A 554723-nucleotide genomic window follows, 5' to 3' on the forward strand; every position below is an offset into this window, starting at 1 on the left:
GAATATAAAACAGCCACTCTGAAAATCAGTTTTATATCATCTAATAAAGTTAAACAAGCTAGTACTCTATGGCTAGCATTTCCACTCCTAGGTATTTACTCAAGTGAAATAAAGATTATGTCCAAGAATCCCTGTACAATAATGTCCATAGTTCCTTTATTTGTAAAAAACCAAGAATACCCCCACAATGTACAAAAAAATTGTGACTCAATGATACAACGCAATACTACCAGCATTAAAAATGAACGAATTACTGATACATGCAACAAACTGGGTAGACCATATAGATATTACACCAAGTGCAAAAAGCCAGGCACAAGGGAGGCCATATGGGATGAATGGATATGTATGAAGTTTTGAAACAGGAAGAGCTATTCTATCATGATAGTCATCAGATCAATGGCTGCTGGGGAAAGGGGGCTAATTTGAACGCAGAAAAATAGAGAACTTTGTGTATCTTCATAGTGGCATGGGTGCTATGGCTGTATTTGTCAAAATTCATTGACGAATTTGATACAGATCTGATCATTTCAGTATATGTAAATTTTACAAGTTTAAAATGCTTACAATAAAAATTTAAATGTTAGTAATAAAAAATAGTAATTGAAAATATTAGCAACAAAATCCAACAACAGATCAAAACAATACACCATAATTATGTGAGTTTTATACCCGGGATGCAAGGATTGTTTGACATATGTGAATCAAAATATGTCATATACCACATCAACAGAATGAAGGACATAAACCATATTATCATCTCAATAGATGCAGAGAAAGCATTTGGTGAAACTAAACATGGCTTCTTAATAAGAACTCTCAAAGGAGTTCCTTTGACAAAGGAACCAAGAATATACACTGGGGAAAGAACAGTCTCTTAAATAAATGGTGCTGAGAAAATGCTACCAGATGCAGAAGAATGTAACTAGACCCCTGTCTCTCACCATATATAAAAAATCAACTCAAAAGGGATTGTAGACTTAAATGTAAGACCCAATACTATAAAACTACTAGAAGAAAACTTATGGGAAACATTACAGGACATGAGTCTGGGCAAAGATTTTATGGCTAAGACCTCAAAAGCACAGGCAAAAAAAGTAAAAATAGACAAATGAGACTATATTAAGCTAAAAAGCTTCTGCACAGCAAAGGAAACATCCAACAGAATGAAGTGATAACCTGTTGAACAGTGAAAATATTTACTAAGTATTCATCCAACTAGTATATTCGTCCAATTAGTATATTCTAGACTAATATCTAGAATATACAAGGAACTCAAAAACTTAGCAGTAAAAAATACAAATGATCCAATTAAAAAGTGGACAAAGGATCTGAATAGACATTCCCCAAGAGGAGGCATACAAGTGGCCAGCAGGTGTGTGAAAAACACCCAACATCACTAAATGCCAGGAAAATGAAAATCAAACTACAAGGAGATATATCTTACCCTAACCCTAGTTAGGATGGCTATTATTAAAAAATAAAAAATAATAGATGTTGGTGAACATGTGGAGAAAGGGGAACTGTTATACACTGTTGGTGGTCATGTAAATTAGTGCAGCCATTATGGGAAACAGTAGAGTGATTTCTCAAAAAAACTGAAACTATTAATAGAACTACTATCCAATGCAACAATTCTACTTCTGGGTATTTATCCAAAGGAAATGAAGTCAATATATCAAAAGAGTACCTGCACGCCCGTGTTTATTGAAGCACTATTCACAATAGCAAAGATGTGAAATCAATGGGTGAATTTATCAATGGGTGAATGAATAAAGTAACTGTAGTATATATACAGTGGAATGCAATTCAGCCATAGAAAAAGAAGGAAATCCTGTCAGTTGCAGCAACATGGATGGAACCAGAGGTCATGTTAGGTGAAATGAGCCAGGCAAGGAAACACAAATATCACATGTTGTCACTCATATGTGTGAGCTAAAGAGGTTAATCTCATGGAGGTAGAGAGTAGAATGAAAATTACCAGAGGTTGGGAAGAATGTAGGGGTGGGAAGATGTAGAGAGGTAGATTAATGGGTACAAATGTACTGTTATATAAAAACAAAAGTTCTAATGTTCTATAGCACAGCAGGCCAACTAAAGCTAACAATTATGTATATTTAAAACAGCTAGAAGAGTGGATTTTAAATGTTCCCAACACAAGGAAATGATACATGCTTGAGGTGATGGATTCCCTAAACACCCTGATTTGATTATTCCACACTCTGTGCATGTATCAAATGATCACATGTGCCCCATAAACATATACAAATGTTATGTATTACCTTTAAAAATATTTTTAAAATAAACTCAACACAATATGAGACATTTTAAAAAGTACAAAAATATGACCATGATAAAAATTGACAAATATTTCCTTTTTATCAAGATCCACTTAGTAATTTCAAGCAGAATGAAGCCCATACAGCATCAGAAGAGGTGGCTCTCTTGAGAGAATCTTCTCCCCAGTTAGAAAGGTAGAAACAGAATTCCTGGAGAAAGTAAGACTTTGGAGAACTGCACAGCACCTCTTCTTGGTGTCTTGGGTTACCCAGACTTAGGGAGGGTTCACCTTCTGGGGAAAACTAAACGTTGATTCTTGTTCTTTTTTTTTCTTATTGCAAGACCAAAAATTCAGAAAACCAAGAGAAAGCATCAAGCCAAAGGGATATACTCTCTTTTATTTTTTAGAATATCCACTACCAAGGATGATCCACGCTGTTATGAGATGAATTGTGTCCCTCCCCAACCGAAATTCATATGTTGAAGCCCTGTGTTGAGAAGACAGAAGTGACCATCTACAAGCCAAGGAGAGGGCCTCAGAACAAAGCAACCCTGCAGCACCTTGACCTGCACCTGTAGCCTCCAGAACTGTGAGACAATAGGTATTTATTATTTTACTCACCCAGCCTGTGGTACTTAGTTATGGCAGCCCTAGCAAATTAAAACAGAAATATTACCTTTTCTACCCTATCCTATGTATCAACATGTGATTTTTTTGTTGTTTGTTTTGTTTTGTTTTGTTTTGTTTTCAGATGGAGTCTCGCTCTGTCACCCAGGCTGGAGTGCAGTGGCACAATCTCAGCTCACTGCAAGCTCTGCCTCCCGGGTTCACGCCATTCTCCTGCCTCAGCTTCCCGAGAAGTTGGGACTACAGGCGCCTGCCACCATACCCGGCTAATTTTGTATTTTTAGTAGAGACGGTGTTTCACCGTGTTAGCCAGGATGGTCTCGATCTTCTGACCTCGTGATCCACCCGCCTCGGCCTCCCAAAGTGCTGGGATTACAGGCGTGAGCCACCGCACCCGGCCAACATGTGATTTTTTTAAGAATATGAATTGCCTGGGATTCCAAAACATAGAGTGAGTCAATGGAAAATGGATGATATAGGGTCATTTCCAAGCCTTGGTGGGTTTCTTGGCCACCACACAAACATGGATGTGTCCCCATTTCTTTTCAGTTTCACACACAGCAAAAGTTGTGGACACAGAATCACAAACTGTGTTTAATTTATTTGAGATACTGAGTGAGCTAGTTTTGCCCTAATTTTATAGAAAGATGATGAACAATCATAATTGCTAGACCAAAGAGGCTTTTTGGCAGGGGATCGCAGGTATACCATGTTTTCTCCTACTTTTAAGGTACTTTTCCTAAAGAGTCTTGTCTAGGAGTAAATGTCATCACTTTGCTTTTTTCCTCTACATTGATCACTTGGTCCTCCCTGCATTTCAGTAAGGTTGCTAGAATGGAGGCATTTGTCCATGATTCACAGATGAATCAGAGGCCCTATGAGTAGGGAGTTTCTCCTGAAGTCACACAGCACATGAGTGGTGGAGCAATGACAGGCAAATGACTCTCCAGGTCCCTAGTCCAGTTTTCTGGGTGCCATGAAAATTACAGCCTTTGGTTTCTCTTACAATGTGGTTCATTTCTGAACCTGAGAAGGAGAATGCACCTCAGGTGACATTTTTTGTTGTTCTGCACTTGTCTGAGGATGACCCCAAAAGATTTTTAAAGACCAATTCTTTGGCTACCAACCCTATTTGGCCAAGTTATGGACATGGAGCAGGTGAAAACTGCCTTTATCTATTACATGCCTGAAGATTCTGAGACCTATGTGAATCAGGTAAGCTCCACATGCAGAGGGACACCCACTCTCCCACCCGCTTATTTTCTGTATCTTTTCACACTTCACATCCTCATCCCTCCCTCTGGCTGTCTTCCCTCTTTGGGGTCTTCTAGTCCTACCCTCTGTCTCCTTCCAGGTGACTAGAGCAGGCTGGTTTGGAATAGGGCTTGGCCATCACGCTTGTGTTGGATGTGAATGATGCCAGGATCCTCAGAGATGGGCAGCATCGCTTTAAGTTCAGTGTTAGTGAGCTGACTGATGAGACAGATGTCTCCTCCACAGTGAGTGCTGATTTCATGAAACCCTTAGTTCCTCCCTATTCCTTACTGTGTCTTCAGTCCCATCATGTGGGTCATGGGCACTTAACACATAATGAACAATTGAATGGTTCATGCCCCCTGGCCTTTGATGCTGTGTTGGGATGTTTTGCTGGCCTCTGTGTGGCATCTCTATCTTCTCTCATCATATTACATCTCTTCCCCCACCCCCAAGTCCGTCCTCTGAACCCAGGCAGTACACCAGCATCCACATGTGTGCTGTGTGCTCCTGCCTCGCTTTGTCCTTTTCATGCCTTATTCTCACTGTGTCATGTTTCCTCCTCAGTTGAACAGACACAGTAGGAGACTTGCTCATTCTGGAATGTGACCATCTGCCCTTCAGGAGAGGACAGCAGGGTGGGGGTGAAGGAGACCCTGCTGCCCCCACCCCTGACAGCCACCACCACCACCCCCTGGCTTTCCTCTTCTGCATCAGCACCACTCCTGAACCCCATTCCTGATTGTCAGAATTTTTAATGTAACTAAAAATGAAACACAAATGCATCTGCATTATGTGTGGGTGCTCTCTCGTTTTATTGTATTTGGGGTGAGGTTATTTTAGGGCATGGTCCAGGATAAATTCCTGTAAGGCCTGAGTGTCCTGCTGCGAGGTCAAAGGGGGATGGGACTAAGACTGCAGAGCCCTGGCTCCCCCACTACCTGCCAATTGCCAGTCCTTTGTTGGGGTCTCTTCTGCTTTATATGGCCCGAAAGAGACTGGGATGTTTCTGATCCCGGGGTTTCTGGGGGTGGCACACAGTATTTCCAGGGATAGAGGGTGCTGTGGGCACTGGTGGGAAGCTTGGGTGTCTCCACCCAGGCTCTCTTGGTGCCTCCTCATCTGTTCCTTCAGCTTCTGGATCTTGAGCCCCAGGGCTTCAGCCCTAACCCCCTCCTGCCCTCCCAGCAGGGCCTCATCCAGCTCCACCTGCTGCTCCAGCAACTCCTCAGCTTGGGCCAGCTCAGCTGTGTGGGGGGCTCACGGCCCTGTTGAGGGGCAGTGGTGGAGGGAGCATCAGCCAGGGTAGGGGGCTGAGGCCCTTGGAACCTGTGTTGCAGGGTCTGGCTATAAATGAGGAATTCGACCTCTTTTTCTCTTTTTCTAGTCCATTAGCTTAAGGCCCCCTGTACTGCGAAGCCCAGGAGCTCCTTGTCTTGGGCATAGGTGTCTGGGGGGCAGATAGAGATCCCTGGCTCAGGGAGTATAACTGGATGCCTTGAACAAAGATATGGGGTCACTGGAAAGAAGGGACCGGCTGTCCCTCCCCACTAAGAAATGATTAACTTTTAGATGAGGGGGAATTCCTGTTCAAGGACTCCGTGGACTGTGCTGCTCTGGAGGGGGTGGGAAGAGGGAGCCATGAGGTCTGGGCTGGGATGTGCTTGGGAAGGAGCTGAGAGCTGAGAGCTGTAACTACGCAAGGAGCTGCAGGGGTGAGGTTGGTGCAGCGCGGGATTTAGAGGCTTTCCCCCACACTCCTGTGCTGATCCCCTTCATCTCCTCCACCCCCACCCTTGGTGTCCGTCAACATACGGGGGTGCCCTCATCTTCCCACTGCCCCTGGAGCTGTTCTGCTCTTCCATGCTTGCCTTGGGGTTTTCAGAGCAGCATCTTTGTGAGTCCTGGAGTGCTAGGGACCAGGAGGGCAGGAGGAGGTGAAGACAACAGCACCGAGAGATCCTGGAAGAGAAAGGACCATGGTGGGTGAGGCAGGGAGCAGTCTGAGTTGCCCAGAAGACACCAGGAGCCAGCTCTCTGCAGGCCTTGGCTTTGCTTCAGTGCCTGGCCCTGCATAGGCCCCCGCCCCTGTCCCGCTCTGCTGCCCCCATCTCCCTCTCAGACTGGCCTCAGACAGAATCCAAACCAACTGTTTCTGATGTGAAAAATGTTCCTGCCAATTTAGGCAGAGCTTGCTTTAGAGCACTGGTGCCCAGCCTTCCACAGGTCTTGTGTCTGTTTTTCTTGGCACTGTGTTTCTTCTCACTTATTTTTCTGAATTGGCAAGGCAGGAATTCCATCACTGGTTTGCAGAGGAGGAAACTGACTCATATGGGTTCATTCAGCACTCACTCACTGTAAAAGTGTCTGTCAGGGACAACTGTGGGCCAGATGTGCCCAGGGCTCTACAGCTAGCTGGTAGAAGGGCCTGGAGGGTTCATATTCAGGTCCATCTGACTTGAAAACTGATATTGACCTTACTTAAGTACAGATTCCCGCTTTACAATCCATGCCACGAACTTTATTGTCATATCTAAAGAAGTTACCACAGCAGCCTTTAGCAACCACCCTCCTGATCAGCCAATAGTCAACACTGAGGCAAGACCCTCCCCCAGCAAAAAGATGAGCAAAACCTCCCCACCCTCTCTCAGGATGCTCCTGCATCTCACAGCTGCAGCAACAACCTGGTCTCCCTGAGGACATGACCCCCTCCGAAGTCATCCCACATGGAGGAGTTTCCCCAGGAACTTGTACCCCTGGGTTCAGAGGTGAGGTGGGGTCCTTGCTCCTCACTGTGGTTCTCACACCTTTCTCCCTCCCTCCTCCCTAAACCCCTAAGCTGTCAGCAGATTGGGGACCCATTCCCCATATTGTAGCCATTCCCTGTGGGCCCCAAGCCATTCCTCTTGATCCTGACCCTTGTAGCTCCTGGTTCACTGTCACCCTCTCCAGCAGTGCTGTCTCCTCGACTCGGTGACTTCAACATACACAGATGTGGTGGGCTGAGTAACAGTCCCCAAAGATGTCCAGTCTTAATCCTTGGAAAGTGTGAATAGGTTGCATTGCATGGCAAAAGGGATATTACTCATGTAATGAAGATTAAGGACCTTAAAATAGGGAGAGTATCCTGGACTCTCTGTGTGGGCCCAGTCAAAACACATGGGCCATTAAAAGCAGAGAAACAGCCCGGCTGGAGTCAGATTCTGCAGAGGAGGAAGGCAGAGGAGACACAAAAGAGGGGAGGTCAGAAGTTCCAAGCAGGAGGATTGGATGTGCCTTAGGCGCTATGTGTGAGTGCCTGAGAGAAGTCTCTGGGAGCTAAGGGTGGCTCTTAACAAGCAAGTGGAAACTTCTATTCTATCGGCAAGAAAGTGAATTCAGACAAGAATCTGAATGAGCTTGGAAGTGGATTCTTCCCCAGAGTCTCCAGGAAGGAATGCAGGCCTTCCCGTACGTTGATCTTAGCCCCATGAGACTGGCTGGACTTGCAACCCACATGACTGTGACATGATAATTAGGTGCTGTTTAAAGCCATTTGGATTGTGGTAATTTTATGGCAGCAATAGATACCCATACAGCAGAGAAGATGCCCTCACTCCTTGGCCTCTCAGATCCTGGAACTCCTCTCCTCCATGATCTTCTCTCTCTGCCTGAATCTCATGCCCTTGTTATCCTCTAGGCCTCATCATGGCTAAGAACCCCAGTCCTTCCATACTGTCAATCTCACACTTCCCACTCTCTGACCGTCTTTCCACTGATCCCCTTGCACGGAGGCCACAGGCTCTGAGGACACTGATACTATCATTTTATCATATGTTGTGACATAATATCAGTGAACCACTCGTCGCCTATGTACCTGCTTTCCAGGCTTGGAGTCCACCCTGTAGTACATCAATTCCAACAATCCTTCCACCCCACTGGGATTCCCAGTCAAGTGATCCTGCCATCTACTCCCTGTCCCTCACTCTTGGTGTCTTCTCCTCCCTCCTCTCCCATTTTTAACTCTACAGTAAAAAATTTCAAGCCCTCCCTTGCCTCTCCCTTGCATTGTCATACTCACCTGGCAAAACTACACAACTGGTGGATTCCACCTCTGCCTACACTACACCTGCTCCATGAGCGGCAGGAGGCTGGAGAGCAGCACACAGCACACTGACTGGTCTCTTTAAATTTAAGATTCCAAACCTCATGGGGAGCCCCTAGCATTGATGTGGGCAGCAATCACCCTCTCCAGGCATGGTTCAGCCTCAGCCTCCTCTTGAGGAGACTCTTACACAGCTTCTCTTTGTGATCACACAACCAAACCTTATTCCTCATTCTTACTTCAGCTGATGACCTTGCTTCCTACTTCACTGAGAAAACTGAACACATTAGAAGACAACTTCACAGATTCCACCACCATCTACTCATGCATTTGCAACTGCACTGCATGTCAGGCATTTTACCACATGAGGGACTGTTGTGGGTTAATCATTCTGCTCCCAGCCAGAGCCAGTCCTTCTTCTGGTGCCCCAAATGTCAACCCTTATCATCTAGTTAAAGGTGTCAGTTCATCAATTAGTGTACCTTTTTTCTTTTTATCATCAACCTTTTTCCTCTCTCCCCACTGGATCATTGTGGCAGTCACGAGAATGCACATCCCAGCCCCTCAGCTAGAGGAAGCAGAACTGATGATGGCCCCAGCTCTTGAAGCCTGAAATCTATTGCCACATTTGCTCTGAGACCATACCTGCCCCTGATCTTTTCCAGCCAATGATTGAGGAAGCAGGGCAGAAACTAAAGCAGGAACATTTCTTCTCTGAAGGCTGACTGAAGTTCCAGGACTCCCTGTCTCCCTTACTGAACTTCCCTCAGCCTGCACAGGGTCTAAGATGCTTCCAGCTGACCTTCCTGCACTCTCTCCTTCACTAGGGCTCAGAGTTGCAGTGTGGTCTGATGGCTTTCCCAGTGTTTTCTGTCTCTCTCCTGAATTTCTCTCACAAGTATTTCCCCTAATAAATCCTTGCACGCTTAATACTGTATTGGGGTCTGCTCCTCAGGGGACCATAACTAACACAAGTGGTATGAAGGGTGACCCATGAAAACAGGCAAAAATGGGAATTTGAAATAATCTTGCCCACTGCCTGGCAGGCCAAGCGGATGCCACCCGGGTTGGTGGGGGACACAGAAAGTCCATGGAACAAGGTGCAGCTGAGCTGCTGTGGGTCTCACCAGTGCTGAGATGAGAAGATGCCCTGCTTAGGGGATGCTATGGCAGGTGCAGTGATAGAATGCCCTCCACAATAATGACGGGATTGGAGGGAAACTTACAAAGACAGTGGAGTTGGCTGGTTACTGCTCGGCTGTGTTGATGCCCTATAAAACGATCATGAGAATCTGCGGATTGTTAACAGTTGTCACTGGCTATATGTGACAGCCTCTGCATTGTCTCATGGAGAGGACTTTATCTCCAGCAGCGAAAGGGCAGATAGCATGGAATGGTAGCTGAAGACATCATTACGAGGGCCACAGTGCTCCAGAGATGTCTGACACTCAGCCAAAGCAGGCCTGTTACAGGAACGTCAGGGTCCTGGTGGGGAAACCTGAGATTCTGGAAACTGGAACAGGGTTATCCGATGGGTGCCCTCCAGGACCCTCTGGGAATGCAGAGGAGGCTCGCCATTTCCTAGTAATGGTTCCTACTTCCTATGCTGGAATATGCTGCAAAAGCCTCACCCCTATGATTCTGCGGGAATCCCACTCAGGAGGCTAGCAGGAATTAGCTGCCATTTCCCCATAGGAGCCCGAGGAGCACTTCTGGGATTGCAATTTGAGGGTGTTTGATCAAGAAACCAGTATTTTAGGCTGGATGAATAAAAACCCTTTGGCTTGGAGGCACTTTCTCAAGGCATGGGTTTATCAAATATCCCAGGACTTTGATAAGTGGGGGTAAACCCACTGCCGGGGTGAATCCATATAGACTAGAAAAAATGATGCCCAACTCTCAACAAGGTAGACATGTCTTAGTTTCCCTGGAACATGTAGAGGATGGAATAAGGAGGCTGAGGGAAGTGGGCGTGGTGAAGGCCCACCAGGACCATGCTCCACAAGAGGGCCCAGAAGGCACACCTTCCACCAGAGCCTCAGGAACTTGATGGTGAGAGGGACCTGCATCACTAAGAAGTGTCAGGGTGTTGTCCTCAGCAGGCTGGGGGTGATAGTAGTAAAGATGGTCCCAGAGTTGCATTTATCCATATCCCTGGGGAGAGTGTAGCCCTGAAGAGGCAGAGAACAAGTGACCTGCAAAAGCCAGAGGGCACGGTTACTATGGCAACCTTAGAGTAGCAACCAGGAGGACACAAGCTGCAGGGGATGTGGGGAAGGTTAATAGAGGGTGGTGTCCCAGTGTTAGGACAGGTAGCCAACAAGGGCGCTGCTTGATATCTATGATAAGAAAGCAAGAATTGAGGAGCAGGAGGGTAAAGGTTTTTGACCCAATACAAAGTCATGATCCCATCCTCAATGCCAAGATCTCAGCCAAGATTCAGATTCAGATCTTAGTGACAGAGGAGTCCATATCCCTAGGAGGAAGACCCTGCAACCCCGTGGAAGTATATGCTGGCATAATTCCCTCAGTCCTTCAGCACAGGAACCTGTAGACATTTACTCAGGAGACTGTACATTGGGGAAAGGAAACAGGTAGAACTGGAGGGATTATTGACACTGGGTTTGAGCTGACATTGATGCCCAGATGCCCATAGCACTATCATGTCTCCCATCACAGTGGGGCTTATGGAGGCCAGGGAGTAAACCTGAACAAATTATGGCCCACAATGGGACCACTAGGCCAACAGACCCAACTCTGGTTATCTTTCAATTCCCTTAGTGCATAATTGACACTGATGCACCGCTAAGTGGAGCCACTCCCACACTCAGTCCCTAGTCTGTGGAGTAAGGACTCTCATTGTGCTGAAAGCCAAAGGGAAACCTCTGATACTGCCCACATCCTGGCAAAATAAAAAATCATAGTGTGTTCCAGGGTAGGTCTTGTGGAAGACACTGAAAGTATTGTGGGGGTCGCACCACCATTAGAAAGCTAAAGGATGCTGGGTGGTATTGATGCTATTGTCTCTAGGTAATCCAGCAACCTGTCCCTGAGGGAACCTGGTAAGGCCTAAAGAATGAATGAGATTACTCTAGATCTGGCCAAGTAGGAATTACAATTGCAGCTTTCATGTTGTCTGGTTATCACTGGTACAGTAGGTTAATAAAGCCTTGGGCACACAGTGTGCAGGTGTGGATTTGGTGAGTGCATTCCTTTCCACTCCAATTAGAAAGTGGATATGGGCTGGGGGCGGTGGCTCACGCCTGTAATCCCAGCTTTGGGAGGCCGAGGCAGGTGGATCACCTGAGGTCAGGAGTTCTAGACCATTGTGGCCAACATGGTAAAACCTCGTCTCTACTAAAAACACAAAAATTAGCCAGGCATGGTGTCAGGCCCCTGTAATCCCAGCTACTCGGGGGGCTGAGGCAGGAGAATCACTTGAACCAGGGAGGTGGAGGTTGCAGTGAGCCAAGATTGCGCCATCGCACTCCAGCCTGGGGGACAAGAGAAAGACTTTGTCAAACAAAAAAAGAAAGGAAGGAAGGAAGGAAGGAAGGAAGGAAGGAAGGAAGGAGGAAAAAGAAAGAAAGAAAGAAAGAAAGAAAGAGAAAGAAAGAGAAAAAAGAAAGAGAAAAAAAGAGAGAAAGAAAGAGGATATGGAGTGATTCACATTCATGTGGAATCAACAACATATTTATTTATCGTTTGCCTCAGGGCTATTGTAACTCCCCTGCCCTCTATAGTATAGGCTTGAGACTATACTAGACATACTGTGTATCTTTTGGGATATTAAATCAGCACATTTAATTGACAACTTTATGTTGACTGGGGTAGATAAGCAGCAGGTAGAAAGTGCACTGGAGTCCTTTGCAAAACACATGCAACCCACAAGGTGAAGATAAACCTTACACAACTACAAAAGTGGGCACTGAAGTGAAGTTTTATGGGTGAACAAGTGCCAAGTGTTTAGGGGAATGCAGGTGTGTCCCCTCCAAGGTAAAAGACAAACTGTTTCATCTTGCATCCTCACCAGAAGCAAGGAAGCACACTGCCTGACAAGCCTCTTAGAGTTCTGACGACACCACATTCCACATCTAGACATATTGCTTTGGCCCACAGTCTAGGTGACATAGGAGGATGCCAGCTTCAAGTGGAGCCTACACAGGAAAGGACCCTGCAGCAGATCCAGCCATGGTACAAGCAGTCACCATCCCTCAGACCCCCTGGAGCTGGTGGTGCCAGTGGTGGGGAAAAATGCAGGATGGAACTGAACCAAGCACCAGTGGGAGAGTCACAATGGAGGGCCTGGGATTCTGGAGTAAGATCATGTCATCCACAGCAGAGACGTATGCCTCCTGTTATAAGCAACATTTAGTTCCTTGTCCTGATTTGATAGAATGCTTGACCATGGGACACCAAGCAACTATGTGGTTCCAAGTGCCTGTGTGACCCACGAAGTCATAGATGGTACAAACCTAACAGCATCCATCATGAGGTGAAAATGGTCCACCTGGGTTGAGCTTGAATCCCAAGTTGACACCCACAGAAAACACCCAAGTCTGAAGTGACAGTGAACAACCAAACAGACAAATGGAAGTTAGCCAGCCTTCACCATGGGTCAGCCCAGGCCTGGTAGGAAGGGTGCATGAATGGAGCAACCACAGAGGCAGGCATGAGGCTATGTATGGGGCCAACAGCACTGACTCCCCCCTACCAAGGCAGATCCACCTGCTGCCACCTCTGAATGTCCAACTCATTAGCATTTGAGGCCCATGATGTGCCCTAGTGGGGCACTGTTTCTTTAGGTAACTACCTAGCTACTAAGTGACAAGTTGACTACATTTAGCTACCTCCATCCTGGAAGGGCCACAGGTTCATCTTCACAGGATTAGGCACCTATTCTGTGGGTGGGTTTTTCTGTCCTGCTCTCAGACACTCAGCCAGCACCACTCTCTGTGGGCTGTTCACATTCCTGATCCGCAGGCTAGGCGGTGCTCCTAGCCCATTATCTGCCTGAAGGACCCACTTGGCAGGGAAAGTTTCAGTGTTTCCATGGCTGTTCCTATCACCATCTGCACCACCCAGGGGCTGCCAGCCACAAATAATGCTGGACAGCTCTTCTACAGGCACAGCTCAGTGCCAGCATGGAGGAAGCACTCTGAGGGGTGGGTGCCATCCTTCAGGACATGATGCATTGCTTGAATCAGAGACATCTCTACAGTGCTGTGTTCTCAATAGGAAGAACATGTGTGTCCAGAAATCAAAAGGTGGAAGCAGGTTTGGCTCCATGTCCAATGTCTTAGATTCACTCAATGGGGTATTTTGCATATTTTATCTCCCAACACTGGGCTGTGCAGGATACGAGGTTCTGGTTTCCAGAGGGTACCCTTAAAAGGAGACAAAAGACAGCCCACTGAACTACACATTACGGTTGTCACCAGAGAAGTTTGGACAGTATGTGCCCAGAAACCACTTGGTGAGAAGAAGGGTCTCCTCCTCTCCAGGCCCAGGTAATAGATCCTCATCCCCAGGAGAAGGCATGGCTACTTTCACACAATGAGGGTAGAAGTGTGTGTGGAAACCAGACATCCACCTGAGAGCCTTCTGGTTTCCCTTGCCCCATTGTAAGTGTGAGCAGAATCATCTAGCAATTCAGCCTAAGAGGATTTGATTTCCAAGGGCCAAGACCCGGCAGGGCAGCAGGTTTGAGTCACACTCCTGGGTAATCTCCCAAGGCCCTGCTACTGTGCTCTGACATCCTCAGTACACTGGTGCTGAGGCCCTGCTTCCCATGGGCTGTTCCCAACCACTGATGGGTCACACCAGTGACACTAAGGCAGGACATTCCTGGGAGACAGAGGATTCCTCTGATTACCAACTGTAGCTCGAGGACTCCTCCATGGCCTTGCTCAACTCTCCTTAGATTGCCTGTGGTCTAGGACACATCCAGTAAACCTTCTCTCCTTCTGTCCATCACTGGGGGTCACTGACACTTGGATCTTGGTCTGTTGCCTTTCCCAGGGTAACCTACCTCCCTCGCCACATCATCTGTCAGGTGTGTCCCGTAATAAAATGCTGTAACTTTAATCTCATGATGGCACTTGCTTTTCGGAGTATTTGTACTACAAAATCGTTTTCATCTGCACACCAGTGACCTCTTACTTATTCCAATTTGTAAAATCCTTTTGTTTATTCAACTTCTTCTACCTGCATTGGCTCCGTTTGGCTGGTATTTGTATTATGCTTTTGATATTTCGATGTTTGTTGCTGTAAGTTACTAAATTTGGGGGTAGTTTGTTATGCAGCAATGGATAACTAATGAAGCCCTCTTACGTTTCCGTTATTCTATAGAGATTAACTACACCTGTTTTATTTCCTCCCATTTTGACAATATTAACCATACATAGGGTTTCTCGTTTCTCAATGCCTGTTCTTTTATTTTAGTTTATTTTCTCCTTCATTCCTTCCCTTTCTCCTTCCTTCTGTCTCTCCCTCCCTGTCTTTCTTCTCTATTTCTATTCAAGCTCTCACTCTCTCTCGTTCTCACTCCCCTTTCCTTCCCTTTTCTTTCCCTTCCTTTTCCTTCTTCTTTCATTCCTTCCTTTGTTCCTCCTTCTTTCTTTCCCTTCCTCCATTTTTTTCCATTTTATTATGAAATTTTCCTAGCATATAAAATAACCCTATGTGATTGGGCTAGAAGTAAGCATTTTCTGAATCTATATGTCAAAAGTATAATGCCATGGTATATGAGAAACAAGTAACCAACAGGAAGTTATTAACAGAGTCTGAATAAAAATCCCTGCTATAATTCTGCAGCCAAGACAGTGGCTTTTAACTCAATTCCTTCAACTCTGTTTTCAGAACATATCATCAACATCAAGTATTACACATTTATTGTAAAAGTTTAGGCCAGGCATGGTGGCTTACACCTGTAATCACAGCACTTTGGGAGGCTGAAGTGGGTGGATCACCTGAGTTCAGGAGTTTGAGACCAGCCTGGCCAACATGGTGAAACCCCCGTCTCTACTAAAAATACAAAAATTAGCCGGGCGTGGTGGCGGGTGCCAGTAATCCCAGCTACTGGGGAGGCTGAGGCAGAAGAATCACTTGAAACGGGAAGCAGAAGTTGTAGTGAGATGAGATTGCACCACTGCACTCCAGCCTGAGCAACAAACAAGACTCTGTCTCAAAAAAAAAAAAAAGTTTAAGTTGGCACAATCACTTTGGAAATCATATTACCATTATCTAGTATGGTTAAAGTCCATACAACATATCATCCACCCGTCCCACCCCTAATCATACACTTCTTGCCAATGTGCCCAGGAGACATGTACACTAATGTTTATGGCAAAACCTGGAATCAGCCACTTATACACCAATAGGAAATGAGTGAAATTGTGGTATAACCATAAAATGTAAACTTTCATCAGTGATAATAAATTAATGACAGCCTTCCACGCCACAGATAACTCCTATACGTAATGTGCATCGTGGGAAATAGATGCAGTAGGAATTTGTAGTACAGGAAGCTTAAAAACCAGCAAAAAAAACCCTAATATTTGGTTTGGGGATATAATTACTGCACAAATTGATAAAAAAAAAATACAAAGGAATAATAATCACAAGACTCAGGGCAGAGTCTCCTTCTGGGTGATGTGAATGGGCAGCAGACCAGCGGAGCTTTACAGGTTCATGTTTTACACCAGTGTTGGGCACCCTGGTAGTTACATGATTATAATTTGTCAAACAGAGTTTTTCCAATTAAAATATAGCTGGTTTTTATAAAAATGAAAGAGAAAAGAATTCCAAAGTTCATTGCAAGGATCCTTAACAAGAACTACTTACGTTGGAAGGAAACCACTGAGAATTATAAGGAGCCATGTGACAGAGAGGACCAGGATGCCATGAAAGTGGCCTTGGCTAATAATAGATCATTTGATCCTTGGCTTACTGACATCTCTCTAGATTTTCAAGTATATAATGTTTAATCTGATTAGCAAGGTAATTCCATCTTGCAAAGGATTTATGACGTTACATTTTATCACATGTACAACTGAATTAAACTTTTACAGAATTGGAAATGCACATCATTGATCAAAATGAAGGAAACAAGAAGAGTAGAAAGTAATAACCAGTGATGGAATAGCAAATATGAATGGAAAACACAATAGGCCTGCAAAAAATAAAACAAAAACAAAACTTCAGAAGCACATAATAGCAATGCTATATAGAATCATAGCAGTGTCCAAATCACTTCTACCACATATCATTCAATACCACAACAAAAGATGTTAAGTTTGTTATAGAATGCCTACCGAATAGCCAGTTTTTCGATAAACTTGTTTCCCAATTCTAATTAACGATTTCGGGCTACTACATCAAACCAAAGTTATTGGCATTATGCTAAGCTAGACATGTTGACTGCAGTATGAGATTTTGTAGAGATGAGGGTTTCACCATGTTGCCCAGGCTGATATTGAACTTCCGGAGTCAACAAATCTGCCTTTCTCTGCCTTCTACAGTGCTAGGATGGCAGGTATGAGCCACCACACCTGACCTAAATTAATTATAAGACATTAAACATGTAACTTAGTTTTAAAAGGTAAGGAGAATTTCCATGGCTGAAGAGGATAAATTTTATTACCGTTCACAATGATCGCTTTAGTTGAACTTCAATTTCCAACTGTGTCCCAATTAAACACAAAAGGAAGATCCAACCCTTGCTAGACTGATTCTATGATGGCCCCAACAACCACCTCCTGGTCATTCACCTTCCCCCAATTATTCAACCAACTCTAATGTAGGTGCTGCTGTGAAGGAATTTAGCAGATATAATTAAGGGCCTCAATTAGTCGACTTCAGGCTGGATTTATCCTGCTTGGACTGTCCTAATCAGGAGAGTCCTTGAAAGGACTGTGTTCTTCCTGATCATAGAGATTCGCAGTGTGAGAGGGATTCAGCATGAGGGGTTTCCTCCACTGCGGGCTTTGAAAATGAAGAGGCTGTGTAGGAAAGAATGCTGGTGGGCACCAGGAATTGAGCGCAGCCCTTCCTGTTCTCTACATTGACAGCCAGCAAGGAACAGGGACCTAGTCTTACAACTGCTAGAAACTGCATTCTGCCACCTCTGTATGAGACTAAAGGAGGATTCAAAATGAAGACTCAGGTTTGGGAAGCCCAGAACAGAGATTCCATCTACATCATGCCCAGATTTCTGACTAAGGTACTATAAACAGATAAATGGGTGTTGTTTGACCAGGCGTGGTACCGCACACCTGTAATCCTAACATTTGAGGAGCTGACACAGGAGGATCACTTGCAGCCAGGAGTTTGAGAACAGCCCAGGTAATATAGTGAGACACTCATCTCTACAATTTTTTTTTTTTAATTAGTTAGGCATGGTGGCACTTGTCTGCAGTCCTAGCTACTCTGAAGACTGAGGCAGGCGGATTCCTTGAGCCCGGGAGTTTGAGGCTGCAGCGAGTCATGATCATGTGAGTGCACTTCACCCTGGATGACAGTGGGAGACTCTGTCTCTAAAAACAAATAAATGAATACAACAAACGGGTGTTGTTTAAAGCCAATGTTTGTGATAATTTGTTACACAGTCTTATAAAATTCATACACAGGCTCAACAGACTCATGGAATTAACTGATGAATTTATATACACACTAGTTACATAAAAAAACTTTCTTAACTTTTTCAGTGTTTTACATTTTATAATTTTCTGTGATACAATTTAATACACTCATATTTCATTCAGTCAGTCAACAAAAATTAATTTAGTCCCTACAATGAACCAGGTATGCCCTTATATGCTCACGTGCCTGACATTCTAGAAGCTTCACAAGACCGAGGTGGAGCCACTGGAGTGTTTTAGGTGGAGAAATGACACACTTTGACTCACAGGAGCAAGACCACTGTGGAGAGAACAGTCACGTAGCAGGTAATGGGAGAGTGCCAGTGTCACAATTCAGGAGTGACAGGGTGGTGGGGACTAAAGGGAGAGGAGGGCCTGAGGGATGAGAGGGATGGTGGGAAGGGCTGGAGAAGCAGGAGGTGAGGAAAAGGAGCAGAGGGACAGAATTCAAAAGCAGCAGAATTCTTAGGTTTGAACACATTGTTTTATAGTATTTCAACACGTCCATCTACAGAGCCTCGCGGGGTGTTACTTGCAGTTGGCCTTAATACCTTAAGTGGGTCTGCTTAAAAACTAATTGTTTTTTTATGTTAATCAGGTTTTAAAAATACTAAGTGTTCCTATAAAATATACACACCACTTAGATGTGGATACTTCCTAAAAACAGGCAGTGCATGAGCACTGGTGATGGGCATTGTGACTGCATCGAGCGCTTGCAACTTTGAGGTGAATAAAGTCTGTAATGACTCCTGGTTGCAACATATAGGAACACAGTGGCTACTTTGTATTGAGGAGACACCCTGGACTCACACAGAAACTCAGGGCTATGGAATGAAGGTAAATTTAAGACACCACAAGCGGGAGTCACAGATACCTTGTTTGTGAAAGTGAAACTTAGGAGCTTTGTGAGTCCTGTTGTAATGCTTTTAGACACATTTATACATCAAGGGGCCAAAGTCACATTTTTTTACCGATTAGATTCCTGATCATTCAGGGGTTACCAAGATTCTGTTACCCACTGTAGTTAATGCACAAAAAGCAAACTGGTCTCTATTCTATCTCATACACTCAGGCACAACTTTTCCAGATTTAAAGAAAAAGAAAAAAGAAAGAAAAGAAAAAAAGCTCTGTCTCTACACCTCCATTCCCAGGGCGAGCTCCCTCTCTGGCAACCAGCTCCCTGGGGTGAGTTTTCTTCTAGTAGAGTCCAGGGGAACAGGTAAGGAGTGGGGAGGCAGGGAGTCCATTTCAGGGACAGGAATTCCGGGATGAAAAGTGAAGGCAGAGGGACCGGGCCCAAGCCGAGGGTTTCTTCCTGGTTTCTCAGACAGCTCCTGGGCCAAGACTCGGGGAAACATTGAGACAGAGCGCTTGGCACAGGAGGAGCTGGGTCAGGGCGAAGTCCCAGGGCCCCAGGCGTGGCTCTCAGGGTCTCAGGCCCCGAAGGCGGTGCATGGGCTGGGGAGGTGCAGCGTTGGGGATTCCTAATCTCTGCAGTTTCTCTTCTCCCTCTCCCAACCTGCGACGGGTCCTTCTTCCTGGACACTCACGACGCGGATCCAGTTCTCACTCCCACTGAGAGTCGGGTTTCTAGAGAAGCCAATCAGCGTCGCGCGGCCCCGTTCTAAAGTCCCCACGCAACCACCGGGACTCGGAGTCTCCCCAGACGCCAAGGATGGGGTCATGTCGCCCCGAACCCTCCTCCTGCTGCTCTCGGGGACCCTGGCCCTGGCCGAGACCTGGGCAGGTGAGTGCGGGGTCAAGAGGGAAACGGCCTCTGCTGGGAGGAGCGAAAGGCCCGCCCGGCCAGGGCGCAGGACCCGCGGAGCCGCGCGGGGAGGAGGGTCGGGCGGGTCTCAGCCTCTCCTCGCCCCCAGGCTCCCACTCCTTGAGGTATTTCAGCACCGCCGTTTCCCGGCCGGGCCGCGGGGAGCCCCGCTTCATCGCCGTGGGCTACGTGGACGACACGCAGTTCGTGCGGTTCGACAGTGACGCCGCAAGTCCGAGGATGAAGACGCGGGCGCGGTGGGTGGAGCAGGAGGGGCCGGAGTATTGGGACCTACAGACACTGGGCGCCAAGGCCCAGGCACAGACTGACCGAGTGAACCTGCGGACCCTGCTCCGCTACTACAACCAGAGCGAGGCCGGTGAGTGACCCCTGCCCGGGGTGCAGATCACTTACTCCCCGCTGCATGCCTCACGGACGGCCCTGGTCCCCTGAGTCTTCGGGTCCAAGATCGACCCCGAGGCTGCGGGACCTTCAGAGATCCTCGACCCGGGAGAGCCCCAGGCGTCTTTACCCGGTTTCATCTTCAGTTGAGGCCAAAATCTCCGCAGGTTGCTAAGGGCCGGGCCGGGGCTCGGTGGGCGGGGCTGACCGCGGGAACTGGGCCAGGGTCTCACATCCTCCAGGGAATGTTTGGCTGCGACGTGGGGCCCGACGGGCGTCTCCTCCGCGGGTATGAGCAGTATGCCTACGACGGCAACGATTACATCGCCCTGAACGAGGACATGCGCTCCTGGACCGCCGCGGACACCGCGGCTCAGATCACCCAGCGCAAGTGGGAGGCGGCTAATGTGGCTGAGCAAAGGAGAGCCTACCTGGAGGGCACCTGCGTGGAGTGGCTCCGCAGACACCTGGAGAATGGGAAGGAGACGCTGCAGCGCGCGGGTACCAGGGGCCATGGGGAGCCTCCTCGATCTCCCGGGCTGGCCTCACACAAGGAGGGGAAGAAAATGGGACTACCACCAGAATATCGCCCTCCCTCCTGTCCTGAGGGAGAGGAATCCTCCTGGGTTTCCAGATCCTGTACCAGAGATTGACTCTGAGGGCCCACCCTGCTCTTCCTGGGACAATTAAGGGATGAAGTCTCTGAGGGAAGGGAGGGGAAGACAATCCCTGGAATACTGATCCGCGGTCCCCTTTGACCCCACAGCAGCCTTGGGCACCGAGACTTTTCCTCTCGGGCCTTGTTGTCTGCCTCACACTCAATGTTTGTCGGAGTCTGACTCCAGCTCCTCTGAGTCCCTTGGCCTCCACTCAGATCAGGACCAGAAGTCCCTGCTACCCCGCTCAGAGACTAGAACTTTCCAAGGAATAGGAGATTATCCCAGGTGCCTGTGTCCAGGCTGGTGTCTGGGTTCTGTGCTCCCTTCCCCACCCCAGGTGTCCTGTTCATTCTCAGGATGGTCACATGCGCGCTACTGGGGTGTCCCATGAGAGATGCAAAGTGCCTGAGTTTTCTGACTCTTCCTTTCAGACCCCCCCAAGACACACGTGACCCACCACTCTGTCTCTGAACATGAGGCCACCCTGAGGTGCTGGGCTCTGGGCTTCCACCCTGCGGAGATCACACTGACCTGGCAGCGGGATGGGGAGGACCAAACCCAGGACACGGAGCTGGTGGAGACCAGGCCCGCAGGAGATGGAAACTTCCAGAAGTGGGCGGCTGTGGTGGTGCCTTCTGGAGAGGAACAGAGATACATGTGCCATGTGCAGCACGAGGGGCTGCCTGAGCCCCTCACCCTGAGATGGGATAAGGAGAGAGATGGGGGGTCATGTCTCTTAGGGAAAGCAGGAACCCCTCTGGAGACCTTTAGCAGGGTCAGGGCTGGGTCCTGGAGGTCAGAACCCTCACATTCCCCTCCTTTCCCAGAGCTGTCTCCCCAGCCCACCATCCCCATTGTGGGTATCATTGCTGGCCTGGTTCTCCTTGGAGCTGTGGTCACTGGTGCTGTGGTCACTGCTGTGATGTGGAGGAAGAAGAGCTCAGGTGGGGAAGGGGGGAGGAGTGGGGTCTGAGTTTTCTTGTCCCACTGGGGGTTTCAAGCCCCAGGTAGTAGTGTGTCCTGCCTGGTTACTGGGAAGCACCATCCACACTCATGGGCCTACCCAGCCTGGGCCCTGTGTGCCAGCACTTACTCTTTTGTAAGCACCTGTGACAATGAAGGACAGATTTATCACCTTGATGATTGTAGTGATGGGGACCTGACCCCAGCAGTCACAGGTCAGGGGAAGGTCCCTGCTGAGGACAGACCTTAGGAGGGCAGTTGGTCCAGGACCCACATCTGCTTTCCTTGTTTTTCCTGATCCTGCCCTTGGTTTGCAGTCACACATTTCTGGAAACTTCTCGAGGGTCCAAGACTAGGAAGTTCTTCTAGGACCTCATGGCCCTGCAACCTTTCTGGCCTCTCACAGGACGTTTTCTTCCCATAGATAGAGAAGGAGGGAGCTACTCTCAGGCTGCAAGTAAGTATGAAGGAGGCTGATCCCTGAGATCCTTGGGAAACTGTGTTTGGGAGCCCATAGGGGAACTCACCCAGCCCACAATTCCTCCTCTAGCCACATCTCCTGTGGGATCTGACCAGGTCCTGTTTTTGTTCTACCTCAGGTAGCCAAAGTGCCCAGGGCTCTGATGTGTCTCTCACAGCTTGTAAAGGTGAGACCCTGGGGAGGCTGATGTGTGTGGGTTGTTGGGGGTAACAGTGGATATAGCTGTGCTATGGGGTTTCTTTGACTTGGATGTATTGAGCACATGATGGGCTGTTTAAGGTGTGACCCCTCACTGTGAGTGATATGAATGAATTTGTTCATGAATATTTTTTCTACAGTGTGAGACAGCTGCCTTGTGTGGGACTGAGAGGCAAGATTTGTTCATGCCTTCCCTTTGTGACTTCAAGAACCCTGACTTCTCTTTCTGCAAAGGCATCTGAATGTGTCTGTGTCCCTATAGGCATAATGTGAGGAGGTGGGGAGACCAGCCCACACCCGTGTCCACCATGACCCCCATTCCCCACACTGACCTACATTCCTTCCCCGATCACCTTTCCTGTTCCAGAGAAGTGGTGCTGGGATGTCTCCATCTCTGTCTCAACTTCATGGTGCACTGAGCTGTAACTTCTTACTTCCCTATTAAAATTAGAATCTGAGTATAAATTTACTTTTTTCAAATTATTGCCATGACAGGTTGATGGGTTAATTAAAGGAGAAGATTCCTAAAATTTGAGAGACAAAATAAATGGAAGACATAAGAACCTTCCAGAGTCCACGTGTTTCTTGTGCTGATTTGTTGCAGGGGAGGAGAGTAGATGGGGCTGTGCCCAGTGGGTGCTCAGGCCACCATGGGCTTTATGTGGTCACAGCTCAGCTGGGTCATCTTTGCTGCTCCATTGTCCTTGGCCCTTCAGTAGAACCTTGTCCCACCAGGACCTGTGATCACAGGGACTTGGATGTCACCTAGGGTGTTCCCTACACATAGAAGTCCTTCCAGTATCAAGAGACAAATTTTCAGACCCCTGTATCTCTTGCCCTCCTTCCAGGTCTCTTTCCTGAATTGTATTTTCCATCTTTTTCCCCAACCTTCTTAAAGGAAGCAGATTCTGAAATTTGCAGAGAGGAGGGGTCCTGTAGTTTCTCATCATAGGTAACTTTCTGTTGGAACTCCTCTTCTGCTCTCCTACTCTTCTTCCTGCCTGAGTTGTAGTAATCCCAGTGCTGGGTCCAATCCAAACTCATGCATTTATAAAGCAGAGTCTAATTTAGATTTATATGGGGTTGGAAAATTGGACCCACAAGCCTAGGATGATCTCTCCTGAACAGAAAAATATGGCTGTGTGCTGCAGTGTGCAGGAGGGTTGGTGTGGGAGGAGGTGGGGAGGACACACAAGCAGCCCTGGTGAGAAAAGCACTGGCAGCACTGATGTTGGTGTGAGACGATGTTGTTCTTTAGCTACGTTAATAAAGATATTGCCTTTCGGATAGGGAGGTGCTCTACAGTGATCATTCATTCAACTGACATTTGTTGTCTGCTAGGTATATGACTGTTTTTGCACTTAGAAAACATCATTAAAGTAAAAACAGAAAAATTTCTGGCCTCGTGGTGTATACGTTCTAGATGCAAGCTTGTCCAACCCACAGCTCTCGGGCTGCATGTGGCCCAGGACAGCTTTGAAGGTGAGAAGATTTTTGCTTATCTGTGGTGGCAAATATCATGAAAATTATGCACGCATATTTTTTTCTTTTTTCTATTCTTTCTGCTCATCAGCGGTCATTAGTGTATTTTATGTGTGGCTCAAGACAATGCTTATTCTTCCCATGTGGCCCAGGGAAGCCAAAAAATTGGACACCTCTGTAGGCAGATGATAGATACAGTATAAGCAGAGTAGGAACAGAAAATGCTTGAGTTAGAAGGTGGCAAGTGCTGTGTGGCAGGTGATCCAGAGGGTGGGCTGTGGGGACAGGGAGGTGGCTGTTGTGCTGGGTGGTCAGCATGGGCCTTATTGCAAATGTGACCTTGGAGTAAAGATTTGAGGGATGTGAGGAGTTGTCTGCAAGGATGTCTGGGAAAGTTCTTTTCAGGCAGGGGAACCTTCAGTGCAGATGCACTAGGGCAGGAAATTGTCTGTGTTCCTGGAAAAAGGAAGAGGCCAGAAGGGCTGGACACAGAGAAACTGAAGTGAGGTCAAAGATGTGGCTAGAGCAGGTAGCCCTGGAGGGTGTGGGAAGGGTGTTGACCTTTGCTCTGAATGACATGGGGAGGACAGTTTTGAAAAGTGGGACATAGTAGGGCTCATCCTTTGAAAGCTTCTTTCTGGCTGCTGTGCTGAGAACAGAATTGAGAGGTGGGGAACCAGTGATGCAGTGGGGAAAATGGTGGGAAAGGAGTACAGTATTCTAGGATGGACACGTTGCTTACCTTGACTAGGGTGTGAGCAGGGGAAATAGTGAAAAGTGAAGGGATTCTGGATGAATTTGAAGATGGACTCACAGCACTTGCTAATGGATTTATCTGTGGTGTGAGAAGAAGAATCAAGGACACCCACAGTATTGGACTGAGTGAGCAGAAGGGTGGAGCTGCTGTCAGTGGAGATGGGGAGACTCTGGCAGGAGCATAGAGAGGAGACGGCATCGCAGGCATTCAGTGGAGGAGACATCTATGAGGAATGCAGGTGAGGGGCCCAGATGCCTCTACAGCTACAGATTCATCATCCAATCACTGTCCTACTCCCACCACCCCTGTGTCTCAGAGCCAGAGCACTGATTCTCCCCTGGGCTGTCTGCACAGGTAGGTGAAAGTCAGGGAAGTTATGGTCTGCTGTTGGTTATAATAAGTCACAGATTATTATGCTTTCTCAGATAATTAAAGAAATAATAAGAGAATGTGTAATTAGGACACTTAAAAGACTACAATAATGCAAAGTTTTTTATTCATCTAAAGAAGGTAACATAAGAAAAATAGTTGAGCAAGAAAGAGATATTAGACGGCAGCAAATGACAATGTACAGACTTAAACCCAGTGAGGTCAATAATTACATTAAACATAATGGACTCAGACACTCTAATTACAAGACAAATAGTGCAGGGGGGTAAAAATAAATAAGTAAATAAATAATCATAGGCTGTTTACAAAAGCCATAATTTCAGTAGAAGGTACAGAAAAGTTGAAAGTAAAAGGATAGAGAAGAAATACCAGACAAACATTCATGAAAGACCACATGGAGATGCCATTTAGAAAAATTACAGGACACGAGTCTCCTGAGACATAGAGTACATGGAGACAGCTCACAAGGTCTTTTTCCCTTTTTTCAGAGACAGGGTCTGTTGCCCAGGCTGAAATGCAATGGTGGTATCATACCTCACTGTAACCTCAAACTCCTGGGCTGAAGCAATTCTCCTGCCTCAGCCTTCTGAGTAGCTAGGACGACAAGCCTGTGCCGCCACACCTGGCTATAATGTCTCATTTTCTCATTTGCTGTGGTGTGATCAAGGAAACAATACCATGCCATGTATTTGACTTGCAGCAGGTACACAACAAATGTCAGGTGAATGAAGAAATAAAACCACTTAGTAATCCAAGCCACATACACATTTACATCTTACAGATGAGGAGCAACATCCCAGACAAGTAAAGCAAAATAAATTGATTTACATCATCCAGAGCAGAATCGAGAACACATTCCCTGTGCTAAAGGAATCAGAGCTCTACTAGGGGTCATAGCTGATATCATGCAAGTCAGACACGCTAATTACTAGAACTGGAATTGATACATTTCAAGATATACTAAAGAAAGGGTTTGGAAGGATTAACTGAATGCAGAAATAGAGGAAGAAAATGGATTTGTTTAAAAGATGGTTGGAGTCTTTAAAGAAACAACATTTTTTTAAAGTGGCCTTATGTGGACCAAAGCAGAGATGAGCTCAAGTGTCAGGTGGGAAAATGCCTAAGTGCAGCTTCCAGACCCAAGGGAGACCTAAAAATCCTGGGACATTTTCGGTTGTCACATGGGGATTGGTGGAAGGGGGTGAGTGGGGCGCTGCTGGCAAACCTCCCACAATGCACAGGACAGAACACTCCACAAGATTCTCTGTCCCAAATTGTTAATAGTGCTGCTGTTGAGAAACCCGCCCCAGAGGTAAATGCTGTAATGTCCTCACCATTTCACAGATTAAGAAACTGAGGCACCAGGGGGAGAAGTGTCGGTAGGACCAGAGCTGCAGGTTGAATCCAGGCCACTTGGCTGCAAGGTCTTGGCTCCCCTGGTTAAGTCAGGGACCCAGTAGCCGACCACAAACAATCCCAGCTGCACGGTGCCTTCATGGTCTGTGGGCGCCTTCATGGTCTGTGGCGCCCCCTGGTGTTCACACTGGGCCTGTGGCCAAATGAGGCTTGAGGGAAAAGGAAAAAACAGGTTTGGGTAGGGGGATACTCTTTCAGGCTTTCCAGATTTCCAGCCACGACTTACGCTCAAAAAAAATAATGTCCGCCTTAATTATCTCTCCAACCCTGTTTTTCCCTGTCCAGGCCAGTTCCCTCCCTCGACTCCATCAACATCGGCACCTGCCAGACGCCCACCACCCACCATGTGAGGAGTGAAAAGGCCCCAGGATTAAAGGACAAGACGAGGTTCCACCCCAGCCACCCCTCCCCTCCTAGAGCTCTAGCTCTGTGCCTTTAGTGCTTAGGCTCTTAACCTGGGGTCCAGGAACCCACTTTCCTATGACACTGCATGCAGAAGTGATGTTACATGCACACACGACTTCATTACAGGACATTGGATATTAATATTCATCAGATCAGCTAGAGGCCCAAGATATCACTCTTCCCCCAACAGCTTGTGATCCTCTGAATTAAAGAAAGGGTAGAGATTGAGGGAGGCCCTAACTCCAAATCTTCTACCACTTCTAGTGAAGTGCTGAGAAGTGCAAGGTACTCAACCTGCTCTGGGGATACAGCAGGAAAGCAGAGTGTTTGCGGATTTCACATTCCATCAAAGAAATACCATTTTGACAAAATATCCAAGTCACTTTTCTTAGCCCCAGGCAGCAGTTCAAACAAACAACATCAAAAAAAACCAAAATCTTGGCCCAGGTGAAAGGTTTGAAGCTATAAAACTTTGTGAGACCTGTAGCTAGAGAGAAGGACAATTCAGTTTAGGGCTGCAGCAGAAAATTCCTACATCATATTGTGTTCTTCTTCATCATGAAGGTCCCCTGAAGGGACCTTCTCCCTTCAGCAGTGCATAGTGAGGCCATTTCCATGTGAAAAGATAGAATCTCCTGGGATTCCTGATGTTTACACTTACTACTCACTCCTTCACTTTGTAGATGCCAACTTCACATTAGACATCTTTCAGTTAATTTCCTTACTCTGTCTAAGCAGAGAATTTAAACTTCTTTCTGAAGCAGAAAACCAGGGACTGATTATGTGAGCTATCACCCCACTCTGTGGCTCTCTTAAGCAATAAGCATAAGAGATTGTGGGCCAACAAAATTTGTAGCAAAGTAAACATAAATCCTTCATTTCAGCCTATGTTTCAGCTTGTCTAGTGATGTTCCAGTCTTGCTCCAGTCTTAACATTTTAAAATTTATAATTTTACTTGAATATGATTTTATAAGAAGTCATATATATTCATTTCTGTTGAGTTTGTCAGTGAAAGCCTTCTCAAAACAACTGTGGAGGAAAGACAGGTAAATAAATGCATGGTGTTCCCATGTATTAGTGCTCACTGCGTCTTACAAATGTGTCAGCCCCACTGCAACAATGGTGCATCAACAAATGGTGCTAGAAACCTGGATATCAACACGCAAAAGAATCATGCTGGACAAAACTCATGTCCTTCCATTACACCCTTTTCAAAAATTAAGTCAGAATGACTCAAAGAACTAACCTTAAGAATTGAACCTGTAAAACCCTCAAGAAAATACTGAGGAAAATCTTATGGACATTAGAATTGGTAGTGGTTTCTTGGCTCGTGACCAATAGTACAAGTAATATAAGAAAAATGACAAATTAGAATGCATCAAAATTTAAAAACTTTTTTGCATCAAAGGACACTATTAAGAGAGTCAAAAGAAAATGCACAGACTAGGAGGAAATATTTGCCAATCACATATCTGATAAAGTATTAATATCCAGAATATGTAAAGAACTACAGTTCAACAATAGCAAAACAATCTCATTCAAAAATGGGTAAAAAATATGAACAGACAATTCTCTAAAGAAGATATACAATAAGGACATAAAAATAAGGAATGCTGGTCAGGCATGGTGGCTCATGCCTATAATCCCAGTACTTTGGGAGGCCGAGGAGGGCGGATCACGAGGTCAAGAGATCAAGACCATCCTGGCGAACATGGTGAAACCCCGTCTCTACTAAAAAAATACAAATATTAGTTGGGCATGGTGGCATGTACCTGTAGTCTCAGCTACTCGGGAGGCTGAGGCAGGAGAATCACTTGAACCTGGGAGGCGGGGGTTACAGCGAGCCGAGATTGTGCCACTGCACTCCAGCCTGGCAACAGAGCAAGACTCTGTCTCAAAAAAAAAAAAAAAAAAAAAAGGAATGCCAATAAGGACATAAAAATATGGTAAACTTCACTAGGCCAAGTGTTGGTGAAGATATGGAGAAATTGGAACACTTGTACACTGCTGGTGAGAGTATACAGTGGTGCAGCCACCATGGAAAACAGTATAGTGATTCCTCAAGAAAGTAAAAATAGAATTACTATATGAGCCAACAATTCCACTTTTGGGCATACCCAAAAGAACTGAAAGCAGGAACTCACCCAGATATGTGTACACTCAGGCCCATAGCAGCACTATACCCAATATCCAAAAGGTAGAAGCAACCGAGTGTCCACCAGAGGATGACTGGATAAACAACCCACGGTGCACATAAGCATGGAATATTATTCAGCCTTAAAAGTGAATGAAATTCTAATTGGATGAGCCTTGAAAACACTATAAGTGAAATAAGCCAGAAATAAAAACAAATATGATATTTTACTTATATAAAGTAGCTAGAATAAGCAAATTCATAGAAACAGAAAATAGAATAGAGATTACCAGGGGCTGGGGGTAGGGAGAATGGGCAGTTATGGTTTAATGGGTACAGTTTCTGTTTGGGATGATGAAAATGTTCTGGAAATGGATATTGGTGGTGGTTACACAACACTGTAAATGTGCTTAATGCCACCAAATTGTACACTGAAAAAGTGGTTAGAAGGTAAATTATATAGTATGTATGTTTTACCACAATTTACAAAAAATATATCAACACTAAATCCAATCACAGCTCTCATCGAGTTTTTTTATACTGGTGTTTCAACAAGCACATTGCCGCTGTGGAGGGGAGGGGGTCCTTGGAGTTCTTATGCCACCATGTTCTTTGGTGTCACTTCTCAGCACAACTTTGGTGGTCAGAGCACAACTTGGTTTTATACATTTTAAGGGGACATGAGACAGTGATCAACATATGTAAGCTGAAGATTGATTCCGTCTGGAAAGGCGGGACAACTCGAAGCAAGGAGGGGGCTTCCAGGTCACAGGTAGATGAGAGACAAATGGTTGCATTCTTTTGAGTTTCTGATTAGCCTTTCCAAATGAGGCAATCAGACATGTGTTTATCTCAGTGAGCAGAGGGGCGACTTTGAATAGATGGGAGGCAGGTTTGCCCTAAGCAGTTTCCAGCTTGACTTTTCCTTTTAGCTTAGTAATTTTGGGGCCCCAAGATTTTATTTTCCTTTTACAGAACCATCAATACTTACAGGAAAAAAAAAAACCCTGAATATACACAAACCTCTATACCAAACTACCAATTTATAGAAAATACAGGTAATAGAAATACATTAAACCACACCTTGGCATGCAATCCACAAAATGCAAACAATAGGAAACCTTACCATACAATATAAATTTCGAGGAGAAACCTATGGAACAAATGAGAACAAAAAACATATTTTTAAAGGTAAAACTAAACTATAATTTTGGATGATGAAAATACAAAGTCCAGCATAGGGAAGCAGTTCCTTTAGAATTTTAGTCACAATTATAGAAGGGTACTGAAACCTGCTATTTCCCAGTTGAACAACAGGTCCTGGGGATATAGAAGGTCTTGCCACAAGTTGAATCCATAACTGCCGCTTTCCTGGTACCAGGGAGAACAGGTCTCCTATCAAGGACTGGGTAGGAGTGTTTGCCAGGCCTGTATCAGCTATTGCCCAAGTCTCCACTTTACAAAAGTGCCATGCATACATGCAACAACATAGTGCCTTCTCCATGTGTCCCTTAAGAGATGAACTGCATGCTATCTTAGGGCCAGTACATTATGAGTCCAGTGCTGCCCCTATTGTGGCGCCCTCACAGGAGATGTCTCCAATGGTACATGAAGGCATGGCCCTCATTCCTGATAATGCTTGGTACTTAGATGCATCGAGCCAAGGTAACCCCGTGTATAGACAGTAGTAGCTGCACAACCACAGACAGACAGTATCTGGTTTGAGATGGGAATGCAACAGAGCAGTCAATGGGCAGAACTCCAAGCTGCATGGTTGGTTTGTACCCGTGAGCCACCACCTATAGTTCTCTGTACAGACAATCTGGCAGTACTTAAGGGTCTTACAATTTGGCTTGCCCAAAGGGCCCAAGATGATTGGTATATAATTTAAAAATCCTTATGGGGAGCTGGTATGTGGAAAGACATTTGGAAAAGTCTACAGGAACCCATTGTGGACCGAATTGCTTCAGCACACTGGTCAGATTCACCTCCCAGAAACATGGAGGCAGAATTAGAATACTGAGCTAGTTGATTAGGTACATATCACAGTGGGGATTTCAGTGCATGAATGGGCTGCCAAATAGCAAAGGGAGCAGGATTGGCTCTCTGCTATGCAGATTTAGTGGTGGTGGTAGCAAACTGCTTAATTTGTTCCCGTCTGTACCTCTGCCACATCCCACATACACCTGGACATATACATAAGACAGCCACCCCTGTGACAGACTGGTAGATAGACTACATCAGACCCCTGCCAGTAATCTTGACAAAAGTATGCACTAACATGTGTATATACTGCCATGGGATTGTTGCAAGCCTTCCCTTGTAAGAGCAAACCAAACAGCCACCATCAGGGGCTTGGAGCAACTCAGTGTCATGTATGGGTACCCTCCACATATTGATAGCAATCGAGCCATGCATTTCACCAGACATGATGTCCAAGACTGGATGCATGAAAAGGACATAGATTGGGTATTTCACTTACTGTATACTCCCCTAAGCAACAGGGTTGATCGAAAGGAAAAATGGTATTTTGAAGGCACAGTTTTGAGCACTCTCAAAATCCAGTATCTTTCATAGTTAGACAAAGGTTTTGCCTCAAGCCATTAGAAACCTTGATTTGGTTGAGACAAATATGGTGCTGGCACCACACCAATGACTCAGGACCACCACAGAGAAGGATCCATTAACCATAGTAGTAAAGAAAGTCCAACCAGATTCATCTCTGACCTGAGCAGATAAAAGGCCAATGGCAAAGGTTATTTAGGATTCTTCAAGATCTTAAGCCAGGGAGGAGACACTTGAATGGGGGTTGGACTAGCAACTTCCCCTATGTTGGATAGAGCATTTCTTTCCAGACAGCAAGGAATTCCCTACCAACTAAAGTGGTTTCCATCGATCCTGTTGAAGTCTGGGCCAAAACACTCCACATACCAATAAACTGGAACACAGCCCCTTTTAAGAAGCACCCTGGCCGGCCATTTGACATGGTCCCTTGCTGCCCCTGTAACCTTACAGATAATACCAGCGCCTTTGCCCCTCAGGCAACATGTTTGGTATGTACTCCCAGCCCACAATCCTATGTCCTAACCAACAGAGATGGAGCTACCAGTCATTCTGTTTAACGACGAAGAACTGCCCCACCAAATACCTGCTAAACATTTTTAATTCCACTCATAGTCTTCTGTTCCTATTGCTGTTCTGCTCTATACCTCTTGGTTTGGTTCCTGAATAAATGTGGTAAAGGGCATTTTTAATTCTGTGTCTTACACATGGCATACATATCATTGCCTGTTGTTTGTTTGTTGCTGTGGCCCCTGCTTAACAAGTAGAAAACAAACTGATAAAATGCGTCACTCACACCATCAAAATGTCACCCACAGCCCCCTCTGAAGGCTCAGGGACTATGGGTAAAATGTGAGTCCATGAGATTGTAAGAGCTGGATTAGAGGGCTGGGACGTGGAGAGAAAAGTGACTCCCTCTTGGATGCTAATTGTCTATGCTGACTTCTGATTAGCCCCAGTCCCAGGACTGACTCCTGATTCCTACTTTATTTACCATCCCTATTGTAAGAACATGTCAACCTTGATGTTATACAAATTCTAGGCTATGACACATTAGCATTCTTGCCTGTTCTGGACAGTAGTAGCCTTTGTCTTGCACAGAGCATGTATACTCTTTCCCTGTGGTATATAAGCCCTGAGTGTGGGGGTAATAAGTGCAGAAACCTACCTGTCTTGCTGCCATCCAAGACCATACTTCTGTCTGTAAGTTCCCCAATAAAACACCCTTTACCGACAGACTAGATTTGTCTGTCTTGTTCCTTGGCTTATTGGCTCCTTTGGCATTTGGGGGGCACTTTGCATAGATGGCCCTTTCATGGAACAGAGGGTCTGTGTGGGGCTGGGAGCCCAAGTCAGCACTTGCAGTCAGAGCCTAGAACATTTGCTGAGGAGACAGAGCTATACCTGTTAGCAGAGACAGACCTGTTAGCGGAGTGGATAGCTGGGCCAGCAGGTCTGAAGTGACGCTGTGGAAGAGCAGGCCAGAAACAGCTGAAGAGCTTCAGAAACTCCCACTTCTAACAAGGTCACTTCCTCTAAGAGGGACGACTGTTGTATCATAGTACACAGCTGTCTCTGCCTGGCTGTCCTAGTAAATATGCAGCATTTGGGGGCATCCACACTACTGGAACAGTAGCCATGAGAAGAGTCCATTGTGCCAGCTTGATTGCACCCAACTGTACAATGAGAACGTGGGGATCAGTGTGTTCTGCTACTTCTCTGCTTAGCATTCCTGATATACTTGCTTTACATAGGCACCATGTGGCACCGTGGTGTGTGCCTGTGCCGCTTTGAATCACATTTGGGTATCTATTGGAAGGCTTCTTCGGGACTGTTGTGACACCAACTACACTATGGACTGATCCCTGTCAGAAGGTAACAAAGGAGCAAGGGACAGCATTTCCAGCCTAAGCCCTGGAATGTGTGCAGCATCAAACTGTTTTGCATTTGTGAGCAGGAACACAACTGCTGGAAAACAGATATTCCATCAGCCAACAGAAATTGTGACTGGCTTTAAAGAAAATGGGCTTCCCTTGGTCTTGGGAACACAAGACTCAGCAGTATAGAAACAGAAATGGTTGCAGGTGGAGGAAGCACTTTTACCGGAGTCAGGAAAGCATGACTAACACAAAATCTTCAGCTTTTCTTCCCTTCTCTCTCCTGAGCTCTCTGCACCTCTGCTCTAGCAGTGATGGCAGCAGTGTGGAGAACACAGCCTCAGGGAACAACCAAGGTCCAGGATCACTAGCAAAGGTTATGAGAAACTATGACTTCCTTTAGAAAAAAAAAACAAAGGGAAATGAGAGTGCCCAAGGTCTTAGGAGAGGGCTGGTGCAGGCTTGGGGTATAGTAAATTCTTTAGCTTGTCTAGATTCACCATGCCAAGTGGGGAGGTTGCTTGGGTCAGAATATATTAAAGGACAGCATCTCCACCCTCCCCTAGAGGTCTCAGAATGTCCACTGACTGTAGCTTTAGTGGTCCTTGAACAGAAATTTGGTAACATGAAGAGTAGCAGATGCTGGCATGGTAAGATTACAAATGTGTATCAGAAGAATTATTTTGTTGGTAACAGAAAATACAACATATAAAGAAACAAGTTAATACCATGAGAATGCATTAGCCAAACTCAGAATGTGGATCATTCTACAGGATAAGTAACCTGGCTTTTTGGGGGAAACAAAAGCATAGGAGAGCCAGGGTGACACCATTTTAAAGTCAACTCCATCTTTCAACTAACAAAGCATATTCCTTGCCAGTCACAACCCATGGTCATAAGAGGTTTACAGCTGAACAAACAACTTAATAATGCCTGCAAGAACAAACGTCTATGACAGACAACAGAATGTCCACATGTCCTGACATCACATTATAATATATGCTTTTAAGATTATTATAGTCATGCTTTGATATACTAACTAAAATGCTAAGGATAACTTTCTTTAAATCAACAAAGTACTAAATTTTGTCATGCTGTCAGAGCACCCACACATAGACATTTAACTTAGCTTTTATGTAGATTAAACCCCTATATTAGAAGAGTTTACAACAAAGATAGTGCATTCTTCCTTTTGCTTTCTGAGGACACCTACTCTGTATTGAGTAACTTTCAATGAACTATCTCCTTCTCACTGCACTCTGTGACTCACCTTTAATTCCTTCCTGTGCAAGATCCAAGAATACTCTTTTGAGGTCAGGATCGGGACCTGTTTTTCTGGTAACAGTTTCTCCAACAAATCAAAGGCTTGAGAAAAAAAAATAGGTAGGGTGGGTGGTATGTTATAGAAGAACAGAAAATAAAGAGACACAAGCAATTGCAATGTGTGGACCTTCTCTAGATTCTGTTTCAGACAGACCAATTGAAAAAGACAAGAGAGAGATTTGAATATGCATTGAGTATTTGGCAAAATTAGAGAACTGTTGTTAATATTGTTGGTGTGAGAATAGCATGGCTTTATGTTTTTTAAAAACTCTATTCTGTGAAAGATGCATGCTAAACTATTTAACTGTGAAATTGTATTAAAGGATTTGCTTTTACAATCCTCCAGAGATGAGTTTATAATGATATAAATGATGTGATAAATAAATCAATAGAGGAGAGGAGGCCAAATCTCCCCTGCAGAAGAACTCCAAATAAGGCAGGTAGATACTTTGTCCTTAAAGGGAGAGCATTAACTCCCTCTTCTGGAAGTGTGAATTCTTGATATGATGTAAGGAAAATGGTACTTCACTTGTGGCTTTCCTCCCCCAAATCCATAACCCCTACTTATTATGAAAAAAAAAAAAAACACTGAATTCCAATAGAGTAAAATTCTATAAAATACCTAACTAGTATTCCTCAATAAAGTCTAGGTCATCAAAAACAAGGAAAATCTGAGGAATTGCCACAGCCAAGAGGAGCCTAAGGAGGCCTGAAAACTCTATGTAATAGGGTATCTTGAATGGGACCTTGGAGTAAAAAAATATTATTAGGTAAAACCCAAGGACACCTGAGTAATGTATGACTTTTGGTTAAAAATAATGCATCAATATTGGTTCAATAATTGTAAGAAATTAACTATACTAATGTTAGATGTTAATAACAGCAGAAACAACTTCTCAATTTCTCTGTAGTTAAAACTGTTCTAGAACTGAAGTCTATTTTTAAAAATTCTTCTGGAAAAAAGTGGAAACATGAAACATGATGGACAAATGTTAATAATTATTTAATGTGATGATGGATAATGAGAATTCATTATATGATTCTGTTTTTGTGTATTTGAAGTTTTCTATAATGGAAAGTTTGAGGCTGGGCACAGTGGCTCAAACCTATAATCCCAGCACTTTGGTAGGCCAAGAGACCAGCCTGGGCAATGTAGTGAGACCCTGTCTCTACCAAAGAACAGAAAAATTAGCCAGGTGTGGTGGGCTTGCACCTGTAGTCCTAGCTACTCAGGAGGCTGAGGTGAGAGGATCACCTGAGCCCAGGAGGCCAAGGCTGCAGTGAGCCATGATCATGTCATTGTACTCCAGTCTAGGTGACAGAGTGAAACCTTGTCTAAAAAAAAAAAAAGTTTGAACAAGAAATAAAGAAATACGGAGATAAGGATAAGAAGAAGCCATTTATAGCATTAGAGTAGCTGCTTCTTTTTAAAAATATGGTTTAAAAATATAATAAAATTTACCATTTTGCCATGTTTAAGTGTATAGTTCTATGACATTAAGTATATTCATGCTGTGTAACCGTCACCACCCTCCATCTCCAGAACTTTTTCATCTTCCCAAAATAAATGCTAGGTCTATTGAGCAACATCTCCTCACTCTCTCCTCCTCCCAGCCCCTGATAACCTCCATTCTTCATTCTGTCTATGAATCTTACTAAACTAGGTGAATCACATAAGTGGATTGATACAATATTTTTCCTTTTCAGTCTGATTTATTTAATCTAGCTTCGTCTTCAAGGTTCACACATATTATAGGAAAATAATTTCCTTCCTTCTTCTGAAAAATATTCCCTTGTATGGATCTACCACATGTTGTTCATCCATTGATGGATGTATACTCTGTTGCTTCTATCTTTTGGCAGTTGTGAATAATGTTGTTATAAACATGATGTACAAATATCTGCTTGGTCTCTGCTTTAACTTCTTTTGGGTCTGTATCCCGAAGAGGAATTGCTGGATCATATGCCAATTCTATGTTTAATTTTTTGAAGAATAAAAAGTTGCCACTTCTACAAAACAGAAATTTTCAGGTTAGGAGATGTGGGACAAGGGAAAAATTCCTGTCTCTGAAAACTTAAGAGTTTTCACTATAAGTTTGTAGAAACATTTTTAAATAATATATGATAAAAATGAAGTATAGTATGCAGTAAAACTCATTTTGTGTTAGGTACTGGAGATACATGGAGGGAGCCCTCAGTCCTCTGGGGAAAGAAGCTGGTTATAGAACAGCGTGATCACAGGTGCAACACAGAGAAGACTCCGGGGCAAGCACAGAAAATAGCCATCAAGGGAGATGCTTTGCACGCCATGCAGAAGTGCCCTACAGGAGGTGACGTGGGAGTGAAGGAGGAAAAGATGACATTCTAAGTTGGAGAATTGGAAGATTAAACTTGGAATGATGTCAGCACTGAGATTCTGGGATCATATGGTACTATTGGCCCCATCTCAGTACTAATAGTGTGAAATCTTACCTTTCTTATGTCTTCAAATTGTGGCCCTATATTTAGCTTCTATATCTTTCTTTGACTGAATCTCAATACTAAAATTGGTCCTGATTCCAGAGGAGGTGTTTCTCTGACTCCTCTCTTTTGAATCTCATAGCCTGACATTTTCTCTTCATCTTGAAGACCACATTCAGGAGGCACCCTAGGAACTCTGTATCTCAGCATGTGAAGCTTCATGCCAAGGGGTGCTAATTTTATTCTGAAAGATCTTATCTGCCTCCAGCGCCGTAAGGTCCTGATGAAATGTCCAGCATCTTTGTGGAAATTCAAGTGTCTCCATACAGGATTATATGTCTTGGAGATTATGTATAAGAAAAGCTTTACAGACAGGTGTGTCTCAGTGATGCAGTGCAGAGTAACCTGTGACCAAAGTCAATTCAGAAAATGCTTTTGACTCTATAGTTCTCAAAAATATAAGTCTTAAAATTTGGATATTGATGGGAAAATATTACATAACTGAAGGGATAAATATAAGTATGCCCATCACCCAAAAACACTGCATATGCTTAATGCAGATTTAAGTTTTCCCTCAAAAACTGTTAATAAATTAATAGTGCAGCTTACAAATGATGAAAAGAGCTGGGATGTTTAAAAAAACTTTCCAAGTGTCAGGTCCTGGTACTTTACATTTATTCTACCTCCTAATCCTTATAATAGGTCAAAGCTCATTTTATGTCTTCAAGGTTCAGATGTAACACTGGGAATTAGAAAGGTTAATATAAGTGACATGTCCAAGGCTACACTTCTAGTAATTATAGTTCACTGATGGAGAGACATTAAAATCTGTTGGGCCTTCACTTAAAAACAAATAATATTTGTGTTATAGAAGCAAGACCTTTTTAGTCACAAGTTAATAATTTTAAAGAAAAGATTCAACATGTAAATTTATCTGGAAAGGCCAGGGGTGAGGCTGGCTAGAGACATGATTAGATTCAGAGACTCACATTTGTCATCAGATCTCTCTTTACTTCTAAAGAAGATAGCCAATATCAGCTTCTCAGCTCCAACTCCTCTCACGTTATCCTACCTTAACAGCTTCAGCAGACAAACAGACATCTTTCTGACAATGTTCATAAATAAAGAACCAGAGAAGATGACCTTTGGACCAATACCTGTTGTTACGGAGATGTGGTATAGTGTGGGGAACACTTACTGGTCAGGGCTGGGTCATGTTATTTCCTCATCCCCTGGTCCATTATATTATTTCTCAAGTTATTTAAAGCCATGGCTATTATTTTTATTTATTTTAATTGACATAATTATACATATTGATATAGTACAGTGTGATATTTTGATACATGTATACAATGTGTAATAAGCAAATCAGGGTATTTCACATATGCATCACATGAGAGTATTTAGCATATGCATCACATCAAACGTTTACCATTTCTTTGTGATGGAAACATTCAAAATCATATCAAAAAGATAATCCACCACAATCAAGTGGGCTTCATACCAGGGAAGAAGGGATGGTTGAACACACTCAAGTCAATAAACGTGACACACCACATAAACAGAATTAAAAACAAAAATCACATGATCATCTCAATAGATGCAAAAAAAAACATTCAACAAAATCTGGCATCTGTTTATGATTAAAGGTCTCAGCAAAATCGGCATACAAGGAACATACCTCAATGTAATAAAAGCCATCTATGACAAACCCACAGCCAACATAATACTGAATGGGGAAAAGTTGAAAGCATTCCCTCTGAAAATTGGAACAAGACAAGGATGCCCACTCTCACCACTTCAACACATTACTGGAAGCAATCAGACAAGAGAAAGAAATAAAGGGCATCCAAATCGGTAAAGAGGAAGCCAAACTGTCGCTGTTTGCTGATATGACTGTATACCTAGAAAACTCTACAGACTCCTCCAAAAAGCTCCTAAAATTGATACAAAAATTCTGCAACATTTTTGGATACAAAATTAATGTACACAAATCAGTAGCTCTCCTATACTCCAACAGTGACCAGTCTGAGAATCAAATCGAGAACTCAATCCCTTTTACAATAGCTGTAACAAAACAAAACAAAACAAGACAAAAAACTTAGAAATATACCTGGCCTAAGGAGGTGAAAGACCTCTACAAGGAAAACTACAAAACACTGCTGAAAGAAATCACAGATGACACAAGCAAATGGAAACACATCCCATGCTCACGGATGGGTAGAAGCAATATTGTGAAAATTACCATACTACCAAAAGAAATCTATAAATTCAATGCAATTCTCATCAAAATACCACCAACATTCTTCACAGAACTATAAAAAACAATCCTAAAATTCATATAAAACCCAAAAAAAGCCTGCATAGCCAAAGCAAGACTAAGCAAAAAGAACAAATCTGGAGGCATCACATTACCTGATTTCAAACTATACTATAAGGCCATAGTCACCAAAACAGCAAGGTACTGGTATGAAAATGGGCCCATAGACCAATGGAACAAAATAGAGAACCCAGAAATAAACACAAATACTTACAGCCAACTGATCTTCGACAAAGCAAACAAAAACATAAAGTGGGGAAAGACACTTTATTCAACAAATGGTGCTGGGATAATTGGCTAGCCACATGTAGGAGAATGAAACTGGATCCTCATCTCCTACCTTATACAAAAATCAACCAAGATGGATCAAGGAGTTAAAACTAAGAACTGAAACTATAAAAATTCTAGAAGATAACACTGAAAAAAACCTCCTAGACATTGGCTTAGGCAAGGATTTCATGACCAAGAACCCAAAGCAAAATACAATAAAAACAAAGATAAATAGCAGGGACCCAATGAAACAAAAGAGCTTTTGCACGGCAAAAGAACAGTCAGCAGAGTAAACAGACAACCCACAGACTGGGAGAAAATCTTCACCATCTATGCATCTGACAAAGGACTAATATCCAGAATCTACAACAAACTCATACAAATTAGCAAGAAAAAGAACAAACAATCTCATCAAAAAGTGGGCTAAGAACATGAATAGACAATTCTCAAAAGAAGATATACAGCTGGCCAACAAACATATGAAAAAATGCTCAACATCACTAATCATCAGGGAAATGCAAGTCAAAACCCCAATGTGATACCACCTTACACCTGCAAGAATGGCCATAATCAAAAAATAATAATAGATGTTGGCATGGATGCAGTGAACAGGGAACACTATTTTTTTTTTTTTTTTTTGAGATGGAGTCTGGCTCTGTAGCCCAGGATGGAGTGCAGTGGTGCAATCTCGGCTCACTGCAAGCTCCACCTCCCAGGTTCACCCCATTCTCCTACCTCAGCCTCCCGAGTAACTGAGACTACAGGCACCCGCCACCACGCCTGGCTAATTTTTTTGTATTTTTAGTAGAGACAGGGTTTCACCGTGTTAGCCAGGATGGTCTGGATCTCCTGACCTCGTGATCCACCTGCCTCAGCTTCCCAAAGTGCTAGGATTACAGGTGTGAGCCACCGCACCCAGCCTGAACAGGGAACACTTCTACACTGCTGATGGGAATGTAAACTAGTACAACCACTATGGAAAACAAGGTGGAGATTTTTTTAAAGAACTAAAAGTTGAACTACCATTTGATTCAGCAATCCCACATCCCATAATGGGTATCTGCCCAGAGGAAAAGAAGTCATTATATGAAAAAGATACTTGCACACACACGTTTATAGCAGCACAATTCACAGTTGCAAAAATGTAGAACCAACCCAAATGCCCATCAATCAATGAGTGGATAAAGAAACTGTCATATATATATATGTATGATGGAATACTACTCAGTCACAAAAAGGAATGAATTAATGGCATTCACAGCAACCTGGATGAGATTGAAGATTATTATTCCAAGTGAAGTAACTCAGGAATGGAAAACCAAATATCGTATGTTCTCACTCTCAAGTGGGAGCAAAACTATGAGGATACAAAGGCATAAGAATGACACAATGGACTCTGGGGACTCGGAGAAAGGGAGGGAAGAAGGTGAGGGACAAAAAACTACAAATTGGGTGCAGTGTATACTGCTTGGATGATGGGTGCACACTTGCTCCTTTTAAAATCATACTATTATTATTTTGCTGTTAAATTTCTTGTAAATTATAGCTATTAATCCTTTATCAGATGAATACTTTGCAAATACTTTCATTCTTTAAGTTGCTGTTTTATCTCTGTTGATTGTTTTCTTTGCTGTGCAGGAAATTTTTAGTTTGATGTAGTCCCATTCATATATTTTTGCTTCTCTTGCCTGTGCTTTCAAGGTCTTAATCATAAAATTTTTGCTGTGTCCAACACCCTAAAGTGTTTTCTGTATGTTTTCTTCCAGTAGTTTCATAGTTTTGGGTCTTGCATTTAAGTCCTTAATTCATTTTCAGTTGATTTTTGTGAATGATGAGAGATAGCGGTCTAGTTTCATACTTCCTAATATGGATATCCAGTTTCCCCAGCATCATTTATTGAAGACACTGCCCTTCCCCCAGTATATGTTCTTGGCGATTTTGTTGAAAATACATTGAACAGCTGGGCATGGTGGCTCAATTCCAGCACTTTGGGAGGCTGAGACAGGCGGATCATGAGGTCAGGAGTTTGAGACCAGCCTGACCAACATAGTGAAACCCCGTCTCTACTAAAAATACAAAAATTAAACCGGCGTGGTGGCACATGACCATCATTCCAGCTACTCAGGAGGCTGAGGCAGGAGAATCGCTTGAACCCAGTAGGTGGAGGTTGCAGTGAGCCAAGATCACACCACTGCACTCCAGCCTGGGCGACAGAGCGAGACTCCATCTCAAAAAAAAAAAAAAAAAAAAAAGAAAAGAAAAGAAAAGAGAAAAGAAAAAGGAAAAGAAATTGACTGTAAATACATGGATTTATTTCTGGGTTCTCTGTTCTGTCCCATTGTTTTATGTGTCCGTCTTTATGCCAATACCTTGCTTGCCATTTTGGTTACTATAGCTGTATATTTTGAAGTCAAAGTACTGTGATACTTTCAGCTTTGTTCTTTTCACTCAAGATTGTTTTGGCTATTCAGGATCTTTTGTGGTTCCATACAAATTTTAAGATTTCTTTTTCTATTTCTATAAAGAATGACATTGGTATTTTGATAGGGATTGCATTGAATCTGTAGATTGGTTTGGGTAGTATGGTCACTTTAACAATATTAATTCTCCCAATCCATGATAATGGAATATCTTTCCATTTTTTGTGCCCTTTTCAATTGGTTTCATTGGTATTTTATAGTTTTCATTACATACTTGGTTAAATTTATTCCTATGCTTTTTTATAGTTACTGTGAATGAGATTTCTTTCTTGATTTTTCATCATTTTGAGTTTGCCTCTATGGCCTTTATTGTGTTTAGGTACATTCCATCTATACCTAATTGGTTGGGAGTTTTTATCATGAAGTGATACTGAATTTTATCGAATGCTTTTTCTGCATCTATAGAGATGATAATATTATTTCTGTCTTTCATTCCACTAATATGCTCTATCATGTTTATTGATTTGTATGGAAAGTCTACAGTTTTTTTAGTTGATTTTATATTCTGTAAATTTACTAAATTTGTTTATCAGTTCTGACAGTTTTTTGATGGAATCTTTAGGTTTGTGTATAAGTAAGATTATGTCATCTGCAAACAGCAACAATTTCACTTCCTCTTTTCCAATTTGGATGCCTTTTATTTCCTTCTCTTGCCTAATTGCTCTGGGTTGGACTGCCAGTACTATGTGTTTTTGTCGTTGTTATTGTTGTAATTTTTTAAAATTTTCTATCCATTTCCATAGGAATCAGTCTAGTACTATGTTAAATTTGGTAAAAGCAGGCATCCTTATCTTGTTCCAATTCTTAGAGGGAAATCTTTCAACTTTTTTTCCATTATGTATGTTGTCAACTATCGAATTGTCATATGCAGCCTTTATTGTATTTAGGTACGTTTCATCTATACCTAGTTGGTTGAAAGTTTTTAATCAGGAAGTGATGTTGAATTTTATCAAATGCTTTTTCTGCATCTAGAGATGATCATTTTATTTTTGTCCTTCATTCTGTTGATATGATCTATCATGTTTATTGATTTGCAGATATGTAACCATTCTTGCATCCCTGGAACAAATCCCATTTGATCATGGCATATAATCTTTTTGATGTGTTGCGGATTTAGTTTGCTACTATTTTGTTAATTTTTGCATCTGTGTTTATCAGCATGTAGTTTTTTGTTGTTGTATCCTTCCCTGGTTTTGATAACAAGGTAATGCTTGCTTCCTAGAATAAATTTGAAAGAACTCCTTCCCCTTCAATTTTTTGGAATAGTTTCAGATGAATTGGTGTCAGTCCCTCTTTAAATGTTTGGTGGAATTGAACAATGAAGGCATCCAGTACTGGGCTTTTCTTTTTTGGGAGACTTTTTATTCCTGATTCAAGCTCATTAATCATTATTGGTATGTTCAGGTTTTTAATTACTTCTTGGTTCAATCTTGGTATATTTTATGTGTCCAGGTTAAACTTCATTTGCCTTTATAATCTAATGAGACCTATGGACCAAAATTTTGGGTAACGCACTTTCCATGGCAGTTAGATTTTTTTAAAAAACTTCTTTCATTGGCCCCACCTTTTTTGTTGTTGTTGTTTCAAGTAGTTATGGGTTTCTTTTTAACTGAATTGTATAAGCAAAAATCTCCAAGTAGCCTTGAATTAGTAACAAATCAATCTTTTGTTTATCAGTCTTGTTTGCTTAATTAGCAAATGTGGGCAGGGAAGAATTTTAGCTGTTTTTTTTTTCTTCACCTTTTTCTTTTTGGCTTTTGCATGGCACAAAAAACAAAATTTTTCTGTTGAACAGGGATACCTTATATTATTGCTCTGAGATCAAGATTTTGACCTATTTGGTCTGAGAGCCTAACTTTTATAAACATTTATTTTTTTTCTTTTATGTTACTAATTTTTCAATTAAGTGTTTCATTATTGTACATAGTTATTAGAAAAACCTAAATTTATATTTATAAAAGTTGTCAGCCGGGCACGGTGGCTCACGCCTGTAATCCCAGCACTTTGGGAGGCCGAGGCAGGCAGATCACAAGTTCAGGAGATTGAGACCATCCTGGCTAACACGGTGAAACCCCGTCTCTACCAAAAATACAAAAAATTAGCCGGGTGTGGTGGCGGGCGCCTGTAGTCCCAGCTACTCAGGAGGCTGAGGCAGGAGAATGGCGTGAACCCAGGAGGTGGAGCTTGCAGTGAGCCTAGATCAGGCCACCGTACTCCAGCCTGGGTGACAGAGCAAGACCCCGTCTCAAAAAAAAAAAAAAAACGGTGTCTAGGTGGTTGATTACCATGGAGCTATTGTTGTAATCTGTAAAGCCATTAATTTATTAATTTCAAAGCCTTTAAGGCTGCTTTCTTTCCTTGACTGAAATGCCATAAGCAGTGAGTTTTATCTCAACACCTGTAGAAATGTCATCATGTTCAAAGTAGGCAGAAAAGAAGAGAGAGAGAGAGAGAGAGAACTTCTACATGTTAACTCTATAATTGCTGATTTTTAAAAATAATGACCATTTCAGTTCTGAATTTTCCTTCGTTTTGCCCATCTACTTATAAATGTGCACAAGAATGGCCATAATGTATGAGCAGGACTCTTAGAAAACCTGTCATGCCTTAATTGTTAACAATGCCAATCTGTTTCTCATCAATCTCAAGAGCAAAGAAAATTATATAAATTCCGTCAAGGAATGTTAGGAGTCTTGACCCATAATCACTGGAAACTGTAGGAGATAATAAATATTTGTTGTTTTGAGCTACTGTCTTAGGTAATTTGTTATGCAAAAGTAAATAACTAATATAGCTTCAAAAGAGAGGATGAATTATTGCACTTTTTCTTGTGCTCTAAATTTATTGTTATTATTACCATTATATTATTATTGAGTCAGGGTCTTACTCTATCACTCAGGCTGGAGTGCAATGGCAAGCTCATGGCTCACTGCAGCCTTGACCTCCCAGGCTCAAGTGATCCTCCTACCTCAGCCTATCTATAGCTGGGCCTACAGGCATGTACCACCTAATTTTTCTATTTTTTGTAGAGATGAGGTTTCACCGTGTTGCCAAGGCTGGTTTTGAACTCCTGGACTCAAGTGATCCACCTGCCTGGACCTCCCAAAGTGCTGGGATTATAGGCACGAGCCACCACACTTGACCCTGAGTGGCTCTTAATTAGCCATCAGTGCCCATTTTGAATGTTTATTTTTGCTCCTGGAAGATTGTCAGGAATAGGCATCGAAAAGGAGTCAAACAAAAATAAACCAAGATAAGAATGCTCACAAATATTTTCACCAAGGCATGCAGACTGAACAAAATATTAAACCAGGTGTGTGACCAAAAGTGAATTCACCACAAAATAACTTGCCTCACAGACAGTATGTAAGTTCTGTAGAAACCAGAGTACTCAATCCAGAAAGGCCTTACTAGAAAAGACCAAAAGTCTTTTATCATCCAGGAGCTATGCATGGTTCTTTACTAAGGGGACTGTACCAAACCAGATTCCAAATAATATAAGAAAACCTCTACCAAAGGAGGGAGGCTCAGCCTGAGGGAAGACACCAGGGCAGGAAAGGCCAGCTGTGGAAGCACAGAGCTCAAAGGGCTCGAGTGAGTATGGCACACCAGTTCCAATGATCACCGATTCCTTCTGATAGAGACCTTTTAAAAAATGTCTTATTTTTAGAGATGGGGGTCTCCCTACCTTGCCCAGGCTGGCCTCGAACTCCTAGGCTCAGGCAATCCTTCTGCCTCGGCCTCTGAGTAGCTGGGACTACGGGTGTACACCACTGCACTAGGTTCTGATAGTGACCTTTTCCAAGTCCTGTTTTTGACACCATATACATCAACAAAAATAGGAACAGAGAAAGGCTCTCTAAAAGAAAAATATTTATTTGGAAATAGAGCATTGCAATGGGAATACACATGCCATAGTAAACTATGTGTGTGTTTGGGGAGGTAAAGGAAGACAAAGGTTTTTAAAGGGCTACAATGATCACTAAGGTTGACATCTGTCCAAGTTTGGACAGGCAGTTGCTGGGCTGATATCCTTATAGAAGTATTTTTGTGTAAAGCTGTGATTGCCCTTGTGCAAGATTGTGATTTTTGTAGTCTTTTGTGATAGTTTTTGTTATCAGGTATATAAGCATGGGAATACTCTATTCATGGCCTTCCCAGCTCTATTTGTCGAGGTTAAGAAAAATATTAGTGGCTCCATTTTTATTCTGCCAGCTTCCACACTAAACACAGCAGAATCACACCTCAAACTCTGGATGTAGGCGAGAACAAGCACAGACACAGTTAACAGTGGGATCCCATCTCAGCTTGCTCCTCTCCCAGCCTTCTCCACACATGGGCCCTTCACCCTCGCCCAGTCTCTAGGACATTAGGAAAACCCAGGCACAAATGGGGAGCAGTTGTGATACACAAACCCAAATCTCCACAATCTCCAGCAGGAAGTCTTTCCTGAAGTCTGCAGCCTCTGTGCTTCCTTCAGTAGAACCCCAAGATGTGCAGACTATGACCCTACAACACTCTTCCTCCCAATAACCACAGGGCTCACTTACCCAAGTCTTTTAGGACTTCATTCTCTCAGTAAAGGTTGTTCTCAGGGGAATATCTAAAAATTACCACCAGCTCCTTCATCTTCCTCTACTCCTTATTCTCCCTGCCACCTCAGCACTTGGGAGGTTCTGGCTCTGGAATAGGGGAACCCCTTCATCACCCCCGCCTCGTCATCTTCTCTTTTCCCTGTTTCTTCCATGCGTGTTTCTGAATTATACTATTCCTGTCAGTACATAAAACTGCCTAAAAGTTAAGTATAGCCGAGTTACAGAGCTAATACCTGTGCAATTACCACCCAGGTGAAAAACAGAGACCTCTGCCAGCCCCCTCAAGCGCCTTTGCCTCCCCTCAAAAAGAACCCATCCCTCTCACATAGCTGTCCTGTCCACTAAGCTGACCCCTCCCCACGCCCCCTCCTATCTGAACTCCTTCCCCTCTACTTCTGGCCACTTTTCCCTTCCTGTCGTGATTTCCTTCCTATTTTGGCTTCTCCAGGAGCCTCCCTCATGTTCCTAGGCCAAAGCTCCAGGGGCTCTCCTCCCTCACCCCATCCTGGAATTGGAGAATTCAGAGTTAATTCCTGGGATAAGGCCATTTCATCCTGAGAGCAGCAGAATCTCATCCAGGACACCACATTACATTTAGTCCCATTATGTCTCTCAAGGCTCCTCTGGCTGTGATGATTTCACAGATTTTCCTTGTTTTTGATGACCTTGACATTTTTTGAGGAGTATTGGTCAGGCATATTGTGGAATGTCCTTGACTTGAATGTGGTTGGGGCTATGGGTGTTGAGGAGGAACAGCACAGAGATGAAATGCCACTCTCAGCACATCAGGGGTACATGCCACCCACTTGATTTATCACTGATGATGTCAACCTTCATCACCTGCCTGAGGAAGGGTTTCCCAGTCCCCTGTCAAATTCCTTTTTTACTTTCTGCCTTTCCATACTGTTGTCTTTGGAAGGAAGTCACTATGTGCAGCCCACAAATAAGGGATGTTCTGCTACAAAGATTTCATGTAGATTTTTGTGCAAAGTAACTTTTCTAACTTGTTAGTTAAATACCTAGGAGTATGATCACTGTGCTGTATGGAGATCTTGGTGAGTCTATGCTTAGCCTTATAAGAAACTGCTCAGGGCTGGGTGTGGTGGCTCACACCTGTAATCCCAGCACTTTGGGAGGCCGAGGTGGGTGGATCACAAGGTCAGGAGATCGAGGCCATCCTGGCTAACATGGTGAAACCCTGTCTCTACTGAAAATACAAAAATTTAGCCAGGCATGGTGGTGGGTGCCTGTAGTCCCAGCTACTTGGGAGGCTGAGGCAAGAGAATGGCGTGAACCTGGGAGGTGGAGCTTGCAGCGAGCCGAGATCACACCACTGCACTCCCGCCTGGGCGACACAGCAAGACTCCGTCTCAAAAAAAAAAAAAAATTAGTTGATATATCCTATGGTGGTGAAAATGGATTCAACCAAGCTGTTGAGTTATCTACTGAAGTCCTCTCCAAATTGAAATTTATTCAAAAGAAGAAATTAATAGGGATACATTGATGAAATCAGCCAGGACACAGGCAGGTACTGTTTTGGTGTTGAAGATACACTAAAGGCTTTGGAAATGGGAGCTGTAGAAATTCTAATAGCCTATGAAAATCTGAATATAATGAGATATGTTCTTCATTGCCAAGGCACAGAAGAGGAGAAAATTCTCTATCTAACTCCAGAGCAAGAAAAGGATAAATCTCATTTCACAGACAAAGAGACCAGACAGGAACATGAGCTTATCGAGAGCATGCCCCTGTTGGAATGGTTTGCTAACAACTATAAAAAAGTTGGAGCTACATTGGAAATTGTCACATATAAATCACAAGAAGGGTTTCAGTTTGTGAAAGGATTTGGTAGAATTGGAGGTCTCTTACGGTACCAAGTGGATTTCCAAAGAATAGAATACCAAGGAGGAGACGATGAATTTTTTTACCTTGATGACTACTAGGTAGTCGACATGGGTCCAGCAAAACATGCCTCACCCTCCAGCATCTAACCCAAAGAGCATACTCATGGTGGAATCCAAACAGATCCCTGCCTTACAATTGGAATATTTCCAGAACGTAATCCATGAGCACTGGGTATTGAAAAGAAAACAGAAACAAAACCAGACCCAACCCTACACTTTGGTTTGTCATGGTGTCAGCATAGCAGCCTACAACTAAGTTCCTGAATGCCACTTTGGACTAATGTAAAAAAGAATCCAGTTTTTACTTTTACTCAATGGTGAAATTGGCTGCTCTTGTATTTTATTTAAAAAATGATTTTTTAAACCTTTATACAAATAAGCAAAAATACTTTAACTGCTGTAAACCTTCAAAAGTTAATAGAAGTGAGATCATACTGGTTTCTTATTTTGATTGGAGAGAAATTAAATTGCTACATTTTGCAGTGACCCATTTACATGGCATTCTCAGCTTAGACTGCATAAGAAGAAATATATGTGGTGAAATGTTAGAACCATTTCTCTCTTGGTCTCTGTTTAATGATGAAAGGGTGAGCTAATAGGAGGCAATTTCAACTTCACTCCCTCACACCACCCCTTCCCCCTCCAGACTGGCCGTTTCAAGGATGCAAATTGCATTGCAAAATCAAACTGACTCATGAAGCATTTGGGCCAGTGCACTGTTTACTTCCATCTGTTTGCAGACACAGTTGTGCCCGGTGTTTGGGAGCTCTTCGTATCAATGTTCCGACAAGGGTCCCTATAACCTTAACCTACCCGAAACCAGTTTGGCATAGACATGATGGGGCTTCTGTGCTATTGCTGGGATTGGGAGAAATAAAACATGCAATTTAAGTGGAAGCAAAAAAATTAAAAATAAAATAAATAAATCCATTGCCTGATTCCATGTCTCCCTCCAATTACTGCCCCATTTCTCTGACACTCCTTATAGAATAATTCCTTAGTCAATTGTCTCATAATGTTTTTAATATATCAAATGGATTTATGGACAGTGTTTCAAAAGTCAAATACTTCTACAAGGCTTGTTATGAACACAGATGTCCCCAATCTTTCATGTACACCATTTCCTGAATCCTAGAGGCAATCTATTTTATTTATTTTGCCTAATTTTTTGATAGTTACATCTGTGCCTCCAAATAGTGTGTTATAGTGCTGTTTTGTTTTTCACTCTTATGTATCATCCTTAGTGTATAGCTCCCTTTCATATACCCCTGTCCTCTCAAAATAGTTATTTTATAATTTTGGTTAGCTGGGTGTTCACTGTTTATATTATTATGACCAGAGAAATGCTATTCACAGCTAGACTAGGAAATGCTATTCACAATTAGATTAGGAAATGCTGTTCACAATTAGATTAGGAAATGCTGTTCACAAGGATTATTTTCCTTCCTTGAATTGAATTTTTAATTTCCCTGGAATTAATAAATGTTTTATCCCTTCATGTGCTCAATTTCTATTGTACTCATTATAAAATCTCTTCCAAATTTGCCTCCAGGGCCTCTGCTATAGTTTGAATGTGTTCCCCAAAGTTCACGTGTTGGAAAGTTGATCCCCAATGCAGTGATATTGGAAAGTAAGGCCTAACAGAAGCTGTCTGAGTCATGAGGGCAGAGCCCTCATGAATAAATTAGTATCGTTATTGTGGGAGTGAGCCCATGATAATAATATTGTCCTCTCTCTTGCCCTTGACCCACTTGCCATGTGAAGACACAGCAAGAAGGCTCTTGCCAAATGCTGATGGCTTGCTCTTGGATTCCTAGCCTTCACAACTGAGAAAACAAATTTCTGTTCTTCGTAACTGACTCAGACTATGGCCTTCTGTTATAGCAGCATAAATGAACTAAGACAGTCTCCATGAATATATTAAACCATGTCCCGTGTTCTACCAACCTCATCTTTGTGAAGACACTTCCCTTGGTCCTGCCACACGTGGACTGGTGCATGCACATCTGGGCTGATTTCCAAGATGGTCTTCACCTCATCCTGGGCGTCCCTCTGCCTCTCTCTTATGCTGGCTCTCCTATTGCCTGGATCCCATGTGTCCCCTTTCTTGGTTTTCTCCATCATTTTTGTTTCTCATTTCATCCGTGTTCCTCAGGGAACACGGAAAGTAAAATCTGAAAGCCTAAGCTTCTGAAAATGTCTTTAGGCTACCCTAGCACTTATTCCAACCTGGACTTGGTATGGAATTCTGTATTGAAAACATTTTTCCTAGGAATTTCCACAACATTCCATCAACATTTTTTAGCTTCCAATGTTGCTTTTCTTGCCTTTTGATGTTTTTGGGATTTCTTCTTTTCCACCCACCTTCTAAAATTTCATTGTGATGGGTCTTGGTGTGGGTCTGTTTTCATCTACTATAGTAAGAACTTGGTTGGGGCCATTACAAGTTAAATTTTTGTCTGCAAACTTGGAGAAATTTTTTTTATTTTAAATAATTTCTATCTTTCCATTCTTTTAGAATTTGTATTATTAAGTTGCTGGAAATCCTTGACTGATAGCCTAGTATTCGTATAGTTCTTCTGTCTTTCTTGACATTGCTTTTCCATTTTTAATATTTAGTGGTAATACAAATTTACTCTTCCAAGTCGTCTATTGAAATACTTATTTAAATGATCAATTTTTGATTTCCAAGAGTGCTTTTTGGTTCTCTGATTGTATATAATTTTATAAAATCCTATTCATCATTTATAAATGCCGTATCTTATTATTTCTTTTAGGTATTATTGAGAATAGTGGTAGTGATAGTGGTAGTAGACCTGTTAGACCTCCTGGTTATCTCCTTTCATGGTACCATGAACTTTTCTTCACCACACTTAGCTCAGCAGTAATTTTATATTTCTCTTTGTAAGTTCTGCTAAATGTGCATCTCCTTCATGACAGTGCAAACATCAAATTGCCAGCATCTTACTTTTGCTTTTCACTGTATCTTCAGGGTCTAGTAGATCACATGATTCATCAGAGGACTTGAAATACAGGCTGAATGAGGAAATATAAGTGTGGTTAGGCAGGGAAGTCAGACTTCCTTGATCAATTGCCCCTTGATGTTCTCCTGAGCACTGCATCTCATGACCTCCTGTCACAGAACATTCAGGGACACTGAAAGAGTTCACTGGCATGGGATACAGAGTCATATCCACCACCAGATGGACAGGGAATCAATGAAAGATGATTCCATTAAGAGAAAATTCCCTGGGTCCACTCCACTCCCACCACCTGCTTAACCTCTCTGAGTCTCCCTTTCCCTGTCTATACAAAGATATCACATATTGGGTTTCTCGTGGGTTTGCATTGAAGATCAAATTTGACTCTCTCAGTAAAACACATGGTATTATACTTTGAGGTATATTAAGTGTTCCGCTACTCATAGCTACTATCCCTATATTGATTACAGCATTTGGATTGTTCCTATCATTTTGCTTTTATAAACCAAAATTCAAGAAACATCCTTGAACATATATTTTTTAGAATGTGTGTGGTTATCTTCTTAGGAAAAATTTCTTGAAAGAGAAATATATGCATTGAAATATAAGTCCATTTATATTGTTAACATGTGTCGCAAAAGTCCCCTCTAGAAATTTATATCCCAGAATTTTTTTTTTTTTTTTTTTTTTTTTTTTTTTTTTTTGAGACAGAGTCTCGCTCTGTTTCCTAGGCTGGAGTGCAGTGGCGCGATCTCGGCTCACTGCAAGCTCTGCCTCCCAGGTTCACACCATTCTCCTGCCTCAGCGTCCCGAGTAGCTGGGACTACAGGCGCCCACCACCATGCCTGGCTAATTTTTTTTTTATATTTTTAGTAGAGACGGGTTTCACCGTGTTAGCCAGGATGGTCTTGATCTCCTGACCTTGTGATCCACCCGCCTTGGCCTCCCAAAGTATACCCCAGTTTTTCATCAGCCTTTATGACAGTGTATTTTCCCTACCTCTGGATAATATGCTCATCATTTACTTTCACATATGCCAAACTGACAGATTTTAATTTTCATTCCCATTTCTAATGTCATGTTCTCATTTTTCCTCATATTCATTAATCATAGTGTATATTGTCTGATATTTGATTTATTCTTTCGCATATTGCTTTCTAATATTATTATTTTCCTATTGGGATGTAGGTACTTAAAAATGTTGAATTTAAGAAAAAAAGCAGCTCTTGACATCTGACACTGACAGTAGGTTTCACTGCTGTTAGAAGCTGTCCTACTGCTCAACACTAGGCCATATTATTCTTTTCTTGGACATAAACCGTATTACAAAACATCAGACAAGGACACTCTGGGAACATGATAAAACAAGACAAAACAGGGGCACTACATAATTTTGTATAAGCACAGACAAAAACCAAGGCACTGTGCACCTCACAAAATACCAAACCTCTCCCCTTGCTGGCTAATATGAGTGACGGCTGTTTCTTTACCAACCACAACTTTATCCTTGCTCTGCTCTGCATTTATTATGGGTAAGATTTATTGAGACAGTCGTAGAAATGTTCCTGCTTCTTGACAACACCCAATCTAGAGTGAACCCCTACCTCCTTAGCTCTCCCCAAAAACATCCACTCAAAGACCAAATCCTATATTGCATTTTTTCTAATATCCTCACGCTAAGATGGTGTGCATTCTCTCTTGTGACAACGAGTAATAAACCCCAGTTGTTCGGCTATAGATGTTCCTGGTGGTCTTCTGCTGAAAGACACTGAAATACGCTACCTTTTGTCTTTCCGATTATTTATGTGTCTTTGAATTTGATCACAGGCATATGTTTGTATATTTGTGAGTTTGTGGTTGACATAGAGAAGTTTTTTTTTTATTTATGGCTTTTCATATTTGGGTCATGCTTAGAGAATCTTTTTGTACCTCACAATTGTAAAACTTAACATATATTTTCATCTAGGTACAGATGATATGAAGAGAGGGAAGTCCCAGAGTGAAGAGAAACACAGAGATATGTTTGATTTGGGGAGAAAGCTGGGGGGAATGAGCAAGAAGCAAAGAGTTCTAAGATGGAGTTTTAACATTTAAAACCTGGTCAGGTGTGGTGGCTCACACCTATAATCCTAGCACTTTTGGAGGGCAAGGTAGGCAGACCACTTGAGGTCAGGAGTTCAAGACCAGCCTGGCCAACACGGTATATTTACCAAAACATACAAAAACTAGCTGGGTGTGGTGGTACGTGCCTGTAGGCCCAGCTCCTTGGGAGGCTGAGGTGGAAGAATCGCCTGAACCTGGGAGGCGGAGGTTGCAGTGAGCCATGATTGCCCTACTGCAATCCAGCCTGCGCAGCAGAATAAGACACTGTCTCAAAAACGAAAAAGTTTAAATCGTTTGCTTATAATTTTAAAATATGTCTACAAAGCCTATAAGATATTTTATATGGCACCTTCAATAAATACTTTCTCTTGGGCTAAGTAATGACTTATATACCTCCTTGTGTTCACCAGGTTATAGAAAACAGTAACACTGAGAGTCTCAGAGAAATATTGACAAGGATTAGCTCTGGTGATAGGCATTTTTGAAAATGTATGACCTTGAGTTGATAAATCATGTTTTGGTAATCTATATGTACACTCTAATTGTTAAAATACATATTGAACTTTCTTGGGCCTGCTGTATTTTAGGGATATGTCTAAGACCCACATAGCCAAATCCATGGCTTCTATGTGAAGATGATTTTAATGTATTTCAATCTGGGAGTCACAAGGTATCTTTTTTGTGGGGGAGATTGAAAACTAAGAGCACTCTAAATAAGCACTATCAAAAATGGTAACTACTAGCTACACATGGCTATTTATATTTCAATTAATTGAATAAAACTTTTAAAAAATCAACTCTTTATCACACTAGCCACATTCCAAGTGCTCAATAACCACATGTAACTAGTGCTCCCATATTGGACAGTGCAGATATAGATCAACTTCATCATCACAGAATGTTCTATTGAACAGCACTACTGCTTAGACATTTTTATGCTCCTCCCAAAATAAAACCTAATCCCCAGTGAGATGATATTTGGAAGTGGGCTTGTTTTAGAGGAAGTGATTATGTAATGAGGTCAGAACTCCCATGAATTGAACTTGTACCCTTATAAAAGAGATTCTAGAAAGCTGTCTTGGTCCTTCTGCCACGGGAGGATGCAGTGAGAGGACAGCTGTGAAGAAGCAGGCCCTCACCAGACACGGAGTTAGCTAACACCTTGATATTGGACCTCCCAGCCTCCAGCACTGTGAGAAATACCTTTCTTTTGTTTATAAGCCACCTAATCTAGGGTATTTTTGTTATAGCAGCCTGATGGATTAAGATAACTGCTCTTGGTGCTATGTGGGCCTCAAGTCAAGTGCATTAGACACATTTAAAATGAAAGGGTGACTGGTTGTGGTGGCTCACGCCTATAATCCCAGCACTTTGGGGAGGCCAAAGCAGGAGGATCGCTTGAGCTCAGAACTTTGAAACCAGCCTGGGGAACATAGCAAGATCCCATCTCTACAAAATATTTTTTAAAATTAGCTCCACAAAATATATAATTTTTTAAATTAGCTGGACATGCTGGCAAGTGCCTGTAGTTCCACCAGCTTAAGAGTCTGAGGCAGGAGGATGGCTTGAGCCCCCCAAGAGTTCGCCACTACAGTGAGCCATTATCATGCCACTGCACTCTAGCTTGGGTAACAGTGTGAGACCCCATCTTGGAAAAAACAGAAATGAAAGGGCCAATATTATTTCTCATAGAGATTGCAAAATCAAAGTGGGTCAGGAGCGAATCTCTATTTTGTGCTTTTAGGCACAAACCATTCCCAGCTCCAAAATGGAAACACATCTGCCACCTCTGTTCCCAGACTAAGGACACTCTCTGCATCCAATCTACAGGTGATAGGTTCTCTTCTATAAGAGCCCAGGGCAAGGCAAACTCAGCGCTAGCTAAGTTTTGGGATGCAGGGAGTCCTACTCGGGGAGAAAAATTTGGGAATATGAAGAGGCAAAGGGGGCAGTCAAGAACTCTCCACAGCTTACCCAGAACAGGATTTCTCAAAGTGCAATCTGTGGAACCCTTGTGGGCTGGTGAAATCCCTTCATAGATCCACAAGGTTAAAAGTATTTTTATAATATAACGAAGACATTATTTGTACTAAAGTAAAACTTGACAAGAAGGGAGGCTATGGTACCAAACTGAAATAGTAGTTATTATATTCTTAACCACTTCTTAGTTATAGAAGAAAAAACAGGTTTCACTTAAATATGTCCTGGTTGAAGTATCAAAAAATTATTAACTTTATTAAATCTCTATCCCAGAATCCACATTTTAATATATCTTAAATGATTAAGTGGGAAGTACGCCTAACGTACTTCTACTACATTCCAAATTAGGATGTTTGAGGCCGGGCACAGTGGCTCACACCTGCAATTAATTCTAGCACTGTGGGAGGCCTAGATTTGAGGTCAGGAGTTCAAGACCCGCCTGGCCAACATGGTGAAACCCTGTCTCTATTAAAAATACAAAATTAGCCAGGCATGGTGGTGCGCACCTACAGTCCCAGCTACTAGGGAAGCTGAGTCACAAGAATCACTTGAACCCAGGAGGTGGAGGTTTCAGTGAGCCAAAATCGTGCCACTGCACTCCAGCCTGGGTAACAGAGTGAGACCCTGTCTTAAAACAAAAACAAAAACAAATTAAAATGTTTGTGTCCACAAAATCATTTTGTGAGTTGTACTAGTCTATTTTTTATGGAATATCCTTTTTACTTGAAAGAATGAATGACAGAAATGATTACCATTTAGACTTGAATATTTGGCTGACACTTTCTCAAAAATTAACATAAGCCTGTCCCTTCCACATAATCCACTGATGGTATTATTCCCAATGATAAAAGGCAAGCTCTCAAGAGAAAATTAGAATCCTGGGGAACTTGTATCCACCATCATAAGCCTGATGGCTTCCCAATACTTAACAACCTTTTCTGGTGATATCTGTGGTAATATTAAAAAATGTGATTTTTTGATAACTTGTAGTTAAATGTGTCAACACTGGAGGACATAACGTGGTGAAATTGTGTTTCTTTTTTTAAAAGTCATGTATTATACAAGAAGCATTCAATGTGGAAGACGGACCTACATATTTTAATGTAACAGCATGTGAAATAGTTATTGATAGTTTCATGTTCCACATTATGAATAACTTTTAAGAAGCTAACACTTCTATCATTTTAGTGTAGTATCAAGGATGAATATCCAGTTTTCTAAAAATGTTATTAAAAACATTCCTGGCCTAGCAAGGTGACTTATACCTGTAATCCCAGCATTTTGGGAGGCCAAGGCAGGAGAATCACTTGAGCCTAGGAGTTCCGCCCAGGAGTTCGAATGAGACCCCCATCTCTACAAAAAATAAACAAAATTAGCTGCGGTGGTGTTTCGTGCCTGTAGTCACAGCTGCTTATGAGGCTGAATTGGGAGGACCACTTGAGCCCAGGAATTCGAGGCTGCAGTGTGCTATGATCACACCACTACACTCAAGCCTGGGTGACAGCATGAGACCAAAACAAACAAACAAACAAACAAACAAAACCCAAAACAAGAACAGCAACAAAAATATGATCGTGTGAGGATGGATTTTTTTCATACACTTCAACCAAATATAACAGATTAACCAAAATAACAGATTAAATGAAGAAAAGGAGAAGAAAATTCATTAATCTTCTAATGAGACACATAAGAAAAGGATTTACAAACATACAAAATGTAAAAAGATGCACACTTCTCACTATACTGTTTACTTTGGGAAATACTGACTTTGCATAAAAATATTTCTAACATGCAATACATTTATTAATATTCTAAATGAATAAAATAATTTAAATGATTTTAGTTTCTAATATGGTAAATATTAACATATACAACTCACATAAAATTATCTTCAGAGTCCTCACTAATTCCTAAGAGCATGCAGAGATCCTGAAACCAAAACGTTTGAGAAACGATGACGTAACTCCTAGCTCTGGATTAAGGGAGAATGTGTGACAAAGAGCATTTGGTATAGAAGGAGAGGGGCCAGGCCTTATCCTGTCTCTAGGACTGTGGCAAGGGCTTTGTGTGACCAGGTCAGCCTAGGCTCAGGCTTGGGTCTGGCCCTCAGCCCCCATCTTTTTCATTGTTTTGTTTTGACAGAAGACTATGCCTGTTCTTGTTCTTGTATCTGAGTTCTGGTCTCCATGTCTCCAATCTCCTCTAGGACAGCTGTAGGAGTTCATTTTTCTGTCATTGTCCTCACAAGGCCTGGGGTGGCCCCTGCACACAGGAGTCTCTGCGGTATCAAGAGACCAATTTTTAGACCCATCCAGCTCTTGTCCTTCCACCAGGGCTGTTTCCTGGACTGTTCTTCCCATCTTTTCCCCAATCTTTTTCAGGAAATCAAATTCTGGAATTAGAGACCAGATCTCGGTTTCTCACCTTAGATAAACTCCTGTTAGGTTTCTAACAGGAATTTATTTTTGGCTCACCTACCCCCTCTCCCTGCCTTTGGCTGTAATAATCCTAGTGCTGGCTCACATCCAAACTCATGGATGTCTAGACTCTAATTTAATTCACAGTTGGTTGGAAAATAGGGTCCATAAGCCTAGGATCATTTTTTTTTTCTGAAAAAGGAACTATAATTGTCTGCTGTGGTATATGAGGGTTGGTGTGCGAGGGAGGCGAGAACAGCATTTGTGAGAAAAGTACATGCGGCATTGATGTCAACATGAGCGGTTGTTTCACTGTAGCTGCCACAAAACAGCATGTGGTCTGCAGCTACATTAATAAAGATACTGTTTCTAGAATAGGGAGGTGCTGTACACTGGTCATTCATTCCGCCAATATTTGTTGAGTGCTGGCTGTATGAAATGCTAGTTTTACATTTGGAAACTAAAAACAGGCAAAAATTGCTGGCCTTGAGGGGCACATGTTTTAGTGGGAAAACACAGACTATGTACTATAAGCAGAGTAAATAAGGAAAGTGTTTCTGTCAAAAGGTGCTGAAGGGTGTGGGGCAGGTGATCCAGATTGTGGGTGTGTGGGGACAGGGAAGATGGCTGTTTTACTAGGGTGGTCTGTGGTCTCATTGGGAATGTGACCTTAGAGAAAAGATGAATTATCTATGAGGACATCTGGGGCAGGTTCTTTCCAGGCAGGGGAGCCCCCAGTGTAAAGGCACTGGAACAGGAGCACATCTGTGTTGTGGGAGGAGTTAAGGGGGCTAAGATAGCTGCAGCAGAGTCATTGAGATAAGGTCAGAGATTTGGGGAGATCATGTAGGCTTGAGGACACTGGAAGGGTTCTGACTTTGCTCTGAGTGAGATGGGGGAGATACAAATAGCTGTCAGCAGAGTAGAGACTTGGTACATCTTTTAAAAGGATCACCCTGGCTGCTATGCTGAGAACAGAATTGAGAGATGAGGGGTGAGTGAGAAAGTGGGAAAACTGTAGGAAACTAGTGCAGTATTTCAGACTAGAGATGCTGGTTGCTTTGCCTGGGGTGTGAGCAGAGAAAAGAGTGGGAAGTGACTGGATTCCGGACATATTCTCAATATGAACTTCACAGTACTTCCTAACAGATTAAGTCTGGGGTATGAAAAAGAGGAGTCAAACAGGAACCTCTAAATTTCAGACTGTGCAAGTAGAAAAATGAAGTTGTTGTCAGCACAGATGGGGAAAATTCTGAAAGGGGCATATTTGAGGAGGGGGCACCACAGGCATTCAATTTAGGAAATGTTGAATCTCAGATGTCAGACATTCAAGTGAGGTTGTTGTGTTGGCAGATGGATATGCAAGTTGGAAATTTAGGAGAAATGTCTGGGCTGGGAAAATAGATTTAGGAGCTAATGCCATATTAATGATATTAAAGCATAGAGCATGCATGAGTCACCAAGGGAATGATGGCTATAGCAGAGAAAAAGGACATATACTGAACCCTGGACCTTCAGTGCTAAGGGATTCATCAGAACACACTCTGACAGCAGACTGCACAGTCCTAACATCACAACTAGAAAGTAAGTAAATCTGAGAATCTCAAATTTTAGTGTGCACAGGAATCACCTGGACAACTTTCTAAGATTCAGGTGGTCTGGAGTTGAGAATGAGATTCTGTGTTTATAAAAAAGTTGAGGCAGACACTGATGGTCTTCAGATCACACTGTTAGTAGCAAGAATGTAGACCAGGATTCCCACGTGGCTGTGCATCAGCCTCACCTGCGGCTTGTTATTCCTGGGATCCATGTTCCACTTCTGAGATGGTGGGTATGGGGAAAGGCCTGAGTATTTTGTAACAAATATACAAGGAATCCTGGTGATCAGCCAGATTGGGAACCACTGAGGTCAGTGATCAACAGTGCCTAGGGTGGGAAAGGGTCTTAAGTCCACATTTAAATGCTATTTTTTCTAATTTAAACATAAAGGACTTCATCTATCTGTCTGTCTGTCTGTCTGTCTATCTATCTATCTATCTATCTATCTATCTATCTATCTATCTATCTATCATCTATCTTCATTAGGTTGGTGTTTATTTTATTTTGGGAAGGTCTGTGAGAATAGGCTTAAAGCTACATAGCTAGAAGCAGCATCTATAATCCCATCCGAGGTGGAGTCTCACATAGGAATCACTGCCCCTGATGCCGGGCACAGATGTCACTGTTCATACCAATGACACTCTAAAGCTAGACACTGGACCTTGCAGATAGAACTGCTATGATGACTGCTCCTGGCAACTGGACATCGCTGCTGCAACTCACACCACACTTACTAAAATGTGTGCACAGTACCAGCTTGTGTCACCAGCCTGAGTCAGAATCCAGCAAGTGGTTATCTGCCTGGTGGAACCTAAGCCTCACCCCATATCCAGCTGCCAGAATATTTGGAAAAGTGAGTTTTTCTTTTGTGGAAGAAGTTGGTGTCCGCTTCCTACAATGACTCTTTAAGTATGAAATCATACTCTTTAAGTATGAAATTCTCCCTAACATGGAGAGGGTTCAGGTGCTGGGACACAGGAAGATAGAGTGGAAAAAGAATGAAAAAAAGTCAATTCCTAGAGCAGTAATCTGAGACTAGAACCTTATCTGGTACATCATAGACACTTGGGTTTGGTTGAATGAATGAGTGACTAATTAATTACATCTTTCAATTCCCTTGATAGTCTGTTATGAAGTACAGATTTTTCCTAATCAGTTTATACTCAGATAAGTAGAGTGGCATTGTGGGATGGTGAAATGATTGCTCAAAACTTATCTCTTGTTAGGATTTTTTTAAATCTAGATGTCTAAGACTTCAGAGGACCTGTGTATACACGAAGATTTTATACTAATATTTATATTTCTTTGTATATGCACATATTTTCTGGAAAGAATATCTGTGACATTTATGTTTTTGTAACCCTATTTTAGGAAGCCCTCTCTCAAACCACATTTTCCCTCTGCTGTCACACCACCACAACAATCATCAACACAGAAGACTTCTGTGACCAAAGATGTGGGGGTTTTTCCCCACACACCAAGCAGTGGACACCAGCTGGGTATCCTCCAGTTCAATGTCGACACTATCTACCTGGAGATAGCATCATATCCCACAGATTGGGGGCTTAGTCCCCAAGACCACTCCACATCAGACACCAGTTGCAGGAGTTCCCACCACCCGCTTTGGGCTTCACTAATTCGCCGGAGTAGCTCACAGAATTCAGGGAAACATTTATGTTTACTAGTTTATTATAAAGGATATTACAAAGGATACAGATGAAAATACATGTAGGGTGAGGTATCAGGCAAGGAGCACGGAGCTTCCATGCCCTTCCTGGGCACACCACCCTCCAAAAACCTCCACTTGTTCAATTACCTGGAAGCTCCCTGAACCCAGTTCTCCTGAGTTTTTATGGAAGCTTCATGACACCAGCATTCCTTCTCCCAATGTATAGTGTGGGATCCTCTCTGGAGAGGGTCTTAAGACCCATAATCAGAAAGGCAGAAGATTAGAGTCCTGCCTTGGGGCAGGTGAAATGAGGCCAGAAGAGAGATTCTGATTCCTGAGGCCTGCTGAGGCCTAACACACCCAGTATTATTACAAAAGACCAAAACAAGGGAATATAGGAGCTAGGAACCAGGAACTGTGGCCAAAAACCAATCTATAACACCACATACCCCCACAGTCTTATTCCACTCAGGCTGCTATAACAGAATACCTTAGACTGGGTGGCTTACAAACAACATAAATATGTTTCTCACGGTTCTGGAGGCTGGTAAGTCCAAGAGCAAGGTGTTGGTTAATTTCATGTCTGATGAAGGCCCCTTTCCTGTTCCATACACGTATATCTTCTCCAAATGGCCTCACATGGCAGAAAGGTGAGGAGAACTACCTGGGGTCTTTTTGATAAAGGCAGTGATCCCATTCATGGGGGCCCTGCATTCATAACCTAATCACCACCAAAAGGCCCCACCTCTAAGTATCTTCACATTGGGGATTAAGTTTTAAACATAGGAATTTGGGTGGGGGATTGGAGACACAAACATTCAGTCTAGAGCATCCATAAAAGTCTAAAAATTTATCCTAGGTTTGTCACCATGCTACTCAAACTCTGATCTATGAATAGCTGATATCAAACCATTTCTTCACAAACTCTCCCAAAAAGGAGAAAGGAACACTGCCCGACATATTCTATAAGGTATGTTCTATAAGGCTGGTACCAAAAGCACACAAAAAAAATCACAAAAAAACTACAGATCGCTATTCATGAATATAGATGTGAAAATCTTCAAGAAAATACTAGCAAACCACCCAGCAACATACAAAAATAATTATACACCATAACAAAGTGAGATTTATCCTAGGAATGCAAGATGGGTTTAACATCCAAAAATCAATTAATGTAATATATTATATCAATAGAATAAAAACCCACAATTATCTCAATAGATGAAGAAAAAGGTTTTGATCAAATTTGATACTCTTTCATAATAGAAACAGTCAACAGGTGGGCACATTGACATGTGTCTATAGCTCCAGCTACTCAAGGAGGCTGAGGCAAGAGAATCGCTTGAGGCCAGAAGTTTGAGGGCATCTTGGGCGATGTGTTGAGACCATGTTACTTAAAAAAAAAAAAAAAAAAAGTCAACAAACTGGGGATTGAAAGGAACTTTCTCAGCTGGATAAAGGGCATCTATAAAAAAGCTACAGCTAACATCATACTTGTATTAGTCCATTTATGCATTGCTTTAGAGAAATACATGAAACTGGATAATTTATAAAGAAAAGAGGTTTAATTGGCTCAAGGTTCTGCAGGCTATACAGGTTTCTGCTCCTGGGGAGGCCTCAGGAAACACAATAATGGTGGAAGGTAAAGGGGAAGCTAGTACATCTTACGTGGCTGAAGCAGGAAGAAGAGAGAAGGGGGAGGTGGCACACACGTTTAAAACACCAAATCTCACTACAAAATCTCAATGAAAATTCACTATCATGAGAACAGCAAGGGGGAAGTCCACCCCCATGACCCAATCACCTCCCACCACACCCTTCCTCCAACACTGGGGACTACAATTTGACATCAGATTTGGGCAGGTACACAAATCCAAACCATATCAATATTTAATGGTGAAAGACCGGTTGCTTTCCTCCTAAGATCAGCAATTAAAACAAGAATATCCACTCCCACTATGTCTATTCAACATTACTGAAGGTTCTGGCTAAGATAATTAGACAAGAAAAAAGCAATAAAGTATATTCAGATTGGAAAGAAAGAAGTAAAACTATATTCACAGATGACATGATCTTTTATATAAAAAATGCTAAATAATCCACTAAAGAGCTATTAGAACTACTAACTTCAGCAAAGATAAAGGATATAACACCAGTATACAAAAATCAATTGTATTTCTAAACCCTTGCAATGACAAATCCAGAAATGAAATTAAGAAAACAATTCCATTTGTAATAGCTTTAAAGGAACAAAATACTTACAAGCAAATTTAACAAAAGAAGCACAAATCAAACATCAGTGAAAGAAATTAAAAATCTAAATAAATGGGGTAAAGTTCATGGATTAGATTTAATATAACTCAATGATTATATTTCCAAACATAGATTCAGCACAATCCCTATCAGATTCCTAAATGACTTCTTTGTAGAAATTTGCAAACTAATTGTAAATTTGTAAAGAAATTAAAGGGACACAGACTATGCAAACAATCTTGAAAAAAGAACAAAGGGCCAGGCACAGTGGCTCATGCCTGTAATCAATCGCAGCACTTTGGGAGGCCGAGGCAGGAGGATTGCTTGAGGCCAGAAGTTCAAGACCAGCCTGGGCAACACAGCAAGATCCTGTCTCTACAAAAAATAAAAATTAGCGGGGCATGGTGGTACACACCTGTCATCCCAGCTATTTGGGAGGCTGAGGCAGGGGGATTGCTTTAGCCTAGAAGGTTGAGGCTGCAGTGAGCCATGATTATGCCACTGCACTACAGTGTGGGTTACAGGGTAAGAAACTGTCTCTAAAAAATAAAAAGAAGGAAGAAAAGAACAAAGTAGAACTCATTCTTTCCGGTTTCAAAACATCCCATAAAGTAATGGTAATCAAGACAGTGTGGTACTTGCATAAGATAGACATAGATCAATAGAATAGAATTGAAACTCAGAAATAAAACCATGTGTCTATTGTCAACTGATTTTCAGCAAGGGTGCTGAGCACATTCAACAGGGGAAAGCATAGTCTTTTCCACAAATGGTACTGGGGAAACTTGATAGCCACATACAAAATGATGGAGTGGACCTTATGGTGGTTGAAGTGTGTACTCCGTAAGGTTTGTCTAAGACCTGACCACCAGTACCTGTGAATGTGAACTTATTTAGAAATGGTGTCTTTGTCTATGAAATTAAGTTCAGGTTCCCAAGAAGAGATCATCCTGAATTTAGGGTGGGACCTAAATCCAATGACTGGTGTCTTAATAAAAGAGAAGGAGATGTGACATAAACAGAGAAGAGACACAGACAAGAATGCCACGTGAAGATGAAGGCAAAGACTTCAGTGATGTATCTCCAAGCCAATGGAGCAAAAACTACCAACAGCTACCAGAAGTTAGGAAAGTATCATGGAATGAACTTTCCCCCAGAGCCTCCAGAATAAACTAATCCTGCCAACACCTGGATTTCAAACTTCTGGCCTCCAGAACTGTGACAGAATACATGTTTGCTGTTTTAAGCCATCAAATCTTGGCAATGTGTTACACAAGGTCTAAGAAACTAATACAGGCCTTTACCTCACACTGTATACAAAAATAAGCTCAAAATGGAAGAAAGACCTAAATGTTAGTGGTGAAATTACAAAATTCTTGGAGGAAAACCTAGGCGATAAAGCTTTATGAACTGGCTGGGTGCGGTGGCTCACGCCTGTAATCCCAGCACTTTGGGAGGCTGAGGCAGGCGGATCACAAGGTCAGGAGTTTGAGACCAGCCTGACCAACATGGTGAAACTCCGTCTCTACTAAAAATACAAAAATTAGCCAGGTGTGGTGGTGCACACCTGTAATCCCAGCTACTCAGGAGGCTGAGGCAGGAGAATGGCTTGAACCCAGGAGGCAGAGGTTGCAGTGAGCCAAGATCACGCCACTCCACTCCAGCCTGGGCAACAGAGTGAGACTCCGTCTCAAATATATATATTTTTATGAACTCAGGTTGGCCAATGCATTCTTAGATATTATGCCAAAGCACAAACAAAAGATATTAGATAATATTGAGAAAAATTAGATCTCATCAAAATTAAAATGCTTCAAAGGGCACTATCAAGAAAGTGATCCACAATATATACATATATCAAAACATCATACTGTACCCCATATGTGTATTATTTACTAATTAACAGTAAACATTTACATCAAAAAATTAAAAATTTTAAAAATTAAGAATTTTTTTAAAAGTGAAAAAAACCCACAGGAAAGGAGAAAAGATTTGCAAATCATACATCTAACAAGAGATCTGTTTCTAGAATATATAACAATCTCCTACAACTTAATCGCAAAACACATACAATCCCAATTTTAAAATGAGCAAAGGAGGCCGAGCGCAGTGGCTCACGCCTGTGATCTCAGCACTTTGGGAGGCTGAAGTGGGTGGATCACTTGAGGTCAGGAGTTCGTGATCAGCCTCACCAACATGGTGAAACCCTGCCTCTACTAAAAATACAAAAATTAGCTGGGTGTGGTGGCACACACCTGTAGTCCCAGCTACTTGGGAGGCTGAGGCATGAGAATCGCTTGAACCCAAGAGATGGAGGTTGCAGTGAGCCAAGATCGCACCACTCCACTCCAGCCTGGATGACAGAGCAAGACTCCGTCTCTAAATAAATAAATAAAAATAGAATGAGCAAAGGATATGAACAGTCATTTCCCTAAAGAAGATATACAAATAGCCAATAAGTTCATAAAAAAGATCATTGACAATATTAGGGAAATGCAATTTAAAACCACAGTGAAGGCCGGGCATGGTGGCTCACACCTGTAATACCAGCACTTTGAGAGGCCAAGGTGGGTGGATCGCAAGGTCAGGAGTTCGGGACCAGCCTGGCCAACATGGTGAAACCCCATCTCTACTAAAAATAGAAAAAATTAGCTGGGCATGGTGGCAGGCACCTGTAATCCCAGCTACTTGGGAGGCTGAGGCAGGAGAATTGCTTGAACCTGGGAGGCAGAGGTTGCAATGAGCTGAGACCACGCCACTGCACTCCAGCCTGGGCAACAGAGCGAGACTCTGTCTAAAACACACAAACACACACACAGACACACACACACAGACACACACACACAAATGAGATACCACTTCCCAGCCACAGAATGGCTAGAATCAAAACATCAGATAATAAGTATTGTTAAGGATATGCAGGAATGAGAACCCTCAGACACTGCTGGCAGGAATGTGTAATTATGTTGTCACTTTGGAAGGAGTCAGGCTGTGGCTCAACTGATTAAAAATGGTGATACCACAGGAGTCACCCATTCTTAGGTATATGCCCAAGAGAAATAAAAACGTGTCACACAAAAATTTGCAAATAAACATTCATAGACGCACTATTTGTATTAGCCAAAAGACAAACAATCCAGATGTCTATAAACTGATAAATAAACAAATGTGATACATCTATGGAATGTAGTATTATTTGGCCATAAAAAGCAATGAAATACTGATACATGCTATAATATAAATGACACTTGGAAATATTAGGTGAAAGAAACTAGTCACAAAAGACCATATATGATTATATTTACATATGAATTTTCCAAAATAGGCAAATCCATACAGGTAGAACATAGATTAACTCTTGCTTAGGGTTTGGGGTGATGGAGAAGGGGGAATAAGAGAGTAATAGCTATAGGGTATGGGGTTTCTTTTTCAGGTGATGATAATATTCTAAAATTGAATGCAGTGATGGTTGCACATATTTGGGAATATACTTTAAAACTTTGATTGCATACATACTTTTTTTCCAGATTTATTGAAGTATAATTGACAAGTAAAAATTATACAGTGTGACTTTTTATTTGTACATATTTGCACATATTTATGGGGTACCTGTGATATTTTGATATACACATAGTATCTAATAATGAAGTTAGGGTACATAGGATATCCATCACCTCAAGCATTTATTTCTCATGTTGGGAACATTACAAGTCTTCTAGCTATTTTGAAATACACAATATATTGTTGTTAATGATAGTCACCCTACTGTGCTATCAAACACTAGAACTTATTCCTTCTATCTGACTGTACGTTTGTACCCATTAACCTACCTCTCATCATCCCCCTCACACATACACACACACACACACACACACACACACACACACACACACACACACACCCTTCCCAGCCTCTGGATACTATCTTTCTGCTGTTTACCTCGATTAGATCAACTTTTTAAAGCTCGCACATGAGAACATGCAATATTTGTTTTTCTGTGCCTGGCTTATTTCATTTAATATCAGAACCTCCAGTTCTGTCCATGTTAGTGGAAATGAAAAGATTCCGTTCTTTTTATAGCTAAATAGTATTCCATTGTGTATATATGCCACATCTTTTTAATCCATTCATCCATTGATGGACAGTTAGGTTGATTCCCTATCTTTGCTATTATAAATAGTACCACAGTAAACATGGGGGTTCCAGTATCCTTTTGATATATCGATTTCCTTACCTTTGGATAAATACCCAGTGGTGGTATTGCTGGATCACATAGATCTATTTTCAGTTTTCTAAGAAATCTCCATACTGTTCTCCATAGTGGCTGTACTAATTCACCTTCCCACCAACCGTGTGTAAGAGTTTGTCTTTATATCCTAGCTACCATTTTTGTCTTTTTAATAATAGCTATTCTAGCTAGGGTAAGATGATATCTTATTGTGGTTTTCTTTAAATTTCCCTGATAATTAGTGATGTTGAGCATCTTTTTCACATACATGTTGGCCATTCGTATTTCTTCTTTTAAGAAATTTCTATTCAGATCCCTTGACCATTTTTAAGGGTTTTTTTTGTTTTTTTTTTTTTTTTTACTGTTGAATTGTGTTCCTTGTACACTCTGGATATTAGCCCCCTGTTGGATAATTTGAAAATATTTTTCCCATCTACAGTTGGTCTCTTCACTCTGTTGCTTTCTTTGCTGTGCAGATTTTTAGTTTAATATAGTCCCACCTGCCTATTTTTTTTGTCGTTGCCTATGCTTTTGATGTCTTAACCATAAAATCTTTGCCTAGACCAATGTTCTCGAGCATTTCCCCTATATTCTCTTTTAGTAGTTCCAGTTTTGTATCTATCATTTAAGCCTTTAATCCATTTTTGGTTGATTTTTTAATATGGTAAGAGATACGAGCCTAGCTGCATTCTTCTGCATATGGATATCCAGTTTTCCCAGAACCATTTATTGAAAAGGGTGTCCTTTCTTGGTGCCTTTATTGAAAGTCAGTTGGCTGTAAGTACATGAAATTATTTCTGGGTTCTCTATTCTTTCCATTGGTCTATGTGTCTGTTTTAGGCCAGTACCATGATGATTTGGTTTCTACTATAATAGTTACAAAGCTATTACTATAGCTTTACTATAGGATGGAGCTTTTTTGTGGTTCCATATGAATTTTTTTTATTTTTGAGATAGGGTCTCACTTTGTCACCCAGGCTGGAACACAGTGGCGCAATACCAGCTCACTGCAGCCTTAACCTCCTGAGGTTCAAGCGATCCTCCTACCTCAGCCCCCTAAGTAGCTGGGACTACATGCACATGCCACCATACCCAGCTAATTTTTGTAATTTTTGTAGAGATTTTACCAGGAACAAATAGAAAATTTGAACAGATCAATAATGAGTAATAAGACTGAATCAGTAATTAAAAGTGTCTCAATAAAGAAAAGCCCAGGAGGAAATGGCTTTCCTGCCAAATTCTACCATACATACAAAGAAAAATTAATACCAATACTTCTCAAAATATTTTAAAAAAACTGAAGAGGAAGGAATTCTTCTTAACTCAATTTATGAAGCCTGCATTACCCTGATACCAAAAGCAGAGAATACAAAAAAAAAGAAAATTACAGGCCAATCTTCCTAGTGAAAATATACACAAAAATCCTGAACAAAATTTTAGCAAACTGAATCCAACAACATATCAAAAAGATAACATACCACAGTTAATTGGGATTTATCCCAGGGATACAAGGGTAGTTCAACACACACAAATCAACAGACATTAACATTTTTTAATCTTATTTGAAAAGCTGGATAAAACTGAATTTGGAATTGGGAGATTTGTTTTGGGTCCCCACTCTGCCATTTCCAAACTCAGTACTCTATCAGAACTAAGTCACAGGGTGCTTGAGGGCTCAGAAGCTTTTGTCCAGCAGAGAAGAAGGAACTGTTATTACACAGCCTTTGACCCTCTAGGGACTCCAGCAATGTCGTACTGAAAGGAGACACCTTGTCTCCTTCTCTGGGGACCCTTTTGTTCAGAAATAAAATTTTCGTGCTGCAGGTGCCTTGAGGAGAGGACATGTGGATGATCTTTTCTAGAAGACAGTGGAGTGAAAGTTTTGGGAAAAGTGACAGAAAGAGAAACAAATCCTGTACTGGAAGCTCATTGAAAACCAACTAAGTAAACAAACATTTTAGTACCTCAACTGAAATATAAGCATAAACAGAGGTTGACTATGATTGCACCTGGACAAGATGAGTAAAAAGGTAAAGTGGTCTGTTATCAGCTATTTCTGTATTTTGGTCCTGGCTCTGCCTGACACAGTTCTGTCTCCAGCAGTTAACAAATGTCCTTTCTTTCAACAAATATCTATTAAGAGGCTAACATGTGCCTGACTCTACAGAACAGGCTTACAGGCATAATTCCACAAAGGAACAGAAATCTAACAGGCTCCAAGATCAGGCCTGTCAAATAAATGTACCACAGTTTATATATCTTATATATATCTAGTACACAGGCACCAGAACATAAGATTAAACATGTCAAAGGAATGTTTATCTAAGTATCACTTTTAAAAGAAAAAGCAAAAACTGGAAACAACCAAATGACATCAACAGAATATATAATTAAGGTGTGGCATATTCATGTCATGGAAATGAACTACAGTGTCACATATCAACATGGATGAATCCAAAAATAATAATGAGCAAAAGTAGTCAGTCAGATACAGTATAATTCTATTTATATAAAGGCTATAAATAAGCAACTGTTAGGGATACACAGACAGTAAAATCTATAAAAGCTAGGTGACAGTTATACAAAATTCAGGATAGTGGTTGCCTCTGGCTGCGGGGGAGAGAGATATGAAAGAGAGCATACGAGGCTCCTGGGATGTAGTAATGTTCCATATCTCAGTCTGAGCAATGGACACCTGGACATTTATTATTGTTCTTCTAAATATACATTTTCATTTGTATATTATATTGTGTATTGTATATTCTATTTCACATTAAAAAGAAAAAAGACCAAAAAAATCATTAAGTGTGACTCAAGATTTAAGCAGACACAGTGCAAAGAAATGAAAAGGTGGATATAATTTGAGGTAGAGATGATGGATTCAGGTTTGGACAAACTGAGTTCCTGAAACATAGACTTTTATTCTTAGTCATATTAGGTGTGAAATTGCCCTGAGAGCACCAGTTGCTTTTATGCTAGATTTGGAGGGGAAAGAGGGCAGTTGAACTCAGCAATTTATTTGTCCAGCACTGAAAACCTTCATGGTAAACAATTACTAATAGGTTGTGTGTTAGGTTACTTTTCAGTCCCATTCAGCTCAAAGGGTTTGTCATTACCCTACTGATTTGCACTTCTAAGTCTTCTGCCTGTTGCGTTCTGATGATCCATTTCTATGCAAAACATAGAATCTAAAGCTGAGACATAGCAATAGAGGACCAGAGAACAGACACAGCAACAAAGTTTCCATGAGGCAAATCAGGAGGGTAGGAATGAGATTTTGATATGCATCCTGGCCAAATTCCAGAACTAGTGAAGAGAAGCCAGTTCCTAATTCCAATCAAAGCAAATTCAGCCATCTTATTTTCACACAGAAGTGGTCTACATTGATTTTTAAATCTCTTTAAGGGATTAGGGAGCCTCTGAAATACAAAGGAAACTAAACTGATAGTAATGTAAAATGAGCAGTGACCTATCATACCAGCAAACACTGTCAAAAACAGAAAGCTAATGGTGGGACTGGAGTCTAGAACACAGGAGTTATGTTTATCCAGTGCTGCACTGTACAACAGGGTAGTCACTTGCCACATGTGGCAATTTAAATTTAAATGAAATTCAATTAAACATTCCATTCCACAGCTGCACCAGCCACATTTTAAATGCCTCAATAGCCACATGTAGCAAGGGCTACTGTACTGAGGAGCACAGACATAGAACATTTCTATCAGTGGCTGACCTAGCAGTATCCAGGGTAAAGGGTGTTCTGCTAGTAAAGCAAGGTGGGCATCACAATTACCACAACTTAAGCATAATATTCCTGAGGGCATCTATTTCCATTTATTTGCTTCTCTGCTTACCAACTCTGAACCCCTGCTTTCCCAACTTTCTGATATCTGGGAAGAAAATCAACTGACTAGAAAACATAAATTTCATTCTGCTTGACAACTGTAATTCTCACTAAATTTATAAATTTGCTTTCTGATTTATCAATGAGTGCCAAAGGCATGAGTTTGAGAAAGGCTGAGTTTGAGAAAGGGTGAGTTTGATTTTCCCTGAGTGGATCCAAGCATTAGGAAGGTCTTGCTTAAGTGGGTGATAGAAAGTGACAAAAAGAGCTGGAAGAAACATGAGAGACTATAATACTCCCTTCCCTAACCTTCCTCCTTTTCACCCTGCTCACCTGGGCCAGGTTAGAATCCGTCCTTTGTAAAGCACCCTGTACCTTTCTATTGTAACCTTTACTACATTATCTGTTTATAGAGTGATCTATGCCATTAGTTGAAAACTATTCAAGGGCAGAGACTTCTCTTTATTCACCTTCAGTAACTAACATAATGCCTAGCGTGTAGGAGGCTCTCAAAATTAAGTTTCTCATACAAATAAATTGTACAGGGCAAGTTACACTTTTAGGGCCTAGCTAGTAGTTATCTGATGAGGGCATGATATTAAAGACCATATACTAAACTATAGCAATCTCATCAAAATAACCTTGGAGGGCTGGGAGCAGGGAGAATAAGAGAAGCATATTAGAATAATTCTTTTTTTTTTTTTTTTTTTTTTTTTACAGCCCAGAGGTCCTTTATTTTTTTTTAACACCTATTATACCACGAATTCATAGGGAATAGGTTCCAGCAGCTCGGGCTCCTTCCCATTGCTTCTCACAAAGTGTGCTTCTCTGGGTGGAGCAGGCTGGCGCTTTAGTTGAACCCAGGTACCTTTCTCTTTGGCTTCTTTCTTTTTCTGATCATTTTCTTTCACGTGTTTCAGGAAGCTATCTCGGCTCTTAGAGTGCTTAATGTGCTCAATATGCACATTAATTCTCTTGGCAAGAATCTTGCCCTTAACTTGTTTGTTTACAACAATGCCAACAGCATGCTGGGTAACATTGTAGACTCTCCCAGTTTTGCCATGGTAACACTTGTGGGGCATTCCTTTTTGAACAGTACCCATTCCCTTGATGTCTACAATATCACCTTTCTTATAGATTCGCATATACGTGGCCAAAGGAACAACTCCATGTTTTCTAAAAGGCCTACAGAACATATATCAGGTGCCTCTCCTCTTTCCCTTTGTGTTCGTCATTTTGGTGAATTACTGGAAGATGGCGGTTCCGGCCGAAAGGCTAGAATAATTCTTTATTTACCACCATTGCCCAACCCCAGTCTTCCCAAGTGGGGAAACTAACATTTATGAAACAACTAATACATACCTACACTTCACAAAAACAATAGTCCTTCCATAAATGCAATCAAATATCATTATTGCCATTTTAAAGATGAGGACACTGAACACTAGAAAGGATATGCAACTTGAACAAATGCAAGTCAACTAAAAATAGTTAAGCCAATTTTCAAGTCCAGAACTATCTATCTGTATCTGATACAAATGGGAATATTCACTGAACCCTGGAGAGAACGAGCATTTAAAAAAAAAAAGGGTTCACTTAAGAGATATGATTTTATCATAACAGCATTGAAACTTTAATCTCTTATTTTTCCTATTTGACTTCTTAAAAAGGGCGGCATGGCCAAGAATTTTCTTTGATATGGTTTCACAATTGTATTCACTTTCTCTCCATTCTGAGACTTTTCCATAAGAATATTCACTTTAATCCAACTTCTACTGCATGGTTGGAAAAGAGGATACGCAATAACTCTTTCAAACTCCTTTATCTCTTTCTTTACTCTCTCATGCTTCTCATATGTAAGTAGCTGGCTCTGGCTTCTTCTCAAGATTCTTTCCTTGAGTCTTTGCTCTGTAAGTTCTCTCCCTTGAATCATGCGTTCCTGGTGATCCTTAATCTGCATCTGTTCCCTCTCATTTACCTGCTTTCTTCTCTGTGTGTTCTGGATGCCATGCCCTTCTGGCATAAATTTTGGTAATTTTGTTTCATTGGGGGGTCGTAGTACTTGTCTAAATGATTTGTTCTTAAATTCTCCAGCCTTTCCTGTTTGATGTACGTGCCTTTCTATGTGTTTCATCTCTCTCTCAGGTACCAAATAGTACTGTTTTAGTCCTTCTACGCTTTGGGTTGTTTTCTCCTCCATTTTTTTCTTGATTTCATTGCCTGTCTCTTCTTCCATCATTTCCACTATTATTTTATTATAATAAGACTCTGCTTTGGCAAGCCAGTAGTCAAGAGAAACAGCTTGCTCCCTACAGAGTATTTCACACTCCTCCTGATATTTCTGAATTATCAACTGTCTTGCTGCTGTTGTATGTACACCACCTAGATTCCGTCAAAGTGAAGTCAGAAATTTACAATGTGATCATCTTTTTCCTTTGAACACATTTAAACAGGAGCCAAGCCCACCCTGCCTAATGACACCAGGAAAAGCTACATGCTCTTTACTTTAGCTTAGTTGTTATTTTATTCCCATCACTCCTAGGTGAGCCTGAGAGCTCTGAAAGTATGAAGTACTCACCACCACAAATCAATAACTAGTTTTAAAAATGTATGGTGTTGGAAGTTTTCAAAAATGATACTTTGTTTTGCAACTGTGGATATAGCTGGATAACATTTGCCAGTGTAGACATACTACCTGAATGTGTCACTTGGACAGAAGGATTTTAAACCTAAGATTCCTTCTCTGTGTAGTTCCAAACTGTATGATGTGAAGATAATTTACTTACCAATATCTTTTTTTCCAGTGGAGACTGCTGACCTGCAGCAATCCTAGGATCTTTAGATGATGTACTCCAGGCCAATCTGGAAGATAAAAAAGCAAAGATAGATTCAAATTTAGGAGGTGTCAGAACAAATCTGCTAATAGGCAGGACTACAGCCGGGCCATTTCCCCCATGGGAAACCACTGCATTCCTATGGTAGAAAATAATGAATGCTCTTTTAATAAGAGGATCTTTCCTTTCATATGAACAAGCATACTTTTCCTGTGGACCCAGTGTGAACCATTGTGAATCTCGTATTGGGGACTGTGAGTGGGAAGGGACACGCTCCTTGGTGAGGTGTTGTCCAAGTACATCTATGTCAGTCTGCTCAGTCCTCAAGCCTCCTCTGTGTTCTGAGACGATTCCAGGTTCTAGTTTTCTAGATGATTCTAGGTTTCTAGTTTTCTCTTCCTGCAGTTTCTTGATCCGGGCCCTCTCTGACTCTATCAGCACATATAGCATTTCTGCCCTGTAATCTTTCGTTCTGAAATTCTGTTCTTATTTGACTGCTCAGCCCTCTGCTTGCCTGCCTAACAATGCCAATCATCCTTCACTCTAAATCCATTATGAGACTATTCCCTGTTGAACCCCTCAGGATGGGAATTTGTGGTCACTCTGGGTTTATTTATAGAGGCGGCTGATGGCAACACAAATGAAAACTATCAACTTTTATGTGTCATCCCTGGTCTAGCCTGAGTTTACTGTGAGGTCGTATTTAAGCCACTGAGGATGCCTGACATTTCCTCTGTATGCCTTTTATACCATTTACAGTTCAAAGGATGGTCTTTACAGTCTGACAGGGCTAGATCTGAAATCTAATTCCACCACTTCCTAGGTGTGTGACTCAGGGCAAGTAACTTCTGTCAGCTTTCTCCTCTATAAAATGGAGATGTAAGACAAAAATCTGCCTCTGAGGGTTATAAAGAACAAATATGAATTAGACGTAAAGAGCTTGGTAAGTTCTCAATAAATTCTATCTATCTGTCCTTCACAGGTCAAGCTCCTGATTAGAAAGTCTTTCCGGTCTACTCTGTCACAGTGATTTTCCCTTCCTCTAAATACTTGACATATTTTAATTCTACAACGAATTTGAAAATTAATCATGGTTTACACTGCGATATCTGTATTCACATATCACTTTTTAACATTTTGATGCTGAAATTTAGGCTCATAATAAAAACTGTAATTTATATCTACAAATATGATGCCTCTATATTGTTGGAAAGGAACTGATATCAAATATTTGGTCTCACTGACCTCTTAGGAACATTCTTATTTGTCTATGTAAGTTTATTTTGAGATTTTAAACGTATGATCATCTTACTTTCATTTCTCTGTACATGGCTTCTAGCACAATACTTTTTTTTTTTATACTTTAGGTTTTAGGGTACATGTGCACAATGTGCAGGTTTGTTACATATGTATCCATGTGCCATGTTGATTTCCTCACCCATTAACTCGTCATTTAGCATTAGGTATATCTCCTAACGCTGTCCCTCCCCCCTCCCCCCACCCCACAACAGTCCCCGGAGTGTGATGTTCCCCTTCCTGTGTCCATGAGTTCTCATTGTTCAATTCCCACCTATGAGTGAGAACATGCGGTGTTTGGTTTTTTGTCCTTGCGATAGTTTACTGAGAATGATGTTTTCCGGTTTCATCCATGTCCCTACAAAGGACATGAACTCATCATTTTTTATGGCTGCATAGTATTCCATGGTGTATATGTCTAGCACAATACTTAACATTAGAGTCTGTGATCCCAAGTTCTCAAAATTAATGATTTGCTGATTGCTGATGATCCTTGACACATAATATCTGAGCATCTTTTTAAATATCTGCCATAACATTGTATCTATTTTTATTAAATCATTTCCCAGTCTTCCTTGAAGTTTACAGATATGTTTGCTTTATATGCATGTTCTGGGCTCTCACATTGTGTACCTACTAGCACACTTTTATTATATTCTAATTATTCATTCATGTTCCTTGAGGTCAGAGAACACAGATTTCAACTTTGCAGGCTCAGCCTCAGCTCAAAACCTGGCATAGTTGCTCAATAAACACTTTATTGAATAAACTGTGAGCTTTTGTTGGGAAAAGGATATGCCTTTTAATGCTTTGTTCCTTTACTGCAATTCACAGGGGATATTGGCTGTTTTTCAAATTAAAAAGAGAAAACTGAGAAGGGTAGAATTTCAAGTTCCATTTTCAAGGGAGACACACAGATAAGTGAGAATAAAAACTGTCTACGACAATCAGCTCAACAACACGTCTCCCTTTGCAAGACAGACAGAATAAGGAGCAATTTCACAGTTAGGTGATAGGGTTTGTCACTCTTCAGCAGTTTGCTGAGTTTCAACCCTTTCACTATGGTGTTCTCTCCATTATTAAAGAGAAAGGCAGATGGGAGCCTCTCCCAGTGAAAAGACTACAGCTTGTGTCCTTCACAGGAGAAAATAGTGATGGCTCCAGAACTTTTATATGAGGCTATCAGAGTGGGTGGTGGTGGGAGGGCTAGCAGGAAACTGGTAAACAACTACAAGCTGCCCCTTCAGGGAAAGTTTCTACTTCGAATATAAGTTACAGATTAATGAAAATAGAAAGATTTCCCAAAGATACTTATTCTCATGTTTTATAAAAGATCAGGGAAATGTCAGCTGTCCACTTAACGGATGACGATAATGAATTAAGAGTTCGACAGGCGGCAGGCACAACTAAAAGCCAAAGTCGACCTAAGTCTTATGAAATCCTGCTTAATGAGCTTTCTTGACTACTGCTAGCCTCACTTATCTGGCAGGAGTCGAAGGAGGGGAAGCCCCAAGCTCTTCTGTTCCACCACCTCCAAAGTCTTGAGCCCCTTCTCAAGTGTCCCACTTCATCACTGCTTCCTTTCGTCCCATGGGACTAAGCATTCCTCCTGCCTTCATTCTCACCACTTGCTGTCCCTCAAGAAGCCGACTCACCCCTTTCCAAGCGCGGCGAACCGTCCGCAAAAGCACACGAGGCCGGTTGCACCCTGCAGAAAGCCCACGCTCGCCAGCGGGACCCAAGGAACGCCAGAACTATACGTCCCAGAACATTTAGCTTTGTTTTTAACTACTGTGCAGCCGCAAAAGGGAAATACCAGCTCAGGACCCAGGGGAGTTGTTCTCTAATCCAAAAAAATCATTATTCGGCAAAGTAAGGTTTCTCAGGGGGATATACCCCGCGACTGCATTCCTGTAGGATGTGAGACAAAGAGAATAAAGATCCCAGGATTGGGTGCTGGTGGGAAAATTTGCTGGAAGCGCAGCATTGGTTACCAATTTTGCGCTCAACGTCTCAGTACCAGGGTGAAAGTGGAGCCGCGATCTCCCTTGGAAGACGTTAGTCTCCATCTCTAAGGCTCCCGAAACACGGTTCGCAATAATTATGACGTCACAGCCAATCGTCAGCCCGAAAGCCTGACGCTCTAGCCGGCTCGATCTCGCTGCCCCGCCGCGGGCGCAGAGCTGGCGCTCTAGCCCACGGAGTTGGTCAACTCCTCTCGCCGGCCCCAGGAAAGGGTTCCAAGTCCTTTAGTACCGGACGCTGTCTGGGAATTCCGGGCGTTTCGGCTCCTTGGTCGCAGAGACAGGAGGCGTGCGTGGGAGGAGGGCTCGGGTTATATGCTCCTAGGTCCTGGGACAGAATAGTTACGACCTCTGGGGCAGGAACTCTTCTCTCTTTTGTTAATAAACTTCCAACTCCCTCCTCAGACCAGACCGCATGTCTGTCATGGACCTCGCCAGTACTTGCTCCAGCTTTCAGTCGGACTTGGATTTCTGTTCAGATTGCGGCTCGGTCCTGCCTCTGCCCGGGGCTCAGGATACGGTCACCTGTACTCGCTGTGGCTTCAACATCAACGTTCGGGGTGAGAGGCTTGTACGCAGGGGTCCTGGCGGAGGGCCCAGGGTCGGAAGCTTGGGGAACTCAAGATCGGTTGGGTTGAGGAGGGGATCCTAGAGCAGGACATCAGGCAGTTGTACATTTGGTCTAGCGGTGAAAACTGAGGGAAAGGATATAGGGCCTCCTGGCCTAATCAGCCAGGGGAAAGGGGAGGTTTCTGGTGTCAGCTCTCTCTGGTTGTCTCCATAACCAGTTCTTACTTGCCTGTGCAGACTTTGAGGGGAAGGTTGTGAAGACTTCAGTTGTGTTCCACCAACTGGGGACAGCCATGCCTATGTCGGTGGAGGAAGGGCCTGAGTGCCAGGGACCTGTGGTAAGTTAATGAGATCAAGAACTGGCTCCATAAAGTGGGTAGGAAAGAAATGGAGGAGTGACTGCAAAGCTCTGGAGAGTTTTGTGCCCAATTCCAAGAGGGAAAAGAGATGTAAAGCATCGATGTTTGAGAGGCGTGATCGCCTGATTCCTGTGGGAAGTAAGGGGATATGACCAGGCCTCCTAACCCACCAGTTTCTTCCCAGGTTGACAGGCGCTGCCCTCGATGTGGTCATGAAGGAATGGCATACCACACCAGACAGATGCGTTCAGCCGATGAAGGGCAAACTGTCTTCTACACCTGTACCAACTGCAAGTGGGTATCCTTTCCCCTCCCTCTGCTCAGTCTGTTTGCTAACTAAACAAATCCAGTGATTTATTTTTTTGTACTAAATGGCCGTTTCCTTTGGTCCCATCCCTTATTTCTGTGCAGTTCTGGTAATAGGGAGATTTGTAGTTGTTTTTTATTTTTTTAAGTTACACTTTTTTAACCCTTTTTATAACCAGTGAAATAAACCTTTTAGGATTTTTTTTTTTTTTAACAGGGTGTCGCTCTGTCACCTAGCCTGGAGTGCAGTGAGGCAATCTTGGCTCACTGCAACCTCCACCTCCTGAGCTCAGGTAATCCTCCCACCTCAGCCTCCAAAGTAGCTGGGACCACAGACACATGCCACCACGCCTGGCTTTTTTTTTTTTTTTTTTTTTGTATTTTTAGTAGAGATGGGGTTTCTCTATGTTTCCCAGGCTGGTCTTGAACTTCTGAGCTCAAGTGATCCACCCACCTCAGCATCCCAAAGTGCTGGGATTACAGGCATGATCCACCCTGCCTGACCTACTTTTAGGATATTTAAAAGGAAATGAAGAAAAAAAAAAAACAACAACATAAGAAGCAGGTATTGTTTAGTGGTCAGCATCTTATACTGCAGTCTTCAACCACAGTCAAGGTAGCTTTCTTTGGAGAGAATTAGTCACACATGATTTAGAGAACATGGGCTTTCTGGATGCTTTTAAGACTTCATTTTTGTCTTTGGTGTTCTGCAGTCCCTGTAGTATATCAAAATATGATTTTCTTTTATTCTGTTTGGGATTTGTTAGACTTCAGTTTCTGAAACTGAGAGTGGATTTTTTTTTCATCAACCTTGGAAAATTATCAGCCATCAACTCTTTTAATATTCTCTTTCCCCCATGTTCTCAGTCCTCACATTCTGGACCTTGAATTAGTTACTAGAAAGAGGTGTCTCTCTTCTGTCCTCCATTTCTCTCACCCTCTTTTCATATTTTCAATCGCTTTTCTCTTTATGCCACCTTCTGAGTAATTTCTTCAGGTCCCTCTTCCATGTCACTAATTCTGTCTTCAGTTTATTTCAAGTATTATTATTTTTTACTATTATTATTTTGAGTTATATTTAATTACTTTTCAAATCTCCTCAATTTTTAAATAATTCTCAGTTCTTTAATCATATTTTAAATTGTTCCTTTTATTATTCTTTAAATATATATTTAAAATATTAAATATGGTTATTATATTCTATGTCTCATAATTCTGATATCCGTGGATTTTGTGTGTCTGATGCTGCTGTCTTTTGTTTCTGCTGTCTCTCTCATAGTGCTTTTTTTCTTTGTTTTGTGATTTTTTACTATAAATTCGAGTTTTTTAGAACTTGAACTGTAGGAATTCTTTGAGGCCTTGGGCGAGTGCTGTATTCTCAGAATTTGTGTTTCTTTTCTAGGTGCCTTGAAGCACTATCAAGCTGGAATTACTTTAAATAAATTCTTGGCTTCATGTTTTTTGGAGCAGACAGATAGTAGGAATTTGAGCTGCAAATCCATGTAAGGGCTAGCTTATGGTTAGAAATTCTCAGGAGAGAGTTTTCTCTCTTTCTACCTACTGAGACAGTCAAATTCCCCTTCTATAGAGTTGAATTTTTTCTTTTCTTGTTCACTTTTACAAGAAAGGGCAGCCTTTTGCAGCTCCCAAATTTATGCGCAAGGTCTCCTATCAGACCTTATACATTTTGTCCCTCATTTCCTATGCTTCCAGTGACTGTCACAACAGTATAAAGGGCACCGCAGTGTCACTGTCACGTTTCATAGGGACATTAGTTTTAACTTCACTGTCTGGATTTCTGGTTTTACAGAACTTTTAACCAGTGTGCAGATTGCCTTTACTTTCTTGCCATCTCATCAAAGGATTAAAAATATTCATAGTCAGATATACCTTTTAAAAGTATTTTTTTCCTATCACTAGTTGTCATTTTACCAAAAAAAAAAAAATTTAAAATAAAAAGAAGATTTTTTTTCCCAGCCTGTGGCTTGCCTATTTATTTTCTTAACCTTCTTTAAATGAGCAGAAGTTTTAAGTTTTTATAAGGTTCAGCTTATCCTTTTTTTTTTCTTTTACAGCTAGTGCTTTCTATGTCCTAAGAAATCTTTGCTTTGAGGTTATAATTCATTGGATATATTTTTAATCCCAGAATTTTTAGTTGTCTTGGAATTAGAATTGGAAGTTTGCTTAGGGGAGACAGTCCTCAATGATGTCATAAATAAAAGTCCTTCCTTGATTATTTGATTGCATATCTTATACTACTACTAGAAACTCATCTTTTGGTGAATATAACAAGTCCTTTCTTTCCTCATAGGTTCCAGGAGAAGGAAGACTCTTGACCCTTTTCCTGGGCAACTCAACAGTCCCTCCGTCCTTTCGGAAGGTGAAGGATACTGGGTTTTTAGATGCCTTGTCCATCCTGTCTGGTTGCAATGTTTTGCTCCCAGAAGAGAATCAGATAATCATGTGGGGATTACCATTGTTCCTGGAGTACTCCTACCCTTAGTTGAATTTCCTTATTAAAGTTATATTTTTCTGTAAGACCCTGACATATGTATGTTACCTGTCTTATTCCAAAAGGAATTTAAATGAGTTTACAGAGATATATTTATATGAAAAAGAAAAGGGGGAAAAATTAGGACAAAAAAGTAGAGTCAGGAATGAGGCTAATATAAACAAAAAGCAATTTTAAGTATTGCCATACTATTTAAATCTATTTGGTTCCTGAGTTTAGGTTAAGAAAAACTAGGAATTTGGATAGTGAGACATTTAACAGAAATTTTAACCAGATCTCTTTAGCATATAAATTTGGACAACAAAAAATCTGATACTAAGTAATACCACTAAGTGATCACTATAGGTGAGTATTTTATTAGTATTGAGATAAATACAATATACAGTTGACCCTTGAACAACACAGGTTTGAACTGCTTGAGTACCTATATGTGGATTTTCTTCGACTTCCAAGACCCATAAGATAGCAGCACATTTAAGCCCTCCTTTTCCTCCTCCTGAGCCTACTCAACATGAAAATGTGATCCACTTCTACTTAATGAATAGTAAATATATTTTCTTTTCCTTATGATTTTCTTAATAATGTTCTCTAGCTTACTTGATTCTAAGATTGCAGTATATAATACATATAACATACAAAATATGTGTTAATCAACGGTTTATGTTATTGGTAAGGCATCTGGTCAACAGTAGTTAAGTTTTGGGGGAGTCAAAAGTTATATATAGATTTTTTGGCTGTTCAGAGGGTCAGCACCCCTTACCCCCATGTTGTTCAAGGATGAACTGTGTATCTATTATAACAGATTCCTATATAGAAAGAAAGAAAAAAGTAAAGTCACAAGGAATCCTACTCCACAGAGATAACCAAATTATACTGTATATCTGTGCTTGTGTATATGTATGTGGCTCTGTATATGTGTATTGCTATATATGGGTTTGTTTTTTTTTAATGGACTATACTAGACATGCTGAACTATATCTTGCTTTTTTCTGTTTGAACCAAAAACTTTCAAGGGGAACAAATGCATACCCAGGTCCCGCATTCCTTGGCTTAAATAGTGATCAAGGGGTTACTGTAATAATTATCATATAATTGTGTGGCCCTTTATATATATTCAGAGCTCTCAAACATAGCTATCTTGTTTGACCCCCACAGCAACCTGGAGAATGGGCAGGGCAGTCTTCCCCACTGTACATTTGAACTGTTCTGGCAGTTGACTTTCCTGACCCACTCCTGAAATCTGAAACAAACCTGTTCATGTTTCTACCTGACTTTAAGCCTTTCTCTGGCCCATAACAGTGATTGGATTAAGCTCAATTTCTTAGCAAAGCATACAGGTCCTTCCATATAACCACTACTTACCTGTCAAGCTTCATCTGGCACTCCCTCAGATCCAAGCGGTACAAAACTCCATTTCCTGTAGTGCACACATCTACAACTTTTTAAGCTGCTCTTCTAAAAAAAACCTACTTGTCGGCCTTCCTGGTTCTTGTTTTACCACTTTCTTTTGCTCTCTAAGAAACGTGCGTATATTTTTATAAAATGGCCTATACTGTAATTTGCGACCATTTCTCTGCTTCATTCTACTTACCACCCCAGAGAGAATGAATATGTTGGCAGTATGTAACTACATTCAGATTTACAAATTAGACATGGCATTTGTTAATGCCCCAGTGTTTCATATTTTTGTTAGTTTTCAGCATGCCTGTCTTTCCTACTAGAGCTAAAAGGCAGGGTCTGAGCGTCTTACGCGCCTCCATCTTCAAGGCGTAGCACAGTGACTGAAAAAAACCCACGTTGAACGTGCACTAAACTGAACTGCTCAAACACCTACAGGCACAGGGCGAGGGGTAGAACCACATCGCTTGACTCTTAAGTGTGTTTCCAACTGCTCCCACGTCCCGTTTTCATTAGAGAAACCCAGACCAAACAAGGAAAGGGAAATAGGCCACGGTAGGGTCATTACTATTGCTCCTTAAGCTTCCTCGCCTGTCCAACCTACCCAGACAAGGTAAATGGAAATCTGCAGCAGGACTCAGTTTGGTGCACACAACTCCGCCGTCGCCACACCCACTCTGCAGCGTCTGGCCCGGCCCTACCCATCTGGGCGCCCCTCCTGCTTCCTCTAGGCTGTGAGTACGCGTGCTGCCCCTGACTCTCCCTCCTCCACCCACATCCGCAGTGACACCCCTTCCGCCAAGTTTGTTTCTCTTTCTTTCAGCGCCTGCGCGCTGTCACGTTACGGCGGAACTAATCCAGCGACGCCTGCGCTTTGACGCATTTGGTGCCGCGGAAGGGAAAAAGGGGGACTGCAGTATGCGTCACACCCGGAAGCGGCGAGCCGGAAGTGGGGTTGGCCAGGTTATCCCCAGGGGTGGAGAAGCGGAGGCCCAGGAGGAGGGGGAATAAAGAAGGTGGAGGATCCTGGCTCCCACTCTGAATCCGATACCGCTTCTCTTAGACCTCAGCGACAGAAAAAGGGAAGGGTGTCTCATCCCCCTTCCTCCTCTCCTCCCTCTCCTGAGCCTTAGCCATGGCCGAGGCAGGGGCTGGGCTGAGCGAGACCGTCACTGAGACAACGGTTACCGTGACAACCGAGCCCGTGAGAAAGGCGGGGGGGCGGTGATGTTTAAGGGGTCTGGGAGATACTGGGAGGGAGGGGACAGGAATTAGAAGAGTTGTTGGAGGAGCTGGGCCTGGGGATATGGGAGGTGTGGGGTTGAGTATCTAGGGCTGGGAGAATCGGAAGGTATTGGAGCTATTTGGAGTGGCAGAGATGGTGCAGGAGGCAGGTCAAGGAACTTGTAATAGGAAAGTACAGTTAGGATATAGGTGTTGCTGCTTGGGGTGGTTATGTGTGTAAGTAATAAACGAAAGGGAAATTGAGGATTAAAGAGCCAGGAAGATGTTGGGAGGAAATCAAAGGTAGTGTAAGAAAGCATGGTTGGAGGCCAACTTATCAATATTATCAATACTGATATTCGAATAAATATTTATTGAATAGATGAATGTAAAAGGAAGTGGCAGGAAAGAGGAAACAAGAAAAGGAGATGAAAAGAGGTATTTTGAGAAATCAGAGAGCAAAGATGTAAATGGAGAAACAAGAAGTATTTATCCAAAAACATGTTAAGTTGCCTTCAAAGGGAGAAGGTTGCACTGGGCTTAATACTCTTGGATTAAAGGGAGTTTAGTAATTAATAGATTAGTAATACTTGCTACTAGAGATGCCAGGATGCCAGAGAATAGGTGGATAAGAGGTAGAGAGGGCTGGAGCTTGAGAATGAGAAAGGTTTTGTTTGTTTTTTTAATGGGAAAAAGAATAGGGGATCTGGAAAAAGGAAGGGAGATCAAAGATTAGGTGCTGGGGACTGAAAAACAATTTTCATGTATTAATACTACCAAGGATGATTTGGGGAGGAAGCCAGAGAAACAGCAAGGATTATATTTTCCTTTGAAGAGTTGCTGGGACCTTCTCTAGGTTAGGAATTGTGTCTTCTCTTATACTGGTGGTATAAGAACAGGAAATAATACTTATTCCTCAAGGGACTATCTGAGGTCAAAGACCTGTTCTGTTTTATCTTCTGTCAGCTCCTCTGGTGCTATGTCTGTGGTACTGATTGAGCTGAAGAAGAAAAGAGAGGAGGTTCCCTGGGAGGGAGTGGGAAAGGTTAGTAGGAAGGGACTAGATAGGTATGCTCATCCTTAACCTTCTAGGAGAACCGGAGCCTTACCATCAAACTTCGGAAACGGAAGCCAGAGAAAAAGGTGGAATGGACAAGTGACACTGTGGACAATGAACACATGGGCCGCCGCTCATCAAAATGTGAGTAATTGTTGGCCCACAGTAGCCCTGGAGTTCTGGCTCCCTTCAGCATATCTTGTATCTACTCATGTCTACTGGCTTTCCAGGAGCCCCCAGATGCTCATAGTTCTGTCACTTTTTTGGTGGTTCTGTGGTATCAGGGAAAGAGGTAGGGAAGAGCTAGAACTGGAATTGCCTAGGTCTGACAGCAAGAAGTGTCAGAGGTGGGAGAAGTGGGGCTTTGAATTCGTGGCTCTCTAAGAGGACAAGAGGGGTGGGGCCTGAGTCCCAGAGGGCGGGCCTGGGGAAGCTGGATCCTGGAAGGTAGGAGAAAATAGGAATTTTCGCTGAGTTTGAGTGGGAATGGAACTGACTATATATCTTACCCTTCCTCCTCTTTGACTGGGCTCCTCCCTCTAAATCCAGGCTGCTGTATTTATGAGAAACCTCGGGCCTTTGGCGAGAGCTCCACGGAAAGTGATGAGGAGGAAGAAGAGGGCTGTGGTCATACACACTGTGTACGTGGCCACCGCAAAGGACGGCGTCGTGCAACCCTAGGACCGACCCCCACCACCCCTCCCCAGCCTCCTGACCCTTCCCAGCCCCCACCAGGGCCAATGCAGCACTAAATTCCTCTCTCCTCCACCATTCCTGTGTCTGTCTGGCCCTGAATGTATCCATGTGGCTACTTCTCCAGCCCCCTCCTTCCCTCTCTTCTGCCTGATAGAGGGAAGAGGAAGAGGAGGATGAACAGAGATCCTGGAATTCTGACTTGCTGCTATTCCAGAACCCAGCCTCCTGGGTTCTCCCAGTCCTCATTTTTCCTCCCAATACCCACCCTTCTCTCTTGAGGGATCTGGGCACCTTGGTCCCAGTCTCTTCCTTTTGTTCTCACTGCCAAACTGCCTGTCCTGGGATCTAGTTATCTTGGCCCTGCACTCTCAACATGAGTAGCGAACACTTAAATTGGGTTTTCAATAGTCCCAGCTTTCACTGCCAGGGTCCCAGTCAGATTCCAGGAATTTGCACCCTAGCTTTGCTTGCTAATCCTGGTTTAGAGCTATCCCACTAAAATATTTAATCCTAATTCTTAGTCCTTGCCTGTGAGATATGAGGTCTTACAGGAGACCTCAGAGCTCCCAGCCCTTCTTCTCCTGCTAAGCCTCCTCACGCCCTCAAGAGGAGTTAGAAAAGAGGTCCTCGTCATTCTCACCTCTTATGGAAAATGGAACAAGAAATAATCATATCCTTTCTTCCCACCCTTCTCCTGTGATTTAGGATTTCTGACAAAGCTGGCTTGAGATGGGTCACTTAGAGCCAATTATCTCCTCCACCTTTTGTTTTTCAGCTTCAGAGACAGATCCAATATAGTCCCAGGGACCTGGGTCTCTGGAAGAGGAAGGAAGAGGGAGGGAGCAAAGAGATTGGGGTATGTCCCCTGTAGTACATTCGTACCTCTTACTTCCTAGACTTTGATTTCTCTGCCAGCCCAGATGTTCAGTTCTCTTGGCCCTCTCTACCCCTTACTGGGATCTGGTTTTCATTTTCTGGTCCTTTTGCCATACACAGTTGCAGAGATCAGTCAAATCCATACCACCACTGAGATCTCATTTATTGCCACAGATGCACAAAATAAATAACCCAAAATCACAAAATGTGTTAAATATGGGCCCATTTATACTTATGGGGGAGGGTGTGAGACTATACACAAGGATGAGTTTGGAGATGTCTGAAGTATTCCCAGGTTGAGGAGGAGAGAGGGGAAATAGCACCATTGGTTCCTTTCTGTGACTATGTGCGGGGAGAAGTTTCAAGAAGGTTCTTATGGAAAAAAGGCTGTGAGCATAGAAAGCAGTCATAGGAGGCTGGGGAACTAGCTTGTCCCTCCCCACCCCCAGATCCCCCAAAAGAGGTATGAAGCTTCCCAGAGGGCCACAGGGCCCAGACCAGAGTCAAGCCTCTTGTTTTAGGAGAAACCTCAGTGGACAGGCAGGGTAGCCCAGTCCTTAGATCTGTGAGGAAGGCCCTGAGCCCTTCTGGAGCTAGGAGAGGCAAGAGTGGGAGTCAAGTATTTGACCAGCAGAGCCTCTATGTAGGAAACATGGTCACTTTACCAGTACTGATGGGGAGGGCCTGTTCCCCATTGCAGGCCTAGAATGGTTTGAATGGGAGAAGTCAGTTAGGAAGTACTGTAGTAGCTGTAGGGGAGAGAAGATTCTGAGAGCCAGAAGGCAGGAATGGATTTGGTTTTGAGCAGGGATGTGGAAACGTGGAGACCAGGTGAGGTCTCATTATTTTGGGGGGAAAATGTGGGTTGGTATTAATACTCCTGCAATGGGCCTGTGAATGTGTTCCCAGAAATGAGTGGGGAATTTCACGCCCAAAAAGCAGCTGCAGGGCCAGTGGCCGGGCCAAACTTCTAGTTGGAGACGAGACTCAGCTTTTCGCTGGTACAATGCGGAGCGGAGCACGAGGGTCGCAGGTGCAGAACAGCGGGAAGATGCGCTCCCCCAGGGGACCGGGCGCCTGGAACGCATAAAGCAGGTCCAGTGAGCGGCCGTCGTAGAAGGCCACGCGGCCCCGCTCCCAGTCCAGGTCCACGCGAATGCGCCGTGGCGGGGGCTCAACACCGCCCAGCAGGGTGGGCTCGGGTGCCGTAAGGGCCCACAGACGGCCGCCGCGGCCCTCCACGGCCCACACGGCACCCGCAGGGCACATCCTCACGCAGCCCTTGCGTTGCACTGATTCCCCGGCCGCGCCCACTGCATAGTGGCTCTCCTCGTCGTCCTCATCCTCCCCAGAAGAGTCTCTGCAGGAGGCGGCTTCCGCAGTCTCCACCTCCCAGCAGTGGCGGCCGGCCCCGAAGCCCTGCGCACCCAGCACAGCTGGGAGCTGATCGAAGCGCTTGGGGCCGTCAGGGGGCGCGGGCGTCCCTGGTGGGGCCAGTTGTACGCTGCGGCGGTCGGCGGAGATGAGCAGGCGGCGGTGTGCGGTCCCAGCGTCCAGGGTCAGGTCGGCTGGAGAGGAGGAGGCAGGGAGAGGACCTCATGAGAGAGTTTTCTAAATCACAGGAAGGGTAGGGTGGAGAATAGTCAACGAAGATCACGTAAAAGACTGAGAGCTAGTGACCCCACAACAGCTCAAAAGGCGGCTGCAGGACCAAAAAGGAAGAAGGCATATGAAGAGCAGGCCTGGGCAATATCGGACCTTGTACTGATGCACCACTTCTGTAGAATTGGACCTGGGGAAGGATCATACTGGCCCAGTGCAGGGAGCACAGCAGGAAGATCAAATGAGAGGTTGTCTGGTTTGTGGGGTTGGGGGAAGAAGAGTGAGGCTGATCTGACTTCGAGGGAGGAGTAAGGACTGATACCTCAATCTGCAGCATCTGGGGTGGGGCACCGGAGCTGGGTCAGCAAAATGGGGAAGGTTCATCTAAAGAGAAAGTCATACTGATACTGGAACCTCAAGTGATGGGAGGGGTACAGGGAGGAATCCAAGGTATCCTCAGAAACCAGCCCACCAACCCACAGGAATGGGGGGTGGGGTGGACAGGCCTATTTCTGTAGGGGTTGTGGGGCAGAGGAGGAGAGCAGGTGGTGATAACCAGAGACCAGAAAAAGAACCATTGGCCTTATATGTATGGGGTGCTTTGAAGAAAAATTTCTGGATTAGGGGTGCCAGAAGAAGTCTGGACTGGGCAAGATGGTGGATGACCAAGAGGGTGGACCATCTTCTCTAGGCAGTTTAAAGAAGGGTAGAGGCACCCTTCTTGGGAGTGAGTGAGGAAAGAAGGGTCAAGGAGATGCTGGGGTCCCCTTCCAGAGAGGAGTGACGAGAGGTGGTGGAAGCAGAGATTTTTGAGAGGCACCTAACCTTCAGGGATCTGTTGTTTGAATGTATGAAAAAGGAAGAGGGAACATGGCTGGAATATGCGGAATCAAGGATAGACATTGTTATAGGCTGAACTCTGCCCTCCCCCACTCCACACACACACACAAAGATAGGTTGAAGTCCTCCAAACCTCAGAATGTTACCTTATTTTGAAACAGGATCTTTACATAGGTAATCAAGTTAAAATGAAAGTCATTAGGGTGGGCTCTAATCCAGATTGCTGACTTATAAAAAGAGGAAATTTGGACACAGAGACAAATGCATACAAAAGAAAATGTGCAGACCTATCACCCAAAGAGCATGTGAGGCTACCAGAGGCTAGGAGACAGGCATGGAACAGATTCTGTCTCATGGCCCTCAGAAGGAACCAACACTGCTGACACCTTGATTTCAGACTTCTACCTCCTGAACTTTGAGATAAATGTCTGTTGTTTAAGCCACCTACTTTGTGGTGCTTCATTACAGCAGTACTAGGAAACTAATGCAGACATCAAAAAGGACCTGATCACTTCTTAGGGCTAAAAGGAAGAAAATCTAACACAGACTCTCATTCAATTCCCTTCCCTCCCTTCTTCTTTCCTTACCTGTCAGTCTATGAAGCATGTTTTTGACCACTGGATAATCTTCAGGGAGATCATCCTCTGAATTAGATGACTTGGATGTTGGGACTTCGAATCTAGACAGATGAGGGGAAGGGTTAGGAAATCAGCCCTCTGATCCTAATGTCCCCACGCATACCCCACTCACATCTCTAGAGGAAGAAGGGATGAGGCTATACCCCAGAAAACCTGCCTATTAATGGGAACAAAGGTGCGGGCCCAGTGAGAATGTGATGGCTATGGCAGCTGGTGAGAAAAGGAAGGAACAGAAAAGTGGAACTCACCGTCTCCATGTCTTCCTCATATCCTAGGATGGGCAGAAACAAACATGAATGTGAGCTCTGGGCTTCATTCCCTGGGGCATCCTTCCCTATCTCTCCCCTCCTCAGGTGAGCTCTGTCTGAGTTGGCAGTGTCCCTCCTCACCTCTCAGAGTGATCTCACCTCTTTACCCCCTGTGCTCCTTTTCCTCTCATTCTCCTCCTTCACCTTTCATGATCCCTCCTTCCTCTCACCCCATCACTTTTCCCTCATCCTCCTAACTCCATCCCCACTGTCCTCCCCCTTTCCACTCTCCAAGGGTTCTCCATTCTCTTTTCCCAGGCTCGTCCATGACTGTTTCTTGTCCTCAGAGCCCTTGCCTTCCTTGCTGCCTCCTCAGTCCCATTCTCTGTCTCTTTCAGCGGCCCCATTCTTATCCACCTTCCCCAATGCATCCCAGAAAAACATCTGTCCCTTCCTCCATCACACAGACCAAACACACACCCAGAGCCCTCGGGCTAAGAGTTGGTATATAAAAGCCTTACAATAAAGCTGCTTCCCCTCTTGCAATAAAAGCCCAGTGGCATTTATTGGGCCCTTTGCTTTGTGTCTCTGGACCCTGGCCTGGGAGGCAGCTAGACTTGAATGCGTCCCAAAAGGCCCAGCAGATCCACAGAGTACTATGGGAGCCAGGGGAGGGCACTGTGTGCTCCCCTCCGAACGCTGGGATCCCGACCCCTCCACTTCACTGTCTAGTGCTGATGGCTGGAGCAGGCCGATGTGGTGGAGAGGGGGAGAGAGAAACAATTTGCCTAATTGTGCCAATTACACTCAGACTAATTAGGTCTATGAAGACTTCAAAGGGCGGAAGCAAGACCCAAGACCAGCTTGGCTGCTGGGGAGAAGCCATTCAGGAGTCCCAGACGCCCGGGGGTCGGGCAAGGGAATGGGCTGGTTGGTGGCCAAGGAGCCGGGGCCCAGGAGAGGTGCGGGGGTAGATGGGTGGTAGGACTGGGATGTGGAGAGGAGCCAGAGGCCCCAGCGGCCGTTCTCCCTCACCTCGCCTCCACCCGTGGCCGCTCCTGCCTGGGGCCTTGGGAGGAGCCGAAATAACAATAACAAACAACACACAGCTTAGCTTGAGCCGAGTCCGGGACCAACCCCCACGACGCTAAGGGGGGATTTGGATCTGCCCCAACCCCTTGCTCCCTTCCTCCATCCTCTTGTCAGTCCCCTCCTCCCCAGCCTTTTCTCCGCCCCCAACCCACCAGCCCAGCCTCCTGCTCCCGCTCCTCTAAGCAGGTTCTGCCCTCGCCCACCCTCTTCCCAGGCCCCCTCCTCACCCTCACCTGGGTCGGCTCCCCTTTCCGCCCGCCGCTCCCTCCCCTCCGCCAGCTCTCCTCCTCCCAGGTGCCTGCGACTGCCCTGTCAAAACTTCTGCAGTTCCCGTGCCCTTCGCGGCGACTCCAGGGCTCTCCGCGTTCTATCCAGTACCCCTTCTCTGCCTCCCCAGTCTCTTCTCTCCAGCCCCTCTCACAAGGCTCAGGCATCCGTCCAGCCTCCCCCACTGTGGACCAAGTGTCAACTCCATCCATCGTCCTTCTGGGCGCCTCTCACCTTGAGGACCCAGGGTCCTCGTCCCCTCATCCTTTGCTTTTCTCTTCCCCACCCCATCCTTTGCCTAAACTTCCACGGGGCCTCCGGCTCCAGATGTGCCATTCCCGGCTTCCCCGGAAACCTCCCGCTTCCACCAACAACTCCGCGACGCGCGCCCAGCCTCACCTCTCCGGGCAGGTCCAGGCAGCCCATGGTGGGGATGCGCCCCCCTCGGCGTCTCCCCGCACGGGCCCCAGGCTCAGCCAGCTTCTCTCGCAGCTCGCGGCTGATTCGCACCTCCACCGCCAGCCGCACATTAGACCTCAGGCTGCGGCGGGGACACGGCAGGCCGCAGGAGGGACAGGCGGTGGGGGAAGCCTCGGTGCCGGTCGCCGGCGGAGTCCCCCAGCGGCGGGCCAGACACGCGCGGCAGAAGCTGTGCTCGCACGCCAGAAGCACCGGGTCCTCGAAGGAGCCCCCGCACAGAGGACACGTCGCCAGCTGCTCCAGACGCTCCACCAGCCCCGGGCCCAGCTCGGGCGCATCCATGGAAAGCCAGGATCTGGACGCCGCCCCTTCCGCGACCACCGTGACCGCCTTCGAGCGCGCAGATGGCGGGCCGCCCCTGCTGCTTGCTGTGTAGATGCCCTTCTCTCCGACTCCCGCATTAACTTTTGCCGCTTTCCGCCCCTCTCCTGGGATTGCCTCTCTCTTCAACCAGAGTCTCAGTCTCGGCAAATCTCTCCACCACGTCAGGCTTTATAGGGAGGGAGGAGGCTCCCACGGGAGGTAAACACCAGGCCTTGCGTAACGCCTCATCTAGTTCTCCTGCTTCCCGGGTAAGGTTTGGGGGAGCAGGGAGGGGGAAATAGCACACCTGGTTCCCAGAGCCTAGGAGGCGGTCACTAGAGGGCGCTCTGGGGCGGGGTAGCCCTGTGTGGGGAGGGTAGCCCCCTGTGACCCCCCGAAGAGCCCCAGTTTTACCTTCCCCTCCGCCTGTGGTACGCGCATGGGCCGGGTGCCCAGGCTCACTCTTGGCATGTGCGCCCACATTGCCAAGGTGTGAGTCATTCCAGGTGGCTGGCACACCTACATCTGGGGGCTGGGGGCCGGAAGCACAGATCCTGGTTTGTGTGGCTTTGGCAAGCCTCTGAGTGTTGATGTGTGGTTTTCATTCCCGGTGCCTCTCGCCTTTCCATCTTCCTTCCTTACCTGTTAAGGGCTTAAGGGCATTCTGCAGCTCTGGGGTAAGGGGTGGGGAGCAGCCGGGGCAGAGCTCTCTCAGCTCTACCTCTGGCCAGCTTCTCAGGGCCTCTCCTTACTTTCTTCCTAAGTCTCTCTTTCTGGTTCTTTCTTTCTGTTTTTCCCCGTGTGTGATTTTATTTCCAGTTTTCTCTTTCCTTCCTTCCTTGGAATGTAGCCGGTATTATCTATTTCAACTCTGGTAGTTCACAGAGGCCCAGAGAGCTGGAATAGCCAAGGTCACATAGCAAGGGAATGACCAGAAGTGGAGCCCTACCCTGGTCTTCTGACTTGTGTTCTTGCTGTGACTCAACCCTGCCTTTTTCAGCTGCAGATCCCTGGGACCCCCTCCTGCTTCTTGATTTTTTTCTGGTGTTCCTTTGTGCCTTCATTCGTCACCTCCATCTCTCTCTTTTTCTCTTTACCTGCTCCTCTCACCACCTCTCCTCTTCCTCCCTGCTCCCTCCTCTTCCTAGCTTCTCTGCCCTTCCAATGCCAGGCCTAGCTAACTGGATACTCATGGGAGTTTGTGCATAAGTAAACATCCAGATGTCTACAACTATGATCACCCACACTGTTACATAACATGTGTCTGCATCCATCAGTGTCCAAATGCCCAAATGTGCACAAACTTGCAGACAGAAGCATTCATGTAATACAAACATCACAGTTAAATATAATGTGTATGAATAGCCTCATACGCATTGAATATCACTGGGATAAATATCCAGTATTATTTAGGAACAGATGGACATGCTCAAAGAAAACAGGCAAAGAGACAGATACTCTATCATCAGTTTTATTATTAATAACAACAACTGTATAACAGCAGTAAGTCTTTATGTAGCAGCAGAACTTTATTAGGCACCCTCTCCAGGCACCCTTCTTCTGCCTCCCCCATACTTATCAGGGAGACACTCAAATATGACACCCTGATAAACAAACCTACACAAACAAACACCCATACATTCATCTTGGAACAACCCTCCCAGCTCAGTGCTCATAAAACACACAGATACCCAAACATAAGACTACGGTTGTGACTGAAATCTATTTTGTAAAAGATGCACTTCTACGCTCTGATAGGTAGCACAGAGAGATAGCAGCATGAGAAATGATCGGCCTGACATTGCTGGCTTTGGAGACTGAGGCAGGAAGCCACAAGCTAAAGAAGTGGGTAACCTCTGGAAGCTGCAAAAGACGAGGGAATGGATTCTCTAGCAGACCATTCAGAAGGAGCCTAGCACTGCTGACACCTTAATTTTTTTGCCCAGTAAGACCCATTTCAGACTCTGAACTACAGAATAATAAAGTAACAAATGTGTATTGTTTCAAGCCCCTAAGTTTGTGGTAATTTGTTACAGTATCAATAGGAAACTAATACACAAGATTGCCTTTTCTCCTCCAGTCTCTGGCTCTCTGAGTCTGTTTGCACTTCTGTGTTGTTGCACCTTCCAATTTGTCACATTTTCTGAATGTCTCTGCCTCACTTGACCTTCTTTTCAGTCTCCTGTTATCTCTTTTCCTTCATTGTCCTGGCTTATCCTCAACTCCAAGGCCTCTCAGGATCTTTTTGGATCTGGGCTTGAAGTACTGGAGAACTGTCTCTGAGACTCCTCAAGAACCTCAACTGTCACCAATCCAAGTGCCTTGCCATGGCCCTCATGGGCTTGTCAGCGGTTAACAGCTTCAGTTGCACATTAGAATTATCTGGGAAACTTTAAAACTCCTGATGCCCAAGTGACACCTCAGATCAATTAAACGGACACTCTCGGGATGGGTCCCAGGTGTCAGTACTTTTAAAAGCTTTCCAGATGGTTCCAGTGTTTAGCTAACAGGGGAACCATGGTCTTGAATGATGGGTGTTCATGTGGGCTGGTCACTCCATCTTGCTTCTTGTGCTCTGTCTGCAGTGCCTTCTATTTCTTGTTCCCTGAGCATGCCATTGCTGGTGCGGCTGTACCGCCTTTGCACTCGCTGTTCCCTCTGCCTGGGCCCCTGCTCCTCCAGAGCTTCACATGGCTTTCTCCATTTTCTCACTCATGTCTCAACCCAAAGGTAACATTCAGAGAGGACTTCTTTTACCACTTGTATCTCAAGTGGTCTTTCTCAAAGGTATTCACTATCTCTTTACCCATATTTATTATCTTCATGCTATTTATTACTGTCTGCAATGATCTATTTATAGACTTTTGATCTGTCTCTGTCCAGTAGAAGGTAAGTGAACAGGGACCTAACCTTCATGTTCGCTGCTGCTTTCCCTGCACCTAGAATAGCACCTGGCACACAGTGAGCCTTAATAAACTTAGGCCCAGTTGTTGAATTGCTCATCACACTACTTGGACAATCTGAGAGGGTCATTTGATTGACTCTGCTTAGACCTTCTTATCCTTCTCAACCAATAGTCATGCCTCACTGGCAGATGCCAGGTACAGTGCTGGGAAACGCTTATGTGATGTAAGACATATGGTGCTCAGTCTGGCGAGGAGGCTCATGACTAGTTGTCATTTGCCTTCCATAACCAGATGGTGAGGATTCCTGCTAACAAAGCATCAGCTCAGCCTTTACGTCCTGGTTACAATGAGTTCATACCTAATGGTTCCAGGACACCAGTAAGGGAAAAGGCATTTGGAGATAGACTCTGCCAGGAAACATCTCACTTCTCAAGACCTTCTCCATCCCTTTCCAGAATCCTTAACAACTCTACACTTGATCCTCTAATCACCCCTGAGTTCATTCTATTTCCAGAGAGCCAGAAGGGTGGATGTGATTTTATGTGTGTCAGCTTGGCTTGGCTTGTTCCAGTTGACCATGACAAGATCCTGTCTCTCTGCTAGGATCCACATCTTCCTTCCTTAATGTAGGTGCCTCCTAAATAACTGTTCCCACCCCTTTCCAACTCCTTCCAGGATTCCTACTGTGGTGTTGTGGAGTGTGACAGCTCGATACCCATGCATGGCACTAGGGAAAGACCCATCCCTTCTTTTCCTTCTCTTCATTTTTTTCTTCTATCCTTTCATTTATCCTTCAGTCTCTCTCCTCCATATTAGCAACATCCTTATGCTTTTAAAAGCCCCACAAGTCTTTAGAAGCTTTCCAGAGGGAGAGATAAGTATGAAGAGGAGTTTGGGAGACTGATCACAGGACAGTCATGGTCCCTGCCCTTAGGAAGTGTGATAAGGCAGGTAAAGTATCCATCATCAACAAAATTTAGCATTACTGAATTAGGGTGTGTAAGAAGGCAGATAAAGTGTATCCGTCATCAACCTAAATCTGTCATTACCAAATTTTAAAGGTGCAGTGAGGGGTGAAGAGTGAGGGAGGATTCTGTTGACAGATTGAAGGACAAGTGGGAATCATTTCAGGAAGTCTTCCAGGAGGAGGTGACCTGTAAAAGAAATGAAGGTTGTGTTGAGTGGAAGAGAAGTGAAAAGGCCTGAACAAAGAATGTGAAGCATCTCTAGGGAAAAAACTGGATTGGGAAAAGAAGGGCTAGCAGGTAAGAAATCCCAACGAAGGAGACCATAATTCTTTCTCAATTCCCACTCACTATGCCCTTCCCAAAGATTTTCTTCAATCTTGATTGTGTCTATAATGACTCATTTTTTTAAGGACTTGGATATTTACACTGTGCTTTAACATAACTGGAAATTCTATTAGACCAGAGCAGTTTTCCTATGCAACTACTCCAAGGACTCTGAGTAAAACTTGCCATGATGGGGGAGGCAGTTTTAGGAGGGGTGGCTTGAGGCAGGGATAGAGGAATAAGATCCAGCCAGATTAATCCAATCAATCTTGATACTCAAATACATGACTATGTTATAGAAATGTCACCTTCATAGTCCCTTCTCTCATTTAACCCTATAACAGCTGTGAGGCCAAGTCCAGCCACGTTACACTGAGGCCCCTGGGATTCTGGCATGGTGAGGGATTTGACTAGGCTCAAACAGCCAGCAGGAGGCAGAGCCAGGACTGAAATTCAAACCTGCTAGCTCCAAAGTCTGTATTCTTTTCCTTAAATACTAATTTCTTTCTTCTGAAACTTTACTTTCTCTTTTCTGTCCCTCCTGGAAGCCTCCTTCCTTTCTCTCCCTTTAAATCTCTGCTTAGGGCTAACAGTTTCTCTGAAATGTTGCCCATCCTTCAAGTTCATCCTAGTTGCTCACTTATTCTCTTTCCTTCCAACAACCCACCTATCAATGTCACTAATATTTCTATCCATTATTTAAATTCTCCCCTAAACGTTCACTATTTGTCTTCTCAATTTTCTCAAGGCCTTCTTGTTCACCAAGCCCTTAGCAGTTTCCGTTTTTGTTTGTTTGTTTGTTTGTTTGTTTGTGACAGAGTCTCGCTCTGTTGCCAGGCTGGAGTGCAGTGGCATGATCTCAGTTCACTGCAACCTCCACCTCCTGGGTTCAAGCGATTCTCCCGCCTCAGCCTCCCAAATAGCTGGGACTACAGGCGCATGCCACGATGCCCAGCTAATTTTTGTATTTTTAGCAGAGATGGAGTTTTGTCACGTTTGCCAGGCTGGTCTTGAACTCCTGACCTCAGGTGATCTGCCTGCCTCAGCCTCCCAAAGTGCTGGGATTACAGGTGTGAGCCACCGCACCTGGCCAGCAGTTTCCTTTTAAGAGTTGTGCATTCATTCATCCATTCATTTAATCATTCAACAACTATTTACTAAGCACCTACTATGTACCATGCATTGTTCTAGGAGTTAGGAACAGTGGAGAACAAGCCAGCCATAGTCCCTTGTCCTCTGGTAATTTAGATTCCATTGAAAAAGGCCAACAATAAGCAAGTAGACAAACAAACTAACAAGATAATTATAGATTGTGATCAGTGCTTTGAAGAATACAAAGTGGGTAATGTAAGAGGAATTAACTGGAGGACGTGTGCACTACTTTTAATAGGATGTTAGAAAAACCTCCTCTGAGAAGGTGATGAGAGAGAGCCAGCAGTGAGAAGAATTGGGGGAGAGCAACAACAGCAGATGCAAAGGCCCTGAAGTGGGAAAGATCTTGAACGTATGAAGTGTGATGACAATGGTTTGATGTGAGATTGGAGAGGTACTAAGAGCCAAGCTGTGTAGGACCTTAGGGACCAGGACAAGGAGTTGATCTTTGTTCTAAGAGCAGTGGAATGCCACTGAGGAGCTGTAAGTGTGATATTTACATGGTCTAATTGATTGATTGATTGATTGATTGATTGTAGAGATGGGATCTGGCTGTGTTGCCCAGGCTGGTCTCAAGCTCCTGGCTTCAATCAATCCTCCCACTTTGGCCTCAGCTCCCAAAGAGCTGAGATTATAGGCATAAGCTACCACACTCAGCATGATTTATGTATTTTGAAGCTCATTTTGTCCTAGTAGTCTTTTCTCTCAGTTTTCTTTTCTAATTCCTATTCCCCTTCACATTATTTACATTCAAGACGATCATCTCATTTCCATGTCCACGTCCCCATTGGGGAGAATAGGTCTTCCAAACAAGTTATTTATTAACTCGTACAAGGATCGCTAGTAAGTGCACCAAATATAGCTAATTTGATTCTGGCTCCCACCTCTAGTAAAGACTTCAAAGAATCATAGATTCGTAGAATGCTAGAGTTGAAGGGAACATTAACAATGTGTAGTCTAGCCCTTACAATATGGATAAGAAAATTGATTCCCAGAGAGATGATCTTAGCTGGTGTGTAAGTAGGGAAAACTTTCTGATCCTCATCTGTCAAGAATGCAGGAGCAGGTTCCTTCCTGTCTTTTAGGCACCTATTTCAATTAAGAAAAAAAAACATTGGCTGGGCACGGTGGCTTACGCCTGTAATCCCAACAATTTCGGAGGCTGAGGCGGGCAGATCACAAGGTCAAGAGATCGAGACCATCCTGGCCAACATGGTGAAACCCCGTCTCTACTGAAAATACAAAAGTTAGCTGGGCGTGGTGGCACATGATGTAGTCCCAGCTACTCAGGAGGCTGAGGCGGGAGAATTGCTTGAACTCAGGAGGCAGAGGTTGCAGTGAGCCAAGATCGCACCACTGCACTCCAGCCTGGCGATAGAGCGAGACTCCATCTCAAAAAAAAAAAAAAGAAAAAGAAAAAGAAAAAGAAAAAAGTCAGGATGTCCTAACTGGATTCTTGGCTTCAAGGTCAATCACCATAGGTCAGTAGTGCTGCAGCTACTGCTAGCATAGCGGCCACGGGCCCAGCTGCCCTACCCCCATGCACATTTCATGTTTATTGGGGCTCATCCATGCTCTTCTATAGGAAAATAGCCTCTACCTCACTTCTGCATTTCAAATCTCGTACAAATACATTTAGTTAGAAGGACTTAATTCATGTCCAGAATCCTAGTTCCAAAAATTCTGAGAAATAGAGTTTTTTACTATATTCAATCTCTTCAATAGAAAGGAAATGAGGTCATTCCACATATGTAGGGTTGGCAGATAAAATGCAGAACATCCAGTTAAATTTGAATTTTAGATAAACAATGATTTTTTAGTATAAGTATCTCCCAAATACTGCATGGGGCATACTTACACTTACAGCTTTGCAACAGCCTAGAGGCAAGAACAATTTGGGCTAATTTAAGCAAAGTTGACACATGATGAGTTGGAAGTAAAGATGGCACAAGATAAGAATGAAGACTTAGGCAGAGAGTAGAGCAAGTGAAATCTTAAGTTTTAGTAGTGGAATAAACAGGAGTGGAATGGGGGAGACCCAGGGTCACTACCTGCTAATGGCATTCCCAGAGCTGTACACAGCAGTCATCCCAAAGAGAGAAAACTGCCAGTAATTTAGGTGAGAAAGGATGATGGCTTGAGATAGTAGGATCCAGTGGAGCTGAAAATGAGCAGGCCAATTTGAAGTGTATTTTGTAGATAGAATTGACAAAAACATTGAAGTGGCCTTTGGGCGATGAGGGAAGGGAAAATCAAGAATGAATTTCTAATTTCTAGAATGGATGACTGTGTGATTGCAAGGCTGTTACAGAAATGGGCTACATTCTTAAGCATCCAAACAGCTTTGGATGTTGAGATGGGATCACGAGAGAGGGAGTAAGGACAAAGTGATGAGATATTTTGTTTCAGTTGGACAAGAGTCCACAATAACTGCTTCTCCTCTCTGCAGAATATTCCCTAACATGCACTGAGACCTGTTTGCTCTGTCCTTCTCTCCTTCCTCCCTGCCTTCTCCTTCATCATTTTCTCCTTTTCATCCTCTGTCCTTTCTTTCTGCTCTGTAGTCATCCTACTTCCTTGATAGAATCGAAGTCTCAGCCAGTGACATAGATGGAGCGTAGGCAGCTAGAAATGGAAAGGATTCCTGTGCTTCTGTGATTCACAGTCTCCCAGTGGGCCTTTAAACCACTTAACCTCTGTTGTCCAGGCCCCAGGAAGAGGTGAGGCTGGAAGAGGGAAAAGAACTTGGACTGGAGCAGCAAGGGATGCCCTGAAGGAAGGAGCAGGCATCATCCTCCAGCAAATGGGCAATCCCTTAGTCCAAACTCCTCATTTTAAAATTGAAAAAAACTGAAGCCTTTGCCCATTTTGACTAAACCAGATAAGAAATTATACAGTATGAAGGAACACTGACACCACTTAGAAACAGTAGGGTGTCAAGATTTGACTTGACTCTTGTTAGTTTTGTGACTATAAAGTGGAAACAATTATACTTATATCAAAAAAATTGTTTTAGGGATGATAAAAGTAATTTATATTTATTCATTCAAAAATACTTATTAAGGACCTACTATGTGCCAGATACAGTGTTGAAAGCTGGGGACTCAGTGGAGATCAACACAGACCGGAACCTGCCCTCATGGGAATTAAACTCTAGTGGGGAGAACAGCTCATTAACAAATAAATAAGTGGAATGTATGGTAGGTACCATGAAGCAACATAAAGCTGGGAAGAAAGATACAAATCCTAGCATAGTTTTCTCTCTTTGGGATGACCACCTTATACAACTCTGGGGAATGCCATTAGCAAGTAGTGGCCCTGGATCTTCCCCCATTGCACTCTTGCCTATTCCACTACTAAAACTTAAGTTTTTGCTTGCTCTAGTCTCTAAGTCTTCATTATTATCTTGTGCCATCTTTACTCCCAACTCATCACACGTCTACTTGGCTTAAATTAGCCCAAATTGTTCTTGCCTCTAGGTTGATGCAAAGCTGTTACCTGTGCCTGGAATGCCCTTCTCTCCTCTCTGAGCATGATGACCTCTTATTCATCTCTCAGGTCTCCCCTTAAATATCACCTAGGGAGACAGGCCTTCCTCAGTGCTGGATGGAGTGCTGGATGGAGTAGATAGAGTTACAAACTCAATAGATTCTATTTGAGCAAAGATTTGAAGGTGGTAAGAGAAGTCGTCAAGTGCTTATCTGAAGGAAGACTCATCCAGATGAAAGGAAAGGCAGAGGCAAAGATTGTGATGCTGAAGCTGCTGATGTGTTTGAGATTTAACATGAGGCCATGTGGCTGGAGCAGAGGGAGCAACGGGTGTGGAGTAGGAAGTCAGAGAGGTGACTGGCCGACTGTGCAGGGCCTTGTCATTGTCAGGACTTTCTTCAGTACTGGGTGAGTTGAGCCTGGCAGGGGTTGGAGGTAGTGGGAAGGGGCTGATTTCTGGACGTGAGTTTCTGCATTGGTTGTGGAGTGTGAGAGCAAAGGAGGAGGCAGGAAGCTCTAATGAATTTGGCCCCATCATGGGAAGGATGGAGCTGCCAGTGACTGCAGTGGGAAGAACGGTGAGGAGCTGGCCTGGGCAGGAAGACCAGGGGTGGCATGTTGGACATGTGAAGCCAGGAGGCCTGTGGGCCATCCAACAGCGCTGTGAACTGTGCAGCCCAATGTAAGCATATCTGACATTAGGAGTGGTGGAAAAACAAAAAGAACAAGGATAGTTCATATTAACACAGTAATAATTTTGTAATTTTATAATTTTCAAATCATTAAAGATTTTACTACTTTCTTAACTACTCCAGGAGCCTGTGTCACATTCCAGTCACAGGGAGGAAACTGGGGGCCATGCAGGATGAAGGTCAAAGCCTGCATGCTGGGACTCAAGTGCTTCTTCCCCAACAGTGTTAGAGCACCAACTCCCAGGAACACAGAGACTTGAAGAGTGTCCGGGTCATAGACTATGAGTCAGAGAAACCAAGCCAGGGGCATGCAAGGCAGCACGAGGCAGAGCAGGGGAACCCAGCAAGGGAGGTGGCAACACAGAGTGACCTAGAAAAGCCTGATGAGCTGAGAGCCAGCCGACAGCAGGCCCCATGTGCCTCTGTGTCTTGGTCCACATGACAGACTCTCCCTCCCTCCCTTCCTTCCTCTCCTCTGGTGACCAGTAGCTAAAACATCACCGGCACGCTACTGGCATCCAGCCTGCCAATTAGTTCAGGAGCCACTCCCTCTGACTGCCTCCTGAGCCTCAGATGTTACCTCCCCCGTCTCCCAAACACACCACTCCAGCTCTGTCCTGCCTGCCCTGAACCTCTGGAAGGAAAACTGGCCCCGAGACCTGCCTTGGACCCTCTGGTTCCCCTCATCCAGCCCCTCCCTGAGCAGAGCACGGCATCTCGCACCCTTTTATCTGCCATTTCTGGGCACCTTTGCAAGCGTCCTTGAAACCAGCGCTTGGTGGAGTTATCCACGCCCACATGAGGCTCCCCTGCCTCCTGGGTGGCGTGTGTGGCAGGAGGAGCAGGGAGGAGCTTCAAGGAAGCAGAGGGAAAGGAACCTGTAAGAGCTCTTGGGATGGCTTCCAGGAAGCTGTGAAGATAGAGCTATGCTGAAAGGAGAAAGGCAAAGGCTACAGAGAAGTGAACACTGAAGAGGAATTAGGCAAGAACAAAGCCTACTAAGTTAGAAGAAGGGAATGAAAGGGTGAAACAACAGCACCAGAAAGGAATGAGAGGGCCGGGCGCGGTGGCTCACGCCTGTAATCTCAGCACTTTGGGAGGCCGAGGCAGGTGAATCACCTGAGGTCGGGAGTTTGAGACCAGCCTGACCAACATGGAGAAACCCCATCTCTACTAAAAGTACAAAATTAGCTGGGCGTGGTGGCGCATGTCTGTAATCCCAGCTACTCAGTGAGGCTGAGGCAGGAGAATCGCTTGAACCCAGGAGGCGGAGGTTGTGGTGAGCCGATGTGCCATTGCACTCCAGCCTGGGCAACAAAAGAAAAACTGCATCTCAAAAAAGAAAAAAGAAAGGAAAAGAAAAATAAAAAAGAAAAAGAAAAAGAAAGGAATGAGGATCAGGAGTCGGGGGGAGAGACATGATCTTACAGAAGGGGCTGGACCTGGGGAGAGGTTTTTGTCAGAACTATGGAAAGTTTGAAATGAGGTTGAAGAAGGAGTGATAGTAATACTTTTTACATTTTTAGAACATCTTCATATATTTTATTTCATCATTCATTCATCATAGGTATCATTACCCCCATTTTACAGATCAAGAAACTGAGGCTCAGAGAGGTGATGTGAGTTGTCCAAGATCACACAGCTAGTAAGAAGGTACATTCTCCTCTATACCACAGAGCACCTCTTCTGTATGTGGCATATTAAATAGAAAAATGAGATTAGACATTTAGAAGTTGAGGATTCTCATCCAGCAAACACTTATGGGGCACTTTTTATGTGCCAGGCAATATGCTAAGCACTGAAGATACTAAGACACCCTGCTTTCAAAAGACTGACCTTCTGGTTAAGGAGTGATATGAGTGGTGCAAACCAGATGGGGGGCGGGGCTGCCCATAGGCTGAGGGCTCCTCTGGGAGAGGGCAGGTTAGGGAAGCTTTTACAGGGGATGTCTGGGAAGAAGAGAACCACTTCCCCAGTGGATGGCGGAAGGGGATAGCAGGGGGCATTTCAGGGAAAAGCAAGCAAGCAGAGCGTGTGGGAGAGCTCCAAGGAGTTGAGATCCACAAAAGAGGGATGTGTAGGGAGCTGGATGGAAAAGCTAAAGAAATAATGGGGAGAACAGTGATATTAATTAAATTCGTGATCTGTTTAAAACCATTGCATAGGGCAAGGCACAGTGGCTCATGCCTATAATCCCAGCACTTTGGGAGGCTGAGGCAGGAGGATCACTTAGCCCAGGAGTGAGAGACCAGCCTGGGCAACATAGCAAGATTTGTCTCAATGAAAAAAATACTAAATGTTTTTAAAAGGCACAATGCATAGCTGTAATAAGAGTTGAGGAGGAATCTTACAACTACAGTGTTACAGGAGACAAAGGGTGTTTCTACATTATGTTGCGGTGATGGGAAATTAAATGAGATAAGGATATATTTGAGTCTTCCTATATGCCAGATGGCATGCAAAATGTTTTTATATACATTATGTAATTGAATTCATGTAACAGTTAAAAATAGTGAAGATGACCTATTTGGGTTGACATGAGAAGACCTATAAGATCATGGTTAAAAGAAAAAGTCAGTGCAGAACATTATGTACTATAAATTATGACCCATAGTAAAGAAACACATACAGGGGAAGGGTTTTGCTCAGAGGGAGTACAGAGCCAGGGCAGCCAAGAGAAGGAAGTGTGTCTGAGCCTGGCACAGGCTGCGTGCCTGGGGATGGTGCTGAGAGGGACATGGAGCTTGTCATACTGAGGGCATAACTAAATCCTGTTACACTAGGCAAGTCTCAGAGAATTTTCAAGTGGAAGCGAAACACACTCTGATGACACAGGTTGTAGAGATTGTTCTGTCTGCAGGTGGATAGATTGGAGGCGGGAGGCGAGCAGTCAGGTAGGAGAGACCCCGAGGGGTGAACAAGGCTGGCCCCTGGAAACAGAGTCGGGGGAGAGGAAGCAAGGATGAGAAACTGGGCTGAGGAAATGAGTGGGTGACAGATCTTCACATGGCTGGTAGGGAAAAAAAAAGGAACACGGAACACAATTAGATTATTTTCAAGATTTTAATCGCAGTTATACATGCAAATAAAAAGTTAAACAAGTTGATGAGTTAATTTTTTAAAATGGCAGCCCTCACTCCCTTCTCTACTGCTTTCAACTCTTAGCTGTTTTGGTGTTCGCCTTCACAGCTGTAAATACAAGGATTATATTATTACTATTTGCTCTTCTAATTTTAGGCATTGTGTATTATCAATTTGCTGATCCCACAAACACATATCCTCACTATTCCCACTGTCCCTGGTTTATAGCTATTTCAAAAATACATACACACACACACATATATTTCTATGTGTATAAAACACAGATGTGTAAATACACAGAAACATGTCCTGAAGGATCAAATCAAACTAGGATTCAGTAGGATCATAACTAAAGAAGACTTTCAGCTTGCATGGTGGCTCACGCCTATAATCCCAGCATTTTGGGAGGCCAAGGTGGGCGGATCATCCAAGGTCAGGAGTTCGAGACCAGCCAGACCAACATGGCGAAACCCCATCTCTACTAAAAGTACAAAAAATTAGCCGGATGTGGTGATGGGCACCTGTAATCTCAGCTACTTAAGAGACTGAGGCAGGAGAAGCCCTTGAACCCGGGAGGCTGAGGTTGCAGTGAGCTGAGATGTGCCACTGCACTCCAGCCTGGGTGACAGGGCAAGACTTCATAAAAAAAAAGAAGAAGAAGAAGATTTGAACCAAAAGGTAGAGAAGCACGAGACAAGAGGCCGTGAAAAAGCAAGCCATGCACTGGTGAGTATGTGTGTGGAGGGCAGGGATAAAGAACATTTCAGAACAGAATCAATTCAGCCTTGTGCAGAAAGGAATAATGAAGGCAGGAGGCAGCAACTTCAGGGCTGTCTGAATTGAAGGAAATATTAAAGCCTTTATCAGGAAAGGGAAATCACTAACAGTCAGACAGAAGCACCAGACTGAAGGAAAAAAGATCACAGCCCCATATCCTTAGAGAGTGTCCTCAGAGACCTCAGGTGCCAGGCATCTGCCATGATGTTGATTTATTCTGCAGTGAGTCACTGGATCCCTGAAACTGGGGGCAAGGGTGAGATCATTACCCCAGAAGGCGGGGAGCAGAGACAACAAGGCCCTTGGGGTCCAGGGAGCTGAACCCGTCTGGTCAGAGGCCACTGTCACAAAACCAACAAAGAATTCATATCTAATAGGTTTTCCTCAGGGCTCAAATGAGTAGGTTTGGGAGTCACTGGGAGGCTGTGATCCCAGGCAGGATGACAAACAAAAACAGCCAGCCAAGAAAACAAGCTTCAGAGTGTTTGCCCTGGGAGAACAAGGGATGTCCAGGTAGAAGCCTGAGAGAGGTCCCAGCCAAAGCCACTGGCTCCTCCCTCCCCACAACTCAGAGCCACCAGGGACCTGGGCCATGTGTCCCCTACCATGACCATGGGGTCTGTGACTGCGGGAGGCTGAAAGTGTCAGCACTGTGACCTGGAAATATATGCCTGGATTGAGGAGGTGGACACCTTGGAAATAAACTCCAGACTTCCTCTATTTGAAAAATTTTGTGACCGGGAGCATTGGCTCAAGCCTGTAATCCCAGCACTTTGGGAGGCCAAGGCGGGCAGATCACGAGGTTAGGAGATCGAGACCATCCTGGCTAAGGTGAAACCCAGTCTCTACTAAACAAAATACAAAAAATTAGCCGGGCGTGGTGGCAGGCACCTGTAGTCCCAGCTACTGTGGAAGCTGAGGCAGGAAATGGCGTGAACCTGGGAGGCGGGGCTTGCAGTGAGCCTAGATCGCACCACTGCACTCTAGCCTGGGTGACAGAGCAAGATTCTGTCTCAGAAAAAAAAAAAAAAGAAAAGTTTTTTGCATTGAACTGGATTCTGCACACATCTATACACATGCCCCAACCCCACTAATTCATCTTTTTCCCAATTCCCCACCTAAACACTGAGAGAAAATAAAAAGAGCAGCCTCTGACATTCAGAAGTTGGCCTAACACAGCTAAACCATGCTATTCACCTATTAGGCATAAACTATATTACAGAATACCAATCTCAGACAAGTTTACTCTTAGATCTTGATAAAGTGAGACAATGCAAGTCTGCTTCATAAGTTTTTCTGAGCACAGACCCAAAAAAAGACACTGTGCCACCCACAAAATAGCAAACACCCCTTCTCTTGGTTAACAGAAATGTTTGCTACTTCTTTACCAATTATAGCTTTCCCCTCATTCTAGTCTCCCCTCCCTATAGAAAATATTTATTTGGGTATTCATTCACAGGATCTGCTCTGCTTTCTAACAGCATTAATCCAGAGCAAACCCCCACTTCCTTAGACCTTTCCCCAAATCACCTAACCAAAATCCAAATCCTATCATAGGTTTTTTCCTAACACTCTTATTGAGATGTCCCACACTCCCCATGGGGTGCATTCTCCATTGCTGCAAGGAGTAATAAACCCAGCGTGTTTAATGACAGTTATATTCCTGGGGGGTCTTTGGCTGGAAAACACGGGTAACACTCAGTGTTCTTTGCTTCCTTCTTAACTCTCTGGGATCTACATTGAAGACCTGGCCCCATGTTGTGTGGGAGAAGCTGGTACAAAGGCAGGAAGTGCTCTTAGAAAGGACAAAATCAGTAATGCATTCACTCAACAAATATTTATGGAGCACCCACACATGCCATAGACCGTTCTAGGTACCAAGGACAATAGACAAATAAAGCAGGATCCCTGTATTTTTAGGAAGCTCTCAGTTGGGGTAGAGGTGAGAAACACACATAAACAGATCATCTGGATTGTGGAGATTAGTGCAGTGATCAAGGTATGCCCTGGGGACTGCTATGTGCTTATAGAGGTGGCGCCTAAACTAGTGTGGGAGAGGAGTGGGGGATCAAGAAAGGCTTTCAGGGAAGGAGGCATTTGAGGCCCTGGAAGGCTGAGGGCAAGCTAAGAAGAAGGAACAATGAAAGCGGGTCAGGGAGATGTAAACAGTGTGGTGAGTGGGGAATTTTAGGCAATTTGGCCTTTCTAGAGTGAAAAATGGGAAGCAGGTGGGGGCAGGCGTTAGGCTGAAGGCATGCCAACGTGGAGTTCAGGCTTTATCCTTTAGAGAAGGGGGGTGTTATTGAAAGTCCATCAAGTTCTAACATGACCAGATTATATTTTTAGAAATCATTTGAATATCTGCAACTTACTTTAAAATGCATAAAATTATAAGATGGATAGAAGGATGAAGGAATGGATCAATGGAAACATATTTGATAAAGCAAGTACAGTAAAATGCTAATGATAAAATGTAGGTGGTGGTATTTGGATGGTAACTGTAAAATTCATTCAACTCTTCTGTCAGAAGATTTTCAAAATAAAATTTTAGAGAAGCATAGACTTTGGCCTGGGTAATGGAAGATGGATTGGGCAGAATAAGTCTGGAGGCAGGGAGATGAGAAAGGCAGCTGTCATAATCCAAGTGAGGGCTGATCTAGACAGTGCTAGGAGGAAGGTGGGTGGAGTCCTGTGGTGGGCGCTAACATCAAGGAGGTTGCGGCCTCAAGGACTGTAAGAATGAGGAAGAAGAAAGAGTTGAGGATAACACCTAGGTTGGGTGACTGGGTGGGGGTTGGTAGCAACAATGAGTAGAAAACAGGCAGCAGGATCAGGTCTGGGGCAGGGGACAAGATGATTTCATGACCCCAGAGTTTCTGTGGGAATAAGCTTGGGGAGCTTGCAGACCCCTGGCTCCTCAAGGGGGCCACTCTGGTAGGGGAAGGGGCTCAGTACTGTGGGTCTCCATCTCTTGACACTTGCCCCAGTTTTCACTGGATTTCCCCAGGAGTGGAGTGGCTCTTACTCTCCGTCCCTAGGGAGCAGCTCTTCCACCCTCCTAATGACTTCTCCACTCCCGCCATGCTTTTTCCTCTTTTAGCTTTTGAAAACCATCTTTCTCCTTTCTTTGGTTTTCCAGGCCACATACTCAAATTTGACCCTCCCTGGAGAGTACACCCTATATCCCCACTATCTCTTTTCCCTTCTCCTCATCTTAGCCTCAACCAAGTGTTGTCCTTGGCTCTCTTTTCCAATACCATTGTTTCTTTTTTATGTCCTCGCTTTCCTGTGGGTGACAGATTATGGAGTTGTGGGTTGAATTGTGTCTGCCAAAGACATATTGAAGTCCTAGCCCCAGGTATCTATGTATGTGGCTTTATTCAAAAATAGGGTCTTGGCCAGATGAGGTGGCTCACCCCTGTAATCCCAGCACTTTGGGAGACCAAGGTGGGCAGATTGCTTGAGCTCAAGAGTTGGAGACCAGACTGACCAACATAGCAAAACCCCGTCTCTACAAAAAATACAAAAATTAGCCAGGCATGGTGCTGTGTGCCTGTAGTCCCACCTACTCGGGAGGCTGTTGTGGGAAGATCACTTGAGCCAGTGAGGCGGAGGTTGCAGTAAGCCAAGATCATGCCACTGCACTGCAGCCTGGGTGATAGAGCCAGACCTTGTCTCAAAAAAGAAAGAAAGAAAGAAGGAAAGAAAGAAAGAAGTTAGGAAGGAAGGGAGGGAGGGAGGGAGGGGAGGGAGGGAGGGAGGGAGGGGAGGGAGGGAGGAAAGAGAGAGAGAAAAAGAAAATAGGGTCTTTTCATCAAGTTCAAATGAGGTCATATTGGATCAGTGTGGGCCATTATAAGAGGAGGGAAATTTTGACACAGACACATGGGAGACGGCCATGTGAAAATGCTGTCAGAGATCGGAGTGAGGCATCTACAAGCCAAAGAATGCCGTGGATTGCCAGCAAACACCAGGAGCTAGAAGAGGCAATGAAGCATTCTTTCCTAGAGCCTTTGGACAGAGCATGGCTCTGCTGACACCTTGATTTCAGACTTCTTGCTTCCAGAACTGTAAGAGAATGTGTCATTGTTTCAAGCCACACAGTCTGTGGTGATGTGTTATGGAAGCCCTAGGAAACTAATATAGCAGATAAGTGTGTGTGTGTGTGCGTGTATACGTGTGTGTGTGTCCATCTGTCTGTGTAGGGAAATACCATGGAAAGTTATTATTTGTTATGGCCATTTTATCATACATTTTATGAGATTTTATCTTTTCAAGACAACTTTGCATGTTCTTTGGGTTGAAAGACCCGAGTTTGAACATTCATACCGTATTTGGAATATGGGAATGTAATATACCTAATTTAAGCAGTTGTGAGAAGCAAATGGAATAATGTATCTGAATCCATTATTAAACTGTTCAACGTTGTAAACATGCTGTTAGTAGTATCATAATGGTGTGAAGAGGCAGAAAACACTTTGGACTGGGGAATGGAAATCTTGGCCAGGGTTCAGTATTCACTTGACCTCCCAGCCATAACATCGAATGAATGGCCAGGACTCTCTTTGAGTAAATGAGCTTCTGAGAGGCTCCTAAAGAGGGGACCCCTATCCCTCACGGCTGAGAAGACTGTGGTCATAGTTCAAGGTTAAGGTCCAGGTTGGAAGACCTCTCCAAATTTAAACCTTGCTACAAAGTATTCTTTCATTTACTTTGAACCCTTCCTTCATTTACATCCCTTTAGGAACCAGGCCCTGTAGTGCTCAAGGAGGGTGGGAGAGTGAAACGAAAATGAGTGAGATGCTGCTTCTGTTCTCGAAGACTTCACAGTCAACTTGCGGTAAGTGCTGCAGGGAGATGGCTGTAGTGGCTTTGGGAGTGTGCACACTTTTCCAACAGAAAGAACCAGGAACCCTGCCTGGGGAAGGCTTCCTGGAGGAGGTGAGGTGGAGCTGGTCCACGAAAATTGAGTGGGATTTCCAAGACATCAGTCTTTTGCGGGAAAAGAGAAATTAGGGCATGGTTTTAATTTAGTAAATATTTATTAATCAAGTACCCCATTCTAGGGTCTGTGCTAAGTGTCAGGGGTTGGTAGAGCCAGAAGTATAAAATCAACTTAAGACAGTTGGGAAAGATCTCCCTTTGTAGTAAGGAGGTTGAATCTGCCCACAATGAAAGGAAACAAGGTAAAAGGCGCGAAGTCCATGACCATGACGAGGGCTGTGAGAACTGTAAATAGGGAATTTGGGCAGTCCCGGCTGATTCTGAATAAAAGTCCGGAAGGGCGTTACTTTCGGGTCTCGGCCTGTGTGTCCCCAGCCCTTGGTTGTCCCCTCCGCAGGGAGGTGAAGGCTGTTTATGTAATCGGCGGCGCCTTGAGGACGACTGGGGGAACTGGATGGGGGAGCCTGGCCAGGGCTGACTGAGCGCCCCTGGAATCCGTGCTCCGGGCGTTGGCTCACTCCCGCCCCGACACCTGGGCCCGCCCTCCCGCTGCGCAGCCACGCGCCGGGAAGCAGGGTGGTCGGGTGGGCGACTCCCCACGCCTCCTGCAACACCGCCCTCTCCCTACCGGAGCGAGGCGGCAGGAAAAGCCTAGAGACGCCCGGTCCCATCCGCCTACCCAGTCCCCAGCCGGGCTGAAGGGAGGAAGAGGAAAGAACTCATAATCATCCCAAACCGGCTCAAATCGTGGGTTTTACTGTCCAGAGGTCATTTCGTCTCTGCGTTTCCAACCTCCTCGCCCTTTTACTTTTTTGGGCTCACTCAGGAAACTGGAGCAGTCCTTCTCTGGGTTTAACCTCAGTCCCTCACATGGCAACACTAGGAATGATCAAGACTTTTGTTGCGGGTAGTGGTGATGTGGGTTTGAGGGGAGGATGCATCTGGTCGTGGGATTAATTTTGGTTTCTGAGTATTATGAAGAACTAGAAAAGTTTTGCGTATGTCGGTTTTCAGGATGGGGTTCAGATGGGTCAAAGCCCTGTGCAGGGCCACAGGGGCTGCACGAGGTAAGATGGAGGAAGAGACAGAGGGACAAGCCGGGGTCAGCGGTCCAGTCCCCTGCGTCCGTCTTAAACAAGATGCAGCTGGATGCTTGCACGCGGCAGCTTTTTCAACCACCTGTTGATAGACGTTTGTTTTCCAGTCTTATCCTGTTACCAACTGTGCTGCAAAGAACAGCCTTGTGTATAGCCTTTTAGTGTATTTGAGCCTTTCTTTTCGACCCAGGCATATTGTAAGGAGAGAGGAACTGAGAGATAGAAGGAATATTTAAAGCAGGGCCAGAGAAATCAGGACTGGATCAGGAGGAAGCCCGAAGGGTGTAACCTTCCCATAGGGCTGCTGGAAGCCTAGCTTCAACCCTTCCAGCTGCAGCACATCCCAAAGTGGGGTTGTGGGGGCGAGAAGCGAGTGAGGAGGAGATGCAGAGGAAGGCGAAGAACAACTCTATGGACCCAAGGTGATCCGGGTGCCGGAAAACAGATGCTGGAAAAAGGAGATCTGCCCCGGAAAGGAGGCATGGAAAGTGTAGATGTGGGTGCTCGAGGTGGCGTCGTAGAAGACTACCTCTCCGCCCTAGTAATCCACGCGGACGCCCACTTTGTTCGGACAGACCGGGAGATCCTCCCGGGAACCGCTCTCTGTGAGCGCCTGGCACTGGGAGCCGGTGCTGTACAGCTCCTCGAAGCCGGTCAAGGGCTCCACCTCCAAGAAGCCCCGCCTAGGAACCAGCGCCAAGGCCACGCCCAGCACGCAGGCCCCGCCCCCGGGCCCTTGGAGCCCCGCCTCCCAGGAGCCGCTGCCGGAGCAAAGGCCCAGCGAGCCCGGCACTCAGCGGAACCGGTAGAAGAGTCGAGGGTCGCCCGGCTTCTGCGAACCGCCCTGGGATGCGAGGTCCAGCGTCACTATCTTATCCTGGGAAAGTATGAGATCCGGGTGGGCCGAGGCTGCGTCCAGTGTCACAGGGGCTGTATGAAGATGAGGAGAAAGAGGTGGCCAACCCCGGGTCAAGTTGTCCAAACCCCCTACCTTCCTCTGATACCCCCGTCCCACCCCCCGCCCCGCTCAATGCACCAGAGAGGCTTTCTCTTCCCAGTCACAGCCTTTGTGGTCCCCAGAGAAGTCTCAGGCCCGGCCCCGCCTCCTCCTCCTCAAAGTTAATCCCTAAATTTCACAATGTGTTGTTCTGTGGGCGCAGAGAGAAGTTCCTCATTGGTGGTGGTGGTGAGATCATTTCAACACCCGAAGATGAGACCATCTCTTCCTTGTCCATTTCCCGCGGCCCCTAATTCCCATGTCTAAGACAAGCATTGAGTCTAGTATAAGAGGTGTCGAGGCTCAGACTTTCTGAGGGCCAGTAATTTTCTAAAGCGGAGTTCCTCAAACACAGGGATGAGTGAAGTGTTGGAATACAAAAGGAGGAATAGTCATCCCCCGCCACACACACACACTTTTGCTAGGATTCCACGTTCAGTCACAGTTTATTAAAGTTAGAACTGTCTCCATCCACCCACTACAGAGGCTTGCGTGGTGGTTCCAGTCTGCTAAATATTTCAGAATGGGGACCTCATTCTATCTACTGATTTATCAAATCTCATTAATTAATTTCCCTTGCTGATATGAGGGGTTGGGAGAGAAGGGGGACGTGGGAATGTAAGGAAGAGCGAGAGTGGTCGGGCTCATGGGGTTTGATGGACTGTGACCCAGGCTGGCGTTGCTCATCTCTGGACTTCACTCCTGGCTGAACAGTTGCCCTCGGTAAACAGCTGTTTAAAGAGTGAGGGGACTGCTGCAGGGGCTTCCTTTTTCCACTAGGCGGCACCACAGCCAAAGTGATAAGAAGTCAAGCGTGAGGCGGATGGCTGGAAATTGTCTTTTCCCCTCCTTTTGCTCAAGAACTCGTCCATTCCTTCTCCAACTCTCTTCACCACCACCCCCGCCCCCATCTCCACTCTCAGTAGCCGGAACCCTCCCCTTCTCCACTCCTTCGACCCAATTCCACTAACTCAAGAACCGTGGTCGCTCTGAGCCACTCACTCAGCGCCACTCTATGCTCCGAAGTCAGTGTAGCACCACCGCTCCCCGTGTTCTCTGAGCTGGCTTGGCTTGAAGGAACCTCACAAAACCGAGCCCGGATCGCTGTCAGCCACTCACTCAGCGCCGCATGGAGCTCCTCGAACAGCGCAGCGCCAAATATCTTCGTGTCCTGAGAGCTGGCTCCTTGACCAGAAATCTCAGCATGAGAGGCCAGGAGACATACTGGAAAAGTGACTTTCCCAGCAGAGGAGGCCCGAAACAGGGAGTGGGATGGGGCTGAGGAGTGGTGATTTGGTGGCCCCGATGTAGTTGTTCTGCCGCCTTTGCGGGAGAAGGAAAGGAAAAAAGAGGTCGGCGGGAGCACCTCAGCAGCAATCCTGCCAGCCAGCACAGCTGAGCTCTACATACAGCAGGAGGGATAGAGGTGAAATTCAAGAAAGTACACCTGAACAAGTCGGAGCGCCCTCTGTTTCCTGGCGGAGGTGCAATTTGGGGAGGAAATGAGGAAATGGAATAAATGAATTCATTCATTTATTCATTTATTCCATTTGGTGGAATTGGGTGGATACAGCATTTTGACCACCTGTAGACTTAGAGGTCCCTTAGTATTCAGAGACAGGACTCTTACCTGGAGAAGATGACCTGGGCTCTGAGGTTTTGTTGATTTTATGATTATTTTTCTGTAACAAGTCCCCTAAGAATTGGGGAGAGAAAACCAACTTGGTCTTCATAACCAGAAGCTGCAAACTAAAAACAAAAACAACCACCCTGCCATCATCAATCAGAACAGCCAATTGTTCTCAGTGGGGACCATTCCCCACCCAGGGGGAAGTGTGGAAACCTTTCAGGTTGTCTCAGTGACAACAAGAGGGTGGTTCTCTACTGGCTTATAGGGCTTTCTGGGGCCTGGAATGCTAAGCATTTAACAGGGCAAAAGTCATGGAGCATAAAAAAGATGGCCTTTCTAAACACCGGTAGCTCCTTTCGTGGAGAAATGCTGGTGGAATAGGATCCCTAAATCCTGCTCTCTGGCTTTGGAATGCATTCTGTATCTGTAGTTTCTGGCTTTGGAGAAATGAGTTCTAATTCTCTCTCTTTCACTTAGTAATCATATGACCTGGCTAACTTACCTCCCCTCCCGGAAGCTATGTGGACCTCACTGTAAGTTGCAGATAATAACACCTACCTTGGAGGATAGTTGTGGGGTTTTGAAATATTAGATGTGTACATAGTGGTCCTTTAAGAAACGGTACTTCTACTGTTATTATCTTAGGTGGCAGAACCATAGCTAATGACTTTAGCACAGGCTGTTATTACAGTGGGTCTCCATCCCCTGAGCTGTCCTGACCTCACACCCAGAGGAGTTTGCCCCGAAACCTGGTGCCCTGTAGGGAAGCAAATACTACAGAGGTGGAGCTGCCTCCTTCTTGTCCCACTTTTTCCTCTTTGTCTCTAGGAGTGAAGAAATACATTTGTAATTTTCTATTACTTCTGAATACTTCAAAGTTTGGGATTAGTGACTGTTTTGTGAGTTACCCGAGTTTTAAAATAATAAAACAACCATGTGCCTGTTCTTTCAATTGGCTGAGGAATGGGCATTCACTTATATCTGGCCTTCATGTAATCATAGAGACACAATTCTTCCCCTTTTCTCATTTTCCCCAAATGGCAGGAGCAACCAACCATCATTTCTCACTTACAGCTCTTCATGTCATTTTTATTCATGCTTTTGAAGAATCTGTTTTCATCTTTTTTCCTATCAGCCTGGAGGTAGTCTGGGGAATAAAGAATGGGATGAAATGGTGAGAGTCCAGAGGGGTTGAGCAAAGAACTCAGTATCACACAGCAAGGCACTAATTTGAAAGGCCTGGGAGAAGTAGAAGCTGCATTTGTCTCTCATATTCTTATTGGACCAGGAAGGTATGAAATCCTTGAGAGATGCTGTTTCTGCTTTCCTGTGGTGGCTGCCTAGCCCAGCACTGTCCAGTATGAATGATGAATGTAATCTGAGTCACAAATGTGAGCCATTTACATATTTTTAAATTTTCTAGTAGTCACATTTAAAAAGTAGAAAGAAACTAGTAAAATTAACTTTAGTTATATATTTTATTTAACTCAATATTCTCAAAATAATGTTATTTCAACATGTATTATAAAAATTATTGCTATCTTTTACAGTCTCTTTTTACACTCAATCTTGTGAAATTAATGATTCTTCACATATAGCATGTTTGAATTTGGACTAGCTACATTTCAAGTGCCTGTCAGCACATGTGGCTAGCAGCTACTAAATTGGACAGTGCAGAGCTAGCCCCTTTCTCACTGCCTGACAAAGGTAGGTGCTCAGGACAAAGAGTGCCTTGAGGCCTCACCCTTTAGCTTCAGAAGGCCTACTGTGGGGCTAACCACCCAGGAGCCAGGTGGGGTAAGGGGGGGCCCACTCTCCTAAAGCCTGGATGGCAGTCCTGCCCTCTTTCCCATGAAAGAGGGCTTGAGAGGGGGAACGAAGACACAGCTCCTGCAAGGGGAGGCCGAGTGCCTTCATCTCCCAGTCCATCCCTGCCGGAAGAGACTCTTTTTGCAGGTAGAGGATGAGCCCAGAAGTTGGGGACAATGGCCCATTCCTGGCCTAGATTTCCTGTAGGGGTGCTGGACTGAGTGAAGAGCTATAGGGTGGAGCCCCGAGATGGGGAGCTACTTCTGGTCCCAGCACCCTTCTGCCAGTGTCCTGCTGCCCCAAGACAGCACAAGACAGCCTGGGGCTAGGTAGTGGGACAAGCGTGGGCAGCTTCCCTGAGAGCCACCAGCCCAGTCATGGGGACTGCTCAGGGGAGACTCGGGGGCCCTCTTAGGAGGGGTCTGCAAACCTAGAGCATAGGAAACACTGCCTGGGAGCACTTCACCTACAAGGGCCTTTAGCCGCTTCGGGGCCCAGCCACACCCTTTTCCATGTACGCGTTCCAGACCCAGTCACCCCGAGCAGGGAAAACCAACCCTCATAATAAGAACTGTGGAGATTGGACCTGTGGTATAAGTAGACTCCCTACCACCTCCTGTATTTCCTGGGCTTTAATAGGGCCAGGTGGCCATTATGCCTTCTTCTTTGGGGTAAAAAAAAATAAAAATAAGAGAAAAAAAAAAAGAAGGAAATAGGGCCAGGTGGGAGTTGGTGGACTGTGTATGTGTGAGTTTGTGTATGTGAAAGAGGGAGAGAAAAGGGGGATACAGAGCAGACCACACCGGTCTCCCCAACTCCAAACCTGATGAAGTGGAAAGGGCTGGGCTCCTTTATTGAAATTCCAAACTAGAACCAAACTATTCTTGATCTGAAGAGCCCATAAAGGTGCTGGATCAGGCCGGGCGTGGTGGCTCACGCCTGTAATCCCAGCACTTTGGGAGGCTGAGGCGGGTGGATCACAAGGTCAGCAGTTCGAGACCAGCCTGACCAACATGGTGAAACCCCGTCTCTACTAAAAATACAAAAAAACTAGCTGGGCGTGGTGGTGTGCGCCTGTAACCCCAGCGACTTTGGAAGCTGAGGCAGGAGAATCGCTTGAAACCAGAAGGCAGAGGTTGCAGTGAGCCGAGATTGCGCCACTGCACTCTATCCTGGGCAATAAGAGCAAAACTCCGTCAAAAATAAATAAATAAATAAATGAATAAATAAATAAAGTTGCTGGATGGGCTGAGATCATGCCCAGTGGGATGGAAGGAGCTGGACAAAGAAGAGCAGTTACTGGACAAAAGAAAAGCTCAGAAAACAAAATTAAGAACAAAACAAAACATGATTTCCTGTTTATGTCTGCCGAGTGGAGATTCCTGGCTGAATGGGTGGAGATCTTGGGGCATTGCCCTGGTCCTCCTTTTCCGTAGTCCCAAGGGGAAGTGTTTGTGTATGGGGGTCTGGGGGTTGGGGTGGGGGAGGTGGGTGTGGAACTCCAGGTGATAATTTCAGAAGATTCCATCTAGCTGTCTTTATGCCCACCTTAGACCAACACAGTCTTCACAGTAAGGGAAGTCCTTACAAATATCAACCCTTCTTCCTAGTTGCAAACACAGACAGGTTAATGAAAAATATCTGGGCGAACATCTAAAACCCAAGTCATCCACTACTGTTCTGCTGATTTCTGTTTCCCTGTAAGGCTGGAAGAGGTTTCTCCCCAGAATGTCACTGATTTTGAATTTATTTTCTCTTCTTCTATAGGCAGCAGGAGACACCAGTGTGCACCAGAGAAGGAGAAGCCAGAGATGACAGTCCCTGCCTGAGGCCATCTCTGGTCCACCAGACAACTCAGCACCAACTTCCCAACAGCCACTGCTCTAGGCCAGGTGTCCACATGGGGAATAGGTCCAGGCCCTCTATGGCTCTCGCAGGAGTCAGGGAGGCAGATAAATAACATATCACGAAGACAGAATGTAAGAAATGCCTGGGAGGAGGCATACTGATGCATGGAAAGTACTCAGCCAGGAGCCTCGCACTTGAAGGGCCCAGGGATTGTTGGCATGTATGAGTCACAGTTCCATTTCAGTGGAGTGAGCAGGGAGAGAATCTCCTAGAAGTAGGTGAATAGAGAAAATACAGCCTCTTCCTTACCTTTGAATTTTTTCAGGCTCCCTGTGATGGAGTCATGTCTTGACTTTGCTTCACTGAGTTTTTTCTCCAGTTCCAGAGGAATAGGGGTTGGGTTGAGAAACTGAAACTCTTCACTCCTAGGAAGATGTGGTTGAGCTGGTTGGTGAGATCAGGAGATGAGGTGTGGGAGAAGAAGGATCTGAGACATGGGACTGAGAAATGAGGGGATGAAGACCTAGGGTAGAACTGAGAGTGGTGTCTCACGCCTGTAATCCCAGCACTTTGGGAGGCCAACGTGGGTGGATCACCTGAGGTCAGGAGTTCGAGACTAGCCTGGCCAACATGGTAAAACCTGGTATCTACTAAAAATACGAAAATTAGCCAGGCTTGGTGGCAAGTGCCTGTAGTCTCAGCTACTTGGGAGGCTGAGGCAGGAGAATCACTTGAACCTGGGAGACAAAGGTTGCAGTGAGCTGAGATTTTGCCACTGCACTCCAGCCTGAGCAACAAGAGCAAAAGCGCCATCTCAAAAAAAAAAAAAAAAAAAAAGACCTGGGGGTTAAGGGATAGTGAGCTAGGAGTCAGAAAGCCAGGGCTAGGGATATGGGGCAGGAGTGAGGTAGGGCATAGGGAGATATGGAAATGAAGATGGGAGATGGAGACAGAGAGGAGAGAAAAAAACAGAGTCAGGGAAACAGAGTAGGGGACCCAGGAGCTATTCAGTTGAGCAAGGGGGCATTCAGGAAATAGTAGAATCTGTGCTGAAGAAGGAGGAAGCCTGAGAAAACAGTCGGTTTCTTTAACAACCAACCACATGCTAATAATATGGTTGGCATAGGCCTTCCCCGGCTGCAGCCTAAATGTGTGAATGCAAAGTTAGAGGTGGGTGGGTATTTCGGAGAGAGGAATGTTGACCGCATTTGGATATATGTTGAGAATTGTATGTGGATGAATCAGTAGGCAAAATGCATTTGGGGTGGCCCATCATACCTGCACAAGACGACTTTGATATCCTAGAAGAGAAAGAGAAACAGCACAGCCTCAGCACTTGGCTGATTCCCAGGGGCCAAGGAGGAGGTACAGAGCCTGCTGGGTGTGGGGCAGAGCCGGAGGAGTAAGAACCCCTCCAAGTCTCTCTTACCCCATCCTCCTCCCCTCTCCCCACCACGGAGGGCTTCTCCAAGAAGCACTGCTCTGCCAGTAAGCAGAAAAGTGTTTTGACCTCAAGAAGAACTGAGTGAAGAAGAGAAGGGTAAGATTTAGAAGATGAATTTGGCTCTGAGACTGAACAGGGGAGCCCTGCTAGCCAGGGCAGGAGAAAGGCTAGAATGGCTTTGCATGATCTTTCTTAAAATAAATAAATAGGTTTTTGAACCTGTGGGAGAATAGATGACTTGAGGAGGGATCATCTCAGCTTGTTTTAAGCACCAGCTAGACCTGCACTGTCCAATATGGTAGCCACCAACCACATGTGGCTACTGAACATTGGAAATTGTGGCTAGTGTGACAAAGGACTGAATTTTTAATTTGATTTTTACTAATTCAAATTTAAATTAAAAATAGAGGCCGGGCATGGTGGTTCACGCCTGTAATCCCAGCACTTTGGGAGGCTGAGATGGGCAGATCACCTGAGGTCAGGAGTTCGAGACCAGCCTGGCCAACATGGTAAAACCCCACGTCTGCTAAGAATACAAAAATTAGCCTGGGGTGGTGGTGGGGACCTGTAATCCCAGCTACTCAGGACTTGAGCCTAGGAGGCGGAAGTTGCAGAGAGCCAAAATCGCGCCACTGTACTCCAGCCTGGGCAACAGAGCAAGATTCCATTTCAAAAAATAAAATAAAATAAAATAAATAGAAGAAGGGTAAAGTACTTTTTCCATTAAACACAACTTTATTGATTTGGTAGGACTACATTTTACTTTAACAATCAACAATTTAGCATCCGAATTGAGATGTGCCAAAGTGAAAAATATACACACGATTTCAAAGACTCAGTGTAAAAAAAAAAAAAACCACCACCAAAAACCCAGAATGTGAAATATCTCATTAATACTTTTAAAATATTCATTACAGGCTGAAAGGATAATATTTCAGATATATTGAGTTAAAATATTTTATTAAAATTAATTTCACTTTTATCATTTTAATGTGACTAACTATAAAAATTTGTAATTCCATATGTGGCTGAAATTACATTTCTAAATCACACGTGGCCAGAATTATATTTATGAATTACATATGTGGCTCACATTTTCATTCTAATACATGCGGCTCACATATTGCTATTGGACAGCACTGGGCTAGAGGTAGGATGGTTGGGGCAATCTCAGGTATTCTGCCAGTGGTCCATGCTCTGACCTGAGACTAGGGATGGGCTGCTACCTCTCTGCAATTCTGCCCCCAAGGGACTCACCTCCAGCAGCTGCCTGGGTGGCATGTTCTGCTTGGTCTTCAGGGAATCAATGAGCTTCTTGAGACAGTTCAGCTGTGGCTCGGTGGAGGCAACATAGTGTTTCCCGGCTTCCGTTCCCTCGTGACCCAGCCAGTAAATCCGTGACAGCAGGAAATTCTTCTCCTCCTCTAGGACTTGATGCAGGAGTTCAAATTCTGTGAGGATCCTTTGCTTCTCATGTTCTACCTGGTCCTAAGAAACAGGGACAGGCAGAGGATGAGAGGATGGCCTTGAAGGTCCTTCTAACCCACTTTATTCAGCCATTAATTTTGTTAAGTTTATATGGAATTCCCAACCAGAGCAATGTGCCAGGGCAGACCCGGAAGAAAGGCAAGGAGAGGAGAACAAACTTTTAAAAGCACCTATTACGTGCTCAGCTTTAACAGAAATTATTAATTTATGGTTTACCACTTGCCTTCAAGGAACTGTCTAATACATTTCCAGAAGGCTTTTCAGTTTATAATCTTTCATATAGATTTTATTCCTTTCACACACGCAGGAAAATAGGTAAGTGGGGTCACAATGTCTTCATTTTCCTTCTGTCTCTTTTTTTTTTTTTTTTTTTTTTGAGACAGGCTCTCACTCTGTCACTCAGGCTGGAGTGCAGTGCACGATCACGGCTCACTGCAGCCTCATCCTCCCAGGCTCAAACAATACTTTCACCTCCCAGCCTCTCTAGTAGCTGGGACTACAGGCGTGTGCTACCACGCCCGGCTAGTTTTCTTTTTTTTTTTTTTATTAAGAGGAGAGTCTCGCTATGTCGCCCAGGCTGGTCTCAAACTCCTGGGCTCAAGTGATCCTCAGCCTCCCAGAGTGCTGTGATTACTGGCGTGAGGCACCGCGCCCGGCCAATGTCTTCATTTTCTAATTGGGGAATCCATTGAGGGCGCAGCTCGGCCTTAAAAACCTGTTCTTGCGATTCTAAGACCAGCGCGGGTTTTCCGTGCCCCACCTTGTCTGCAGGTGGAGACTGAGCAGTCAGCCCGCTGTAATAGCGAGGCCGACGCGGGAGGTGACGCCGCCTGGCGGGTCAGGTGCTGAGGCGCAGAGGAGAGGACACGGCCCAACCCGCCATGCCAAGCCCTCTGTCCCAGTCTGTTCCTCTGGCGCTCTGTTCCGATCTGCGCCACTCTTTCTTTATCACTGGATCTTTTTCCGAGGGGTCAGTGTAATAGGGGATTCCAGGAGCTTTGGCAGAGATGTTTCTGCTTCCAGAGATCGTGGGATGGAGTTTTTCTTACCGTGAAGACATCGACCCTGTGTACACCTTGTGCCTTCACTTGTACTGTCTCCTTCTCCTTTTGCTGCAAGACTTGGATCTGCTCTTGAATCTGCCCCTGCGGAAAGAGGGCCGTTTGGACAGGCTGTGCCTGGAGATTTCTGGCCTCATAAAATCCTCCTGGTCTCTTAGGAGAGCTGGTGACACTCTCCAGGTGAGTCCTTGTGTAATTATTAAGGACTCGCCTTTCTCAAGCTGGCGGGAAAGGGGTTGCTGGGAAGGGAGAAATCTGGAGCCTAAGTGACCTAAATGACCAGAACATAGTTATTTATGACTAACTAGGACTATGGATGGTGCTTTGGAATTATCAAAGAACTACAAACTTCCCTTCATCTGTCCTACCAACAACTTTAAGAGAGATGTTTTGTTTTTGCCATTTGAAAGGTGAGGTACCTGAGGCTCAGAGAGGTAAAGTGATTCCTTGCAGGGTGTACAGTAAACTCACAAGACTGGACTTGAGCCCAAACCTTCTGAGTCAAATTTTCACATCCTTTCCATTTTCCATTGCACCTTGATTTAGAGAGTCAGTAGTTCCCCAGATTCAGCCCTTTGAACCCACTGTGCCTGACTGCGAGCTGCCCACTCAAGCCCAAGGGGTGGGGGCAATGGGGTGCAAACCCTCAGTGGGAAGGTAGTAGTTTCCAGGGCCTCACTGAACTCCTGGGCTGATGGGGGAACAGGGAAGAAACCTCAAATCCCTACCTGATAATTCTGAGCAGCTTCTTCTATCAGGCTGACATTATGGGATTTGTGGTCCTTGGATTCACGACACACAAAACAGAGGAACTTCCCATCATCCTCGCAGAAATAATGGAGCATCTCCTGGTGCCTCGGGCATGTAGGCTCTTTCCTTTTGGACTGCACCTCAGAGGCTTGTAGAGCTTGGATTTTCTCCACCAGATTCCACAACAGTGAGTTGAACCTGATTGCATTCTTCCTTACGGAAGTTTTGCAGAGGGGACATTTGAAAAATCCACGTGATGTTTCCTCAATCTGAGTGATGCATTTGAGGCAGAAATTGTGCCCACAGTCGATGGTGACAGGTTTCTGCAGAATGTCCAGGCAGATGGGGCAGATCACTTCCTCTTGCAGTTTGTTCACAAACTGCCCACTGGCCATGACAGAACAACAGGGCTGTTTCAAGACTGTAGGAAGCTGTGCCAAGTCTGTAGGAGTCCCAGAGTCCACTGTGGATACTGTTTCTAGGAAAGGAGAAGGGAGTCAGACAAAGTGGAGGTCAGAGATTCTGCCAATTAGTTAGAAGAGCAGAGAGAGAGGAAAAGAAGAGGGAGAAAAAAGTGAAGAAATGATAGAAAAGGGTAAAATTTAGGATCTAAAAAATATTACAAAGAGAGGAAAACAGATGGGCAGTCCTACCTTGCTACCTCTTGAGAACAAATGGATACTTTGAATGTGTAATAGGCTGCTTATAAAGTGAAATAAGTTGTCCTGAACTTTGGACTGAAGGTATGTTTGTGTGGTGGCTGACTAAGATCAGAATGACCGGGGCACAAAACACCACTTATGGGGGATTTCCCAATCAGCTCTGAGTAGGGAGTGGAGGGGTAGGTGGTGATGCCTACTGAAAGGTCACAGCCAGTTCACTGCAATGCTTTGGGCATCTTGTAGGCAAAGTTCAAGCCTTGGTAGAGCATCTGGAAAGTAAGGGAAGGGCAATTCTCTACCTCAGGTGCTTTGGCTCCTCACAGAATTTTGTGAAAATGTGGAGGTTATCATCACCTACCTTGGGGAATTTCCAGTCACCGGGTCAACCAACCACTCCCTAGTTCAGTAGGATAGGCAAGGAACTTCCTTTCTAAAAAGTTGTTATTTGTTTTTGCACTTTGCTCTTGCCCCTGGTGATCTTCTGCCTCCCCACAGCACCTGTAGTAGTCTGTCCTCTGTTGATTTTTTCTCTGTATGTCTCCAGTACGCTGGTGTCTCCGTGCCCATTCTTTGCTTTGCCAATTCTGTCTATATGTGCTTCTTCTTCCTTCTTGGTGCTTCTCTGATCCCTGACTTGCCTTCTCCTATGGCTTTTGTTATGACTAGGAATATATCAACCAGTGTTACATACATTCCCTTCTGTACATTCATGTCCTAACCTTCCCTCCTTGCCTCTTGTCTTAAGGAAAAGGGTGCTTCCTCCCTACCCCTTCTCTTGGTATAGCTTCCACCCTCACCTCCTCACTCTCCATTATCAGCTGTCTGTCCCCAGCAAGAAGTACACCATTAATTTTTATCTGATCGTAATCTTAGGTCAAACAGGGCTTGTGGATGATTTTATAATAATAGCCAGAGTGATCATACACTCTGCTTTGCCTGGAACCATCCTGGGTTTCACTTTGTCCTGGTGTAATTATTAATAGCACCTCCTTTCACTTTCAGAAATGTCCAGTTTGGACTATAAATTACATCCCTTACAGCAACTGCTGTAAACCAAAGACTTTCAGAAATGTTATACCTCCAGACCTTTCTGTTTGTTTGCTTTAGGGTTAAATTAAAACAGCCTAACATCTGTAAATTGTTTTACTTATACTCCTAAACTGCTGGCCCCTAAAAGCAGAATTTAACTTTTGCCAGGTTTTGTTTGACTGGCATGATGATTTAGAAAATAATGATAATGCAGATGCCTTTAGAGAGGGTGGCTATGTTCCCCACCACTCTCTGCTACCTCACATCTCCTCAGCCCTTGAAGGCATGTGACATTATAACCCTGATTTATAAATTTATTTTGTTTATATTACCTCATTTAAATCTCACCTGTAAGAAATTATCTTTATCCTTTCTCAAACAAAGCAACTCAGTATTCTTCAGAATCACTTGGAAAACTTGTTAAAATTCAGATTTGCTGAACTCCAGCAGAGACTTTGTTTCAACAGGTCCTTGGTGGAGCCTGATGATTGACATCTTAAGCAAATTCTCTGGAGATGTCGATGCTCCTGATGGAGGCTCACACATTGATAACCCCTGGTTTAGAGACACTACTAATTGTTCCAGCTCATCCAGCTAATAAACGACAGATCTCAGACTTAATTCCAGGTTTCCTATTCCACATTAAGTCTTCTTTATTCTTTCTTGTTTCAGCATTAATGAAAACAAATAGTAATCTTTAAAAATGATAAACAAATATTTTAAAAGAACATTGGTATTTCAATGAAGCTGGGCAAGCCAGCAGAGAGAATGAAAATACTCATATGAACACCACTGGAGAGTTTCAAACAACTATCACCAAACAGGTACTGATGGCTTCATGAGGAAGGAAATTTAGACATAAAAAAGGAGAATCTATAGTGCTTCAAAGGTGCTTTACTCTCTCAGAATTATTATTGTTATCCTGGGTTATCCATCCACTGGACTGAGTGGAGATATATATACATATTTTTTTCTTTCTTCTTTTTTTTTTTTTTTTGAGACAGAGTTTCACTATTATTGCCTAGACCGGGGTGCAATGGCATGATCTCGGTTCATTACAACCTCTGACTCCTAGGTTCAAGCGATTCTCCTGCCTCAGCCTCCCAAGTAGCTGGGATTATAGGCACCCACCACCACACCCAGCTAATTTTTTTGTATTTTTAATAGAGACGGGGTTTCGCCATGTTGGCCAGGCTGGTCTTGAACTCCTGACCTCAGATGACCCACCTGCCTCAGCCTCCCAAAGTGCTGGGATTACAGTTGTGAGCCACTGTGCCCAGCCCTTGAATGGATATCTTAAACTCTTAGTAGGCTCAGTAGTCTGAAACCAAATGCCTCCAGTTTGCAAGGGCTAGGGTCTTGAGAGAGTTGATATTGTGTTAGTTCCAAAGGACTTCCAAGCCAATTCTGAGGCATAGAGTTTATAAAAATTAGCCATAGAACAGGAAATGATGCAGAGCTCTCATGCACATGAGACAGCTGTCACACACAAGGAAGCAGACACAGAGCCATGCAGCAGCCATGCACAGATCTGGAGGGGACCTGCCAAGACTAATGGGATGAGACACCTTATCAGAGGCCAGTGAAGGCAGCTCAACTGTCAGACTAGACAGCCCCACAATGTTACATAAGCCTCCCTGCATCAGGATTCCAGCTACAGAAGCTTCCCCTGCCCCAGGATTCCCATTTCTGGGCCAATGTGAATTGGTAGAATGTCTATGGAGGAAAATAATGTGATATGTTTCAAAACTACAAATGCTCATTCCCTTTATCCCAGAAATTCCATCTCTGGGAATTTAGTCTACAGATATACTCACACATATAAATTTATTTTGGACTTTGTGGTAATGTTTGCATTAGCAAAATATTAGAAAACAACCTAAATGTACATCAGTATGGAAATGTTTACATAAATTATAGCCCAGCTTTATAACGGAATAGAAATAAAAAAGAATCAGGGAGTTCCTTATTTACAAATGGAAAATATGGCCAAGATATGTTGTTATGTGAAGAAAGAAAAAAACAAATAATGCAGAAAAATGCATGTACTATGCTACCATTTGGGTAGAAAAAATGTACTTATTTTCTTGAATATCCAAATAAGTTCTTTCTGGAAGGATAAGAATCTAATAACTAACAATGGCTGTCTCTAAGGAGAGGGACTGACTAGCCAGGGAACAGGGGTGGAAGAGAGGCTTTTCTCTGCATGACATATTACATTTTGTGAATTTTTAATTGCATAAATACATTAAGTTTTTTTCTTTTTTAGTACTTTTTACATTATGATTTTACAACATTAAATAGTAAATCAAAAAATGGACAGAGAATGAAATGGGCATTTGCAGAGCAATAAAACCAATTAACCAATAAATACCTGAAAACAGTAATCTTGAAAATGCACGCTGAACTCATCGGCTCATGCCTGTAATTCCAGCACTCTGTGAGGCCAAGACAGGCAGACTTCTTGAGCGTAGGAGTTCAAGAGCAGCCTGGACAACATGGTGAAACCCTGTCTCTACAAAAAATACAAAAGTTAGCTGGGGATGGTGGCACGCACCTATAGTCCCAGCTTCTTGGAAGGCTGATGCAGGAGAATTGCATGAACCTGGGAGATCGAGGCTGCAGTGAGCCATGATCATGCCACTGCACTTTAGCTGCCCTACTGCACTCCAGCTTGGGTAAGAGAGTGAGACCTTTTCTAAAAAAAAAAAAAAAAAAGAAAAAGAAAGAAAGAGAGAGAGAGAAAGAAAGAAAGAAAGAAAGAGAAAAAAGAAAATGCCAATTAAAATAAAAGAAGATATCATTTTATATCTTAAGTTTAAGTCTGGAATATCAAATATAACCAAGGACATGGAGAAATAGGTACTCCTATACCCTACTGGTGAGAGTATAAATTACAGTAACTTAAAAATATTTAGTAGAATTTAAATGGTGTACTTTCATTTCAAGGTTGTGTAATGATAATGATGATGATGAAAATACTACTACGAGTAAATAAAAGCTAACATTTCTTGAATGCTTACCATGTGCCAGGCACAGTCCCAAGCATTTTGCATATTAACTCATTTATATAGGGAAGTATTATTATTCCCATTTTGAGGACAAGTCAATGGAGATCAAGAGAGATTAAGTAATTTGCCCCAAAGGTCATTCAGTAAGTAAATAGTGGAATGGGGGCTTGAACCCAGGTAGCCTCTAGAGCCTTCTTACACCCTGTATGATTCTGCCCCTCTAGAGAAAACCTTGCACATGTGCACTCAGAGATGCATGTAACAGTATTAATATTGGCCGGGCGCGGTGGTTCATGCCTGTAATCCCAGCACTTTGGAAGGCCGAGGCGGGCGGATCACGAGGCCAGGAGATCAAGACCGTCCTGGCTAACCCGGTGAAACCCCATCTCTACTAAAAATACAAAAAATTAGCCAGGAGTGTTGGCGGGCGCCTGTAGTCCCAGCTACCCGGGAGGCTGAGGCAGGAAAATGGCGGGAACCTGGGAGGCAGAGCTTGCAGTGAGCCAAGATTGCGCCACTGCACTCCAGCCTGGGCGACAGGGAGAGACTCCGTCACAAAAAAAAAAAAAAAAGCAAAATATTAAATAAATCCTGTATCAGGGTTTTTCAATGACAGCACTGTTGACATTTTAGGCTGGATAATTCTTTGGTGTGGGGTGCTCCTGTGCACTGTAGGATGTTTACCAGCATCCCTGGCCTCTACCACTAGATTCCAGTAGCACTCCTATCCCCCAGTTGTGACAAACAAAAATGTCTCCAAGCATGACCAAATATCCCTGGGGGACAAAACCTCTGGTGGAAAACCAGTGATCTGTATGCAGTCATATGGCTAGGTCTCAAAACAGTAATGAGTATGTGGTGATTTATATACACTTAGAAACACACAACACTTCATATAGTTTGCAGTTTCCATATATGTGATAGAAGTTTAAACACAAGGCCTGAAAGGATACATACTAAATTTATGGCAGTGTTTGCTTCCGGGAGGAGAGAGAAAGAGAGAGAGAGGAATGGAACTAAGAAGAGAACTAAATGGACAGAGGGAATCTCAAATTTATCTGTAATATTTAATTTTTAAAAATTTGAGGCAAACATAGCAAAATGTTTGTATTTGTTAATTCTAGGTTGTGGTTTTAAGGTGCTTGCTATATGATTTTCTATTATTTTCTATATTAAGTTTTTCCAGAATAAAATATTTTAGTTAAAATAGGAAAACTGTAGAAAATGAACAACGGATAGAAATAGAAATAGAGGCCGGGCGCGGTGGCTCACGCTTGTAATCCCAGCACTTTGGGAGGCCGAGGTGGGCGGATCACGAGGTCAGGAGATCAAGACCACGGTGAAACCCCGTCTCTACTGAAAAAAAAAAAAAAAAAAAAAAAAAAAAAAAAGAAATAGAAATTCAAAGGAATTCTAAAATAAATTCTAAAATTAAGAAAAAGTTCAACTCCTTCCCTACTACTCAGGAAAATACAAATAATGTGATACAAATACAAAAATGAGATAAACTTTGTACTTATCAGACTAGCAAACTTTTTCAAAAATGTCCAGAGCTGATGAGGATGTGGAAAAATGGGACTCTTCATATGTGGCAGGCTGGAGTGTGAATGGGCATTATCTTTTTCGAAAGCCTCAAGGCAAATGACTTAAAATGCATTTCAAGGGTCACTAGAAAGAATATTATAAGAAAAGTAAAATGCACACAGGATTTCAAAAGGGTTTTTAGGCTTCAAGATAAGTCAGGGACGGTGGGGTCAGAATGAAGTCAAGGGACAGCTTACACAGAGATACCCTATAACCAGTCTCCCAACAAGAGAGCTAGATTTTATTTAGTTAAAAATAGAAATTAGAAACAGGAGGTAGTAAAAACATGGTTTCTTTCTCTTTCTTTTTCTTTCTTCCTTCCTTCCTTCCTTCCTTCCTTCCTTCCTTCCTTCCTTTCTTTCTTTTTCTTTCTTTCTTCCTTCCTTCCTTCCTTTCTTTCTTTTTTTTCAAGACAGAGTTTTGCTTTGGTTGCCCAGGCTGGAGTGCAATCGTGCGATCTCAGCTCACTGCAACCTCCGCCTCCCAGGTGCAAGCGATTCTCCTGCCTCAGCCTCCCAAGTAGCTGGGATTACAGGGCTGTGCCACCATGCCTGGCTAATTTTTGTATTTTTAGTAGAGACAGGGTTTCACCATGTTGATCAGGCTGGTGTTGGAACTCCTGACCTCCAGTGATCAGCCTGCCTCGGCCTCCCAAAGTGCTGGGATTACAGGCATGAGTCACGGCACTTAGCCGTAAAAACAGTTCTGTTTAAAATACCAGAATGATTAAAATGTTTGCTTTCTGTTTGCATGTATATCATCCCATTAAAAATAAGTTTAAAGTTTTCTATAGAGATTATATACATGCAAACAGAAAGAAAAAAATAGGAGGGCCATCAAAATAAATGGAGCAACAAAGGTCAGTTTATATATAGCAGTCAATATAACATTGGGCTGAATTGCTCAACCAAAGGATCAGTCATGAGATTAAAAACCCCAACAAAATGTAAAGCTTCATTTCTTCCTTAGAGAAACCCATTAAAACATAGAAGCATAAATCCAGAGATAGTTTAAGGGCTGCTGTGCCAGTGCAAATGGAAGAACCTCATGACGGTCTCACTCCTCTCCCTCTGCCAGGAGAAACTGCAGTCCTCCTAACACTGCGACTCCAACTTAGGAGCAAGCGCAGAGGAAAGAAGCTGAAAAGGCCTGGCCTTCACTTGACTCAGTTATCTAGATTATTTAAATTATGGGATTGGCCTGTGGAATGGTTAATTTTATATGTCAACTTGGCTAGGCCGCGGTACCCAGTTATTTGCTATGGTTATGCTGCTTCTACAATAAATGACATCAGAGAAAAGTGGTTGAGAGAAAAGTGGCAAGAAGAAATAAAAATATGCTTGGGTTTGAGGATCTAAATGCCCCTATCAGAACACATCAGACTATGTAATATTCTTGTACCACAGAAGTACCCTGTCCAGAGCCTAACACAGAGCTCTTGGTAACTCACTCTGGGAACCACATTTTAATAAAGGTACCCGCAAACTGGGCTGCCTTGAGAGAGGGCACTTGGATGGCAAGCAGCTTTGAAATCTCATTTCAGGAGGCATGAGGAGGATCTGGTTGGCCCTGAGAGACTCAGGAGTACAGAGTGCTGCCTTCCAGATGCGGGGAGGTTTGTGGTGGATGTCTGTCTCTCCCACGGTCTCAACACTTCTATGCAGATTTCTGTGGGCTGAATTGTGTCCCTCTCACCCACTGCTCCAAACTTGTATGATGAAGCCCTAACTCCAAGAACCTCAAAATGTGACTATATTTGGAAATAAGGCCTTTGAAAGTTGATTAAATTGTTGACAAAGAGTCAAACTCTATAAAATATTCAAAGAGATGTATTTTGAGTCAAATATGGGTGACCATGGCCCATGACACAGCCCTCAGGAGATCCTGAGAACTTGTGCCTGAGGTTGTTAGGGCACAGCCTGGTTTCATACATACATTTTTGGGAGACATGAGACTTCAATCAAGTACATTTAAGATGTACATTGGTTAGGTTCAGAAAGGCAGGACGACTCAAAGTAGGGGGCTTCCAGGTTATAGGTAGATTTAAACATTTTCTGGTTGACAGTTGGTTGAGTTTATCTAAAGACCTGGGATCAATGGAAAGGAAATGTCTGGGCTGAGATAAAGAATTGTGGAGAGAAAAGTTCTTTTTTTTTTTTTTTTTTGAGACGAGGTCTCACTGTCACCCAGACTGGAGTGCAATGGCATGATCTCGACTCACTGCAACCTCTGCCTCCCAGGTTCCAGCCATTCTCCTGCCTCAGCCTCCCAAGTAGCTGGGATTACAGGCATGCGCCACCTTGCCTGGCTAATTTTCTGTATTTTTAGTGGAGATGGGATTGCTCCATGTTGGTCAGGCTGGTCTCGAACTCCCGACCTCAGGTGATCTGTCTGCCTTGGCCTCCCAAAGTGCTGGGATTACAGGCATGAGCCAAAGTTCTTAATGTGCAGAGGAAGCCTTCAGGTAGCAGGCTTCAGAAAGAATAGATTGTAAATGTTTTTTATTAGACTCAAAAAGGGCGCCAGACTCTTGATTATCTCCTGGACCTGAAAAAAAAGGGAAAAGGGGATTCTCTATAGAATGTAGATTTTTCCCCCACAAGAGACGACTTTGCAGGGCAATTTCAAGATATGGCAAGGAAATATATTTGGGGTTAAAATATTTTGATTTCTTTCCTTATTTGTTATGTAATGTTATGCCAGAGCCAGTGTGGAAAGTAGGCCACATTATATAGGGTCAAATAAAACCCCTCTGATGAGACTTTACGGTTTGTAGGGCGTAACTCCCCAGGCCCCTTAGGTAGAAATTTGGGCAAGAGAAGGAAAAAGGTCAGAGTTTAGTCCTCAGAGTTAAAATAAGCCCATAAGAGTGGACCTTTGTCTAATCTGACCGGCGTCTTCATAAGAAGAGGAGATTTGGACACACAGAGAGGCACCAGGGATGCTCCACGTGAGGAAAGACCTTGTGAGGACTCAGTGAGTAGACGGCCATCTGTAAGCCAAGGAGAGAGGCCTCACAAGCAACAACCTTGATCTTGGACTTTCAGCCTCCAGAACTTTGAGAAAATAAATTGCTGTTGCTAGAGCCACCCAGCCTGTGGTACTTTGTTATGGAGGTCCTGGCAAAAGAATACACAGATGAACTCCCATATCACCGCAGAGCCCACCTTCCATCCCCACAACCCCAGATCTGAGTTTCCAGCTCTTCACAAGGGGTCTCCCAACGCTTACACCTCCTACTGGATGGAGCAGGGCTCATCTCCTCTTCCCTCTATTGCAAACTTCAGTGCAGGCACTCCACAGTCCTGCAGCTGCAGTGTGAGCCAGTTTAGCCCCTCTGCACTGTATGTGGGCAATATACACCAAAATTATTTTAAAATGCACCTAAGACCTTTTGGCCCAGTAGTTTCATGTCTAAAAATTTTCCCTAAGTGAAGCCATCCTCACAGGGTCAACAATAATTCTGGACAGACATATAGTTATAATTAAGCCTTAATCAGGATGCACTTTGACTCACTTCCTTGAAACCAAAAGTCATGTAACACTAGATACTGACCATTCATATCCCCATTGTTGCTATAGGTAGGATTTCTGACATAAGAATCAGCCAAGGCAGGAGGATTGCTTGAAGCCAGGAGTTCGAGACCAGCCTGGATAACAAAGCAAGATCCCATCTCTACAAAAAAAAAATTATGAATTAAAAAAAATTTTTTTAAAGAATTGCTTAAGCAGATCCTGAATTTTAGCAGAAAAGCTGATGACAACTAGTTTAAGACCTCCACAAAGGGACTGTTTTCTCAGCTTGATAATACAGCTTCTTCATCTCCTTGTCCCATGACTTCACCCTGCACTCTTCAGCCAATCACTTTGGCCCACTCCAAAATCTTTAAAATCTCTAGCTCCAAATTCTTTGGGGAGATGGATTTGAAGTTCCCTTCTATGTCCTCATTTGGTGGCCCTACGATTAAACCTCTTTCTCTGCTGCAACCAGGTTTCAGCTTACTGACTCTCTGTGCCTGTTGGGCAACAAATCTATTATGGTTACATAAGGAAATAATCAAAAGCATACATAGTCAGAGAAAAGAAACCAGAAGGATAACTTATTTGTTCACTACAATGGATTCTTATTACCATGTGTCAGGCATAATTCTAGGCACTTGTATTACAGTGAATAAAGTAGACAGAAGCCCCACCCACTGAGAGCCAGGCAGTAAATCAGCTAACCAAATGAATCATACATTAGGAGGAAATATTTTTTTTCACATTAAGGTTCTAAGGAGGAAATAAATATTATGGAGGAAAAAATAAAGCAGAAAGGGGGTACGAAGAGCAGTCGATATGGTTCCAGTTTTCAATAGAGCTGTCAAAATGGGCCTGAGAAGGTGAAAACTGGCATCAACTTGCAGGCAGTTAACAGCAAGTTGCCAACAGTTGTTATTGCTTGTTGGTGAAACTATGGGTAATTATATTCTTTTATACTTTTCTGTACTTTCCAAATATAGTACAATTAACATACTTGCTTTTACAATGTAAAAAAATCCCACAATAAATGTTACTTAAAAAAAAGCCTGACACCTTCAATTGGTCCCCATTTTCTACATAATAAAGTCCAACTCCTACTCCATGGGCCTCTTCCCTTTCATCTAAACTTATCTGTCATTCCTTGACTGTCTTTTCCAGTCGGCCTGATACCCTGTGACCCAGATTTGCCAAATAGGGTTGTCAGATTTAGCAAATAAAAGTACAGGACACTCAGTTAAATATGAACTTCAGATAAACAATGAATAATGCAATATTTGAGACACACTAAAAAATTACTTGTTGTACATCTGAAATTCAAGTTCAACTGAGCATCATATGTTTTTCCTGGCAATGTGACAAGTGATCTTCCTTCCCCTGTGCTGGAATAATCTCTTTTCCATCTTTCCAAATTTTTCCAGCTGATCAGAGGATGGGGAGGAGGGATGGATGTGGGTGGGAATGAGAGATAAGCCTGCCTATCAACTCCTGTATTTAATATAAGATATTCCTAGAGGCCAGGTGCAGTGGCTCACGCCTGTAATCCCAGCACTTTGGGAGGCTGAGGTGGGAGGATCACCTGAGCTCAGGGGTTCAAGACCAGCTTGGCCAACATGGTGAAACTTTGTCTCTACTAAAATACAAAAATTAGCTGGACATGGTGGTGCATGCCTGTAGTCCCAGTTACTCAGGAAGCTGAGGCAGGAGAATCACTTGAACCCAGGAGGCAGAGGTTGCAGTGAGCCGAGATCGCGCCACTGCACTCCAGCCTGGTGACAGAGTGAGACTCCTCACCAAAAAAAAAAAAAAAAAAGATATTCCTGGGGAGAAGCTGGGTGGTGGAGGGTGGGGGAAAAAGGGTGGGGCATTTTAAAAACATCGTAAAATGGCTCATTTTTTGATCTTGAATTATGACTTTCCTATAGAAAAAAATTGCACCTTTAATTGGAGAACAATGGCCCAGGTGTCAGGTATAGGTGAAAGTCCAAAGTTCTCTTCAGAAAAGAAACTCTATTTTAGTTATACAGAACATTTATTCAAATCTTCCACTATTTATGTAAAATATCCTTAGTCAACGTTTTTAACCCAACAGTGTTTTTAAAAATTGCTTTTTAAAGAATAAAAAACTTTTAAAATATTGAACCATTTAAGGGGGCTTTAAAAACAGACAGCTTTTGTTCTAAATGAGGATGCCTCTCCTTCCATTTGTCTGAGCTACCCTTTGCCCCCATGACCCCCTACTCCGTTTATTAGCTCCACAGAGACCTGACAGCACCTTAAAGTTGATCCCTGAGTCAGACTGGTCCTGTCTCAAGGTCAGCTCACATCTGAAATCAAGCCTCTGCTGAGTCTGTGGAGTAGAACGCTGATGCTCCCTTCTCTCCTGCAAGACAGCAGTGTGCTCTGGCCCACAGTGGGTGCAGAACTGCTGGGCCCAGGCTGCCGGAAACTTCTGGGCTGGCATCCAGATGCTCCAATGCACAAAGCTGGCTAACGTGGGCCAACCATGCCAGTGAGTCCACATTACAGATGGACGGGAAGCAGTGGGATTCAGTACCCAGGGGTAGCAGTCTAATCCCTCCCAAAGCCAAATTCTAGAAAAATTTTCCACTTAAGATTGTGAAAATAAAAGCTCTTACCCATGACCACGGTTTTTCATCTTGACACCCTCAGCACTTACCATGGTTCCTGGCACAAAACAGCTAATTTTTCAGTTGCCATACTAAATAGCCATTTTATACAGGCTCTCTATATTCCAATGACAACAATCTTTAGGCAACATTGCTAAGTGACAGAACAGTGTTTGGTATGCAAAACTTTGCTTAATAAAAGGGATAAATACCAATATATATAGTTGTATTTAACTTCTATTTACATAAAGAAACATTGAAAGGATACACAGAAAACTAATAAAAGTGTGTACCGGTGGGCCAGGGACAGGGGGTAGTGGTAGATGGAATGAATGAAGAAGGGCAAGGTGGTCACAGTCTTACTTAATCTATACCTTTTAATATATTATTTTTTGAACCAAGTGAATGTATAACCCTTTAAGTTACATAGTTAAAATCATCTATTTTTGGTTATATAATTTTGTAGTAGCAAAAAGCTGAACTGAAAAATAGGAAGCTATTCTCTCTGTTTCTCTCTGTGGTCACATAGCCTCTCATGTTTAATTCTTTCTAGGCTCACAGATTAACCAACACAGCCACCATACTTGAGTTTCCATGACTTTATAACTCTAGTTCCCATCGCTGTCTCAATCTAGATTTCCTTTTCCCCAAAAAAATCTGCTATGTCACTTGCTATAATTTCTAGCTTTCTGCCAAATGTTTCACGCATGGCTTTTATCCTTTTGAAGATAGCATACACATTGTTATACAGTCTATGCCCAATAACCCCAGAGGCTGGAAGCCCCGTGGGTCTGATTCTGTTGTCTAGTTTTTTTGTTTGTTTGTTTTGTTTTTTTCTTTTCTTTTTGAGACAAGGTCTGGCTCTACAGCCCAGGCTGGAGTACAGTGGCGTGATCTCAGCTCATTGCAACCTCTGCTTCCCAGGCGCAAGCCGTCCATCCACTTCAGCCACTCTAGTAGCTGGGACTACAGGTGTGCACCACCACGCCCGGCTAACTTTTGCATTTTTTGTAGAGACGGAGTTTCACCATGTTGCGCAGGCTGGTCTCGAACTCATGAGCTCAAGTAATCCCCCAGCCTCAGCCTCCCAAAGTGCTGGGATGACAGGCATGAGCCACCGCACCCGGCCTGTTTCTGCTTTTCTTATGGCAATCTCGCCTTTCTGGGGCTTGATTATTTTTGCTTGTTTGTTAGATGCATTTGAGGCCTAGGATGCTGTTATCTTCTTCCCAGAATGATTGTTTTTGACACTAGCAGTTTAGAGTCACTTTGAACAAGTTCAATGGTTACTTGAGATTTTCTGGGCTTGGGACACCATTTCTACTCCCTTTGAGCCTTTAAAGGCTGCCAAAAATGCAGCTTGGATTCTTAAACTCTCTTCAGCAAATGCTCCCAGTACAGAAGCAACCCCAGTTGCAGACTCACCTCCATGTTCCTTTCCTTTCCCAAATTTTGGCCCAGCAATTCCTCACTAACCTTTGAATATTTAAGTAAGATACTTAAAAATATTTGACCCAGCATTTTTAGTTGTCTTCAAATGGAGGCTTGGTCTGAATTACTCAGTCCATTAATGGAAGCAGAAGCCCTTCTGATGCAGGCCTTAGTTTTTCAGTAGTTTGCTCTTCTCAGGGCCTTAGCTTTCAGAAAGATTCTCTTTTCTGTAGTAGTAAAGTCTGTATAAAGTCTGCATGGACTTTTCTTGCATACACACATTGCCGCATTACCTCTAGTCAGGGCTGGAAGAGAACCTTGCATGTTACACATCTACTATTTCAGAAGAGCTGGAGTCAGAGCAGTCCTCTTCACTGGGTTCAGAAACAAAAAGCCTGCTTGTGCATATATTCAGGCTGGGACCTCCAAAATGCAGACACCTAAGTGCTCCAGCTTTGAGAATTCTAGCTTTAGTGTGACAACGGCATAAGGAGTTGCCCTATGGCGTAAAGGCCCCTGTGAGGTCTCAGTTTGCAGACCAGGATGTGACAAGGAGATTGGAGCTGCAGTCAGCTCTAGAGGCCGAAAGAGGAGCCAAACAGCAAACAGAGGTGCCAAATGCTGCCTTAGAAATCTGTAAGCCAGCTAAGAGTTCTGCAGTCTCAACTAAACAAAACTTTTTTATTCCATTGGTTTGGGGTGTACTGTTCTTAGAGCTTTTGCCAACTGAATTGGTCTGTGGTGTCTTGAAAGATTGGGGGTCTGCACGGAAAAAGCTTGGAGGCCAGTTCTCTGAGGCTGCCTTTGTTGCAGGAAATAAAATGTAAATCTTTCCAGAGCCACAGTACTAGCATTTGGAGACCACTCTCAGGGGCCTTTGGGCTTACGACTTTCGGGGCTCTGATCCTCTCTTTCCCTATCGGTAGAATGGAGACGGCTACTCTGTGAGAAGCCCGAGGAGCGCAGGACCCAAGTGAGGAGCCGGCAACCTGAAGTCCGCAGGCTGAGGAGGGATCCGAAGGAGGCGGTGTGGAGACTCGAGAGGACCGCCTTGGGGTGGGAAGAGGACAGCCCGGCACTGGCTACGGACCCTGGTGCTGTGATGGGCTTGGTGTGCAGAGAGGCCTGACAGCCTCTGCATCAGTGACCCGGCGAAGAGTGGGGCAGCTCGGACGGCGGTTGGGGAACGTTAGGAAGGTTGGGGCGCGGACCACGGGGTGAGCGCCCAGGAACGCCGGACGCGCGCCCTCACGCCCGGATGACTGGCGGCGTTTTAGAAAAGCTGTATTTGAAAAGCAACCGATTGGGGTGAAGGTGAGGGGAGCGGAATCCTGATTATACTGTCCCAATTTCAGTTGAGGTGGGCTTTTAAAAGAAATCCCAACTCACACATTCGATCAGGTTAGTTACAAGAAAGGCTGGGAGGAGGTGGGGCTGGAAACACCCGAGGGCCCAGATGTCAGTTGGCAACGGTTTTCTGCAAACGACAGAGCGCAAGCCTTGCCCCTGGAATTCTGGAGCCGCCGCAAAGATAGAACTCAAAACGACCCGAGCCCCGGAGCCGCAGCCCCTCGGGACGGTTACGAGCAGAGCTTCCAAGGGGACCGCTGGGCACTGGGCGGGGGCTCTGCTTCTCACCTGTTCCTTCTCTATCCACTGAGCCCTGACACGTAGGACCAGCGCTACTAACAGACTTGTTTTCCGGTTCAGCTCCTCTTAGGGCTCCTGTGAGAAACCGACCCTATCTGGGGAGCCTGTCTGGACCACTCCCATTGCCGGAGAACTCTCCTGGGGCGGAGAAATGGCCCAGGTTTGTGGGGCTTGAAAGCTTACACAGTGTTGGGCCTTTTCAAGAAAAAGGATGCAGCCGGGCACGGTGGCTCACGCCTGTAATCCCGGTACTTTGGGTGGCCGAGGTGGGTGCATCACGAGGTCAGGAGATCGAGACCATCCTGGCCAACATGGTGAAACTCCGTCTCTACTAAAAATACAAAAAATTAGCTGGGCGTAGTGGCGTGTGCCTGTAATCCCAGCTACTCGGGCGGCTGAGCCGGGAGAATCCCTTGAACCAGGGAGGCGGAGGTTGCAGTGAGGCAGTGAGCCAAGATCGTGCCACTGCACTCAGGCCTGGCGACAGAGCAAGACTCCGTCTCAAAATAAAAAATAAAAAAAAACGAAAGAAAGAAAAGAAAAAGGATACAGAATTTGACAAAATTAAGAATAAAAGCAAATATGACTTACAATGAGGAAAAGCAATGACAGCAAATGATAAATGTTTAAAAACTGACATATCACAAACATCAAAAAATCCAAAAAAAGTTCTAATAACTGCTTGAACCACCCCTATATTTTCCCCTTTATATTTTTTGATTCCCTCTTCATTTGACAACACTTTGTAATGTATTTTCCTGGGTGAGAATGAATAATTTGGTATTTTGTCTAGCATAGTTAAGCAAAAAAAAAGTTTTATTGAAAGTTTAGAAAAGTTAATATCCATTTCACAATCGTTATTGGTAATAATATGCAAATTTTTAGTGCTATTAATTTTGGAGGAGCCTCTGTGAAGAGTTTCCTATGTAAGCCTGAGATTTCAGGGCATTTCAAGTTTTCTTGGGCAGTGACTAATCTTAAATACTCTTTTAAGTTGCTAAAAGTCATTGGCCTGTTTTTTGTTAAGTCCTTGTTGTAAAGGTGTAGTATGAAATTGTTTGTAGATGTCAATATTTTATACCAAAACAACAATTTTTTTAAGTTTTAATGTGTTTACGCGGTTCATTCTTCATCAAGTGATTGTCAAACAATCTAGGCATCTATTCTATTAAAAATGTATCCCCTCCCTTCAATAAATTGCTGGTTTTGGCTGGAACCAAACTTTTTTTCTTCTTCCAATTCTCTTTTTGATGTCAGAATAACTTCTATTAATTTCATGTGCAAATATTCAAGAGATCATTTTATTTCATGATGTATGTATAATTGTATATGTATAATTAATAAGTATATTCCTAAAGAAGAGAACTTCCATTTTGACTAGGCTTTGATGAGACTGAGCACTACGCTTATAATTTTCTACATCTAGGGGTTAAAAGGATTTATTGGCTTCACTGTCCACAGACTTCTGGTGCCTCATGTCACAGCACACATTCTTATTGTGACAGATGTCTGACCTTTCACTTTAGTCTCTGATGTCAGCTGAGTTATCTCAGTGGGTGGTGGTTCCTGTAAGCCACTTCTACACTGAGACGGGTAGCAATAACTTGACTGTACATGAAAGTGCTTATGAACCACATGTCCTAGTAAGCTCAAACAATGTAATCCCAACTTAATTTCCTCTTAGCTAGATCCCCCAAATGCCACCTGATACAAGAGAAACTGTGACAGAGGGAAGTTGACATGGAAGGAGACAGTAATCCTAACTGTAGTTAAAATATGTTACTTTTGCAAATTTTACAAAACACTTAGCATGACCATATTGAACACATTGCTTGGAATTCCAGGGTCTTGGAAAGGACCAGTGCAAGGGATGAACTTAATGGCAGAGCTTCCTCTGCACACTTCACGACTGCAACAGGATTGTCCCTGAAGTCTCTCCGCTGGGGTCCCACTTCAGGCTGACTCACACTGTCTGTCTCACCGAACATCACTCTCTGCATTTGCTTACCCTTTTTGATTCTTCCCTGTGCCTCAGTTTGGAGTTGGAAGCTCATAAATTCCCCTATTATAGGGAAGTGGCTGATTGTGTAACCCTATCCTTTTGTTGAAATAGGTGTGTCCGGTTAAGTATTTACTGTAAGCCAGCCCCTCATACACATTCCACTGGGGGTGGATTCATTGCTTTCTACAACGTCGCCATATGTAATGTCCACACTGGTCCATCTGGCTGTGCTTCTCAGGAGCAGCTGTTTTGTAGGACTTGAAATAAGGATTCCTTAACAACCTGGTGAATGCGTAATAGCCTCAATACATTTCAGGCTGTTTTAGTTTTGTTTATTTGGTTTTCGTGTTTTGTGGTGAGAACACTTAAAATCTACTCTCTTAGCAATGTTCAAGAACACAGTGTTTCATTACTAACAAATCACCAGAAGGTACAATAGATCTCTTGAAGTATTCCTCCTTGAAGTAACTGAAACTTTGTATCCTTTGACCAACCCATCCCCAGGCCCCCCATGCCCAGACTTTGGTAACCACCATTGTATTAATACTGTTTGCTTCTACGAGTTAACTTTTTTACACTCCAAGTATAAGTGAGGTCATGCTGTATTGGACGTTGTTTCCTCCATGCGATTGGGTGGAATTCAGAGGTTTCTACCAATAACTCTTTGCTTTCATCAGCAGCTCGCAAGGGCTCTGCTGAGTCCCCCATGCCTCCTGAATCTCAGATCTTGAACCCCTGCTCCTCCCCAACCCTGTTTTTCTGAGAACTGCATCATCAAACATAGAGCATAGCACCTTTCCTGTGATTTCTCTAAATTTCCTCTTACTCAAGTCACTGTGCATGATAGATTGCTTGATTCCTGGAAGTCTAGGGATAAAAAGTATTGAGTGCTGGGCTAGAGGACAGGTTTCAGCAGAGGACACAATCTCAGAGCAGACAACTTAACGTTCAATATTAGGCATTTCCGTTCTTAAACATTCCTTCACTATTTCTGCCCAAGACATTTCTCACTGGTAAATTTTCCTCCTTGGTCGCCTGCCTTCTGCAGCCTTGCAGGCTCTGTCTCCTGGGCCACCCCTCTTCCTCTTACACAGTTTTATGCTCCCCTTCCCTTCTCTCTCCTTCCATCTCCAATCTACATATTTCACGGCTAGCTTTCCACAGCCAGATGTTTCTTGCCCTGAGGAATTACGCTACCAGTTTTTAAGCCACCATTTAAAAAACGAAATATCCCAGTGCCCTAGGGTCTTGGCAACAATGCTCCAACTTCCGGAGGTGAAGAGAAGCGTCTTGAAAGACAGCGCCACCTACTGCCCACCAAGAGACAGCTGCCGAAAACAGCTGAATGACCCTGTTCATTGCCTGTTCTGGGGAGGGTGGCAGATAATCCAGGCAAGAATAATTAGAAGGTACATTGAACTTGAGGTGGTGATGGAACATTTAAGAATGCACAGAAGTTTAAACTCAATAGGGATATCAATACCAAGATGGCATCGGGCCTCAGGGAGGTTACAGGATCTGCATAGTGCTAACAACTGTGCATCGGTAGAACGGGAATCTGAATCCGGCCACTCCGCCTGTGAAGTCCACGTAGCTCCACCTCGCTGCACTAAGATAGAGTAGATCTCCTTTTATGGATGATCAAATAAGCGAGACGGAACCCAGGAGCCAGTGGAGAGGAGAATTTTAAGGAGGGGGCTGCTGATGATCTAACGTTCGAGTCATCAGTTTGGATGTGAACTGAGAAAATATCGCTGGGATTTGAGTTTAGGACTTAGCTGGAGACCCTTAGAGAGTGGTTTAAGGTGCCCAGCCCTGGGCTAGGCATAGGAGAGTATGGAAAGACAGAAAGACATAGTCCTATCCCTCATGGAGCTGAATATGAGCCAAAGCCAGGGAAGTTGGCAAAAATCAAATGGTAATAAATTAGACGGTGATTTAGGAAAGAGAGATCCATGTAGAACCTGCGGGCCCCTCTGACACCTTTGTGCAAATTAGGATGGATCAGTTCACTTTCTTGGGGCCACTGCTGCCCTGAGCCAGAGCCCACAGCTTGGCAAGCAACCTGTGGGCTAGGTCTCAGCCCCCATTCATCAGAATGAAGACTGACTTGTTAGGAAAGTTTCATTTAGGAAACTGGGACTTGAGCTGGGCTTCCACTGATGTGAAGGGTTTGGAGCAGCTGTGTGAAAGAGGTAGGCAGTGGGTCTTTTCTGCTGGGAAATGTCAAAACAGAGGCAATTAAGAGTCATAAAGGAGAGGGAGAAGACAAAAATCACCTGACTCTTGGCTCCAGTATTTTTAAAGCAGAAGAAATTAGATAAGATCCCTCCTTTAAAACAGTTATTGAGCACCTAATATATTGATGGAGCTATGCTAAATAGGCTGACTCAGGGAAATAAGGACCCTGACAATTGCGCAGTAGTTTGTAGTTTAAGAAGCACATCCATTTCCAGCTATGACATTCCGTCCACTTTCCTGTAAAGGAGGCTGAAGCTGTGGCTGCCCCTGAACATGAAGCTACAAATCTCCACAATTAGGACCATAATCCAGATTCTTTGACTAGTCCAGAATTCCTTTCATTCTGACCATCCTCTTCTTAAACATTTTAAAATTTGGATAATTGTTTAGATAGATGGCACATTTACTGGCTCAAAATTTTAAAAACACAGGGAAAAGTCTCCCTCTTGCCCCTGGTTTCCACACATCTAGTTTCTCTCTCCAGAAGTAACCTTTACTAGTTCATTGATATATTCTTCCAGAGATGTTCTTAGCATAAAAAGCAAATAAGAATGTATTTATTCTTCCCCGATTTATGCAAATAATAGCATATTATATACACTGTTCTGTACCTTGCTTTTAAATTTATTTTTATTTTTTAAAATCAGTAATCTATGTATCCAAAGCATAAACCAGGCATGGGCATAGACCAGAAGCCAAGCTGGGATAAACAGGGAGTCGCTTTGTTCCTGGCTGATATGAGATGGGCACCATCAAGCTTTTTTTTTTTTTTTTTTTTCGAGACAGAGTCTGGCTCTGTCATCCAGGCTGGGAGTATAGTGGTGCGATCTCGGCTCACTGCAAGCTCCACCTCCCAGGTTCACGCCATTCTCCTACTTCATCCTCCTGAGTAGCTGGGACTACAGGCACCCACCACCATGCTGGGCTAATGAGACGGGGTTTCACCATGTTAGCCAGGATGGTCTCGATCTCCTGACCTCGTGATCCACCTGTCTCAGCCTCCCAAAGTTTTGAGATTACAGGTGTGAGCCACCATGCCTGGCCAAGCTTTTTTTTTTTTTTTTTTTAATGTATCAATTTATGTTGGAGATTATTCCAATAGCAAAAGTTCCCTTCCACACCCCGCCCCCTACTAATGGCTGCACAGTGTTCTATTGCATGAATGTAGCTAGTTTATTTAGCTTAACTTCCATTGATGAACATTTGGTTTTTTTCTAAAATTTGAAGCAAATGTTTCTAAAACATTGATGCACTACGTATATGCATATATTATTTCACATATGCATGAGTATATATGTAAAATTTCTAACATCAGAATTGCTGGCTCAGAGAGAATGTACATTTGTAATCTTGGAGGAAATTCTCAAATCCCTCTAAAGGAGGAGTACTAATTGGCATTCCCATCAGCAGTGTATGGGAGTGCCTATTTCCTCACACTTACCAACATTGTGTTACCAAATGTTTGGATTTCTGTCAATCTGATAGGGAAAAATAGTATGTCAGTGTTATTTTAATTTGTATTTTCTTCATAAGAGTGAGACTGAGTATCTTTTAATATGCTTTAGAGACATTTGATATTTCTTTTTCGATGAAATGTCTACTGAGATACCTCTGCCCAATTTTCTTCTCGGTAGTTGATAAATTCTTATTTGTAAGAGCTCTATATAAACGGTAATTAGCCCTTTCATTTTGATGGTAGTTGTAAATGTTTTTCTTCTTCCATTGGTATTTGGTCATTTGTCTCTTGACATTGCACTTTTGGTTTTTTTCCCCCCTGCAGGTCTTTTTTAATGTGGTTGAATTAATCTTTCTTTCCTTTTATGGTTTCTACATTTGAAACATTCTCAAGCTACTGCTAGTTAAATACAGTGGATTTCTGCCTTCAAGTTGCTCAATAAGCCAGTAGGAAAGTCAAGAAAAGTACCTAAGTAACTAGTAGAAGTTACTATATAATCAATACTCTAAGTTGGTACAGAGTGCTGTTTCTTTATCTGTCTATCCATACATCTAATTATCATCTATCTGTCCATCTGTCCATTAACCCATCCATTTATCAAGCTTTTGCTGAATTCTTTCTAAGAGCAAGAAAAGGTATATAGAGAGAGATGACATTTTATGGTAATGAAGCCTGTGGGCTGGGATGAGAGACACCCAGATCTGAATCCCAGCTCTATGTTTACACCACAGTGGCCTTGGGCAGGTTACTTAATCTGTCCACATTTTTGTTTCTTATATTATTTCGTGAGATATGACAGGAACGTAGATTGTGGAGGGGTCAAGGATTGAAGGTTAAAAAACAGATGTTGTCGGAAATGGCTTAGGAAGAGAACTATAAGTGAGTACAATGCCTAGATTTGTAATTTCAGGTGGTGAAATCTGAATCCTGACAAGATCAAGAGAGTGGCCACTAGGGTGGGTGGCAAAAGCAAAGGTCATTGGATGTGAGCAGGACAAGGAACTGAAAGGCCTTGGTGTTAAATGATCATGTACACAGTCTTTGAAATCACCAGGATCATGGTGATTTCACAGCCAGATGAAGGACAAGGTCTGGGAGGATCCTGAGCACGGGAGCTCCTGTCCCCGGTGGAGTGTGGGATGTGCCACCCTCCCAGCGTGTGGATGCACTCACCAACCTGGAATCTCTCCAAACCTCTTTGTTTAGGATCTTACAGAGGTTCCATTATGTAGGTATGATTGATCAAATCACTGGCTGTTGGTGATTAACTCAGTCCCTGGGCTCCTCTGCCCTCCCCAGAGGTCAGAGGTGAGACTGAAAGTTCCAACCGGCTGGGCATGGTGGCTCACACCTATAATCCCAGCATTTTGGGAGGCCAAGGCAGGCAGGTAACCTGAGGTCAGGAGTTCGAGACCAGCCTGGCCAACATGGTGAAACCCTGTCTGTACTAAAAATACAAAATATTAGCTGGGCATGGTGGTGTGCACCTGTAATCCCAGCTACTCGGGATTACACCTTTAATCCCAGCTACTCCTGCTGAGTCAGGAGAATCGCTTGAACCTGGGAGGCAGAGGTTGCAGTGAGCTGAGATAGTGCCATTGCACTCCAGCTTGGGCAACAAGAGTGAAACTCTTGTCTCAAAAAAAAAAAAAAAAAAACGAAAGAAAGAAAGAAAGTTCCCACCCTCTAATCACATGGTTCTTCTGCCAACCAGCCTCCATTCTTCCTCCAAGAGTCACCTCATTAGCATAAACCCTGGTATGGTTGAAAAGGGCTTATTATGAATAATAAAAGATACACCCATCAGAACATAACTGTGCGGTAAGTTGAGGTGCATCTGGAATTAAGATGATTCAACTTAAAATTTTTGACTTTATGATGGGTTTAGTGGGGTATTGAGTACACTTTCACCTTACAATATTTCTGACTTCAGTGAATTCACTGGGACGTAACCCCATCATAAGTTAAGGATCATCTGTTCAAGGGTTTTCGGAGCTCTGTGCCAAGACTAATTTTATATATATACATATATATATATATATGTATATGTATATATCTCTCACAATATCACACAACCCACAGCAGTGGCAAAGTGAGATTGAGGGAGGAGGCTCTGAAACAAGGTTTTCAACAAGCATCTTGGACCCTTAAAAGTTTCAAGTGACAGCCCTTATTAGTGGCACCCCTTGGGGGCTCCCTCAAACTCAATGCCAAGACTAGCCTGACTGGAGGGAACTTAGACAATGGGGTGGGCAGTTGATATTCCAGCATCTTGAGTGGGTGCCATTGTTCTGTGACACCTGGATCCTGGGGTTCCATAAGCTGGGGTTCTAGGATGTCCATTCTTAGTTGAGTCTCATTTCCTGTCATATCGACGTCAAAGGCCCAAGACCTTCCTCCTCCCCATGAGCAAACAAGCCACGCCCTGCACCAGTCAAAGTCTATCTCACCTTCCAGCTACCCTAGGTAATTTTCCTGGTAATTCAGTGTTTCTAGGAAAGTGTGAGTCTTTCCACCCCCCGCCCTGAGATTTATATGAACACATATGATTGGCATGATTTAAGAACCACTCACCTGCTGGCCATCTCTCCAGGTCTGGAGCCAGAGAAAATGATCTGAAATTGTAGCAGAAGAAATTGAGGTAGGATACTAAGAAAGCTTTTCAGGAGTCGGGCTAGGCAAGAGGTGCAGCATGAGAGAATGAGAGTGAATCCTCAGTATCTAAGGGAAGTGGCAGGTGGCGGGGGACTTCTTTCTTTGGGTCATCTTTGGTGGTGATTTGACAGGAAGGAACAAAGTGGCTTCAAACATTTTACAAGTCTCTGGTCTGTTCTGTGTCCTGTTTTCTTTCTCATTCTTTCAGTGTGGAATCTATATGACCCTGGGAGGGATGTTGGTTGGGAGAATGACCAGCTGATGGAGATGCTGCTGTAATGATTGGTGGTAATAATGGGCAGCAGTGAGCCACCTGGTGTGACAGTGTAGGAGAAAACAGTCCAAACTCCTGCCAAACTCTCTCTGCTGATGGCAAATCAGAGGAGACTCAAATTGTAAGTTTATAGTTGTCTGGCTTTTGGCCATGACAATGACACCTTGCCCTTTTAATTTGGGGCCCATATAAATATTCACTGAAAGCTGTCAAGACAAAAACAGAATTGGTTATTGAATCACTTGCTTCCTCTAGGTGTATGAAAAAATAATTTCAAGTTTAACAAATACAAGGAAACCGCAGGGTCCATGTCAAAGCTGATGAGCTATTTCTGAAACTCGTGCAGAATTGCGGTTTGTGTGGTCTATGTCACGGCACCCTTGATGGAGAGTGGGCAATTGCCTGAACTTGGAGGCTGTGTCCTGTCCTCCAGGCTGCTCCAGGGCTGCCTCCTTCCGGCTGGGCCTTCTTATCTGGGACTGTTGAGGGCGACAGGCCTTCCGAAGACCAGTGAAGAAGGAGGCCCTGCAGACAGGAGGCTGACAGGGTAGGAACGAGGCCATGATCCCTTTGCAGAAGGACAACCAGGAGGAGGGTGTCTGCCCCATCTGCCAGGAGAGCCTGAAGGAGACCGTGAGCACCAACTGCGGACATCTCTTCTGTCGAGTGTGCCTGACACAGCACGTGGAGAAGGCCTCAGCCTCCGGGGTCTTCTGCTGCCCTCTCTGCCGGAAGCCCTGTTCCGAGGAGGTGCTAGGGACAGGCTATATCTGCCCCAACCACCAGAAGAGGGTGTGCAGGTTCTGTGAGGAGAGCAGACTTCTTCTATGTGTGGAATGCCTGGCGTCCCCTGAACACATGTCTCATCATGAACTGACCATTGAAAATGCCCTCAGCCACTATAAGGTAAGCCTGGGTCACCACAGCCAGGCCCTGCCCCACCTCGCTGAGGTGCTGCATCCTACATGTTCATCATGCCTGGCACCTCAGAGTAGCTCAACAATGGACACCTCTCTTTGTTTCTTCTGCTTCATCCTGTTTTGGACCCTTGTCTTTGCTTTTCTGTGTATATTTTGAGGCTGATGTTTCCATGCATTAATGTGAGTCTGTCTAAAAGAGGATATTGTCAGTGTGATGTCAGAGTCCCAGTCTGCTCATCTGTAGAATGGAGTAATTGGACTAACTAATGCAAAACCCTTTCAGGACTAAGATTGTGTGAATTCCTGGTTGATAGTACTAGAAACTTGGCTAGAAACGTAATCAGGTTTTATATACACTAGTAATTATCCTGCAAATATATTAAAACCTGAAAGTTACTACATAATTTTTTCTCTCTTTCTCCTCCTTCTGCATTTGTCTTTTCTTTCCTTTTCCTTTCTTTGCTATGGCAATTATTTTATCTTATTCTGTTAAATTTTCTATCATAAAAATTACATGCTGTAGGCAATAAATTCAGAAAGCACTGAAAGGTACAAAGTCAAGACTAAAAACTTGTCTTCCTTTCTCCCTCCATTCATAGTCCTCAGAGGTAACCACTGTTTGATTTTTGTACATCCTTCCAAAAAATGTGTGTGTTTATGAATGCACTCTTACACACACACACACACACACACACACACACACACCCTGAAAGGATTCTCTCTGTATTTTTTTCTGTAACTCATTTTTGTTATCTAAAAGTATGGCTTGGACATTTTCTCATCAGCATGTATAGATCTTCTGAATGATTTTCAACAACTGTGTGGTATTAAATTCTATGAATGTACCATAAATTGGCAGACATTGGGTTATTTCCAAGCTATTGTTTTGTTTTAAGATTACACAGAATGTTCTAATGAATATCCTTCAACATATGTATTGCAGGACCTAGAATATCCAAGATATATTTTGGTGAGAGCATAAGGTAGAAATCTAACTTCAGTTTTTCCAAGTTATAATCAATTTGTCCTATCACCATTTATTGAATGATTCATATAGTTTCCCCACTGATTTGAATGCCAATGTCATAATACACCATATATGCATATTTTCTTGCATATTTCCTTGATTCTCTGTTCTGTTCTACTCTGTCTATGCTTGCCTATAAGCCAAGGTATTTTAGAGATTTCATCCTTACCATATATTTTAGTGTCAGGTATTTTGATAGAATCCTCACAATACTCTTACTTTTCAGAATTTGTGCAGATATTTGTATATCTTTATTTTGCCAATTAGCTTTAGAATTATTTTTATCAAGCTTTTCCCTGACCGCAATCCAGTTAGTATTTGACTGGACAATTGACAATATTTTCACATGGCATCCTTCTATCCAATAGTGAAGGCTGAACTTCCAAAGCTGAGGTAGCTTTGAGATACTTGACTTTTGGAAAACATGTTATGATACAGAATGAGAAAGTGGGGAGTCCAGATTAAAAGTGACTACAGAAAGGTAAAGAAATAATTGAAAAAGCCAGAGGCAAAGTTCTATTTGGTTCTAACATCATTCCCTCTAGGTGCAGTGTCCACAGGAGAGTGGGGAGGGATTCCTCACCTGCCGATGAAGCAGCATAAGATGGAGAAATTTATTTCCTCACTAGATGATTTTTTCACGTCTGTCCTTTGTGTTAGATGTCATGCTAGGCATTGTAGAAAGTACAAAGATGATTCATAATTCTTGTTTCAAATCTGTCTTTAAATAATGACAAGAAAGCTAAAACAAATAAATAACGATGACACTTGTTATTAAGTAAAAACTTAGTAAGATCCTGCTGTGTGTAAGAAACTGCAGTATGTGCTAGGAATCTATGAAGACAGACGCCATTCCTTCTGCCAGGAGTTTGCAGTGTAGTAAGGGAGACACAAATAAGTAATCAAAGAATTGTAACTTTTTTTTTCTTTTTTTTGAGACGGAGTCTCACTCTGTCACCCAGGCTGGAGTGCAGTGGCATGATCTCGGCTCACTGCAACCTCGGCCTCCCAGGTTCAAGCAATTCTTTGCCTCAGCCTCCCGAGTAGCTGGGATTACAGGCACCCACCACCAGGCCCAGCTAATTTTTGTATTTTTAGTAGAAACGGAGTTTCACCATCTTGGCCAGGCTGGTCTTGAACTCCTGACCTCATGATCCATCTGCCTTGGCCTCCCAAAAGAACTGTAACTTTTTATTAGTTAGGAAGAAAATAAACAAGGGTCTGGGATGAACAGTAACGGGTGGCCCATGTCCATTTGGTCAGTGAGGGCCTCATAGAGGAAGTGACCTTGAAGCTGAGGGCTGGCAGAAGAGAAATCAACCTGCAAAGACAGGGGGTAGGGAGTGCATGCAGATGCCCACACCTGAGAAGTCTTGTTGTATTTGAAGAATTTATCATTACAGTTTGAATCGACAGGACTTACTGACAGATTAGAAGTGGGTTCTTTGTAAGAAAAAAACAACCCCATCGAAAAGTGGGCAAAGGATATGAACAGACACTTCTCAAAAGAAGACATTTATGCAACCAACAAACATATGAAAAAATGCTCATCATCACTGGTCTTTAGAGAAATGCAGATCAAAACCACAATGAGATACCATCTCATGCCAGTTAGAATGGCAATCATTAAAAAGTCAGTAAACAACAGATTCTGGAGATGAAGTGGAGAAATAGGAATGCTTTTACACTGTTGGTGGGAGTGTAAATTAGTTCAACCATTGTGGAAGACAGTGTGGCGATTCCTCAAGGATCTAAAACCAGAAATACCATTTGACCCAGCAATCCAATTACTGGGTATATATCCAAAGGATTATAAATCATCCTACTATAAAGACACATGCACACGTATGTTTACTGTGGCATGGTTCACAATAGCAAAGACTTGGAGCCAACCCAAATGCCGTCAATGATAGACTGGATAAAGAAAATATGGCACAAATACACCATGGAATACTATGCAGCCATAAAAACGGACGAGTTCACGTCCTTTGCAGGGACATGGATGAAGCTGGAAACCGTCATTCTCAGCAAACTAACATAAGAACAGAAAACCAAACACCACATGTTCTCACTCGTAAGTGGAAGTTGAACAATGAGAACACATGGACACAGGGAGGGGAACATCACACACCGGGGCCTGTGAGGGGATGGGGGGCTAGGGGAGGGATAGCATTAGGAGAAATACCTAACGTAGATGACGGGTTGATGGGTGCAGCAAACCACCATGGCAAGCGTATACCCATGTAACAAACCTGCATGTTCTGCACATGTGCCCCAGAACTTAAAGTATATATATAACAAAAAAGTAGGTTGAAGGAAGGAGGAAGGTCAAAGATGACTTCATGAGTTTCTGGTTTGAGAAACTGAATAGATGATGTGAAAGATAAGAACTTGGTAGAACAGGTTTGAATGCAACACCAAGAGTTTCATTTAGACAAGTTGAGTCCAAGTTGAGACACATCAAAACAGGATCTTACATACGCAGCTGGATCACAAATTTAGATCTCCAGAGTCGTATTCCTAGAACCTAGAACAAAGATCCATCAGGACAAAGACAATATTTAAATCCAAGAAAAGTGGGCATGGTGGCTCATACCTGTAGTCCCAGCACTTTGGGAGGCCAAAGTGGGAGGATCACTTGAGCCTAGGAGTTCAAGACCAGCTTAAGCAACACAATGAGATACTATCTCTAGAACAACAACAACAACAATAAAGTGAAATTAACGGGATTTTAGAAAAAAAACGTGACAATTTGGGGCTGGGTACAGTGGCTCACGCCTGTAGTCCCAGCTACTTGGAAGGTTGAGGTGGGAGGATTGCTTGAGCCCAAGAGAGTGAGACTGGAGTGAGCTGTGATTGTACCACTGCACTGCAGCCAGGAAGACAGAGCAAGACCCTGTCTCAAACAAAGAAACAAACAACCAAGAAACCAAGGAAATTGATGTAATTGCCTCAAAAGAGGCTAGACAGAAAAGAAGTTTTGGGGTAAGGTTCTGGGAAAGGCCGTCATTTAAATGTAGGCAGAGGAGGATCCAGCAAAGGAGACAGGATGAGTTGCCAGAAAGGCAGGAGAAAAACAAGGGGAATGGTGTCCCAGTTGCTAAGAGAGAAGGGAATTTTAAGAGATTATAATAGATTGCATTGAACGATGCTAACACTTCAGTAAGACGGTGGCAGAGGCATGACAGCTGGGTTGGGAGGAGGCACACTTCTTCCATAGTAATAACAGGGAACAAGAGAAGGTGTCTGCAAGCCTATGTAGTTTTGCAGTTTTGGAAATCCAGGTTTTGTTCTGGTTTTTATTTTCTCATAGTATGTGAGGAAGGAACATCAGCAGTATGGGTGGGATCAGGATGGATGTGAAAGGTTTGAAAAGAAACAAGATGGTGTGATGCAGTGTGGGAGAGCGCTTACAAGAGAAACTATGTAGGGTTGGAAGAGAGTATGTAGCACCAATTTGAGGTCTGAAATGTTTAACATGTTTCAGGAGGCTGCTTGAGGACAGACAGCAAACAAGAAGGTGATGGTACATTTTACCATGGATAAGGAGTTGCCTGAAAAGTAATACAGAGAGGGAGGGTAAGGGAGTTGAGTGTATTTCTGAAGAAGTGATTATAATGGTGGACCCTATGTGTACTCATGGATATTGATAGCATACTTTTGAAATTAAGGAGGTTTTTTTTGACTGATTTTTGCACCATGTCTCTATTTATTTGAATTAAACTTTGTAGGTTAAGTATTGTAAATTATGTTCTTTTAAAAGAATCATATAATCCCTGACTGTACTCTAAAAAGACCGAAAAATTTATAAAGTCTACAAATTCTTATTTGTATAGCTGTTTCCTCACTGACTAACCAATGTCAGTGTCAATCACTTTAATGTATTTTGCTGGTTTAGTAAGTGTGTGACAGTGATGTACGTTGTTTTACTTTGCTTGATTATGAATGCTAGTAGTGGTGAGGCTTTTACCCATGAAGACTCACTGTCTGCATTTTCCCCTAGAATCAGGGCATAAATTCTTCATGATTGCATCAAAGTAGTTTATCTTTTGGATAATGAGCTCCATTAGTTGTGTTTAACCTACATTCTTTTATTCTGTTATTTCTTCTTAATTATATTTTTGGACAAAATTTTAGAAATTTGTATTTAAATTGGCTCTAATCTTTTTCATAATATTATCTCCATGTCTTAAATATACAGACATTTGTTTAATATGAATGTGCTGCTATGTTTTATTTTTAAAGGTTTGTTAATTCCTGGCTTACTTGGAATTTCATATAGTATGTTGTGTGAAGGATGACTCCATGCTAATTTTTCTTTATTCTGGTATCCAGTTGTTCCCAAAATATTTATATAATAGTGAATCCTTTCCACATTTACGTGTTGTTTCTCACTTGACATCAGTTAAGTTCTCATGATGGGCTGTTTTTTTTTTTTTACTGTAGTCCATTGATTATGAGTTCTGTTATTATTATTATAGTTTTGATACATGTTACTTTATGGTTTATTTTTAAATCTAGCAGCATTTTTGCCATTTAATAATTTTATTACCTGTTATTTTTGCTAACTGTCATTTAAGATGAGTGCTTTTTTACAATGTTTCTAAATTTTATAGAGCATTCCATAAGATTTTAATGGTTATTGCATTAAATTTGTTGATTACTGTAAGAATCATGACTTTTGGGGGTTTAGTTAGTCTTCTCAACCAGTACCAAGATATATCACTAACGGCTTTCCACTATGTATCTGAATCAGATATTAAATTGTCTTTACTTAAACCTCATGTGCCCTGACTCTATCGAGGGTAGCTATGTATTTTGTAACATTTTTTTTGACAATTTTTACTTGTAGATTCAAATGAGGTTCTTTGCTGAGCTCATGTATTTACTCATACATTTTTTTAATTTTCTGACATTTTCTAGATCATAATCATGTGAGTGATGTTGTTTTTAATCCATATTTTTGGACACAGTTCTGTAAGGAGCATGCATTTTGAAAGCTATCAATTTTTCTTTCTTTTTTTTTCAGTGTCAGGGATACGTACTTTTTGTCTGTTAACCACTTTTCTTTTGTACACTGTATTAGCAAGTTGTTTGAGAACAAATTTAATGCCCTTCTTTTGTCAGATTTTAAAAATTTAATATGATTTAATCTGAATGTCTGACAGAATTTGAAATATTCGGCCTGGCGCGGTGGCTCACGCTTGTAATCCCAGCACTTTGGGAGGCCGAGGCGGGCGGATCACGAGGTCAGGAGATCGAGACCATCCTGGCTAACACAGTGAAACCCCGTCTCTACTAAAAATACAAAAAACTAGCCGGGCGCGGTGGCGGGCTCCTGTAGTCCAGCTACTCGGAGAGGCTGAGGCAGGAGAATGGCGTGAACCTGGGAGGCGGAGCTTGCAGTGAGCCGAGATTGCGCCACTGCACTCCAGCCTGGGCGACAGAGCGAGACTCCGTCTTCAAAAAAAAAAAAAAAAAAAAAAAAGAATTTAAAATATTCATTTAGACAAGACAGGTCTTCGACTATTTTCTAGATTTCAACTTGTCTTTTTTTCTCTAAGGAATATTTTGGTAGGTGAAAGTGTATAGAATTTGGCTTTTCAGTTCTAATGAGTGTCGTGTCTTATTTATATGATATGCACCCATTAAATATTTTAACGCAAAAATTGATGAAAAAGTATTTTTTAGAAACAGAGGACTTTACCTTACTCATTTTGAATATTGTAAGCGATATGCCTGTATTATCTTCAGTTGTTCTATGCCTTTATCTTTATTGCTGTAATCTTTGCCTTCTTTTTTTCATTTACACAATGCCTGTAGTTGGCTTTATTAAATTTTAAACTGCCAGATGATAGGACTGTGGCTTTTTGAACTGGACCTTAATAGGCCTGACTTTGACAGGCAGAAAAATAAAGCATTCCTGACAGACAGAAGTAAAAGATAGGCTATGAGGAGGTGTGGCTGCACAGGTGTGTTCGGGAAGCAGAGAGCAATGTTGTGTGCTGGTGAAGAGAGTTCAGAGCGAGCAGAGACAGAATCCCGGACAACGTCAATTGGGGCTGGGTCCTGGGGCACCTTGGATGCGGGGTGAAGGAGTTTGGGCTTATCTTTGTTGCTGAGAAGCCATTTTGAAGGGAGGAGTAACATCAACAAAGGTGAAATATGACAGATTTCAAGCTGAATGGCAGGCAGAATGGCAGTCCCAATGTCAGAAATATGAAGGTCAAAAGGAGTGGACTGCAGAAGAGGGTGGGGAACTGGGCAGCATGTTGGATTCTACCATATCGATTTTGAGCTGCCAACAGGGCAGTAGGCAGTACTTAGCTCTCACTTGGAAGCATGAGATAGATTGCTAGGAAAAAAGATTTGGTTTTGGAATTCCAAGATCTGAAGCCTCCCGAAAGGAAAGCTAAGGGCATAGTTTGAGATAAAAAAGGGTTGAGGAGCCAACTTCAAGGCTCCTTTTTACAGGAAAAATGAAGAGGCAAAGAAGCAGTGGCAGAAGGCACAGGTGTAGGAAGGATGGGGTGGAGAGGAGGTGCAGAAAGGCACCTGCGGATTTCATGGCTGGAGATCCCAGGTGATCTTGGAGAGAGAGGCTTCAAAGGAGTAATGAGAAACAAGGTGGCTGGCTGAGGAATGACGGCAATGAGGAGGTGAAGATAGCCACACCAAACAACTTGACTGTGAGGGCAGCAAGTGAGTAGATGCAAGGGGTGAAGGCTGTTTGTGCTTTTCAGGACCTGAACTCTTGTGCTCACACAAACAATTCCACACCAACCCAGCCTGCCACCTTCTTCAGCGAGACTCATGAGCAACATCCATGGTGCCCATTTATTACCTCCCACTCCTATGACCTTTTTATTTCCCCTCTGCTGGGAAATGCCTGCAGGAAACACCCAGTGACGTGACACATTTTTAGTAACTTCGTGGTGCCATCACTGTCTTCTCTCTTACTGCAGCTTTCTGTTCACCAAATGCCCTTGCTGACCCCTCACACACACAGTCCTTTGACCTTGATTTCACCCGCAAATTCTCAGGCTGGGAAGAACTTTCGGTTGTCTTCACCATCCCCTGACTTCTACCTGTATATCTCCAAAATCTCCTCAAAAAAGATATTTTAAAAAAATTCTGAAGTGGGAAAGATTTAGTGAAACACACTTTTCAGCTAATAGCGCATCCTGATCTTTAGTTCACAGATCTCTTCTCGTTTTGTTTTATTTTATTATTCACCCTCCAACCGCCCCCCTGAACCATGGGCAGCCATTTAAAGCATTTGTTCTTATTTTTGCTTCTCTTATAGGTCATCAAAAACCTGAAAGCAAAATATTTTTAGAAACTCAAATCATTCATTATCTCCATAGCTTCAAGGACAGTGATACATCCAGATACTAAGATCGAGAGAGAAGGCACTGCCTACCTGGGCTATGAGTTTGTACCTAGTAAAGGGCTCTATCTTGTCACTCATCCTAGTGAGGACCAGGGAGCAGTGGTAGCAGAGGGTTGCCATCTCCTCTTTAAGGCAATTCCCTCCAGACTGGCTTCACGTGTCAATGTAAAATAGTAAGAAGTGCTAGAAGACTGTCATATAACTTTTATATGTTGAGAGAAAGCACCCTGAAGTCAAGTAGAAATGGTTCTGTTGCTATTATTTTTTCTGTACTTCTAAGACTGTAAAAAAATTACCCATTACTATTTCCCCATTATCCAATAAATAAACTCTCAAGTCCCTTACTCCAACCATGATGCTCCAAAAGCATTTTTTTGTAGGCAGAATTTTACATTAGTTGCATCCTGGGATCAAGCCCCCTACCATGTTCCATTGACTCCTCCCAGTGGGTGCCCCCCTCACTCCCAGTCTGACAAGCAGGTGTGTCTGTCTCTTTAGGAACGACTCAATCGCCGGAGCAGGAAGCTCAGAAAGGACATTGCAGAACTTCAGCGGCTCAAGGCTCAGCAGGAGAAGAAACTGCAGGCTCTGCAGGTGGGTTTTTCAGGTTCCTGGGAAGGACTTCCTGGAGTGTTCTCAGGGGCCCTTAGCTGTTCTGGACATCTGTCTGTCCCTGGAGCAGCCTGCTGTGGGCAGATGGTCATGGAGGCTGAAAACCTGGGTGTTGGCCTTGGTGTCAAAGTTTGCTGGCTGAGTGACCTACGCAAGTTAAGCCCTCTGATCTTTATGTGACTTACATGTTAAATGAGAACCAGTCCTGCTCTACCTGGATCACCGTAAGGATCAAAGGAGATCAGTGTCTCGTCAATTGAAAATTACTGCACAAGCCATAGGCCTCTGTTTCTTCTTTTTTTTTTTTTGAGACGGAGTCTTACTCTGTCGCCCGGGCTGGAGTGCAGTGGCACGATCTTGGCTCACTGCAAGCTCTGCCTCCCGGGTTCACGCCATTCTCCTGCCTCAGCCTCCCAAGTAGCTGGGACTACAGGCACCCGCCACCATGCCCAGCTAATTTTTTCTATTTTTTAGTAGAGATGGGGTTTCACCATGTTAGCCAGGATGGTCTCCATCTCCTGACCTCGTGATCCGCCCACTTTTGCCTCCCAAAGTGCTGGGATTACAGGCGTCAGCCACCGTGCCCGGCCGCCATAGACCTCCGTTTCTGTCTCTGACAGTCTACCTTTCTATTCCTCTTGGTCACATGGCATCTGTAGATATTCAGACAGTGAGGTGGAAAGGTGAGGTGTCCCTGCCTTTATGAGAATCACAGCTGCTTCTGCAATACCTGTGACACACAGAGGCAACACCATGACGGCAAGAGGATTGAGGAATCAGCATTCCTGCTCAGACATTCAGAGACTGTGAGGGGCCAGGAGGGAGCCACCTGACACTAAGTCTTAGGGAGCCCCTTTCCTGTAGTTTCAGGTAGACCATGGGAACCACAGGCTGGAGGCTGGGCTGGAGAGCCAGCACCAAACCAGGGAACAGCTGGATGCCCTCCCTCAGCAGTGGCTGGGCCAGCTGGAGCACATGCCAGCAGAAGTGGCCAGAATCCTTGACATCTCCAGGACAGTAACACAGCTCAGCAGCCTGGTCATTGATCTGGAGAGGACGGCCAAGGAATTAGACACCAACACACTGAAGGTGCATACCCTGAGGCCTCCCCCAGGGGCTGGGATTCTCCCTGATAGTAGGCAGCCCGTCTGCATCACCCTTCTGGGAGGTGTAAGAGGGAGGGGCCCATGTGATATGTGGTGACTTGTGGTAGATATGGCTTGTTCCAGGCTACAGAGTGCTGCTGCAGCAGAATGGGCACAGAAGAGGGGTGTTGCTATGTTCCCCCAGTTCTCAAGGTGGCACCCCAGAGTGGCCTCCCAGAGTGAATTGGGAAAGGAATTTGGAGGTGATAGGAACCTGAGAACCAATTATGATTCTCACTTTTTCTCTCTCCTAGAATGCTGGTGACTTACTGAACAGGTATGAGCTGTCCCTTCTTCTTTCCCACATGTGCATATAAACCCACACAACACAGACATGCACAGAGGTCAAGGAGACCCACTGCTCCATTAGCTTTTGTATCTTCATGCTACATGGCCAATGGAAGAGCCAATGGAATATATGAATACATATTAATCTATGAAGGATTTCTTTGTTTCTAGGAGTGCTCCACAGAAATTAGAGGTTATTTATCCCCAGTTGGAGAAAGGAGTCAGTGAATTGCTTCTTCAGCCACCCTCAGAAGCTCTGACCTGTTCATCCCTGGGACACCTCACTTCAGGCTCACCTCAGCCTCCTCTCTCTCCTTCCTCCAACCTGTCCAGGCCCCCATTAGGTCTACCCAGTGCATCTTCGGGCCTGCCAGCTCCTGAACATGTCACCATTTCTTCATGTCTACAGTTGTCACCTGATGCCTGACCCTCTGACTCTTGGACAATAGCCAGCCTCCTTCCAGGACAGGCTCATGCTTGGGGCTGCCACTGTGGAGGTCGGGGCCCATGGTCTCCAGGAGCATTTGTGAAATCTCCATTTTGCCTGTGAACTGATGGTAGTGCCCATCTCTCACAATCTCATTAAAATAGGATTCTCCAGGCCTCTGAATGGCCTGAGCTTATTAGCAGTGACGCCACCTCACATGTGGAGCCCAGCTGAGCTCCTGCAGTACTTGTTGTCTGTTCCACTCACCTGGCACTTATTTATTATTGCTGTGGAAGACAAACTCAAAGCCAGCCTCCCTTCATGATCCTCACCTCTTGGAATTCATGCCCTTGTTTGGTCCCCTCCCCTTGAGTGTAAGTGGGATCTGTGACTTGCTTCTAATCAACAGAATAAGGCAAAGGTGATAGGGTGTCACTCTGGCAACTGTGTTGCATTGTATAGAGCTCCTCCTTGCGGCCGACCCATTTAGAGCCCCTCCTAGGAGCCAAGAGCAGCCTCCAGCCAACAATAAGCAGAGGCCCTCAGTCTTGTGGCTGCAAGCACCTGAATTCTGCCAACAACCTGAGTGAGCTTGGAAGCAGATTCTTCCCCAGCTGAGCCGGATGAGAACCTAGTCCAGCCAACACCTTGATTATAGTCTTGTGAGTACCTAAGCTGAGGACCCAGTGAAGCTGTGCCAAAATTTCTCACCCACAGAAACGGTGCAACAATAAATGTGTGTGTGCTTTTTTGTTTTTTGTTTTTGTTTTTGAGATAGAGCCTCACTCTGTCGCCCAGGCTGAAGTGCGGTGGTGCAATGTCGGCTCACTGCAACCTCTGTCTCCTAGGTTCAAGCAATTCTCCTGCCTCAGCCTCCCTAGTAGCTGGGATTATAGGCACCTGCCACCACACTGGCTAATTTTTTGTGTTTTTAGTAGAGACTGGGTTTCACCATGTTGACCAGGCTGGCCTTGAACTTCTGACCTCAGGTGATCCACCCACCTTGGCCTCCCAAAATGCTGGGATTACAGGCGTGAGCCACCGCGCCTGGCCATGTGTTGTTTTAAGGCAGTAAATTTGTGGTAATTTTTATAGAGTAATGGACAATGAATACAATTGTATATTAGTCATTTTTGTATAAGCCTCACTTCTTTGGGTGAGCAGGGATCATACTCTGTCTGTGTCCTCATGTCTAGAACAGTGTCCGGCTCATAGTTCGTGTCCAATACAATTTTAAATGTATGTATAAATGAATTAATAAGAAAGCATAAGGGCTCTTCTCAATCCTCTGATTAAAAGGAGCCATCAATTACCTTTTAATCAGTATTTATTGAGCTCTTGCCAAAGTAGTCAATACCACACTGAGGTATAAACATGGAATAAAACATGGCCACAAGAATAGAACAAGCCATGGCCGGGCGCGGTGGCTCACGCCTATAATCCCAGCACTTTGGGAGGCCGAGGCGGGCGGATCACGAGGTCAGGAGATCGAGACCATCCTGGCTAACATGGTGAAACCCCGTCTCTACTAAAAATACAAAAAATTAGCCGGCCGAGGTGGCAGGCGCCTGTAGTCCCAGCTACGCGGGAGGCTGAGGCAGGAGAATGGCGTGAACCCCGGGGGACGGAGCCTGCAGTGAGCCGAGATCGCGCCACTGCACTCCAGCCTGGGTGAAAGAGCGAGACTCCGTCTCAAAAAAAAAAAAAAAAAAAAAAAAAAAAGAATAGAACAAGCCACGTGGTGGTGCAAAGAATGAAAACTACAGGGTCAGACTTGAGTTTAGGTCTGGGTCCTGACACCTAATGCCTCTGTAACCTTGGGCAAATTACTTAGCCTGTCTGAACCTCTGTACTCCCCCCTCTAAAATAAGGTTATGGTACCTGTGGCCTGGGATTGTTGTCAGAATTAAATACATGCTGAGTGTCTGCTAAAGTGTCTAAAATGTAAACATTCAGATATGTTCATTTTATCTTTTTTTTTTGGTGCATTCTGGCTTTATTGTTTTTTTTTAATTATACTTTAAGTTCTAGGGTACATGTGCACAATGTACAGGTTTGTTACATATGTATACATGTGCCATGTTGGTGTGCTGCACCCATTAACTTGTCATTTACATTAGGTATTTCTCCTAATGCTGTCCCTCCCCGCTCCCCTTACCCCACAACAGGCCCTGGTGTGTGATGTTCCCCACCCTGTGTCCGAGTGTTCTTATTGTTCAATTCCCACCAATGAGTGAGAACACGCGGTGTTTGGTTTTCTGTCCTTGTGATAGTTTGCTGAGAATGATGGTTTCCACCTTCATCCATGTCCCTACAAAGGACATGAACTCATCCTTTTTCATTTCATCTTTTTTAAAAAAAACTACTTCCCCTTTTGAAATGAAATATGGAATGATAAAAAAATTTAAATAAATTCCACTTCACCATCCAGAAGTTTATAATTTAGCTGTGGAACTACGACTAAACAGATACAGAATAAGAAGAGAGTGTAACTGCACTGAATTAGGTATCACAGGGGCTAAGTGCTCTGGGAATTCAGAGGAAAGACACAGCGAGCCTGGGAAAGTTAGGGTAGGTTTTGTGGGGGAGGTGGGGATTGGACAAGTGGGAGAGGAAGGTGAGAACATTCTAGGTCATGATAACCACATGAATGAAAGCATAGAGGTAGGAAAAAGCCACAGCACCTTTGTAGGAGTGTGAGGAATCCGACCTGGTTAGGCTGGAATGTTCAGGAATGGGGAAGACCAGAAGTCAACAGGCTAAATGGATGACACCAAGACATAGTGAGGTTTCTGAGTCAGGAATGAAGGGAGAAGTGATGCTTAATGAAAGCCAGTCTGGATCGTTTGCACAAGAAGGACTGGGGCAGAGAGTTGGGGGTTGGAAGGAGAGGGGAGGAGAAAGAGCCTAGTGTGGATGTTCAGAAAAAAAGGTATAGTTATTTGGCAAGAAGCTGCAGATCTCAGAGAAACATAAGATCCCAAATCTAAGAGCAAGACATTAGCCAGGGAAAGAACACCCCTGAAGGTGACAGCTAGCAATTCCTGCATCCCAGAGGGAGTTAATGTCACCAAGAGAACTTGTACCAGGAGTGGGAGGAGACTGACAACCCCCAGGGTCTCTCTTCAGGAGAGAGGTCAGTTATACTGAAGATGCCTTCCAGGCCCCCCTTGGTCCCTTCTGACATGACTGCAGATGATCGGGCCAGGGGTGGGAGTCTGAACAGCAGATTATTGGCCAAACAAGTCTATGAGGTCAGCTGTCAAGGAAGATCTTATCAAAGAGGGACAATAGTAATTAACTGAAACTATCAGGTCCTCTCGGAGATTCAGAAGGGATCCATGATGAATGTGTCATTAGTTGGCAAGAAGAGCAGACACAGAGAGAATCAGAGATGCATGTGCAGCCTTGATGTATTGGAACAGGTGTCTACGACCCATGCTGCTGAGAGGCCGCAGGAAGATCCAGTCTTCACGCTTCTTTGGACTTTGAGCCCACTTCTTACCAGTAGGTCCTGGGCATACAACATACCACTGCATAATGGTCATGAGCACAGACTCGGGAGCCAAACCACAAGACTTCAAATGCTGGCTCTGCTACTTACTATCAGCTGATTTGAGACCAGCTGCTTGGCCTCCACATGTCTCAGTTCTCTTATGTACAAGATGGGCATATTAATAACAGCACCTACCTCCCGGGGTTGTTGTGAGGATTAAATGAGTTAATATATACAAATATTTATTATGGTGTTTGGCCAAAATAAGTTCTATGTGTGTGATTGTTATCAACATTTTTGGAATCTCTAGTTCTTCCTACAGGAACGAGTGGTGACCCCACCAACTCACTCACCCCGACATAGCTTCTCACGGGGCCTGGCTCATGGTGGAAAATCCCATTTTCCTTATTTCTGCTTTTATAATAAACTTACCTATCATTTGAACTAACTTGAGTGGGTCTCACTTCTTTGCAATAGAAAGGGTTACTACCATGTAAGCTGTGAAAAATGAGGTGTAAACTGTGGATGTTACAAATGTGCAACAGTCCTTCAGAGTCAGAAAGGGCAGCTGGGACTCTGGGGCCTCTAGACTTGAGCACTTCCTGGGGAGGGAACCCAGAGTCCCACTTCCGGCCAGCACAGCAAAGAGGTTCATTAAGCTGCCTTATCTTGAAGTTACCAGGTTTTAGGATCTATCCACTTCCCCTGTGCTGACTCCATACTCCGAAAGCAAGTAAACTTCAAGTAAAATTACCCTAGGGGAGAAGCAGGTACTGACAGACCAACATGAGTGTTTTCACTTATGAGCAGTTTTATTTCTCAGTGTAAGACATATAAATTGTTTTCACAGACATATAACTATTAAAATAAAAATTAAAATAATTTAAAAAGAAGAAATATAAATTGTATTTCTGAATCCCAGTCACCTGTGGGGGTGTAGCCCGCATTAAAATAATCGCCAGGACCCATGCAGGCATCTATCTCTGAATGAGGCAGTGCAGCATAGCAGTTAAGAGCTCTTGGGTCAGACACGGATGAACTGGTTGCATGATCTTGGCTAGTTACCAAGATAAAGTGACACAAGGTGTGTAAAGCTCCCGAGCATCAAGCCAGGATCTTCATACACATACATGTTAGAGGATAATAGTCCTTTCAAAAGACAGCTAAAGCCAATAAAAATAAACAGAAAAATAGGATATACTTTTTAGTGGAATCACAGGTTTGGGTGCTTTGGATATGTTTTATCATTATATAGGCACCTGTGTGTGTCTGTATTTTTTTGAATATAAAACATTTTAATGAGATACTGCGCACTCCCAGGGAAAGCAATTCAATCTCTAATCCCTGGCTTCTGATCTCCACCTCTTTTCTACCTGCTGAGCTAAGGATGAATAACAGAACTTCTTAACTGAATTCTAAGCTTCAGCCTAAGCACGCTGTGCCCTCTGCCTTTGAGTTTGCACCCTGGATGTCTCCCCTCCTCCCAGGAGACCCAGTAGGGAGATGACAGAGCATTGTAGTTTACATCTGAGCAGAGTAAACAGAGATGATGTTAAGGAGACTGTCAGTGAAGGGCATGATTATGCAAAATAAAATACAATATTGACAAGAACTAGAAAATAAAACATGGTCACTCTTCCATCCCATTTCTGGGATGTCACTACAGTAGTCTCAACTATGATAGTCTCAATTGTTTAGGCTAAAGGTCATAGGTCATCCAACTTATGCCCTGGCCCCCATCTGGAATTCTTTTACCTAGCAGTTTCTGAGCCCACAGCTGAGCTATTTGTGACCCATTTGCTTCCACTATCTCATTTCTTGACATCAGATAGTAATCAACTGATCAGGAAGACAATTTCCCCAGGATTGAGTGTGGTCCCTGGGTTATGATTTATGGCTATACCTTATGTCTTCCTGCCCCCAGGCCCTGCACCTTCATCTCAGCCAGAAGTGGCACCACCAGGAGGAAGGAGGCAGTGAGTGGTGTCGGCTGGGGATGGGCACACATCTGCCCATGAGGACGATGGAGATAACCCAGTGGTCCATGGGTCACAGGTCATCCAGCCAGTTCTCTGCTGTTTCCTCTTCTTAAGATGCTTCTTCCCCTCTTTTTCTTATGACCATAGGCATCCTTTAGACCATCCTTTTCAGAAAGCCATCCCCCACTCACCCTCTCCTTCCAGGCTGGGCCATGCACCTTCCCCTGAACTCCCATAATGCTGGGGTTGGACCTCCCATAGCACCCACCACACTGTGCTGTAATTTCCTCTTTATGTTTCTCTGTCTTCCCAAGAGCTCTTTCAGATATAGAATAGGTCTTTTTTTCTCTATATTTTCAAATCACCAGTGGCCACCACATTGCTTGGTTCATAGTTAACACAAAATAAATGGTTCTAGAGAATGTGATTACATGAACTCTAACATTATTGGAAGAAAACAAGATGAAAAGAGGTGAGATGTCTTGTTTAAAGTCATACAACTGGTTGCAAGGCTGGTTCAAGAACCCAGGGCTTCTGACTTCAAATCCAGTGCTCTTTCTATGCAGCTACTTCTGTGCCAAGCAAGGATGGTGGTGAGCAGAGCTGGCAGCAGCCTGAGTCCCCAGGTACCCTGGCCTTCCACTGGGCATTGGGGAAAGGACTTGATCAGTAGATTGAGTGTCCTCTCCTCTATCCCTTACCACCCGGCCCCATCCCATCTTCTAAAGCAGTCATTTCTATTCCAAGTCGTCCAGGTGATTCAGCCAGGGATCAAGTCCACATGGTACTTGGGTTGATTTGAGTCCTGTACTTAGAGGAGAGTAGGTAACTGCTCCTTCTCAGGAGCTCAGGGAGAAACTGGACCCTCGGCCCCAGAGCCCAAAGAAGGGAATGACCTTCCTAGTGAAGGAGGCAGTGAAGGTGTAGATGGGCTCTCGAGTGACAGCGTTGGTGAAGGTCACCCAGCCCACCTCATAGTCAAGAGACACCCGCACCTGCCGGGGCTGCTCCTTCAGGGTCAGCCGTGTGGGGAAGGAGCCCAGAGCCGAGACGAAGCCCCAGGCCAGCCTCACAGCCCAAACCCCCTCCTCTGGCCGCAGCCGAAGCTCCCCCTTCCGCTGCACATCCTCGCTTACCACGCCCACGGTGCAGCTGCCCCCATGGGCCAGGTCTATACTCACCACCCATGTGTATCTCCCCCCTGTGATGCCAGTGTGGGCCAGAACACAGGTGGCCCGGTCAAAACGCTGGGGGTTGTCTGGTGAGTTCTGCCATTTGTAGGAGAACTGAGCCCGCTGGCGGTCCTCGGACAAGAGGAGCTTGGGGTGGGAAGTCTGAGGGTCTAGAGAAATGTGAGCTGTGGGGATAACCAAAAGGGACAGACGTCAGCAGACATGCTATTACCTCCAAGGAAAGCATAGAAACTCCCCCTGGGCCCCTCCTGTTAGTGTTATTATTACCAAAAACATGTATAGTGCCTACGTGGACCAACAGTGTGGAATCACCTGGGAACCTGTTAGATATACACTCTCAGAATCTGCAGCTTAAAAAGACGCCCAGGTGATTCGCGCACAGGTAAAGCCTGAAAAGCCTGCCTCAGAGCATGAGAAAGCTCTCGTTTAGTTCAATGTGGTCCTTGGGAAAGCTCTTCTGCTCACCGCAAATTGGTTGGCTTCCAAAGCTGTGTGTGCCAGCTTGGATCTCCTGGGGCCGATACACCACAGTCTCCCCTCCTCCCATCTCTATCCCAGAGTGCAGCGACATTTCTCCCTTCAGTCCAAACTTCATGATTCCTCCCTGCTTCCCTCCCAGAGCACTGGTGACTCATTTACAGTCTTCCCTCCTGGCAGGCTCTCTGGCTCACCCCTGGGTTATTCACTCTGCCTCAGTAATTCTGAAACTGTCAGAGTCTGAGGACCACTTTTTAACACCAAAAACTGCTGCAGAGCCTTGCATTTTGTTACTTTTAGTATTCATAAATTAAGAAACTTCCATAAATTTAGATCCATCCATGGGTTAGAGAACCACCCCCGCACACCGCCCGCCAACAACTCCGTGACTCCCAGGGTCTTAGGCTGGTTGATTGAGAAATGACAGCCTTGAAGGGGTCCATTCTGTTGATTTCTTTCCCAGGCCGCCCTCCTTCTGTCTTCTGTGTAAATGACATCTGAGAGGAAGCAGGGGTTCCTCACAGTTCTAAAGAGGTGATTATAAACCCAGATCAAAGTCCCCTTTATCCAGAAAGCATTCCCAGATGTACCTTATCCCATTCTGTGTTAATCTTTCTATCTACTCAACATGTGCAGATCAGGATGCGAGCTTCATACCACGAATGTAGTGTATGTATGTGCTTGTCCTTTCTTCATGTTTCTCCTGAGAGCCTTACAAAGAATGTGACACACACACATACACACACATACGTATTATATACACACACATATGTGTGTGTATATAATATATATGATGTGTATATGTATGCATGGGTGTTTGTTATGACTATTGTAGTGCCCAGTATAGAATCCTGCAAAATTGTCTCTCCTTTCCAAGGACTTCTCCTTCTCTCCCATCCTGACATAGGCTGCTTACCTGGCTCGTAGTCCAACTCAAAGCATAGTTTTTCTGTAAAGAAGATAAACCAGGATGAGATTTTATTAGTCTTACAAAACCATCAGACACTTAATGATGAGAAAACTGAGGCCAAGAAGAGGGAAGGGACAAGAAGAAGAATGGAAGCTGGAATCCTCTAGACCAGTGGTTCCAAGCTTGCATCAAAATCCCCTGGAGCTCTTGCTACAACACATCTGTTTCAGATTCAGGTGCCCTGGGGTGGAGCTGAACATCTGTATTTCTAACAAGTTCCTGGGCAATGCTGCTGCTGCTGCTGGTGGGAGCCCCACTGCCCTAGCCCTGAGCAAACAGGGACCATGTCTGCCTTGCTCACCTCTGTACCCGCAGAGCCCAGGACATAGTAAATGCTCAAGAAATATCTGCTTAATGAATAGAGAAATGGGTTCATTTATTTATTATTCCACTTGGAAATAGTTTTGGGGAGAGTCAAAGGTCAGCCTTTGATTAGAGTGAAATTTCCTTCACTGCCAGGCCGCTGGAAGTATTTGCAGGAAATGGACTTATGGGAAAAGTCCTTCTAGGGTGACATCACTGTGGGTGGGTCATTTAGAAATTGGTGTCATCATTCATTCTGTCATGGTTAGTGAGGAGGTGGTTGGCAGAGAGCCATATCCCATTCCTGACTCTCATTCCAAACCCTCCCCTGCCCCCTACCACCACTCCCTGTTCCGGAAAAGGAAGTGGAGCATAGTCCCCGCAGGACCGTCTAACTCTGAGCCAGACTAACAGAAAGAAAGTGAGAAGGAAGGAGGGATGAGCCAGATACCACAGGGTCAAGATAAATACTGTTGTTGGCTATTAATTAACAATGTTCATCATCAAAAACTTATCACATATTACAAATGTTGCTGTGGGATTTTTAACTTATTAAGAATGATATATTGTTAATCATTATCTTTCATATTGCTTAATGACCACTGATCAGATTTGTTGAATTATTTTAAAATCAGTTTAACTTTTTCACCAGAAATATTCGCCTTTATTCTCTTTCTTCATTGTCATAATATCCTAATAGGCAGATTTTACAAAAATCTGCAAATAAGGAAATCAAGGCACAGGAAGGAATACGGCTTGCCAAAATCACACCTTTCAGCAGCGGAGCGTGGAGGACACTCCTAAACCTGGGCTTCATGGCCACCTGTGCTCTGTGGAGGCCTGGGGTTCTCTTACCCAGAAACATCTTCATCTCCCTCTGCAGCGGGAGGGCCTGCTGGGGAAAGTCCCGAATCCTCTGACCCAGCTCTGGCGACACAGCCACTGGTTTCCGGCACTTTCTGGTTTCACATCTAGGGGCACAGAAATGGCTGGGTCTGGGAATTATCATCCTTAATAATGTCTCCAGACTCAGCCAGTCATCTTCTAATAGGGCATGAAGGCGCTAGTTCCTGCAGGCAGACGTACTTCCTCTAGGATGAATCCCACTGCCCATTTTTGGGCATCTATGGATATACCTGAGAAGGCATTTGGGTATATAGAGGTTTATATGTAAATTTGTATCCTTAAGTGAGAACGTTATATACTTGTGTGGCAATAACTAGGCATGCGGTACATGTATGTATATTTATATGGAAAAAGAAAAGAGAGAAACTATATTGCTTACCTTATTAGAGTGCTTCTGATGTCCTAGGAGAAAGAGATACCAGGGATTCAGTTTCCAGCTTCTCCTTTCCATTTTTCTTTTCTTTCTTTTTTTACTTTTATTTTATTTATTTTTTGTTTGTTTGTTTGTTTGAGAAAGGGTCTCACTCTGGTGCCCAGGCTGGAATACAGTGGCGTGATCACGGCTCACTGCAGCCTCAACCTCCTGGGCTCAAGGGATCCTCCCACCTCAGCATCCTGAGTAGCTGGGACTACAGGTGTTTGTCACCATGCCTGGCTAATTTTCTTTTCTTTCTTTCTTTCTTTTTTTTTTTTTTTTTTTTTTTGTAGAGATGGGGTTTTGTTATGTTGCCCAGGCTCCTCCCACTTTTCTTATGACTGGAAAAGACAAAATATATTTCTAGTCCTGGACAGGAAAAGGATACCAGATGCATAGAGTCACAGAGAATTAGGACTCACCCACCTCTGTGGATCAGAGCCCAAAGCCTTTATTTTTTAGATAAAGGTGGTGAAGTGACTTTCCCCTGCTCATTAGAGGCAAAGTAAGTCTCATATCAAGGTCTCCTGTTTCGCAGTCCTAAGAGCATCATTCTAAGTCATGCTGCCTTTCCAATACCTTGTGGGGACCCCAATACCTCTCCTCCAGTGTGAGGAAGTGAAATAGACCAGGACAAACTTCCTGACTGGTGGTTGGTGACATTTAGGCTATAGAGAATAGTTTGCAACGTATTTTATACTTTTCAAAGTGCTACTTTCACTTCCATCTTACTGTTGGATCCTCACAAAAGCCCTGTGAAATATTTAAGGAAAGTATCCTCCCTATTTGGCAGACGGTGGGACCGAGAGGTGGAGACCAGAGAGCAAAAAGTGACCAGGGAACTCTTGGAAAAGCATGAACTAGAATTGAGACCTTCTGGTCCTCTGACCCACCTCCCATCTGGGATACAGAGATGTGTGAGTCAGGGAGACATGGCTTGGGCAAGACAAAGATGCAAGAGTCACAGGACAGCAGAGGTGGGGCAGGGTTCAGGTTCAAGCCTCACCGTCAGGAGCTCCCTTGCTGGCCTCTCATTCTTCTCCTCCAGTTCTTCAATAAGAGCACTAAACCGGCAGATCTCCCCAGCAACCAGCAAATCAAATTCATCCCGTTGCTTCAAGATGTCCCCATCCAGGCTCTCCAATTGCGCTAAGAGGATGCTCTGCTGTTCCTCTAGAAACTTCCTCAAGTGTGCGAACTCAGAAATCACCTGTTGTCTCTTGGTGGACACCTGAGTCTGAGGGGGCAGGAGGAGACCCCAAGAGAAAGGTTGCTTCCTCCTTCTCCCTCTGCTCCTCTTCCTCCTTCCCTGTCCCCAGGTATATCTGGAACTGTGTCAAGGTTTCCTTTTCACTTGTCATCCCATTTCAGGGAGCAAAACTCACAGTGCTATCTCAGCACCACCTACTGCAGCTTCTAAAAGGGGTAGGGCTTAGAAGAGGTGTAGGAGGATGTGGTGGGGACACCCTACCTCCTGTCTTGTATGAAAAGCACATTATGTGCATAGCCCTGAGCTACTTTACAGTCACAATCTCATTTAATGCTTACAGTAATTCAATGAGGTCATGATGATTTTTACTCTCCATTTTACAGATAAGTAAACTAAAGTTGGAGAGTTGCTTGAGGTCATAGAGTTAGTGTCAGAGTCAGGATTTAAACTCATAATAACTTCAAAGCCCTATAATCTATGTTGCCTCAGTTTCAGGACCCTGAGGAAGGGGAGGAACCTGGGGAAGGGGTGATGACTCACCAGGAGGACTTGCATCCTTTTATTTTCTCTTGACTGGATTTCTTGAATCTCCTCTCTCTCTTTTCTTAGACATTTAAGACACTTATGTATTTGTTCCTGGGGAGAAGGAACATAAAATACTCAAAATGGAAAATGATTTGTTCAGGTTTGTCTTGTCATCTGACCCTCTGCCTCCAGGAATGAAATGGCCCCAGGAGAGGAGTCTCTTCCTTAGCTGACAATCCCCGGGCCTTCACCGCCCTGACAGCTTACTCCCTTTGGGTCTTGTTCCTCCTGATTTGTCTCCAAGACTTTGGGTCAGGACTTTCCCCCTTTATCCTGTGCCATTAGAGGCTGTGACTTGGTTTTCCCACTTGAGTCTTTCTTCAGGTGAAACATTCTATTGTGTTTTGCTTCGGGTAAGTGGTATCTGGGGTCTGTCCTGAGTTTGATATACCCTGCACTGAAATCATTCTGAGTTTCCGATACATCCCAAAGGAACATGTGTAAATAACAACCCTCCCTTGTTACTGAAATCAATTATCTGTGTATGACTCCAGAGGGGAGAAGAAACTTGGGTAATGTAAAAATAATTGATAAATTGTTTTCAAAATTATTTGCTCCAGAACAGAGTTAGGAACAGGTACACACACATGATAAATATGTGTGTTCAAAGATATATTAGAATTCTCACTATCAATTGCTAATTAACTAAGACATCCACACACAGACTTGTACTAAAACACAATTCATAAACACAATGCATAAACAACTAAAACCAGCACACACTCACTTAACGACAGATAAAATGGCATGCCACATATATTTACCCAACCCGAGTATATGTAAACACGAATTTATTCAAAAACAGGAGCTCTCAGTTACACTTCCACACTCAAATACATACATACTCAGACTCCCACCCAAACACACCAGACACACTTCTAAACATGCAAGCATTAACACATATACACACTGTTTGTACAATCATTCCCTCAAATACAAACTTCAGACACACCTGATCCAGGGCACAGACACACACACTCATGTTTTGGTCACTCATTCATTCAACAAGCATTTGTTGAACTCCCATTATCTGTTGGCCACAAGTGAACACAGAACACACTCAAAAAAAACATAAAACATAAACACAATTTTCCATGCCTGGGTCTATTGCCTGGGTGATCACGTAAGTAAGGAGAAAGAATTTGGCCTCCGGGTGGCCTAAACAATCCACAACTCTGCTGTTTCTCTTAGTCCAGTCCAGTCCACCCTGGGATCCCCCAATTCCCCTTTCCTACCCTATAGGGAGCTGCCGCGTCCTCCAGGAAGCGCATGGTGTGGGCGGCGTGCTCCCCAGCCTCCCGGCACACCACGCACAACTGCATCTCATCATCCTCACAGAAGAAGTAAATCTTCTCTCCATGCTCTTGGCAGACATCCTCCTCTCCCAAACCCAGTGTGGACACCAGCTGGAGGCGCTCGATGTTCTCCACCACGTTAGCCAGCTGCCAGTTGGGCCGGAAGCTCCCAGGACGGAAGGGTTCTTTGCAGAGTGGGCAAGTAGGGGACTCCTCCAGGTCTGGGCCTGGGATCTCACAGTAGCGGGTAAGGCAGCCCCGGCAGAAGTTGTGGCCGCAGTCGATAGTGACCGGCTCCCTCAGGGTACCCTGGCAGATGGGGCAGTTGACTTCATCTGCCAGGCTGGTCACAGAGGCGGCAGAGGCCATGCTGGTACTGCTGCTATGGCTTCCTCAAGGCCACTCTCTCTGCTTGGCCACGGGGGAAGAGCTGGGCCACACACTCACACACCCACACGTGCACATGGCTGGACACAGGCACATACTAAATATGCACCAGCACCCATATCGTCACACACTTGCATCTCTGGCTGCCAGGGTTCTATTCTCCTGCCAACAGCAGAGATGGGAAATAGCAGAGGAGAGGAAGGAAGGGGGCTCACAGCATTTCAGAGGTGACTTTAGATGACCATAACCAGGGGCTGGCCATTCCTTTCTGCCCATCCAGAGACACTCACAGTAGAAGGAAAGTGGTGATATGTCAGCTGTCCACTGTCAAAAGAAATATTCTTTCGGGGGCAGGTGGGAGACTGGGTCGCAGAGTGGTGATGCCACTCCAGCCTTTCTACCATATGGCCAGCTGTCTCCAAAGAGATTGGAGGTATCAGCCAGCCCAGGGCTTGCCCATCAGCAAGCAGGAGAGTGTGGGGACTCAGATAAGGTCCTTGTGCCAGGGTGTACACTGCACCAGCAACTTCAATGGTGATGCCTCAACTGGCCTGCCGCAAGCCTCAAAAGAGGCTGGAATATTCCCTATGATGCGGAGGAGAAAGAAAACTAGTCATGGCCAGAATTTATTTACAATGATGGTACAACTTACATTGATACAAGCAATTTAAAAGTATGATCTTATTTCTATGTCTGCTCTGCAACATCAGTGCCATTAGGATCTCCATTTCATAAATGAGAAAGCTGAGGCCCAGCCAGGTTATCAGCTTGCCCAAGGCACACAAGTAAGAAGGCGAGTGACCATAAATAATTTGCTGTCAGATCTATGTCTGCCAAGCAATGCTATTCAACATAAACGCAACGTGAGCCACATATGCAATTTAAAATTTCCTAGTAGCTATATAAAAATAGTCTAAACAGGTGAAAGTAATTTTAATGATGTTATTTTATTTAGTCCTATATTTCCAAAATATTATCATTTCAATATGTGATCCATATAAAAAGTTATTAATAAGATATTTTACATTTTTTAATTTGTGAAAAGCCTTTGAAATCCAGTGTGTTGGCCGGGTGCGGTGGCTCATGCCTGTAATCCCAACACTTGTGGAGGCCAAGGCCGGTGGATCACAAGGTCAGGAGATCGAGACCATCCTGGTTAACAGGGTGAAACCCCGTCTCTACTAAAAATACAAAAAAATTAGCCGGGCGTGGTGGTGGGCGCCTGTACTCCCAGCTACTCGGGAGGCTGAGGCAGGAGAATGGTGTGAACCCGGGAGGCGGAGCTTGCTGTGAGCAGAGATCGCGCTACTCCACTCCATCCTGGGCGACAGAGCGAGACTCCGTCTCAAAAGAAAAAAAAAAGAAAAAAAAAGAAAAAAAGAAATCTGGTGTGTATTTTACATATACAGCATGCCGCCATTCAGACCAGCCACATTTCAGTGCTCAGTAGACACATGTGGCTGGTGGCTCCTGTATTGGACAAACTAGCTCCTGGGCTGCACTCATGGCAGGAAGAGCAGAGATTGGATGGGAAGGGGAGGTAATAAAGTGATTAGAGTAAAAAGGGAGCAACCACAAGGGGCTAGGCTGATCACCCAGTGGGAGAATGGGGGAAGGCCTGGTTTTATCCACAGATGTGTGCATGGGTAAAGGACGGTGGCTGCTGATCTTGGTCTTGGCGTGGGGTGTGGGAGGAGCGTAGGGCTTTAAGCCAGGAGACTGGGATCGTCCCTGACATGATACTTTCTAGCTCTGTGACCTTTGGAAAGTCACTTTACATTTGGAAAGTCAGTTTACATTTCTTTCTCTGTAAAATGAAGGTAATAATGTTTGCCTAGAGGGTTATTAAAATTGAATGTAGTAGTATAAAAATACTAAACCCTAGATACATGTGGTTGAAACTGTTTATCTTTCTGACTAATCGTTTTCTAATGTGTATCAACATAAGTCATTCGCATTATGGTTTCTTGCCTTCTCCCCGCTACAGTAAAAATAAATAAATAAATAAATAAATAAATAAAATAGTCTAGTGTTACTCGAACCCCAAAGGGGACTGTGGTGGGTGGTGGGGGATTTGGGACCGTAGGAGGGGCCACCATGGGCAGATGTGGTGAGGGAGGAAAGGGGAGCAGAAGAGGGGACCCGATGAGCAATCCTTACCCCCTACCTGCAGTGTTGAAACAGCGCCCCGCCCACACACTTCCCGCAGAATCTCCCGAAGTCCACACCTTTCACTCCAGCCTGGACTTTGATGCTGTGGGCACGCCTCAGAGCCAGAAGTTTATGGCTCCCACCGGCTCAACCTGACAGGAAGCGTCTGCTCCCCAGTTCTCCCCAGCCACTGTGGTCTACAGATTCCAGGAAACCCATCTCCCCGTGACCTCATGGTGTGCTCTGTTCTCCACCCTAGGGACCAGAAAGAGCCAGGAGTAAAGAACTGTCTTACTTGGCCACCACTGGGAAATTCTGGGTAATTCGAGACGCCCTGGAATTTGGACCCACTCCGCTGATAGGTGGTGGCCAGGGTTCTAGGGAACACAAGAGGCGGAGCCAGGTGGCTTCCCTGTGCTGGCATTCCTGCCTCTCTCTCTCTCTCTCTCTCTCTCTCTCTCCCTCTCTCAGCCTTGCAGCCCTTTCCCTCTGCGATTCATATAAGTGTGACTCGATTTCAGGGAAAGGGAATTCGCGTGGGCTGAGAAGGAGGCCGGAGTGGACGGGCTGGGGAAGGCACCGTGATGCCCGCAACCCCGTCCCTGAAGGTGGTCCATGAGCTGCCTGCCTGTACCCTCTGTGCGGGGCCGCTGGAGGATGCGGTGACCGTTCCCTGTGGACACACCTTCTGCCGGCTCTGCCTCCCCGCGCTCTCCCAGATGGGGGCCCAGCCCTCGGGCAAGATCCTGCTCTGCCCGCTCTGCCAAGAGGAGGAGCAGGCAGAGACTCCCATGGCCCCTGTGCCCCTGGGCCCGCTGGGAGAGACTTACTGCGAGGAGCACGGCGAGAAGATCTACTTCTTCTGCGAGAACGATGCCGAGTTCCTCTGTGTGTTCTGCAGGGAGGGTCCCACGCACCAGGCGCACACCGTGGGGTTCCTGGACGAGGCCATTCAGCCCTACCGGGTAAGAGGTGTGGCTTTACCTAGGGCCTGTTTGGGGCAGAATGATGTCCTGTTATGAGGGGAGGAAATCGGGTGGGGATCTGGATGAAAGGCTTCCACATCAGGGAACCCTGAGGTCACAGGGACTTTCGAGGCATTCCCAGACTGAAGGCAGATAGGGTTCCACTTGGATGTATGGTAGTTCCTGCTCTGGGGGGAACTTCAGCTCCAGCTCTCAGAGGACCCCACAGAGATGGAGTGCAAAGAACTGTAGCCTTGGCTTCACTCACTATGGAAAGAAAGCCCCAGTGCTGAGTGGGATCTTCTGCAGATTATGGGCAGGGTAAACTTGTTCTCCCAGGATCCAGACTGGAAATGGGATTTATAGGTCCCTGACTGCCAGGGCGCAGAGGGGAGGGAGGAGCAGGGAAGGGGAACCTGCTAGCACTGCTCTTCTTGAGAAAGGGAGGGTGGCAGTAGTCCAGGATTGTGAGAATTCCCCATCTGGCCTTGGGGCACTTTCCTGTCAGCCTCTCAGATCTCTCTCTTGTCATCCAGTCACCAGGTCTGGAAGTGGTTTCCTTAGAAACATCTCCCAAATCTTTAATTCTGCCTTATCCTCACAGCCAGGTTCTCCCTATCTCTTGCTCAGACTTTGCAGTCTCCATGGCATTCCTTGTCTCCATTCTCACCCTTTCCAGTCACCTTCCAATCTGCTGGGAGACAGATCCTCCTAAAACACAAAGTCACTCATCTGCTCAAAATCCTCCCATGTATCCCTAGTGCCCAAAGAAAGTCCAACGTCTTTAGCAAGACATTCAAGTTCCTTTGCAGTCAGGATCCTTCCTCCCTGTCCGGCCTCATCGCTCAGCCGCCCTCCTCAAGGCACCACGTGTCTGGCCAGACTGAGTTGCTCTTGCTGTTTTTTCCTGAGTTGTCTTATTCATTCCTGCTTCCAATACTTTTTGCGCATAGTCTCTTCCTCCTAGAATACTCTTCTCCCGTCCTCCCACCTCTCTTTCTTTTTAAGTATACAATTCAGGGGCATTAAGTCCTTTTCTTTTTTTTTTTTTTATTATACTTTGAGTTCTGGGATACATGCGCAGAATGTGCAGGTTACATAGGTATATACATGCCATGGGGGTTTGCTGCACCCATAAACCCGTCATCTACATTAGGTATTTCTCCTAATGCTATCCCTCCCCTAGCCCCCCATGCCCTGACAGGCCCTGATGTGTGATGTTCCCCTCCCTGTGTCCATGTGTTCTCATTGCTCAACTCCCACTTATGAGTAAGAACATGCGGTGTTTGGTTTTCTGTTCTTGTGTTAGTTTGCTGAGAATGATGGTTTCCAGCTTCATCCATATCCCTGCAAAGGACATGGACTCATCCTTTTTTATGCCTGCATAGTATTCCATGGTGTATATGTGCCACATTGTCTTTATCCAGTCTATCATTGATGGGCATTTGGGTTGGTTCCAAGTCTTTGCTATCGTGAACAGTGCTGCAATAAACATATGTGTGCATGTGTCTTTATAGTAGAATAATTTATAATCCTTTGGGTATACACCCAGTAATGGGATTGCCGGGTAAAATGGTATTTCTCGTTCTAGATTCTTGAGGAATCACCACACTGTATTCCACAATGGTTGAACTAATTTACACTCCCACCAACAGTGTAAAAGCATTCCTATTTCTCCACATCATCTCCAGCATCTGTTATTTCCTGACTTTTTAATGATCACCATTCTAACTGGCATGAGATGGTATCTCATTGTGGTTTTGATTTGCATTTCTCTAGTGACCAGTGACGATGAGCTTCTTTTCATATGTTTGTTGGCTGCATAAATGTCTTCTTTTGGGAAGTGTCTGTTCATATCCTTCACTACTTTTTGATGGGGTTGTTTGTTTTTTTCTTGTCAATTTGTTTAAGTTCTTTGTAGATTTTGGATATTAGCCCTTTGTCAGATGGATAGATTGCAAAATTTTTCTCTCATTCTGTAGGTTCCTGTTCACTCTGATGATGGTTTCTTTTGCTGTGCAGAAGCTCTTTCATTTAATTAGATCCCATTTGTCAATTTTGGCTTTTGTTGCCATTGCTTTTGGTGTTTTAGTCATGAAGTCTTTGCCCATGCCTATGTCCTGAATGGTATTGCCTAGGTTTTCTTCTAGGGTTTTTATGGTTTTAGGTCTTACATTTAAGTCTTTAATCCATCTTGAGTTAATTTTTATATCAGGTGTAAGGAAGGGGTCCAGTTTCAGTTTTTTGCATATGGCTAGCCAGTTTTCCCAGCACCATTTATTAAATATGGAATCCTTTCCCCATTGCTTGTTTTTGTCAGGTTTGTCAAAGATCAGATAGTTGTAGATGTGTGGCATTATTTCTGAGGCCCCTGTTCTGTTCTATATATCTGTTTTGGTACCAGTACCATGCTGTTTTGGTTACTGTAGCCTTGTAGTACAGTTTGAAGTCAGGTAGCATGATGCCTCCAGCTTTGTTCTTTTTGCTTAAGATTGTCTTGGCTATCTGGGCTCTTTTTTGGTTCCACATGAAATATAAAGTAGTTTTTTCTAATTCTGTGAAGAAAGTCAGTGGTAGCTTGATGGGGATAACATTGAATCTATAAATTACTTTGGGCAGTATGGCCATTTTCAAAATATTTGATTCTTCCTATCCATGAGCATGGAATGTTTTTCCATTTGTTTGTGTCCTCTCTGATTTCCTTGAGCAGTGGTTTGTAGTTCTCCTTGAAGAGGTCCTTCACATCTGTGGGCACTAAGTCCTTTTCTCTCCCTCTCTATTCAACTGGAAATTTACCTTTCAAGGCACATTGTAAATGTTTTATGCTTTCCAAACCTTCCCTTAGGCCTACAGGCAGAGCTGACGTCTGTGTTCCTATCTCACTGTGTGTACCCCTGGACTATTGCATTTATCTATCTGTATTTTAATCACTTAACGTTGACTTCTTCCTGAGATAGTGATCTCTTTAGGGACAAGGACTGGGCCTTTTCCACCTTTGAATCCCTCAGCACTCAACAGTGTGCCGAGGATGTGACAGTTAATAATTGTGAGTTGAATTATTAATTCAGTCACCTCTATCCACCCATTCTTCTCCCCACAGGATCGTCTCAGGAGTCGATTGGAAGCTCTGAGCATGGAGAGAGATGAGATTGAGGATGTAAAGTGTCGAGAAGACCAGAAGCTTCAAGTGCTGCTGGTACAGGCCACGTCACTGGCTACCTTTTCCTTTGAAGGTTTTCTGAAGAGACTCTAGGGAAACCTGTTGGCTGGTATCTGTTTTCTGGCTGAAAAAAGCTGACAAACTATTCTCATTCACCTTCCTGTGGCTGCACAAAGGCATTTGGGATCTCAGACCATGAGCACTAGAAGCGGTTCTGATGTCTTGCAATCCAAGATCCATCTTGTATATCACATTTTACAGAGCAGAAAACTTAGGTCCAGAAAAGCAATGCTCCCAGGGCCACATAGCAAAGCCCAAGTTCATGATGAACCTGGATCTCTTGACCCTTAATTCATTGTTCTTTCCATTCTAGTCTGTCTGCCTGAACACACCACCTTCAGATGGGAAGCTTGGGGTCAGAAAGTATATATTAGTGTCAGGATTCTAGTCCGGACCACAGGCTGACCTTGAGGACAGTAGGCTAATGGTGTGGCTACATCTGGTTCCCTCATGCCTCTTTTTTCATGCTATAAAGTTATGGAGGAATCGCAGTGTGGGGATTTCTGGTACCTTGACCAAGGAGACAGTGTGGGGACAAAACAACCTCTCGACCATTCCTCAGCTCTCATCAAAGTATGCCCTGTAGTTGGTGATTTCCATGGCTAAAACCAAAATTATACACTCTCCCACTAAGTGGTGTTGACTCCAATCACAACTTCCTTTTGCCTCTAAGAAATGACTACAGTCTTCCCCACCTAACTCTAAGAAGGCATAGTAGGGTTATGATGGTATTGCAGTTGTGGAAATATTTTTGAAAAGTTCAACATCATTCTGAGAGCATAATGTAGCATTAGTATTAGAATCTCTAGCTAAGACAATAGCACAGCCCTCATCATTGGTAAGTTCATCCTGAGACCTATCTACTTCTAGGCATATTAGTAAATGGAATAAGTTTTGGAACCAGTTACTCCCTATCCCTGTTAATCAATAATAAGTAAATAGATGATCATCCTGGAAGCTATCTCTGAGCCCCTTCCTAACCATGTCTGCCTTTTATCCCTTGCAGACTCAGATTGAAAGCAAGAAGCATCAGGTGGAAACAGCTTTTGAGAGGCTGCAGCAGGAGCTGGAGCAACAGCAGTGTCTCCTGCTGGCCAGGCTGAGGGAGCTGGAGCAGCAGATTTGGAAGGAGAGGGATGAATATATCACAAAGGTCTCTGAGGAAGTCACCCGGCTTGGAGCCCAGGTCAAGGAGCTGGAGGAGAAGTGTCAGCAGCCAGCAAGTGAACTTCTACAAGTGAGAGACACCTCACCACTTTGTGGGATAGGAGAGGGACTCCACGGGGAAAGGGGTGGGCACCATGCTGTGGGCTGGAGAGAGGCAGGAAAGGGAAGTGGAGAGAGGTTAAGGGGGTGCAGACCCAGAGGGGCTGGAGACTTGCCCAAGTCATACACTGTGGTCATGTTAAGGGCTTTAGGGTCAGAAAGTCTTGGATTTGAATGTTGGCTCTTCCAATTGTGTGACTTGAGTGAGTCTCTTAACCTCTCTAAACATGGGAACAACAATAGCACCTCCCTCATAAAGTTGTTGCAGAATTATAAGAAACAATCCATATAAAATGCTTGGCATGGTTCCTGGTATACAGAAAGAACTCAATAACTGGTGTCTGCTATGGTTATGAATATGTGATCCTGGCTCACATCAGGTCCAACTGATAACTGAAGGCAGGCCCCTGCTCTCTACCACCTCCTAATCCTTGCAGACACAACCCACCCCCAAGATAAGGCTGAAACAGGGAAACCAGCCAAATGAACTGACTACAGAAACCCAAATTAGTAAGAAAACATGATGTGAAAGAACAATCTAATGAGTAGGTAATTAAACAGGACAACTCTCTGCAGAAGGAGAGTTTTGAGCTCATATTTTAAGGGCAAAAGGATGTACACAATCCCTGACAGGAAGGACTCATGGAAACTAAATGTATGTTCTTGTCTTTCTTTTGTAGGACGTCAGAGTCAACCAGAGCAGGTAGGGCCCACTCCCCAGTCCTGCCTCCTTTTACTCAACATCAAGACTGAAGGGGAAGGGATAGGGGCACTTACTGCCACCTACTTTGCCAGGAAAGCAAAGGCACTCTGGCAGACACACTGTCTCATTCAACCGTGCATAAACAGTCCAAACTTACTAAAGACTTGCATTCTAAAGGTTCATTTTTAAATTGATTGGTTGGTATTGGGTACATATTTTTTCCCCTAGAAGTGAAGTTATAAATAATAATCATGTTTTTAGGTTGATCCAGGAACATTTATTTAATCTATGAAATTATTAGCACTTGAGTCTGTATCTAACACCATTTAAAATGTAATTTAAAGGGGGAATACTTTTTGTAGACTATGATAGCATGGAAACCGGGAATACCAGCCTGTTCTTTCATTCATTCATTTTTTACACACATCTCTGGTTTCCTTCAGAATTTTCTAATGCTACTGTAAAAGGACAGCCACCAGGAGCCAGAGGCATTGTAAATGCATGGCCCTTTCCTTTTCTGTCTGCTATAAGCATTAGCAGTCTGCACTAAGATGAGGAGAGGTGTAGTGACTAGGGAACACTTGTCACGTGCTTTGTGCCTATTCCCGTGCAGGGAGGAGAAACCCAGGGTCCATGAATCAGGAAGTGTCTCCAAACATGCTTTTCAAAGAGCATTAGAGGTTTAGATCTAGAAGGGCTTGGAGGTCTTCCAGTCTGAAGAAGAAACTGAGACCCGGGGGGTGAAGAGTATTCAAGGTAATGCAGCAAGTGTCTAATGAGGACTGAGCTGGGACCGGAATCAGGAGTTTTTTTCATTTCAATGTATATTTTCGTTTATCCTTTTTTTTCTTCCCTTCTAGCCTCTTTTCCTTTACAAATAGCAGCATACACAAGGGTAGTTTAAGGCTGTTTTCAAATGGTACCCTGTTGCCCTCTAGAGACCAAAAGGGGTAATGATCTCTGTCCCTCAGCCCCTACAGAACCAAACATTCTCCTAAAGGGGCTTACCTCCAATTCTTGAGAAGTAATTATCGTTAGTTCCTCTTAGGTTTAACTGAAATGCCTACTACTTTAGTAACTACACATTTCCAGCAAAAGTAAAGAAATGATACTCAATCTGATTATTCACCACAGACGCCAAGATCATTCTTTAGTCTGATTTTAGCCTCACTTGGTCTCACCTGCACATTTGTTTTTGGAATTTTGACCTAACTGGTTACCAAACCTGTCTGCAGGTGTGAGATGAAGACTTTTGTGAGTCCTGAGGCCATTTCTCCTGACCTTGTCAAGAAGATCCGTGATTTCCACAGGAAAATACTCACCCTCCCAGAGATGATGAGGGTGTTCTCAGGTAAAGGGGAAGGAGCTGCAGTTTTCCCCAGTCCCGTTAGCTGCCCTCCTGCCTTCCACCCATCTCTATCCTTCTCTGCCCTCGAAACCTGGCTTAAGACATCTTCCCTCCCCAGAGCCTTCCCTTAGTGATCTCAATTTATTCAGGGGCACCATTCCCAGAGCATCTCCTCCACTCCCTAAGGACAGGTGTGGGACTGAGTCCAGGAGGGTGAGGACCCTTCTCCTCCACTAGACCACAGCAGAAGCTGAGTCTTCTGTCCTCATCTTCACATTGTACTCAAGACACCTTGCCCCTGGGGGTGCCTATAAGAAGTAATAAGTCACAGATCTCTCTTTCTTTCCGCTTCCCCCAGAAAACTTGGCGCATCATCTGGAAATAGATTCAGGTAAACAGCTCGGGATTTGGGGAGTCATTCTTCCATTCACCTATTCAATCCATGGCAGCAAACAGAGCAATAAAATGCATGAATTCTGGAGCTTGATTGCTTGAGTTCTTGATTCCAGCTCTTGCTAACTCTGAGACACTGGGCAAGTTATTAAGCCTCTGTCCCACAATATTTTCTTCATCAGTAAAGTGAAAAAAAAAAGTACTGTACCTGTCCCATAAGTAGCTGTGAGGACAAAATAAATTAATACATGCAAAGAGCTTAGTATATTACCTGACTCATAGTAAGTGCTCAATTAATGTCATCTACTTGTATAGCTATTACTCGTTGAAAAATACTTATCAAGCCCTAGTTTTTTGGGCAGCATTGTGCTGGACTCTTGATTGATTTGAACAAATAATGTGCAATTTTTAAAAAATCACATTTATTTTTAAATTGGTGCTTAATTTAGAAGTTGTTTCCATAAGCATCATCTCACTCACTCTGGTATAGATAAGTGCTTTTCAAACTTAATATGCAGAAAGGTCTCCTAGGGATCCTGTTAAAGTGCAGTTTCTGATTTAGTAGTGTGGGATGGGGCCCAGTATTCTGCATTTCTAACAAACTCCCAGGCGGTGAGGATGCTGCTGGTCCCTCCTCCTGCACTTTGAGAAGCAAATCCTTAGAGCACCACTCGCTGATTAGGTAGAAGGGCGGTTCAGAGAAGTGGCCCAATGTCAGGCTGCCCAAGTCCGGTACTCCTTCTGCCTCCCACGCGCGTTGCCTGCTCTAGGAACATCTGTGGTTGCCGCCCGCTGTTGATGTCTGCGCTCTCCTCCCTCTAGGGGTCATCACTCTGGACCCTCAGACCGCCAGCCGGAGCCTGGTTCTCTCGGAAGACAGGAAGTCAGTGAGGTACACCCGGCAGAAGAAGAACCTGCCAGACAGCCCCCTGCGCTTCGACGGCCTCCCGGCGGTTCTGGGCTTCCCGGGCTTCTCCTCCGGGCGCCACCGCTGGCAGGTTGACCTGCAGCTGGGCGACGGCGGCGGCTGCACGGTGGGGGTGGCCGGGGAGGGGGTGAGGAGGAAGGGGGAGATGGGCCTCAGCGCCGAGGACGGCGTCTGGGCCGTGATCATCTCGCACCAGCAGTGCTGGGCCAGCACCTCCCCGGGCACCGACCTGCCGCTGAGCGAGATCCCGCGCGGCGTGAGCGTCGCCCTGGACTACGAGGCGGGGCGGGTGACCCTCCACAACGCCCAGACCCAGGAGCCCATCTTCACCTTCACTGCCTCTTTCTCCGGCAAAGTCTTCCCTTTCTTTGCCGTCTGGAAGAAAGGTTCCTCCCTTACGCTGAAAGGCTGAAGTGGGGCGCGCGAACGGCGGCGAAGCGGAGACGGCGGCTCCCTGGGATCCAGCTCCGCCCCTGGCCAGCGCGCGGCCCGGGGGCTCCCTGTGCCCGCGTGAGGCGAGAGGGCAGGGGACTTGAGTCTCGAACAGCGGTCGTTTCTACTTTATCTATCTTAGGCCCTCAGCTCCCTGACGTCCTGAGCCTCCCTGTGACGCTCCGGCCTTCTCTGCACCTCCGAGTGCAGAACCACAGGCGGCTTCGGCTGTGCCTAGGGCAACAGCCAACCTAGGAGCCAGCGGGCTTTCGGGGGGAAAAAAAAGAAAAAGACATCTAAAATAAAATGTTTAAACTGTTTCAAAATAATCATCGTGGGAAAAACCAGGGTTTGGCTGGACTTGCACTAATTTATACAGTTAACTTCGTACTTTGACACACACCTGAAGGTGCCTCCGCCTTTGTAGGGCTTAGGGCCTCTTCATCAGCCCTGGGTGGACCCCAGGGCCCCTTCCGTTCCCTTCCCTTCTGGTCATTTCTCTAGACTTGTAGAGAATGTCCTAAGAAAGTGTGACTCACAGACCTCTGGATTCCATGTGTCCAATTAGCGCTGATGGGACTGGAGGAAAGGCTTAAATCCAATGGAATCTGCCTGTGTTGGCAATTTAGGGCCGAGATGGCTCGAGGGAGTAGATGCAGAGAGGAAGGGTGCTGATCCGTCCGTGACCAAGACACAGTCCTGTCCCTTCTTTTAGTCAGGACACCCCTGATGACAGACAGTGGGACAATCACCAGGCCCCACTGTTTAATAAAATGAGGTTTTTGCTCAGGTCTAACTAACCTCTCAAATATTTGTTATTATTGCAGTTATTATTTGGACACAGAAACAGACCACAGATTAAAATAACTTTACAAAGCAAAGTATGAATCCCTATACAAGTGATGGTTCCCCCCACCCCTTCTCCTCTCAAGTTGAGCACTCACATCCTTACCCTTCCACCCCAACCTCTGAAAAAAATCTGCCTTCAACTCCGATCCAGGTTCCCTGTAGTGTAAGACGATACTCTATGTACAAGAACACTTTAGGGTCAGCACGGTGGCTCACGCCAGTAATCCCAACACTTTGGGAGGCTGAGGCGGGTGGATCACTTATGGTCAGGAGTTCAAGACCAGCCTGGACAATACGGTGAAACCCTGTCTCTATTAAAAATAAAAAAATTAGCTGAGCGTGATGGCGGGCGCCTGTAATCCCAGCTACTCAGGAGGCTGAGGCAGGTGAATCACTTCAACCCGGGAGGCAGAGCTTGCAGTGAGCTGAGATCGTGCCACTGCACTCTAGCCTGGGTGACAGAGTGAGACTCTGTCTCCAAGAAACAAACAAACAAAACAAAGAACATCTTCATTATTGCATAAGCCCTGCTCCTAAAGCATGGGTCAGATGTTTTAAAGGCACTCAAAGAGTTTGGACCATATGTGAATTTTATTTAAAAATTATAACATGAATCATTGTGATGTGAATAATTAACCCTAACTTGACTGTTGGGCAAATAGAGGTTCTTGATATAAAAGAAACCAGACAATGTGGGGTTTCTTCTGCCCCCCAGTGTGGTGAGCAGAGCCATCCTTGTCTGACCCAAGTGGCTTGGTAGTCCAACCTAGCAGTAGTAGTAGTGGTAGTGGTGGTGGTATTGCCCAATACTTATTATAAAAGTTGTATATGCTCATGGTTAAGAAAATTCAAACATTTTCAAAGTGTATAGATTAAAACCTCTTTCCCCACCCACTCAACACTTCCCCTTGCCACTTCCCATAGTTAATCATTGGTATCAATTTTTTGTGTATCCTGCAAGTTTTGAATACAAATATACATTGCTTTCTCTTTTTTTACATAAATTAGATTATGCCATAAATATTCTTTGCAACCCCTCCAAAAGAAAAACTATGTGCAACACATGCTAATTGTAACATGGCTCAAACACTACACAAGGCTATAAAGTTAAAAAAATTTGTTTTAATTACATCTTCATTTGAACCTTACAAGAAGCCTGTGAAATACATAAGACCTATTTTGTTTTTCTCATTTGGTGGTTGAGAAAACTGGCACACAGTTAAATGAACTTGTCTAACAAGTTTCACAGCTGGTCCTTGTGACCTGCTGAAGTAGAATCTACCCATCCTGGAGCTCAGTGCAGTCACCTTTCCGCCACACTCAGACTTCTAAAACAGACACATCCCAATGGGGCTTTGTTTCATTTGCTACCCATTGAATTCATGTTTTAGACAGACAGGGCATTTTTGGTTCCGTATGAAACAGAAAAAAAAAAAAAAGAACCGATGAACCACAAGCACACTGTATTTCCAGGTCTCTGGTACTTCTAATTTTAGAGTGGTCCAGATAATTGAAAAGTGTGGATATGCACATTTGGAGGCTTTGTGCCTATATTAATAAATTGTTCTGCATAAGAAAGGAAAGAGAAATTTAGAAGCCAAAAGAAATTTGGGAGTGGCTAAGACCTCAGGGTGAGGACTGAGAGCTGCCTGAAGGAAAAGCAGAGGAAAATGATTCATTTGGTGGTCCAGCTGGAGCCGCAGGATGGCTGTCTTCCTGTGTTTGTGATGTAAAACTGTCCTCTATCTCCCCTACAGGATCCTCCACACAACCTATCTTGCCCCTAATGCTTTTTTAAGTGTTCCTGAGTTCCAAGTGCTGAGTTCTGTCCACTACTGGGCAGGGGGCAAAGAGACCCCACAAAAGAACTGCTAGGCTGCTGGACTATGTGAGGAGCCGTCACACTGAGGTGCCTCAGAGAACCAGAGGGGTTATTGGAAGGACCAAGGTGGGACCTGTAAGGGAATCTCTCTGGAGCCCAGGAACCGTGATGACAGTGAGCTGGTTGTAATGGGAACTAGAGCCTAGGCAGATGCATTGTCTCTCTGGTCAGCTTACTTTGCTCTGGATGTGGGGCCCATTCTCCTGTCTATAAGGAAGATTCCTAGCTCTACTCATGGCCTTTATTTTCTCTTTCATTTTCAGTTCTTTCCTTCTTTCAGACTTCCAGCGCAGAGCGTTGACTCACTCATACCTCTCGGTTCTTGGAACACTATCATCATCAGTCCATGCAAGGTCTTCTGGTTTTATTTGTATTTTCTCCTCTCTCCCCAATTTTTATTCCCATTCTCCTCACTCCCATAGGCAGCTACTCCCTAATGTTTTTCTTTTTTTAAAAAATTTTCAACTTTTAAGTTCAGGGGTACATGTGCAAGATGTGCAAGTTTGTTACATAGGTAAATGTGCGCCATAGTAGTCAGCTACACAGATCATCCTATCACCCAGGAATTAAGCCCAGCACCCATTAGCTATTCTTCCTGATCCTCTCCCTCCTCCCACCCTGCCCTCCAACAGGGCCCAGTGTGTGTTGTTCCCCCCGCCTCCCGCCATGTGTCCATATGTTCTCATTATTTAGATCCTACTTATAAGTGAAAATATGCTGTATTTGGTTTTCTGTTCCTACTTTAGTTTGCTAAGGATAACAACCTCCAGTTCCATTCACGTCCCTGCAAAGGACACGATCTCATCCCTTTTTATGGCTGTAAAATATTCCATGATATATGTGTTCCACATTTTCTTTATCCAGTCTATCATTGAGGGGCATTTAGTTTGATTTCATGTCTTTGCTATTGTGAATACTACTGCAATGAACATACACATGCATGTGTCTTATAGAGAACGATTTCTATTCCTTTGGATATATACCCAGTAATGAGATTGCTGGGTTGTATGGTATTTCTGCCTCTAGGTTTTTGAGGAATTGCCACACAGTCTTCCACAATGGTTGAACTAATTTACACTCACACCAACAGTGTTAAAAGCATTCCTTTTTCTTCACGACCTTGCCAACATCTGTTGCTTTTTGACTTTTTAATAATAGCCATTTTGACTGGTGCGAGATAGTATCTCATTGTGGTTTTGATTTGATTTTCACCTATAACCATCTGATATTTGACAAACCTGACAAAAACTAGCAATGGAGAAAGAATTCCCCAAGCATTAAACAGAACCTAGTTGGGAGCAGAACAATTCTGTCTTATCTATTCTTTTTCTTATGTGTGATCAAGAAGTCTGTAGTCAAAGTCTGAAATTTGGGACAAGTCCAGCCCAGCACTCTAAGACAAAGATAACCAAGGTAGCAGAGCTCATACACAGAATAACAGATGAAGGAAGGAGTGGGGCCAAGGGTGGACTCTCGTCATGGCCAACTTTCCCTGCATCTCTGGGGCTAGGTGTCCCTAGAATGCAAAGAGAAGTGCAGCTTCATTGTCTGGGGGCCAGAGTAGGGAATTAAGAAAAAAGAAAGGTGTATTCAAATTCACAGAGAAACAAAAAATACTAATGAAAATTGCTGTGCAGATTGCCTTTAAGATTGTGGAGCTATCACAGACACTGGATATTATCACAAATAATATCACCAGTGAATATTATTTGTAAATTTCCTGCCTCCCACTACACTCTTGTGTCTGGAAGACAGGAAGTAATTATTCTCATTATGACAATAAAGCCACTGCCACCAGAATCATCTCCTCACAGAAGCCTCTTTGTAGAGGAGTTCTGAGACTGGGCGAGTGCCCCCAAGAACTATGCAGAATTAACAGTAAATGCAAACAAGTCAAGATGTCCAATTGTGTGAATGTGAAGACCTCTTCTAGTCTTGACTCTGCCAACGACTTTGACATTGAGAAAATTATCCCACTTCCTCAGGGCCTAAACAGACTGAGGATCCCTTCTAACTCTGAGATCTTGTGACTTAAACCCTAACCTCAAGGAGCTGTTCATCTAAGGGAGGGAGGGTGCTGCTTATACCCGCTAGGTATCACCTTGTTACTCATATGACTGGGGGCCAATTTCATATACTTTCTTACAGTTCTCATAGGAAAGAAACGACCTCCCACCTCTGTGCTCAGCAGTGAAAGCATGGGCTCTAGAAACAGGAAGCCCCTGGTTCAAATCCCAACATGTTTTAGTTGTGTGACCTTAGGGAGGTTTACTTAACTCTCTGAGCTTCCAGACTCCTGGTCTGAAAAGTGGCAACAAGTGCCTACCTGAGGACCATTATAAGGACTAAAAGAGATAATACATGTAAAAGCTCTTGGTGCATTGCCTGGCACAGCATAAGCAGATAGTGAAGATGATGTGCTGGAAAGAACCTCAAAGTTGATGAGATCCAGACTTTTGCCTTTAGGCAAACATCTAATGGTGTCCACTTTACAGAGAGGGCAATTAAAACATAGAAAGTTTAAATAATGAGGAAAATAGATTATTTCATCCAATAAATGAGAGCTGGGAGAAAAGGCAATCTCTTTTTTTAAGGTTAAGAGTTCCCAGGTGCTAGGTGTTCCTCCAAGGCCTCCTTCTCTCATACTAGCGCATGTCCCAGGATCACATGATCTTCCTTGTTATGAAATCCTCTGGGGCAGGTTCACAGGGCCACTGCAGAGTTGCTGCAGGGGTTTCGAGGGTTTGTATATTGAATTAAATTTACAGTTGATGAGCATACCTCATCACAAGCTTCACCACAATGTAAGCTCACCACCATGTTGATAACATGTTTCTGCCAGTGGCACTATGAGTTAAGTGGTTGGTTAAAATTTGTTTGTAGTTTTGCAAAAAAATAGGTAAGTACTGGTGACATGCTCAAGGAATTAAAACTTTTTTTTTTAACTATACAAAAATTCTGAGTGGCTGTAAGAGTTGAGGCTGCAGTGAGCAAGTGTGATTTCTCTCTTACTCCAGACTCCATGCCTCAGGAATTAGGTTGACCGTCCTTGAACGGTCGGTGTATGACGCCTTGGACCAATAACAGACATGGAGTTACAACTGAGGTTGGCATAAATTCAGGACTGTGTGAGGACTGCATAGTCAGAGAAAGGATAGGTTAGGGGAGATCACTCTGTGACAGGGAGACAGGGAGGAAGCTTTTCCTGAAAATCCTTCTGAGAAACAGGATCCTTGGCTGAGGGCATGCACAGAGTTTTGGTATATGGTGTAGAAACCCCCCATCCCCTGCCCAAGCCAAACAATAAACATAAAATTGTATTGAACTGGTAGTATTGCACCTGGGTTCGCTGGCAGAAGCTCTGCATGGATATTCTCAGAAAGCCCTACTGAAGATGAGCTCAAAATAAATTATAAAAAACACATGAAGAAATGACCCCCTCTCCATCAGGAGACATAAATTTGGAGGAGTACAACCCCCAAAACCCCAACTATAGAACAATGTAAAAGAGACTAAAATTTTTGAATGATTAAATAACTGAAATGAAAAAAAAAAAGAACATGGAAATCTGGTGTAAAGAATCAACAAGATCTTCTACACATAAAAATATGGTGAATGAAACAAAATCTTATTGACTTGGCTAAACAACAAATTAAAGCAACTGCAGAGAGAGTTTTTGAATTCTGAAGAAATGAACCAAAATGCAGCACAGAGAAACAGGGAGAAGGAAAACAGAAGAAAAGTTAAGAGATTTGGAGAAATGGAATGTGAAGCTCCAAAATATGACTTATATGAGTTATGGGAGAAAAAAAGAAAGGAAATTGGGTGGAACAATAATTTAAGTGATTCTGCTATGGTCTGAATGTTTGTGTCCCCCAAAAATTTATATGCTGAAACCTAATCCTCAATATGATGGTATTGTCAGAGGGATTTGAACCAGAGCGACTCCATCTTGAGTGAGAGCTAGGAAAATGAGGCTGGGACTTGCTGGGCTGCATTTCCAGAAAGGTATTCTTAGCCTCTAGCTGTTTATGGTTAAGGGAACAGATCGATAATGTTTACTAAACAGACCCAGACTTGAGGGTCCTAATATCCCAATATCTTGAAAACAAAGGCATTCCTAATTTTGCTTTAAAGATAATAATATTGATTATTGCAAAATCAGTAATTAAGAAAATTAATCCTTTATCACAAACCCTTGTAGCAGAGCACATCTCCCCATTATCTTTTTTTATCCTATATATGCAAGCATTGTACCTAGGGTGGACTCATTTCTCTTTTTACTTTCGGGAACACCCTACTCTGCCTGTGGAGTAGCTATTCTTTCTCCACTTTATTTTCTAAATCAACTTGCTTATACTTTGCACTGTAGACTCACCCTGAATTCTTTCTTGTGCGAGATCCAAGCACCCTCTCTTGGGATCTGGATTGGGACCTCTTTCCTGTAACAGTATTAGGAGATGAGGCCTTTGGGAGGTGACAAGGTCATGAGAGCAGAGCCTTCATGAATAGCATTAGTGCCCTTATAAAACAGACTGGAGGGAGCTTGTTTGCCCTTTCCACCATGTGAAGACACAGCAAGAAGTTGTCATCTATGAGGAACTGGCCCTCATCAGATACAGAATCTGCTGGCATCTGGATCTTGGACTTCCCAGCCTCCAGAACTGTGAGAAATAAAGTTCTGTTGTTTTATAAGCTATCCAGCTTGTATTGTGCTGTAGTAGCCTGAATGAACAAAGATAGTGATACTGACTGAATTTTCCAGAACTGTTAAGAGATACCATCTATAGATTCAAGAAACACAAGTCCTGAATAGGATAAATAATGACAAATCTACACGCCTCCCCGACACCCCCTCAAACACACAGAATTGAAGAAAACAAAGACTAAGATAAAAATCTGAAAAGCAGTCTGAGGGAGAAAATTGATTACTCCCAAGGAGCAATTAAACTTTCTTAGGCAGACTTTTGGACAGCAACAAAAGAGGTCAGGAAATAGTCTCTTCAAACTTGTAAAAAGTAATAATAATAATAACCTTTTAACTAACATCCATTCTCAGCAAAACTATAGCTCCAGAATGGGAATGAAATGAAATTGTGGCCACATGCACAGCCCAGGTGTGAATAGCTTTTACACAGATGTACTATCAAGCACACCGAATACCTGTTTAACCAGTTAGTACCACATTGAAGGGATGGTGATGGATGGAAGAGAATGTCTGTGTGTGTGATAAAGGATAGAGAGAGGGCTACATCTTCCTGCTCCACAGTGGGAAATGAGAGGATAAGGCCCCAAACACGAGTTATTTAGAAAACATCAAGGCAAGCACAAAATAGTTTGCTAAAAGCTATGAACTGGGTCTTTGGACGGAGGAATGGGGCAGGGAAATGTTCCTATTTGTAAGACGCACTGTAGAAAGTTTACCATATGTGCAAGTATAGTTATACAAAATGAAAAACTATGAATATAAAAAATAAAAACAGAAAACTTACATGAGCCCACAAATTAGAGGACAGAGAGGAAATATGCTTTTTGCCACTAGTGTAATTTTACAGGTAGTTTCATATAATCCTCCCTTTTCCATCTTTAAGATGGCAATTTAAAAAATCAGAAAGGACTGCCAGGCGCGATGGCTCAGGCCTGTAATCCCAGCACTTTGGGAGGCCGAGGTGGGTGGATCACGAGGTCGGGAGATCGAGACCAACCTGGCTAACACGGTGAAACCCCGTCTCTACTAAAAATACAAAAAAATCAGCCAGGTGTGGTGGTGGGCACCTGTAGTTCCAGCTACTCGGGAAGCTGAGGCAGGAGAATGGCGTGAACCTGGGAGGCAGAGCTTGCAGTGAGCCGAGATCATGCCACTGCACTCCAGCCTGGGAGACAGAGCGAGACTCCATCTCAAAAAAAAAAAAAATCAGAAAGGACAAGAAAAACAGTTGACTGTGTTAGGATGCAAGGCTAAATCTCTGCACATTCTATTTCCTCTGGGGCAGTGCTTATTTTCCAAGAAAGAATTTTTGGGTGTGCTATACTGGATGTCTCCCTTCTCAGGGAGAGTTGTCACTTGCTCCAAAACGCTGGACCTCTGCTCAAGGGCACCACTGCAGGAGGAATAACAAGGTGGAGCCATGCGACAACTGGTCTGTGTTCCGCAGTAGGCTCTTTTTGAGGGACTTCCAGAAATGACAGCATGTGTGCAGAGAACAGAAAGCAAAGTTACACTATTACAAAAGGCACAGAAGGAAAACCTTCGGCTACTGCTATCAATGGAATTTCTCTGTAGCCAGACTGAGGTCTGGTGGCATTTGAGATATAATATATAGACCTACAGATACAGATCTCCAGGCCGTTCATTCAACAAGTCTTTATTGAGCACCTACTCTGTGCCCAGCACTGCACTAGGTGCCATGAGAATACAAGAGTAGTATAAGATGTTATCCGCCCTCCAGGAGCTTACAAAACTAGAGGCAGAAATAAGATGTACATGTGACTCAGGCTGCATGTAACACACACAAAGTGGGCAGCTCTGAGACAATGGTGGTCGAGACCACTGAGACCCAGAGCCTTTGGAACAGACTCTTACAACAGGGTGGAGGACTTAAAACTTGGATGAACAGGGGCTGGCAGAGCACTTAGAATGGGTAAGGACAAGACTGGGAGATCAATTTGGCTGGAGCAAGGGAGCTTGTGTTAAACTGTGGCCATGAGGGGCGCCTGGACAGAGGCTGGGTCCGTGGGCAATGAGGAGACATGTTACTCCCTCTCTTGACATGAAGACCTGGTGGGCTTGTGGCCTCCTGCTGCCTTCCTTTCCCTGTCTTCCCATCTCCACTCTCTCCTAGGAAAGTGGAACCTGGATGCTGGTAGGGCCAGAGACAGAGGCTTACCACCCTGCTGGGGAACCTGGTCAGAACTCCCAAGGCAGGAGAGGTTCTGCTCCACTGGATATTTGTCTTGGTGTTTTTGGATGTGCTGATCAAGAGCAAGATGTTCTGGATTCTTAAAACTCCCCTCACAAGGACCAATCCAGAGATAATTTATTGATCAGTGATCACAGCTTGTACCCCAAAGCCGTGTATGTCTGGATCCTTTCCCTAAGACCACAGATAGCTCCAGGGAGTCCCACCTCCTTGGCTATGGAAATATGCTCAGCCCTGGTTTCAGAGAAGCCTGGACTCCACTCTGGACCCCATGAGATGATATGCGCTGGTACTCCAGGCCTTAAATGGCCTGGGAAGCCTTAGTGGATTTTCATTGTTTATTTTCAGCATTCCCGTGTATGCTTAACTCTGAGTTGGGGTGGGGTAGGTCTGTTTAAGATGCCAGGGAAGGTGGGCAGCAGAGTGGATTTGTGCAAGAAGGAACCTGGGGGGTTTAAGGACAGCAAAATGATCTTAGGCGTAATCGACGTTTTTCCAAGGCCTTGCCACACTGGGCAAGAAAATGCTGCGTCAGGCCCTTACTCCACAGAGAGTGCAGAGCTGGGGCCAAGGTCGTGGTCAAAAAGGAAAGGAGCCCTCATGGACTCCAGGATCAGAAGTTCCCTCGGGAAACCAGCAGGAGGTGGGAGAAGAGCCCCAGTTGGGGCAGTAGATGGAGCAATAGCACTGAGTGAGATCTCAGGGGGCCACAGCGATGGGGAGGTGGCTGCCAGTGGATATGGGGTCCCCTGCTCCAGGTGCTCAGGCCAGGCATCCCTTCCCTCCATTGAGAGTCCTAGAATTCCAAAGAAGTGAAGCATCTGAGGGTGTGGGGCCCGGGGCAGATATCAGGGCTCAGGGTCTCAGCAGGAGGCGCGTTCCTGGCCACTTGAGCCACAGGAAGGGGACCAGGCGCCGGGTGAAGGTGGCAGTGAAGGTGTAGATGAGTTCCTGTGACTCTGCATTGGTGAAAGTCACGGTGCCCCCTTCATAATCCAGAGCGATGCCCACTCTCCGGGGCCGCAGTGCTGGGAAAAGCTCGGCCTCGGGGCTGGTGTTGGCCCAGATGCCGGAAGAGGAGAGGCGCAACGCCCACACGCCATCCTCTGGCCGCAGGGAGAGGTCTCCCTTCCTCTTCATAGAGTCTCTGGCCACCCCCACCATGCAGCTTTCCAGAACTTCCTCCTCTTCCTCCTCCTCTTCTTCCTCTTCATCGCCCAATGATTCCTCATCTTCGTCCGTTTCCCAGTCGTCGTATCCATCCCCATAACCCGCCTCCTCTTCCTCCTCCTCCTCTTCTCCCTCTTCCTCCTCATCCCCCTCTTCTTCATCCTCAGACCAGCCCTCCCTCTCCACTTCCACTTCCCAGTAGACCTTGCCCCAGGTGAAACCCTTGCTGCCCAGCACCCCAGGCTCACAGTCAAACTGCTGGGGGTGCAGGTAGGCACTCTTGTACAGGCTGGTGTAGGTCACGCACTTCCAGTCCTCCGACAGCTGCAGGTACCCACTGGCCGACTGTGGGTCCAGGGTGACGCTCACTGTGGGGACAAGGGAAAAAAAAAAAAAAACAGCATCACTGTTTTGTTTTTTAAGTTAGAGGGAATAAAATTTATTTTGGCAGACGGTGTTAAACAAAATTAAAGTTGCATATATTAGTAACATAACTCAACATCCTTAATTTGGTATAAGTGAGACACATTTTCTGGCTTTGTATTCTGCTAAATCACCATAACTAAACTGCTTTATAAACATGATATACTGAAATTTAACTTTACTGTTTTCGCTTACGCTCTGATTCCAAACAAAACTTTTCATAAGCTTCCTCTATCTCTGGATCTCTGGGTCCAACTCATCATCAGTATCATCCAAGTGTGGATCACCAGCCCTGATAAATCTGTTCCATTTTCTTCATAATCCAGAAAAAAAGTCCTCTTTTTCAAGTAACTCTTGATATGCCTCTTGGTAATCCGGATCAGTTGCAGTGAAAGGAACACTATGAAACACAATTACTATGTGAATGAACACTATAAAATGTTGGTTCATTCACATAGTAATTGGGATCTTTTTTGGGTACTGCATTTCTGTATGATGAAGTTGCATGGACTCTACCCCAGTTACTGCACTGGAGTTCTACAAGCTTCAAGGGCATCTGTTTCATGTCTCTGCCACAGTTTGCATCTATAACAACATTTTCAATTTCCTGAATAATTTCTTCCCTATCAGTCCTTCCTTTTTCCTTCCAAGCATCTTCCAAAACTGACCCTGTCAACTTCAGCAATTTTATTGCACAAATTAAGCTGTCATCCATGGGATTAGAAAAGAGGGCATTTGGGCATTCGGCAACTCCCGAAGACCAACCTGAAGAATATCTGCCCTTGTAACCTGTCCGTTTGTTCCTCTGATCTCCAGGTTATAATAAAGCTCTCCCAGAAAGGGTACAAATGCATGAAATTGTTTTGGAGTAACTTCATCCCCTTTTGCAGTTTGATCTTTAATGTCATATTCAGTCCGACATCTTTGAAGTAGAAATTGGCGGAAGGTGCTACTCTATGTGCTAACTGTGAGATGATGGGCCAGGTAATTACACAGGTGAGCTCCCATGTAAGAGAAATTTGGGGCTGGGCACGGTGGCTCACGCCTGTAATCCCAGCACTTTGGAAGGCTGAGGCGGGTGGATCACAAGGTCAGGAGATCGAGACCATCCTGGCTAACATGGTGAAACCCCATCTCTACTAAAAATACAAAAATTAACCGGGCATGGTGGTGGGCGCCTGTAGTCCCAGCTACTTAGGAGGCTGAGGCAGGAGAATGGTGTGAACCTGGGAGGCGGGGCTCACAGTGAGCTGAGATCACACCACTACACTCCAGCCTGGAAGACAGAGCAAGACTCCATCTCAAAAAAAAAAAAAAAAAAAAAAAAAAGGAAATTTGGGACAGATGTAGCCTCTGAGCTCCACAAGTTCTTGCAAAGCATCATCTGTTGTAACACAAGCATTCAGCGTCTCTGTAAACTGTTCAATTTCAGTTTCAAAACTACCAGGCTGCTCTGTAAGATGGTTCAAGAAACCCTGAACATGTGCTGACAGAGTGGGATAATCCTCACCATCATCCTCGTAGGATTCTCTATAATTAGAATAACCTGATAGGTAAAATTCGATGGTATTCACAGACAGCTCAGACATTAATAAAGAAGCTACAACCACCTAAGGTTTAACCACTGCTAACTCAGTTCTGCTATGGGATTTTATCCTGTGAACTAGATGGAGCTCTCAGGGCCTCGTTTGCTCCCAGACAGGCCGACCTCCGCAATGGTTCTCATGAAAGCAAGTGTGAAAGTGGACCAGGAGGAGACCACCAGTCTTCACAATCCAAGGGGCACCATTCACATCTCAGTCTATGCGGATGGTGCTCCTTGGTGGTTGGTATGCAGTGTACAACCTAACTGCAGGGCTGAGAGGGAGCACAGTAGTGGGGCCTGTGGTGGATATGGCCTCTGGCCTTAGGTTGCCCCTGCTTTTTGCTCTGAATATAGGAGCCATGCAGCCAGGAAGATGAGAGAAAGCTTGGCCACAGGAAAAGGACTGGTGGTAGGACCTGTAAGGATAGGAAAAAGAAAAGCAAACACAGGGCAGAGAAGGATCAGACTAGCAAGCAGAGGCCTCTACTGCAGACTAAAGAGTAGGCTGATTAGAAAGTGCAAAAAGAGAGGGGGGCTTCTACCGTGCAGCTGGGAAATTCTTCCTGTTGCAAAAGGGGCTATCTGGGGGAAAACTGGGCAGTCAGAATCTCTGCAGGCGGAGTTTTCTATATTTGATGTACATCTGGGAAACACCCTCTAGACACTCACCTGTCTTATATTCCAAGTCTCTCAGCAGCTTCCCTGGGGAGAAAAAAGGACAGCAATGACTCAAGTCCCGCAAATTTATGAGCCCATTTCTTGCTCAGGCGGTATCAATTTCCTGATAGGGATCCATGTCTAAGACAGGAGGCCCTCAGAAGAGTGAGGCTCGACGAGGTGATGGAAAGGCGCCGGGTGCGCTCTTTCTATGAGGTAGCCCTGCTCTGACTCCCACCCTTTGTGCACTCCCCAACCCTTACCCTGGAATTCCCTCAGGCCTCGCTGCAGAGAGAGGAGTTTATCTGAGAATTCTCCGGTCTTTTTTTTAACCACTCGAGCAATGGGTTTCCCAACCCAGAACTTCTTCCGTGGATACCTGAGAAGATGACATACGTAACAAGCTGTTACTCAGCTCTTCTTACTTTCCTTCATACTTATCTCTCAATCCTCATGGCAATTATGAAGGGGAGAGGAAAGGTATGATTATCCCCAAACAAGTGACACAAAAACAGTGGCCCAAAGACACCAGCTGAGCCAGGGCTTCAGAGCATCAGTAGACTCCACATCCAGGGCGCTCTGTCTACTAAGCCATGTTTCTAACCTCTCTGCTCTGTCCCACCTCAAATAAGGCCAGTGGGCCAAGGAGCTGGGGCTACACAGAGAACTCATAAGGAGGAGAGCAAGTCTCCAGTTCTCAAGGATGTGTCCTGCTCCTCAGAAGGGCATCAGGATGAATCATGGGATGTGAGTACCTCTGGCACCATACCACTCCCCATGAATTCAAATGCACCTAGTTAGAAGGGGAGGAAACATAAACAAGGGGGATGAGGTACGCCATGGAGAGGAGACTCTTTTACCTGTTTAGGAAGTCTCTCGTGTCCTAGAAGGGAAAAAAAAAAAAGCACAAGTATCAATATGAATCAAATAAGACTTCAATGCATCTGCACCCAACACTGTAGCAGAGGTGGGACATATCAGTGAACAAAACAAATGTGGTCCCTTTTTTATGGAGCTGACATTCCAGTGGGGTCACTGGATAAAACAACAAGAAAACAAACAAAATCATCACAATGACAGAAGCCACCATGGCTGGGGGATGACAGGGGCAACCTCTCTGGGAGATACCTGCGCAGAGAATTGAGGGATGAGAAGTACTGGCCAGATGAAGAGAGGTAAGGTAAAACAGGAAAGGGCTTGGTGAAAGCGGCAGAGGCCAGATCGCGCAGGGCTGGATATGCATGGTAAGGAGTTTGACTTTTGCTCCACATACAGTGGAAACCCACCAAGGGTTTCAAGTAGGGGCATAATATGTGTGATCTGCTCTACATGTGGCTAAGACTGCTGTGTAACCTCCAGCGTCCACTCTCCCCTTCCTCCTCTTAATAATAGACCCCCTGGAGTTATTGCTGGTCAGATGGCCCCCTGGGAAGACTACATTTTCCAGATCCCCTACGACAAGGCCTGGTCATGAGACTAAGTTCCAGCCAATGGAATGTGATAGGAAGCAATGACCATAATTCTGGGCATTGTCCTTTAAAAAAAGAAAATTGCTTTCTACTTCCTTTTTACCCCAACTGAATTTTGGACATGGTGGTGGTGAGCCCAACTTTGACCACACAGCAGAGGACATCTAGAAGCTGGCAGAAGAACCACATGGAAGTAACCCAGTCCCTTGGATAAGCTTATATACAGCTACTGTGATAGCTCTAGACCCTGGACCTCTGAACTATTAACGGAGGCAGAAATAAACTTCTATTCTGTTTGCATCACTGTACAGCAGCGAGCCAAAACCCTAAGTGACCACTTGCTTGGCTGCCCCACAGAGAAGGGACTAAGGAGGCAAGAGGAACATGGGGAGGTTGGTCCGGAGGCTTTTGCTGTGGACCAGGGGAGAGCTAAACATGGCCTGAACTAAGGTGGTGGCAGTAGGGAGAAAAAGAGAGAAGCAACACATTCCAGGTATTTTAGAGACAGATTCAACTGGACATACTGGTCAAGGATAAACAAGAACAGAGCACGGTTTGTACAGGAGGGAGAACGGTGGTGCTATCTCTGTGACAGACAGGTGGTAGGGCAGGGTGAGTGGGAAGAGGGCTATTCTGAGATGCTCAGATTCCCTTTTGTGAGTGAAAAGCCTCCTTAATACTCTGTATTAATTGATTTTTGCCTTCCTTTCACTCATTCCACAAATATTTATTAAGTGCTTCCTAGGTACCAGGCACTCATCTAGAAGCCTCAGAACAATTAAAAAAAAAAAAAAAAGAGAGAGAGAGAGACAAATACCTACTTCTGTAGAGCTGACATTCTGGCAGGGGGAAGCAGACAATAATCAATGTAGCAAATACATCAGACTATGTGAGTGATACGCACCACGGGAAAAGAGAGCAGAGTGAAGGGGGATGGGAGCAGGGGCCGGTGGGGTGCAGGCTGGCTTCCTGGAGAGGGTGAGATTTGGGAAACAAATGGAATTAACAAATTGTGGCTGCTGATGACTGCTTTCGAAAGTTTGGGAAGAGTTGTGAGCTTTACTCCAGAGGAGTAAGACAAGAAGTCACAGGCACATCCCAATGCCCCGCTGTGAAGCAAATGCCCAGAGACTGGTAGCAAATTTCTGGCCAAGTCCTCTAACATGCCCCTCAAAACATGTAAGTCCAAGGCAGCTTCAGAGGATAGGCAACAAAACAGACAGTGTGTCCTGACAGCTCTGCTGACAAAGGTGGCATAAAAGAGCAAATGAATGGAGCAGCAGCTGGAGTGGGGGCCAGAGGCCCAACTGGGCATATTTCCTGACATGGAAGTTCCTAGAACAGTAGAAAGGGAGAGAATCATACAGGAGAAAGAAGAGTCCTCTAAAGGTTAAAGGTTGTGAGCAGCCCAGAGACGGTGGGGTCCCGAGAGCCACGGCAGGGCTGGCCCTGCGGAGAAGAGGCTGAAAGACTGAGGAGCCCCCATCCACAGCCACATACGGGGCCTCTGGAGGGAACTGATCAGCCCAAGTCTCCTGGAGGACTCTTCTCACCTAAGACATCTGACGCTGTCACGAAACAGGCAGAGCCGAGCAGTGGGGCCGCGGCAATGAGTCATGGCAAGCTCCTGGAGGGAATGTGCCCGGTTACTAACAGAGAGCATCAAGAAAGTTCTTCACGGGGGTGTACAGCAGGAGAAGCAGGGTGCAAGCATGCCACCTGATCCTGCAGGGCCCGCCCGGGTTAACCAGGGCAGGATGCAGTGTTTCTCTGGGCCTTTCCTGTCACCCCAATCCCTTTAATGTCTTCTTGATGCTCCCAGCCCATAGGTTTGTCTTTCCTTTCCTATCACCTCTATCAAAAGATCTCTTCTATTTTACACATTTTGTCCTGCTGCTTCTCCCTCTCACCTGTATTTCTATTTTGTTTTATTTTAATTTTTTTGAGACAGGATCTATGTTGTCCTGGGTTCAAGCAATCTGTCTGCCTCAGCCTCCCAAAGTGCTAGAATTATAGGTGTGAGCCACCACACCAGCCTCACCTGTATTTCTCTATCAGACTTCTGGACCCTATTTTAGGTCTTTTTCCTACTATACCTTGACAGCCAAATAATCTCTGGGAAAATATTAATGCTAATTAGGGAGTTCGCTGTCCAGTTCCCACGCAGTACAATCAAACTCAAATAAGCACACAGACAAAATCTACCAATACCATTTTTCTGTGTATGGTTGGTTACCCAGTTTTCCCAGCACCATTTATTAAAGAGACTGTCCCTTCCCCATTGTATGTTCTTGGCGCCTTTGTTGAAAATCAGTTGGCTGTAAATATGTGAATTTATTTCTGAGTTCTCTATTCTGTTCCATTGGTCTATGTGTCTGCTTTTATATCAATACATGCTGTTTTGGTTACTACAGCTTTGCAGTATATATATGTATGTATGTATATATATATATATATTTTTTGTTTGTTTGTTTGTTTTTTAATGGAGTCTCACTCTGTTGCCCAGGCTGGAGTGCAGTGGCACGATCTCGGCTCACTGCAACCTCTGCCTCCTGGATTCAAGTGATTCTCCTGCCTCAGCCTCCCGAGTAACTGGGATTACAAGTGTGCACCATCACGCCCGGCTAATTTTTGTATTTTTAGTAGAGATGGGGTTTCACCATGTTGGTCAGGCTGCTCTCAAACTCCTGACCTCGTGATCCACCCGCCTCGGCCTCACAAAGTGCTGGGATTACAGGTGTGAGCCACCACACCTGGCTGTAGCATATTTTGAAGTAAGATAGTGTGAGGCCTCCAGTTTTGTTCTTTTTGCTTAGGATTGCTTTGGCCATTTGGGTTTTTTTGTGACTCCATATGAATTTTAGTTTTTTTTCTATTTTTCTGAAGAATGTCACTGGTATTTTGATAACAGGGATTGTATTAAATCTGTAGACTGCTTTGGGTAGGATAGTCATTTTAACAATATTAATTCTAATCCACAAGCATGGAATACTTTTCCATTTGTTTGTGTCCTTTTCAATTTCTTTCATCAGTGTTTTGTAGTTTTCATTATAGAAGTCTTTCAACTTTTTGGTTAACTTCATTCCCAGGTATTTTATTTTACTTTTGTAGCTATTGTAAATGGTGTTGCTTTCTTGATGTCTTTTTTAGCTAGTTTGTTATTGGTGTATTAAAAATGCAGTAGACTTTTTATGTTGATTTTGTATCCTGCAACTTTACTGAATTTATTAGTTCTAAGAGCTTTTTGGTGGGGCCTTTAGGTTTTTCTCCATATAAGTACAACCGTTATGGAAAACAGTATGAGAGTTTCTCAAAAAACTAAAAATAGAATTACCATATGATCCAGCAATCTCATTACTAGGTATTTATCCGAAAAAAAGAAAACCAGTATATCAAAGGGATACCTGCACACTCACGTTTGTGGCACTATTCACAATAGTTGAGATGTGGACTCAATCTAAGCATCCATCGACAGACAGATAAAGAAAATGTAGTATATATACACAATGGAGTACTATTCATCCATAATAAATTTGAGTTCATGGAAGTAAGACAGTAGAACAGTAAAGATTAGAGGCTGGGAAGGGGGCTGGGGAGAGGAGGGTGGGGAGAAGTTGGTTAACAGATACAAAGTTACAGCTACATGGGAAGAATAAATTCTAGTGTTGTACAGCATTGCAGGGAGAATATAATTAACTATAATTTACTATACATTTTCAAAAAGCTAGAAGAGAGGATTTTGAATGTTCCAACACAAAGAAATGATAAGTGTTTGAGGTGACAGATATACTAATTACTGAGTTGATTATTATATATTATATACATGTATCAAAGCATCACTCTAGGCCAGGCACAGTGGCTCATGCCTGTAATCCTAGCACTTTGGGAGGCTGAGGCAGGCGATCACCTGAGGTCAGGAGTTCAAGACCAGCCTGGCCAACATGGTGAAACCCTGACTCTACCAAAAATACAGAAAATAGCCAGGTGTGGTGATGTGCGCCTGTAATCCCAGCTACTTGGGAGGCTGAAGCAGGAGAATCGCTTGAACCCAGGAGACAGAGGTTGTGGAGGCAGGAGAATTGCTTCAACCCAGGAGGCAGAGGTTACAGTGAGCTGAGATCACGCCACTACATTCCAGCCTGGGAGACAGAGCGAGACTCTGTCTCAAAAACAAACAAAAACCTCTATATTCCATAAATATATACATTACATAGCACTAAAGTTAAAAGAGAAAACACAAAACAAAAAAAGAAACCTACCAGTACCAATAACATTTCCTATACTAGTTTCAAGCAGACACCATTTTCTCTCCCTTCCCTTGACCTTATCCTACCCCGGGGAGAGCTACAATCTGAGTGCTCTGAGTCATTGAGGGCCAGGCCTCTGCTCTGAGGGCCACTTCTGTGGGTGCATTAGGAAAAGGCACCCCTCTGGGCAAACACAATGGATTTCAGCCCCACTACATCCTCAGCTGTGTGCCTCTGTTCCACACACAGTAGGGATCCACACATGGCAGGGGCGTGGGGAGAGGAAGGAGAAGAGAAACAGGGACAAAAGGAGATACAGAAAATGACCCAGTCAAAGAGTATGACGAGAGAAATCTGGGGGAACAGAATGACATCTGGAGGAAAAGAGGGGGCCAGAGAGACATTCTGGACAAAATGAGAACAAGAGCTCAGAGCCCAGGAGTCAAGACATCTGGGCTCGAGCTGTGACCTGACACCTGCCCCATGGCCTGGGACAAACTCCTTCCACTCTCTGGACCTCAGTGACTTCATCAGTAGGGGCTGGACTGGAAGGTCTAAAATCCCTGCCAGTCCTCATTCTGTGCATCTGAATTCACAACAATGAGAAGCAGGTGGCCGCCTCCTTCTGCAGTCTGTCCTGGTGCACATACTGCGGAGTCTGCCTTGCTCTCTCTCCCTCCTGGCTATTGGTTTGCCCTGCCATTGGCCTGGGACTCCACCTTCCTAGAGATCCTGGTGGCTCTGCTGTTGACAGACAGACCCAGCCACCCTAAACAGTGCAAGTGGGGGAATACCATCAGAGAGCCCCTCTCCTCCCAGCCTATGAGAGCAGGAAGGTTGAGCCCTCTACCCCTCCAAAGGCTGCTGGGCCCTCTTCAGGGTAGTGTGATCCCCAGAGGCTCCTGGGGCAGATGTGGTGCCATTTCAGCTTCACAGTCAGTTCTTCAGCCCCAAAGCCTCCCTTTCGCACTATCAAAGCCCCCTCCTCTAGGAGGTGCCCCGACGCCCCCTTGTCTGCTTTCCATCTTGTTCTCTGTGTAGTGATCCCATGGGCCCAGAGAAAACCTGGCTATCTCTGTCTCTCTTCCCCAGTCACCCTATCTCTTCCAGATCCTCGGGGTCTTTGAGAGGAGCTGCTGGTCAGCCCTCCCTCAGCCACCCCCAACCATAACACCATAAAAAGCTTCCACCAGCTAAGTGTCTGCCAGTGACTTGTTAGAAGGGCTCGTGATGGCAGTGATGAGGATGGAGGATGGTAAATGATATTAATAATCTTCCCTTCCATTTTCTACTATATCTTTTAGTTTTTTGAACAGTTTTGTGTAGAAAGTTTATTTTTTGAAGTGACACCACGCCAGTTATTTCATTTTATGCTCATGCAATCTACAGACTAATTGGCAGGGGTAAGGATTATCATCCCGAAGTTTCAGATGACAAAACTGAGCCGCCAAGTCTCCAAAGGTCCTGCAAGTGAATGGCAGGGCTGGGACCCACCATCCTGGTCCCTGGCACCCTGTCCAGGGACGGCCTCTCACCTGCATGAGTTCTGCAGCTGGCTGCTGCGCCTTGCCCTCCAGTTCAGAGATGACCAGGGCCAGCCGGGCGAGCTCCCCGACGCCCCGGCTCTTGAACTTCTCCCTGCCCTCCGTGAGCTCCTGCTCCAGCTTCGCCAGCTGTTCCAGCAGGTGTTCCTCCCGCTCCCTCAGGAACTGATGACCCTGCTCAAACTCAGCCACAATGTACTGCCTCTGGTCCTGGAGCTTCTTCTGCAGGGGCGGGAAGGGGAGAAGGGCTGACACCTCTGCTCAGGGTGGAGGGCCCAGTGCTGGAGGTGTGCAAGGCTGGCTCGTTCACCTTGCTACCCCCGTTCAGGAATTCTACAGGATCTGGAGTGGGAGGAGCTATAGAGGGTTCCTGGTCCACACTCCTCTTCTCAAAGAAGACTCCAGTAATGAATTAGTTCAGTTCACCCCACCACTATATGATCAAAACCTTGTCTCCACCTGCCTGGTCAGCCACAATCTGTTCTAGTGAAACCAGTACGCTCTGGGGCCCCTGGAGAAACTGTGGGTCTCACTCATGAGCCAACGCACTTTTCCCTCCTGGACAAAATCTGTCACCTCTTCCAGGAAGTTTTGCCTGATTAATGTCATCTAAGCCTGACCAGTCCTCTCTTCAGCACCCCACTGTTCAGTCTAAAATATCTATATGTACCCCACCCCTGCCATGTAAGACTGCATCCTGTTTCCTCAGCAAAACTGTGTGACATCTGTGCTTAGGGACCATGTCCTTTCCTGCCTCCAAATCTCCTCCCCAGCTGGGGTTGGGGGAGTCCTCAGTGGCCCTGTTGACTGGTGCTGGGTTGGGGGCAGCCATGCACACTGAGGGCCTGAAGGGGTCCTTGGACTTAGCCATCTCTAGCTTACTCTCTCCCTCTCCCTGGGCCTAATGACTCACCACTGGCCCTGACCCCACTACTCCTCCACTGCCCACTTCCTCAACATACACAGTTCCCCAGAAAATCAGAACCATTTGATCAGTTCCCCCCAACCCCATCTCTAATCAAGTACATAATGTGCTGCCTGTTTTCTAACTACAGTTGTCCCTTGGTATCAGTGGGTGATGAGTTCCAGGATCTCCCTCCCCAAGGATACCAAAATCCAAGGATGCTGAAGTTCTTATGTAAAATGGAATAATAGTCACATAAAATCTACCATATACTTTAAATTATCTCTAGGTTACTTATAATGCCTAATATAATGTAAATGCTATATAAATAGCTGTTACACTGAATTGTTTAGAGAATAATGACAAGAAAAAAAATCTGTATGTGTTCAGTAGAGATGCTTTTTCTTTTTTCTGAATATTTCTGATCCATGGTTGGGTAAATTCACCGTTACAGAATCCACAGATATGGAGGAGGTCCCACTGTATGGGCAACCATGATCCTGGGCCTGGTCCTCACTGCATACAGCGCCATCAGAATTGGCAGGTCTGCCTTAGCTGTTCTCCAGCCCTTCCCTCTCAGTTCTTACCCTGGAGCCAGCTCCATCCTTCTAAACCCTCTCCACTCTCAGGCAACCTTGTCTCTCTCTCTCTCTCTCTCTCTTTGAAAGGAAGGAAGAATGAAGCCACACCTTCTTCAGTCCCCTGGCAGAAGAGAACCAGCAGCTGGACATGGGCACTGCCATCAAGGTGAGAGTCACAGAAAACGGAAGGGACTCTAGCTGACATCCAGGCAGCCCACTTGTCTCTCAGACAGGAAAGAAACAGGCCCAAGACCACACAGCTCAGAAAGACAGCACTTGGGCTAAAACCCAGGTCTGCTACTGCCAGGCTGATGCCCGTTCTCCCTGTGAGCAGCGCCTAGAAGCACCTCCCAGCTGCCACCTACTTGCCCAGGCTCACCCTGCCCTACATGGGCGCACTGCCTCAGGGCTTCCTGAAACAGCCTCACTTACCAGCGCGGCCAGGATATCAGCTTCTCCCTTTGCCTGGAAGCCCTGAATTTTGTCTCTGTCTCTCCTTAGGGTACTCAGGTGGTTCAGGATTTTTTCCTGTGGATAAACAAGCAGTGGGAACAGGTGGATGCTCTGGGCTGGGGCAGGAAGGGAGACTCAGGCTGAGTCCTCTGAGGACTGCAAGGTGGAGCGTCCAGAGAAGGTGGCAAGGCACCCTCGGGGGTGAGGAGGGCTTACCCTGTGGGGCTGGGCGGCCTTCTCCATGAGGACGGCCGTGTGGGGCCGGTGCTCCCGGGACTCCCGGCACATCACGCACAGCAGCTTCCCGTCGTCCTCACAGTAGTAGTGCAGCTTCTCTCGGTGTCGCTCGCACAACTTCGCGTCCTGCTGCTCCCGCGTCACCTCTCCTGGCTGCCTGCCCTTGTCCACCTTCAGCCGCTCAATATTCTCCACCAGGCTGGCCAGTTGCCACACAGGTCGGATATTCTCCTTCTTAAAAGGCTTCTTGCAGAGTGGGCAGACAGGGCGGCTCCCTGAGATGGGGCGGACGTCTGTGGTGCAGCTGCGGCAGAAAACGTGGCCACAGTCAATGGTCACAGGGTCCCGCAGGTAATCGAGACAGATGGAGCAGGTCACCTCCTCTTCCAGGCTCCGTAGCGGGGCTGACGTGGCCATGGTATCCTTAGTTCAGAGAGGTCTCCGTTCACTGGTGAGGACTTCTTCTCCTTGGAGATGTGACATAGAGTCAGGAGCAAGCACAGTAAAGGGGCAGAGGTGGCAGCCTGCACAGGGCTGCCAGCTCCAGCACTCAGTCAATCTATAGACACCACCAGCTTCTACAAGGTTCACACAATGTCAAAGAGAAGAGGACCTTATAGATCTAGTCCAACTCCCTCATAGTACAGATAAGGATATGGAAACCCAGAAAGATTAGCTTGGTAGAGTGAAGAGCAGGACAGCCACTAGCCTATACCTTGCTATTGGGAGAGCCTCAACACCCTTTCCTTCTATCTGTTGGAAAATCGCTGTAATGCACCAACTATAATAGAAAAATCACTCACTACCTGCTGGGAAACTCATAATGATACATATACAAATCTACAACGTCTACTGTGGACACAGTGCTCCTTCACTCAACTGTGCAAAGCACAAGACACACGAGCAGTCATGGGGGTCCTGACAGAGTCAAGAGACCCCCGTTTTTGCTTTTTTTTTTTTTTTTTTTTGAGGTGGAGTCTTGCTCTGTCGCCCAGGCTGGAGTACAGTGGCGTGATCTCAGCTCACTGCAAGCTCCGCCTCCCGGGTTCACACCATTCTCCTGCTTCAGCCTCCCAAGTAGCTGGGACTACAGGCGCCCGCCACCACGCCTGGCTAATTTTTTGTATTTTTAGTAGAGACGGGGTTTCACCGTGTTAGCCAGGATGGTCTCGATCTCCCGACCTCCTGATCCGCCTGCCTCAGCCTCCCAAAGTGCTGGGATTACAGGCATGAGCCACTGCACCCGGCCAAGAGACCCCTTTTGTTTGCTCCTCAAGGTTTCAGTTTTCAAGAACTAAGAGAGGGCAATGTGACATGGCTCACCCTGTAAATCCAACACTTTGGGTGGCTGAGGCAGGAGGATCACTTGAACCAAGGAGTTTGAAACCAGCCTCAGCAACATAGTGAGACCCTGTCTCTACTAAAAAAATTTAAAAATTTTTAAAAATACCCCAGTGTAGTAGCGTACATCTGTAGTCTCAGCTACTGAGGAGCCTGTGGCAGGAGGATTACTTGAATCTGGGAGGTGGAGGCTACAGTGAGCCATGATTGTACCACTACACTCCAGACTAGGCAACAGAATAAGAGACTGTCTTAAAACAAACAAAAAACCAGAAAACATTAACAAACAAAGAGCACTGAGGTTCTTTACCAAAACTCCAGAAGCATCAGGAAGCTTCAGTAGTCTGACTGTCAGCATTTCCCTTTGTGAGTATTTCCCTGGGCTGTTCTATAGTTTGGGTTTAATTTGCTTCCCCTAGAAGGCTGGACTCTAAACTCAGCCTTCCAGAGGAGCACAGCTTAGCCTCAATGGACTTGTTCTTGGCTGTAAGTGCCTCGTCTAGCTGGGAGGAATCCTCAGGTGGCTGTGGCTGCTATGTGCTGTGAGGCCTTGGCTTGTACAGGGAGCGGGGACACACAGAAAGGACTCTGCTTCTGTTTACCTTTGTAGTCCTGGCCCAGTTCCAGGCTGAGGTTATGAGCCTCAGTACATCTAACCCAAGAGCAGCCTCCTGCCCCTGACTCTGTGTGACAATACAGAAGTCACTTAAGTACTGAGCCTCAGTGTATCCATCTGTAAAATGGGAAGAGTGAGACTTACCTTTAAGGGTTTCTAAGCAGGTCATATGAAAGAACTATGGGAAAAGTACTAAGCACAAGCCTGGTACACAGACGGAAATGTAGGACAGAACCCACAATCCCTGGTTTCCAAATCCAGTGAGTGTCCAAACCACAAACAAAGAGTTAAATTCAAAAGTGGCAGCAAGAGAGGAAGTGAGCAGAACCAGCCACAGTGACACACGTGTTACAGAGTTCAACAACATCGTCACGGGGCAGTACCTGGAGGACTTGCTCTCCTATAGATCCATGGAAGGCAACTAGAGCAGCGCTGGGAAGACAACCAGCAGGGCACAGAGGTGACTGCGAGGCTGGAATGAAGCAACCTGAATTACAGGCAAATCAATACTATTAATGATTATGTATGGTGAAAGTCCATTGCAACAGAGTTCAGTGGCCTCTGTCAGTAGTGACATTAATGGGACAGAAATAAAACCCCCGGTCTATAAGACCCAAGAGTAAACAAAACAGGGATATAACGTCCACTCATTGAGGGTCTAGTACAATAATACATAAAAAGTGTTTTATAACTTAAAAGGACTACATAAATATAAGAGACTATTATAGTGCTGATAATAAATTCCAACTGGAAGCACTAATGGATCTAGGTATGTGTGACTTTAAGAGACATAATGAGGGGAAAATCAAGCACCTTCAAAGCTCAAATGAAGGAATCAAGGAATTTAACTGTCAAGTGAAAGTAATATCAAGTTCCTACATGTTAGTAATGCTGGTAGAAATGCTAGGAATTGGCCGGGCGCAGTGGCTCACGCCTGTAATCCCAACACTTTGGGAGGCCAAGGCAGGTGAATCACGTCAGGAGATCGAGACCATCCTGGCTAACATGGTGAAACCCCATCTCTACTAAAAATACAAAAATTACCCAGGTGTGGTAGCATGCACCTGTAGTCCCAGCTACTCAGGAGGCTGACTCAAGAGAATCAATCACCTCAACCCGGGAGGCAGAGGTTGCAGTGAGCCAAGATCATGCCATTGCACTCCAGCCTGGGTGACAGAGTAAGACTCCATCTCGGAAAAAAAAAAAAAAAAAAAAAGAAAGAAAGAAAGAAAGAAGGCCGGGTGCGGTGGCTCACGCTTGTAATCCCAGCACTTTGGGAGGCCGAGGCGGGCGGATCACGAGGTCAGGAGATAGAGACCACGGTGAAACCCCGTCTCTACTAAAAATACAAGAAAAATTAGCCGGGCGTGGTGGCGGGCGCCTGTAGTCCCAGCTACTCAGGAGGCTGAGGCATGAGAATGGCGTGAACCCGGGAGGCGGAGCTTGCAGTGAGCCAAGACTGCACCACTGCACTCCAGCCTGGGCGACAAGGCAAGACTCCGTCTCAAAAAAAAAAAAAAAAAAAAGAAAGAAAGAAATGCTAGGAATTGCCTGGTCCAACTCCTTGGCTTTACTGTTGAGGAAAGAGGAAATAAGCCTGGCTCAGCACTTTTTCAGTTGTAACATACTTCAAGTGTTTGGAAAGAGGAAAAAGGAATGGTACTGGGCTTATCTGTGGGATTTCAAGCCCTTTATCATGCCTCTTTGCCAAATGGCCTAGAAGTTTAAAAGCTGAGGGTTTTTTTTTTTGTTGAAGGATAGCCTGTGTTATCTTTGGGTTGGGAACTTATTTTGCAATTTACTTGCAAAATAAGAAGAATAAAAGGACTATGAAGAGCTCAGCTACAGCTCTTCTTCCATGCAAAATAGGACACCTCATCACCCAGGCTCCACGCTGGGGTTCGATGGTCTCTAAACCTCCTGAAACTGTCTAAAAATTATTGCATATGTACTAGATACCTAAAATTGTCTGGGGATTACAGAAGAATAACCTTCTGTAAGATTAATCAGCGAATAAGTAGAAGAGGGATAATAGAATTAGAAAATCATTTTGCGACTGCCATTATAATAGCACAAGGATCATCAATAGATGCTAAAACTATTAGGTGAAAGGTTTTGGGGGACGAGATAGCACCCATGGTGCCAAAGCACCAACGAATGGATTACTTCCTGACATACCTTCATAAGGAAGAGATCCAGTGGTTACCTTAACTAAGTGACCAAATCCAGCGTCATCAGCAGACAGGGCAAAGTGGCATGTGCTTTCTGGCATGGCACTATATGAATCACACAACATTACCTATGAAGTTTTTGTGCCAAAAATGTTTCACTTGAATGAATCTAGTCAAGCCTTTAGATCTAACTTCCAGTTTATAAAAAATATAAAGGAAAGGAATACTCTGAAGTATGTTACAACTGAAAAAGTACCGATGGAGGAATTAAACCACACCATGAGGAAAGAACCAGATAAATCCAGAATGCAGGACATTGCACATGGCAACTGGCCCAGTCTTTTAAAAAGTCAGTGTCATAAAAAAAACCTTCGAAAGAACTGCTCTTGATTTTTACAGACTAAAGAGAAATAATAACCAAATGCAATACGTGAACCTTGATTGGATCCTGTAAAAAGAAAAAAAAAAGGTTATAAAAATAGTCTTGGAACTATTGTGGGAAATTTGTAAATAGACTGGGTGTTGGATCATATTAAAAAATTATTTCCTTTCTTTCTTTTTTTTTTTTTTTTTGAGACAGGGTCTTACTCTGTCCCCCAGAGTGCAGTGGAACTATCTTGGCTTACTGCAACCTCTGCCTCCCTGGCTCAATCAATCTTCTCATCTCAGGCTCCCGAGCTGATGCAACAACAGGTGCATGCTACCACACTTGGCTAATTTTTAAAGGTTTTTGTAGAGAAGAGTTGCCACTATATTGCCCAGGCTGGTCTCAAACTCCTAGGCTCAAGCCATCCTCCCACCTCAGCCTCCCAAAGTGCTGGGATTATAGGCATGAGCAACTGCACCATGTCTAAAATTATTTTCTTAATGGTATTTATTGAGGTTATGTATGAGAATGCCTATACTTCTTATTTATTTATATATTTATTTGTTTTTGAGATGGAGTTTTTCTCTTATTGCCCAGGCTGGAGTGCAATGGCACAATCTGGCTCACTACAACCTTCGCTTGCCAGGTCCAAGTGATTCTCCTGCCTCAGCCTCCCTAGTAGCTGGGATTACAGGTGCCCACCACCACGTCCGGATAATTTTTTGTATTTTTAGTAGAGACGGGGTTTCACCAGGTTGGCCAGGCTGGTCTCAAACTCCTGACCTCTGGTGATCCACCTGCCTTGGCCTCCCAAAGTGCTGGGATTACAGGCATGAGCCACCGCGCCCGGCTGAGAATACCTGTATTTCTAGGCAATGGATGCTGTAGTATTTAGAGCTCCATGTCTCCCACCTAATTTGAAATGGTTCCTTTCTTTCTTTTTTTTTTTTTTTTTTTGAGACAGGGTCTTACTCTGTCCCCCAGAGTGCAGTGGAACTATCTTGGCTCACTGCAAAGCAAAACAAAAAGCTAGAAAAGTTTTCTGGGGAGGGAGCTATAGTTTTCTATCACATTCTTAAAGAGGTCTGTAGTAACCATCAAAAATGGTTAAATCACTGATACAGAGATCATGGTGCTTGACAGCTTGTAGAAGCTCAATACACATTTACTGAACAAGTGAATGGATTCAGGGGAACTGCAGACAATGTTAATTGTATAGAACCATTTGTTTTTGAGAGTCTGCCATAACTAAACAAAACACAGTACCACTTCTATGACCAATCCCTTCCCTTGCTTATACAGACTCCTTCTGAGGAAACTGAGGCTCAGCAGGGTTAAGCAACTTGCCCAAGAGCACATGGCTAGGAAGCAGTGTCTGGTGCCAAGGCCTCCACTCAATCCACTACACTCTCTTCCCTACCCAGGCACACTGTAAAATGGGGTCTAATACCAGCTCCTTTGTTAGGAAGCTCAGATGAGGTCATCTACATGGAAGGGCTTTGTAAGCAGAGTAATGCTGACAAAAGAAAAGGGGCATATATTCTGCTGATACTGACCAAAAGCACCCTAGCCTTAGCTATGACAAACTTTCACATATGGTGTGAGCAATAAAGTGTCCCTGTTGGACAGTAGTTTTCCTTCTTAGTGATGGAGGCTCTCAAGATTTCAGAATTAGGAGAAATGAGGTTGAGTATGAGAGATGTGGGCAGAACAGAATAACTGCTCCCCTTCCCCATACACAATTCTGTCAGGTCCGATGCAAAATTCACCCTCTCCAAAAACTCTTCCCCAACTTGCCACACCCTGCTATGGTTCTGCCCTTTTATGCCTTCAGTATATTCTCTGTGATTATCTCAACAGGTTTCCACAATAAGAGGTAAAACCATTACCCTTCTCTCCATTCCTGGCTCCTGGGCAGACAGAAACCAAAATTAGAGCCAGAAAAAAAAAAAAAAAAAAAAAACCTCGGAGATGACCCACTCCACCCCCACTCCCTTTACTCAGATGAGAATTCTGAACCTGAAGAAGTCACTTCATGAACTCTCTTGCACCAGAGGTCACACATCCCTGGGGGGTGAGGGGGCATTCTTTTGTCTCTTCAATAAACCAGAAGCGGCCGGGCGCAGTGGCTTCTGCCTGTAATCCTAGCACTCTGGGAGGCAGAAGCGGGTGGATCACCTGAGATCGGGAGTTTGAGACCAGCCTGACCAACAAGGAGAAACCCCGTCTCTACTAACAATACAAAATTAGCCAGGTGTGGTGGCGCATGCCTGTAATCCCAGCAACTTGGCAGGCTGAGGCAGGAGAATCGCTTGAACCCAGGAGGCGGAGGTTGCAGTAAGCTGAGATCACGCCAATTGCACTCCATCCAGCCTGGGCAACAAGAGGAAAACTCCATCTCAAAAAATAAAAATAAAAAAATAAACCAGAAGCTAGCTGCAATTCTATAGAACCAGGAAGATGCAACAAACAAGCCCTGCAATGTCCTGGTACCCTCCTCACAGGCAGAACTGGAGACACTCCCTACCTTTCTCTAAGAGGTTCCCATTTCCCTGAAATCCACCCCTTCCCTATAAGTCTCTGGATCTCATAAATACCTAATCTGCATATGTCAACAGACTGGCCAAGGTGACACCACATAATTTCAAGATGTGGATGCATGCACGATTATTGGCTCCAAGAATAATCACTATAAGCAGCAAAAACTAACTGAAAGCCGGGCATGGGGGCTTGTGCCTGTAATTCCAGCACTGTGGGAGGCTAAGGCAGGAGGACTGCCTGAGCCCAGGAGTTTGAGACCAGCCTGGGTAACATAGTGAGACGTTGTCTCCAAAAAACGAAATTAGCTGAATTAGCTGGGCGTGATGGCGCATGCCTATAGTTCCAGCTACTTAGGAAATTGAGGCAGGAGGATCTCCTGAGCCTGGGAAGTTGAGGCTGCAGACAGCCATGACTGCGCCACTGCACTCCAGCCTGGGCGAAACTCTGGCCTGCCTCCGGCTCCTAGATGCCACCCAGAGAGGTGCCCTGGTAGACACTGAATCCCAGATGTGGACTCTGGAGCCCGAGAAAGTAAATGGAGAGGCCTGGGTTTTCATCCTGGCCTCCAGGGTACCAGTTCAGGACTCTCTTGAGTATCCCAAGCTGCTTCTCAAGCATATGTCTGGACCTCCAAACAAGAGCAAAGCACCTGTAATCCCAAAGCACTTAGCCTAGAGCTCCATTCCCTGTGGGTACTCCATTTAAGGGCTCTTGGGGTCCCAGATTAATCCCCGTATTTTAATCTGAGATAAGCAAAGTCTCCATGGGGTAAACTGCCATGAGACACCTCTAACAAACCTGGAGAGGCCAGAATTCAGGGCAAAAAGCAAGTGATTTCGATGTGCATACTAGAGGAGTGACTGCACCCCTACTCGCCAGGCCAAAGGCCTGGATCCCAGGCTGTCCCAGGAGATCCCAGTGACTGTGGATGATGCGTTCCTGTGGTCACACTTGGCTTACTTTCCCCACAGAGCTCAGCATCAGTGGTGCTCTGAAGCACAGTGCAGGCCACAAAAACCACCAGGGCTCTGAACACTAGAAATCCCCACGGGGCTCAAAGAGGAGCAGGAGGTAGCAGCCAGCTGGGAGGTGGATGAGACAAGGCGTTAAAGTGCCCTGGTCTTGCGGCTGACCCACAGGGGAAAATTGGGTGTTCTTCATATATTTTTTTTTATTAATTTTTTTTGCACACAAAAACAATAAACATTTTCTAAAAATACACACAAAAAGATGCGTATCAAACATACTAGGAAGGTCACACATGGGAAGTCGGGGAATAGAAATGGGGGGTGGGAGTTAAAATAAATGAGAGAGGGACTTTATATGGACCAGTGACAACAACTCAATCCTCCACTTGACAAAGAAGAGGGAGAAGGAAGAGGAAGAAAAAGAAAGTGGGATAAAGGATCAGAAAGGGAGGAAAACAAAAAATTAGAGTATGACTCCAGGGTAGACCTGCCTCGCCGTCACTGAGTTGGCTGGTTGGCCTGTCTGCTGCAATTTTCATGCCTCGCCAAGTTGGCCAGACTGGTCCCGAACTCCCAGCCCGAAGCGACCAACCCGCCTCGCCCCCCAGAGTGCCGGGACCACAGGCGTGAGCCACCACGTCCAGCCCCCACACCGCCTCTGGCCTCCGTGGTAGACCCCCTAGACGGAGCGGCCGGGCAGAGGCGCTCCTCACCTCCTCCCAGACACGGGGCGGCCGGGCAGAGGCGCTCCTCACTTCCCAGACAGGGTGGCCAGGCAGAGACGCTCCTCACCTCTTCCCAGACATAGGCGGCCGGGCAGAGGCGCCCCTCACTTCCCAGACGATGGGTGGCCGGCAGAGGCGCTCCCCACCTCCCACACGATGGGTGGCCGGGCAGAGGCGCTCCTCACTTCCCAGACGGGGCGGCCGGGCAGAGGCGCTCCCCACCTCCCAGACGGGGTGGCCGGGCAGAGGCGCTCCTCACTTCCCAGACGGGGCGGCGGGTGTTCTTCATATTTGTGCCGGAATATCTGTCTAATGTTGAATCATGAACCAAGCTCTCTCTTGTCTAAAATATTCCTAAGTGTCACTTGGTGCTTTGCACCAAATATAGGAAGGAATCCTTTATCATCTTGTGGAATGGTTCAAACCTTGACTACACATCAGATTTGTAGTCTTCAAACTGGTGAGTCTTCAAAATACACCCAGACCAACTGAATTAGAATCTCCAGAGGTGGACCAGGCTCTGGTATTAAAAAACAAACTTCCCAGGAGATTCTAAAGTCTATCCAGGACTGTGAATCACTACAACCCCTTATTTACAGAGGAAGAAAGTGAGTGCCAGAGCCTCGGACTCATTTGCCCAGCAGCAGAGCTGGCTGGCAGCAAGGCCAGCACTAGCACGAGGTGGGGTGAGGTGCACCTCCCAGCTCTGGGCTCCTTCCACTCCACCATACACTGCACTTTGGTGCCTGGAAAATGAACTCTTCCCTGCCCATATGGAGTGCTGTGGAGGGTTAGCCTCACAGGCAGAGGAAATCCTCTGCCGGAGAAAGGGTAGCGGTGAATTTGAGGAGCTGACAATTGGCCACAGGTGGAGTGCAGTGAGGTGAGCAGAGGGAGGGTGGAGAAACAGGAGGGAACAGATTATGCAAGACTCTGTGACCCAGGTTAAGAATTTTGGACTTTATCCTAACAGCCCTAGGAAGCCATTGAGGGTTTAAGCAGCAGGATGTTAAAAGTTACTCAACAGCTAGCAGACGTTTATTAGGTGCCTACTATGTGTCAGGCACCGAGGTTACAGCAGAGAACAAAAATGGCAAACTCCCTGTCCTACCAGAACTTATATCCAGTAACCTGAGGAATCCTTTAGAAGCTGAAATCGGATCCAACTGTGGGATCATCACACCCTCAAGGGTTTCCTGATTTACATAAACCTCCTCTCCCCTTTGCTGCAGCCACTCTGGCCTTTTGATCCTCAAACACACTCGGTCACGTGTTAAACTGCCAATCTTCCCGGGTGACCAACCAGGTTAAACCCCTCAATGGCTTTCTGGTGCTCCAGGAATAAAGTCAAAACTCCTGTCCTTCCTTTCTTCTGTGAGGAGGCTGTCCCAGGAGATCCTAGCTGGATTCCCAGATAATCACAGCCTTTTTCTAGCTTGAAGTCTCAGCTGAAAGCCACCTCCTCTGGCAATTCTTTCCTGACCTGTCAGATTGGGTCCACATGTAGTCTAGTCATACAGCCCCAAAACACCCCATGCTGCACCCTGTACTTCTCTGCAATTTTCAGTCCTGACTTATTAGTGTAATTACTCGCTTAACACCAGCTTTTTCCATGAAACAAGGAGAGAGATTGTGTCTGTCTTATCCCCAGAATCTACATAGTACTTGGCACAGAGTAGACAATAAAAACTGACTGAGAAAACAAAGCACAAGCACAGAGTATCTGACACAAAGAAGATGCTTCCTACACATCTGCTGAAGGAATGCGAACAATCTTAGCCACCTGCCCTTTCTCTCCAGCAAGATGGTAGTAAATTGGTAGAGAGAGAAGCAATTTCTTCATATTCCCTGTAGCAGCAAGAACAGTAGGCTGCACGTCACCATCAAATCATCGTATCCAAGGTTTCGCTCCAGGAACTTACAGAAACCAGGAGAAGAAAAAGCTGTGTCTGAGAAAATGGTTGTTGTGGAGTAAATTGTAATAGTGAGAATCACTCCTTCCCTTTTCTTTAGTTTCAGACCTAGGTATACACCCCATAAACAAGAGTTTATTTTCTCAGGTTTTGAGCCTCAAATGAATGGAATTTTTTTCCATTTTTTTTGCATGTATTTGGGGGGCTGTCAACATCATGTTTGTGAGGCCCATTCATGTGATTATGAGCTGATTTTATTTAATTGCTGCTCTGTAACTATACAATTTTTAATGCAGTCTACTGATAGCCATATGAGTTGTTTCCAGTTTGGGACAATTACAAACACTGCTTCAGTGAATATTTCTGCATACATGTTCTAGCACACACAGGCAAGATGTACCCTCAATTTGACTAAGCAGGCCAAACTGTTTCCAAAGTGACTATAGGGCTAAGTAGTCTGCCCAGCAGGCTACGAGCACTCATGCTGCCCCACAGCCTCACCAACACCTGATAATATCAGCTTTAATTTTTGCCACTCTGGAGGATGGGATATAGAATGTGTGCGTGTGTGTTTAACTCCCCAAAAGGAAACAGCATGAGACAGACCTAGTAACAGGCCAAGGAATCCTATAGCAGCAGACCAGATATTGTGCTCCTCGACCCAACCAATAAATGTTGTAAATGTTTATCTTTGGGGAGAGAAGGGGAAGGGCCCACCCAGCTTCTGTTCTTCTTTCCCTTGGTAACTTACCATCTATGAGTTAGTGAGATGGAGACATTCTAACCATTAATCCAGGGAAAGGGAGGAATCTAAGCCATCAGCAAGGGAGTTAGTGCTTTTCATCAAATTTGAGACACCTGTGACATCACATTGTAGCATCTCTGAAATGTGATCAATCGCATGTCATAATTTAACTGGCAAAGTATTTTTTTGATGTGGAGCATAAAATAAGGGCACATAAAAGATTTGGTGGTGTTGTGGTTTGAACATGTCCCCCAAAACTTCACGTGTTGGAAACGTAATTGCCAATGTAACAGTATTAAGAGGTGGGGTCTTTAAGATGTGACTGGGTCATGAGGGTGGAACTCTCAGGAATGGATTAATGCCATTCTTGCTAGAGTCCATTGGCCTCCAGAACTGTGAGCTGAATAAACATCTGTTGTTTACAATTTACCCAGTCTATGGTATTCTGTTACAGCAACAGAAAATGGATTAAGACAAATAGCATCTTAGATTTGGTGAGATGTGGCATATTTCCTAAAAAGTGCTGCCAGGATCATCCTTCTAGCACACAGGATCTCATCCTGTTATTCTCCTGCTTCAAATCTCCTAGCTGAGGCTGGGTTTGGTGCCTCATGCCTATAATCCTAGCACTTTGGGAGGCTGAGGCAGGAGGATCCCTTGAATCCAGGGGTTCAAGATCAGCCTGGGCAACATAGGGAGACTCTGTCTCTAAAAAAAAAATAAATAAATAAAAATAAAAATAGCCAGGCGCGGTGGCTCACGCTTGTAATCCCAGCACTTTGGGAGGCCGAGGCGGGCGGATCACGAGGTCAGGAGATCAAGACCACAGTGAAACCCCGTCTCTACTAAAAATACAAAAAATTAGCCGGGCGTGGTGGCAGGCGCCTGTAGTCCCAGCTACTCGGAGAGGCTGAGGCAGGAGAATGGCGTGAACCCGGGAGGCGGAGCTTGCAGTGAGCCGAGATTGCGCCACTGCACTCCAGCCTGGGCACAGAGCGAGACTCCGTCTCAAAAACATAAATAAATAAATAAATATAAATAAATAAATAAAAATAAAAACAAAAAAACTCCTACTAGCTGAGGTCCAAACTGCACAGGTGGCTGGGCGCGATGGCTCACGCCTGTAATCCCAGCACTTTGGGGGGCTGAGGCGGGCGGATCGTGAGGTCAAGAGATCGAGACCACCCTGGCCAACACAGTGAAACCCAGCCTCTACTAAAAATACAAAAATTAGCCAGGCATGGTGGCACGCACCTGTAGTCTCAGGTACTTGGGAGGCTGAGGCAGGAGAATCGCTTGAACCCGGGAGGCGGAGGTTGCAGTGAGCCGAGATCACACCACTGCACTCCAGCCTGGGTGACAGAGCAAGACTTCGACTCTAAAAAAAAATGCACAGACATCCTCCCCTGCCCTGCATCCGGCTAGCCCCAACTTACCCATCCAGCCCCAAATCCCTCCTCGTCCTACCTAATTCTCTGGCCATTAGATACACTGAACCAGGAAGACAGCCCCTTCTTCACTCCCCACTCTCCACCCATTCCCTTGTACATGCTCTTCTCTCCAGTCCAGCTCATCCTTGAAGGCTTGAATACAATTTGTCCCCTTATCTGTGAGGTGTTTCCTGTGCCCATCCCATTCCCATCTCTGAGTTGAATGTATCTCTCCTCCTGCAGCTTTGCATATACTGTATTTCTACAATAGCACTATCACACTGCTCCATACAGTAGCACCCCCCATCCGCTAAAGATACATTCATATAGGAGTCCCCTCAATCCTCAGGAGATGCATTCCAAAACCCCCAGTGGATGTCTGAAACCTATGTTTCTCCTACACACACACACTTGTAGTAAAGTTTATAAAGTAGGCACAGAAATAGATTAACAATAATAACACAACAGAAAAACTATAACAATATATTGTAATAAAAGTTATATACATGTGGTCTCTCTCTCTCAAACTATCTTGTACTGTACTCACCCTTCTTGTGATGAAGGAACAGTGGGAGGGCAAGAGATTTTATCATGCTACTCAGAACAATGCACATCTAAAACTTATGAATTCTTTACTTCTGGAATTTTCTGTTTACTGTCTTTGGGCTGAGGTTGACCATGGGTAACGGAAACCACGGAAAACTAAGCCATGGATAAGTGGCTGTAATTGATATTTTTATCTGTCTTCTCTCCCATCAGAATGTGAACCCAAAGGTCATGCCTCACTGACCTTTTTATCTCCAATATCTGGCACAAAGTAGGGGGTCTGCAAATGTTTGTGAAATGAATGACCTCCCCTAATTCCAGAGCCCTGCCATCTCCATTCTTCCCCCTTTCACCACACACCCCTCCTTTCCCACATTAAAATTCTGCTTCAGCAGCAGGCTTCCAGGGCTCTCCTTAGATTAGACATTCTTGGCCACACACATTACCTAGATCTCTCCTGGCCTCCCTCCACATACACACAATTTTGGGGGGAAGAACAAAATTCCATGTCTATCAAGCTGGCAAAATCTAATTCATCCTGATGCCAGCCAAATTATGTTTTTGTCTTCTGAAACCAAATTCCCATTCTCCGTGTCTTTTCTATTCTGATCCTGGGGGGTCCAAGTCTGAAGTCATTCCAAGAAGCCTCAATTCAGACCATGGACTCTCTTCGGGGGTTTGCAGTGTCTTCTGTGGTGGTCACACACAATCTGAGTCCAACCTGTTACTCCCCTGCAGGAAGTGATATCTAAGAAGTCACCCACTGCCTTGGGCCTTCAGTCTCCTTACCTCTTAACAAGGGGAAAATATTTTGCCAAGTTTACCAGGCTATTTGAGGTTGAGGCAAGGTCACATAAGTACAAGTGTCTCACTAACAAAAAGCTCTATAAAAATACTAAGAAGGAGCACAGGAGCCAATGTGAAAAGAGCTCCCAACAGCCAAAGCCACAGTAATTTGAGCAACAAAATAAAGTAGTATTGGATTATAAACCAAAGTATAAAATAAATGTCCCTGAGTCTACACTGAAATTAATGATTGAATAAATTAATAAATGGGGGAGAAGAGAGAAACAAATCTTCCATGCAGAATAACTGCAAATAATAATACGTAGATACTTGCCCTCAAGAAGGGGGAATATAACTCTCAGCTCCCTAGGTATGGGCTGCACTTAGTGACTTCCTTCTAAAGAGGACAATACACGCAAAGAGTGGAAAAGAGACTAATTTTACAGTGGAGAAACCTGAAAAACACTATCTCAGCCAAATCAATATTAAGTCATAAATCATGTTAGTACATGCCCTTGACACGATGGGATGAAAATGGCAATCTACCTCTGTGGTCTTCCTCCCAGTTACCCGTAAGCCCAGTCTCAGGAGAAAAACATCAAATTCCAACAGAGGGGCATCCTACAACATATACGACCAGTATTCTTCAATACTGTCAAGGTCATCAGAAGAAGTCTGAGAAAATCCCACAGCCGAGAGGAGCATAAGGAGACATGACAACTAAATGTAATGTGGTAACCTGCACGGGATCATGAAACAGAAAAAGTACTGAGGTAAAAACTAAGGAAATCTGAACACACTATGGACTTTGGTCAATAATAATGTATTGATATTGGTTAATTGCAACAAATGTACCAAACTGAGGTAAGATGTTAGTAACAGGGGACCCGGTTTGGAGCATGTGGGAACTTCGTACTATCTTCTCAATTTTTCTGTAAATCTAAAAGTGTTGTAAGAAATAAAGTCTATTTAAACAATAAGATTGCAATTTTTGAAACATAAAAAGCCTAGCTTTTTTAAAGGTGATTTTTTTGAACTTGGGGAAAAACATGTTAGGGATTATGATTTCAGCTAACAGTTAAAAACAGAAGGTTAAGGCATGCATAAACGAATGTCATTCTCCCCTCTTTTGAAGTACACACAAATCGTGGTGTCAAAATTTGAAATCTACTGGAGATTTGGAAGTGTGTCTCTCCCATTTACTCCACAAAGTTAAATTTACACCTTTTTTCTAAGGCCAAATAGGGAGAAAATCAGTAAGAAAAATGCTAATGGGCTGGAAAGAGTGAAAGCACAGCTCCAAGTATTTGCGGCTAAACCGGTTTACTCCGAACAACAACAACAAAAAAGACAGAAAGAAAGCATGACACTTTGGTCAGGGAGCTGGATTAGTCGCCTATCTACCAGGCTCCAAGCAACCGGACGGTCATCCAGGCCCCGCTTACTTCTGGTTCCGCAGACTAGAATGGATGGGAGTCTGAGTAGGATACCAGAAAGCGAGAAAGACCCAAGAGGAGGGAGAGAATGGAAGGACAAGCAAACAGGAGGGATCTGGCTGGCAGAGAGGACGCAGCGAACTTGACCCCCTCCTGAGCCCGCCCGGGGGCCTGGCCCCGTTTTGAACCCGGGCCCGGCGGCTGCGTTGGGTCGCCCCAAACCCGGCGAGCGTGCGAGACTGTTGCTTCGCTGTATGTCTCATCTGACACCCCCTACTCACCGGTCCCGAGCTCCGGGCCGCGAATCCCGGCCGGGGCCCCTCCTCTCTCGCGGCAGTCTGTTCCGGGTCCCGCTCCTACACGAGCAACCAGCGCGACAGCTCGTCCCCGCCCCGTAATCTCCCGGCTATTCGGGGCCCTTCGCCGAGATTTCTCCCGGACCAGCCCCGGGATTGGCTCCTGCCGAACTTCGCCTTCCAATAGGAACCTTAGTCTCTTTTACGTCACTGATCACCGGGCAAATCCCCAGACGGCCGAGGGCGGTGGGGCACCAGGGGCAGCGAAATGGAAACCGAAATCAGGCGGGACCGAGGCTGCGCCTAGAACCGCAGCCTGAGTTTGGCGCGTAATCGGGGTGGCCTGTTACACGGTCTAAGGGAGTAAATGCTAAGGCTTAGAGGCCCCTACGTAGGACTCTTGAGAGGGCAATAATCCCCTTTCCACCTCTCGAGACCCCTCACTGCCCAACTCTGGCCTTATGCTGGATCAGGGTCCGAGGTGAAGGTATGAGGCGAAGGTGGCGCTCGCCGGGTGCTCAACATTAAATACGAAGTCCCTTCTCCTAATGTTGCCTAAATTTGCTTCCAGGACAAATCAGAATTTTAGCAAGCAAATACTCTCAGAGACCTATTTACGAAAATTATTACTTCCTAGGTAAAATAACGTTCAACCAGACAGCCATTGTCGCCATTCGACGGAAGGAAAAACTGAGGTTGCAGAAGCTTAAGGGTCTGGGCCCAGTTCAGGGGGGTTGTTTCCGCTCCTCGACGCTGAATTTAGAAACCAGAGGCTGCAGAGCGGGCCGATACTCGGGTTCCCCAGGTCCTTGGTAGAGAGGTTTCCAGGAGGCTCGGGCGCGCCCCCGCCCACGGCCCCGGAAGCTGACGCCGCCGAAGCGTACGCCGCTGCCCAGCCTGCGCTCGCTTCCTGCTCTGCCTGCAGCCGCTGCGTCCAGTCCAGCTGCAGGACCATGCCCTGTGCTGCGGTTGCCGTGTCCCAGGCGTCGACGCGTCAAGATCCCCGTCTTTCCCGGCCAGCCAGGCGGTAGCGGCGTTCAACTCGTGCACTGGGCTGGTAGCAAGCTGGGAAGAGGCGGCGCAGGTTCTCCCGGTCAGCCAGTGCCGTGCTCCTAACGGTGGAGATCTAGCTGGGGACGCTGGTCGCCCGCCTAGGCAGTGGTGAGAGGGTGGGCTACAGTTGTTTGGGTATTCATGAATGGAGGAGCTCAGGGGCCTACACCCTAAAACCTGCTGAATCTTCACCCCTCCTCCGCTAGGGGTAGGGAAATTTGCACTGCATTTAAGCAAAGTGGAGTGGAGTGGGTGGGACATTCAGAAGAAACCACGCCCACATTTAACATCCCGCGTCCTTCCCTTCTCCCCCAGCCCCGCATTTTGTCTTTTTCCCCTTTGTCCAGCAGTATAACTCACGCTGCCCCTCCGGGCTGGGAGGGGTGTAGACCTCACCTGCTGAGCACAACTCTGGCGGGCCTGTGCTCTGGAGGTGGTCTCAGCACCTACCTAGACCCTCTTGATACCTGCTTTTTTAGTGGGTGTTGTGGGAAGAAAGTGTGTTTAACATGCTCCTCAAATAATGCTCTGCCGCCGGGTGCGGTGGGTCACGCCTGTAATCCCAGCGCTTTGGGAGGCCGAGGTGGGCGGATCACGAGGTCAAGAGATCGAGACCATCCTGGCCAACATGGTGAAACCCCGTCTCTACTAAAAATACAAAAATTAGCCGGGTGTGGTGGCACGCGCCTGTAGTCCTAGCTACTCAGGAGGCTGAGGCAGGAGAATCGCTTGAACCCGGGAGGCGGAGGTTGCAGTGAGCCGTGATCGCCCCCTGCACTCCAGCCTGGGGACGGAGCGAGACTCCGTCTCAAAAAATAATAATAAAATAAAAAATAATGCTGTGCCACTAAGCCTTCTCTCCCTGTCCTGAGGTCTTTGGCCTATTCACAGACCATTCTGGGCAGACTCTAGCCACAAATCCATCACCCCACTTAAAATTCTCTATCCTCTCAGCACACTTAGAGGGGCATGGAAGACCCTTGCAGGGGCTGGGGCTCCTGACATGACAGCTCCGCTTAACTCTCTGACCTCCCTCATGCCACTTCTCCCTCGGTCCCTGTGCTTTCACCTTAAACCTGGTCTTGAAACTCCCTGCCCCAGCCCCTTGCATGGCTGCCCGCTTCTTGTCAGTCATGTCTCTGTTTAATTGGCATCTCAGAAAGGTCTTCCTCCCTCACCCAGTTGAAACCAGTTCCCCATCATGCATTATTCTGTTTCCCTTTCTTCATGCATTTGTTGCCATTTGAAAGCACCTTGTTCATTTCTTTGTCAAATGTGTTTATTTTCCATCTTCCTCCCCCTCAATGTAAGCCCCAAGAGAGTTGAGACAACACCTGTCTTCCACGCACATGGCTTCCATGTAAATAAATGTATGTTAAATGAAATGAGCTCAGTGTGGGCATTTCTTTTTCTTTTTTTTTTAAATTTTATTATTATTATACTTTAAGTTTTAGGGTACATGTGCACAACGTGCAGGTTTGTTATCATTTAGCATTAGGTATATCTCCTAAAGCTATCCCTCCCCCCTCCCACCTCCCCACAACAGCCCCCGGTGTGTGATGTTACCCTTCCTGTGTCCATATGTTCTCATTGTTCAATTCCCCCGTGTGGGCATTTCTAAAGCTGGCCCTACTTGGCTGGGTATCAGTCATGCACTGAGTCCCTCTCTCACCACACTACATCTTGATTGATACAGCTTCTCAAGTCCAAGTAAGGGTAATAGAAATGGACGCTGGGAACACAATTTCTGCTTTGTGGTGGAGGAGACAGCTTTGTAGCAGCTTTGTAGCTTTGTGCCCCTCTACAGCTTCCTGCTTCATTTAAGGTTCTGAAGCAGAGTTGAAATTCCTTCCTCCAGCTCTCCATTTCTGTGGTCATACCAGATGGAGGCCAGGGCAGCATATGGGGCTGGGTAAGAGTTCTGAGTTGAATTCTCCAGTCTGCCATGTTCTGTGAGGCTTTGGGGCAGCTGCTCAACCTCTGTGTGCCACAGGTTCTTCTTCTGTAATGTGGAAGTAGCTAGATCTGCTTGGTACGGTTATTATGAGGCTTAAATGTAAAGCTTCGAAATAGTGAATCAGTGCTGACTAGGCCAAAGGGTATGGTATAATTATTTGCATTTGAAATAAATAAATGGAGCAAGAAGATTTAGTAGATATATTCCTTGAGCAGCTCTGGTTTAACCTAAGGAGGAACTAATGGCTGCTGTCTAAAAATGAGTTTGTATATGACAGGGTACAAGAAATGCCACCCCAAAATATGGCACCTTGGAAATTGAGAAAATAGCAGAAACAGGAAGGTTTCTCTGACCTCTTGCTCCTTTCTGCCCTGAAGCAAGCCATAGAAACTAGGGTTCCCCTCGCCCCTTCTTCCCTGAAGCAGGCCACAAAATCTAGGAAGGTCACTCTCTGACCTGCTCCCTCCTTCTCCCTCCTTCATCTGAAGGCCCTTATATAACAGGCATCCTCTCCTATGCCCTGAGGGAGGGACTGCCACACAGGTATGCCAAGAAGAAACTGAATAGACAGGCCTTTCCAACTTCTCAGTTTATCACCGTTAGCTCATACACTTTTGTCCATGCAATCATACATCTGCCTGACTGTCTATACAACTATGCAAATGTCCCCATTTCTTTGGGTTTTCGTTTCTGAAAGTTCCCATGTCATGTAAAACTTGGATAAAATAAATGTGCATGCTTTTCTCTTGTTAGTCTGTTTTTTGTTATTGGAGTCTCAGCATAAACCTTGTGATGGGTAAGGAAAATATATTAGTTTTTTTTCCCCTAAGTTTAGTATAAACATATTGAGCTAAAACATAGCATTCAGAATCTCAGGATTTTAAGAATACTAGAGTGCTTGGAAAGAGGCCTCCAAACAAAAAACAAACAAACAAAAAACTTGAAAACGGCCGGGCGCGGTGGCTCACGCTTGTAATCCCAGCACTTTGGGAGGCCGAGGCGGGCGGATCACGAGGTCAGGAGATCGAGACCACGGTGAAACCCCGCCTCTACTAAAAATACAAAAAAATTAGCCGGGCGTGGTGGTGGGCGCCTGTAGTCCCAGCTACTCGGAGAGGCTGAGGCAGGAGAATGGCGTGAACCCGGGAGGCAGAGCTGGCAGTGAGCCGAGATCGCGCCACTGCACTCCAACCTGGGCGACAGAGCGAGACTCCGTCTCAAAAAAAAAAAAAAAAAAAAAAAAAAAAAAAAAAAAAAAAACTTGAAAACATGAAACTCCCATTGGTAAAGATGCAAAGAATCTGTTGGAATCTTTTGTGTGAAGGATACCTTGGTATTAGGGCCAGAATGAATAAATGAATATCTGTAAAGGAAAAGGTAAAAGTTACATCAATGAAACAATTTTAAGTCAACATTTCTGTTTTCTGGTAGAGGCATAAGCTAATAAATAACTTTCGTGCTACTAAAATCTGCCTGCTTTTGTGCTAAGAACTGGCTGCAGGATAAAAAATAACAGGTTTAACTGTCCTTTTTAAAAGGAAAAAAGGCATTTTGAATGCTAATAGCATTAACTACTGGATTTTGAACAGAAAGCGTAGGCTGAACCAATCTCTTATATGACTTGGGATGTCATTTAAAATACTTTGTATTCCAAATTTGGTGACTTTTAAATGTCTATTAGCCCAAAAGTTAGTGAAAATATATTGTATAATATATAATGACAAATTCAACTTTAAAAAAAATTTTTTTTTTTTTGAAACAGGGTCTCACTCTGTCACCCAGGCTAGAGTGCAGTGGTGCAATCATGGCTCACTGCAGCCTCGACCTCCTGAGCTAATGCAATTCTCCCACCTCAGCCTCCTGAGTAGCTGGGACGGGTGTGTGCCACCATGCCCGGCTAATTTTTGTGTTTTTTGTAGAGACAAGGTCTGGCCATGTTGCCCAGGCTGGTCTCAAACTCCTGGACCCAAGCAATCCTCCTGCCTTGGCCTCCCAAAGTGCTGGGATTACAGGCTTGATCCACCGCACCCGGCCGACATTGCAGCATTTTCTAATAGGCCTATGTAAAAATTATCTAATTCTCTAGGGTAGTTTAACTTTGATTTAGTATTTCAGGGTATTTAGAGTACTCCTTAGGGGTAGACATTAACTTGTAGAAAAGTGATATCAATGGAAATGATTCTTGGTCAATAGCAATGTCAATGAATTTTGTTCAGTGGAGGTATAGAAGATGTATGTCCAGTGTACGTATATTCAATCTTCCAAATTCTCTTTGAACTAGTTCTTTTTTACTAGTCTCTTGTTAGTACATCTTTGATACATGCTCACTTTTTCTTTGTATAGGATACTGTCATTGACTCTTAAAAATTATACTTTGGCAATACATTGCATTTTATTATTATGTCTCTTAATCTTATTATAACAATCTACCCTTCCCTTATTTTCATTCCATTAATTTGCTGGAGAAGCCAGTTCATTTATCCCGTAGAATGTTCCCCGTACTGGATTTGGTTGATTGCTTCCTCATGGTATCAATTAACTTGTTCCTCTATTTCCTGTGTATCTTAGATAAGATTCATAAGATAATAAAGGATGCTATGTAGTCATCTCTCATTCTAAGCAATCAAACATTTTCAATATCTTTCACCGTATGTCCCTAACCCAGACACTACTAGTCCGTCTCTCTCTGCTGTAAAGGTAAGCGTTAATCTGCATTTTTGTGATAATCATTCCTTGGCTTTTATTTTTATTTACTTAAAAGGCTTTATCAGATTTGGAGTTTTTTGTTTGTTTGTTTTTGAGATGGAGTCTCGCCCTGTCATCCAGGCTGGAGTGCAGTGGTGCGATCTCGGGTCACTGCAACCTCCACCTCCTGGGTTCAAGTGATTCTCCTGCCTCAGTCTCCTGAGCTAAGTAGCTAAGATTACAGGTGCCCGCCGCTACGCCAGGCTAATTTTTGTATTTTTAGTAGAAACGGGGTTTCACAATGTTGGACCAGGCTGGTCTCAAACTCCTGACCTCAGGTGACTCGCCCATTTCGGCCTCCCAAAGTGCTGGGATTACAGGCGTAAGCCACGGCTCCCGGCTGGGTTCAATTTTTTAAGGAGAATACTTCAAAAGCAGTGCTGTGTACCTATGGTATCACATTTAGAGGTATATGATCTCATCCCACTATTAGTGATGGTAGATTTGATGGAAGATTCAGGTATTGTCAGCCTGATCCCTCCATTCCCCAGTTTGTGAGTTATGGATTTACTGCCTCTCAGCTCCAAAAATGATCCTGAATCTTTTAATTATGTTTTCTTTGCCAGCTGGCCCTGAAGCTTTGTCAGTAGAGGGCACTGGAGAGTCATTGCTGGGAAAAACGATTTTGCTTCCTGGTTCTGGCGTGCTGTTTGCCAGGTTCCTGCAGTGAGTGCATAGTTTACCAGCACCTGCTCCTGCAGCACCCAAAACTTACCCAGTGTCCAGTTACTGCAGTCACAGTCAGCAACACCCAGCAGCGAGCAGCTTCCTTAGGCACCCCTCCTGAAGGGGTTTTATACTGGAGTGTCTCTGGTATGAACAGCTTTTGCCTGCACCCGAGAGAGTGGGTTTCCAGCAAGTTCTGCCATAGCAGAACCACCTTGATGTCTCTACTCTCCCTGACAAGGCTAGATCCCATCCTCTCTTGTTTTCTCAAAAATGGACTAACCATCTATAAATATCTACTCTCCTGCTTCAGCAATATTTTTTTTACTGTTTCACTGAATTATTCTCATGAGCATACAAACATGTTATAATATTGTCGCTTTAAAAACCAAAACAAAACAAACTCCTTGATACCATAAGTTTTTTTGTTTTTGTTTTATGGAGTTTTGCTCTTGTTACCCAGGCTGGAAAGCAATGGCACGATCTCAGCTCACTGCAACCCCCGCCTCTGGGTTTCAAGCGATTCTCCTGCCTCAGCCTCCCCAATAGCTGGGATTGCAAGCGTCCCCTCACCATTCCCGGCTAATTTTGTATTTTTAGTAGAGACGGGGTTTCACCATGTTGGCCAGGCTGGTCTTGAACTCCTGACCTCAGGTGATCCACCCCCACTCCGCCCCACCCCGGCCTCCCAAAGTGCTGGGATTACAGGTGTGAGCCACTGTGCCTGGCCGGTAACATAAGTTTTTAAAAGGTTTTTGCTTCAGGTACTCTCCTATTTTCCTGCTCCACATTTACAGCAAAATTAGAAAATATTGTCTGTACCTGCTCTCTGTTTCCTTTTCTCTCTTTCTTTACTCAAAAACTGTGAAATATATGTTCAAAAGTGTACATATAATCCATATACACATTTTTAAATATTGATGAGATAATAAAGGATGTTATGTAATCATCTCTCACTCTAAGCAATCAAATATTTCCAATATCTTTTATTATGTGCTCCTAACCAATAGATCACTCTCCCTCTCTGCTAGAGCTGCATTTTTTTGTGATAATCATTCCCTAGCTTTTATTTATTTATTTATTTTTATTTTTATTTATTTATTTATTTATTTATTTATTTTAAGACGGACTCTTGCTCTGTTGCCCAGGCTGGAGTGCAGTGGCGCAATCTCAGCTCACTGCAACCTCCGTCTCCTGGGTTCAAGCGATTCTCCTGCCTCAGCCTCCTGAGTAGCTGGGACTACAGGCACGTGCCACCATGCCCAGCAAATTTTTTTGTATTTTTAGTAGAGACGGGGTTTCACCATGTTAGCCAGGATGGTCTCAATCTCCTGACTTCGTGATCTGCCCCATCCGCCTCCCAAAGTGCTGGGATTACAGGCGTGAGCCACCGTGCCTGGCCCCAGTGAGCTTTTCTTATTATTATTATTATTGTAGAGATGGTGTCTAGCTATGTCACCCAGGCTTGTCTCAAACTCCTGGCCTCAAGCAATCCTACTGCCTCAACCTCCCATAGTGCTAGGATTAAAGACATGAGCCACCACACCGGCCATCCTAGCTTTTCTTTATACTTCCTTGATACATGTATGTATCCCTAAACAGGATATTGTCTAGTTTTGCCTATTTTTATACTTTGTATACGTGGAATTGTAATGTACGTGTTCTTCTGTGACTTGTCTTTATTTTTGAGATTAACCATCTTGATGCATATAGCTTTGGCTTGTTCATTTTCACTGCTGTGTAGTATTCCAGATTTGAAAGTCCCATGTGTTTTTCTTCTCCATTTTACTATTCTTAGAACTTGGTTTGTCTTCATAGTTTTGCTGTTATGATCAATGATGCTATGAGAATTCTCATACATGTACCCTGGCACATACCTGCAAGACTTTTTAGAATACATAACTAGTAGTGAAATTTCTGAGTCTTAGAATGTGGTTGCAGTCTTCCTTCCTTCCTTCCTTCCTTCCTTCCTTCCTTCCTTCCCTCCCTCCCTCCCTCCCTCCTTCCTTCCTTCCTTCCTTCCGTGGCCCAGCCTGCAATCTACTCGGCTCGCTGCTGCCCCGCACCGCGGACTGCCTGGGACCGCCGGCGCGCGCCACTACCGCTGCCTGCGTTTTCTCCTTTGCCTGCAGGCGCAGTTTCGCCATTTTGGCCGCGCTGGTCTCCAGCTCCTAACCCCGAGTGCTCTGCCCGCCACGGCCTCCCCAGGTGCTGGGACTGCAGACGGAGTCCCGCTCACTCGGTGCTCGGTGTTTCCCGGGCTGGAGTGCGGTGGCGTGGTCTTGGCTCGCGGCAGCCTCCGCCTCCCAGCCGCCTGCCTTGGCCTACCAGGGTGCTGGGATTGCAGCTCCTGCCCGGCCGCCGCCTCGTCTGGGAGGTGGGGAGCGTCTCTGCTCGGCCGCCCCTCTGCCCGGCCTCCCCATCTGGGAAGTGAGGAGCGCCTCTGCCCGGCCACCCATCGTCTGGGAGGTGAGGAGCGCCTCTGCCCGGCCACCCATCGTCTGGGAAGTGAGGAGCCCTCTGCCGGCCACCCATCGTCTGGGAAGTGAGGAGCGCCTCTGCCCGGCCACCCATCGTCTGGGAAGTGAGGAGCGCCTCTGCCCGGCCGCCCCGTCTGGGAAGTGAGGAGCACCTCTGCCCGGCCCCCGTCTGGGAAGTGAGGAGCGCCTCTGCCCGGCCACCCATCGTCTGGGAAGTGAGGAGCGCCTCTGCCGGCCACCCATCGTTGGGAAGTGAGGAGCGCCTCTGCCCGGCCACCCATCGCCTGGGAAGTGAGGAGCGCCTCTGCCCGGCCGCCCCGTCTGGGAAGAAGTGAGGAGCGCCTCTGCCCGGCCGCCCCGTCTGGGAAGTGAGGAGCGCCTCTGCCCGGCCGCCCCGTCTGGGAAGTGAGGAGCCCTCTGCCCGGCCACCCATCGTCTGGGAAGTGAGGGGCACCTCTCCCCGCCACCCATCGTCTGGGAAGTGAGGAGCGCCTCTGCCCGGCCACCCATCGTCTGGGAAGTGAGGAGCGCCTCTGCCCGGCCACCCATCGTCTGGGAAGTGAGGAGCGCCTCTGCCCGGCCACCCATGTCTGGGAAGTGAGGAGCGCCTCTGCCCGGCCGCCCCGTCTGGGAAGTGAGGAGCACCTCTGCCCGGTCGCCCCGTCTGGGAAGAAGTGAGGAGCGCCTCTGCCCGGCCACCCATCGTCTGGGAAGTGAGGAGCGCCTCTGCCCGGCCACCCATCGTTGGGGAAGTGAGGAGCGCCTCTGCCCGGCCACCCATCGCCTGGGAAGTGAGGAGCGCCTCTGCCCGGCCGCCCCGTCTGGGAAGAAGTGAGGAGCGCCTCTGCCCGGCCGCCCCGTCTGGGAAGAAGTGAGGAGCGCCTCTGCCCGGCCGCCCCGTCTGGGAAGTGAGGAGCACCTCTGCCCGGCCACCCATCGTCTGGGAAGTGAGGGGCACCTCTCCCCAGCCACCCATCGTCTGGGAAGTGAGGAGCGCCTCTGCCCGGCCACCCATCATCTGGGAAGTGAGGAGCGCCTCTGCCCGGCCACCCATCGTCTGGGAAGTGAGGAGCGCCTCTGCCCGGCCACCCATGTCTGGGAAGTGAGGAGCGCCTCTGCCCGGCCGCCCCGTCTGGGAAGAAGTGAGGAGTGCCTCTGCCCGGCCGCCCCGTCTGGGAAGAAGTGAGGAGCGCCTGTGCCCGCCGCCCGTCTGGGAAGGAGGAGGCCGGCCACCTGGGGTGGGGCCCTGCCCGCCGCCTCTCGGGAAGTGAGGAGCGCCTCTGCCCCGGCCGCCCTCAGTCCTGGGAAGAAGTGAGGAGCGCCTCTGCCGGCCGCCCCGTCCGGGAAGAAGGTGAGGGAGTGGGGCCTCTGCCCCCCCGCTGGGGGCTTGCCCGCCGTCTGGGAAGAAGTGAGGAGCGTCTCTGCCTGGCCGCCCCGTCTGGGAAGTGAGGAGCGCCTCTGCCCAGCCGCCCCGTCTGGGATGTGGGGAGCACCTCTGCCCGACTGCCCCGTCTGGGAGGTCTACCACGGAGGCCAGAAGCAATGTGGGGGCTGGACGTGGTGGCTCATGCCTGTGGTCCCGGCACTCTGGGGGGCCGAGGCGGGTTGATCACTTCAGGCTAGGAGTTCGAGACCAGTCTGGCCAACATAGCGAAACATGAAAAATACAACAGACAAACCAACCAACCAACTCAGTGACAACAAAACAGGTCTACCCTGGAGTCATACTCTAAGTTTTTCTATTTTCCTCCCTTTCTGATCCTTTATCCCACTTTCTTTTTCTTCCTCTTCCTTCTCCTTCTTCTTTGTCAAATAGAGGATTTAGCTATTATCACTGATCCATAAAAAAAAAAAAAAAAAAAAAAAAAGAATGTGGTTGCAGTATATATAGTGTTACTTTGTGAGGGGAGACTATTTCCCAGGGGTTGTATAATCTACATTCCCTTTAGTGGCAGATGAAATTCCCATTAAACCACATCTGCAGCTTCACTTGGAATTGTCAGACTTTTGACTTTCTGCCATTTTGATGTGTGTGAAATGTTATCACATTTGGTTTTAATGTGCATTTTCCTAATTATTAATGAAGCTGAGCATTTTTCTTTTCTTTCTTTTTTCCTTTTTTTTGGCCAGTTGTATTTCTCTTTCTGTATAGTGTCTTTTATGTTTTTTATACTTTCTTCTATTGGCTATTTTTAGTTTTCTTTTGGATTTGTTACCAAAATGCCAAGGATTTGGTCTAGGTTGCTCACTGCACAGTAAGCCAATCACTGAGACAACAAGTATTGCGAGGGAAGAAGGCTTTATTCAGGTGTTGCAACCGAGGAGATTGGAGATCAGTCTTAACTCTGTCTCCTCTTCTCAACTGATTAAAATTAAGGGTTTATAAAGCAGGGAGAAACGTAACTACATATGGGAAAACAGGAATTAGAGAGGGGTAAAGAAGAGGAGTTGGTCAACAGGCCTAACAGCCTGGGGTCAGTTAGGCAGTCATGAAGGGTGAGGGGTCTGGTGTCTTACCAGATGCAGTGAAAGGTAAGTTTCAGTTTTCTGATACTACCAGGGAGCCCTGATGGTCAATCTCCTGAGAAAGGAACTCAGATAAGACAAATGTAAGTTTCTCAAGTTTTAAGACTTGTAGGGTAAATTTCTATGTTTATTAAAAAAGAAAAAACATAATCAGTCCTATGGGACAAATGGGTTGGTTTCAGATTTATGGGAAATATTTGTTTTTTGTATATTCTGGACACTAATTCCTTGTTGGTTATATGTGTTACAAACATCTTCTTGGAGTTTCTGGCTTGTCTTTTCTCTCTCTTTATGTCATCTTTTGCGAAGAGAGAAGCATTTTTTTTTTCATTCTAAAGTAGCTAAATGTATCAATCTTTATGTTTTGGACTCTTGGTCTAGTTTAATGAGTCCTACCTTGTCTTGAGATTACAAAGATAATCTCTATTATTGACTAAATATTTTTCAGTTTAGCTGCTACAGACCAAATGCTTGTGTCCCTCCCAAAATTCGTATGTTAAAACCTAATCCTCAGTGTGATGGTATTTGGAGGTGGGGCCTTTGGGAGGTGATTAGGTCATGAGATCAGAGCACTGCTGAATGGGATTTGTGCCCTTATGAAAGAGACCCCAAAGAGCTCCCTTGTCTCTTTCACCATGTGAAGACACAATGAGAAGTTGGCAGTCTGCAACCCAGAAGAGAACCTTCATCTAAAACTGACTGTGCACCCTGAGCTCAGACTTCCCCTACCTCCAGAACTATGAGAAATAAGTGGTTGCTATTTAAGCCACCCAGTCTATGGTATTTTTGTTATAGAGGCCTGAACAACTAAGATATTTGCCTTTCATATGTAAATCTTCATAGATCTGGAATTAATTTTTGTGTTTAGAGCAAAATATATATTTATTTCCCCTTTTTTCCATATGGTTAACTATCTCAGTGTCATCTGATGCACAGCCTTTAATTTTCCCCACTGTTTTACACTGCAAGCTCTGTCATATGTTATGTATCCATCCATGCCTTCACCAATACTCATTGAGCATCTACTTTATGCTAAGTGCTCTTCTGGGTGCTGGGAATAAAGCAGTGACAAAACAGAAAAAAATCCCAGTGGAGCTTGTGTTCTGTTGGAGGAAGGCAAACCACGAACAAAGTAATAAAAAATTTGTAATATGCCGGATGCAGTGGCTCACACCTGTAATCCCAGCACTTTGGGAGGCCTAGGTGGGTGGATCACGAGGTCAGGAGATCAAGACCATCCTGGCTAACACGGTGAAACCCTGTCTCTACTAAAAATACAAAAAATTGGCTGGGTGTGGTGGCACGCACTTGTAGTCCCAGGTACTTGGAAGACTGAGGCAGGAGAATCACTTGAACCTGGGAGGCAGAGGTTGCAGTGAGCCAAGATCCTGCCACTGCACTCCAGCCTGGGCGACAGAGCAAGACTTGGTCTCAAAAAACAAAAAATTTGTAATATTAGATGGTGATAGGTACTATGAATTAACACAAACCAAGAAGGGGAATAGGGAGTGGGGAGAAAATGTTACAATTTTAAATAGGGAGGTTAGAGAAGTCCTTACAGAGAAAGCGATATTTCAGCAAATGCCTGAAAGAGGTAAGAGAGCCAGCTTTGAGAATATCTGAGAGAAATGTGTTCTAGGCAATGGGAAGAGTCTACACAAAGGCCTTGAGGCAGAAGCATGCCTAGCAAGTATAAGGAGCAGTAGGGATGCCAGTGTGTCTGGACCAGAGTGAAGGAGGGGTGAAGTGCAGGACATGAGGTCATCAGCTCAACAGAAGTGAGTGGGTCCAGGCTAGGTAGGACCATGTGGACCATTCTAAGGACTTTGATTCTACTTTGAGTGAGATGGATGGCACTAAAAGGACAAAGGACTGATAGGCTCTGACTATAGGCTTTAACTAATGTTTTAATTTCTCTGGCTCCTCTGTTGAAAATGGAAGCAAGGAAACAAGAATGGAGGTAGCAACACCTGTCAGAAGGCCATTGAAATAAACTAGGCAAGTCATGATGGGAGTTGTGGGAAATAGTCAAGTTCAGAATACATTTGAAGATAGAATTAACACGATTAGGTATGGCGTGATAGGAACAATAGAGACAAGGCTGATGCCCAGGTGTTTGGCTTGAGCAACTGGAAGGATGCTGAGATGGGAAAGACTTGACAGAGGGTAGCGGCATGGGCAGGGACAGACCGGGGAGAGGATTTGGATCTGATTTTGGATATGCTAATTTTGAGATGTCTATTAGACAAGCAAAACGTAGATCAGACTCTCAACTCATTTAAGCTACTATTAGTGGCTACCCTTTTCTCTTACCTTCCAGATTTCTGGGCAACACTCCACTCTTCCTGATGCACACTCTTGCGTTGCAGCCTGGGACTCTACATTTCAAGCAAGATATTCTTACACATAACAAAGCTTGAAAAGCATTGCTTTAGGCTTTCGTTTGTCTCTCTAAGTACCTTCAAATGTGTATTTAATGCTTTTACAATCAGAAAAGTGTTACAAAATCAAATACCCAATAAAAATTCCCTATTTTCACAGCATACCATACAACTACTTTATACAGAGTTTCCAGCATTTTGCAGTAAAATCATTGTTTGCAATTTTTTTGGGTCACAGTTTTTGGGAAATGAAGCATGGTATAAGATGCCTGGGACTGTGGAGTTTCCCAGGATGCAGGACTTCCCACGCAAAACCAGAAAGGTTCCGGACAAACCAAGGAGAGTTCTTCACCCCAGATGTGTGAAACCAGTGGCAAAGTGCCTGCTTTAGGGAGGGCAGCATGGGACAGTGAATCAGAGTGGACACTGAACCTGGGTCCATTTGTGGAAGGTGGTCCTGTTACAGGAAAGAGGTCCCAATCCAGACCCTGAAAGAGGGTTCTTGGATCTCGTGCAAGCAAGAATTCAGAGCAAGTCTGCTGGAGTGCACAGCAAAGAACGTTCATTAAGAAAGTAAAGTGGTGAAAGAATAGCTACTCCATAGACAGAGTAGGGCGTTCCAGAAAGTAAGAAAGTAAGAGGAGGAATGCGTCCACCCTAGGTACAATGCTTACATATATATATATGAGATATGCTTACATATATATATGATATGCTTACATATATATATATGATATGCTTACATATATATGATATGCTTACATATATATGAGATATGCTTACATATATATATATATGATAAAAGAAGATCATGGGAAGATGTGCTCTGCTGCAAGAGTTTGTGATAAATGATTAATTTCCTTAATTACTGTGTTTTGCAAGAATCAATATTATTATCTTTAAAGCATAATTAGGAATGCCTTTGTTCTCCAGATATCAGGATTATCTGGACATTGCTAAATCTGGGTCAGTTTAGTAAACTTTTTTTTTTTTTTTGAGACAGAGTCTCCCTCTGTTGCCCAGGCCGGAGTGCAATGGCACGATCTCAGCTCACTGCAACCTCTGCCTCTTGGGTTCAAATGATTCTTCTGCTTCAGTTTCCCCAGTAGCTGGGACAGGCGAGCGCCACCACACCCAGCTAATTTTTGTATTTTTAGTAGAGACGGGTTTCACAATATTGACCAGGCTGGTCTCGAACTCCTGACCTTGTGATCCACCCACCTTGGCCTCCTGAAGTGCTGGGATTACAGGTGTGAGCCACCTTGCCTGGCCTAGTAAACATTTTTTTTTTTTTTTTTGAGACAGAGTCTTGCTCTGTCGCCCAGGCTGGAGTGCAGTGGCGCAATCTTGGCTCACTGCAAGCTCCGCCTCCCGGGTTCACGCCATTCTCCTGCCTCAGCCTCTCCGAGTAGCTGGGACTACAGGTGCCCGCCACCACGCCCAGCTAATTTTTTTTTGTATTTTTAGTAGAGACGGGGTTTCACCATGGTCTCGATCTCCTGACCTCATGATCCGCCCGCCTTGGCCTCCCAAAGTGCTGGGATTACAAGCGTGAGCCACCGTGCCCGGCCAAAAAAAAAAAAATTATTAATAGTAAAGACAAGGGTCCACTATGTTGCTCAAGCTAGTCTCGAACTCCTGAACTAAAGTGATCCTCCCACCTTGGCCTCCCAAAGTGCTGGGATTACAGGCATGAGGCACCACAGCTGGTCCTTTTGTTGGTCTTTTATTTCATTTTCTTGCCATATTGCACGGGTTAGGATGCTCGTAAGGTGTTTTAAACAAAAATGAGGAAAGCTACATCTTTGCTTTGTTGCTGATCTTAGGAAGTAAGCATCTGGCCTTTCATAATTGAATATGAGGGTAACTGTAAACTTTTCGTGGATGTCCTTAACCACATTGAAGATATTGCTTTCGATTTTTAGTTTGCTGAGATATTTTGTCATGAAACAGTCTCGATTTTGCAAGTGCTTTTTCTGCATTGACTATAATAATTGTGCAACATTTGTTCTTTGTTCTATTAATCAGGTGAATTGTATTGTTTAATTTTCAGATGTTAAACCAACCTTACTTTCCCATGAAAAAAACCAGTGTGGCATGGCATATTATTCATTTTATGTATATCTTAATTGGATAACGTTTTGTATTGAATTGTGAGTCTGTATTCAAGAGGAATATTTGTTCTTGATTCTTTTTCTTGCAATGTTCTTGTTTGGGATTTTTATCTGGATAATGCTGGTGATATGGTTTGGTTCTATGTCCCCACTCAAATCTTATCTTGAATTGTACTCCCATAATTCCCATGTGTTGTGGGAGGGACCCAGTGGGAGATAATTTGAATCATGGGGTTGGTTTCCCCCACACTGTTCTCATGGTAGTGAATAAGTCTCATGAGATCTGATGGTTTTATCAGGGGTTTCTGCTTGTGCATCTTCCTCATTTTCTCTTGTTACCGCCATGTAAGAAGTGCCTTTCACCTCCCACCATGATTCTGAGGCCTCCCCAACCATGTAGAATTCTAAGTCCAATTAAACATCTTTTTCTTCTCAGTCTTGGGTATTTCTTTATCAGCAGCGTGAAAACGGGCTAATACAGTAAATTAGTACCAGTAGAGTGGGCACTACTGAAAATATACCCGAAGATGTGGAACTGACTTTGGAACTGGGTATTAGGCAGAGGTTGGAACAGTTTGGAGGGCTCAGAACAAGACAGGAAAATGTGGGAAAGTTTGGAACCTCCTAGAGACTTGTTGAATGGCTTTGACAAAAATGCTGATAGTGATATGAACAATAAGGTCCAGGCTGAGGTGGTCTCAGATGGAGATGAGGAACTTGTAGGGAACTGGAGCAAAAGGGACTCTTGTTACATTTTAGCAAAGAGGCAGGTGGCATTTTGCCCCTGCCCTAGAGATCTGTGGAACTTTGAACTTGAGAGAGATGATTTAGGGTATCTGGCAGATAAAATTTCCAAGCAGCAAAGCATTTAAAAGGTGACTTGGGTGCTGTTAAAAGTATTCCATTTTAAAAGGGAAACAGAGCATAAAAGTTCAGAAAATTTGCAGCCTGACAATGCAGTAGAAAGAAAAACCCATTTTTTTGAGGAGAAACTCAAGCTGGCTGCAGAAATTTGCATAAGTAACAAAGAGCCAAACGTTGATCCCCAGGACAATGGGGAAAATGTCTCCAGGGCATGCCATAGGTCTTCATGGTAGCCCATCCCCATCACAGACCCAGAAGCATAGGAGGAAAAAATGGTTTCATGGTCCAGGACCAGGGTCTCCGTGCTGTGTGCAACTTAGGGACTTGGTGCCCTGCATCCCAGCTGCTCCCACTGTTGCTAAAAGGGGCCAAGGTACAGCTTGGCCCATGGCTCTGGAGGGTGCTAGCTTTAAGCCTTGACAGCTTCCATGTGGTTTTGAGCCTGCAGGTGCATAGAAGTCAAGAATGGAGGTCTGGGAACCTCCACCTAGATTTCAGAAGACGTATGGAAATGCTAGGATGCCCAGGCAAAAGTTTGGTGCAGGGGCAGGGCCCTCATGGAGAACCTCTGCTAGGGCAGTGTGGAAGGGAAACGTGGGGCTGGAGCCCCCACACAGAGTCCCTACTGGGGCACTGCCTAGTGGAGCTGTGAGAAGAGGGCCACCGTGTTCCAGACCCCAAAATGGTAGATCCACCAACAGCTTGCACTGTGCATCTGGAAAAGCCACAGACACTCAACGCCAGACTGTGAAAGCAGCCAGGAGGGAACATATACCCTGCAAAGCCACAGGGGCAGAGCTGCCCAAGATATGGGGACTTACCTCTTGCATCAGCATGACCTGGATGTGAGACATGGAGTCAAAGGAGATCATCTTGGAGCTTTAGAATTTGACTGCCCCACTGGATTTAGGACTTGCATGGGCCCTGTAACTCCATTTTGGCCAATTTCTCCCATTTGGAATGGCTGTATTTACCCAATACCTGTACCCCCATTGTATCTAGGAAGTAACTAGCTTGGTTTTGATTTTACAGGCTCATAGGCAGAAGGGACTTGCCTTGTCTCAGATAAGACTTTGGACTGTGGACTTTTGGGTTAATGCTGAAATGAGGAAAGACTTTGGGGGATCGTTGGGAAGACATGATTGGTTTTGAAATGTGAGGACATGAGATTTGGAGGGGCCAGGGATGGAATGATATGGTTTGGCTCTGTATCCCCACCCAAATCTCATCTTGAATTGTACTCCCATAATTCTTATGTGTTGTGGGAAGTACCTAGTGGGAGATAATTTGAATCATGGGGGCTGTTTCCCCCATACTGTTCTTGTGGCATTGAACAAGGCTCAAGACCTGATTTTTTTTGTTGTTGCTGTTTTATGGAGTCTTGCTCTGTCACCCAGGCTGGAGTACAATGGCGTGGTCTCAGTTCACTGCAACCTCCACCTCCCGGGTTCAAGTGATTCTTCTGCCTCAGCCTTATGAGTAGCTGGGATTACAGGTGCCCACCACCAAGTCCAGCTAATTTTTTTGTATTTTTAGTAGAGACGTGGTTTCACCATCTTGGTCGGGCTGGTCTCGAACTCCTGACCTCAGGTGATCCACCCATCTCAGCCTCCCAAAGTGCTGGATTACAGGCATGAGCCACATGCCTGGCTGATCGGATGGTTTTATCAGGGTTTCTGCTTTTGCATCTTCCTTATTTTCTTTTGCCGCTGATATGTAAAAAAATGCTTTCACCTCCTGCCATGATTCTGAGGCCTCCCCAGCCATGTGGAATTGTAAGTCCAATTAAACTTCTTTGTCTTCCCAGTCTCGAGTGTGTCTTTATCAGCAGCATGAAAACTGACTAATACAGCTGGCTTCATAGATTAAATTGAAAATTGTTGCCGCCTTTAATTTCTAAAAGGTATGTGTAAAATTGATGTTATTTCTAAATTATTTGTTTGATACAGTTCATCAGTGAAGCCCTCTGGACCTGGAGTTTCCTATATGAGAAGGATTTTGATTACAAATTCAATTTCTACAATCAATATATGACTGGCCACATTTTCTATCTCTTCTCAGGTCAGTTTTCATAAGTTTTCTCCCTCAAGGAAATTGTTCATTTCATTTGCTTGTCAAACTTATTGACATGAGATTATCAATATTTCTTTTTGAGATCTAGAGAGTGTGCACTGATGTTCGTTTTTTCTTGACATTGTTAATGTGCATCTTTTTGTCTTGATCAGTCTAGCTAAAAATTTATAATGTGTACTGATTTTCCCCATAGAACCAATATTTGGGCTCATTAATTTTCTGTCTTTCTGCTTCATTTTTTCCATTTAATTATTATTTTCTTCCTTCTGCATGCTTTGGTTTAATTTGTTCTTCTTTGTTTCTTATAGCAGAAACTAATTTACTAATTTGAGACCTACCTTCTTTCTTAATATAGGCATTTAAGGATATCGGTTTTTTCCCTAGTACTACTTCAGCTGCATCCCATACATTTGATATGTTGTGTTTCATTATCCTTCAGAATACAGAAGACTTTCTAATTTCTCTAGTGATTTCCACTTTGAATAAATTGTCATTTAGAATTTTGATGTTAATTTCCAATACTTGGTATTTTCATGATCATCTTAGTCAATCTGGGCAGTTATAACAGAATACCATAGTCTATGTGGCTTGCAAACAACAAAAATCTATTTCTCACAGTTCTGGAGGCTGGGAAGTCAAAGATCAAGGCCTGGGAAGAGTCAGTGTATGGTAAGGGCTGCTTCCTGATTCATGGATGTTGCCTTTTCTTGGTGTCCTCACATGGTGGAAGGGGCAACGAGCAATTTGGGGTCCGTTTTATAAGGGCATTCATTTCATTAATGAGGGTTTTGCCTTCATTGCATGATCACTTCCTAATGGCACCACCTCCAAACACCATCACATTAGAGATTAGGTTTCAGTTGTGAGTTTAAGGATGACAAAAGCATTCAGTCCCACAGGATCAACTTATTGTTACAGATTTCTAATGTATTTCCATTATGGCCAGAAAATATATTCTGTATGATTTCAATGTTTTCAAATTTATTGTTTTATGGCCTGAAATATGGTTTCTCCTGGTAAATGTATTATTCATACTTGAGATAATATGTATTTTTCATTGATGTGCATAGGTATATAAATAAATTAAGTCTGGGTGCTTGATAATGCTTTTCAATTTTCTGTGTCTTTGCTAAATTTTTCTTAGTTTTTATATTTATAGCTGAAAGAAAGCTTTAAAATCAATAATCATGTTTGTAGAATTTTCCACTTCTCTCTGTAATTTTGTCAATTTTTTTTCATGAACTCTGAAGACTTGCTATTGGACTCATTTCTGGTTGTGTGTCTTTCTGTTGAATTCACCCTTTTGTTTATGAAGTGCCTCTTTTTCTCTCTGGTAATATATATTATTTGAAAATCTTTTACTGGTAGTAAAATAACCATTTCAATCCCCCATGCTTACTGTTTGTATGGCATTGCTTTTTCCATCACTTTTTATTTATCTGTGTCTTCATATTGAAATTGCATGTTTTACATGCAGATGTGTGTTCATTGCAGCACTAGTCACAATAGCAAAGACATGGAATCAACCTAAATGCCCATCAATGGTAGACTGGCTAAAGAAAATCTGGCACATATGTACCATGGAACACTATGCAGCCATAAAAAAAATGAGATCATGTACTTTGCAGGAACATGGATGGAGCTAGAGGGCATTATCCTTTGCTAACTAATGCAGGAACAGAAAACCAATTACCACATGTTCTCACTTATGAGTGGGAGCTAAATGATGAGAACATATGGACACATAGAGGAGAACAACACACACTGGGGCCTGCTTGAAGATGGAGGGTGGAAGAAGGGGGAGGATCAAGAAAAATAATGAATGGGTTCTAGGCTTAATCCCTGGGTGGCTACTAATGGGTATAGAAACTATATGACAAACTCTCATAATACAAATTTACCTATATAAAAAACCTGCACATGTACCCTGAACTAAAAATAAGCATTAAATTAAAAAAGAAAGAAAGAAAGAAAGAAATTTCATGTCTTGAAAAGAGCATATGGTTGAGTTATTTGTTTCTTTAATTCAGTCACGAATCTCTGCCCTTAATTGGAGTGTTATTTAGATAGGTTTTTGTCATTATTGATATGATAGGTTTTAGGTCTATCATGTTATTTTCTCAGTTTTTGTTTCTCTGTTTCTCTTGTCCTGACCAATGATTTCTCATCAGAAACCAGAGAAACAAAATAAAGTAGAATAACATCTTTAAAATGCTGGAAGAAAAAAAAGGCCAACTAAGAATTCTGTATCCAGTACAGATGTCCTTCAAGATAAAGGCTAAATAAGGAGATATTTCAGGTAAAAGAAAATTAAGAGAATTTGTCACCAGCAGATCTGTACAATAAAAATTGGTAAAGAAAATTTTTCAGGCTGAAAGCAAATGATACCAGGTGGAAAATGATATTATCAGAAAAGATGAAGATGTCAGAAGTGGTAGACACTAAGTACAAAAAGCTATCTTGCTCCCCCCTGTTTAATCTTACTTTATATACATAGAACTGTTTAAAGGTAAAATAAGCAGGCTTTCTTATGGGGCTTATAACCTATGTAGATATATTAAATATAATATCTATAGTATAAAAGATGGACGCTGTACAGAGGATAAATGGTTGCAAGATTTCTATATTTATGTGAACTAGTACATTATTAACTGAAAGTGGGCTGTGAAATGTTGAGAATGAGTTAAGTTCTGAAGGAAATCAAGACACAAAAAAGTATTCAATAGATCAACAAATTCAAGAGATGGTTTTTTGAAAAAATTAATAGGATAAATAGGCTGCTAGCTAGACTAATAAGGAACAGAGGCGATCCCAATAAGCACAATTAGAAATGACAAAAAAGATGTTACCACTGACTCTGCAGAAATAAAAATAACCGTCAGAAGCTACTATGAACACCCGTATGCACACACACTAGAAAACCTAGGACAGATAGATAAGTTCCTGGAAACATACACCCTCCCAAGACTGAACCAGGAAGAAATTGATTCCTTGAAAGGACCAATAATGAGCTCCAAAATTGAATCTTTAATACATAGCCTACCAACAACAAAAAAAGCCCTGAACCTGATGGATTCACAGGTGATTTCTACCAGATGGATGAAGAAGAGCTGGTACCATTCCTACTGAAACTATTCCAAAAAATTCAAGAGGAGGAACTCCTCCCCAACTCATTCTATGAGGCCAGCATCATCCTGATACCAAAACCTGGCAGGGACAAAACAGAAAAAGAAAACTTCAGATCAATATGTTTGATGAACATTGATGCAATAATCCTCAACAAAGTACCTGCAAACCAAATCCAGCAGCCCATCAAAAAGCTAATTCCAATGATCAAGTAGTCTTCATATCCAGGATGCAAGATTGGTTCAACACGTGCAAATCAATAAATGTGTTCATCACATACATAGAACTAAAGACAAAAACCACATGATTATCTTAATAGATCCAGAAAAGCCTTCTGATAAAATTCAACATTCCTTTATTTAAAAACACTCAATAAACTAGGTATTGAAGGAACATACCTCAAAATAATAAGAGCCATCTATGACAAACCAACAGCCAACATCATACCAAACAGGGGAAGCATTCCCCTTGAAATCCAGCACGAGACAAAGATGCCTTCTCTCACCACTCCTATTCAACAGAGTACTGGAAGTCCTGGCCACAGCAATAAGGCAAGAGAAAGAAATAAAGTGTATCCAAATAGGAAGAGGGGAAGTCAGACTACCCGTTTGTAGTAGACTACCAGCCAATATTCCCTTAAGGCCCACGGGCTCTTGTGTCAGCTCGTGGGGAATGCTGCCTACTAGTCTTTAATGGATTAAAATGTATAATGTGTTTCACTTGTGTATTAGTCTGTTTTCACACTGCTGGTAAAGACATACTGGAGACTGGGCAATTTACAAAAGAAAGAGGTTTAACGGACTTAATGGCTCCACATGGCTGGGGAGGCCTCACAATCATGGTGGAAGGCAAGGAGGAGCAAGTCACATCTTGCGTGGATGGCAGCAGGCAAGGAGAGAGAGCTGGTGCAGGAAAACTCCATTTTTAAAAAACCATCGGTTCTCAGCAGGGCGTGGTGGCTCACGCCTCTAATCCCAGCACTTTGGGAGGCTGAGGCAGGGGGATCATGAGGTCAAGAGATCGAGACCATCTTGGCCAACATGGTGAAACCCCGTCTGTACTAAAAATACAAAAATTAGCTAGGCGTGGTGGTGCGTGCCTATAGTCCCAGCCACTCGGGAGGCTGAGGCAGGAGAATCGCTTGAACCCAGGAGATGGAGGTTGCAGTGAGCCGAGATTGTGCCACTGCACTCCAGCCTGGTGACAGAGTGAGATTCCCTTTCAGAAAAAAAAAATTAGATCTCATGAGACTCATTCACTGTCAGTTTGGTCCTGCCCGTCCCACACCCAGGTCAGTGTGATCTCCACAGGGTAGAAGCCCAGGGCCCAGCACCTCAGGGTGGCCTCATGGCCAGAGACGGGGTGCTTGATCACGTGTGTCTTTGGGGGGTCTGAGGGGAAGAGTCAGAAAATTCAGACACTTTGCACTCCTTATGGGACACTCCAGCAGCGCCCATGTGACCATCCTGAGAATGGACAGGACACCTGGGGTCGGGGAGAGAGCGCAAAACCCAGACACCAGCCTGGACACTGGAATCTGGGATAATGTTCCTATTCCTTGGAAGGTCTAGAATCTGGATAACTCAGCACAGGTTCAGAGGCTCCAGGTCTCTGACAAGCACTTAAGCTTCTGACCCGGGTGGAAGCCAAGAGAGGCAGAAAGGCTGGAATCAGACCTCCAAAGACACTGAGTATGAGGCAGAGAACAAAGCCTGAGAGAAAATCGCCCTGTGGTGCCTAAGGTGCTGCAGGGGACAAAGGGAATCACTGATCAGTATTCTAGGGATTGTCTTCCCCTCCATTCCCTCAGAGACTTCACCACTTAATTGCTCCTCAGAGTCACGTCTCAGGATATGAAACCCAGAGGGAGAGAGATATTCTACCGTTGATCCCATTTTCCTCCCCTCCTCGTGGGAGGCCAGCCAGGAGATCTACAGGAGATCAGGGAGACGCCCCACAGCCCCTGGCACCCGCAAGCTGTAGGGTCTCCTTCCCGTACTCCAGGTGTCTGTGTAGGGACTACACACACAAGCCCTCTAGGTAGGCCCTGGATTGCTCTGTCTCTTCCACCTCCTCCTAGGGCTCGGTGATCTCAGCCGCCGTGTCCGCCGCAGTCCGGGAGCACAGGTCCTCGTTCAGGGCGGGGTAATCCTTGTAGTCTTAGGCATGCTGCTCATACCCGCAGAGGAAGCTGCCCTCTGGATCCACGTCGCAGCCAAACATCTCCCGGAAGGTGTGAGACCCTGGCACCGCCCCCACAGTCAGCTCCGCCCACTAAGCCCCGCCCCCGCCCCCGCCCCGACCAACCTGCGGGGATTTTCGCTTCAACTGAAAATGAAACCGAGTAAACGCAGCTGGGGCTCTCCCAAATCGAGGCTGTGGGCGAGTCCCGCAGCCTCCGGGTAGATCTCGGACCCGGAGACTCAGGGCAACCCGGGCCGTCCTTGGGGGGTGGGGAGGGGTCGTGACCTGCGTCCCGGGCTGGGGTCACTCACTGGCCTCGCTCTCGTTGTAGTAGCGGAGCAGGGTCCGCAAGTTGCCTGGGAAAGTCTCTGCGTGGGCCTTGGCGCTCCGTGTCTCCCGGTCCCAATACTCCGGCCCCTCCTGCTCCACCCACTGCGCTCGCGGCTCCATCATCGCACTCGCGGCATCCCTGTCGAACCGCACGAACTGCGTGTTGTCCACGTAGCCCACGGCGATGAAGCGGGGCTCCCCGCGGCCCGGCCGGGACACGGTGGTGCTGAAATACCTCAAGGAGTGGGAGCCTGGGGGCGAGAGGGGCTGAGGCCCGCCCGACCCTCCTCGCGGCGCGGCTCCCCGGGTCCTGCGCCCCTCGCTGGGCGGGCCCCTCGCTCCTCCCCGCAGAGGCAGTTTCCTTCCCGACCCCGCACTCACCCTCCCAGGTCTCGGTCAGGGCCAGGGCCCCGAAGTAGTAGCAGGAGGAGGATTCGGGGCTCCACGACCCCATCCTCGGGATCTGCAGGTAGTCTGAGTCCCATAGGTTGCGAGAGGGAGAAGAAACTCCGGGCATGGGGAATCCGCAAGGCCGGACCTCCCCAATCCAGACACGGCCCTCAGGACCTGAGACCCTGAGAGCGGAGGTCATGCCTGAGGACCTGGGACTTCGCCCAGGGACTTCGCCCTGACCCTTCTCCTCCTTCCCCGAGCGCTCTTTGTCACACTGTCTCCCTGAGTCCTGGCCCAGGAGCTATGTCATTGGTTCTCAAAAGCTTTGGTTTTATGATCCCTATATGCTCTGAGGAATTAGTGAAGACGCCAAAGGTAATTTTGTTTATGTCTGTTAATATTTACCATATTAGAAGTTAAAACTCAAAATATTTAATTCATCTAGAGTGTTAATAACCCATTACATGTTAGAAATATTTTTATGAGAAATCACTGTTTTCCAAAATAAAACAATATAGTGAGAGGAGTGTATTTTTTTTTTTTTTACATTTTACATGCTTACAAGTTCTTTTCTGGTCTGTCTCATTAGAAGACCAGTGGATTTTCCTGTCTGTTTCTGCATGTAATCTGTTATTTTGATTGAGGCTTGTGAAAAAAATCCAGCCTCACACAGACTTGTAGTAGGAATATTTTTTTTTTATTTTTTATAACATTTTCAGCAAAGGAATGCCCAAGATAAGGTGAATAAGATCCAGGAAGCCAGAACTGCCCCAGGTATGTGGGCACCAGTCCACAGGTAGCAGGACTGAGGGCTGTGGGCCAGATGTCTTCACAACAGTGAGGTTGATGGAATCGCGGATATGCTTGAATATAGTCAGGGAGACTGTTTTAGTCTGTGTCATGGTTTGGATCTGTGTCCCTGCCCAAACCTCAGGTCAAATTATATAATCATTGTTGGAGGTGGAGCCTGGTGGGAGGTGATTGGGTCATGGGGGCAGTTTCTCGTGGTTTAGCACCATCCCCTCGGTGCTGTTCTCTGATTTTCTCACAAGATCTGGTTTGTTTTAAAGTGTGTAGCACCTCCCCCGCCCCCTTGCTTCTTGCTTTGCCTTGCCTTCTCCTGATTGTAAGTTTCCTGAGGCCTTGAGGCCTCTCCAGAAGCCTAGCAAGTGCCAGAATCATGCTTCCCATATAACCTGAACAACCGTGAGCCAATTAAACTTCTTTTCTTTATAAATTACCCCGGCTCAGGTATTTCTTTGTAGCAATGCAAGAACGAACTAATATAGTCTGTTTATGCTGCTATAACAAAATACCACAGACTGAGTCAATTAAGAACAGAAATTTATTTTCTCACAGTTCTGGAGACTGGGAAGTCCAGGATCAAGGCACCAGCATCTGTTGAAGACCTCTTGCTGTGTCTTCACATGGTAGAAGATGGAAGGGCAAGACAGAGGACAAAGAGAGGCCAAAAGGGGTGAACCTGCTCCTTCAACAATGGTATTAATTCATTCATGAGGACAAAGCCCTCGTGACCCAAACACCTTCCATTAGATCCCACCTCCCAACACCACTGCATTGGAGACTGATACAGTTTGGGTGTTGTCACCTGTAAATCTCATGTTTAATTTTAATCCCCAGTGTTGAAGGTGGGTCATGGTAGAAGGTGTTTGGGTCATGGAGGAGGATCCCTCATGGATTGGTGCTGTCCTTGTGATAGTGAGTTCTCCTGAGATCTGGTTGTTTAAAAATATGTGGCACCTCCCTCCCCACTTCCTCCCGCTTTCACCAAGTGATATGCCTGCTTCTCTGTTTCCTTCCACAATAAGTGAAAGCTCCCTGAGGCCTCCCCAGAAGCCAAACAGATACCAGTACCATGCTTGTACAGCCTGCAAAACCATGAGCCAATAAACCACCGTTCTTTATAAATTACCCAGTCTCCGTTACTTCCTTACAGCAATATGAGAATGGACTAATACAGGGATCCAATTTACAACACATGAGCTTTGCAGGACACATTCAAACCATAGCAGAAGCCGCTGGGGAAAGTTTGGGAGAGATCTTGTAATGAGTAAGGCAGAAACTAAGCACAGGAAGGAACAAGACATTTATTAACCTCAGGCAAATTAAAAAGTAAATTTGACAGAGGGAAAGTAATCACAGCTGCTAGCCTAGTTGCAAATACCATTTACACGGTCATAATAATGTAAACACTGAACACTGAGCTTACCAAAATAAGAAAATAACTACACTGGGAGGACAAGGGTATGTGGAAGGGAGCTATCCACTAAGGATGGTAGATAAAAATAAACAACAGGGGCCGGGAGTGGTGGCTTATGTCTGTAATCCCAGCACTTTGGGTGGCAGAGGCAGGCGGATCACGAGGTCAGGAGATCAAGACCATCCTGGCTAACAAGGTGAAACCCTGTCTCTACTAAAAATACAAAAATAATTAGCCGGGCGTGGTGGCAGACGCCTGTAGTCCCAGCTACTCAGGAGGCTGAGGCAAGAGAATGGCGTGAACCTGGGAGGCGGAGCTTGCAGTGAGCCAAGATCATGCCACTGCACTCCAGCCTGGGCTACAGAGTAAGACTCCATCTCAAAAATAAATAAATAAAATAAAATAAACAACAGGCCAGGCATGATGGCTCACACCTGTAATCCCAGCACTTTGGGAGGCCGAGGTGGGTGGACCATGAGGTCAAGAGATGGAGACCATCCTGGCCAACATGGTGAAACCCTGTCTCTACTAAAGAAAATACAAAAATTACCTGGGTGTGGTGGTGCACGCCCATAGTCCCAACTACTAGAGAGGCTGAGGCAGGAGAATTGCTTGAACCCAGGAGGTGGAGTTTGCAGTGAGCCAACATCATGCCACTGCACTCCAGCCTAGCGACAGAGCGAGACTCCGTCTCCAAAAAAAAAAGAGATGCAACCACACTAGCAACTTGATTTTAGCCCGTTGAGCCTTGTTTCAGACTTCTGACCTACTGAGGCAAGATAAGTAAGGTTAGGAGGCCATACTAACTTGTCCCGTGTGTGAAGCCCCATGGCTCCTTTTACAGTGAATTCTTTTCACTTGCACCCTCCCGCATCAGCACTGAAGTCTTTTTGCAAGATAAGCAGTCCTACAGGATTCTGCCAGGTGGTTACAAGTTCTTGATACCTTATACAGCCTGGGAAAGAGAACAAAAGGCCTTAATTCATGATGTAGCTACCCCATCTCCGCCAATCAGCACCAAAAACCCAAGAAGCTATTAGCTACAAACTTCTGCCTTGGTTGGCGGGGTGGAGGCGTGACTAGGAACTTCTCCAGGGTCTTGCATACACAGCTAGGCTCAAGGTTTAGCTTATGGTGACCTTTTCCTCATTGTAATAGCAAAAAACACACCACCACGTGGGGATTTTACACACTAATGATACATGGGATGAGTGTTAGAGCATGTAGCTCATGTGCCAACCACAGGTTTGCCTTTGCTTACTTGATCTCACCAGTATTTTATTAATATGTATGTACAGTTTCCACAAAGAAAATTCCCCTTAAGGCACTAACTGCTGCCTCTAGCTTTGAGCTACCTTTCAGCAGCCCACTCTGCCTCTGAGAGTGTATTTTCACTTTGCAATAAACTCCTTTGCCTAGTCTTATTTTGGACTCACTCTCAAATTCTTTTGTGTGGCCCAAAATCCGAATCTGGCCCACCGACGACATTGCAGAAGTGTAAGGGAATAAATTCGTGTTGTTTAAACAGCTAAATTTGTAGTAATTTGTTACAGCAGCAATAAAAACCTAATCCACAACTAAAAGAAGCCCTGTTCCCATCCCTAGAAGCACCAAAGAAGCTGCAATGTACTCGGTCCCCAGTTTAGGGGAATGGAGTGGATGTTGAAAGCTTCTGAGGGGAGGAAGGGCCTGAAAGACGTTCTCTGGGAAGGAAAGGGCAAACTGGGAGTGAGTTAGAGCTTTATGATTGACTACACTTTTTTATCATTCATAAAGACTGCCAGAGGCATTCGGACCAGAGCGACTCCATCTTGAGTGAGGGCTAGGAAAATGAGGCTGCGCCTTGCTGGGCTGCATTTCCGGAAACATAGCTATTCCCAGCCTCTCAATGTTTATGGTTAAGGGAATAGATTAATAATGTTTATGCCGGGCGCGGTGGCTCACGCTTGTAATCCCAGCACTTTGGGAGGCCGAGGCGGGCGGATCACGAGGTCAGGAGATCGAGACCACGGTGAAACCCCGTCTCTACTAAAAATACAAAAAAAAATTAGCCGGGCGTGGTGGTGGGCGCCTGTAGTCCCAGCTACTCGGAGAGGCTGAGGCAGGAGAATGGCATGAACCCGGGAGGCGGAGCTTGCAGTGAGCCGAGATTGCGCCACTGCACTCCAGCCTGGGCGACAGAGCAAGACTCCGTCTCAAAAAAAAAAAAAAAAAAAAAAAAAAATTAATAATTTTAAAAAGAAAAAAATAGGAAAGGAGGAAATAAAATCTTTCTTTCTCGGCTTAATTACATATGTAGAAAACAATAAGGAATTCTGAAAAAGTCTCTGGAATTAATAATTAAATTTGCAAGATTGTTCACAAAAGATATGTAATAAGTCTCTTAGACAAACATGACAAGATAGCAACGATACTAGTCATCAAAGAAGTGCAAGTTAAAACCACAGTGAGAAACCATCACACATCGCCTAGAATAAGTAAAGTTAAAAAGACATGATAATTCTAAATACTGGTAAGAATATGGAAAAAATAAAAATCTGTTATATTGTTGCTAGGAATGCAAAAAAATGTTGCAGTCAATTTGTAAAATAATATGGTAGTTTCTTAAACAGCTACCCATCCGTTTACCGTATCACCCAACAATTCCACAAATATTTATTTATCCAAAGGAAATGAAAATGTAAGGCCATGCAAAGACTTGTAGTCAATTATTTATAGTGCCTTCATTCATAACAGATCCTAGCCAGAAATAACCCACATGTTTATCAGCTGGAGAATAGAGAAACCAATGAATAAACTGTAATTCCAACAATACTCAGTAGCTACTCAGCGACAAAAATGAATGAAATATTATTACTCTTAACTACATGGAAAAATCTCAAATATTGTTATGCCAAGTGAGAGACCAAACAAAGGACTACATGACATGTGATTGCATGTCAGTGAAATTCTAGAAATTTCATTATTACAGTAATAGAAAGCAGAGCAGTGGTTGAGTGAAGGAAGGAGGTGAGGGTGGGAGGCAAGGATTAAATAGAAAGGGGGAGGAGGAAAGTTTTTAGGGAAAAGAAACTGTTCTCTATCGGGGCAATGTGGTAGTTACATGACTATAAATAATTACCAATATTCATCAAACATTGTAGCTAAAACTGGTGAGTTTTATTATACATAAATGCTCCAATAAGGAAAAAAAACGGTGGGGGAAGAAGGCAAAAATGAAGACACTTTTATATCATCAAAATCAGAAAATTCATTTCCTAGGGGTCTTATACGACATACAATTTTAAAGGAAGTTCTTCAGGCTGAAGGGAAATGATACTAGATGGTGACCTAGATATATAGAAAGGGACAATTAACAACAGAAATTATGCACATACACAGATCACATACACACACTCATTTTCTTAATGACTTAATATGAATGCTTAAAACAAAAAGTGTTACTGTATTATTGAGTTTATAAAGTATATTGATGTAATATATACAACAGTAATAACATAGTGGTAGGTTAAATGAAACTACCCTGTTACAAGTGTCATTTACTTTGCTGGATGCAGCTTAATATTACCTGAACTTCACCGTGAAAAGTCAAGGAATCGGGTTTCAGTTCTTACAACAATAAAAAATTCGTGTAAAGAAATATACCTAAAAGTCTCTAGAATTAAAACCATAAACTAAAAAAAGTTTAACACATAAGAAAGTAGGAAAGGAGGAATAGAAACAAAAAGATATGAGACAAATTGAAAGCATATAGCAAAATGGTAGACCAAAATCCAACCATCGTAAGTGAAGAAATGATACGACCTGAGTCACATTAGCAGGACTGCTGAGCACTGCAGGGAGAACAGACATAGGCAGGAAGTGAGGGACAGTGTTAGTGCCACAATTCAGGAGTGACAGGGTGGCAGGGACTAAGGGGAGAGGAGGGTGTGAGGGATGAAAGGGGCAGAGAGAAGGGCTGGAGAAGCAGGAGGTGAGGAAAAGGAGCAGAGGGAAATAATTCTAAAGCAGTGGAGGAGCCTAGCAGGGGGTTCTTTGCATGCATTCGGTATTTAATACATTTTGTGGGGCTGCCAAAAACTAATGGCCTCCTCATGATTAAAAACATAAGAGTAAAAAAATACCAAGTATGCAAATAAAATATGCACACTGCTTAGATGTGCATAATTCATAAAAACAAGCAGTGCTTAAGCACTGATGATAGGCATTTTGACTTCAGTGCAATTTTGAGGCTCCTTGTTACAATATACAGTAACAAATCCTGCTTCTTTGTATTGAGGTGTCCTGGACTCACACAGGGAAACTCGGGCTATGGAATGAAGATAATTTTAAATGCAACAACCCAGAGTCATGGATCCACAGTCTGAGGAAAGTAAACTTAAAAGATTTGTGACTCGAATTGCAATGCTATTTGGATACACTTGTGTCCGGAATTGGTGGGTTCTTGGTCTCACTGACTTCAAGAATGAAGCCGCTGACCCTCGCAGTGTGGACCCAAAGAGCGAGCAATAGCAAGATTTATTGCAAAGAGCGAAAGAACAAACATTCAACAGCGTGGAAGGGGACCCGAGCGGGTTGCCGCTGCTGGCTCGAGCAGCCTGCTTTTATTCTCTTATCTAGCCCCACCCACATCCTGCTGATTGGTAGAGCCGAGTGGTCTGTTTTGACAGGGCGCTGATTGGTGTGTTCACACACCTTGAGCTAGATACGGAGTGCCGATTGATGTGTTTACAATCCGTGAGCTAGACATAAAGGTTCCCCACATCTCCACCAGAGCAGCTAGATACAGAGTGTCGATTGGTGCACTCAAGCTAGACACAGGGTGCTGATTGGCGTGTTTACAAACCATGAGCTAGACATAAAGGTTCCCCACATCTCCACCAGACTCAGGAGCCCAGCTGGCTTCACCCAGTGGATCCTGCACCGGGGCTGCAGGCGGAGCTGCCTGCCAATCCCTTACCGTGCGCTCGCACTCCTCAGTCCTCGGGTGGTCGATGGGACTGGGGCCGTGGAGCAGGGGGCGGCGCTCGTCGGGGAGGCTCGGGCGGCACAGGAGCCCATGGAGGGGTGGGAGGCTCAGGCATGGTGGGCCGCAGGTCCCGAGCCCTGCCCCGCAGGAAGGCAGCCAAGGCCCGGCGAGAAATCCAGCGCAGCGCCAGTGGGCTGGCACTGCTGGGGGACCCAATACACCCTCCGCAGCCACGGGCCCGGGTGCTAAGTCCCCTATTGCCCGGGGCCGGCAGGGCCGGCCGGGTGCTCCGAGTGCAAGGCCCGCCGAGCCCACGCCCACCCGGAACTCCAGCCGGCCCGCAAGCGCCGCACGCAGCGCCGGCTCCCGCTTGCGCCTCTCCCTCCACACCTCCCCCCAAGGTGAGGGAGCCGGCTCCCGCCTTGGCCAGCCCAGAAAGGGGCCCCACAGTGCAGTGGTGGGCTGAAGGGCTCCCCAAGTGCTGCCAAAGTGGGAGCCCAGGCAGAGGAGGCACCGAGAGCGAGTGAGGGCTGTAAGGACTGCCAGCACGCTGTCACCTCTCACACTTATATATGAAGCAGGCAATTTACAGACTAGAATCCTGATCATTCAGGGGTTAGATTGTGCTAACCACTGTATTAATAAACAAACAAACAAAAAAACCTGGTCACTATGAGAATCTCTGTCTTGTGCCTTCGGTCACAACTTCACCAGGTTTAAAGAGAAAACCCCTTTCACTACACCGCCATTCCCAAGGCGAGCTCACTCTGGCATCAAAGTTCCCTGGGGTGAGTTTTCTTTTAGGATAGTCCAAGGGGAGAGGTAAGGAGTCGGAAGTCCAGTTCAGGGACTAGGATTCCAGGATGAGAGTGAATGGGAAGGGGCTGGGCCAGCCTGGGGGTTCTCTCCCTGGTTTCCACAGACAGATCCTTGACCAGGACTCAGGCAGTCAGTGTGACAAAGAGGCTGGCGTAGGAAAAGAGGGATCAGGACAAAGTCCCAGGTCCCAGGCGTGGCTCTCTGGGTCTCAGGCCCCGAGGGCGATGACTGCACTGGGGAAGCACAGGGTTGGGGATTGCCCACTCCCCTGAGTTTCGGTTCGCCCAACCTTCCTCCTGGATACTTGTGACGTAATCCCACTTCTCACTCCCATTGGGTGCCGGGTTTTTAGAGAAGCCAATCAGCGTCGCCGCGATCCCGGCACTACAGTCCCGGCGCACCCACCCGGACTCAGATTCTCCCCAGACGCCGAGGATGGGGGTCATAGCTCCCCGAACCCTCCTCCTGCTGCTCTCGGGGGCCCTGGCTCTGACCGAGACCTGGGCCGGTGAGTGCGGGGTCGGGAGGGAAAGGGCCTCTGCGGCGAGAAGCGAGGGGCCCGCCCGGCGGGGGCGCAGGACCCGGGCAGCCGCGCCGGGAGGAGGGTCGGGCGGGGCTCAGCCTCTCCTCGCCTGCAGGCTCCCACTCCTTGAGGTATTTCGGCACCGCCGTGTCCCAGCCCGGCCGCGGGGAGCCCGGGTTCATCACCATGGGCTACGTGGACGACACAGAGTTCGTGCGGTTCGACAGCGACTCCGTGAGTCCGAGGATGGAGCCGCGGGCGCCGTGGGTGGAGCAGGAGGGGCTGGAGTATTGGGACCGGGAGACACGGAACGCCAAGGGCCACGCACAGATTTACCGAGTGAACCGGCGGACCCTGCTCCGCTACTACAACCAGAGCGAGGCCGGTGAGTGACCCTGGCCCGGGGCGCAGGTCACGATCCCTCCCCATCCCTCACGGACGGCCCAGGTCCCCCAGAGTCTCCGGGTCTAAGATCCACCCCGAGGTTGCGGGACCTGCCCAGACCCTCGACCAGGGAAGAAACTCGGGCGCCTTTACCCGGTTTAATTTTCAGTTTAGGCCAAAATCCCCGCGGGTTGGTCGGGGCAGGAGCGGGGTTTGGTGTTCGGGGCTGACGGCGGGGGTGGGGCCATGGTTCTCACAACATCCAGAGGATGCATGGCTGCGATGTGGGGCCTGACAGGCGCCTCCTCCGCAGGTATGAACAGTTCGCCTACGATGGCAAGGATTACATCGCCCTGAACGAGGACCTGCGCTCCTGGACCGCCGCGAACACAGGGGCTCAGATCTCCCAGCGCAAGTGGGAAGCGGACAAATACTCAGAGCAGATCAGGGCCTACCTGAGGGCAAGTGCATGGAGTGGCTCCGCAGACACCTGGAGAACGGGAAGGAGACGCTGCAGCGCGTGGGTACCAGGGTCCACGGGGCCCCTCCCTCATCTCCTGTAGATCTCCCGGGCTGGCCTTCCACCAGGAGAGTAGGAAAATGGGACCAGTGCTAGAATATCGCCCTCCCTCTGGTCCTGAATGGGAAGAATCCTGGGTTTCCAGATCCTGTACCAGAAAGTGACTCTGAGAGCCCACCCTGCTCTTTGGGACAATTAAGGGATGAAGTCCCTGAGGAAATGGAGGGGAAGGCAGTCCCTGGAATACTGATCCGTGGTCCCCTTTGACCCCTGCAGCAGCCTTGGGCACCAGGAATTTTCCTCTCAGGCCTTGTTCTCTCTCACACACTCAGTGTGTCTGTAGCTCCGATTCCAGCTCTTCTGAGTCCCTCGGCCTCCACTCAGGTCAGGACCAAAAGTCCCTGCTCTCCTGTCAGAGACTAGAACTTTCCAAGGAATAGGAGATTATCCCAGATTCCTGTGTCCAGGCTGGTGTCTGGGTTCTGTGCTCCCTTCCCCACCCCAGGTGTCCTGTCCATTCTCAGGATGGTCACATGTATGCTGCTGGAGTGTCCCTTGAGGAATGCAAAGTGCCTGAATTTTCTGACTCTTCGCCTCAGATCCCCCAAGGGCACACGTGACCCAGCACCCCGTCTCTGACCATGAGGCCACCCTGAGGTGCTGGTCCCTAGGCTTCTACCCTGCGGAGATCATACTGACCTGGCAGCAGGATGGGGAGGACCAGACCCAGGACACGGAGTTTGTGGAGACCAGGCCTGCAGGGGACAGAAACTTCGAGAAGTGGGTGGCTGTAGTGGTGCCTTCTGGAGAGGAGCAGAGATACAAGTGCCATGTGCAGCATGAGGGACTGCCAGAGCCCCTTACTCTGAGATGGGGTAAGGAGGGGTGTAAGTTATCTCTTCTCAGGGAAAGCAGGAGACCTTCAGCAGGGTCAGGGGGTCAGAACCCCTCACATTCCTCTCCTTTCCCAGAGCCGTCTTCCCAACCCACCATCCCCATCGTGGGCATCATTGCTGGCCTGGTTCTCCTTGGAGCTGTGGTCACTGGAGTTGTGGTCGCTGCTGTAATGTGGAGGAAGAAAAGCTCAGGTAGGGAAGGGGTGAGGGGTGGGGTCTGAGTTTTCTTGTTTCACTGTCGGTTTCAAGCCACAGGTAGAATTGTGACTTGCTTCATCACTGGGAAGCACCATCCACACACAGGCCAACCCAGCCTGGAGCCCTGTGTGCCAACACTTGCTCTTTTGTGAAGCACATGTGAAAACGAAGGACAAATTTATCACCTTGATGATTGTGGTGACGGGGACCTCCCAGCAGTCACAGGTCACAGGGGAAGATCCCTACTGAGGACGGACCTCAGGAGGACAGTTGGTCCAGTCCCCACACCTGCTTTCCTCAGGTTTCCTGATCCTGCTGTGGGTCTGCAGTCACAGTTCTGGAAATTTTCCTGGGGTCCAGGATTTGCTGTTTTCTTAAGGACCTCATGCCCTGTGTCCTCCCTGACCTCTCACAGGTTGTTTTCTTTCTCACAGATGGAACAAGAGGGAGCTATGCTCAGGCTGCCTGTTAGTAGGGGGGATTAGAGCAGCCCTCTATCTACACTGGGACAGTGTAGACAAGATTCCTCCTCTAGCCACATCTCCTGTGGGCTCTGACCAGTTCCTATTTTTGTTCTACCCCAGGCAGCAACTGTGCCCAGGACTCTGATGAGTCTCATGAGGCTTGTAAAGGTGAGACACTGGGGGGCCTGAAGTGGGTGGGGGTGAGGCAGAGGGGACATGACTCTGTTGAGGAGTTCTCTGGATTTGGACATCTCAAGCATGTGGTAGGCTCTTCAGAGTGTCATGAGGGACAGTGACTGCCCTGGATTTGTTTATGATTATTTTCTTCTGTAGCTTGAGACAACTGCCTTGAGTGGGACTGAGAGATACAAAATTTCTTCAAGTCCTTCCTCTGACATACACCATTGTAATTTCAAGAGCTCCTGACTTCTATATCTGCACCTGACATGTGAATATATCTATGTGTCTGTGTTCCAGTTAGCATAATGTGAGGAAATGGGTGACTGGTCCACCACTGCCACCAGGACCACCATCCCACACTGACCTGTGCTCTCTTCCCCAGTCACGTTTCTTATTTCAGCAGAGGTGAGGCTGGGACATTTCTATTCATGTCTTCACTTTAAGTTTCACTGAGCTGCAATGTCTCTGTTCAAAATAAGAGCCTGGATATGAATTTTTCAAATTCTTGCTATGAGGTTGGGTTGATGGTTTAATGAAAGGAGTGCAAGACTCTTAAAACTTGAGAGAGGAAGTAAAACCTGAGAGCCTTCCAGAATCCATTTTTGCTGTGCTGGGTCTGTTGTAGATGGAGACAGGAGAGAGAGGCTGTGAGGAGCTGAGTGTGGACAGCCTATGCTCAGTTGGTGCTCAGTACATCATGGAATTTGACGTGGTCATTCGTTGGGTTGATCATCTTGACTGCTCCATTGTTTGTGTCCCTTCAGTAGAACCTTGTTTCACCAGGACCTGTGATCACAGGGACACAGACATTGCCTGGGCCTTGTCCTGTCTCTAGGACCGTGGACAGCGAGGGCTTCATAGGCTAGGTCAGGCTATGGTCTGGCCCTAATATTTTGTATCATTATTTTTGGTTTCTTTGTTTCTGTAGAGGACTATGCCTGTTCCTGTTCTGGTGTCTGGGTTCTGATCTCTTTCTCCTCTGGGTGTCCCTCATCTCTGACAGCAGCAGGAGTCATTTTTCCTGTCATTGTCCCCACAAGGTGGAAGGCAGTCCCTGCACACAGAAGTCTGTGGTATTAAGAGATGAATTTTCAAGCCCATGCAGCTTTTACCCTAGTTCCAGGGCTCTTTCTTGGATTGTATTTTCTATCTTTTCCCCAACCTTTTTAAAGGAACTAGATTGTGAAATTAGCAGAGAGGAGGGATGCCATAAGTTCTCATCTTAGGTAACTTTCTAGTGGAACTCCTCTTCTGCTCAGCTCTCCTACCCACTCTCCCTTCCCTGAGTTGTAGTAATCCTAGCACTGGCTCTAATGCAAACTCATGGATTTATAAAGCAGAGTCTAACTTATTTGTTTGGAAATTGGGATTCATAGTCAAAGATTGTTCTTTCCTAAGAGGGAAATATAATTGCATGCTGCAGTGTGCAGAGGGGTTGGTGTGGGAGGAGGGATGTGGGGATGGAGGGAGGACACACAAGCAGCACTGCTGAGAAAAGCACAGGCAGCCTCAATGTCAATGTGAGGGGACCTTGGGCTATAATTGCTGCGAAACCGCATTTGGCCAGAGACTGTTAATAAAGATACTGCCTTTAGAATAGGAGGTGCTCTACAGTGATCATTCATTCAGCCGACATTTGTTGTCTGCCAGACATGTGACAGAATGTTTTTGCATCTGGGGAAAGTCATTGAAGTAAAATCAGAAAAATCTCTAGCCTGTGGAGCATGTGTTCCAGTGGGAAGAGGCAGACGGTACATACACTCTAATATACAAAGAGTAAATGAGGAAAGTGTTAGAAGGTGGTAAGTGCTGTGGAACAGGTGATCAGAGTGTGAGTTGTGGCACAGAGAAGATAGCTATTGTGCTGGGGTGGTCAGCATGGGCCTTGTTGGGAAGGTGACCTTTGATGAAATATTTGAAGGACATAAAGGAATTTGTCATGAGGGTATCTGGAAGAAGTTTTTTCTAGGGAGTAGGAACCTTCAGTGTCAATGTACCAGGGCAGGATCATGTCTGTGTGTTCTGGGAAGAACACGGGATCGGGTATGGCTAGAGCAGAGAGTCACTGAGATAAGGTCAGGGGTTTGGTCAGATCATGTGGGCCTAGGGCTCGAGTATGTGGGAAGGATTTTGATTTTGAATGAGACAGTTTTAAGCAGAATAAAGACATGCCACAACTTCTCTTTTAAAAGGATCACTCTAGCTGCTGTGCTGAGAACAGAATCCAAAGGCCGGAGATGAGCAAGGCAGGTGGGAAAACTGTAGGAAATGAGTGCAGTATTTCAGGCTGGAGATGTCGGTTACTTCAGCTGCGGTGTGAGCAGTGGAAATAGTGGGAAGTGATTGGATTCCTACTATTTCCAATCACTTTATACAGCATTTTCTAATGGACTAAATCTGGGGTATGAGAAAGAAGAGTAAAGGATACCAAAAATGTCAGACTGTGACTAAAAAGAGTTGCCATCAGCCGAGAATGAGAAGACTATCAGGAGCATATGAGAGGAGGGGATGTCACAGGCAGTCACTATGGGAGATATGGGATCCGAGATGCCGCTGAGAAATACCAGTAGGTAGTCGGGTTGGCAGTTGGACAGATGAATCTGGAGACATTTAGGAGAAATAGACTTGGGAGGTGATGTCATATAAAAGTTATTTAAAGCCTTGAGTCTGGATGACGTCTCCAAGGGATTGATTGGCTATAGAAGAGAACAGGAACAAGGACTGAACACTAGGCCTCCGTTGCTAAAGGATCTGATCAGACAACACACCTAGATCAGACTGCACAGTCCTGACCCCACGTCTAGAAGGTACATAGACCAGGGAGTTCCAGACTTTCCTGTGGACAGGAATCACCTGGACATCACCTTAAGTCTAAGCTGATCTGGAATCGAGAATGAGATTTCCTACTTATAAAATGTTGCTGTTGGTGCTGATGCTGCTGGTCTTCAGATCCCACTTTTGGTAGCAAGAACACAGACCAGGATTCCTACGCTGTGCATCAGCCTTGCCTGTGAGGCCTGTTAATAAGCAATTCCTGGACTCCGTGCGCAACATTCTGACACAGGGGCATCTGTGGAGAGGCCTGAGCATTCTATAACAAGCCCACAGCAAACCTGGTGCTCAGCCACATTTGATATCACTGAGATCAGTAGTTGGAGAATGCCCAGGATGGGGAGGGGTCTCAGACCCACATTTAAGTGTTGCTTTATTCTGTTTTTTTTTTTTTTTTGAAGGATGATGTGTTTCTTTAATTGTAAGACAGGATGCTGAGAGATAAATGTCATTTTCTCTGTCATGGGGTGTAGCCAAATGGAAGATTTAGAAGTGACTCACAGTTCAGCATAATGAAAAAATATCTGAATCCTGCTTTCTGAAACCACTCCCCAGAATGATTTCACACTCACTCCTTGGAGCAAACAATGACTTGCAAATTTTTCTAATTTAAACATGAAAGGAGTGTACATATTGGTATTAGTATTCATTTTATTTTGGAGAAGGGCACTGTATTAGTCCATAGTCCGTTTTCACACTGCCGATAAAGACATACCCAACATTGGGAAGAAAAAGAGGTTTAATTGGACTTACAGTTCCATTTGGCTGGGGAGGCCTCAGAATCATGGTGGGAGGTGAAAGAAGTTTACATGGTGGTGGCAAGAGAAAATGAGGAAGAAGCAAAAGCCGAAACCCCTGATAAACACATTGGATCTCAGGAGACTTATTCACTATCATGAGAATAGCATGGGAAAGACCAGCCCCCATGATTCAATTACCTCCCCCTGGGTCCCTCCCACCACACGTGGGAATTCTGGGAGATACAATCCAAGTTGAGATTTGGGTGGGGACACAGCCAAACCACATCAGGCACAGAACTAGGTTTGAAGCTACACAGCCAGGAACATAATACACAGCCACCCTAATTCAGATCTCTCACAGGAACTACTGCCCCTGCTCCTGGGCACAGATGCTACTGCACATACCTCTGATACCCTGATGGCAGACACTGGGCCCTGTGGCGAGGACTGCTATCACCGCTCCTCCTGAGAACTGCTTCACTACTGCTCCTCAGCCATCTTTAACCAAAATGCAGTATTTACTGTCCCAGCCTCTCTGTGTCATCTCGTCCTGATTAGAAGCCCACATGTGGTTATCTAAATTGTGCAGCCAAAGCCTCTTGCAGTGTTTAACTGCAATAATGTTGGGGAAGGTGAATTTTTATCTTTTGTAGAAGGAGGTAGTCCCTGCCTTCTAATAAGACTCTTCAGCATAGGAAGAGAATTCAGGTGCTGGAGGTAGGGGGTGAGGGATGGAAAAAGACTGACAAATTTCAATTCCTAGAATCGTGATCTGAGACTAGAACTTTATCTAGTACATTGCAAGCACCTGGGTTTGGTTGAGTTTATAATAAATGACATAGTTCAACTTATTCCCTTGATAGTTTGTTTTGGGGTCCAGCTTTTGTCTACCCCAGTTTACACACACAAATACGTGGAAAAGCATTGTGTGATGGTAAAATGATTACTTGAAAGGCTTTTTCCCTATCTTTGTCTCTTGCTAGGATTAAAAACCCATATCTGTAAGACATCCGTGTCTTACACTGGATCCATGTATACACTGACGTTTTATATAAATTTTTAATATTTTATTCTATCTGTACATGCTCCTAGGGATAGTATCTATACATTCAACAGTTTTAATGCGACTGCTCACAGAAGCCTAAAAAACCATCCTAATTTAGATGCCGTGCTACTCAAACTATTGTATGAACAGCTGATAACCATACTGTTTTTAGCAGACCCAGTGACATGGTATAAATGCTTATCTTTTGCTTGACTGTTACTAGTCTGAGATGAGATAAAGTAGAAGTTTACTTGCATAGTTCACTCACAATTTCTAGATGTATATTATTGTGGGCTGCTAACAAACAGCCCACAGACCAGTACTAGCCCACAGACTGCACTTTGAGAGTAGCATTGGTCTAGATGTACTTGTATTCCAGCATCTACCTCGGTGTCAGATTAATGGCAGGAATTAATCAGTAGCAAATGGGGATTCCATTTCCAGTAATAGGGTGAACTAGGTTTTAAGGCTGCCTCTTCTACCAAAAACAACTAAAAAACAGATGAAATATGAAAATCACCCAAAAGTATAGAAATATAAAAAAGGGAATAATCTTTTTGGTCAAAATATAAATGTGGGCAGGATTTAGAAAAAGGGAAGTTGCTTTTATCTTGAGGGCATTTGCCAAATCTGGAAAATAGCTTTGGTTTTCTCAGCTTCATATGCTATAGTGCAAAGGAGATGATTCTCAGAACTTGTTTGTATAGGGAGTATAAGAGGAGACACTTTTGTGTACCCCATGAAATATGGGAAACAAAAGATGTGTTTCCTCAGAGTAAGAAAAGAAAATCTGTTTCATCCCCCAGCACAAGAGTATTCTAAAGAAATTTGCCTTTGAGTCAGCAAAACCTGTTTTTGAGAATTTACAACCACCAGCCAGCACTCCTGCAGATTTGTTGCCCAAACTAGCTTTACCGTTTTGGGCCAAAATAACCTCAAAGCATAATTTTGATTAATAATTGTCCTGGATTAGCGGTGATCCAAAAATTGGAAGAAGGAAACAAAAATCTCTATAGGAATGCATATTTAACCCATATGTCAAAGAATTTGCCCAAATAATTCTACAAGGAAAAAGCTGCTCAGAGCATGAACTGTATAAAGCACAAGTGGAGAAAAGTCAGTCTGATTGAGAACCAGTGGAAACAATAGATAAGAGCCTCATAAAGCTTCAATATTTGAATTATGAAACAAAATACTGTAACTAGTATTACATTTTAAATAATTATGAGCTGGGCACGGTGGCTCACACCTGTTATCCCAGCACTTGGGAAGCTAAGGCGGGCGGATCACCTGAGGTTGGGAGTTTGAGACCAGCCTGACCAACATAGAAAAACCCCGTGTCTACTAAAAATAGAAAATTAGCTGGGCATGGTGGCACACGCCTGTAATCCCTGCTACATGGGAGGCTGAGGCAGGTGAATCACTTGAAACTGGGAAGAGGGGGTTGTGGCGAGCCGAGATTGCGCCACTGCACTCCAGCCTGGGCAACAAGATCAAAACTCTGTATCAAAATAATAATAATAATTATTATTATTATTATTATTATGACAAGCTTGAAAATGCCTACAGAATGTATTAACCTAAAAACGACCTGTTTTTCAAAAGAACTAAATTTAGTTTTTAGGAAGTAAAATTAACTTTGATTTTAAAATTTTTAACTTAGTTGAATTAAAAATTAAAAAGTCATGGTCTATTGACTTTTGCTTTGGATTATGATGGAATAACAAGGGCCAGATTTACTCTCATGCCTTAAGCACAACAAACTCAAAATAATATATGAAAAAATAGCTATGTACTCAGATACTAGACAGCAGGTATCCCAGAGACTGTGATCTCTGGGAGAAGGGGAATGGAAGAGGTAAGGTCTACAGTTGTCCAGCTTCCTTCCTGGACAGAGTTTCCAAGGCAGAGTGCAGAGAGGCAGAGCCCTAACCAGGAGGTTCACTGAGGTGAGGGGACAGAGTTGTGAACTTGGAGACTCCAGGACATCCAGAATATGCAAAGATGAAGGCACAAAGAAAAGACAGCTGATGATAAAAACCACTGGAAGTCTGCAGGAGGTACCCCTCAAATTTTCAGCTAATCAGCATATTATACAAGGGAACTACCCAAAGACAGGGAAAGAATTATCCAAAAGGACTTCAGAGAATAGTACCCAGTGATATACAGGGCTGGAAATAATGCCCGCTCCCACTAGCCAGACTGGAAAACCTCATGATTTGCTGAGCATTGGATAGAGTATTCTGAAGGGTCTTATGTCAGCAGTGGTAAATAATTAGCCCTGGACTAAACACTTTTTGTTTTTTGGCTAACAGATATTAAAAGACTTAAAATGATCAAACAGCTCCTGAATAACTTAATTTGTCCCAGTAAAAATAAAAAGCTCAGCCAGGCACAGTGGCTCATGCCTGCAATCCTAGCACTTTGGGAGGCCAAGGTGGGCAGATCACCTGAGGTTGGGAGTTCGAGACCAGCCTGACCAACATGGAGAAATCCCGTCTGTACTAAAAATACAAAATTAGCTGGGCATGGTGGCGCATGCCTATAATCCCAGCTACTCGGGAGGCTGAGACAGGAGAATTGCTTGAACCCAGGAGGCGGAAGTTGCAGTGAGCCAAGTTCTCACCATTGCACTCCAGGCAACAAGAGTCAAACTCTGTCTCAAAATAATAATAAAATAAAAAGCTCATGAATACTTACAGAATGCAAAAATATCTGGCACCTAACCTGGTAAAGTCATAATGTCTGGCATTAAATAAAAACAATCACCAGGCATATAATAAAAACAAGAAAATACAACTCAGAAGGCAGAGAAAACAATCAGTCTAAAGTTACCTAGAACTGACATAGATGTCAGAATTAGTAGGCAATAACATAAAACAGTTATTGTAAATGTATTCCATATGTTCAAAAAGTTACACAGAGACATGAAAGATATATAAAACATCAAAATCAAACTTCCAAAGATGAAAATGTCAGACATAAAATACACTGGATGTGAGGTGAGATTAATGGTAAACTTTTATGTTGTAGATTAAACAGTGACTTTGAAGATGTAGAAATAGAAACTTTCTGGGCCAGGTGCGGTGGCTCAAGCCTGTAATCCTAGCACTTTGGGAGGCTTAGGTATAGAAGGAATGTATCTTACCAGGATAAAGGCCGACTATGACAAACTCACAACTAACATCATACTCAGTGGCGAAAGTTGCATACTTTTCCTGTAAGATCAGGAACAAGGCAATGATGCCCACTCTGGCCACATCTATTCAACATTGTACTGATAATTCTAGGCAGAGTAATTAGGGAAGAAAAAGAAAAGGGATCTAAATTGGAAAAAAAGAAGTCAAATTGCCTCTGTAGATCACAAGATCTTATATATGGAAACCCCAAACACGCCACCAAAATACTACTGCACTGAAAAAAAAAAAAAATCAGTGAAGTTGCAGCATACAAAATCAGCATACAAAAATTAGTGGTACTTTTATATACTTACCAAAAACTGTCTGAAAAAGAAATCAAGAAAATAATCTCAGTTATAACAGTATCAAAAAGAATAAATTACTTAGGAATAAATTTGATCAAGGAGCTGAAAAATCTGCACACTGAAAACCATAACATAATTGGAAAAAAAGAACCATAATTGGAAAAAAAAGAAGTCAAATTGCCTCTGTTTGCAGATCACAAGATCTTATACGTAGAAACCACAAACACTCCACCAAAATACTGTTGGAACTGAAAAAAAATCAGTGAAGTTGCAGGATACAAAATCGGCATACAAAGATTAGTAGTACTTTTATATGCTTATAAAAAACTATCTGAAAAAGAAATCAAGAAAACAACCTCAGTTATAACAGTATCAAAAAGAATAAATTACTTAGGAATAAATTTGATCAAGGAGCTGAAAGATCTGCACACTGAAAGCCGTAACAGTGAAGAAAAAAATTGAAGCCACAAATAATTGGAAAGATATCCTTGTTCTTGGATCAGAAGAATCAATATTGCCAAAATGTCCATACTACCCAAAGCAATCAACAGATTTAATGTAACCCCTATCAAAATTCCAATGGGATTTTTAACTGAATTAGACAATCTCAAAAGTCGTATGGAACCACAAAAGAACTGCAATAGCTAAAGCAATCTTCAACAAGAACAAGGCTGGAGGCATCACACTTCCTGATTTAACATTATATTACAAAGCTATATTAATGAAAAGAGTATGGTACTGGCATAAAAACAGCACGTAGAATAATGGAATAGAACAGAAAGCTCAGAAATAAATCCATGCATATACAATTAACTAATCTTTGAAAAGGTGTCAAGAATATATAATAGGGAAAGGACACTCTCCTACATATATATACTGATGGAAAAACTGGATATCCACATGGAAAAAAATAAAACTGCATCCCCATCTTACACCATACGCAAAGTCAACTCCAAATAGATTAAAGATGTAAATGTAAGACCTGAAACCGCAAAACTTGAAGAAGAAAGCAGGTGAAAAGCTCCAAGACATTGGCCTTGGCAATGATTTTTTGGGGGGTATTACCTCAAAAACATATGCCAAAAAAGCAAAACTAAACAAGTGAGACTACATTAAAGTTTTTGCACAGCAACACAACAATAAGCAAAATGAAAAGGCAAACCACAGAATGAGAGAAAATATTTGCAAACCTTATATTCACTAATGGGTTAATATGTAAAGTCTATAGAATCCATAGAACTTAAAAGCAAAAAACAGATAACCCAGTTCAAAAATGGGCAAAAGACCTGAATAGACGTTTTTTCAAAAAAGACATACAAATGGCCAAGAAGTATATGAAAAGGTGCTCAACATCATGAATTATCAGAGAACTGCAAATCAAAACTGCATTGACATATCACCTCACATCAGTAAAAATAGCCATTAACAAAAAGACAAGAGATAATCAGTGTTGGTAAACTGGAGAAAGGGAACCCCTTATACATGGTTGGTAGGAATGTGAATTGGTAAAGGCATAATGGAATACAATATAGATGTTCTTCAAAAAATTAAAAACATAACTACCATATGATCCAGTAATCCTACTTCTGGGCATATATGAAGAAATGAAGTCAGTAATTTCTGTACCCCCATATTAATTGCAGCACTATTCACAATGGCCAAGATATAGAAACAAAGTGTTTATTGATTAATGGATGAATAAAGACATTGTGATACACACACACACACACACACACACACACGAATATTATTCAGACATGAAAAGGAAGGAAATACTGCCATTTGTAACAACATGTATAAACCTGAAGGACATTATGCTAAGTGAAATAAGCCAAACACAGGAAGAAAAATACTGTATGATCTCATTTATATGTGTAATCTATAAAGCGGAATTCAGAGAAACAGAGGTAGAAACAGTCAATTGAATTAACTTAACTTTGACCTGAGGCTGCCTGTGTACCTAAGTTAGTAGGTAAACAAATCAAAACCTAAGTTAGGAGTATAACTGTTAGCTGGGGTTCACCCAATCACAAGCAGCCAACTCATCACACCATGCCCAAATAAGGCAAATGCCTAGCTGTAGCCAATCAGGTGATTTTTCTTCTTCTGTGTCTGGCATATAAAAGCTTGCTGCGCACACTGCTGGGTGGAGCTTTCTGACCCTCTGCTGGTTCTGACTGCTGCCAAATTTGTAAATTATTTTTTGCTCAAATAAACTCTTCTAAATTTGGTTTGTCTAAAGTTGTTGGATTTTTTTTTTTACTGGTTACTAGGAGTCATGGGTAGGGGAAATGGGGAGATGTTGGTAGAAGTTTACCAACTTGCAGTTATAAGGTGAATAAGTTCTGGAAACCTAATGTACAGTGTGAAAGGAAAAATAATCTCAGGTCCCCAAAATCACTAAGCCAAAGTGATTTGGGCTTACAACAGGATGGCAACTATTGGTATACTTGAAATTTACTAAGAGAATAGATCTTAAGTATTCTCACTACACACAAAACTATTAACTATGTGTCATAGATATGTTAATTAGCTTGATTGTGGTAATCATTTCACAATATATATGCATTTTAAAAATCATGTTGTACAACTTGAATATATATAATTCTTGTTTGTCAATTATGCTTCAATAAAGCTAGGGAAAAATAAAATACTTAGAAATAAATGTAATAAAAGAAGTATGAAATTTATACTACAAAAAAACCGACAATATTTTTACAGAAATCAAAGAACTAAATAAATAAAAAGATGTTCTATTTTTATGGATCAGAAGACAATATTATTAAGATGGCAGTATATCAAAATTGGTCTACAAATTCAATGCAGTTCTATCAAAATCCCAGCTAACTGCTTTGCAGAAACTGACAAGATGATATTAAAATTTATATGGAAATTCAGTGAACTACAGAAGTTACAAAACTTTTGACAAGGAACAGAGTTTGAGGAACTACACTTGCTCATGGCAAAAGTTACTACAAAGCTGCAATAATCAATACAGAGTGATACTGACATAAGGATAGACATACAGATCAATAGAATAGAGAGGCTAGAAATAAAAGTTTATAATTATGGTCAATTAAATTTCAAAAATACTGCCAAGGCAATTCAGTGGGGGAAAGAAAAATCTTTTCGAGAAATTATACACAACTCAATAGCAATAAAACAAATAACCTAATTCAAAAATGGACAAAGGACCTGAATAGACATCTTTCCAAAGAAGACATACAGATGACCAACATGTATATGAGATGGTGCTGAATGTAACTAATCAGAAAAATGCAAATCAAAATTGCAATGAAGTGTTACCTCACACCTGTCAGAATAGTTATGATCAAAAAGATAAGAGGTAATAAGTGTTAATGAGGGTGTAGAGGAAAGGGAATCCTTATACATGGTTGGTGGGCATGTAAATTGGTACCAGCATTATGGAAAACGGTATGGTCTTTCCTCAAAAAATTAAAATGATCTTTCCTTAAAAATATTAAAAACAGAACTACCGGTATATGATCCAGCAGTTTTACTTCCGGGCATGTATCCAAGGAAAATGAAATCAGTATCTCAAAGAAATATTTGCACCCCTATGTTTATCACAGCATTATTTCCTGGAAATAACCTGAATGTCTGTCAATTGATGAATGGATTAAAAATATGTTTTATTATGTTTTATGCTGCTATAACACAATATCACAGACTGGGTAATTTATAACGAATAGAAATGTATTTTCTCTCAGTTCAGGAGGCTATGAATCCAAGATCAAGGCATTGGCTACTGGTGAGAGCCATCTTGCTGCATCATCACATGGCTGAAGGTAGAAGGGCAAGTAAAGGACAGAGAACACACTCCTGAAAGCCCTTTTATAAAGGCATTAAAACCACCCCCAAGGGTGGAACCCTCATGGTCCAATCACCTCTCAAAAGTCTCACCTCCTAATAATGTTACAATAGCAATTAAATTTCAATATGCAGCTGGGTGCAGTGGCTCACTCCTGTAATTCCAGCACTTTGGGAGGCTGAGGTGGGAGGACTGCTTGAGTCCAGGAGTTCAAGACCAGCCTGGGCAACATAGTGAGACCCCATCTCTACAAATATATATATACTTCAACCCATGTTGAAATATAAATGGGTTGAAACAACATAGGTTTTGGAGGGGACAAAAATTCAAACCATAGCAATGTGGTGTGTATGTATACACACACACACAAAATGGAATAATAGCCACAGAAAAAGGAAGTACTGACATTTGCAACAACATGGATGAACCTGGAGGATATTATATTAAGTGAAATAAGCCAGACACAGAAAAATATTCTATAATCTCATATTTGCAATCTAAAACAAGTGAAACTCATAGAAGCAGAGGTAGAATGGTGGTTACCAGGGGCTTGACTGGGAGAAATGGGGAGATGTTGGTCAAAGGGTGCAAATTATCAGTTACATGATGAACAAGTTCTAGAAATCTAATATTCAATATGGGCAGTAATGGATTTGTTAATTTGATTGCAATAATAATCATACAATGTATATGTGTATTAAATCATCATGACATATGCCATGAACAACTTTGTCAATTAAATGTTTTTTAAATATGAAATGGCCAATGGTTAAAAAAAAATTGTGCTGATGTAACTGTATATCCACCTGCAAAAGAATGATGTTTGACCCTACCTCATATCATATACATAAATGACTTAACATGGACCAAAGGCCTAAATGTTAGTGCTAAAACTATAAAACTCACAAACAAAAATGTATGCAAAAACCTTCAGGACCTCGGATTAAGCAATGTTTTTTTAAATATGACACCGAAACACAAGTAACAGTAAACCAAACAGATAAATTGGATCTCAACAAAGTTTAAAACTCTGTGTTCCAAAGAATACAATCAAAAAAGCAAAAATACCACCCTCAGGCTAGAAGAAAGTATATATAAATCTTATATGTGAGAAAGAATTAGTATATAGAACACATAAACTCTTACAAGTCAAAAATTAAAAGACAAATAATACAAGTAAAAAATGAACAAAGGGCTGAATAGATACTTCTCCACAGGAGATATAAAGATGGCTAATAAGAATATGAAAAGATCCTTGGCACTATTAATCATCAGGGAAATGCAAATTTAAATCACAATGATATACCCCTGCACAGTCACTGGAATAGCTAGAATAAATAAGACAGATATCAGTAAGTGGTGGTGAGGATGTGGAGAAATTGGAATTCTTGGACACTGCTGGTAAGAATGTAAAATGGTGCAGCCTCTTAGAGAACAGTCTGGCAGTTCCTCAAAGTTTGAATATAGAGTTAGTATTTGACCCAGCAATTCCATTCCTAGGTATATACCCAAGAGAAATGAAAACATGTCCATGCAAAAATTTGTACATAATGGTCAAGCAGCATTATTCTCAATGGCTGAAAAGTGGAAACAATACAAATGCCCATGAACAAATAAATGAATAAGATGTGGTCAATCTATCGAATGGAATATTTGGCCATAAAAAGAAATGCAGTACTAATTAATGCTGCAATGTGGGTGAACCTTGAAAACATTATGCTATGTGAAAGATGCCAGTCACAAAAGACCATCCATTATATTATTTCATTTATATGAAATGTCTATAAGAAATAAATTTGTAGAGAGAAAGTAGATTAGTGGTTGCCTAGGACTGAGGAAATGGAGGGAAAAATTGAGAATAAATGTACATGGGTGATGAAAATGTCCTAAAAATAGTTTTGGCGTGATGAACATGTTCTACAATTGATTGTGGTGATGATTGCACTATGAATATGCTAAAAACCATTGAGTTTAAATGGTTGAATAATATGATATATGAATTTTATCTTAATGAAACTGTTCTAATGAAAAGTGATGGCTCACATGAAATAAAATCGATGTGCCAGAGCTGCCATGGCAGATTGTGGAGAAAGAGACCAAAAGGCTCAGAGCAGTGAGCATGCTGGCATAGATAGATACACTCTATAAAACTGGATCATGCACTGGGTGACTGTTTATTTGGAAGGGCCCAAAGGAAACTCTATTTATCAGGCAACAAGTCATGGGCAAATGAACGGGGTATTAACCTAATTTTGTCCTTTGTGGGCTGGAGCTGACTCTATGAGATGATATTGGAGAACTTGGTGCCCTAGCGACAATGGGACAGTAGGGTCCCAGAAAGCTAGAGGCCAGCTGGCAGCAAGGCAGAATCAAAATGGACAAAATTCCCAAAATAGTGAGTAATGTTAGAATGGAAGCCAGGAAATCCTGACTGCAAGGGATTTAGGGAAATTATTAAGACTATGGTGTTTCTAGTTGGGCAGCCTGTAAGACTGTTGTTTAATATTAGAATCAATAGATGAAAAATAGATGAGCTGAAGTCTGAGATTAATTTTTCCAATAGAAGTTTAAAATCCCTTGCCCAGTTTCCAGACCTGAGCCAGTTCTTAGATCCAGAATCCATTCACTGAAGGAGAGTCACGTCCCCTGATAAAGTATCTGCAACACCATAAGTGTGTACAGTAGACACTCTCTACACCCTTCCCTAAAGGGATCAATGGCCATTTACTCAGGTATCAAGACACTGATAAAGGGGAATGGCCAGATATTTTTAGGTCTATTGGTTATAGGGTCCAATTTGACACTGATACCTGGGGAACCAAAGCACCTTCATGGACTTCCATTAGAGGAGAGGCACACGGGGAACTGAAAATAATTTCCTGTCTGAGGTGCACCCCTATCTCAGTGGATTCTCTGTGTCCACACATCCACTTGGTGGTTATTTTTCTGGTTTCCAAATATGTAATTGATGGATTTATTTTGTGCATTAGTTATTTCACTCACACATTAGTCATTTCACGGGTGGAGTAAAGGATTTGTAGTAAGAAAGGCCCAGTGGATGCCCCTAAGAGAGCTTCTAATATCGACCAAGATAGAAATTTTAAAACAATGTAGTATTTGAGGGGCAATGAAATAAACTGTCACTCAGACATAAAAGATGCAGGGGTTGTGGTTTCATCATCAACTATTGAATTCATCACTCCAGTTCTAACAAAAATTGGATGGATGATAACAGATGACAGTGGATTAATGAAAACGTAACCTATAATTAGCCCCAACTTCAGCAGCTGTGCTGAATGTGATATGTTTAAAAAGCAGATTTATTGTTTTTGTATATTATATAACGCCATTGATCTGCCTAAATGCATTCTTTTAAATACCTATAAAAAGGAGGGCCAGAAGCGAGTTATATTCACAGAGGACAAATAATAATACATTTAAAAATATATTTTATTTTTGATTTTCAATTTTTGTGGGTACATAATAGCTGCATATATTTATGGGGTACATGAGATGTTTTGATACAGGTATGCAATGTGAAATAAGCACATCATGGAGAATGGGGTATCCATTCCCTCAAGCATTTATCCTTTGAGTTACAAATAATTCAATTACACTATTTTAAATGTGCAATTATTATTGACTATAGTCCCCTGTTGTGCTATCAAATAGTAGGTCTTATTCTTCTAAAATTTTTTTTACCCATTAAACATCCCCACCTTCCCTTCAGCCCCCCACTACCATTCCTAGCCTCTGGTAACCATTCTTCTACTCTTCATGTCCATTAGTTCAATTGTTTTGAATTTAGGTCCCACAAATAAGTGAGAACATGCCATGTTTGCCTTTCTGTGCCTGGCTTATTTAATTTAACATAATGATCTCCACTTCCATCCATGCTGTTGCAAATGACTGGATCTCATTCCTTTTTATGGCTGAATAGTACTTCATTGTGTATGCATACCAAATTTTCCTTATCCATTCGTCTGCTGTTGGACATTTAGGTTGCTTCCAAATCTTAGCTATTGTAAACAGTGCTGTAACAAACATAGGAGTGCAGGTATCTCTTCCATATACTGATTTTCTTTTCTTTTTTGAGACAGAGTCATGCTTTGTCACCCAGGCTGGAGTGCAGTGGCATGATCTTGGCTCACTGCAACCTCTGCCTCCTAGGTTCAAGTGATCCCACCTCAGCCTCCACAGTAGCTAGGACTATAGGTGTGCACCACTACACCTGCCTAATTTTTTTTTGTATTTTGTAGAAATCAGGTTTTGCCATGTTGCTCGGGCTGGTCTTGAACTTGTGGGCTCAAGTGATCTGCCCTCCTCGGCCTCCCATAGTGCTGGGATTACAGGTGTGAGCCACCATGCAAAACCCTGGTTTTCTCTTTTGTGGGGTATATACCCAGCAGTAGGATTGTTGTGTCATATCACAACTCAATTTTTAGTTTTTTGAGGAACCTCTAAACTGTTATCCATAGTGGTTGTACTAATTCACATTCCCATCAACAGTGTACGAGGGTTCCCTTTTTTCCACATCCTCACCAGCATTTGTTATTACCTGTCTTTTGGATATAAGCCATTTTAACTGGGGTGAGATTATATCTCATTGTCGTTTTGATTTGCATTTCTCTGATGATCAATAATCATCAGCACCTTTTCATATGCCTGTTTGCCATTTTTACGTCCTTTTTTTTTTTTTTTTTTTTTTTTTTGAGACAGGGTCTCTCACTCTGTCGCCCAGGCTGGAATGCATTGGTGCAATTATGATTCACTGCAGCCTCAACCTCCCCAGGCTCAAGTGATCCTCCCATCTCAGCTTCTTAAGTAGCTGGGACTACAGGTGTGCACCACCACTCCCAGCTGTTTTTTATTTTTCTATTTTGCAGAAATGGGGTTTGACCATATTGCTCAGTCTGGTCTCAAATTTCTGGGCTCAGTTCCACCTGCCTTGGCCTCCCAAAGTGCTAGGATTACAGGCATAAGCCACTGTACCTGGCTTTGTATGTTTTCTTCCTTTTTCTTTTTTTCTTTTTTTTTGAGATGGAGTCTCACTTTGTTGCCCAGGCTGGAGTGCAGTGGTGTGATCTCGGCTCACTGCAACCTCTGCCTCCCAGGTTCAAGTGATTCTCCTGCCTCAGCCTCCTGAGTAGCTGAGATTACAGGTGTGCACCACCTGCCTGTCTTATTTTTGTATTTTTAGTAGAGACGGAGTTTCACAATGTTGGTCAGGCTGGTCTCGAACTCCTGACCTCAAGTGATCTACCCGTCTGGGCCTCCCAAAGTGCTGGGATTACAGGCATGAGCCACCAGGCATGGCCTGTATGTCTTCTTTTGAGAAATGTCTATTCAAATCTTTTGCCCATTTTTTACTTAGACTTTTAGAATTTTTTTTTTTTTTTTTTTTTACTATAGAGTTGTTTGAGCTTCTTATATACTCTGGTTATTATTTCTTTGTCAGATGGGTAGTTTGCAAATATTTTCTCCCATTCTGTGGGTTGTCTCTTTATTAATTGTATCCTTTGCTTTGTAGAAGCTTTTAAACCTGATGTGATACTATTTGTCCAGTTTTATTTTGGTTGCCTGTGCTTGTGGGGTATTGCTCAAGAAATTTTTGGCCAGACTACTGTCCTGGAGGTTTTCCCCAATGTTTTCTTATAGTAGTTTCATAGTTTGAGGTCTTAGATTTAAGTCTTTATTACATTTTGATTTTTTATTTTATTTTTTATTTTTTGAGACGGAGTCTTGCTCTGTCGCCAGGCTGGAGTGCAGTGGCAGGATCTCAGCTCATTGCAACCTCCACCTCCTGGGTTCAAGCGATTCTCCTGCCTCAGCCTCCTGAGTAGCTAGGACTGCAGGCATGTGCCATCACGCCCAGCTAATTTTTGTATTTTTAGTGGGGGGGTGGTGGGTTTCACTATGTTAGTCAGGATGGTCTCGATCTCTTGACCTCGTGATCTGCCTGCCTCAGCCTCCCAAAGTGCTGAGATTACGGGTGTAAGCCACCATGCCCAGCCTTGATTTGACTTTTGTCTACAGTGAGAGGTAGGGGTCTAGTTTCATTCTTCTGCATATGGATATCCAGTTTTCCCAGCACCATTTCATTCAAGAGACTGTCTTTTCTTTTCTCCAGTATAAGTACTTGGCAACTTTGTCAAAAATGAGTTCCCTGTGTGTGGATTTGTTTCTAGGTTCTCTATTCTGTTCCATTGGACTGTCTGTTTTTATGTCAGTACCATGCTGTTTTGGTGATAATAGCTCTGTAGTATAATTTGAAGTCAGGTAATGTGATTCCTCCAGTTTTGATCTTTTTGCTTAAGATAATTTTGGCTATTCTGGGCATTCTGTGTTTTCATATAAATTTTGAGATTTTTTTTTCTATTTCTCTGAAGACAATTATTGGTATTTTGATAGGGATTGCATTGAATCTGTAGATTGCTTTGGGTAGTGTGGACATTTTAACAATATTGATTCTTCCAGTCCATAAAGATGGAATTTTTTCCATTTTTTGTGTGTCCTCTTCAATTTCTTTCATCAATGTTTTATAATTCTCCTCATAGATATCTTGCACATTTTTGGTTAATTCCTAGGTATTTAATTTTATGTGTGGCTTCTGTAAATGAAATTACCTTTCTAAATTTAAAATTGTTCACTGTTGGCATATAGAAATGCTACTGGTTTTTATATGTTGATTTTGTGTCCTGCAACTTTACTGAATTTATTGATTCTAATAGTTTTCCTGTGGAGCCTTTAGGTTTTTTCCAAATATAAGTTCATATCATCTGCAAACTAGGCTAATTTAACTTCTCCCTTTCCAGTTTGGATGGCCTTTATATCTTCTCTTGTCTGATCACTCTAGCTAGAAAATCCAGTACTTTGTTTAATAACAGTGGTGACAGTGAACATCCCTGTTGTGTTCCAGATCTTATAGGAAAGGCTTTCACTTTTTCCCCATTCAGTATGATACTAGCTGTGGGTCTGTCATATCTGGCTATTACGTTGAGGTATATTTCTTTTATACACAGTTTTTGAGGGTTTTTATCATGAAGGGATGTTGATTTTATAAAATACTTTTTCAGCATCAATAGAAATAATCATATGGTTTTAATCATTCTTTTTGATATGATGTATTACATTGATTGATTTGCACGTGTTGAATCATCCTTGCATTCCAGGGATAAATCCCACTTGGTCATGATAAATGATTTTTTTAATGGAGTCTCACTCTGTCACCCAGGCTGGAGTGCAGTGCCACAATCTCAGCTCACTGCAGCCTCTGCCTCCTGGGTTCAAGCAACTCTCCTGCCTCAGTCTCCTGAGTAGCTGGGATTACAGGCATGCACCACCACACTTGGCTGATTTTGTATTTTCAGTAGAGACAAGGTTTCACCATGTTGGTCAGGCTGGTCTCGAACTCCTGACCCCAGGTGATCTGCCCACCTTGGCTCCCAAAGTGCTGGGATTAGAGGCTTAAGCCACTGCACCCGACCCTGATGAATGATCTTTTTAATGTATCATTGAATTTAGTTTGCTAATATTTTGTTGAGGATTCTGGCATCAATAGTCATCAGAGAAATTGGCCTGCAGTTTTCTTTTTTTGATGTGTCTTTGTCTGGTTTTGGTATCAGGGTGATACTGGTCTCCTAGAATGACTTTGGAAATATTCTCTCCTCCTCTATTTTTCAATAGCTTGAGTGGGATTGGTATTAGTTCTTCTTTAAATGTTTGGTAGAATTCAACAGTGAAGCCATCGGGTCCTTGGTTTTCTTTAGTGGGAGACTTTTTATTATGGCTTCAACCTTGTTACTTGTTATTAGTCTGTTCAGGTTTTGGATTTCTTCCTGGTTCAGTCTCAGTAGGTTGTATGTGTCTAGGAATTGTCAATTTCTTCTAGATTTTCCAATTTATTGGCATATAGTTGCTCATAGTAGCCCCTAATGATCCTTTGAATTGCTGCAGTGTCAGTTGTAATGTCTTTTTCATTTCTGATTTTATTTATTTGTATCTTGTCTCTTTTTTCTCAGTCTTGCTAAAGGCTTGTCAGTTTTGTTTAACTTTTGAAAAAAAAAGCAACTTTTTGTTTCATTGTTCTTTTGCATTGATTTTTATTTCAATTTTATTTATTTATGCTCCGATTTTTATTACTTCTTTTCTTCTAATTTTGTGTTTGTTTTGCTGTTGCTTTTCTGATTCTTTAAGGTTCATTGTTAAATTGCTTATTTGAAGTTTTTCCTCTTTTTTCATGTAGGCACTTAGAGCTATAAATTTGCCTCTTAGTACTGCTTTTGCCATATCCCATAGGTTCTGGTATGTTGTGTTTCCTTTATCATTTGTTTCAAGAAATTGTTCAATTTCCTTCTTAATTTCTTCATTGACTCAATGGTCATTCAGAAGCATATTGTTTAATTTTCATGTATTTGTACAATTTCAAAAATTCCTCTTGTTATTAGTTTCTAGTTGTATTCCACTGTGGTCAGAGAAGATGCTTGATAGTATTCAATTTTTTTAATGTTTTAAGACTTGTGACCTAACATATGGTCTATCCTTGAGAATGATACATCTGCTAAAAAAGAATGTGTATTCTGCAGCCATTGGATAAAATGTTCTGCAAGTATGTATTAGATCCATTTGATCTACAGTGCAGATTAAGTCTGATGTTGCTTTTTTATTTTCTGTCTGGAAGATCTGTCCAGTGCTGAAAATGTGGTGTTGAAGTCTCCAGCTATTATTGTATTGGGGTCACTCTCTCTCTTTAGCTCTAATCATATTTGCTTTATATATCTGGGTGCCACAGTGTTGACTACATATATATTTATATTTGTTATATCCTCTTCCTGAATTGAACCCTGTATTAGTCTATTCTTGCACTGCTATAAAGAAATACCTGAGACTGGGTAATACATAGAGAAAAGAGGTTTAATTGGCTCACAGTTCTGCAGGCTGTACAGAAAGCATGGCTGGGGAGGCCTCAGAACACTTACAATCATGACAGAAGGTGAAGGGGAGGCAAGCCTGTCTTACATGGCTGGAGCAGGAGGAAAGTAGGACGAGGTGGCACACACTTTTAAACAATCAGATCTCACAATAACTCACTCACTGTCATGAGAACAGCACCCAGGGGGATGGTGTTAAACCATGAGAAACCCCCATTATCCAATCCTCTTCCATCAGGCTCCACCTCCAAAATTTAGGATTACAATTGAACATGAGATTTTGGTGGGGATGTAGATCCAAACCATATTATTCCACCTCTGGTGTCTCCCAAATCTCATGTCCTTCTCATACTGCAAAATACAGTTATATTTTCCCAACAGTCTCTCAAAGTCTTAACTCATTCCAGCATTAATTCAAAAGTCCAAAGTCCAGAGTCTCACCTGAGACAAGGCAAGTCTCTCCCACCTGTGAGCTTACAAAATAAAAAAATAGTTACTTCCAACATACAGTGGGGGTACAGGAATTGGGTAAATACTCCCATTCCAAAAGTGAGAAATTGGCCAAAAGAAAGGGGCTACTGGACCCATGCAAGTCTGAAACCCAGCAGGTAGTCATTAAATCTTAAAGCTCCAAAATAGTCTCCTTTGACTCTATATCTCACATCCAGGGCACACTGGTGCAAGGGGTGGGCTCCCAAGGCCTTGGGCAGCTCAGCCCCTGGGACTCTGCAGGGTAAGCCACTGTCACTGCTTTCACAGGCTGGCATTGACTGCCTGTGTCTTTTCCAGGTGTACAGTGCAAGCTGTCATTGGCAGATCTACCATCCTGGAATCTGGAGGACAGTGGCTTTCTTCTCACAGCTCCACTAGGCAGTACACCAGAGGGGAAGCTGTGTGGGGACTCCAACCCCAAATTTCCCCTCCACACTACCCTAGTAGAGGTTCTCCATAAGGGCTCTGTCCCTGCAGCTGGCTTCTGCCTGGACATCCAGGCTTTCCCACACATACTCTGAAATCTAGGTGTAGGCTCCCAAGCCTCAATTCTTGCACTCCGTGCACCTACAGGCTTAATTTAACACCACATGGGAGCCACTAAGGCTTACAACTTGCACCCTTTGGAGCAGCAGCCTGGGCTGTACCTGGGGCCCTTTGAGCTGAAGCTGGAGCTGGAGCAGCTGGGATTTGGAGAGCGGTTTCCTGAGGCTGTGCAGGGCAGCAGGACCCTGAGCCTGGCCCAGGAAACCATCCTTCCCTCCTAGGCCTTTGGGCCTGTGATGGGAGAGGCTGCCCCCAAGGTATTTGAAATGTGTTCAAGGTGTTTTTCCCACTATCTTGGCTATCAACATTTTGCTCCTTGTTACTTGCAATTTTCTGCAGCTAGCTTGAATTCCTCTCCAGAAAATGGGTTTTTTCTTTTCTACAACATGGCCAGGCTGCAAATTCTCCAAACTTTTACACTCTGCTTCCTTTTTAAATATAAGTTCCAGTTTCTAGTCATGTCTTTGCTCACAAATATGAGCACAGACTACCAGAAGCAGCCAGGCCACATCTTGAACGCTCTGCTGCTTAGAAATTTCTTCTGCCAGATACCCTAAATCTTCACTTTCAAGTTCAAAGTTCCACAGATTCCTAGGGCAGGGGCACAATGTCTCCAACCACATGTCCTAACAAAAGTGACCTACACTCCATGTCCCAATAAGTCCCCCATCTCCATCTGAGACTTCCTCAGCCTGGACTTCATTGTCCATATCACTATCAGTATTTTGGTCAAAACAATTTAACAAATCTCTAAGAAATTCCAAACTTCCCCTCATCTTCCTATCTTCGGAGCCCTCCACACTCTTCCAACCACTGTCTATTACCCAGTTCCACTGCTGTTTCCATATTTTCATGTATCTTTCTAGCAATGCCTCACTCCTCTTTACCAATTTTCTGTATTATTCTGTTCTCACACTGCTATAAAGAAATACCCAAGACTTGTTAGTTTATGAAGAAAAGAGATTGAATTGGCTCATAGTTCCACAGGCTGTTCAGGAAGCATAGTGGCATCTGATTCTGGGAAGGCCTGAGGGAGCTTTTACTCATAGAATAATGCAAAGTGGGAGCAAGCATCTACATAGCAGGAGTAGACCAAGGCAAATGGGTGGTGTGGAGAGGTGCTACACACTTTTAAGCAACCAGATTTCAGAAGAACTCACTATCATGAGAACAGCACTAAGAAGATGGTGCTGAATTATTCATGAAAGATCCACCCCCATGATCCAATCATGTCCCACCAGGCCCCACCTCCAACATTGAGGATTACAACAGAACACAAAATTTGGGTGGGGACACAGAAATGGAAACCATATTAACCCCTTTATCATTGTATAGTGACTTTATTTGTCTCTTCTTATAGTTTTTGTGTCAAAATCAACACTCCTCTTTTTTCTGGTTTCCATTGGCATGGAATAACTTTTTCCAACCCTTTACTTTCAGTCTACGTGTGTCTTTATAGGTTAAGTGTGTTTCTTGTAGGCAACAGATCAATGGGTCTTGTTTTCTCCATTCATTCAGCCAGTCTATGTATGTCTTTTGATTGGAGAGTTTAGTCTATTTCCATTCAATGTATTATTGATAAGTAAAGACTTACTCCTGCCTTGTTATTTATTTGTTTTCTGGTTGTTTTGTGGTCTTCTTCTGTCTTTTCTTCCTGTCTTCCTTTAGGGAAGGTAATTTTCTCTGGTGATATGATTTAGGTTTTTGCTTTTTATTTTTTATGTATCCAGTGTATGTTTTTAGGTTTGAGGTTACCATGAGGATTACAAATACTATTTTATAACCCATTATTTTAACCTAGTAACATTGTTTGCATTAACAAACAAAAAGAAAACTAATAAAAACTCTACATCTTAACTTAATCTCCCCACTTTTTAACTTTTTGTTGTTTCTAATTTTATCTTATTTTTTCTGACTGTGTCTTGAAAAGTTGTTGTAGTTACTATTTTTGATTGGTTTATCATTTATTATTTCTACTTACACACCACAGTTACAATGTTATCATACTTTGGGTTTTTCTGTGTACTTACTCTTAACAGTGAGTTTTGTACCTTTAGATGATTCCTTGTTGCTCATTAATGTCCGTTTCTTTCTGACCAAAGTACTCCCTTAAACATTTCTTATGGGACCAGTCTAGTGTTGATGAAATCCCTGAGCTTTTGTCTGTCTGGGGAAGTCTTTGTTTATTCTTCATGTTTGAAGGATATTTTTGCTGGATATACTATTCCAGGGTAAAAGGATTTTTCCCTTCAGCACTTTAACATGTCATGTCACTCTCTCCTGGTTTGTAATGTTTCCACTGAAAAATATGCTGCCAGATGTATTGGAGCTCCATTGTAGGTTATCTGTTTCTTTTCTCTTGTTGCTTTTAGGATCCTTTCTATACCCTTGTCCTGTGGGAGTTTGATTATTAAATGCCTTGAGGTAATCTTTGGGTTAAATTGGCCTGGTGTTCTATAACCCTCTTGTACTTGGATATAAATATCTTTCTGTAGGTTTAGGAAGTTCTATGTTATTATCCCTTTCAACAAACTTTCTATTCCTCTTTCTCCATCTCTTCTTTAAGGCCAATAACTCCTAGATTTGCCCTTAAGAAGCTATTTTCTAGATCCTGTAGGCATGCATCATGGTTTTTTATTTTTTATCTCCTCTGAATGTGTATTTTTCCCTTTTCTTTTCGTTGTTGTTTTTTTTGTTTGTTTGTTTGTTTTTTGAGATGGAGTCTTGCTCCTTCACCAGGCTGGAGTGCAATGGTGTGATCTTGGCTCATCGCAACCTCTGCCTCCTGGGTTCAAGCAATTCTCCTGCCTTGGCCTCCCAAGTAGCTGGGATTATAGGCATGAGCCACCACACCTGGCTAATTTTGTATTTTTAGTAGAGATGGGGTTTCTCCATGTTGATTTGGCTGGTCTCGAACTGCCGACCTCAGGTGATCCGCCTACCTCAGCCTCCCAAAGTGCTGGGATTACAGTCGTGAGGTGAGCCACTGCGCCCGGCTTTGTTATTGTTAATAGTGCTGCAATGAACATACACTTGCATGTGTCTTTATGGTGGAATGATTTATATTCCTTTAGGTAAATACCCAGTAATGGGATTGGTGGGTCAAATGGTAGTTCTGTTTTTAGCTCTCTGAGGAATCACCACACTGCTGTCCACAGTAGTTGAACTAATTTACACTCCTAACAAGTGTGTAAGTGTTCCTCTTCTCCATAACCTCACCAACATCTATTATTTTTTTACTTTTTTTTGTAGCCATCCTGACTGGCATGAGATGATATCTCATCGTGGTTTTGATTTTGCATTTCTCTAATGATCAGTGATAACTGAGGTTTTCTTTAACATGCTAGTTGGCTGTATGTATGTCTTTTTTGAAAAGTGTCTGTTCATGTCCTTTGCCCATTTTTTAATGGAGTGGGTTTTTTTCCCTGTGTTTAAATTTCTTATAGATGCTAGATATTAGCCTCTTGTCAGATGCATAGTTTGCAAAAATTTTCTGTCATTCTGTAGATTGTCTGCCCTGTTGTTTCTTTTGCTGTGAAGCTCTTAAATCTGATTTGTCAATTTTTGCTTTTGTTACGATTGCTTTTGGTGTCTTCATCATGAAATCTTTGCCAGTTCCTGTGTCCAGAATGGTATTGCCTAAGTTATCTTCAGGATTTTTATAATTTTGGGTTTTAACTCTTTAAACCATCTTAATTTTTGTACATAGTAAAAGGGGTCCAGTTATGATCTTCTGCATATGGCCAGTTATCCCAGCACCATTTATTGAATAGGGAGACCTTTCCCCATTGCTTGTTTTTGTCAACTTTGTTGAAGATCAGATGGCTGTAGGTTTGTGGCCTTATTTCTGGCCTCTCTATTCTGTCCCACTGGTCTGTGTGTCTGCTTTTGTACCAGTACCATGCTGTTTTGGTCATGGTAGCCCTGTAGTTTGAAGTTAGGTAATGTGATGCCTCCACCTTTGTTCTTTTTGCTTAGGATTGCCTTGACTACTCAGGCTTTTTGGTTCCATATGAATTTTAAGTTTTTTCTAGTTCTGTGAAAAATGTAATTGATAAGTTTGATAGGAATAGCATTGAATCAATAAATTGCTTTGGGTAGTATGGCCATTTTAATGATATTGATTCTTCCTAGCCATGAGCATGGAAAGATTTTCCTATTTGTTTGTGTCATCTCTGATTTCTTTCAGCAGCGTTTGTGATTCTCATCGTAGAGATCCTTTACTTCTTTGGTTACCTGCATTCCTAAGTATTTTATTCTCTTTCTGGCAATTATGAATGGGATTGTGCTCCTGATTTGGCTCTTGGCTTGGCTATTGTGTATAGGAATGTTAGTGATTTTTGTACATTGATTTTGTCTCCTGAAACTTTGCTGAAATTGTTTATCAGATGAAGGACCTTTTGGGCTGAGGCTATGGGGTTTTCTAGATATAGAATCACATTGTCTGCAAACAAGGATAGTTTGACTTCCTCTCTTCCTATTTGGATGCCCTTTATTATTTCTGTTGCCTGACTGCTGTGATCAGGACTTTCAACACTATATTGAATAGGAGTGGTGAGAAAGGGCTTCCTTATCTTGTGCCACTTTTCAAGGGGAATGCTTGCAGCTTTTGCCCATTCAGTATGATGTTGGCTGTGGGTTTGTTATAGTTGGCTCTTACTATTCTGAGTTATGTTCTTTCAACACAAGATGGGAAGCTCCCCAAATCCACATCTCTTGCTTGTGGGGGAGCCATCCTCAGCACATCGGCCCTACCCAACCCACAGTAGATACCAACATCCCTATGATGGATGAGCTATGGGGGAGTCCCCCCAACCCCGGAGAGAGAATTGGCCCCCGATGGGGACTTAGGGAGGGCTGAGTTGGCGAGCTGTGGGAGGTCATCACCAGTGGGGCTGAAGCTCTCCCCTCCAAGCTCCAAGGATCTCCGTAGCCACAGGACGCATTCCTTCTCCACTTAGATCTTGTCTCTCTGTGAAGCATCCAATTCCTTCCATTTCTACTTGGTGTAGAATGTAGGGGGCAATGAATGAGACTGCCGCATATTGCAGAGGGTCCATGTCCAAGCACAGGCAGTTGTAACTGTAGTGGTCACACCACCAGTACCTGTGGTTCCTGCCAGCCCCTCCACTGCCCAGACCAGACAGTGTCAGTCTGGCAGACGCACCCCCAAGGACTCTCCCTCATGGTGTCTACTCCTCTGCCCCACCCTTCTGATCTCACAGCTTCTCCTTAGGTGACATTCACACTTTAGACAAAGTTGTTTGGTCCCCTGATTATGATCTTGTTTACTTGCTGTCAGCTCTGCCTGGGAAGAGGTCTATGCTCAGTTCCAGGATACACTGAAAAAGCACTGGACGGGCAGGTACAGTCTTGGGCTTTACCATGAACTGTGTTGTTTGGTCAAGTTGTTTAACCTCCACTCTGTTCATCTTGTATATATGGGTGGAGGGTAAAGACTATGAGCCCACAGGTCTGCTTCTGTGCTCACTGTAACAGATTCTAAGTGCAAGTCCCTGAAACAGGATCACAGTACACAACATTAACATAAGAGGGTACATTATGCACAGTACAGCTTTCCTTGAGGTTCTAGAGAATGCAAACCTTAACAAGTACCAAACCTCTGCTGAAAAATCCTCTAATGAATTTCAAGGTTAAATATAAATAAACTGTGGGATTGTTCTGCCTAGAGTAGTCACACCCTCCTTGGGGGTCCCACAGTCCACAGGCTCAAACTCCTGATCCAACAGTTACATGCTGCACCAACTTTCAGACTGTCTCTCCCAGTAGGCAGTGAGCCCCTAGAAGGCAGAGACTATGTAACAATCACCTGGCAACTTTGTTGAATAGCTGCTCCTATCAAGATCGGCTCTCAAAAAGCCAAGCACTGCTCAGCTTTTATTACGCCTCTTACTGATTTATGCCTTCATTTGGCATTCAAGAACTTGCTCCACTAGTGCCAAACAGTTGGGAGATATTTACTAAAAATTATTAAACTGCAATCTATCCTCTGAACCCACTGTGCTCAATCCCACCACACATCTTGCTGCTCCCTAACTTCTAGCTGCTTGGAAAGTCTCATTTTCTTCATCCACTCAAATCATACACATCCCTCGGGTTCCATGCAAAGTTCCATCTCATTCATGAAACTCCCTGACCACTGGGATATCTGGCCTATGAACATGAGCAAACTATTTCTTCTGCATCTCATTTGGCATTTGAGGAGGGACTGGTCTCTGACATCTCTTGGTATGCCTCACAGTCAGTAAAGTGTTTCCAGACCTATAGGTACCACCCCATATTGTTAGCTCTTTGAGGATACACACTAGGTTATACTTTTCTGGTTCTCCACCCTGAGCACCCAAAAGGCAGATGATAGGTACATCTCAACTCCAAAGAGACTGCTGAACATTGAATGAATTAATGTCACACAGAAAAAGTGACCCTGGTGACCAGCCTGGGCCAGTTCACTCACGTGACAGTGGGGGCTGGCAAGTACATAATTTTCAGGTTAGACTGGCAGGCTGGAGACCCAGGGAAGAGCTGACACTGCAGCCTGAGGCCACAGGTAGCAGTGTTGCTGGGTTGCTGCACATTGTTTACTGTGAGATTTAGAGAAACTGTCATTATCATTATCCTAATATTGTCAAAACTTGTAGGCAGCCTATTTGCTTTTTTTGGTTCTTATTGTTGGTGTGTTGTTATTCCTGTGGAAATCATAATTGTGCAGTGTTTTGATATCTATGAATTCAAAAACTTAAACAGAGTATTAAGAACAAACTAATAATAAAGTGACAAACTTTGGATACCTTTTTAACATTGTTTCTAAATATTGTAAACATGAATCTTCTGGACCTCAGAGGGAAGAAGGAAGCAATGATATTAATAATGAATCATAATCTGGAACACCTGATATTGTACACAAAATATAACAACTGGAAATGCCTTTGCAACTGCGTAATAGTTCAAAGAAACAGTAATTTGCACTTCTAAAATTTTAAAAATCCCCAATAACTTTTGACAAAACTCACAGATGGCTTATTATTGCTAGCAATGTAAATATTGGATGCAAATCATGCTCAAAAGCTGTGTGAATAGCCAAAAGTGCTAAGCACATTCTGTCAGTGCTCATAATTCAAGGAAAACATTAGCAAAATTCAAAGAAAAAAACTTGAAAAATATTAAGAACAGCTTTGTACAATAAAGTATTTGAAAAAAGCAACAAACAGTGGAAAAATGCCATCAGATGTTAGTATACAGTTTACCCAAATGTGTAATTAGAGCATTTTACATCATTAAGTAGAGGCTTTTAAACAATTATACATAGTGCATATCATTGCAGTATAGATCAATGGTTCTGCTGGTTGCAAACCGTATTCTACATAATAAGACAACTTTTGGAAAATTTATTAATCCAAGTAATAAATCATTATCAGTGAAGTGTCAACCACTTCACAAAGTGTATTTAAGTTTTAGTTCCTTAAATACTAAATGTAAGACTTACAGGAAAATGGGATTTTGTTGATCCGAGGAACTCAAACATACCAACCTTACTCATCAGTGCTCAAGAAAAATAGCTTTAATGTGAGACAGTTGTATGATGGTACAGATAGTGCCAGTATATGCAACGAAGAAAGTTCAGGTTTCACCAAAATTTTAGCAAAATTTCAGGGTTTAAAAATCTGTTTATCGCAGAAGTCACATGCTGTCTCACGTTTACTCTTCCTTGTGTCTTGATCCTGCTGACTTGTCCACATGGGCAACTAGGAAGCTGGCACAACTATACTTCTTTGTTCACTTTGGTCACCACCATTTGCTCTGCTGTTGGGCTGCCCATGTGTAGGCAGGTTTCATGAAAATATCAGGTTCCCTAAGCAACATGAACTGCGAGGTTCAGAGAGGGTAGATTTCCCTAGTCACTGACTTACTGAGGGATTGACTCAGGATTCCCAGGCACTAGACAGAAGCAGTCGGGAAAGGAATCATTTCCTGATTGCCTATGCGGGAAAAAGAAACTCTTTTTTGGACAGAACAGTCTGGATGGACTCTAACACAGTAGTGAAGGCAGTGCATTCTTCAGAAGGGCAGCAGATGGGGCACCATGCATCCCCACAGAGGGGCTGTCCTGCGGTCCTTGCAGGAGTTGCCAGGCTCCCAAAATCTCCTCCTGCTGCTATTCCCACCCTGCCTGAAAAGAGGTGAGGGGGATGATGGGGAGGGAGTCAAATAGACTCGGGATAGGAGGAGTGAGTGCCCTGGTAAAACCAATTACTTAGCTAAACTTTGGCTAAAAAGGTTTTTGGCTAAAAAGTTTAGCCAAAGAGCTAAACTCTAGGAAGGGAGGCACAAAATGGAGAAGTGTGGTTTTTTTTTGCTTCTCTAGGTGAAGGTTTAACTTCAGCATGGGTAAAACTATTCTTTCCTTTTTTCTCTCCCAGAGTTCTCACCACCTCCTCCCACGCTAAACCCTTCATGTTGCAGGAGACAGAGAATCCCAGGTAAGACCCGGACTTTTTCTCCTCCCTCCCTTCCTTTTTTCACCTTGTTCCGGATAAATTATCTTGGTTTTGTTTCTGGAGGGAAAAGGGCAGAGAGGCCCTGACTTGAATCTCAATCACATTTCTGCACACAGTAACTGAGGAGACAGAATAGCAGAGGGGTGGGAACAATTAACATTGCTCTATGGGCTTTAGAATGGAGAAAAAATAATTCCCACTCTTTTTTCTTTTACCCAAATCCAACTTCAGTTTTCTCTCCAACTCTCTAAAACCACCGCCAATACTATTATCGTATCATGTGTAGCTACTTGGGGGGTGGTGAAAGGCTGAGTGTGAATCATGTTCAGGTAGCAGGGTGTTAAACGAAATAGTTCCTCACAGCAATGCCCAAAGTCATCCTTGGTCACAATAAAGGAGAATAAAGGGAAAAAAGTATGATTATTGTATTAGATTGTGGGGTTGCAGGTGAGTTTTTTCACTTTAAAAATGATTTTGTTGTTATAATGATGATGTCAATTTTTTAAAAATAAAAGAATGGAAAAAGTTGACTTGGGATTTCATAATGCAAAGAAAAAAGCAAAACAAAAAAAAACAACAAAAAGCAAACAAAACAAAGATTTATATGTAATACCTAATTTAATCCCTTCATAACTCTGTGAAGTGGGTCAGTACTGATGGGTCAGCTTAACTAACAGATAAGGAATGAGATCCAAAACAACCAGCCATGATCGCACAGCTTGTGGAACCCAGGTTCTTTGACACTCAGCCCAGTGTTCCACCTGCAATGGCAACCTAAGTGAGGAGGGGGCCTCAGAGATGAGGTGGTCGACCCTTACAATGTTGATATTCTCCATGCTTTCTCAGAGCAAGTGGCTGAATCTCTTTCGTGACAGAGAACTCAGCACCTACCAAGGCAGCCCATTTTACTAAGTATAATTTTTAAAAAAGATACTTATGATGAGCACAATTCTGTGTCTCTCATCCTCTATGGAAACGACCAATTTCTGACCTCTATGTCACAAAGAGTAAGTATAATTCTTCACATAATAGCCCTCCAAATATTTGAAATCTCTAGTCATAGCCAGGTATATTGCATCAAAATAAATGGCTATTTTCTGCAGGAGGGTTGGTCCAATGTCCTAGCCCACCATTATCAGAAGCAAGGAGTCCTCCCTTTTTTTTGAAGAACTATATTTATTTGCTCAAATCATAGTTATTAGGGGCCCACTATCTGCCTGGCAGTGGGGATGCAGCAATACATAGGTCAAATAGGCATTTGGAGTGTGGAAGTGGGTGCCCACCCTAGTCGGGGAGCATCTCAGGATGTCCTCCTCAAGGAGATGACATGTCAACTGAGCCCAGGGGACAACAGGAGTTGACAGGGAAGAGTATTTCCTAGAGGGAGAAACTGGAGGCAGCTGTAGTGAGGTGCTGATGGGTTCTGGCCACCACCTGGGCCACCTAGATTTGATGTTTCTCCACCCCTACTTAGTTGTGTGACCCTGGACAAGTTCCTCACCCACTGTGTGCTTTAGAACCCTCACTGTGAAATGGGAGATGTGATTGGAATGTTGTGAGGATTGTTTGAGTGAATACATGTGAAGGACTTAGGACAAGCCTGGCACATAGTTAATGCTCAATCAATGTTTGCTCTCGCGACTGGAGGGAAACAAGGTAGTGGGCAGGAAGGGGGAGTGCGCAGACAGTTCCTGCTAAGCCTTGTAAGTTATCCATGGCCCAGCACTGTAACCGGAGAAGTGAGGATGAGACTTCCACTTTGAGAAACGCCTCTCTGGCCGCAGCATGTAGAGGAATGGGAGGGGATTAGAATATGTGTGCACGGACTAGGTGGGAGCTAACTGCAGGGCCAGCATCTGTGGCACAGATTATCTCTCTTCATTCTGAACCCCTCCCTCTTCCCATCTCGAATCCTTTTCCCACTCCTGACCACATCCTCCACCTGTCAGAAAGTCACAGTTAAGGAAGAGATTTCTGAGCACACCTTGGACAGAAGTCATGACGATGGGGCCCATGACTGGGAACCTGCTGGGAGAGGTGGCCTGCAGTGTGTCTGGAGTACACGGGGGACCCTGGGAGCATCTTCTGTGTCTGTGGCCCCTGGCAGGCCTGCATCACTTGGTGCTGTGCCACTATCAGATCCACCACGGGAGTCATGTGCTGTTCATTCCACAAGGAGCCCTTTCAACAGGGAGACGTCAGGCCCAACTGGATTCTAGCCACCTTGGTCTCCAGTCTCCTACTCTCAAGCCCATGAGTGACAATTCAGCACAGGAAATGTGGTTCTGTGAGCAGCATCTATTGGCAGGATGACCAGCAATTCTTGTGTGTGGTTTGCAAAGATCTTAACAGAGCACAAATGTTACTTAGTGCTGCAGAAGGAGAACAATGCTAGGTTCCACAAGGTAGTCTGTCCTTTTGCTGTCTTGTCTACACCAGAGAACCTTTGGTTGACTTGCTTTAATATTGGCTTCAGTCCTATTACAAAACAACAACAACAAATTATTGTATTCTAAACACAGTTCTAAATGCAACAATAGTTTATCTTTTAATCCTGCATTATACAGTTTACAATTACTTGCAAATGCATAGTACCTCACTCCAAAAAACCTCAGGCATCCAGGCATCACAATTTCTCTATCTCCATGACATAGAAACTTCCGTGTCACTAGAGGATTTCACAAGCCATATATGAATCCCCTGAAGACTTCATGGTGTGAAGGAAACATCACTGGACACAACACTGAAAATGGCAATAGTCCAGGCATGGTGGTTCATGCCTGTAATCCCAGCACCTTGGGAGGCTGAGGCGGGTAGATCACCTGAGGTCAGGAGTTTGAGACTAGCCTGGCCAACATGGTGAAACCCCGTTTCTCCTAAAAATACAAAAATTAGCCAGGTGTGGTGGTGCATGCCTGTAGTCCTAGCTACCAGGGAGGCTGAGGCAGGAGAATCACTTGAACCCCAGAGGCTGAGGTTGTGGTGAGCTGAGATCACGCCACTGCATTCCAGCCTGGGCAACAGAGCGAGACTCCGTCTCAAAAAAAAAAAAAAAAAAAAGGCAACAAAAGCCCTGGATAGATAGGGTTTTTTTAGGTGAGCTATAACATCTGGGCAAATAAAAACACTATGTTATTCCTAGAAAAATTATAGAAATCTAACTTAACCTTGTCAACATGGGGATTCATTATCTTATTTAGCAAACTAAAGGAACAATAATGTAACTGCACCTCAGGTACAACTGGAACCAGGGATTTGAATGCAACTAAGACTTCCCATCTTTTATTTTCTCTTCTCTAGATTAGCTCAATTTTTTGCAACACATTTCCTGTATGAACTATAACTATAGCCATTTCTAGATTAATACTTCTTGTCAGCAAAGCAAGACAGAGTTATTCTCTGGTCATGAAGAAAATTCCAGAAAAGAGCTCTGAATCAAAGGCCAAAATCCTGGCATATCTGGTGCGGTGCAGGGCTGAGAGACTGGCTGAAGAGTGTGCCAGCAGTAAGCTATCCTAGGCATAGGGCCTGACTGGAAATCAAAGACCCTAATGTAGCAGTATTGCATCATCTATAGCCTAGATTATGCTGCAATGATATACAACTCCCATATCTCACTGGTATAAACCAGAAAGGTTTCTTTTACATGCTACCTGTTCATCAGGAGTTGCTGAGGGGGTCACTTGGAGTCACTTGGAGATCCAGGCTCGCCAAGCAGCCACTGTCTTCAGCACCAGCTAATGCCCTGCTAGTGGGCAAAGAGGGAGTTCTGGAAGAACATAAACCAGCAGTTAAATTCCCAGTCCAGAAGAAATACATATCACCCCTACTAACACCTCATTACAGGGCACAGATGATGACAATAATGACCTCTCAGGCTTAAGGACCCTTCCACTCTGAGAGAGGGTATCTAGTGGTCACCTAGCTACTATCCTGTCTTTCCCTCAGGCAGAAGTGGGTGTGGTTTCCAGCACTCCCAGCTGTGTCCCCCATCCGTGACAACAAAATCTTTGTAATCTAGTTTGAAGCATTTCAGAGGTCAGAAGGGTGTTTGCTGTTAGACTCTTGCTCTCACTTCTACCTGACAAGAGAGAAGAATTTGTATAGATTGTTAGACATGTGACTATTTTTTGAAAGCACTAGGTATTTGGGGCAAGGTCAACATGTTTCCCTATCAGAAATCACTCACAGATATGTTCTTTGAGGTCAGGAATTCTATGAAATAAAAATAAAGAAAGTTATTGAGCCTCTTTTGGATGCCAGTACCATGCTCAGTGCTTTCATTTTTTTCAGTATACTCACATTACTGATTATCCTTCATTTTACTTATGATCAAAGCAAGAGTTGAAGGAATGTCCTTGGTTCAAGGCTACGCCCTAGGAGGCAGTCAGAATTTAAATCCAGCTTTCTTTCATTTGAAAGACTGTGCTCTGTGCTGGACCACACTGTACAGTTTTAAAAGTGATCTAACAACGACAGCATCCATCAGTGAACTTTGAGTCTACCAAACAGAAATTGCTCTTAATGGGTTCATCTAATGGCAGGGCCAGCTCAAGGCAAAATTTTTTGCCCCCATCCCTCTTTTTCATTCGACACGATTTTGCTCTATCATCCAGGCTGGACTGCAGTGGCATGGTCACAGCTCACTGCAGCCTCAAACTCCTGGCTCAAGTGATCCTCCCTCCTTATCTTCTTGAGTAGCTGGGACTATGGGCACATGCCACAACTGCTAATGTTTAAAATTTTTGTAAGGATGGGGTCTCACTATGTTCCCTAAGATGGTCTCAAATTCCTGGCCTCAAGCAATCCTCCCGCCTCAATCTCCTGAAGTGCTGGGATTATAGGTAGAAGCCACAATGCCCAGTCCCCTTCTCCCTCATTAAAATTTTTTTTTATTTTTTTTCACTATTCAACTTCCATTTTAGGTTCAAGGGGTACATGTGTAGGTTCGTTATATGGGTAAATTACAATGTCGTGGGGGTTGTGTATACAGATAATTTTATTGCCCAGGTAATCAGCATAATACCCAAAAGGTAGTTTTTCAGTCTTCACCCTCCTTTCACCCTCCACCCTCAAGTAGGTCCTGGTGTCTGTTGCTCCCTTGTGTCCATGTGTACTCAATGTTTAGCTCCCATTTAAAAGTGACAACATACAGTATTTGGTTTTGTGTTCCTGCATTAATTGTCTTAAGGTAATGGCCTCCAGCTCCATCCATGTTGCTGCAAAGGACATCATCTCATTCTTTATGGTTGTGTAGTATTCTAATCCACAGTGTATATGTACATTTTCTTTTTTTTCTGAGACGGAGTCTCACCCTGTCGCCTAGGCTGGAGTGCAATGGCGCGATCTCAGCTCACTGCAACCTCTGCTTCCCAGGTTCAAACAATTCTCCTACCTTGAGTAGCTGGGATTACAGGCACCCGCCACCATGCCCAGATAATTTTTGTATTTTTAGTAGAGACAAGGTTTCACCATGTTGGCCAGGCTGGTCTCAAACTCCTGACCTCACCGAACTCCACCCACATCGGTCTCCCAAACTGCTAGGATTACAGGCGTGAGCCACCAAACCTGGGCATCTAGGTTGATTCCGTATCTTTGCCATTGTGAATAATGCCGCAGTGAACATACATGTGTGTGTGTCTTTAGGTAGAACTATTTATATTCCTTTGGGGATATACCCAGTAAAGGGATTGCTGGGTTAAACTGTAGTTTTAAGTTCTCTGAGAAATTTCCAGACTGCTTTCCACAATGGCTGAACTAATTTACATTCCCATTTGCAGTGTATAAGCCTTCTCTTTTTTCTGCAACCTCATCAGCATCAGTTAGTTTTTGACTTTTTTAATAATAGCCTTTCTGACAGGTGTGAGATGGTATCTCATTGTGGTTTTGTTTTGCATTCCCCTAATTAGTGATATTAAGCATTTTTTTCTTATTTCTTTTGAAAAGTGTTCATGTCCTTTGCCCATTTTTTAATGGGGTTCTTTTTTGCTTACTAAGTTCCTTATAGATTCTGGTTATTAAACCTTTGTCAGATGCGCAGTTTGCAGATATTTTCTCCCAGTCTGTAGGCTGTTTACTCTGTTGACCGTTCCATTTTCTGTGCAGAAGTTCTTTAGTTTAATTAAGGCTTACTTGGCAATTTTTGGTTTTGTTGCAGTTGCTTTTGGAGTCTTCATCATGAAGTCTTTGCCAGGGCTGAGGCTCAAAATGGTATTTCCTAGGTTTTCTTCTAGTATTTTCACAGTTTTAGGTTTTATATTTAAGTCTTTAATCCACTTTGAGTTGATTTTTATATATGGCGAAAGATAGGGGTTCAGTTTCATTCTTCTGCATATGGCTATCCAGTTATCCCAGCACCATTTATTGAATAGGGAGTTCTTTCCCCATTGCTTGTTATTGTCAATTTTGTCGAAGATTAGATGGTTTTAGGTATGTGGCTTTATTTCTGAGTTCTCTAACCTGTTCCATTAGTCTATGTGTCTGTTTTTGTACCAGTGCCATGCTGTCTTAGTTATTGTAACCTTATAATTTGAAGACAGGTAGTGTGATGCCTCCAGCTTTGTTCTTTTTGCTTAGGATTGCTTTGGCTATTTGGGCTCCTTCTTGGTTCCATATGAATTTTTGAATGTTTTTTTCCTAAGTCTGTGAAAAATGTCATTGGTAGTTTGACACTGAATCTGTAAATTGCTTTGACTAGTATGGCAGTTTTAACAATATTAATTCTTCCTATCCAGGAGCATGGAATGTTTTCCCATTTATGTAATCTGATTTCTTTGTGCAGTGTCTTGTAAAATTCTCATTGTAGAGATTGTTTACCCCTTTGGTTAGCTGTATTCCTAGGTATTTTATTCTTCTTGAGGCTACTGTGAATGAAACTGCATTCTTCACTTGGTTCTCGGTTTAGATGTTATTGGTGTATAGAAATGCTACTGATTTTTGTAAACTGACTTTGTATCCTGAAACTCTGCTGAAGTTCTTTTTCAGATCTAGAAGCCCTCGGGAAAAGACCATGGAGTTTTCTAGGTATAGAATCAATATTTATGAAGAGAGATAATTTGGCTTCCTCTCTTCCTATTTGGATGCCTTTTATTTCTTTCTCTCACCTGACTGCTCCAAATAGAACTTCCAGTACTATGTTGAATAGTAGTAGTGAGAGTGGGCATCCTTGTCTTGTTCCAGTTCCTAAATAGAATACTTCTAGCTTTTGCCAATTCAGGATTACATTGGCTTTGGGTTTGTCAGAGATAGCTCTTATTTTGAGGACTATAACTTCAAACCTAGTTTGTTGAGGGTTTTTAACATGAATGAATATTGAATTTTACCAAAAGCCTTTTCTGCATCTATTAAGGTATCATGTGGTTTTTGTTTTTAGTTCTCTTTATGTGATGAATCACATTTATTGATTTGGGTATGTTGAGCCAACTCTGCACTCCAGGGATAAAGCCTACTTGATCATGATGGATTAGCTTTTTGGTGTGCTGCTGGGTTTCATTTGGTAGTATTTTGTCGAGGATTTTTGCGTATATATTCATCAGGGATATTGGCCTGAAGTTCTTTTTTTCTGTTGTGTCTCTGGTATCAGAATGATGCTGGTCTCATAGACTGAGTTAGGGAGGCGTCCCTCTTTCTCAATTTTTTGGAATAGTTTCGGTAGGAATGATACCAGCTCTTCTTTATATGTCTGGTAGAATTTGGCTGTGAATCCATCTGGTCCAGGACTTTTTCTGGTTAGTAGGCTTTTTATTACTGATTCAGTTTTGGAACTTGTTATTGGTCTGTTTGGGGTTTCAATTTCTGGTTCAATCTTGGGAGGTTGTATGTTCCCAGGAATTTACCCATTCTTCTAGGTTTTCTAGTTTGTGTGCAGAGGTGTTCATAACAGTCTCCAAGTGGTTTTTGTATTTTTGAGTGGTCAGTGACAACGTCCCCTTTGTCATTCCCGATTGTGTTTATTTAGATTTTCTCCCTCCTCCTTTTTTTATTAGTCTAGTTAGTGCCTATCAACTTTATTCTTTTGAAGAACCAACTTTTGCTTTCTTTGATCTTTTGTATGGTTTTTCTCATCTCCATTTTGTTCAGTTCAGCTCTGATTTTGGGTATTCTCTTCTGCTAGCTTTGGGGCTGGTTTGCTCTTGTTTATTTAGTTCCTCTAGATGTGATGTTAGGTTGAGATCCATCTTTTGATGTGGGCATTTAGCACTATAGTTTTCCCTTAACACTGCTTTAGCTGTGTCCCAAAGATTCTGGTATGTTTTTATCTTTGTTTTCATTAGTTGTAAACAATTTCTTGATTTCTGCCTTAATTTCTCATTGTTTACCCAAGTCATTCAGGAGTAGATTAATTTCCACTTAATTATATGGTTTTGAGAGATCTTCTTGGTATTTATTTTTATGGCACTGTGGTCCAAGAGTGTGGTTGGTATTTCAGGTTTTGTTTTTTTGAGATGAGTCTCACTCTGTCAACCAGACTGGAGTGCAATGGTGTGATCTCAGCTCACTGCAACCTCCTCCTCCCAGGTTCAAGCAATTCTCGTGACTCAACCTCCTAAGTAGCTGGGATTACAGGCGCATGCCACCATGCTTGGCTAATTTTTATATTTTTTAGTAGAAATGGGTTTTCGCCATGTTGGCCAGGCTGGTCTCTTGACCTCAAGTGATTTGCCCACCTCAGCCTTCCAAAGTGTTGGGATCACAGGCGTGAGCCACTACACCCGGCCCGTATTTCAGGTTTCTTGCATTTGTTAAGAATTGCTTTCTGGCCAATAAAGCAATTGTGGTCAATTTTAAGAGTATGTACCATGTGCAGCTGAGAAGAATGTATATTCTGTTTTTGTTGGATAGAGAGTGCTGTTTTTTGTTTTCCATTTGCCTGATAGATCTTTCTCCATCCCTTACTTTGAGGCTATTGGTGTCCCTGCATGTGAGATGGGTCTCTTGAAGACATACAGTTGGGTCTTGTTTCTTTGTCCAACTTGCCACTCTCTATTAATTGAGGCATTTAGCTCATTTACATTCAAGGTTAATATTGATATGTGCAGATTTGATCCTATCATCATGTTGTTATTTGGCTGTTATGTAGACTTCATTGTTTATTTGCTTTATAGTGTCAATGGTCTATGTACTCGAGTATATTTTTGTGATGGCCAGTATTGGTCTGTACATCTCAGGGTGGCTTAAAGCACCAGGAGAAAGCATGCACAAGAGCCCAAGGTGAAGCTCACTTGGCAGCTGAGAGTGAGTTCACACCTTGTACTCTAAAATGAGGAAGTGCTCTTTTCTTCTCACTCAAATTAAAGAAGACTGAGAAGCCCCTCAGCACTTCACTGCGCTCCCCACCCCCCCACCCTGCACCTCCCCCCTACTTTGTGGCAGATTCCTGGCACTTGAACTCTCTACAGGCCCAGGAGAGAACAACTTTCTTGAGGTCCTAAGGATACCTGAGAATCATCCTCAGAGTTAATGGAATCTTCTGTATTTTCTGTGGATTTTGATTATCTAATTTTTTTTTCTAACTTCTGTGAGATTAGAGAATTGAAAGGCTGTCATATCACTGGAACTCAGTCAAAATGTGGTGTCTTCTCCAATATTGTCCAACTAGAAGATGTGCAAATCCTACCTGATATAAGAACTAAGAAATATGACTACAAACAAACTAAAGGGAAAATAAGAGAAGAACTTAAAGAATATTTGGAAGTTTTAGGGAGGTCATAACTGTAATGAGCTAATGTCATCCATATGTCCAAGGGAAAGTGAATCTGAATTTACAGGGCAACTTCTGTGGACCAGGTTCCTTCACACATAATTTCAAGTCATGCTAAAATGAATACATCCAAGGAAAATTTTACCATACATAACTTATGATAAGGAAACTTATGCTTAGGAAGATTAATTAGGAGGTTAAGGTCACCAAGCCTCTAGACTGTTTCACCAGGACCCAACCCAGGTCTGGCTTCTGTTTGGTTTTGGAGTATGTGTTATCCCCACTCCATCATGCTGCCTCTCCAACCTGCAGCCCAGTGCCCAGGGGACAAGGGTCAGGCCAAGATCAGAAGGGACACTAACACCAACAGGCTTGGCGAGGTGGGAAGTACAGGGAAGGGGTGACTCCAGCTTACTCTTCTCTCCCTCCCAGAGGGACTATCAGGGCCACTGGCATTGTTGGGTGATAGAAGTTGTAAATACAGGGTAAGGGACATGGATGACACCATCTCCATATGCGTATGTGATAGAGTGGCAGGCCAGAAGTTAATAGCCACATCCAGGGAGCCAAGGATATAGTTCCCAGTAATGGGGCTTGTGTTCTGCTCTCAGGGCTGATGAAAGAGGATGGAAGTTGTACTCTCTGTTCCTCTACTTCAGTAGAAAGTAAGCTAAAAGGAGAAACTGGGAGACAGAGGTTTACAAAAGGAAATTTATAATGGGGTCATATCAAGATAATTCAAGAGGGAAAATAAGACAAGGTGGCTCCTTCCCTGAATTGGTGACACAACACTAATCACTGTCCCTACACAGTGGCTGGGCCTGACCCCAACTACAGGAGCTCAGCTGTCTCTACCCTCTGGGGGTAGACAGGAAGCAGTGGTCATGCTACTGCAGCCTAATGACTTGAGATTAGAATTGGCCATTGCCCTGCTGCAGGGTGTGTGCCCAGCACACTTTTGACAGCTTCCTTCTCTGTTCAGTCTTGAGAAACAAATAACACTAAATAAGGAAGGTGAAGCTACAGAAAGTCCTGACTATCAGAAAATGTTAACATTCAGGGCGACGAAAGACTTTAGAAATCATTCCAAATTTCATGGGGGTAAATCAATTGTAAGGGCCATTAAGGTTGGCAAGTGGCAGAACATGGATGCAAACCTACGGCCCTTCACTCCTCCTCCAGTGCACTTTCCACCATGCCAGGAGGAAGGGTAAAGAGTAAAGGTGCTAGAGGAAGGGATGAGGCTTGTCTCCTTCCACTTCTTTTCCTCACAGAAAATGTAGGATACAAATGGAGCGGAAAATTTAGGCTGCTGGAAGCTACGGGTCTGCTTCAGATGGATCTATTCTTTTTCCTGGGTTCAGTGAAGTTATTTGGCCATAAAGCCCTAAGCCATGTATGATCATAACATTTTAAGAAACAGAAGCCAGGTATTAGAAGTTTCCGTTTTCTCTATAAATAGTTCAAAGTATCTCAATGAAGTTTAGGTATCAAAAAAAAAAAATACTCCAACTTTTAAGAGCATTAAGTATTATGAGTAATAAAATAAATACTTATAGCAATGGGGGTTTCAGGACAATTTACCTCTTGAACATAAGTAGATATGCTCAAGAAAGCTATCCCAAGGACAGGGTTGCATGCACAAAGATAAGAGACCAAATTAAGTTCCACAGTCAAAACAGACAGCCCTATTTCCTTCCTAGTAGCATCTGTACAGCATAAATAGGTATTTGTGAATGAAGTCATGAAAAGATCCTCAAAGGTCTGTGTTAGAGCAACTGTGGTTAAAATATGAGAGTAGGAAAAGTGAGATTCTCCAGTTAAGTTATTAATAATTCAGACAAGACTTTTTAGAAAGATGATCATCTTTTATTTCTTTCAGGAGCCATGGCTATCGACCTGGAGAGAGGCCAAAAGACACCTAGGCTTTCTGTAAACCAAAAGTTGAGGTATCCACATCAGTCAGCAGTGGCTTCTGCAGCAGCAGCCACAGAAAGTGAGTAATGGAAACAAAAGGATAGAGATATACAGGAAGTCCTCTTTCCTCACCTGGAGAAGAAAGAAGACAGGAAAAAAAATAAGGTCAACCCCACAATCAAGGTAGAGCTGCTCTAAAATCTGAGGTAGCCAATGACCAACATAAACCACCTCACCCTTCTTTGACTCAGCTCTCCTGTAAAGGAGAAACCACATTGACCCTGGATCAAAATCCCCAGACAGTAGAAGTGACCTTGGATTTCAAGAAAGCAAATTACCTCTGCTAATGCAGATAAAGACGCCACCATTTTTGGTTTTCAGGATTTCACAGGGAAAACAGTCCCATTCTTTGGCCTCTATTAGCCAGAGGCCCAGATGACCCTGTGTCCCTGAGATCAGACATGGCTTTCCCATGGCCTCTTATGAGAACCTGCCCCACAGTAAGTGTTTTTGTTGTTGTTGTTTGTTTGTTTTTTAGACAGTTTCACTCTTGTTGCCCAGGCTGGAGTGCAATGATGCGATCTCAGCTCACTGCAACCTCCACCTCCTGGGTTCAAGTGATTCTCCTGTCTTAGCCTCCTGAGTAACTGGAATTATAGGCGCCCCCACCATGCCCGGCTAATTTTGTATTTTTAGTAGAGACGGCGTTTCACCATGTTGGCCAGGCTGGTCTTGAACTCCTGACCTCAGGTGATCTGCCCACCTTTGCCTCCCAAAGTGCTGGGATTTCAGGCATGAGCCACTGTGCCTGGCCGCAATAAGTTTTTAATTACCAGAGTCAGTGGTTCCTATCATTGATTGAGCTTACTGACTGGACAATGAGAGGGTCATATGTGGCTGTCTCCAGCCATTACATTAAGGTGACACTTGAGCATGACATGAGGTCTGCATTCTCTACAATCAACTGGATCTGTCCCACTGCTTCCCACCAGGAGCAGAAGCATGCTTGTGCCAGTTCCTAAACATCATCATTTCATTTTCAGCCCACAGCCCTCCCCTGCTCAGATTTCCCACCATCTAAGGCAGCAATCCTCAAATGCTAGTGTGCACAAGGATCTAAGGCACTTGCCGAAAATGTAGATTCCTACACCAACCCCAGAGAACCAGACGCAATCCCTCTAGGGTAGAGCTTGAGAATTTGCTTTGAAAAAAGATCTTACATGTTTTTGGATAACACTTAAAGATGGTCCTAGAACAGTGCTTCTGGAAATGTTAATATGTAAGCAAATTAAGAGCAGCTTGTTAAAATGCAGACCTTTAAAAACTTGGTGCGGGCCTGAAATTCTGCACTCATATGTTCTCCCAGAGAAGCTGAGGCTGCTGGTCCTTTTGGCCACACTTTGAGTCACCAGAACCCAAAGGATTTCCAGCCTGTATCTGGGCCCAAGAGAGCAAAAGTGTCACAAACACACACAGTTTTAACCTTCCCTGATTCTCTGTGGAGTAGAATCTTCTCCCTTACCTCCAGTCAGACAGGTCCCCATGGTTAAGAGGGTACTGCTCTGCCTTGTGTGTCCTCAGTTTCTCTTTTTGGAACTCTGTTCTGATCTCAAGCTTCCACTAGACCTGCTATTAGAAGTGCTGAACACTGATTTTCTGTGAGTATAAAGTAGTTAAAAGAAAAAAGAAATATATGTAAGGCTGTAGAGTTTCCATCTGCAGACATCAAGAAATGAGTATGAACTGTTAGGCATTCCCCAAGATTGTTGTTCAAAGATCCTCTCAAGTTTGAGACCTCAAATTCTTTCACGTGATATTCATATCATTTATTCTTTTTTTTTTTTTTTTTTTTTAAACTTAGGAAGTGAGTTGCAGCAAGTTTTCTCCTGAAAGAATTGCAAAGATGAACCGTGGCCTCTTTCTATATTCATTATTTTTGTCTTAGCGTTAAAAAGACTCCCCCAAGGACAGAAAATTGTACCTAATGATACAGCCTACAGCGCATGTTGTTCCTTTTGTCTATAGTACCTTCTACCTCTGGCTCAAATGCACTCTGGTCACTGATGCAACTCCAGTTCTCACAGCTTAGTAAATTATGGTGTAGTGATCCCGTCTATGTCCCTACTTCCCCAACCAAATTTTCTGAGCTATGCCAGGGTGAGAATGTGGCCCTTTTCATCTTGTAATTCCCAAAAGTCTGTGGTGGAGTGCAGAGATGACCACTAAATGAAAGAATCACTTGTACTGGTTGAAACAATACCAATAGATACCTTAGGCTCTGTGGTGAACACAGATCAGTAAATAAATGTTGGGCAATCTTCCAGTCTCTCAGTGTCCCACGGGATATTTGTTCCCCCATAGGGAGCACAGCTAGAGGTCCTTTACCTACCCTGCAGGGACACTGATTTGCATGGGGAGGCCTAGTGCAAGGCCTCTGCTGGGTATGAGCAGCAGTACAAGCCTTTGAAGGCTGTGTGCTGTTCAGAACTTGGAGCTGGTTGGGGGCCTCCGATGCCCTGTGCTGACAAGCTGGCCTGGGGCTTCTCCCCACTAGAGTCTTCTCTGTATCTCAAGGTGTGCACATCTCTTCCTGGGCACAAAGGCAATGGGCTAGACAAGCATCTCTCTCCTCTAAGGCTTGTCACCAAGCATTCCTTCCAGGGGGTGGGGTTTAGAAATTCCCACTTAATATAGCCCACCTTCTGTCATTTGATATTTTCTAGCACTGGAGTGGTGGTTCCCAATCTCTTCACCATCAAGGAGGCTTAATTTCTTCCCTCTCTATTTTAATACGGTTTTAACTACCAAACAGAATCCTCTAAGTGATCATTTGTTTTCTTATACTGTTCATCAGAGAGATGTTTAAGATCAACATGAAGATGACAAAGTTACATCATTTGCTATTAAATATTGGAAAATACATCTCACCCCATATTGAGATCCTGGTCTGGGCTAGCTGTGTTATGGGGGCTGCTAAAACTCTAGTAATAGCAACAGCTGTCTGCCTTCCATTCTCCTGCTATGGCAGACACTTCTTTCCCTTAGAATCAGACCCCCAAGATATATGATTCATAACCTTATGGCTAGAAAAAAGAGGACATGATCATTCTACAGGTCCCTTGCTCCCTTGAACTATCTCTCCTGGGCCCATTAAGAACAGGCACATGAAGAAAGAAACCCAGGGTTGTGCCACAATCGCACAAAAATATGTCCACAGATAACACCTCAAGGAGGTAGGGCCTGCCCACCTGAGTCACTGTTGTCTACATAATGCAACCTAACCACCCTGTTTTGCATTTAGCTATTCAAGACTTTTGTAACCAGTCCATGTGGTATGGGTTTTGTTTTCCCAATTGTACCCTGACTGAATCACTGGGTATCATGTCAGAGGAGGGGGACCTATTTAACCTCTCTTCCCTGGTGTCCTGGAGCCCAGGGTCTCCTATGTGGCAATGGGTGCCAGATACCTTTCCTCAGCTAGGATATAGGGGTCCAGATTTCCATAATATCTATAGATTGACTTATTTAAAACTTATTTGTTGTCAAAATACAAATACCCTGGGCTTAGGAAGAAATTAATACTTATCAAGACTATGTCAAATAAAAACAACTACCACTAACTGAAACTGCTTAGTTATCAGATATATTATACATATTACTCCATGTAATCCTCCCAACAAAATGATGTCATCTAAGAGATGAGAAACTGGGGCCCAGACCAGTGAAGCCCCATGGCATAAGTCACACAGGCAGGAAACGGTAAAACAAAAATTCACACCTAGGTCTTCCTGGGCTTTGCCACAATGCACACTGGCTTCTTCACTGTGGATATTGCCTGACGGAACGAGACTCAAGTAATTACAACGATTCAATCAGAAGGGAAAAGCTGACATGACCAGAACTAGAACACAGCCCAGGGAATGCAAGTCTGGGTAGATCGTGGTACTCGAAGCCCAAGGATCATTTGAAAGAGGTTTAAAAAAATAAAAAAAGGAGCAAAATGCACAAGTGAAATGGAGGCGAAACTTAGCTTAATTTTTACTTCAAAGACTACTCAGCTCATTTTGGGAATGTGAGGGGAATTAAGAAGATTCTGGATAGGTTTGTAGCAGAGGCAAGGTGTGTGTGGTATATGTGGAAACAAAGGGAAAATTGTAGCCTAGACTGTATCCAATAATTTTCTGGGACAAAAGAGAGCAAATGTAGACGTGGGGAAGTAGTAGCTTGAGTGGTGTCAGGTGCCAGAAAGAAGACCAAGGGAAAAACCTCTGATGACCACGGGGATAGTGTAAATTGGGTAGCAAGAGGAAGGAGGACTGCAGAAGTTCAAGAATGATGAGAATTGAGGAAATGAAGATAAACACAGACAACTTCACTGCAGCAAAAGATAAGATGGTGTTACACAGGTAAGCAGGATTAAGAAATGGCTTTTTTGTTGTTGTTTTATTTGGAGTCTCGCTGTGTCGCCAGGCTGGAGTGCAGTGGCATGATCTCGGTTCACTGCAACCCCCGACTCCCTGGTTCAAGTCTCCTGCCTCAGCCTCCTGAGTAGCTGGGATTACATGCATGCGCCACCATGCCTGGCTAATTTTCATATTTTTAGTAGAGATGGGGTTTTGCCATGTTGGCTAGGATGGTCTCGATCTCCTGACCTCGTGATCTGCCCCCCTCAGCCTCCCAAAGTGCTGGGATTACAGGCATGAGCTACCGCACCTGGCCTGGCTTTTTTTTTTTTTTTTTTTTTTTTTTTTAACGGAGTCTAGCTCTATTGCTCAGGCTGGAGTGCAGTGGTGTGATCTTGGCTCACTGCAATCTCAGCCTCCCAGGTTCCAGCAATTCTCCTGCCTCAGCCTCCTGAGTAGCTGGGACTACAGGCATACACCACTGCACCGGCTAATTTTTGTATTTTTAGTAGAGATGGGGGTTTTGCCATGTTGGCCAGGCTGGTATCAAACTCCTGACCTCAGGTGATCCAATCCCAGTCTTGGCTTCCCAAAGTGCTGGGATTACAGACATGAGCCATTGTGCCAGGCCAAGAAATGGCTTTTAAAAATGCTGATTTGACAGCAAAAGAGAAGGAAGTAGAGGAGAGATTTATGATTTTAAGAAAAAAGAGGAATATGAAAATATCCAACTTTAAAAACAGTTATGATCAAGACTATAGTTGGTGTGGAATAGGCTATTTTCCTAGAGAAATATTTTGGAATCATTTGTCTGTCTTCTCAGATATGGGCTCAGCTTCCTGTAACAAGAGATCATATTGGTCTTGATCACCCTATATCCATGGGAACTAGCACAGTGTCTAACACAGAACCTTAATAAAACTTGTTTCTTACGGACTCTTTCAATATTTGGAAAGTGAACGCTTAATGGGTATCTTCAATGCTCCACACCCTTCCTCTATTGCAGAGATAGGGTAAGTTCCATGAGGAGTTTGTAAAGATCTGGGTTTCTGAAAAAGGTGCAGTCTCAGGTCAACAACACAGAAGAATCAACTTTGCTCTTTTCACCAGCCAAAGGGCAGATTCTAGAAAGATGGTTTTAAATCTTCTCTTCCTGCATTTGTAAGTGCGCAAAGATGCCATGCCTTTAGTTCTCTAGAACTGGTTTTTCTTCCTCACAAGTCTCTCATCCATAACCTTAGTCCAGCCTAAAGGACAAGACCATGAGGAACCTCAAACACCCTTCCAAAGAGATTTAGATTTTACTCAAGAGGTGAAGGGGAATCATTAAAGATGACTGAGTAGGGGAATACTAGTCAGAGTTTTTTGTTAGAAATATCACTAAGGAGGCCATACAGGGGAAAGACTGGGAGTGTGGCAAGAGAGTGAGACCAAATGCTCAGATAAAGGTAGAGAGGCAATTGTTATAGTCCAGAACCGAAATAGGGCAGTGGAAGTGGAAAGGGGGGGAGGGGACAACAAAGACATGTTTAGAGATATCAGAAATTGACAATTAAAATAGGCATACAGGAAGGGAAAACATATCTCATTAATTGAGAAAGCAATGGCATACTGGATACCAACAGCAAATAGCAAAGAAATTGTTGTGTGTGTGTGTTTTTTTTTAAGGGAAAAAAATGAGGATAAAGGGAAAAGAAAGTGATGTTACTAGCCCTCCATGTAATGATAATCTCCAAGTATCTCTTCCCAGTAGTTCCATACTTAAGGGTCAGGATCTCCATTCAGGGATCTTTCTGTGGTGTTCTAAAGGGGCAGACTGAGGACTTTAAGGGCTATCACTTTCAGGTGGCTTTCTAAGCAGGAGAATTCATGGGATGAGGAGGACATGCTTGTTCTTTACAGATTCACTGAAGTGAATCTGGGGGCTGATCGATGATAACACTGTGTTGATCCCAGAGATGACAAACAGGCTGAGTGTGAGATAATGGAGTTCCTGAAACCCCTATGATGAATATGTCCACCCTTCCTTTTCATCAGCTGCTAGTCCCTATCTCATCCTTCTCTTGTCCCAACCCCATTATTCCTAAATCTGAGCTCAGGCTTGCCAGCACCTCTAGGAGTAAATCACAAGACTGAGACCAGAGCAACAAGAAAAGCAGAGACAAATGACTCAATAAGACAGCCACAGGAGGCGGGGCAAGGTGGCTCATGCTTGTAATCCCAGCACTTTGGAAGGCTGAGGCAGGCAGATCATGAGGTCAAGAGATTGAGACCATCCTGGCCAATGTGGTGAAACCCTGTCTCTACTAAAAATACAAAAATTAGCTGGGCATGGTGGCATGTGCCTGTAGTCCCAGCTACTGGGAGGCTGAGGCAGGAGAATCACTTGAACCTACAACGCGGAGGTTGCAGTGAGCCGAGATCATGCCACTGCACTCCAGCTTGGCGATACAGCAAGACTCTGTCTAAAAAAAAAAAAAAAAAGACAGCCAAAGGAAAGGGACTAGGAGAGAGAGAAATGCAAAAGAATAGAAAATCTGGGCCAGGTGTAGTGGCTCATGCCTGCAATCCTAGCACTTTGGAAGGCTGAGGCAGGCAGATTGCCTGAACTCAGGAGTTCGAGACCAGCCCAGGCAACATGGCAAAACCTCATACAAATACAAATACAAAACACTAGCTGGGCATGGTGGTGCATGCCTATAGTCCTAGCTACTTGGGAGGCGGAGGCATTAGAATTACTTGAACGCAGGAGGCGGCAGCAGTTGCAGGGAGCCAAGAATTCACCACTGCACCACTGTATTCGAGTCTGGGCAACAGAACAAGGCTCTGTCTCAAAAAAAAAAAAAAAAAAAAAAAAAAAAAAAAAAAAAAAAAAAAAAAAAAAAAAAAGAAAGAAATAGAAAATCAAACTCTATCACCATCACCTGGGTAGTTCCCTCCACTCTCCTATGACTTCCAATAAGTCATTAGCAGATCACCTATCATCTCTTTAATTTCTTCAAAAACAAATAAAATCTCAAACTTGCATTTGGGAAACTGAGAAACTTTCAGGAAACACAAAACATGTCTTCAGGACCTTGGACAGCAGAAAAAGGCTCCCCGCCCCCCGCCCCATTCCCCCATCTCCCCACAACACAGGACACCCACGCCAGCAAGACTGCTGAGAAAATGTGACATCTCAACATGCTGATGAGGGAAAGGATGAATAAAGGGCCATATAGTCATCAATGGAGAGTGTTCAGGGGAGGTATGAAGACTCAAGCTACAACAGTCAAGAGGAGCCCTGGGCCCTACAGAATGCCTAGTCCGACTTCCTAATACTCTGAGCCAGAGAAGGACATTCTCTACACCTACATTACAGCCAACTTGCCTCTTCAGACATTGATTTTTAAAAGACTATATAGAACAGAATATTGAGACTTTTTCAAATTCCTTGGGGAAAAATGCATAAAAATATAACTTGCAGTTCACGGATCTAGAAATAGCCTTACAAGTGATAAAGAAAATTTCACAAAGTTAAAATATCTCATCAAGGTAGAGTAACACAAGAGCTGTCGACCCAGGATTAGTCCTTGGACATCCTGACTTCTGTGCAGTGTTTTTTTCTTTATAGTTGGTGAGTGGCTAAAGATCTGGATTCTTCTTCTAGCTCTGCCATACACCAAATGTGTGACCTCTGGCAAATTACTCAATCATGCTGAGCCTTGGGTTCCTTCTTTGAACTGAGCCCCCACCCCCACCCCATGTGTCAGGCACTGTTAGGGAATGAAAAACAAAATCAATCTATGAAAAACAAAATCAATCAATGCTAAAGTAGCTCTCCAGCGTAGCACAGTTCAGGTATGAAAAGATCAATAATCCAACAATACTAGTTAAACATCTAAAAGTAGTACAGAGAAAAACAATAATAACGTGACGTTTAGAGCAAGATTAGGAGGGCTTCACAATATAAGCAAAGGGAAATCCAGGAAGAAGAAACAGTAAAAGCATCAAGCAGTGTGACAGGGCATTAGATTTAGGAAACCATCAATAATTTTGTTTTGATGGATGGCAATGGTGGTGGGGAGAGACATGGGGTAATGAAACCTATCATATACTGATGTTGTGGAAGTCCAATGAGTCACTATAGATAATTATTAGCTACTATTATGCCAACAGCTATCTCTATGAGAAAAAAATTCCTTAATTTAACATTTATAGAAAACCTCTGTTTGCTCCCTATACTGGGGCAGCTCCTTTTGGTCCCTTCCTAAAGAAATAGAGCCAGTTTGAGAAATAGGAAAATCAAGTTCCACACTTTCCTAGTCTATGACACACCAGTCAAGAGGTAAAAGTGCTTCCTCTATCAATATCCTGATTCTTCCACTGAAATGTCACTTAGTGGAGCACATCTTTTACTTGTGTGATTTGAAAACAAGGCTTTGCCTAAAGACCAGGGTATGCAAGAGATCACCTCTGGGACGATCTCATGGCACTGAGCACTCAAGCAAGGTGGTAACATAAGAGTCAGACTTGATAAAAGTCCATTTCCCAGGACCACTTGACAATAAGGGCACAGAAGAGTGCTCTGAGAAATAATCTTCATGCTATTACCATTTTCAACCTCTTGTACTTAATACTAATTTTCTTAGCTTCCTATAATTAGATACGTACATATGAGCTAGTAGCAGCCACAGTCCTACAATCTGACTAGTTCATGCCCAACAACATGCCTGCATCAGGGACATCTGGCTATTGTAGTGTTATGGAAACTCTCCTCTCTGGTGAAGAGTATCTAGAGACACCCATGAATTTTAATATCTATATCCTGTACTGGTTTGAACAGTGTCCCCCAAACTCATGTCCACCCAGAACCTCAGAATGTAATCTTATTTGGAAATAGGGTCTTTGAAGATATAATCAAGTTAAGATGAGGTCATACTGAATTAAGGGTGGACCCTTAATTCAATGACTAGTTTCCTTGTAAGAGGGAAACTTGGATGCAGAGAGACATACCCATAGAGAGTGTGACGTGATGATGGAGGGAGACATTGTAGTGACGAGTCTACAAGCCAAGGAATGCCAAAGATTGCCAGCAAATGCCAAAAGCTGGGAGAGAGGCATGAAACAAATGCTCCCTCAGACCCTCCAGGAGGAACCAACCTGGCTGACACTTGGATTTCAGACTTCTGGACTCCAGAATTTTGAGAGAATAAATTTCTGTTGTTTTAAACCACCCAGTTTTTGGTAGCTTGTTAAAGCAGCCCTAGGAAATAAATGCATACTACCACCACTCCATCTATTTTCCTTCTATGTGCCTAACTTTTTTTATCTTCTCAGAGGATGGTTATAAACCCTAGTTATTGTATCAACACACGGGAAGGGACACTGAGCAGAACAGCAAGAGAATGAACAATTAGTATCAGATTAGCAACTTCACAGGTAAGGTAAAGGGCATGGGAATTTACTTCTGAAGGCTCTATAATACGAGACTCTTTAAAAACCCTGTGGTGCTTTTATATACATCTACAAGTTCTGTGATATGCTTCCTTTGAAAAGGCAGAGCCTAATTCCCCTCCCTTTGAGTGTGGTCAGTGCTCGATGACTTGCTTCTAATAAACAGAAGTGACAGATGTTGACTTCTGAAATTAGGTCATTAAAAACACTGTAGCTTTCTCCCTGCTCTTGCTCTTAAATCACTTGCTCTGGGGGATGCTAGCAGCCATGCCATGAAGACACACTAAAAGGAGATTTATGTGACGGGAAACACACCTTCTGCCTCAGGCACACCCAGCACACCCTGCCAGGCACATGAGTGAGCCACCTTGGAAGAGGATCCTCCAGCCCTGCTCACACTTTCACAACTGCAGCCCCAGCTGATACTGACTGGGACCACATTAGACTCTGAGCCAGAGCCACTCAGCTATGCCATTTCCAGATTCCTAACCATGCAAACTGTGAGACGATACAAGTTTATTGTTTTCAACCATTAATCTTGGGAGAAAAACAGGGCAATAGATAATTAACATAAGAACCTTTAACAGAGTCTTCAAGTCCTAGTAAGTACTCTTTCTGCCTACAAGACACCCACTATGTGATTTCTTCCTGCCTCTAACATACCTCTGGAACAAGTGCAATTCCAAATCCCTTAACCCAAGCTACAGCATAGAATTCACAGGACCACTGCCTTTGTCCTCCTCCAGCTCACAGACTGACGTCTATATCATGAATGCGCTAAGAAAGGGAGAATCACGAGTGGAATCCAGTATCAGTAGCTGGGAGCAAAGGCCACTTGTGGTAAGGGTCCTCAGGTTTTTCACTGTGAGACTTTTACCTGTGAAAAAAATTAAAATAGGAAAGAAAATTTAATCATTTAAAACAAACATTCATTGAGTATATTCAGTGGCAAGCATAGTACCAGACAGCAGGCATAAAAATGGTCCCTGCTTAGAAATTCACAGGAATGACAAATAGATTTTGTAACAGAAGCTACTGCTGTACCATTTATATTCCCTTAGACCAAGATCTGGCTACAGAATTTGTGAATCCCTGTGCAAAACAAAAACGTGGGGTCCCTTGTTCAAGAATTTCAAGAGGATAGCAGCAGACCAGTAAACCAGCTCCACAGGTATATGTCCATGAAGCTAGCCCTGCCTCAGGCATTCACCTCTGTGTGAAGACTACTAACTGCTCTTTCAGTAAGCTTTTTTCTGGCTGATTGGGATGCTTAATTTGCACCAAGGGAAAGCTTAATATCCCTGAAAGCAGCACTCAACCAACGGCAAAATGGCAGTTGGTAGATAAATACTCCAGCTTCTTCCCCCCTTGGATGGTATAACTGAGAACTATTCTAGTGTTGAGTTTTCCAGTGGGATTGAGATGCAAGTGTCCACAGTGTAACTGGGAGATTTCTTAAGATCACCTCTAAAATAAACTACTTATACTCACATTCTTATCTCACAGTCTGCTTCTTGATAAACCCAAACCATGACATCTTTCATCTTTCAAGCCAACTCTAACTTGGAATACAGTAAAATGAAAAAAATCTAAAGCTGCATCTCATTCAACAGGAATGAATGTAATATAGTAACATTAGCCCTCACCATGGCAAGGAAAGTGGTGGCTCTTTAAATCTGAATGATGAAAGACCTTGTGTTTGGACTTTGAGACAAAAAGCTGTTAATGAAGGCTGTTAAGCAGCAGTTACAGGGTCTTATTTGTTTTAGAGCTACTTCTTTCCATAATGTACAAGTGGATCAAAGGGTGGCAAGACTGAAGGTAGGAAAACCAATTAGGAAATGAGAAACTCGCAACTGGTAAATAGGACAGGATATCTACCTGGATGACTACCCATATCATTGACCAAAATGGAGAAAGCAAACTAAGTTGTCAAGAATAAATCAATCTGTGTCGCGTAAGTGGCCACAAGTACTGGGATCACCTACCCATTGAACTCCTGAATTTAACTAGCAAGGAGTGAGAAATGAAGAAGGCCAAGGGGCCGATGATGAGCACTGGGAACTGATGGCTCTTTTTGATACTAAAACCAAATTAGGAACACGAAGCACTGACAATACTGCCGCATCCACCACTGATTTTCACCACAGAGTACTTAGCAAAATCAAAAGAAGAACTTGTACCCTAAAGATGATATCACAATGGGCCTACTGAACACTAAATCTTTTGACTTTTTAGGAATTTAGAGAAGATCACTCCATGAGACACTGAAATGGTGTCTAGCTTGGCAAGGTAGAAGTCTGTTTCTCCCACATGTGATGGTCTTGTTGTAGGTAGTCTTGGACTAAAATGCTGTCAGCAACACAGACTTCCTCAGTGTTCCTGCTCTGGAACTCCCAAGGCAGTGGTTCCCAAACTCTGCTGTACACTGGAATCACTTTATTTTTTTAAACAATGATGTCTGGCTTCCACCCTGAGACATTCTCATTTGATTGGTACACATGGTGTAACCTGGGAACTGGGATTTTTAAAAGTAATTCTAACGTGCAGCAAAGTTTGGAGATGACTACCCTAAGGAACTGGGCCCACCACAGGGTCTGAGAGGGCTTACCACCATACCTGCACTGCACTCCAAACAGTGGGACAAAGCAAGGGGCATGAACCAGAAGCTGCATACACCATCTCTGCTCACGCTCACTGGCCAGTCACGTGGCCATACCTGGTTGCATGAGATGCTGAAAAATGTAACTTGTATTCAGCCAGCCATGTGTCCAGCTAAAATTTTTTATTCAGGAAAAAGAGGAAGACAGGTGTTGGAAGATAACCAGCAATCTCTCCCACCCCATGCTTGTCTTTTTCAAACAGAAGCAGCCCCATCTGGCAAAAGTGCCGATCCTTAGATTTGGAGACAAAACTCAACAACGGGCTTCTCTGACTTTTGTCAGACATCTTACACATCACATGTAGATACAGCCAGAGACTAACGAATCATTGTCAGCGGGAGGAAGATACAAGCTTGGAGATATGCATCAGAATGACTACCCATGCAAATTCTTGAATTTTCACCTGAGTGAGGTGTCGGAGGAATAAATTGTTCTATGGGACAAAATCAGGTACAATATCAAAATTCCATGTACCCACTGTAATTGACTGAATACAGTGAAGCATTTCCAGCACAACAATATAGGAAAACTTCAAATAAAGCCAGACATCATTATTCAAATAAAAAATTCCACTAAATACATCATCTTTGGCCTGAAACTATCTTGTTAAGCTACTTGTTGAGACTCTTCACTCTAGATTTGCTTGGTGCTGCCTTGCATTCAAGTCCTGTTGTCCAGAAGAAATACAGACACAATCCAATTGTAATTTCATCACCATGCATCTTGGATGCTGCAGTTAGCCTAAATGAAATAAAATATACTAATCATGAGTGACAGTGATTTTTTTAATAGTAAAACGTATTATCAAGCTATTTACAAATAACTTTCACATTACAAATATGGCATTAACTAAACCACTGCTTTATAGAAAATCACTTAATAACACTCTAGTATTATATACTGTTTACAGATTAAAAACTTAAGTTTAAAAAGGTCATTTGTTTGAAGTCACATAACTAGTAAATTACTAGTTATAACTTAATTAAGAGTAAATTGAATTAAGTTATAACTAGTAAAGGACTAAACTTCTAGACTTGAACTTCTGATGGTCTGACTTCAAAAATCTCATTTTTAAAATTATAGCACGGAGCACCTTGTATATCATGATATAGCTATATTACTTTGCAGAGTTTTTATGTCTAAGTTGTTTTCTCCTCCTGTTCCACTTCCACCCTCTCATTCACTCTCTTCTCTCCTAGCAGACAAAGTCCCTACCTGTCTGCCAGTCCCCAACCCCATGCATGCAATTACCTCATGGAAGGAGGGAAGGTGGGAAGGGAAGAGGGGACCTCCTAGTGCATCACCTTCCAACACACCTCTGCAGAGCCCAGGCCCTTTCAGGCACTCCAGTCACAGCCACACCAAGCTTCTAGCTACTGCTCAGCACACACTTAACACCTGGTTTCCCTGCACTTCTCATTTGTAATTTTGGTTTTTAGTCTAGTTCAGACATTCCTTCAATTCACATTAAGCATCCATTTCCTCTCTGATATTCTTGTCTCTGGTCCCGTTTTTGTCTTATCCATTTGGACATCTATTCCTAAGCAAAACATTCTAAATTCTATTTTCATTATCTTACTCCTTAGCCCAGATCACCAGAAGCTCCCCACTATCAATACAAATTGGAAAATCTCTGGTGTGATGATGAGGAGACCATTCAGTATTTTCTTTGACACTATTAAACAACATTAAGTTTGCCTAATGTCAGTACTAAAGGCCAGGTTGTAAAATAGTAAAATCTGCAGTGGTCTCTAAGGCAACTAGCTGTTTATTATAGTAGTTTGGGGACAGGAAGATTTAAAAAATCTTCTAAGGAACTTTATTACAGATCTGTTTACTTAAGTAAAGCATATACAGGAAGATGCAGGAATCATAATAAATGCTTATGAAGCAAAACTAAATGCACCTGTACTACTACATCCAGATTCACATACAAAGGACAAAGAGCTTATATCCAGACTGTATGTGTCTGTTTTCGCACTGCTGTAAAGAAATACCTGAGACTGGGTAGTTCAGTTTATAAAGAAAAGAGGTTTAATTGGCTCATGGTTCTGCAGCCTGTACAGGAAGCACAGTGGCTTCTGCTTCTGAGGAGGCCTCAGGAAATTTACAATCATGGCGGAAGGTGAACAGAAAGCAGGCACATCTTAAATGACAGAAGTAGGAGCAAGAGAGAGAGCGCAGAGGTGATATACATTTAAACAACCAGATCTCACAAGAACTCATTATCACAAGAACAGCATCAAGGGGGAAATCCACCCCCAAGATTCAATCACCTCCCACCAGGCCCCACTTCCAACATTGGGGATTTTCATTCGACATGAGATTTGGGAAGGGACACAAATCCATATCACAGAATGTATAAAGAACCCCTCCAGTCCAGGCATAGTGGCTCACGCCTGTAATCCCAGGGCTCTGGGAGGCCAAGGTGGGAAGAGTACTTGAGGCCAGGAGTTTGAGACCAGCCTGGGCAACACAGTAAGACTCTGTCTCTACAACAGGAAAAAAAAAAAAAAAAGGAACTCCTCCAGGTACGAGGGATGCTGGATATAGAGTCAAGGGTGATTATTCCCCAGCTTTAAGATTTAATGTCTGCCCTCTTAGGCTTTGGACTTGCTTGGGGTTTGCTAACCCTTCCTTTTGGCCTACTTTTACCTTTTCAAATGGGAATGTCTATCCTATGCCCGTCCTGCCGTTGTACCTTAGAAGTAGATAACTTGTTTTGATTTCACAGATGGAACTTTGGACTTCTGAGTTGATGCTGAAACAAGTTAGGACCTTGGGGATATGGGGATTAAATAAATGTAGTTGTATGTGAGAAGAACATGGGTTTGGGGGACCACAGGCAGAATGCAATGGTTTGAATGTTTGTCCCCTCCAAAACTCATGTTGAAACTTAACCTTCAATGTGGCAGTATTGACAGGTGGGGCCTTTAAGAGATGTTCATGGATTAATGGGTTATCATGGGAGTTAGACCAGTGGCTTTATAAAAGGAAAAGAGACTTCAGCTAGCATGCTTTGCTCCTTTGCCATGTGATGCCCCATACCACCTCAGGATTCTGCAGAGTTCCCATGGGTAAGGAGGCTCTGACCAGATGCATCCCCTTGACCTTGGACTTCCCAGCCTCCGGAACTGTCAGAAATGAATGTTATTTTTCTAAAAATAAACAAAAAACTCCTTCATAAGAAAAAGATTGATGACTCAATGGAAAAATGTGAGCAGAACAGATGTTTCAGAATAGAGAATACCAAATGGCCTATAAACATAGGACAATATACACTATCTCATTTGTAATCATGGAAAATACTCAGTAAAAATGGCCAAAATTCAAAAGTCTGAAAATACCAAGTACTGAGAGAATGTGAAGCAATGGGGACTCTGTACTACTTGGTGGAGCTGCTGTGAGCTGATACCAGGGAGAATGAATGGATCTGGGAACAGAGATCAACATGTAAATAGTTCTCTTTGACAGTGAAAGGGTCTGTTCAGGTGTGAGTACATTCTGGATCTTACAAGGGAGGGCAAGAAAAAACAACAGTTCTCCTTGGCGGGTGTAGATCTTAGGCAGATGAAGAAACTTCAACTTATTTGAGAGAGGAGGTAGGGGATGGGGAGGTCACAGAGAACTTAGGGTTTCTTCAGTTCACCATGCCACAGCACCACATTTTCGGGTATGAGTTCTGAGCCCCACAATGGCCATAAGCACTTTACCACAGACCTAGTGATGTAAGTATAAAATACACACTAGATTCCAAAGACTTAGTATACAAAAGAACATAAAATATCTTATTTGTAATTGTTTAGAATTGATTACATGTTAAAATGATAATATTTTAAATATAATGGGTTAGGTTGGTAAAATAAAATATATTATTAAAGTTAATTTTACCTGTTTCTCTTTACCTTTTTTAATGTAGTATAATTAGAAAACCTAAAATCATATAAGCGGCTTGCATTATAGTTCCTTTTTTGAGACAGAGTCTTGCTGTCACCCAGTTTGGAGTACAGTCGTGCGATCTGGGCTTATCGCAACCTCTGCCTCCTGGGTTCAAGCGATTCTCCTGCCTCAGCCTCCCAAGTAGCTGGAATGAATTACAGGCATGAGCCACCAGGCCTGGCTAATTTTTTTGTATTTTTAGTAGAGATGAGGTTTTGCCATGTTGGCCAGGCTGGTCTCAAACCCCTGACCTCAAGTGATCAACCTACCTTGGACTCCCAAAGTACTGGCATTACAGACATGAGCCACCGCACCTGGCTCGCTTCCATTATATTTCTATTGGACAGCACTGCTCTGGAGAAAAATTAAGATTCTCCTTTTATATAATATTTTTAAAAAATATTTAAATGTAAGGAATAAAAAATATTGTAAGAAAACCGAAGAAAGCAAATCAGAATCTGGGGGTCAGGATGGATTTCTTAATGAGGACAGGTAGGGGTGTGTGTGCATGTGTGCGTTTGCACGCATGGACACACGGATAGGGCAAGCACACATACATGTGTGCATATGTATGCAGACTGATCCAAACAATCAATCCAAGAGGAAAAATGGGCAAAGGATAGAATTGAAAATGCACAGAAAAACAATCTGAGTGGCAAACAGTAACATAATCAAAATTACCAAAGGAAGAGAAAACATAATTAAAAGTAACTAAGACTTCTCTTTATTGGCTGAGAAAAAAATAAAAACATAAATAATACGTATCTTTGCTGCGCAAGTGGGAAGGGAGCAGGATCATACATTGTTGTAAGGAAATGTAAAGGTTAACAGCCTACTGAGAAAGCAATATGGCAACATCCATCAAATTAGAAACATGCCATATCCTTCAACCCAGAAACCTTTTTCACAAAAATCTACCAGCACAAGACATGTGTTCAGAAAGTTATTATTGTAATACTGTGTAGCAGAAAAAAAGAGGAAACTAAGTATCAATAGGAAATGAAGTAAATGCCTATCTACGGACAAAAGGTTAAAAACATTACCTGCAAAACAAGACCTGTTATGGAATTATTAAGGATTATAAATAAAAATATTAGCAAATTTTTAAAAATATGAAAATATCAGGAATGGCACCACTGTAGGAAAAGACTATAGTAGTTCCCTCTTATTCTTGGGAGATATGTTCCAAGATCCCCAGTGGATGTCTGAAACCACTGATAGTACTGAACCCGATTGCTGTTAATAGGAAGTTTTTTTTTGGTGATATTTCCCACCCACAATTTTAATGACTTCTCTATCTTAACTAAGTGCTTAACATGCACTGTGGCTGCAACTTTTCCATTTTGAAGTGTGACAGCAAAACTAGCAAAAATTTCTTTTTCCTTCTTGTATTTTTAGTAGAGACGGGGTTTCATCGTGGTCTCGATCTCCTGACCTCGTGATCCGCCCACCTCGGCCTCCCAAAGTGCTGGGATTACAAGCGTGAGCCACCGCGCCCGGCTCTTTTTCCTTCTTTATAATTTCAGGGATAGAAAGATTTGTTCTGACCATGGATCTTAGCAAACTCAGCATTTAAAAATTTCAAGAACTTTTACCTTTTCACTTAAAAGAAGCACTTTATGGCTTCTCTTTTGTATATCCAAGTTGCCACCATTAGTACTCCTGCACTTTGGGGCCACTGTCATGTAAAATAAGAGTTCCATGAATATAAGCACTGTGATACTTAGGCAGTAAAATTGATAACCAAGAAGGCTATTAAGTGACTAATAGGCAGGTTGCATATACAGTGTGGATACTGGGCAAAGGGATAATGCAAATCCTGGGGAGGGATGGAGTGGTACGGCATGAGATTTCATCATGTTCATCAGAATGGTGCAGTGCCCAATTTAAACCAGGAATTGTTTAGGTGCCAATTTAAAACTTAGGAATTATTTCTGATATTTTCCACTTAAAATGTTCAGATTGTGGTTGCCAAGAGTAATGAAACCTTGAGAAATGAAACCGAGGATAAGGTGAGGACTACCGTATTTCATGATATGCTGGTGTAGATAAAAATAAGTGCAACCTTACTGAGCTTGACCATGAGGTTGATCACCTGTTGACCATTGAATAGGCCCTACAGACAAAAGCTCCTTATCTGAGGAATTTCAAAGGGAACAAAGACCACCTGGTGACCACCAAACGGGCCAGACGTAGGCGGGCCAGACGTAGGTGAAACTCCTTTTCTGGGAATTCAGAAGTAATTAAACTTTCCTAGTATCTAAAGTCTGGTTCCAGGCCTCTTTCAACTTTTACAAGTAACTAAAATTTCTACACATCTCTGAAATGCCATGCCGAAACTCATTTTACTATCCTAAGCTCCTGCCTTAAGGTCCATAAATACTTCTAAAGAAAAATCCACGGCAGCACACTCAGTCCTCTTGCTGAGGCGCCCCACTGCACTCTTCTGCAGTGTTCTGTTACCGCCTAAGGGGTTCACCTTGCCCCTGCCTAGGCAGAGTCAATTCATCGAGACAGGGGAATTGTGATAGAGAAAGAGTAATTCACGCAGAACCAGCTGTGTGGGAGATCAGTCTCCCTGAGCACAGGGGAGCAGAGTTTTAAAAGATAACTTGGTGGGTGGGGGGGAAGCCAGTGAACCAGGAGTGCTGATTGGTCAGGGATGAAATCGTAGGGAGTCAAAACCGTCTTCCTGCACTGAGTCAGTTCCTGGGTGGGGGCCACATGATCAGATGAGCCACTTTGAGCGGCCAAGGTGGGTGGATCACCGGAGGTCAGGAATTGGAGACCAGCCTGGCCAACATTGTGAAACGCTGTCTCTACTAAAAATACAAAAAAAAAAAAAAAAAAAAAAAAATTAGCCAGACGTGGTGGCAAGGTGCCTGTAATCCCAGCTACTCGAGAGACTGAGACAGGAGAATCACTTGAACCCGGGAGGCGGAGGTTGCAGTAAGCCGAGATCGTGCCATTTGCACTCCAGCCTGGGCGACAAGAGCAAGACTCTGTCTCCAAAAAGAAAAAAAAAAAAATAGAGCCAGTTTATTGATCTGGGTAGTGCCAGCTGACCCATCAAGTACAGGGTCTGCAAAATACCTCAAGCACTCATCACAGGAGCAGTTTAGGGAGGGTCAGAATCTTGTAGCCTCCAGCTGCATGACTCCTAAACCAAAAATTCTAATCCTGTGGCTAATGTTAGTCTAGTCCTCAGACAAGAAGGAAGTCTGCTTTGGGAAAGGGCTGTTACCCTCTTTGTTTATAAACTAAGTTTCTTCCAAAGTTAGTTCAGCCTACGCCCAGGAATGAACAAGAACAGCTTGGAGGCCGGGCGCGGTGGCTCACGCTTGTAATCCCAGCATTTTGGGAGGCCGAGGCGGGCGGATCACGAGGTCAGGAGATCGAGACCACGGTGAAACCCCGTCTCTACTAAAAATACAAAAAAATTAGCCGGGCGCGGTGGCGGGTGCCTGTAGTCCCAGCTACTCGGAGAGGCTGAGGCAGGAGAATGGCGTGAACCCGGGAGGCGGAGCTTGCAGTGAGCCGAGATCGCGCCACTGCACTCCAGCCTGGGTGACAGAGCGAGACTCCGTCTCAAAAAAAAAAAAAAAAAAAGAACAGCTTGGAGCTTAGAAGCAAGATGGAGTTGGTCACGTTAGATCTCTTTCACTGTCTCAGTCATCATTTTGCAAAGGCTGTTTCAGTTCTTCCTTTCTAATAAACTTTCCTTTTTTCAAACCTATACTGTTTGTAGGTATGGTAAATTCATTTTACCAACCTGAGAGTTGACCACTTGCCAGTGCCAGGGCTCTGACACCTTGCCAGGCACTTACGGAAAGATAATTGGAAGAATCTAATAGAATTTTAAATTTCCATGCCTTCCAACCCAGCAGCCAAACTTCCAGGAATTTATCCTACTAATATAATGGCATGATGATCTAAAGAGATATGTACAAGGATGTTCTCAACAGCCTTTATTTAATAAGATGTGGAAAGAACCTTAAATGTCTACTCAAAATTGTTGAATAAATCACGTCTACAAAATGAATAACGCAGACTTGAAAAAGAGTGAGGTAGCGCTATGTCACCAAACTGGAACAATAAAAGCCACTATAAAGTATAAAAAGCAAGCTGAAAACTGTCTCTGTTTGAAATTTTTCATAATAAAAAAATGGAGGGGGATTAGATATATTGCCTTTTCATGAGTAAGAATCTCAAAAGTCTTGGACAATTAAACCCCGCCTTCATCCCTCCCATCTCATATCTGACCTCAACCAGTTTCCTACCTACACTGCTTATATGCCCATTTGCTCTATATGACTCAGTCCTATTTCAAGATTGCTTCTGTTTTCCCTTACTGATATAAAAACATTAAAAATGTATATTTAAAATTTGTTTAATTACATCCCATTATTACAGTTCGTTTTTGCATAGTCCTGTGTTGAAAATCCTTTGGTATAAATCAACATCAAAACTCGATGTTATTCCACTTTTCTTGAACTGCAATCCTTTTTAAACAAGGAATATATCTTTTCTTGTTTAGAGAATATAAGTACATTCATATATCTTGGCAACTTTCAAAGGCCATAACAAATTTGTGTTAAGAATTCAGATCCTCTTTATTATTGTGGTAAACAGACAGATGAAATTAAGAGATTATAGCTTGTTTTCACTCTTTCCCAATTACTATCGCTTGAAAAATACTGGATATTTCATTATTATCCTGTCGGGAGTCGGCAAACTATGGTCTACTATCTGTGTTGGTATGAGTCAAAAGCTAAGAATGGTTTTTACATTTTTAAATGATTGGGGAGGGAGGGCCAGAATCCAAGGGGAGTATTTCATGACATTTGAAAATGTTATTAAATTCAAATTTTAGCATCCATAATAAAGTTTTATTGGAACACAGCCATGCTCATTTAGCTTTTGTTTTTGGAGACAAGAGTCTCGCTCTGTCGCCCAGGCTGGAGTGCAGTGGCAAGATCTCGGCTCACTGCAACCTCTGCCTCCTGCTTTCAAGCGATTCTCCTGCCTCAGCCTTCCAGGTAGCTGGGATTACAGGTGCGCGCCACACGCCCGGCTAATTTTTGTATTTTTAGTAGAGACAGGGTTTCGCTATGTTGGCCAGGCTGGTCTCAAACTCCTGACCTCCGGTGATCCACCCGCCTCGGCCTCCCAAAGTGCTAGGATTACAGGCGTGAGCCACCGCGCCCAGCCTTCATTTAGTATTGTCTAATGATGTTTTCATACTCCAAGGAGAAAGCTGAGTACGCACCACAAGGCCAAAAAGATGTCCTCTCTGGCTCTCTACAGCAAAGATTTGCCAAGCCCTGTTATATGTCATACTACTTGCGCTTAATAATTTTATAGTTTTACCTAGACAGTCTCCCTTTTTTCCTTCCATATTCAGCATAAAATCCCCTTAATATCAGTCTTTAGGCAAGCACATTCTTCATAGTCCTTAGAATTGGACCTCCTCTTGTTAATTTCCTTAGTCTAATCACATTCCTCCTGGTTATCTACAAACAGAAAGCCAGAAAGGAGGGCTATCAACATCTTAAGCGCCACAAATTAACAAATCAAAACCAAATCTCTCCCTCCGAAGCCACGGCTGAGGAGGCTCACTGCCCAGTTAGTGCCTTTCAAACTACCCTTACAAGTGAGGCATCTTGTGAATTAGAACAAGTGCTGCTACTAAAATCCCTAACGGCCACATAGCAATGTGAAAAAAGATATCAAATGTAATTTTCTCAAATTTAATCTTCTTCAATTCTTGGCACAAAAAAAGGAACAGTAAAGGTAGACAACTGTAATTAGCATGTGTGATCCCAAATCTTTATACCTTAGATATTGGATTATATTTTCTGCAAGTAAATAGTTTCTGACTCCCAAGATGAGACGTTAAATAATGCAGGGTGTTTGTAAACAGCAGCACAACTTACACCGGAAACTAGGGCCCCTTGTCACTGAGGAGAGTACATCAAAATCTGCTCATCTCTTTCAATCAATATTCTCCATGACTAGTGATGGCGGCGGGGAGGTGGAGCAAGCTATCTTTTCCACTAGCCGTATCACACCCCTCCTAGCACTAACCCCTCCTCCTCAGCCTCTTCATACCTCTATCCACCACTAGCCCCTCCCCAGCCCCATCACCTCTTCCCGGGCCCCTCACACCTCTCCCAGCATACTCTTCCCCAGCCTCATCACCTCATCCACGTCCTCCAAAATCACAGACCTGCTAAGCTTCCAGCATCAGGCGAGCAAAGCAGGGAGGCTGTAATGCAGAAGTCCGCAGTCCCTTCACAAACACTATCTGCTCCTGCGGAGAAACTCAAGTCACAGCCCCAGAAGTGGAAAGAACAGGCCTTGGCTCTCACCCAGTTAACAAGCGTTGATCCAGCGCACGTGTTGCGGTCGGACCCCATGCGAAGGAGCTAAGGATACAAAGGTGAGCAGCAGAGACGCGGTTCCAGCTCTCTCCCGGCTCCCACTCCAGCGGGATAGGTAGATAATTTCGGTAAATTTCGCCAAGCAGGGGCAGGACAAAGAGTATCTGAAGTCTACCGCGGGGAGAACTTACCTAATCCTTGAATGTTAAAAGGCTAAAAACTCCACTAGTCGGAAGTGACGTGCCAGCTTAGCCCCGCAGGTCCGCCACGTAATTGGCCGCCGCCACAGCTAGCCACCCTCTCCCCGGACTGGCCCGAAGAAAGGAAAAGTGTGGAAGTCCACAAGCCGCCCTCGCCCCGCCCTCTTCGTCGACTTTCAACTGCACGGGGAGGTGGCGGCGCCTGGCCAGAGCCGGGGCCTGGAGCCTGGACGAGACAGCCTCGCCGGCCGGGGCGCCAGTCCAGCGCCCTGCGGGCAATGGGCTTCAGCGCTCGAGCACGCGCATGCGCGGGCCTCTATCTCCAGAGGATTCCTCGGGTCACCTGGACGCCAGCATCTCAGCCACCTGCCCCTCTGGGTCCCTCCTTGCCCTTGATTCCTCCTGCTGGTTCTCATCGCCAGCCCTCCTCCTCCTCCTCCTCCTTCCGCAGGCACCGCTAGACCCGGCCGCGGCCGCCCGCCGACACCCCAGCTTCCACTGACACGAGCCTCGGCGCGGCTTCCGCTTCCGGCGAGTATTGTGTGTCGCGCCGCGGGGCGGGGGCGAGGGGAGGAGGAAGGAGGGAGGCAGCGCTCCGGCGGCTCCGCGCCCCGCACTCCCGGACCCGAAGCCGGGAAGGTAGGTGCTGTCCCGCCGCCGCGCCCAAGCCTGGGGCCTGCCCCCGCCGGCCGGCTCCGCAAGTCGCGTCCCAGCGCCCCGCGACTGCGTCACCGGCCCCCCGCACGTAACCACAGCTGCCTCCGCCCGCCTCGGGCCCGGGCGGACGTTTTGCCGCCCCGGCGACGTCAGCGCGTCCGGCGTTGCTTGGCTACCCCGCCGTTCCCCCGTCCCGCTGCTGCTCACCTCCCCGGGTGAAACTCTGACGCAGTCACCGCGGGTCTCGGCTGCGTCATAGCGGCGGGCATCCCATCTTCACGTCACACCTCTTTCTCACCTGGACACGCATCCATTCCTACCCTGCCAGCCACGACGTTTCCTCTTTCCCCTCTCCAATCCCCCTGCCCCAGATCTGGCGGAAGAAGATGGAGACGGGGGTGGGACAGAGTTGTGGACAACCTCTCAGGAGAGGGTCGCAAGGTGGGACCCTGAACAGTGGTAGAAACAAAATGAGATTGTCCCTGAAGTTTGCCCTTCAGCTGAGACACAAGGAGTAGAGGGAGAGGAAGGACTAATGCAGAGGCACTGAAGGTCTCACTATGACTGTAGTTGAGAGTCCTGTCCATTCTTCCCTAACCCTTTCCTCATTTCTCTCACCACTTCTTTGCCAGTCTAGATCCGTCCTGGTGCCTTACTGTGCATACAGTTCTACTCGTCTCAGGTGAGGAGGCCACTTAATTTGTAAAAGACTGAGGAAGAGGTAGGGCCACCACAAGTCAAAGTTGGATTCCCACAGATAAAGAGAAATCATCTGACTGAACTTCTTTCCTATTGCTGACAGAAGAAATTCAAATCCAAAGAAGTTATCAGTTCCTACTCCAAATCAAACACATTTGTGTATGCCAACAATATATACAGGAACAGTTGTTAACCTACCTCATTACATGGGCACTTATCTCAGCACATAGATCTACCAAATTTCCTTCCTTCCAGTAGGTCGCTGGAGAAGGATGGGGGTCGGGAGGAGAAAGGGTTATGGGGATAGTTAAATCAACTTACCCATGGCTAAAAGTATGGACGTTTTAAGGATGGAGGAGTGGGGGGCCAGCCTTGTGTTTTATAAATCTCTTCTATGCATTTCCAATTCTTCTGAGGCTGCACTTGAGGGAGATCTCATTGCTGCTTTTGTGTCTCTTAATTCCCAACCACTCCAGAACCTATTAGTTGCAGACACAGTATGCCCAGGGTGTTAGTTATCAATAGCTATATTGAAAGATTCCAGTCACTACAAATAGACTTGTTGCGCTCTTTTCAAGAAGTTGTTGGCCTGAGCTCAGTAATATTTAATATAGTTGCCATAATTTATGGGTTTTCAGCAGTTCTGAGTGTTCAAATGAACACAATAGAAATGGAATGTTGCATGAAATGTCATTCCAAGAAGAGAGCAGACTTCCTTTAGGCTAGTCTGATGGATAAAAGGAAGAATAATTTCAGATTTTCCTGAAAAGAGGAGGTTGCCTTTGCCTCATTCATTCCATTTGTTAGCCTTTAGAACAGTGGTATCTAACCCTTTCAATATGAGGACTCTGCTTATCTGTGGTGGCTCATAAAACAAAAATTATGCATGGACCTTCTGTGGTGGCCGATAGAACAAAAATTATGCATGGACTTTTTTTTTTTTTTTTAAGCTTATCAGCTGTCATTAGTGTCAATGTATTTTATGTCTGGCCCAAGACACTTCTTCCAGTGGGCCCAGGGAAGCCAAAAGGTTGGATATTGTGATTTAGAAGGATGAGAGAACAGTGTCAGAGAATCAAGCTTAGACTCCAGTGGATTCATCATAAAGCTCTTATAACATTAAACTTTAAAATATGGTTAATTTAGGAAATGTTAATATTTTTATGACATTTTTTACTTCTTAGATTCCTTTCTTATCTATTAGAAACATATGTCAAACGAGGATACAGTGGTCTGGTCTGGAACTATTGGTTCTAAGATACAAGTGGAATGAGCCTGGATCAGGAGAAGTATGCTAAGCTAGAGTTGAAGGAAGCTTCTCTTTCTAACAAGAGAAAGCAGAGGTAAGAGACAAGATAGATCAATTGGGGGTTGTGTGTCAGTTTACTAACGAAAAAAAAAGGTTGATGGCTGGGAGTCACAAGTTTTGGAAATGGAGAAACAGAGTTTGAATTGATTGGAAGAGAAGATGGAGAATAACAAGAAGGGGCAAATCTGGAGTTAGGACTTAACATAGGGATAAATATTGGGTCAGGGATGCAAAAAAAAAACACCTCCAATTAATATTTTTATTTTCTCTGTCCTCTTCCCCACTCCCAAGGTAAATTATGGCAGAGACAAGTCTCTTAGAGGCTGGGGCCTCTGCAGCCTCTACAGCTGCGGCTTTGGAGAACTTACAGGTGGAGGCGAGCTGCTCTGTGTGCCTGGAGTATCTGAAGGAACCTGTCATCATTGAGTGTGGGCACAACTTCTGCAAAGCTTGCATCACCCGCTGGTGGGAGGACCTAGAGAGGGACTTCCCTTGTCCTGTCTGTCGAAAGACATCGCGCTACCGCAGTCTCCGACCTAATCGGCAACTAGGCAGTATGGTGGAAATTGCCAAGCAGCTCCAGGCCGTCAAGCGGAAGATCCGGGATGAGAGCCTTTGCCCCCAACACCATGAGGCCCTCAGCCTTTTCTGTTATGAGGACCAGGAGGCTGTATGCTTGATATGTGCAATTTCCCACACCCACCGGGCCCACACCGTTGTGCCACTGGATGACGCTACACAGGAGTACAAGGTGGGGAAGCAGACACATGATGTCAGTGTGGGTAAAAAGGGAGGAGCAGCAGAGGATGAGATACTCCCTAGGTAGAGATCGTAAGCTCCTACTACTCACTTTGTATTCTCAGAGCTGCATATGCAGGGGCACAGAGTATGTGTGATCAGTTGTCCTCTAGCCTGAAAAAGAACAATGGTGAGAAGTGCCCTAAAATTTCTCTCTGACTTTTGCAATACATATGAGTCTTATGGGTGAATATTGGTATGTGTGGTCTTGGAAGGTATCATATTTTTCCATAAATGAATGAAACCACATGGAAAAGATTAAACTTTGGAAGAACTGAAAAGTAGTCTGGTTTCTTCATTCTGCCTGCCTGCTCAGAATGCTCCTTGTTTTCACGTTGGTTATTGGGCGTAGGTAATATCGCTTGAGATTGATACCTACCAGACTAAGCTGAACCATTCTGTTGTTTGCAGCTTCTCCAGGTAATGGGTAACATGGCATATCATTTAACTTACTGCTGAGACAAAGGAAAGTGTTTGAATAAAGGGAACAGAGATATTAATGTGTTAGCATTTTATCATATACTTTGCTTAATTATATTACTCTTGAAAACAAGATTTCAGGTAACTTACAGTATAATAACCATGTTTTTATTTTAGGTGGATAGAGGTGGATGGGAGGACAGGTTTAAAGAAAGATATTAGGGTACAGAAGGTTGTTTTGATGGTAATAGGCAGTTGCCTCAGTAAGAAAATGGAAAGAGTTGAGAAAGGACACAGAGTTGGCGACAGCTATCTCAGATTCAGTAAAAGGACAGTTGGGTGAGCAGAGAAGGTGATGTGGACAGGCTGGTGGCAGGAGGAGGGACTGTAGGAAGTTGACATCCCAAATGACAGGCAAGGAAGGAAGTCAGATCAAGAGGCAGTAAGATGGCTAGGAAGCAAATAAATGGTTTAAAACAAATGGTTTAATCTCTGAATGATAGGTGTACCAGTCAACCCCAAATGTCACCTCTCCCACTTCCTCCCTACCCCTCAGGAAAAACTGCAGAAGTGTCTGGAGCCCCTGGAACAGAAGCTGCAGGAGATCACTCGCTGCAAGTCCTCTGAGGAGAAGAAGCCTGGTGAGCTCAAGGTAAAGGCAGGCAATCCCATGTAGGCTGCTCTGAAGGGTATTTGCCTATGAGGGAATTAACTGTACACTATTTAATCCACCAGTTCCAGTTCATTAGAAAAATGCAGTTCTCGCTGGGCGTGGTGGCTCACACCTGTAATCTCAGCAATTCTGGAGGCCAAGGTGGGCAGATTGCTTGAGCTCAGGAGTTTGAGACCACCCTGGGCAACATGGTGAAACTCTGTCTTTACTAAAAACAAAAAATTAGCTGGGCATGGTGACATGTGCCTGTAGTCCCAGCGACTTGGGCGGTTGAGGCAGGAGAATTGCTTGAACCTGGGAGGCGGAGGTTGCAGTGAGCCAAGATCACACGATTGTACTCCAGCCTAGGCAACAGAGCAAGGCTCTGTCTCAAACAAAAAAAAAAAAAGGAAAGAAAGAAAGAAAATGTAGTTCTCTCAAAAATGATGGCATTTTATTAGGCTTGATTGTCATTAAACATTGTACTTAAATTACTTGTCATGAATTAAGTATTAAGAGGGATTTTAAGAGGTGAAGAACAGAGAATATCTTACATCTGGTGAGCTGAGAGAGTTCGTGCCTCTTGGTCTCCTTTTTTTTGTTAAAGCAGCAAAGGAGGCTTTCTGCTGAGAAGGTAGGGATGGGAGTTTCTTAAAGGACTTGAAGAGAGGAGAATGGAAGATTCACTGGGGAGAAAGGGAAAAAGAGCTGACCAAGAGTCTCAGAAGAACTATCCAATGACATTAGGACCACATTCTTAAAACTCAAATAAGCTTAAGTATGCCAGATGATATTGGTCCTAGAATGTTCTTCCCCTCCCCATCCTTCACCATAGGATCTTATTCATCTCTCAGGCGGGATGAAAGCCACTTGCTATGCAGCCTTTCCTGACCCTTCAGAAATTAACATTCTTAATTTTCATACAATTTTGCACCTCTTTTATAGCAATGCCTTATTTGTAGCATGGTATTTTGGTGTCTATCTTCCATTGAACAGTGAACAATTATCATTTGTAGCAAAAATAACTAGAATTGTGTCCTATGCATTAATTCATTAGATATCCATAACATTCCAGATTTATAGGGTTGTTAGGGTCTTAGAGTTCAGGCCAAATTGGGATAAGTGAGACACAGAAAAGCTACGAGAAAGAGACAGAAGGAAATCCTGAGGCCATCTTTAGTAAGATGTAGGGGTAAACTTAGATTTTCTTTAAGGTAGGTATTATTACCTTCAGCTTACACGGAAGGAAATGGACCTTGGGTAAGTGACTAGTCCAAGATCATAAAGCCAATAAGTGGCAAAACCAGGAATACTAGTTCTTCGTGAATCAGTAAATATTTGTTAAGCTCCTGGTTTAGGCCAAACCCGATATTTGACACTGGGGAACAATGACGAGCAAAAACACAGTTCCTGCCCTCCTTGAGCTTAAAGTTAAGTGGAGAAAATAAAAGTAATGGCACAAAATGCACAGCTGCAAGTTCATAAGAAGACAACATAGAAATTTGGCCTCATTAAAGGTTTCCTGAAGAAGTAATGAGTTTTTAAGAGTTGACATGTAGAGATCACCAGAAGCTAAATACAAGTTTTGATTCATAGAAACACGAATTTTTAAATGAATGACAACATTTCATCAGAAAGCAAGTATTATTACCTTAGTGCCTTATACATTTTAGCAAAGTAAGCATTTGAAATTTTAAAATTTGAACCAATTTTGGTTAGAAATATGAACTTTTACAGTTTTTTGTTCTTTTAGAGGCCTTCCAAGGAACGTAAAAATATGAAAATGATGCTTATTGCTAGTCATTAACTTTCTTCTTCATGTTGATCACCTTCTTCAAGGTAAAGGATAGAGAGAGAAATACACCTTTTTAAAACCTTCTAAATGCTTGAACAGAACTGTCCTGTTTTTTAAATTGTAAATTGTCATTTCAGTGGTCTCCAAAACTACCACCAACATTCCTCTTGTGACCATTTGAATTCTCCCTCCTTCTCCCTCATCAGACTCAATGCCCCTTTAAAAAATAATTTGTAATTATGCTGAACTGAAAATTACAGGTAAAATAACCTATGTGCATAATTTTAAATTTTAAAGAGTCTGTCATGTCCAAACATAATATAATGAAACATAATTGATGATAAAATGTGGTATGTAATATTTGGGCATGACTACCCTGAAAGACTTTACAGTGTAGCTGGTTATATGCTTGCACCTATATGTGTCATTATCAGCAACGCAGTAAATACAAATTCAGACTGAGATGGATGTGTGCCAATATGATTGAAACACCATAAGTAGCTTAGCTCTTGGTGATATGATTTTTCATAATAATAACTTTTGGTAAAGTTCTAAGTATAACAGAATATAATCTTGAGTTTTATTCAGCTATTGCTGAAAAATTCATGTATAGTAAAACCAAGTAAGAATTACTCTGTGTTTATACTATATAAAATGGCATTCAAGCCCAGGCCTATGTTTTTGTTTTTGTGTTTTTGTTTTTGTGGGGTTTTTTTGTTTTTTTTGTTTTTGTTTTTTTGAGACGGAGTCTTGCTGTCCGTCGTCCAGGCTGGAGTGCAGTGGTGCCATCTCGGCTCACTGCAAGCTCTGCCTCCCGGGTTCATGCCATTCTCCTGCCTCAGCCTCCCGAGTAGCTGGTACTACAGGCACCCGCCACCACACCCAGCTAATTTTTTTTGTATTTTTAGTAGAGACAGGGTTTCACCGTGTTATCCAGGATAGTCTCGATCTCCTGACCTCGTGATCTGCCCACCTCGGCCTCCCAAAGTGCTGGGATTACAGGCGTGAGCCACCGTGCCCGCCCGCCCAGGCCTATGTTTTTGAATATCCAGCAGAACATTAGAAAATGTTGCAAGTCAGTTCACTATGCCGGATTGTCTCACACATTGGAGGAGTGCTTGCGTCATTGTCAGGAACTTCCCCAACCATGGAAAACAAGAAGATGTGCCTATTTCCAAAATATCCTCAGAGTGTGATAACACCTTCATCAAGAACCACTGCCCTAAAATATAGAGTGAAAAAAAGAGAAGAGATTACCGGTTTACAAGAGGAAGAGCCTTTTTGCTTCCTATTTGTCACAGTCATGAATGTTAAACTTACACCTATACCTAAACAAACACACATGCATGCACACACATATGCATGCGTGCACACACACACACAAAGGCTGTGTTTTATTGAGGGCAAATGTGAGAATATATTTTGTTCAGATGTACACTGAGAAGGCAGTGGTGGAAAGTGAAGCAGCAAGTGGCCCTAAACTAGAAGAGCTGGTCAGCCTCTGCCAGGAACTAGCTTGAATCCACAAATGCCACGCTTGTCAGACCCATCCTGGCTTTGCATCCCGACTCTCTCTCCACCCTCAAGCCTGGCTTTCGTTCCCTATTCACTTCCTTCCAGAGTCCCAGTCTCTGCTTCTCACTTTGCTTCATCATCAGTCACATGATGCTTGGGGAATTCTTTCTTTAGGGAGATCACTATTTGTTGTAGTGGAGATGCAGAAGAGAGGATGTGCTGATAATTCTCAGAAAGTGTTATGGCTGGTGTTTGAGTCCTATATTATCAAATTTCAGCAATGTTAAGAGGCTTAAGTCTGTGTGCTGGCTTAAAGAAAGCATGTTTCAAATTTCAAGAAACTAAATTACTAACTGTAGTAAACTTCTGTAACCTGTTCCTGGGGTAGGAATTGCCAGTTCTCTGAAGTTACTTGAAACAATTTAACAAGTTCAGCCCTGAAATCTACATATGTATATTTTATAATAACCCATATAACTCTTACTGATTCTTGCACTTTCCCAGTTCTCCAGTTTTTATCTGGTGCGTGTGTTGCAGTATGCAAAGGATGACAATCTTATTTTTAACTTTTTATTATTTGTACTTTCCCTTTCGTTTCGTTGTTTTTTGTGTGTTTGTTTTGAGACAGAATCTCACTCACCCAGGCTGAGCGCAGTAGCGATCACAGCACACTAACACAAACTCCAGGGTTCAAGCCATCCATCCTCTTGTCTCTTTTTGAGTAGCTAGGACTGCAGATGTGCATTGCCATGCCCGACTAATTTTTTTTTCTTTTTAGTTGAAACAAGGTCTCACTGTGTTTCCTAGGTTGGTCTTGGACTCTTGACCTCAAGTGATCCTCTCACCCGGGCCTCCTAAGCACTAAGTTTACAGGCATGAGCCACCACGCTCAGCCTGTACTTTCCTTTTCTCGACAGATTGAATTAACTAGAACTTTACAGTTGATAATAACACAGGTATCTCTGATATCTGTAATAGTGAATGTCATCATATTATTGAGTTCTTTATCTTAAATTAAAACAAATATATATATCCCCAGTGGTCTTCACTACCAAGTCATCAGTAGGGGGGTGATAGTGATGGAGCCATTCTTTACAGAAGGAAATTACAATGGAATAAAAAATGAGTGTTCTGTTAAACCATTTTCTCTCATTTTCTTTCTTTCTTTCTTTCTTTTCTTTTTTCTTTTCTTTTCTTCCTGTCTTTGTCTTTCTGTCTTTCTTTCCGTCTTTCATCTCGATCTGTTGCCCAAGCTGGAGTGCAGTGGTGCAACAATTTCAGCTTACTCCAACCTCTGCCTTCTTTGCTCAAGCCATCATCCCACCTCAGCCTCTCCAGTAGCTGGGACTACAGGCATGCACCACCACACTCAGCTAATTTTTTGTATTTTTTGTAGAGTTGGGGTTTCACCATGTTACCTAGACTGGTCTCAAACTTCTTATCCCAAGCAATCCGCCTCCCTCAGCCTCCCAAAGTCCTGGGATTACAGTCATGTGTCACCACACCCAGCCTTTGTTAAACCATTTTCAATGAAACTGGAAGTCCGTGTTAATTCATACATATGGTGGGTGAGAGAAAGGCTTCCTTATGCCACACTGACCCTGCTAATACAACATCTTCCCTCTCTTCTCAGAGACTAGTGGAAAGTCGCCGACAGCAGATCTTAAGGGAGTTTGAAGAGCTTCATAGGCGGCTGGATGAAGAGCAGCAGGTGTTGCTTTCACGACTGGAAGAAGAGGAACAGGACATTCTGCAGCGACTCCGAGAAAATGCTGCTCACCTTGGGGACAAGCGCCGGGACCTGGCCCACTTGGCTGCCGAGGTGGAGGGCAAGTGCTTACAGTCGGGCTTCGAGATGCTTAAGGTTCGACCTTTGCCCCTGCATAGTCCCTCAGGCCGAGTGCAGTGTAGCTTTGTGTAGGCTGTTTTGTCATTCTTCTGCTCTGCTTCTCAAAATCCAGTTCTTTCTGCCAGGTGTACTCAAAGGGTCTTTGCTATGGAAAAGTGATTTCTCCCATCCCCTTCTAACATTTTTGTGTTCTTATCTCTTGTCAGCAATTATGTGCTTAATCTGTTCCAAAGAAAAGATTCATTCTTTTGAAAGGAGGGAAGTCTAGCCTGAGTTAGTGAAAAACTGCGCATTAAAAATTTTGTAAATGCAGTTACCATTACTTTTAAGTCCTGAAATTTGATTTATGTACTGCTGAAAAAGAACAGAAACATAGTTTAAAGGATACAGGCATACCTCAGAGATATTGTGGGTTCAGTTCCATACCACTTCAATAAAGCGAGTATCTTGATAAAGCAAGTCACATTAATTTGTTGGGTTTCCTAGTGGAATCATAATCTTTTTGCTGGTGGAGGGTCTTGTATCAATATTGGCTGATCAAGGTGGTGGTTGCTGAAGATTGGAGTGACTGTGGTAATTTCTTAAAATAAGACAACGACGAAGTTTACTTTCAACTCTTCCTTTTATGAAAGATATCTCTGAGCATGTGATGCTGTTTAATAGCATTTACTCACAGTAGAACTTCTTTGAAAATCTTTGAAAACCCACATTTGCAGTTACTTACAACACTGGAGTCTTGAACCCCTAAAAGTCATCCATAAGGGTTGGAATAGACTTCTTCTAAATGCCTGTTAATATTGATATTTTGGCTTCCTTTCACAAATCACAAATGTTCTTAATGGCATCTAGAATGGTGAATCCTTACCAGAAAGCCTTCAATTTACTTTGCCCAGATCTATCAGAAAAATCACTATTTATAGCAGCTTTATGAAATACATTTATTAAGACTTGAAAGTCAAAATTACTTCTTGATCCATGGGCTGCCGATTGGATGTTGTGTAGCAGACATGAAAACAACGTGAATCTCATTTTACATCTCTGTCAGAACTTTTGGGTGATCAAGTGCATTGTCAATGAACAGTAATATTTTGAAAGGAATCTTTTTTCTGAGCAGTAGGTCTCAACTTAAAATTTTCAGTAAAGGGTTGGGCACGGTGGCTTACGCCTGTAATCCTAGCACTTTGGGAGGCCAAGGCAGGTGGATCACCTGAGGTCAGGAGTTTGAGACCAGCCCGGCCAACATGGTGAAACCCCATCTCTACTAAAAATACAAAAATTAGCTGGGCATGGTGGCGGGCGCCTGTAATCTCAGCTACTCAGGAGGCTGAGGCAGGAGAATCACTTGAACCCGAGAGGCAGAGGTTGCAGTGAGCCGAGATCATGCAGTTGCACTCTTGCCTGGGTGACAAGAGTGAAACTCCATCCCCCCAAAAAAAATTTCAGTAAAGGCTAGGCACAGTGGCTCACATCTGTAATCCCAGCACTCTGGGAGGTCGAGCCAGGAGGATTGCTTAAGGCCAGGAATTCGAAACCAGTCTGGACAATATAGCGGGACCCCATCTATACAAAAAGTAATTTTTTTTAAATTAAAAAATTCAGTGTACCATGCTGTAAACAGATGTGCTGTCATGTAGGCTTTGTTATTCCATTTCTAGAGCACAGGAAATATAGATTTAGCATAATTCTTAAGAGCCCTAGGATTTTTGAAATGGTAAGTGAGCATTGGTTTCAACTTAAAGTCACCAGTTGCCCTTGCTTCTAGTAAGAGAGTCATCCTGTCCTTTGAAGCTTTAAAGCCAGGCATTGACTTCTCTCTAACTGTGAAAGCCCTGGATAGCACCTTCTTCAATAGAAGGCTGTTTTGTTTACATTGAAAATGTGTTGTTTAGTATAGCCACCTTCATCAATAATCTTGGCAAGATCTTCTGGATAACTTGCTGCAGCTTCTGCATCAGCACTTGCTGCTTCTCCTTGCACTTTTTTGTTACAGAGATGGCTTCTTTTCTTAAAACAACCTACCTAACTTTAAACTTTTCTTCCGCAGCTTCCTTACCTCTGTCAGCTTTCATAGAACTGAAGGAGTTAAGAGCCTTGCTCTGGATTGGGCTTTGGCTTAAGGGAATCATGTGATCTTATATCCAGATCACTAAAATTTTCTTCATCTCAGCAATAAAGCTGTTTCACTTTCTTATCATTCATGTATTCACTGGAGTAGCACTTTTAATTTTCTTCAATAACTTTTCCTTAGCATTCACAGCCTGGCTTGGTGTTTGGCACAAGAGGCCTAGCTTTCAGCCCATCTTGGCTTTCAATGTGCCTTTCTCACTAAGCTTAAACATTGCTAGGTTTTGATTTAAAGTGAGAGACATGTGATTCTTCTTTCACTTGAACACTTAGAGGCCACTGCAGGATTATTAATTGATATAATTTTAATATCGTTGTGTCTCAGGGAATAGGGAGGCCAGAGGAGATGGAGAAAGATGAGGGAATGGCTGGTAGTGGATCAGTTAGAACACATAAAATATCATATTTATCGATTAAGTTGTTCGTCTTATATGGATGCAGTTCACAGTGCTCCCAGAACGATTACAATAGTAACATCAAAGATCACTGATCACAGATCATACTAGATATAATAATGAAAAAGTGTGAAATATCGTGAGAATTACCAAATGTGACACACAGACATGAAGTGAACACATGCTGTTGGAAAACATGGTGCCAGGAGACTTGCTCAACACAGGTTGCCACAAACCATCTAGCTGAAAAACACACAGTCAACAAAACACAATAAAGCAAAGTGCAATAAAATGAGGTATGCCTGAAATTATGTTTAAATAATATATTGCTTTTGATATGTATATATTAATAATACCTCTAAAGTGTTTGAAATACTTTGTTCTCTTAAGTAAATGAATGGTGTTAGTAAAACTAGGGAACATATTTTTTATCTTAGAGATTAGATTACCAGCATTTGAATCAGTGAGGCTTCATTGTACATTTATTTTTATGTTACGTATTGCTTGGTATTTGTTCCTATGGCCTTTCATGTATGTGTGTTCTGCCTTCCACATTAAACTGGGAAATCCTTGTGGGACAGAGATTTGTCTTCTTTGTCTTCTGGACCCCAAGTATTCACAAATCAGTATTAGCACACAGTTATTAATGTGTTTATTCTTCCTTTTTTTTTTTTCTTTTTGAGACAGAGTCTTGCTCTGTCACCCAGGCTGGAGTGCAGTGGCATGATCTCAGCTCACTGCAACCTTTGCCTCCCGGGTTCAAGCGATTCTCCTGCCTCAGCCTCCTGAGTAGCTGGGATTACAGGCGCATGCCACCACACCTGGCTAATTTTTGTATTTTTAGTAAAGACAGGGTTTCACCATGTTGGCTAGGCTGGTCTTGAACTCCTGACCTCAAGTGATCCACCCGCCTTGGCCTCCCAAAGCGCTCAGATTCCAGGCGTGAGCTACTGTGCCCGGCCAGTTATTAATGTTTATTAACTAATGCAAGACAGGGGATACCAAACCGTAACAGGAATGTGTGATTTGTTCCCATGCCACCAGTCTGGAACTCTCTGTACTGATCCTCAAGGAGAGTGAGATATGTGGTTGGTACTTGGAGGACAGAGTAAAGAATTGACACAATCCCTGTCCCTTATAGGGAGCTCCCAGCATCCTTGAGGAGCAAAGACAAGCATAAAAGAAATCATTGGGAAGTGATATAAATGACCAAGCTTCATGATGACCAACAGTTGAAAGTAGGGATTAGGTTGGGAGAAGTGCACTCAGGTCCCTCTGGAGCTCTTCTTGCAGTGTGTGACCCTCAGTTTATCCTATCCCTATTTTATAGCTGTGGAACTTTGGGGAGGAGGGGGGAACCTTTTGCCTTCAGGACCATTGACTACCAGGACCAATATTGCTTTCTTTTCTCCTTCCTTCTAGGATGTCAAAAGTACCCTGGAAAAGTAAGTGATTGTTGTATCTCTCTGAGTGAGTTAGGTCTTGGCTTAGAGAGGAGGGGTACAGTCAGGAGTTTGAGTTGGGGTAAGGTTGGGAAAGTCATGTAGTGTCTGGGCAGGGTGTGGGAGAATGTTCATTGTGCCCATGAAGCCAGGTAGAGAACAAATTATTGGGCATAATAATCCCTTTTCCCCTTTGAACATCAGGACTTCTTGAGAAGGAGAATGATAAGGTAGAATCAGATTCTACTTGTGCCAATGGGTGGAATTGTGTCCAAACAAGATGGCAGGAGGAAGGGGTTGGGAGAGCAGGGAGGGCAATCATCCATTTGCATGAAATATAGGAATATTCCTAGAAGGTTCGGAGGCTCACTCTCAAGGATCTGTCCACAGGATCATAAGGCTCTCCTTGGATTAGTAAAAGAAAGCAACAGGTGAGCTCTTCAGGGAGGAGGAAGAAAGTGGGAAGATGGAGAATTTTAATTTCTCCCTAAAGATGTTAACATCTGAATAGTCACTTGGCTGGAGCTTCCCCCTAACCCTGCCCTTTCTTCCCCTATCTCCCTATCCCTCCTAGATGTGAAAAGGTGAAGACCATGGAGGTGACTTCAGTATCCATAGAGCTGGAAAAGAACTTCAGCAATTTCCCCCGACAGTACTTTGCCCTAAGGAAAATCCTTAAACAGCTAATTGGTGAGTTGTTCCCAAAAGGAAACTAGAAGGAACCACTAGAGAGAAGAAAGCTTTTAGGTCCTACCTTATATGGGTTTCAGTTATCCCATGTCTCACTTTTCTTACTCCCACACACACCTACTGCTTTATCTGGCTTTTAGTCTCACCCTGAGTCACAGAACTTGGAGTGAGAGGAAGCCTTAAGTGTTATCTACTCTTAGGTCCATTCTTTTCTAAATAGAGACCCAGAAAGGTTAAATAATTTACCAAAGTCATCGGGTAGAGTGATTATATAATTTACCATGTAAACTTGCATTACCTTGAAAGGCTGGGCGCGGTGGCTCACATCTGTAATCCTAGCACTTTGGGAGGCCAAGGCTGGCGGATCACTTGAGGTCAGGAGTTCGAGATTAGCCTGGCCAACATGTGAAACCCCATCTCTATTAAAAAGATAAAAATTAGCCAGATGTGGTGGTGGGTGCCTGTAATCCCAGCTCCTCTGGAGGCTGAGGCAGGAAAACTGCTTGAACCCAGGAAGCAGAGGTTGCAATGAGCTGACATCACACCACTGCACTCCAGCCTGGGGGACAGAGTGAGATTCCATCTCAAAAAAAAGAAACTGAAAGGGAGTGTCATTATATTAATGTGAATATGCAGGGAAAAATAGTCATAAACCAGGCCAGTTCCTGGAAAACAGACACATGGTCACCCTATCCCTAGACCATATGCTGTCTTGCTCTGCATCCTTCTTAACACTTTCCATTTTTTCTGCACCTCAGACTACACCTTGTACTTCTCTACATAGTGAGATAAATGATAATGTCAGAGGGAGATGAAGAGAGGACCAGGCAGGAACCTAGATTACCAGCCACTGCAGACTCGAGATTATTATCTGTTTACTTTAGGGTCAGTGTGAGAAGTGAGCCATTGCTTTCTCCCCTCCCTTAGGTGACACCATGGATTGAGAAAGTTAACCAAACCAGGTTGTTCTGGGGACCTTTAAGGGACCAGGCTCTGTAAAGGCAGGCTGGAAGAGTGAGGCAGGGGCATTTAGCTATTCCCATCCTCATCTAGCTCCCCACTCTGGCTTCTCCCGCCAGCGGATGTGACCCTGGACCCTGAGACAGCTCATCCTAACCTAGTCCTGTCAGAGGATCGTAAGAGCGTCAAGTTTGTGGAGACAAGACTCCGGGATCTCCCTGACACACCAAGGCGTTTCACCTTCTACCCTTGCGTCCTGGCTACTGAGGGTTTCACCTCAGGTCGACACTACTGGGAGGTGGAGGTGGGCGACAAGACCCACTGGGCAGTGGGTGTGTGCCGGGACTCCGTGAGCCGAAAGGGCGAGTTGACTCCACTCCCTGAGACTGGCTACTGGCGGGTGCGGCTATGGAATGGGGACAAATATGCGGCCACCACCACACCTTTTACCCCTTTGCACATCAAGGTGAAACCCAAGCGGGTAGGCATATTCCTAGACTATGAGGCCGGCACACTGTCTTTCTACAATGTCACAGACCGCTCTCATATCTACACCTTCACTGATACTTTTACTGAGAAACTTTGGCCCCTCTTCTACCCAGGCATCCGGGCTGGACGGAAGAATGCTGCACCACTTACTATCAGGCCCCCAACAGATTGGGAGTGACAGGTTGGGAGGTGGGAATGACTGGGGTGAGGCAGGGTCAAGTGCTACGGGCCTCCTTCCTGTGTCCTGCTGGAACGTCTTCGTGTCCACCTGGTTCCAGTCCTGAATCATCTTGGAGAAACACCTCGGTTTCTAGGATGGTTTTGTGTGGAGGGGGAGGTAGGACTGGGCTGGATGAGAGAGCACAGCTGTGACTTCCTCCTAACTGTCAGGGTGGGGAGCTGGTTCCCAGAGGATTGTCTACCCTGAAGTCCATCAGGTTTTCTGTTGCACAAGGACGGGTTGGGAAGGAAGGAGAGGCTTTTCCAGAAACAAAAAATCCGTGAGGGTCTGACTTGCTCAAACCAGAGGAGGAAACAGAAACCCCTGCACATCTTTTTAGGGGGTTATTTGACCCAGGATAGTCTTGCTTCTTGAGGTAGATCACAGGGGTCTGTGTACCTCTGAATTCAAGAGAGATGAATGACAGATGCTCTCATGGGTCTAGATATTGAGGAGTTTTTCTGAGGGCAGAGATTGGACATCAACAAGGCTAGAAGGGTCAGGGAAGTGGGCTAAAGGAACAGATTCCTAGAGATTAATGAAGGGGAGGGAGGTTTCTTTGGTCTTCTATTCCAAGGGTAAGGTTGCCATTATGGGTAGGATTGGCCAGAGGTAGGAATGTGGGGAGAAGGAGAGGCTGAAAAGAAAGCAGAGGAGAACCCAGGTCCCTGCCTCAGCCTTCAGCAGAGTTGGCTTATTGCCTGCCTCTTTATACCAATAAGTCAGTCACCTTGCTCCTCTCCAGAGGCAAAGTGGAAGAGATCCTACAAGACACATCTATCCTTTCACGGTGTTCCCAAGGGAACTTGGAAAGAAGAGTCAGGTATTAGAGGAAGGAGAAGGATATTTGTATCCAAAGCCCTGGCCTTAAAGAATGTTACTAAGTGGCTGCTCCCAAATTGTCAGCCTTCTTACCTGGCCAAGGTGTCCAAGCCAGAAAGGAAGAAAGTTATGGAGTCTTTCTCACCCTAAGGACAGGGTGGAAGAGGGTGGTATATAGGGAAGGGCCAGATAGGCAACTTCATTTGACCTGTGTGCATCTGGCCTGGAACTGGTGTTAAGCCAGGCTTTTGCTTGTTTGTTGCCATCCCTCACCCTTTGCCATTTCCCTTTTCAGAGAATGTAAATGATTTTCATGTTAGGCCAAAATAAACAACTTATAGGGTACATATGTTGTCATAAAAGGTAAAAGTGATGCATGCCAAACCAAACTAAACCAATTTGGATTATCTGCTGTTCAGGTAATCTTCACAGAAATAACTGAGAGAAGAATCTGCAGTTTACTGAGGGCATTTCAGTTCCTCCTACCACCTCAACAGGACTTTGTCCAGACTCTCCTCCTCTTACCTTTGTGCCTTGACTGTGGTTCTTTGTGGCAAGATACTTTGGTTGGTTAAAATAATATGGAACAAAGGATCCACTGAAGTGATCTCTGTGTTGTGTGGTAATTTGGTGACAGCCTTGTACTGATGTGTAAGAATCACTGGGTGTTAGACATGCATGTTCCTGGGTCTCACCCTTAGTGGTTAGTCAAGGTCTGGGGTGGGCCTGGGCATCTACATTTTATTTATTTATTTATGAGACAGAGTCTTGCTCTGTCGCCCAGGCTGGAGTGCAGTGGTGATCTCAGCTCACTGCAACCTCCGCCTCCCAGGTTCAAGCAATTGTCTTGCCTCAGCCTCCAGAGTAGCTGAGACTATAGCCATGCACTACCACACCCGGCTAATTTTAGTAGAGACAGGGTTTTGCCATGTTGGACAGGCTGGTCTCGAACTCCTGAACTCAAGTAATCTGCCTGCCTCAGCCACCCAAAGTGCTAGGATTACAGGTGTGAGCCACCGCGCCCAGCCTACATCTACATTTTAAACACACCTCTCTCATTTGAGTCTGAGGACCCTTGTGAAACTAGTTCCAGAGGAGGTTTCAGCCATGTCCTTCCTCCCAGCTGGAGCCCTGCTTGTCTGCTGCCACCTGGCATTGGGTCTGAAAGTGGAGAGACGTCTTATCCTCTCCTGACTTATGCTGCCCTCCCCATCTCAGGGTTCATTCATCTTCTACCCCTCCAATTCATGTCCCTCTGCTTCTGACTTCAGTAACTGATAGTCACTGTGAGTCACAGGACACCAGACAGAAGAAATGGAAGATAGAAGAAGTCAGAGGGAGGGGTGTGAGGTGAATGTCAGTGTGGGGAGTGGGGTGAAGTTTCAGGGGCAGGGGATGCTGTTGACAGACTTCTGTGCTGTACCTAAGCCTAGGAGTTAGAAACCATTCACTCAGAAAGTGAGGATCACCTACTGTGTGTCCAGCACTGCATAACAGGAAGTGTGTTTCTTTGGTAGGTGGAATAGTAGGAGTAAACTGCTTTCTGAGGACCAGGAGTCCTTTTCCCTCCCTCCAGCATCCTCATGATCCTTCCCACTTTCACCCCCACTGGCACCAGTGCTTTTTTTTAATGTATTACCTCTGTGCCTTCCGTCTGTAGATCTTACAGGCATCTGCTTCGGACCTCAGGAGAGTAGGGCAGAAGCTCTAGCTGGGTATAAATTGCACATAACCATCTCCCCAACCTAGCTACACAAAGAGACCAGCCTTCTGTCCTGAAAATAGCTGATTTAAGATCCTCACCTGCTCCACTAGGTCTCTACGTGATATAATTGGTCATGAGCTTGAGGAAGACAAAACCACTGAAAATTCATAAAGGGACCCTGGGCATGGATTGCTGGGGTTGGGTTTAGAAACAGATGAGTCTGTGAGGCCTCCGGGAGGCGCCCGAGGGCGTGGGGACTACGCTTCCCATGAGGCCTCGCGCGGACGCCCGGGCGGGGCTGTGCGAGGGGTGGGGCTGCGGGCGGCCCTGGAGCGCGGCGCTGATGGCGGGGCCGGTGAAGGACCGAGAGGCCTTCCAGAGGCTCAACTTCCTGTACCAGGTGAGTCTGCGACAAGGGCCCCACGGGGACGGTGCTCGGCGTCCCAGAGTGACCGCTCCCCTCCCGCAGGCCGCCCATTGTGTCCTTGCCCAGGACCCCGAGAACCAGGCGCTGGCGAGGTTTTACTGCTACACTGAGAGGACCATTGCGAAGCGGCTCGTCTTGCGGCGGTGAGACAGCCACGGGGGGGGCGGCGGGCGGGACGCGGGAGGAACGCGAGAGGGAGCGCGGGCGCCGGACCACTATCCTCCTCTGCCCCCAGGGACCCCTCGGTGAAGAGGACTCTGTGTCGAGGCTGCTCTTCCCTCCTTGTCCCGGGCCTCACCTGCACCCAGCGCCAGAGACGTGAGTGCTCCAACCGAGGTGGAAGATTGCGGAGCATTGGGGGCGCGGGGGGGCGGGCACTGAAGGTCAACAACGCCTTTCTCACTTTAGATGGATGTTGGGTGTGGGATTCGCAGGAGTCTTCCTTCTTCGGGTTTGGATTAAGTTGCTAACGCCACTTGCACAAACTAGGGTTTGGGCTTGGCTTTTTTTTTTTTTCTTCCAGTGTGGGCAATAAAGAATAACTTTTAAGAGGCAACCCCACCCATGCACAATAATAGATGTTATTCGGCTTTGTGGAGGACATGATTCCCATCACCATTCATTTATTAAGCAAATACTTATTTTCTAAAATGTGTCAGGTCAGGTACTGTGGTAGATTCATCATTCTCATTGAAATTACGGTCTGATGGGACAGGCTAAGAAACAAAATGGTGTAGAAAAAGATTAACTGGGGGAGCAGAATGCTCAGTTACTCATACCAGTGGTAGCGAAGTTCATGATAAGCAAAGGGAATGAGAGATGGAAATTCTAGGCATGTGTGAAGACTCTGAGACAAGAGAGCTTGTGGTGCTGTCAAGGAAATGAGAGTTCAGGAGGCTGGAGTTTGAGGTAGGAGGGCAAGACATGAGACTGGAGAGGGAAACAGGCCAGTTCTTGAAGTTTTGTTAGGGAGTTTTAACTTTATCTTAAAGAGTTCCAGGAAATCGATGGAGCTTATGCCGAGGCCTGACACCATCAAATGTGCATTCAAATTCGGGGTGTGGTGGGGGAGCCGGGCTACCTACTGAAAAACACTGGAGGCAAAACTGGCAGCAAGAGACCGTTACTTCTAAACGTGGACACTCTTTTTCCCATGTTCACCTTAGGCTGCAGGGGACAGCGCTGGACCGTACAGACCTGCCTAACATGCCAGCGCAGCCAACGCTTCCTCAATGATCCCGGGCATTTACTCTGGGGAGACAGGCCTGAGGCCCAGCTCGGGAGCCAAGCAGGTGAGAGGTGAGGGAGAAAATGGAGGACACCCCAGAGGATAGGGACAACGGAGAACGTAGAGTGAAGAGGACACATGGACAGGTTCTGGGTTGGTGTGAGAAGTACCACAGTCAGAAAACTAATTCTGCTTCTCTGATTCTGCTCATTTACTCAGATTCCAAACCACTACAACCCTTGCCAAACACAGCCCACTCCATTTCAGACTGCCTTCCTGAGGAGAAAATGCAGACTCAGGGTCCCAGTAACCAGTGATGGATTCACCCCATCTCCCAAATAAAGTTTACTTGTTTTACATTCCATGATTCTGTTCTGTGGGTATTTCAACTCTTAATTCCATTTTCTTCTGTTTCTGTCTCTGTTTTTTGGTCACCTTTGTAATCCCACCATGCAGGGAGATCGTGATTTCCATAGACCACTTGGCCTCACTCAGCAGCTTGCATTTCCAAGGCCATGGCCCCAGTTCCCTATCAATGTCCTGAGCCACCTTAGGGCATTCCATGTTGGGGCAGCCGTAATTGCTGACTGAAGAGCTGGAGAGAATGATGCCACTGCTGCTGTTTTTAAACAAGGGGAAAAATATGGGGCAGGGGAGAGTGTTTGTATCCTCTAGGCCCACTCATAGAAAAGACTCAGGTCTTTTCCCAGTCTCAAAGTTGTCTTTAATAAAATTCTGATAAAGGAAATGGCACAAACCTGAACTAACAAAGTCAAAGATGCTAACAAAGGACACCGACGGACATTTTGCAATTATGTCCCACAGGTAAACTCTCAGAGTTTTCTTAAGAATAAACAACTAAAATGTTTTCTTCAATATCCCTAGAAAGCCTACTGAAGTACAGAATTCCTAGACTGACCTTTTTGCTAAATGCCAGCTAATAAGGTTATGCCAAAAGCATACAAACAAAATTTACTACCTCCAGAATGCAGTTTTCTTTTATTTCTCTTATAAACCCTGTGTTTGCTTATCGATTGCTGTATAAAAAAATCAGTTCATCATGTTGGAGCTTAAAACATAATGATTTATTATTTCCTCTGGTTCTGTGAACTAGGAATTCTGAAAGACTTTGGCTGGGTGGTTCTTCTGTTCCATATGAAATGAGCTTACATAGCTGCATTTAGCTGGTGTCTGGTAGGTGGTCTAGAAGCCCCAAGAAATTTCACTCACATGTTTAGCACCTCATTGCTTCTCCAAGTAGCCTTGCTCCCTCGCTAGCTTTGATGTTCTCACAGCATGGCTGTCTCAGGGTAGTTGTATTTCTTAACATCCCCTCTGGCTTCTACAAAAGCATCCCAATATGTAAGTGTTTGGGTGGGTGCTGTGGTTCACGCCTGTGATCCCAGCACTTTGTGAGGCCGAGGCAGGCGCATCACTTGAGTTCAGGAGTTTGAGACCAGCCGGACAACATGGTGGAACCCTGTCTGTACTAAAAATACAAAAAAACTAGCAGGGCGTGGTAGCAGGCACTTGTAATTCCAGCTACTCGGGAGGCTGAGGCAGGAGAATCACTTGAACCCAGGAGGCAGAGTTGCAGTGGGCCAAGATTGCGCCGCTGCATTCAGGCCTGTGTGACAGAGTGAGACTCTGTCTCAAAAAAAAAAAAGTAAGTGCTTATCAAGACTCTGTTGGGGTCACACTTGCTAATGTTCCCTTGGCCAAAGCAAGGCACAGTGCCAATGCCAGATTCAATGTGGAAGGGGCTACACTGGAGTTTGAACGCTGGGAGGTTCATTAGTTCCCTGGGGATCACCGATGTAACAATCTACCACAGGGGTCCCCAAGCCCCAGGCCCTGTGAGGAACCAGGCTACCCAGTAGGAGGTGAGCAGGGGTGGAAGGGAGGGATGGGCCAGCATTAGTGCCTGAGCTCTACCTCCTGTCAAATCAGTGGCAGCATTAGATTCACATAGGAGCATGAACCCTACTGTGAACTGCGCATGCAAGGGATCTAGGTTGCATGCTTCTTACGATAATCTAATTGCTGATGATCTGGGGTGAAATAGTTTCATCCCGGAACCATACCCTTCCTGCTCCATGGAAACATTGCTTTTCACGAAACCAGTCCCTGGTTAACCCGTCCCTACTGCCAAAAAGGTTGGGGATCACTGATCTACCACATCCTTGTTTTGCCTTTGTCCCTGACTTGGTCTCTCCACTGCCTCCTTCACGTGTCAGTAAATTATTTGTGTAGAAAATACTAAACAGTGTACATGTAAGTAAATGTTTCTGAGTTATCCTTTGACAATTTATTTCTGGAAATAGTGCCTACCTGGGCCAACTTTCAGTCCAACAAAAATGTGTAGCCTGAAAGTAACACCTCATGCATACCTGGGCCCTTTGCATCCTCAGCTTACCTTCCATGGCTCCTCCAGTTAGTTTAATTTGGGATGACTGAGCTCGTTGACTCTTGCACACTTAATCTGATCTTTGGCTAAGTTTGCCTTGAGTGTGCTATGATTGCACGTGACTGAACATGTCTACAGTGGGATAGCAGTGGGGAAACTGAGTTTTGATTTCATGGCTCAGTCACTAAGTGATTCTTCTCATGTGGGAGATCATGGGAATCAGGTCCCAGTTAGGACGAGGGGCAGACAAAACAGGATCTGGAATCTGGTTCACTTGTGAGTCTTTGTGGTTTATTTGTTGTAGGTTTCCATCAACATATAACTCTAAAGATCACAGCCCTCTTCCTCTTTCCAAAACTGTCCTTTTTCATGTTTAATTATAAATATGTGATTACATATATGACATTTATATTCTATACATTGATATATGATTCTATGTATTAATACAGATACATCATAAAGATATGTGGTAGTGGCATATTATATGCAAAAATAGATTTCCTAGATGAAAGATGAAAATAAACTGAATCCCTGGAATGCAGTAGCTTTCTCAAGTGTTTCTAGCAGTTCAATAACTCAAAATTTATGCCCTTTTAGGACTCAAAATTAAAGGAGAGAGAAGAAACTTAGGTTATTCAAATCGAATCAAGAGATGAGGTCTTCCAGTAACCATAGAAACTATGCCTTAGTCACTCCCTGAACATTAAGTTCATTTAGCACTTTCAAAACTAGTAAAAACGAGTATCATTATTGTCAGGAGGCAAAAGAGAGAAGGATTGAGAGACTGTTATTCTGAATTCAAGTAGCAAAAGCATTAGAAAAGACAGGTCTTGGACATTGAGGAATCTGAGTTATTGTCACCATAATAAATCAGTGTGTATCTCTAATTTAAAACAATTGTATCACTATGAAGATAGTGCCTATGCTTAGTAACTGCTTAATAAATTTTCAAAACTATTTTGAAATATTATAGATTCACTGGAAGCTGCAAAGAGCATACTGAAATGTCCCCTACATCCTCACCCAGTGCCCCCCAGTGGTTCCTCTTTTTATTGTGGTAAAATATACTTAACTTAAAAGGTATCATTTTAGCCATTTTAAAGTGTACAATTCAGTGGCATTAAGTACATTTGCAATATTATACAATCACCACCACTGTCTAGTTCCAGATCTTTTTCATCATCCCAAACAGAAACCTGTTTCCATTAAAGAGTCACTTCCAATTTTTCCCTATTCCAGCCCTTAGCAACCACTAATCTGTTTTCTGCCTTTACGGATTTGTCTATTCTGTATATTTCATATAAATGGAATCATACAATTTGTGGCTTATTGTGTCTTGATTTCTTTCACTTAGCATAATATTTTCAGGGTTCATCCATGCTGTAGCAAATATCAGTATTTCATTCATTTCTATGGCTGAATAGTAGCCAATTATATGGATATACCACATTTTGTTTACCCATTCAGCCATCAATGGACACTTCCGTTATTTCTGCTTTTTGGCTATTGTGAACAGTGCTGCTATGAACATTTGTGTACAAGGTTCTGTTTGAGTATCTGTTTTTAATTTTTTTGTTGGAGGATATAGGTGTGGTTCATTTGATAGTTTTATGTTTTAACTTTTTGAGGAACTACCAAACTGCTCTTCATGGCTGCTGCACCATTTTGCACTCCCACCAGCAGTGCACATAGTTCTAATTTCTCTCCATCCTCATCTACACTTACTTTCAGTTTGTTTCGTTGTTTATTATAGCCATCCTATAATACATTCTAGTGGGCATAAAACCACTAGAAGTCAGTCCAAAACACTAGACAAAAACCACAAAACCTCTTTGTGGTTTTGATATACAGTTCTCTAACGACTAATGATGTTGAGCATCTTTTCATGTGTTTGTTGGCTATTTGTATATTTTCTTTGGAAAAAGGTCCTTTTAAGACCTTTGCCCATTTAAAAAAAAATAGGTTGCCTTTATGTTTTGAGTTTTAAGAATTCTTTATATATTCTGAATACTAGACCCTTATCAGATATATGATTTGCAAACATTTTCTTTCATTCCGTGGATTGTCTTTTTACTCTCTTGATAGTATATTTTGATGTATGAAAGTTTTTAATTTTCATGATCTTGCAGCTACTTCCTGAAGAACTGAACTGTCTCTCTCAGACCTTATCTTCTGCCTCCATCCTGATTCTTTTTGGAGCTTGTTCTAACCCTGGCCCTCACTACTTAATTAGGACCCCCTCACCTCCTTTCAGACCTGGTGCACCCAACTATATCCTGCCTCACTCTGCTTTGAAACAGGAAAGTGTTCCCCCTGGACTCTTAGAGTAGATGTGGGTATCTGAGTTTCTCTTCCTAAAATCCTTTCCTTCTTAGGGCGATCAATGAGCCCTGTTGAATGGCCTATGGAAGGGAAATGAATGTTCTAAATTTCCTCTGACCCTTTTCTTCAGACCCCCAAAGGTACTCCCCACCAGCACCCACTATGACCCCATCTCTGACTGTAATATCACCCTGAGGTGCTGGGCCCTGGGCTTCCACCCTGCAGGGATCACACTGATCTGGCAGCAGGATAGGAAGGACTATACCTAGGACATGGAGCTTGCAGAGACCATTTTATCTTTTTGACAACTTTTTTTTTTTTTTTTTGAGACAGAGTCTCACTCTGTCGCCCAAGCTGGAGTGCAGTGGCGCGATCTTGGCTCACTGCAAGCTCCGCCTCCCAGGGTGACGCCATTCTCCTGCCTCAGCCTCCCGAGTAGCTGGGACAACAGGCACCTGCCACCATCCCGGCTAATATTTTATATTTTTAGTAGAGACGGGGTTTCACCGTGTTAACCAGGATGGTCTCGATCTCTTGACCTCGTGATCCACCTGCCTCGGCCTCCCAAAGTGCCGGGATTACAGGCGTGAGCCACTGCACCCGGCCAACAACGTTTTTTAAGCTCTGTGTACTATATATACATCTAATTCAGTGTTTTGGACTGCCATAGATTATGCTTTTAAAACATTTTGGTTTTTTGTTTTTTTGTTTTTTTTGAGACGGAGTCTCGCTCTTTCACCCAGGCTGGAGTGCAGTGGCGCGATCTCGGCTCACTGTAGGCTCCACCCCCCGGGGTTCACGCCATTCTCCTGCCTCAGCCTCCCGCATAGCTGGGACTACAGGCGCCCACCACCTCGCCCGGCTAATTTTTTGTATTTTTAGTAGAGATGGGGTTTCACCGTGTTAGCCAGGATGGTCTCGATCTCCTGACCTCGTGATCCGCCCGCCTCGGCCTCCCAAAGTGCTGGGATTACAGGCGTGAGCCACCGTGCCCGGCCAAAACATTTTGTTTATCCCTTTTCTTATGGATAGTCAACTAGTTTGCTTCCAACTATATGTTACCATATATATCTCTGTAGTAGAATTCTAGACCATGGACCTATGAGAGTGGGCCTCTGGAGTACTTAGCCACAATTACAAATTGGATTCTAGGTTTTTGTATATGGAAGTTACCTGAGGAAAGACAAATTTTCCTTCAGCTTCCACAGTGTATACTCCCTAGCAATATACCAAGTTTATCTTTCTTTACATGCTCAGTTGATTTTAACTGACTTCTTAATCTTTGTCACAATCTAATCAGTATCAACTGTTTCCCTTTCTTGTTGTAACTTGAGCTTCTCTTATTGCCAGTGATACTGTGTAGCTTCAAATAAGTCATCATCATTCATTTTCCTCTTTCTTTGAACTGCCTATTCAAATGTTTTCCCCTATTTTTCCAGTGGATTTCATGGTGTTCTTTTCTTTTTGCTTTGAAGGGTGTTATGGGCTAAATGTTTGTGTTCCCCTAAAATTCATATGTTGAAGCCCTAACCCCCAGTGTGGTGGTATCTGGAGGTGGGACCCTGGGGAGGTAATTAAGTTTAGATGAGGTCAGGAGGGTGGGGCCTCCGTGATGAGATTAGTGCTCTTTTAAGAAGAGGGAGATTGGAGCTCTCTTTCCCTACCTTGTGAGGACACGGAAAGAAGGCAGTCATCTGTATGCCAGGAAGAGGGTCCTCACTGGAACTGAATCTGCTATCACCTCCAAAACTGTGAGAGATAAATGTCTGTTGTATAAGCCACCCAGTCTGTGGTATTTGTTATAGCAGCCATGGCTGACAAAGACCTAAGGTTTTGGTTGGTTTTTTGTTTTTTTTTTCTTGTAATGGAAAAGAATTCTTTTAGAGTTTTACCTGGTACATTTGTGCGTTTAATACATTTTGAGTTGATTTCTACAGATTGTGTGAAGTAATCTGCTGGTTCACTAAGGCTTCAGTGAATGCCTCCTCTCCAAGCTGCACTTGAGTCCTCCCATCTGCCTGGCCTGGGGCTTCTTATGAAGCCTCAGCTGCAAGCAGTGGTCAGTGGCAATTTCTTTCAGGAGAGAGCCTGCCTTCAGCCAGTCTCCTGACAAACAGCATGCTGGAAGCATCAGCCCTTCCCGCTGCCTTTGCTTTCTGTTGATGACCCATTCTTCATAGAGAGTGGTGTTTCTCTTGTCCTTAACTATAAGTTTTCTCTTTTTACATTTTTCTTATTGCCATGTAATTTGGGGCAGAGAGTCTTTGCCCAAGCGTGAACTAATTATGCCATCCTGACCAAAGCCTGTCATTTAGGGATGTGTCCTGCTTTGTGGTGGGTCATTCTGAAATTACCCGTTTCAGCCCAGTGGAATTTAACCAGAACTGTGGGATTGAAACTGTCTCTTGAAGAGGAACTGTGGGGAAAATGAACAAACCAACATTCAGGCTCAGTTGGAGTATGCTTTTAGGCTTTCCCAGATTATGGAGTATAAAGCTAATTGTTGATTCATTCCTTCTTGGCTTTACAGTTGTAGAAAGAGATCTGGCCTAAAATCCCTATAACTGGGATGGGCTGAGTCCAGGCTCTGACATTGGCTAGCTGTGTGACTGGGCAATATTTTGTTTCACTCTCTAGCCTCATTTTCAGTAGGTAATACATGCAAGTAGCAGGAAATTCAGAAAGTATGCAAATAGATATGGGAATTAATTTTCCAGCTACCCATTTTATCTCCCAGAGGAGAATACTGTAAAAACATTCTGGATATTTTTGTAAATATATATAAACACGTTGGTATTGATTTAAATTTTTCTTTCATACAAATGGTAGAATACTATTATATGGGTCATATACTGCTTTTTATTTAGCAAAGAAAACTTAGTGCTCTTACCATTTTAGTATCTAACATCAGCTTCATTATTTTTCATCACTGTATAATATTCTATTATGTGGATATACCATAATTTAGTCTGCTCCCTGTTGGGTATTTACATTCTTTCAAATGTTCTGCCCATAAACAATATGTAAAGCTTAGGTATGGCTATACATCCAGCATGGATGAGTCTTCAAAACATACTATTCAGTGGCTGGGTGTGGTGGCTCACGCCTGTAATCCCAGCACTTGGGGAAGCTGAGGCTGGTGGATCACCTGAGGTCAGGAGTTCGAGACCCACCTGACCAACATGGAGAAACCCCATCTCTGCTAAAAATACAAAATTAGCCGGAATTGGTGGCACATGCCTGTAATCCTAGCTACTCAGGAGGCTGAGGCAAGAGAATCGCTTGAACCTGGGAGGCGGAGGTTGCCGTGAGCCAAGATCACGCCATTGCTCTCCAGCCTGGGCAACAAGAGTGAAACTCTGTAAAAGAAAAAAAAAAAAGAAAGAAAGAAAAAAATCAAACCAAAAAAAACATGCTATTCAGCAAAACTCCAGATACAAAAGAACACATATTGTGTGATTCCATTTATGTACTGTTCAAAAACAATAAAATATGAATATACATACAGACATATAATTTACTATTTAGGGATCTCTTCTTAGGTGGGAAAACTGAAAATAAAGCAAGAAAACATCACCTGAAAATTCAGGGTAGTAGTCAATTGGGAGGGGATGTGATTGCTGGAGTAGAGGCACCTGGGCTGCCAGCAACGTTTAATTTCTCAAGTAAGATAGTAGGTACATTGCATGTATGATTCATTTAGCTGTACTTTTTTGCATTTATGTCATGTTATTGTTCACGATAAAAACAACTTTGAAGTGAAAAGAGTACTATGCTTAATATTTTTGCTCACATTTTATTTACACCTGGGTCTGTATCCACATGATAAATTTCTAAAGGTTAAGTTGCCAGATCAAATACTTTTGCAGTTAAATTTTGATGGAAAATACCAGTTGCCTTTCACAGAAACTACATCAATTTACTCCCCATACAAAACAAGACACAAAATAGTGTCTGATTACCTTACTTTCACCAGCGCAATAAGGCATCATCAAATCTTTGGGTTTTGATCACCTGATAAATAACAGTTTCTGTGTGTGTGTGTGTGTTTCTGTTATAGGGCCCTAATAATGATTTGTGTAAATGTGTACAGAAGTAACTCTTTCAAGTGATCAGGGTCCAGTGGGTGGGAAACACCTTTATAAAAAAGTCGAGAAATTTTGTAGTCCTATTCCAGCCTAGTGTAAAAAAAAAAAAAATCAAGAACTGCACAAATGTGATTTATGGGTATTGTATCCCAAACTGTCCCATCTCTACTTAACAAATGGATTGACCCATCCTGATCTGTCTATTTTTTCATTTCCTAAAATAAACGAGGCTTAACTTCTCTGACCCAAATCATCCTTGCTGTGCTTCAAGGGGACCCTAGGCAAGGATGTGGGTCAGGGGCAGATGGACTGAAAACGTGTGCAGTGAGTGAGCCAATCATGTTTTAGGAAGATTAAAGCTCCTGAGACAGAGAACTCCTAGGCAGAGATGGCAGCGAGCTCCCCAGCTCAGGCTTTTAGCACCACCGACTCTCTGGTAAAAGCAGCTGCACCTACCTCTTCCCTTCACTCTCACCTCCTATGCTCTTGGGCATCAGACGCAATTTTGCTTCAGAGCTCAAGGGCAGTGCAGCCTAAGGAAAACTTGTAAGAATTCCTCAGTCTTGAAGTCCTTTGCCTGAAACCCAAGGAGAGATAAAGGCCTAGGGAGAAGAAGGGGAACATTCTCTTTGGAATGCTGGGTATTTCTAAGCAGGAGTAGGGGGCCGTGCCCTGGAGGGGAGGTTTGCCTTGAACTGCTCTGCCTGCGCCCTGCCCCAAACTCTCCAGGTCCTAATCTAAACAAGTACAACAGGAGGCTGAGTTTGCAGTGGAGAGTGAAATAGCATGATGGTTACAAAATTGTCAGGACTTGTATGTGGTTGGATGCTATTGTTTTTATTTTCTTTCATTCACTATTTTCTGCAGTATCACTTTTGCCCAAATATATTTAAAGAAAAGAATTGTATCTCTACTTTCAATTTAAAACTAGTATTTTTCTAATACATTAAAATAACTAAGGAACCAATTATATATTAATATAAATAAAAAACTAAATTAAAAACTAACTTGGGCCATGTGTGTCTATAATCCTAGCACTTTGGGGGGCTGAGGCAAAATAATCGCTTGAGGCCAGGAGTTTAGAACCAATCTGGGCAACATATTGAGGTGCTATCTCTATAAAAATTAAAGAAAAAAAATCAGCCGGGCCTGGTGACATGCATAGTCCCAGCTACTTGGGAGGCTGAGGCAGGAGGATCGCTTGAGCCCAGGAGTTCCAGGTTACAGTGAGCTATGATCTCGCCACTGCACTTCAGCCTGGCCAACAGAGTGAAATCCTGTCTTTAAAAATAAGAAAAACTAATCTGTCATTCTGCCAAATAAAGATGCCTCTGGGAAATCCAACTCTGAGTGATGTCTCAGCTGTCTTCTGCACATCAGTTCTCAAGTGAACCCCCTTCCCTCAGGACATGTGGCAATGTCTGGATATATTTTGGTGTTGTCACAATCAGGAAGGTGTTGATGTTACGGGCATCTAGTGGGTAGAGGCTAGGAATATTGCTAAACATCCTACAATTTACAGGACAACCTCCACAATAAAGAGTTATCTGGCCTGAAACATCAAGTACTCACTATAATGCTGAGGTTGAGAATCACTGCTCTACCCAGATCCTCTGAGCCTGATGCTCCAGGCAGGGTTCCTCCCCTGTAATACCAACAACACCTGCATAAATTTCTGCGTTAGCTCCTATCACACTGCAAAGTCATTGCTTTATTGTCTCCTCTTTACAACTGTGGGTTCCTGGAAAGTGGGGGCTCTGTCTAATAGCTATGTTTTGTAACTATGTGTTTTATGCCTTATATTTTTCTCAGCACTTGAACATTGCCTGGCATATAATATTTGCTCCATAAATGACTGCCAGAGGCATGAGTTTAGTTTTGAGTCACCTAGAAAACAGCAGAAATTAGCAATGACTAGTGAGATAAAAAGAAGGTTATTAATAAAGCCCACCCTTTATTACATCGGTCCTTCCTAAAACCCCAGTGTGGATGGTACCTGATTACATCCATTTGATACATAAGTTAATTAATGCTTAGATAATTTCCATGACGTGTCCAAGGTCTCATGACTGGACGGCGGACTAGTTGAGACTCTCACACACCTTATCTGACTTTAAAAGTTCAATTCTCCTATTATTATGCAAAGACTGCCCCTTAAATATACTCCTACTAAAAGACTATGAGTGGCCGGGTGCGGTGGTTTGCGCCTGTAATCCCAGCACTTTGGAAGGCCAAGGAGGGCAGATCACTTGAGGTCAGGAGTTCGAGACTAGCTGGCCAACATGATGAAACCCCATCTCTACCAAAAACACAAAAATCAGCCGGGCGTGGTGGCGCATACCTGTAGTCCCAGTTACCTGAGAGGCTGAGGTGGGAGAATCGCTTGAACCCGGGAGGCAGAGGTTGCAGTGAGCCGAGATGGCGCCAGTGCACCACAGCCTGGGCGACAGAGCAAGACCCTTTCTCAAGAAAAAAGAGAAAAAGACCATGACAGACGCCTCTGGCTTCAAGGTGGCCAACTGGGCACAAAATCTTTCCTCCTTGCCTCTTAAGATATTGTTAAAACGTTATTAGGGGAACTGAAATCCAAATTGTAAAGAAGGATGAGTCCAGTCGTGAAAAATTTCCGCAAATATTGGAAATAGAAAAATACCCTTACTGACCTATGAAAGAAGGCAGAAGTCCCAGCGCATAAGAAACGCTAGAGGGGGCTGTAGCCCAGAGAAAACCAATCAACCTACCAAATAGAGCCGCAGAAAGAAACCTCCTCCTCGCCCCTCCGCCTTCCTCTCTGTTCCTGCCGCTCCTCCATTCCTTCTTTGGAAGACGCCGCTCCTCCATTCCTTCTTTGGAAGACGCCGCTCCTCCATTCCTTCTTTGGAAGACTCCGCCCTTCACCGAGGCTACCTACCAAATCCGCCATAGGGTGTGGTCCAGGGTCGAGTTATCGCAGACCTGCCTCCCCAAGGTCCCCGCGTCGCGTATCTAGGCAGAAGCGCTGACCCCGCATCCCTCCCGTCGGGACCCCACGCGCTGCCCCAGTGAAATGAAATCCTGGTGCTTGTGGCGTGCGCTGCGCGGTTCCACTCCGCTGTGCCTTCCTTTCCGCCTGCCCCCGACGGCTGGACGCCCCTCTGTCGCTTGGAGCGGTCCTCAGTGCTACGTGTCCTGGGATCCCCAAAGTTGACCGCCCCCACAGGGTGTGCCAAAGCTTATCAAGCGCCATTCCAGTCTCAACCTTTATCTTTTCCAATTTAAAATGTATTTATTATCCATGTAAGGAGAATAGCTGATACACTCAGCGCAGTTCTGCATATATATAGGCCATAAAAGGAAATGAAGCTTGCGTGACACTTTCCGTGAAAGCAATAGTACCGAATTACAAATCAAACTGCACTTAACCGATCTCCTGAAAAAGAGGAAAAGCTTTGCCAAATGCGTCTTCCCAGCAGGATGCAAACCTCCTTCAGCAAACACTGAGTAAATCTGGGAGTGCTGAGACGTAGTACAATGCGAGTTTTCAGTATAATTGAAAAAAAAAAAAACAAATTAAGATTTTCGACTGTTTTCAAGGACAGTACCGAGGCAGGACGTTTGCAGAGTGATATTTTTCAAAAATGCTGTAAGAAACTATAAAATCAGCGGGAGATATTCTGTTGAAATGTGTTTTTCTATAAAGCAGAGTCACAAAAATACATGCTATGTAGTACACAAATAAAGTGGAAGCTGTCGATATAGGTATAAATATAAAGGAATTTTGCTTACACAAAAAATATTCCAATGTCCCAATATGCAACACTGCTGAACAAATACGGAGCTAAACAACTGGCTTCTAATGAATTATTCTAATAAATTTTACTCTGATAAATTACATACTTAAAATATTATATTTAAAAACAAACTGGAGAGCTGTAGAAGAAGCCCTATTTATCCTCATGTGAAGTTTGAGATTTGTTTGTAATTTTTTTTTAATAAATGCAGGAGAGAAGGGCGTCATTGAAACAACTACCTCGAGAAAAACAGCATTTCTTCTCACCATACAACAAAACAAAAACCCCACTTGCTGCACTTGTTTAGAATTTATTGTGTTCGCTTTAAGCAGGGAATGTATCAAAACTCAAAATTTAGCAGACATTTTAATGATTTTGAGAACTATTATAGAAAATACTTTTTTTCCAGAAATAAGTTGCTATATCTTAATTACTAAGTAACCCCAATTCCTATTGCTTTTAGAACTTCCCAGTTTGCTTCAGAGTTCAACGGACCAGTGTGCAAAACTGACTCGTGAATTTTGTAGGTGATGTGGATTCACCCTGTCTAGCAGGAGTCTGCAGCATTGGCTGAAAAAACTGTTTCTGTGGTGCCTGATGAGAGACTTATGCTTTTGGCAACTGCGTACCTAGATACATCACCCTGTAGAGCCTTCACTGCTTCCCAATCCACCCCTCACTCCCACCTAATCTCTGACCAGGAATAAACCCTAAGATGAGCTTAGAGGCTCCTGTGGCTAAGGGCAGCGAAATCCACTAAAGTGTGTCAAGGCTGAGAGAATATCAGAATTCTGCAACTGTGCCCCAAATTCAGGATTCTCTACTTTTAGTTCATCGTGGCTGTTGTGGAGCAGGGGCTACACATTGTGGGTAATCTGTGGGGTTTCAGTATTGCAAGACGTTGTTTACTCTTCTCACTCCATGTCCTTTATATGGTGCAGTAAAACTCTAGTGGGGGCTGCCGGTGCTGGATGTTGCGGGGGCCTCCTACCCAGCTGCTACTGCTGAGCTCTGGAAGTTTGCTGTGGGCCATGGATTGGGTAATGTGTGTCTAGGTTCTATGTAGGAAGGCTGACCACTTCCACCTGGAGCCATAGCTCAGGAAGGAGGCAGATGAAGCAGATGAATAACCACCAGCGTGTCTGGAAAGAGTGGGACACTCTGGAGACTCAAGGGACTGTGTTGGCAATTTATTGGAGGTTGGCAGTGTCACAATAGGAGGGTTTTTCAATAGGAGGAAAACACAGTCCAATTGAAGAATGGGCCAGAAGGAAGAAAAGAGGAAGATGGGCTCCAATGCTAGAAAAGAGAGACCAAATACAGTCGAAAAAGCAGAGGAATGTATTTTTCCTCAAGTTCTTCTGCAGTCACTTTCACTGCAGATCTCAGCTTTGCCCTCCCAGACTCCCTCCTTTGGCACTGCACTGCAGCCCTCTAGCTGACTGAGGGCGGCTCCTGTTCTCTCTGCAGACTGCACATCCCTGTCCTTGCTCAGCACTCCCCATCTGCTGTCTCTCCTTCCAAGTGCACGAATACTTAGAGCTTAATCCCCGCAAACCTAGTTTGCGTGACAGTGCCCCAAGCCGGGAGACCCACATCTCCTTTCCCTCTGGACCTTTAACTGACCTGCAGCAGCGGGCTTAGTACTCAGCTCAGCACCCTCCTGGTCTCTGGTTCAGCCTTCTCTCCCACTTAGGCCTATGGAGCTACTCCATCTCAGGCTTCTGCTCTTGTCTGGGGTGCGAATCGCAGTGTGTGGCCACTTCCCTAGCTCAGATTATCATTGCCTGGCCCTGGGATTTCTGCCAAAATTTCCCAACACATTTCTTTGCCTTCAGTCTTGTTCTCTTCCAAAGACTGCCTGCAACCAGAGAGATCTTTGTAAAGGAAAATGTCATCTGTCTCTCTCCTACTTCAAAACCTTCATGGTCCACATAATCATCTCGACTGACACAGAAAAGCATTTAACAGAATTCAACACCCTTTCTGATAAAAACATTCAACAACCTAGGAATAGAAGGAAACTACCTCAACACAATAAAAGCCATATATGAGAAGCCCATCACTAACATCATATTCAAGGAGAAAGAATGAGGAAGGCTTTTTCTCTACCATCAGAAACAAGACAAATATACCTACTTACCACATCTGTTCAACTTAGTATTGGAAGTTCTAGCCAGAGTAACCAGGCAAGGAAAATAAAGTAAAACACCCAAAATGGAAAGGAAGAAGTAGAATTATCTTTGTTAGCAGACAGCATGATCATATATGCAGAAAACCCTAAGGATTACACACACACACACAGACACACACACACACACACACACACAGAGAGAGAGAGAGAGAGAGAGAGAGAGGAGAGCGCTAATAAACAAATTCAGCAAAGTTGCAGGATACAAAATCAACATGTAGCAGTCAGTTGTATTTCTATACCAAGCCTTGCAACATGGTGTTTCTTCTAGTCCTAAAGAGGCAAGTTGACCCAGTCCAGGTAGAGCACCGACTTAGAAAGAGAAAGAAGGAAACAGCTGAAAAAATCTGAGAAGGCATATCAACTTGTGAGCCAAATATAAATCATAATGTGTGTTAGATTAACGAAATGTACTTTCTCATAGTAATACAGTATTTCTAAGTTCTGCTCAGATACTCTGTTACTGTGTGTGTTTCTAGAAAACACAGCCCCAAATGTGCATAGTCTTGAATACAAAAGAATCAAAAGCCATCAATATGTGGTATACATCCTTAAAGCATTTTAATTGCTAAAAATACATACCAAAGGCACAGTAAACAACATTGCTCTGCAAACTATAGGATATAAATAATTTGCCTCTCTATAATAATTTTACTCACAAATTACTACCTGAGTAATCTCGTTAATCGCCCCTAATCTCATCCCAATCCCCGGAAACTGTGAGTGTTGCCTTATTTGGGAAAAAGGACTTTGTAAATGTGATTAAGAATCTTGAGAGAGATTATCTTGGATTTGCTGGGTAGGCCCAATATAATCACAGTGGTCCTTATCAGAGGAAGCAGGAAGTGCCAGAGTCAGAGGAGAAGGGGATGTGATGATGCCAGGAGAGACTGAAGTGATTCATTTTGAAGGTGGAGGAAGGGCTTACAAGCCAAGGAACATAAACAGTCTTAGAAGCTGGACAGGATTAGGGAATGGGTTCTCCCCTAGAGCCTACAGAAGGAACCAGCCCATCTGACATCTTGATTTTAGTCCACTGAAAGTAATTTTGAGTGAACTAAAGTCCACTCAAAATTATTTTAATTTGCTGATTTCAAGAGCGGTAAGTGAATACGTATGTTTTATATTAAGTCACCAAATTTGTGGTCATTTGTTATAACAGCCAAAGGAAACTAATATACTACTTTGGTAGTCTGGAAGACAACCCTTCCAAGGATATCCATGTCAAATCCTTGGAACATGTAACTATTACTTTATATGACAAAAGAGTGAATATTACTTTGTATGGCAAAAGATATGATTAATTTAAGAATGTTGAGAGGATGAGCTAGCCTGGAGTATCTGGGTAAGCCCTAAATGCAATGACATGTATTTTTATAAAAGACAAGGAGAGGGAGTTTTTAAAAACTTTTATTTTAGGTTTGAGGGTACACACTGAAGGTTTGTTACATAGGTGAACCTATGTCACAGGGGTTTGTTGTACAAATTATTTCATCACCCAAGTATTAAGCCCAGTACCCATAGGGAGCTTGAGGTTCACAGACACACAGAGGAGAAGGTGATGTGAAGACAGAGGCAAAGATTGGAGTGATGCAGCCACAAGCCAAGGAATGCCTGCACCCACCAGAATCTGACAGATGCAAGGAACTGATTCTCCCCTAGATCCTCTGGAAGGAGCATTGCCCTACTGAGATCTTGATTTGGGGCTCCTGGCCTCCAAGGTTGCGAGAAGATAGATTTCTGTTGTTTTAAACCATCAAGTTTGTGGAAATTTGTTGCAGCAACCACAGGAAACTAATGCCACTATCATAATGTAATGTTTAAAAAGCAATTAATTGGATGGTTGTAAGGCAAAATTATGTATCTCAAATTTAAAAGTTGATACCTGTTTGCAAGAATCTCATTAAATGCCAAAGAAGTACTTGATTCAAACAAGTTCCTTGAATGCAAAATCAATTATTTGTATCTAAAAGTATAAATTGCGTTCTATCTGCATCACCACATGTTAACAAGACAATGCAAAGCTCAAAATGTAATTTTGTATTATTTTAAGTATTTGTGAAACATTATACAAATTAAATAACTTTGTTTTAAAAAAACAGAAACATTATTGTGCTACAGTATTCCAAAACTTCCAAAGATCCTGCTACCCACTTATGTTGTTATTAGACATTATAAATTTGCTTTTTGATTCAAAAATTTCACTGTAGTAAACAGATCTATTTTGTTTCTGAAAACTAACTTTTAGAGTTTGTACCTGTGAGAACTTTCTTTTTCAGGAGCCTGCAGTATGTGTGGACAAAATCAGATTCTGTGATGCCTGGTCTGGAACTTCTGTTTCCTTCAGGGTGACAGAAGGTCATGTTGTTCTCTGCAGAGCTCCAATGCATCCCCATCTCCAATCCCGCCAGGCCAAAAGCAATCCCTAAGATAAGTCTGAGTCTTTGTGGCTGATGTTTGTAAACTGTGTTGAACCTGTAGCGAGGCCTTCATTTCCCTTTAGGCTTTGGTTAAAAGTGTATCACAATTGTGGATCAATGATTAAGTTAAACTTCCCATGAAGTGGTAGATTATATGCTGTGCCTGGTGGTGAGGTTTCAGGTTCCTGCTGCTAAAGCTCCGCATCCCTTCGACTGCAGGCCCTTACTTGGGGCAACAGTACTTGTCCTGTAAGAACCTGTCAGTGTCACCCCCAATGCAGGTGGTGCTCAACGGTTGTTATGGAAACCAGAAATTAGGTAATGTTCTCTAGTTTCTACATAGGAAAACTGATCACCTTCAACTGAGGAAGCATTGCTCACTAAGGAAACGGATGGATCCCCACCAAACTTTCTTGAACGGCACTCAACATTGGTCCCTGAATGTCAGACTACATGTTCAACAGAGTAAAATATGCCCCTGGGATTCTCTCAAGATTGCTCAAGGCTTTGCTTTGGTACGTCATCATTTTATGCATCATCGTTGGAAGCAAGAAAAGTTTTAACAATTGTCATGTTATATGCAGAGTATAAAGCTGAAACTAATATCTAGATTTCTATGTATCAACTGGCAATGTTTGGGAACCGGCAATACTTAAGAACCTTATAAAGTCAGGGCTTTGAAGTGTACTTTAAAATAGATTTCCCATCCTCTGAAGTACACAAACATCTTTGCAAAGGCACCTAACCCACAAGGATTCCTCTTGATAGAACCAGATGTGAAGTTGCTACAAAGAAATGATGGTGTATGAGAAACCATGACTTCCCAGGGTCTGTGTTTGCTGAAGTCATTGATCATGAAGTCATTTTCTCTGTGGGTTTGGGTGATAGGAAGAATCCACTGTGACTCCATTGTGGATCCATCCTCACTCAAGATTCAGAAAATCAGCAGCACAATTTGGTCAACATGGCATCTTTCCCTTGCACTGCTGGATGGAGCTAGTCCAGGAAACATGAACTTCCTTCTCTTGCTCTCTCTCTCTCTTTTTTTTTTTTTTTTTTTTTTTTAGGCAAAGTCTTGCTGTGTCGCCAGGCTGGAGTGCAGTGGCGTGATCTTGGCTCACTGCAACCTCCGCCTCCCAGGTTCAAGTGATTCTCCTGCCTCAGCCTCCTGAGTAGCCCAGCTAATTTTGTATTTTTAGTGGAGATGGGGTTTCACCATGCTGGCCAGGATGGTCTCGATCTCCTGACCTCGTGATCCACCTTCCTCACCCTCCCAAAGTGCTGGCCTTTTCCCTTTTGTAGTCTTCACAGTGTCTTTTGATCTTGGGCTCCACAGAGTGGCTTCTACAGGGCATAGTTGTAGTGACTCAGGGAGACCAGGAGGTGGCAGGCAAGTGAGAGGAACCCAGAAGTAGCCAGTACCTGTTCAATACCAGAAAAACCTGGGCCAGGACATGCCCTTCAGTATTGAGGGACACAATGGCAGCTGCGGTGAGAACTGTGGAAACCAGCATAAAGCTGAATTATAAATCAGTATATGTGGCCCAGTACAGACAGCTTCCAGGCTCTCTGTGGTCACAATTGCAATTAGAATTGGATTATAATTAAATCCAAGTCTCTCTGAGCATTATATTGTCACGGTCTATCACTGTCTCTAGAGGAAATTAAATGCATATTTTTGGATCTATCATTGATGCATTATCAATGATTTTGTAAAGTAAATTATGGAAACCCAAAAAAATGTCTCCTGGCTATTTATCCTTCACTTGCCAGTCACTATGATTGTCTCTTCCCATTTTCCTGTTCTTCTCACGGTGTTTCTGGGACCTTCAATAGAAATTCTCAACTCCAGGTTTTCAGCTGTTTCTGCACAGAGGACATAGTCCTGTCCCAAACTCTCTAGTATCACACACACATACACACACACATACACACACACACACACACATACACACACACATACACACACACACACACATACACACACACATACACACACACACACACACACACATACACACACACATACACACACACACATACACACACACATACACACACATACACACACACACAACACACACACACACACACACACCCCGTCCTGAGACCCCTTCCTTTTTCTCAAGTTTCTGGAATCACGTCACATGTCCCAATGGTTGTACCTCCAGGATTTTGAAGTGTCTCATCTCCTCCTGCTTTCCTAAGGAGAAGGGATGGAGGAAATGAGCCTGATCTCTTCAGGATTTTTTTCATATTTAGGCCCTTCTGGCCTGGGAATGAAAGGACACCACACATTAGTGAGCAATTACGGAGGAACCAAGAGACATCATCCAGAAGCTGTGCATGGGTGGGCAGTTCAACAGGAGGACCAAAGAGCCAGATCATAGAAAGGATCATGAGAAAGGAGTGGGGGAGCTAGCAGGTTCCCAATGGCAAATCGATTACAGAGTAGACCAAATGCCTGCAAGTGTGCAGAGGTTCTGAGCCAGGGGTTATTTTCTTGTGCATCTTCTAGCTACTTTGGATTTACCTTCCCCCCACAAAACTCCTACAACCTTTAGCTGCTGCACATCTTGTTGAGTGACAGCCTGCAATTCCACTCTACTCTGGGCTCCACACTGTCCTAGTGCCAGAAACATGGGAAATCCCAGCCCAGGGACTCCCTTGTTCACTCCCGTTCTGCCCCTTCATTGGGGTGTGCAGGTGTTAGACCTCTCCTCTGCTCCACAAGTGGGAGCCTCAGGCTTTCCCAACCCTGCCCCTGAGCCTTTGTAGCTGCACCATCTCTAGTGCCTGTCCTCCTGGATCCCAGCGTAGTCTCCACAGCCCTAGATCTCATCACTCTTTCTGTCGTTCAGAGTTCTTCAAAATCTCCCAACTCATTTTATTGCCTCCAGTCTTGCTCCGACCCAAGTAAGACTTGAGTCAGTGCCCTACAATTGCAGGAATCCTGCTGAAAAAAAAATCCAGTTTTGTTTCTTTCTTACTTAAAATATTTTAATGACTCACTATTAACCTCAGGATAATACCAGAATTCTTAACCAATTTTCCCAACCCTGTATGAACAGGACCTTGCACACTTTTCCAATTTTCTCTCTCTCTTTCTCCTCTTGCACTAACCAGTGATTCTGCTTACAGTTTCACAAACTTGCTGCAACGCCTTTCGTTTTTTGGTCTGGACTAGGTGTTCCCTTTGCTTGGGTCTGCCTAATTCCTGCTCATTTTTTTTTTTATGATACTTGGATTCCTGTTGGAAGTTTAGCCTGCTTTCCTGAAACTGGCTTTGCTCTTCCTCCTTTCTTTTCTCACAGATCCTTTCCTTCCTTCTCAAAGCACTTATTGTAGTAGCTTCTATTCACCTGGCTGGTGTATTTCTTTCTCACTACACTGTAACTTTAGAACATAAATGCCTGCGTTTATGCTCCTCACTGTTCTATTTTCAAGGACGAGCATAGAAGCTGGCATATTCTGGGCCTTCAAGCTGTATTTGTTGGATAGATGAAAAATAGGGATTCTTATAGTAACAATGCACACTGAGAGTGTCTCTCCATAGTGAGAGTTCAAGAGAAAACACATGAAAATTTAAAAAAAATTATTTATAAAATGTGTAACATTAGGTATGACACTAACAAAGGTGTCCATCTCCCCTACTGGACACCAGGATCAATGAAGACAGCTACACTGGCTTGCTTACTTTTCCCTCAAACAGTCTACGTTTGATCCCTGTTTGTTGAAATAGTGATTCACATAAAATGGATGAGAAAATGGAGACACAGAGAAGTGAAGGACTCTGTCCAGAATCACACAGCTGTCAAACTCTCGGGCTTAAGCCATTTCTATGCCTCTGCCTTCCAAAATGCTAGGATTACAAATGTAAGTCACCAAGCCAGCCTGCATCATATAACTAATTTGTTATTGCTTAAAAAGGAAAAAATGGAAAGGGAGTTGATGGAGAATTAAATATTGATAGAGGATGATGATGAGAAGCTTTGAAGGGCGGCCCTTGACTCTGTGTGTGTGTGTGTGTGTGTGTGCGCGCGCGCGCACACGCCCCTTCCTCTCTCTCAAGCTACGTCTAACCTCATAGGGATCACTGGGGTCCCGGTCAGCCACAGCCACACACATCCACAGAAACCTTGACCTATTGACAGATGTACGAGGGTGGCCTTTGAGAGTTCTGAATCCCTACCTCATAGGATTCTGGATATTTGGACACTTTCTTCTTACGCTGTTTCTGCATCGCCCTTAGGGACTGTGTTTGGAGTGTTTCTGCACTCGTCTTGTGATAGAGTTCTGTTTGCCCCTCAGATGGCCTCTTTTCCCTTGGAGTGCAACAGTGGCTATCAGGGTCTTGGGCTGAGGATCCATGGGTCACTATGTGGGTTGCTGGAAGCAATCTTATACTTTCATAGTCACCCCACACTTCATAGTCATACTTATCTCTAAGAAATTATTCAAATTAAAAGAGAAAGCAACACATATAAACAATTTGTGGACTTGATTGATTAACATGGAAAAGCATTAACTTTCCAGTTTTCTGCCTCTCACTGGAATTTTATCCCTACACTTTGAACTCATTTCAAACTTCTGGCTTAACTAGGAATTGCTATAGTCAGGCTATTCTAGATAGCTCCCATGAGCCACTAGGATTCAGAGAATGCAACACATCTTTTCCAATCTAAATATGTAGTTCTAGAAAAAACTATTTTAAGGTCAGGCTTGGTGGCTCATGTCTGTAATCTCAGCACTTTGGGAGGCTGAGGCGGGCAGATCACTTGAGGTCAGGAGTTCGAGACCAGCCTGGCCAACATGGTGAAAACCCATCTCTACTAAAAATACAAAAAATAAAAATAAAATTAGCCAGGTGTGGTGGCACATGCCTGTAACCTCAGCTACTTGGGAAGCTGAGGCATAGGAATTGCTTGAACCTGGGAGGCAGAGTTTACAGTGAGCCCAGATCGTGCCACTGCACTCCAGCCTGGTGACAGAGCAAGACTCCATCTAAAATAATAATAATAAATAAAAAGAAAAAAACTATTTTAAAAGTCATATGGAACCAAAAAGGAGCCTGAATAGCTAAGGCCATCCTAAGCAAAAAGAACAAAGCTGGAGGCATTATGCTATCTGACTTCAAACTATACTGCAGGGCTACAATAACTATAACAGCATGGTACTGGTACATAAACAGACATATAGACCAATGGAACAGAACAGAGAACTCAGAAATGAGGCTGCACACCTACAGCTATCTGATGTTTGACAAACTGGACAAAAACAAGCAATGGGGAAAGGATTCCTTATTCAATAAATGGTGCTGGGATAACTGGCTAGCCATATGCAAAAGATTGAAATGGGGCCCCCATCATTACACCATATACAAAAATTAACTCAAGATGGATTAAAGACTTAAATGTAAAACCCAAAACTATAAAAACCCTAGAAGACAATGTAGGCAATACCATTCAGGACATAGGAATGGGAAAAGATTTCGTGATGAAGACACCAAAAGCAATTACAACAAAAGCAAAAATTGACAGATGTGGTCTGGTTAATCCAAAGAGCTTCTGCACAGCAAAGAAAACTAGCAACAGAGTAAATAGACAACCTACACAATGGGAGAAAAGTTTTGCAAACTATGCATCTGACAGAGATCTAATATCCAGCATCTATAAGGAACTTAAAAGAAATTTACAAGAAACAACCCCATTAAGAAGTGGGCAAAGGAAATGAACAGACACTTCTCAAAAGAAGAAATCCATACAACCAACAATCATGTAAAAAAAGCTCAACCTCACTGATTATTGTAGAAATGCAAATCAAAACCACAATGAAATACTATCTCACACTAGTCATAATGGTTATTATTCAAAAGTAAAAAAAACAAACAAACAGGTGCTGGCCAGGTTGCTGAGAAAAAGGAACACTTATACACTGTTGGTGGGAGTGTAAATTAGTTCAACCATTGTGGAAAACGGTGTGGCAGTTCCTCAAAGACCTAAAAACAGAAATAACCACTCAGCCCAGCAATCCCATTACTGGGTATATACCCAAAGGAATATAAATCATTCTGTTATAAAAACACATACATGTGTATGTTCATTGCAGCAGTATTCACAACAGCAAAGACATGGAATCAACCTAAATGCCCATCTATGGTAGACTAGATAAAGAAAATGTGGTACATATACATCATGGAATATTATGCAGCTATAAAAAATAACAAGATCATGTCCTTTGCAGGGACATGAATGGAGCTGGAGGTCATTATCCTTAGAAAACTGAGGCAGGAATAGAAAACCAAATACCACATATTCTCAATTATAAGTGGAAGCTAGATTATGAGAACACATGGACACAAAGGGGAACAACAGACACTGGGGCCTATTGGAGGCTGGGAGGAGGGCAAGGATTAGGAAAAATAACTAATGGGCACTAGGCTTAATACCTGAGTGATGAAATAATGTATACAATAAATCCCCAAGATACAAGCTTACCTATATAACAAACCTGCACCTGGACCCCTGAACTTAAAATAAAAGTTAAAAAAAACATAAAGTTCTAGCTGGATCAGTGGGCTTCTAGGATCTTTCTTCAGTAATACTGAGGTAAATAGCACAAATCATGAGTTTACTCTTTTCATAATCCATGACACATCATACTCAATATTTGCTGAGTTAAAACAAGTCTCTTAAATACATCACTAGTTTACATCAGCTGTGGAATCTTTGCTTTGTCAATCAGGGGTCAACCAGCCCATCTACACTTGCCATCATTAACTAACGTGCAGGATTGTGTCTTATCAAATCAGCAGCCTCCTTCTCTGCAGAGAAGCAAGGAGTATGTCTCCCAGAATCCCCTTCCCTGTATAGTTCTGGTTCACATTTTCCAATCGGAGAAATTTGCATGAGATATGGTGCCCAGAAGAGACGGAGGGACAGGCCTCTACCCATCAGTCGTGGCTGCAGGCAGAAGAGTGGGCAGACGTGAGGTTCTCAGTGGCTTCTGTGCTAGGGCAAAGACCCATCTGCTTTGCCTGTGCAGACCGAGATGAATGGTGGGAGCTTTCTCAGAGGTTCTAGAGAATGACAGCAATCTCCCAGCAGGGTTCTGGGAAACTCCCACCTGTGCTGCAGGCTGAGGTCTTCAGCACATGCTTCCCTGACCTCCCAGCTGCAGTCTCCAAAGCTACAGTGGTGACTAGTATTAGTACTCTGTTTCTGCTGTAACAAATTACCACTCTGAAGTGGCTTAAAACAACACAAATTTATTATCTTACAGTTCTGGAGGTCAGAAGTCTGATATGGGTCTCTCTGGCCTAAAATAAGGGGTCATCAGGGCTGCATTCCTATGGCAACTCTGAGGGAAAATCTGCTTCTTCCCCTTCTCCACTTCTTAAGGCTGCCTGCATTCTTTGGCTCATGGTTCCTTCCTCCATCTTCTAAAGTCAGCAGTCCCATCACTTTGACCTCTGATTCTGTTGTCACATCTCCCTCTCCAATTCTCACTCTGCTGCTACCTCTTTCACTTATAAGGACCATCGTGATTGTATTGGACCTGCCTGAATAATCCAGGAAAATCTTCCCATCTCATGAGCCTCAATCACATCTGAAAACTTCCTTTTGTCATATTAGGTGACATTTTCACAGGTTCCAGGGGTTAGGACATAGACATCTTGGGAGACCTTTATTTTGCCTACAACATGACTTCACCAATATTTGCTCTCCTAGATTTTCAAACATTAGTATAGGCTCTAATTCCTATATTGAACATGTTATTCCTAAAATATTATACTAGAGCGTGGTGGTTTTCCTGGAAAAAGCTACACTAATACAGTTCCTTACCTCAGAAGAGCTCAAAACTTACCTTTCTATTGTCTTTTTTTTTTTTCCTGAGACAGAGTCTCACTCTGTTGCCCAGGCTGGAGTGCAGTGGCGTGATCTCGGCTCACTGCAAGCTCCGTCTCCTGGGTTCACGCCATTCTCCTGCCTCAGCCTCCCGAGTAGCTGGGACTACAGGCGCCCGCCACCACGCCTGGCTAATTTTTTTTTTGTATTTTTAATACAGATGGGGTTTCACCATGTTAGCCAGGATGGTCTCCATCTCCTAACTTCATGATCCGCCCGCCTCGGCCTCCCAAAGTGCTGGGATTATAGGTGTGAGCCACCGCACCTGGCCTACCTTTCTATTATCTTAAAGTCTCCAAATGGTACCACCATCTCAAGATGCAATAGCTATAATTTAAGCAATGACTTTGGGGGGACTGATGGAGGGAGACAAAAAGAAATGACTGGAAAGCACTTCTGATTCCATGCCTTGTCCCTGGTGTCTGGCTGTCTTGGACTCTAGGCTGCAGTTTCTCTCCTACATAAACCCTGTCATTTCTGAGTCTTCAAGAGTTTTTCATAGGATTCATGTCCACTTCTCTGATCTATCATCTTCTCTCCACCTTGTTTTATAGCTCCGCACTTACACTTTCTTCTCACCTACTGCTGTAGTCCTGCCTTGATTCTTCAGCCATTGTCCTCTTTTTACCTTATGTATGCTTAAGCCAATTCTCCAAGTATAAATTCCAGATGGCTCTTTATTGCTTTTTTTTGTTACTATTTTTTATTTGGCTGCAGAGCTTTCAAGATTCTTAACTTTCTATTTTTAAAATTTTAGTGTAAAAATAATACATGCTCAGAGTTGGAAATGAAATCATCGCAATATGTATAAATGTATTTTAAAATATCTTCTATTTCTGAATCTATGCCCACTTTACTAAGGTAATTTATGTTATCAATCTACTCTCTATGTGTCTACTTTCTCCATTTTCATACAAACATAGGCACATATATTGCGTGTTGAGTGTTTTTACCTTGTAGCTTTTTTTTAGCAAAATTCCTCAAATTTTATTTGTAGTTTAATCATTTTACAGCAACTTGAGATAAACTTATATACCATAAAATTCACACATTCATTATATACAAGTCAGTGGTTTTTAGTATATTCACTGAGTTGTGCCAACATTACCATAATCAATCCCAGAACATTTTCATCACCCCACAAAAAACCCCATACCCATTGGCAGTCACTCCTCATTTCCTCTCAAACCCCCCAGCCCTAGGCAGCCACTAACCTGTGTTCCATATCTACAGATTTGCCTATTCTGGAAATTTCACGTAAGTGAAATTATGCAATTTGTCGACTTTTGTGTCTGGCTTCTTTCACTTACCATAACATTTTCAAGGTTCATCTGGGTTGTAGCTTGTGGCAGTATTTTGCGTCTTTTTTATTACGGAATAATATTTCATTGCATGGATATATCACAATTTGCCTATTCATTTATTAGTTGATGGACATTTGAGTTCTTTCTATTTTGTACTATTATTAATAATGCAGCTGTAAGCATTTGTGTATAGGTGTTTGTGTGGACAGATGTTTTTGTTTCTCTTGGGTATGCCGTATACCTAGGAGGGGATTGCTGGGTCATATGCTAACTTAGTGTTTGACATTTTGAGGAACTGCTGGCCTGTTTTCTAAAGGGACTACACCTCTTTATATTCCCACCAGCAGTGTATGAATGTTCCACTTTCTCTGCATCCTTACCAGTGTTCATTATTATCTTTTTATTGTAGCCATTCTAGTGGGTGGTTACAATTAAGGAAAAAAAATCAAACTTTAAAGAATTAACTTAGTTTTATTTGGAAATCTTACTGAGGACTATAGACTGAGGCCTACAACCCAAGAGCAGCCCTTTAGAGAGGCTCTATCAGACTGTACCAGCTCAGTATTTCAGACCACTGCTTTTATTATAGGTGTTCTGTATTGCAACATCACATCACACTTGGTGAGAAGTTAGATTAAAGCAGAATCACATCAAAGTTTGGAAGCAGGAATACATCCAGTGTAGATTACAGAAGCATGATCACTATGCCCGTCAGACATTATCTTATGTGCAGGGAAAGGCAAGGGCATTCATCTTTTAAGGAATATATAGTGGCTTAGGCAAGAGGCGTTGGGGGCTGTGTGCTCTATCCTGTTTTGTCCTCAAAGCATCTTTCCAGAGAGTTGCACATCCTCACAGTCAGGGACTTTGTGAAATTATGCCAGCAAGTAAAAATCAGCTTCTGACATTTACTTCTTTATCTCACAGTGTGAAATACTATCTCATTGTAGGGTTGCTTTGCATTTCCCTGGTTAATGATGTTGAACATGTTTCCATGTGCTTATTGTCCTTTTGTATGTCTTCATTGGAGAACTGTAAATCCAAATCCTTTATTTTAAAATTTGATTATTTGCCTTTTTATTATTGAGTTATAACCAGTTTTATATATTATAGACAGAAGTTTCTCTTTTACCATATGTATGATTTGCAAAAATTTTCTCCCATTCTGTGGGTTTTTTTTTCACTTTCTTGATGGCATCTGTAAACACACAAAAGTTTTTAAATGTGATGATATCCAGTGTATCTTTTTCTTTTTTGCTTATGCTTTTGGTGTCACATTTAAGATTATGTGTCTTTACTTAATCCAAAGCCATGAAGATTTATGCCTATGTTTTATTTTCTTTCTTTCTTTCTTTCTTTCTTTCTTTCTTTTTTCTTTCTTCCTTCTTTCTTTCTTTTTCTTTCTCCTTTCTTTCTTTCCTTCTTTCTTTCTTTCTTTTTTCCCTTTCTTTCTTTCTCTCTCCCTCCCTCCTTCCCTCTCTCTCTCTCCTTTCTTTCTTTCTTTCTTTCTTTCTTTCTTTTTCTTTCTTTCTTTCCTTCCTTCCTTCCTTCCTTCATTTCCTTTTTTTCTTGAGACAGGGTCTTACTTTGTCACCCAGTCTGGAGTGTAATGGTGCAATCACGGCTCATTGCAGCCTCAACTTACTCAAGGTCAAGTGATCCTCCCACCTCAGCCTCCTAAGTAGGTGAAACTACAGGCACATGCCACCATGCCTGGCTAATTTCTGTATTTTTTGAAGAGACAGGGTTTTGCCGTGCTGCCCAGGTTGGTCTACGAACTCCTGGGCCCAAGCGATCCACCCACCTCAGCCTCCCAAAATGCTGGGATTACAGACATGAGCCATTGTGCCTGGCCTGTTTTCTTCTAAGCGTTTTCTAATGTTAACTCTTACACTTACGTCTTTGATACTTTTTGAGCCACTCTTCATATACAGTGTGAAGTAGGGGTCCAACTTCATTTTTTTTTTTTTGCCTGTGGATATCCAGTTAGGTGTCCCAGCACCATTTGATGAGAAAGCTATTCTTTTCCCCCTTTGAATTGGGTTAGCAACCTTTGCAAAAATTAATTGACCATAAATGTGAAGGGTATTACTAGACTCTCAGTTTTATTCTTTTTGATGATATTATAAATTTGGCTTTTTAAGTAAAATTTTTCTTTCATTGATATTCTATAGAAACACAATTAATTTTTATATTTTGATCTTGTATCCTGCCGATGTGATAAGATTCTTTAGTTGTAATGCTTTTTTTAAAGTAAATTCTTTTGGATTTCTATGTATAAGATCATATCATCTGCAATGAAGGTAGTTTTATTTCTTTTCAATTCAAATGAGTTTTACTTTATTTTCTTGTTCATTGCAGCAAAAAATTCAATTAGTCTATTTATAATGCCCTGTTACTTGATGTTTTTATTTATATTGTGAACATCTCATCAATTTCATAGAAAAAGCTTGAACTCATCATTTTAAATCCTATTCCATAGTATCTTGTGTACAACTGCTTCCCTAGTGTAAGTATTTAGGTGATTTCCTTTATTTGTCACTACACTGAATGTCCACTGCACAGACATCTTTACACACACATCCTTACAGCCATCCCACAGTTTTCTGATTTCCCATAGCACTAGATGATAGTGGTTAATCTGATGATCTGACTGACTAACCAAGCAGACTGACTGACTGACTGACAACCCCATTGCTACTGTGCATAAAGTCAGTAACTACATATGGAACTCAGCTTCTCCAGGCACAGCCATGCTTAGTCTTTCCCCGTCTGATAGGTTCCCTCTCTGCCTCTAAATTTCTCTGTCCCTGAAACCACCCTTGTACTCCAGCCCAAGAGCTATTCTAGCCTGACAGTCCTGGCTCTACCACTTGCAAACTGGTAGAAAGTATCATCTGAGGCTGGGTGCAGTGGCTTATGCCTGTAATCCCAGCACTTTGGGAGGCTGAGGCAGGCAGATCACAAGTCAGCAGTTCGAGATCAGCCTGATCAACATGGTGAAACCCCATCTCTACTAAAAAAAAAAAAAAAAAAAAAAAAAAAAAAAAAAAAAAAAAAAAAATTAGCCAGACGTGGTGGCGGGTGCCTATAATCCCAGCTACTCAGGAGGCTGAGGCAGGAGAATCACTTGAACTCGGGAAGCAGAGATTGCAGTGAGCCAAGACCATGCCATTACACTCCAGCCTGGGCAGTAAGAGTGAAACTCCATCAGAAAAAAAAAAAAAAAGTAAATATCATCTGGAGAAGGTAAGTAAGGGATTTATCTCCATTTCTTCATATCTAGTTATCAAATTTTCCATGTAGCTCAGTGAGGTTGAGTTGAAAACATCTTGACTTTAGTCATTTAGCCACTGAGCACATCATAGCTCTTTTCATACCTCAGTCCTATTCAAATATTTAATTTAACAAGCTTACTTATAAATGCCAAGTCTCTCACTTGGCCACCTCTGACCCTACAGCTCCAAAGTCCCTCCGATTTTGAGAACATGCTCCTGCCAGGCCAATCTCCTCACTGTCCGCTGATTATCCATCATTGTCTTTGCTTCTGCACATTTGCTCATTCTGACCTCGTCAATTCTCAAGCATCAGCAGCCACCTCTAGTTGAAACAGAGTGGGCTTTCCTTAATCTTATTGCCCTCAACCTCTCTAGGGCATTCTAGAGGTAGAATCCTCCTTTTTGTGGTCCCCAAGTTGGCCTGGATATTACACTCTAAAGTCTGGAGGGCAGAGTCATGCCAAATCCCATGGAGAACCTTTTATAAGGAGCTATTTTTGGCCCCCTCCTAGGCCTACAAAATCAATCTCCAGAAGCAGAACACCTCACTCTTTTAAAAATTCTTGGGGGATTATAAGCAACTAGTCAATGGATCTGGGGTTGGTGTCCACAATACCACACTCCAGTCCTCCTAGCTTCTGCTTTCTTCAGCCAGTTAATCTGCGAACTACCTTTCTTCCAACCCTCTTCTCTGTGAGAGGTCAGGCACCACGTTCTGGCAGTTTTCCCAAACATTCCTCTACATTCTTAGCCCCCCTGGTCTCCCCTCACTTATGGACCTTTTATCATTTCATCTAAGGAATAAAGAAGCTTTGTATTTATGTTTGTATTTATGATTCCTTCCATCCCTTCCAAATTTTAACCTTCGTATATACATTTATTTAAAAAGTATTTACAGCTTACTAATTGCAGGAATCGCATTAGGTGGTACAATTCAATTTCCCCAAACATTGTCTTTCATATTCTTCTATGTATTAAAAAAAACCCACTGCATCGGGGAGACAGAATAAAGTTTTAAAATTCTGATATTAAGTTATCCACCACATTGTTTCAGTCTTTCTGTTCAGTCAGTTAATTGTTAGGATAAGAAGATACCATCAATCTGATTTTTCCCCCATATTTTTAAAGGAGAGGAGGGAGAACAGTTTGGAAAGTCAAGGGATTGGTATGTGCAAGAACTCACAGCTCTCACCTTTGGGGTTTTATTTAATATTTTTAGGCTTTCTTTATTAGCAAAAACAGAATAATTAGTTACTCTCTGACAAGTGTACAGGATTGTAAGGGTCAAGTGTGTGCATGTGTATAAAGCACCATGAATATTATATATCAAATGTAATTGCAATAGACTATATGTAAAATTAGAAACCACATTTTGAAATAACAAATGGTAGAAATATATATTGAAAAATATTAGCGCAGGATGTCACAAAGTTTGAGTTATTTGTTTTTCATTTCATTTTAAAATGAGCATATCTGAGTATGATGAGTTCTAAGCATTCCTTTCAGGGCAAAAAATCAAGGCTACCCCAGTGCAGTTGTCCAATCTTTCCACTGGATGGCAAAAGGTAGCCAATATTTCTTTGAAATGTTTACTTGCTTATGCCACTAAATTTTGAACTTAGACATCTAGAAAATGAGTTTATAACTTATCTTTCTTGAAGGCAATCTCAGAGTACCTATGAAAAGACATCTATGAGATACTTTTGCAAAAGTACCTAACACATCAAATCTCACCACATCTCATTGAAGCAAAGTGTAAAACATTCTCAGGGACCTATAAAGCTAAAATGTCACCTTCTGTGTTCAAGATATATGTTGAATTCTATGTCCAATTCTCTTCTCATTATTGGACTTAATTCTGTAAAACTTGAGGCTTGAGCTTTTCATGAACGGATTGGTGCATCCTCTGCTTAATTGATTATTCCCATTTGACTTGGAGGATGGTGCTGGCCAGAGGTCCTTTCTTGCAGAGGCCTTTAAAGATATTTATTGGGAAGAATGTACTACATGAGGCATTTGACTAATAAAAACACTGTTATTAACACTGACAATAAGCAAACACATATTTCTTTAGCTGCCTTGCAATTGGCACATTCTCCTTTTCCCATTGAGGAAGTATCCGCTATAGCCTTGCTTCAGAGATTAAACCTTTTGAAACTCTCAGTTTTAACATTATTGAGCCTTATTATTATCGAAATAATTCTTTTCCCAAATTACCAGGACTACACTAAAACTCCAGAAGATGCCCCTAACCAAAACTAATATTCTGACATCAAAGGAAATCTGTGGATAAGATATTGGGAACTTCTGAAAAATTTTAGTAGGGCTATGCCTAGAGAATTTTCACGATCTTAACAAATCTTGCTCATTCAACAAGTCCTTGGAGAGCCTTCATGGGAACCTATGAAAAAGAAACTCCTCAATGTATTACATGGAAAATAACAATAGCAACAACTGTAATAATAATAGTGGCTGCATTTAAAGGGCACTTGCTGTATTCCAGGCATTGGCTTAAGTACCTACATAGGTTATTTTGTTCAATATTTATCACAACCATATGAAAAGAATGTTCTTATCCACAATAAAGAAATGAAGTTTAGGGCGGGTGTGGTGGCTCACACATGTAATCCCAGCACTTTGGGAGGTTGAGAAGGGCAGATCACCTGAGGTCAGGAGTTCGAGACAAGCCTGGCCAACATGGTGAAACCCAGTCTCTACTAAAAATACAAGATTAGCCAGGCGCAGTAGCACGCACCTGTAATTCCAGCTACTCGGGAGGCTGAGGCAGGAGAATCACTGGAACCCGGGAGGTGGAGGTTGTGGTGAGCTGAGATCGTGCCATTGCACTCCAGTCTGGGCAAAAAGAGCGAAACTCTGAAAGAAACAAGAAAGAAAAAAGAAAGAAAGAAAGAAAGAAGGGAGGGAGGGAGGGAGAGAGAGAAAGGAAGGAAGGAAGGAAGGAAGGAAGGAAGGAAGGAAGGAAGGAAGGAAGGAAGGAAGAAAGGAAGGAAGAAGGAAAGTCTAGAAAGTATGGGTAACTTGCTCAAGAAAATTAGGTTCAGAAAGGTTAAGTAACTTGCCCAGGGTAACACAATTATGAAGATTTGAGGCCAGAATTCAGTTCCAGGCAGTTTTGTTCTAGATCTATTGCTCTTCAGCCACTATAGTGTCATGCCAAGACTGGCCTAAAGTCGTGTCTTCTGCTCAAACAGGCCCTTCTATGGCAATGATCATGAAATACACGGCTAATAAAGTATTAGGGGCAGGAAGAGGGGCGAGAAGAATGCAGTATTTGAGACTATGATTACTGACTATATTTAAAATCACAATTTCATGACTAGCAAGGTTCCTGTTAAACTTTTCTCCCTGATGTTTCGTGGTATCCAGGTGAAAGAGGATCTGGCTCCCTACGTCCCAGGACGTGTAGAACTGTCCATGGTTCTGAAAGACAAACGAGCAGGTCCCACCACCTTCATAAATGGCATTCTTACTGTGGAAAACTGCACTAGTGAAAACTCTACATATGACTTTGTACATGCATCACTTAAAGGATTCAGCAATCCTTGGAAAGATGACACAGAAAGGCCCACAGAATATTCCGTTTATATGCCCTACACTAAAATGTACAAAGCAAAATCAAATTAGACATTATGATTTAGAAGTTTATCTTGAAATTTTAGATCAGAATGTAAAGAAAAGAAATCCAGCATTATTGTATGGACAAGAGAGAATGAATATAGATTTTAACTAACTATATATTCCTTCAAAAGTCATATGCTATCCTTTTTAACCTCACCTTAATTTAAATTTAACCACATATTTACTTTCATTTTTGTTTTTTGTTTATTTTGTATTTATGTTTTCTTTTATCTTATATCTTCCAACCAGGATTTCGCCTTTTGCCTGAAGCATATTCTTTAGAACTCCCTTCAGGAAAAGCGTGTTTGTGTCAAATTGTCTTTGTTTGGAAAAAATCCATTGAGACTTGATTTTTATATTATTATATATTTCATTTCTAAATGTTGTATATTTGTCTTTTCAAATTTTCCTGAACATTATTTGTAGTTTCTGATTAACTGGAAGTCTTTTAAAGTCTGTTTTTTAATCACAGTAAGCAGGGCTATTTTATATCCTATTCTTATTATTCTGCTGTATGGTGTCTCTGCTTGATCTTTCATGGTGACTTGTATCTTGTGAGCAGTTTTGTTGTTGTTTTCCTGGTAAGTGCTCATTTTGCTTATGGAATAATTTTAGAAAATGTTAAAAGTGTGGATGATGGCATGTTCCTCCAGAGAGGATTTGTGTTTGTTTTGCGTGTTATTTGCGTTTGTTTTTTGACGGGTTCCTTGGAGCCTGGCCCACTACAAACTGAATTCACAACTTGATGATTGTCAGACAATCCAGGTAGTGAGAACTTGGGCTGCAAATACATGTGTGGGGCCATTGTGTTTACTCGCAGTTCCACTCAGCGCCAAGGCGGCTGTCCCTGCAGTCCTTTCAGTATGGGGCATTTCCCTTACACCGAGCAACTGACCTTAGGGGTCCCAGCAAAATGGAGGAGATCATCCTAGGAGATTTCCCACTTTCAGTGCTACTTGAGCTTTGCCTCCTATTCCAAATGCCTTATGAGGCCATAGAAACTAAAGCTTAACTTGTCTACATAGAGCAAATGAGCTCAGGACAAAAGTAGATTCAGAGCTTCCTGATATTTATTCAACAGTTTTCACTGACGTGAAAGCCTCTCAGTGCTTTTATGATGTATTTTATCTTTCGATAACCCATTTTTTGTTAGCATGAGCTAGGTGTGGATACCTAATATGCCACATTAGTGGTTCACACCTTATCCTTAAAGCTCCTTATCACAAACCTTCCCATCTTGTTCCTTTGAAGTCATTGAATACCTGAGCAAACGATTAGTCACTACCCATGCATTGATAAGGATCTAACAATAAGACATTTCTTTAGGCAAAATGAACTTTCAGATGGTCTGATTGAAAATCTTCCTGCTGGAGGTACTTTCCTTCCCACTCTTCTTTATGACAATTCCTGAAAAGGGCTGTAATGCTGCAAAGTACACTTTTGGGTATTCAAAGCATATTCAAATTTCTTCTTCTATAGTCAACAGTCCTTAGGGAACTCCTCAAGACCCAAAGGATGAGACAAGCGGGAGTGGATTTACCAGTGGCAATAAGAATACTAGGAATATAGTACACATTATGAGGCAACTTAGCTGGCCTTGCTAAGGATCAGCTCAGGTCTGATACTGTATGTATATACAGTATATATATCCACTTCCTCCTGATGACTGAGTGCTGGTGACCATAAGCGAATAAATAAAATCCAGGTCATGATGGACATCTCAAGTCACTTGGTCACTTGCTGTGTCATGATCATGGCATTCAGAATCTACCAGGACCCAGTAGCAAGCCAGGAACTGTTATTTAGTGGAAGAATAAAGAATAAAGCTTTTCTTCAAAGCCCTAGAACTTGAGCAATGAGCTCCTATGCCTGTTTCACACAAACACACAAATATCCAAGGAAGCATTTAGGCCAAATGGCAGATATGTTTGATGCCTGCCTGGATCAGAATGACATTTCCATTTCTTATGGAACGTTTTGCACTTGTACTAACTTACCGGATTTTGGTCCAGAGAAATTCCCTCACAAGATAAGAAATCACATTTTTTCTTCGTTGAAATTATTTATCTTCATTAGCGTTTAATAACAGTGGTGCATTTATTTTTCAAAGAGCTCGTACTCCTATCTTGGAGGAATTCCTTGACTTGAAAAGCCTAGGGCCTGAATAATGGGGGAGTCTCATTTCCAACAGCTTCCAATCTGCTGTAGGATTGAATGAAGACACATGTGATTGCATGGTTTTAAGAGAGGGTAGGGGACATGGGCAGAGCTTGTTTCACACTTAACTGAACTACTTCCTTGGCCTCCATTCAAATTTAACTGCAGTGTTGGCGACGTGATTTACAGAGTCAGAAATTTCTCAGGTTACTGGTACTGCAATTTGTGGTGCTAATGACAACATTAGTGATGATGATTTTCTTCTGTAGGGCACCATGTTCTCTAGGGAATGGTGAATTCTAGAGGCCAAATCTTACCCTAAAGTTCCATGTCACCTTATGAAAAAGCATTTGGGATAAAACAGGCTTTTGAGTCCCTCTAAAAACACAGCATGTGAGTAGTTGCTATGGGGACCCGAGTTGGGTTGGGGAAAGAGGCAATTATTTTTATTCCCTTCAGTATGTTCTATCCTCTCTGATATTTCTAAATTATCTACACTTTCCCTATCAACGTTCCCTTTTTAATTTGTAAATATAACTTTTTCTCATTATAATGTAATGTATATTCACTGCAGAAAAATTATTAAGTGTTTCAAATGATCAATTACAAATTTAAACTATCCCATGATCCTTACAGCAGAGATATGTGGTGTCATTTCCTTCTAGTCAGTTATATATTTTCCTGCTGCTGCCCCATTACTGGATCTGTGCCATTCTCTCTCTCTCTCTCTCTCCCACCCCCAAAGTTATAACCACAGACCTCAGTGGCCCACAGCCCTGCACTCTCCAAATGCCATCTCCCAGGTCAGTTCACTCTTACAATTTCTCACTTTGTTCTCTGCCCTCACATCCCTCCACTCCTTCCACACTCCCTACTTTTAGGTTATACATTTATTTCTCTTTCACACAGGAAAAAAAGGAGGACCCAGGTGAGAACTGCATCACCATCCCATTACTATCCCCAAATCTGCACTTGTATCCTCAGCCTTCCCAGCAGTGATGATGGATGATCCCCGCTCCTAAGACCACCCCTGCACTCAAGCATAAGATCAATCCTTCCTTCCCCTATATCATCAATTTCCACTCTCTACTGGCCCATCATTCCTACATGCAGACATGCTGTAATATCTCCCCCCCAAAAAAAAAACAAACAAAACTGGACAAAACAAATCAAAACAAAACCTTCCCATCGAAATTTACCACTTGATCTCTGATCCCATGTCTCCCTGCAACTACTGCCCTATACTATGGCACTCTTCATAGGACAATCTCTGAGTCTATTCTTCGTGTAGTCTTTTGAAACATTGCATTTTTTGTTGTTTGTTTGTTTGTTTGATACAGGGTCTCTTTGTGTTGCCCTGGCTGGTCTTGAACTCTTGGGCTCAAGCAATTCTCTTCCCTTAGCCTCCAAAGCACTAGGATTATAGGCTTGAGCCACCACACTTGGCCTGATAGTATAATGTTCTTACACTTTTTCTTTCTTTTTTGCAATCATTATTCCAATTTATTATGACTTTTATCTTCTAAATTATCTAATGAATTATTCATTTCTATGATTCTGTAATCATATTTTTAATTTCCAGAGCTTGTTCTTGTGTATAATTTTACATAAATGAGCTCCTATTTCATAAATGCCACTTATTTTCTTACATCCTTTATATATTATTGATAATAGTAGTAGGGGACCTGTTGGGTCTCCTTGTTATCTTCTTTCACGATATTATGAAATTTTCTCTCAGAATTCATAAATGTAGTGGTTTCACATTTATGTTGGTAATTTTTGCTAAATGTCCGTCTCTCTCATGACAGTGCAAGCTCCATATCATCAAGATCTTACTTTTTAGCTCTTCTTCTATCTTCAATGTCTAGCTAATATCTTGATTCACCTTGAAATATACACCGGATGATGGACTTTAGTGTGGTGTGGGCGGTGAAGTCACACGTGCCCTTGTGTCCTCTCAAGCTCTGAGCCTAGCAGCTGCCTGTCATAGAATGTTCCCGGACATTGAAATGGTTCACTTGCATGGGGTACAGAGTCACACTCGCCTACCTTATGGGCAGAGCATCAACAAAAGATGAGTCAATTAGGTGTCTGAGAGAAAATCTCCTGGCTTCAATCCAGCTTCACCACCTCCTCAACCTCTCTGAGTCACATAGTAGATTCCTGATGGGTTTTCTCTGATGATTAAATTATATATTCTCTATGTATTATACACATTATTACTGACTGAGACATATTAAGTGTCCACTATTCATAGGTAACATCATATTGATTATACTATTTAGGTTGTTTTCATTCTTTTGTTTTATAAACAATCATTCAAGGAATATTCTTGTTATATATTTTTAAAAACGTGTGATTTTCTTCTTAGGCTACATTTTTAGAAGATAAATTTTTTGCATCAACATGATCTTCTTGAGACATTTTCCAAAAATGCTCTTTAGACATTGGGGTGTTTTTTCTTTGAGACGGGGTCTCACTCTGTTGCTCAGGCTGGAGTGCAGTCGTGTGATCACAGCTCACTGTAGCCTTGACCTCCCCAGCTCAGGCAATCCTCGTGGGACTACAGGAGGGTGCCACCATGCCTAATTTTTTTTGAATTTTTTGTAGAGATGGGGTTTCGCCATGTTGCCCTGGCTGTTCTGGAACTCCTGGACTCAAGCAATCTGCCCACCTCAGCTTCCCAAAGTGCTGGGATTGCAGGCATTAAGCCAACATGCCTGACTCTTTAGAAATTGTATGCCAGTATTTAATCCCATTAACTTTTATGACAGTAAATTTCACCTATTCTCTACTCAATATTATTATCATTGACTTTCATCTTTGCCAAGCTAAGATATATTAAACGTCCCTCCCATTTCCTAATCCACATTTTAATTTTGTTGACATTTACTTATTACTATTATATTTGACACTTGCATTTTCTATTCCAAATTATGCTCTAATATTCATTAATCTTTTTCCAAATGGGATGTAGATATTTTTAAATGTTGAATTTAAGAAAGAAAACAAGAAGGCTCTGATATCTAGGAACTGATCTGACACTTATAGCTGGGCTTCCTTGTTATATGAAGCTGGCCCAGTGTTCATTGTTAAGCCATGTTATTCTCCTATTGGACCACAATCACCACAAAAAAACAGCATTAGAAAGTTCACTCTGAGATGATGATAAAGTGAGGAAAAACAAGAACGCTTCATAATTTTGTCTAAGCACACTCTCCACTAACACCAGGGGCCGATGCTTGTCTACCAATTACAGCTTTATTCTGCTCTAGTCCACCCTCACTAGAGCTAAGGTTTATTGAGACATTCAATTACAGAATTGCCCCTGCTTCCTGACGAGTACCCAATCTAGAGTGAAGCCCACTTCCTCACCCTCCCCAGGATCACCCAACCAAAGCCCAAATCCTTTCAAAGTTTCTTTCTAACACCCTCTTACCAAAACACCACATGGCTCACAGCACCTATTCTTGCACTCAGGAACAAGTAATAAACCCAACTTCTTCACCCACTAGGATATATTCCTAGTGGACTTTGGAAGAAAGCTGTGGATGCATTATTATTTTGTCTATAAACTTTTTTATGTGTCTTTAAGGTTGATTATGAGAAACTGTCTGTATATATCTATGTTTGTGGTTACCAAAGAGAAGTTTTTTAATTTATAAGTACTTAAAACTACCCTCATACTTCTTTTTGGTGTTTATTTTTAGGTGATGCTTAGAGAATCCTTCTTCACTGCCCAATTGTAGACACTTCACGTATAGTTCCAGCTAGGTTGTGACAATGAGGAAAGAGGAGTCCAAGGGTGAAGAAAACAAAATTGTTGGAATACAAGGGGAGGAGGGGCAGCAGGTAAAGAAATCTAAGGTTTAAATCTTTTGTTTTATAATTTAAAAAATATGTCTACAGAGCCTTCAAGATACTTGACATATGTCATATTCAATAGTTTGTCTTGAGAAAAATGGATACTTATCTGTCTCCTTGTATTCAGCTGGTTAAAGCAAACAATAACAACAGAATCCCAGTGCAATATAGCCAATGATTAGCCTTGGCAATGGGCATTTTTGAACACTTAAAATGTTGAGGTGATAAATCATGTTTCGGTTAATGTCTGTACCCTCCACTTATACATATACATATTAATTAGACATTTTTGGGCTTGCTGTGTTTTAAGGACGTGTCTAAGGCCCATGTGGACAAATCCATGACTTCCCGATGAAGATAATTTAATATATATTCAATCTGAGAGTCCCACCATATATTTTGGGGAAGATTGAACACTATGAGCACTCTAGATATGCACTGTTAAATATGGTAACTACTGGACATACATAGTGTGGGCTTTGTTTTTGTTTGTTTGTTTTCATTATTAGTACAAATCCATTCAATGGGCAAGATAGACCAATCTATTTTAACGTAACAGAATATAAATATTCAATGATAGGGTTTCAGGTTGTATCTAACCTTTAAGAAATTACCACTTGCTAGGACTTCCAGTACTATGTTGAATAGAAGTGGTGAAAGTGGATATCCTTGTCTTGTTCCAGTTCTCAGAGGGAATGCTTTCATCTTTTCTCTGTGCAGTATAATGTTGGCTGTGGGTGTGTCATAGAGGGCTTTTATTACTTTAAGGTATGTCCCTTCTATGCCGATTTTGCTGAGGGTTTTAATAATAAAGTGATGACGGATTTTATCGAATGCTTTTCTGCATTTTATTGAAACGATTACGTGATTTTTGCTTTTAATTCTGTTTATGTGGTGTATCAGATTTACTGACTTACATATGTTAAACCATCCCTGCATCCCTGGTAGGAAACCCACTTAATCATGGTAGATTATCTTTTAAATATGCTGTTGGATTCAGTTAGCTAGTATTTTGTTGAGGATTTTTGCATCTATGTCATCAGGGATATTGGTCTAGCCAGAGCAATCAGACAATAGAAAGAATTAAAGGGCATCCAAATCAGTAAAGAAGAAGTCAAACTGTTATCATTTGCCAATGATATACTTGTGTACCTAGAAACCCTAAAGACTCATCCAAATGACTCCTAGATCCAATAAATAAATTCAATCAAATTCACACAAAATCAATGTACACCAATCAGTAGCTTTGCTATATACCAACAGTGACCAAGCTGAGAATCAAATCAAGAACTCAATCTCTTTTACAATAGCTGCAAAACCAAAAATAAAATACTTAGGAATATACTGAAAAACCTGAAAGACCTCACAAGGAAAACTACAAAACACTGCTGAAAGAAATCATAGATGACACAGTCAAATGGAAACACATCCCATGCTCACGGATGGGTAGAATCAATATAATGAAAGTGACCATACTGCCAAAAGCAATCTACAAATTCAATGCAATTCCCATCAAAATAACATCATTGTTCTTCACAGAACTAGAAAAAACAAACGAAAAATTCATATGGAATCAAAAAGATCCTGCATAGCAAAAACAAGACTAACCAAGAAGAACAAATTTGCAGGCATCACATTACCTAACTTCAAACTATACTACAAGGCTATAGTCAGCCAAACAGTGTGATACTAGTGTAAAAATAAGCACATAGACTAATGGAACAGAATGGAGAACCAATAAAGGGAGCTAAATACTTACAACCAACTGATCTTCAACAAAGGAAACAAAAACATAAAGTGGAGAAAGAACATCCTATTCAGCAAATGGTGCTGGGATAATTGGCTAGCCACATGGAGAAGAATCCTCGTCTCTCACCTTATACAGAAATCAACTCAAGATGGATCAAAGACGTAAATCTAAGACCTGTTACCATAAAAATTCTAGAAGATAACAACAGAAAAACTCCATTAGACATTGGCTTAGGCAAAGAGTTCATGACCAACAACCCAAAAGCAAATGCAACAAAAACAAAAATAAATAGATGGGACTTAATTACAAACTAAAAAGCTTCTACACAGAAAATGAAATAATCAGTAGAGTGAACAGACAACTCACAGAGTAGGAGAAAATACTCACAAATTATGCATCCGACAAAAGACTTATATCCAGCATTCACAAGGAACTCAAACAAATCAGCAAGAAAAAAAAAACAAATAATCCTATCAAAAAGCAGGCTAAGGACATGAACAGAAGATCTCAAAAGAAGATATACAAATGGCCAACAAACATGAAAAAATACTCAGCATCACTAATTATCAAGGAACTGTAAATCAAAACCACTATGAGATACCACCTTATTCCTGCAAGAATGGTCATAATCAAAACATAAAAAAAAATAGATGTTGGCATGGATGTGGTGAAAAGGGAACAATTTTATGTTTCTAGTGAAAATATAAACTAGCACAACCACTGTGGGAAACAGTATGGAGATTAGATTCCTTAATTAACTAAAAGTAGACCTACCATTTGATCCAGCAACCCCACTCCTGGATCTGCAGCCAGAGGAAAAGAAGTCATTATATGAAAAAGGTACTTGCACAGCATGTATATAGCAGCACAATTCGCAACTGCAAAAATATGGAACCAGCCTAACTGCCCATCAATCAATGAGGGGATAAATAAAATGTGATATATATATATACACACACACACATATATATGTATATGTGTGTATCTGTGTGTGTGTATATATATACGTATATGTGTATATATATACGTATATACACACACACACACACACACACCACGGAATATTACTCAGCCATAAAAAGGAATGAAATAATGGCATTCACAGCAACCTGGATGGAGTTGGAGACCATTATTCTAAGTGAAGTAACTCAGGAATGGAAAACCAAACATCATATGCTCTAAGTGGGAGCTAAGCTATGAGGATGCAAATGTATAAGAATCATACAGTGGACTGTGGGACTTTGGGAACTCAAGGGGAAAGGCAGGAGGGGGGTCAGGGATGAAAACTATACGTTGTGTACAGTGTACACTACCCTGGTGATGGGTGCACCAAAATCTCAGAAATCACCACTGGAGAACTTATCCATGTAACCAAACACCACCTGTTCCCCAAAAACTATCAAAGTAAAACATATTTTACAAAAACAAAATAAATAAAAATTTAAAAATTAAAAATGAATTGTTTGTTTTCAAAAGAAATGAACACTTGTATAGTTTTTGTGTAATGCGAAAGATGAACATCCACAATTACATGAAAAAGCTATTAAAATCCTCCCAGTCTGGGCGTGGTAGCTCCCACATATAGTCCCAGCTAATGGGAAGTCTGAGGCGGGAGAATTCTTTGAGCCTAGAAGTTCCAGGCTACAGACGCCACTGCACTCCAGACTGGGTAACAGAGCGAGACACTGTCTCTAAAACAACAGTAATAATAATCATCCTCCCTTTTTCAACTCGGTATTTGTGTAAGGCTAGACTTTTTTAAATACACGCTTCAATCAAAATAAGAGAATGGCTGGGATGCAATTACAGGCCATAATCCTAAGTGAATTAATGCAGGAACAGAAAACCAAATACTGCATTTTCTCACTTACAATTAGGAGCTAAACACTGAGCACACATGGACATAAACACGGGAACAACAGACACTGCAGATGACTATAGTGGGGAGGGTGGGGACATGTGTTGAAAAACTACCTATGGGTGCTATGCTCACTACCTGAGTGACAGGATCCATACCCCAAACCTCAGCATCAGACAACATACCCATGTAACAAACCTGCACATGTACCCCATTGCTGTGGGCTACGTGGACTACATGCAGTTCGTGAGGTTTGACAACAATGCCGCGAGTCCAAGGATGGACTCTAAAATAAAAGTTAAAACTTTAAAAGTAGGAGAACGTATCATATGACACAGACAAGAGTGACACTTGCAACAATGTAAAATGATCACTCTTCTTGTTATCAAAAATCTTGGAAAAGTCTCTCAGAGGTCTTCAAACCAAGCGATTCCATCCTGAATGAGGGCTAGGAAAATGAGGCTGGGACTTGCTGGGCTGAATTTCCAGGAGGTTAGGCATTCCTAGCCTCTGGACGTTTATGAACAGAATGATAAAGCTTACTGAACAGACCAGACTCAAGAATGTCCTGATAGTCCGGTATCTTGAGAACAGACGCCTTCCTAATTTTGCTTTAAAGATAATAATATCGGTTCTTGTAAAATACAGTGATTTTAAAAATTCATCCTTTATTACAAACCTTTATAGTACAGCACATCTCCCCATGATTTTTGTTATCCTATATATGAACATGCATTGTACCTAGGGTGGGCCTGTTCTTTTCCTTTTCCTTTTGGGAATGACCTATTCTGTATAAAGTAGCTATTCTTTCACTCCTTTTCTTTCTTAATAAACTTGCTTTCGCTTTGCACTGTGGACTTGCCCTGAATTATTTCCTGCGTGAGATCCAAGAACCCTGTCTTGGGGTCTGGATCGGGACCCCTTTCTGGTAACAGCTCCAGAAGGTGGAATCTTTTCCCATTGGGAGTTGCAGAGCCAATACATGAAACCAAAAGTGAGCATCAAGCAGAGCAAGTTTTATTTCCTGGCCAGGAAGTGAAAAGGTGGGAACAGCTCTGGCAAATCAACTTCTCGGCTAGCGAAGGGTGAAGGGGTAAAAGTATAGGTTTGCTCTGATGAAGGCGTTGGGAATTAAAGGGGGGGGGGGGGGGGGGGGGGGGGGGGGGGGGGGGGGGGGGGGGGGGGGGGGGGGGGGGGGGGGGGGGGGGGGGGGGGGGGGGGGGGAGGGGTTGAATTGTAGGAGTCAGAGTTGAACGGGAACATGATGCAGGAAAACAAAAAGTGAAAAGGTCATGGTTTTTTTTTTTTTTTTTTTTTTTTTTTTTTTTTTTTTTTTTTTTTTTTTTTTTTTTTTTTTTTTTTTTTTTTTTTTTTTTTTTTTTTTTTTACGGGGAAGTCGGGGCAGGGGGCGGGGCGGGTGGGGGGTGGAGGTGAACTTCCCTGAACCAGCAATACAGCCTTCCTTTTTGTCCTTTTAGGACTTCTTCCAGTCATTGTCATGGAGATTGCCAATTGTCATGGCGCTGGTGGGAGTGCCATTTAGCACGGAAACAGGATTATAATGAAGCCTGAGGCCCTTTTTAAGTCGTTTGGCCTGCTATCTTCGTTCTAACCAGTTTCAGCTGGTTTGATTGCAAAGACAACTTCCTGAAGCATGTCCTATTTTTCAAAGATAAGCAGAGTTAAGGCCAGGTGCGGTGGCTCACACCTGTAATCCCAGCCCTTTGGGAGGTGGAGGTGGGCAATCCCTTGAGGCCAGGAGTTAGAGACCATGCTGAACAATATGGTGAAACTCCATAGCTGGGTGTGGTGGCCTGGGCCTGTAGTCCCAGCTCCTCAGGAAGCCGAGGTTGGAGACCAGGAGATCAAGGCCTGAGCCCAGGAGATCAGTGCTGCAGTGAGCTATGATTGCACCACTGCACTCCAGCCTGGCCAACAGAGTGAGACCTTGTGGGGAGGGAGGGGGGTGGGGGGGTAGGGGGCAGACAAAAACAAAAACACTGATTTAAACAGTTCCTGGGCCAGGACTCAGGGAGATAGTGTAACAAAGAGCAGTTGGGGTAGGAGGAAAAGGAGCAGGACAAAGTTCCAGGTCCCCGGGCGTGGCTCTCAGGGTCTCAGTCCCTGAGGGCAGAGTCTAGGGATTGGGAAATCCAGCTTTGAGGATTCCACACTCCCAGGAGTTCCACTTCTTGCTCTCCAAACTGGTGTCAGGTCCTTCTTCCTGGACTTTTAGGCCTTAGTTCTCATTCCCATTGGGTGTCAGGTTTCTAGAGAGCCAATCAGCGTCACCACGATTCCCGACCATAAAGTCCCCACGCACCCACCAGAACTCAGATCCTCCCCAGATCCCGAGGATGGCGGTCATGGCGTCCCGAACCCTCCTCCTGCTGCTCTCCACGGCTTTGCTGCTGACCAAGACCTGGGCAGGTGAGTGCAGGGTCAGGAGGGAAACGGCCTCAGCAGGGAGGACCAAGGGGCCCGCCCCGCAAGGCGCAGGACCCAGAGAAACCGCGTCAACGCCCCCACCCCACTCCCCACCCCTGTCCCAACCCTTTCCTCCGTCCCCCCTCCCTCCCCCGCGCCCCCTTCCTCTACTCTGCTCATTAACCTCTAGACTTGGCCCCTCCTCACCCCCAGGTTCCCACTCCTTGAGTTATTTCTACACCGCCCTGTCCCGGCCCGGCCGCGGGGAGCCCCGCTTCATTGACGTGGGCTACGTGGACAGCACGCAGTTCGTGCGGTTCGACAGCGACGCCGTGAATCCGAGGATGGAGCCGTGGGTGGAGCAGGAGGGGCCAGAGTATTGGGAGGAGGAAACACTGAGAGCCAGGGCCCAGGCACTGACTCACCGAGTGAACCTGCGGACCCTGCTTTACTACTACAACCAGAGCGAGGCTGGTGAGTGACCCCGGCACTGTGCCGGCACTTACTCTTTTGCAAAGCACCTGTGACAATGAAGGACAGATTTATCACCTTGATGATTGTGGTGATGGGGACCTGATTCCAGCAGTCACAGGTCAGGGGAAGGTCCCTGCTGAGGACAGATCTCAGGAGGGTAGTTGGTCCAGAACCCACGTCTCCTTTCTTCCTGTTCCTGATCCTGCCCTGGGTCTGCAGTCACAGTTCTGCAAACTTCTCTGGGATCCAAGTCCTGGGGGTTCCTCTAGGACCTCAGGGCCCTGCCTCCTCCCTGGCCTCTCACAGGACATTTTCTTCCTAAAGATAGGAAAGGAGGGAGCGACTCTCAGGCTGCAGGTAAGTATGAAGAAGGCTGATCCCTGAAATCCTTGCAATATTGTGGTCAGGAGCCCATGGAGGAGCTCACCCAGTCCACAATTCATCTTCGAGCCGCATCTCCAGTGGGCTCTGACCAGGTCCTGGTTTTTGTTGTTGTTGTTGTTTTCCCTCCTTTCTTTGTTTTATGGAATTTCAGTGGTTTGTGTTTGGTTTTGGTTTTGTTTTGAGACAGGGTCTGGCTCTGCTGCCTGGGCTGGAGTGCAGTGGCAAAATTTTGGGTCAAGCACTCCTCCCACCTCAGCCTCCCAAGAAGCTGGGATTTCAGGCACATGCTACCACACCCGGCTAACTTCTGTATTTTGTTGTGGAGACAGGGTTTCACCATGTTGCCAGGCTGGTCTGGAATTCCTGAGCTCAAGCAAATCTGCCTGCCCTCAAAGTGCTGGGATTACAAACGAGCCACCAAGCTCAGCCAAGTCCATTTTTTGTTCTACCCCAGGCAGCAACAGTGCCCAGGGCTCTGGTGTGTCACTCAAGGTTTGTAAAGATAAAATCCTGGAGGGCCTGAAGTGGGTTGGGGGTGGGGCAGAGGGGATAATAATGGGTTATGGGGATTCGTTGATTGGGAATTTTTGATTGTGTGGTGGGCTGTTCAGAGTGTCACCACTTACCATGACTGGCCTGAATTTGTTCATGGCTATTTTCTCCTGTAGCCTGAGACAACCGCCTTGTGAGGGACAGAGTCGCCTCCCCTTTGCGACTTCAAGAGACTCTGGCTTCTCTTTCTGCAAAGGCATCTAAATGTATCTGTGTCCCTGTTAATGTGAGGAGGTGGAGAGACAGCCCACCTCTGTGTCCATCATGAGCTCCTTCCTTACACTGACCTGTGTTCCTTCCCTGTTCTAGAGGAGTGTGGCTGAGATGTCCCCATCCCTGTCTCAACATCATGGTGCACTGAGCCACAGCCTCTTACTTTTCTGTTAAAAATTAAAACCTGGATCTCAATTTATTTGTTCATATTCATGCGATGAAATGGAGTTAAGGAAGCTAAGGTCATAGCTAGAAATACAGACAAATAATTCCAGCACATCTCTAGCAAATTTAGCCTATTCCTATTCTCTAGGCTTTTCCTTACCACCTGTAATCTTGACCATATCCCTTGGAGTTGAATACTGTTTTCATACTGCTGTGGTTTGAATGTTCCTTCCAACACTCATGTTGAGACTTAATCCCTAATGCGGCAATACTAAAAGGTGGAACTTTTAAGATGTGATTGGATCATAAGGCTCTGCCTTCACTCATGGATTAATGGATTAATGGGTTATCACAGGAATGGGACAGGTGGCTTTATAAAAAGAGGAAGAGAGAACTGAGCTAGCATACCAAGCTCCCTCACCATTCAGTGCCCTGCACCACCTCAGGACTCTGCAGAGTCCTCATCAGCAAGAAGGGTCTCACCAGATACAGCCCCTCAACCTTGGACTACCCAGTCTTCAGAACTATGAGAAATAAATTTCATTTCTTTACAAATTACCCAGTTTCATATGTTCTGTTAAAAGCAATAGAAAATGCAGTAAGGCAGGAAATTGGTACTGAGAAGTAGGGCATTGCTGATAACAAATACGTGAAGACGTGCATTCAGCTTTGAAACTGAGTAATGGGTAGAAACTGGAACAATTTGGAGGAGCAGGAAGCCTAGATTCTGGTGAGGGATTAGAAGACAAGAAGACTAGGGAAAACTTCAAACTCCTCAGAGATTTATTACATGGTCTTATTACATGGTCATGACCAGAATGTTGATAGAAATGTAGACACTAAAGACCATTCTGATGAGGTTTCAGATGAGACTGAGGAACAAAGTGTTGGAAATTGGACTAAAGGCCATCCATGTTATAAATTCGCAAAGAACTTGGCTGAACTTTGTCCATACCCAAGCTCTTTGTGGAAGGCCAAACTTTAGAGTGATTAATTAGCATATCTGGCAGAAGAAACTTCTAGGCAAAATATAGAAGCAGCTGCATGGTTACTTTTGGCCACTTACACTGAGATTCAGGAGCAAAGAAATAAGTTAAAGACAGAACTTATAATTAAAAAGGAAGCAGAGCAGAAAGATTTGGAAAACTGAGCCTGGCCATGTGGAGAGTGAAAAAGCATTTTCAGGGGAGGAAACCAAGGATATACCTCAGTGACCATTTGTTAAAGAGCAAGGGATAGAAGACTGTGAGATGCTATTTCTATTTTTTTTTTTTTTTTTTTTTTGGAGACGGAGTCTTGCTCTGTCACCAGGCTGGAATGCAATGGCGTGATCTTAGCTCATTGCAACCTCCACCTCCCGAGTTCAAGTGATTCTCCTGCCTCAGCCTCCTGAGTAGCTGGGACTACAAGCACGTGCCACTATGCCCAGCTAATTTTTTTTGTATTTTTATTAGAGACGGGGTTTCACCATGTTGGCCAGGATGGTCTCTATCTCTTGGCCTCATGATCCACCCACCTCTGCCTCCCAAAGTGCTGGGATTACAGATATGAGCCACCATGCCTGGCCCAGCGAGATGCTATTTCTCAAGAGAATGGAAGACCCCAAAGGCAATTCAGAAATCTTTGAGGCTGCCCCTCTTGTCACAGGGCCAGAGGCCTAGGAGGAGAGAATGGTTTCAGGGGACAGGCTGTCTCCAAGAGCTCACTGCCCAGGACCACCTTGGGATGCTGCTCCCTACACCCCAGCACAGTACTCACTCAGTGGCCACCCCAGCAGTGGCTCTAGGTGTAGCTTATGCCACAGCTCCAGAAGGTACAAATCATAGACCTTGGTGGTGTGCAGGGTATGCTAACTCTGCAGGCTTGCAGAAAGTAAGAGCTGTGGAAGCTTCTTCCGCCCAGATTTCAAAGATGTCATTGAAGTCCTAGAAGACTAGGCAGAGACTTGTTGCAGAGGTGAAGGCACCACAGAGAGCCTCCACTAGAGTGATGCTGAGTAGAAATGTAAGGTGGAGCTGCCACAGAGAAACCCCACCAGGAAAATGTCTAGTGGAGCTGTGGAAGCCAGGCCACCGGAGAGAGGGCCTTGTGTGGTGGTGAGAGCAGAACCTGATTGCCACCAGGACTCAACCACCAGCAGGACCCCAGAACTGGAGTCAGTAGCAGCATGCAATGCCCACTTGGGAAAGCTTCAGACATCAGCCTCCAATCCATACGAGCAGTCATGTGGGCTGCACCAAGCAAAATTACAGACACAGGGCTACCTGAGGCCTTGGGACCAACACCTGCTCCAGTGTGTCTGGAAGGAAGCAAATGGAGTCCAAAGAGATCATAATCCACTTCCCATGAACACCGTTTCTCTCCCATGACCCTTTAACAGGATCTTCTTCATTCTCCTCACACTCTCAAGATGAGCTGTGGCAAACTTTGAAGTACAATTAAAGCTGTATTTGAGCATCACTTGTATTTCGTTTATCCATTTTGCATCTTATTCTTTTTGTTTTTTAACCACTTTCAATCCATCCTTGGGCTTCCAATGCCATGGGCCACCCAGAACTGCATTCCCTGATCTGTGTTCTAGTTCTGGTTATGTCGACTTTCCCCTTCTCCCTGGTTGATCCCCCTAATTATCTAAGTCTCATTCTGTCAGGTGATATCCAGTGAGAAGGTAATGTACATGGTGGCAAAGCCCAGGGAGTCCTGGGTGTGAATTTTTACTTTGCCATTTCCTACCTGTGTGACTTATGCCGTGGGGCTTCACCTATCTGGGCTGCAGTTCCTCATCTTGTACATGACACCATTTTCCTGGGAGAGTTATTATAAAACTAATATAAAGGCAAGTTCAACATCTTGCCCACACTCACCCACTTGCATTAAGTACTGAGTCGATTAGGTTCAAGAGGCTGGTGGGACACTTTTAGAAATTACAGTAATAGGGACCCTCAGGAGGTAGGATTTTTTTTTTTTTTTTTTTTTTTGAGAAAGAGTCTCACTGTGTCACCCAGGGTGGAGTACAGTGGTGTGATCACAGCTCACTGCAGCCTCAGACCCAAGGCACAGGTGATTTTCCCACCTTAGTCACCCAAGCTGCAACTACAGGCGAGTGCCAGCATGCCCGGCTAATTTTTTTAATTTTTTGTAGAGATGAGGTCTCGCTATGTTGCCCAGGCTGGTCTTAAACTCCTGGCCTCAATCCACCCAACTTGTCCTCCCAAAGTGCTGAGATTACAGGCATGAGTCACCACACCTGGCCAGGAGGTAGGATTCCTACTCCTAATGCATGGCTCTTGTGGAGTTGGGGGACAAGGGTAGTGGTTTATCTTTTCTTGATTCCCTTCAGTTGAATGAACAGAGGTAAGTAATTGAGTTTGAATAAAAAAGAGAAATTGCCTTCAGTTTAGTAGGTATGCAGGTGGAGGGGAGGCATGCGGCAGTGTGTTATTGCTCTCCATTATAAGTCAAGCATGAGAGCAGCCTTATCAATGAAGAGACACACAAACAGCGTAGGCACCTAGCACTCTTAATTAGAGTGTCAGTTATTGACAGGGTGGGCCAGGAAGGCTGTCTGAGTTGGACAGCGCCGGCTGAGGCCTCCCTCAGAGCCAAGCTGCTTGCAGCTCTCCAGTTCCAGCCAAGCCTGGAGGAGAGACCGGGTCCGTGCGGGTAGGGCCCTTGGTGCCTTGGGACCCCATGAGCACCCACCCTCCAGTTTGGGGTGGGATGGCCCAATCGGGCACTGTGGGGGTCCATTTGGAAACCACTCTCTGCTTTGAGGATAGGCGAGGAGCTTCCTTTGGAGGAGGAAGCTGTGAAGAGGGGCAGACACGAGGCCTCTGGCCAGCCATGCCTGGGGCCCTGGCTTCCTTGTGTCCACATCTGTTGTCCCGGCTTTTCACAAACAGCGCCCAGAGTCCACTGCTTCTGTCCAGTCCACTCCTTCCCCTGTGTGGCCGAGAGGGCACAACACTGGTGGCTTCAGGACGTGGCTGTGAGCGTGGGGCTGGGGCCCAGAGCAGAGGATGGGAGAGGAGCCGCCAAGCCATCACCGACCATGGGGGCCCTTCACCGGCTCCCGGCGAGGTCAAGCCCCGGATTTGGGTTTGCCCAGCAGGTGCTTGGCATCCACACTTCCTCTCCACCTCCGTGCCTCTCCCAGGAGGACCTGGCCCATTAGTAAGCCGGGGGCGTTGGGTGGAGGGGGTCAAAAATAGTGTCAGGGGGAGGGGGTCAAGTGAGATTAGACATGAAAAATGGGGAACTTGGAGACCGCAGGGTTGGGGCTCAGGAGGGACCCAGAAGCTTCTAACCAGGGCAGGTTAAGTGAGGGGCACTTCGGCAAGAGGAAGAAAGATTATGGGTGTGGTCTTTTTATTCCCTATTTGACCGCCAGAGGTCTGCAGCTCTGTGCTTGGTGAGTTCTGACCGCCCCTGAGGGGAGCTGAGCCCAACAGACTTTAATTCCACGCAAAAAAAACCTCCGGAACAGGCAGCTTTTGTGTCCAGGAAAGGGAGCCTGGGCGTAACGGTGTCTGAAAAAAGTTACACAGAGAAAAAGTAAAATTAATGTTTGCTATTCTCTATTGAACACATATCAATTAACTGGTCCCAGAGCCTGTACTGGTCTCCTGGTTTCTATCCAGGCCTTTTCTCATAAAGCCAGAATCCCCAACTCTTGGAACCGGGAATCCCCAGCAGAGGATCTCAGCTCCCAAGCTCCAATTCAGCCTGGGCTGCCTGGCACCCGCCACACTGCCCAGGAGCTGTCAATACCTGGAGCACAGTGCAGCAAGAATGCAGAGAGCTTGGTGTGGGAGGTGAGCCAGTGCAGAGGGGTTCCAGGAACTCCTTGGGCCCCTGGGGCAGCTCCCACTCAGGCCGTCCTGCAGGTCCTCACCAGGCCCATTCTGGAGCAGGAAGGATGCCCTTAGTAGAGAGAGGCAAAGGAAGGGTAGAGGTGGGCATTGGGTCACTTGGACTTCGTGGCAAACTGGAGAGGGAGATGACAGGCAAGGAGTACTGGCTCTCCAATGGAAACCTAGAGCACGTTGCCCAAAGGGAATGGGTATGTTTGTAACTCAAACCTCTGGCAGTCCTGAGTGAAGCGAAAGCAGCAGCTTCCAAAAATAAAGGAAGAGGGAGTGGGTGTCCATCAAGGGAGTAGGGAAAATGCAGAGAAGAGGATTCAAGTCAAGCCTGGGCGTCCGAGGGCATTCCCAGCCCCTGGGTCTTCCTTCCTCTGTATCTGTCTCAGGCTCTCCTTGGGCGCTGCTCACTGAGTCACCATGAACCTTCCCATCCAGTCGCTCCCAAGAACCTGACCTGTATCCTCTGGGGAGCTCTGGCACTCTGGGCTTGCAGGTTGAGACTCCATCCCACTGGTCTTTAAGAGTCCATAAGGCCAACAGTATTCCTGCAAAAACCCCTGAACATTTAATGAAGGGATATTTGACCTCCAGATTGACCCATTATTAAATACTTATCTTCTTCAGGCAGAAGCATACTCTCCAATAAACAATGTGGCTGATGGGAATGATAATCAATGGGAATGAGGGCGATTATGCACAGCCCACTTTTTTTTGTTTTGTTTTGAGATTGTGCTGTTTTTCCTTTATTGTTGATGTCTGTTTGTTTGCAGAACTGTGGCAAAAAAAAAAAAAAAAAAAAACTAAACTAGTAAACCTAGTTTGTCTTCCTCTCTTAAAATGCTGCTTTTGCCACCATTAAGTGAGGTCATCATTAAATGAGGGCCATAAAGCTAGTACCTACCACAGAGAGTGTCATGAGGAGCAAATGAGTTGATATGTGGTTTCCTCTTATACTGTTAGCCTTACAATCATTTTTTTTCCCACAGCACTTTTATTTTTCCTTACACAATGTCATGTTGCTGGGGCCTAATGTTCTCACATAACAGTAGAAAACCAAAATTTGTTGTCATCTCTTTAAAGAATCGAGAATTGTGTACAAAAAAACCTTACATAAATTAAAAGGATGAATGTATTTACAGGTATAAATGCAAACCGCTTCCAACTCAAGGCAAGTAACAGCCCGCAGCATTCTGGCAGGAAAACATCAGCTAAGAAAGGAAACTGGGTCCTATGGCTTGGACTATTCCAACTCTGACAGACCAGCAGGACAGAAACAACTGGTTCAGGAGCCCTTGCCAGCCTCTAGAGAAATCCCAGAACACTCAGCCCTGACACATTAATACCCTGCACAGATCGGAGACTGCTGACCTCGCAGACCCCCCCAAACCACAGACTTGTCTTCCAAAAGCACATTCTTACATTAGCCACAAAGTGACTAAGCCACATGTACTAAGGGTTGAAATCAAAGATATGTACAGGGTATTAAACAAGTGCGAAGGGCAACGGTTAACTTGAATACAAGGTCAAAATCAGCAACAAGTTCTACAATCTAGTGCTGGTATCAGACACAAGCTTCAAGGACAATTTCTTTTCAAAGGCTTATTCCAGTTTCGTGAGGCTGGCATGAGGTGTATGCATTTGCCAGGGGCAAATTTATACTTCTGAATTAACCCATGCAGCAAATGCTATGCATCTGCTTGCAGTACAGTTAGAAGCATTTGCAGTGGACGATGGAGGGGCCCGACTCGTGGTACTCCTGCTTGCTAATCCACATCTGCTGGAAGGTGGACAGTGAGGCCAGGATGGAGCCGCCAATCCACACCGAGTACTTGTGCTCTGGGGGTGCAATGATCTTGATCTTCATGGTGCTGGGTGCCAGGGCAGGGATCTCCTTCTGCATCCTGTCGGCGATGCCCGGGTACATGGTGGTGCCGCCTGACAGCACCGTGTTGGCACAGGTCTTTGTGCCATGAAGGAGTCGATGGTGGTCTTGTACTTCATGAAGGAGTTGATGGTGGTCTCATGGATGCCGCAAGATTCCATGCCCAGGAAGGAAGGCTGGAACAGTGCCTCCAGACACCGGAACCACTCATTGCAGATTGTGATGAGCTGACCATTGGGCAGCTCGTAGCTCTTCTCCAGGGAAGAGGAGGATGCAGCGGTGGCCATCTCCTGCTAGAAGTCTAGGGCAACGTAGCACAGCTTCTCCTTGACGTTGTGCATGATCTCCCACTCGGCCGAGGTGGTGAAGCTGTAGCCACACTCAGTGAGAATCTTCATGAGGTAGTGGGTCAGGTCCCGGCCAGCCAGGTCCAGACACAGGATGGTGTGGGGGAGGGCATAGCCCTCATAGATGGGCACCGTGTGTGTGACCCAGTCCCCAGAGTCCATGACAATGCCAGTGGTTTGCCGAGAGGTGTAGAGGGACAGCACGGCCTGGATGGCCATGTATATGGCCCGAGTATTGAAGATCTCGAACATGATGAGTCATCTTCTCTCTGTTGGCCTTGGGGTTCAGGGGAGCCATGGTCAACAGCACCGGGTGCTCCTCTGGGGCCATGTGCAGCTTGTTGTAGAAGGTGAGGTGCCAGATCCCCGTGTCGTCCCAGTTGGTGATGATGTCATGCTCGATGGGGTACTTCAGGGTCAGGATGCCTTGCTTGCTCTGGGCCTCATCACCCATGTGGGAGTCCTGGCCCATGCCCACCATTATGCTCTAGTGCCGGAGACACCCAAAGATGGAGGAAAACACAGCTCTGGGGGCGTCATTCCTAGGAAAGCGAGCTTTGCACATGCCGGAACCATTGTCAATGACCAGCGCCACGATCTCTCCTTCCACTGCGACTGGCAGAGGAGCGGGCAGGCCAGTGGCGGGAGGACACGGTGCGCCGGCTGGCGGCGGCAACTGAGACCAGCCTTACAACAATTTTAAATGTCATGAAACACAGTCCACTCTAAGTTTTCACGTTTGCTGGTTGACTTAGTGTGCAAATGGAGTCACGCTTCTATTTGGTGAACACAGTGGAGGACTCCAAAGTGCACTTCCTGCTCGATATGCCACGCTCAGCAGATGCAGTTCCCACCGCACACTAGAGCCAGTGTTTCTGGCACCCTAGAAAAAGGAAGCCATTTTGTAAGAAACTGCTTTTGTTCCAGTAATATTATGCCGCAGAGGCCCAAAGAAACTTGATTGAGGATTTTATAGAAAGAGCAAAGGACAATTTGATTGTCTTCTTTTTTTGCATTTCAATAGAGAATGGAATGATTCTGTTTTACTCAGAGTGTCTTCCAAGACTTCCGTAGAGAGCAATGCCTTTGAAACAGGCCAAATCTGCTTTAAACCACGTTGTTCTTGTTTTTTCTTAATTCTGTGTTACAATTACTGTGGATGTTTTCACATTTTAAATCATCATTGTCTGAACCTTCGTATCCAGTTTTTCCAAGAGGTAAAATTGATCTTTAAACACAAAAAATAAAGTATTACCAAGATGTTCCCAAAACACTGTTGATAACCACAACTGCTACAGAATGGTATTTATTCATTTGTTCATTCATTCATTTAAACTTTCAGGGCCATCCAGGAACAGTGATAGACACTGGACAGCAGCCTGAGTGGGGTGAGCTCCTGGCCCTAAGAGAACTCAGACAGCAGTGGGATGGTCAGCCCTGAACAGTCAATTTCCTGCCTATCTCTGCCATCCAGGCTGAGCTGGAAGCTGGTACAGAGTGCGTGTCAGACTGGCCTGTGAGATGCCACCTGCACTGCCTTTACTGCAAGTGCCATCAGTCAGAGCCCTTAGAGAGGGAAGGAATTTGACTGGGGTATTAAGCTCCAGAGCATCACATCCAGGGATGCTCACTCCCCCTCAGCCTGGGGGGCTCCATGATTGGCACAGGGCAACCCTACCCAGATGTTCTCAGACTTTGTTTCGTCTCCAGGCCCCTAATGATGTCAGTTGAGATCAGGCTTGTGGTCACATTGGGACCGGGGACATAAAGTCAAGTGGCAAGTTGCAAGTCAAGTTGCTGCTCCTAATCTCAGGAGCAGATTAGGAAGCGAGCAGGACAGTGAGAGGAAAGAAGACCCAGGAGCAGATGTTACAAGGAAGCTCTGGGTCCCTCAGAGCCCTGCAGCTCCTGCCTGGGCATGGTTCCTGGCTCCAGCAAAGCCCAAATTCTGAGGTTTCTTGAAGAAGCCCGTGGCCCCCAACCCTGCCTCTGTGTGTCATGGGAGGTTCCCATGTTAACGCTTTTCTCACTCCCCCTTCAGAGGAAACTCCAAACTCTTCCTCCCTGCTGGACATCACCTGAGGTCAAATCTAGGGATCTCATAGGATGCCTCAGATTCCCCTGAAAGGCAATGACCCATCCCCAAGGGAAATAGGGACCCCGGTGCTCCAGGCGATGGAGAAGCAGAGCTGAGTATGGGCTGACCTGGCCCTGGGAGTAGAGGCACTGAAGGAGAGTCCATGGCTGCAGAGCTTTGCTCTGACCTGAAGACGCAACAGACACAGGAGTGGAGAATCCCTTTCCCAACCCTAGATCTCATGCACTTGCTGTGTGCCCTCCAACCCCATGTGGACCTTTGTGGCAGCCCTGGGCTGCCTGAGCTGCTCTGACCTTCCATAACTCCCAGCGGCCCTTCTCTCTGGTTTCTACAGAGTAAGGAGACAGATCTTGGCCCTTTTTTTTAAACTTACCTTTGCCTTCAAACCTATCCCCTCTTTTCACTTCCCCTAGATCCTTAAGCAAAAAGTACAATCTAGATCGTTGATAGGAGCTTTCTCTCTGCACACACACACACTATGTAACACACATATACACAGAGAAAGACATAAATATACACATGGATCTCTTAAGTACACTCCTATTTCCCTCCTTCACTTCTATTCTCTAGTGATGGATCTGGCCTCTGCCTCCCAGAGTCCACCAGAGCCAGTTGGCCTCAAAATTACTCACCTCTTTTGGCAGGGACCTTGAGCCCCATTTTTCTATTAATTCTAGTCCACTGCAGCTGACAGCACCCTGGCCTGATTTCAGGAATTTGGGTACTTTTATCTGCTCTACTTCTAGTTATTGGAGTGTCACTGACCAGCTCTAGGGCCCTGTTTACTTCTCTGAAAAGTGAAGGACTCAGACTACATTCTGTTGTTCTTGACAGGTCTAGGAGTCAATAGTTTTCTAATTCCCCCATGAGATGACCAGAGGGGTCTAATGTTCTATATGCTCCTTCATCACATTCCAAGTAAAGTGATGATCAGGATCCAAAAAATCATCCATAGTCCTGAAAACTCTCATGTCCACTCAGTTATGGGACCCTGGAAAATGCACCCAGGAGCAAGCAGAGTCCTGTGAGGAGAATAGAGGTGGTGATGGTGCCATTATAACATTCAGGAATATATATATCTTTATAGAGACTGTCTACTCATCTCTATACCCAGAATTACTTTTTTGATGACTTCTATGCTGTTAAATTAATTGAGGCCATTTTCCAGCTCAGAATATTGCCCCAGAATTGCACAGTGCATCCACCTCATGAACTGGAGGAAAAAAAAACTTTATTCTTCCATTCCTAGAAGTAATGGTGCATAAATGACACCTGGATCAGGGTGGGTGAGATTCTCAGTTTCTGATGACACTTTGTTCAATTCTATCAATTGCAGAGAGGTGTGATGAATCTTCTACTGACTATGGAATGAAGGGTAGTCCTTTTTTATCTGAATCTGACCACAGCTCCGTTGGGATGGGTCCCAATCACTTCCCAGGAGGACAGAGTCAAAGAGACTTCTCAGCTTCCCCACATGAACCCAGCACCAGGTAGGCCCTCTCTGAGCCCTGGGAAGCCTATAGGTAAGGATGTCTTTGAAGAGAATTGTACAAAGAAAAATGACTCGTTCCCTTTCACTGGGTCTACTCAAGAGAAGGCACTCCTAAGTCAGGCCCAGGGAATCAGTCTCCAGATCAGGCCGGTCCTGATCAGGGCTCTTGTGCAGCTCCTCCTCAGTGATCGGATGTCCCCTTCACTCTGACTGGTCTGTGCCCCCATTCAGATCATGGGACCCTAGTACAGCACTCTCCTGGGGCCACAGTGCACCTAGACACACCCAGGGTCAGGGTGGTGACTCCTTTGGGGTTGCCCATCTCTAGGTGTGTCCAGGGGCACTTTGGCCTCAGGAGAGGAGCTATTGGGGCTCCTGCACTGTCCTGCAAGTCCACAGATGATATGGGAGCAGAAAAAGACTCCTAGGCAGGGCACCAGGGAGAGACAAATGTTATTTGGGAGCTTACTTAGCCCAAGACATCAGCTGCTGAATCACCTGGCAAGGTGGGAGGCAGGGAATGGTGAGAAGATGGGAACTCTGACCACCAGATGAAAAGGAGTCACGTGACTTTGTAAGTCAGAATTTTAGGAGTCATGAAAGCAAAGGAAGTGGCAGGCCAGTTCAACTTAATGAATAAGGACTGAGAAGTGTGGAAGCCACAGAACAAGGAACAGAAAAAAGAGAGATGAGGGAAGAGCCCACCACGCTGGGTACCAGGTGCCAGGTGCATTTTATTGGGTCTCTGACAACTTGGGGAGGAGTCCAGTGAGACCTGCCCCATGCGATTCATCAGTTTCTCCCCTACTGTGCCCTGCTTTCCTCCTCACTGGGCCTTTTCTGTCACTTCTTCACCCCTCCTCCTACTCCACTGTCTGCGACCCCTACTCAAAGTTTCTTCCCCTCTGGAATTCCAAAAGCTGCCAAAATGAGGGTGGAGTCCTGCCTTCCAAGAGGGGTTTTTCAGGGGATCCCATGAGGCTAATCTTGCATGTTTTCATCATTTCCTGATGCCTGGCTACAAGAGCTTTCCAGAAGATCTTTCCTCCTGGATTTGGGGAAACAAAAATGGTTTCCTTTTGTTTTTAATAGGGGTGTGTGTGTGTGTGTGTGTGTGTGTGTGTGTTTGCATGCACACACTTGCAGGGATGGGATTTACTACATCAGATAATCAGGAAAGATTATCAAACTAAGATAACGTTGCATTACTTTTCTATGACTGCCATAGCAAATTACCACAAGTTTAGTGGCTCAAAACAAACTTACTCTCTTACAGCTCTGGAGGTCAGAAGTCCAAAAACAGTCTCATTGAGTTAAAGTCAAGGTGCAGGTAGATTTGGTGTCTCTGATGGATGCAAGACAGAATCCAATTCCTCCCACATTCCTCAGATCCTGGCTTCTTCCTGGAATCACGCCCATCTTTTCTTGAGTGTTCACATCCCCTACTACTGTGGTCAGGTCTCACTCTGTCTCCTTTTATGAGGACACTCGGGATTATATTTAGGAAGCACCATATCAGGCAGGCTGCACTCCCTGTCTCTAGTTTAATCACATCTACAAAGCTCCTTCTGCCATATGAGGTAACAGTCACAGGCTTGGATGATTAGGACATAGATATCTTTGGGGGCCGTTATTTAGCTTACCACACTAGCCTTGTGACAAACAGCATTATCCTTACGAAAGTCCTCCTAGAAGTACATCCAATGTTTTCTAAGGGAAAACCATTGAGAGAGAACTAAATTTTGTCATTACAAAAGGGATGAGGCATGAGGAGATCAAAGGAAAGCAAAGACACAAAATGAAAATTCAGTGGTCCTTCAGCGTTTATAAATCTGTGCATTAGGGAAGAGGAGAAGGACCTTCCAGGTAGAGGAAATAACTGAGTAATGGCCCAGGAAGTTTATAGTGTGCTTTGATGAGAGCTTAACAGAAGAATAGGAACAGTTTCCCATGGAGTTGATGGTGGCAGTGCTGGTGCATTTGGGATCTAAGGGAGCTTTATGTATTTATTTAGTTAGAGACAGAGTCTGGCGCTGTCACCCAAGCTGGAGTGCGGTGGCAAAATCATAGCTCCCTGTAATCTTGAACTTCTGACCTCAAGTGATTCTCCCACTTAAGCCTCTCCAAGTGCTGGGATTACAGGCATGAGCCACAGCTACCACCCCTAAAATAGCTTTTAGAGGACGTGAGGAAATAATCTGGTTTTAACCATTAAATAATTCAAGGGGATTCTGGGGGATTCTGATTCAAGGGGATTCTAAGTCAAAATCCCACCCATTAAGAATGATACTGCAGTGCAGGCTGCCTTTGTTGGCTTTGGCCGAACTGGGGTATCCGGTCCCCTCCGCAGTGCTTGTGCAAAAGCTGGTTTGGTGCAGAGAATCCCTCTTCATGGGAAAGGAGGCGCGGCCAGAAAGGTGGCCGCCCCCTCGCTCATCCCGCAATGTATGTTTTTGGGGGAACCTGGTGCTGAACCATTTCTAGGGGACCTGCTTCCAGATGAAGGTTCTCACAATAGCAGAGCAGCTCCCGAGCTTCAATCTGTTGAAAGTCAGCTCTCCGCACAAGGGTTTGACCCACCGCGAGCATGTCCATTTCATCCTTCCTGCCTCCAACCCCCGTGGTTTGTCCTTGGCTGGAGGCGCGCTCCCCACAACACCCCCTGACTCAAGCATCAGAGCATCTTGCCCAGGAGTTCGCCTGCATCAAATGTGCCGCGCTGTTGGGAGGCGCTCCTCCCTCCCTGGGGGCTTACCCAGAGAGAGGGACCTGCCCAACTAGGGCTCGCCAAGGCCTCGGAATGGGACTTGGGGTGCAACGGGAAGGTCGACAGCTGTGTCGGAGGGCAGTCTGGTGGCCCCTGTAGCAGGGGTGGCCACGGCCAAGGGGGGCAGCGCCAGCCGCGCCTGAGGCCAGCCAGATAATACGGAAGTCACACTGCCCTCTCCCCCGGGGCAACAGACAGAGAGGGGCAGACTGGACTCTGCCCTTGCGCCCCTCCACCTAAAAAAAGGGAAAAAAGAAAAGGGGTGGGGGAATATGAGCCAAACCAAGTGTGAAATAGGATTGCAACCATTGGCCAGATTCTTTTAACACTATTTCAGAGGTAGAATGAATAGGACATAGCTCCTAAATAAAGTAGGCCAGTGACAGGAAACATTTTTAAACTGCTAAGAAATCTTAAGTTTCATCCAATAGGAGTTTAGGGAGCAAACATGCAAGCTATGTAATTTATGATAATTTCATCTTCATCATTGTTTTATTTTTATTAGTTTCAAATACTTTATTTTCATATTGCTACAACTTTGTTTCTCTCTTCTATAATTTTTTATTTAGTTTTATGGGATCAATCACTTTTATCATTTCAATTAATCTGTCATCTTTAGTAGTAAAAGCTAGGTGACCAAAAAGCTGAAAAAATGAATAATAAGAAAATGATATTTGACTGTATTGCTGAGGAAAATAATGATATCTCTGTTAGAAAATCCTTTATTGAAACCATATTTCAGTGAACTTTATATTGCACCAAATTTTAACTACTTTCCTTACTGTTTCTCTCCTTGATCATTAGTGTTGTTCATCCCGAATGTGTTAAATGATTCCGGAGCAAGAGTGCCAAAATCATCTACATGCTGCCTCAACTTCTATTTAAAAAAAAATAATGAGTTCTTATTTGGTAGAAACATTCCTCTCTTGGTGATGTTACCAAGCCCAAGGCTGCAGTGATAGAAACCAGAACTTTTTTAAGTAATAGGTGTAATTGTACAAGAATAATTATACACAATATTATCTCAGGTTTTGAGCTGAAAGTAAGTTCTCTAACTTTGTTCATCTTTTTAAAAATCTCTTAGTTTTTTTAGGTCTTTTACGTTTTGGCATAAATTTTTAAATCAGTTCATTAATTTCTAACCAAAGTCTCCTAGAATTTGGTTTGGTATTTGGTTGAATTTGTACATCAATTTGTGAAGGATCATATCTTAACAATGTTGAGTCTTGCTGTTCATGATCAAGGGGTCGATTTATTTAGGTCTTCTTTATTTTCTCTCCACACTGTTTGTTGGTTTTCAGTGCTTGGTTTTCGGAAGTCTTAGACATCATTTGTATTATTTATTCCTAAATATTTTCTGGTTCCGACACTACTGTACTTGGAAAGATTTTAAAAATTTATCTCCAATTGTTTACTGCTAATATAAAAGAATATATTTGGGGAGTGTTTTTAGTTTTGTTTCTGTTTTGGTTTGGTTTCATTTTTCTATTGACCTTGTAGCCTAAGTCTGTTTTGGTAATATTTTGTTAAATATTTTTATATCTATAGTACTGAGTAACAGTTGATAATTTTGTTTCTTTCCTTTTAATCAGGTGTATGATTTGCAAATATTTGATCCCACCAGTCTGTGGCTTGGTTTTTTTTTGTTTTTTTTTTGTTTTTTTTGTTTTTGTTGTTTTTTGCTTAATAGTGTCTTTGAAACTGAAGAGTTGTTAATATTGATGAAATCCAATTTATCAACCTTTTTCTATTATGTATCTATCCAAGCATTCTTTGCACAACCTGAGCTCACAGTATCTAAGAACTGTTTGTCCACCCTCAGGTCAGGAAGATTTTCTCCTACATTTCCTTCCAAACTATTTGTATAGTTTTGAGTCTTACATTTAGGTCTATGATCCATTTTGAGTTATTTTTGTGTTTGATGTGAGGTAATGGTAAAACTTGATCTTTTGCAAGTGCATATCCAAAAGTCCCAGCCCTATTCATTGAAAAACTCTCCTTCGGCACCTTTGCTGAAAATTAATTAGCCCTAGATACAAGAAAGTATATCTGGACTCTCAACTCTGTTCCATCAGTTGATATTGTCTTGTCTGTGTGGCAATACATCACTGTTTTGATTACTGTGGCTTTAGAGGAACGTTTGAAAGTGGGTGGTATAAATTCTCCTACTTCACTCTCCATTTTTAAAATTGCTGTGGCTCATCGAGATCCAATACATATTTTAGCATCAGTAAGTCTATTTTTACTAAAACATTTGCTTGGATTTTGAGGGAATTTTATTTATAGATCAATTTAGATAAAAGGTCATCTTGTCAATATTGAGTCTTCCCCTCAAGAATGCTAAATGTCTGTCCATTTGCTGAAATCTGATTTAATTTCTCTCAGTAGTGTTTTGTAGTTTTTAGCATACATGTTTTCACATATTTTCATAAACTGATTCCTAAATATTGGATGTTATTGTCAACTGAACTGGTTTTGTGACTTCATTTTTAGTTTGGGCCACCTATGAGTGTCCCTCCCACTAGCAACAGAGACCAATGTTGAGCCAGCAATATGGCAATATTCTCTGAGGAAACCAAACAGCAATTTGATGCCAAATTGAATACGTTGCAATTCTTCCATCCTCAAACAGCCAGCAATTCATTCTCACAGAAATAGAAGCAAGCTAGGTAGAAGTCTTCTTCTGTTCACAGTATATCAGCCAAATACTACCACCCAGGGGCTTACAGTGTATCTGATCTCATACAACATACCCTGTCCGGGAGACCCACTTCACAACAAAAAAGGTGTGGGAGTGGCCCATTATCATGGCATCTACTGATGGTATCACACACTGCACCACTCTGAAGCTGCTGGCCTCTATCACTCCTGGTATTGAGATAATCTGTGGATGACTCTGCTGAAAAACCAACTCAGAGGCAATGCTTCTTGAGATGGGATGTAAACTTCCATCATGTTTACACATGCAGCACAGGTATTGAATCAGGGACCCCTATAAGCTATCTGGTGCTCTGTTTCCTAATGAAAAAAGGACTTTGGTCCAGGAATCAAGAGATGGCAGGAGTGGGGCTTTATCCATCACAATCAAAGGCCCACTGGAAAAAAAAGTGTGTTTCTGGTTTCTTTAAATCGAGACTCTGCTAGATTAGAAGTCACGGCTCTTGGCCAGGCACGGTGGCTCACATCTGCAATTCCAGCACTTTCAGAGGCCAAGGTGGGTGGATCGCTTGAGCCCAGGAGTTCAAAACCAGCCTGGAGAACATGGCAAAAATCTCATCTCTACAAAAAATACAAAAAAAAGTTAGATGGGCATGTTGGCATGCAGCTGCAGTCCCAGGTACTCAGAAGGCTGATGTGGGAGGATCCCTTAAATTCAGGAGGTGGAGGTTGCTGTGAGCTGAGATCATACCATTGTACTCCAGCCTGGGCAACAGAGCAACACCCTGTGTCAAAAAAAAAATTCATAGTTCTTACTTCCCTGGTGACATGGCATTAACTACACTGAACTAACAGCCATACAAGCTGTAGCTGCTGCCTGGACACTCTGGCCTTCATGGTTTCAAACACCAATCGGACCAAAAAGATCCAGCACTGGCAGGGGTCAGTTGACTCTCCTAAGAGGATGTGGTGTTCCACAATGTCAGCAGATAAGAATACGTTTGGAACCCAGATCACCCATGTGGTTGCCTCTTGGTACTTGAGCCCAATTATGATCTTGAAAGAATGCATCTAACAACCCCAGCAGAGAAGGATACAATTAACAGAGCCTCAGATCCCTTGAGAATAAGGATTTGGATAATACCACCGGGTAAGCCTTCAAGATCTGATAAATTCAAGAAACATTTAAGATGAACACTGGGCAGGCCAGGACCATTCTGCCCCAAGAAAACGTGGAGTGAGGATGCCTTTGGAGAGAATAATAAAATGAGAAAGTCAAGTTGGATTGTACCATCCCCTAAAAAGTCCAGCTTGTCAGTTAAACTTTCCCCAGGAGGTTGGTGCCTGAACGAGGACAGGCCTCCTAAGATCTTATCTGAAGGGGTGACCTGCCCCTCCACACCTGTGGGTATATCTCATCAGGTGGGATGAGAGACTGAGAAAAGAAATAAGACACAGAGACAAAGTATAAAGAAACAATAGTGGGCCCAGGAGACCGGCACTCAGCATACCAAGGACCTGCGCCGGCACCGGTCTCTGAGTTCCCTCAGTTTTTATTGATTATTATTTTCACTATCTCAGCAAGAGGAATGCGGTAGAAGAGCAGAGTGATAGTGTGGAGAAGGTCAGCAAGAAAACATGTGAGCAAAAGAATCTGTGTCATAATTAAGTTCAAGGGGAGGTACTATGCCTGGATGTGCACGTAAGCCAGATTTATGTTTCTCTCCGCCCAAACATCTCAGTGGAGTAAAGAATAACAAAGTAGCATTGCTGCCAACATGTCTCACCTCTTGCCATAGGGCAGTTTTTCTCCTATCTCAGAATTGAACAAATGTACAATCAGGTTTCATATCGAGACATTCGGTTCCCAGGGGCAGGCAGGAGACAGTGGCCTTCCTCTATCTCAACTGCAAGAGGCTTTCCTCTTTTACTAATCCACCTCAGCATAGACCCTTTACTGGTGTCAGGCTGGGGGATGGTCAGGTCTTTCTCATCCCACGAGGCCATATTTCAGGCTATCACACGGGGAGAAACTTTGGACAATACCAGGCTTTCCAGGGCAGAGGTCCCTGCGGCTTTCTGCAGTGCATTATGCCCCTGGTTTATTGAGACTAGAGAATGGCGATGACTTTTACCAAGCATACTGCTTGTAAACATTTTGTTAACAAGGCACATCCTGCACAGCCCTAGATCCCTTAAACCTTGATTCCACACAACACATGTTTTTGTGAGCTCAAAGTTAGGGCAAAGGGGCTGGGGCAAAGTTACAAATTAACGGCATATCAGCAAAGCAATTGTTCAAGGTACAGGTCAAAATGGAATTTCTTATGTCTTCCCTTTCTACATAGACACAGTAACAGTCTGATCTCTGTTTCTTTTCCCTACATTATCTAGCTCCTCTCCTTTAAAAGCAAGTCTCTCCTCCTCTTGAAAAATAGCAAACACCCAGCAGAGGATCCCAGCTCCCAAGCCACTAATTGAGCTGCCAGCACCCTGCCACTCTGATTGATGAAACACTGCCCAGAAGCTTATAACAGCTGGAGAGGATCTTAAAGTTAGAGCCAGGAAAGGTGTCCTGGGGAAAGGTGAGTAAGTACAGAGAGGCACTGGAAGTTGGGTTGTTCCCTGGGGCTGACAGGCATGCAGGCTGTCCAGCAGGTCCCCACCAGACAGAGTCAGGAGGTGAAAAGATTTGTCCTGCAGAGGATGGGGAGGCATCAGAGGGGAAAGGCATGTGTGGGGTCACCTGGGTTCTGCCGAACCAGAGAGGGAGATGGAGATGGGAAGACACCCCAGACTACAGAGTGAAAAGAGATTACGTGTTTCAGTCACTCAAGGTTTTCTCAGTCATGACAGGAGCCCAAGAGGTAGCTTCCTGGTAGTTTGTGATGGGAAGAATGGCAAGATGGGAAGAATATCACCAGGGAAAGGGGTCAGTGGTGGGGAGTGAGGAGACAGGAAGGGAATAAAGAAAGAACTAGTGGCCAAGTGATGGCACCAGTCTCAGAACGAGGTGCTGGGTTCTGCTTTATCTGGTTATAATCACGTTGATGAGAGACTCCAGCAAGTGGAGAAATCCAAGCTGTGAGACCAGCCAAATACGGGCTCATGATGGTATTCCCTGGCCCCGTTCCTCTGCCACACTTGCTAGGAAGGAATCCTAAATCCTGGGATCCCTCTGTGTGCTGACACCAGCCTGCCCTCCCTCCTCTTCTCCTCTCACTCTTTCCCTCCCTCCTCTATTCTCCTGGCCTGCAGCCCCATTCACACTGTCTCTCCCCTCTCTTCCCCTCTGATAGCTTAGGAAGGACCAGAAACAGGCTGAGGTCAAGTGTTTTAATAATTTACTCAGTAATCTCCGAAAGTGTATTTGAGGACAATGACATTGTCCTTGGTCTCAAAGCATTTTCCCCACATCTGATCCTCAGCTATGAGAAGGCCATCAGATTGACTCAATGCCTGGGGAAGGAAACTTTAGTCCAGAGCCTTAAGGACACTTGCCCGAGTTCATCCAACCCTTCAGCTGAACCTCCGGAACAACATCTCGCAAGACCCCTACTAGTAGAAAGCCCAACTTCTAGCCCAAAACAGTAGACTCCAGCCCCTGGTGTTTTATTCTGCTGCCTGCTGGGGAAATTGGATAGGAATGATTTAGATATTTTGTGCATCAGAGGGGCCACCTACGCCCTTGGATGAGCTTCTCCTGTGGCCCCAGTTGTTCTGGCCAAAGATGACCTCATCTCTACAATCCATCTCTGTAAAATGGGAAGAAATTCAAACAGGCAATATATCAAGAATTGAATCCTTTTTCAGGAAATTTTGGGATATGTTCCAGAAAGGAAGACCTATACCCAAAGAGGAAGATTTTTGATCTGGGGAACTGGGGCACTGGTAAGAGGGGATGAAACTCACCAGAGAAGTAGGCAGGGGTAAGAGAAGAGTTGACAAGGCAGCAGACCCAGAAAGTGACGAGGTGGCCCGGGTGGGTGGGAAGGCAGAAAGAGTCTTCCCCAGGAAAATGACCTTGACAACAACCTCCATGAGTTTGAAGGTACTGAGAAGGGATTTGCTCAACTAAGGTAGACTTGGGAGATACATTTATTAAAGTAGAAGATCATGGTAAGTAAGAAAATGAAAACACCAGGTAATTATTAAATCCCTGGAAAACATCAGTATGTGTGCATGGAAAAGACAAGTTAAGGGGGTTTAACAAGCAGCTCAGGTTTGTCTAATATTCACATGCATAAATAATTGTATCTCTGACCCCCAATCAAGTCAAAATTACCATATATTTACTGGGAGGATGAAATTGTGTATGTTGGGGTTGGGTACCAAGGGTGAAAGCAGTATTGAAAAATCAGTACAGAGTGTCTGAAACTGAAATGTTTTAAGTCACTCAAATGTATGCTGTTAAGAGACATGGAGAGAAAGAAGAAAACAAACATAAGCCAAAAATCTTGAAAGGGGCTGTCTACTTGAAAGGCGGTGGGTGGGAATGGTTGAGAGGGAGTAGAGGGGAACTAGTATTTTGCAACTGGCAAAAAAAATAAAAGAAAGAAAAGCAGGGAGCCTCTGGAGCCAGTTCGACTCAGAAAACAGGGTTCCAGGAAGTGCTGGCAGGTCCCTGAGATCCCAAATTCTCTTCATCTGATCTGAGCAGCTGAGCTTACTCTAGTCTCCCTCACAGCTCCTTTTCCAAGCATTATGTGACAAATTCTCTCTAAATTCATTTCCCTTGAGTGGAATTCCTCCCCTCATTTCCTGTACCCCACACCACCAACGTTTCATCAAAGTGTTGTTCTGCACATACTCTGGGGTTTGTTTTTACCAGTTGGTGACAAGGGCGCCCAGCCCAGCCAGAGCACCAGTGCGTCAGGGACTGCCCCAGCGACCAGAGCTCACCAGGTCCGGGGCTCCAGGTCCACCGTGAGGGTGTCAGCTCCTAGGGAAAATTTTTCTGTGGGTGGAAAGGAAAAGCCAGAATGACAAAGCTATCCCTTGTTTCATAGAGTGCAAACATCATGGGAAAACACAGAGAAACATAAAAAAATTACCCCTAAACTGAAGCAGGCTTTGTTAGGATGGTTCAGCGGCAAGGAAGAAGGTAGTGATGGGGGAGAGACATGGCTTTTGGGCCCTGGTGGGGAGGGGTTGGGGGAGGGGTCGGGGTAGCAGGTATAACTCTTGACTATGAGATACATACTAGAGGGTTCAGAATAATTACTAAATGAAGTTTACATACATGTTTTAAGGACCTTGATTATGTACATATAATAACCTTGATTTTCCTCTTCCAACTCCAGACCCACAGATCCATGTGCCAATGAAGCTCTGTGCAAACCGCTGTCTTGAACTTGGCAAAACCTCAGGTCCAGCGGTTCTCCAAGATCTCCTCTGGACTCCACTGGAGACCGCTTCTCCCTACTGTTGTGCTCTTTGCTAATAAGCTTGAACTCATTGGGGAAATTGGGCTGAGACCTCAGAAAAAATGGAGAATAAACACCAAAGTCCTTTTCTAACCACAGATGCCTCCAGAACAAGAAGAAATCTGTAGGATTTTCCTTTTACCTGCAATGTCTTTCTCCTCTTGTCTCATGCACAGACTCATAAACACTCAAATATCACTGAAGTTTCATTCCAAGTCTTTGCTGTCCTTTGATCTCCTCATTCCTTCATCCCTATTGTAATGAAAAAAATTAATCCTCCATCAGTGGTTTTTCCTTAGCGAACACCAGATGTACTGTACATTGCAGTTTGGAGGCCCCAGGTCCAACCGCAGCCATCTGCTGAGGAACCAAAAGCTCAATACCTGCAAAGCTGCCCACTTGGCTTCCGCAGTTGGTAGCCGAGGAGGAGCAGGTGACAATTTAGCATGCCCAGGACCTGAGGGCCTGTCTGGCAGCATTTGGCCCTGGGCTCAGGGAACCAGGGCTCCTCCTTTCTCGGGCTGAGTGAGGCTTGCAGCATGGGCAACCCTTTCCCTCTGAATCCAGGCTGGCCTCTCCAGGAAGCCTTGGAACAGCGAGACCAGGTGCAAAAGGAGAGCCGCCAGAGTTGGGCTGGGTGGGCTGGGATCTCCTGCAGGGCCCAGCTACTTGTGGCTCGTGGAAGCAGAGGAGAACATAAAGAAAAACGCAGTCAGTGTCCAGGTGTGAAGGGCAGTGCAGCTCCCAGGGGCCTGGAGACCCCATCACCCTCACGCTGTGCCTGGGGGACCAGGTATAATCGGGTGCCTAGGGTACTGGATCCACATTCCAAGTGTTTGAGAACCAATCTCTTCTCCAGGACAAATACTGGGCTTCCCTGGGAGAAGCCTGTGAAGCCTCCAGCGCTGTGAAGGAGGAGTGGGAGACCTGTGGCCTCTGGTCAGCCCCTCATCAAGGCCAGGCTTCCCTATTTCTATTTCTGATATCCAGGTTTGTCACAATAGTGAATTTGAAAGGACTTTCATTCTGCTGCTCTGTCCAGTCCCCTCTTTTCCCTTTGGTGATCAAGGGAGCAGACCTCACTGGTGGCTTCAGGGTGTGGGTGTTAGTGTGGGCCACGAGAAAGGAGTGGGAAACCTCTCTCGGTTGGCCCTGCGGTTGGGATCTCTGATCCTGTGGGCAAGCTCTGAAGAACACTCTATTGCCCAGATGAAAAAAGGCAAGGTCAGGCCACCCCCATGCCCAAGGAAAGAAGCCTGGGGGTGACAGTGTCTTTGAGAATGGGTTTTTTCATTTGTTTTTTGTTTGCTTGTTTGTTTGTTTTGTGTGTGTGTGCGTGTGTGTGTTGTTTTGGTTTGGTTTTTTTGAGATGGAGTTCCACTCTTGTTGCCCAGGCTGGGGTGCAATGGCGCGATCTCAGCTCATTGCAACCTCTGCCTCCCGGGTTCAAGTGGTTCTCCTGCCTCAGCCTCCCTAGTAGCTGGGATTACAGGCACATGCTACCACGCCCAGCTAATTTTTGTATTTTTAGTAGAGACAGGGTTTCATAATGGTCAGGCTGGTCTCGGACTCCTGACCTCAGGTGATCTGCCCACCTCGGCCCTCCCAAAGTGCTAGGATTACAGGTGTGAGCCACTGCGCCGGGCCAAGAATGGTTTTTTTTAAAAGCCAAGGTGGTTTTTGCTTTCTTCTATTGAATGCAATTGGTATATTAACTATTTCCAGGGGAGACAGTGCTTATACTATACCTGGTCTCCTGGGTTCCCATCAAGGACCTCCAATATAAAGCATTAATCATAAAAATGATTAGGATATGGATATGTTTGGGAGCCATTATTTAGCTGTCACACTAGCCTTGTGGGCTAGCATTCTCCTAGTGAAAAATGCTCTCCCAGAAGTACATCCAGGGCTGGGCGTGGTGGCTCACGCCTGCAATCCCAGCACTTTGGGAGGCCGAGGTGGGCGGATCACGAGGTCAGGAGGTCGAGACCATCCTGGCTAACACAGTGAAACCCCGTCTCTACTAAAAATACAAAAAATTAGCCAGGCGTGGTAGCGGGCGCCTGTAGTCCCAGCTACTGGGGAGGCTGAGGCAGGAGAATGGCATGAACCCGGGAGGCGGAGCTTGCAGTGAGCCGAGATAGCGCCACTGCACTCCAGCCTGGGGAACAAAAAAAAAAAAAAAAAGTACATCCTACGTTTGCTAAGGGGAAACCACTGAGGGAGGACTAAATTTTGTCATTACAATAAGGATGAAGGGATGAGGAGGTCAAAGGAAAGCAAAGACATGGAATGAAACTTCAGTGGTCTTTGAGTGTTTACGAGTCCGTGCATGGCAGAAGAGAAGAAAGATATTCCAGGTGACAGGAAAAAGCTGAGTAATGGCCCAGGTGCCAGAAAGTATATAGTGTGCTTTGAGGACAGGTTAATTAACAAAATAGAACACTTGCCTGTGGAGTTGATGGTGCATTTGGAACCTAAGGCAGCTTTATGTATGTATTTATTTATTTAGAGAGAGGGTCTCCCTCTGTCACCCAGGCTGGAGTGCAGTGGCGTGATTATAGCTCACTGCAGCCTGGACCTACTGGGCCCAAGTGATCCTCCTGCCTCAGCCTGCTGAGTATTTGTGACTACAGACATGCGCCACCAAGAACAGCTTATTTGTTTATTTATTTATTTATTTATTTTTACTTCAGAGGGCAGGAGTTACTGTTTTTCGTTTTTGTTGGGGTGTGGGAGTTGAGGAGAATCTCACTATGTTGCCCAGGCTGGTCTTGAATCAAAGCCTCAGCTGGGATTACAAACCTGAGCCATCTTACCAGGCCCTAAGGTACCTTTTAAAGGACCTAAGGAAGGAATCTGGTTTTAACCATTAAACAATACAAGTGGATTGTGACTGAATGCCTCTAAGCCAGAATCCCACCAAGGCAGAATGAGGCCACAGCAGGGAGCCTTGGTTGGACTTGGATAGCCAGTCCCCATCTCCATGATTGTGCAGGAGCCAGTTCGGTGCAAAGAACCCCTCATCCTGGGACACAAAGCTAGACCAGAAAGGTGGCCTCTCCCTTGCCCATCGAGCAATTTGCACCTTGGTGGGGAAACCTGGTCCTGAAACTTTGTAGAGGACCTGCTTCTGGGTGGGGGCTCTCCGGAAGCAGAGCAGCTCCCTTGCTGCAGTCTAAGGAAAGTCAGCCCTCTGCACCAGGGATTGTCTAACTGCGCCTGTTCATTCCATCTTTCCTCCACTCCGGAGCAGGCTTCTCTCATTGCCTCCTCCCTACTCGGCGTGGAGCAAGTGGCAGGCCTGTCGTGCGCTCACACACTTGTCCCACCATGCTGTCGGGAGGCGCCCCTTTTGGCCCATGGGCTGCCTGAGGGGACAAGGGACGTACCCCGTCTGGGCTCATCCCCGGGGTGCGACCGGGTTGGGGAAGCCTCGGAACCCCTGAGAGAGGCGGTGGGGCGGAGACCCCCGCCCCTGCGACTGTCCACTGCCGAGGCCGAGAGAGAGAGAGAGAGAGAGAGAGAGAGAGAGAGAGAGAGAGAGATGGGCGGGGTGAAGGACCAGGCTGGGAACCTGGTGCCGGGTGGGTGTTACGTTACTGGGTCTCTGCCAACTTGGGGAGGAGACTGGGCTGCAGGGGCGCAGCCTGTAGGCGCGGGTAAGCCCCGCCCCGCGTGAGTCGCCGGCCACCCCTGCCGCGCTCAGCTCCCCCGGCGCTCTGCTCCCCGCCTGGCTCTCTTCTTCCCAGGCCCTCCCTCCTCCTCCTGCTCCACTGATCCCGACTCAGGCTTCTTCCCCTTAGGAATTCCGGAAGGGACAGAACTAAGGATGAATTGTGGCATTTGAACAGGGTTTACAGCTAGATCCTAGGAGGTTATTCTAAGGGTTTACATTGCATCACCGTCTCTGGTTACAAAGAGCTTTCCGGGAGAACTTTCCATTTGGAGGTTTGGTCAGGGAGACCCTGTGATCATCCCGGTGCCCATGGAAGGAAATTGAAGCCCGGAGTTCTAAAGAGGCTTGCCCAGGCTACACAGATCATCAGCTAGATTCGAATAGAGTTAAAAATCCAGGTGATCAAAGGTGGAGCAGCGTCTTCCAGGAGCCCCGAGAGAGAGGACACCCCACTCCTGGACGTTATATTCTGCAGCCCGCTGCTGGGAAATTCCAAGGGGAATGCGGCCAGGTTGGGGTATCCTGGGCCCAGGGCCCACGGAAATGGCTTTCACTGTTGGAGGTGATCTTGAATCCAGAATCTGTCCGCAAAAAAGAGAAAGAAAAGCAGATTTGGGTGACCTCAAAAGTTTCAAACTACCTTCCCACGTATCAAAAAAAAAAAAAAAAAAAAACCTTCATTTTTAATATATAAAGACACTGAAAATTCAACAGTTTTAAAAAATCAATAAAATAGGAAAATGAAACACATGACAAATATTTCCTTTAAAAGGATGTGTAGATGGGAAGTAAGGACATAAAAATGTGGTCCATATGCGGAGCTTGCAGTGAGCCGAGATCGCGCCACTGCACCCCAGCCTGGGCGACAGAGCGAGACTCCGTTTCAAAAAAAAAAAAAGTGGTTCATATGATTCATCATTGGGGAAATGCAATTAAAACCATTATGAGATATTACTACACCCCTATCAGATTGAATAAAATAAAAAATAGAAATAACACCACATGCTGGATGTGGAGAAAATGGCTGAATCACTCATTGCTGGTAGGAATGTAAAATGGTACAGCCACTCTAGAAACTAGAGTATGGCGAGAAAAAAAAAAAATAAACTAAACATGCCATTGCACTCTAGGGCATTTATCCCAGAGAAATGAACACTTAAGTTCACCCAGAAATCAGCATACAGCATATAAAGGTTCGTAGCAGAGCAGAGACCTGAGCAGAAAAAAAAAAAAAACTGACTGGCACAGCCAGACAGAATCAGTTCTGAAGACTCCCAAAGGAACTAGAAGCCACCAAGACCGGCAGCCCACTTTGGGCAGTGACCGTTTCTGCTCAAGGGAGACACAACCTGAAAAAGGAAAACAAGACCAAAATTGAGAAGCAATCTTTTAATCACAGTGTTTGCAAACACACAGGGGGAGAGAATGTTAGCACAGAGGTCAGAAAGATGGTGGCTCCTGGAGCTAGGAAAGGGAAGGGGTGTGATGGGAGGGGGCAAGCAAGGCATCTGTGGGGCACTGGACAACTGTGCTTCTTGACCTGGGTGGTGCTTGTGTGTTCATAGTCACTAGTTAAATATTGTGTTTGTTTGTAAGTAACTTTTCTGCATATATTTTATATCTCACAGTGTAAAAAAAGAAAAGAGATCAGACTCCTCCCAGAAAAACAATGAAAGAAGGAGGTATCACACCAAGATCAGTCAAACCTGCTTCTTGCCTTTGTAAATCCATCCAAGCACTAGCTCTGTGACCCTCAGTTTCCTCATCTCTATTGAGACTCAGCATCTGCAAGGGTTTAAGAACAAGACCATGGGTAGATCATATTGTCATAAAATAGAATCTGTTTCTTGTGATTCAACATGAGGGACCCCACCTCAATCCCCAAAATAGGTACTGAACAAAGGTTCCTATCCCCAGAACCCCCCTCCTCCATCTTTAGATTCATCCCTGAGATTGCAGAATGCTTCTGGCTGAAGGCAAAGCCCCATCTTTACGATTCCCCTCCTCCTTCGTCCGCCTCTCCAAGATCTAGGCTTCTCCCTCATGCCTCAGACTCCAGTGCCTGTTCCAGGGTCGGGATCATGGTTCCCTTCTTCAGAGAGGAACTCTTAATGAAGCTGACCCAATTTCTTCTGGAGAGCACTGGAGGCACCCTCTAAGCCTCTCCCTTCAGTGGAGAGAAATTCCAGTGGAATCCCAGAGACCCTTGGCAAACCCACTGCAGACCACCCTACTGAACCCATCTCCACACTCACCATGGCAAGAAACTTCAAACTGAGTTCTACTAAAAAGCAATTTCGGCTCTTACACTTCCTCTTTAGTGTTCTTCTAGCTTACTAGGCAAGTAACCACAGTGTGCCTCCATTAATTAATAAATCCCCAAAACACTGGTCTTATGAACAGTGCATTGATCAGGGCTCTCTACAGAAGCAGAATGAATAGGAGACATATATCTGCAATTGATCTGATGAGGCCCACTCACATTATGGAGGGCAATGTACATTAGTCAATTCCACTGATTTAAATGTAAATCATTTTTCGAACACACTCATGGGAATACCTAGAATAATGTTAGGCCAAATATCTGGGCTCCTTTGTGACCCAATCATGTTGAGAAATCAAATTAATCATCACAAGGAACAAATCAGATAATATTCTAATATTATATTAGAATATAATAATATTCTAGTCTAATATTGGATATTAGACTAGAGCCTTCGACATACCAAGTGCTCTGTAAATGTTAGCCTTACAAATGTAAGGCGGTGTTTTAGATTTACAGAACACAGTAGATCCTAAGGTATCACAGGCTTGTTGATTAACTGTGTTGGGAAAAATAATACATGGGAAATTTAGTTGTGGAAATTGAGTTTTGTTATTTTATTTTTGTCTTTGCTTTTCTGTGTGAGTGAGGGAGTATAAGGCAAATTTCTGAGCACATGGGGCATGCATTAAAGGGGTTTCATTTGGCATTTGGAGCCAGTTTTGTCACACTATAGGAAAACTAAACCACTATTTAAGAACTTCCCTGCCAGCTCTCACGTTGGGGACTGGTCCATCTAGCCTGGTTGGTTGATCCCAAAAATATGTGTAGGGAGGTGGAGTGACTAAACCTGAGGAATGGGAACTCTGGAAGTGCAGAATTGAAGCCCAGAAGGGAACAGAAGCCTCCCTCTACTTCACAGAAGATGACTAGGAGATGCTCATCCCTGGGATAGAAAATCCACTGGACTTGGAGATTCAGTGAGTTGTATTCCCTATCTCACCACTGGAGGGAGGTGGGAGAGGGGTGTGAGTGAGTGTGGAGGGGCTCAGAAGCCCAGCCAGCTAGTGTGCAGGCTGCCCTGCCGATTCTCACCAGGGCTGTTCTGAAGCCCAGAGGGCACCCCAGAGGAGGAAGGGAAGGACAAAGCTTGCCTGGGGTCACAGAAAAAGAGGAGAGAGGCAGACTGAAGGAAGCCCAAGACTACAAAGTGAAAGAAAATGCCTCTTTTCGTCACTCAAGACTTTGTCAGACACAGACTGGGAGCAGTGGCTCACACCTATAATATTAGCACTATGGGAGGCTGAGGTGAGGCCAGGAGTTCAAGACCAGCCTGGACAACAATGCAAGACCCTATCTCTACAAGAAATAAATTAATAAAAGACTTTTTCGGACATGGCTAGAACCCAAGAGGTGGGTACCTGGTAGAGTTATACGAGAAGAATGGAGCAATGGGTTTGGCAATTGGGGTGGGGAAACAGGGAGGAAGGGAATGAAAAAAACTCTTGAGGGTAGATGATGGTGCCAGTCTGAGAACCAAGTGCCAGTTCCATTCTACTATGCGTCTAGTCACATTGGTGTAGGCGTTCAGGCAGGAGGAGGAGCGAGCTGTGGGATCAGCTACATGTGGGCTTCCAAAGGTAATCCCAGGTGCCACCTCTCCTCCATACTTACTAGGAATCCCAGGGCCTTCCCTGAAGTGACACCATCCTGCATTCTTTGTACCTCTCATTCCACTTCTCACAGCCTTTCCCTCCCTCCTCCACTCTCCTGGCCAGGACCCACACTCACCCCACCTAACCTCTCTCTTTTGATCAGTCCCATAGTTCAGAAAGGGACAGAAATGCCAGCTGAATAAATATTGATTTAGTGCTCTCTGGGCATGTATTTGAGAACAATAACATTGTTTCTGGTCTCAATGCATTTTCACCACATCTGATTTTCAGCTGCGTGAGGAAGGCCATCTATATGATCAACCCATCACCCAGTGAAGGAAACTGAGGCCCAGAGCCCTGAGGATGCTTGCCCAAATCACCCAGCCCTTCAGCTAAATCACCCAGAACAGGATCTTGCAAGGGCCCTAAGACTCAGAGAAGACCAAAGCCCCTTGTGTTGGATTCTCCTGCCTGCCCAGGAAACTGGGTGGGAACCATTCAGATTCTTCCTGCATGAAAAGGGTGACCTGTGTCCTTGGGGATCTTCCAGTGGCCCCAGTTATTCCTGCTGGGGATGACCTCAACCCCCGAATCCAACCCGGTAAAATAAGAAGAAATTCAGACATTGCAAAGCATGAAAAATTTTCTTCCAATAGCAAAGTTGAAGGATGTACTCAGAGAGGAGGGAACATACCAAGAAGAGAAGGAAGGAATATATATTAAAAAGAATACAAAACAAAAATAAACGGACCAAGACGTGGGATATATAGAATCAGGCATCAACCCATGAAAAGGTGAAAGGGCAACAGGACCAGAAAGCAAGAGGGTTGCCTGGGCGGGTTAATGGCAGAGAGGAAGCCGTCTCCAAGAAGATGACCTTGACAACAGCCAACATAAGTTTAAAGGTATCGAGAAGACATTTACTCAACTGAGGGACAGTTGGTGAATTCATTTATTAAGGTTCATGGAAAGTAAGAAAATGAAAATGCCAGGCAATTATCAATTCTCTGAAAACATCAACATGTATGGAAAGAAAAACTAACAGAGTTTAACATGTGGCTCAGGTCTGAGTAGCATTCACATAAGTCAGTAATTTTAACTCTGGCTCTCAATGCACTCAAGATCTCCACCTGCCTACACGAGGAGGATGAAAATGTGTGTGCTGGGTAAGGTACTATGGACTGATGGGATTTTGAAAAATCAATACCTAATAACTAAAATGGAAACATTTGAAGTGGCATAAATGTATAGTATCAAGAGGATATAAAGATAAAGAACAACATATGAACTAAAAGGCTTCTATGTGGTTGCTTGCCAGGAAGCTGGTGGCTAGGAAGGATTGAGAGGGAGAAGAGGGGAGACCATGTTTTGGAACAGGGGAAATGAAAGGGAAGCAGGCAGCACCTGGAGCCTGCCTCATGCAGAGAACAGGGTTCCACGCAGTGGTCCAGGATCTCAGGGACTTACTGTGGCTGAGGCCACCTGCCCCCAGGACAAGGCCTTTGCACTGAGTCTACTGAAATGTGAGGAGGGAGAAGAGGAGGCCTTCGGACATTTGACCTGAGCAGCCTGGCTTACTCTAGGCTCTGTCTTGGCTCCTGTCCAGAGATTAATGTAACAAACTGTCTCCAAATACATCCAAGGGAGTGGAGTTCCTTCCCCTACTCCCGATCCCCCTCAACACCATCCTTTCTGGAAGTGTTGTTCTGAGCATGTTCTCGGATTTGTTTTTATCAGTGGAGAAAGAGAGGATAGAAGAGCACTCACCCAGCAGAGCCAGAGGGAGGCAGCTCCAAAGACTCCAGTGGCCACCAGAGCCCACCACGACCCAGGGCTGGAGGTGCACAGTGAGATCCTCAGCGCAGAGGGAGAAATCTCCTAAGGGTAGGAAGGAATAACAGAATTGGGGAGCATTTCCTTACTTCACAGCAAGTGCAAACATGATGGGAAGGCATAGAGAAAAAGGAAGAAATTACAGGGAAAAGTGCTTATTTAGTGGGAGCTGATACTGCAGAAGGGGTACACCAGACCCAGCACTGGTGGGGGCTAGGAGAAACAGGTATAATCCTTGACTAGAGAATGGATACTTGAGGTCAGAATAGTTACTAAATGAAGAGGATTACATACGTTTTAAGGACGTTGATTTACGTTATAGTTTGTCATTGGAAGTTAAGGGAAAAGAAAAGAAACTTCATAAATAAAAACAGGCTGCATGTGGTAAAATCAATAATCAGCCCTGGGACTTGTGTTTTCAAGACTCTTTATCCAGGTGCGACACCTCTGATGTCCTGGATTCCCCACCCTCTAGCACCCAGTTCCCTCTCCTGTAATGAGACCGGGGTCAGGAGGAGAGATGGACAGATGGGCCCATGCTGAAGGCGGTCAGTCACCTGTGCCTGCAGATGAGAAACCACAGCCTAACCTGACGGAACCTCATGCAGAAAAAGAGTTTGCACCACTAGCCTCCAGCACAGAGATTCCATCCCAGCTCAGCATTTAGTATTTAGAGGTGTAGTATTTAGTATTTAGAGATTCCTAAACACTGAGGGCTCTGCCCAATCTCCTTCCTCACACTGTGGGGCCTTGGCTTTCCCTCCCAACTCCACACCCCCAGATGCTGGTACCATGCTCAGGTTCATCATGGACAGGGCTCCATCCGACATGGGAACACTTTTGATCCAGCCGCTTTGACAATCTCGTTCAGCCTCCTCTGGAGACAGCCACCAAGCCCTTTGCTGATGAGCTGAGACTGACCAGGGAACTTCGATCTCGGATGTGGTTGGGGATCAAAATCAAAATTATAGTCGACTCTTAAAGACCAAGTAGGCTCTAACCACGGAATTCGTCTCTAACCACTGATTGCCCCAGAAGAGGAAAAAGCCCCTTCTCTATGTACACTAAGCTGAAAAACTAAGCTGAAGTACTAAGTACATTCAGCTTTCACTAAGCTGAAACAGCAAACCGCTGAAACAGCAAACCGCAGGCATGACAGAAAAACCTCAACTTAAATAGTGTGGAGCTGCAACTTGTTTTCCGCGGCTTGTAGTCGAGGAGGAGCCCACGAGTCTTTAGCGGCTGCAAGATCCAAGCGCGCTCCCTCCCAGCGGTGGCCCCGGGCTCAGGGAACCAGGGCTGCTTCTCTCGGGGCCTGAGAAACCCTCCGCTCCGAATCCGGGCTGGCCTCTCGGGGAAGCCTTGAAACTCAACTCCCGGGTGGGCCAAGAAGGCTGTGCGAGTTGGGCAGCACCAGCCGGGGCCTCCCTCAGAGGCGAGCTGCTCGCCGCCCTCGACGCCCAGCGCAGCCTGGAGGAGAGACGGGATCCGCTCAGATGGGGCCCTTGGTGCCTGGCGACCCCATGAGCCCCCACCCTCCAGCCTGGGGCGGGATGGCCCAATTGGATGCTGGGGGGTCCGTTTGGAAACCACTCTCTGCTTTGAGGACAGGCGCGGAGCTTCCCTGGGAGGAGGAGGCTCTGAAGGAAGAGGGGCAGACGGAGATCTCTGGCCAGCCGCACCTCCGGTCCAGGCCTCCCTGTGTCCACATCATGTCTCCCGGCTTTTCACAACAGTGACCTTGACAGCGCCCAGATTCCGTGGCTTCCATCCAGTCCTCTCTTTCCCTGCGTGGCCGAGAGGGTGCAGCGCTGGTGGCTTCAGGACGTGGCTGTGAGCGCGGGTCTGGGGCCAAGAGCAGAGGACAGAAGACCCGCCAAGCCACCACCGGTCCTGCGACAGCTTAACCGGCTCCCGGCGAGGTCAGGCCCCAGATTCGGGTTTGCCCAGCAGGCGCTCGGCGTCCATGCTCCCTCTCCACCTCCCTGCCTCTCTAAGGAGGACCTGGCCCATTAGGAAGCCCCAGGGGCGTTCTGTGGACTGGGTGGTCAAAAATTGTGTGTGGAGGAGGGAGTCAATTGAGATGAGACGTGAAAAACGGGGGACCTGGGGACCGCAGGTTGGGGCCCAGGAGGGGACCGAAGCTTCCATCCAAGACTAAGCGAGGAACACTGCGGCAAGAGGAAGAAAGATTGATTCGCAATTGACTTGTGGACTTTATCGGTTTCAGTCCCTGTGTGACCACCAGAAGTCTGCAGCTTTATGCTTGGTGAGTTCTGAAGGCCCCTGTGGAGAGCTGAGCCCAAGACACTTTTTATTTCCACGGAGGTACTTCGCCTGAGGCAAGTCTCCCCTGTGCCCAGGGAAGGAAGGCTGGGCATGAGGGTGTCTGAAAATATTTACACGAGAAAAGGTCAAATCCATTTTTGCTATCCTGTACTGAACACAGATCAATTAACTGGTACCAGGAGTGATGGCAACAGGCCTATAACTGGTCTCCTAGTTCCTATCCAGCCCTTCCCCCATAAAGTCAGAATCCTGTCCTCTTGGAGCAGTGAATCCCCAACAGAGGACCTCAGCTCCCAAGCTCGATTCAGCCTGGGCTGCCTGGAACCGGCTACCCTGCCCAGGAGCTGTCAACACCTGGAGCGCAGTGCAGGAAGAATGCAGGGGCGCTTGGCGGGGAGGTGAGTGAGTGCAGATGGGGTTCCTGGAACTCCTTGAGCCCTTGGGTTGGCTCCCACCCAGGCTGTCATGCATGTCCTCACAAGGCCCACTACTGAGCAGGAAGAATGTCCCCAGGAGAGGCAAGGGGTGGGGCAAAGGCAAGTATGGGGTCCCTTGCATTTGTGGCAAAATGGAGAGGGAGATGAGAGGCAAGGAGTACTGGCCCTCACATGGAAACCTAGAGCACACGGCCCAAAGGGAATGGGAAGGGAACCACAGCCACGCACGTCCACAGAAGACTTGGCAGATGGGAGAGGGTAGCTTTGAGGACTGAAATCCCTACCTCACAGGACTCTGGATACTTGGACACTTGCTTCCTCCTGTGCTTCTCTATGAATCTCAGGACTGTGTTTGGGACACTCTCTGCACTCTTATTCTTGTAATTCTCTTCTCTCCGGATGGCCTCCTTTCCCTTGGAGGGCAGCAGTGGCCATCAGATTCTTGGGCTGAAGGTCACTGGGTGACTGTGGGATTCTGGGGCCAGTTACTTCCCTTTCTTAGCCACCCCATGCTTTATAAAACTGAGCTCCACAGTCATGTGCCTCTCTCCCTGCGCAGCTCAAAGGAATTATTAATTAAAAAAGATAAAAACATAAATGGAATGATGTTTATGGAACCAATTGATTAACATGGAAAAGTATGGACTTCCCAGTTTTCTGCCTTTCTTGAGAAACTAATCCTAAAACATTGATCTCACGTCAATCTTCTGCCTTAATGGGAATTGTTGTGGCCAGTCTGTTCTAAGGGCATCCCTTGAGCCCCTAGGGATGGAGAACAGAAGGCCACTTTTCCTAAACACACACGTGGTTCTGTCCTGGCCAGATCAGGGGACTTCCAGTGTCCTTCCTGAGTCACACCGAGGTAAACTGCACAGACCAGAAACCCACATTTTAAAAAGAATAAAATAAAATAAGTGGCCTGTAGTGTGTGGGCTGCGGTTGGTGCGGGCTTCCTGCTTGGCCACTAGTGTCAGTGGTTCAGCCTTGGGGCTTTTCTGCCCTGGCTTTGTGTCCCCGAGTTTTTGCCCTGCTGCGCGGCGCTCCTCCGGGGCGGGAGCCGCGAGGCCCGGGCGAGCTCGGGCGGGACCGGCGGCTGTGAAGGCTGCCGGGAGCGGGACTCGCAGCTCCTGGATATGCCAACGTTTCTGGAAGATCCTGGGTCCTGACGAAAGACAAGTTGATGAGTGAGTTAGTCGCCATTAAATTGAGGCTCCCGGCCCGGAGCAGCGCAGAGACCAGGACACACAGCTCCGCCTGCAGCACTCGGCCCTACCTCTACCGGCCGCGGCGCCTACAGCGAGGGCCCCGCCTCCCCCAGCTGCGCGGAACTCGAGCTCACCCTGGTCCTGGCTCCAGAGCCGGGCCACCCGCAGCAGGAAAGCCACGAAGAAAACGGTTCAACCCAGACCGAAGGATAAAGCTGATCTCGAGGTAACCGCGCTCACTAATGAAGATCTCGTGGACCCGCTTGCGAGGTATGGAGAGAAACCTAGTCCTACTGGAGAACAACCAGGAAGCGATGTGAGAAAAAACCCTTGAAACCAAGGAACGAGGACGATCTGTCGCCCAGGCTGGCGTGCAGTGGTGCCATCTCGGCTCACTGTAGCCTCTGCCTCCCGGGTTCAAGAGATTCTGGTGCCTCAGTCTCCCGAGTGGCTGGAACCACAGGCACGCGCCACCTCGCCCGGCTAATTTTTTTTTTTTTTTTTTTTTGGCAGGGACGGGGTTTGGCTGTGTCGTCCAGGCTGGTCTCCAACTCCTGAGCTCAAGGGATCCGCCCATCTCGGCGGATTAACAATTTAATCTTCAGCAGAAAATGCAAAGCAGAATGGAAATAAAGGTTCTAATAGATACCGTGACAATGAAGAAGACTGAAGTAGAGATCAAGCTTGAGAAGAGAGAACCACTAAAGGGCAGAGCAAAGACTCAAGTAACACTGAAGAAAAGAAGATTTGAGATAGAGCTATTCTCGTGCCGGAATAACTGAGACTGAACGCTCAAGTGGAGCTTCAGAAGGCGGAGCTCTGCAGGCCTGGAGTAGAGAGTCTACCAGAGACCGGAGGAGAAAGACAAGGAAGAGGGTGGAAACCAGAACATTTTTGTATAGATGGTGCAGTAATTTCAGAGAACTGCAACTCTAATGACTTCAGGACATAAAACCTTAGTTGTCAGTAGGGTGACTGGAAATTTCAAGCATGCATGCAGCTCCTATTCTGCAACTCACCAAATTCTCAGACATACCCAGAACTCCAAAGAAACCATTGACCAAAAACAAAACAAAACAAAACAAAAAAAAAAAACAGAGGAATATTCGGGATATTCTTAAGGAAATGTTGCCCTGTGAAGGAGCATCAACACCAACAGGAATTAGTGCAGACCAGTCAAAGGGGCTACAGGCGGGCCATTGGAACTCGGTGAGTTCAGAATGGCAGAATCTTTTTCATCTAAATATGTTCCTAAGTGTGTTCCCTTAGCAGATTTCAAGTCAGAAAAGACAAAAAAAGAATGAGCCATTTCCGTATGGACAAAATTTTTGCTGTTTCTTGTTGTAGTAAGTTTTGTTTGTTTTTTCATCTATCAAGCTATAGAAACCAACCAAGGATGTCTTTTCTCTAATGTTCTTCCTGATGACTCTAGAAACCCAGCTGAATGGAATCCAGTTGGCACATTCAAGTTGGTCTCCTATTTTTAATAACTGTATTGAAAAACACTTGTGTACACTTGTTGACTTAAATAGCTAAAAAAAAAAAAGGTGATTTCACCTCAATAAATGTAGTATTCCATGAAAAGCAAACAAAATATATATAAGTGAACTTCATTAAAGTGTTTTTGGACTCTGGACTAGCAGGAGATCACTTCATGCCATACGAAAATCTTTTTTAGCTCTGGAACTTTTCTGTAGGCTTTAAAAATTTTTTTTCTTCTCTATGTCCAAACTCATACAGGGTTTTTAAATATGTGGACATCTGGATTCGTTTTTGAAAAAAGATATATATATATGTATATATATATGTTTTGTGGAAACAGTAAGGGCAAAACATGGTAATATAGCATGAAGTTACACATTTAAATACTTTGAATTCTTACAGAAAAGAGTGTAAGAATTATCCTCTGCTAAATAAAAACTTTGTAGACGTGGGAGACAACGAAATTTGGTAAGAGAAAAAGTAACATGGTTGTACTTTTTGTGACTGCAACAAAATTTGATGGTGTTTATGAGGAAAAGTACAGCAATAATCTCTTCTGTAACTTTTATTAATAATAATGTTATTATTTTAGCCCTATCATACTCACTTTTTAAACGACTGGCTTATTAAAGTATCATGAAAGTCCTACTTCAGTAAGACCCATTTAAATACCATTGATATTTAGCAGGGATCTTTTAGTGCAGCATATACACATTTTAGAGAACTGTTGGCTGGCTGTACATGTGTTTAAAAGCTGTTAGCTAGCTATGAGGCTACAGTTGAAAATTGTACCTTTTATTAGAAATTGTAAACACTGGTCTTATGTTTCATTTGGATTCCTTATTGCATCATCTTCTGTTAATGAAAACAAATTTTGTCAATATTTTTGCCTTTTTTTCCCAGCACAATTTGATTTAAAAGTACAAAAAGTGTTTGCTTTCAAATTGCATCATAAGCAGCAGTTAACACTTAAAGACCACCAGGTGCAGTGGCTCATGCCTATAATCCCAGAACTTTGAGAGGCCAAAGTGGGCAGATCCCCTGAGCCCAGGAGTTCCAGACCAGCCTGAATACCTGAGAGAATCCCTTGTCTACCAAAATGCAAGAAAATTAGCCAGGCTTGGTGGCACATGCCTGTAGTCCCAGCTACTCAGGAGGCTGAGGTGAGAGGATCACCTAAGCCCAAGAGGTCAAGGCTGCAGTGAGCCATGACCATGCCACAGCCGCTGTACTCCAGCCTGGGTGATAGAGTGAGACCCTGTCTCAAATAATGATAATGATAACAATAATAATAATTAAAGTTGTATACTTAGAGTTGTAAACTCTGAATATGAAGTGGGCATGGTGATTTTGTGTACTCTTGAAATTATTATCTTTGTGATTGATTTTTTTTAAGCTGCAACTTACCTCATGAACAACTTGGTTACATAAACCAGTAAGTGATTGAAATTTGAATAGAATCGAGTAAAACGTGAAAATTTTAAACTGACTCATTTCAGTTTTAACTTTCTAGTCACTGACCATAAAGCACATCAATATCATCTCAAATGAAAAGATACTTTTAAAAAAAGGAAGCTAAAGATATATATTTAGAACAGCACACAATTTTGATTTGAATTAACCCTATTCTGATATTCAGCTTTTAGATATTCTGAAGACATTTTCACTGACTTTGCAACTGAGACCACAAGGACTTGTAGGTCTGGCCCTGCAGAGTGAATGGCAAAGTCCTGTTTGCCATATTAGGGAACATTTTCATAGGCTCCAAGGCTTAGGATATGGACATTTTGGGGGCCCATTCTTCTGCTTACCATGTTACTTCAATGATGTTTGCTCCCCTAGATTTTCACTAATAGTAAAAAGTAAACAAACAGATCTGGAGAAAAATGGAAGATAAGAGGCAGGACTAACTGCAGCTCTTCCTGGGACAGACAGAACAGCATGTGGTGACTCACATCGTGAACTTTTGATTCAAGAACCACCGCAGGATCATATCAGGAAAACCGACAGAATTCACAGACCCTTTGAAAGAAGTAACTTGCTGCTGCAAACTCTTTGAGACAGCTGAAAAACTGTGAGTTCCCAAAGTGTGAGAGAAGGAAAGTCTGCCTCCAAACACACATCCTCACTGGGGAACCGAAAACCTGAATCACGGGAGAAGTACTTAACCTTACCTAGAACCGAAACAAATTTAGAGAGTCGAGTGAAATATGAAAGTGGAAGAAGCAGTGGGAAGAGCCCTGTAGGCACTCCTGGGCCTAGGGAAGCCCAGGGAAGTCATTTCTGACTATATCTCACAGTGGTCCCTTGGGAGGGCAGACAGTGGAATTGCGGAAGGGCCACAGGGAGAAGGAGGCTTCCAGTGAAATTCTGTAACAGTTTTGACCAAGTGGAAATTTTCCTGGGCAATATCAAGTGTGGAAGGGGGGAACGATAAGTGCAGATATGAGCACAGAAGCCATGGCAGGCAGGGAGGGGTAAGACCTGAAAGTCCTGCTTACTTTCTCAGTAGAGAGGCTTATAGCCTGGGGCAAGATGGGAGCTGTCACTGCAGTGACAGTGAGGCTTGTCACTGCAGGCTTTCACCCACTTTCCTGGTGACCTGTATGAAGCAGCAGAGGCAGCCATAATCCCACTTGGAACATAACTCCATTGGCCTGAGAACCAGCCTCCCATCCCACAACTGACCACAGCAAGCCCCACCCAAGGAGAGTCTGAGCATGAACAGCATTTGAGAAAATCAGCATACTAAACAAAACTAATACCAAGGATTCTCAGAGATTCCACTTCACTCCCCTGCTACCTCCACCAGGGCAGATACTGGTGTCCATGGCTGAGAGACCTGAAGATGGATCACATTACAGGACTCTGCACACACTCCCCATTATCAGCCTGGAGACCAGTAGCTTCCCTGGGTGGTTTAGACTCAGAAGAACAATAATGATAATTGCAGTCCAACTCTCAGGAAGCCCCATCCTGAGGGGAAGGGGAGAGCACCACATCAACGGATCACCCCATGGGTCAAAAGAATCTGAACAGGAGCCTTTGAGTCCCAGATCTTTCCTCTGACATCATCTACCCAAATAAGAAGGAACCAGAAAAACAATTCTGGTAATGTGACAAAGCAAAGTTCTTTAACACCCTGAAAAGATCACACTAGTTCACCAGCAATGGACCCAAACCAAAAGGATATCTCTGAATTGCCAGAATAAGAATTCAGAAGGTTGATTTTTAAGCTACTTAAGGAGGCACCACAGAAAAGTGAAAACTACCAAAAAAAAGTATAATTATACAGAATATAGATGGTAAATCTTCAGAGAAATAGATATCATAAATAAAAAACAATCATAACTTCTGGAAATGAAGGACACACTTAGCGAAATGCAAAATACACTGGCAAGTTTCAACAATAGAATCAAACAACTAGAAGAAAGAACTTCAGAGCTCCAAGACAAGGCTTTCAAATTAATGCTGACAAAAACAAAGAAGAAAGAATCAAATGAACAAAGCCTCCAAGAAGTTTGGGATTATGTTAAATGACCAAACTTAAGAATAATTGGTGTTCCTGAGGAAGAAGAGAAATCTGAAAGTTTGGAAATTTTATTTGCGGGAATAATCGAGGAAAACTTCCCTGGCCTTGCTACAGATCTGGACATTCAAATACAAGAAGCTCAAAGAACACCTGGGAAATTCATCTCAAAAAGATCATCACCTAGGCACATAGTCATCAGGTTATCTAGGGTCAAGATGAAGGAAAGAATCTTAAGAGTCGTGAGGCAAAAGCATCAAGTAACCTGTAAAGGAAAACCTATCAGATTAACAGCAGATTTATCAGCAGAAACCCTTCAAGCTAGAACAGATAGGGGTCCAATCTTTAGATACCTTAAACAAAATAATTATCAGCCAACAAATTTATATCCAGTAAAAGTAAGCTTTATAAATGAAGGGAAGATAAAGTATTTTTCAGACAAATGAATGCTGAGAGGACTTGCCACTGTCAAGCCAGCACTACAAGAACTGCTAAAAGACTAAATCTTGACACAAAACCTTGAAATACACCGAAATATGATCTCCTTAAAGCATAAATCTCACAGGGCCTATAAAACAATGATACTATTAAAAAAAAGGTATTTAGGCAACAACTAGCACAATGAGTAGAATAGTACCTCACATTTCAATACTAACACTGAATGTAAATGGCCTAAATGCTCCAGTTAAAAGGTACAGAACTGCAGTATGGATAAGAATTCACCAACTAAGTAACTGCTGTCTTCAAGAGACTCACCTAACAGATAAGGACACATGTAAACTTAAGATAAACTGATGGAAAAAGATGTTCCATGCAAATGGGCACCAAAAGCAAACAGGAGTAGCTATTCTTATATCAGACAAAACAGTCTTTAAAGCAACAAGTTAAAAAAGACAAAGGGGGCATTATATAATGACAAAAGGACTAGTCCAACAGGAAGACATCACAATCCTAAATATATATGCACCTAATACTGGAGCTCCCAAATTTATAAAACAATTACTACTAGACTTAAGAAATGAAATAGATGGCAACAAAACAATAGTGGGAGATATTAATACTCTACTGACAGCACTAGACAGGTCATCAAGACAGAAAGTCTACAAAGAAATAACGGACTTAAACTCTACCCTAGAACAAATGGATTTAACAGATATTTATAGAACACTCCACCCAAAAACTGCAGAATGTACATTCTATTCATTAGCACTTGGAACATTCTCCAAGATAGATCATATGATAGGCCACAAAACAAGTCTCAACAAATTTGAGAAAACTGAAATTATGTCAGGTACTCTCTCAGACCACAGTGGAATAAAATTGGAAATCAACACCAAAAGGAGTCCTCAAAGCCACGTACATATATAAAAATTAAATAACCTGCTCCTGAACGATAACTGGATCAACAATACAATCAAGATGGAAATAGATAAATTCCTTGAACTGGCCAGCGCAGTGGCTCACGCCTGTAATCCGAGCACTTTGGGAGGCCAAGGCGGGTGGATCACCTGAGATCAGGAGTTTGAGACCAGCTAGACTGATATGGTGAAACCCCATGTCTACTAAAAATACAAAAATTAGCTGGGCATTGTGGCTGGTGCCTGTAGTACCAGCTACTTGGGAGGCTGACACAGGAGAATTGTTTTGCTTGAACTTAGGAGGCGAAGGTTGCAGTGAGCCGAGATCACACCACTGCACTCTAGCCTGGGTGACAAAGCGAGACTCCGTCTCAAAAACAAAAACAAAAACAAAAAAATTCCTCCAACTGAACGATAACAGTGACACAAACTATCAAAACCTCTGGGATCCAGAAAAGGCGGTGCTAAGAGGAAAATCCATAGCATTAAATGTCTACATCAAAAAGTCTGAAAGAGCACAAATAGACCATCTAGGATCACACCTCCAGGAACTAGAGAAAGAAAAACAAACCAAACGCAAACCCAGTAAAAGAAAAAAAATTACCAAGATCAGAGCAAAACTAAATGAAATTGAAACCAAAAATTACAAATGATAAATGAAACAAAAAGCTGATTGTTTGAAAAGATAAATCAAATTGTTAGACAATTAACAAGATTAACCAAGAAAAGAAGAGAGAAGACCCAAATAAGCTCAATTAGAAACAAAACGGGAGATATTACAACCAATACCACAGAAATACAAAAGATCATTCAAGGCTACTAGGAACACATTTACACACATAAACTAGAAAACCTAGAGAATATGGATAAATTCCTGGAAATATGCAGCCCTCCTAGATTAAACTAGGAAGAAATGGAAACCTTGAACAGACCAGTAACAAGCAATGAGATTAAAATGGTAATTTAAAGAGATATCCACAAAAAAATACTCCAGGACCAGACGGATTCACAGCTGAATTCTATCGGACATTCAGAGAAATGGTACCTATCCCATTGACACTATTCCAAAACATGGAGAAAGAAGGAATCCTCTCTAAATCATTTGATGAAGCCAGTATCATCCTAATACCAAAACCAAGACAAGACATAAAAAAACAAAACTACAGACAAATATCCCTAATAAACATAGATGCAAAAATCCTCAAAAAATTACTAACTACCTGAATCCAACAGCATATCAAAATGATAATCCACTGTGATCAAGTGGGTTTCCTACTAGAGATGCAGGGATGGTTTAACATATGAAAGTCAATAAATGTACTATATCACATAAACTGTATTAAAAACAAAAATCACATGATCATCTCAATAGACGCAGAAAAACCATTTCACAAATACCAGCATCCCTTTATGATTAAAACCCTCAGCAAAATCAGCATAGAAGGGACATACCTGAAGGAAGTAAAAGACAGCTATGACAAAGGCACAGCCAACATTATACTGAACGGGGAAAAGTTGAAACCATTCCTGCTGAGAACTGGGACAAGTCAAGAATTCCCACTTTCATCACTTCTATTCAACATAGTACTGGAAGTCCTAACCAGAGCAATCAGACAAGAGGAAGAAATAAAGGGCATCTAAATTAGTCATGAAGAAGTCAAACTGTTATTGTTTGCTGATGGCATGATTATATACCTAGAAAACTTTAAGGACTCATCCAAAAAGCTCCTAGATCAGGTAAATCAATTCAGCACAGTTTTAGGAAACAAAATTAATACACACAGATCAGTAGCTCTGCTCTACACCAACCGCGACCAAGCTGAGAATCAAATCAAGAGCCCAACCCCTTTTTAAATAGCTGCAAAACAAATAATGAAATACTTAGGAATATACCTAACCAAGGAGGTGAAAGACGTCTGCAAGGAAAACTACAAAACACTGCTGAAAGTAATCATACATGACACAGGCAAATGGAAACACATCCCATGCTCACGGATGGGTAGAATCAATATTATGAAAATGGGACTGAGCAGGAACCCGCATCCAGGAACAGATCCCTTTGTTCCTCCCTCAGAATGAATGGAGACCAGAAATCAGATGTTTATGCCCAAGAAAAGCAGGATTTTGTTCAGCACTTCTCCCAGATCATTAGGGTGCTGACTGAGGATGCGATGCGGCACCTAGAGACAGGAGATGCTCTTGCCCGGCTCGAGGAGGTCCTGGAGCACAATGCCGTTGGAGACAAGTATCACAGGGGTTTGACGGTGCTAGTAGCGTTCCGGGAGCTGGTGGAGCCAAGGAAACAGGATGCTGAGAGTCTCCAGCGGGCCCTGACTGTGGGCTGGCATGTGGAACTGCTGCAAGCTTTCTTCCTGGCGGCAGATGACAGCATGGATTCATCCCTCACCCGCCGGGGACAGATCTGCTGGTATCAGAAGCCGGACATGGGGTAGGATGCCATCAATGATGCTATCCTTGTGGAAGCATGTATCTACCGCCTGCTGAAGCTCTGTTGCCGGGAGCAGCCCTATTACCTGAACCTAATCGACCTTTTCCTGCAGAGTTCCTATCAGACTCAGATTGGGCAGAACCTGGACCTCATCACAGCCCCACAGGGCAATGTGGATCTTGGCAGATTCACCGAAAGGAGGTACAAATCTATTGAAAAGTACAAGACAGCTTTCTACTCCTTCTACCTTCCTGTAGCTGCAGTCGTGTACATGGCGGGAATTGATGGTGAGAAGGAGCACGCCAATGCCAAGAAGATCCTGCTGGAGATGAGAGAGTTCTTTCAGATTCAGAGTGATTACCATGACCCCTTTGGGGACCCCACTGTGACGGGCAAAGTTGGCACTGACATCCAGGACAACAAATGCAGCTGGCTGGTGGTTCAGTGTCTGCAACGGGCCACTCCGGAACAGTACCAGATCCTGAAGGAAAATTACGGGCAGAAGGAGGCCGAGAAGGTGGCCCGGGTGAAGGCACTACCTGAGGAGTTGGATCTGCTGGCCATGTTCTTGCAGTATGAGGAAGACAGTCACAGCCACATTATGGGTCTCACTGAACAGTACGCAGTGCCCCTGCCCCCAGCCATCTTTCTGGGGCTTGCGCGCAAGCGGAAAAAGTCCAAGCGGAAAAAGTGACCTAGAGACGGCAAGGGCGGGGAGAGGAGGCTCTCAAGAAATAAATTATTGTATAACCAAAGTATATGTATAGATATACATATTGTGAAAATGACAATACTGTCCAAAACAATCTACAAATCCAATGCAAGTCCCATCAAAAATACCACCATGATTCTTCAAAGAACTAGAAAAAACAATCCTAAAATTCATATGGAACAAAAAAAGACCCTGCATAGCCAAAGTAAGACTAACCAAAAAGAACAAATCTGGAGGCATCACATTACCCGACTTCAAATTATACTATAAGGCCACAGTCACCAAAACAGCATGGTACTGGTATAAAAATAGGCATATAGACCGATGGCACAGAATAGAGAACCCAGAAACAAAGCCAAGTACTTAACGGTCAACTGATCTCCGACAAAGCAAACAAAAACATAAAGTGGGGAAAGGACACCCTATTCAACAAGTGGTGCTGGGATAATTGGCAGGCCACATACAGAAGAATGAAAGCGGATCCTCATCTCCCACCCTATACAAAAATCAACTCAAGGTGAATCAAAGACTTAAATCTAAGACATGAAATCATAAAAATTTTAAAAGACCACATTTTAAAAACCCTTCTAGACATTGGCTTAGGCAAAGACTTCGTGACCAAGAACCCAAAGCAAATGCAGCAAAAACGAAAATAAATAAATGGGACTTAATTAGACTAAAAGCCTCTGCACAACAAAGAAACAATCAGCAGAGTAAACAGACAACACACAGAGTGAAAGAAAATCTTCGGTCTACACATCCGACAAAGGACTAACATCAAGAATCTACAAAGGATTCAAACAAATCAGAAAGAACAAAACAAACGATCCCATCAAAAAATGCACTCAGTACATGAATAGAAAATTCTCAAAAGAAATATACAAATAGCCAACAAACATATGAAAAAAATGCCCAACATCACTAATGATAAGGGAAATGCAAATCAAAACCGCAATGCAATAACACCTCACTCCTGCAAAAATGACCATAGTCGCCGCCGTGGTGGCTTACGCCTGTAATCCCAGCATTTTGGGAGGCCAAGGTGGGCAGATCACCTGAGGTCAGGAGTTCAAGACCAGCCTCAACATGGAGAAACCCCGTCTCTACTAAAAATACAAAATTAGCCAGGCGTGGTGGTGCATGCCTGTAATCCCAGCTACTCGGGAGGCTGAGGGAGGAGAATTGCTTGAACCTGGGAGGCGGAGGTTGCGGTGAGCCGAGATCGCGCCATTGCACTCTAGCCTGGGCAACAAGAGCAAAACTCCGTCTCCCAAAAAAGAAAAAAAAAAAAAGAATGACCATAGTCAAAATATAAAAAAAAAAATAGATGTTGGCATGGATGTGACGAAAAGGGAACACTTTTACACTGCTGGTGGGAATGTAAACTAGTACAACTATGGAAAACAGTATGGAGATTCCTTAAATAACAAAAAGTAGATCTACTGTTTGATCCATCAATCCCACAATTGGATATCTACCCAGAGGAAAAGAAGTCATTATTCAAAGAAGATACCTGCATATACATGTTAATAACAGCACAATTTGCAATTGCAAAAATATGGAACCAGCCCAAATGCCCATCAATCAATGAGTAAATAAAGAGAATAATATATATATGGTGTGTGCATATATATATGTGTGTGTGTGTGTGTGTGTGTGTGTGTGTGTGTGTACCATACAATACTACCCAGCCATAAAAAGAAATGCAATAATGGCATTTGCAGGAACCTGGATGGAAATGGAGACCATTATTCTGAGTAAAGTAACTCAGGAATGGAAAACCAAACATGGTATGTCCTCACTCATTAAGTGGGAGCTAAGCTATGAGGACACAAAGGCGTAAGAATGATAAAATGGACTTTCGGGACTCAGGGAAAAGGAGGATAGGGAGGTGAAAAATACAAGACTACACACTGGGTACATTGTATGCTGCTCAAGTTATGGGTGCACCAAAATCTCAGAAATCAACACTAAAGAACTTACTCATGTAACCAAACACCACCTCTTCCCTCAAAAACCTATTGAAATAAAAAAAAATTAAAAGCAAAGCAACTCCACCCCCAAAAGAAGAAATACAGAAGACCTAAATAAGTCGGGAGAAATACTATGTTCAAAGATTGGATTATTCAGTATTGTAGATTAAATGCAATTCCAATCAAAATCCCGGCAGGCCTCAACCTAAAAGTTTAAAAAATAAAAACAAATTCTGGCAGGCTTTTTTAAAAAAGAACTTACCAAGCTGATTTTTCAATTTATATGGAAATCTGAAGGACTTTGAATAGCCATAATAATTTTTTAAAAAGAAGAAACTTGGAAAATACACACTACCTGATTACAAGACTTACTATAAAGCTCCAGGAATCAAAGCTGTGTTACTGACCTAAGGATAGCCATGAATCAATGGGATACAATAAAGAGTTCATGAATAAAACCACACATGTATGTCTCTAAAAAATGCTTCAAGGGGAAAGGATAGTGTTCTCAACAAATGGAGTTGGGAAAAAATGACAAGAAAAAGAAGGCACACCGTATCCAAAAACTCACTTGATACAAATCACAGATACAAACATAAGAGCTCAAGTTGCTAGCCTTCTAAAACAGTGCTAATCAATAGGCTACAATCTGAGTAACAAATGTGAGCCACATCGTAATCTTTACTTTTCTAGTAGCCAGATTTTAAAAAGTAAAAAGTAATCAGTGAAATTGATTTTAACAATATGTTTTATTTAACCCAATACATTCAAAACATAATTTTAGCATGGAATCAACATAAAAGATTATTGGCATATTTAACATTTTTTCTCATACCTAGTCTTTCTTGAAATTATTCTTTTGAGCCTCCAAGGCTTAGAAATTCCTTAATTTTACAACCTGCCATGTCAAGATTTTCCTCCAGTTCCGAGGATTCTAGGATTTGCAGAAGACATCAGTACCATTTACATTTCCAACTCTGAGTCCAGGAAAGAAAGAGTACAGAGACACAGTCCGGGCTGGCACCCACCTTAGCCTCCTCCTCTCCCAGCCTTCCTCCACACACCAGGCCCCTGATGCTCCTGACAAGCTCAGGGTTTCATGAAATGCCAGGCACGGGTGAGAAGCGGACAGGAGATACACAAACCCAGACCTCTGCAACCCGCCTCAGGAAGTCCTTCTGAAACCTACCCAGCCCCGTTCCTGCCTCAGCCTGGGTGCTTTCCCCGGTGGAGCCCCACGTCTGCAGAAGACGATTCTAGAACACCCTTCCTCCCAATAACCCAGGGCTCCATCCTTCATCTGCTTCGGGACTCAGCTCGCACGGCGCCTCTTGGGAAATCTCACACTCATGATAACAACTTAAAATTGCACCCGGCTCCTTTCATCTTCCGTGCCTTGCTTTTCTCTTAATCATCCTTTACTTTCGGACACCCCTGTAGTTGACTTCGGTGACTTTTTATTGGCCATATCTTTCAACTGAACGTAAATTCCTTGAGGGCCGTGACTTTTCCTGTTCGGATCTGACCCAAGCGCCTAGAATAGCCCCTGACGAAAAGTAGATGCTCAAGAAACAGTTAAGGGCTGAATACATCTAGAGACCAAGATCTCTTAAAGTCGAGTCTGGGACTGACAGGTCGGTATTTTCCCAGCATGTGATTTTTGAGGTCCACAGGGGAGGGGTGGGAGGAGTCTTACCCAGGGCGGCGAGTGCAGCCTCGGTAGCAGAAATCGAGCGCGCCCCCTCCTGCTGCAGACCCCACTCCTCCTGTGAGGCCCCAGAGGAAGCCCGACCCCCAGCTGCCTGCGCAGCCTCCAGGCAGGCGTCGCGGGCCGCTTAGGTGAGGGAGTCTGGGCCAAAGCTCCAAAATCCGCCGCTGTCGCTCAGCCGCAGCCTGTTTGGGGCTGGGGAGCCTCTCCCGGTCGGTGATCGTCGTGGACAATAGACGAGACCAGAAATTAGATTTGGTTCCAGGATCAAGGACCTTTAATCAGGGAATGGAGATGGCAGGGGACGAGGCCTAAGAGATGTAGACAGTGGGCCCTGTCTGCTTAGGTCGCAAAGGGGAAGAAGAGGCGGGACTCGGAGTCCTGGACTTGGGCTGGGAAGGGTCCGCTCCAAGAGGGTGTGGGTTCCGATGCCTGGGTCCTGGAGGTCCGGGGAGTCGCGGAGGGACCGCCCTCCGGTAACCGAGGGATTGAGGGCAAATGCTCGGCCCAGTCTGATCCCAGACATCCTTGTATCCCAATATAGTTACAGCTCCGACGCCATGTTCTTCCTGGGTCCAGCTCCAACGCCATGTCCTTCCTGGGTCCCTCCAAACTAGGGTTGGAGGATCAACTAAATTTTCAGGGACTCAGGAGTCCAAGGCCTCATTCCAAAAACACTGAGAGATTGAGTACTGGGCGCACAGTATGTCTGTGGGGTCACGCGGACCTGGGAACCAGATCTTAGGGCCTGCAGACCTCCCTCTGCCTTGAGATCAGAATCCACCGCCAGTAACTGGGAGGAAACATCTGTACTCCAGGATTTGGAGACACCGACGCGGGAGCCGGGCGCCCCCGTATGCACAGAGCCCATTCTGCAGCTGGGAACCAAACGGGACCCTGTGGAAGTCGCGGGTGGGGAAGCGAAAGGAGAGCTGAGTGTCTGTCCTCAGTCCTTCGGCCACACGGGGGCGCTGCCGCTCTGCCCTCGGGTTCTGATGAGCCGCTCAGGAGAGGACGGGGCGGTGGTCTGAGTAAGACAGATTGTTGATCCAGAAAGGATGTATCAGTGAGGTGGGGCTGGGGTTGTCCCGGGGGTGGAAAGGCCTTCTGAGAAGCCCTGGACTGCGCGGGGTTGCGGCTCTGCGGAACAGAAGAGGGCTCTGGAGCTGCCTGTCTCTGAGGTTTCCAACTCCTCCTTGCAAACCCTCCCTGCAGCCTTTTCATGGCAACACTCCAGGAAAATGGAAAGTTGATCATTTTTTTCTTCCACTCCTTAATCCTTTCCTGAGTGCTATTTTTAAATAATTTTATTTTAGAAGAGTTTTAAATTTACATAAAAGTTGCAGTGGTAGTACAGAGTTGCCATCCGCTCCACAGTCAGTTTCCCCTCCTGTTAACATCTCTCATTACTGTGGTCCATTTGTCACAGCTAGTGAAGGCATTTTCATACCTTATTATTTGCTAAACTGCAGACTTTATTTGGAGTTCATTAGCATTCCCCTAATGTCCTTTCTGTGTTCCAGGATTCCACGGAGAATATCACATTACATTTAGTCTCCTTCGTGCCTCCGCGGCCTTCTCTGGTCTGTGACAGTTCCTGAGATTTTCCTAATTTTTGATGCCCTTCACAATATTAGGAAGTACTGGCCAGATATATTGTAAAATGTCCCTCAAACTGAATTTAATTGGGGTTTAGATCATGATTAGACTATGGTTATGGATGTTTAGATGAGGTGAATTGCTATTCTCCAAACACCTTATCAAGGTTATAGAATATCAATTTGATGTACCACTGTTGATGTTGAAGTTGATCACCTGGTATATTAGCTTCCTATAGCTGCCACAACAAATTCTCTCAAAGCTGGCAACTTAAAACAACAGAAAATTATTCTTTCACAGTTCTGGAGGCCCAAACTCCAAAATCAATATGCAGGGCCACACTCCCTCTGAAGGCTCTAGGAGCAAATCCATTCCTAGAGTCCTCCCGCTCTGGCAGCTGCAGGGCATTCGTCAGCGTTCCTTGGCTTGCAGCCCCATTGCTCCAGTCTCTGCCTCCTTCTTCACATCACCTTCTCCTCTTCTGACTCTGTCTTCTGTGTATCTGTTAGGAAGACACTCGTCATTGGATCTAGAGCCCACCTGGGTCATCCAGGAGGATCTCCTCATTTCAATATCCTTAGCTTAATTACATCTGCAAAGACCCTTTTTCCAAACAACTTGACATTCACAGCTTCTGGGGACTAGGACAGAAACATATCTTTGTGGGGACCACCATTCAACCCACTACATCTGGCTAAGCTAATATTTCCAGAATGGCAATCCACCAGTGCACCCCAGGTTACAATCCTCATTCTCATTCCCAGATAAACTCAACATATTTGGACATTTCTCTAATGTCATTTTTTTCGGTTGAATAATCAGGTGTCAGAAGTGATCCTGAAGAAAGATTACCTTTGGAAGAGACTTATACTGAGTTTGTTGCTTGATTTTTCCTCTGTTTCTGAACATCTTTTGAGAGCAAAATTTACTTTATAAAATGGTGTGGATGAGTCGACTCTTTAAAAGCTGTTTGGGCTGTTGTCACCATTCTATGTGAGACTTCAGTCTCCCCAAAGAGAAATTTTTTGTCATCAAGATAAACTGGTACATGAATAAACAAGATTGCCATTAGGCTGCGTGCCAGTCTCAAGAAAATTCTGGAGAAAATGGTGACAAGATAGACAATTAGATCACAGGCTGCCTGCCCACCAAGTAAAAACAAATATCCTATGCTAGGCACACTATTAAAAAACAAATCGCTGCAACCCCTACCATTTCCTCACAGGGATTATAGGATTTTTCTTTTGCTGTCGAGAAATTAAAAAGAGGCAGAACAGGATGCCAAAATTCCAAAGCATCCTATATAGGCCCTCTTCTGGAACTCCTGTCAGCTATATGTTCAAAAATTATGGTCCGTGGCTCTTGCCTGTAATCCCAGAAACTTGGGAGGCCGAGGTGGAAAGATTGCTTAAGCTCATGAGTTTGAAACCATCCTGGGCAACACAGCAAGAATTCATCTCTATTTTAAAAAATTAAGGCCCGTCGTGGTGCCTTATGCCTGTAATCCCAGCACTTTGGGAGGCCTAGGCAGGCGGATCGCCTGAGTTTGGGAGTTGGAGGCCAGCCTGACCAAGATGGAGAAACCCCATCTCTAATAAATATACAAATTCAGCCAGGTGTGGTTGCGCACACCTGTAATCCCAGCTACTCGTGAGGCTGAGGCAGGAGAACAGCTTGAACTGGGAGGCAGAGGTTGCAGCGAGCCAAGATCATGCCATTGCACTGCAGCCTGGGAGAAAAGAGGGAAACTTCATGTCAAAAAAAAAAAAAATTAAAATAAATAAGAAAAGAAAAAAATAAAGGTCATCTCTTGTGTACTTTTTAAAATCAATGGATAAAGTATAGCAAAGTTAATTTGGATTTTTAATGACCGTCCTTGGGGTCTTTTGAGTTCCCCAAACTTGTCTTTCTTAAAACAAAACTAGGCCGGGCACAGTGGCTCAAGCCAGTAATCCCAGCACTTTGGGAGGCCGAGCCAGGCAGATCACGAGGTCAGGAGATTGAGACCACCCTGGCTAGCACGGTGAAACCTTGTCTCTACTAAAAATACAAAAAATTAGCTGGGCATGGTGGCAGGTGCCTGTAGGCCCAGCTACTCCGGGAGGCAAAGGCAGGAGAATGGCGTCAACCTGGGAGGCAGAGCTTGCAGTGAGCCAAGATTGCACCACTGCCCTCCAGTCTGAGCGCGACAGAGCAAGACTCTGTCTCAAAAAAAAAAAAAAAAAAAAAAAAACCCACACAAAACTAGAAGACCACGGTTCTAAAATTAAACAATGTGAATGGGAGGCTTACTTTACTTTGTACTTGAAGCTTCGAAGTGCATTCGGGATTCAAAAATTGCCTCTCTCTAAGATTCTATCACAAAATTAACTGAGACCAGCAAACAGTTAAGGAAGAACAACAAGGCTTTAGGGCCCCAGATTCTTTCCTCTCCAGAGAAGATTTCCTGTTCTCTTTCATCTGTTCTTCTCTATCCACCTTTGGCTGAATTACCTTTCCCTCCAATTACTCATCTTCCACTACCCCTGAACCTGGACTGTTAAAACTTATCCCCTTAAAATTAAACTTACTGATGATTTCCTAAAACCAAAATGTCTTTCTTTTTTTGAGCAAGGCTGGACTTTGAGCCACTGACAAATAATTCCCAAGGGTCACTGAGGGCCCTTACCTGTTTGCTGATTAATTCAACACAGCACTTCAGGCTTCTCAGCCAGGTTTTTCTAACACATACCAATTGGTTCACATACCTGTTGGTAAAGGGCAGGCCCAATACTGGATGGTCAGTGTTCATTGGTGTGACACTAGGGGGCTGGGGGCACTGTTTAGGCAAAAACATCTTCAAAGGCTATGATAAAGCCAGAAGCATAGAAAAAAAAACAAAACCCATGAGGCAATACTTGAGGCTTTTTCTAAAGTCTTAGATGGAATAACATCCAAACCTACACCCAACAACCTAATGAGCTAGTTTACAATCATTACACTTGGATCCAGGTTGTGTTAAAGAAAATTCTGGGCCGGGCTCAGTGGCTCATGCCTGTAATCCCAGCAACTTTGGGAGGCCAAGGCGGGTGGATCATGAAGTCAGGAGTTCAAGACCAGCCTGGCCAAGATGGTAAAACCCCATCTCTACTAAAAATACAAAAATTAGCCAGGCGTGATGGTGGGTGCCTTTAATTCCAGCTACTCGGGAGGCTGAGGCAGAGAATTGCTTGAACCCAGGAGGCAGAGTTTGCAGTGAGCCAAGATCCAGCCACTGTACTTCAGCCTGGCGACAGAGTGAGATTCCATCTCAAAAAAAAAAAAAAAAAAAAGAAAAAGAAAGAAAGAAGAAGAAAGAAAGAAAGAAAGAAAAGAAATTTCTGCATTACCTATGAATGTTAAATCTACCTGAGTAGACTTTAATTCTAAGTTTGTGAATAGCTTTTCTTCAAAACATTCCAAACTTGGTAAAAGAGCCAGCATGAAATGGGAAACTATGTGCATTTCTGATCTTGTCCATTTGACAAATCACCTGCCTGTCCCCTTGAGGACCCTACTAAGAAAATTGCTTTAAAAAATTTTTTTTTAATTTTTTCTTTTTGAAACGGAGTCTCACTCTGTCACCAAGCTGGAGTGCAGTGGTGCAGTCTTGACTCACTGAAACCTCCACCTCCTGGGTTCAAAAGATTATCCTGCCTCAGCCTCCCGAGTAGCTGGAATTACAGGTGCCCACCACCATGCCCAGCTAATTTTTTGTATTTTTAGTAGAGGTGGGGTTTCACCATGTTGGCCAGGCTGGTCTTGAATTCCTGACCTCAGGAATCCCTGACTCTCCAAATGTCCTCACTTGTTATGTCATTCCCACTGACAAAACAAAAATAATGCTACCTTGTATTAGGCTGTTCTTGCATTGCTATAAAGAAATACATGAGACTGGGTAATTTATAAAGAAAAATGAATTTAATTGGCTCACAGTTATGCAGGCTTTATGGGAAGCATGGTGCTGGGAATCTGATCACCTTCTGATGAGGTCGCAGGAAGCTTACGATCATTGCAGAAGGCACTAGGGGAGTAGGCATGTCACATAGCGAAAGTAGGAACGAGAGAGAGAGTAGGAGGGGAAGGATGCCACACACTTTTAAACAACCAGATCTCACTATTTCAAAGACGGCACCAAGGGGACGGTGCTAAACCATTCCTGAGAAGTGTGCCCCCATGATCCAATCACCTCCCACCAACACCCACTTCCAACATTGGGGATTACAATTCAACATGAAATTGGGGTGGGGACAAATATACAAACTATATCACACCCTTTCACTGCTGAATCTGATACCTGTCTCTGTATAGGTAAAACTGTTGATATTGGCAAAATTTATAGTATACCTCCTATAAAAATCCAGCTTGATCCATCAAAACCCCTGCCTAATATCAAACAATATCCACTTAAACCAGATGGTGTTATAAGTCATTAAACCTATTACAGAAGGACATAAAAAACAAGGCCTCGTTATTCCACATACTCGTCCTTCTAACACCCTAATTTTACCTATTAAAAACCAAACAACTGTGATTAAAGGTTTGTTCAGGACTTCTGAGCAATAAACTATACAGTGATTCCAAGACATCAGTGGTTCCAAATCCCTATATCTCATTAAACTCACAACCTATTGATAGGAGGCTTTTCACTGTCATTGATCTATGAAGTGCATTCTTCAGTAATCCGGTAGATCAGGCCAGCCAGTATCTTTTTGCCTTTACCTTGGAAGATCAACAATTCACCTGGACAGTAATGCCTCTTGCTTTTACTGAAAACCCTTCCTGTGTTTTTCAAATATTAAGGGAACACTTGGAGGAGATAGTTTCTCCTTAAGGTTCCACCTTACTACAATATATACATGGCTGCCTTCTTTGCTCTGCTTCACAGATAGCCTATGAAAAAAATGGTGTACATCTGTTAAAGCAACTGACCGCTAAAGATCATGAAGTCTCTAACAAAAAATTGCAGCTAGTGAAAACTCAGAAGAAATATTTGGGACACTTAACTTCAGAAAATGGATTACATTTAGACCCAGATTGGCACTTTGTAATTTCTTCAGCCACGAACCAAGTGCCACAGAAAAATACAGAATATTATAATGCTGTATTTGTGTTGTGTAAACTACTCATGTCTTAAGTAGAAAGGCTAAAATGTGAACCAATAAAAAATAATAACTACAAGACTTTTCAACACATAGACAGTACAAGGCCAGGCGCAGCGGCTCATGCCTATAATCCCAGGACTTTGAGAGGCTGAGGTGAACAGATCATTTGAACTCAGGAGTTTCAGACCAGCCTGGGCAACATGGCAAAACCCAGTCTCTATTTAAAAAATAGAAAAAATTAGCTGGTTATGGTGGCACATGCCTGTGGTACCAGCTACTTAGGAGGCTGAGGTGAAAGGATTGCTTGTGCTCGGGAGGCAGAGGTTGCAGTGAGCTGAGATTGTGACACTGCACTCCAGGCTGGGTGACAGAATGAGATCCTCATCTAAAAAAATAGACATAGACAGTATAAGAAGATATAAATAGAAACAACAAAAAGTTAAAAAGAAAGAGGATGGAGTTAAAGTGTGAAATTATTATTACTTACCTTTCAGTTTTTGTTTATACAATCAGTGTTAAGTTTTTCTCAGATTAAAATAATGGTTATAAGATATCTGCAAGCAGCCTGGTGATCTCAAATCATAAAAAATACAGCAGATATGCAAAAACAAACAACAGGTAATTAAATCATATCACCAGAGAACCACCTTCACTAAAAGGAAGACATAAAGGAAGGAAAGAAGGAAGAGAAAACAAGCAAAACAACCAGAAAACAAATAAGAAAATTTCCTTCTTTATCAATAATAACACTGAATGTAAATGGTCTAAACTCTCCAATCAAAAGATATGGAGTGGTGGAATGAATAAAAAAACCAAAGGACCCAAGGATCTGTTGCCTACAAGAAACACACTCACCTATAAAGACACACGTAGACTGAAAATAAAGGGATGGAAGAAGATCTGCCATGCCAATGGAAACCAAAAAAGAGCAAGAGTAGTTATACCTATATCAGACAAAATAGATTTTAAGACAAAAAAGATAAGAAGAGACAAAGAAGGTCACTATATAATGATAAAGGGGTCAACTCGGTAAGACGCTATAACAACTATAAATATACATACCCCAACACTGGAGCACCCAGCTGTATAAAGCAATTATTATTAGAGCTAAAGAGAGAGATAGATCTCAGTTCAATCACAGCTGGAGACTTCAGCAGCCCCCCTTTCAGCATAGGACAGATTGTTTAGACAGAAAATCAACAAAGAAACATTGGATTTAATCTGCACTATACATTAAATGGACCTAATAGATATTTACAGCGTATTTCATCCAAGAGCTGCAGAATACACATATTTCTTCTCAGCACATGGATCATTCTCAAAGACAGGCCAAATGTTTGGTCACAAAACAAGTCTTAGAACATTCAAAAAATTGAAATAGTATCAAGCATCTTCTCTGACAACAATGGAATAAAACTGGAAATTAATTACAAGAGGAATTTTGGAAACTATACAAACACATAGAAATTAAACAATATGCTCCTGAATGCCTGGTGTGTCAATGAAGACATTAGGAAAGAAATTTAAAAATTTTTTAGGGAGAGGGGTGGAGCAAGATGGCTAGATAGAGTACTTCACCAACCGTCCCCCTGCAACAAAGATACCAATCTAACAACTATCTACATTTTAAAAAAGACAAAATCACCTTCACTAGAAACAAAAGTTATGTGAGCACTCACAAAACCTGGTTTTTAACTTCATATAACTAAAAGAAACACTGAAAAGGGTAGGATATTGTCCCGAATTGCCAATGCCGCCCCGGACCCATCCTCCAGCAGCAGCCCTGCAGTGTGGAGAATCATGCACTTGGGAGAGGGAGAACACAGCAATTGTGACACATTGCATTGAACTCAGTGGTGCCGTGATATAGAGTTATATTGGAAGAATGGAACAATGGGTTTCGTGGTTGGGGTGGGGAAACAGGGAGGAAAGGAATGAAAAAAACACTCGAGGGCAGAAGATGGTACCAGTATGAGAATCAGGTGCCAGTTCCATTCTACTGTGTGTCTAGTCACATTGGTGTAGACGTCCAGGCAGGAGGAGAAGCAAGCTGTGGGATCAGCTACATGTGGGCTTCCAAAGGTAATCCCAGGTGCCACCTCTCCTCCGTACTTACTAGGAATCCCAGGGCCTTCCCTGAAGTGACACCATCCTGCATCCTTTGTACCCCTCTTTCCACTTCTTCCCACAGCCTTTCCCCGCCTCCCTCCTTCATTCTCCTCGGCAGGACCCACACTCACCCCACCTCACCTCTCTCTTTTGATCAGTCCCATAGTTTAGAAAGGAACAGAAATGCCAGCTGAGGTCAGGTGTTTTAAAAATTTATTCAGTGCTCTCTGGGCATGCATTTGAGGACAATAACATTTTTTCTGGTCTCAATGCACTTTCACCACATCTGATTTTCAACTGTGTGAGTCAGGACACCTATATGATCAATCAACCAGGGAAAGAAACTAAGGTCCAGAGCCCTGAGGATGCTTGCCCAAATCACCCTGATTTGGGCAGAACAGGATCTTCCAAGGGCCCTAAGAGTCAGAGAAGACCGCAGCCCCTTGTGTTGTATTCTGCTGCATGCCAGGGAAACTGGATGGAAACGATTCAGATTCTTCCTGCATGAAAAGGGCAACCTGTGTCCTTGGGGATCCTCCAGTGGCCCCAGTTGTTCCTGCTGGGGGTGACCTCGACGCCCGAATCCAACCCTGTAAAATAGGGTGAAATTCAGACATTGCAAGGCATGAAAAATTTTCTCCTGATAGCAAAGTTGAAGGATAACAAAACTGAAGGAGGGAACATACCAAAAACAGGAGGAAGGAATATACAAAAAATAACAATAACAACAACATCAACGAACAAAAAGAACAAAAAAAAAATACCAAGACATGGGATGTATGAAATCAGGCATCAACCCATAAAAAGGTGAAAGGGCAACAGGACCAGAAAGGAAGAAGGTCACCTGGGTGGGTGGACAGCAGAGGGGAAGCCATCTCCAAGAAGATGACCTTGACAACAGCCACCATGAGTTTAAATGTATTGAGAAGACATTTACTCAACTAAGGGACAGTTGGTGAATTCATTTACTAAGGTTCATGGAAAGTAAGAAAATGAAAATACCAGGCAATTATCAGATCTTGAAAACTTCCACATGTATAGAAAGAAAAACTAAGAGAGTTTAACATGTGGCTCAGGTCTGAGTAGCATTCACATAAGTCAGTAATTTTAATTCTGGCTCTCAATGCACTCAAAATCTCCACCTGCCTACACGAGGAGGATGAAAATGTGTGTGCTGGGGAAGGTATTATGGACTGAAGGGATTTTGAAAAGTCAATACATAATATCTAAAATGGAAACATTTGAAGTGGCATAAATATATATTATCAAGAGACATAAAAATATGAACTAAAAGGCTTCCATGTGGTTGTTTGCCAGGAAGCTGGTGGCTAGGAAGGATTGAGAGAGAGTAGAGGGGAGACCATGTTTTGGAACAGGGGAAATGAAAGGGAAGCAGGTAGCACCTGGAGCCTGCCTCATGCAGAGAACAGGGTTCCACGCAGTGGTCCAGGATCTCAGGGACTTACTGTGGCTGAGGCCACCTGCCCCCAGGACAAGGCCTTGGCACTGCGTCTACTGAAATGTGAGGAGGGAGAAGAGGAGGCCTTCGGACATTTGATCTGAGCAGTCTGGCTTACTCTAGACTCTGTCTTGGCTCCTGTCCAGAGATTAATGTAACAGACTGTCTCCAAATACATCCAAGGGAGTGGAGTTCCTTCCCCTACTCCTTATCTCCCTCAACACCATCCTTTCTGGAAGTGTTGTTCTGAACATGTTCTCGGATTTGTTTTTATCAGTGGAGAAAGAGAGGATAGAAGAGCACTCACCCAGCAGAGCCAGAGGGAGGCAGCTCCAAAGACTCCAGTGGCCACCAGAGCCCACCACGACCCAGGGCTGGAGGTGCACAGTGAGATCCTCAGCGCAGAGGGAGAAATCTCCTAAGGGTAGGAAGGAATAACAGAATTGGGAAGCGTTTCCTTACTTCACAGTGAGTGCAAACATGATGGGAAGGCATAGAGGAAAAGGAAGAAATTACAGGGAAAGGTGCTTATTTAGGGGGAGGTGATACTGCGGGAGGGGTACACCAGACCCAGCACTGGCGTGGGGTAGGAGAAAGAGGTATAACCCTTGACTAGAGAATGGATACTTGAGGATCAGTATAGTTACTAGGTGAAGAGGACTACATGCGTTTTAAGGACGTTGATGTACATTATAGTGTATCATTGGAAGTTAAGGGAAAAGAAAAGAAACTTCATAAATAAAAACAGGCTGCATGTGGTAAAATCAATAATCAGCCCTGGGACTTGTGTTTTCAAAACCCTTTATCCAGGTGCGACACCTCTGATGTCCTGGATTCCCCACCCTCTAGCACCCAGTTCCCTCTCCTGTAATGAGACCTGGGTCAGGAGGAGAGATGGACAGATGGGCCCATGCTGAAGGCAGTCAGTCACCTGTGCCTGCAGATGAGAAACCGACGCCTAACCTGACTGAACCTCATGCGGAAAAAGAATTTGCACCACTAGCCTCCAGCACAGAGATTCCATCCCAGCTCTGTATTTAGTATTTAGAGATTTAGTATTTAGTATTTCGAGATTCCTAAATACCGAGGACTCTGCCCAGTCTGTTTGACCATGCACCTCCTTCCTCACACTGTGGGGCCCCAGCTTTCCCTCCCAATTCCACACCCCCAGATGCTGGTACCATGCTCAGGTTCATCGTGGACACCGCTCCATCCGACATGGCAACACTTTTGATCCAGCCGCTTTCACAACCTCGTTCAGTCTCCTCTGGAGAGAGCCACCGAGCTCTTTGCTGATGAGCTGGGACTAAGGGGAAAGGGCTGCGATCTCGGATGGGGTTGGCAATGGACAGCAAAGTCGTCTTCTAAAGACCAAGTACGCTCTAACTATGGAAATCTAACCACTGACTCCTCCAGAAAAGAAGGAAGCCTTTCTACGCAAGGCTGAAACATGAAATACACTAAGTGTTATATTAAGTACACTAGGTACACTAAGTGGTAAACTTGGTAAACTTAGAGCCCTAAGTGCACGCAGTACACTCAGTAATAATATCAGCCCTAAGTGGTACACTAAGCTGAAACCGCAAACCGCAGCCATCGCAGAGGAACCTCAACTTAAATAGTGTGGAGCGGCCACTGGTTTCAGCGGCTCATAGTCGCCCCCGCGAGGAAGCGCCCGGGAGGCTTCCTGCCCCGCCCAGCGGTGGCCCAGGGCTCAGGGAACCAGGGCCCTTCTCTCCGAGGTTTGTGGCCTGAGAAACTCTCCGCTCCGAATCTGGGCTGGCCTCTCCGGAAAGCCTTGAAACTCAACTCCCGGGTGGGCCAGGAAGGCTGCCCGAGTTGGGAAGCGCCGGCCGGAGCCTTCTTCAAAGCCGAGCTGCTCGCCGCCCTCGAGGCCCAGGCGAGCATGGAGGAGAGACCGGGTCCGCTCAGTGGGGGCCCTTGGTGCCTGGCGACCCCATGAGCCCCCACCCTCCATTCTGGGCCGGGATGGCCCAATCGGACGCTGTGGGGGTCCGTTTGGAAACCACTCTCTGCTTTGAGGATACGCGGGGAGCTTCCCTGGGAGGAGGAAGCTGTGAAGAGGGGCAGACACGAGGCCTCTGGCCAGCCGTTCCTCGGGTCCAGGCCTCCCTGTGTCCACATCTGGTCTCCCGGCTTTTCACAACAGTGACCTTGACAGCGCCCAGAGTCCGCTGCTTCCGTCGGGTCCGCTCTTCCCCTGAGTGGCAGAGAGGGCGCAGCACTGGTGGCTTCAAGAGGTGGCTGTGAGCGCGGGGTTGGGGCCGAGAGCATAGGACCAGAGAGGAGTCGCCAAGCCAGCACCGGTCCCGGGGCACCGTCACCGGCTACCGGCTAGGTCAGGCCCCAGATTCGGGTTTGCCCAGCAGGCGCTCGGCGTCCACGCTCCCTCACCACCTTCCTGCCCTCTAAGGAGGACCTGGCCCATTAGGAAGCCCCGGGCGTTCTGTGGACTGGGTGGTCAAAAATGGTGTGTGGGGGAGGGGGTCAATTGAGATTAGACCTGAAAAACCGGGAACCTGGGGACCAGCAGGGTTGGGGCCCAGGAGGGGACCGAAGCTTCCATCTAAGACAGGTGACTAAGTGAGGGGCAGAGCCGCAACAGGAAGAAAGATTGATTTGTAATTGACTTGTAGGTGTGATCGGTTTTAGTCCCTATCTGACCACCAGAGGTCTGCAGCTCTATCCTTGGTGACTTCTGAAGGCCCCTGGGGAGAGCTGAGCCCAAGACACTTTTTAATTCCACAGACGAACTTCCCCTGAGGCGGGTCTCCTCTGTGCCCAGGGAAGGAAGGCTAGACGTGATGGTTTCTGAAAAAAAGTTACACAGAGAAAAGGTCAAGTCCATTTTTGCTATCCTGTACTGAACACAGATCAATTAACTGGTCCCAGGAGTGATGGCAACAGGCCTATAACTGGTCTCCTAGTTCCTATCCAGCCCTTCCCCCATAAAGTCAGAATCCTGTCCTCTTGGAGCAGTGAATCCCCAGCAGAGGACCTCAGCTCCCAAGCTCCATTCAGCCTGGGCTGCCTGGAACCGGCTACCCTGCCCAGGAGCTGTCAACACCTGGAGCGCAGTGCAGGAAGAATGCAGGGGCGCTTGGCGGGGAGGTGAGTGAGTGCAGATGGGGTTCCTGGAACTCCTTGAGCCCTTGGGTTAGCTCCCACTCAGGCTGTCATGCTTGTCCTCACAAGGCCCACTACTGAGCACGAAGAATGTCCCCAGGAGAGGCAAGGGGTGGGGCAAAGGCAAGTATGGGGTCCCTTGCATTTGTGGCAAAATGGAGAGGGAGATGAGAGGCAAGGAGTACTGGCCCTTACATGGAAACCTAGAGCACACGGCCCAAAGGGAATGGGAAGGGAACCACAGCCACGCACGTCCACAGAAGACTTGGGAGATGGGAGAGGGTAGCTTTGAGGACTGAAATCCCTACCTCACAGGACTCTGGATACTTGGACGATTGCTTCCTCCTGTGCTTCTCTATGAATCTCAGGACTGTGTTAGGAACACTCTCTGCACTCTTATTATTGTAATTCTCTTCTCTCCGGATGGCCTCCTTTCCCTTGGAGTGCAGCAGTGGCCATCAGATTCTTGGGCTGAAGGTCACTGGGTGACTGTGGGATTCTGGGGCCAGTTACTTCCCTTTCTTAGCCACCCCATGCTTTATAAAACTGAGCTCCACAGTCATACTCATCTCTCCCAGTGAAGCTCAAAGGAATTATTAATAAAAAACACAAAAACATAAATGGAATGATGTTTATGGAACCAATTGATTAACGTGGAAAAGTATGGGCTTCCCAGTTTTCTGCCCTTCGCGAGAACTTAATCCTAAAACACTGATCTCACGTCAACCTTCTGCCTTAACTGGGAATTGCTGTGGCCAGTCTGTTCTAAGGGCATCCCGTGAGCCCCTAGAGTTGGAGAACACAAGGCCACTTTTCCTAAACACACACGTGATTCTGTCCTGGCCAGATCAGTGGACTTCCAGTGTCCTTCCTGAGTCACACCGAGGTAAACTGCACAGACCAGAAACCCACATTTTAAAAAGAATAAAATAAAATAAGTGGCCTGTAGTGTGTGGGCTGGGGTTGGTGCGGGCTTCCAGCTTGGCCGCGGGTGTCTGCATGGTTCAGCCCCGGGGCTTTTGTGTCAGGTCTGGCTTGGCTTTGTGTCCGCGAGTTTTTGCCCTGCTCCGCGGCGCTCTTCCGGGGCGGGAGCCGCGAGGCCCGGGCGAGCTCGGGCGGGACCGGCGGCTGTGAAGGCTGCCGGGAGCGGGACTCGCAGTTCCTGGATATGCCAACGTTCCTGGAAGATCCTGGGTCCTGACGAAAGACAAGTTGAAGAGTGAGTTGGTCGCCATTAAAGTAAGGCTCCCGGCCCGGAGCAGCGCAGAGACCAGGACACACAGCTCCGCCTGCAACACTCGGCCCTACCTCTACCCGCCGCGGCGCCGAGAGCGAGCGCCCCGCTTCCCCCAGCTGCGGGTAACTCGAGCTCACCCTGGTCCTGGCTCCAGAGCCGGGCCACCCGCAGCAGGAAAGCCACGAAGAAAACGGTTCAACCCAGACCGAAAGATAAAGCTGATCTCGAGGTAACCGCGCTCACTAATGAAGATCTCGTGGACCCGCTTGCGAGGTGTGGAGAGAAACCTAGTCCTACTGGAGAACAACCAGGAAGCGATGTGAGAAAAAAACCTTGAAACCGAAGGAACCAGGACGATCTGTCGCCCAGGCTGGAATGCAGTGGCGCGAACTCGGCTCACTGCGGCCTCCGCCTCCCGGGTTCAAGAGATTCTGGTGCCTCAGCCTCCCGAGTGGCTGGAACCACAGGCATGCGCCACCTCGCCTGGCTACGTTTTTTGTTTTGTTTTTTGTTTTTTTTGTATTTTTGTTAGGGACGGGCTTTCCCCGTGTTGTCCAGGCTGGTCTCCAACTCCTGAGCTCAAGGGATCCGCCCATCTCGGCGGATTAACAATTTAATCTTCAGCAGAAAATGGAAGGCAGAATTGAAATAAAGGTTCTAGGGAGGGGGGAGAGACAGCATTAGGAGATATACCTAATGCTAAATGACGAGTTAATGGGTGCAGGAAATCAACATGGCACATGGATACATATGTAACAAACCTGCACATTGTGCACATGTACCCTAAAACCTAAAGTATAATAATAAAAAATAATAATAATAAATAAAAAAAGAAAGATATAGAGAAGGAAAAAAAAAAGAAATAAAGGTTCTAATAGATAATGTGACAATGAAGAAGACTAAAGTAAAGATCAAGCTTGAGAAGACAGAACAACTAAAGGGCAGAGCAGAGACTCCAGTAACACTGAAGCAAAGAAGACTTGAGATAGTCAGAGCTATTCTCACGCTGGAATAACTGAGACTGAACGCACAAGTGGAGCTTCAGAAGGCGGAGCTCTGCAGGCCTGGAGTAGGGAGTCTACCAGAGACCGGAGGAGAAGGCCAAGGAAGAGGGTGGAAACCAGAACATTTTCAAATAGATGGTGCAGTAATTTCAGAGAGTGCTCTCACAGTTGAAACTCTAATGGTTTCAGGACACAAAACCTTAGTTGTCAGTAGGGTGACTGGAAATTTCAAGCATGCAGCTCCTATTCTGCAACTCAGTAAATTTTCAAACATACCCCAAACTCCAAAGAGACCACTGGGGGAAAAGAGAAAGAATAAAGAACAGTAGAAAGGTATATTCTTAAGGAAATGTTGCCCTATGAAGCATCTACACCAACAGGAATTGCTGCAGACCAGTCAAAGGGGCTACAGGCAAGCCATTAGAACTCAGTGAGTTCAGGATGGCAGAATCTTTTTCATCTAAATATGTTCCTAAGTGTGTTCCCTTAGCAGATGTCAAGTCAGAAAAGACAAAAAAGGAATGAGCCATTTCCTTATGGACAAAAATTTTGCTGTTTGTTGTAGTAGATTTTGTTTGTTTGTTTTTTGGTCTGTCAAGCTATAGAAACCAACCAAGGATATCTTTTCTCTAATGTTCTTCCTGATGACTCTAGAAACCCAACTGAATGGAATCCATCTGGCACATTCAAGTTGGTCTCCTGTTTTTAATAACTGTATTGAAAAACACTTGTGTACACTTGTTGACTTAAAGAACTTAAAAAAAGGTGATTTCACCTCAATAAATGTAGTATTCCATGAAAAGCAAACAAAATATATATAAATGAACTTCATTAGAGTGTTTTTGAACTCTGGACTAGCAGGAGATCACTTCATGCCATATGAAAATCTTTTTTAGCTCTGAAAATTTTGTAGTGTTTTTAAAATTTTTTCTTCTCATTGTCCAAACCCATGCAGGGTTTCTTTAAAATGTGGACATCTGGTTTCATTTTTTAAAAAAGACATATATATATACATATATATTTTGTGGAAACAAGAAGGGAAAAACATGGTAATATAGTATGAAGTTACACATTTAAATACTTTGAATTCTTACAGAAAAGAGTGTAAGAATTATCTTCTGCTGAATAAAAACTTTACAGACATGGGAGACAATTAAATTTGGTAAGAGAAAAAGTAACATGGTTGTACTTTTTGTAACTGCTACAAAATTTGATGGTGTTTATGAGGAAAAGTACAGCAATAATCTCTTCTGTAACTTTTATTAATAGTAATGTTAGACTCAGAAATGGTGGCCTCCATGTTCTTCGGCCAGCTGTTGGTGGCCGCCACCCTTCAGACCACACTGCGGGCCGCTGCTCAGGTTCTGGGAAGTTCTGGATTCTTTATTAACCATGGACTCCAAGTACAGCAGCAACAGCAAAGGAATCTCTCACTACATGAATACATGAGTATGGAATTATTGCAAGAAAGTGGTGTCTCTGTTCCCAAAGGATATGTGGCAAAGTGACCAGATGAAGCTTATGCAATTGCCAAAAAATTAGATTCAAAAGATGTTGTGATGAAGGCACAGGTTTTAGCTGGTGGTGAAGGCAAAGGAACATTTGAAAGTGGCCTCAAAGGAGGAGTGAAGATGGTTTTCTCTCCAGAAGAAGCAAAAGCTGTTTCTTCACAAATGATTAGGAAATAGTTGTTTACCAAGCAAATGGGAGAAAAGGGCAAAATATGCAATCAGGTATTGGTCTGTGAGTGAAAATATCCCACGAGAGAGTGCTACTTTGCAATAACAATGGAAAGGTCATTTCAAGGTCTTGTATAAATAGGAAGTTCACATAGTGGGGTCAACATTGAAGATGTTGCTTCTGAGACTCCTGAAGCAATAATTAAAGTACATATTGATATTGTAGAAAGCATCAAAAAGGGATAAGCTTGCACAGAAGATGGGATTTCCATCTAATATTGTGGCTTCAGCAGCAGAAAACATGATCAAGCTTTACAGCCTTTTTCTGAAATACGATGAGACCGTGGTAGAAATAAATCCAACGGTGGAAGATTCAGATGGAGCTCTACTGTGTATTGATGCAAAGATCAATTTTGACTCTAATTCAGTCTATCGCCAAAAGAAAATCTTTGATCTATAGGACTGGACCCAGGAAAATGAAAGGAACAAAGATACTGCTAAGGCAGATCTCAACTACACTGGCCTTGATGGAAGTATAGGCTGCCTAGTAAATGGTGCTGGTTTGGCTATGGCCACAATGGATATAATAAAACTTCATGGAGAGACTCCAGCCAACTTCCTTGATGTTGGTGGTGGTGCTACAGTCCATCAAGTAACAGAAGCATTTAAGCCTATCACTTCAGATAAAAAGGTACTGGCTATTCTGGTCAACATTTGTGGAGGAATCATTCACTGTGATATTATAGCAAAGGGTATAGTCATGGCAGTAAAAGGTTTGGAAATTAAAATACCTGTTGTGGTACAGTTACAAGGTACATGAGTTGATGATGTTAAGGCACTAAAAGCAGACAGTGGACTTAAAATATTTGCTTGTGATGATTTGGTGGAAGCTGCTAGAGTGGTTGTAAGGCTCTCTGAAATAGTGAAGTGAAGCAAGCACATGCGGATGTGAAATTCCCGTTGCCAATATGATCTGAAAACCCAGTGATGGCTGAAGGTGTTAAATGTGCTACAATCATTAAGGATACTGTGTTCTGTGTTATTGTTCTTTTAAGTGTGTGGAGATTGTAGTTGCCATCTAGGCACACAAACATTTAAAAGCATTTGGTTTGCATTTAATTCTACCATTCAGAATGGACTGTTTGTAGGAAGCAAGTATAATGCAAATATCTTCTTTATTTTGTCACAGCCAGTCTTTTTTGCTTCTCCTACAAAATGCAACTTGCAATATGACAGTTTATTATTGTTGGATACAAAGTTCTTCATTGATAAGAGTCCTATAAATAAAATAAATATGAAGATAAAGCTTTATTCTTCAGTGTTAAAATACAGTATATCTAATAACTAGCCTCATTAGTAGACCAGTATATTAAAACTATGTTTTATGTAAAAAGTGTTTATCTTCAGCACCAAATACATAATAAATGTAACAATCACTATTTATAAACAGAGCTTTCAAACACTCCTCAGAAAATCAAAATACTTTTAAGTATTTTGATGAAGTAAGTTTGTAATTATTTGAACATTGTTTTAATCATTAGGAAACGCTAATAACTGCAAGTATTCCTGATTCTGTGGTATTAAGAAGCACCTGTAGGTTTGTTTCAAATAAAGGCATATTTACCAAGGGAAAAAGATAGTAATGTTATTATTGTAGCCCTATCATATTCACTTTTTAAACGACTGGCTTTTAAAAGTATCATGAAAGTCGTACTTCAGTAAAACCCATTTAAGTACAGTTGATGTTTAGCAGGGATCTTTTAGTGCAGCATATACATGCTTTAGAGAACTGTTGGCTGGCTGTACATGTTTTTAAAAGCTGTTAGCTAGCTATGAGGCTACAGTTGAAAATTACACTTTTTATGAGAAATTGTAAACACTGGTCTTATATTTCATCTGGATTCCTTATTGTATCATCTTCTGTTAACAAAAAGAAATTTTCCCAGTTTTTTTGCCTTATATTTCCCAGCACAATTTGATTTAAAAGTACAAAAAGTATTTGCTTTTAAATTGCATCATAAGCAAGTGTTAATACTCTGGGCTTTTTTATGTTTGTTTGTTTGTTTGTTTGTTTTTTGAGATGGAGTCTCGCTCTATCGCCCAGGCTGGAGTGCAGTGGTGCTATCTCGGCTCACTGCAAGCTCGACCTCCCAGGTTCACGCCATTCTCCTGTCTCAGCCTCCTGAGTACCTGGGACTACATGTGCCCGCCACCACACCTGGCTAATTTTTTGTATTTTTAGTAGAGATGGGGTTTCACCATGTTAGCCAGGATGGTCTCGATCCCCTGACCTCATGATCCGCCCGCCTCAGCCTCCCAAAGTGCTGGGATAACAGGCGAGAGCCACCGCGCCCAGCCTAGTGGCAGTTAATACTTACAGGTGGCTGGTAGCGGTGGTTCACGCTTATAATCCCAGCACTTTGAGAGGCTGAGGTGGGCAGATCTCTTGAGCCCAGCAGTTCCAGACCAGCCTGAATACCTGACAGAACCCCTTGTCTACCAAAATACAAGAAAATTAGCCAGGCTTGGTGGCACATGCCTGCAGTCCCAGCTACTCAGGAGGCTGAGGTGAGAGGATCACCTAAGCCCAAGAGGTCAAGGCTGCAGTGAGCCATGACCATGCCACAGCCGCTGTACTCCAGCCTGGGTGATAGAGTGAGACCCTGTCTCAAATAATGATAATGATAATGATAACAATAATAATAATTAAAGTTGTATACTTAGAGTTGTAAACTCTGAATATGAAGTGGACATGGTGATTTTGTGTACTCTTGAAATGGTTATCTTTGTGATTGATTTTTTAAGCTGCAATTTACCTCATGAATAATTTGGTTACATAAACTAGTAAGTGACTGAAATTCGAATAGAGTTGAGTAAAACATGAAAATTTTAAACTAACTCATTTCAGTTTCAACTTTCCAGTCACTGACCATAAAGCACATTAAAAATGTAAGTTAGTCTTCAATATCATCTGAAATGAAAAGATACTTTTAAAAAAAGGAAGCTAAAAATATATATTTAGAACAGCACACAATTTTGATTTGAATTAGCCCTGTTCTGATATTCAGTTTTTAGATATTCTGAAGATATTTTCACTGACTGCAATTGAGACCACAAGGACTTGTAGGTCTGGCCCTGCAGAGTGAGTGGCAAAGTCCTGTTTGCCATATTAGGGAACATTTTCACAGGCTCCAAGGCTTAGGATATGGACATTTGGGGGCCCATTCTTCTGCTTACCATGTTACTTCAATGATGTTTGCTCTGCTAGATTTTCACTAATAGTAAAAAGTAAACAAACAGATCTGGAGAAAAATGGAAGATAAGAGGCAGGACTAACTGCAGCTCTTCCTGGGACAGACAGAACAGCATGTGGTGACTCACATCATGAACTTTTGATTCAAGAACCACCACAGGATCATATCAGGAAAACCAACAGAATTCACAGACCCTTTGAAAGAAGTGACTTGTCGCTGCAAACTCTGTGAGACAGCTGAAAAACTGTGAGTTCCCAAAGTGTGAGAGAGGGAAAGTCTGCCTCCAAACACACATCCTCACTGGGGAACCGAAAATCTGAATCATGGGAGAAGTACTTAACCTTACCTAGAACTGAAACAAATTTAGAGAGTGAAATATGAAAGTAGAAGAAGCAGTGGGAAGAGCCCTGTAGGCACTCCTGGGCCTAGGGAAGCCCAGGGAAGTCATTTCTGACTATATCTCACAGCGGTCCCCTGGGAGGGCAGACAGTGGAATTGGGGAAGGGCCACAGGGCGAAGGAGGCTTCCAGTAAAACTTTGTAATAATTTTGACCAAGCGTGAATTTTCCTGGGCAATATCAAGGGTGGAAGGGGTGAACGACAAAGGCAGATATGAGCACAGAAGCCATGGCAGGCAGGGAAGGGTGAGACCTGAAAGCCCTGCTTGCTTTCTCAGTAGGGAGGCTTATAGCCTGGAGCAAGATGGGAGCTGCGTGAGGCCTGTCAGTGCAGGCTTTCACCCACTTCCCTGGTGACCTGTATGAAGCAGCAGAGGCAGCCATAATCTCACTCCACAACTCCATTGGCCTGAGAACCAGCCTCCCATCCCACACAGTGACCACAGCAATCCCCACCCAAGGAGAGTCTGAGCATGACCAGCATTTGAGAAAATCTGCATATTAAACAAAACTAAAACCAAGGATTCTCAGAGACTCCACTTCACTTCCCTGCTACCTCCACCAGAGCAGGTGCTGGTATCCATGGCTAAGAGACCTGATGATGGATCACATCACAGGACTCTGCAGACACTCCCCATTATCAGCCTGGAGACCAGTAGCTTTGCCAGGTGGTTTAGACTCAGAAGAACAATAACGATAATTGCAGCCCAACTCTCAGGAAGCCCCATCCTGAGGGGAAGGGGAGAGCACCACATCAACGGATCACCCCATGGGACGAAAGAATCTGAACAGGAGTCTTTCAGTCCCAGATCTTTCCTCTGACATCGTCTACCCAAATGAGAAGGAACCAGAAAAACAATTCTGGTAATGTGACAAAGCAAAGTTCTTTAACACCTCAAAAAGATCACACTAGTTCACCAGCAATGGACCCAAACCAAGAAGATATCTCTGAATTGCCAGAAAAAGAATTCAGAAGGTCAATTATTAAGCTACTTAAGGAAGCACCACAGAAAAGTGAAAACTAGCTAAAAAAAATGTTTTTAATAATACAGAATATAGATGAAAAATCTTCAGAGAAATAGATGTCATAAATAAAAAACAATCACAACTTCTGGAAATATAGGACACCCTTAGAGAAGTGCAAAATACACTGGCAGGTTTCAACAATAGAATCAAACAACTAGAAGAAAGAACTTCGGAGCTCCAAGACAAGGCTTTCAGATTAACTCTGACAAAAACAAAGAAAAAAGAATCAAATGAACAAAGCCTCCAAGAAGTTTGAAATTATGTTAAATGACAAAACTTAAGAATAATTGGTGTTCCTGAGGAAGAAGAGAAATCTGAAAGTTTGAAAATTTTATTTGAGGGAATAATTGAGGAAAACTTCCCTGGCCTTGCTACACATCTGGACATTCAAATACAAGAAGCTCAAAGAACACCTGGGAAATTCATCTTGAAAAGATCATCACCTAGACACATAGTCATCAGGTTACCTAGGGTCAAGATGAAGGAAAGAATCTTAAGAGTTGTCAGGCAAAAGCATCAAGTAACCTGTAAAGGAAAACCTATCAGATTAACAGCAGATTTATCAGCAGAAACCCTACAAACTAGAAGGGATTGGGGTCCAATCTTTAGACACTTAAACAAAATAATTATCAACCCAGAATTTTCTATCCAGTAAAAGTGATGAAGGAAAAGATAAAGCTTTTTTTTTTTTTTTTTTTGAGACGGAGTTTTGCTCTGTCACCCAGGCTGGGGTGCAGTGGCACAATCGCGGCTCACTGCAAGCTCCACCTCCTAGGTTCATGCCATTCTCCTGTCTCAGCCTCCCAAGTAGCTGGGACTACAGGCGCCCACCACTACGCCCAGCTAATTTTTTGTACTTTTAGTAGAGACGGGGTTTCACCATGTTAGCCAGGATGCTCTCGATCTCCTGACCTCATGATCCGCCTGCCTCAGCCTCCCAAAGTGCTAGGATTACAGGCATGAGCCACTGTGCCCAGCAGAAAGATAAAGTATTTTTCATACAAATAAATGCTGAGAGAATTTGCCACTAACAAGCCAGCACTATAAGAACTACTAAAAGATGTTCTAAATCTTGAACCAAAACCTTGAAATACACCAAAATGTGACCTCCTTAAAGCATAAATCTCACAGGGCCTATAAAACAATCACAGTACAAAAAAAAAAGGTATTTAGGCAACACTAGCATAATGAATAGAATAGTACCTCATATCTCAATACTAACACTGAATGTAAATGGCCTAACTGCTCCACTTGAAAGATACAGAATTGCAAAATGGATAAGAATTCACCAACTAAGTATCTGCTGTCTTCAAGAGACTCACCTAACACATAAGGACACATATAAACTTAAGATAAACTGATGGAAGAAGATGTTCCATGCAAATGGGCACCAAAAGCAAACAGGAGTAGCTATTCTTACATCAGAGAAAATAGACTTTAAAGCAACAACAGTTTAAAAAGACAAAGAGGGACATTATATAATGACAAAAGGACTAGTCTGACAGGAAAATATCACAATCCTAAATATATGTGCACCTAATACTGGAGCTCCCAAATTTATAAAACAATTACTACTAGACTTAAGAAATGAAATAGACGGCAACACAATAATAGTGGGGGACGTTAATACTCTACTGACAGCACTAGACAGGTCATCAAGATCGAAAGTCAACAAAGAAACAATGGACTTAAACTCTACCCTAGAACAAATGGATTTAACAGATATTTATAGAACACTCCACCTAACAACTGCGGAATGTACATTCGATTCATTAGCACATGGAACATTCTCCAAGATAGATCATATGATAGGCCACAAAACAAGTCTTAAAAAATTTGAGAAAATTGAAATTATGTCAGGTACTCTCTCAGACCACAGTGGAATAAAATTGGAAATCAACACTAAAAGGAGCCCTCAAAACCATGCACATATGTGGAAATTAAGTAACCTGCTCCTGAATGATCAATGGGTCAACAATACATTCAAGATGGAAATACAAAAATTCTTTGAACTGGCCTGTGTGATGGCTAAATCCTTTAATCCCTACACTTTGGGAGGCTGAGGCAGGTGGATCACCTGAGGTCAGGGATTTGAGAGCAGCCTGACTGACATGGTGAAACCTTGTCTATAGTAAAAATACAAAAACTAGCTTGGCGTGGTGGTGGGTACCTGTAGTCCCAGCTACTCAGGAGGCTGAGACAGGAGAATTGCTTTGCTTGAACCCGGGAGGGGGAGATTGCAGTGAGGTGAGATGGTGCCACTGCAGTCTAGCCTGGGTGACAGAGCAAGACTCTGTCTCAAAAAAAAAAAAAATTCCTTGAACTGAACGATAACAGTGACCGAACCTATCAAAACCTCTGGGATACAGAAAAAGCAGTGCTAAGAGGAAAGTTCATAGCATTAAATGCCTACATCAAAAAGTCTGAAAGAGCACAAATAGACAATCTAGGGTCACACCTCCAGGAACTAGAGAAACAAGAACAAACCAAACCCAAACGAGCAGAAGAAAAAAAAATAACCTAGATCGGAGCAAAACTAAATGAAATTGAAACAAAAAATTACAAAAGATAAGTGAAACAAAAAGCTGCTTGTTTGAAAAGATAAATCAAATTGATAGACAATTAGTAAGATTAACCAAGAAAAGAAGGAAGAAGATCCAAATAAGCTCAGTGAGAAACAAAACAGAAGATATTACAACCAATACCACAGAAATACAACAGATCATTCAAGGCTACTATGAACACCTTTATGCACATAAACTAGAAAACCTAGAGGACATGGATAAATTCCTGAAAATATACAACCCTCCTAGATTAAACCAGGAAGAAATGGAAACCCTGAACAGGCCAATAACAAGCAGTGAGATTGAAATGGTAATTTAAAAAGTTACCGGCTGGGCACAGTGGCTCACACCTGTAATCCCAGCACTTTGGGAGGCCTAGGCGGGCAGATCACCTGATGTCGGGAGTTTGAGACCAGCCTGACCAACATGGAGAAACCCTGTCTCTTCTAAAAATACAAAAAAATTTGCCAGGGTTGGTGGTACATGCCTGGAATCCCAGCTACTCAGGAGGCTGAGGCAGGAGAATCACTTGAACCCAGGAAGTGGAGGTTGCAGTGAGCAGAGATCGTGCTATTGCACTCCAGCCTGGGTGACAAGAGTGAAACTCCACCTCAAAGAAAAAAAAAGGTACCAGCAACAAAAAAAAAGAGCCCAGAACCAGATGGATTCACAGCGGAATTCTAACAGACATTCAAAAAAATGGTACCAATACCATTGACACTATTACAAAAGGTAGAGAAAGAGAGAATCCTCTCTAAATCATTCTATGAAACCAGTATCACCCTAATACCAAAACCAGGAAAGGACATAACAACAACAACAAAAAATACAGGCCAATATACCTAATGAGCATAGATGCAAAAATCCTCAAAACATACTAGTGGCCAGGCACAGTGGCTAACACCTGTGATCTCAGCACTTTGGGAGGCCGAGGTGGGCCGATCACTTGAGGCCAGGAGTTCCAGACCAGCCTGACCAACATGGAGAAACCCCATCTCTACTAAAAATAGAAAATTAGCATGCCTGTAGTCCCAGCTACTCGGGAGGCTGAGGGAGGAGAATCGCTTGAGCCCAAGAGGCGGAGGTTGCAGTGAGCCAAGATCATGCCATTGCATTCCAGCCTGGGCAACAAGAGCGAAACTCCATCTGGAAAAAAAAAAAATACTAGCTAACAGAATCCAACAGCGGATCAAAACAATAATCCACCATGATCAAGTGGGTTTTCTACCAGAGATGCAAGGATGGTTTAACATACGAAAGTCAATAAATGTAATACACCACATAAACAGAATTAAAAACAAAAATCACATGATCATCTCAATAGATGCAGAAAAATCATTTCACAAAATCCAGCATCCCTTTATGATTAAAACCCTCAGCAGGGTTGGGCATGGTGGCTAATGCCTGTAATCCCAGCACTTTGGAAGGCTGAGGGGGGTGGATCACGAGGTCAGGAGATCAAGAACGTCCTGGCTAATGCGGTGAAATCTTGTCTCTACAAAAAAAATACAAAAAACTAGCCAGGCTTGGTGGTGGGTGCCTCTAGTCCCAGCTACGTGGGAGGCTGAGGCAGGAGAATGGTGTGAACCCGGGAGGCGGGTGAGCCGAGATCCTGCCACTGCATCCAGCCTGGGCGACACAGCGAGACTACGTCTCAAAAACAAAACAAAACAGGCTGGGTGCGGTAGCTCACGCTTGTAATCCCAGCACTTTGGGACGCCGAGGCGGGCGGATCATGAGGTCAGGAGATCGAGATCACGGTGAAACCCCGTCTCTACTAAAAATACAAAAAATTAGCAGGGCGTAGTCCCAGCTACTCGGAGAGGCTGAGGCAGGAGAATGGCGTGAACCTGGGAGGCGGAGCTTGCAGTGAGCCGAGATTGCGCCACTGCACTCCAGCCTGGGCAAGAGAGCGAGACTCCATCTCAAAAAAAAAAAAAAAAAAAACCCTCAGCAAAATCAGCATAGAAGGGACATACCTCAAGGAAATAAAAGGCATCTATGACAAACCCACAGCCAACATTATACTGAATGGAGAAAAGTTGAAACCATTCCTGCTGAGAACTGGGACAAGTCAAGGACTCCCATTTTCACCACTTCTATTCAACATATTACTGGATGTCCTAACCAGAGCAATCAGACAAGAGAAAGAAATAAAGCACATCTAAATTGGTCATGAGGAAGTCAAACTGTCGTTGTTTGCTGATGACATGATTGTATACCTAGAAAACCCTAAGGAGTCATCCAAAAGTCTCCTAGAATGGGTGAACAAATTCAGCAGTTTCATGATACAAAATTAGTGTACAAAAATCAGTAGCTCTGCTATACACCAACAGCCACCAAGCTGAGAATCAAATCAAGAACTCAACCCCTTTTACTTAGCTGTGACAAAAATAGAGTACTTAGGAATATACTTAACCAAGGAGGTGAAAGATCTCTACAAGGAAAACTACAAAACACTGCTGAAAGTAATCACAAATGACACAGACATCCCATGCTCATGGATCCCATGAGCTATTGTAATGATGTATTACATTACAATAAATGTAATGGTGTATTACATTTATTGACTTTCATATGTTAAACCATCCTTGCATCTCTGGTAGGAAACCCACTTGATCATGGTAGATTATTGTTTTGATATGCTGTTGTATTCTGTTAGCTACACATCCCATGCTCATGGATGGGTAGAATCAATATTGTGAAAATGACCATAATGCCAAAAGCAATCTACAAATTCAATGTGATTTTCATCAAAATACCACCATCATTCTTCACAGAACTAGAAAAAAAAATCCTAAAATTCATATGGAACAAAAAAAGACCCTGCACAGCCAAAGTAAGACTAACCAAAAAGAACAAATCTGGAGGCATTACATTACCCAACTTCAAACTATACTATAAGGCTGCAGTCACCAAAACAGCATGGTAGTGGTATAAAAATAGGCCTATAGACCAATGGAACAGAATAGAGAACTCAGAAATAAAACCAAGTACTGATAGTCAACCGAACTTCAACAAAGCAAACAAAAACATAAACTGGGGAAAGGACACAGTATTCAACAAATGGTCCTGGGTTAATTGGCAGGCCACATATAGAAGAACGAAACTGGATTATCTTCTCTCACCCTATACAAAAATCAACTCAAGATGGATCAAAGACTTAAATCTAAGGCATGAAACCATAAAAATTTTAAAAGACAACATAAAAAAAAAACCTTCTAAACATTGCCTTAGGCAAAGACTTCATGACCAGGAACCCAAAAGCAAATACAACAAAAACAAAGATAAATAGATGGGACTTATTAAACTAAAAGCCTCCGCACAGCAAAGAAAGAATCAGCAAAGTAAATAGACAACCCACAGAGTGGGAGAAAAATCTTCACAATCTACACATCTGACAAAGATTAATATCCAGAATCTGCAAAGAATTCAAACAAATCAGCAAGAACAAAACAAACAATACTATCAAAAAATGCACTAAGGTCATGAATAGAAAATTCTCAAAAGAAATATACAAATAGCCAACAAATATATGAAAAAAATGCCCAACATCACTAATGATCAGGGAAATGCAAATCAAAACCACAATGCAATAACACCTCACTCCTGCAAGAATGACCATAATCAAAATATCGAAAAAAAAATAGATGTTGGCATGGATGTGACGAAAAGGGAACACTTTTACACTGCTGGTGGGAATGTAAACTAGTACAACAATTATAGAAAACAGTATGGAGATTCCTTAAATAACTAAAAGTAGATCTACTGTTTGATCCATCAATCCCACCATTGGATATCTACCCAGAGGAAAAGAAGTCATTATACAAAGAAGATACCTGCATATACATGTTAATAACAGCACAATTTGCAATTGCAAAAATATGGAACCAGCCCAAATGCCCATAAATCATCGAGAGGATAAAGAAAATGATGCATATGTTTACCATGGAATACTACTGAGCCATAAAAAGGAATGAAATAATGGCATTCGCAGCAACCTGGATGGAAATGGAGACCATTATTCTAAGTGAAGTAACTCAGGAATGGAAAACCGAACATGGTATGCCCTCACTCATAAATGGTAGCTAAGCTATGAGAATGCAAAGGCACAAGAATGATAAAATGGACTTTGAGGACTCAGGGGAAGAGGGGTAGGCAGGTGAGAGATAAAAGACTACACATTGGGTACATTGTATGCTGCTCAAGTGATGGGTGCACCAAACTCTCAGATATCAACACTAAAGAACTTATTCACGTAACCAAACACCACCTGTTCTCCCAAAAACCTATTGAAATAAAAAAAATTAAAAAATAAAACAACCCCACCCCCAAAAAAAGAAATAAAGAAGACATAAATAAGGGCGGAGAAATACTATGTTCAAAGATTGGAATATTCAGTAGTGTTGAGGTACCAAGTATCCCGCAATTGACCTGTAGATTAAATGCAATTCCAATCAAAATCCTGGCAGGGCTGAATCTAAAAGTTAAAAAAATAAAAATAAAAATAAATCCTGGCAGGTTTTTTTAAAAAAGAAATTACCAAGCTGATTTGTCAATTTATATGGAAATCTGAAGGACTCTGAATAGCCACAATAATTTTTCAAAAGAAGAAACTTGGAAAATACACACTACCTGATTACAAGACTTACTATAAAGCTCCAGGCATCAAGGTTGTGTTATTGGCATAAGAATAGCCATGAATCAGTGGAATAGAATAAAGAGTACATGAATAAAACCACACATATATGTCTCTGAAAAATGCTTTAAGGGGAAAGGATAGTGTTTTCAACAAATGGTGCTGAAAAAAAATGACAAGAAATAGAAGGAACACCATATCCAAAAACTCATTTGATATAAATCATAGATATAAACATAAGAGCTAAAGTTGCTAGCCTTCTAAAACAGTGCTACCCAATAGGCTATAATATGAGTCACAAATGTGAGCCACATCGGTAATCTTTAATTTTCTAGTAGCCACATTTTAAAAAGTAAAAAGTAATCAATAAAATTATTTTTAACAATGTTTTATTTAACCCAATACATCCAAAATATAATTTTAGCATGGAATCAATATAAAAGATCATTGGCATATTTAACATTTTTTTCTCATACTTAGTCTTTCTTGAAATTATTCCTTAGAGCCTCCAGGGCTTAGAAATTCGTTAATTTTACATCCTGCCACGTCAAGATTTCTTCCAGTTCCGGGGATTCTAGGATTTGCAGAAGACATCAGTACCACTTACATTTCCAACTCTGGGTCCAGGAAACAAAGAGTACAGAGACACAGTCCGGGCTGCCACCCACCTTAGCCTCCTCCTCTCCTAGCCTTCCTCCACACACCAGGCCCCTCACCCTGCCGTCAAGCTCGAGGTTTCATGAAGTCCCAGGTACTGGTGGGAAGTGGTCAGGAGATAACACAAATCCTGATCTCCGCAACCAGCCTCAGGAAGTCCTTCTGAAACCTACCCAGCCCCATTCCTGCCGCAGCCTGGGTGCTTTCCCCGGCGGAGCCCCACGTCTGCAGAGGGTGATTCTAGAACACCCTTCCTCCCAATAACCCAGGGCTCCATCCTTCATCTGCTTCAGGACTCAGCTCGCACGGCGCCTCTCGGGAAATCTCACACTCATAACAATAACTTAAAATTGCACCTGGCTCCTTTCATCTTCCGTGCCTTGCTTTTCTCTTAATCATCCTTTATTTTCGGACACCCCTGTAGTTGACTTCAGTGACTTTTTATTGGCCACGCCTTTCAACCAAAGGTAAATTCCTTGAGGGCCATGATTTGTGCCTGTTTGGATTTGACCCAAGCGCCTAGAATAGCGCCTGACGAAAAGTAGATGCTCAACCAACAGTTAGGGGCTGAATAAATCTAGAGACCAGAACCTCTTAAAGTTGAGTCTGAGGCTGACAGGTCGGTATTTTCCCAATATGTGATTTTTTGAGGTCCACAGGGGAGCGGTGGGGAGAGGCTTACCCAGGGTGGTGAGTGCAGCCTCAGTGGAAGAAATCCCCGTGCGCCCCCTCCTGCCGCAGAGGAAGACAGACCCCAGCGGATCCTCCAGGGTGCAGTCTCCAGGGCGGAGTCCCGGGGCGCTTCGGGCAGGCAGTCTGGGCCAAAGCGCCAAAATCCGCCGCTGTCGCTCAGCTGCAGCATGTTTCGCGCTGGGGAGCCTCTCCTGGTGGGCGACCGTCATGAACAATCGACGAGACCAGAAATTAGATTTGAGTCCAGAATCAAGGACCTTTAATCAGGGATTGGAGATGGCAGGGGGCCAGGATTAAGGGATATAGACAGCAGGTCCTGTCTGCTCAGGTTGCAAATGGGAAGAAGAGGCCGGATGCCAGGGTCCTGGACTCTCAGGGTTCGGGTGGGGCCAGAATCCTGGACTCTCAAGGCTGGGGAGGGGCCGCCCTCCAGGATCCAATAGGGTGTAGGTTCAGATGCCTGGGTCCTGGAGGTCCGGGCAGTGGCGGAGGAACCGCCCTCGGGTTCCCGATGGATTGGAGGCAAATTCTCAGCCCAGTCGGATCCCAGAAATCCTTGTAACCCAATATAGTCTCCAGCTCCGATGCCATGTCCTTCCCGGGTCCCTCCATGCTAGGGCTGGAGACTCAACTAGGGGATTCCGGGGAGGAGGGATCTTCGTCTCTGGAAGCAGCAGAACAAATTTCAAGGACTCAGGAGTCCAAGGCCTCATTCCAAAAACACTGAAAGGCTGCGTACTGGGAGCACAGTATGTCTGTGGGGTCCACCCGGACCTGGGAATCAGGTCTTGGGGCCTGCAGACCTCCCTCTGCCTTGAGGTCAGAGTCCACTGCCATTAACTGGGAGGAAACATCTGTCACGGGACGGGGTCGCCCGCATGTGCACAGAGTCTTGTTCTGTGGCCGAGACCCGAAGGGGAACCTGGGGAGGTCCCAGGTGGGGAAGGGACAGGGGAGCTGAGTGTCTCTCCTCAGTCCTTCGGCCACACGGGAGCGCTGTCGCTCTGCGCTCGGGTTCTGATGAGCCGCTCTGGAGAGGACGGGGCGGTGGTCTGAATAAGACAGAGATTGATGATCCAGAAAGGATGCATCAATGAGGCGGGGCTGGGGTTGTCCAGGGGGTGGAAAGGCCTTCTGAGAAGCCCTGGACTGCGCAGGGTTCCGCCTCTGCGGAACAGAGGAGGGCTCTGGAGCTGCCTGTCTCTGAGGTTTCCAACTCCTCCTTGCAAACCCTCCCTGCAGCCTTTTCATGGCAACACTCCAGGAAAATGGAAAGTTGATCATTTTTTTCTTCCACTCCTTAATCCTTTCCTGAGTGCTACTTTTAAATAATTTTATTTTAGAAGAGTTTTAAATTTACATAAAAGTTACAATGGTAGTACAGAGTTGCCATCCGCTCCAGAGTCAGTTCTCCCTGGTGAGAACATCTCACATTACTATGGTCCATTTGTCACAGCTAATGAAGCCAATTTCATAACTTATTATTACTAAACTGCAGACCTTATTTGGAGTTCATTAAGGTTCCCCTAATGTCCTTTCTGTGTTCCAAGATTCCATCGAGAATATCACATTACATTTAGTCTCCTTCAAGCCTCCTTGGCCTCCTCTGGTCTGTGACAGTTCCTGAGATTTTCCTAATTTTTGATGCCCCTCACAATTTTGGGAAGTACTGACCAGATATATTGTAAAATGTCCCTCAAGCTGAATTTAGTTGAGGTTTAGATCATGGTTAGACTATGGTTATGGATGTTTAGATGAGGTGAAGTGCTATTCTCCAAACACCTTATCAAGGTTACAGAATATCAATTTGATGTACCACTGTTGATGTTGAAGTTGACCATCTGTATTTTAACTTCCTGTAGCTGCCACAACAAATGCCCTCAAAGTTGGCAACTTATAACAACAGAAAATTATTCTTTCACAGTTCTGGAGGCCCAAACTCCAAAATCAATATGCAGGGCCACACTCCCTCTGAAGGCTCTAGGAGCAAATCCATTCCTAGAGTCCTCCAACTCTGGCAGCTACCGGGCATTCGTCAGCATTCCTTGGCTTGCAGCCCCATTGCTCCCATCTCTGCCTCCTTCTTCACATCACCTTCTCCTCTTCTGACTCTCTCTCTTGTGTGTACCTGTTAGGAAGACACTTGTCATTGGATTTAGGGCCCACCTAGGTCATCCAGGAGGATCTCCTAATTTCAATATCCTTAGCTTAATTACATCTGCAAAGACCCTTTTTCCAAACGACTTGACATTCACAGCTTCTGGGGACTAGGACAGAAACATATCTGTGGGGACCACCATTCAACCCCCTACATCTGGCTAAGCTAATATTTCCCAGAGTGGCAATCCACCAGTGCACCCCAGGTTACAATCCTCATTCTCATTCCCAAATAAACTCAACATATTTGGACACTTCTCTAATTTTTTTTTTTTTTTAGGTTGAACAATCAGTGTCAGAAGTGATCCTGAAGAAAGATTACCTTTGGAAGAGACTTATACTGAGTTCGTTGCTTGATTTCCTGCCTCTGTTTCTGAACATCTTTTGAGAGCAAAATTTACTTTCTAAAAAGGTGGGTATGTGTCGACCCTTTAAAAGCTGTTTGGGCTGTTGTCACCATTCAATGAGAGACTTCAGTCTCCCCAAAGACAAATTATCTGTTGTCAAGATAAACTGGTACATGAATAAACAAAATTGCCATTAGGGGGCGCACCAGTCTCAAGAAAAATCTGGAGAAAATGGTCACAGGATGGACAATTAGATCACAGGCTGCCCACTGAGTAAAAACAAAAATCCTATACTAGGCACACTATTAAAAAACAAATCGCTCCAACCTCTACCATCTCCTCACAGGGATTATAGAATTTTTCTTTTGCTGTTGAGAAATTAATAAGAGGCAGAACAGGATGCCAAAATTCCAAAGCATCCAATATAGGCCCTCTTCTGGGACTCCTGTCAGCTATCTGGTCAAAATTTATGGTCGATGGCTCATGCCTGTAATCCCAGCACCTTGGGAGGCCAAGGTGGAAGGATCGCTTGAGCTCATGAGTTTGAAACCATCCTGGGCAACACAGCAAGAGCTCATCTCTATTTTAAAAAATTAAAATAAATAAGAAAAGAAAAAAATTAAGGTCATCTCTTGTGTACATTTTGAAACCAACGGGTAGAGTACACTAAAGTTAATTTGGATCTTCAATGGCCATCCTTGGGGTCTTTTGAGTTCCCCCAACTTGTCTTTCTTAAAACAAAACTAGAAGACCATGGTCCTAAAATTAATGTGAATGGGAGGCTTAGTTTACTTGGTACTTCAAAGTTTCATAGTGCATTCGGGATTCAAACATTGCCTCCCTCTAAGATTCTATCACAGAATTAACTGAGACCAGCAAACAGTTAAGGAAGGACAACAAGGCAGATTCTTTCCTCTCCAGAGGAGATTTCCTGTTCTCTTTCCTCTGTTCTCTATCCACCTTTGGCTGAATTACCTTTCCCTCCGATTCCTCAGCTTCCACTACCCCTGAACTGGACTGTTAAAACTTATCCCCTTAATGGCCGGGCACCGTGGCTCACGCCTGTAATCCCAGCACTTTGGGAGGCCGAGGCCGGCAGATCACTAGGTCAGGAGATTGAGACCATCCTGGCTAACACGATGAAACCCCGTCTTTACTAAAAATACAAAAAATTAGCCGGGCATGGTGGCGGGCACCTGTGGTCCCAGCTACTCAGGAGGCTGAGGCAGGCGAATGGCGTCAACCCGGAAGGTGGAGGTGGCAGTGAGACAAGATCATGCCACTGCACTCCAGCCTGGGCGACAGAGCGAGACTCCATCTCAAAAAAAAAAAAAGAAAGAAAGAAAAGAAAAAAAGAAGACACTTGAACAAGCATATTGAGAGCAGCACAATTGGTGATTGCAAAAATATGGAACCAGCCCAAATGTCCATCAATCAATGAATGGATAAAGAAAATGTGATTTCATATATATATATATATATATATATATATATATATATAATGGAATACAACACAGTCATAAAAAGAAAGGAAATAATGGCATTCAAAGCAACCTGGATGGAGTTGGAGACCATTATTCTAAGTGAATTAACTCCGGAATGGAAAACCAAGCATTGTATGTTCTCACTTATAAGTGGGAGCTAAGCTATGAGAACACAAAGGCTTAAGAATGATACAATGGACTTTGGGAACTGGCGGGGGAAGGGTGGGAGGGAGCTGAGGGATACAAGACTACACATTGTGTACAGCGTACACTAATCGGGTGCTGGATGCGCCAAAATCTTGGAAATCACCACTAAAGAATTTATCCATGTAAACAAACACCACCTGTTTCCCAAAAACTATTGAAATTTAAAAATGTTTTAAATAAATAAAATTTAAAAAATTAAAAATGGATTATTTGCTTTCAAAAAAAAGAAATCACCACTTGTACAGTTTTTATGTAATGTGAAATATGAATAGCCACAATTACATGAAAAGCTGTTAAAAATAATCCTCCCAGTCCGGGCATGGTAGCTCACACATGTTGTTCCAGCTACTGGGAAGGCTGAGGTGAGAGAATCCCTTGAGCCCAGGAGTTCCAGGCTGCAGTGAGCTATGATGGTGCCACTGCACTCCAGCCTGGGTGACAGAGCGAGACCCTGTCTCTAAACAACAGCAATAATAATCCTTCCTTCCTTCCTCAGTCGGACGGGCATGGAGACGCTTCTGGAAGGAACGCCGTGATGGCTGCGCAGGGAGAGCCCCAGGTCCAGTTCAAACTTTTATTGGTTGGTGATGGTGGTACTGGAAAAACGACTTTCGTGAAACGTCATTTGACTGGTGAATTTGAGAAGTATGTAGTCACCTTGGGTGTTGAGGTTCATCCCCTAGTGTTCCATACCAACAGAGGACCTATTAAGTTCACTGTATGGGACACAGCCGGCCAGGAGAAATTCGGTGGACTGAGAGATGGCTATTATATCCAAGCCCAGAGTGCCATCATAGTGTTTGATGTAACATCGAGAGTTACTTACAAGAATGTGCCTAACTGGCATAGAGATCTGGTACGAGTGTGTGAAAACATCCCCATTGTGTTGTGTGGCAACAAAGTGGATATTAAGGACAGGAAAGTGAAGGCGAAATCCATTGTCTTCCATCGAAAGAATTTTCAGTACTACGACATTTCTGCCAAAAGTAACGACAACTTTGAAAAGCTCTTCCTGTGGCTTGCTAGGAAGCTCACTGGAGACCCTAACTTGGAATCTGTTGCCATGCCTGCTCTCGCCCCACCGGAAATTGTCATGGACCCAGCTTTGGCAGCACAGTATGAGCACAACTTAGAGGTTGCTCAGACAACTGCTCTCCCGGACGAGGATGATGACCTGTGAGAATGAAGCTGGAGCCCAGCGTCAGAAGTCTAGTTTTATGGGCAGCTGTCCTGTGATGTCAGTGGTGCAGCGTGTGTGCCACCTCATTATTATCTAGCTAAGCGGAACATGTGCTTCATCTGTGGGATGCTGAAGGAGATGAGTGGGCTTCGCAGTGAATGTGGCAATTCACAAAATACCTTCATTGTTTGGACCTGCATATTTAGCTGTTTTGGAACACAGTTGATTCCTTGAGACTGCTACAGTCACATCACAATATTCAGTGGTGAAATCTTGTTTGTTACTGTCATTCCCATTCCTTTTCGTTTAGAATCAGAATAAAGTTGTATTTCAAATATCTAAAAAAAAAAGAAAGAAATCCTTCCTTTTTCAACTCAATATTTGTGTAAGGCTAGATTTTTTAACATATACACTTCAATCAAAGTAAGAGAATGGCTGGGATGCAGCTGGAGGCCATAATCCGAAGTGCATTAATGCAGGAACAGAAAACCAAATACTGCATCTTCTCACTTATAATTGGGAGCTAAACACTGAGCACACATGGACATAAACATGCGTACAACAGACACTGCAGACGACTAGAGTGGCGAGGGTGGGGACGTGGGTTGAAAAACTACCTGTGGGCACTATGTTCACTACCTGAGTGACAGGATCCATACCCCAAACCTCAGCATCAGACAACATACCCATGTAACGAACCGGCACATGTACCCCCTGTATCTATTTTTTTCTTTTTTTTTTTTTTTTTTGAGACAATTTCACTCTTGTTGCTCAGGCTGGAGCGCAATGGCGTGATCTCGGCTCATCGCAACCTGCGCTTCCCGGGTTCAAGCGATTCTCCTGCCTCAGCCTCCTGAGTAGCTGGGATTACAGGCATGCGCCACCACTCCCAGCTAATTTTGTATTTTCAGTAGAGACGGGGTTTCTCCATATTGATCCGGCTGGTCTCGAACTCCCGACTGGGATTACAGGCGTGAGCCACCGCGCCCGGCCACCCCCTGTATCTAAAATAAAAGTTAAAATTTAAAAAATAAGTAAATAAGAGAACGTATGCTATGAGCCAAGAATGACGCTTGCAAAATTTTGCAAGAACAACACTTAGGAAAATGAAAAATAATCACTCTTCTTGTTACCAAAAATCTTGGTAGCTGCAGAAGGTGGAATCTTTCCTCACTGGGAGTCGCAGAGCCAATACATGAAACCGAAAGTGAGCCTCAAGCAGAGCAAGCTTTATTTCCTGCACAGGACTTGTAAAGAGGAGAGCAGCTCTCCCAAGTCAACTTCTCCACTAGTGAGGCGGCTAGTGAGGGGTGAGGGGGCTAAAATGTAGGATTGCTCTAATGAAGGGGTTGGGCATTAAAAGTGAGGGGGAGGAATATTCATATGTTTTATGGGAACAGGCAGTGAACTTCTCCAAACCGGTAATACAGCTTTCCTTTAGGTCCTTCTAGGACTTCTACTCATTGTCATAGAGATTGTCAACTGTCATGGCACGGATGGGAGTGCAATTTAGCCTGGAAACGGAATTACAATGAAGCATGAGGTCTTTTTGAAGTCATTTGGCTGGCTCTCTTGGTTGTAATGAGTCTCAGCTGGTTTGACTACAAAGGCAACTTCTTGAAGCAGATCCTGTTTTTTTGTTTTTGTTTTTGTTTTTTGTTTCTTGTTTTTTTCCCGAGACATCTCACTCTGTCGCCCAGGCTGGAGTGCAGTGGTGTGATCTCGGCTCACTGCAACCACCACCTTCCGGGTTCAAGCAATTCTCCTGTCTCAGCCTCCAGAGTAGCTGGAACTACAGGCACACACCACCACACCCGGCTAATTTTTGTATTGTTAGTAGAGACGGGGTTTCATCATGTTGGCCAGGTTAGTCTTGAACTCCTGACCTCGTGATCTGCCTGCCTCAGCCTACCAAATGCTGCAATTACAGGCGTGAGCCACCGTGCCAGGCCTATACATTGTTTATTTTGGAAAAATTAAAAATTAGGTTTTTTTTCATTAAAGAGATGTTATTTCCGGTCAAGAGATCAAGACCATCCTGGCCAACATGGTGAAACCTCATCTCTACTAAAAACACAAAAATTAGCTGGGCATGGTGGCGCACGCCTGTAGTTCCAGTTACTCGGGAGGCTGAGGAAGGAGAATCGCTTGAACCCGGGAGAAGGCTGTTGCAGTGAGCCAAGATCGCGGCACTGCACTCCAGCCTGGGCGACAGAGTGAAAAAAAAAAAGGCCGGGCAGAGTGGCTCACGCGGGTAATCCTAGCACTTTGAGAGGCCGAGATGGGAGGATCGCTTTAGTCCAGAAGTTCGAGACCAGCCTGGTCAACAGAGCGAGACCACCCCCGCCCCAACACACACACACACAGCTCCCAAACACACACACACACACACACATACGAAAAAAACCACTGATTTACACAATTTACACAGTCCCTGGGCCAGGACTCAGGGAGATAGTGCGACAAAGAGCGCTCGGGTCAGGAGGTGAGAGCGCAGGGCAATGTTCCAGGTCCCCGGGCGTGGCTCTCAGGGTCTCAGGCCCCAAGGGCAGAGTGTGGAAACTTAAGAGCGTTGGTGATTCCACACTCTGCAGTTTCCATTTCCTCTCATAACCTGGTCGTGTACTTCTTCCTGGATACTCATGACGCAGACTCAGTTCTCATTCCCAATGGGTGTCGGGTTTCTAGAGAAGCCAATGACTCCTGACTATAATAAAGTCCCCACCCAGATTCAAGAGGCTCTCCGGACTCTGACTGGGATCATGGCAGATGGAACCCTCCTTTTACTCCTCTTGGGGGCCCTGGCCCTTACCCAGACCTGGGCGGGTGAGTGCGGGGTCGGGATGGAAACGGCCTCTACCCGGAGTAGAGAGGGGCTGGCCCGGCGGGGGCGCAGGACTCGGGGAGACGCGCCCGGAGGAAGGTCGGGCCGGTCTCAGCCCCTCCTCGCCCCCAGGCTCCCACTCCTTGAAGTATTTCCACACTTCCGTGTCCCGGCCCGGCCGCGGGGAGCCCCGCTTCATCTCTGTGGGCTACGTGGACGACACCCAGTTCGTGCGCTTCGACAACGACGCCGCGAGTCCGAGGATGGAGCCGCGGGCGCCGTGGATGGAGCAGGAGGGGCCAGACTATTGGGACCGGGAGACACGGAGCGCCAGGGACACCGCACAGACTTTCCGAGTGAACCTGCGGACCCTGCGCGGCTACTACAATCAGAGCAAGGCCGGTGAGTGACCCCGGCCAGGGGAGCAGGTCACGACCCCTCCCCATTCCCCACGGACGGCGCGGGTCCCCTCGAATCTTCGGGTCCCAGATTCACCCCAAGGCTGCGGAACCCGCCCAGACCCTCCACCCGCTAGAGTCCCAGGCTCCTTTACCCAGTTTCATTTTCAGTTTAGGCCAAAATCCCCACAGGTTGGTGGCGACGGGGGCGGGGCTCGGTGGGCGGGACTGACTAGGGGGCGGGGCCAGGGTCTCACACCCTGCAGTGGATGCATGGCTGCGACCTGGGGTCCGACGGGAGCTTCCTCCGCGGGTATGAACAGTTCGCCTACGACGGCAAGGATTATCTCACCCTGAATGAAGACCTGCGCTCCTGGACCGCAGTGGACCCGGCGGCTCAGATCTCCGAGCGAAAGTCAAATGATGCCTGTGAGGCGGAGCACCAGAGAGCCTACCTGGAAGACACATGCGTGGAGTGGCTCCGCAAATACCTGGAGAAGGGGAAGGAGACGCTGCTGCGCTCGGGTAAGAGGGTCCACAGGGCTACTCTCCCATCTCCTTCTTGGTCTAGGACTGTGCCCACAGCTGACAGACCTCAAATAGTAGAAGAAACAGGGATGGAGGCCAGAATACCGCTCCTCCCTTAGATCAGGAGAGGGAGCTGTCACCCCAGGTGCAGGAGATCCTATCCCACAGAGTGACTCTCTTAAAGGGCCAGCCCTCTCTCAGGGGCAATTAAGGAATCTAGTCTCGCTGGAGATTCCATCCTTCAAATGAACTGATGAGCAGTTCTCTTTGACTCCCAGTGTTAGGAATCATGGGGGAGTTTCTCTCGTGCCTGATTCTCAGCTGCACACCAAGAATTTTTGGAGGTCTGACTCCAGCTTTTCTCAGTCACTCAGCATCCACACAGGCCAGGACCCGAAATCCCTTTTCACCTTCTACCCTGGGCTATTTCACCCCGATTCTAGAACTTTCCAAGGAATAAGAGGCTATCACAGATCCCTAAGTCCAGTCTGGTGTCAAGGTTTTGTCCTCTTCTCCTACTATAATTGTCCTCTTCCTTCTCAGGATGGTCACATGGGTGCTGCTGGAGTGTCCCATGAAAGATACAAAGTGCCTGAATTTTCTGACACTTCCTCTCAGATCCCCCAAAGACACATGTGACCCACCACCACATCTCTGACCATGAGGCCACCCTGAGGTGCTGGGCCCTGGGCTTTTACCCTGCGGAGATCACACTGACCTGGCAGCGGGATGGGGAGGACCAGACCCACAACACGGAGCTTGTGGAGACCAGGCCTGCAGGGGATGGAACCTTCCAGAAGTGGACAGCTGTGGTGGTGCCTTCTGGAGAGGAGCAGAGATACACGTGCCATGTGCAGCATGAGGGGCTACCTGAGCCCCTCACCCTGAGATGGGGTAAGGAGGGGGATGGGAGGTCATGTCTCTTCTCAGGGAAAGCAGGAGCCCTTCTGGAGCCCTTCCGCAGGGTCAGGGCTGAGGCCTGGGGGTCAGTGCCCCTTAAGTTCCCCTCTTTTCCCAGAGCCGGCTTCCCAGCCCACCATCCCCATCGTGAGCATCGTTGCTGGCCTGGTAGTTCTCCTTGGAGCTGTGGTCTCTGGAGCTGTGGTTGCTGCTGTGATGTGGAAGAAGAAGAGCTCAGGTGGGGAAGGGAGAAGGGTGGGGTCTGAGTTTTCTTGTCCCACTGGGTGTTTCAAGCGCTAGGTAGAAGTGTGTCCTGCCTCGTTACTGGGAAGCACCATCCACACATACGGGCCTACCCAGCCTGGGGCCCTGTATGCCAGCACCTACTCTTTTTTTTTGAGACAGAGTCTTGGCTCTGTCACCCAGGCTAGAGTGCAATGGTGTGGTTTCAGCTCACTGCAACCTCCGCCTCCCAGGTTCAAGCAATTCTCCTGCCTCAGCCTCCCTAGTAGCTGGGACTACACATGTGTGCCACCACGCCCGGCTAATTTTTTTTTTTTTTTTTTTTGTATTTTTAGTAGAGACGGGGTTTCACTATGTTGGCCAGGCTGGTCTCGAACTCCTGACCTTGTGATCTGCCTGCCTCGGCCTCCCAAAGTGCTGGGATTACAGGCGTGAGCCACCGCACCCAGCCGCACCTACCCTTTTGTAAAGCACCTGTGACAATGAAGGACAGATTTATCACCTTGACTATTGTGGTGATGGGGACCTGATCCCAGCAGCCACAGGTCACAGGGGAAGGTCCCTGCTGAGGACAGACCTCAGAAGGGCAGTTGGTCCAGGACCCACACCTGCTTTCTTCAGGTTTCCTGATCCTGCCCTGGGTCTGCAGTCACAGTTCTGGAAACTTCTCTGGGATCCAAAACTAGGAGGTTCCTCTAGGACCTTATGGCCCTGCCTCCTCCCTGGCCCCTCACAGGACATTTTCTTCCAACAGGTGGAAAAGGAGGGAGCTACTCTAAGGCTAAGTGTAAGTACGGGACGGGAGTGTGGAGGAGTTCGCCCACCCCATAATTCCTCCTGCACCCCATGTCCTGTGGGCTCTGCCCAGGTCTTGTTTTTGTTCTACCCCAGGGAGCGACAGTGCCCAGGGATCTGAGTCTCTCACAGCTTGTAAAGGTGAGATCTGGGGGTCTGAGGTGGGTGGAGGGTGGGGCAGAGGGGACAGGACTGGATTGTGGGGATTTTTTGATTCAGAATTTTTGAGTGTGTGGTGGGCTGTTCAGAGTGTCATCACTTATCGTGACTGACCTGAATTTCCTCATGACTATTTTCTTCCGTAGCCTGAGACAGCTGCGTTGTGTGCGACTGAGATGCAGGATTTCTTCACGCCTCCCCTTTGTGTCTTAGGGGACTCTGGCTTCTCTTTTTGCAAGGGCCTCTGAATCTGTCTGTGTCCCTGTTAGCACAATGTGAGGAGGTAGAGAAACAGTCCACCTCTGTGTCTACCATGACCCCCTACCTCACAGTGACCTGTGTTCCTTCCCTGTTCTCTTACTTTTCTATTAAAAATAAGAACCTGGGCAGAGTGCGGCAGCTCATGCCTGTAATCCCAGCACTTAGGGAGGCCGAGGAGGGCAGATCACAAGGTCAGGAGATCGAAACCATCCTGGCTAACATGGTGAAACCCCGTCTCTACTAAAAAATACAAAAAATTAGCTGGGCGCGGAGGCGGGCGCTTGTAGTCCCAGCTACTCAGGAGGCAGAGGCAGGAGAATGGCGTCAACCCGGGAGGCGGAGGTTGCAGTGAGCCAGGATTGTGCGACTGCACTCCAGCCTGGGTGACAGGGCAAGACTCCATCTCAAAAAATAAAAATTAAAAAATAAAAAAAGAACCTGGATCTCAATTTAATTTTTCATATTCTTGCAATGAAACGGAATTGAGGAAGCTAAGGCCATAGCTAGAAATACAGATAATTCCACAGCACATCTCTAGCAAATTCAGCCTATTCCTATTCTCTAGCCTATTCCTTACCACCTGTAATCTTGACCATATACCTTGGAGTTGAATATTGTTTTCATACTGCTGTGGTTTGAATGTTCCCTCTAACACTCATGTTGAGACTTAATCCCTAATGTGGCAATACTGAAAGGTGGGGCCTTTGAGATGTGATTGGATCATAAGGCTGTGCCTTCATTCATGGGTTAATGGATTAATGGGTTATCACAGGAATGGGACTGGTGGCTTTATAAGAAGAGGAAAAGAGAACTGAGCTAGCATGCCCAGCCCACAGAGAGCCTCCACTAGAGTGATGCCAAGTGGAAATGTGAGTTGCAGCTGCCACAGAGGGCCCCCACCAGGGAAATGTCTAGTATCTAGTGGATCCAGGCCACAGGAGAGAGTGCCTTGTGGAGTGGTGGGAGCAGGACCTGACCACCACCAGGACCTCAGAACTGTGGAGTCAGTGGCAGCATGCAACGCCCTCTTGGGAAAGCTTCAGGCACCAGCCTGCAACCAATTCGAGCAGCCACGTAGGCTGCACCCAGCAAAGCCATAGGCACGGGGCTACCTGAGGCCTTGGGGGCCGAATCCCTACTCCAGTGTGTCCGTGAGGCAGCACATGGAGTCAAAAGAGATTATTCTCTTCCCACAGATACCTTTTCTCTCCCATGGCCCTTTAACAGCATCTGCTTCATTCCCCTCACCTTCCCAAGCTGATCTCAGGTAAACTTTGAAGTAAAATAAAAGCTGTGTTTAAGCATCATTTGTATTTCATTTGTGTGTTTTGTGCCTTGTTCTTTTAATTTTTTAACCACATTGAAGCTATCCTTGGGCTTCCAATGCCATGGTCCACCCAGAACTGCATTCACTGGCCCTTGTTCTAGTTCTGGTCATGCCAACTTTCCCCTTTTCCCTGGTGAATCCCTGTAATCACCTGAGTCTCATTCTGTCAGGTGATATCCAGTGAGAAGGCAATATGTGCGGTGAGAAAGCCCAGGGAGTCCTGGGTGTGAATTTTTACTTAGCCATTTCTTCCTGTGTGACACACGGTGGGGCTTCACCTGTCTGGGCTCCAGTTCCTCATCTTGTACGTGACATTGTTTTCTTGGGAGAGTCATTATAAAGCTAATATAAAGTACCTGTACTGTGGTTTGAATGTGTCCTCCAAAAAGCATGTATTGGAAACTGAATCCACAATGCAACCATATCAGGAAGTGAAGCCTAACGGCTGGCTGGCCATGGAGGTTCCAACTTTATGAATGGATTAATACTGATTATAAAAGGGCTTGAGGTTGAGGCAAGTTCAACGTCTTGCCCTCACTCCCCCATTTCCCTCTACCAAGAGATGATACAGGAAAAAGACTCACCAAATGCCGGGATCTTGAGATTAGACTTCTTATCCTCCAGAACCATGAAATAGGCTGCTTTGCTTTATAAATTACTCAGTCTGTGGTGTTCTCTTACAGCAACACAAAATGGGCAACCTGATACTTAGGTTTCAGTTAGTGGTAGATAGTTTTATTTCAAGCATTCCTACTAGAGTATTAGTTTCTTCATAAGCCCAGAATCTTTGCATTTTAGCAACAACAAAGTCTTTTTTTTTTTTTTTAAGACTGAGTTTCACTCTTGTCACCCAGGCTAGAGTGCAATGGCATGATCTTGGCTCACTGCAAACTTGACCTCCCAGGTTTAAGTGATTCTCCTGCTTCAGCCTCCCAAGTAGCTGGGATTACAGGTGCCTGCTACCACACCCAGCTAATTTTTGTATTTTTAGTAGAGACAGAGTTTCATCATGTTGGCCAGCTGGTCTCAAACTCCTGATCCCCGGTGATCCACCCACCTGGGCCTCCCAAAGTGCTGGGATTATAGGCATGAGCCACCACACTCCACCAGAAGTCTTAATTAATGCAAAGAAAATCGATCTATAGATTTGATGGAAATTTGGACTCCTATATCCTACTTTTTATCCTACTCTTATAAACTACTCCTTATTAGTGTCCCAGAAAGATGAACTGTTTTCCTTCTCTACTTGGTCTGCCCATTTCTACTTCCTGCCATATCGGCAGGCTATGTTTGCCTTACCTCAAAGATCTGCCTTCCTCAGTTTTAGATCTTAAATCTTTTTAAGCCAAACTCCAAGGGATCTTTAACAAATATTTATTGAACCCTTCCTGTGTTCAAAGAATGTTGTGAGGTCCAGGGTGGGACTAGGGAGCGAGAAAGGTTCCTGCGCTGAAGGATCCTAAGATTTAGTAACAATGAATAAACAGATTTGAAGATAAGTATTGTGGTTAGTGCTGAAAGAAACGTACAAAATGCTAAAAGTCAGGGAGGAAACTATGTTTTCTAGGACAGTGGTTCCCAACATTTTTGGCATCAGGGACCAGTTTCATGGAAGACAATTTTTTGGAGGGGTGGTTTCAGGATGATTCGAGCACGTTACATTTATTGTGGACTTTATTTCTCTTATTACATTGTAATATATAATGAAATAATTATACAACTGACCATAATGTAGAGTCAGTAGGAGCCCTGAGCTTGTTTTCCTGCAACTAGACAGTCCCATCTGAGGGTGATGGGAGACACTGACAGGTCATCAGGCATTAGATTCTCATAGGAGCGAGCAACCTAGATCCCTCGCATGCACAGTTCACAATAAGGTTCACACTCCTATGAGAATCTAATGCCACTGCTGATCTGACAGGAGGCAGAGCTCAGGCGCTAATGCTTGGTCGCCTGCCACTCACCTCCTGCTGTGCAGCCCAGTTACTAACAGGCCATGGACCGGTACCAGTCCATGGCCCAGGGGTTGGGAACCCTGTTTTAGGAGACTTAGGTTTTTCTAAAGGAAAAAATGTTTGAGTTATGCTTTGAAAAACGTAAGACACCACTGTAGATGTTTTAATCAGGGAATTGGGTTATTACTGAAAAAAAATGTTGGAAGATGAAAGAGCAGGTTCTTTATGCCTCCTGGCTTGACCCTGGAACAATTTAGAACCAGCCCAGTGAGGCACGTACTCCCCATGAGGCCACACAAGAGCTGTGCTTTCTTAGATCTGGATCCCACTACCACATAGGGGTTCCTGGGCACCCGGACACCAGGGAAGAGGGGTCAACCAGGTCCCACTCCTCTAGCATGACACTCAGTGATTCAGTCAAGATACTGTTGGGAAACAGCCCATGCCACAGGACTTCTCCATGGTCGGAAAAGTCTTGAATAGCTAAAAGCAAAACAGGATAGTTAGGCTGCATTATGTAGGTAATGGTGACCCATGGGCAGGCCCTGCCTCCTTGGGCCATCATATGTGAACAGATCTTTGTGTGATTATGGGATAATTCTGGGTTCTTTTCTCTATGTGCCTGTTATTAATGGCCCAGGAGAGGGAACCCAAGGGAAGGAGGAACCTGAGTGATCTTGTCCTCTTTTGACATCTCATTTCTAGCCACAAGGTTATGAATCATAGATCTCCAGAAGTCAGTGGTCCTAGAGGAAAAAAGCATCTGCCATAGCAGCAGAATGAAAGGGAGACAGCTATTCCTATTACTAGAGTTTTAACAGCCCCTCTCAGCCAGCTAGCCCAGACTAGGATCTTAAAGGGGTCTGGGACTTACTTCCATGTATTGTAAATGATGTAACCTTGTCTTCATGCTGACCTTAAATATATCTTCATGAACAGTGTAAGAAAGCAAATGAAGGCTGGGCGCGGTGGCTCACGCCTGTAATCCCAGCACTTTGGGAGGCTGAGGCGGGCTGATCACCTGAGGTCGGGAGTTCAAGACCAGCCTGACCAACATGGAGAAACCCTGTCTCTACTAAAAATAAAAAATTAGCTGGGCGTAGTGGCGCATGCCCGTAATCCCAGCTACTCAGGAGGCTGAGGCAGGAGAATCGCTTGAACCCAGGAGGCTGAGGTTGTGCAGTGAGCCGAGATCACACCATTGCACTCCAGCCTGGGCAACAAGAGTGAAACTGCGCTTCAAAAAGAAAGAGAAAGAGAGAGAGAGGGGGAGGGAGGGAGGAAGGAAGGAAGGAGAGAAAGAAAGAGACAGAGAAGGAAAGGAAAAAGGAAGGAAGGAAGGAAAGGAAAGAAAGGAAGAAAAGAAAGAAAAAGAAAACGAAAGAAAGAAAGAAAGAAAGAAAGAAAGAAAGAGAAAGAAAAGGAAAGAAAGGCAAATGATCACTTAGAGGATTCTGTTTGGTAATTAAAACCATTTTGAAACATAGGGAGGGAAGAAATCACCTATGCTTCCTCAGTGGTAAAGAGACTGGGAACCACCACTCCAGAGTTAGAAAATATGAGGCAACAGAAGGGCTGTTATACGTAGTGAGAATTTCCAAACCCAGTCCTCTGGAGGGAATACTTGGTGACTGTGCCTTAGAGGAAAGAGATGCTTGTCCGGCCCATTGCCTGTGTGCCCAGGAGAGACTGTGCCCACCTTGAGAGACTGAGAGAAGACCCTAGTGAGGAGAAGCCCCCAGACCAGCCATCAGCACAGGGCATTGGAGGCCCCCAACCAGCTCCAAGTTCTGAACAGAGCACAGCCTCCAGAGGCTTGTACTGTTCATACCCAGCAGAGGCTGTGTGCCAGCCCTCCCCATGCAAATCAGCATCCCTGCAGGGTTATGTAAAGGACCTCTACCTATGCCTTTCTATGGGGGAACAAATATCCCATGGGACACTGAAAGACTATGGAACATTGTAGAACATTTACCCAACTGTGTAGAATATTTACCAAACATTGTAGAATACTTACCAAACTGTGTCCAACTCAGAACCTAAAGTGTTTATTGGTGCTGTTTTAGCCAGCACACGTGATTCTTTCTGCAGAGGACATCTTGGCACTCCACCACAGACTTAGTATGAGATCCTGGCTGAGCACTTTTTTTTTTTCTTTTTAACAGTTTTGCTCATTCCCCAGGCTGGAGTGCAATGGCATGATCTTGGCTCACTGCAACCTCCACCTCCTGGATTCAAGTGATTCTCCTGCCTCAGCCTCCTGAGTAGCTGGGATTACAGGCATGTGCCATCACGCTGTGTCTGGAATTGGTGGGTTCTTGGTCTCACTGACTTAAAGAATGAAGCCACGGACCCTCGTGGTGAGTGTTACAGCTCCTAAGGTGGCACATCTGGAGTTTGTTCCTTCTGATGTTCGGATGTGTTCAGAGTTTCTTCCTTTCGGTGGGTTCGTGGTCTCAGGACTGAAGCTGCAGACCTTCGCAGTGAGTGTTACAGCTCTTAACGTGGTGTGTCTGGGGTTATTTGTTCCTCCCGGTGGGCTCATGGTCTCTCTGGCTTCAGGAATGAAGCTGCAGACCTTCACGGTGAGTGTTACACCTTGTAAAAGCAGTGTGGACCCAAAGAGTGAGCAGTAGCAAGATTTATTGCAAAGAGCAAAAAAACAAAACTCCCACAATGTGGAAGGGGACCTGAGAGGGTTGCCACTTCTGGCTTGGGCAGCCTGCTTTTATTCTCTAATCTGGCCCCACCCACGTCCTGCTGATTGGTAGAGGCCAGTGGTCTGTTCTGACAGGGCGCTGATTGGTGCGTTTACCATTCCTGAGCTAGACATAAAGGTTCTCCACCTCCCCATCAGATCAGTTAGATACAGAGTATTGACACAAAGGTTCTCCAAGGCCCCACCAAAGCAGCTAGATAGAGAGCGTCGATTAGTGCACTCACAAACCTCCAGCTAGACACAGGGTGCTCATTGGTGTGTTTACAAACCTTGAGCTAGATACAGAGTGCCGATTGGCGTATTTACAATCCCTGAGCTAGACATAAAGGTTTTCCAAGGCCCCACCAGAGTAGCTAGACACAGAGTGTTGATTGGTGCATTCACAGACCCTGAGCTAGACACAGGGTGCTGATTGGTGTATTTACAATCCCTGAGGTAGACATAAAAGGTTCTCCACATCTCCACCAGACTCAGGAGCCCAGCTGGCTTCACTCAGTGGATCCCGCACTGGGACTGCAGGTGGAGCTGCCTGCCAGTCCCATGCCACGCACCCACACTCCTCAGCCCTTGGGTGGTCGATGGGACCGGGCGCCGTGGAGCAGGGGGTGGTGCCCGACGGGGAGGCTCCGGCCGCACAGGAGCCCATGGAGGGGGTGGGAGGCTCAGGCATGGCGGGCTGCAGGTCCCGAGCCCTGCCCCGCGGGAAGGCAGCTAAGGTCCGGTGAGAAATCAAGCGCAGCGCCGGTGGGCTGGCACTGCTAGGGGACCCAGCACACCCTCCGCAGCCGCCGGCCCAGGCGCCAAGTCCCCCATTGCCCAGGGCCGGCAGGGCCGGCCGGCCGCTCTGGGTGCAGGGCCCGCCAAGCCCACGCCCACCCGGAACTCCAGCTGGCCCACAAGCGCCGCACGCAGCACCGGTTCCCGCTCACGCCTCTCCTTCCACACCTCCCTGCAAGCTGAGGGAGCTGGCTCCCGCCTTGGCCAGCCCAGAAACGGGCTCCCACAGTGTAGCGGTAGGCTGAAGGGCTCCTCAAGTGCCGCCAAAGTGGGAGCCCAGGCAGAGGAAGCGCAGAGAGCAAGCGAGGGCTGTGAGGACTGCCAGCATGCTGTCACCTCAACGCCCCGGCTGATTTTGTACCTTTAGTAAAGACGGGGTTTCTCCATGTTGGTCAGGCTGGTCTCGAACTACCGACCTCAGGTGATCCACCCACCTTGGCCTCCCAAAGTGCTGGGATTACAGGCGTGAGCCACCGCACCCAGCCTGGCTGAGCACTTTCAAGTCTCATTCCTAACATCTGTCAGTTAAGCTGGGATAACACTTATCTGACTGACTTCACGGAATTCTGAATGAACTGAATTGAATAATACATGTAAATCCTTGTGGTGGGAATTTGGGTGCCATTTTCTTTGCATTATGAAAATCCAAGTCAACTCTTCTTCTCCCAGTTGTTTTTATTGCACATTTATAAAAACAACAAGAAAATAATTTTCTTTTCTTTTCTTTGAGACACAGTCTCGCACTGTCGCCCAGGCTGGAGTGCAATGGCACAACCTCTGCTCACTGCAAACTCTGCCTCCTGGGTTCATGCCATTCTCCTGCGTCAGCCTCCTGAGTAGCTGGGATTACAGGTGCATGCCACCATGCCGAGATAATTTTTTGTATTTTTAGTAGAGACAAGGTTTCACCGTGTTAAGTCAGGATGGTCTCAATCTCATGTCCTCGTGATCTGCCTGCCTCGGCCTCCCAAAGTGCTGGGATTACAGTCATGAGCCACCGCGCCCGGCCAAGAATTTTCTAATAAGAAAAACCTCACCTGCAATCCCACTACTTGGTACAATAATCATACTTATTTTTCTTTATTTCCTTCCAGTGTGACCAAGGACAGTTTAGCTTTGGGAACCCACAAAGAAACCATTTCAATTAAAAGCACAGGAAGCCCACCAGTCCCACGAGGCTTTTGCCACCCCTAAGTAGTTCCATATGAGAAATTAAGAGTAGCGATGCTTGCTTTGAGGAATGGAGGGAAAACTAAAATGAAAGTTGAATTTGGATAAGAGAAAAATCAAGGGCACTCACTCCTCCCAACCCCAGACTCTCTCCCCATCATCCTCCTCACTTCTTTCAGGCAGGGTGGGGATAGCACCAGGAGGAGATTCTGGGAGACAGGGCACTCGTGCAAGGACAGCAGGACAGCCCCGCTGGTGGCTGTGGGATGCTCGGTGGCCCTGCCTGCTGCTCTTCTGGAGGATGCACCGCCTCGCTTTCCTTTCTGGCGTTAGAGCCAGGTGACTCTGTCCAAAGAGTAGTTTCTTTTCCCCCACAGAGGCAAACAGGAAATGTTTCCTTTCCTAACTAGCTCTGTCTAGTGCCTGGAATCTTACTGAGTCAGTCCCGCAGTAAGTCAGCAGCTCAGGAAATCTCCCCTCTCTGAGTCTCCCTGCAGTTCAAGCTGCTTAGGGAACTTGATATTTTCAAGACATGTGCCTACACATGGGCAGCCCAGCCGCAGAGCTAGTGGTGGCAACCAAAGCGAACAGAGGACTTGGCTTCCTGAAAACAGAAGCAAAGAAGTATAGCTATCCAAACTTCTGAGTCTTGTCTCTATATAGAGATGCCCATATGGACAAATACGGTCTGGACAAGGGGAAGGGTTAACATAAGAAAGTCACGTGATTTCTGCTATGCTATTCCTCTGTGCGCTTATCCTTTCTGTTTCTAAATATTTCAGCTAAAAGACAATAAATACCGCAACCCTTACACTCCTTCAGCCCTGCTTTCACTTGTCCTGGGTGTCCTGACTGTCATCTTCATTCATTTATGTCAAACGTCATTCAATCAATACTTACTACAAGCAAACTATATGTGAGATCAAGAGTACTGTTCAAAATAGTTGACAAGTGATACGGTAATGGAAATTAATGTATAAATAAAATTTTCCCAATTATGCTATTTTTCTTTTCTAACTAAACGATTATAAAACTACTTACCAAGTGACACAGTTGTAATATAAATAATTTCTTAAATAGTTACAACAATTTCCAAATTATTTATTGATTTTTAAACATTTTTTGCATTTCTTAGGTAGTAATTATTGGTTAAGTAATATATGCCTATGTTAGCCATGATTTGACAAAAGAGCCTTGTATAAGCTTCTGATAATTTCCCAATTAAATTGTTTGTATGTTATGACGTATGTAACATCAACTATATTGTTCATGGTGCCAAATCCTCTCTCACTTTAGCAACTATGTTAAAGATTTTTTAGCCCTTGAACTGCTGTCTGAAATTCTTTTTCTTTCTTTCTTTTGGTTTTTTTTTTGAGACAGTCTCACTCTGTCGCCCAGGCTGGAGTGCAGTGGCGTGATCTTGGCTCACTGCAACCTCCACCTCGCAGGTTCAAGCAATTCTCCTGCCTCAGCCTCCCGAGTAGCTGGGATTGCAGGCACATGCCACCACGCCCAGGTAATTTTTGTATTTTTAGTAAAGAGGGGGTTTCACCACGTAGGCCAAGCTGGTCTCAAACTCCTGACCTCGGCCTCCCAAAGTGCTGGGATTACAGGCATGAGCCACCACGCATGGCCTAGAAATTCTTTTTTTTTTTTTTTTTTGAGACAGAGTCTCCTGTCACCCAGGCTGGAGGGCAGTCGTCCAATCTCAGCTCACTGCAAGCTCTTCCTCCCAGGTTCACGCAATTCTCCTGCCTCAGCCTCCCGAGTAGCTGGGACTACAGGCACCCGCCACCATGCCTGGCTCATTTTTTGTATTTTTAGTAGAGACGGGGTTTCACCATGTTAGCCAGGATGGTCTCGATCTCCTAACCTTGTGATCCGCCTGCCTCGGCCTCCCAAAGTGCTGGGATTACAGGCGTGAGCCACCGCGCCCAGCATAGAAATTCTTATTTATTTAATATCTCTGTTCACTCCACCACAAAAATCAATTAATATAAGCCATCTTTAATAAGTAGGCTTAATTGTATTGATTAAATTAAAAAATTGTGTTGATTTAATTGGTTACCTCTATGAAGCTTTGTAAACATCCTTCATGGTTGACTGAATTTAAAAATTTTAAGTTCTTAATATAGTTTACTTTTGTCATCAAACTACAATTGCAATCACATAAATTATCAGATAATCTAATTGACTTTTTCTCTTGAAGTTGACATTTTTCTTTCAAATGGTATATCATATTTTTAAACACTACTATCTACTTTTTCCCCTTTGCTTTATGTATTTAATTTTATATATTAACTGATTCTTATTTTTCTACAATTAATCCAGCTTCTGTAATTTTTAATATCTCCCTCTGGAAAGGATAAAGATAACATTGACATCTCTGTTAATATATAAGTTATTAATGTCAAATTTCTGGGAAAAAAAGTTTATGTCCTAAACACTTACTACTCCCATTTCACAACTTCTATTAAAGTAGAATATAAAAGGTTTGGTACAATCATAATGCTCTTGGCATCCCACTATTACAGAGTGCCCAAATATGCTTTCTAGTTTCATGACTTCAATTCCAGTATCTTTAGAAATATTTTTAATTTTCCCAAATGCTTATTTCATGTGTAGTTGTGAATATGAAGTTTAGTGAGGCAAATATTTGAAGTAATTTTTCATTTAAACATTTTACTGCATCATCCTGGCATCACTGAATACAGTAACTTATATACTACCAATTTAAAATATAAGGAGACTTTTTTTTTTTTGAGACAGTGTGTCGCTCTGTCACGAGGCTGGAGTGCAGTGGCACAATCTCTGCTCACTGCAAACTCTGCCTCCCGGGTTCAAGCGATTCTCCTGCCTCAGCCTCCCAAGCAGTTAGGACTATAGGCGCATGCCACCACGCCCAGCTAACTTTTGTATTTTTAGTAGAGACGGGGTTTCACCATGTTGGCTAGGATGGTCTTAATCTCTTGACCTCGTGATCTGCCTGCCTCGGCCTCCCAAAGTGCTGGGATTACAGGTATAAGCCACCGTGCCTGCCCATGTAGAGACTTCTCTAAAACTTTGGCTTCTCTGAACTTTCTCTGTGACATATGCTAGAACCATCTGTAGCATTGTGTAACCATTTCACATCAAAACCACTTTTCTTGAGCACTGATGAGTAAGTAAGCTTGATACATCATTTGAGTTCCTCAGATGAGCAAAAATCATCAGTTTTATAAGTCTGAAATTTAGTATTTAAGTCACTAATAAAAACACATTTTTGTGGCCGGGTGCGGTGGCTCACACCTGTAATCCCAGCACTTTGGGAGACCAAGGCGTGCGGATCACGAGGTCAGGAGATCAAGACCATCCTGGCTAACACGGTGAAACCCCGTCTCTACTAAAAATACAAAAACTTAGCCAGGCATGGTGGTGGGCGCCTGTAGTCCCAGCTACTTGGGAGGCTGAGGCAGGAGAATGGCGTGAACCTGGGAGGTGGAGCTTGCAGTGAGCCGAGATTGTGCCACTGCACTCCAGCCTAGGCGTCAGAGTGAGACTCCGTCTCAAAAAAAAAAAAAAAAAATTTTTTTGTTACATAATTGAAGCTTTCTTGGTAATGATTGATTGCCTAGATTTATAAATTTACTAAAAATTTGTCTCATCATGGTAGATATACGTTTTGTGACCATTGTAACCATTAATGTAGACTGCAATGATATGCACTATTTACAACCTTTTTTAAGACTCTATTTAGCAGTAGACTACTCTAATTACACAGTAGATAATATTAGCATTCTAATGGTACTTTTTCAATGTTTTGTTCTTTTTATGATAAAAAGTATTTCAGGGGATTTATTATTTCAAAGACTTCATTATGTGAAGCTCATTCATAATGTTCTTCAAATTCTTCTTGATTATTACTAGTTTTTCCCTGAATTCTGAGCACCGACAATATGCTAGAACATTCACCTTTTCACCATCCACAAGATGTGTGTTTTGCATATCATTTTCATTTAATATTTACATTTCAAGCAATAATCAGCTACTTGTGAGTTTTGTCAAAATTATCAGGGGTTTTTTGTTTGTTTGTTTTTTGACATGGAGTTTTGCTCTTGTTGCCCAGGCTGGAGTGCAATGGCGCCATCTCAGCTCACTGCAACCTCCACCTCCTGGGTTAAAATGATTCTCCTGCCTCAGCCTCCCCAGTAGCTAGGATTACAGGCATGCACCACCACACCTGGCTAATTTTATATTTTTAGTAGAGACAGGGTTTCTCCATGTTGGTCAGGCTGGTCTCGAACTCCCGACCTCAGGTGATTCACCCACCTTGAGCTCCCAAAGTGCCAGGATTACAGGTGTGAGCCACTACACCTGGCCAATTATCAGATTTTAAATTAAATTTTAGAAATGTGAATTATTGTTTCCTTTGAACTGAATCTTATGCAATACTGAAAGCATTCCCACCTGCCATAATTTTTGCATATCAGTTGTTCCAGGCTGTGATTCAATATTAATATCATTGGTTTCATGATTTGTCTCAGATTCAGAAGAGTCATGTTTATAGTATCTAAAAGCAGTGTTTAAAATGTATGTAGGCCTGGCGCTGTGGCTTATGCCTGTAATCACAGCACTTCGGGAGGCTGAAGCTGATGGATCACCTGAGGTCAGGAGTTTGAAACCAGCTTGGCCAACATGACGAAACTCCATCTCTACTAAAAATACAAAAATCGGCTGGGCGCGGTGGCTCATGCCTGTAATCCCAGCACTTTGGGAGGCCAAGGCAGGGGGCTCACCTGACGTCAGGAGTTCAAGACCAGCCTAACCAATATCGTGAAACTCTGTCTCCACTAAAATACAAAAAATTAGCCAGGCATGGTGGTGCATGCCTGTAGTCCCAGCTACTTGGGAGGCTGAGGCAGGAGAATTGCTTGAACCCGGGAGGCAGAGGTTGCAGTGAGCTGAGATTTCGCCATTGGACTCCAGCCTGGGCAACAAAAGTGAAACTCCGTCTCAAAAAAAAAAAAACAAAAAAAAACCTTCTGTCTCAAAAAAATAAAATAAAATAAAATATAAAAATTAGGTGGGTGTGGTGGCACGCACCTGTAGTCCCAGCTGCTCAGGAGACTGAGGCAGGAAGATCGCTTGAACCTGGGAGGCAGAAGTTGCAGTGAGCCGAGATCACACCACTTCACTCCAGCTCGGGCAACAGAGTAAGACTCTATCTCAAAAAATAAGTAAATAAATAGATAAATAAATAAAATGTATTTAAACTTTGTCACTTCACTGTTACTGTTTACTATTCTAAGTTCTTGAATTTATAGATATCAAAACACTGCACAATTATTATTTCCAGATGAACAATAACACAATAACAATAGAAACAAGGAAAAGCCAAACAAATATACTATTTATAAGTTACAGCAGTGTGAGGATAATAATTAACCTATGATTTTCCTAAACCACAAAACAATGAATGTACAATGGTGACATGGCTGAACCAGCCAGTGGTGCCATAAATGATTCTCAGATGTTGCAGTGCAGGAGACCCATCCATTCATGATCACTGTGATAGCCTAAGACAAATAGTTAATGAGATATTAGAATTTCTAGTACTTATTAATTTTACCACCTATCACGATTGCCATTCTATTTTCTGTAACAATCAGTATTGGCTGTACTAGTGCACACTGGCTGGATGCCAGTGTGTAAGACAATGCCATAAAGGGCTATATGAGCATTAGCTACTATGCTACGACTTTTAACATTAAATATTGAGTTGATTAGGTTCAAGGGTCAGGAGGGGCACTTTTAGAAATTACAGTAACAGAGGCCCTCAGGAGGTAGGATTCCCTTTTTTTTTTTTTGGAGACAGGGTCTTACACTGTCCCAGGCTGGAGTGCAATGGCGGGATATCGGCTCGCTGCAACCTCCGCCTCCTGAGTTCAAGCGATCCTCCCACCTCAGCCTCCTGAGTAGCAGGGATTACAGGCATCTGCCACCACGCCTGGCTAATTTTTGTATTTTTATTTTTATTTTGAGATAGAGTTTCATTCTTGTTGCCCAGGCTGGAATGCAATAGCACAATCTTGGTTCACCGCAACCTCCACCTCCCAGGTTCAAGCAATTCTCCTGCCTCAGCCTCCTAAGTAGCTGGGATTACAGGGATGTACCACCACACCCGGCTAATTTTGTATTTTTAGTAGAGACGGGGTTTCTTTTTTTTTTTTTTTTGGGGGGACGGAGTCTGGCTCTGTCACCCAGGCTGGAGTGCAGTGGCACGATCTCGTGAGGATGGCTCACTGCAACCTCCATCACCCGGGTTCAAGCGATTCTTCTGCCTCAGCCTCCTGAGTAGCTGAGATTACAGGCGTCTGCCACTGTGCCTGGCTAATTTTTATATTTTTAATAGAGACGGGGTTTCACCATGCTGGCCAGGCTGGTCTCAAACTCCTGACCTCAGGTGATCAGCCCACCTCGGCCTCCCAAAGGGCTGGGATTACAGGCGTGAGCCACCGTGCCCGGCCAAGACAGTGTTTCTCCATGTTGGTCAGGTTGGTCTTGAACTCCCCACCTCAGGTGATCCACCCACCTCAGCCTCCCAAAGTGCTGGGATTACAGGTGTGAGCCACCGCGCCCAGCCTAATTTTTGTATTTTTAGTAGAGTAGAGCTGTGATCATGCCACTGTACTCTAGCCTGGGTGACAGAGTGAGATGAGACCCTGTCTCTTTAAAAAAAAAAAATGGCCAGGCACCGTGGCTTATGCCTGTAATCCCAGCACTTTGGGAGGCTGAGGCAGGTGGATCACTTGAGGTCGGGAGTTTGAGACCAGCCTGCTGGCCAACATAGTGAAACCCTGTCTCTACTAAAAATACAAAACTTAGCCGGGCGTGGGTAGAGGGCGTCTGTAATCCCAACTACTTGGGAGGCTGAGGCAGGAGAATTGCCTGAACCCGGGAGGCAGAGGTTGTAGTGAGCCAAGATCCCCCCATTGCACTCCAGCCTGGGCAACAGAGCAAGACTCCATCTCAAAAAAAAAAAAAGAAAAGAAAAGAAAAACCAAAGGAAATATGCAGTCTATTTAGGAAAGAATGCATGAGTTTGTTCATAAAGCATAACAGTGGGCGTGGGTAACCAATGAAGACTGCTCGAGATATCCATTAAGCACAAATTCCTGCGAAAATACATAAGACCACAGGCACCAGATTCCACAACAAAGTGCGTGTGTGTGTCGACATGCATGTGTGCGTGCACATGCATGTGTGTGAGGGGGTGTGCCTGTGTGTTTGTGTGCACATGGGTGTGTATGTGTGCTGGTGTGGAGAAAACCTGATTAATAATGTCCAAGCCACACTCCAAGACCTCTTCCACTCAGGCTGGGGTCCCAGGAGCAGATGGTGGGCAAAGAGCAGAAATAATCTGTGCCTCAAGCTGCAAACAGGAGCCATAAAATAGCCAAAAGACAGTGTTCGGGGTGTAACTAAACTTATGAGTCAAAGAGGAGAGACTGGGAGAGGGCTGAGAGGAAAACCAGGTGTGAGGTTGTCATGCAAAGCAGGTCCCTTGGGGTCACCACCTGTTGTTCACCAGAGCCCAGGATAAAAGCCAGAATATCACATGCTATGGGTTAAGAAATAGGCTTTTGAGGGAATTTTCAATTCAGTGTCAGCAAGTAAAGAGAAAGCATGAGTCCGATTCCTTCTATTTTTCCACAGAAGAGCAAACCAGGCACACTACTGGACATGCAGGTGGAGGGGAGGGATGCGGCAGTGTGTTATTGCTCTCCATTATGGGTCAAGCATGAGAGCAGCCTTATCAATGAAGGGGCACACAAACAGCGTAGGCACCTAGCACTCTTGATTAGAGTGTCAGTTATTGACAGGGTGTGGTAATCTGACTTCTAAGGTGGTCTCCAATGATCCCCCATCCCAGTATTCAAGTCTTTGTGGAATCCTTCCCACCTTGAGTTTGGTATGGACCTAGTCACTTAATTCTAACCAATGGAATATGACAAAGGTGAAAGTCTATCATATCCATGAGTAAGCAATAAGAGTTTGTGGCTTTTATCTTGCCAGCAGACTCTCTCATTTACTGACTCAGGTAATCAAGCTGCCATGTTAAAGAGGTCCATGTGGTGAGGAACTGAGAGTGCTCTCAACTCAACATTCAAGAGGAACCAAACCTTCAGTTCCACCACCCTTCATGCTTCCTACCAACAACTAAGTTAGTGAGCTTGGAAGTGCATCCTTTCCTAGTTGAGGCTTCAGAGAAGACCCCAACTATGATTGCAGCCTTGAGAGGCCCTGAAGAGAGGACCCAGCTATGCTGTATTCAATTGCTGTCCTTCAAATATTGTGAGATAATAAGGGTGTGTTGTTTTAAGTCACTTATTTTAGGATAATTTTTATGTTGTAATGATAACTAATATACAGGAGATGTTCAAAAATACCAGCTACTCAGGAACTGGAGACCTAGGGGCCCTTGGCTAGTCACGCTCCCCTCTGCCAGGAGTGAGAAAAACACCCCTGGTTCCACTGGATTCTAGCTTTTGGAAACCCCACTCACCGGAAGAAGAGGGAGCCCCAGGTTCTAATGAGTTTGTTTTTCAGGCAACCCAGAATGACCTCCCAGCATCATTTCCACACAGTGTTGCTCCTGACATCACAGATATAGTAGAGTAACACCAAACTGAGTAAATAGGACAGTAGGCTGCAGACTCCCTCATGTGCCAATGATCTTTATAAAGACTCAAAACCTCACAATGCATAGAGTTGATAAAGGCACCAAATGAACTAGACAGAGAAAGGAGACTCGAGTCAAGAAAATGTTTGTATCTCAACTAAGAAATGTTTTTGTGACCACAAAGGGGAGGAACCAGGAAGTTGTGGTAAACTGTAGCAGAAGTTAAGGCTAAAAAAAAAAATGAGAGAGAACCAGTGAATAATGACATAACGACAAAAATTAGTAAGTACATCTCTTTGGATCGTGATTTAAACACATCCATTTTTAGAAATGATCATTTATTGTAATTATGAAGTTCATAAAGTTCTCTTAGAGCCACATTTAAAATATTTACTAGTGAAGTATGTCTGAAATTTTCTTAAACTATCCAGCATGTATTGGGGGTGGGAACTAGGTGAGGGTATAAATGAGGCAAGATTAGGTATAAGTTGATGATTATTGAAGGTAATTCATGGTCAATACATATGTGATGGTTCATTGTACTATTTTCTCTACTTGTGTCATACTTGAAGTCTCAATAATAATTTTTTTCAAAAGAAAGATGCTGAAAGCCAAGATCCTTGAAAATCTCATACCTTCTTCCAGGGGCAAGCTCTGTGAGGAAATATGATGGCATCATTCCTGAGGGGGTCTACTAAGGAGGTCTACTGAGATGAGGGAAACCTCTGCTGGGGGCCCCAGAGATATAATTTGCCCACCTGACAGTTTCACTCCTCTTGTACCCTGATGACATTTTCACAACTGTGTGCTGAGAAGAGCATCCTTGCAAGAGGAAGGTTCAGTCACATAGAGGGAAAAGAGAGAAATAGAGAAATAGACAAAGAGAGCAGAAACCCTCATTTAAGACTTCCCAGCAGCATCTAAGAAAGAAGGTCAGGAACGAAAGGTCAGCCTGGGCCTTCCCCCACCCTCCCCAGCCTTGGTTCCCTGATTAGTGCTCCAGGCCTCTCCAGGGCCTGACACTAAGTCTTCTCTTGGGAACTAATTATGGCAATGTACCACGAGGTACTGCTCCTCAGACTAAACATGGTTTTTGTTTGTTTTAGTTTGTTTGTTTTTTAGACAGACTCTCACTCTGTCACCCAGGCTGGAGTGCAGTGGCACAATCTCAGCTCACTGCAACCTCTGCCTCCCTGGTTCAAGCAATTCTCCCACCCACCTCAGCCTCCCCAGTAGCTGGGACTACAGGTGCACGCCACCATGCCCTGCTTTATTTTTATTATTATTATTATTTTTTGTATTTTTGGTAGAGACGAGGTTTCACCATGTTGGCCAGGCTGGTCTCAAACTCCTGGGCTCAAGTGATCCGCCCGCCTCGGACTCCCAAAGTGCTGGGATTACAGGCATGAGCCACTGTGCCCAGCATAAACGTGGTTTCTTATGTTTTTAAATTCCGCTTCTCTTGTGACCAAAAAAGACCCTTGGGTGTACAGAGAATAGGTTTTGTCATAACTGTAACTAATGTGAGCTTCCACTAAAAACCCAAGATACAAACATATTCACAACTTTATTTTTCCAGTGATCCATTCTAATACCTCTTGAGGCTTCCTGTGAAATGTCTAAGCACCCCAAGCCAAAGGGTACACTCGTAGTCCCCTTCAGTGCTAAGAACGGAAAAGAAGCTGTTGCTTTTCTCTGCTATAGGTGTTGCTGTTGAAAATTCATCCCACACAATTGATGGAGATAATTTTCACTGCTTTAGTCACCTAAACAGGCCTTGCTGATCCACATTCCTGTTCAGATTACTAGGATTCTCTAAGGGAGGGATGACTGTTGAAGCTGAATGATGGAAACACTTTGCTATCCTTTCTAATTTTTTATAAATTTTAAGTTTTCAATAATAAAAAGTTAAAAACCGAAAATTAAAAGAATCTGACTGGCCAGATATGGTGGTTCACGCCTGTAATACTAGCACTTTGGGAGGCTCAGGCAGGAGGATTGCTTGAGGCCGGGATGTCGAGGCTAGCCTGGGCAACATAGTGAGACACTATCTCTACACGAAAAAAATTTAAACTGAAAACAAAACAACATTCTGGCTCCTTGGAGAAATGGTTGATTCCAGGACTGGGGCATCCTATGATGTCAGGAAGTATTTACGTGCTCAATTAAAAGGTGAGAACCATATCAAAGGGACACAGGAGCCAACTGGAAAGAATTCCAATGGTTAAAGTGGAAACAATTTGAGCAACAAAATAAGTAATAATGGAATTGGATTATAACCCATATAATAAAATAAGTATCCATTAGCCCATATTGATAAAAGAAATTCTTAAATAAATAAATGGGAAGATGTGGCAGTCCTTTTTCACAAAAGAATTCATTAGCAAAGCCTAACGGTGTGGCTAGCCTGAGTCATGATAATGGTCGGGAGAAGCAGCAAAACAGCAGACTAGCCAGAAATTTAAAAGGGAAATCAAAGGAACAAAACAGACAAAGAATGCCTTGGCAAAATACCATTTAACTTTGGTAGTTTAAAAAGCTATGTGCACGCACAGGGTTATAACTGCTTAGAAGAGAGACTTGAGAAGGCTATAGGAAGCTACTCGTCCCTGCAACTAAATATGAGGTCTCACAAATAAAGAGAAGGCCATGGCTCACTTGTAAACTCTCTGAACTTTGAAAGTACCCTCCAAATCACACACAGCTCCAACAACAAGGTTAGAAGCCTTACTGGCTTAAGGCATTTAAGCACAAACTCTAACACATCACTGGCTGACCATTAAGCTATGCTGATTCAGGGGCAACCCCTAAGAATTCAGGCTTAAAAATAAAAATAAGAATTAAAAAAGGACGGGAGGCTGAGGCAGGAGAATCGCTGGAACCCAGGAGGCAGCGGTTGCAGTGAGCCGAGATCGCGCCGTTGCACTCTAGCCAGGGCAACAAGAGTGAAGCTCTGTCTCCAAAAAAAAAAAAAAAAAGGAACCTGAGCAGAAATATCCGAAGCCTCATACTGCATACTGCAAGGGAAAAGGACTCCACTGAATTAGTACAGGCAAGTCACTGTAAAAATATCTGAAGCCTCATACTGCAAGGGAAAGGGACTCCACAGAATTAGTACAGGCAAGTCACTATAAAAACAAACAAAACAACCACCACCTTCACCCCCAAGAGAAAGAAATGGGAATCCAGAGCTAGCATATATTGTCTAAAATTTTCAGTTTTCCAAAAAATTTAGAAAAGGGCAAAGAAATAGGAAAATGCAATCCATTTGCAGGGAGAAACAGTCAATAGAAATTGTCAGCCAGGCACGGTGGCTCATGCCTGTAATCCCTGCACTTTGGGAGGCTGAAGTATGTAGATCATTTGAGGTCAGGAGTTCAAGACCAGCCTGGCCAACATGGTGAAACCTGTCTCTAATAAAAACACAAAAATTAGCTGGGCATGGTGATAAACGCCTGTAATCCCAGGTACTCGGGAGGCTGAGGCAGGAGAATTGCTTGAACCAGGGAGTCAGAGGTTGCAGTGAGCTAAGATCATGCCACTATACTCCAGCCTTGGAAATGGAGTGAGACTCTGTCTCAAAAAAAAAAAAATTGATTCACACCTAAATATTAATATATTATACTCAAACTATTACCAACCAAAAATAGAAATAACATCTTAAAAGCAATGAGAAAAAACTCATCTCATACAAATACGCTCATACACACAGACACAATAATCTTAATAGCTAACTTCTCATCAGTAACAATGGAGATTAGAAGGCTGTAACACGGGCTGTGTGCCGTGGCTCATGCCTGTAATCCCAGCACTTTGGGAGGCCAAGGCAGGCAGATCACCAGGTCAAGAGTTCAAGACCAGCCTGGCCAACATGGTGAAACCCCATCTCTACTAAGAATATAAAAATTAGCTGGGTGTGGTGGTACGTGCCTGTAATCCCAGCTACTCGGGAGGCTGAGGCAGGAGAATTGCTTGAACCCAGGAGGCGGAGGCTGCAGTGAGCCAAGATTGTGCCACTGCACTCCAGCCTGGGCAACAGCGCAAGACTCTGTCTCAAAAAAAAAAAAAAAAAAGAAGGCAGTAACATATGCAAATTTGGGGGTTAGTGGGGAGAAGCTAGCAATCAAGAATTTTACATCAAGAAAAATTATCCTTCAAAACTGAAGACCTGTCCAGGGACAGTGGTTTGCACCTATAATCCCAGCACTTTGGGAGGCCAAGGTGGGAGGATTGCTTGAACCCAGGAGTTCAAGACCAGCCTGGGCAACAAAGTAAGACCCTGTCTCTGAAAAAAAAAAAAAAATTTAGCCATGTGTGGTAGTGCACACCTGTAGTCCTAGCTACTCAGGAAGCTGAGGCAGGAGGATCTCTTAGGCCCGAGAGATTGAGGTTGCAATGAGACATGATCATGCCACTACACTCCGGCCTGGGCAACAGAGCGAGACCCTGTCTCCAAAACCAAAATTTATTCTAAAGAAAAAAAAAAGAGAAGCCAAAATGAACATATTCTTAGATAAACAAAGACTAGGGAGATTTATTTCTTGCAGATATGTCTTACAAGAAACACGAATGTAATACTAAAGTAAGTTCTTCAGACTAAGAAGAAATGACACCAGATAATAATCCCAATCCAATGAAAAACAATTATTATATGTCAATTAAAAATAAAATTTGTAGCTGGGCACAGAGGTGCACACCTGTAATCCCAGCTACTTGGGAGGCTGAGGCACAAGAATCACTTGAACCCAGCAGGTAGAGTCTGCAGTGAGCCAAGATCACACCACTGTAGTCCAGCCTGGGCAACAGAGCAAGACTCCATCTCAAAAATATTAAATTTAAAAAAAGTAGGCCGGGCGCGGTGGCTCACGCTTGTAATCCCAGCACTTTGGGAGGCCAAGGCGGGTGGATCACGAGGTCAGGAGATCAAGACCATGGTGAAACCCCGTCTCTACTAAAAATACAAAAAAAATTAGCCGGGCGTGGTGGCGGGCGCCTGTAGTCCCAGCTACTCGGAGAGGCTGAGGCAGGAGAATGGCGTGAACCCGGGAGGCAGAGGTTGCAGTGAGCCGAGATCGTGCCACTGCACTCCAGCCTAGGCGACAGAGCAAGACTCCGTCTCAAAAAATAAAAAAAAAAATAAATAAATAAATAAATAAATAAATATAAAAATAAGTAAAATTTGTAAAAGAAACAAACAGCATCAGAAAAAATAATACGTTAGTAATTATTTTTTAAAAACTAAAAACTACAAATCTCTTCTTTTTCTTTTTCTTTTTTGAGAGACAAGGTCTCACTCTCTCACCCAGGATGGAGTGCAGTGGTTTGACCATCGCTCACTGCAGCCTCAAATCCTGGACTTAAGTGATCCTCTCACCTCAGCCTCCTCCTGAATAGCTGGGACTACAGATGCACACCGCCATGCCTGGCTCCTTTTCATTTCTTAACTGTTTTAAAATAAATTACATAAAACAACAATTATAAAATTACAGTGTTGGGCTTGTAACATCTAAAGATGATGTGTGTGTATATATGCACTCACGTACATAGGACAATAATGGTACAAAGGATAGGGAAAAGATGGAGTTACATTGAAACAAAGGAACCACATCAGATTGTAAGTCCAATCCAGAAGAGCAAATCAAGAGTATCAGAAACACTAAATAAGTTACATACGAAAAACTTTAAGTATATTTTACTCTTTTCTTCTCTTAATTTTTTAAAAGACGTAGACTTTGGCTGGGCACAGTGGCTGACGCCTGTATTCCCAGCACTTTGGGAGGCCGAGGTGGGTGAATCACTTGAGTTCAGGAGTTCCAGACCAGCCTGGGAACAGGGCAAAACTCCGTCTCTACTAAAAATACAAAAATTAGCTAGGCTTGGTGGTGCTCACCTGAAATCCCAGTTACTCAGGAGGCTGAGTTGGGAGGATCTCTTGAGCCTAGAAAGCAGATGTTGCAGTGAGCAGAGATCATGCCACTTCACTCCAGCCTGGAGTACATCCCTACACCCCCACAGGTTCAGTCTGAACTGAACAGGGGATACCTGTGAAAGGAAAATAAATCTTGGGGTCCGAAAATCACTAAGCTAAAGGGAAAAGTCAAGTTGGGAACTGCTGAGAGCAAACCTAAGTCTCATTCTATTCAGTCACTCCTCTGCTCACTGAGATAAATGCATATCTGATTGCCTCCTTTGGAGAGGCTAATCAGAAACTCAAAAGAGGCCAGGCGTGGTGGCTCACACCTGTAATCCTAGCACTTTGGGAGGCCGAGGCGGGTGGATCACCTGAGGTCAGGAGTTCGAGACCAGCCTGGCCAACATGGTGAAACCCCGTCTCTACTAAAAATACAAAAATTAGCTCGGCATGGTGGCACATGCCTGTAATCCCAGCTACTCGGGAGGCTGAGGAATGAGAATCGCTTGAACCTGGGAGGTGGAGGTTGCAACGAGCCAAGATCGCACCACTGCACTCCAGCCTGTGTGACAGGAGCGAGCCTCCATCTCAAAAAAAAGAAACTCAAAAGAAAGCAACCATTTGTGTCTTATCTACCTATGACCTGGAAGCCCCCTCGCCACTAGGAGTTGTCCCACCTTTGCTTCAAATTGTCCCGCCTTTCCAGACCGAACCAATGTTAATCTTACATATGTTGATTGAGGTCTCATGTCTCCCTAAAATGTATAAAACCAAGCTGTGCCCTGACCACCTTGGGAACATGTCATCAGGACTTCCTAAGGCTGTGTCACCCGCACACATCCTCAACCTTGACAACATAAACTTTCTAAATTAACTGAGACCTGTCTCAGATATTCGGGGTTCACACTCCCCTGGACCCCCTGGCTTTCTTCAGGGCACTGGCCACTTTCTTGTCTGTCTTTGGACACTCTCCTCTAGAAGTCTTTGAAATTCTTGAGGCAGGAAGGACCATTTCCCAGCCCCGAATCTTGCAATAAAGTGGGTCCTTTTTAAATGGAAATACGGCTACTCCTCAAAGGAAGGCTAGGAATTTTGCCGTGTGTGACCCTAGTCGTGGTTCTTCACAGAGGGCTCCGTTTCACTTGCCTTGCCTTCTGCTTTTTTCTTCACTCGTTTCCCCACAGAGCAAGACAAAAGAAGCTGGCAAGGATGGCTCTGGTCGAGGTCTGCCTTCAGCCACCCAGATGAGATTGCAAAGAGGAGGACAGGGATGGAAAAGGGAAAGCTTGATTTGGTTTGGTTTTGTTTGTCTTTCTATTGGTACCACTTCCTTATCCCAACCTCATCAACCTCCCCTATCCCTACCAACCCACTGCAGGCGTATGAGCCCTAAAATCTGGGAGAGGCTCTTTTCCCTAGGGGCCCTGGCCTAGCAGACTTGCCCAGCGGGGTAAATTCTCAGTGGCTCAGTGGCGCGCGCCTCACGTCCTCACCGGCAGCCTATATATATATATATATATATATACTTTTTTTTTTTTTTTTGAGACAGAGTTTCGCTCTTGCTGCTGCCCAGGCTATAGTGCAATGGTGCCATCTCGGCTCACCGCAGCCTCCGCCTCCCAGGTTCAAGTTATTCTCCTGCCTCAGCCTCTCGAGTAGCTTGGATTACAGGCATGCGCCACCACACTCGGCTAATTTTGTATTTTTAGTAGAGACGGGATTTCTCCATGTTGTTCAGGCTGGTCTCGAACTCCCGACCTCAGGTGATCCGCCCGCCTCAGCCTCCAAAAGTGCTGGGATTACAGGCGTGAGCCACCGCGCCCAGCCGGGAGCCCCTATTTTAAGGACGCTATTGCTGTGGAGGAGTAACCCCACTTTCAGGAGTCCTTTTCCGTGCGAAAGGCTGTTTGAGATCAGGCGCAACAACTTCTCCCGCTCAGGTTACCCTCAGAAAGGCTATGGACCCCGGACTCCGCCCCAGATTGCATAACAACTGAGGGGTGGGTCCCTATTTCCTCTCTGGGATCTGTAGCCAATCATTCACGAGGTAAACAGAACGACCGAGTTTCTCTCAGCCGAGAACTGTGGCTGCCCCTCCGGTGAAAACAGAGGAAGTGGGAGCGGCAGGAAGCGCTTTGGGATCAGGGCGATCCCTGGAGCGTAGAGTAACCAGGTCACAAGCATACGTGAATGCTCAAATTCCATAGTTATCAAATGTATTCAGGTTTAAATTTTACTTTTCTAGAAAAAATGTAAATAATCCGTTGAGAACATTTAATGAAAAATGTTGGTCGTATCATTATCTGGTCTGCGGCTCTGTCCCTGTTTCCTGGATAGGAGACTACGTCTGTATGTTGTATCACAGGAGGCACCTTCTTCCTGTTTACTGACACAGACTTGTAAGTGAATTTCCTGCCCGCCTCCGCCCACAGTGTAAGCCTCGCTGGAACAGCTCACTTATTGCCCCAGATGTATGTGGAGTAACCGCCTTCAGTTTCCTGGTTCTGAGTTTCAGTGTTACTCAAGCAATGCTTCTGCTGAATTTCTCTAACTTTTTTTTTTTTTTGAGACAGAGTCTTGCTTTGTCGCCCAGACTGGAGTGCAGTGGTGCGGTCTCGGCTCACTGCAGCCTCCACCTCCTGGGTTCAAGCGAGTCTCCTGCATCAGCCTCCCGAGTGTGGAACTTATCTTTTTATTTCGTTTATTTATTTATAATTTTTTGGCTAATTTTGGCTATTTTGTGTGTGTGTGTGTATATTTTTAGTAGACATGGGGTTTCACCATGTTGGTCAGGCTGGTCTCGAACTCCTGACCTCAAGTGATCCACCCACCTCAGCCTCCCAAAGTGTTGGAATTACAGGCGTGAGCCACCTCGACCGGCCTATTTATTTATTTATTTATTTGTGACTGAGTCTCGCTCTGTCACACAAGCTGGAATGCAATGGCGTGATCTCGGCTCACTGCTACCTCCGCACCCCAGGTTTAAGCAATTCTCCTGCCTCAGCCTCCCGAGTATCTGGGACTACAGGCGTGCACCACCACATCCAGCTAATTTTTTGTATTTTTAGTAGAGATGGGGTTTCACCATGTTGGTCAGGCTGGTCTCGAACTCCTGACTTCAAGCGATCCACCCGCCTCAGCCTCCCAAAGTGCTGGGATACAAGCGTGAGCCACTGCACCTGGTTGAACTTCTCCTTTTAATTGGAAGTTTCATTTTATTTTTCTTTATTTATTTTTTTGAGGCGAAGTCGCACTCTTGTTGCCCAGGCTAGAGTGCAGTGGCACGATCTGGGCTCACTGCAACCTCTGCCTCCCAGATGCAAGTGATGCTCCTGCCTCAGTCTCCTGAGCAGCTGGGAATACAGGCACCCACCACCATGCCCAGCTAATTTTTGTACTTTTAGTAGAGACAAGGTTTTGCCATGGTGGCCAGGGTGGTCTCAAACTCCTGACCTCGTGATCTGCCCACCTCAGCCTCCCAAAGTGCTGGGATTACAGGCGTGAGCCACAGTGCCCGGTCTCTTTCTTTATTTTTTACTTTATTTTATTTCTTGAGACCAGATCTGCTCTGTTACTCAGGCTAGAGTGCAGTGGCATTGAGAGGTGACAACCTGCTAGCAGCCCTCGCTTGCTCTTGGCGCCTCCTCGGCCTTGGTGTCTGCTCCAGCCAGGCTCGAGGAGCCCTTCAGCCAGCCACTGCGCTGTGGGGACCCCTCTCTGGGGCTGGCCGAGGCCGGAGCTGGCTCCCTCTGCTCACGGGGAGGTGTGGAGGGAGAAGCACCAGTGGGAGCAGGGGCTGTGCGTGGCACTCATGGGCCGGCGGGCTTCCGGGTGGGCGCAGGCTAGGCAGGCCCTGCACTGGGGTCGAAGCTGGCCGTCGCCTGCTGGGCTTGATGGGGGGGTGGGGGAGGAGCTCCCTCTGGGCTGCCAGAGTGCCCGGGCTAGGCGTGGTAAAGTCCTGGGAGTGCCATTGAGAGGTGAAGCCGGCTGGGCTTCTGGGTCGGGTGGGGACTTGGAGAACTTTTGTGTCTAGCTAAAGGATTGTAAATGCACCAATCAGCACTCTGTGTCTAGCTAAAGGTTTGTAAACGCACCAATCACCACTCTGTGTCTAGCTGATCTGGTGGGGACTTGGAGAACTTTTGTGTCTAGCTAAAGGATTGTAAATGCACCAATCAGCGCTTTGTGTCTAGCTAAAGGATTGTAAACACACCAATCAGCACAATGTCAAAACGGACCAATCAGCTCTCTGTAAAATTAACCAACCAGCTTTCCATAAAATGGACCAATCAGCTCTCTGTAAAATTAACCAACCAGCTTTCCGTAAAATGGACCAATCAGCTCTCTGTAAAATGGACCAATCAGCAAGATGTGGGTGGGGCCGGATGGGGGAATAAAAGCAGGCCCCCCAAGCCAGCAGTGGCAACCTGCTGGGGTCTTTTTCAACACTGTGAAAGCTGCTTTGTTCTTTAGCTTTTTGCAATAAATGTTACTGTTCCTCACTCTTTAGGTCCATGCTGCTTTTATGAGCTGTAACACTCACTGTGAAGGTCTGCAGGTTCACTCTTTAAGCCAGTGAGACCACAAACCTGCTGGGAGGGAGGAACTCTGGACAGGAGGAACAAACAACTCTGGATCCGCAATGTTTATGAACTGTAACACTCACTGTGGAGGTCTGTAGTTTCACTCCTGAGGCCAGCAAGACCACGAACCCACCAGAAGGAATGAACAACTCCAGATATGCCACCTTTAAGAGCTGTAACACTTACTGTGGAAGTTGGCAGCTTCACTCCTGAAGTCAGTGAGACCATGAACCCAGCAGAAGGAAGAAACTGGACACATCTGAAGGAACAAACTCTGGACACACCATCTTTAAGAACTGTAACACTCACTGTCAGAGTCTGCAGCTTCAATCTTGAAGTCAGCAAGACGAAGAACTCATCAATTCTGGACACAGCATGATCTTGGTTCACTATAACCTGTATCTCCCAGCCTCAAGCAATACTGCCATCTCAGTCTCCCAAGTAGCTGGAACTACAGGTGTGTGCTATGATGCCCTAATTTTTGTGTTCATTGTATAGACAGTTTCACCATGTTGCCCAGGCTGGTCTCCCAACTCCTGGATTTAACCACTTAGGCCTCCCACAGTGCTGGGATTACAGGAATGAGCCACCACACCTGGCCTAATTGGAAGTTTTAGAGTGCAGTGGGGATCACATGCATAGAGGTTACTACAGCCTTAATTAAATGAGACAACATGTTTCATAAAACTTGGAAATTGTAGAGGGTGTGGGGAACCACTCAAATTCAGAATATCAGAACAGAACCTTATGTTTGTGTATTTGTTGCCAATCTTTTTCCCTACATATGTAATGTTTGTTTGACATGACTACCGTTTGTGTTTTCATAATATGTTTAATACTTTTCCTCCACTTAACAAACATGGCTACGATTTGCCAAGTTGCCGATCTTTTTTTTTTTTTTTTTTTTTTGAGACAGAGTTTCACCCTTGTTGCTCAGGCTGGAGTGCAGTGGCAGATCTCAGCTCACTACAGCCTCTGCCTGCTGGGTTCAAGTGATTCTCCAGCCTCAGCCTCCCAAGTAGCCAGCATTACAGGTGCCCGCCACCACTCCTGGCTAACTTTTGTATTTTTAGTAGAGACAGTTTTGTCAGGTTGGCCAGGCTGGTCTCAAACTTCTGACCTCCAGTGATCCACCTGCCTCAGCCTCCCAAAGTGCTGGGATAACAGGCGTGAGCCACTGAGCCCAGCCCAGATCATCCTTTTAAGTATTCTTTTTCATGTGTAGGTTTAACATTGGCTTTGGGGTGAGAAAGAAACCAAGACTGTGAGGGTGAGAGACTCACCCAGAGTCATAAGCCCAACAAGAGAATGGGTCTGTTTGGGCCAGCCCTGGGCTGCTGGATGAGCAGGGTTGGCCTTTTCATTGTCTGAGTCTTCGTTTCTCTGGCCTTTACATTTCTCTGGAGGGACTTCTCATTTTTCCTGGAAACCAACTCCAAGTGCACTTTTCCAGAAGGCATTTTTGTAATGCCTGGTTGGCTGCATGCGACCTCTGGTTTTCCTCCCTCACCCTTTCCTTCTCAGTCACTGCAGTTTCTGTTCTCAAAAGAACCCTCTCATATAGCACGTGCAGAGAGCAGAAGCAAGTCAGGCTGTCCCATGGTGTGTGTCCGGACTCCTGTGTGCTCTGGCAGTGGGGCCAGTGGGCTGGGAAGAGTTGTAGGAGAAACCCAGTGGGAGAGAAAGACTCCAACCTGGGAACCTCAGGGCATCTGGTAGCACCAGAGTGACTTTCCAAAATTTTGGTTGGGGCAGTCACAGGCCCCGGCTCGCCACGGTGGCCTCTGGCAGAGAAACACATGTGGGGCAGACAAGAGGGATGCTCGCCAGTCTCCTCTTAATTTTGCAACCCTGTGTGTTAAAAACAGGTATTTCTGGTCTTTAAAGACACTTAGAAAAGACAGACTTGTTGAGTACTTACAAAGGCCAAGCCACAGCCAGAAGCTCGGTGTCTGGGATCCATCATCTCTAAGGTTTTAAAAGCATCTTGCTGGAATAGGAACAGCTCCAGTCTGCAGCTCCCAGAGAGACCAACACAGAAGATGGGTGATTTCTGCATTTCCAACTGAGGTACTTGGTTCATCTCATTGGGACTAGTTGGACAGTGGGTGCAGCCCATGGAGGACGAGCCAAAGCAGGGCAGGGCGTCACCTCACCTGGGAAGTGCAAGGGGTCAGGGGATTTCCTTTTCCTAGCCAAGGGAAGCCATGACAGACTGTTCCTGGAAGAGCAGTATACTCCTGCCCAAATACTGGGCTTTTCCCATGGTCTTCACAACTGGCAGACCAGGAGATTCCCTCCCGTGCCTGGCTCGGCAGGGCTCATGCCCATGGATCCTTGCTCACTGCTAGCGCAGCAGTCTAAGATCAGCCCGCCATGCTGCAGCTTGGCAGGGGGAGGGGCGTCCGCCATTCCTGAGGCTTGAGTAGGCAGTTTTATGCTCACAGTGTAAACAAAGAGGCCGGGAAGCTTGAACTGGGTGGAGCCCACTGCAGCTCAGCAAGGTCTACTGCCTCTCTAGATTCCACCTCTGTGGGCAGGGCATATTAGAACAAGGGGCAGCAGACAGCTTCGGCAGACGTAAACGTCCCTGTCTGACAGTTCTGAAGAGAGCAGTGGTTCTCCCAGCATGGCGTTCAAGTTCCGAAGATGGACTGCCTCCTCAAGTGGGTCCCTGACCCCCGTGTACCCTGACTGGGAGACATCTCCCAGTAGGGGCCAACAGACACCTCATACAGGCGGGTGCCCCTCTGGGACAAAGCTTCCAGAGGAAGGATCAGGCAGCAATATTTGCTGTTCTGCAGCTTCCGCTGGTGATATCCAGGCAAACAGGGTCTGGAGTGGACCTCCAGCAAATTCCAACAGACCTGCAGCTGAGGGCCCTGACTGTTAAAAGGAAAACTAACAAACAGAAAGGAATAGCATCAACATCAACAAAAAGGACATCCACACCAAAACCCCATCTGTAGGTCACCAACATCAAAGACCAAAGGTAGGAAAAAAACACAAATATGGGGAGAAACCAGAGCAGAAAAGCTGAAAATTCCAAAAACCAGGGTGCCTCTTCTCCTCCAAAGGATCACAGCTCCTCACCAGCAAGGGAACAAAACTGGATGGGGAATGAGTTTGACAAGTTGACAGAAGTAGCCTTCAGAAGATGGGTAATAACAAACTTCTCCGAGCTAAAGGAGGATGTTCAAACCCATTGCAAGGAAGCTGAAAACCTTGAAAAAAGGTTAGACAAATGGCTAACTAGAATAAACGGTGTAGAGAAGACCTTAAATGACCTGATGGAGCTGAAACCCATGGCACAAGAACTACGTGATGCATGCACAAGCTTCAGTAGCCGATTCAATCAAGTGGAAGAAAGGGTATCAGTGATTGAAGATCAACTCAATGAAATAAAGTGAGAAGACAAGATTAGAGAAAAAAAGTGAAAAGAAATGAACAAACCCTCCAAGAAATATGGGACTATGTGAAAAGACCAAATCTACATTTGGTGTACCTGAAAGTGACAGGGAGAATGGAGCCAAGTTACAAAACACTCTTCAGGATGTTATCCAGGAGAACTTCCCTAACCTAGCAAGGCAGGCAAACAATCAAATTCAGGAAATACAGAGAACACCACAAAGATACCCCTTAAGAAGAGCAACCCCAAGACACATAATTGTCAGATTCACCAAGGATGAAATGAAGGAAAAAATGTTAAGGGCAGCCAGAGAGAAAGGTCGGGTTACCCACAAAGGAGAGCCCATCAGACTAATAGCGGATCTCTCAGCAGAAACCTTACAAGCCAGAAGAGAGTGGGGGTCAATATTCAACATTTTTAAGAAAAGAATTTTCAAACCAGAGTTTCATATCCAGCCAAACTAAGCTTCATAAGTGAAGGAGAAATAAAGTCCTTTACAGACAAGCAAATGTTGAGAGATTTTGTCACCACCAGGCCTGCCTTACAAGAGCTCCTGAAGGAAGCACTAACCATGGAAAGGAACAACTGGTATCAGCCACTGCCACTGCAAAAACATGCCAAAGTGTAAAGACCATCGACATTATGAAGAAACTGCATCAATTAATGGGCAAAATAACTGGCTAACATCATAGTGACAGGATCAAATTCACCCATAACAATATTAATCTTAAATGTAAATAGGCTAAATGTCCCAACTTAAAGACACAGACTGACAAATTAGATAAAAAGTCAAGACCCATCGGTGTACTGTATTCAGGAGACCCATTTCATGTGCAAAGATACATATAGGCTCAAAATAAAGGGATGGAGGAAGATCTACCAAGCAAACGGAAAGCAAAAAAAATCAGGGGTTGCAATCCTCGTTTCTGATAGATAAAAAAAAAAAAAAAAAAAAAAAGACTTCAAACCAACAAAGATCAAAAGAGAGAAAGAAAGGCATTACATAATGGTAAAGGGATAAATTCAATAAGAAGAGCTAACTATCCTAAATACATATGCACCCAAAACAGGAGCACCCAGATTCATAAAGCAAGTCCTTAGAGACCTACAAAGAGATTTAGACTCCCACGCAATAATAATGGGAGACTTTAATAACCCACTGTCAATATTAGACAGATCAATGAGACAGAGGGTTAACAAGCATATCCAGGACTTGAACTCAGCTCTGGACCAAGCGGAACGAATAGACATCTACAGAGCTCTCCACCCCAAATCAACAGAATATACATTCTTCTTAGCACCACATCACACTTATTCTAAAATTGATTACATAATTGGAAGTAAAACACTCCTCAGCAAATAGAACAGAAATCACAACAAATTGTCTCTCAGAATACAGTGCAATCAAATTAGAACTCAGGATTAAGAAACTCACTCAAAACCGCTCAACTACATGGAAACTGAACAACCTGCTCCTGAATGACTACTGGGTAAATAATGAAATGAAGGCAGAAATAAAGATGTTGTTTGAAACCAATGAGAACAAAGACACAACATACCAGAATCTCTGGGACACATTTAAAGCAGTGTGTAGAGGGAAATTTAGAGCACTAATCGCCCACAAGAGAAAGCAGGAAAGATCTAAAATCAACACCCTAACATCACAATTAAAAGAACTAGAGAAGCAAGAGCAAACACATTCAAAAGCTAGCAGAAGGCAAGAAATTACTAAGATCAGAGCAGAACTGACAGAGATAGACACACAAAAAACCCTTCCAAAAAATCAATGAATCTAGGAGCTGGTTTTTTGAAAAGATCAACAAAATTGATAGACTGTTAGCAAGACTAATAAAGAAGAGAGAAGAATCAAATAGACACAATAAAAAATGATAAAGGGGACATCACCACCGATCCCTCAGAAATACAAACTACCGTCAGGAATACCATAAACACCTCTACACGAATAAATTAGAAGATCTAGAAGAAATGAATAAATTCCTGGACACATACGCCCTCCCAAGACTAAACCAGGAAGAAGTCAAATCCCTGAATAGACCAATAACAGGTTCTGAAATTGAAGCAATAATTAATAGCCTACCAACCAAAAAAAGTCCAGGACCAGATGGATTCACAGCCAAATTCTGCCGGAGGTACAAAGAGGAGCTGGTACCATTTGTTCTGAAACTATTCCAATCAATAGAAAAAGAGGGAATTCTCCCTAACTCATTTTATGAGGCCAGCATCATCCTTGATAACAAAGCCTGGCAGAGACACAACAAAAAAAGAAAATTTAAGCCAATATCCCTGATGAACATCGATGGGAAAATCCTCAATAAAATACTGGCAAACCAAATCCAGCAGCACATGAAAAAGCTTATCCACCACAATCAAGTTGGCTTCATCCCTGGGATTCAAGGCTGGTTCAACATATGCAAATCAATAAATGTAATCCATCACATAAACAGAACCAACGACAAAAACCACATGATTATCTCAAAAGATGTAGAAAAGGCCTTCGACAAAAATTCAACAGCCCTTCATGCTAAAAACTCTCAATAAACTACGTATTGATGACGTATTTCAAAATAATAAGAGTTATTTATGACAAACCCACAGTTAATATTATACTGAATGGGCAAAAACTGGAAGCATTCCCTTTGAAAATTGGCACAAGTATGCCCTCTCTCACCACTCCTAGTCAACATAGTGGTGGAAGTTCTGGCCAGGGCAATCAAGCAAGAGAAAGAAATAAAGGATATTCAATTAGGAATATTCAATTAGGATATTCAATTAGAAAAGAGGAAGTTAAATTGTCTCTGTTTGCAGATGACATGATTATATATTTAGAAAACCCCATTGTCTTAGCCCAAAATCTCCTTAAGCTGATAAGCAACTTCAGCAAAGTCTCAGGACATAAAATTATTGCACAAAAATCACAAGTATTCTTATATACCAATAACAGACAAACAGAGTCAAATCATGAGTGGACTGCCATTCACAATTACTACAAAGAAAATAAAATACCTAGGAATCCAGCTTACAAGGAATGTGAAGGACCTCTGCAAGGAGCACTACAAACCACTGCTCAACAAAATAAAAGAGGACAAACAAATGGAAGAACATTCTATGCTCATGGATAGGAAGAATCAATATTGTGAAAACGGCCATACTGCCCAAGGTAATTTATAGATTCAATGCTATCCCCATCAAGCTACCAATGACTTTCTTCACAGAATTGGAAAAAACTACTTTAAAGTTCATATGGAACAAAAAAAGAGCCCACATTGCCAAGACAACCCTAAGCAAAAAGAACAAAGCTAGAGGCATCATGCTACCTGACTTCAAACTATACTACAAGGCTACAGTAACCAAAACAGCATGGTAGTGGTACCAAAACAGATATATAGACCAATGGAACGGAACAGAGGCCACAGAAATAACACCACACATGTATAACCATCTGGTCTTTGACAAACCTGACAAAAACAAGCAATGGGGAAAGGATTTCCTATTTAATAAATGGTGCTGGGAAAACTGGCTAGCCATATGTAGAAAGCTGAAACTGGATCCCTTCCTTACACCTTATACAAAAATTAACTCAAGATGGATTAAAGACTTAAATATAAGACCTAAAACCATAAAAACCCTAGAAGAAAACCTAGGCAATACCATTCAGGACATTGGCACGGACAAAGGCTTCATGACTAAAACACCAAAGCAATGGCAACAAAAGCCAAAATAGATAAATCGGATCTGATTAAACTAAAGAGCTTCTGCACAGCAAAAGAAACTATCATCAGAGTGAACAGGCAACCTAAAGAATGGGGAAAAATTTTGCAATCTACCCATCTGGCAAAGGGCTAATATCCAGAAGCTACAAAGAACTTAAACAAATTTACAACAAAAAAATCAACCCCATCAACAAGTGGGCGAAGGATATGAACAGACACTTCTCAAAAGAAGACATTTATGCAGCCAAAAGACATATGAAAAAATGCTCATTATCACTGGTCACCAGAGAAATGCAAATCAAAACCACAATGAGATGCCATCTCACGCCAGTTATAATGGTGATCATTAAGAAGTCAGGAAACAACAGATGCTGGAGAGGATGTGGAGAAATAGGAACACTTTTACACTGTTGGTGGGAGTGTAAATCAGTTCAACCATTGTGGAAGACAATGTGGCAATTCCTCAAGGATCTAGAACTAGAAATACCATTTGACCCAGCCATCCCATTACTGGGTATATACCCAAAGGATTATAAATCATGACAAGGACACATGCACACGTATGTTTATTGTGGCACTAGTCACAATAGCAAAGACTTGGAACCAACCCAGATGTCCATCAATGATAGACTGGATTAAGAAAATGTGGCACATATACACCATGGAATACTATGCAGCCATAAAAATGGATGAGTTCATGTCCTTTGCAGGGACATGGATGAAGCTGGAAACCGTCATTCTCAGCAAACTATCACAAGGACAGAAAACCAAACACCACATGTTCTCACTCATAAGTGGGAGTTGAACAACAAGAATACACGGACACAGGGCAGGGAACATCATGCACTGGGGCCTGTGGGGGGGTTGGGGGTTAGGGAAGGGATAACATTAGGAGAAATACCTAATGTAAATGACGAGTTGATGGGTGCAGCAAACCACCATGGCACAGGTATACCTATGTAACAAACATGCATGTTGTGCACATGTACCCTAGAACTTAAAGTATAATAAAATAAAATTAAAAATAAAAAAAGCATCTTCCCTACCTTTTTAAACTGTATGTTGCTTTGTAGCAATACATTATGCACATTATAAAGTGTTTTAATTAGAAATTTTAAAAGATATGATAAAGATAAATAATTTAAATAACAATTTTTATTCAAAATACAAATAATATGGCTGGGCACAGTGGCTGACGCCTGTAATCCTAGCACTTTGGTAGGCCGAGGCGGGCAGATCACAAGGTCAGGAGTTCAAGACCAGCCTGGCCAACATGGTGAAACCCTGTCTGTACTAAAAATACAAAAAATTAGCTGGGCGTAGTGGCAGGTGCCTGTAATCCCAGCTACTCGGGAGAAAGGCACAAGAATTGCTTGAACCTGGGAGGTGGAGGTTGCAGTGAGCCGAGATCGCACCACTGCACTCCAGGCTAGGCAACAGAGTGAGACTCTGTCTCAAAAAAGAAAAAAAGAAAAGAAAAAGAAAAAAGAATATTTGCCCTTATAACATTATTAATTATATACTTTCAAGTGAGAGCAATATGACTAATTATGCTTAATTATTTTTGAAAATGATGCTTTAACAATTTGTAATGCAGACATTTAATGGTCTGGTTCTATGTTGAGTTCATGTTGATACTTGAGCTTAAGGACAGTTACAGCTGATAAAAATAACTTGTGCATAGACCAGGCGCAGTGGCTCACGCCTGTAATACCAGCACTTTGGGAGTCTCAGGCGGGCGAATCACGAGATCAGGAGATGGAGACCATCCTGGCTAACAGAGTGAAACCCCGTCTCTACTAAAAATACAAAAAAAATTAGCCAGGCGCGGTGGCAGGCACCTGTAGTCCCAGCTACTCGGGAGGCTGAGGCAAGAGAATGGTGTGAACCCAGGAGGCGGAGCTTGTAGTGAGCCGAGATCGCCCCACTGCACTCCAGCCTGGGTGACAGAGCGAAACCCCATCTCAAAAAAAAAAAAGAAAAAAAAAAAGAAATAACTTCTGCACACATCATACATTCATACATAATCAATCATTGATATACTCATTAAAATGTGACTCATCCAGGAAAATCCCATCCCTAAATTATTTAAAGTTTTTGTTTTTCCTCAGCTACTATATTTCTGTTCTGCCTTACGCAAACTAGTAAGAAACCATTGTCCCAAGACTGGTGGCCTCCTAGCGTGGTTGTGCAACAGCTGTTGTCAAACTCCAGACTCTAAAGTGCACCACGAAAGCCAGATGGCAGGCCAGATCCAGCTTCCCTGCTAAATGAAATGTTCACTGGTCAGGGAGAAACAACCACGTGGAAAATTAAACAAACCCATGACATTCATAGCCAGCAGCTCGGGTGTTTTGTAGGGTTTTCCCTGAGAAGTAGGGACTAATCGCATGAATCACTCTTTTTTTTTTGTCTTTTTAGAGTCTTATCTATTTGTGAATAAATGTTTCCAATTAAAGCATTGCTACTAAGCCTCAGTTTTCTCACCTCTACCATGGAGTTAAAATGTCTACTGCACACTGTCCATAAAAGAATTAAGATGGCTGGGCGTGGTGGCTCATGCCTGTAATCCCAGCACTTTGGGAGGCCGAGGCGGGCAGATCACGAGGTCAGGAGATCGAGACCATCCTGGCTAACACGGTGAAACCCCGTCTCTACTAAAAATACAAAAAATTAGCCTGGCATGGTGGTGGATGCCTGTAGTCCCAGCTACTCGGGAGGCTGAGGCAGGAGAATGGCGTGAACCCAGGAGGCGGAGCTTGAAGTGAGCCGAGATTGTGCCACTGCACTCCAGCCTGGGCAACAGAGCAAGACTCTGTCTCAAAAAAAAAAAAAAAAAAAAAAATTAAGATAAGCCAGGCATGATTGGTGGCTCACGCCTGTAATCTCAGAACTTTGGGAGACAGGCAGGATCACTTCAGCCCAGACGTGTCGGACCAGTCTGGGCAATATAGTGAGATCCTGTCTCTTAAAAAAAAGAAAAGAATCAAAATAAAACAAGAAAACAAAAACACAGAACAAGTGTGTCATCATAGTGGTAACAATTTTTAGGAAACTTTTTTGTTTTTTTCTGTGTGAACCTAACTGATCTAATAAGGGAGTGTGTGAACATTTCCATGTTGGTCCATTTTTTATGTGCCTAAATGGACAAAGTCACCCAGGACCTGGCTGCTGGACTCATCCTTAGGAAGAATAAAGAAAAAGAAAGTTTATCTCTAGCATCTTTCTCTTGCCCTTGTTTTCTTCCTGGCCACAGTCATGCCCTGGATTCCAGTGTCTCTAAACATCTAGCAGCCTCTCACCCAGCATAACCCCTGTTGGGGTCCAGGGCACGATGGTGGGAGTGGGTGCAGAAGAGACAGAGAGACCGCTGGTTTGAGTGTCTAGGGTTTGGGTCCTCAGGAAGAACTTTTTGGCCCGGCGCGGTGGCTCATGCCTGTAATCCAAGCTCTTGGGAGACCGAGGTGGGTGGATTACCTGAGGTCAGGAGTTTGAGACAAGCCTGGCCAACATGGTGAAACAACGTCTCTACTAAAAATACAAAAAATTAGCCGGGCGTGGTGGCAGGCACCTGTAATCCCAGCTACTCAGGAGCCTGAGGCAGGAGAATCACTTGAACCCAGGCCGCGGAGGTTGCAGTGAGCTGAAATTGTGCCAGTGCACTCCAGCCTGGGCAACAAGAGTGAAACTCCGTCTCAAAAAAAGAAAAAAAAGAAGAAGAACTTCTTGACTTGACTCAGCAGGACTTTTTCCATGGGTCTAGAGCTATGTGTGAAGAGAGCGAGTTCGTGGTGAGAGGAACTTGTTCATCAAAAGGAGTCCATGCCCAGTGGCAGAAGTGGAGAGGTGGGTATGGGACACACAGGGAAGCTGCTCTCTTCTGTTGTCTGTGGCTTCTGTTGGAGGATGTGCTGTGGGAATGCAAGGAGGAGATGGAAAGAAGGTGTCAAAATAGCTTTAACAAAGGAAAAAAAAATGAAAACACCGAAACCACCCCTGCAAAAATTGTAACAGTGAGAAAATTATGACATTGAAAGATATCCAATCTAACCAACTCCTTCTTGCCTTTAACCTCCAAATTGCACTTAGTCATTCCTGGGCAAAGGCCAAGCTAACTCTGGGAGAAATTTCGTTTACAGTTTAAATGATAATAGCCCTTCCCCAAACTAAACTGTCTTTGTAAAAATGATGAAAGGCCACCAGGTTAGGGAGGATGAGAGGGGCCTGAATGCAGGCTTAAACGGTTACCAGCCATTGTTTCAGAGGTCACAAGATTTGTAACTTCCCCCAATTAATCCTGTAAAATGACATCACTGTGGCCTTTTGAGGTATCTTTGCAGTTATTTTTTGTTTTGTTTGCACCGAGGCTGGAGTGCAGTGATCATAGCTCACCACAGTCTCTATCTCCCAGGCTCAAGTGAACCTTCCACCTCAGCCTTCCAAGTAGCTGGGACTGCAGGTGTGTGCCACCATGCCTGGCCAGTTTTGTTGTTTTTTGGTTCTGGGGTGTTCCTTCAAATTTGGGAGGAGGCTGATATAAGTAATAATAAGACTTCAGTCTCCAGTTTAACCGGCTCTATGTATATAAAACTCCTTCTCTATTGCAATTCCCCTGTCTTCATAAATTGGTTCTATAGGAGCAGCAGGCAAAATGAACCGATTGGGTGGTTACAACAGTATCAGCATATACAGTAGAAATGTAATATCCATCATATAGCAATTGCAAATTAATTTTAAAAGGTATTATATTAAAAGCATATAAGTGATATAAGTAATTACAGAAGAATAAATTCAATTGGACAATAAATATGAAATTATTTTCAACCCCTCCAGTCATATAGTAAAAGTAAATTAAAACAATTTTTTTTTTTTTAGACAGAGTCTCACTCTGTCGCCCAGGCTGGAGTGCAGTGGCACGATCTCAGCCCACCACAACCTCTGCCTCCTGGGTTCAAGCAATTCTCCTGCCTCAGCCTCCTGAGTAGCTGGGATTACAGGCGCCCGCCACCATGCCCGGCTAATTTTTGTATTTTTAGTAGAGACGAGGTTCCACCATGTTGGCCAGGCTGGTCTCAAACTCGTGACCTCAAGTGATCCATCAACCTTGGCCTCCCAAAGTGCTGGGATTGCAGGCATGAGCCACTGCACCCAGCCTAAAACAATGTTTTAACCTCTTATTGATAAGAGTGTAAACTTATCACCTTTGGGGGAAGTAATTTAGTACCTATTAATATTAAACATTTTCATAACCTTTGATTTAGCATTTCCACTTAAATTAGTGCCTTAGTTAGTTTGGGCTGCTATAACAACACCACAGCCTGGATGGCTTATAGACAACAGAGGTTTATTTTTCACAGTTCATGGGGCTGGGAAGTTCAGGTATCAAGGCACTGGCAGTTAAGGTGCTTGCTGAAGGTCCTTTTTCTGTTCCTGGTTCACAGATGTCTCACCTTCATTTTCTTTTCCTTCTTTCTCTTTCTTTCTTTTTCTTTCTTTCTTTTTCTTTTTCTTTCTTTCTCTTTCTGTCTTTCTTCCTTCTTTCTTCTTTCTTTCTTTTTTTTTTTTTTTTTTAACAGATGAGGGTCTTTCTCTGTCACCCAGGTGGCTGGAGTGCAATGGTGTAAGCTTAGCTCACTGCAGCCTCAACCTCCTGGGCTCAACTGATCTCACCTCAGCCTCCTGAGTAGCTGGGACTACAGGTGCATGCCACCAGGCCCAGCTAAATTTTTGTAATTTTGTAGAGACGAGGTCTCATTATGTTGCCCAGGCTGGTCTTGAACTCCTGGGCTGAAGCAGTCCTCCCACCTTGGCCTCCCAGATGCTGGGATTACAGACGTGAGCCACCACACCCGGCCCATCCCACCATCTTGCTGTGGCAGGGAGAGCAATAGCCTCCCTTCATCTCTTTATAAGGGTACCAATCCCATTATGCCCCCATGACTTTATCCAAACCTCATTATGGCCCAAAGGCCCCACCTCCAAAGACCATCATATTGGGAATTAGAGAGTTTCAACATGCAGTTTGAAGTGACTACAAACATTCCATTCGTAGCAACTAGGAATTTATAGAAACACTCCCTCTAGTGTGCAAAAAAGTAAGTACAAGAATTTTTGAGTTTTTTTAATTTTTTGTTTTGTTTTGTTTTCTGAGACAGGGTCTCGCTGTCACCCAGGCATGGTACAGTAGCATGATCACAGCTCATTGAAGCCTCAATTTCCCAGGCTCAAGCAATCCTCCCACCTCAGCTTCCCGAATAGCTAGGACTATAGGCATACACTACCACACCCGGCTAATTTTTTTTTTTTTTTTTTTTTGAGACGGAGTCTCGCTCTGTCGCCTAGGCTGGAGTGCAATGGTACGATCTCAGCTCATGGCAACCTCCGCCTCCTGGATTCAAGCAATTCTCCTGCCTCAGCCTCCTGAGTACCTGGGACTACAGGTGCATGCCACCACACCCAGCTAATTTTCGTACTTTTAGAAGAGACAAGGTTTCACCATGTTGGCCAGGCTGGTCTCGAACTCCTGACCTCGTGATCCACCTGCCTCGGCCTCCCAAAGTGCTGGGATTACAGGCGTGAGCCACCACGCCTGGCCTAATTTTTGTATTTTTTGTAGAGATAGGGTTTCACCATGTTGGCCAGGCTGGTTTCCAATATCTGGGCTCAAGAATCTGCCCGCCTCAGCCTCCCAAAGTGCTGGGATTAGAGGTGTGAGCCACCACGCCCGGCCTAATTTTTGTATTTTTTGTAGAGATAGGGTTTCACCATGTTGGCCAGGCTGGTTTCCAATATCTGGGCTCAAGAATCTGCCCGTCTCAGCCTCCCAAAGTGCTGGGATTAGAGGTGTGAGCCACGGCACCCACCCAAGAATGTTTTTCTGAGGCATTATATCTACTAGTGAATAATGGGGAGGGCCGTGCAGGGAGTACTAGAATAGTTAAAGTAGGCTGTGTATATACAACGAAATATCACGTTATCATTTTGTAAAGATCTATATGTATTGACATGGGAAAATGAGCACATCATAAATAAATAATAAAAGTTGTAGAACAATATAAACTGGAAGAAACATTTTTTTCAATCTTCCCCTCCATCCATCTTTGCTGATATATAAACAGGAAAAAGCTGGGGGAGAGAATACAGGAATACGGAACAATCAGTTAACAATGGTTATCTCATAGATGTGATTGGCGGCATTTTTGCTTTTGGTTTTCTTTTTGAGATGGAGTTTCGCTCTTTCACCCAGGCTGGAGTGAAGTGGCACGTTTTTGGCTCCCTGCAACCTCCACCCCCCAGGTTCAAGTGACTCTCCTGCCTCAGCCTCCTGAGTAGCTGGGATTATAGGCACCTGCCACCACGCCCAGCTAATTTTTGTGTGTGTTTTTTTTTTTAGTAGAGACGGGGTTTCACTATGTTGGCCAGGCTGGTCTTGAACTCCTGACCTCAGGTGATCTGCCCGCCTTGGCCTCCCAAAGTGCTACGATTACGGGCATGAGCCACTGCGCCCTGCCATAGAGGGCATTTTTGCTTTCTGAGTTAGTCAGAGTTCTCCAGAGAAATAGAATATACATACATACATATATACATACATACATACATACATATATACTTGCAGGGAGAGAAAGAGAGAGTGTGACTTATTTTAAGGAATTAGCTCACAAAACTGTGGAGGCTTGGTGAGTCCAAAGTCTGATAGAAGAGCCCAGCAGGCTGGAGACACAGGAAACAGTTGCAGTTCAAGTCCAAAGGTGGTGTGCTGGAAAATTCTGACCAGAACAAAAGAGAGAGGACAGCCTTTTGTTCTAATCAGGCCTTCAACTGATTGGATGAAGCCCACCTTCATTACATTTGAAGTTCACCAATTTAAATGTAAATCTCATCCAAAAACACCTTCATAAAAACATCCAGAATAATGTTTGACTAAATATCTGGACACCATGGCCCAGACAAGTTGACATATAAAATTAAATATCGTAATGAGATCTGCTGCTATGAATTTATGTTTCTAGTGTCTTTATAAGGTACCTGGATCATTCCTTTATTTCTCTCTCTATATATAGATATATATATACTTTTTATAATCATAAAGATGTGTATGCATGCATATGTATGTATAAGAAAATATATATACATATAGACATAATATTATGCATTTGTGCTAGGTACTTGTGATGGTTAATTTTATTTGTCAACTTGGCTAAGCCATGGTATTCAGATATTTGGTCAAACATTATGGATGGTTTTGTGAGGGTGTTTTGGATGATTCAAATTGGTGCATTTTGAGTAAAGCAGACTGCCCTCCACAATGTGGGTGGGCCTCATCCAATCATTCAAAGGCCTAAGACAAAAAGACTGAGGTCCCTGAGGAAGAGGGAATTCTGCCTCCACACTGCCTTTGGACCTGAGCTGCAACATCAACTCTTTGCTGCTGGCCTGCCTGCTCTGCAGATTTTGGATTTGCCGGCCCCAATGATAGCATGAAATAGTTCTTTCATCTGATTGGTTCTAACTCTCTGGAACACCCTGACTAATACAGTGCTGTTACAGGTACTGAGAATAGAGTGATCAACAGGGAAGAAAACGTGCTGTCTTGGGGCCTTGCTGGCAGGTGGTTGGTAGACATTCAATTGTGTGAGGCTCATTGGCCACAGAGGAACTCATGCAGAAGAAACTCACCTTGCCTAGGTTGAAAGAAGGGGAATCAGGCACATATTCCCCTCTGAGGAATATGTCAGCAGAGACTGGATGTGGCAAGACTACAGGTGGCCAGTAGGTGGGATAGAGTATTCCAGACCAGGGAACAAAAAGGGATAAAAGTCTTGGGGTGGAAAGGACATGTTTGAGAAACAGAAATAAGACCAGGTGCTGGGACCAGGAGTCCTACACTCATCACACTCAGTCACTCATGGGGTGACTTCAGAAGCCCCAGAAGTTTTTGTTTCCCAATTTTTTTTTTTTGACAAGATCTTGCTCTGTTGCCCAGGCTAGAGTGCAGTGGCACGATCATAGCTCACAGCAGCCTCAATCTCTCGGGCTCAAGCAATCCACCCACCTCAGCGTCCTGAGTAGCTGGGACTACAGATGAATGCACTGCGCTCAGCCGATTTTTTTGGTTTGTTTGAGACGGAGTCTCGCTCTGTCACCCAGAATGGAGTGCAGTGGCGTAATCTTGGCTCACTGCAACCTCCACTTCCCAAGTTCAAGCTATTCTCCTGCCTCAGCCTCCCTAGTAGCTGGGATTACAGATGCCCACCACAACGCCCAGCTAATTTTTGTATTTTGAGTAGAGACGGAGTTTCGCCATGTTGGCCAGGCTGGTCTCGAACTACTGACCTCAAGTGATAACGCCCGCCTCAGCCTCCCAAAGTGCTGGGATTACAGGCATGAGCCACCGTGCCCGGCCCAATGCAATTTTAAAATGATTTTGTGTATATTGTAGGAGAAATAGGTAAATATATTAAGAGTATTAAGAGCCAAGGCGTTCGGTTGCCCTGATAAAAGATATACAAATACAAAGTCAAAGAAGAGGGAAAAACCTATAATGTACAATTTGAATTGGAAATACCAATATGAATTCATGATTTTTTTTAAATCCTAAATGTGACTTAAAGCGATGACACCTCTGTAGCAACGAGCTCTCCCAGCACTAAAGAGTAGTTACTAAAGACCATTCCTCACTAAAACGAATCAATGTTCCTTAGAAAGATGGCTGATTTTGGCCGGGCCCAGTGGCTCACGCCTGTAATCCCAGCACTTTGGGAGGCCGAGGCGGGCGGATCATGAGGTCAGGAGATCGAGACCATACTGGCGAACACAGTGAAACCCTGTCTCTACTAAAAATACAAAAAAAGTAGCCAGGCATGGTGGTGGGCACCTGTAGTCCCAGCTACTTGGGAGGCTGAGGCAGGAGAATGGCATGAACCCAGGGACAGAGCTTGCAGTGAGCTGAGATCGCACCACTGCACTCCAGCCTGGGCGACAGAGCAAGACTCCATCTCAAAAAAAAATAAAAATAAAAATAAAGATGGCTGATTTTGGCCAAGTGCAGTGGCTCATGCCTGTAATCCCGCAATTTGGGAGGCTAAAGGCAGGCAGATGCAGATCACTTGAGGCCAAGAGTTTGAGACCAGCCTGGCCAACATAATGAAACCCCATCTCTACTAAAAATACAACAATTAGCCAGGCGTAGTGGCAATGCCTATAATCCCAGTTACTCAGGACGCTGAGGCGGGAGGATCACTTGAACCTGGGAGGCAGAGGTTGCAGTGAGCCAAGATCATGCCACTACGCTTCAGCCTGGGTGACAGACTGAGACTCTGTCTCAAGAAAAAAAAAAAAAGGAAATAAAGAAAGAAAAAAGAAAAAGAAAAATGGCTGATGCCACATCTGGAGCTGGGAAAGTAAAAATTGTGCCTGGGACATCTGGTTGTGTCAAAAGCAAGCAAGTGCTCACAGAACTTCTGGGGTATGTCAGAAAGGATGTAGGAGTTTGCTTAAAGGGGCTCCCACTGGGGCTGTCTCCCAATCCAGACCATTCTGGCCAATAAGGTGAAACCCTGTCTGTACTAAAAATACAAAAATTAGCTGGGCGTGGTGGCATGCACCTGTAGTCCCAGCTACTCAGGAGGCTGAGGCAGGAGAATCGCCTGAACCCAGGAGGTGGAGGTTGCAGTGAGCCAGGATCATGCCACTGCACTCCAGCCTGGTGACAGAGTGAGACTCCATCTCAAATAAAAAAAAAGGCTCCCACTGGACATATAAGGTACAGTTCGAGCACAAAAAAATAATGACTGTGATCAATTGTGAAATATTAAATGGATACCTGGTATGGTGTAGTCCCAGCACTTTGGGAGGTCAAGGCAGGTGGATCGCTTGAGCTCAGGCAACATGGCAAAACCTCATCTCTACAAAAAATACAAAAATCATCTGGGTGTGGTGGCATACACCTGTGGTCCCAGCTACTCAGGAGGCTGAGGTAGGAGGATCACTTGAGCCTGGCAGGTTGAGGCTGCAGTGAGTGATAATTGCGCCACTGCACTCCAGCCTGGGCAACAGACCATGATGCTGTCTCAAAAAATAAAAGAAATACTGAATGGATAAAAACCCTAAATCTATAGTTTAAAAAAAGAAAAAATAATAAATTGTCTACCTTTGGAGATTAATATCATACCAACACCTTATTCTGAAAACTGGTAAAGGGAAATAAGAATTTACCTTGCCTTTTAGAAGGACCCTACTTTGGCCGGGCGCTGTGGCTCATGTCTGTAATTCCAGCACTTTGGGAGGCTGAGGCAGGCGGATCACTTGAGGTCAGGAGTTTGAGAAGGACCCTACTTTTTCCAGTTGGTGAGAGAAAGCTCCTTCCTAGGTAATTATGCCCTTATAAATGTAGAAGTGGGAGAATTAGAAAAGCACCTTTTGTAATTTCTGATGAAATAACCAATTCAAGCAAGAATCACTGTAGATGGCAATAAGAGAAAGTTTTTTAGCATATACACACAGTGTCAAAGAACCATGCAGATGACTTGCTAATTGCCAAGAGGGAAACATAACCTTTATAGAAAAGATCTGACCATGTCCACCTTAACCAAGCAATCATACTTAGCATCACTGCTTGTGGGATGACTTCATGTCATATGCCTTCTGATGTGAGGCAATGTGACATATATAGCAAGTTTGAAGAATTAGTCCCAAGATTGGGTAACCTGAATCTAACCAAGAAATTGGGGGGAAAACCCCTCAAAACTCAGGGAGACAGATGAACACATTAAGTGACATCAAAGAAACAGTAAGACAAATCTAGAATGTTGAACAGTCTAAAAGACAACTGCCCTAGTCTCCTCAAAGATCCAATTCCAAGAAGAAAAAAAACTGGATGATTTTAGATTAAAAAGAAAGGGGTGAGAAAAGGACATAAAAAAATGCAATGTTGAAACTTGATTGGTTCCTGTTCTGGGAGTTTTTTAAAAGCTATATATTAAAACATCATGCTATACACCGTAAATCTATATAATTTTTATTTGGTAATTATACTTAAATAAAGCTAGGAAAAATTAAATGCTATAAAAGGCATTCAAATTGGAGAAGTTTAATGCTAGATGACATTAAAAATTATTAACTCATTAAACATGATAATTCTATTATGATTGTGTAAGAGATGTATATGAAGTATTTAGGGGTGAATGCTCATGATGTCTGCAACTTTCTTTTTTTTTTTTTTTTTGAGATGGAGTTTTGCTCTGTCACCCAGGCTAGAGTGCAGTGGCGCTATCTTGGCTCACTGCAACCTCCGCCTCCCAGGTTCGAGCAATTTTCCCACCTCAGCGTCCTGAGTAGCTGGGATCATAGGCATGTACCACCATGCCCAGCTAATTTTTTGTATTTTTAGTAGAGACGGGGTTTCGCCATGTTGGCCAAGCTGGTCTCCAACTCCTGGCCTCAGGTGATCCGCCTACCTTGGCCTCCCAAAGTACTGGGATTACAGGTGTGAGCCACTGCACCCAGCCCTGAATCATTTGAAAGTCGGAGACATCAGCTGGGCTTTCAAATGGTTCAGGCTGGACATTGGTATGTCAGGAGTTTGAGGCCACCTTGGCCAACATGGTGTAATCTTGTCTCTACTAAAAGTACAAAAATTAGCCAGGCATGGTGGTGTATACCTGTAGTCCCAGCTAATGGGGAGGCTGAGGCAAGAGAATCACTTGAACCTGGGAGGCAGAGGTTGCAGTGAACCAAGATTGCACCACTGCACTCCAACCTGGGTGACAGAGCAAAACTCCATCTCAAAAAAAAAAAAAAAAGTTCAAATGGTTGAGAAATGACAACCCTTGTATACTGTTGGTAAGAATGTAAATTAGTACAGCTATTATGGAAAACTGTATGGAGGTTCCTCAAAAAACTAAAAATAGAATTACCATATGGGGCTGGGCACAGTGGCTCACACCTCTAATCCCAGCATTTTGGGAGGCCGAGGCGAGTGGATCACCTGATGTCGGGAGTTCGAGACCAGCCTGGCCAATATGGTGAAACCCCATCTCTACTAAAACTACAAAAATTAGTTGGGCGTGGTGGTGGGCGCCTGTAATCCCAGCTACTTGAGAGGCTGAGGCAGGAGAACCGCTTGAACCCGGGAGACGGAGGTTGCAGTGAGCTGAGACCGCGCCATTCTACTCCAGCCTGGGTGACAAGAGTGAAACTCCATCTCAAAAAAAAAAAAAAAGAATTACCATATGATCCAGCAATCTTGCGTCTGGGTATTTACTAAAGATATTTGAAATCGGTATGTTGAGGAGACACCTGCACTCTCATGTTCACTGCAGCACTATTAACAAAAGTGAAGTTACATAGTCAAACCGAGTGTTCATCAGCAGATGAATGGATAAAGAAAATATGGTATATAGGCCGGGCGCAGTGGCTCATGCCTGTAATTCCAGCACTTTGGGAGGTCGAGGCAGGCGGATCACGAGGTCAGGATATCGAGAACATCCTGGCTAACACGGTGAAATCCCGTCTCTACTAAAAATGCAAAAAAATTAGCCGGGCATGGTGGCAGGCGCCTGTAGTCCCAGCTACTTGGGAGGCTGAGGCAGGAGAATCACTTGAACATGGGAGGCGGAGCTTGCAGTGAGCCGAGATTGCGCCGATGCACTCCAACCTGGGCGACAGAGCAAGACTCCGTCTCAGAAAAAAAAAGAAAGAAAGGAAAAGAAAGAAAGAAGAAAGAAAGAAAGAAGAAAGAAAGAAGAAAGAAAAGAAAGAGAAAGAAAGAAAGAAAGAAAGAAAGAAAGAAAGAAAGAGAAAGAAAAGAAAGGTATATTTATATATTTATATAGTAAATTTATATATTTATATAATATTCAGCCTTTAAAAAGAAATTTTGTCATTTGAGACAGCGTTAATGGAATTGGAGAACGTTATGCTAAGTGAAGTAAGCCAGGCACAGAAAGACAAATACTGTATGTTCTCACTTATAAGTGGAATCTAAAACAATTGAACTCAAAGGAGGAGAGAGTAGAATAGTGGTTACCAGAGGCTGGGGGTCTGGGGGAAATGGGATATGATGGTTAAAGGGTACAAAGCTTCATTGGACTGGAAAAATAAGCTTTTCTTTTTCTTTGAGATATATTGCACAGCAAAGTGAATATAGTAAATAATTCTTGTACATTTCAGAAGTGTTGAGGGTAAATATCTTTCTTACATTTTTAACATGTTCCCTCCTCTGAATGTAGAGAGTAAATTTCAAACATTCTCACCACAAAAAAAGTAAGTATTTAAAAGTGATAGATGTTGGGCCAGGCGCAGTGGCTCATGCCTGTAATCCCAGCACTTTGGGAGGCGGAGGTGGGTGGATCACCTGAGGTCAGGAGTTCGAGAACAGCCTGGCCAACATGGTGAAACCCCATCTCTACTAAAAATACAAAAAATTAGCCGGGCGTGGTGGCAGACGCCTGTAATCCCAGCTACTCGGGAGGCTGAGGCAGAAGAATCACTTGAACCCAGGAGGCGGAAGTTGCAGTGAGCCGAGATTGCACCATTGCACTCCAGCCTGGGCAACAAGAGTGAAACTCCGTCTCAAAAAAAAAAAAGTGATAGATGTTAGCTTGATTTAATCATCCCACAGTGTATTCATGAATCATAACATCAGTTTGTACCCCATAAATATATACAACTATAATTTGCCAATTTAACAATTAAAGGTTAAAGTTTTTAAAAATAAAAGGTAATGACAACAAAAAAAATAGATAAGTAGACAGAAAAATCGATGAATACAGAAGTTGGTAAAAACTAGTAAAGCAAATATGGCAAAATGTAGAATGTGTTGAATATTCCAGTATTTGGGTGTTTATTGTTCTTTTTCTATGTTAGAAATTTTTCAAAATAAAAAGTTGCAAACGATTTCCATATTATTCTGATTTTTACACAGTAACAGAAAACATTCCAGGCTGCAGCTCATTAATATTTATTCTTTGTTCTCCTGAGGAATCAAAAGATTCTCATTTATGATATGTCAAAAGGCACATAAAGAAACATATCCAAACTTTGTTGTCTCTTCATTCAAGTTTGGCTTTAATATTTTATTAAAAATTTTTGTATTTGTAAATATTAAAACACTGAAACTTGCTACTGACACAAGAACGACAATGCACTAACAATAAAATCAAAGTAGAAGCTAAACTATTCAGAAGCAGTAGCAACTCCATGATTCCAAGGTAATTTAAACAGGCAATTTCAGATGAAGGCGCAAAGCAGCCTCTCAGCCTGCAGTGATGCTACGACACCGGCAGATGGCGCTGCAAAGCTTCTCAAATGCAGCGTGAGGAGAGGCTGTTGCGATCTCTTAGTTTGAACTGAGTTTGTATTAGAATTTACTGCTTATTGCAGTTACTCGTATATTACTGACACTGGAACGTCTGACATGTTTTAACAACTGGTTGAGCCATACCAGGGCGAACCAGCTGAATTTCGGCGCTGTTCCCTCCTGTGACAGAAGCCACCGGCGCCTGCCTGAGGGCACTCCCCTCACTGAAACTCTCAGTACCACGCCCACCTGTCCCCAAGGTTTGTTCCATCACTAAGCCCCACCTTCCAGCATTTTCACCTTTCTCCTTCACTTGATCCTTCTTCCTAACATCGTGTTAACACACTCCAAACTAAAAAAGTTCCTCAACTGCATATACTCTGCTTCCTCCATTTTTTTCTTTCATTGCAATCACTGCCAAACATTTTGAAAATTCTCTCCTCACCTCCACTGCCTTTACTCTTTTCCTCCAAATTATTCCTTAACCCTCTGACATCTGGGGCCTCTGATTCCACCTCTCCAAAGAAATGCTCCCATCAAGACCATGGAGGCCCCTCTCGTTGCTGGTGGATACTCTTCAATCTCCATGCCACCACCCATCATCAGCATTCCACGCCGCCCTTCCTTCCTCCCCTAGCTTCATCACACCATGTTACTAGGTTTTTCCTGTCTCACTGGCTCCTTTCCCTGCTCTTTTTATATTTCCTCCTTTCTTCCTCAGCCTTCTCTGCTCCCCACACCTATATGTTGATGATGCCCAAATCTCTGTCTCCAGCCACGACCTCTCTTTCCCCAAGCTCCATTTGCATAAATTGTCTCAGATGAGATGTAGGGCGCTCACGGTGGTATGGCTGTAGACAGCTGTCTCAGGAAACAGACCTATACCCACCCAGTTGCCAAGTCAGAAACAGGAATATATACTCTTGACTTGTCTCTCTCCCCTACACGGCAAAACAATCCCAAGACATGTCAATTCTATCTCCTGAGCAACCCATAAAACAACTTTTCTTTCCATCTTCCATTACCCTAAATCTGGTGTTCATTCTCTCTCCCTGGGATGGCTGTAAAAGCCTTTGATTTTTCCCCTTTCCAAACCAGTCTCCACACTGCAACTATAGTGATCTAAGGCACAATTCTCACCTTTTCAGTCTTAGGCTTGAAGTTCAACGTTCCCTCTGGATAAAGTCTAAATCTTTAACATGGCTGAAAAGGCCCAGCAAGAGCTGGACCAAGCCCACCTCTCCAGCATCACCTTTCCTCATTTCTCCTTTGCACCCTCTGCCTCTGAACAAGTTACAGTCTTCCAAAGTTGTCATGTTTCTTGACCTTTGCTGTCTCCTCTGCCCAGAATGCGATTTCCCTCTGTCTGACTAACTCCTATCCAGCATTTGGCCTCAGCATAGACACCTGTTCCTCTAGGAGGCTTCCTTCCCCTGATTCACCAAGACCAGCTTAACTGCCCCTACTGGCTGTTCCTATAGCAATTCTTTACCATGGACTACTGATTTTTTGTGTTTGTTTTGTTTTGGCAGTCTGACATAACTTAATATACTAATGCAACTTCCAGCCCTGTCTCCCACTCCTTCCTGATCAGTATCCCAATGTCCCTCCTATATGGAGCCACCACTACCCCACAGGATCCTGTACCACCCTTCTCCCAGAACTTATCACACTTTTTTTTGTAATTGTGTTTCCATTCTCCAATAAATTGTGAGTTCCACAAAGAACCATTTCTATCCCACTTACCACTTGGAAGTGACTGGCAGATAGTAATTGCTCAACAAATGTTCTGAGTGAATGAATCCTTGGGATAATTATAGTACTAACCACCTTATTTAGTTATGACAGTTCAACAGATACATGTAAAATAATGCTTTTATAGTTTACATACTGCTATAGAGCTATTGTATTATATTATTATTATTCTATTCCTACCCTCTATTGCTTGAGAGTAGGATATTGCCTTATTCGATTTTGGTTATTGTCCCAGAACTCAGGGACATATGTCTGGCATGTATTTTTTGTTTTGTTTTGTTTTTTTGAGACGGAATCTTGCTCTGTCGCCCAGGCTGGAGTGCAGTGGCGCGATCTCAGCTCACTGCAAGCTCCGCCTCCCGCTGCCTCAGCCTCCCGAGTAGCTGGGACTATAGGTGCCCACCGCCATTCCCGCCTAATTTTTTGTATTTTTAGTAGAGACGGGGTTTCATTCTGTTAGCCAGGATGGTCTCGATCTCCTGACCTCGTGATCCGCCCGCCTCAGCCTCCCAAATTGCTGGGATTACAGGCGTAAGCCACCGCACCCAGCCTGGCATATATTGTTTTTAACCAATTTTTGTTGACTGTATCAATGATTATAAGAAGTGAACAAAGGGCCAAATAATTCAACTATCCTGGACCACACACAGCTACCCTGTTCCAGAACCAGGACTAGAATCCCATCTGGAAAAAGGGAAGCTTGGAAGTTGACATCTAAATGAAATTCCAGCATGGATGAGAGAAGCCTTGATTTCTCTCCATAAAGAGACTAGCCAGCTATGGAAGCCACTAGAGCCCCAGACCTCCATCGTCAAGTATTCACATAGTAGACATGACCCAGACAAGAGAGTGCAAGGACAAGCGTATTTCAGCGTGGAAGGGAGACTGGGCCCTTGGTTTCCTGTGTCTTTGTAGTCAGTTCTAACCTCAGCCTCAGGCACTGGTGTTGGGGCCCTATTCATCCTGATCTGCAGGTCCCTATGTTATTTTTCTGTTGCTATTATCCTATAGAGTCAGCAAGTCACTGACAGAGGCCTGCGAAGAGGTTTTACAGTCTAACCCTGTGGGGGTGTCAGGAGTTGCCTCCTGCCAGGTCTTCAGCATAAAAATCCCCCCTCCTCAGCTCCCAGTCAACTCTTCATCCCCACCCCTAGACTCTCCCAAATGCCCCTGATGAAACCCTTGAGGTGGAAAAGGAAAAAGATAAAGACAAGCGAAGATAAACGGCACAAGAAGCAGAGGTACAAATAGAATTCTGATTTTTCTCCTTTCTCTCCACATTTTGAGGAAATGAATCCAATGTCCTCACCCCACCTCCTGCAGCGGAGAAGTCCCCTGAGCATCTCTGAATATCATGAACCCTCAAAGTAAGCTTAGCTTGGGCCCCTTTTCCTTTTCTATCAGTGAGGCTAAAGAGCCCCAGATGGGAGACAGGTGGATTTTTCTCTCAGCTGGGACCTTTTCTCTTGTCTAGCACATTTTGAGAAACCTTCAAGTACATTCTCATGCTGGTAGTATTTAAACTTTGCACTGGAGTGAATTCCAGGGGTTATGTCCACACTGAGACCAATGGAGATGAACCTAAAGGAATATGTGGCCAAACACCTCAGCCTCTTTAAATATACTTTCCTTTGCTTCTTAGTTAACAGGGTCTGTCTGCTCGCATTAGAGAAACTGCCCAGTGACTCAGATCCCGAAAGGATCTGCTTTAGAGCAAAAAGGAGTCTGGTACTTCTCACTCCTCCATCTAGTGGGCAACCTGTCCAACTACACTTTTTGCTATCATCCAATACAGACAACACTGGCAGTCAATAAAAAAGCTCCTTCTCCCATTTCTAAAAGAATTAAATCTAGAAGTCTAGCTGCTGGCTTAACAAAGGGATATACAGCAAAGCCTAAGGTGCCCTGACTCATGACAGAGCTGATCTCCACTGAAATGCTGAGGTGAAAACCTAAAATGGTTCTGGCCACCTGCTAGGTTCTAGCTCAGACCCTGCACTGGATCATCTTTGTTCCACCCCCAAACCAGAGTAAATGGAATTCAGGAGGCTGGTTCTGTGCCCGCCCCTATGTACCTCAAACACTCGTAGCTGCCAGGCTTTTAAATAATGAAACTTAACACTAGGCTGTTCTGCTCAAATCATAAATGTGCACGCTAGTTGTTTGCCAGTAATTAAAACTACTCGTACACATTAATCAACATTTTCACAAGCGTTTTGCCCTAACTAAAAATTTATATCAACATGAAGTCCTAGAATTATACTGCATGAGCCCCCAGGATTTGGAGAACATCATTCACGCTTCTTAATCCAAAAACTTGGGTGCCTGAAGGTGGGGTTTTGATCATGGCCAGGCTTCAAATTTAGGTCAGGCTCTGGTGGTACATCCTTATATGCTTGATGCTCAGCACAGGTCAAGACACACAATAGACCCTCAATAAATATTTGCTGAATTTGAACAATTCCTGTAAAAATCTCATTAAGAGACATCAGCTCGGGACACTTCCTCTCTTACTGTTCCTTCTCCCAGAAGCTCCTGGAGTGACCAGGTCTGGCAGCAGGGGGCGCACAGGGCTGCTGCTCAAATCGGAGAATGGCACAAACTCCAAAAGGGAGCTGGATTTAGACCTCCCCTCCCCATGTAGATAATGGGATTTCTAAGGTGCAGAGTGGGAGAATGGGTAGAGGAAGCAGGTTTCAGAGACTGAGAACCTACTAAACAAACTCCTAAGAGAACTTTCCCTTGCAAAGAGAATGCATGAAAAAAGAAGGGAGAAGAGGAGCGAAGCCTCCCACAGCTGTTAGCCTGGAACAGCTGCTCTCACCTCAGTTCATCTGGGGAAGGGGCTACAAAGCAAACAATCTTTATTCACAATTGGGGTGGCAGAGGGGAGATACCCCCAGGTCAGTCCAAAAGCAAAGATATTGGGTGGGAAGATGACGCTGGGCGAAGAACTCAGCACTCATCCTCACCCAGTAGGGCATAAGGGTTTCGGCCAGCCAGGCTGGACCCTGGAGCTGAGGTTGGAGTGTCCTCATCCCCTTCTCCCTCCTCATCCGCATCCCGGTCCTCCTCTCCCTCCTCCTCACAGGAGCTGCTCAGCTCTTCCTCTTCCTCCTCCTCCTCGTCACCTGCTGGCCCCACCCTGCCCTGCAAAACCACCAGCTCCGTGGTCTCTGGATGGGACTCCCAGGTGCCTGGGGAACCAAAACAAGAAAAAAATGGAGAGTTTTGAGCAAGGAACTAAAGCCAGAGAAAGATGGGGAAGAGGCAAAGACTAGGAATAACAATAATCTTTATAGCTGCTGGCATTCATTCATTCATCCATTCATTCAACTTCCTATGTGCAGATTGCTGAACAGAAGCTTTGTGCACATCAACTTCAATCTTTACAATCACTATGCTAAGGGTCAATTATTACCCTCAGTTTGCAGATCAGGAAAATGTCTCAGATGTCAAGTAACAGAGCTGGCCAACAGGTACAGAATCCAGGTTTGACCCTCTCTCTCTCTGGCCACAAAGCCCACACCCTTTTACCTACACCATAGCAGAGGGCTGGGGAAGAATATCTGGGCTCTGACCTTTCTGTTCACTGTAGCCTGGGGGATGAAAACACAGGCTGAGGCGGCCGTCCACTGCCAGCCGCAAGAGACTGTTGGCTGCTCTGTACACATCATTCCGAGCCGCCTTGGCTGTCTTGTAACCACGTTTCTCTGCCCAGGCTGGAGGGAGAAAAGAATAATGGAAAGGGAAGGCATTAACCAGGTACCAGTTATACTCTCACTCCCATAACACAGTCCTTCCAGTTTTCCCCAAAACATTCCAGGCCAGAGATCTTACTGGCTATGCAACAAAAATCTAGGGGTGAGTGGACAGCAGCTTCAATGGCACAATCTCTGAGGAGAGCAAAGGAGACAGGGAGGGGTAAAAGGCGAGGAAGGTAAGGAAGAGCAGCTGAAACCAGGTGGGGCGAAGCCAGGCACATGGAACTCACCTTCACAGATGTCCCAGGCACACCAGGGGTGTTCCGCTGAGGGGTCCTCAGCCTCTGGGTGGCGCAGGTGGAGCAGGGCCTGCACGGGAATTCGGGAGGCCAGGTAGCCCACAGCAGTGTAGGGCTCCTGGATCTGGGCGATGGGGTAGATCCCTGCCAGAACCTGAGGGAAATGAGCACTCAGTACCTTCCTCAATGTCCCACCTTCTCTCTTTCCCTTACCCACCCTCCCCGTCATACCTGCAACTGCCTAGGCAGAAGAGATGGGAAGATGAGGCCTGGGCAGTCACAGAGTTTCACAGAAGGGGTAAGAAAGTAGGTCTGAAAGTATCGGGTATGGCCCGGGGTTCTGGAGACACTCACGACTTTCCGCCCCACCAGCCCATTGATCAGTGAGGACTTTCCCACATTAGGGAAACCTGAGGAAGGCAAGGAAAATTAATGTTTAACAGGTTTTTACTCTGTGATGGGACTTGGTGCTATACCTATAGGTAAAAGGGGAACTAATGCTCAGAAATTAAGGAAATGGTATTGCAGAATACAAATCACGCTCTGGGCTGCCAGGGTTAAATCCTGGCCCTTCCACTTACCAGCTTTGTGATGTCAGGGCAACTAACTTTCTGAGCCTCTGTTTCTTCATTTTACAGCGTGGACACCTCCCTACCTCAGGGTGGTCAGGATTAAATGAGATAACCAATACAACTTGTGTGGGTCAGTGCCTGCAGTACAGTAAGTACCCAGTACCAGTGATCCACATCTCATAATTACCATGACTTGGCCCAGCACAGTGGCTCACGCTTGTAATCCCAGCATTTTGGGAGGCCAAGGCGGGTGGATCACCTGAGGTCAGGAGTTCAAGACCAGCCTGGCCAACATGGTGAAACCCCATCTCTACTAAAAATACAAAAATTAGCTGGGCGTGGTGGTGGACGCCTGTAATCGCAGCTACTTGGGAGGCTGAGGCAGGAGAACCACTTGAACCCAGGAGGCGGAGGTTGCAGTGAGCCGAGATCGCGCCATTGCACTCCAGCCTGGGCTACAAGAGGGAAATTCCATCTCAAAAAAAATAATAATAATTACAATGACTTGTCCAAGGAGAAAACTGGAAGCCTTGGGGCTCACTGGCACTCTGCTCACAACCACTACCAGTTTTTGTGTTTCTGGCTGACTTCACTGCCTTCATCTCCCTTCCACAGAGCATCTCCTTTACCCCACCTCAGCTGCCCACTCCCATGGTAATACTTGCATCTTGTCACTTCACAGCTCCAAAGTCTCAATTCCAAGCACCCCTCTCTGCCCTGACAACTCATCTTTCCAGCTCACTTACTCTGGTTACTCCATTCCAGTAAGTCTTTGACCCCTGACCTTAACACAGTAACACTATGCAACACCCAACTCATGTCCTCAATTTCCTTCTTACTTGACTCAGATTTCATGATCCAGCTCCTCAGCCAGGCCCGTTCACAGACCTGGAACTCCCTGGTCCCACCTCTCCCCTCTATCTTACTCACCTGGCAAAAACCCAACCCTGTAAAATCCAGCTCTGCCCATTCAGCACTGCTCCTGGGCAGCTGACTGTGGCTAAGAAAAGATGTACCACTGTGCTCACTCTTTACAACACATGGAAGTATCTAGGAGGAAGGGAGGGAAGGAGGGAGAAAAAAGTTCTCCTTTAATGACCACCACCAGACCTGTTTCTCTGTCCGCTTTGTAGGAAAACTCCTTAAAAGACTTATCTACTTTTTTCACCACTTCTTCCTGCTATCTTCTTTGTAACTGTAAACTATAACATACAAAAAAAATGCATAGAACATACATGTGCAGCCTGATGAGCCCCATACCACCCAATGTGTGACAACATGTTCCATCTGTCCTTGGTTTTTTTTTTGTTTTTGAGACAGAGTCTCACTCCCTCACCCGGGCTGGAGTGCAGTGGTGCGATGTTGGCTCACTGCAACCTCATCCTCCCAGGTTCAAGTGATTCTCGTGTCTCAACCTCCTGAGTAGCTGAGACCAGAGGCGTGAGGCTCCACACCTGGCTAATTTTTTTGTATTTTTAGTAGAGATAGGGTTTTGCCATGTTGGCCAGGCTGGTCTCAAACTCCTGACCTCAAGCAATGCGCCTGCCTCAGCCTCCCAAAGTGCTGGGATTACAGGCATGAGCCACCACATCCGGCCTCCATTCATCCTTCTTGATCATAATCCTCTCCCTCTATACATGCGAGCTTTATCCTTTTAAGGGAATCCACTCCTTACATTTCTCTTTAGTTTATGAGCTGTGTATCTCTCAACAATGCAGCTTAATTTTGCAGCTTTCAAACTTGATACAACTGAAATGGTGCAGTGTGGATGCTATTGGGTCAGGCTCCTTTCACACAATGTTATGTGAAGTTGTTGCACCTTCTCTCATGGGCCTACTCCAGTTTGGCTTTCTCCACCCCACTGAAACCACGGATCTTCACATTGCCAAGCCCGCTGAGCAGGTCTCTGCTCTCTCATTTGGCCTGTCAGCAACCGTTGACACAACTGTTCCCTCCTTTCCTCTTCAAACACCTTCTTCATTTGACTTCTGGGACACTCCCTTGGTTTTCCTCCTTCTCACTGTCCTTTGCCCAACTGAATGCTGGCTTGTCCTAAGGCTCAGTCCTTGACCTCCTCTTCTCCACCTATTTCCTTTCTCTCCTACATCTCATCCAATTCCATGGCTTTTTTTTTTTTTTTTTTTTTTTTGAGACGAAGTCTTGCTTTGTCGCCCAGGCTAGAGTGCAGTGGCATGACCTTGGCTCACCGTAACCTCCGCCTCCAGGATTCAAGCAATTCTCCTGCCTCACCCTCCTGAGTAGCTGAGACTACAGGCATGCACCACCACGCACGGCTAATTTTCTGTATTTTTTGGTAGAGACAGGGTTTCACCATGTTGGCCAGGCTGGTCTCAAACTCCTGGCCTCAAGTGATCCACCTGCCTCGGCCTCCCAAAGGGCTGGGATTATAGGTGTGAGCCACTGTGCCCAGCCTAATCCCATGGCTTTAAATACCACTTATATCCATCAATGGCTCCCCGAATTTAAATCTTTCCCAAATTCAAATTTCCGTCCTCTTCTCTCCCCTAAGCTGCTGACTACTTGCCCACTGCCTATTCAACATCTCCACTAGGGATATTTAAAAAAAATCTGAAATTTCATTTCTGATTCCTCTCTCCTCCCCAAAGCCTTCAAATCTGCTTCTCCGCTAGTCTTCCCATCTCAGTATTTCCAGTTGCTCAAGACAAAAACCTGGAAGTCCTTCTTTATCCTCACTTTCGTCATGTGCCAACTGCAAGCCATCAGCGATCTCATTTTCTCTACCTTCAAAATATATCATGCTTCCGGCCCTGTCTCACCACCTCCAGCTCCAGCATCCTACTCTAAACAACTCTTATTTCTCTCCTAGATTACTGAAATAGCCTCGACTGCTCTCTCTGCTCCCTTTCTTGCCCACCCCCCATCATTTATTCTCTACTCAGGAGGTAAACTTATAAGAAGCAAAATCAGATCCTATCATTCCCCTGTTCAAAACCTACCCTTGGCTTCTCATGAGACTTGGAATAAAATCCAAAATGGCTGTCACAGCCTCAGGGCTCTACACGATGTGGGCCCTGGCGATCTTGCTGACCTCATCCCCAGTACTCTAACCTGGCTCCCATACTCCAATCCCCTGGGCACTCTTGCTGGTCCTAGAATCTCCAAGCCCATTCCCTCCTCAAGACCCTTTCCCCACAGTTCTGAATGGCTCACTTCATCTCATCATCCAGTTCTCTCCTCAGGGAGGTTTTCCCTGAGCACCTCTCCTCTCAGTCACTCTCTATCCCCTTTCCTTGCTTTATTGCCTTCACTGCCCCTACATGATTTCGGATCACAAAATCTATTTACTCACAAGAAAATAAGCTCCATGAATGCACAGACCTTTTTGCCATTTCCACAGCAGTATGTCCCATCCCTAGAATATCTGGCACCTGGTTAAGTGTTCAGTACATATTTGTTGAATGGGTAAATGAATGAGAGCTGGAGGGAAATCCAAACTCAGGGGTGCCTGTGCCACAGCAAACACTCTCCCTCTCACACCACCTGGAATAGAGACCAGCTAGAGCAGAGGCTGCTAAGAGAGGGAACAGAGGCTCCTTGTGACAGGGAGCCTAGGATCAGAAGTCAGGGAAGGGACAGCCGGGTGAAATGACTGGAAAGAGGAGCAATCACTCAACAGTAAGGCAGGTTCTTCCAAAGACAAAAAGGACACTGAGAGATAAGTCAGGGCACTTCCAAGGAGGCCAACTACCTACTCCATACTCCCCAATTTATTCTGGGTTGGGGCCTTTTTGGTTCCAATATCACCTCAGATACCACAACTTGTCCAAGGTCTCTTCTTACCTCTCCCACCCTAAATGAAGACGGGCCCTGGGTCCTAATCATACATTCCTTTTTCCTCCACTGTGAGCTGAGACAAAGCCCTTAAGAGGAGATTCTCCTTGGCAACAAACTTAAAGGGTTAAAACCTAGAAGGAAACTAATACTTGCTGAGCTCCTACTATGATTTGATGATCACTGTACTACAGACTAATTACTACAATTCAAATGGTTTACATAAACCACTTAAAACAGTGCCTGTTACATAGTAAGCACCATATAAATACTGAGTTTTAACAATAATAATTGTTATTATTGTTTTCACTATTTGTCAGGCATTCTTACGCTCTCTCAACACTATTCCCATCATTCCTCACATCCATTCCTTTTTTTCAAAGACAGGGTCTCACTCTGTCAGCCAGGCTGGAGTGCAGTGGCACAATCATAGCTCACTGCAGCCTTGAACTCCTGGGCTCAAGTGATCCTCCTGCCTCAGCCTCTGAAGTAGCAGAGACTACAGGCACACACCACCACACTTGTCTAGTTTTCTTTATCTTTTGTAAAGATGGGGTTTCACTATGTTGCCCAGACTGGTCTTGAGCTCGTGGTCTCAAGCAATCCTCCCACCTCAGCCTCCCAAAGCACTGGGACTATAGGCATGAGCCCTCACACATGGCCCTCATCCATTATTTTAATCAGGTATCAATGTCCTTATTTTGAAAATCAAAGTAACTAAGACTCAGAGTAGCAAAATCACTTACTTAAGACCTCACAGCTGAGAAGTGGTGGAATTTAACTCAGGCTGTCATGATCCTTCCACTGCAGCAGATGCCTCTTCTGCCTTGCTCACCGCCACTGGCAGAGATCACCCCTCAGACACCCTGGGGCCTAATGAGACCTGATCGCCCTCTCTCTTCTCCAAATATGAAAACTCTGTACCTCCTTGGAGGCCACCAAGCACAAGCTGCCACTTCCTTACCCACACAGCCGATGGTCACCACCCCATCCTTGTAGCGCTCTCGGGTTGGGCCAGTTGGCTCCATTGCTGAATCAGTCTGCTGCTCCACCAGGACTGCTGGGCCATCCTCCTCTTCCTCCTCCTCCCCGGACCCATTACCCCAGGTGGCCCCAGCCACATCCCGAGCAATCTTCTCCCGCCAGCTGCTCAAGTCCACTGCTCAAAGAAGGAGAAGATTAAAAAGGTTCTCCCCAGGGCTGCTGTGCATGATGGCACTTACTGTGCCCTGCACAGATTATGTAACTGGCACCCTCTGGAGTTGTACAGTGCCAACCTGAACAAGAGCAGGTTAGAGAATCTCCCAAAAGTCACTTGACCCCACCCTCCCTGGAATCATGCATGTTTCTCTGAGCTTCTGAAAAGTACTGGGAAGGCTAAAGGCAGCAAGCCACTGAGGCTCCCGACTACCTGCTGCCCCTCTTGCACATATCCACCATAGAGGGATTGGCTTCAGGAAAGGTGAGCAAAATGATTCTCCATCTTTGGTCTCCCCCATGTCCTCCTACAGCCCTCCTCTAAGGGCCACATACCTTTCCCCACAGTGATGGCTTCACAGGCTCTCAGCAACTGCTCTGGCCCCAGGGCCCGAGTCCATCCTCTCCCCCGCCTCCGACTCTTCTTCAAGACTGAGATCAGAGGGCACAAAAGGATTGGCACACTGGCTTAGGCCTCTCATCTCTCCCACCACCCTTAGGCCCAAGACCAGGTGCCCCCTTGTCAATAAGCCTCTCTGTTCCCCCCTTTGTCCCCTGCCAACTCACCTCTCCCAAGTTGCCCTCTCTCATTGCCCACTCACCACTACTAGGGTCCTGTGGGGTGCGGGGGTCCCGAGGAAAAGAGGTGAAAAGGACGACGTGGAGCTGGGGATAGTGTTGATGGAAATAATGCTTCCAGGCAACCACAAGAGCTGGCGGGGCCAGATCCACCTTGTTCAAAACCAGCACCAGGGCCAACCCAAGTTCTCCAGTCACATACTCATAAAGTGCTGGCGGGAAATTCACAACCTAGGACAGGGTTGATAAGAGGATGGAGCAGTGAAAGGTCAACCCAGAGTTCTCTGCCTCCAGCTCCCCACTCAGCAGGCGTGGCTCAGAGACAAGGCCCTGGTGGTAGCAGACTCTGGGCTAAAAACTATAAACCAGACAAACTGAAAAACGAAGATGAAACAGGGGTTAGTAATACTTCTGAGTCTCAGAGGGCTTCCTGTAGGTCATGATTAGAAATGGAAATGAACCCAAAACAAGGCAAGGAAACAGCACCACTTAGCACACTGAGGTAAAGGCTGGGATCGGAAACAGGGATGGGGATTAGGGTAGAAATTAGTCTGTTTTTATGTGCGCACAACTATGTAAGTGTGTACACATGCATATATGCATGCATGCATGCAAGTACGTGCACATGTGTGCATGTTTGTGTGTTAATGTGACTGTGAACATGTGTGCAAACATGCCTGTGTATACTGATGTGCACATGATGTACGTGTATGTGTGTGTACATATTATTAAGGACCTCCAACCTAAATGGTCCTCACAGACCTCCCTTTCTCCCACTGGAGGACAAGAGTGAAGTTGCAGAGCTAGGATTCACACAGGGCAGTCCAGCAGCAGTCTACAGCCTTAACTACTACTCTAGCATTCCAGGTGGGTTCTGTAGCAACTGATGTGGCAGTGCTAGAGAAATGAGATAAAGAAGAAGGGGCATCTTTGGGCTGAGCAGGAGGAAGCCCCCAACTTGCATTCATAGAATCCCTGGAGCTCCACACTTGGATTTTCTATTGGTCTGTGATGGGCTAAAGGACAGGACATGGCTGTTTTGAAGAGGAGAGTGAGCTGGCCAAGGGAGGAATGACAGGCTACAAGAGAATAAAAAACTGAGCTCCTAACTGCAGACATCAGCACTAGAGATTAGAAAGACAGGAAGATAGATATCTCTCTGTCTCCCAACTCTTACCTCTGACCTTTGCCCCTGAAAAACCGTTCTCCCTCCTCCTTGCCCACCCTTATCCCCAGTACTCACTGGATGTCGGATATCAGTGATAAGCAGGACGATGTCAGACATCTCTAACACCCGCCACAGCTGCCTCCATGTCTAAAAAGACAGGATCAGGAAGAGAACCTGAAAACAGAGTCCCTCTGCAGCCTGATCCCAAACCAATTTGACCATAAGTCACTATGCCCCACTCCTGTCCCTACAGTACACTGTCACCTCCAGATTGTGCTCAAAGTAGCTGAGTTTCTCAGAGGAGTAAGCCCCATGAATCTTCCCAAGATACTCTTGGAAGCTCCGTTCCTCTTGGCTCATTAGTTGCTCCTTGGACATCTCATAGCTCCAAGGAGGACGTCGAGGAAAGTCCAGAACTGGGAAATCAGGAAAAAGTCCAAGTGTGAGGAAATTTTCAGGATTCAAGAGTACATCCCAGACCCCTCCTTCCTCACAGTCGGCTCTTACCTTTCCAAACTCCTTCCCCAACCCAATGCCTGTCTTGCTGTCACTCACCTGAGCCAGGCTGATAGACCTCCCGGATGTCCAGCTCCAACACCTCAGCACTGACCGGCTGTAGAACTTGCTCCCGGGCTGCTCTCTTTCTCCTCTCTACCTCCTCCCTGCTGTCTCTCTCAAAATGCAGTCGGTATCTAAGGGAACAGGGATCGAGACATCCAGTGCAATCCTGTGGCCACAAACTCCTATTTTCTCCCCTCTTGTACAATCAACTTCGCAAAGCATTCTCTCCAGAGTCGTTCAAGTCTCCTCTCTCAAGTCAGACTTCCCCCAAGTCCTTCTTTCAGGCAATATTCAGCTTCCTCCTTCTAAAAGCCCAACTCTCCCCAGCCCCTCTGGAAAGGAAGATTGTGGCCCGCTGTGGGGAGCCGAGTGGCTAGCGGAGAACTGTGGCATCCCAGGCCCACCGTCTTCACCAGTAGCAGCCCGCTTTCCCCCAAAGCTCTGACTTCCGGGTAGGCTGGAAAGCCGGGACCAGCGCCCCCTCCCACCCTCACCGATTTGGGTCGTAGCCTCGTGGACCCAGCCCCTGAGAAGGCTGCTGGTTAAGCCTGCGGATATGATGGGTCACAGACTCCCCGTCCGAGGTGTCGGTCTGTTCCTCTCGCCGCTCCCGGCTCCCGCTGCGGCTGTTGGAACTGGAGCGCAGCCCATCTTGAAGCCCTGCGGGGAGGGGCCGGTGACGCCAGTGCTGGCCAGCTCTCAGGGGCCATAAGACCCTCTCCCCCATCGGCCTGACTCCCTTTCATCCCACTCAACTTCTTCCGACGCTCAGTCCTCCCAGACACCCTATTCGGGACCCTCCCGGATGTGCGTGGGGGGAGTCACTCCTCCAGGGAGCAGTGGGGACGGCGCCCCGTGCTAGCTGGAGGGATTCCCCTCCCCCAACTCTCCATCCTTCCCCACCCCTTCCAGATGTAGGGGGGGGTGGGGTGGGGGCTCCCCTCCGCGATAGGCCGCGAGGGTTGACGCGGTCCCACGACCCCCTCCCACGACCCACAGAGATGCAGCGGGCACACCCCTCCTTCCAGATGTGCGGAAGCCCGAGCCCCGCCCCCTCCTCCCGCTCCCGCACTGACCTCTCTTCCTCTCCCGTTTGTCCTGCAACTGCTTCTTCTTCTGCTTCACGCTGAAGGGCTTCTTCCTCGGCATGGCCCGGACCAGTCACCTGGCCCGCCCTCCGCCGAGCTCCCGCCGCCTCAACTGACTGCCCCCCCGGGGCAGCCCCCGCCGCAGGGGCCCGGGACCCTAGAGGAGGCGGGGCTAGCAGGTGACGTCAGCGGGCGGGCCCGACAGAATTGCCGCCGCGGCGGCGATGGAAGGCGGACGGGGGAGATATAGTCACTTGCCTCCAGGAGCGAGGCGAGAGGATGATGCGGGGTGGGCTTCTGGCACGTGAGAGCCAGTGGCACCGAGAGGGCGCCCCGGCGGCGAGGAAGGAGGCGCGCGTGGGAGGACCAGGCTAACTCCGTCACGGACGCTACCAACTCGCGTTCGGAGGAGGGGGGGCGCGTGTCATCACTACCTTGCGCTCCCGGGAGAAGCTACCACTCACCTGGAGGGGGCGGCGGAGTGGAGGGCGGGGCCTACTACCTAGGGGAGAGGGGGCGTGGACACGCTGAGGCTACACTACCAAGCCCCGGGCTTGACCTTAGTGGAAAGCCGAGACTGTGCGTCCCGGCAATGAAGCCAGGTTGCTGGACTACACCGGGGGCACGGTCAGAGGTCTTTAGGGGAGGGCGGCGGTCTGAGAGTCCTGGGTGCCGACCTGTTGGGACCCAAATTCCTTGTGGGAACGATGATAAGGAGCAGGTTTACAGATCATCAAGTGCAAAAGCGGGCGAGAAGGGAAACCCAGGCGGGACCACGACTTTTGGAGGGAGGTCAAAGAGCACGAAGTTGTGCCTGCAGCTGTTACCACAGTAACCGAGGACCGGATGTGGCGATCTTACGGTGCGACAGTCCTCTTCTCAGGCCCTCTGGCCCGAGAGCCTGTTGACTCTGTGACACACTCTGAAGAGCTGATTGTGGTGTTTTCCAACGAGGGACGAAGAGAGTAATTTTTTCAAAGCATTTATAGAAACGCAGCAAAGGGAAGGTGTGAGGTTGCCGTCATGCCTGGCAGAGACGGAGGGAGGCAGTTTACTCCGGAATGCGGCCGCCGCAGATGTTCTCCGCAACCTTCCGGAAGTGGAATGGCGGGAGCCTCAGCATTGCTGCCCACCGACCCCCCGGAAGCGGAAACAGAATCCCCGCGTGCCCCTTCCTCACTACCCTCCAAATCCCGCTGCAGCCATTGCCGCAGACACGATGCCGAAACGAAAGAAGCAGAATCAGCACCAGCCACCGACACAGCAGCAGCCCCCACTGCCTGAGCGGGAAGAGACTGGAGATGAGGAGGATGGGAGTCCCATCGGTGAGGGGTCTGGGAGGGATGTGCACATACCTGTCAAGCCCGTCCGGGCGAGGGGCTAGGGGCTAATAAGGTGCGAAGGAGGGGGCTGTAACGGAAGGAGGAAGGGCGCACGCGCTGGGAAGGGATGGAAGTGGGGCTGTCCCAAATGGAGCCTTGAACCAGGAGTTCTCTTACTGGAACCATCAACCTCAATACGGCCCCAAACCTTTCTGGAGAAGGCGGGGGTGGAGAGAATAAAGAGCTCTTTTGCGCAGCCGCAGAACAGTAGGGGAAAGGGGCAGTAGAGATGTTGCAGATTGCGATGACTGGGATGACAGTTTGTATCCAGACTTTGGCTGAAAAGGTACAGGTGCAGCTTTTTCTAAACTAGTCCTCTGGCCAGCAGTTAAGGTGAGGGATTGGTTTATGTCTGGAGACGCTTAGATTGTTTTGGATAGCGACGGTACGGTGAAGAAAAGAAAAAGTTGTCAGTATCTTTTCCTGCATTATCACCTTTGATTGAATATCTACTTTTTGCAAACCCTGAAACAGCTTTGCAGAAAAAAGGGCAGATAGATGGGGTGAGAACTCCTAAGACTGCTGAAAATATACCTGACTTTACTGGTTGAATTAAGAAATGAGTAATACAAGAAAAACACCTAAGAACAGAATCATCAGTCCTTTAATCCATTCTGATGACCATATTTTCATGTCTGCTCTTAGGACCACCCAGCCTTCTGGGCCCTCCCCCCATGGCCAATGGAAAACCTGGCGACCCTAAGTCAGGTGAGGAGGAAGGGGCCCTGATCCTTGTATTAGGTAGTAGAGAAGACAGCAAGGGAGGGGATAAAACCCAGGAAGGACTTAAAAATCAAAAGATCAGGGATTCCATCCCTAAATGAATGGAGAGAAGTTGTATATTTGCTGATTTAAAAACTCAATGTTATAAAAATGTCACTTCTTCCCAAATTGATAAATAGATTTTATACATTCCAAGTCAGAACACCCATAATGTTTTTGTGGAAATACACATTATTATAGGGAAATGCAAAATATCAAGGTGAGAGACTGTCAAGACAATCTTGAAGTGGGAGGGCTTACTATGAATATCAAGATTTGTAAGCTGGGCATGGTGGCACACGCCTGTAGTCCCAGTTACTCAGGAGGCTGAGGTAGGAGGATCCTTTGAGCCCAGGAGTTTTTGAGGCCACCCTGGGCAACATAGTGAGATCCTGTCTCTAAAAACAACAAGAAGAAAAAAAGACTATAAAGCTACAATAGTTGCAACGATGCAGTTTGGACACAATGATAGACATAAGTCAACAAGACTTATGTCCCGAAGAGTCCAATAACAGGCCCATACATGTGTGGACACTTCATTTATGATGAAGATGGAACTGAAAAGTTGGTCTTTTCAATAAATGATATTGGATCAATTGGATATTCATGTGAAAAAAATGGAATTCCACCTTGCACTCATAATCATATACAAAGATCTATTTCAAATGGACTGTAGATCTAAGTATAAAAGTTAAGAGAATAATTATTCTAGAAAGTAAATGTATTTTCTAAGAGTAGTTACAAGTTCTTAAACAGACAAGAAATGCACATATACACACTAACCATAAAGGAAAGATTGATAAATTGAACTCCGTTAGAAAATATAAATTTGTGGCCGGGTACAGTGGCTCACGCCTGTAATCCCAGCACTTTGGGAGGCCGAGACGGGCGAATCATGAGGTCAGCAGTTCAAGACCAGCCTGACCAACATGGTGAAACCCCTGTCTCTACTAAAAATACAAAAATTAGCCGGGCATGGTGGTGTGTGCCTATAATCCCAGCTACTCAGGAGGCTGAGACAGGAGAATCGCTTGAACCTGGAAGGTGGAGGTTGCAGTGAGCTGAGATTGCACCACTGCATTCCAGCCTGGGCGACAGAGTGAGACTCTGTCTCAAAAAAAAGAAAAAACAAAATACAAACTTGCCAAATAATACCATTAAGAAATTAACAGGAAGCCATACAATAGAAGATACTTGCAATAAATATAACCAATAAAGATCCTGTATCTATAATATATAAAGAACTCTTCCAGACAAGCCATTTGAAAAATTGACAAAAACACAGGACACCTTATTAAAATGGAGATCTAAATGAACTAAAGGTCTAAATGAACAAGTACTCAATATCATTAATCGTCAAGTAAATGCAAGATAAAAATATACCACTTTGAAATTAGAACTCTTGTGTACTGCTGCTGGGATTATAAAATGGTGAAACTACTATAGAAAACAATATGAAGAGGTTCCTCTTAATTAAAAATAGAACTACCAGATGACAAAAAAAATTAAAAATAGAATTACCCCAGAACTCCTGATTCCAGGTATATATTAAAAAAAAATGGAAAGCAGGGTCTTGAGATATTTGCAGACTCATGTTCATAGCAGCAGTATTCACAATAACAAAGAGGTGGAAGCAAACCACATGTCCACTGATGGAAGGATAAACAAAATGTGGCGTGTACATACAATGGAATATTATTCAGCCTTATGAAGGAAGAAAATGCTGTCACATACTACAACATGGATGAACTTTGAGGACTTTATGTTAAGTAAAGACATAGTGTATTATTCCACTTATCTGAGGTGTCTAAAGTCAAATTCAGGGGCCGGGCGTGGTGCTTCACGCCTGTAATCCCAGCACTTTGGGAGGCCGAAGCAGGCAGATCACTTGAGGTCAGGAGTTCAAGAACAGCCTGGCCAACATGGCAAAACCCTGTCTCTACTAAAAATAGAAAAATTAGCTGGGCATGGTGGTGCACACCTGTAATCCCAGCCACTCGGGTAGCTGAGGCATAAGAATTGCTTGAACCTGGGAGGCAGAGGTTGCAGTGAGTCAAGATCACGCCACTGCACTCCAGCCTGGATGACAGAGCAAGACTGTCAAAACAAAAAATAAAAAGTCAAATTCAAAGAAACAGTAGAATGATGGTTATGAGAGGCTGGGGGAAGGAAGCTGAAGGAAGGGGAGTTTTGTTTAATGGGTACAGAGTTTCAGTTTTGTCAGATAAAAAACTTTTTGGAGGTTGGGCATGGTGGCTCGTGCCTGTAATCCCAGCACTTTGGGAGGCCAAGGCGGGCGGATCATGAATGAGATCAGGAATTCAAGACCAGCCTGGCCAATATGGTGAAACTCCATCTCTACTAAAAATACAAAAATTAGCCAGGCGTGGTGGTGGGCGCCTGTAATCCCAGCTACTTGGGAGCCTGAGGCAGGAGAATCACTTGAACCCAGGAGGCAGAGGTTGCAGTGAGCCGAGATTGCGCCACTGCACTCCAGCCTGGGCGACAGAGCAAGACTCCATCTCAAAAAACAAACAAAAACTTGGAGATCTGTTTCACAACAGTATGAATATACGTCACACTACTGAACTGTACACTTAAAAATAGTTAAGATGGTAAATTTTATGTGTTTTTTACCACAATAAAAACCTAACAAAACAAGGCATGATGATTCATGCCTGTAATCCCAGCACTTTAGGAGACCAAGGTGGGAGGATCACTTGAGCCCAAGAGTTCAAGACCAGCCTGGGCAGTGTGGCAAGACCTAATCTCTCATTAAATAAATAATAATAACCAAATAGTAACCAAACAAAAAAATAACCACCACTTTTCACACTCACCATGGCAAAATTTAAAAACCTAACAATTCCAAGTGTTGTCAAGGCTATAGGACAACTGCTGGTGAGAGTGCAAATTGGTATAACCACTTTGAAAAAAAAGTTTGGCATTATGTATGAAACTTGAGCATAACATATACTTTATAACCCAGTAATACCTCTACTATGTATATACTCAACAGAAATGCATACATATGTGTAACAACATGTATAAAAATGTTTATAGTGGCATTTCTCGTTATAGCCCCAAACTGGATACCACCCACATGTCCATCATCAGTAGAATGGATAAATAAATTGTTGTGTATGCATGCAATGGGACTACACTGCAACGAAAATGAATGAACTACTGCTACAGGCAACCTGGATGAATCTCACAAACATGATGTTGAGCGAAAGGAGCCAGACATAAAAGAATGCAGACTGTATGATTCCATTTTTGTGAAGTTCAAAAACAGGCAAAAACTAACCTCTGGTGTCAGGATAGTGGTTACCTTTGGGGAGGAGGGTGGGTAATGGGAAAAGGGGCACAAGGGGAGGATCTTTTGAGGTGCTAATAAGGCTTTGTCTCTTCACCTGGTGGTGGAAACTCAAGTGTGTCTACTTTGTGAGAATTGGGTTGTGCACTTAAAACTGGTGTGTCTTTATGTATGCTGTTCTTCAATAAAAAAAATTTTTTTAATCATGGCTAATCAGGATTCAGCTGCCCATTAGTCACCTTTCTGTGTCTTTCTCTCTCTCTCTCTCTCTCTCCAGCTCTTCACAGAGGTCCTCCAGGATCAAGGGGACCACTGATTCCACCACTGCTGAGTCTCCCACCTCCTCCTTGGGGTAGAGGCCCAATTCGGAGAGGCCTTGGCCCCAGGTCTAGCCCATATGGTCGTGGTTGGTGGGGAGTCAATGCAGAACCTCCTTTTCCAGGGCCAGGCCATGGGGGTCCCACCAGGGGAAGCTTTCACAAAGAACAGAGAAACCCTCGAAGGCTCAAAAGCTGGTCTCTTATCAAGAATACCTGCCCGCCCAAGGATGATCCCCAGGTTATGGAAGGTGAGGTCCATTTTGTTATGCCCATTACTCCCAGAGTGACCTAATTTTCAGAAGATCATTCACGATCTTCTCTGGGCTTTCCTTTTTGCTTTTGAAGCAGAAGTAGACCTGAATGTTATTTCTCCCAGGAGAAAGACTACCATTCCAAAATACCTGGAAATGGTAGGGGGTAGAAAATCAGTTCTCCTTCTGTCTCTGCGTTTCATTGTATTTGTTTTCTTTATTGCTCAAATTTTTAACTGTTCCATTTTCACTTGTTCACAGACAAATCCGACCGCCCTGTCTGCCGACATTTTGCCAAAAAGGGCCACTGTCGATATGAGGACCTCTGTGCCTTCTACCACCCAGGCGTCAATGGACCTCCTCTGTGAGACTGTGCCTTGCCATCCAGGCTGGAAGGAGCTCTCTGTGACCTAGCAGCCATGTATTTCTCTGTAGCCCTATGATGGCTACTGTGAGGCTCTTCTAACACCCTCAGTCAGTGACACACCCACCCCATCCACCACCTCCCGTTTGGGGTCCAGAGTTGTGTTGCATCACTGGTGCACGGTATACGTGCTTTCTTCTGATCCAGCCTGTAGAGACTCGCCTTCGGGACCCATCTTTGCTTCCCTTCAGTTGCCTCCTGGATCTTCTTTCCCGTCATCAAATGACTGCTGAACAGGAAACCTCTTTGGTGCTGTTTCTTGTGCATCTGTCCACCTGTTCCCCAGTATTGCCCTCAATTCCTGAGAGCTCTGGAGCGGTTTCCTACCATTCCCTTCTTTTAGCTGCTTGTTTTAAGTCCTTTTTATGTGACATTCCCTACCCCCAGTGTTGTCAGCTGCTCGTGAAAGCCAGGTTGTCTAACCTGGGGTCAAGTTTGGGTGACTGGTGCAGAGTTACTTCCTAAAAGGCCACTCTCCCTGCTTTTGGATTTCATAGTTTCTCCGTCAGTAGCATGATCCCTACCGCTATGGTCTATGATCACCGTGCTTTGTGAAACTGTGCATCCCCTTGTAGCCTTTCTCAGTGTCCGTGGCATTTTTGTGACTTCCCAGCACTAGAATAAGTTTTCCTGCCAAAATGAGTGAGGCGCTTGGTGCCCTCTGGACTTTCCCACTTCCCAACATGGGAGAATTGTGAACTTTCCATCAGACTGCCTCCCTGGCCCTCCCCATTCTTCTCCTGTTGGTTATTCTGGGTCTGACACAGGCTCATGACATGTCTTATAAAGCCTCCAATGGCTTTATCCTACCTAGATCCCTTCCAGCCCATTTTAGTTAGACTATGTCATTGTGAGGCCACCAGTCCATTCATTTGAATTCTGTGAATCTCCACCTTGCCTATCTTTGGGTGGAACCTGGACAGTACTGTCGCCCTCTTCCAACCCTCTTCCCCTACATCCCTGGCACTGGTTGTTTTCTGTGAAAACAGCAGTGAACAGGTTCAGTTTTGAACTGGCCCTGAGGAAATGGGTCAGGAGTTGTATTGGCAAGAGGGAGGGATGAGAGCTGTTGAAGAACTGAGAATGAGGTTTTATTTTTTTTCTTTTTAACTTTTTTTATATTAGTAATAAATGCAGTGGAAACCAGCATTTTATTTAATCCCTGTGTTCTAGTCATCTCTGGAGGTGCAGATGAAGCTGTTCTCACCTGGTGGAGTCAGCTTATTCTTTAGTTCATACACACTAGTGATGGGGAATGACAAAGCTTAAGGTTCTTCCAGGCTGAAAAAAACCAGTGGAGGTTCCATTAGCCTGTAGGCATCAACCAGACCAAGTTGCCTTATGTTCAAGGGCAAAGTTTTGTAAGAAAAAGGAAAGGCCAGGTGTCCGTGGAGTTATTTTTAAATATTTTACTTTGCAGAGTTTGTGTTTATGGAGTGGTAATGATGAAGGAGTCTTTCAGCAGCAATTTGCAGAGTGCCTATGGGCCAGGCAATACACCAAGCACTAGAGATAACTGACAGCCAAAGCCAATGGATTTAAAATGTACAGGGAAGACAGGTTTCTCATAATCACAAATAGCATGTAAAGTTAAACCTGTCAAAAGTGCTGGGAAGAAGACAGGGAAGAAGAGAGGGTGAAAGGGAGTTGTGTAATAAAGGGAGTCTGGGAAGGAGATGCAACTGAGACAAGCTCCAAAGGATAAACAGGGGGTGGGGTGGGAGAGGGAAGTCAAGGCAAAGGTCTTCGCTAAAAGACCTAGGGGAAGAGGTGCTAAGAAACCTAGGGACAGTGGGAGATGATGCAGAAGAAAGAGGAGTTAGACCACTCAGGGCCTTGGAAAACATGAAGATTTGGCTCTTTTCTTAGAACAGAAGCCTTTGAAGAATTTTAGACGGGAGTATCATGGCTTAGGCTGGCGTTTCAAAAAAAAATCAGCTTGTATGGAGAGGGCCCACCTTGGACCTGGAAGTTAGTTAGAAGGCTACTGGCTACTTCAGTAGTACAAGTGAGCCACGATGGTGACAGACTTGGGTAGTACAGTTGGAGAAAAGTAGACATTTGAAAATTACAGGTCAAAATAAAAGTATCAGATTTCTCCAGGTAGTTCTGGCTTATGTAACTGCCATTTAAAAAGAAGTCTTAAGATAGAAGTTTATGGCTGGGTGTGGTGTCTCATGCCTGTAATCCCAGCACTTTGGGAGGCCGAGGTGGGTGGATCACGAGGTCAGGAAATGGAGACCATCCTGGCTAACATGGTGAAACCCCATCTCTACTAAAAATACAAAAAAAAAATTAGCCAGGTGTGGTGGCCGGCGTCTGTAGTCCCAGCTACTTGGGAGGCTGAGGCAGGAGAATGGCGTGAACCCAGGAGGCAGAGCTTGCAGTGAGCCGAGATCGCACCACTGCAATCCAGCATGGGCGACAGAGCGAGACTCCATCTCATAAATAAATAAATAAATAAATAATTTTTAAAAGATAGAAGTTTATTTCTCTCACAGGTCAAGAGGTGGACAATCAACAATCCAAGATGTGTGACAATGCCACCACTACAAGGTCCCTGAGTATTCAGAACCTCAACCCCCAACTTTCAGATTCACAACCACAAACTTCTATTCACTGTCCAAAGTGAAGCTTTGGCTTCCTCATCCATGTTCAAAGCCTCAGGATGGAGGAAGGGCCGAGAACACCAGTTGTCTGGGAAGAAACTTCTTTTTTTTTTTTTTGAGACCGAGCCTCAGCTCTGTCGCCCAGGCTGGAGTGCAGGTGGCGCGATCTCGGCTCACTGCAAGCTCCGCCTCCCGGGTTCACGCCATTCTCCTGCCTCAGCCTCCCAAGTAGCTGGGACATGGTGGGCGCCCACCACCATGCCCGGCTAATTTTTTGTGTTTTTAGTAGAGATGGGGTTTCACCGTGTTAGCCAGGAGGGTCTCGGTCTCCTGACCTCGTGATCTGCCTGCCTCGGTCTCCCAAAGTGCTGGGATTACAGGCGTGAGCCAGCACGTCTGGCCAGAAGAAACTTCTTAAAAGTTAACTTATAGCTCCTCAACTTATG

General features: G+C 44.3%; 17 protein-coding genes, 2 long non-coding RNA genes, 1 other non-coding gene and 6 pseudogenes across 41 annotated transcripts; 14 read left to right on the forward strand and 12 right to left on the reverse strand.

The window, feature by feature from the left end:
- Positions 1-5940: 5940 nt before the first annotated feature.
- Positions 5941-78492, reverse strand: LOC115832406. 4 transcript variants are annotated; one of them, XR_004027901.1, is made up of 6 exons: positions 77594-78492; positions 74595-74670; positions 51703-51770; positions 50682-50884; positions 34653-34747; positions 32749-32909 (listed from the first exon to the last, which is right to left on the reverse strand). It is a non-coding gene; the product is annotated as an uncharacterized LOC115832406 (long non-coding RNA). The 4 variants fall into 4 exon arrangements; XR_004027899.1 differs by lacking the exons at positions 32749-32909; positions 50682-50884; positions 51703-51770 and adding an exon at positions 5941-6124 and having other exon boundaries at positions 77594-78038; XR_004027898.1 differs by lacking the exons at positions 32749-32909; positions 50682-50884; positions 51703-51770 and adding an exon at positions 25076-26552 and having other exon boundaries at positions 77594-78038.
- On the forward strand, positions 19531-482242 carry LOC100588639 (HLA class I histocompatibility antigen, A-11 alpha chain-like). The gene is given in 10 exon segments (XM_030803253.1): positions 19531-19634; positions 19765-20021; positions 20023-20117; positions 20119-20558; positions 21148-21423; positions 21544-21660; positions 22104-22136; positions 22279-22326; positions 22499-22532; positions 480827-482242. Coding segments are annotated over 9 exon segments (1335 nt in total). The 5' UTR covers positions 19531-19570; the 3' UTR covers positions 22504-22532; positions 480827-482242.
- LOC115832404 lies at positions 72527-73046 on the reverse strand (annotated as a pseudogene).
- Positions 78093-81743, forward strand: ZNRD1 (zinc ribbon domain containing 1). Its single transcript, XM_030803289.1, has 4 exons — positions 78093-78522; positions 78770-78870; positions 79076-79185; positions 81509-81743. The coding sequence occupies exons 1-4, from the start codon at positions 78378-78380 to the stop codon at positions 81531-81533; spliced, it is 381 nt and encodes a 126-aa protein (XP_030659149.1). The 5' UTR covers positions 78093-78377; the 3' UTR covers positions 81534-81743.
- On the forward strand, positions 83920-87166 carry PPP1R11 (protein phosphatase 1 regulatory inhibitor subunit 11). Its single transcript, XM_003272021.3, has 3 exons — positions 83920-84311; positions 85424-85532; positions 85938-87166. The coding sequence occupies exons 1-3, from the start codon at positions 84243-84245 to the stop codon at positions 86138-86140; spliced, it is 381 nt and encodes a 126-aa protein (XP_003272069.1). The 5' UTR covers positions 83920-84242; the 3' UTR covers positions 86141-87166.
- RNF39 (ring finger protein 39) lies at positions 87103-92711 on the reverse strand. Its single transcript, XM_030803267.1, has 4 exons — positions 92047-92711; positions 90289-90311; positions 89990-90081; positions 87103-88528 (listed from the first exon to the last, which is right to left on the reverse strand). Exons 1-4 carry the CDS (start codon positions 92407-92409, stop codon positions 87948-87950), a joined length of 1059 nt encoding a protein of 352 aa, XP_030659127.1. The 5' UTR covers positions 92410-92711; the 3' UTR covers positions 87103-87947.
- On the reverse strand, positions 112622-123567 carry TRIM31 (tripartite motif containing 31). Of its 3 annotated transcripts, XM_012503156.2 has the most exons (10): positions 123541-123567; positions 122866-123365; positions 122126-122221; positions 120846-121076; positions 119423-119445; positions 118454-118569; positions 115560-115634; positions 114488-114553; positions 113860-114180; positions 113285-113633 (listed from the first exon to the last, which is right to left on the reverse strand). In XM_012503156.2, the coding sequence occupies exons 2-10, from the start codon at positions 123280-123282 to the stop codon at positions 113593-113595; spliced, it is 1386 nt and encodes a 461-aa protein (XP_012358610.1). In that variant the 5' UTR covers positions 123283-123365; positions 123541-123567; the 3' UTR covers positions 113285-113592. The 3 variants fall into 3 exon arrangements, with proteins under 3 accessions (XP_030659108.1, XP_012358610.1, XP_003272070.1); XM_030803248.1 differs by lacking the exons at positions 113285-113633; positions 123541-123567 and adding an exon at positions 112622-112790 and having other exon boundaries at positions 122866-123297; XM_003272022.2 differs by having other exon boundaries at positions 113285-114180.
- Positions 143298-143437, reverse strand: LOC115832678. Its single transcript, XR_004028196.1, has one exon. It is a non-coding gene; the product is annotated as a small nucleolar RNA SNORA48 (small nucleolar RNA).
- TRIM40 (tripartite motif containing 40) lies at positions 146663-159598 on the forward strand. 2 transcript variants are annotated; one of them, XM_030803271.1, is made up of 6 exons: positions 146663-146743; positions 147287-147937; positions 156870-156965; positions 157848-158072; positions 158383-158405; positions 158588-159598. In XM_030803271.1, exons 2-6 carry the CDS (start codon positions 147593-147595, stop codon positions 158841-158843), a joined length of 945 nt encoding a protein of 314 aa, XP_030659131.1. In that variant the 5' UTR covers positions 146663-146743; positions 147287-147592; the 3' UTR covers positions 158844-159598. The 2 variants fall into 2 exon arrangements, with proteins under 2 accessions (XP_030659131.1, XP_030659132.1); XM_030803272.1 differs by lacking the exon at positions 146663-146743 and having other exon boundaries at positions 157935-158072.
- On the reverse strand, positions 163131-172393 carry TRIM10 (tripartite motif containing 10). Of its 2 annotated transcripts, XM_012503140.2 has the most exons (8): positions 171613-172393; positions 170333-170428; positions 169589-169819; positions 168547-168569; positions 168117-168232; positions 166905-166937; positions 165500-165675; positions 163133-164960 (listed from the first exon to the last, which is right to left on the reverse strand). In XM_012503140.2, the coding sequence occupies exons 1-8, from the start codon at positions 172039-172041 to the stop codon at positions 164877-164879; spliced, it is 1188 nt and encodes a 395-aa protein (XP_012358594.2). In that variant the 5' UTR covers positions 172042-172393; the 3' UTR covers positions 163133-164876. The 2 variants fall into 2 exon arrangements, with proteins under 2 accessions (XP_003272071.2, XP_012358594.2); XM_003272023.4 differs by having other exon boundaries at positions 163131-165675.
- Positions 174315-183794, forward strand: TRIM15 (tripartite motif containing 15). The gene is made up of 7 exons (XM_030803249.1): positions 174315-175175; positions 178276-178371; positions 179402-179632; positions 180342-180364; positions 181600-181715; positions 182071-182103; positions 182928-183794. Exons 1-7 carry the CDS (start codon positions 174795-174797, stop codon positions 183443-183445), a joined length of 1398 nt encoding a protein of 465 aa, XP_030659109.1. The 5' UTR covers positions 174315-174794; the 3' UTR covers positions 183446-183794.
- TRIM26 (tripartite motif containing 26) lies at positions 192541-223101 on the reverse strand. Of its 3 annotated transcripts, XM_030803239.1 has the most exons (9): positions 222253-222417; positions 208727-208830; positions 206366-206853; positions 206129-206224; positions 204203-204433; positions 197812-197834; positions 197215-197330; positions 196964-196996; positions 192545-194654 (listed from the first exon to the last, which is right to left on the reverse strand). In XM_030803239.1, the coding sequence occupies exons 3-9, from the start codon at positions 206801-206803 to the stop codon at positions 193972-193974; spliced, it is 1620 nt and encodes a 539-aa protein (XP_030659099.1). In that variant the 5' UTR covers positions 206804-206853; positions 208727-208830; positions 222253-222417; the 3' UTR covers positions 192545-193971. The 3 variants fall into 3 exon arrangements, with proteins under 3 accessions (XP_030659101.1, XP_030659099.1, XP_030659100.1); XM_030803241.1 differs by lacking the exon at positions 204203-204433 and having other exon boundaries at positions 192541-194654; XM_030803240.1 differs by lacking the exon at positions 208727-208830 and having other exon boundaries at positions 222253-223101.
- LOC105739022 lies at positions 194705-195788 on the reverse strand (annotated as a pseudogene).
- Positions 246132-247295, reverse strand: LOC100596777 (annotated as a pseudogene).
- LOC100591000 (HLA class I histocompatibility antigen, alpha chain G-like) lies at positions 255573-258571 on the forward strand. The gene is given in 7 exon segments (XM_030803294.1): positions 255573-255676; positions 255807-256074; positions 256323-256528; positions 256531-256599; positions 257195-257470; positions 257567-257683; positions 258274-258571. Coding segments are annotated over 7 exon segments (1185 nt in total). The 5' UTR covers positions 255573-255603; the 3' UTR covers positions 258450-258571.
- LOC101179183 lies at positions 287250-324185 on the reverse strand. The gene is made up of 3 exons (XR_004027902.1): positions 323383-324185; positions 292404-292519; positions 287250-291228 (listed from the first exon to the last, which is right to left on the reverse strand). It is a non-coding gene; the product is annotated as an uncharacterized LOC101179183 (long non-coding RNA).
- TRIM39 (tripartite motif containing 39) lies at positions 323499-340834 on the forward strand. 5 transcript variants are annotated; one of them, XM_030803246.1, is made up of 9 exons: positions 323879-324030; positions 325932-326090; positions 326348-326807; positions 327831-327926; positions 332870-333100; positions 337027-337049; positions 337388-337477; positions 337621-337736; positions 338816-340834. In XM_030803246.1, exons 3-9 carry the CDS (start codon positions 326355-326357, stop codon positions 339361-339363), a joined length of 1557 nt encoding a protein of 518 aa, XP_030659106.1. In that variant the 5' UTR covers positions 323879-324030; positions 325932-326090; positions 326348-326354; the 3' UTR covers positions 339364-340834. The 5 variants fall into 5 exon arrangements, with proteins under 5 accessions (XP_030659103.1, XP_030659106.1, XP_030659104.1 ...); XM_030803245.1 differs by lacking the exon at positions 337388-337477 and adding an exon at positions 324681-324730 and having other exon boundaries at positions 323943-324030; XM_030803243.1 differs by lacking the exon at positions 337388-337477 and having other exon boundaries at positions 323499-324030.
- On the forward strand, positions 342139-343954 carry RPP21 (ribonuclease P/MRP subunit p21). 4 transcript variants are annotated; one of them, XM_012503176.2, is made up of 5 exons: positions 342142-342332; positions 342402-342502; positions 342595-342677; positions 343526-343658; positions 343807-343946. In XM_012503176.2, the coding sequence occupies exons 1-5, from the start codon at positions 342201-342203 to the stop codon at positions 343865-343867; spliced, it is 510 nt and encodes a 169-aa protein (XP_012358630.2). In that variant the 5' UTR covers positions 342142-342200; the 3' UTR covers positions 343868-343946. The 4 variants fall into 4 exon arrangements, with proteins under 4 accessions (XP_012358629.2, XP_012358630.2, XP_030659137.1 ...); XM_030803277.1 differs by having other exon boundaries at positions 342143-342332; positions 342426-342502; positions 343526-343651; positions 343807-343954; XM_003272028.3 differs by having other exon boundaries at positions 342153-342332; positions 343526-343651; positions 343807-343951.
- Positions 388857-393199, forward strand: LOC100604779 (saoe class I histocompatibility antigen, A alpha chain). Its single transcript, XM_030802287.1, has 3 exons — positions 388857-388972; positions 389183-389443; positions 393138-393199. Exons 1-3 carry the CDS (start codon positions 388900-388902, stop codon positions 393197-393199), a joined length of 396 nt encoding a protein of 131 aa, XP_030658147.1. The 5' UTR covers positions 388857-388899.
- On the reverse strand, positions 397075-398431 carry LOC100597465 (annotated as a pseudogene). The gene has a single exon (XR_001114897.2). The product of XR_001114897.2 is annotated as an actin, clone 302-like (transcript).
- Positions 434080-435165, forward strand: LOC100598145 (annotated as a pseudogene).
- LOC100598831 lies at positions 455829-457193 on the forward strand (annotated as a pseudogene).
- On the forward strand, positions 474146-474827 carry LOC100592573 (GTP-binding nuclear protein Ran-like). The gene has a single exon (XM_012503172.2). The coding sequence runs from the start codon at positions 474183-474185 to the stop codon at positions 474825-474827; it is 645 nt and encodes a 214-aa protein (XP_012358626.2). The 5' UTR covers positions 474146-474182.
- On the forward strand, positions 477481-482242 carry LOC100592911 (popy class I histocompatibility antigen, alpha chain E). Of its 3 annotated transcripts, XM_030803259.1 has the most exons (8): positions 477481-477653; positions 477784-478053; positions 478299-478574; positions 479196-479471; positions 479596-479715; positions 480475-480507; positions 480612-480656; positions 480821-482242. In XM_030803259.1, the coding sequence occupies exons 1-8, from the start codon at positions 477497-477499 to the stop codon at positions 480823-480825; spliced, it is 1182 nt and encodes a 393-aa protein (XP_030659119.1). In that variant the 5' UTR covers positions 477481-477496; the 3' UTR covers positions 480826-482242. The 3 variants fall into 3 exon arrangements, with proteins under 3 accessions (XP_030659119.1, XP_030659120.1, XP_030659118.1); XM_030803260.1 differs by lacking the exon at positions 479596-479715; XM_030803258.1 differs by having other exon boundaries at positions 477577-478053.
- A 51232-nt stretch (positions 482243-533474) lies between these two features.
- Positions 533475-546262, reverse strand: GNL1 (G protein nucleolar 1 (putative)). The gene is made up of 12 exons (XM_030803238.1): positions 545202-546262; positions 544620-544785; positions 544120-544256; positions 543829-543980; positions 543640-543711; positions 542420-542627; positions 542154-542249; positions 541585-541779; positions 536467-536645; positions 536227-536389; positions 535814-535954; positions 533475-535429 (listed from the first exon to the last, which is right to left on the reverse strand). Exons 1-12 carry the CDS (start codon positions 545272-545274, stop codon positions 535188-535190), a joined length of 1824 nt encoding a protein of 607 aa, XP_030659098.1. The 5' UTR covers positions 545275-546262; the 3' UTR covers positions 533475-535187.
- Positions 545781-552827, forward strand: PRR3 (proline rich 3). Of its 3 annotated transcripts, XM_012503173.2 has the most exons (4): positions 546067-546538; positions 547241-547303; positions 550951-551241; positions 551506-552827. In XM_012503173.2, exons 1-4 carry the CDS (start codon positions 546433-546435, stop codon positions 551610-551612), a joined length of 567 nt encoding a protein of 188 aa, XP_012358627.1. In that variant the 5' UTR covers positions 546067-546432; the 3' UTR covers positions 551613-552827. The 3 variants fall into 3 exon arrangements, 2 of the variants coding, with proteins under 2 accessions (XP_012358628.1, XP_012358627.1); XM_012503174.2 differs by lacking the exon at positions 547241-547303 and having other exon boundaries at positions 545781-546538; XR_004027896.1 differs by lacking the exons at positions 546067-546538; positions 547241-547303 and adding an exon at positions 550126-550619.
- Positions 552828-554723: the final 1896 nt, after the last annotated feature.

This window comes from Nomascus leucogenys, chromosome 22a (genome assembly GCF_006542625.1).
Source record: "Nomascus leucogenys isolate Asia chromosome 22a, Asia_NLE_v1, whole genome shotgun sequence".
NCBI lineage: Eukaryota > Metazoa > Chordata > Mammalia > Primates > Hylobatidae > Nomascus > Nomascus leucogenys.

Coding starts and splice junctions, on each gene's coding strand:
- LOC100592911 (XM_030803258.1), top strand. CDS start 477,597: ATGGAACCCTCCTTTTACTCCTCTTGGGGGCCCTGGCCCTTACCCAGA. Junction 478,054..478,298: donor CTACAATCAGAGCAAGGCCG/GTGAGTGACCCC, acceptor GGGCGGGGCCAG/GGTCTCACACCCTGCAGTGG. Junction 480,508..480,611: donor GAGCTACTCTAAGGCTAAGT/GTAAGTACGGGA, acceptor GTTCTACCCCAG/GGAGCGACAGTGCCCAGGGA.
- LOC100592573 (XM_012503172.2), top strand. CDS start 474,183: ATGGCTGCGCAGGGAGAGCCCCAGGTCCAGTTCAAACTTTTATTGGTT.
- RNF39 (XM_030803267.1), bottom strand. CDS start 92,409: ATGGATGCGCCCGAGCTGGGCCCGGGGCTGGTGGAGCGTCTGGAGCAG. Junction 90,312..92,046: donor GCCTGGACCTGCCCGGAGAG/GTGAGGCTGGGC, acceptor TGCCCATCCTAG/GATATGAGGAAGACATGGAG. Junction 90,082..90,288: donor ATGAGGAAGACATGGAGACG/GTGAGTTCCACT, acceptor TCATCTGTCTAG/ATTCGAAGTCCCAACATCCA.
- PPP1R11 (XM_003272021.3), top strand. CDS start 84,243: ATGGCCGAGGCAGGGGCTGGGCTGAGCGAGACCGTCACTGAGACAACG. Junction 84,312..85,423: donor TTACCGTGACAACCGAGCCC/GTGAGAAAGGCG, acceptor TTAACCTTCTAG/GAGAACCGGAGCCTTACCAT. Junction 85,533..85,937: donor GGGCCGCCGCTCATCAAAAT/GTGAGTAATTGT, acceptor CTCTAAATCCAG/GCTGCTGTATTTATGAGAAA.
- PRR3 (XM_012503173.2), top strand. CDS start 546,433: ATGCCGAAACGAAAGAAGCAGAATCAGCACCAGCCACCGACACAGCAG. Junction 547,304..550,950: donor ACCTGGCGACCCTAAGTCAG/GTGAGGAGGAAG, acceptor CTCTCTCTCCAG/CTCTTCACAGAGGTCCTCCA. Junction 551,242..551,505: donor TGATCCCCAGGTTATGGAAG/GTGAGGTCCATT, acceptor ACTTGTTCACAG/ACAAATCCGACCGCCCTGTC.
- TRIM39 (XM_030803246.1), top strand. CDS start 326,355: ATGGCAGAGACAAGTCTCTTAGAGGCTGGGGCCTCTGCAGCCTCTACA. Junction 326,808..327,830: donor ACGCTACACAGGAGTACAAG/GTGGGGAAGCAG, acceptor CCTACCCCTCAG/GAAAAACTGCAGAAGTGTCT. Junction 337,737..338,815: donor AATCCTTAAACAGCTAATTG/GTGAGTTGTTCC, acceptor TTCTCCCGCCAG/CGGATGTGACCCTGGACCCT.
- RPP21 (XM_012503175.2), top strand. CDS start 342,201: ATGAGGCCTCGCGCGGACGCCCGGGCGGGGCTGTGCGAGGGGTGGGGC. Junction 342,503..342,594: donor AAGCGGCTCGTCTTGCGGCG/GTGAGACAGCCA, acceptor CTCTGCCCCCAG/GGACCCCTCGGTGAAGAGGA. Junction 342,678..343,525: donor CTGCACCCAGCGCCAGAGAC/GTGAGTGCTCCA, acceptor TGTTCACCTTAG/GCTGCAGGGGACAGCGCTGG.
- TRIM31 (XM_030803248.1), bottom strand. CDS start 123,282: ATGGCCAGTGGGCAGTTTGTGAACAAACTGCAAGAGGAAGTGATCTGC. Junction 121,077..122,125: donor ACAGGGTCGATGTCTTCACG/GTAAGAAAAACT, acceptor CCTGTTTCTTAG/GACCAGGTAGAACATGAGAA. Junction 114,181..114,487: donor GCCCAGGTCATCTTCTCCAG/GTAAGAGTCCTG, acceptor TCTCCCGCAAAG/GCGGCAGAACAACTACATCG.
- TRIM26 (XM_030803240.1), bottom strand. CDS start 206,803: ATGGCCACGTCAGCCCCGCTACGGAGCCTGGAAGAGGAGGTGACCTGC. Junction 206,225..206,365: donor AGGCCGCCCAGCCCCACAGG/GTAAGCCCTCCT, acceptor GTTTATCCACAG/GAAAAAATCCTGAACCACCT. Junction 197,331..197,811: donor ACGAGAGACTTCCTAAACAG/GTAAAAGAGTCT, acceptor TCATCTTCTCAG/GTATCCACGGAAGAAGTTCT.
- GNL1 (XM_030803238.1), bottom strand. CDS start 545,274: ATGCCGAGGAAGAAGCCCTTCAGCGTGAAGCAGAAGAAGAAGCAGTTG. Junction 544,786..545,201: donor CAAACGGGAGAGGAAGAGAG/GTCAGTGCGGGA, acceptor CCCTCCCCGCAG/GGCTTCAAGATGGGCTGCGC. Junction 541,780..542,153: donor AGCCATCACTGTGGGGAAAG/GTATGTGGCCCT, acceptor TTCTTTGAGCAG/TGGACTTGAGCAGCTGGCGG.
- LOC100604779 (XM_030802287.1), top strand. CDS start 388,900: ATGGCGGTCATGGCGTCCCGAACCCTCCTCCTGCTGCTCTCCACGGCT. Junction 388,973..389,182: donor GCTGACCAAGACCTGGGCAG/GTGAGTGCAGGG, acceptor CCTCACCCCCAG/GTTCCCACTCCTTGAGTTAT. Junction 389,444..393,137: donor CTACAACCAGAGCGAGGCTG/GTGAGTGACCCC, acceptor ACCCTTTAACAG/GATCTTCTTCATTCTCCTCA.
- TRIM15 (XM_030803249.1), top strand. CDS start 174,795: ATGCCCGCAACCCCGTCCCTGAAGGTGGTCCATGAGCTGCCTGCCTGT. Junction 179,633..180,341: donor CAGCAAGTGAACTTCTACAA/GTGAGAGACACC, acceptor TTTCTTTTGTAG/GACGTCAGAGTCAACCAGAG. Junction 180,365..181,599: donor GTCAGAGTCAACCAGAGCAG/GTAGGGCCCACT, acceptor ACCTGTCTGCAG/GTGTGAGATGAAGACTTTTG.
- TRIM10 (XM_003272023.4), bottom strand. CDS start 172,041: ATGGCCTCTGCCGCCTCTGTGACCAGCCTGGCAGATGAAGTCAACTGC. Junction 168,570..169,588: donor CAGCAAGGGAGCTCCTGACG/GTGAGGCTTGAA, acceptor TCTTTCTCCTAG/GACATCAGAAGCACTCTAAT. Junction 166,938..168,116: donor GGAGATGAAGATGTTTCTGG/GTAAGAGAACCC, acceptor TCTTCTTTACAG/AAAAACTATGCTTTGAGTTG.
- TRIM40 (XM_030803271.1), top strand. CDS start 147,593: ATGATCCCTTTGCAGAAGGACAACCAGGAGGAGGGTGTCTGCCCCATC. Junction 147,938..156,869: donor ATGCCCTCAGCCACTATAAG/GTAAGCCTGGGT, acceptor CTGTCTCTTTAG/GAACGACTCAATCGCCGGAG. Junction 158,406..158,587: donor GCTGGTGACTTACTGAACAG/GTATGAGCTGTC, acceptor CTTTGTTTCTAG/GAGTGCTCCACAGAAATTAG.
- ZNRD1 (XM_030803289.1), top strand. CDS start 78,378: ATGTCTGTCATGGACCTCGCCAGTACTTGCTCCAGCTTTCAGTCGGAC. Junction 78,523..78,769: donor CTTCAACATCAACGTTCGGG/GTGAGAGGCTTG, acceptor TTGCCTGTGCAG/ACTTTGAGGGGAAGGTTGTG. Junction 78,871..79,075: donor CTGAGTGCCAGGGACCTGTG/GTAAGTTAATGA, acceptor GTTTCTTCCCAG/GTTGACAGGCGCTGCCCTCG.